Here is a 488,475-nt window from a genome sequence, read left to right as displayed (position 1 = left end):
TCAATCTTAGATTTTAGAGCAGTCATCCTTATACTTTTAGGCTTTTAAAAGCTAAAAAAAAAAAAAGAAAAAGAAAAAGAAAAGAAAGGAAAGGAAAGGAAAGGAAAGGAAAGGAAAGGAAAGGAAAGGGAAGGAAAGGAAAGCAAAGGAAAGGGGAAAGGAAAGAGGAAAGGAAAGGAGAGGAAAGGAAAGGAGAGGAAAGAGGAGAGGAAAGGAAAGGAAAGGAAAGGAAAGGAAAGGAAAGGAAAGGAAAGGAAAGGAAAGGAAAGGAAAGGATAATACGTCCTCTGCCCAGGAAAAAAAATTAATATATACACAAAACCTTACCCGTAATTTAAAGTACTTTACTGCTAGAATCCATCCACTGCCATCCCTGAATCTGGCTTGCAGTCTAGATGTAGAAAGAAATCCACTTTTAAGAGTCCCTTGCTATAATGTGTGCTGCTGGGTCTATTTGGCAGAATGAGAACCATTGATCAGAATGCATTTAGATGTGACTGCTTTCCCAATTATGAATTGTAATTACACAGGATGTAAACACGGGTTTAAGTGGTTGTAAAACTGCTCCAATGCTTGTCACACTATTAATTTAATAAACCAAATATTTAGCTGGGGTCTCCATAATTAGGCATCAACCAACTGAAGGATTCTTGCAAACGTCGACAATCCCATATTCGGCCCCATCTCCCCCCCACCCCCCACCTTCCACCCCAGGAGGGAGAAAAAGAGATGGGAAGTGATGACACTAATCTCTGCCTTTAGGTGTTTATCACACCATGAGAGCCGAAACAATTACTCAGGGCTTCACGGGGTAGGCACGACTGGTAAATTCCAACATGCTATTTCCTCGGAGAGTGTTTTCTTGCCGCGATTCACAGGGGCAGAGGGAAAACCATTCCCCCACAGGAGCGGCCCTCCTTCCCAGCACAAATACAAACGAACAAAAATGACATTATGTTCTTGCCTGCCTGGGGCAAAAAGAATCACCTATTCTTAACAGGACTTCAGGTGTGTGATTTTCTGCCATTTTCCTTCCTTTGTTAGATTAGAATGACTGCTCTTTGTGAGCGCAAAGCTGTAATGTGGTCCTATCAGGGCAGGGCGCTGGAGGATGCACACCCGGCACATTATGTCTTTAACGTACCTTGACACCTTCTTGCCAGGCAGGAATTGCAGAGTCTATGCAGACAGATGTAGGAGAGGTAGTAATTATTTTTTCTCTCTTCCAGTCAGTTTCCCCCCCCCCCATACAATTCATATTTCGCTAATTAGATAATAGTTAAAAGTGATGCCTCTGAAAAACTGGGACTATGTTAAGAAAATGGGTCTTATTTTTACTTCCAATTCTCTGCAGTTGGCTTCAGCCAGCCTAGCTACATCTTCAGTGTTAACATAATTAGGTCTCATGGAATAATGGCCCATTTTACCAGCTATCATTTCAGGTTAATAAAACCATCACATCATTTTAAATGTTACTACTCCATTTTAATTCATCCATCAATTAAAAACAGCTCTTGGGTGACGGGAGAAAGTAGAAGAAGGATTAGATGCCCGACTGTACAAATGTAAACACTCCCTAACATCACTGAAGTCTTCTCGATAGGCTTTTTCAGGACCCACTCTAAAAATGTGTTAGGAGCGGAATTTTTCTGCCACAATTGATCTCGAATAATTGCATATTAAAATATTAATATGACTTTTTCACAGAGGTTGTTTTCTCATCTAGCTAAATGCAATAATTTGATTTATACAAGGGATAGATCTGTTTCTTAGCTATTTGATTCTTCAGATGCAAATGAAAGATAGTATGTGAGTCACACCTTCCCAGGTGTTGTGAAGAGTAAAAGTTGTCCATGTTCCCAAGATTTTTGTGAAAATTCAAAATGTGATAGTTGGCATTCTTAATTCTTTCTGATATTATATTATGTTTGTGTGTAGTTTATGCCGGGATTTTGTCGGCATCTGTTTTAGGTAACCAAGGGGAAAGACTACCGTTAGTGGAAAAAAGTGAAAGTGTAGTTAAAAGCGAAAAGCTCTTCTCTATGGAACTGGCCCGAACTGTAGGACTATTTGTGCCAGATCAACATTTGATATTTCTTAGAAAGAAAATGGATTAGAATCTAGTCCTGATTTCCTGAGGCCAAGAAGGAATTGTTCACAGCCAGACATTTGAATCAAAACTCTGGGGATAGTCCTTACCTCATTCTTAATATATCATTTTCATTCTTATATATCATTTCATTTTTTCAGTCTTATAAAAGAATGTTTTTCATTCTTATATATCATTAAGGCTGTCTAGTTGGATTTTCAAAAAACAAAATTCCTACAAATTATTTATGTTGTCTAACATGTGGCTTGGTTGCTACCACCCTTCCCATCCTTACCAAGAAGATTGGGAATACACATGGCAGGGAAGGAACTCTAGATTTCTGAGGCTGAAGCTTCAAATTGCCCCAGATGGTAAGATACGTAGAGTCCCATAAGTAACAAATATATGGAACATGTAGTTCAAAGTTCCCACAGATGCTGTGCAAGCCTGTGAGCAGAGAAACTGTTGAACAGATGTTTTATTTAGTCTTCAGCAACAGGTGACGTATGACAACCCATATCCCATAGAGCACAGAGCACCCATTTCGGAGTATGGGGCCTTCACAGCCTAGTAATACTGGATCACTCAGGGTGGAGAGAGAAGGCGTTGGGACAAGAGATCTGACCTCCAGGTTGCCTCACAGCTGCCCTCTGTCCATCTCAAATTTCTTATAATCCGGTAAGGCCACCCGCAGCACAGGTCTGAGAAAAGGTGCGGGGAGCATTCAGTACAGGCCCGCGCCTTCTCCCAACCTGTGCCTTCCTGTTACCTGGGTGAGGGACCTGTGCCAACTTAGCGATTTAATTCAAGGGCACCTTGTGCAGTGTTCATGTCCGGGCAGATCCACTAGATGGGGGCCAAGACAAAAGTACCAACGGAAGCCCATGTGCCATATGGGGAAATAGTTAAAAGGTATACAGTAAGCTAACACGCTGTTGAATAAAATACGTTCCAATCTGCCACTTTGACACAAATGTTCTGGTGAGAATTGAAACCCAGGTATAGATTTACAATCCTAGCCTGCTCAGAGTTCTGTCCTGGCCCTTGGCCCCTGGCCCCTGGCCCCGAGGCAGCCCTGGTGTCTCCCTCCCACCCTGTAGCCCTTTCCTTCCAGTCCGAGCTCTGGTTTTCACTGCAAGGGGCTTCTTCTCGCCTGTGGGTGAATTCCCCAGTGTGCACTCCCGGGACCCCTTCACTAATCTACCCACACAGATTCACGGAGGGCCACCCCTTGCGCCCAGGGATGTGCAGTCCTGATGCCGCTTGCCTCTAGGAGGGGTGCACAAATGCCCTTTACGTGGGTGAAGGCCATCTGGGTAGGAAACACTAGATTTCCAACTACTAAGACCAAGTGAAAGGAGGGTCAAGATGGGCCCCTCTGAGCCAGGGCTCCTCTTTGCTGGGACTAAAGGGCTCCCTCTAGGCTGGTACAGGGTCAGAAACAAATCACTCCTGTATCAGAGCGGGGCAGTCTAATCACTGTCTTAGAAAGAGCGAACCTATATTAGCTGGTTCTATATTAGCTATTCTATATTAGCTGAACCTTCAGACAAATTTTTTTAAAAGTTTTATGCTCATTAATGGTGTTGATGGAAGGATTATCTTTTTATTCTTGCGGGAAAGTTGACAACACAAGAGCTGGGACCTTGGTGTGTAAACAACTTCGTACCCACTTTTCACCCCGATCCTGTTCTCAAAGACATAGTCTGGGAGATGGAACCCGCTTTGCAAGAATGCTGGGAAGCAGCAGAGGAATAAAAATCCACTGAGTAGGGGTTTCTTCAAAGGAATAAACCCTTTAGAAGAATTTGAGAATCCAGATTAAAAAGAACATTTCATTTCCATTTGTTATATACCTAAAAGTGAATTTTTATTAAAAGCAGATCACATCACTTCAGGAAATTCAGAAAACTATATCTAAATACATGGAACGCAAGATATTCCTCATCAATTTAGATTCTTATAGCCTCATAAAGATAAAATGCAGATGAATTGATTTAGATCAAGCCTTCATTAAATTTTCGAATTAGCTTTTGGAATCCCATGTATTGCAATGTGCAGAGTCTGATTCCTGAGCATTGTGACAAAGCCATGAGTGGATAATGATAAAGTGCATCGTTGCTAGAAATAACACAGTCTGCCTTTGGTTTGTGCTAATAAACTATAAGACAACCTAAATTCCAATTTTAATATGAGAAATCCACCTCATTATAAGTAATCTCAAACTCTGTATGTTATCAGCATTTTCATGTGTATTCTTTGGTGAGTCTGAAATATAATTTGCTGTTTATGCTTCTAATGTAAATCTCCAATTTCTGGTTGGTCACTCTGGCACTAAGCCAGAGCTCTAATTTATTTCCATCTTCCCTTATTTCTTACATCAAAAGAGACTGTTGGTTTGAATAACAAACATTCAATCGACTTAGACGTGGGGTGGCAGGCAGCACAGGCATTACCTGTTTACCTTTTATTGCCTTTTTTGAATTGGCTTTTCTGGGAACAAAACCAATAAGACGTGATGTTCCTTCATCTAGTTTTTACCCAGGTTATTTATCAGAAGACACCCCCCATGGTGGGGTGAAGAGCTCAGCCTGGAAGCAGGCTTCCAACCTAACACTATCACGTAGGACTTCATTGTCCGAACGACCCTGGCCTGGGCTGACAACGTTGTTTTGGACTCCAAGGGATGCTGCCGCTAACACATCTGTAACCTGTCGGACAACAGCGTGCTGGGAACGGAGCACACACTCTTTGAGCCACTGCGAGACCTGGCAAGGGTTCCCCTGCACCCCTCCCCCCTTGCTGTCTTGCACAGTAATTGGCCTGATAAAAGGCAGAAACAATTTATTACGCCTTGGGTGGTACGTAAAACAAACTTTATTCTCAGGAACAGCAGTTATGCCTACTTGCTGCTGTAATATTTTGATATTTCCTCTAAATACGAAGTCTGAATATATTCAATCAAATTGCTAATCGCTCAATTTCCCTGCGACTTCCCTGGCTCTCCAGGTTGCCTCTCGTGAGTGTTACACGTAAACACTGTATTTGCAAAGATACATAGATCAGCATCCCTACAGTCACATGAGCACATCAATCTGTGAAAATAGCATGACTTAAAAATCAAAGTCTCTTAGTACTCTGCCAACAGGCTTTGGCATGATCTTGGCAATCACTTAGATTTTTTTTTTTTTTTTTTTTGCTGTTATAATTTTTCCCAAGTGGAAATAGTCTCATATTTTGCAGAAGTTGTCCAAGCTAGTGAACATCGATCCATCTTCCTGGGTACTAAAATCGCCAGCTGAATGTATTCAGTCCACATAGAAACCAGTAAAGGGAGAGTGGAACTGCTTGGTTGGCTGCTCCTCTCATCTTAAGAAATTGCAATACAAATTCCTGAAATCATTTATGCAGGAATTTTTATTCTTTAAATCTTCCAGTGTTAAAGCAACAAGAAAACACTTAGAATGTCCTTTGGTGGAATCTTATTACACTTGTTATATATGTAAACTGATATTCTTTGATGCCAGCACGATTCGTTGCCCTTACAGAGAAATCTCTGCACAATGAAACAAAACAGAACGAAAAAGAGGACAAAGTAAAATGTCAGTCTTTGCTGCTTCGAATTAGATACATTAACAGATTGTCTGGTAACACAAATTGGCAAGATTACAAAAAATCTACATCTTACAGTATTTCAAGAAAAATAACTTCATTTGAATACAAAAGGATAGATACACTTTCTTTTTGTTGTTGTTGTTGTTTCCTATAGCCACTCTTGGACGGTGGGTGTGTGCTCGCACTGGGGTGACTCAGTGCTGCTAAGATACACGGGGTATGACTGGCTTCAGCTTTTGGGGGGGCTGTTACACGTGTGCAATACTAACATCGGACAAAGAAATCTTTCAACCAACAAGGGTTACAGAGCAACGTTCACTAAAGCACAGGTTGGAGGGGGTTCGGGGCCGAAGCAGGCCAGTCTGGCAGCTGGTGGCCGGTGTCCTCCGGCCCCGGCGAAGAGCGCCCGGCCGGGGTGGGCGCCCGCGGGCTCGCAGTCGTGCAGGGCGTGCGCGGTCCTTCCAGGCCGCCCCGGGCCTCGCCGCTCGGGAGCGCGGCTGCCCACGCCGCCGGGTCCGCCCCGGACGCGCCGTCCACGCCTGGGGGATATGGCTTAGTCCACGTAGGCCTCCTGACTGTGCGCGGTGCTCCAGCGGGGCGGCGGGGTCCCCGTGGCGCCGGCAGGTGCCCGCGGGCGCTGGCCTCCCTGCCGCGGCGGTCGGGGTCCGGGGGGCGGGGTCCGAGTCCAAGTCCGGGTCCGGGTCCGGAGGGCGGGGTCCGAGTCCGGGTCCGGGTCTGGGTCCGGGGTCTGGGTCCGGGTCCGGGTCCGGGGTGGGGGGCTCCGGGGTGGGGTGGGGTCCGCGCCCAAGGGTGAGGTCCGGGATGGGTCCGGAGGGGGTGGTAGGTCCGGGTCTGGGTCCGGGGGTGGGGTGGGGTCGGGGTGGGGGGTGCGGGTCTGGGTCCGGGGTGGGATGGGGTCCGGGTTCGGGTCCGGGGGCGGGTCTCTGGGTCCGGGTCCTGGGTGGGGGTGGGGGGGTCCGGGGCAGGTCGGGGGTGGATGGGGTCCGGGGTGGGGGAGATCCGGGGGGTGGTCCGGGTCCGGGGTGGGTGGGGGCCCCGGGCCCCGGGCCCGGCCGGGTGGGGCGGCTCACAGCAGCGGGGGCCCGGCGGCGCGGAGCATCGCGGCCAGCAGCAGCAGCAGCAGCAGCGGGGGCGCGGGGCCGCGGGGCGGGCGGGCGGCGAGGCCGGCGCGGGAGCCGCATCCCGCGTCCTGGCAGCGCGGCTTCTCGCACAGGACGCCGGTGTAGGCGGCGGGGCACAGGCAGCGCACGTTGTTGTGGCACGTCCCCCCGTTCTGGCAGTGCAGGAGCTCGTTGTCGCAGACGTTCGCTGCAGGGCCGGGCCGCGGGGAGGACAAGCAGAAGCAATTTCAGGTCACCCGGTACATCACGGTTCCAGCTTAAAAAACAGGATCTCAGGGGGGCCGCTGTCCCCCCCGCCCCCCCGCCGCCCCCGCCCCAACTAAGCCGGTGACTCCCAGTTTCCAAGCCAATGTAGTTTGCTGCCTTTGTGGCTTATTTTTATGCTGCTTTGATCACATTTGTCCCTTTCGTAGACATTCTGGCTGCGACCTTGGACGCTGTCGTCGCCCGTTTCGGGCCACCGGGCACAAGGGAATGGGAAGCCCTGGTCGGCCAGGTGTCCTTCCTCCGTAGAAGTGGGGCCCGTTGGGGCCTCCTGCTTCTTTACAGGACAAGTGCCCGCTCCTAGAATGCGGGGTCTTAAAGCCAGATGGATGGTAGTTCCCACGCAAAGCAGTATTGCTAAAATGACCAAGAACCTCGGAAGGGGTGGGCCATTCTCCCTGCAGGTGCATGCGGGAAGGCAGAGCCAAAGGGGAAGCATGAGGGCGGGGGGGGGGGGGTAGGGGGGCAGAAGGGCGGGAAAGGGGCTGGGTGGACGACGGGGGGGGGCAGGGGGCGGGAGGGGGTAGATGGAGGGCAGGGGGAGGGCAGGGGAGGGCAGGGGGACTGGGGGGGGGGGCAGCATGCTCCAGGCAGGCGCAGCCACATCAGAAGAGAGAAAGTGGTTCCATGGGAGGAGAGTGAGGACGAGCACTCAGTCACATTTGCCCCTGACAAGCCTATCAGGATATTCATTGCCTTGTAAATGTGGGAAGTCGAGTCCAAGGTTACCTTGATTTCCCAGAATAATAAACAATGCGGTGATGAGACCCTGATTACCAGAATTTCACTATGTCCGTCAATTAATAGAATCGGTTTGAATAAATCAAGCAAGCAATTCCAGATACTAAAATTCATTCATGGTCCCTGTCATCTAATTTTCATCTCTAATAATTACTTATTTCAAAGTTCTGGTTATCCTCATTAAGTCCATGTCTCCTATTCTTTTAGATAATCAAGGTTTCACTGATTTAGCAGAATGTTAAATAGAACCCAGGGAAATTAAAATAACAACAAAGAGTAAAAGAGCCAAGAACACTTCCCAGCAACATATGCTGCTTAAGCACTTAATATATAGAACCACACTCTGGAGTGAGGGGTAGGGGCAGAGCAGAAAAGGTAGATTTTTATAAATTATAACATTTTTCATTTTTAAAGGATGTCATGGTTAAATTTCCCCAGGGGTACCACATGAATTAAACACACACACACATACACACGTGCACACACACACACTTAATATTACTATCAAGGTGCAAAGTATTAAAAAAATCTCCCAAGTAGTAATTCAATAGAGAATGTTACTTGTCCATTAATCATGTTCAGTAGTCATGTCACCTTCAAAAGACACTTCCTAGACACAAACGTGCCAATGCCCTGCGTGCAAATGAGCTGAGGAAAGATGGTAGTGGACGATCCCGGAGTTAATAACAAAGTGCCCTAAACGGGGCCTTGTTTTACCTTCTTCCACAATAATTCCTTGGCGACCTCTAAGACAGCTGCATAATGTATTGGTACAATTTTCAAAAGTACCCACACTTGCTGTCTGTAAATGTCAGAAGTGACTATTGAGGCCTACTACATCCTTCAGGCTCCAAATATTGACATACAAGGTGGTGTTCCAGAGGTTCTAATGATTATATAAGCTGTCTCTCAGTGGGTGGTAGAAATCTTGAATATTAGACCCAAATTATAGTATTTTATGCATCATGGTTAAAAATGTCAAGAGCTGTAGCTGTGAGGCAAAATCTCCAAGTGTAGAGTGGTTAAACTCCTGGTCAAAACCGGTTGTTGTTAATTTGAGAAACATATATAGGTTTTCAGCATATTTTGTTTTGCTTACACTTCAGGAAATATGCTTAATTGGGGTAACATGGAATAACTAGATCCAAATAACTGTTCCCATTTACAGTTAAAGATTCTCAGCATTTCTTGTTCCAGGCAGCACATTGCTGAATGGGATATTTCCTTTCATTTGGGCACTAGAGGTAGGAAAATATCTGTTCTATCAATATCGATAATTGCTTGCCTTGAATAATTGAGAAGAAATCAATAGTTAATTAAATATTGCTCCCCCTTTTTAAAAAAAAGCTATTTTTCTTCTTGGACTTGAATGTAAATCAGTTGTTGAACAGAGCTTTCTCTTTCTTTCTTTCTTTCTTTCTTTCTTTCTTTCTTTCTTTCTTTCTTTCTTTCTTTTTTTTTTTTCCAAGAAGCTGGTGATTAAGTTAAAATCCAATACCTTTCCTACATTTAAATAATCTGCTGTTGATGTTGGTGACTGTGAGAAATTCATTAACTATGCAAGGAACAGATATAACAAAAGGATTAATAATATCATGGGTTGGAGAACTACACTTTTTCTGCAAGAAATAAACAGAAAAATCAAATCTAGAATATATTTCATTATTTAGAATTCACTATAAGACTTTCTACATTTAGACTCCTGATTGTGCTATTCAACAAACACAGAACTTCCCTGTATGTACAGCGTTCTGTTGGGCTTATGTGCCAGAAGCACATCTGAACCTAGCTACGGATCCTACCTGCTATTCATGAATTCATCCTCCATCTTCATGTCTTTTTGAACCAGATTTGTGGTGCTTAATGAATAAACTAGGTGACTAACAAATATCACTGAGCTCTTCTTCAGCATAAGAAGCTTTGTACTAAACACCGTGAACAAATAACAAATGATAAAGCACGATCTCTGTTCTTATGGAGTTCAAGCCTGGTTGGCAAGATAAAATATATGCAAGAAATGATCTAATAGTAATTTCATTAGCATGCCTTTATCAATTCCATCCACCTCAGCCAACATCTGTTGTGTGCCGGGCACCCTGCTTGATTGTACGGCTGTAACTCTACCTGCCCTGAAGGAGCTCACAGTTTGGCAGAAAACAAAAAGAGCGCACATGCAGAAATAACTGTGATGCAAAAAAAGAGAATAAAAGACATATTTGCAAAATGCTAGGGGAACTGAGATGCTGGTGTAAATAATCATTTGGGGGAAGATTAGAAAAGACGATGGGAAGGAGATTATGTTCGAACAATGGTGCACTCCAGGCAGATACTGGTAGAAGGGGCGTCATGGTTGGGGAGACTGTATGAGCACAGACAAAGAGACGTGCAGGGGCAGAGTGCTGCTTATTATGCCACTGTCTCTCAACTCTCAATCCACCCTTCCTTCTGCAAGCTGGCTCCTGGCTTCCACTGACAGGGGCCACTAGAGGCACAAGAGATGGTGAAGGGATTTCCTTTTACCCATTTGATGGCTCTTCCTAACAGTGTCACTCGATGATGGCAGTATAGCAGCATTTGGTCCCCATGTGTAGCTTTATTCAGAACCAGCTTTATTCTCACCCTTGGAAGTTTCCTTCCTACGCCAACTCAGCAGCATTCCTTCCCTGGATGTTCAAGCTCAGCTCTGAGGGGCCCTGCCCAGGTTTCAGAGGTACCAGCCAGCACCCCGGCACTATGTCTTCTCAGAGATGCAGGTCCCATATCTGTGGGGTCTCCCCTCCGTCCTGTTAGTTTCTAATCACCCATCCTCTTTCCTATTTTCCCTCTGCCCAGGAGTAGTGCTGCTCCCTGCTTACACAGTTACTAACTCTACAAGAGGGACTACAGTGTCCTCTTATCATTTCTAAATTCCAAAACACCTGCTTAATTGCTCTCTCAGGTTTTCTGACAAGGGCCTGAGGGAGAGACACATGGAACACACTAGCAAGTGGACTGGTGTGGCTGGAGCGTTGGATGTACAACAAGGCAAATGGAGACCAGAGAGGCAGGCTGCCGTCTGGTTATGTAGGTTCTACATAACACACACCACAGAGTTTATTTAGACAATAGGCAACGGGAAGTGGCCAGAGACCTATGTGTGGGTGGTGTTTTAATGGGGAGAAAAACAGGTGAGGCTTGGCCAGAGGAAGGACAGACTGGAGGCGAGGAGCCTGGATGCTTCAACAGAATGGGCTTGGTCTGGTTAGAGCAATGGGGAGAGAGAGGGGATAGATTTGGATGGAGGTGGTTTGAAGTGGATACAAGAGATTCTGAGGTTCCTGTTTTCGGTATTTGGATCCATCAAAATATAATTTATTAAGAAAAGTAGTTGGAGGAAGACTTTGATCAGGGAAGAAAATGCACCTTTTTGGACCTAATGACTTTGAGGGGTCTGTAGGCTCTTCTTCTGGGCTCTTTTTCTTAGTTAGAAAAACTAGTTAATCATTCAGGAGGTAGGTCATCGTGGAGATGCAGGTTTGGAGCAGGAGTGATGTTGGTCGTTGTTACAAAAAGTGAAGTGAAGAGTACAGAAGACCCAATCTTGGTAGAATATAGAGTAAGGACAAATGAAGGCTCCAGATAGAACACTGAAGAATGTCAGCATTTAGGCCACTGGAAGTGAATGAAAAGCCCTCATGAAGGGTCCTGAGAATAAAAGGTATCAACAAGATGCAGTGATCATATGAGGGGATAAAATCAGTCTTAGAAGTCTTCCTGCAGTGAGTGACTATATCTAGGGATAAATAAACAGACTGGGAGAGTGTGAGAGGAAGGGTGGCACATGAATTTGGGTGAAGGAAATTACAAAATAGGCATTACATGTTCTTGACTGAATCTGACAGAAGGGATTTTGGAATAGTTAAAACAAGGTTTGGAGAAATTTAAGGAATAAACATTTAACAGAGGTCTTTGGTTGTCAGTCTAAGGTAGCGCTTTTCAACAGTGGATGTTTTTGTCTCCCAGGGGACATTTGACAATGTCTGCAGACATTTGGTTGTCACACCTCAGGGGAGGGCATGCTATTGGCTTCTGGTAGACAGAAGCCAGGGATGCTGCTAAATATCCTGCAATGTACAGGACAGCCCCCTACAACAAAGAAAAATCCCTCTTCAATTAATGTTCATGGCAAAATGATGACGTTCTGGATCAGGGTATCAGCCATAACAATGAAGAGGAACAATTGTCCTTATGTATACTGGGCAAAGGGCACTGAAGATGTCTTGGTGATTGCAGATCACAGAGAGGTAGTGAGTTTTTTGGTGCAGAGCCATGGGAATCAGAGGCAACTGTAAGTCCTTGAAGTTGAAATAGAAGAGTGGAGTGAGTATCCTTGGAGCGGAAGAACTACAGAAGGGTGGGATTTAAGACACACCTGTTAGCACTGCTAAGAACCAAAGAATAGGAGGGAGGAACCAAAACCACCAAAACCACCCTCGCCGTGTAATTTGCTCTACCTTGCTCTGTGAGGAACAGTAAAATCAGGGCTTGGGGAAACTCCAGAAACTAGATGAGTTCTAGATGAGGAAACTGAAAACAATTTAGGGAAGAATGTGGGCTAGAGTCAGGGCTCCTGATTTACAGATTAGTGCTCTTTACATAGGAGACACATTCAGAGAAACCCAGGAAACGGAGGGGTGCAGTGTGTGTCCCAGGCTCCTCAAGACGCTACAGGCCACGTCTGCAGTCCTCGGCGGGTTGCCGGGTGTCCTGGCCGGCTCGCCGGCCTGCATACCGCCCTGTGACGGAGCCGTATGTGTCGGTAGCATCAAGTCTCCCATCTTCCAGACTTCTACTGCATTTGGGCGGAGCTCTAAATACCCATCAGCTCATGCAGAAGATGTGACCCCAAACACCAAAGGCCCAGGTTGGGAATAGCGAATGTGTTGGATAAGCTGTCCGTCCCCCTCCCCTAGGCAGAAGGCACAGCTACCTACCACGGCAGTCATGGATTGGGGTGCCATGGATCGCCTTCAGGATTCCTCGCAGCGGAAGGTTTCGGGCATCCTCCACCAGCTGATAGAACCAGCACAGGGATAAACACCACTTACAATCCTGGCCCTAACCCCATGTCACTGGCAGGTCACTGCAGGTTAAAAATCCAACCAGGGATTGCTACCCAACACACACCTTGCCGTTATCACCTCCTTAACTTCCTTCTGTGTGGATTCATCTCAAACTGGAAGCTCTGACCTTATTCGGGGAAGTGTTTACATTAAACATGTCCTTATTCTTTCTTCATTGCTATTGACAACCTAAGAGGGTGCTATCTCAGCAAACAGGGAAGGTTTGTCTTTAGCTCCCTTCTGCAATGCTTGACCTTGTATCGGATGCAAATTGTTATTTGCTAGACGCTATTATTTTTATTATGATAAAATATCCTTAGATACCAGAAACGCTGATCCCACTTTGGTACTAGCTTGACCATATTCTAACGGATACTTTTACCATTGATAAAAATAATTCACTCACGATGTGTCCAATATCACACCATATAACCTATAACCCCCCGAAGCTTCAATATTAGAAATGCTTTCAAATGGAGCGACCGAAATGATCTGTGGCCCCTGATAGACAAGGTTAGAGTATTAATGTTAGACCCAAACAGTTATGCGGCTAAAAGATGAAGTGTGGAATCCTGGTGGAAAGGCTGTATTTGGCAAGGTGTTATAATAGCTCCGATCACAGCTTCAGTAAGCAAGCCACAATAGTAGATAAATAAGCTTCCGTAGTTGCTATGAGTTTATAAAAACACTCAGAATTTTCAAAGTAAAAAAATAGGAATGAGCAGCATTTCTTCCTCCCTGTTTCACTTCTTGTCTTTCCTCTGGCTTCGATAATGAGCCACAGGGATGTAGCTAAATTATTCAATTCTCTAACTGTTTTTTTTGTAGGTTCCTTGATTGTCATACAAGTTCCCTCTTCCCAAGCTGCAATCTCTTATCAAAATGTGAATGATGGGGCCTTGATTCCCCTTTCCCTCTGTTCGTCCTTTCTGGAAGGTATGGAAAGGTGGATAAAGGCGGGGACCCCTATGCTCAAAATGGGCACCAGCCAGCACTTAGTGTTGCTGATTGTTCTCTTCTTTTTTTCTTTGGTGACCTGAAGGGTCACTTATTTCCGTTATGGTCACGATGATCTATGACATTACAAAAGGGAAGTTTTCTTTTCTGTGTTTGGGTCTTGTTCAAAGCCATACATTTGGGTTCGCCCTGTCAGTGAGCTGCTATGCTTGAGCAATGCTGGGTCTGTATTTATAGACTTGAAAGTTTCTCTTTTTGGCTTTGTCTCAGGCACTTCAAGGGATCGATGCAATGCGTTGCCATGGCAGCCTTCCTTGATGGTTGTATTAATAAAGTGACCTCTACCTTCACCACCTGAAACAAGCCCAGGATTGCCAGGAGAAAGATGTTCCAAATTGTTCCCGTCCTTTTCAAAGAAACGTCAAAGAGTGAATAACCTCTACCAAACAGGCTAATAACAAAGGCATATGTCCAACATTCAGTTCTGATTTTGGCATTTGAGATTTTGTGGCAGGGAGATAAAGAGCTATGATTATGACCCATTTATTCAGCCCTGGTTGTGAGCCGTGAGATATGAAACCGAGCCTACAGGTTAGCTCCCGGGGTACGGAAGACTCTTTGAGGACCGGTGTCTAATTGCCTCTTTTGAATTCTGGGTACACTAACTGCATTTCCCCCCATCTTTTCTCACTTACGTCTGGCCGTGACTCATGACATGGAACAGTGGAGAAAACACTGATTACGAGTCATGAAACCTGGGTTCTAGTTCTGACCAGCCGTTGCTTTGCTGTAAGGCCTTGGGCAAGTCATGCAGCCACTTGTTAGCATCTGCTGATCTGTCTCTCCGCCATACAAGCAGGCAGTGTCCTAGACGATGGGCACGTAGTGGGAGCCAGGCGGACAGTGCAGCCGCTTCTGTGGACCTCGCATTCTAAAGACAGCTAGACAGTTAGGGAAAGAGTTGGAAGTAGGTATTTTCTAAAGTTCTCTTGGACTTTACAATTCTTGTGCATGTTTTTCATGGAGAGCCTATTGTCTTAAGAGGCAAAGAATGAGGCATTCCTCCTCTTTGTCATCAAATACGTGATGAGTATCATGAGTCCTGGTGATGACTCAGGTGGCTGTTTTGCCTTGGCCGGTTTTGCCCAGCAGTCTTACCTGGTGCCCCATGGAGCAGACATAGTTTTTTGCCTGATTTGTACTAAAAGTATGAGGTGATGTCAAGGGAATGAGGTAAAGAGAACTTGTGACTCAAGTCGGGTCTCTGTAGTTCATGGTCCCCATGAACTTGGGGAAATCCTTTCACCTCTTTGTGCCTCTCTTTCCTTACTTCTGAAGCAAGAATAGTAATGCCTGTCCTGCAGTTATTGGGCACCTCAAGATGAATTAGGTGGAGGTGTTTTAAAAAATAGAAAACACAGCCTAAGTGTACTTTGCTAATGTTCAACACCTCCCCGCAGACCCCAGTGCTAGAAGCCCAGGGTGGAAGAGTGAGGTTCTTGTTTCTAACCCTGCCAGACAAGGAATTCATCACTATCTATCCAATTCAAGGTGCTCAAGTGAAAACGGAGGCCAATGTCCTCCCTCAAAGACAGCATCTGTGTATGTCCTCTGCGGGTACGAATCTTGAGGTGGCATGGGGTCAAACACGCAGTGCTTGAATATTTGTATTCAGCTGTCGTGTCCTCCACAAGGTTTTGCAAGGTTGGCTTGGATAGGCAGCGCCTGTCTTCTCAAAGGTGACTCGTGTCCTCTCACTCAGTGTGCATTCTCCTTTACTGATCAGCGGACAGAAGGCGTGCACTCAGGGTAGTGGGGGTGGGGAGCACTACCCCGCAGCCCCGCTTTAGCTCCTGCTTTGGTGAGGCAGGGCAGAGGTACAGAGGCAAACAGGATCTAGACTCCAACTTGGAAGCCATCAGTTGGAAACATCCTTGCCCTCCTGCTCTCAAGCTATGCTGCTGTCTGTGTCTATATCCATCTGGGGAAAGTGGTGCTGGTGGCATGATTCCCGTGTGACAGCATCCAGCCGACTTGGTGTCAGTGTAATGAGGCCAAGGAGCAGAGCTGAAGGGGCTGTAGGGAACAATGTGGGAGCTGTCAGCTGGGTGGTCAGACACATGTGAGTAATCAAGTACAGCAGTTCTGACAAGAGAGAAGCCATTCTATTCATATTCCTCTATTCTCAAAGCACTGATTATGTGAGTGACACTTGCTCTTGTCCAGTCAAAGGAAACACTACTCGAAACGTCATTAAAAACAAAGCCACGTTCATTTTGAAGGAGCCTATGTTTGCAGTAGGCAGAAACCAAGCTAGCCTGAGAGAAATAACAGGTGGCTCAAATGAAGGGACAGGAAAGCAGTGCCCAAATACTCCAAAGTTTTCAGCTTTTGCAACCTTAAAAAAAAGCCTTTGCTTATGTTTAGAAAGGATGAATTCACCGAGAATCCCACACAGCCAAAGGCTGGGCATCTTTTCCCAAAGCGATCATTAGTGATGTATTGAAATCCTATTAAGGTCAACACCTTCCGACACAGGCACAGGCAAGTGCTCATAAAAACGGTGCTGAGGAATCGTGGAGTTTCTCATCTGGTATCAGAAAATGCACTTGTCTAGTTTAATAAACAGGTGCGGCCTCTACTCTTTTGCCCGAGGTGAAAGATGGTGCTCGTTGGAAGGCTTAGTCACACACGATGCAGCACACACATCAAGGTATCAGTCAGTGTTTCAGTGTGTATGACACTATATCAGGAGGAAAAGCAGCCCAAGTGTTTATCCAGCACGATCCCCCAAAGTACAGACATGCACCTCTACGCATGCCTCATGCCGTACAGACCTGGGAAGTGCTGGGACAACCGCACCCAAATGCCACCAGTGTTGAGCTCTGGCTGGTGGGAGTGCAGGTGGTCTTAGTAATTTTAATTTCCATCTTTATGCTTTTTACTTTTTCCAAGTGGCCAAGAATAAATAGGTAGCCCTTTGAAGATATTAAAAATGTCAGTAGAAAGAACTGTTGTTACTTGAGAAAATAAAAGGCATGTTTTACCGAGATGGTCAAGGTGATGCAAGTAAGAAATGATCCATGTGACCAAATTTTACCATCTTTCAGTATTTGTGCCATTCATATATATTACTAGTCAAACTCCCAGTTATCTTAAATGTCTACAAAAATGATCCCCGAATATGTTCCCTAACTGGGATTTAAAGATAAACTTGAAACCACACCCCCCCACACACACCTCCACACACACAATCTCAGGAAAGACAGAAGAGTTCCTGCACAATCCTGTAATCCTGAGGAAGCCCCAGACACTGGGACTCCTTGCCTTACGGAAGACTGCCCAGCGTCAGGTGTGGCTGGAAGCAGCAGAGCCTCTGAGCTAAAGGGATTCGTAGTCCGAGGGCCCGCCTAGTGTGAACTGGTAGAGAGGATGCGGGGCGGATGGACGTCTTACACCCGCAGGTCCCAGGAGGACTGGGCTGGAATTTCTGCCCACCATTCCCGTAGGGGCTCTGAGGCTGGCCTCACTGCCCTGAGAGAACCCACTGCAAGCAGCTCGAGTCTGCAGGAGACCCTACGTGCCTGTGCCGCGTCTGACCTGCTCATCGTGGCTGCAGAGTCCTACTGAGAACTGTCCCTGGGACCAAACTGATACCCAAATAAATTATTCACTCAACATGCAGATAAAATACGTCTTTTGTTCTCTGCCTTTTTCTGAACGGTGGGCATGTGCCTATTACTTGTAGATGGTCCAGGAGGTCGGTAGGTGGGAATGGACACACATGGACAGGCTGGAGAGTGGGAAGTGAGGGAGCAGTCCGATGGCCTCATCTCACTCCTGAGCACGAGGAGGCGGAGGTAAGGTGAGATCCTGAGGGCAGGGGTGAAATGCCTGGCAGGGAAAGGGAGAGGAAGCTAACAGGGGACACGGGAAGGAGTGGCGGCCACCAGGCCGCAGCAGCCCAGCTCCTCCACCAAGGCTTGTCAGGCCTTCGACACCTGCTCTCCCCATGGGGAGCTCCAGCAGGAAGGGAACGGGGACTTGGCTGGGTTTCTTCCTTCAAAGATACACTATGTACCTGGGGAAGGGGGGCAGGGAGGGGAAGAAGCAAGAGGGGCCAGCTGAGCCGGGGGACCAGAAGCACCCCCTCCATTTTTCATCAGGCAAAATGTATTAGCTCTTACACTCTTGGCATGTCGGCCACATGGAGGTGGAAAAGACCGGGCCCTGAAGGAGACTAGTGACTTTTTTTTTTTTAAATTGGAAGATAACCAGTTAAATTCAGAACATAGGCTAAAGGAAAAATCCAGATGGAATCGAAATGGAGGGATGGAGGCGAAAGACCACCAAAGAAGAATGCAGGTAGAAAGAGTTGGTGTTCTTTGACATGACATGGGACTCATGAGTGACAGTCCGTGTAGCCAAAGGCAAATCTGTGAAACAGGCACATTCTGAGGGGGAGGGAGAGCAATGCTACAGGCCTTTGATACTTGGCCTTAGGAATCTGAGTACCTGTGACTGAAAGGAGATAATTGTGTCATTAATTCACTTTTTTTTTTTTTTTTTTTGAGACAGAATTTCAATGGCTTGGAGAACTGTGTAAAACTAAAATATAATTTGAGGTTCCTGTTTGTCAAGCTATAGCTAAAATGTCTCCTTAGAGACTTAATTTTTCCTATATATACTTGGCAGGAGTGTTCTAAATATGGTCTAAGCCCTCTTAGGATTTTTAAACAGCAGGGATATTTAAGTTATGACAAATAGTTTCTGAAATCACACAGCAGTAACTTTTCTTAATGATTTTTTTTTCCCCGGGAATCACTGTAATTCACTCTTGTCTGTTGTGGCCTTGCTGTCACCACAACTACCTCCTGACAATGTCGAACCAAGTCTTGGGAGGTGATTTTATAATAGGATGAAACAAAGCCATTTCCCTGTTAATGCCAATGTCAAGGCAAAATGAATCGGTGTCAATAAATTCAAGGTGAGGAAAACAACATTATGGAATCAAGAGAATGTGCAAAATGATGACGAGTCATTTAGGGATGCCAAACTCCAAGTAAAAATGACTGCTAATTTTCAAAAATGTATTCGCTACCGCACCAGGGACCAAACACTTGATTAAGTGCTCCAAAATACATCAGCAAGGTTCAGGAGGGACAAGTCATAAGGCCTACCTTTTCAATAAAGTCGATGGTGACCCATTGCAACTCACATTGTCCTTTCTCATTGATACATTCCTGAGACATCCAATATTTGAACTGCAAGATGTGGTGTTTTACTGCTTACCGTGGTGGTGTCGAGGAGCCTGGGTTCAAATACTGACATCACCACTCATGGCTGAATCTGAGTCTCTCTTTTTTCATCTGTAACAGAGGCCATCTCAGAGATGTCGTGAGCATGAGGGATCATTCAGCTCAATGATTATTATTAAGAGTGCTGTAAGTGTGGGCACTGCTCAGTGTCCTGCGATAAAAAGCCAGACTGGGAGAGCCACAGAAATGGTGTTTATGTTCATGAATTTACGTCTCTTTGGAGAACATAACTTCACACAGGGTATGCTCTTGTGTCTTCTGGTTCACTTTCATTGTTAATAATTTCTAGCTTCTTTGGGGCTTAATAAATACTTGCCAATTTGAAAAACAATCCTCTTTCACACTTACGGTTCCTTACATAGGAAAAACAACGGCTTACCTGTCGGGAAGAAGATCTATTTACTCATTTTTCTTTAATGAAGAGGAAAAACATAAAAGCCGCTTATTGAGGAAAACATTTAGCTAAGACAGGGATGCTAGACAAGCTCATGAGTGACTTAAATAATTTTATGCAACACAGCTTTTACTAAAACTAGACTTCAAACATGAAGCAGAAGGAAAAGGTACTTAGTTCTTTTTTAATATCCAAAGGAACTTTTTCTAATTGGTTAAGAAAATGGTGTAGGAATGAGAACAAATCCAGAGTAGGTGACCTGAAGAGGGGGAATAGAGTCACTGCAGGCATAGAGAAGGATGTTTTAAGGCTTCTCCTAAGAAAAGCACAGCTGTTGTGTCTTGGGAGAGAGGTGAGCTAGTCAGCCCAAAAGCAAGAGGCTAGCGAACAACGTGTAGAAGCTGTGCCTCCCGGGGCTTTCAGATCCAGCGGCAGAAAGAAAAAACAAGTAGGAATTGGTTTGGATGCAATTGAGAGGCTGTGAACATTATTTAAAACACAGTGAAAAGATGTTAGCCCTCCCTTTGAAGCTCACTAAGGTGTACCCAACGTTAGACCAGGCAGGCATGAACAAGATTTGGGTGGGCTGGTTAAAGAGAAATCGCACAACTGGCTTTGAAATATCTTGTTCTGACACATTTCACTTTCTTCAACATTCCTTTTTCTTATTTTTGAATACACATGCTTTTATATTAATGAGTTATTCTAGGATATAAACCCACAAAGATAAGGATCTGGGCTGTTTCGTTCCTTGCTGCAGTGCAATGCCTACAACAGGGCCTGGTACAAGATTGTAGTCAATGAATATCTGAGCATTCTTGAGTGAGTGAATACATGAATTTTATAGAAAAGAATCACATATTTCATACTCATTGCTTCCTTTCTACTTCGAAAATACCTTCCCACTGTGTCTTTTCTCTCTCCCAAAATCAAATGCGCAGGAATGGCCAGATTGAGTTTCTCACAGAGCTTATACAATACCTCTCACTCATTGGATAATTTTGTAGTCAGAATCCCCCACGACGTGCTGAGAATCTCCTCGTTGTCTGCTTTTACTGCACAACATAAACTTTCCAATCTTGGCTAATCTACTTATGGTCTTAAACGTGTGCGCACACACATACGCACACAAATAAAAGTATCATTAAGATACCTTTGCATATGTCATCTTGCCAAATATTTCCACTAACCTGGCAGGACAGATTATTATTATTATTATTATTATTATTATTATTATTATTATTATTATTATTTCCTTTTTGTGGGAGATGTGTGGTTTTACCAAAGCCCTACCAGCAACCCAGCAGCAGAGACAGGACTAGAACTTGGGCTTCTCTGACCCCAAGTACCATTGGTCCATTCTGGCTTTGTGCCCTTTAGCTGCTACATACTGCTCCCTGAATCAGAGCCCCTGCTCCTGGTGTGTCCTTCCCTAAACTCCCCACTCAGCCGTAGAAATCCAGCTCATGGAAAACGCCTACCATGAAGATTTCTCTGACTGTTCCAGCCTTCAGACACCAGTCCTGTTTTTGAAGACAGATATAGATCTAGGCATAGGTATGAATGTGGATACAATTTGAACAGCGTGGATTTAAACCCTGATTCTACCAAATACTTGCTGGGTGATCTCATGAAATCACTCAACCAATCTTCATTTCATTCATAAAATGCAGATCATTTAATACCTGGTATCCACTTCAGAGGACTGTTACGTAGATTAAATAGATTAGTACATACAAGGCAACCACAACTGTACCTGACACACAGAAAGTCCTTCGGTAAATGTCAAAGTTTATGTGACTCTTCAAAACCTACCACAGACACTCCTTCTCCATATGCATTTTTTTGTCTCCTCCATGAAAACTTGAAATTTGAGGGGAAGGCAGTGGCTTGCCTCTTTTCATCATCTGCACTAAGTAGCATGGTGCTTTGTTCAGAGCGGGCAGTCTCTAAACATTATTTCTTGAGGGTGGTGGGCATCTCTTATCTTTGTATCTTCTGACATCTCTTTTATTTTTGTGTTGTAAGCGTCTATTTATTGCCTGCTACATACCAGGAGATTCTTCAGGGTGGTTTTCTCCGAGCGATCTGTGCATTCCTAAGATGATGCAAGGGTTAAATCATTCCTGAGACTAAAATTGAAAATAATCTGAGTTTCAACACTGACTCCAAGTAGTAGTTTTAGTCATGTCCCTTTCCTTAGTAGCTTTTAATACCTTTTGCTTCTGTTTCTTTTAATTCTTTGGAGAAAAGGGGAACAGCGAGGAGAGAGGGGCAAGGGAATTGTGGGGTTCGGTTGATCTAGAGAGAACTATACACATAGAACTCTCCAGAGATGCTGCGCTGGTCCTTCTCAGGGCGGGGGTGGAAGGTCTTCAGCTCTGCTTGTTTGGGAGTACAGACCACATTTAAAGTTTAAAGCCTTCAAAATCTTAAATTAAAACTATATCTTAGATTTAGCTTCTATCATGGCTATTTTATTCCAAGGACCAGAGGATGAATAAATCTCATGTATACCCTATAAAAGAGTGTGCAAAAGGGTGAACAGGGTTTTGCACTCTACAAATTCAACTTTTCTGACTTCTCCTGAGGCCAAAGCTAAGACTCTGACTCAAACAAACATGTTTCTTGTCACCGGCTGTGTTGCTTGGTTTGCTGTGTGATCCTATATGGATCACTCTATCTCTTTTTATCTTCCAGGGTTTTAATTGTGTTGTACCAGTTGATCCATGTAGGTCTCTTGATTAATCTAAAGTCCTTTGCTCCCATCCCCCCCCTTTCCCTGGGTTCCTGCTACCTGTCACTGCTACATTAGACCTTTCATCTGTGTCCAAGTCACTCATTTCCATGCATTGCTTGCTTTCTATATTAGGTGCCCTTAACTAGTCACATCTTCTGAATATCACTCCAGTCTATTAGAATGTTTCAGGCAGGTCTCCGACCTGTTCAATCAGGCAATTCCTTTGTGCTAATGATGTTGTTGGTTATAAATCTTTATGCTTGTCAGATCCCCCTACAATGTTTAAATGCTCTAATACCTTTGTATGCCTATGGCTGGCTTGGCTTCAGCAAGACAAAACAGGGCAGTTTATTCACAGGTTGCAAAGAAAGATAAGATTCACAAGGGTAAGGAGTGGGCAACAGAGGTTTTCTGACAATTTAATAATTTTTCAATTTTCTTTTAATCTAATGCTTAAATATCTAAAAATGTCTTAATATTAAGGATTATTATAATACTATTTTATTTTAATTCATCAATTCTATTTTGTGGGAATAAATATAAAAAAGAAAACCACCAAAGAAACAAAGGTACCATGAACTGAAATTGTCTATTTTCTAGTATTAGAAAAAGAATAACTAATAAGATGAAAGTTTATGATGAAGAATTATGCCCAAATATCAAGATAAATGAGTTTGTATGATCAAGGTATAAATTACATGATATAGATTTATTTTACAATGCTACCATCAATGGATCCTTAGCTATACTGCCAAGAGCAATACTGTGAGAATAATGTGAAAAGACTGACCACATGAAAAAGCAAAAGATATTCAGTGATTTCCAACCTTCATTAGTTTACTTTCTAAGAAGCACATAATGAATTCACATTGATGATGGGCCCTTGCCTGATAACATCAAAAGGAATGATCAATGCAAGCTAACTGGGTTGGGAATTTAGCTCAGGACCTTCTGGACTGGAGACCAGTCGAAGAATAAATGAAGACCTGAGTTGGCTGGCATGAGGGAAAGTGAGAGTGAAACTTGATTTCCTTTTTTTTTTTTTTTAATGGATCTGAGAGATAACCGGAAGTCACCTGGTAAAGTTTGTCTCTAACCCACTCTTTAGGAGAAAGAGGAAAGGCTGTGATGTCATACAAAGCTGGCTCAAATCTTGGCTCTTGAACTCACTAGGTGTGAGAACTTGGCAGGGCAATTTCCTCCCCTCAACCTTCCACATCTGTAAAACAGGCACATGTTCCTAGCAGAGTACTTCTGAAGGTGCAATTAGGTACTGCATATAAAAAGCTTACCAATAAATGGTAACTATTTTGATTACAGAGAAGTCTAAATGAGATACAATTGTCTATGAAACATCTGTCCAGTGGCAAGTGTTTCCTAAATGTTAGTTCCTCTTCTCCTTTTAAGAAATTAAAAAAAAAAATCTCTATGTAGTCCCTTTTCCTGTTTGGTAACTAAAAGGAAAAGCACATGTTGATATGTCATTTTATGTGTCACTTGGTGCAGAAGGGATGGGGTGGGGTAGAGAAGGGGGTTTAGTTGAACCACAATAATGACAAAAGCTAACATTTATTTATTGAGCACTTAATCTGTGTCAGGCATTATGCATCAATTTATTTAATCCTTTTAACAATCTTATAAGATAGGAATTCTATCCTTATAGTCTTATTATAGATTAAGAAACAAACACCCAGGGAAGGTAAATAATGAGTCTAAAGTCACATAGGTAGTGGGTGGTAGAGCCTGGGATCCCACCCAGTTCTGGGGACTTGGCCACTTTGTTTGGCTGCTCTGCTTTACACTCCTATGCTGGAATGCTATCACTGCTACTACTTCTGCCCCTGTTTCCTTCTCTACCAAACAAAACCAGTACAAACCAATTACAAGGCATCCAGGTGGTGAGGGCAACAGAAAACAGAGTATGCACATCTCGGTTGCAGGTGACCTCAACATCCAGATTTAATGCTGAGTTTCTCAGCGAGGGCAAGCACCGACTACAACAGGTCCCGAATCCATGCATTTTCATTACCTGCTCGCTGCCAACCAAATCCAAGCCACGACAACCTTTAGCCTGGCCTACTTAACTGTCCACTTGTTAGTTCTAATCTTGCCTTCCCCTTCTTGCCCTCCTATCACTCATTGTCTTCAGAGTAGCCAGAATCATTATTATTATTATTATTATTATTATTATTATTATTATATTTCTTTTCCAGAATTATTATTGTTTAATTGAAACCCCCATATCACGCCACTCTACTGCTTAATATCCACTACACTTAGAAGAAAATCCACACCTCTTGTCCTGGCCTGCAGGGACAGGTGATCTGTTGCCCATCTCCCTCTCCTACCTATCTCAGCCCCTCTCCCTCTGATTCAATATGCCACCTACACTTTCTTCTTCCCATTTTTTGGACTGGCCAAATTCCTTCCTGCCTTCTGGCTTCTGCAAGACGTGTTTCCTCTACCTAGAATACTCTTCCCTCAGAACTTTCCACAGGTGGCTCTTCCTTGATACGTAGGTCTCGCCGAAGTGTTACCTTCTCAGAAAGGCCTGGCTAACTACCAGTCTAAAATGGTTTCCACCCACTGTTTACCCCCTCCCTTAATTCCCATCTGCCTCGCACCAGCAAGTGAGTTCTTGAGAGCAGGGTCTGTGTTTCTCTTCCTATTACCATATCCTCAATTTTCAGAAGAGCACCTGGCACAGAATTCGTGCTCAATACATTTCTTGAATACAGTGCAGGCTTCTATGGCTTGTTTCATCCAGTATCCTTCCTTGGAGGACCTAAAAATATGGCAGGAGTAATGGATTTTGTGGAAGCTCTCCTGGCTGGGATGGATTTTAATTGCTCCTCTACCCTAGGATTAGATAAGCTCTTCCGACCTTCTGGGCTTGAAGACATGATGATAACTATAGAGCACAATTAGCACCCCTGTGCATCAGGCCGCCAGGCCCTCGAGAGTTAAATATCATGAGCTGTGTCACAGTGGTGGTGTTTAAGCAGCCTCGCTCCAGGGGAATATTATGCACTTGGCAATCCAGTAGAAAAATCCCCTCAGAGAAAAGATCATTCCTCATGATGGATGGACTATTTCTAGCATCGGTTTCCACAGCTAGGCTACTTCCTAATTTCTAATGTAGTATAAAAGTGAAAGCTGAAGGATGTACTGCTTTCAAAAAAAAAAAAAAAGAAACTATCAAATAATTACAGCTATTATTTCAATAGAACTGCCGTTCTTGCTGGCAGTGAAGCTAAGATGCTAGGAATATAAATATTTGTAAGAAGTCAATATTGAACCATGGGCCATAGAGGAAATAATTTCATATCCCAAACAGGAACTATTGGATTTCTTCGGGAGATTTAATTGCCAAAGTTATTCCAAATTGTAAAATCTGTCCTGCCTAATAAATTATCAGCTCACCTCTAAGTAAGAGAGCAGAGGAACGATGTCATAGTAAAAGAGGCTGCTAATGACCCAAGAGTGAGCTCCTGGTGAGTTGCCAGCTTGGCACTGTGCAAGGGCATGGCTTAGTGGCATGGCCCTGGGCAAAGAGACGAGCATCATGACGAGAACCAGGACTAGCCATCTGTGACACCGAGATGGGTCTCAGCCTGCACACTGATTGTGCTGAGAACTATGTTTTGAGGTTTTTCTCTCCTGGCAAAGCAAATTGTTTTCTACTCTCAGTGTTCTAAAGAAACAGAGATGGACAAAGAGCAAAATGAGAATGGATTAGCCACCACTGCACTTGAACCCATCAATGCATTTGTACATCTGGCTAGCTGAGGGCAGGGAGGGTTCCCTATTTGTGGTTTTCCATCTCCCCACTGGTAAATCCACAAGCAAATAATTTGCTCTGGGAGTACCTGGTTGGCTGCATCTGAAAATGCTGCTGTGAACCCTTTTCTCCAACATTCCAAAGCTGTGTATTGGAACAGCTCCTTTGTGCCAGGTTCTAGGTTAAAGCTCTCCATCCCAAAGGTGTTTCAACAAGCTCACCCCTGCTGGCTTCCCACTAGCATCACTGCATAATGGATTTTGTCAGGAGAAACTAGTGGGGAGGCTAAGGCCTACCCCTATCTGTAAGGAATCATTAATCTTTACTGTGAATAATTTCACAAGACTTGACTGAATAGAAATAACTTTCAATTTGAGAATTGAAAGTACAGCTTTTTTCTCTTGGCAACTTATTTTCCACTCCTGCCTTGTTCCCGCCCTCACCATTCCTTTCCTTTTCTCAGGCTGACAGCTATGTCTACTGGCAAGGGTATTTGCAAAGACTCTCCAGCAGCAATGAATGCAGAGAATGGGATCTTCAGAAAGTATATATTCTATTTTGAAGCTGAATGAATAGTATAACCTGAAACTAGTGGCCTCTGTGTTAGGAAAACAAAACACATCACAGCAGAACCTGTTTTTTTTTTTTTTTTTTTTTTAACAAAGTTTTGGGTTTTACAAAGGATATAGGAATAAAGTTATCCTAAGTTTAAGACTCAGAGCAAATTAATCCAATTTCTAACTCACTCTTCTTGAACAATATATTTATATCTTTGCAAAGCTGCCTAAAAAAAGGCAATAAACTTTTTTTCTCTTCAATACACTTCAGGTAATAATAGGTATGTGAGCCAATGCTATACAAAAATCCAAGAATGCCTTTTTTTTAGAAGTAAAAGAGATTAGTAAAAATAAGCAATATGCATTGAGAATGACTTTAAAACAGCATCCGTCTAACTTCCTGAACTGTTTTGATGCCTTTTGAAACTATAGAAAGTAGAGTACAATTAGGCAAAAATTAAATTATATTCCTTAATAGGGGATAACACTTCCAACTTGAAAATAAAGTTTACATCCAACAAATAGGATTCCATATATGTAGGAAAATCAGAAATCAGAGCGGTAAGTCTGGCCCACTGGTTTTTGGCAAACAAAGTGTTATGCAAGAACCCATCATATAGAAACTATAACTATAGTAATGGTCATGGTAAGATATCACAGCTTTCATTTCTTTTCTTTCTTATGCCGTGAGTTGTTCAGGTTCAAAAAGGCCATCAGGTTATTTTTTTCGGTAGCTGTTTCATTAAGACTGTTAATATGTGAATTAACTGAATTTGCAGGTCTTTAAAGGAGGAAGCTGTGGACACTTTGCTCATTTCTGTCCATGTCACAAACGATACCTATTTTTTAGTTTTGAGCCAGATGGTCAATGAAGGCAGTGACCTCAGTAATAGCCAATGTAATTACCTACTTTATTTTCATTGAAATTGAAACTTCATTGAAAATAATTTTGTCTCTCAGTTTATTTATAGGGAAAAGTGCTTTTTACCTTTTGAACTTGAAGACTACTGGGCTGAATATAATGGCTGGAGATCTCCTTTAATCGTCTCTAATGGCTTCAGAGCAGGCTAAAGTTAAATTTAAAATGATATAGGGTTCTTTTGCTTCCCCCAGATTGGCAGTTCCTAATTTTAGAAGATTGCCACTGGAGTGGTATAACAGTGGAACCAATGTGCCATCCCCATTAATCTAATAGATTGAAAGTAAGGGGATTTTGAACTAGATTTTTATTATACTGTGTTTTTTAATATTTGACATTAGACATATAGTGAATAACGCTCCCAAACTTTCATATGAGGACAGACTAGAATTGAATATACCTGTTTTTGGGCTATTGGAGCAAGTGAGATCAATTTTTAAAAGTAAACTGAGTCTTTTCCTTGAATATTATGGATAAAAACATACCATCCTGGGGATGGGCTCATTGTCTAATATCACTAAGGAGTCTGGAATATATAAATAAAAAGAAATCTTCAGAAAAATCTCCTTACACTACTCATAACACAAAAATCCAAGAAATGAATGTTCTGTTCTGCTTCCTTAGATATTATGGTAAAGTATTAGATTCATAATTTCCTAATACCTTAGGAGGCGAAAACATCCTCACACTACAAACTCATAAGTCTACTGATATAAATAATTTATTCTGGCAGCTTATGTATGACTCAAACCGCAATATTTATAAAAGAATGTTGCAATTTTCTTGTTACAAAAAACTCAATAAAAGATAAATTATTGTTAGATAAACCCCCAAACAAAGTAATCTATTTGCCTCTTAGAATGTTACATGAATATCTGATAGACACATGTATGTCATTAACTAAGCACAATATTCAACAATATTCCCAAATTCTCTGCTAATTGAGCATAACACATTAAAAGTAACCATGTTGAATGGGTGCTCGTGTCTGTGTGTTTCTACAGCACTGAGCAGAGTGCCATGCACATGGAGAAATGAGAAACGTGCAAATGGAATTCAAATGCATTGCTACCAGACTTTTCCAAATATGTGCTGTTCTTCATAGTTAAAGTGTTGGATAGAGGATTTGGTACTAAAAGAACCAAAAATGCATACTGGAAAATAAGCTGAGTGACAGATGTATGGTGTTTCCTTTCAATCTGGATGCTGCCTACTGGACTTTAGTTTCCTCCAAGAATGCTCTTCTTCCTTTACCTTCTTTGTTTGTTTATTTCTTTTTTCTTTTTGAGAGAGAGAGAGAGAGAGTGCGAGTGTGCATGAGAGCGAGGGGAGGAGCAGAGGAAGAGGAAGAGAACCTCAGGCAGACTCCATGCTGAGTGTGTAGCCAGACAAAGGTGTTTGCAGACCAATATGAAACCAAATGGAACTTCTAATCCTGGGCTATAGGATTTCTTGGTTGGTAATCTATTTTGGGCACAAGGAGTCAATGAAGTGCAGTGTGGTATCTGTAGATACATCGAAGGCTAGTCTAAAATCCAGCCAGGAGGGCAGCCCCAGTGGCTCAGCGGTTTAGCGCCGCCTTCAGCCCAGGACGTGATGTTGGAGACCCGGGATCGAGTCCTGCGTGGGGCTCCCTGCATGGAGCCTGCTTCTCCCTCTGCCTGTGTCTCTGCCTCTCTCTCTCTCTCCCTCCCTGTGTCTCTCATAAATAAATAAATAAATAAATAAATAAATAAATAAATAAATAAATCTTTAAAAAAATAAAATAAAATCCAGCTAGGAGTCCCAGTAAGCAAACAGGCTAGGCTCCTGGGTGGGTCTACTTGTTTCTGGTGGGAGCTCTTAGAAAAGCTTAGTTGATTCATTTGCTCAAGAGAGATTTTATGATACCAGGGCCTTTGGGAGGAGGCATGGACTTAGGACAGATTCCAAAGCCAGTCTGAGTGAGACAGGACTTGCTTGTGTCCACTGTGTCTAAATCCCACTCTTCCTCGGGACACCTGGGGGGCTAATTGGTTGAGCGTCTGCCTTTGGCTCAGGGCATGATCCAGGGGTCCTGGGATGGAGTCCCGAATCGGGTTTCCTGCAGGGAGCCTGCTTCTCCTCCAACTTCCCTATGTCTCTGCCTCTCTCTCATGAATAAATAAAATCTTAAAAAAAAAAAATCCCACCCCTTCGCCTAAAGTTTGAAAACAGACATATGGATATCTGCTTGGTGTCCAAGGGGTTTTCATTTTGTTAAACCCAGGCAGCTGAGTGAGCCTATGACTTAGCAGATCACTCCACTTCTTGCCTCAAGTGATTTTAGGATGCCTTCCACTATACTACTTAATTTTCTTTGTCCTTCTTTGCTCACCTCCCTTTTCATGAGATGGTTTTCAGTTTTTGAAGTGAAATGACCTGCCTCCCATCATGATGGGTCACTGTGTTCAGGTCTGGGTCACATTCTCATCTCTTCTAAAAATGGGTGCATCTTTCCAAACCTGATCGGAGGGGATTCCATGACACCTACTCAAGTTTTTAAAAATCCTGTTTAGAGCATTTGCAGCCACTATATCAAGCCATCTGCATTTTTCTCATACATCCTTCCAAAGAGATGACAGGCACAGGACACGAGAGCTGAGACAGTGTCTGCCACCAGGGGCTAATGATTTGATGATGAAGAGAATTCTTGCCATTCCTTGTCTCCAGGGCAACAGAAAGAGCCTGACCATGTAGTCCTGACATGACATCATGAAACAGTTGCTACCACAATCAAGGCTTGTCTGCACATCCTTCCTGCCATGCTACCTAATACTGTCACTTTATTTCACTGGAGCGGCTGCAATGCAACAGCAGTTACTGGCCCTGCCCATCTGAGAATATTGGACCTGTAAAGTGAATCAGGCATTTATTACTTTTCACAAGTGCTAACACAGCTGGTGAAGAATAAGCCTGCTGCTTTAGAGACGATGGGCACCTTGCTGTCTCCAGCATCCAACACTCTGTTTCATTTGATCCCGAGGAGCACCAACCTAGGTTAATGGACAACACTGTGAATAATGACTTTTTATTGCTTCTAAAAATCATCTTGCAAGTGTTTGATGTTCAACAGTCTTCCTCATTATATCTCATTTCTCCCCTCGCCTTCCCTGCGAGGCTCACCCCTGAGCTGCTGTAGCTCAGTGCTCTGTGTGCGGCACCTGACAGTGAATACATGTTGGTGGCCTGGAAAGGAAGAGAACTGGGTTTGGCCTCCTCCTTTTCTCTTTTAATTTTGTGACCTAGACAGTTTGTTTTACCTCTCTAAGTCTGTAAAACTCAGAAAGTGATATATTCTGTTACAGGAATGCTGTGAAGATTAAATAGGATGATGCAAAGTGCTTGTCATGATGATGATGTTGGGATAAGATTATTTCTGTTGTCATATCTGATCCGGGCACTAAGTATCTGACAGCTGTTTATGTATGCTGTTTCCTTCTTTGAAGTATTAACCTGTGAAGTGACATGGGGTGGTCTACAGTGGGCTACAGTTTGATGTCTTTATTTGAATTTCTGACTGGCTTGAGGAATTGGTCAGAGAGTCTTTCCATGACCAGCTTGGGTGATTTTTCTGCAGGAAATGACACAGGATTTTTGGCTTGAATTAAATGATTTGCAACCTTACAATGAGAGCCCATCTCATTTGTTAACACCCTACCCTATGCGAGATGCAACCTCTTCACAGCAGGGCCTCTCTGTGTCCTTCTAGACAGGGGCCTCAAGAGCTGGGAATCTAAGAGCATAGCTTGCTTGTCCCAAGTGAACGTGGACCAGCTGCTGATTCTGAGAAACAAATTCACTGCACATAGAGGGCAGTAAATAAACAACTGCTTCTGTTAGCAAATGATAAGCTGATAGTGGAAGAGAGTCAGTAAGCTTTGTCAGTCGATGCTTGTTTCTGTCCAGAAGGCTCTTTCTCTGTTGTGTGGTGGTGTTTGTGTTCATAAACACTCCTATTAATGAATACTGAGGCTTCTTTCCATCTCACCAAAAGCAAACTGACCCTGGGGCTGGGCTATGGTCCAAGACTAGAACACTGCAACAAGCTCCTATTACCTTCCTAGTTCCAAAGGAGGATTGGGCTGATGAGTGTGTCTATTTTGGAGGCACAGCAATGAGTCTGCATGGCATATGGGACCAGGGGTCAGATCTTTATCTTGATTTCATAATAGCTCCACTGCCTTACCAATTGCTTGAATGACTTAAACTCTCTGAGCCTTAGTTTTCTCATCTCTAAAATGGGTATGCTATAGGGAAAAAGAATTGAAATAATATGCACAAAGTGTTCAAGCATGCTTACAGCACATGGTGTGTTTATTACTGAAATATTTTTGAATGCAATTTAATCATGAGGTCTTCATAATACTGGTGTATTTATTTGTAAGTCATTGCAGTTTGAAAAGAAGGACACAGTCAGCAGGAAAGCTTAACTACATTGCAGGAGCAGAATTGGACTTCTGTTGGCCTGAGGAGAGCCCCTGAGGGTGTTAGTCATGATCTCTACTTGTGTTTTCAAACACATTTTTCAGTGAGTAATGCATACTCTTGTAGCTGGAAACTAGGCACCTCCTGAGGGAAAGAAAAAATCCCCCGCGAACTCCCGTCTGCTCTTGAAAAGAAATGTGTTTTCAGTGTCCTTTTTGACTGTCAGTTTCCTGATGAAATTTTTAGAGAGTCGTGCTCTAAAGGAACATTATTTTCTGCCCTAATGTTAAATTTGGAGTGAGAAAAGGGAGTGCCTTGCCATCTTGTTTAAAAAGTACAAGATTACCTCTACCTTCAGATTTATTAACAAATTTGAAGTTGACTGTGCTGTCCCACAAAACAATAAAATTCTAATTTGAAATTGGACACAAAAGAGAACTCTTTCTTCTACCATACAGATGCTAATGTTTGGAGAGGCTAAACTCATGCTGGAGAAGTGAGCCACAGTGAATGGAAGCTCCATCCCCTCACTCAAGGGCCTAAGGAGACTATTCAAGAATTCTGAGCAAGGTGGGGAGATTCAGGCATTTCATAGAACTTGGTCACTTCCCCGGGACCAGGGGAGCAGACCTGTGATGTTAGGGCACACTTTCAACTACTTATCTTTCCCACAGCTCCCTCCCCCAGGGAATTTCAGAACATCAGAGAATCCATGTAAAGTTCCCTGCCCACCACCCAGACACTTCCCACTTTCTACTGATGACTTCTGAGCACACATAATTAATTGTCTTGTCAAATATTGTTTAAAAATCACACTTATGATTGGGATCTCCACTTACAGATTTAATGGCTCATTGACGGTTGCAAATCCTCCCAAGCTCCTTATCAATTGCAATTACTTACCGCAATTTGCTTATAGTGGAGCAATACCAATAACAGCGATCAGCTGTAGAGCTTACTGCACCCCAGGAACTGGGCTCAGTAATTCACAAGCATTGCCTTTGGTTTCCTGAGAACTCTATGAGACGAAATCATCTCTTTTTCAGAGAAGCACAATCTTCGGTCAGAGAGGTTATATAATTTGCTCAACACAGGATGAGGCGGGGCCAGGATTCCAATCACTATTCAAGACAGAGCCACTCAGCTAAAGTAGACCTAGAGTAGTTTCCAGTTTCCTTTAAAACCAGACTCTTTAGGAGGGCGCTGAGTACTCTGGACAGGAAACTTGGCTTCACCCCATGATTTTATGTGCTTTACCCCAAACTCAAATTTAGTAGCCTCTTGAAGGGCACAGGCTGTATAAAACTTGCTTAACATCTTATATAGCACCTATCATGACGCAGGCTTCATAGCAAAAGGTCAGTAAATGTTTGATTATGTGCTGATGAATCCCTCAACCGAGGGTCTTTCCTCCTACCCTGCTTCTTTAGAGCTTGGTACTTCTTACACCCTTTCTCCCTGCCCTGATAAATTCTTCCTCAACTAATCCAGTACATTCATTTAAAGCATAAACTAACATGCCAATATAGTGTACAGAGGGACAACACATTTCAAAGGCACAGACTAAACCCAGATTGTCTGACCCTGGCAGTGAGTCCCCTGTGATCCTGCTGCGAGCGACACTAACATTTCCCTCATGCTCTCCTTACTCTTTGGAGGTTTTGTTTCCTTCTCATTTTCACATTTTGTAGTGACACTGCTAGGGCTGAGAAAGTATTAACTCATCTTCTGCTCCTCGGTACCTTTGGTTCACCTTAAAAATTCAGCCTTCCTTCTTCAAGGGCGGTATGACATGTGGTTAAATTGTTACTCATATTATTTCTTTTAATCTTCTGCAGGAAAAAACAACCTTATTCCCTTCAAAGTAAGAATCTCAATTTGAGCATCTTTGTACTGTAAGAAGAGAAATCTGAACTTTGCTGAAAAATAGCACATGACAGGAATTTGCTAAGAATAGCAAAAAAAAAAAAAAAAAAAAAAGTCTCCTGAGGAGTTCTAAAAAAACCAAAAAAATGAAAAACAAAACAAACAAACAAACAAAAAAAACCCACCAAGGGGCTCTGAATGCATTTCTGACATACAAATCCCTAAGGGTGTCAACAGTCACTAAGCTGAAAATCGTCAAGTATCTGATGGGTCTGGTGATGGCACAACAGATTGTAAGTGTCCAATCATCATCACTCCTGAGAAACTGGTTTATGTCCAGGTACAGAACCCAGTCTGCTTTGGTTTGTTTAGGAGGTCACCATACTTCAAGACCTGGCTAGCAGGCAGGCATTTTAGCATTACAGGGTAATTTCCAGGATTTAAGATGATCCTAAAATTGACAAAGAAGTGCTGCTAAGGGTCAGGTGAATTTAATGGATAAAAGTTTATAGTGAGGGCTTTATTTCTCTATTTGGAAACTGCAGAACTAAGAGGTACTGCTTTTAGACAAAATGTTAACTAAAATTTTGCATCTGCAGATGGCAATTAAGACTTGAAACATCCAGAAGAAGATGACACAATGAGTATGAAATCCCATTCATTTTTTAGTCTTTTTAAAAATTTTTCCAGGAAGCAGCCGGGACTATGATCACTTCCATTTTTATCATGTCATTTGTTTGGATTGCTTTCTTAAATTTGTTGATCCAATCTCTACCATTTTAAATGAGACTCTGAAGGCAGGTACCATCGCTTACAGTTTTATTAACTCACCATGTGTCCTTACTGTGTGACAGAAACTGGGTTAAATATCATTATGTTATTTAATTCTCACAGATAGTGAGGCAGATCTGATTCTTATTGTCGTTTTACATGAGCAAATGGAGGCTGAGTAAGGCTGACTAGTAGTACAGGACTGTAACCGTCTCACACCAAATATTTGATTGCCTCTACAAGAATCTAGGCATATTAGCCTAGGTTGCAAATTTACATTTTCTTTCATTATCTTTAAATTTCTGCCATTGCCCAAATGTTCTTACTACTTTATCCTAAGACTTTAGAAATTAACAGGTATAATGTATTTTAATAATCCCACTCATTTAAAAAAAGCATAACTGAATATAAACATAATTTTTGAAGAAAAAGGATAAAGCTATCAATGGGAATAAAGCAGCCATATTTTTATCTTTATACACTTTCTTACTCTCTTAGAAATATTTTATCAAGACAAGTATGCATGAGGAAGTTGATTTTTAAAAATGGTAATTGGGAACCTGATAAAATATACTTCAGAGTAATGCTAATCATGTGTGTCAAGATAAAGGAAATTAAAGTAGCTTAAGTTTTCAGTTCTCTTCAGAAAAATCAATTATAAAGCAGTTACGCTGCTGACACTAAACAATAAATCCCTGGATTTAGTTAATAAAAAAAGCCTTCAACGTTTTGAAGGTTTTTTTTTTTTTTTAATCCAACAGAAGAAACTCATAACATTGATTTTTTTGAGAAAGAAGGGGCTATTTATATGAGGTATCTTTGAATCCAGATATATTCTTGATCTTAGCCTGTATGGATTAGAAATCACTTGCCATCTAGGGAATATGTCTTCATAAAGTTGCCCATGGTTTCCAGTGTTTCTGGCCTTGGTTGAGTGCCCTCTTACCTCAGACTCTAACGAGGAGTGGCAAATTGGAGCCCACCTTGCATTCACTTGGGGTTCAGAATATCGAGGCAAATTCATGACTGGCTGAAATCTCTCTGACAACGTGCAGTTACTGAGAATGTAGTCCTCAATCCTGGCTGCGTCTTGTTATTGCCTGGGGATTTTTATAAAATACAGATGTGTTCCCCCCAGAGAATCATACTTAAGTATGCTAGAGTGGGGCCAGCGATAACTATTTCATTTCAATCTCAATTAACCTTTATATAGTCACTGAGATGTTCACAGTCTTGTCAGTTCCTAGTTTTGGACGATTAGAATCTTGCTGTCATTCTTTCCCTTTTGTTCTCATAAAACCAATGACACAAAGGTTAAAGCCACTGAGAAGGAAAGTTTTTCAACAAGAGCAGTTCTGCTCATCGCTTTTCAAATGAGCAATTAATAATTCATAACAATTAACTGAGTTATGAGTTTCTCTTTCAATACGTTTCCAAACATGAATAGATTAAATGGTAATTGCCATCAAATTTTATGTTCTATTTCATGTGCCCAATAAAAGTTTATCTTTTGGAACTCACTTTGTATTTCCTTTTGATATATTCATAACCAAATGCAATATACTATATTAAAATATTTATTATTAACCTATCAAATATTAACCACTTTTAAATTATATGGATGAAAGAAAACAAATAGGCTACTTGCTTAAGTTTTCATGATTCTCCTTATTTTAATAGGATTTGGATTTGTAGAATACATGCTGGTAAAAACTGATGACATGAGATACTCTACGAGTTCCTGCCCCTTATATAATTTTTACCAAGGCATAGGTTTGCTCTTGGTTTCCCAGCCACCAACATTCTGTGAACACTAAGTAATAAAAACAAATAAACAAAACACCTGGGCTTTGGAATTAGCCTACCTCAAGGTTAAAATCTACACTTTCCATGTCACCCTCTAAATTCTCAATTTTTAATGCAAATATACACATGATTCACCTGGAAATCTTGTTAAAATGCAGATCAGGAAATCCAGGGTAGGGCCTGACATTTTCATCTCTAACAAATTCCCAAGTGATGCTGATGCTAATTAGTTAAAGGATCACACTTTAAGGTTGCAAGAATCTAGATGACCATGTGCAGGTTAGTTAGCCTCTTTGAGCCTCAGTTCACTTACCTATAAAGTGGGAATAACTGCTAATGGGGTTTTATACAGATTAGACAAGTCACTGTAAATGGCCTGGCGTGGTTCCTGGCACATGGCAAGCTCTTAATTGTCGCCATTGTCTTCTTTATTAATTGCCATAAGGAGAGCCCTAAACAGTTTTCACCTATGGCTTAAAATAAGTGCTAAACTAGAATATGCCTAAGACTCGAACTCATATATAAGATTCGAAGATTATAGGCTGGAGCAGAGATTTCTGTGAACAGAAAAATGAGCTCGAAAAGTAGTGCTGGAGATTGGTCTTCTCAGATTCCAACAAGAGTGAAGGACTCTGATTTGAGACCTTTCTGAATGCTAGCCCTTTGAGGGCAGGGTTCACATTTTAGTTGTCTTTGGTACTAAAATTTAGCACAATTCCTGGCACACAGTTGGGCTTTCATATTTTAAAAAGGATGACAGTATGAGTGAATGAATTAGGAAATGAATAAATGAATGATTGCATGAATAAGTGCATGAATCAGACAAACCTCTAGGCAGCCCAGTTTGCCGGGGGGGGGGGGGAATTCAAAAGATTTTCCAAGACTCTGTTAAGAAGCTCTTCCATCACCTTGGTTAAATTGAATTTAGTAACCAAAGATGAACTTGAAGGTCTAGATTTCCCATAGAGTATGCTACGATCTGACCTCATTTGTTGTATATGAAGGAACATACTGACCACGATTGATTTAATCATGTTTTGTTAGGCCTATCAACAGGTGAAACACAAACTCCTCCATCTCAAGACTCTAGACAGTCTTTAGTAAAAATGTGACTTCAGAAATTTCAAAGCCTGATATGATCAGATATGGTTCATAGCTCATATCCAAATGCCTATATGTAGTTTAGCATCCTTGGTGCAAAATCAGCAACTTTAATTTTTATTTTAATTAGAAAGAAGAGGGATGTGATATCTCAGTAAAGACCTCATAATACAACCAAATATCTTCCACATGGGCATTTGTTAAAACTGAAAATGCAGTGATTGTGACATTACATCACTAATAAACTGCCAGATTATCCTGGTAACAAGCCCTCCTACAAACTCCCAAACTTTGTCTTTTTGTACTCAAAATTATGTGAACAATGTAGTTTGTCCATATTATTGATCTTCATTCTAAAGAATACAGATTAACTAAGTAAGACTAAGTCCATAGGGTCAAAATACTAATTAAAATGAGGTCTAAATGTGATTCTTAAAAATAATTACATCAATATTTCATTATTTTTGTGGTTTTTGTCTCTGAGACATATGCCCATTTTCCCCAGAGAGTTGTAGCTCAGAAGAGGGAACTGCAATGCATAATACCTATGCTACACTCTTGCAGAATATGGGGAGGGATTTTGTAAAAAATACATTTCAGCCACTGTTTCTGTTTTAAAGCATCCAGCGATGTCTGGATGATCTTGACTGCTAACTAGGAGGATGAGTCTGTGATTGAAGTTGGATGCAGAGCAGATGAATCGTGTGTGGGCCTGAATTTCTATGTGTATGTGCCTCTTCTAGGTGAAATCGAACTTTATAGGAATTTACATCAACCGAGTCAATCGAGTAGCTGGGTGATGGGCAGTAAGGAGGGCACGTGATGTAATGAGCACTGGGTCTTATGTAAGACTGATGAATCACTGACTTCTACCTCTGAAACTAGTAATACATTATGTGTTAATTGAATTCAAATTTTAAAAAAGGAAAAAATCATTCATATACAAAAAAAGGTAATCATTTTGTACTAATGCATACCTCTCCTTCCCACCTTGCAGCAATAGAAAACTGAAGGTTGAGTATAATTTTTAAAAACAAAAAATTTGACAAAGATGAGATGAAGAGCACACAGCCCTTAAGTAGAGATGGTCATGACATAATTCTATTCCTGCAGATAGAGCCACATGATCCAGAACGCCCTGGGTTCAATAGATGCAGTTACATTCCAAAGAGTATTGGACAGAAAAGGCAGAGGTTCATGGCACTGACATGCATTTTATTTAGAATAATTACCTCTGATATTGAAGCCGAGGGTAAAAAAAAAAAATTCTCGACAGGTTCTTTAAGTATTTTTTTTCTTGTGCCCTTGGTGTTGTAGCTGATATTATTACTATAATTCTTAGTAGAGCTTTTTGCTGATATTCAAGGTGATGGGTTGTTCTTGCAGAGTGCGACAGAATGATTCCTCACACCAACATGAGCAACCCTGATTGGATTATGGCCACCCTGACTTCTCTTTCATTAGTTGCTGATTGTACTAAATTGATGCTAAATTGACTTGGCCAGCTCGTAAGCCTTTAAACACCTGGCAGTGACTGTGCCTGTGATCTTGTCCTGGAAATTATATGGTCACAGCCTTCATGTTTCTGGAAAACCTAACATTTTTCTTAGGGTCAATTAGGGCCTGGTAAATATGAATCAGCTAGACCAACCCCTTGTGATACCTACATCAGGATAGAAGACACACTTTAATGAAAAGTGGCACGTGTGTGTTTCCTTAATGTTCTTTTCTGTCTTCTGCTTCATGTTCTCTCCACTGTATTAACCAGGTCCTCTGTTTCTTCCTTTCTAACTGCTGTGTGACTTTGACATAAATAAACAGGAGCCTGCCTCCTGTTTACGATGGCCTTAGAACGAAGAAAGGTTTTTATATTTTTAAGTGCTTGAAACAGAATCAAATGGAGAATAATATTTTCTGGCATATGAAAATTATGTGAAATTTGGGACGCCTGCGTGGCTCAGCAGCTGAGCATCTGCCTTTGGCTCAGGGCGTGATCCCGGGTCCTGGGATCTAGTCCTGCATTGGACTCCCTGCGAAGAGCCTGCTTCTTTCTCTGCCTGTGTCTCTGCCTCTCTCTCTTGTCTCTCATGAATAAATAAATAAAATCTTAAAAAAATACATGAAATTTAAATTTCATTGTCCATAAATAGTCTTTTTTTTAAAAAGGCATCCCTAAAAATAAAGTCTTAAAGGAACATAAACACGTTCATTCATTTCAATGTCATCATGGGCTGATTTGGGGCTACAATAGCAGAGCTGAAATAGCTGCAACAGAAACTGTATAGCCCAGGAAGCCTGAAATAATTACTATCTGACCTTTCATAGAAAAAGTTTGCTGATCCCTGGAATAAATCACCAAACCCACCATCTTAAGATTAAAAATGTTAAAATCCTATAAAATGCTGCAGCAAACTCAATAAATAAATATTTCCTAATAACTGGTTTGCCATTTTCAGACGTTCGAGTTGGGGGAATTACCTTCTTTAAATTTCAATTTTTTCTGTTTCTAAAATATGGAAAATAGTTGCTACCTCCCTTGGAACATGGGGCTAATGCATACACATTCCTGACCACAGAAAGTGCACAATAAATAACCATTTTTATTATTCTAAAATAATGATTATTCCTCAGCACTTGGTCCATATGCAAGGAGGTCAAACCGTTTGTGAGCTTTTGGGATCATAGAATTTCAGAACAAGGAGCCTGAGAACACCCAAGCCCTGTCTAGGACTTCATATGAGATGCACACAAGAGGCTGTGGTGTTCCGTGAACATTCCTTGGAGAGCTGGTAACGATCCCAGCCAGAATCAGGATCCCCGATTTCACTGCATTTACTCCTAGAATCTAGTCATCAGGAGACCTGCCACCCTGGTTTATCTGTGGTTCCTCTGCCCCAGAATTCCATTCTGATGGAGACAGGGGACTGAGTCTTCACTTAAATATTTTTCTCCCACAAATCTCAAGTGGAGCAGTCCTTTTCCAATTGGGCTGACATGCTTAGGCATTATCTTCATGTACGCAGCTTCAGAAGATGGAGATTCTCTCTCTGTCTCACACCCACACCCACACTCACTAGTGTGTAAAGAGTGGCTCAGGGTGACACTCCAGGTACATATTGCTGAAGTAAGGAAAGGACTTCATGTAGTGTATCTCTGCCCAGCCTCTTGATCATCCTATGAACAGACAGGACCAGGCTGTGCTTTGACTCTGAGTTACTAGGAGATAAAGTTGTACCTGCATCTCTCCCTATCTTGGCATCTCACACCCCTTTCACTGGTTCTGTGGTGGGAAATGGTAAAGTTTGGGCATCCTTGTCATTTTCACAATTGTCTTCAAATAAATGGGGAAACAGTGCAGATAACCAAGTAAATATGGAAAGCTTCTCACCGGGGTCAAAACTGAGACCCCTCTCTGAACTGGGCCCAGGGCAGCTGGGTAGCAGGCAAACCTCGGGCTGTCAGGAAGTGATCTAGAATGCTATTATATCCAGTGGACAGTATACCCACTATCTCTGTGTGTCTTATACCAAACTCCAACAATTCAAGAACGTCAGGTTTTAAATGTGTTTAGGATATGACCCAATTGTGAAGGGCATTCCGAACAACTCACTCCTCTCAAGCTGCTCCCGCCTTTGCCTCTTAGGGTCGCTCCAAATGGAGCCATTAGTGGTGTGAAGAGTTAAAGCACTTTCTATGGCGTGACTCTAAGCCCTGGACTCTCCTGCTCACAGGAGGTATCAGGTCCCTGATGTACATGAGGTTGGGGGGCTTTTTCTACCAATCTCAAATTAGAGTTAGGTTAAGAATGGAAGGGAAAAGGACTGGAACTAGAAAGTGATGGCTATTAGCATGACTGAGTGCTTCGGCCTCGTCCTGCTGAATCAGGAGAAATTTCACAACTGGCAGTAACCCTGGGGTTTGCTCTTCTAGCTGACAAAATGAGCCTTCTTTCCCCCCAGGAGGACTACCCAACACATTTGTAATGCCTACAAATTGCCACTTTCTATCTTCTGTCTTCCTAATATTTTCCTTTTTAAATTACCTTAGGGAGGCTCCTATTGGTTCTGTTTAACGAGCACTTCCTTCCCACCCTTAGGAGTTGAACAACAGTAACATCAAGGGCCCTTCCAACTATTTATTTTTCATCACTGTTATGTATGTGGTACTCAGCAAGGGAAATGAGACTGTTGTCCAAGTTGCTAGCAAGGAAATTAAAAACTTGGATTCAGTGATGCCATTCATGTTCAGTGATAAAGATATAAGAGCCAAACAAGTAAAATCGTGTCTGGGACTGCAAATGCTCTGAAGCATTACAGACATCCTTGTTTAAGTGACATGCCACCTGTCAATGGATTCAAAATGTGAGGTCAATTGGTGAAATGTAAACTGGACATTTTAATGTAACACAGCAAATAGCAGGAGACTACAACCAGAGGTAATTGAAAAACTACAAGTTTGATTCAAGGTATTTGTCCAGGAAGGTATAATCTTCATCTCAGAGAAGCAATTGGAAGCATCATCTTAATAATCACAAGTTGTCAGGCCTGTAGACATTAATCTCATACTAAAAAAAAGAAGAAGAGGAAAAAAAAGAAAGCCTTCTGATCTATAGTAGCAGAAAAGCTTTGATAGGAACCAAAAAAGGATTTATGGAAGTTCGAAGCCTGACTCTTGGAAACCAAAAGTGAGGACTGAGAACAGGGCTGGTGGGAGGTATGAGAGTTTACCCATTGGAAAAGAGAGGTGAGCACAGAGGACAGCTAAGTGGCCAAATTAGTTCTTAATACAACTTGAACTAAATATCTTACTACACCTTCCGTTGGCCTATGAGATTGCTCTGAAAGAGCCAAAAAGCTGGAGAGGTCCTAGAGGTCTTTCACTCAACTGTTTATTTAAGCAGGAACTCGCCAAAAAGCAAGCATCACTCATAGGAGCCTGTCCAGCTTCTCTTTGAAGTTTTTCAGAGCCTGAGGATTTATCGTTATCCAAGGCACTCTACTATATTTTCTTAGACAGCTGGAAGGAATCATTGTTGGAAAATGCTGAGCTGAAACCCAGCTTCCTTTTACCCACTGGTCTCCATTCTCTCTCTGAGCCAACATGTCCACTTGGTACACAAGAGCCCTCCGAACCCTGGTTGACACCTGTAATGTGTCAAGTCATATGCTTCCTGACCTGCTTCAGCTGGCTTTATGAAAATCCCTTCATCAAAGACAGAACTTTCCTACATCACTGTCTGCTGCCTTAGAATGTGGTCTCCAAGCTCTAGACTCTTGATGTGGGCTGCTCAGGGCACGTGTCAGAGGACTGTAACTACTTTTGGTCTTTGTTCAACCTGAAATTGTGTTAGTTTCTTTGCTACTCATGACACACTGCTCTCTAGAATTGAGCTTGAAAGTGGACTGAGATTGCCACATCTTTGTCACCTGGACAACTGTGAACACAACTTCAAGCCATCTTGCATATTTGCAATTTTTATTTTTAAGCCTTAATTTGCAGCAGTGTCTAGCACATAGTAGGGACTAAATAAATGTTTGTCAAAACCCCATTGGGAGCCCTTGCATAGCTATGTTTATTTTAGAAGTCTCCTATTTTCTCTGTGTAGCCTATTGGGAACAATTTGTGCTTTTATTTCTTAAAAAAAATCAATGTGTGTGTGTGTGTGTGTGTGTGTGTATGTGTGTTTATTTATTTTTTTATTTTTATTTTTTTATGATAGTCACAGAGAGAGAGAGAGAGAGGCAGAGACACAGGCAGAGGGAGAAGCAGGCTCCATGCATCCGGAGCCCGACGTGGGATTCGATCCCGCCTCTCCAGGATCCCACCCTGGGCCAAAGGCAGGCGCCTAACCGCTGCGCCACCCAGGGATCCCTGTATGTGTATTTAAAAGTATCTAAGATCTTACTTTTTTCTCCCTAAGGATATTTTGAATTTTTCTTAAGGTTTGGGACAATGTCCCTTAAAGGTTTTCATTAACATTTTTTCTCTTAGGTGATATTAGCATCTCTGTGCCACCCCAGAGTGGTAGTACCAGTTTCCTGACTGCTTTTTCCACTCTTTTGAGCAAGGAAATTCTTGTCAGTTCAAGTCAGCAATTAGCAGAACACATCTCTCAGTGAATGTCTCGATATTTGAATACCTCCATTTTGGAAGATTCCAGAGTATTGAGATTTTCTAATTTGGCTTTGAAAAATATATTTATCTTCTGAATGGTTGTGTGGTCTGCAATACACACTCACAATATCTTTTTGAAAAGTTCTTTGCTCTTGACTGAAAAGTATTTCACTGTTTCTACCTTCTAATTGACCATGCAAGTCTATACCTTCTTGACACATGGCCCCCTTTTCTGTTCTATTATGTATTTCTTTCAAGTGAGTTTTTCTTTTGCATATCTTTATTCCAAGCATGAGTTACTTTCTATCTCCAAGATACTGGCATATTTATGGTTGACATTAAAAGTTGCCATTCTCAACGATTATTGTGGTAGGCAGTGTCAACGGTCTTTCCAAAGATGTCTACATCCTGATCCTTGCAACCTGTTCTTTTACATATAAAAGGGGAGTTTATAGAGATTACATTAAGGACCTTGAGGTAGAGAGATTACCCTGGATTATCTGTGTGTGCCCAAGCCTATCAAATGAGTTCTTAAAATGAAGATCTTATCCCAGCTGTGGTCAGAGAAAGATATAATGATGGAAGAAAGACACAGTGAGATGGAAAGTTTCTGGCTCTGAAGGTAGAGGACACGGGCCATAAGCAAAGGAATGTAGGTAGCTTCTAGAAGCTAAAAAAGGGCAAGGAAACAGATTTTCCCCTAGAGCCTCCAGAAGGGCACACAGCTCTGCCAACAGCTTGATCTTAGCCCAGTGAGATCCTCTTTGGACTCCTAAATACAGGACTGTAAGAAATACATTCTTATAGCTTTGAGCCACTGAGTTTGTGGCAGTTTACTAGAGCAGCAGTAGAAAATGAATATAGTTATTGTGCATTCTCTGGGAAGGAAAACATCTAAACCATAGAGTTTTTTCCACAAACCTTTCCTTATTCTTCTCCTGAGAATAACTGTTGTCTTTTTTCTTCTTTCAAACTCTGTGGTTTGCCACACTGTCTGGTTTTACGGTTTTATAAGGGTATTTTCACAATATTCGACTCAAACTGAATTAAGGATCTTCTTGATCAGGCCATTGAGCCTTGTACTAAACACATGTTCTTCTGTTCTCAGTAATATATGTGCTGATCCTTTCCAAGAACCCATTTTCTAGGATTATTAGGATATATAGGCCATGGTCCAACAACTGAATCTCCATGTTCCCTTTGCTACGTGTACTTAATTCTTAATTCCCATATGCTTTGTTATCTTCCAAAATCATAACACTGAACTATGTCACCAACTTTTTTGACTTTAACTCAAATATTCAGACTATAAGTTCTTTTGAAAGCACCAGTAGTATTCATATAAACTAGATAAAAATGGAGGATAATTGTTAGCTTTAATAGACATTGCATGATTTCTAATGAATCTTCTACATCCTCCAGGAAAACCACATACCTCCTCTTCAGCCTCATTGGTTCTATGTGTGGCTATTTCCATTCCATTTTCCAAACCAAAATTTCCAAACCTTCCCTTGTCCAATCTCCTTGGTGCTGGTGACAAGTTTTTCATCACTTCCCAATACATATTAACCCTCCATATTTTATGTGAAGCATGGAACGTGTCTTCCCTTTGGGAAGATTTAGCTTTATTCTTTGGGATATGGCTCAACTCTCTTCACTAATTTTGAAGAGGCACGGAAAAAAAAAATCAACCAAACAAACCTGTCTTCTCCTCGCTGTTTGATTATTCTATTAGTAACCTCGACACTAATTTTGATTCAGCTTGGTCTCCTTGAAACCTTTTTATTTCTGCTTTGTTTCCTGGATTGGGTGTGCCCCAGGCTGTCTAATGCCCATTCATTCTGATGGTTTTCACCTTTTATGTCAGAGAGACCAGCTTACGCTTATGGAGCATACAACTGATGGCCTCCTGAAGCAGAAGGCTCATTTATGAGCCTGGAGCTCTTCACTTCCGCTGCTGAAGCCACATTGTTGATTTGCAGATCAGCTTCACTTCAGTCTCTTAAATCGGCCTTGCCTATAATCAAGGAAGGGCTTTTTAGAAGTTCCTAGGTCAACAATTTGGAATTCCAGCGGTGGCTGATCCTGCTGCATGTTCTGCACTATCATTGTACAATAGCTTTTAAACACAAGTTTTTTTTTGCCTAGCATTTTGACACATCAACATGTGCTTGGAATAAGTAACAATTGAGGGCTTAATATGTACCATGGGGTTCACATTCATTATTTTCCTTGAACCTTCATGAATACCAGATGTGTCATGTCCTAGTATTACCTCCCATTAAAAGATAAAAAATTGGACTCAGGCCACAGGTTTTCCTCTATGTCTTGCAGGTAGTAAGAAGTGGAGAGGCAATTCACGCCCAAGGCCTAAGAGTGTCTGCTTACCGAAGCTCATGGCTCACTGCCAGCACCATTGCCAGCTCTATTGACCACTGCTTTCTTCTTGGCATGAGTTTTTGTTGTTGTTGTTGTTGGGTTAATCACTGCCACTGATAATGCGGCTAACCCAAGGATGTGTTCAACTCAATAGAAGTGTGTGTGTTGGGGGAGGGGTAGAGGGAAGAGAGAGAGATTGACTTTAAGGGCATTTTTTGAAGGGCATTTTTGAGGGCATTCATGTGTGTGCAGACAGGAGTAATATGAAAAATACTTGTCAACCTGCAATTAACAACTAATTAGAATGAATATCTGTTATAACACTGGTGCTGGAGGCACCCTACCATGACAGGTGTACCCCATTAGTTGTTGGCTCTTAGGGGTAGTCTGAGAGATCCCAGGGGAAGGCACTTAGGGATCCTTTTGCTATAGCCATTTATCAACTGACAGCAGAATTTCTATATTTTTGCACAGAATATCAGCCCAATATAGGTGGATCTGAGGGAAGGAAAAAAGCTTTCAGAGTGAGATAAAGCTATTGCATGCATACTCAAAGGTATATCTGAAATATGTTAAGTTGATATAGCACATCCAGTCTCATCCTGTTCCAGTCCTTCCTTTAGCAGCCACAGTAATCTTTCTAAAACAAACTATGACCATTTCATTCCTCTGTCTAAAACTGTATGATGGATCCCTTGTCTGTCTCCTTCCTGATGAGAAGAAACTCCTCAGCTTGGTTCAGGAAACCATGTGATCTGGTTGCTGGTTGCCTTTTGAACATCTTCCGTCCCTCCCCACGCACACACACAGACACACACAGACACACAGACACAGACACAGACACACACACACACACACACACACACACCTTATCCTTCCATCATATCAAAATCACTTGATTATTTCTGGAACATAGTGTGTTAGCTCATGTACTTTGCTCAAGAAGTTCCATCCTGGAGAACTCCTACTAATCCTTCAGAACTGAACCAAACATCACTTCTCTGGGAAGCCTTACTTCCGTCAGGGCTTCACTAAAAGTACATACATTGCTCTTTCATAGTTCTGATTACCTTCTTTCAAAACTTTTGGGTTGTTTGTCAGCCTCTCACCTCAGATTGTGAACTCCATACCCGTATGTCCGCAGCAGCTGTCTTATTTCATCCTTGTAGCCACTACTGTTAGCTCAATGCCTAATTCATAGTAGATACTCAAGAAATACTCAAGAGGATAAAGCATTTACTTCCTTAATCTCACTGATCTAGACATACCCAGAATGTGAGGTGCTGGGGCTGAGATACAGAGGGTTTTGTACATTGCACAGCCCTTATGTGGTAGGGCCATGTGTAATCCAGCCTTCCAATTCCAGAAGGGAAAATCTGGTGACATTGTACTTTTTAAAAATAATACTCCAATATTTAATACAAAAAAACCAAGTTATGATCTTTTTGGGATATATCTCTGCTAAAGCTAGATTAGCTTTCCTCTTTAATATCTTTCCCTGATTATACCTATTCATTAGGTCTGCTGCATCAGGAAGTTTACATGAGCTTTTCTTTTTGAGAAGACTATCTTAATCATAAAGTTTCATTATAATGTATGCCCTGAGTCTTGGGCTGGTTTAGGTGCTTCCTCTGTCCCTCCTTCTCTTCTTTTGACTGCTGGAGGCCACATCCAGATGTTCCAGGATCAATGACTGGCCTTTGAATTCTGGCCTCTCATATAGTCCTTGGGATCCACCAAGTCATCCGTACCCCTAAGGTGTTTTCTAGGAGTCTACGGCAAGCAGGACTTTTAAACTATGGCCTTATGCAGAACTTATGTGGAGGTGTGCTACCTATTTGTCTTTTAATGTTCCTCTCCAGCGTGGCTGGAGACGCTCACCTCCAGCTCCTGGATCTCATCTTAACCTTGGCGTAGCATACTCAATGCCAGATTTCTCAACCTATCACCACAGTTCTTTGCTGCCTATGGCAATAGTATGGCAGTAAATCTCACTTTGGCTTTACATTATGTAGAAGAGTAGCTTAGAGATAACTCTAATTCCACAAGTAGTGGGTGACATACTCTGTGTAGCCTCGGAATTGGCTTTAGACAGTTCCTGCATGCTGACATTGTTTTCGAGTGAAGAGTAAGCAAAAGAAGGTCTAGAGCTGTGCTGTCCAATATGGTAGACACATGTAGCTATTAAGCCTTGCAATATGGTCAGTCCTAATTGAGATGTTCAGTAAGTATAAAACACATACTTGATTTCAAATATAGTATGAAGACAATGTAAGATATATCTTTAATAGTTTTGATGTTGATTATATGTTGAACGACACTATTTGAGATATTTGGGTTAAATAAGCTGTTAAAATCAATTTCTTCTTTTTATCTTTACTTTTAAATGTGGATAACAAAACATTTAAAATTCCATATGTGGCTTGCACGATTTGCTATTGGACTGCACTGCTCTAGAGGATTTGCCTGGTGACTCTTTAATATTAGTAAGCTAGATGTGTACAGATAAGCCCGGAAAGTTAGTGCATAATGAAAAAAGCAGAAAAGGTTATGAATGACAGGAGGAGACTTCTGCTCAGATTTTTAAATTTCTGTTCCCTGAATACACCGACATGCCACCTGCCTGACAAGCTTTTAAGAAGGTCTGATAATCCTCAGAGAAATGAGGCTGAACCAAATGGCATCTGTCTAAGGCTCACTGCATGGTGCCTAACCTCAGAGGCTTAAAATCAATATTGATTTTTGTCATTTATTTTACCCTGGCATTTAAATATCCCTTAGATTTATTACCTTTAGGTTTTTGGTTAAGATTCAGTGATGGGTGTGATAGTACGGGTGGTAATAAGTTATGTAGATATCATTTAATTTATGAACTCTGGAGCTCCGGGGTAGCTTTCAGTTCAAGAAATATATTAACCACATCCACATCACCCTTCATTTTGTGGTGAGAATTTCCAAGCGGGGTCCCTATTGTGCCACTTAATTTATGGTCTGGCCAGGTACCTGGATCTGAGCACAATATTTCAATATAAGTTGCTCCAGCATTCAGAGGGGAAGAAGATGGGCTTCAAAGAAGCCAGCTGGACAGCTGATAGATTGCTCTCTCTCCTACACATAGGCTGGGGCCTTAAGTAGCTTTCAAAGCTTGTCAGTGGTTTGGGTCTTTTTCTGCTCTGAGAAGCTGTACGCACCAGCCTGGACAAGCAGAACCAGCCATGCTGCAGCAGGCAGAGGGCAGCTCCCAGAGTTACTTACGTTGACAGCCGTAGTGCCAGGAATTTCCCGGCAGACACTCATCACACTTAGGCCCTGTCGTTCCCGTCTTACACTCACAAAATCCTGAGCCATTACAACGATCATGGACTGAGCCCAAAGGGTTACAATAACACTCTGTAGAAACAAGACAACACACAGGCTGGAAACAAGTCTGCATGGCTTAGAGGTTATCAACACAGGAGCGTCACTTAAATGCATCACTTACTTAGAGAAAGATGTCCACTAATGAAATGCTTTGGCAAGTATGGCTATTTGGGGCTTGTTTATTTATTTGCTCAGCCTTCTATGGTGCCATTTTTATGATATGGGAGGAAATTAACTGAAAACTTTCGAGGAAATAAGACATCACGCTCTTCATGGCTAACAGATCATAATAGAGATTCCATTTGTTAGGGCATTTTTAGATGGTTTAATGAACACCACGAGAAGTTTGTATATCAAGTATAAATCAATATGCCATCAGTGTAAAATCTGTTTTAAATTATTCAAATGGCCTTATCTGTTACATTCAATATTTGAGAACTGCTGAACATTTTTAAAGCGTAATATAAATGCACTTTGCTCATTCAAAGGCATTTTTACTTTATGATTTGGGAGAGCACATATATATATATATATATATATATATATATATATATATATATACACACACACACACACACACACACACACACTGTTTTGTGGGGAGCCTGCACATGTTGTTTAGATACTAGGCACATTAGTAGTTTTTATGCAGCCTAGATGAACAATCATGAAAGAAAAGAGGTTTGTCATCCCAAGTAAATTTCAACATAGGCATAATTTGAGACATACATTTTTCATTATAATGTCTATTGGAAGGACAATACAACTTTGTCTAGTAAAAAGGAAATGGAATATTTTCTTGATTCCTTACATATTCTTATATAGCATATTTTTGCTTCTGAAGCTCTATTTTGCTGAAAGGCTGAACCTAAAATGGAATATTCCTTAGATTTCCATTTGAAAGGCAACAATAGTTAGTTTGCAGCTTTTGGAATTTGGGAGCCAAAGTCCCTTTCTGTGTTATCCTATTGTATGATCTTGGGCAAGCCTCTCTGTTTCTTTTATATTAAAATGCCCTGTTCAGAGGTTTTCTTTTTAAAAACCAGATAAAATTGTACTGACCAACCAAACAACCACCAACCAATCAGGACAAGCCCTGATAACTTCACCTTCTTAGCATCAAGTTTAGCATTTTAGATTGGCAACAGAGACTCAAGATTTAACTTTATGAAAGGTCCGGAGATTTGGCTCTGTTTTTGTCATCGGAATTAATTAGATAGGTTCTTCTAAGACTGTAGAAGGTCTTAGAATTATGACTTATTTCATGTTGACTAAGTCAATTTTTGAGTTCAGCATTGTTGTGATACAAATGTTTCTAAGACTAATAGTGACATATGTAGGTAAAAGTAAAACTAAATAAACTAAGATGCTCCCTCCTTGCCTGACTTGCTTTGTGATTAATAGCTAGAGTTTTATTTTAAGTGGGAATTTTTAAATTTTAATGTGTATGTATATGGGAGTTGTTTTTAAAATAGTAATTTTGTTGTGGCTTTAAAAATGTTGTATGTGCATATATATAAGTATGTACCTATGTTTCTTACTATTTAAAGTGTATAGCTTGACAATGAATCACCAACATTTCATAAACCAGAGAGTATAATTATATCTGGCCAAGCTGATTTCATAGATTCTCTAGTTAATTAGCTCATAGCAATTATATTAATATAAGGGTCTAGATGCAAAAAAAGTAAACACAATTTAAAAAAAAAATGTGGAGCATTTAAACCATAAGACATCCCAGTGGTTGTCATAAGAAAAGGTGATTAAGTGTAGTGTTATTCCAACGGTAATGAAAATAAATGACAAGGAGAGGTGTGGTCTACACGCAACTTTATGTACAAATAACTTAGTTTAAAAAAAAAATAACACTTGTGAGACCATGGTCAATGGTAGATATTGGTGATGGTCTTGGAGTATTATATTTTATTTCATGAAATTAAGAAGAATTATGCAGGACTGTTAGGCTGAAAACAACCTGACATATTTTTGGAGGTTTGATTAAAAAGTTATACTACAATTGATTTATAGGTGTTAGAAGAGTCTTGTCTATAGAAGGTATCTTTGGTTACCTCATCTTGGGTTTCAAGGGGTCTAAAAAATAATACAGCATAATTTGAGATATGTTTAGTGGTAACTGCTGAGCCTTGTTTTTCATTCTGATGTCAAGCTTGTTATCAGAGATTATTAGCAGTGATTACTCAAGGTCATGAACCACATATCCTCTAGCTTCCTGCTAAATGCTTGAGTTTATATGAGACAGAAGCATGCAAGAGTGTCATCTTCATGTAATTGCTGCGTCATACAGGGTAATTACATGCATCTTTGGAGATATGACTGTGCTTGGAATTTATATGAAAATGGGTAAGTTCCTCAGTAGTCACAAAGCCGCAATCACTGTGGCAACACGGAATAGCCTGCATTTTATATTTGCTATAATATAAAATGATGCAAATAGTTTGTGACATCGATTTCAATGCAGTCTACATTCTGTCAAAGATAGGGTCTGTTCCCTTATAACCAGTGTGGTGGGTTTCACTGTCATTTGTTAAAGAAATGGCAGGGGGCCTTTCTTGTCCTCAAAATTAGAGAAGACTTGGATGAAGTTCAAATTTCCGAGATTGGTGCTTAATTCCGTGAAAGTGAATTGGGTACATATCCATTCATTTTCATTTGTGCTTTCTATACAAAAAGGTATTAAGCTCTCAATTACTTGCGGTGTACGTTCTTAAATTTAATTCTCAGTTCTGCCTCAAGCCCTTTGGGGAGCTGAACCGTGGAAAAGAGGGTGTCGGTTCATACTTTTCCATATGGCAAACCTTGGCAATAGGGAGCCATAGACTACCAGTGGCCCTCAGAGAGCAAACTCCAGCCTTAGCCTGGTGAGTAAGGCAGCGCTGATACCTCGACCCTTGGCCCCTCAAGCGGGAAAAGCAGATCCATAGCTTTTTTAGAAAATTGTTACTGATTGATTGTATGCATATATAGACTAAAAACAAAAGATAGACTGTGTAGCATGTACCAGCCAGCCACATTTTTCAACTCATTCTCTATAAATAATCTTTCCTCTTAGGAAAAGGGCAGCAATTTAAAGAATTTTGGTATGTGGGTGAATATTATAGCTAATTTTAATGGTACCTAAAAATTCTCATCTTTCGGCTTGCCAATTTACTTGGTTTAAAGAGTATAAAATACTGAATAGAAACACGTTTGCCTCAATAAAATAAAATTCCCCAAAGGTTTATAACTTTAATGAACAAACTTTCTAGAAATGAGAAAACCACTACTTTCAATTTTTTTTTAAGTAGGGAAAATGTATATTTCGTCTCTAGTTTATGTTACAATTTAAAAGACAAAAGTTAAACAGGCTGTCTTCCTGTCTGAAGGTAATCAAACATAGATTTACAGCAGAACTATACCTCTTAAAATTGAATAGGAAGCACAGATTTTATAGTCTATAAGATTACTTGAGGACTGGAAAAAGGCCAAAGTTCATAAGAATAGAAAATTCTGAGTAAAACACTTGTATATTGCTAAGTTACTTGCTAGTAGAGATTATATGGAATAAAATCTTTTCATTTAGGGCTTTTTCTTTGATTTACTTAAAATAATATGAAATTAACACTGTAAAATATTTTAATCTCAGGTGTTTTATATAAATGATTTTTATTCCTATGTCCTTATTTATTTTACTTTTTCTCTTGTTTTCATATTTATAGTATGACATTTATATATTTTTACAAATGACATCATTGAAATGTAACTGCATTCAAAATTCCAACAGCTACATGTCTTTTGGGTTATTAATAACCTCAAATCTTTGTAACCCCATTAGTTATAAAGGCAATTGAACTTCTGTTCGCAAGCTCACAGTGGAATTGCTACTGTCATCCAAAACACGTACCATAAGTAGAAGTCTGACAAGCTTAGTTTTGCTAATTATGTCAGGATAGTTGGGAGACGGTGTTCAAGCTTTGAAGTCAGGAAACTAACTCTTTGCTGAAGCTGTATGATTTGGGTCAATTTGCCTTACTTTTCTCAACTAAAAAGTAGAGGAAATTATCAGTGGAATACTTACCCCCACAATTTTGTTAATGAGGATTAAGTAAAAAAAAATATTTGCAAGTCACTTCACAGTTTACCAAGTGTTTCCTGTGCATCCCATATGATCCCAGTTTGACCAGGAATTCTGAAATGACTTACCTAAAGCATACAGCTATTAAATAGCAAACTGGGACTTGAACCCAGCTCTCCGGCCTCTAAGTCCAGTGATTTCTCCACTAATTCACAAATAATAATAAATAAGGAGGCACTTTGAAAAATAGAACATACTGTAGAAATAAATAGTATTATGTAAACTCGGCCTAACTGATTTCAAAATAACTCGCACGGCTATCTTAGGTGATCCTGGGCAAGTAGCTATATGACCTTGATACTCCGATCAGAAAACAATGATCCCAGAAAAGTAGATTAATTAGATTTCTTTTTTTGATGAAAAGACTGTCATTTTTCAGCATGTGTTTTCTATTTAAATTAATCTCTATGTGAGAAATTCTACTTTTAAAATTAGTTGCCTGCATAGTTATCTACCAGCGAGGTAACAGGTATGCACATACACTTGATCATTTTAAATATATGCCATTTCTTCAAAGTAAATCGTGGAGTGAAATTCCATTTATTGTTTCTTATTTTTCCATCAGCTCCCATTCTTAACAACAGATACTACTGTGCAAAAGGTAGGAGAAACTTCTTTTGGGTGGGAAGGGCAAGTTCTCTCCAGTTGACTACAAGTAGTAGTCATGGTGGGTGGGGGAGAGTGCTGGAGAGAACTCTGTAGACCCAGTGTTCCAGAGCTTATTTACCTTGGAAACTAAGAGAATTAGTTGCCTAGAATAGCTTTGAGAAATTGCTTCTCCTTTTAGAGGCTAAAGGAAAATTAAATAAATGGAATTTCATTACTATGGATGGAAAAGTCTGGCAAACTTCTATATTACCAACTGGTAATGGCTTTCAATTCCAAATGGCAGTATTTAATCAATATTTGTTGGCTACCAATTATATGCAAGAGTTTGTCCTAATTTCTCATATCTATAATTAAATTCCATATAGTGAGTTTCCATTTTAAAAGTTGAATGTACAACTTAAGACTTTATGATCAGTTCAATATTACCAGAGTTTAAGATTTCATGCAAAAAAAGGAAGGGAGAAGAATAATAGAAAATTCTTCATCTTCTAAACATGATTTTCTGTTCATCATCTTTAAGGCAACAATGACATAAGGATTCAGAATATATCCCCCAATTCAACCAGCACAAGAGAATTTTAAGTCTACCACAAGGATGTTCTCTCCATTGAGAAAGTTCATTCTGATTCAGCCATGATGCAAATCAACAGCCTCTTCACCTTAAATAGCTCCCCATACCTCGAAAGGCACAGAACAATAGCTGAAATTATAATGGAACTGACCTATGCACACATTCTCATCGTCCAGCTGTGCAGAAGCATTTCTGAAGTAGCCCAGCCTGCATAACTCACAGTGCTGCCCTCTAGTGTTGTGTTTACAGCTCACGCAAATGACTGTATTTAGCAGATCGATATAACTGCATCGATTGGAGTGGCCGAAGCATTCACAATCTTGCAAGGAAGAACAGAAATGTATACAGAGTGTATACAGTAGCAGAGTAATAGCACACTACATGCTTGGATAAAATGAAGAGTGGAGAAAAGATGGCGGGATGGCATTACATCTATGCGATGCAACATGACACATGGCGACCACAGGTGGTTGTGACTGGCATGGAAGTAGCATCTGTTTCAAGCAGGATAGAAAGGTTGGACATTCAGAACATGACTGGAGAGTGTTAATTCTTGGCATACAATATGAACAGAAGCATTTGCAGGTGTACACCTTTTAAAATTTGGGAAGGCTCAGTTGCCATTGATGCAAAGTTCTAATTTTTGCACATCGAGAGCTTTACTGTCTTTGTCATTTCCCTCATTTATTCTTCATATTTGCACTCTTAAAAAGAGGGAGGGAGTATGTGAACATCTGGAGCCTGAGCCTGCCATCCACCCATGACTCCTTTGTTTTGAGTCTCATTATCATTTGCGTCAAGATGGTAACTTGGTCAGGGTTTCCCAGAAATGGTGGCAAATTTAATAAGGGTCGAGACAACTAAACAATTCTCTATTTTTGTTTTTTCCAAATGCTAAGAGGGAAGACAGCTTTTGTGAGCCTTTCGTCAGGCCAAATCTGAAGTTTGTTTATGTGTGAGAGAAAATATAAAAAGCAGGGAGATGATTTATATGGGAAACATTCTCTTAAGATTTCCTTTTCACCCAAGTTTCAAGCTAGTCCACTACAAAAGAAGAATTAGGTAGCTAATTATTGGGCAATACCCCAGATTTCCTTTTATTTGTTTCCCCCAGAAGGAGCCTCTGAGGCTGAGGCATGATAGTGGGAAGAACTAGACAAGGAGATGAGGGAAGAGGAGGAGAGCCAGGGGAAGGGTGGAGAGTGACTCGATTTTCTCTCTGTTGCATCTCAGTGAAGCAAGAAGTTGTTCATCTAATTCAACGTTTTTCAAAGAAGTTGTAAAGACAAAGCCTTTTTTGGTGGCAATAATGATCAAATCAGACAGAAAAAAGAGGTGGAAGAAATAAGTAGGAAAGGAAGCTAATTTGCCTTCTCAAAATATGGGGATAGGCCTGGACATTTATGAGGAAAGTCAACCATGATCCTGTAAACTTTGTTTATCTAATCTAAAAATACTCCTCTTATTAATGTCTAGCTTTTATTTTATCTCACTAGGAAGCCAAACACAACCACTATTTGAGCCCATTCATTCAATCATTCATTCAATAAATATTATATTGGGTTGATCTACCATGTGCCAGGCACTATGCAAGGGGCTGAATTACTCTTTTTGGCCTAGATAAATTTTGGAAGTATTGCATTTGATGAGCAGAGTAAAAATGAATAGTCACTGTCAAAATGAATAAGGAGGAATAAGAAAGAGTGACTAGATTTTTTTTTTTTTTTTAATGCTGCTACTCATCAGAATGGTGTGGACTCATTTAGAGCAGAGCCAGTTACTCTACAGACAGCTGAGGTCAAGGTCCTGAGAGAATAAAGTCAAATTTGGATAGAAAAAGTAGAGGAGGACACTGGGAATGGTGAAGAGTGGAAGACACCAGAAATAGAGTGAACACCTTGGGGATTCTCGATGCTTAAAAGAGAAGCAAGAAGAGGGAGGCTCCTGAAGGCAAGCCACTTTCTTTAGAGGAGGCTAACTTTGTCATGTGTGCAAGTGTGCTGGGTGTTGGGACAGGGATGAAGCAGAGGGAGAAGGAGAACAGAGTGGGAAGGAGGCCTTGGGACTCGGATGTGGGAGATGAGATAAGAACATATCTGTATAAATTCAGTTGTTAAGGCATGCCAAATTAATAATAATAAAATAATAGCAACAAAAGTAGTACAATTACAGATCACCAAATTAAATTTTCTTAAAAAACAAATATTTCGCTCCAATACACTCTACTTCGAGTTACACCTTGTTTATGCTGGCATTTCTGACTTCCTGGGAACTCTAAAAGATCTCTAGAACCTTCCTTGGTTGAGGATTTGAAATACGGAGAACCTTTCTGGGCTAGAGCCATCCAAGAGTAGAGGTTGCAGGAAGGAGACCCAACTGCCAAATCTAATTGCTTCCTCAGGACTTCTTCAGAGCTGTCTGGAATTGCTGAGGAGTGCGTACCTACAGCCCTGTCCTCTGACTCTCCTCCTCTGGAACAGGTTCCTTGGTGGAGGTTGTTCTTCACATTCATGACCCCAGGCCAGCCCTTGGTTCACCTAATATAATTTAACCAGCTTTTTCCCAAAGGTATCCTTTATGTGCATAAATTTGTCCCAGAAACTTTGGAGCCACACAAAAGTCCTTGTTGTCAAAAAGCTTGCTTTGTGGGTAAGGCAAACACACACTTAGAATAGAAAACAAAAGAGCATATGCTAAGAAAATTAAACAGTGACACAAAGCGATCTAAGGAGAAATTCAAATAACTCGAGGAGAATTAGGAAAAACTAACTTGCGATGCCTGGGTGGCTCAGTGGTTGAGTGACTGCTTTTGACTTGGGTCATGATCTTGGAGTCTTAGGATCGAGTCCCACATCAGTCCCTGTGGAGAGCCTGCTTCTCCCTCTGCCTGTGTCTCTACCTCTCTCTCTGTGTCACTCATGAATAAATAAATAAAATCTTTAAAAAAAGAGGAAAAAACAACCTAACAATGGACTTAACACTGAATCTTCTGTGAGGGCAGGTGGGTATATTAGGAAAAAAAGGGAGGATGGGGGTGGGGGATGGGCACTTCAGATGAGAAAGGAACAGAGCATGCACACATATGAAGCTGGGGTAACTGTAGAGAATAAGGCTGGAGAAGTTTCTTAATAGAGTTCCTTTGTGGGTGTTTGAAGGGTTCCATAAGATCCGCCCAATGGCCAGAGCTACACGCTAAGCTCCATCTGACAGACAGTTTTATCCAAGAAAGAAAACAAAGAAAACATATCCGTAGATATCCAAGTTTGACACTTTCAGGACCCAACCCATGAGTCTCCATGGACATGTCAAATGTCACACTAACATCTACTATTCTTTGAATTCAATGAATAGTATACATTTTCTTGATAAGATGATTTGTTTCTGCATCTTGTTTGAGAACCGACTTCTCAATTTCAATAGGAAAAGGCGAATAATATAAGTTGTATAAGTAATTATATATAGAACCTATCAGTTACACACCCAATATTAATAAATGTATTTTAGAAGATAAGTGGATATCTATATGCCTTATAATCTAGGAAATGGGGTAGCAATTTAATTCTTTTAAGACTTCTAAGACTCTTTTGAGACTTCAATAAAGCTGTCTTCTCTGGCCATGACATATTTGAGAATGTAAAATGAGAAAAAGATCTTTGAAAAACATGAGAGGACACCTCAAATGTAATTATCAGGCAGCTGTATTATATTTTAGTATTCTGTTAATCTTCCACTCTTTAGGAACTGGTCTTTCCACATAGGCACAGAATCCTTGAATGATCATTAATGATGTGGTCTGAGCTATATTAACATATTAAGACCCTGCAGTGATGATACTAATAGTTCAATAATTCTTTGATCTTCTAATTCATTCACCTACCATGTCCTCCTTCCCCTTCTTACAGAGTATGGAGTCTGTGGTCCTTCCTTATGGTGACTTCCTTTCATTCATTCTCATCTCCTTTGCCCTTCTAGTGCCCATCCCATTATAGTCTCCTGGGAAAACCTGATCTTGCTTAAATCCAATTCCCCATCTCTCCATGCCTACACCCCAGCAGCTAAAATGTAGTTGGATCATTTCTCCAACTATTTTGAAACAAGTCTCACTTTAAGTTCATGACCATAAACCTCAAAGGGACCTTTAAGGCTGTCAGGCAACCCTTCCTGAAACAGGGAGCTTTGGAGCCACCCACTCACTCTTGCTTCTTCTTCCCTACTCACCATTGTTTCCCCCTCTCTTTTCCTTTTTGTCCTTTCTCCTCAAATGTCTCAGGGCTTAGTTCTTGGAACTTCTTGCTCTTTAGACTCACCCAAGAGCCAGGGCTCTTTACCCAGCCTCATGACTTTATATACCAGCTCTATGCTGACCTTTCCAAAACAATTATTTCAGCCTAGATCAACTCGTGAGACTTCCTCCAGCCTGACCTTCTCAACTGCATTCTTAGTCTCCACTTGGACATTCAATGGATACCTCAACTTCAACATGTTCATAGCTGAGCTCTTAAGTTACCTTCCCAAACCTGCTACTCACCCAGGCAGCTCACCCTATCTCAGTAAATAGCAATTCCTTTCCTCCAGTTGCTTAGCTTTGGAGCTTAGCTCCAAAATTCTTGGAGTTGTTCTTGGTGTCTCTTTTTTTCCCTCATCCTCGACAATCAATCAATCAATCAGCAGATCTTCTTGACTATGCTTTTAAAATACATTCTGAATCTCACCACCTCTTACTATTTCATCTTTAGTTAAAGGCACCTGGGTTATTGCTGTTATTTCCATGTAGAATTCTCTTCCCCTGGACATCCCTATGACTTCCTTCTTCACTTTGTTTTTTAGGTTTCTGCTCAAAGAATATTCTGTGACCACTCACTCAGTAACAGCTCCTGGCCTAAACATACTAATCCCCAGTTTTCTAAGCCTATTTAATTTTTTTGTAGAATTTGTAGTATCTGAAAAGTATATTTAAAACAATTTTCTCCCCCATACTCTGAGCATAATTGGATGAGTGTAGACTGTATCTGTTTTGTTCACCATGGAATCATGGAACTCAAAACACCTCCTAGCACATACTAAGCACTCAAAAAATGTTGTCAAATGAACATATCAATGAACCTGTGATGATTCTGGGGTGCCTTCCTTTGCAAAACAGAGGAAGACACAAGAGGAAAATGATGTTTAAATTCATTTCTCCCCATTTGAATTCCATAAGAGTCTGGCTATATCCATATATTAAAGAGCTTAGAAAAACAACAGCCACACAACAAGATATAACTGAGTTAGTGATTATTTTAGCTGAGAGCTGTCTATATGTCTATGAAGATCTGTTTTGGCAGAAAAAAAGAGATTTGTAAACATTGCTATGGCTTTTTATAGTTTTTCAAACTCAAATTACATTGTAGACAAGTTTTAATTGCTGTTGTGTAGACAAACTCTTGGGGTCCTCTACAACATATTTCCATGGTGTGGCATGCAAGCACTGGCAACACATATTTCCTGAGAATCACCTGGTGCCAAGGGACAACATGAACCAGCCGTGTAGAGTCTAGTGCCGTTCCTCAACCTTGGCACTATTTACATTTTGGTCCGAATAGTTCTTTGTTTTCCTATATACTGGTGGATATTCAGAAGCATCCTTCACCTCTGCTACTAGATGCAGTAGCAACTTCCGAGCTGTGACAACCAAAGTCCCCTGGGGGTGGTGGTGGTGGGAAATCTTCTATGGGGGATTTTATATGTGACTTGTATGAGAACATATAAAGCAGTTATGATAATATGGTACTTAGTGACTGGCTAGTCAAGACCAATAAAAGCTAGGGATGTTTTAGAAGGAGAGTTCAAAGTTGGCTTTCTAGATCAGGAAAGACCCCATCTTCTTAGGTAAAGGTTCTTTCTGATTGACCCTGGCTGGAGGGAAGACCAGGAAAGGAGGAGTTTCCAGAAACAAGAGGTTGGAGAGAGAAAGAGTGCAATGTCAGAAGAGGAGGGGTTAAATTTCCCTTTGGTGTCTTCTTCCTGACTCTTCCCATGTTGCCTCTAATCATATGTTACATTGCCTATGGAAATATGAGATCAGTACTCTGAATTGCCCAGGTTGTTTTTTCTTTCTTGGCCAAATGAGGAAAGCTGATGAAAATTCATTTTAGTCACAAAGAAGAAGAAGAAGAAGAAGAAGAAGAAGAAGAAGAAGAAGCAGCAGCAGCAGGAGGAGGAGGAGGAGGAGGAGGAGGAGGAAGAGGAGGAGGAGGAGGAGGAGGAGGATGATTTGGGAAAAAGAGTTTAGATAGAAAGTGAAGGAATGAAAACTCTTGAAAAATATTTCCCCCTTACTATATTCACAGAGTCAGTGTGCCTCTGAGGGGCCTCCTCCAGGGGTGGCAATAAAGTGGCTGTAGCATTTTGCTGGTCCTTACCCCACCCCCCACCCTATCTTGCAACCTTATGTAGCTTTTGAAGTTCTTCCACATACATCATTTGATGATGATATGGATTTTTTTAATATAAGTCATTAGGTGGCTTCTTCCTGCCTCTGGAGATGTATTCAAACCTCATTAGTGCTGTGACCCCAAGAAACTCGAGATTCAACGATGCAGGGTCCAATTCCAGGTCAAGAGGCCTCTTGTATTTCCAATGTGCTTGACATGACATAAATGAGATGGAATCTGTGGAAGTCCCTATTTCTTCCTTTTCTCCTCCACTTCCTTGGTTTCTTTGTGTAGATTTGCATTTGGGAGATAAAGAGAGATCTCCCTCCTGTGCCTTCAATGACTGCTTTATGATGTGCATTCATACCCAAGCAGGCTTGAGACCCTATGAACCTGTGGCTGTTCTGTTCCTAAAGAACTTCCAGTCCCCAAATTTCAAATCCATTTGCATTCCCCTCAGAAGGGCTCCTTCAATGTTTAACATGTGAAAGTACATTGTAAGGAAAGTTGAAGACAGGATACTGTCAGTTTCCCCTTCCCATCTTCGGAACAGTTTCATCTTTTGTTCTATACACCACAGAAGGATCAACTCAACATTAATTGAAATCTGGAAAATGATTTGACTCTATTCAATAAGGAATAAAGAAACTACTATGGTCATTTTCACCAAGTGGGTCAATCTAAATTCAATTTTGCTAATAAATATATTTCTTTGTAAGGGGTGTTTCATGAAAAAAACAAACAAACAAACAAACAAACAAACAAACTAAAAAACAAAAAACCCAACCAAAATCATGACATAAGCCCAACAGTCAAGGATGGAAAACAAGACACACCTGTCACATAGGACATTTAAAAGAAAATGGTAAAATCAAAACAAGAGTCTTTATGTTTCCTGAAAAATCTTCATTCTGTGAATGACAGATGCTAGCTGGAATGGGCTATTCATGAGTCACAGATGAGATATTGCTTGCTTTCATTTAAAGAAAGTAGTATAACTATTATTTTCAGGTCATAATCAATGCCGAACCCAGTGCAGATTCACTGGTATTTGTTCAAATTCATTCCAAACAGTCGAAATAGAAATTACAAGGTCTTTCATTTGTCACAAAGTTAAATGGGCACAAAACATGGAACCTGCCATTCTGTTCTCATGAAAAGCATCCTTGAAACTCACTGAAAGTGGGTTTCCTTATTTTCAATGCCAATGAGCAACAATGTTAATACTCTAACATTCATGTTCGAAACAGGACCCTAAACTGTTTTAATGCTTATTCACACATTAATCTTTCAGAAAACAAATGTTGCAGCATTTTTAACTTACAGCAGTCAAACTTCTGAGTGAAGCTTTCTTTTCTCTAACAGATGACAATCTTAGTACTGTGTGATGCATTGATTGGAATCAGTCAACATGCCTCACCAATAAGCTGATGGGTACACTTCACAGATATTCCAGATTCATACAGTGCAATGTTTCACAACACATAACACCATGAAATCACTGTATGAATCCAAGAATTCCTACCTCTCTTGTGGTTTGCAACTTGAACAGAAGAAACTGTTGACAAAGCTAATTTGGGAGCAACTGGATAGGTTTAAAAGAATGAACAGCACATTAGAAACAATAGTGAAACGTTCAGACTATAATAACTTATCATCAACCCACTCGAAAAGTAGCCCTGAATGACGAGACTATTTGTATAGGTCATTTCTGGGAGATGCTTTCAGCCACAAAGGATGTCTCGTATTTGGCTGAAAACTGTTTAACATTAGAAGTTTATTTTCAGAGGCAAAAAAAAAAAAAAAAAAAAAAATCACCATTTAAGTTAAGAATCCAGTTATGCAAGGATTATTCCAGTAACAATATGGATATTAGGATCCCCTACTGTCCCTCTCCTAAAGGAGTAGTTGTGTTGAGGTAATTCCTGGTATCATTGCCCCAATTCACTATGTCATTCTCTCTGGGTAACCAAAAGCTCATGGGCATATAAGCCAGTCAGATTATTTTTGTTGAACTGATGAGATATCACAGAACATAATCACAATGATCAACCAGCTGGACTCAGGCTCAGAGTCACCTTGAATCTGTCTACCTTTAAAAAATGTCATCATCTTCTCAACATGTATTACCTTTGTGATGATATCGGCTTGCAAATGGCAGAGATATCTCTCTAAGTTGCCTGCCATTTCTTTTCCAATTATTCATGATGAGTTGTTTGTGAAGATAGCAAAAGCCAGGGAGAGCCTGATGCTCTTTGCAGATGTTGACAAGATAAATTACGGCTGCAGAGAACTGGCCTCTGCTAGAAAGTGCACCTTTAGCTAAAATTTCGAATTTAAGCACTTTATTTAACTGTGCTGCCTCTCAAATAAATTCATTTGAACTCATTATCCACATTCTAAAAAACTGCACCTGATAGTAGCTGGAGATTTCTGAAAGTTTTTCAGTACTGGGACACTGACAGAAAACATAGCAAAATAATTAAGTTAGGTCTGTTTCAGGTTTCGAACAATGCATAATCTTGTTCATCTCAAAACTCACTGTGGAGAAGTGTTAAGTCTTAGATCCTGTCTTGTATAATTTGTCGAGCTATGAAATTCAATGGGAAATACTGAGTGACATTTCACTGAGGATGCTCTCATTGAACTTGCCAAGGAATAAAGCCACTAAACCTCCCCCGAATCCTCACAGAATTATACTAATAGGGGTGAGCTTGATCTGTATTTCTTCTTTCACATATGTATGCAGAAACTTGAAAAAATTCATTTGGAGCAGATGATTAAGATAATTCTATTTGCTACTAATATATGTATCTAGGACAGTCTCGATTTCATCACTCTGATCAAGGACTGAAAATGCAGCCCTTCCAATTTGACTCCCCAACAAATTGCTAATATATTTTGTTTTGCTTAGCAGCTATTTCCTGGTTCCTCCTTTTGCTCATTTCCTCCTCCATCTGTATTCATTAGAGTTTAAAAGGAACATCCTGTATGTAATGAAGAAAGGTGGAAGCCAAAAATGTGCCTTTTTTTCTTTTTGAGAAGAAAGAAGGCAAAAGAATACAATTTTCTATTAAAATAAACTCCTATTTATACATGTCTATGTATATCTATCAGCTAGATGCTAATGTTAACGGGGACCTAACACTGCACTGCATCTGATGGATTTCACTGTCCAGCTTTTAAAAGTTCTATTCCTTCCAGTGTAATCACACTGCGGTCGGTGTCTCTTTTATTTATTTACTTTTTTTTTTTTTTGATGTTTGGAGTCAGAAAACAATTACTGCTCTAAGGACAGATGGAAAGCAGTTTGCCCTTGATGCTATAGGAATAATTGTTCATTCATAGAGGATTCAAAGGGGAAGCCCCAACAGAGAAACTATACTGTGATGTGGAAGAGAGAGAGAGACAGAGAGACAGAGACAGAGAGAGGGAGACAGAGAGAGATTCGAATTTCTGCCAGTCAATATGGAGCAACAGTAAAAGAAAACGACTCTCTTAGGGGTTACAATACTGCCTTTATGAATTTTCATCCCCAATCTTCAATCAACTGATGTACTGGTCAGTTTAGTTAAGAGGAGTAAAGGCCGGGGGGGGGGGGGGCGGTGGGAAGATGCCTGTACCAACTCACAAGGTTTTAAGGCTTTTTATTCATATTCCAAATTGTGATGGCAACAAAACTCTAGGCTTCTCTTGGGACTGAATGCCATTCGACCTAAATTTGATAAAGTGCTTATAACCTCGATGTCACTTATTTTTTTTTTATTTTATTTTTTTTCCTCTATGCCATTTAATTTCTTCCTGTATCTTTCGCTACAATAGTTCCAGGACACTCTCCATATTAGAAATAATACTTGATTCATGATTCTTTCAAAGACACGGCATTCATGATAATGCTTGTGTTTAGTGCTGAGCAACAGTACACGGGATTTTCCCCCTAACCATGTGGGAGTTTATATCAGTAGGAATTTTACATGCTCCTACCTTGTTTGGGGTTAGAAACCTCAAGGGAAGAAATATTCGGCCATATCCTATTAAACTTTGGAGGAGCTGCACGCATCAGGAAAAATCAGGGTATGTTATTTTCAGCTATAATATCATTTGGTCTAAACAGAAAATTATATGGACAAAGACACAAACCACACATCTGCTCTTCAACTTGGTTGTGGATGCACTTAACATAACATGACTCCCGCACCAAACAAGAGCAAGCAATTGATGATTCCCAAAACATTGAATGGACATTAAATATATAGCCCCTTCACTAACAAAGCCATATCCACTTACTTTTGCAATGAACTAGAGTGTTCTTACAAATAACCAAATAGAGACTTCAGCATTTCCAACTGTTATATAAAGCTGGTGCCTGAAACTAGAAGATAACATGAAAGAAATAATTTCTCACTTGAGGATTCCATTCTCTGCAATTTATATTTACAGATATGAACTGGTTGCATTAGTCTTTCATGAGAGATTCTTTGGGGTGTGTTTTAAGTGTGAGCCATTATCTCTGCAAAGAAGTGGATTTATTTCCTATTTTTATTTATGCAATTTCTCAGAGAAAGAAAGGGAATACTGGTGGTTCTGGCTTAAAGAAAATAATGCAAGGTGCTTCTGATCATAGCTAGGGTTTGTGGGTATGAATGTATATAGGACTTCGTGATTTTTTTTTTTTTTTAACTCAACCTATGTTTCTAGAGTTTTTGGTTCTGACTCGGAAGTAATTATAAACATTGTTAATTTGAGAATTGATGTTCTTTTTCTTTCTGAGATTCACCAGTGTATACATAACTGTGAAAAAACAGAACAGCCAGGTTTAGTATTGGATGCTTTAAATGACTTTTGCCAAGGTGCATAACTATTCAAGCAGTCATTTCATGACTCCAATCTACCACCCATTCAGATCAGCTCAAAACTGCAACCTTTGTGTCATCCTTTGGGACCATCCAAGTCCACAAAAACAGCTCTCACCTCTAAACTCCTATAGCATGTGTCTGTGCTCCTGATTTCTTACTGATATGTGGATAAGGCATGAGTTTTAATGTTGTTAGTTTAAAATTCATAGGTCTATTTCTTGTCTCTGTAATTAGATTGGATCTCTTTGAGGAAGGGCAAAGCCTAGCAGGAGGCCTCAGTAAATATCTAATATTGAGTAATTGATATCAAGTGGCTAGGCTACTGTAAACAGGTATTATCAGATTGTTTCCGCCTTAATTAGATTATAACAAATAACATTCTTGCAGGACATGGTACTTTCACTATAACTTTGGTTTTTAAGTATTTGTTAGAAAAGCTGTTCCACTGTTGCTCTGTGCGTGCATGTGTGTGTGTGTGCATGTGTACACAAAGGCAGACAAAATCTTAATATTGGGATTACTGTATCTATTAAAATTAAAGAATGAAAAAGGAATGTAATAATACTTTCCATTTTTGTATTCAAGTGTTACTAAATACATAGATACTCAGTAACATGTGGGCAAAATATTCAAGCTATTGACTGAGTTGCTTTTCACTTGAGCATCTTGGTGCTGGGTAGGTATTGAACTAACAGACAAGCCTACTCCAACTGTGGCGATCACTTTTGAGAAATGATTTTCATCCAGAAAATCGTATCTAGAATATGATTTCTAGATATTATTTAGAAAAATTCTGGTTGTATATAGAAAATATATTTATTTATATTATTAGCTTCAATTTATGAATATTTTAGTTTGTTGAAGTTGTTCTCTCCATCCTTGTAGGATAGACAAATACAGGTCATAAGTCGAGGTACTGTTTATAAATTCAATGTTAGATATTCAGTGATTTGTTTGTCTTGAATGAGATTAAGTAGTATGATTATTTTGTTAATAAGCTTTGCCAAGAAATTTAAGATAGAAATTTATACCAAATCAATTTAAAGTGAGTTTGAAAATTAGCTTCATAGGTTAAACTATAGTCCATATTCCAATATGTTAAATATTTGTTTATGCCTATTTTTAGCCTATTGTTTACCTAATGTTTTATAATTTTTCCCTAGGATGCTCAGGTTCCACTTTAAGGATCTTCTTATATGTATAAAAAGTTAACATAAGTCATTCTGCTTTTGAATTGTTAACTACCTGAATGTATGGAATAGTCCAGATAGATACCTCAGTTACAGTCTGATCCCTACCTAGAATATTATTGTGTACTTAAGATGGTTTCTTGCAGGAGTAGAGGAAGGTAGCCCTTGTATTCACCTGGGAATATAATTAGACATTTTTTCCCCCAAATAATTTCCATTATGTAGGCTGCCTAACTTTCTGAACAATCAAAACTCAGAACCACCAACAGTCATACCATGTGGAACTCCTAATCTAATCTATACATATTGCTGGTGGAACAAAATTTTATGTGCTGTTTATTCCTTAGGAGGAAAAAATGTCCTGAAAAAAAAAAAAGATACTGAAATGTGTGGCCTCTCCCTAAACTCCTATGGCACGTAACTGTCTGTTGCATACATGTTTCAATATTTGGCCATCATAAGATCTTTAATATGGTATCTCATCTTTTTTTTTTTAAATATTTAAGTAGGCTTCACACACTCAGTGTGGAGCCCAATGGAGGGCTTGAACTCACAACTCTGAGATCAAGACCTGAGCTGAGATCAAGAGATGGATGCTTAACTGACCCAACCACCCAGGTGGCCCTCATCTTACTTCTTTTATTTTATTTTATTTTATTTTATTTTTTTAAATTTTTTTTAAATTTTTTTTTCATCTTACTTCTTAAAAAGTTTATTTTTCTTATAATTGCAAGGCCACGTAAGAAAACAACTTAAAATTAGGCAGTTATTCTCCGTTTACTCCTGTTACTCTAAGATCCTGGCTCAAATCAATATTTAATCAATATTACTAACAGATGTTTAATTACCAGGAGTAAACCAGGCACATTGGAGATGATATCAATAGTACAATTGAGATAAATTCTATGTTATCATACCCAATTCTAATGAAAATCTTTGTGTAATATATAGCCTCTGAGAATTTTTAGCCAGTGGGCCACTTGTTTCGAGTAAGTGGAAGTTACAAATAGAAGACAAAAATTATACTGCATTAAAAGTATTTGTATTTCCTCTTTGGGAAAACTGTGGAAGAATTTATTAATTTCATTTTCTCATGGACTAATCAGGATATATATATATATATCAGAAAAATAGGGTTTGGTCCCAGTTTTACTACTGAGGACCCATCTGGCTGTTAATTTCTTTGGACTTCAGTTTCTTATCTGTAAATAAAGGTGCTGGACTAAAAGATCTCTAGGGTTTCCCTCAGCTGTTGAGTTCCATCATCACTCTAGTGGTTCTCCCACGGTCTAGCAGGGTCCCACTCAAGTTCATGGAAGGATGGAGTCTATTGTTCTTTGGAGAATCTATGGGACTGAGAGGGAAGGGAAAATTATTGCTCCATGTTTTGAGAATGGATATTTTGACTGTCATAGTGAAACCCAAACTGGAGTTGAGAAATTATTATTTCAGAGGAGGGCTCCCTACTGTGTCCAGTGGGGGTTATAAATGGTCAGTCATTCAAGAATAGCCTTTTATGGAAATCCCTATTTCTTAAGGATGCTAGCACAGTACATCTGGGGAAATGGACTAGACTCATCACAACGATCTCCTTGACTGGCTCGAGGAGTACAGGGACCATAATCACATTCTCCATAACTCTCTCCCTAAAAAAGAAACAAAATATCTGGAATGTCCATCAGATGCTATTACACTATTGTCACTGTTGAATTTTCAAAGCACAACCATGGGAAGTTTAGAAAATATCTATTTTGAGGAGATTTTTAAAAGATATGGTGAATGTAAGTAGAAGTCAAGCTGAATTCTATCACTTGGACAAATTCCTTAACTTCTCTTGGTCTTTGTCATCTGTGAGATGGGGATGATGACATTAGCTGCTGGTTGCTCTCAAGACTCAGTGAGTTAGTATCTGCTTGACACTGTAGTGAGCAGTCAGTAAGTGTAGCTCTTTTCTTCCCATTTGTGGCTGCTGTTGTAATAAAAATCAGCTTACTAGAGTATTAACAGTTCTTTTTTTAAAAAAAGATTTTTATTTATTTGAGAAAGAGAGAGAGAACGAGTGGTGGGGAGGGGCAGAGGGAGAGGGAGAAGCAGATTCTCTGCTGAGCTGGGACCCAAGGCGGGGCTCCCTCCTGGACCCAGGATCATGTCCCGAGCTGAAGGCAGATTCTGAACTGGCTGAGCTACCCAGGCGCCCCTGTAGTATTAACAGTTCTTGCTGAATTGGAGCAGAGAAACTAATGTGCTCCCTCTATGTGTTGCAGTCTTAATTATTCCCAAACCTGAATGATTCTGATATGGACAAAAGCTCACTTAAGATAATAGTTTACTTTAGGGGATAATCCAGTTTTAGGGCCTCCATTGATTAATACTATTGTTCAGAAAGCAAGATAAGTTATTTTGGGATACTGTGGAAGAGATTTAATTTTTAATATTTAAAGATAACATGTTAATTTGCAAGTTTCTTTCAGTTTAGAAGCACATGGTTTCAACTACGAATCAAATATGTCTTATCTGAATTTTGCTTTTCACGAGGGAGAGAATTCAGAAGACTGTTGTATGACAGTTTGGTTGTGGCACTTCAAACTCATTTTCATGTATCAGAAGCACTGAGATTCTAGTTATGAAAGTGAAACTTTGGAAGGAAATGTTTCTCCTCTGTGCCCCATGGAAAACAATGCTGTATGTTGGAGAGAACTATGTTGGAATTGCTGAAATTATCTATCGCTGACGCCATAGTGATCAACTAGAAAGCAAGTTTGAAGCGGAAGGCTAAAATTTTATTCACATCAAGAAAGCTTTAGAGGTAAGGTTGTTTTAGAATATTAAGTTGTCTTCTATCATCCATGGCACCCCCTTCGCATGAACTGTAGGGGTTTTTAACTCACGTTGTGGGCACCCTTTAAAAACAGAGTAAATTGTGACCATGATCTTCCAAAAAAAATTTTTTTTTAGAAAGGGATTTTTTTTTTTTTTGGCTGAGGGTTGCCCGTATTTATTAAATGACAAGTTCGCAGGCACAGCTTGAGCAAGATAAAAAAGTGATCTTCTTGAGTCTTACAATCATCTAAATTCAAAAGCACTCACAAAATTGAGCAAATAAAGCAAGTATTGCATTTTAGGGAAAGGAAATATATTGCTAATGGAAGCCGCAGACCTGGTCAAAATGAACGTGTCTATTAAGTAGTAAAGTTTCATCAAATGAGAAGGTAGGTGAATTCTAATATCATGGTAGAATGTGAAGTCTTATTTTGGATATCAGACATTAAGCTGGAATCCTGCATTGGCCACTGTCCAGATGACTTAGACAATTCATTTAAGTCTTAGTCGCCTTATCTGTAAAAGGATGATGTTGGATGGTACTCTTGACATTTCCTCAAAATACTAATTTTTACATAATTTTTTGGTTCTAAAACATAGTGGGAAACTGGGTGCCACCATGGGTATGAAAGGCCATTGCTGAGGGGATGTTAGTGAACCTTCCTGAAACATCCGTCTTCTGGGAATGAGTGAGGAAAATATCAGATGGAAGCAAAGTCACAAAGTCCCTTTGGGTTTATATAGCTACTGCTGCTGTTACTCAGGGAATCCAGAAACATTATTGATACCTAGAAAGGAATCTATAGAAAATCCTAAAGCTCTCCAGAAGAAGTCCCTAGGACCTTGGAAATAATCTTACCATCTTTACAAGCAAGCTGCCTACCCTCAGAAATACAGTGTCATTAAACTGGTGGGGAAGATATAGTTTCATGTGATACTGATAGGCCTGTCCTTGAGATGGCACACAGTGTTTTATTTTTGCTGTAGGTGGCTATTTCAATAAAGAAAAAAATTAGATTTTCACTGTTATACAATATGCACAAACATGTTTCACAATTTGCATAGCAAATTTTATGAACTGTCTCATGTTCTATAATATACTTGATATCTCTCCATTTCTACCTCTTCCTCCGAGTACTGAGGATGTGTAATGGTAGAGGAAGGGCATATATTAGTGTGGTGGAGGGTCGCAGTCCCCTACTTCCTCTCCTCACACAAGATGTTTGAAACTTCTGTTGACAACACAGTGAGATACCAGAAAATAAACCGTTTTTCTCCAGGACACTAAATTTTTGTGCACAAAAATGGATCAATTTGAGGATCAACAGGCCTAAGGTGCAGTGTGGTGGATTGGAAAGAGTCTGCAGTAAGAGTAAATAAAATCTAGAATTTTTCTTTCTAACCTCTTCTATTTGGTATAACGTTATAACTTTTGTGAAGTCAAATGGGCCTTTCTCGTCGTATTATATTGATCAAGTTACTAGGCCACTCCGAGCCTCAGATTCATCATTTGTAAAATGGAATTCTATAGACATATGGGAACATCTCCCTCCAGTTCTGAGCAAAAGCTCTGTCTAATTCTTCCCAGGAAGTGAAGCACTTAGTTGGCCAGCTCCTTATTTATATTCCAAGAAGATGTCAATGATACCCACACACTTAGTGCGGGAGTTCACAGTTACATGTTTGAAGGTTCATCATGGGGTCTTTCAAAGGCCTTGGCTAGGAATTTCCAGTTGCCCCCCACAGAGATAACAGCAAAGGTACAGATAGCAGCTCACACTTAAAAAGTGGCTTGGCATTCTAAATTCACCTGGGAAGAGGTTAACATATGAAAAAAGTCAATTTGCTCAAGGTGAGCAATTGTTGATAATATTACTAAACATCTCCTTTTCCCCCTTTTTTAGGTAGAGGATCTTTGCCTCTCCTTCACTGTAATATTTTATTTATTCTTCAGGATTAAAGCAGTAGCTATGTCCTAATGTTCATTCAGTTTTAGGATAACCACAAAGGTTTCGTGAATGTGAAATGCTAGTCACACAAATATGAAATGGATCTGTGATGAGGATACTGGGCACATGATATAACAGAAGTCCCAAAGGCATTTCACCTGGGACCTGAGATTTCCTTCCGGAACATCAGCAAACAGTTCAAAATTAATGTAGCACACCATGCAATTTGCCATATAGCTACACTAGCCTGATCATTTTTTCCCTCATTATATAAAACCTAATTAGTTAAAGGGCAACTCAAATGAAACTTTTATTTGGGGGGATTTAGAAGTATTAAAGCAAAGGGAAAAAAACAAACAAACTCAGCAGCTCTCTGGATAGCATCAACATGATTATTAATAACCCTTGGGTGGGGAAATGATTAACCTTGTTATTTTCCTCACGATCCAGGTTCCTACAGTAAATGGGCACTGAACAAAAATATTTGGATGCTGTATGGAAAACAACCTTTATAAGGTCTCCAATTGGCATCAAATATTTTCAAGTAAGAAAACATCTCTGGGCTTTCTCGACAGGCTGATGGATCCCTGTGGGTAGCATTTCCGTTGTTTAACAGCCCTGTCAATTAAATCAAATTAGAGATGAAGTTTTAACTCCACGATGAAGGCAATGCTCATTATAAGGGAAAACAAGAAAATGGAATATTTCCCTGAAGTGAACCACTCTTTCTCATGGAATGAGGTAGACAGGAGGGGACAGCCAAACACCTCCATCAATATTCTATGCTTTATGTATCATGACCTCAATCACTTCAAAGGAATTTAAAGAAATAATGCATACTTGGGTTCATAGAATGTTTACATTTCTCTTCTTTTGTTGCTATTCCAAGACATACTTTTATTTACTTAAAAAAAATGCCAAGTTTTTTGAAATGGTGTTTCCTGATGTGATCTTTCGTTTCAGTGGCTGGCCTACCTTTCATCTCTGACTCCTCTGTCACCTGCTTTCTTAAGTGATAAGCATCCACACAAAGCTATTTGCACGTTAGGCCAGTTTGTCTTCCAATTATGGTCTTTAAAATATACTGTTTAACATAATTAGTGAAATCGCTTGCTTTTCGGGACTAAGGATCAGATAACATATGCTAGAAGGTAATGATTAGTTTATCACTCTAGCAAAAACATCCACACCAAACCGACTATTAATTTGCATCATCAACATCAACAAATGTTCACTTGGATAAAATCATGAATGTTTACTTCTAAGTGTGTGATGCATTTTATATATATATAAAAAATGAAGCCTGAATGAATTACTGCCACATTAGGTAAAAACAGAGATCACAAGGCTCAAATGACTATACATCTATTTTGGGATTCATTAATTGCTGACAATATCACCAGTTTTTTTCAGCCACGGCCAAAGCACATCAAAATGACCAAGTTTTAAATCAAGTACCTTAGAAATGATTGGGAAACCCATTTCCTAATAAATAGACAACAGCAGGTACAAATGACCTTGATGGGAAATCTGTTTCAAAAACATTTTTAGCAGATGATCAGAAAGGATGACCACTCTGTCCATGCATTTGAACCTTAATTACAGTGTTGACAGTTGGAGACCTATACTGAAATCTCCTAGGGCTCCGAAGTCCTCAGTTATTGTGTATATAGTATATGTATGTCAACTTATGGTTACATACATCAATAATTTACATCAAAAGTATGTATCATTCACTTTCCTTGCGGTATGCATTGATGATAGGAACCTTGGGGGTGTTACAACTGTTAAAATGGCATTGTCTATATACTTGGTGAAATTATGCTCATTGATTCCTTCTTTGGGATAAAGGAAGAAGCCCTGGTGAACCCCCAAACTTAGTTAAAAATCCAAGCGACTCCCTTTTCTTTGGCTCATACCTTGGAAGCCCATTCCTGCGCCCTCTGGAATAGGCAGCGAGTCATCTAGCATGAATTCTTGCCCTTTGGAGAGGAAAGGAATCCACTAGTGCATACAACAAGCGCCTTATGAGCCCACAAAGAAGGAACATGCGAATGCTGTTTAAGCAGCCCAGAAGATACTCTCGTGTTGGATGGTTTGATCGTAAATCTCTCGACTTTAAAGCCAGCAATAGGCAAGCCAGTTGTGTGGGATGTTGGGAACATCCTGGCAGCTTTTATGTCCTATTTGCTGGAGAAATCTGAGGGGACTCCCACTGCCATCCTAGCAGAGCAGCCAGAGGCATAAGGAAGGCAGGTCACAAATTAGGATGTTATTCGTCAGAAGGTTTGGTGAGGTATTAAGGAGTTAAATTTTCCTAGAGGCACAACACAGCATCCTTTCGGGTCACCACTGATTTCAAAATAAAATGAAGCAAAACAAAACTGGAATTTCCTGAATCAGTGTGTAAAAGGTCAACATCTGCTGATGCTCAGACATGGGGCATGTGGTGGAGGCGGCCGGATGAGATGGGGAGTGAGCGGTACAGTCAGAGGGTCCATGCAACACACGACTGACACTCCGAACAGAAACACACCCAGCGCCCAAGAACTACTTTCCATCCATCCATTTCTGACAATCTGACAGGTCAGACGGCCATCGCGGCCTCCAATGAGCTGTCTCTGCTGGCTACCATTTGGTTCCCTTTCGTCCTAAAATGCATATACGTAAATGAGATTGTCAAGGCCTGAAAGGAGCCCGCTGTGGGCCGTGTGCGTGTGTGTGTGTGTGTGTATACACACACACTTAGGCAAATGCCAGGGAAATACTAAAGCAGAACATAGACACTATGAGAGCTGAAGGTTCACCTGCCAGTTTGTAGAACTGGTGCCATTTCAACAAGACCAGAAAGGCCAGGCTGGTAGCATTAGGCTGGTATCTAAAGGGTTGTGAACGCTACGTCTATTGACAGAGCTGCTGATTTTCATGGCATTTAACACACGGCTCGTGCTTAACAAATCTGCGTCCAGGCCTGTTGGCGAGCTTAAGTAAACTGGCTTGATTTACAAAGTGGAAGACCTGACGGTGCATTTATATGAAGTGGGAAGCTGTTTTATCCAAATTATCAAGTACTGCTTTGAGGATGGATGTTGGGTATTCAACGGCTGTTCGCACGCAGTCACCCTGGGTGCCACAGCACCCACGACAATGAGGGCTGCGAGGGGTGACCACAGTGATCACTTACAGGGTGTAATCTCTGCCTCCTCAGCTCTTTGTTTGAATGGGTGATTCAGCAGCCTGCAAAGGACTTAGCCATCAGAGAGACATGGTGGGAAATACAGAAATGTGAGATGCTGCTCTGCAAAGCTGTGGGGGGCATTTCCTGAATGAGCACCTCAGGCTTGGTGTTGGAGTGTCATTGTTTTATGGGTGAAGAAGGGACACTGCAATGGGACTGGAGAAATGTTCCAAGAAGCTTGAAGAGGGACTTCTCTTTCAACTGCTTCTATTTCTCCTAAAAGATTTCTTGCAGGAATTTCTGGTTAGTTGGATTCCTAAATTTTGTATATATTTTCTATACCCCATTCTCTATCAAACTTAAGCCTAAGTGGTCAGGAAAAGATGAATCACTGTATTTTCATAGGGAGAAATGTACATACCGAGGTTTGTTTTTTTTTTTTTTTCCCTTCGTTCCCCCAGAAAGACTAATGATCACCAACCTGCCTCTTTCAGGCCTTCACAAAAACTGGCATGTAATAAATTACTAAAATTCCCTCCCTCTGGTTTCATGGTGTTTTCACTGGGTTCTAATGAATATGCCTAAAGCATTCATTGGTATTCATTCTCTGCTTTTAAAAATTACGGTAGAAATCCATCCAGTCCTAAGGAGAAAGTTCAATTTGTTGTGGGTTACTAAGTATGGGTAAATAGGACGGCTTATATGTCTGCTAAATGAGAAATGGTTTCCTAAGCAATCGCACCTCTGGAGAGGTGGCTTCATTGGTCAAAAGCAGTCGGGGGAGCTGTGGTGCTGGCATGTCCCCAGCGAGGTTACACAGCGATGACTATTTTATCTGTGCTTTGACTATATCTGTGCAGAGAACAACAGTTCAATCCACAAAGAAAATACCCTCTTACATCAGAAATGGACACTGGGAAAATAGATCTTAGGAGCTCAACAAGAAAACAAAGCTAGCCTAGACTTGGTTTGGTGGTTTTTCTTTTTCTTTTTTTTTTCTTTTCTTTCTTTTTTTTTTTTTTTTTTTTTTTTACTTACTACCAATACTGGAAATACTGGGGATACCTGCAGAGAGAAAGAAAACAATAAAGAAAAACTGTTAGACAGTTATTAATACATGCCATCTTTAACTTAAATACAAATCTCAGAAACTTAACACTTAATAGCATTCAGATCATTAGGAAATATGCACAGAAAAAGCAAGATTGTATTCATCCATCAAAAACATTTTGCTTTCATTCTAGAACTCCTGAACTTATCAGGGCTGGAAGACTAATGCTCCACTTCAATCAACAGCTGGTTCAAGACAACTTCATGACATCAAACATTTTGTGCCTGCCTGTAAAGTTAACGGACGTTTGTATGTGGTGCAAAACAGATTTTAAGCGAGGCTTATGTTCTGGGCACAGAGTGCCAAATATACACTAAGTGGACCTGTGCAAATATACCCACAAATGCACTAGATCTCTTTAAATGTGTTATGAGATGCATAGGTTGGCTGCTGAAAGTCATTTGGCCCTTTATTTGATTAATTTCACATAACCATCATTTTTAGTCCTCTTTTACTTGTCAGATATGTGAATTAAAGTGTGTAATAGAAACTTAATTGAGCAGAATAATTCAAGAATACATTAGGCTGTTCATATCGATCATGGACTTCATCCATTTTCCCAGCTTCCACTTTAATTTACAGGTTGTGCTAAGGTGGTGGGACCATTTTAGAATGTAGTGGACTTGGTTCAAATGTGGACGGGCATTTAGTCTGTCCCCTGAAAACTCCTAGCCAAGAGCAGGGGCACAGAAGCCAGGCTGTCTGGGTTTGAAGCTTTGCTCCTAGACTCACTGACTGTGCGACCTGGGGCAAGTTGCTTATGCTCTCTGTAGCCTGATTTTCTACCTCTGAGGGTTATTGCAAGGATTACACAAATTGATGAATGCAAAGCACTCAAACTGCTGCTTGGCAGGTAGTGTGTATTATACCCATCTTTGCTGCAGATTACTATTATTAATATAGTTGGTTCACCAAGCAAGCAACACTATGATAGATATCGCTGATTAAGAGTCTGAGATTTACATCTTCTTCACTATATTTGGGTAGTGGTGCCAAGGAGGGCAGGAGATGGGACTCAGACAGGACCAGGTGAGAGTCCTGCTTGGTTACTGACTAGCTAGGTGATTTGGGGCAAGTTCCTTGCCTCTCTATGCTTATTTCCTCACCTGAAAGGGGTTAATAATATCTACTGCATAGGGCTGCTGGGGGGATTGAATGAAATAATCCATAAAAATGTCTGACACATGGTACACAGCTAATAAGTGATAGCTGTTAATGAGCTGTTCAGGCCTGTTCTCCACATCACTGGAGTGTACTCCTAACAGGTGGTAAACGTAGGAATCATTAAACTTCTATTTTCGTATTTATCTTCAAACAACTGCCCTCTGCTTGTTTTAACATTCAACATTTAACATAACTTGTTTAATCATTGTACCTTACTCAGAGATTTCTAGGTTTGTTCTTTAAAACCAAGAGCTACTTTCCTATTTCTTTAAAGGGAGGGCTTTAAAGAGGGATTAAAGCTTACCATGATTTTTTTTAAAACCTTGGAAGGAATAAAATTTTATCTTTAGTTATTAAATACATTTAAAAATCTCTTGATTTTAAAGCACAGTTTATAGTGCTTCAGCTTAATTACGATCATTCTTCAACCAAAACTGGAAATCTGAATTTCCATTTCTGTGTCTTAGCTCTGCCCTCTGAACTGCATTTCAAGCTGAATGCAATCTCTTCAAAGGACTGCTGAATTCCTGACCCAACACGTCAGCAGACTGTCTGCTGCAGCGTGACAGTGACTTGGTACCGAATCTTTCCTTTTTTTCCTCTTTGTAAATCCTCTGTTGAGTGAGGTATGATGGCAGCATCATAATTTTAGTATCAATTGCAGAAGCTCCAAATTTCCCCATGATCGAAAATCTTGCTCTATTGGAACCGCTTGCCTTTTGTAATCCGTCAAAGAGGATGGAAGTTAGGGTGGCAGGAAGAGACTTTTTTGGTATTTTCAAACTTACACGGAGCTAGAGGGCCATGCATAATGCAAGGCGAAGTTCTCAGGGTGTTTGGCCAGACACAATGGAGAGCAAACCTGCAAGACTATTTGATGCAGTACTTGCTGCAGCTGAATACTTTAGAAAGATGTAGAAATGTCTCAATTCCTTTGGGGATGCCAGTACAGGGAGGAATGTTCACTGCAGCTATACAAAGCTCGCCAAGCAGGGCCATTATACGATCCTATTTTCCTCATGAAGATGTTTTCTATTACCTAACATTTTGGATGCTTAAAATTCAGCCTCTTCCTCATTTTTGTGGCTCACAGTGTTTTGAGGTGTTGCCAGGTGAGTCACTTTCTATTCCATTGCTATAAAATGGCAATTGCTGAAAAGATTTTTAAACTTTTCATCAGGATAAAGATTTTTGAAGTGGCAAATAACTGAACACCAGGGGATGTCCATTAGTATATTTTCAAATGTTATGGTTTTTCCAAATGTTCCTTATTATAATATCCAAACACCTTGTTTTTGATTCCCTACAGACAACTAAAGATTTTAATAAACCTATTACATCCATTACAAAGGCTACAGGCAAGCCAGGAGAAGTCTTCCAAATGCCTCTGGAATAAGACAAGGCTACAATTCATTTCGTGAAAGGCTGGGTTTCTTTGGGGTCTCTAAGGGATGAATCAATGAACACAATTCCATCTTAAAACAGAGACAGTGCCTGTAAACCATGGGAAGGAGAGTCACATTACTCTCAGGAAGATTGTCTAGACACATGTTGGCAGTTAACATTCCCTGTGAAGTGACAAGCATTATGTAAAGAATATATTTTTTTAACCTTTAAAATTGAGCTTGGAAGTTATTTCTCCCCTTCCTCTTCATCTCTCTGATGTGGATTAGCCACTCCCTGTGATTGCACACCCCTTGTAGAGTCCTCCCTGAGAAACTGACCAACTTCTATTTGTAATTGTTTGTGTCTTTGCCTGAGAGTTCTGAGGGACAATCATCACACCTCATTCCTGTCTGTATTTCTGGAATCTGCTCAGGACAATGTCTGATACAGAAGAAGCTGTTCAATGTATATTTGATCAAAACTTTGTCACTTATTTCCAAGAAGGTTTCTATCACAGTGAAAATACTTTTTGGTCATAGTATGATCTTGGCCCATATAAAATGTTCCACGGAAACATTTCTCAGAGTTCAGTATTAATGGAAATTTTTGTTCTTTCTGGACATTTCCTCCATTCTGGTAGCCAGAGTTATACAATGTACAGATGCCCCTCACGACTCTGCCTTCCAGAAAGTGGAGCAGAGGCTCAAAACGCAACCTGGTGCTCAACTGGGTAAACTCATTTAGTATTTGGCTCTTTTCCTTCTATTCCTTCTCTCACATCTCCTTTTAAACTCCTATTTGGATACTCTTATTTGTATCTCTCTTTTTCCCTAAGCCACCCAGGGGCAAATCCAGATGTTGTGGGTCTAAAGCATAGTCAAATCTGGGAGAAAAGGAATATTAACTTTAAAATACAAAATTATATATGAAAGTCATTTTTTTTAAAGTTTAGAAGGATTCTAGTGAGGAATCCTGAAATTTAAGCTTCATTAGGGCAAATCCATCTATGAAACAACCTCAAAAATACTTGCAAAAGATAAATACATGATAGGTGGACAGAAAGGAAGCATGAGACCAGGTAAGCTGATTTAGAAAGAGTAACTTAAAAATGAAGAGCAGAAAGGGAGTTATGAAATAATCTCATGGAGCCTTTCACTTTACAAAAGAAGAAACTGAAGGCACAAAGAGAAGCAAGAGCCTTGTCCAAGCCAACACCTTTATATTCAACATTGGAACTGGTAATTCCTAATTCTTGTTTACTGAAACACTGCTAAGCTTTCACTGAGGAAATGAAGCACACGTATGCATGAGCTTCACCAGAAGGTTCTTCAATACATGGTCTATGAGTTTAATACTGTTGCTTCTTCTAGAAGAGAAATGCTGCTTCAGTCAGAGATACACATACATGTTGAATAAGCCGAAGAGCTTCATGTGCTAAAAAAAATTAGAAGGTGCTCAGCTTGTAGGCACTTGACTCCTTAACTAGCCCTCCCCACTCCTATATTTATTTTAACGTTCGTTTTAAAGGGAGTCTGCTGCAAGGGTGAGCACTTAGTAGAATTATATAATTATTTTCTCCTTCTCCTTCTTCCTGTGATTTTTCTAACCCTCCCACTAAGTAAAGGGCTAAAGGGGGCATAGCTAGGCCACAAAACAAACACCCTAATCTTCTGAAGCAGACTAATGCAGTGCCAAAAGTCGTAATTCCTTCTGAGAATCAATGCAAAGTCAGCAGCTTTTCATCGAGGAAATCAAAAGGGACACAGATTTGGCATGCCTCAGATTGAGAGGAAATATTGCCACTATTGTGATAGATAGCTTGAAAAAAGCCTATCAAGCAGATGACTGGATCTTCAGAAGAAGCCAGGCTGCAGCCATCACAAGCTATAACTCCAAAAACCCAGTTGAATAAGAGGTGAGTGATGAGGGACAAACCATTCTGCAGCCTCACTTGTATCCTGGAGGAATTGCTTCCAATGTCCTTCTAACCCTGGTCAACACAGAAGCCCACTGTGTTGAGAGGAGGTACAGTGAGCTGTCTACTAGGAGCTCGAAGGTGAAGGAAATAAAGTTGCCTTCACAGAATTGTGCCATGAAACCATCATATAAATGATCCAATCAAAGTTAGGTACACTCATCTTACAAGAGCACAAGGGGTTTAGGACCTGAGTGTATGTGACAGACTTGGCAGAGGTGACCTCAACCTGATGTAGCCTATTGACATATCTGAAGAATGGGAGAACAGCCAATCAGAAGGGAGAAGCCTAGAATGAGGAGCATTTTGAGGCATATGGTAGCACTGCTGGCCCAGCATTGTCTCAGGAAGAGGGGAGGGTGACCTGAAAGCTTTCAGACCTTCAGTGTTCTGTTGGCATTAGGCAGGCTGACTCTGTGGCAAGATGGATGCGTCAGGATGTCTCAGCCTCATGTTATTAGCATTAAAGTCATTTAAATTTCCTGATCCCATGCTCACCAAACAACCTTCTGATTATTATCTGGCTCTGCAAAGAGTCTTAATTACGAGGCAGAGAATACACTGGTCATAAGGACTTAAATATTCTGAATACCATCACTGTTATCTCATATTCTGGATGCATAAATTGGGTTTTGGACACAATTTATCTCCCTATATAGTTGCTGTCTCCACAGGGAGAATTTACTCATCAGGCTGGGATGAGTCGACGTGTTAGATCTCAGTGAAATTATAATGACAGTAGCATCTCACTTTGTTGTGTGCTTACTATGTGCCTGCCTCTGTTCTAAATACCTTATGTGTATTAATCCATTTAATTTTTATGACAATCCTCTGAGGTCAGCACTCAGGTTTATTTTTCAGAGGGGGGAAATCCAAACACAAAAAGCTTGCCCAAGATCGTCTCTACCCGTTGGGAAGGAAACTGAGATCTGAATCCAGAGGTCCAGGTTTCAGAGCTTGTGCCTCTAACAACTACTCCATACTATAATCTCTTAATTTGTTGTATTTCTCTCCAATCTTCAAAAAACAAAAACAAAAAAACAGTTCTAAAAACTAAAAGTTTTTTTTCTCCCCCAAAAAATCACTGGCAGCACAACATAACATGCTCTGAGCTAATTTGGTGGCCAAACCTGACTGGAAGGGGTATGAGGTGAGAATAATCATGGGTTTGCTGCTGAAATATTAAAATGTTTGATTAAATGGTGCTACCTTACATTGTGCTGTGGGTATGGACATAATATATGTCTATAATATATGTACTACCTTTAGGATCCTAACAATTTTGAATTTCAAATCATATTTGGTCCCGTGAGCTTCAGGTAAGGATTGTGGATTAATGCTATACAAGAATAATTTGGTATTCTGGTTTTAGATATTGGGCCAGCAGCTTGGTTCACACAAATAAGGCTCTGAGAGGAAAGTACTCTCTTAAGGTGCTGATAGAATCGGGGTTCTGAGCCTGAAAGGCTGGTGGACAGAGCCTGAGAATGCTCAAGTCACTGAGGCCATGAATGCCATGGGGGAGGTCTGTGAAGATCAGTCAGCCAATGTGCCATCTCTAGATGGCTGGATGGGCCATGAACACCCATGAAAAAAATGTGAGTCACTTTCCCATTTTATTTCCTCCAAGATAGCTGACTTTTCCTGTAGGAGATTGAAGACCATTGTGTTAGAGCTGCTGAGCTGTGAAGACCACACATTCCAGGAGACATGGGAAGATGGATGGGAGGTCAATGTACCCATGTGCACATTACAGCATTATTTAGGTTTACCTACTCATTCACCAAATAGTTGATTCTACAAATATTTATAAAGGCCAGGAATACAGTATGGTCTCATTCTTAAATTGCTAACATTTTAGCTTCTAAGTCAGATAGATCTGAGTTTAAGTCTTGTTCTGTAATGCATTCGCCGTGGGACCTTGGGACAACTTACTTATTAATCTTTGTGTGGCTGTGGTTCCTTATTTGTCAAATGTGGATAAAAATAGTACATACCCCATGATGACTAGTATAAGGATTTAACATAAGAATGCACTTAAAGCCCTTCACAAACTATAAAAGTCAATGGCAAACTTGATAGAAGTGGCCATTATTATTATTACAATTTTGGTTATAGAAAGTCAACCAATTGTAAGTGGACATACACTATCAAGAATCTAGAGCGCAAAGAGCAATTGATTTTGCCTGGGAGGATCTAGGTGAGCTGCAGAGAGAAGTTGGCCTTAAGGGGCAGCCTTGAAAAAGGAGAGTTAAAATAAAGATGAGAGAAGGGCAATTAGAGAAAGGAATAAATCTAGTATCTAGCATGTTGACTTTGAGATCTTCGTAAACAGCTGGAAAAATCAGTCTGGATTCATTAGAAGGATGCCAGGCTGTAATGACTGATTACTATTAAACCAGTATCAGTGAGAACTAAAACCACAGGAATAGATGGAAATGACAAGGGGAAAACCATGGACTGAGAAGAGGTGGGGGTGGAGAGCTCGAAAAATTTAAGGCAAGGGCAGAAGTGGAGTCTCTGGATAAGACTGGCTTATTTGAACAGGTGTCAAAATGTTCCTAGCCCCGTGGAGAATAGAGGAAGTCACTGAACTTTAACCTGAGAAGCAATATAGTGCAATGTGCAGTCCCTGGAGTCAAGACATACGTGGGTTTAAATCCTCCCTTTCACCCCGACTAGTCTTGGAAACCTTAAACAAGATATCTGCCCTCAGCAGTCAGCAGATTCCATATCTATAAAATGAAACTAATAGCATCTACCTTATAAGAGTGTTGTGAGTTAAGAATGAACTAAATGCATGTAAAGCACTTAGGAAACTGTCTGGATAATGATACACACATGTGCACACCTGGGAAAATATAAATTGGTCAATGTGAATTTAATCCTAGAGAAAATAATAGAATGATCACCAAATTACTTTCCATTACTCAGAGGGGCTCTAGATATTGTGTAACAATTCAAGTTGGATTTCTGAACAAACAAATAATGTCAATGTCAGAACAATTTAATTTTCTCTCTTTGAAGAATATTAGACTGTGTAGGTAAGAAGAAAGTGAAAGATTGTATACAGAGAAACTGGATGGGCTTTCTAAGTCTTTCTTCATGACATTTGTTATCACTAGGCTGTAGAAATTGCTTCGAGTAGTCGGTCCCCGAAAGAGTGTTTTATAGAAAGTTATTAAGTGTTCCATGAACAGTTAAGTTTGGGAAACACAGGGCAAAATATAATACTTTACTATAGGATTCTCAAATGTTTTTAATAAGGTAATATGAGTATCTTAGAGTCATTATAATTTACAGCATTTTCCAAACTTATTTGGCCATGAAATTCTGTAAAGGGTCACAGAACCCACCTCAGGAAGCAGAGGCATAGACGATATTGTATCTTTCTTAGAGTTATAGTTCCTAAAGGTTGACTGTTGAGATTTCAGCATCTTGATATAAAAAATATTGTGTGTTAATCCATAGGGATCGGATCAAAAATTTAAAGAGGTTTTTTTTACTTAATACTTTTATTCACGAGCTGGACAATAACAATCAAGTGAATCATAAGGAAGCACAAAGTTGGACAGAGTTGCTATCTACTTAGAAGATGGAAAAGAACTTCAAAGGATACTGGGAATACTATCAAAAATAGAATGCAGATCAACAGGGAGAAGAAGAAAGATGTCTTACAGAGAAAACACAAGCTTTGTAGAGAAATAAGGAAAACATTTTGAGATTATATGGATATATATATATTATATATAATATATATATATCTCCCAAGAAAACACACTGAGTCTCCACTAGAAAGCATGGTGAATAAAGTGTAATCACAAGAGTCATTACTTCTGCTTCCACCGAGTCTGTTGTAGTGATGAGCATAGGGAAACGTGATGTGTCTCGCACATTATAGGGACAGCTCTATTTTAGAATGCTGGGGCTCTGTATTCTTCTCTCCTGGCTCTATGTGCTCCTTATAAATGTGGCCTTGGTGATGCTCCAGAATTCAGGACTTCCAAAGTCATATGCTTCCGAGTTTAGGGTCCTCTGAATGATGGGTTAACTGTCTGTGAAGGGAGATCTTATAATTTCATGGTTTAATAAAGTTCTTTTAGTTCTTTTGCTAAGAGTAGGCAGGAACTGACCTTCCTATTAAAAAATGATCCTGGCTGCTGAGATTCTGCTAAATCAAGAGATTATCCAAGATGCATGGTGTTTCTAGGCCATTGAAGAGTTGATGTTGAGGGTTCAGAGACTGTAGCTATTCTTTTTATACTTCTTAGGTTTCGTATTTTTGTATTAGGATATGGCATATCCTAAGTGTTCCTCTTAAATAACTGACTCGTGGTGCACCACATAGAGTCGTGTGTGTGTATGTGTGTATGTGCGCACACACACAAGCATGTATGCATGCATATAAGAAAAAGCCGATATGAAATAAGAATCATAGGACTGGCAAAGTCCTGTGTTTGGCTGACATTTCGACACTAAAAAATTAGAGGGCCTCTAGGGCAAGCAACCCAGCAGGAGACATGAAAATCTTATTATATGAAATAGAATTTGATGATGTTAATCTGGAGTAGAAAAGAAACTGGCATCCATATAGCTCTTTTACTACTTAAAGAAAAAAAAATCATTGGAAATTAGGACATACTCAAAAATAGCATTAAGAAATAAGTTTTATAACAATCAAAGATGTCCAATAATGAACAAGTATACTTTATGAAAAAAATCCTAAAATTAAAATTAGTTTTGAACACTTATTTTGTGTCCGGTGTTATGCTGAACACATTACATGCAGTAGCTTTTCAAGTCTCTCAAAATTCCTATGAGGTAAGAACTGTTACTACTTTCACATCATAGAAGCCAACACAGCAGCTCAGGCCACCTGCCTTTCTGGGATAGTTCTGACAAGTTGGCCGGCCCTGAGGTTGAGCCAGAATGCTAGCAAGTGTTGGTGAGCCTTCCTCTGCTCCATCCTGTCACGCTAAAGCAGCAGCAGACACTGAAAATGGAATCTGAGCCACTTTCATTTTGGGAGACCTTTAAAGTAAATATGACAAGTGTGGTGATAGGGATTCTTGGTAGCCAGCCACAGGGTCTCATAAACAAATAACCTCATGATGCCTTCCAAATTCGTGAGTCTATGGCCCTGAACAATTGAGGACAGCCAACAGAGTCTCTGCTAATAAAATTGCCTTGAAAAGCCAACATTTCTGCTTAACAGAGCTTTATGTATTAATTTTAGGAGCTAGACTGTCCATTTTTTTCTTTAACACAGAAAGAAACCGAACACCCTTACAAATAGGGATGCTTTTTTAAATCTTTTGAAGAATATTTTTTTCTGCTTCATAGAAATTTTATCATAATTTCATGCCCCCATACTTCATGGCTTGTTACTCGCTCCATTAGTCTTACATTTAACTTGATAAGGTCCTGGTTCCTGTGATATTAGTTTTTAGGTTTTGGTTTCTCACAGCTGCTGCTTTGAAGTACCTGATAACATTCTTAGCCTCACAGAGAGCCAGTGGCTTTTCAAGCCCTCATTCCCCCACTGCTCACTGTCCTGCTATTTCTGTTACTTCTCACTTCGTGGGTGTCTTCCCAACCTCACCCCTCCTCTATTTTTGAAAGAGGGCGAACCTGGGGCTTTTGCAAGTGGCTAATTCAGTCCATCCATGGAATTGGGCAGTTTATTCTGGAAGTAATCATTTCTCTCCCTGAGCGTGTCAGGGCATGTCTTCCTGTAGATGTTCAGGGATTTTAGTGGGGTATACGCATGAGTGGTAATGAGGCATCTCTCATGGTTCCTGTAAATACCCGTGCTCAGACATTCCTTTTCTTAATGCAGTACCTATAGTCACGCTCTGTAGCAAAAGGTGGCTTCTCCTTGTAGGATCCATGCCAGGCATGACCTCAAGTGCTGGAATTTGGAAAAAGCCAATTATTTCACTAGGCAAAATTAGGCTGTAGCTAAAATAGGACAGGGAAGCATCTTCCAGAAAAAGCATCACTCAAGTCACCCAGTAATGGAAATGGGATTATAACCATGTAGAGAATTTCTGGAGTTGTTTATGGTTAAAATTAAGTTATAGTTGGGAGTTTTAATAGGTTAAGCAACCTATTAAACAACACAATAGGCTGTTGTCATTCTAATAGGAAAGTAATCTGGGGCAAGAAAACAAACATCTCCTGTTTCATCCACTTAGAAAAAATGTCTCCTGATTTCCATCATCTCCCAACACATTTGATGTGAATGTTGGAAGACTGAATTTAACAGATGATCCGAGTGTGAAAATGTGCTTACAAGTCGTAAAATAGAGACTAAAGCTTTAGCCACATTTCGAAGAGGAACAAGATAACCGTGAGAGTAAAAGCACAATTGCAAGTGAAACTGAGGGAACTATCAGCTCATCGTGCACAAAATCCAGTGTTACAGAGCAAAGTTACTCACAGGTATTTGCAGTGCCTTTGGGGATGGGGAGATATGAGCCTGGACTCCAAGGTCGGCCCTGATAATTCTTCTTGCATTTCCCACAGTCTGGACCTGTAGTGTTGTGCTCACATTCACAGGTCAGTTTGCTGTTGTCATACACACACACGGTGGCGTGGAGATTACATTTGCACCTAAACAGAAGAGAGACAAGAGTTCATTGTAAGTCAGGTGATCATGGAGGCTTACCCATCTATCTCCTGGGGGGTGGCGGCTCTGACACCCTGCAGTGCTTGCGCTACATAGAGGCTCTGGGCAAAATGTAGATCTGCAGTCCCCACCTTCAGAATCTTCTCAACAAGGGACAAAGGGTAGGATTAGGATACAGTCTATCTCATACCACACTTTGAGGAATCCTAATACTAGTCGGTCTGTTCAGTGGGGGCCTGAAGGTCCCGTAAGACAACTGTGCTACAAAATCAAGGGTTTCTCAACAGGTATTCAAAATATTGCCACCAATGAGCAGTGATCTTATTATATTATCAAATCTATGACAATTTCATCTGGGTTTGAAAAGCAATGTTATCTTCTGTTTTTTCCTTAAACCAGAACGACAATTCTTACTTGTTTAAAAGAAACGATGACCATTAAGACAATTTGCTATTCAGACTTATTTTATAGACCTATGGAGATCAAAATCAGGTATTCCTGATTGTCTAAAATGACATTATCCCAGATCAGAAATTTTTCCCACCAAGGCCTCTAATCAATCCGAGTGGTCCTTAGATTTCCCACTCACAGCAAATAAGGTAATTACAAAGGTCTCTCAGAAATGGGTCAAATGACTCAGATAAAAGATGCTTAGAAGCCAATAAAATAAAATAAAATAAAATAAAATAAAATAAAATAAAATAAAATAAAACTATGTGGCAGGGGTCTGAGGTCATTTGCAAATGCCTTGCTTTTGGTGCCTGTGAAGAGAGCTGTGATATATGAGAGGCAACAGTGGAATATGCAGGTTCCACAAAAACACTTTCCCCTATCCAAAGTCTTGCACTATAAAATCTCAAAGGCCAACTGGATATTTGTTGATGTAGCAGGTTATAAATTGTAACATCCCAAGCATTCTGCATCCTCTGGAAAAGTAAAACCAAGGATGACCATGACCCAGGGGCCAGGACAGAGTAGGCAGGAAGCAATGTGTCCACATAGAGGGGAGAACTAGGACATCTGTGATGGGGCATAAAGGATCAAGATCTGTTACGGCCAGCATCTGAAAATGTTATGTATGTGTGTTTGTGTGTAGATGTGTGTGTGTTTTTAAACTAGACTGGCCTCTTCTAGGAAGTAGGACAAAAATATAGAAAGCCAAACTTCATGAAGACAAAGAAAGATTATAATGTTTTACATTTGCTTTCCTTTGCGGGGTATGTTGCGAATTGGAAAAAGTTAACAGTAGTCTTTCTTAGTAGGAAAAGAAGATTCTTTCAGAACTGATGTTGGAAAAAAAAAAAAAAAAAAAAAGAACTGATGTTGGGATGCCTGGGTGGCTTAGTGGTTGAGTGCTTGCTTTCAGCTCAGGTCGTGATCCCAGAGTCCTGGGATCCCACATCGGACTTCCTGCAGAGAGTCTGCATCTGCCTATATCTCTGCCTCTCCCTCTGTGTCTCTCATGAATAAATAAATAAAAATCTTTAAAGAAAAAAAAGAACTGATGTTGGTTTCTCTGACATCTGTAAGCAATATCCAAGTTTCTTGTGTGCAGATGATGTTTGGAACACCGACCCATCCTCATGGCAAGAAAGTGAAGGAGTGGCTAAGATTGTTACTGAGAACTGTTGGGCTCTCTTCTAACTCAAAGGTGTAGCCCCTGAAATAATACCCACTCCTCGCCACCCAAACCTCCCTGGATAAGACCACACGTCCGCTTTATCAAGGGTCTACTATAATTTGCAATACTTACAGCTATACTCTGCCCTCTGTATAGTTATATATGGTAAAAAGCCGGAAGTCTACTACTTAAACAATACCTATTCAACTTAGATACATAAAAAGAACCTTTAAAATTAACAGATGTACAGTGTTCTAAAAAGATGAGAAAAACATGATTCAGTTAAGTGAAATAGACAGTGTTTAATCATGAGTTAGGTCTCGTAACAGTCTCCTCTATGCAGGGAGTCACTTGTGTTAGGTTGCTTATAAAAGGATCTTTCTCCTTCCAACATTAGCACCTTTATTTATGGGTGTGTTTTTTTTTTAAATATGGAAGATGTTAGAAACCTAAGTGATAGAAGCACAAACTTATACCGATTTAGCACCCTATCTGGTGTTAAAAAATCCAACGGAGGAAATGAACAATATGACCCCAAAGAATATGCGTGTTTCATACAGGAAGATCAAGAACACAAGTAGTAACTGTAAACTGGATTAAATATCTTTTAGCTGCTAATACTTTCATACTTGTAGTCCCTTTCTGAGTTACAGACAATTTCCATTCTCAAGACTTTATATTTGCTGAGAAAATATTCTTTAAATAACAAAAGAAGGTGAAAGAAAAATAGATGACTATTTAGTCTCATTTCCCTCAGATTTCTTCCAATTCATGGTGCATCCTCACCTGTTCAAAACCCAATCATTCAAGGCTCAATTCAATTCAAACTCTTCCCAGTTATCTATCCTGCTCACTGCAGACACCCTGAGCTCTATCTTCTGATTTCGTTAAATGCTTCTGTGTATTTGGTTGGGTTGGTTGTTACTTAAGGCTCTTTGAGCTTTTAGAACACGTTGACTCATTGCATAAATCTCTCCCATCTTAAGGGGAGAAATACTCACCTTGTACCCCTGGTCTTCTTTTCCAGTTACCTCTTTAACACTCTCCTCTCTTCTTGAGTTTCCTATATCTACATTTTCCATTCTCTCATCCCCCACTCACTTTCTCTTTCTCACCAAACGCAGCCTCTCTTGCCAATGTCATCCATGACCTCTTTGTTGAAAATCCAATGGATAATTTTCTTTGCCTTATTTGACCTCCCAGTAGTATTTGAATCTGTGGGCTACTCCCTTTCTTCTGATGCTTTGTCCTTGTTGGATTCTCAAGCTCATATTCAGAATCCTCTTCTTATTTGTGTTCTCTTTATGTGCTGTTCTTGGGGTTCTGGCCTGTGAGCACTGTCAGCCTAAGTGACTCTCTTTGGACACTCTTTTTTTTTTCAGATTTTATTTATTTATTAGAGAGAGAAAGAGAGAGAGAGAGAGAGAGAAAACACAAGCTGGGGGGGGGGTAGGGAAGAGGGAAACTGAGAAGCAGACTCCCCGCCAAGCAGGGAGCCTGATGTGTGGCTTGATCCCAGGACTCTGGGATCATGACCTGAGCTGAAGGCAGACGCTGAACCAACTATGCTGCCCAGACACCCTCTTTGGATACTCTTAACACAGATTGTCCCTTCAGTTTCCTCTGCAGTCCTTAATGGCTTTGAGTTATAGCAAACTCGCATTTTAAAGAAAACTTGCGTAATCTTCCTCTACCCTGAAATAATAAGCATATACAAAATAAGCTTAAACATTTGAAAACATTTTAGGAGATTCAGAGATTCTGTTACCCATAGGGATCCATAGAACCCTCTTTCCATTATTCCCAGTGAGGATTATCTGATCGACATGTTGATAAATCCTGGATCTATATCTCCCTCATGGATCTCTTTCTTGGGTATGTTAAACTCAACAGATCCCATATTGAATTCTGGGGTTTCCCTCTCCTACCCATTCCTCCTTCTGGGGTTACTGTGTCAGTAAATTGCATCACCAGTTAGTTGAGAATGCCTCCCTCTTTCTTTCCTACAATAACTAACTTGTCATTGTTCCGTCTCTCACCAAGTTGTAAGATCCCTTCTCCTTGACAACTCTCAAACACGTAGTACAGTTCTAGCCATTGCCACTGCCCTAGTTGAGATCGCCATCACCTTCGATCTGTTTTATTACAATGGCCTCTGAACAGACCTTATTGCCTCCAGTCATGGTCCTCCCAGCTCAGTCTCAACACAACAGTCAACATAATCCTTTACACAAAAATATCAGAGTCATCTTGGCTTCGAACCATTGTAAGACTTGTCACAATTCTCAGAGTAGAGTTCACACTCTGTAACGTGGCCTCCAAGTCCCTTCAAAGCTTGTGTCTCTTCCCTTTTCCAGTCTCATCTGCACCACTGGTAATACTACTCAGTTATTCAAACTTTGCCTTCAGGTAATCTTTTTTTTTTTTTTTTTAAGATTTTATGTATTTATTCATGAGAGACAGAGAGAGAGGCAGAGACATAGGCAGAGGGAGAAGCAGGCTCCCTCTGCAGGGAGCTCTATGTGGGACTTGATCCTGGGACTCCGGAATCAAGACCTGAGCCAAAGATAGATGCTCAACCGCTGAGCCACCCAGGTGTCCCTGCCTTTAGGTAATCTTATAAACTGTTCATTTTGCCTAGAACATTCTACTCAACTACCTCTACCTCATTTACCTGCCAAATTCTTATCATTCAGGTGTCAACTTGTAAATTTCCGTGCCTGGCTCCTAAATGACATTCAAAAAACATCCACTGGCCAACTATCTGAGGGCTTCTCTGACCCACCAGCATGCCTTTCCTATGTGCTCCTGTGACACTGGCAAGGCCAGTCACTTGATAAAGCCCACACTATCTCTGCCTTAGACAGAGACTGTGTTGTCATTGCTTCTTCTATCACCTTTACTGGAGTGCAAACTCCCGGAGGCAACAGTCACGCTTGCCTTATTTATTGCAACATCCCCAGAGTGTGTTAAGGTGCTTGGCATATAATAAGTACTTAAAAAATATTTGAAAGATAAATAAATGATTAATAAGCAAGTAAACTCTCTGAGCGCAGGAAGTGCATGGGTCTGTCCTACTATGTCTAGCCTGGTGATGGACTGAAAATAGAGAATCAATAGGCATCGTATTAAATCGAACACTCCATGACATGTGCTGAAAACTGCCACATGCCCTTATCATTGGCTTTTATAATGGGCAAAGGGAACTTTATAAAATTGGTAAGACTATTTAATTTAAACTCCAGAGAATTTGCCAAACGCCTAAAACCTAACACAAGAAGAAAATGCCTGAAAAAAAAAAAATGCCTGAAAGACTTAGGAAAATAACACAGTTTAGAGGAGAAAAAAAAAAAATCATTTGCATAACATAGTTATTCTGGAATATGCATCTTTTGGCTTCCACTTCTCATGCAGGGATGACCCCCCCCACCCCCCGGGTTCAGGTGTTTGGGCAATGTTGCTTGGGCACTGGCAGGAACCAGAACTTGCCCAGCAGTAAATCTGCTGACCTAGCCCAGCTCCTGGGCTGTCTTTTCTCTGCCCTTGCGACCGACAACTCTCGTGCCTGGGCTGAGCCCGTGACAGTGGATGCTGAGGTATCCCAACACGGGTTGGTTTTGGAAAATGATTCCCTTTCATTATCCACAGCTCAGCCTGTTTGCATCACCCCATTCCAATCAGATGCTGAAATTCTTTATGTAGAGGCCCTGCCAGAGTGGCTTTTCCTCCAGAAAAAAAAAGAAAAGAAAAGAAAAGAAAAGAGAAAAGAAAAAGAAAAAAAGAAAAAAGAGAAAAGAGAAAAGAAAAAAGAAAAAGAAGAAAAAAGAGAAAAGAAAAGAAAAAAGAAAAGAAAAAAGAAAAGAAAGGGATGTTACAATGGTGAGAGACTGCTCTCAATTCCTAGGGCCATGACCTCCCGCCTTGTGATGGGGTGGAGGGCAGATTTCTGTGGCGTCCCCTTGTCTCCGACAGGTTCATTATCCACTTCCATGGGCATCCGGCTCCGACGTCTACCAGCACGTTGCCCAAGCCGAGAGCTACCAGGCTCTGCGAGCAGGGAGCTATCTGATGTTCTGGAGAGCTCAGCCTATTCCCCGATCCTGTTCACACACACACACCTCACACAAGACACTTGCAGACAGAATGGACTTGCTTGTACTTCGGAGATCTGCTTGTGTCTAAGTGACAAGCCGTACGTGTTGTCAAATAACGGCACTGGTAAGATGGACTTCCAAAAAAAGTGAGCTCCAGTCTGCGGTGCAAATGATGAGAACCAGCATCTTCTTGCTTTCAACCGGGTCTGCACTTCCTGTAGTTTAGTGACCAGCTGTCATGAGTCAATTTAATCTGGCTTATAAAAAGGCTCCAACGTTTAGATCTGTGCCACCTGCCAGTAGGTATGAAAAACCCATACAGTCTGCCTGTTTTTTTCTTAAACATAATTTAATATATTTATTCTGGGAAGCATGTTATCCACCCGAATTTCCTGTGAGTTAGAGGTCTATATATATCATCTATTACTAGTGTTTCAACTAGAGGTACCAAGACAGAGAAGTTTGAAACTGGCCCTTTCTGAAGCAAAACAGGAAAGGAAGCCAGGCTCGCTGCCCTGCAGGTCGGAGATTTGGCTACTTTGGTGCCAAGGGAGGATTCACCACGCAGCGAATGGAGTTTAGCATCATGGCCCATTCAGGGCCTCGAGGAAGACCTACCAATATGTTCATGTGGTCGTGTGCTTTTGCATAATTCTCACAAATAAGATATTTTTGCATTTTTTAAAATTAGTGAAGGTAAGTTTCAGGCCTCACAAAATCTAGATCAGTCTCTGGTTGCACTCCCTGCCTTGGACTGGCAGCTACACAAATGCTTTTAGAAAGTGAGTTAGCACAAACACTGGAGCCTCAAAGATGTCTTTTTCAAAAGGTGATAAATTATAAAATGCCTCTCACATACTTTTTCTGCCTCCGCAGCCCCTTGACCTTTCTCTTTTCACTCCGACACATGAATTTCTGGTTTCCACCTCAACATGTTATTTGCAATAGGAGACCTGTGGCAACACCATTTAAAAATTATGTGCTATTCATTATGAAATCAGACAGCCCGGGTTCAAATCCCACCTTCACCACTTACTTGTGAGGGCACTGGGTAAGTGACTTCACAAACACACAAACAGAACTAATGTTGACTGAATACTTCCAAGTACCTGAGATTGTGCTAAGTGCTTTTGCATATTTCACACGTTATTTCGTACAAACCTCACAATAGTACTGTGGGATTGGCACTAATTATAGATGAAGCATTTGCATATTGACGGGCTAAGGAACCCACCTCTCCCAGCTAGGATGAGATGGAACCGGGATTTAGACCGTGGGCAGCCAGCCTCCAGAGCTCTGCTTTTACCACCAAAAGTGGAATGCTGTCTTTCTAAGTATGGCTAGGCCTCAGCTGCCTCGTCTGTAAAACAGAGACAATAAATGGATGGGTTTCAAAGAACGGTTTTGGGTATTGAATAGAAAATGTATGCATGCCCTTAGGATAGCATCTGACACAAAGTTCTTGACAAATGTTATTTTCAAGTATTATTATTTCTATAATAGATGACTGAAATGGACTATCTGATTCATTCTGTAAGCCTTAATTAATAACATATTCTCTGGATAGTGTCGTGAGAAGGCCCATGGGATTCAACACCAGAAGATGACATAGAGTTCTAATCTCCAAGAAGCCTAACTCAAAAACAACAGCCACTGCTCCATCCTGTAGGAAGAGAAGCAAACAGGCTCCACCAACCTGATAGACTCCCGCTCCAAAAAGCACCAACAAGCTGTGTGAGTTGCCTGCCAAAATCAGCCAATCAGAACAAGGTACTTTTCTAGCCCTTTTCAGCATAACGGACCTGAGTAGGAACTTCCCAGGGGACCTTTGTACAAGCAGGGCCTCCTGTTTGTGCGGTGAGGCTCGGCCAAGTGCTGGGTGTTGCTGCTGTGTCTCCGTGCAGCTTGAGCTGTGGCCCCCAAAAAGCCTGTGCCTTTGACCTTTGGTCTGGCCTCGTTTCTACCATTGTGGGACCCAAGATCTCAACTCCTGGAACAATATTCTATCTAATTATGACAATGTAGGGAAGTAGGGTGGTAACACTGAGTTGTCTCTCCACTGATGCTGTATTTGCACTGAACAGACTTAGGGACAGCTCCTACCTCTGAAGGTGGGGGTAAGAGGAAAACGCGTGATTCCCTGCCACTGTATGCCTGGAGCTGTGCTGGGTGCCTTATGTGTGCTGCTTCACCCCATCCTCATTACCCCTGGGAGCAGGCGGTATAAGTGTCTATAATTTACAGATGTGGAAAGTGTGGCAAAGAGCAGTAAAGTGATTTGCTCAAAGAAACACTTCTGGTGAGTGGTAATCAAGAGTCAATTCCAAAGGCCAGGTTCATTCTAGGACATCACACTTGTTGAGGCAGAACAAAGCAAACTGGTTCTCGGGAGAATTAGACTAGTGGTTCTAAACAGTGATATTGATACTCGAACACTTGCTACCTAAATAGTGGTCCCTGGACCAGCAGTTTCAGGATCCCCCCCACCCCCCGCAAGCCTTGATAAAAATCTCAGGCTTTCCCCAGACTTGCTGAAGGAGAATCTGCATTTTAACCAGATCACCAGATGATTCATGTGCAGAGTAAGGGTTGAGAAGCACTGCTGAGTCACCAGTGTGTCAAAATCCTGACGAACAGGAAAACTAAAATCACATGTGTGATCCTCATGCAAACTCCTCTTCCACCTGTATTCTGTTTGGCGATCTTTGTCCTAAACCTGACCATCACTAAGGTGCTAGCTGTACACTCAAACCTAATCGACCATCTTGTTTGTAAATTATGTCAAGTCCACTGATCTGCAGATTCATATTTCATATATTAATTGAATAATTTAACTATGTTAAAAGCTGTTTACACTTACTAGTAAAAATGGTATATATTTCCAAAATATACAAGGAGCTGTTACAACTACAATAAGTGGAACAAAAAAACCCAGTTAGAAAATGAGTGAAGGATCTTAAAAGATATATCTCCAAAGAAGATATATACAAATGACCAATATGCAAATGAAAAGATGCTCAGCATCATGAGTCATTAGGGAAGTGCAAATTAAAACCTCAACGAGATACTACTTCACATCCACTAGGATGGTTATAATTTAAAAAGGACAATAGGAAATGTTGACAATAATGTGGAGAAATTGGAACTCTCACATATTGTCGGTAGGAATGTAAACTTGTGCAGCCACTTTGGAAAACAATGTGGCAGTTCTTCAAGAAGGTAAGCATAAAGTTATCATATGATTCAACAATTCCATTTCTAGGTCTTTACCCAAGAGAATCAAAAACATGACCCCACAAAAACCTGCACACAAATGTTGATAGCAGTATTATTCATAACAGTCAAAAAGTGGAAACAACCCAAACATCCATCAACTAATGAATGGATAAACAGAAGGCAGTAGTATACTCATATAATGGAATATTATTTGGGGGGAAAAAGTGGTGAGGTACCGGTACATGCTACAGTATAGATAAACCTTAAAGACATTTGGCTAAATCAAAAAAGCCAGGTACAAAAGGCTACATAATGTATGCTTTCCTTTATAGAAAATACTCAGAATTGGTGAATCTGTACAGATGGAAAGTAGATGAACGATATCCAGGAGCTGGGGAGAGGGGCAAACAGGGAGTGACTGCTGAAGGATGGGGTTTTCTTTTAGAGTGATAATACGTGTTCAGGAATTTGATAATGGTGAGGGCTGCGCCACTTTTTGAATATACTAAAAACCACTCAATTGTACATTCAATGAATGCAAAAATAAACTAAAAGAAATATGGTATTTATCTAAAACAGATGGCAGAAAAACAGTGGATAAGAGTTTGGGGTCTGAGGTCAAGTAGTTTGGCTTTAGCAGGAAGTTAGGCAAGTTCCTTAAGCTCAGTTTACTCCTCTGTAAAATGAGGATAATAAAATATCTACCCTTAGGGGTTTGGGGGAGCCTTAAATGATACAGGACAAGGTAGCTGAGACTGCTGATTCATGAACTTTTCTTTTTCCCACACTACCACAGTCTTAGCTGGGTGCACAGTCTACATGTGTAACGACTACATCTCCCGGCACCTCCCTGAGCCAGGGGTGGCCATGTGACTATGTCCCACCATTGACACCTTAGTGAGAGTGAGGTCTGTGACACTCCTGTTAGGCTGAACTCCGTCCTCTGTCTTTAATTTACTCATGGACCATGAACACATGAACATGGTGTTAAGCCACCCTGGACTACATGGGCCACGGCAGTAACCACAAATAGTGGAATCGGGCCCTTGGGCAGCCTTCACTACAGTCAGGGGAAGGCAGGTCCAGATGGAGCCACTATTCCAGCTGCGGAGCACCTACCGCCCAACAGAAAGGAGACAGAAGTAAACTTCTAGTTTGTTTGAGGCACTGTTAATGCGAGTCTCTCTTACACATCTGAACTTACAGTTGAACACAGCACCTGGTATATAGTAAGCACTTAATAATTTAGTATAAGCTATCGCTATTATCACTTCTGTCTCACAGCAAAAGACCAGATCTTCAACTATCAAATGGGTCTGGTCTAATCCTGACCCCATGAGGAACAAAGGGCTCAAATCTTTCCAGCATTCTCCTACTCCTTCCTTCATTAATAAAACCTGGAGTCTGACAGTAGTTACCACTGGTAAGCAAAGATGTTTTCAGAAGATTTAGTTTTATAAACTATGTGATGCCAAAGTTCAATGTGAAATAGATATATACTTATAACAATTTTGGGAAAGCAGCCGCACACTTAACAGACCAACAAAGAGTCTGGAGGTTTAATTTGTCTTTGCATTCCTGTATTATAGCAGAAGCATACAAGAAAGAGGGGTGCTAGGACTCCAGGTATCTGCCTTGCAAACCCAGAGGGCAGGTTTCTACATAATTTTTGTGCTCTTTCACAATAGACTGAATACCTAATATGGCCCCTGGTTGATGGGGGCTTTCCTCTCCTGAACTCTTTCTTAGAAAAATTATTTTTGAAAAGTGATGGGACTAGATTTTTTTTTTTGAGCAAAGAAATATATCGTTACACAGTTTCCCTCTGGGAGTATAACATAAAGCTTGAGATCTTAGCACTTCTTCACAGACATTGAGATCTTACCATCTTTTAAAATATATATAACTTATTTGCTCCAAAAATTGGTGGGGCAGGGACTAGAAGTCCTTCTTGTACACTTAAGCAATGAATGATTTAGACACCTTATGGTACTTAAGAAATCTTGTAGAAGTTCCACTTAAATCTTATTGAAAACCCTAAACTTACCCATAGTGAAGCATCAGATTACATGACTTACGAAACTACTGATTCTTTTGGATAATATTGAAAATAGCCCTTTTCTACTTCTAAAGTTTGCCAGGGAGACTAGAGTACCATGATTGTAAAATAAAATAAAAATAGGAGCTTATATATATATTATTTGAGATAATGCATTGTCCAAGATTGGAGTAGGTATACGATGGTGCTCTGTGACCTGTTTATTACACTCACGAGGAATCTGGTTAGATAAGAGGTGTTGAAAGATAAAAGACATAGCAAGATAATTATAGCAACTGAGACTGCCACTGTTCTCTGCACAAGGAATCAATCTGGAGATTGGGAGGTAAAGAGGTTGTTAAATTAAAACTAAACTAATCCAAGGCCAATTAGCAACTAATAGATGACCCAAGATATTTCAGATATGCATGGTGAACCTTCACATTTTAATTCTTTTTGAGAAAATGTAAAATTGAGGGGTCTTCTGTCCCAGAAATAGAGATAATCATTGTTCAAGGCAACAGATTCTATAAGAGAGATAGGACAACATGATGTTAAAAGCTTGGACCCTGGAGACAAAGGGTCTGAGTTCAAGTCCTAGCTCTAGCATGAACCTGGTGGGTGGCTCCTTTTAAGTCTCAGTTTCCTTACCTATAGTATGGACTGTTACTAATACGAATAACATAGGTTTGCTATGAAGATTAAATAAAATAATCCATGTAAAGAATGTATCACAAATTCTGCTAGATAGTAAGTACTCAAAAAATGTTAGCTATAATTAGGGAGAGAGATGGCAAATCCATGGCTTGGCTACCTAAAAGTCTTTTACCGTCCCTTTCTCACTTGAGTCTCTATAAAACACATGGGAAAACTAAAATACTCATTTCCTAGGCTTCCCTGCCTCTAAGGTTGGCATGTCATATAGGCTAGCCAATGAGATATGGCCAGAAGTCACTAGGTGGGATGTTCTGGAAAGTTTTTTAAAAGTGGCAGCTTAAAAGGAATCATTCCTCTGCTTTTGTTTAACTTTTCTCATTTTGCCATTTCTTCCTTTTTCTTATCTGGGATCCAGACAGAAATGCTAGAGGGACTTCAGGCTTTATAGCTGTAAGAATAGAAGCTCCATTTAATGTAGGGCAAGCTAGGAGCTAGAAGGAAGCTAGGCCTGGTGGTGTTCTTACCCACCAAGCCAGGGCCTGCCGACCTCCCCATGTGCTCTTCCTTGACGAAAACAAGCTCCACTCTGTTTAAGAAGGCTTTCTTGTTTTTAGAAATGGAATATATTCCTGACATAAGAAGCAACAATGAAGATTGTTGATGTATTCAAGTCATTTTCACACATACGTGTCCATTTTGTGGTTTACAGTAAACAACTGCCAAGTTAGATTTCTTTTTTTCTCTCATAGAACCACATAAGTGAAATACTTTTTTCATCTTTTTCTTTTCTTTTTAACTTCCAATTGATGTGAACTATACTATGATAATTTCTGATATATTTCTTGGGATAAAAAAATATAATTCTCCTTTTTTTTTTTTTTTTCTGGGAGAAACTGGAACAAAAGAAAAATAGGGCAGGAATAAACCTAAAGTTCTTTCATGCTCTGCAAAGCCACAGAGTTCAGTGAGGCTCTGGCTACAGAGCTGAGAGCCATCTGACACTGTAGGATTCCATCAGGTTAGATTGTCAGATATGTTTTGGAATCTTTTAAATATGTAAATCTTATCCATTCAAAAAAGGTCTTATTTCCTCAAATAGTTATATTAGAGTCTGATTAAAAATGACTCAGCCTGAAAAAACAGTTTTATGACTAGGAATAAAAAATAAAGCCACACCTGTGCAAAAGAAGACAATAGAGCAACCGGATTCTATATTTTTACTTTTCACTACAGAATTTGAGAGGAAATTGAATTAGATTCCCATGGGTGGTATGGAAAATTGGGGGAAATAGCTTTCTTCTAATTCTCCCTTTTCTGAGAAATAAAATAATATCCAATAGAGAAGACAGCACCTAGCAAAGCTTTTGTTTTTTCCCCTTATTTGGTGGCCTACTTTTGCTAGCAAGCCTTGGAAAGTTGAAGTGTAAAGATAAAAAAAAAAGAAGTAAAAAAGAAAGAAGAGAGAGAGAGAGAAAGAAGGGAAGGAAAAAGACCCATCTGTTAAAAGAGGCTGATCTTACTTGCTGTGACCGATGACCCGAACTGTGTGTCACTTAATATTGGAAACAAAGACTCTAAAGCAAAGAAACAAAGAACCCTGAGAATAGAAATGAAGAACGGCAATGAGCTCTTAAAAGATCCAACAGATAGAATAAGGTCAGTGAAAAAATAACTAGATGGTAGTTAGCTATGAGGTTTATCAATACTGTCGTCATCAAAGTCTCTCCATCTATATGATTACAGATTTAGAGGTGGGGTTGCCCCAAATACGTGAGAAGTGAAGTGTCATTAAGTGGAATTTCACATAATTTAATATGGACCATGGTCATATTTTAGAGTCAAGTGATACATGATCAAGAGACCTGGGCTTAATGACTAACCTGCTCAGTCACTTTGGGGGGATTACACCGCCTTTCAAGGCTAATTTCTTTGACATGTAAAGGGTTTGGTCTGTGTTTGAAAAATGTCCTACACTGGCTGGGTGACTGACCCCACCTTCTGGCAGTGTGCATGTTGCAGTGTTAGTACCCCCTCGATTCCTTCTTCTTCCTTCCGTAACAACCTTCGTGGGATCGCCCCTCTCCATCCTCAAGCTGGGAGGTTGGGGTGGGGGACTCCAATCCACAGTGTCCAGGATGCGCAGAGAGGCTTTGCTCAGCCTGCCAATCCATTCTGTTTTCTTGGACACAATGACTGGTTTGAGGACGGGAAGAGGACCTAATCCTTATGAAAATCGACCCTGAAGCCTTTGCTGAGATTGTGAGGATGAGAGGTCCTATTCCTTATGGTACTGCTAACCTGGTCGCAGGTGGCCTGGAACTGCTCATGGCCATCTTGTCCACAACATGGAGAATCTCGGCCTAGAATAAAGCCAAGTCAGAGGGGAGCAAAGCCAAGAGATAGAGACAACATCCTGACAACTTTGTGTAGCCCATGCTGCCAGCTAGTCTGAATCTAACTGCGTCCCAGATTCCCAGATATGTGAGCCAAAATAGTCTCTATTTTGTTTCAACTAGTTTGAATTGTGTGTGATTTTTTTTTTTTTTTTTTGGTGACTAGCTACCAAAAGAACCTAAAACAATACACCGTGTTACTTCTTTATGGTTCCACCACCTCCCAGGCTGAACTAGACTGGATGTACCACCCAAAAGCAGTCATTACGTAAATGGTTCAACAACCTAAAATGTACAGCCTGGCTCGAAAAATCGGGTCAACCAGATTTTTCTGCCAAGGATTTAGACTTGGAAATAGACATATGTTTTCATTAGGAGGTGGGCATTAGAATATGCTGCATGATTTCAAAGTATGCTGGTTCTAACCTTAACATGATTTTTATAAAAAGTGGTGAGTTTTTTGGGGTTTTATTTTTGTTTTTGTAAAATGAACTGACTTTCTAAGTTAAGGTGAAAAGTGCTGTACTCTGGAGTTACAAAAGACCTAAATTTGAATATCTCTACGATCACTTTTAACTTGTTTGACCTCAGGCTTATTCCTCATCTATAAAATAGAGATGATAGTCAATGATTTCATTAGGCTTTATTTTAACTTTTGAATGAGCTAGCAGTCAACTGCCACCATGAACAGTTCATAAATAGGTCCACTTGATCAGTTTTAGTTCCCACCTGATCTGCCATCATCGATCATTATGAAATATTTGTTAAACACAATACAGAAGATCCTGTGGTTAAGATTTTACTATTTCTGAACAATCTCAGAACGATAATCCACAGAAGGAAGGCACCTGTTAACTACTCTGGGGTCATGAAATCTTCTAATTTTTGTTTTAAATTTAACAAAAGAATGAGAAGAAACTTTAGTGTGTGTGAGGCACCAAAGTGTGAAGGAATGGGATCAGGACTGTGGACATCATGAGGTCAGGCAGTGGGCAGAGTGAACCCCTAGTTCCTGAACAGGACCTTCCATGGTGCTTGGTACAGAATAGGCTCTTTGTAAATATTAACTGAAAGAAGTCTTCGCTGTGGAAATGTGGGAAACACAGGTTCAGAGAAATAATAACAGCAATAATAACAATAAAGTAATAAATTAGCTGGCCTTTTTTGAGCTTGTTTTGTGGTCATGTTTGAGAGAGAGAGAGAGAAAGAGAGAAAGAGAGAGAAGTGGGGAGGGGGGAGGGATAGGGTAAGAGAGAACCCTCCAGCAGACACCCGCTGAGTGAGGAGCCTGTGCTAGAGCTTGATCCCACAACCCTGACACCATGACCTTAGCCAAAATCAAGAGTCGATCACTTAACGGACTGAGCCACCCACGCACCCCACTTGTTCTGTGTTTAAAGGCGCATTCATAAGAATATCATTTTCCAGCAATGTGTTATTTCATCTATATAGCAACTTTGTGAGAGAGAGGTCAGCAGTAATCACTATCTTCATTTTATAAAGATAAAACTCAAACCTAGAGGGTTTACATGTAGTAAGATAGAAAACCAAACTTGCTTTTTTTTTTTTTTTTTTAAAGATTTTAATTATTTATTCATGAGAGACACAGAGAGAGAGGCAGAGACACAGGCAGAGAGAGAAGCAGACGTGAGACTCTATCCCGGGTCTCCAGGATCATGCCCTGGGCCAAAGGCAGTTGCTCAACCGCTGAGCCACCCAGGCTGCCCCCCAAACTTTTTTTTAATATGGAGACATACTGGTTTAGTTTTTTTTCCCCACACCTCCCTGCCTTCCCTTCTAAGTCCCATTACGGATACTGTAAACAGAGTAAGCCAATACTTTTTTCTTCAAAGTTCTTTCTAACCTGCTTTTGTTGCTAAAGATTTTGGCTCTGGTTTTAACAGGTTATCAAAGTCACTTGACAGGAGGTACAGAGAGCGAAATAGGACTTAGTGTATGAAAAGATAAAAACGTACGTAACAGAAGCATCATGGCCCCTGGAGTGATCCTGGTTTCTTGCCTCGGCATACTTGGTGCTTGGCTTGAACAAGGTAGAGGTGAATTAACTTCCAGGAGCAACCCCCTACCAATGAAGAAATGGATGTTTGAGGATAAATACTCCAGTTTCCTTGCCTCTTAGGAAGATAGTTCTGGGAACAGCACCCTGATTGACTTTTCCTCCCTGCTCCATTTGTTTCCCATTCTCTCACAGTGCTTTCTGGAATTATTTCCCAGATATATCATTGGCATCCAGATCTTTGTCTTGGGGGACCCAGAACTAGGAAGACAGAGAAGCATTAGTAGACTGCCGGAGGAGCCATAGGAAAGAACGCTATGAGATCATTAAGTCAAAGACCTCGACCATCACTCACTGCCTTCCAAGTAAGAAGCTCCCTGTACACATTGACCGTGTCTATTGATCCTTTGTTAGCACACGGAAACGAGTTTTGTTCCTTATGTAATAGGCTTTCACTGATTGCCTGCCTTTCCCTGGGGTTCTGAATCCCTCCTGGGGTATCCAGGAAGGAATCCTATACCTCCAGAGGTTAACTGATTTAGCCTGCGAACTCTTTAGAACTAAGATGCTAATGAGTAAAAATACCCTCATTGCGTATACAACTTGTCCAAATGCATTAGGATCCAAACTTATAGTAGGATCTTCTATCTCTCAAGTCCAAAATGCCTCAATTTGGATTCTGGCTCCACTACTTGCTTGTAGTGTGACCTTGGGCAGGTTACTAAACTTATATATGCCTCTGTTTCCTCATCTGTAAAACTGGAAGATAATAGTACTTGACTCAAGATTTTTAAAAAATATTTTTTTTATTTATTTATTCATGAGACACACACACACAGAGGCAGAGACATAGGCAGAATGAGAAGCAGGCTCCATGCAGGGATCCGATGTGGGACTCGGTCTCAGGATCCCGGGATCACGACCTGAACCAAAGGCAGATGCTCAACCACTGAGCCACCAGGTGCCCCCGACTCATAAGGTTGTTATGAAGAATAACAAACTATAAACTTTGAAGCATTTAAAAAACAGTATCTGGCACATAGTAAATGCTGGCTGTCATTACCGCCATCCCTGTCATCATCATCATGGTCTTCATCATTCTTGTCATCATTTGGGTTGTGGGAAGGGAAGGTAAAGGGGCACCAGAGAAAGCCAAGGCATCCAAATTCTTGACATGTAGAGGTCTATATAACACTCATGCTAAAGCATCACACAAAAGATTTCTGGGCGTACGTGGTTGAGAGAGAGCTGAAGCTCTAATGAGAAGTTTCTTTTCTCTCACACAAATTGTGTAGTTTGGACACGATTTTAAACTTTCGGGTGCTTGCACCAAATCTGAAGAATGCTGTTGATCCCTAAACAACATCATTGGAGGCAGGGAGTGACGATATGTCCTCTGAAACTGAGGTGGAAGGTTCTGGAAGTCTTACAGGCCCACAGGCCTTCGATTCCGTAGAGATGGCCATAGAAATGAAGTGACCTATGCTTTTTCTAATAAAAGCCACATGATGGTGACAATAACTGCCACAATGCAGTCTCAGGCCTTGAGGTTTCTCTTCATTTGAGGGCCCGCCCAAAGAGCAGCTCTGCAACAAAAGCAAATCAAAATTGCTTCTCCTGCAGGACTGAAAATATCAAATGCAGAGTGTGGTGCAGCCTTTTAATCCACAGGGTAGCAAAGTAAAGGTCAATTACCTCACTTAGAGGAATGAAAGGCATGTAGTAAAAGTCAAATAGATATGCCATTAGATAATATATTTCAAGCATGAAAATGAGGGTTTTCTATTGCAGGGGTATATTTAATGCACTGGTAAACACAAAAGCTTTATGACAGGGAGTAAGATACGGAGCTGACAGTGAACCTGCCCGACAGAGTGCCCTCTGTTCGATGAAGGTGTCTGTGTGGGACCGAGCGGTCACCATTGATTGGTGTCAGGACCCTGCCGGGAAGCAAGCAGGCTGGCCCCACAACCCGCCAGACAGAGCCAAGAGGAACAGGTGCCTCAGAGATGGCTCTAGGGATTTAAGGCTGTCAAGACACTCAGCTGTGCCAGGCTAGCCTCCCTGTCTCTAGTCTGTCCTGATCTGTGACCCTGTACCTTTGCTTTTCTCCTTTCCCAGTATTCCTCTGGTGCTTCTGCCGTTGGCTGTGCACACACCCCTGCATTCCTGCATTGGTGCATTCGGGTTAACAGCCTGGTTCCCAATTCCTGGGGCTGTGACTCCATTCCCCTCCTTATGTACGTGAGATTCTAATCTCCACATTTAACCAGGATTACTATGCATGCATCCTGGTTTCTGCATTTGTTGATGATTTGATTTGGAGTGTCTGGCCCTGATTTTTTCATTCTGATCACTTCCAACACCCTTGTTCTTTAGGACGTGCTCTTTCTCCTAAAGCAGTCACATGGGTATGTCTCTGGATTGAGCTTCTCCCCTTAGCTATGCCCTCAGTTTTTCACCTCATCAGAAATATCCTTAAGGGTCACAGGCAGTGTGCTGAGAATGGGAGGGGGGTGTGCTTCTGTTGTTGACACAGGTGCTCCCCATGACCTGGCATGGGAAGCACCTGTGTCTTACCTTGGGCAGCATTGTGTTTTTTGGCAACCATTTAAGAAGTTGTGCGGCTTTAAAGAGGTTTAAATTCTCTGAGCTTCAGTTTTTCACATTATAAACATTCGATATCTCATTTTTCATCTTTAAAGAAATAAGTACTTACATTAAATGAAGATATTTAGTACAAAATGTATTTTAATATGTATTGAAACTTCAAAGCTGTCGCTTGGGGCCTCTGCTAGAAACATCTGCAGTATAACATCTATGTGGCAAAATCTGGAAAACACACTTGGGTGAGCTTTTCATTCATGCACAGTAATGCATGTACCTACCCACTGTTCTTGGGAAAGCCTTGATCCTGTTAAATTAACTCCAATGCAGACGCTTCAGCTTGATATGGTAAGGTTTCTGGTTAATGATGTAAATTTGGTGTGTTGTTTGCAGACCCAAGCCTCTGAGGAAATTCTTCACTAAATCATAACTCATGCTATCCCATCCTTGATACGACTCACTTGCCCCTGGGAGACGCACACATCCTTTTGCCCAAGCATTTGCTCGTGGGAAATTAGGGAAGCGTATGACACAAGAGGAATGTGGTGGTCTGATCTCTTATCCTGTATTGGGGGAAAACTCCATGAAGAGGAATGGGACAAAGGTTAGCACACCCAACACGGACTGGATTTTGGTGCCATAAAGATGATGTTATGGAGGATTAGACTTGAAGAAATATCCCGTTGAGTAACACATTTTGAGTGTTAGGAGTTGTTTAAGATTGAATGTGAGACTCTAAAACTAGTCATCCACTCTCCATGCAATTCTTCAGCGTCCCCCAAACCTTCCATGGAGTGTTGTTAAATTTAGCAACCTTGTTTTAAGGAAGATGGTGTCCACAACTGGGGAAAACAGGTAGGTAGCAAGCACCCGACTAGCCCCTTATAAGCAGATGAAACGGGTCGGAGGGACGCCAGAGCCACATATATCGGCTCAGGGGACTTCAATCTTCCCTTGGCAGAGCTGCATCTCCTTGCTCTATCTGCCTCAGTGTTATTCTAAATGAGGCTCTGCTGTGAAACTAATGAATAAGTGAGAAAAGAAGAGGTATTATTTGAGGAAGGGGTATTACTCAAATAGCTCTGAGTGAACAGAGCTGTGAATATGAAGTGTAGGGAAAGAACGTGAAGAATGGGCACTTACACATGCCTGGATTGATAGCTGGGGAGCAGCAGGAGAAGACTGGGGCTTGGGACCGAGAAAGCCAAGAAATTATTTAATAAAATTAATTTATCAACAACCAGGTTAGAAATCACCTCATCATACAAACTGAAATTCAGAGCAAAGCATGCCAGAAACTTAGGGGAAAAAAAACAAAACAGAATTCAGGGCAGGTGTAACATCCAGAGTTCAGAGGGTCTGTGCAGAACAAAAGTAGCACAGCAGAGTGGGTTGGATCGTGAGCACTGGGGTGGGGTTTCCTGTTGGAATGCTGGCCTTTGCCCTTTTAACTAGTGATGTGATCTTGGACAATTTGCCTCAGTTTCCCCATTTATAAAATGGATATAATAATAATATTATATGGATGTTGTGATCATTAAATGAGTTAATAAGAGTAAGTGCTTATGCATGTGTTATACTTAACACATGTTCACCATTGCTGTTACTATTATTACTTTCTAGGCAGAGATGAACTAGGAGCCACTGATTAATGGCCAAACGCAGAAAAAGAAGAAAGGGAACAAAATGAATGGACAAATGGAAAATATCACGATGTTAGACTTCAACCTAACCATATCAATAATCACATTAAATCTAAATCCAAACACCCAATTAAGATACAGATCAAAAAGCAAGAGCAACTATATGCTGCCTACAAAAGGAAAGAAAAAGATATATCCTGTTAATACTAATCAAAAGGAAACTGAAATGGTATGTTAATATAAGACAAAATAATACATGGGAAGGACTCAGAAGCATGTTGTTAAACAGATAGTGCTCAGGGAGTGCTCACTGTTAGCATATCACTTATGTAGTAGCTCTAATGAAGGAGGCGACGAATCTGAGCAGACTGAGAAGTCAAACACAGGAGTCTTTTTTTAAAAAAATATTTTATGTATTTATTTGGGAGAGAGTGAGAAAGAAAACATGAGTGGGGGTGAGGGGTGCGGAGGGAGAGGGAGAAGCAGACTCCCTGCTAAGCGGGGGACCTGAAGTGGGGCTTCATCCCAGGACCCGGGGATCATGACTTGAGCCAAAGGCAGATGCCTAACCGACTGAGTCACCCAGGAATAGGAATTTTAAATACAACTCTGCACTTTTCCTTACCAGCTGTTAAACTTTAGAAAAGTCAGTTACCTTCTCTCAGCCGCAGTATCCCTAAGTGTGCAATGGGGGTAGTAGCATCAGTACTTGCCACACAGGAATGTTATGAACGCAGCTGAAATGAGCAACAAGTACTAAAGAATTCCGTCATCCATTTTTTTCTTTAGGTAAAGGAAGTAAATGTGGTATTTTGCACACCTGAGATTGTGGACTGAGATTCACCCATGTGTATTCACCCCCATCGCACACCCCATGTTCCTGTGGTGGGGAGGGCAGGGAGAGGAAGACAGAGGAGAGACACAGTGACCCGGTAAGGGAGGAGAGACACCACGAAGACCAGTGAAGTAGGAAAATGTAACAAAGAGTAATGAGGAGATAGAAAAATTCTCCAAGAGCCCTGAAAACAATAGGGTTTGAGCCAAATAGAATTAAGGGTTTCCTACTCTGTGTTGGATGGATGTCTCAGCCATTTTCATTTAAAGATCTTAGGTTAGAATAATACTAGTAGGCTACGAACTAGGGGATATTTACATGCCTCATATATTGGTAATATATTTTGTTTATTATTTTATGATTTATACATTTATATTAATATGTTAATGAATATACATATATAACAAAATATATTTATAATTTATAATTGTAAACTTGCTTGTATTACAAGAAAAAACAATGTCATTGACATTCCTGGCTTGACTGTGAGTCAACAGGAATCTATATGCACAATGATAACAAATGACTTAAGAATCACACGGGAAAAACATTTTCCTGAGGGTAAATCTGATCACAGTAGCAAATGAAGTTTGTTAGACTATAACAACAGCAGTTCACTGAACAACTATTTGCTAGGCATCTGATATGAACTGGGCATACTGGTGTTCGATATCTAGAAGATTCAATGCCCTTCTCCAAAGAATTTCAAATCTGCATGTTTCTACTTCTATCTCCATTTCTTAGGGTCCTGTATTAAAAAAGAAATCAATTTGGGGCAACTATTAAGATCTACACTTCCTGCTTTTGGCAGGAACATGTTTAAAATGCCCTAGTACCCATTCAAGACGCAGCCCCTTTTCCAATTATATCTGTAGGACAGCAGTGATTCATCATATAGCTTAATGTCATTAAACATTTATTAAGCACCCATAGTGTGCGAGACACACAGAAAACAGATAAAAGACATTGTTCCTGTTTAGAGGCCCTTTGTAAAAGAAGACTAATGAATATATGCTTATTCAATAGATCAAGCAAGCAACATACATTTTAAGAAATTTATAAATATTTAATCAAGATGTTGTACAGTAACACTGACAGAGAATCCTAGGCTTCTTGGATTACAAAACCGGATTCTCAGTGACTAAAAATTTAAAGGTCTACACCTTTTGTGGACAAAATGAATTGAAAACATCGTGAAATGGATATGTCAAAATTATTCCATACAATTTACCCTAATTTCCCAGAAAAAAATTAAAAATTAGAAAACATCTTAAATCCCCAGTAGATAAGATGAATTAATTCTGCATCATTTCAATCTAGATATAAAGTGTGGAAGATCTTATATTATCCCAGTAGCTTATATGTTAATAACTTGGAAAAGATTTGAAATCTGACTTTATCCTTTCATTTTGAGTGCCTTTAAATATAAACACACACACACACAGCCTTATAGGAGCTTTTGCCTACAGATCTATACATCTAGGTTGGCATTTTGTGACCCACTGGAATATCATCCTTGACTCTAAACCTTCTTGTTCTAAAGTTAATTTTAGCTATGAATTTCCAGGTCTCTGGAGAGAATGTGTCACAACAAACTTTACTTTGAGACAGATTTTTGGGTCCATATTTAATTAAAAGTGCCCTTACATCTGCTCAGTAGCTATCCTATAAAAGTCCTTCTGAGATGTGAGTGATGACCCACAGCTTCCGATCTATATTTGTAGGTAGTATTCCATAGCAGCAACTGCCAGCTGGTATCCTGCACTTTTCTCCCTACTGTGCCACTGAAAGGGAATAATTTGTTGTGTGGGAGATCTAAAATCGCGGAGATTAAATTATCATCTGAGTGGACATGGTTATGATACCATTCAAAAATCTTACTTAACTCTCGGCTATGTTTTTATCCACTCCCTCCCCCACCTCGCCCCCAGTAGAGCTACCCAGGTGAGTTGTTACAGATCTATGTCAACTGCCATTGTTGCCTGGAATAGACACGGGTAGCAGAATCTTTATCTGTCATCAGCTCACTGAAGAGGCAAAGTGGAGAAGGTACTTTGACACAGTCGAGAATATAGTACATTTATGAACTGAGAACAAATTGAGTTTCTGTTGAATTGTTTACTGCTGCTGGAGAAATAAGAGAGGTTAATTTCATACTGTTTAATATAGCCTTGAAAGAATGTAAAATAAAATAATGCTTGAGCGTAACAGTGGTATGCTTAAAATCTGCCCTCCCCCAAGCAAAACAAACTCAATGTAGTTTTAGACCTTTAAAATACATTTTAAATTCTTATGAATTTAGATCCTGAGGGATTATGTTAAGTAGTTCTTACAAATCATATCTTATGCCAAGTGGCATATAGAAAAAAATATGCAAAAATATGATTATGTTTCATTGAAGATTCTATTTTGTATTATGGCTGAATTTGAATTTTTTAATTTATAGACATCATTACATCACATATGGTAAGTGGTGGTAAAATATACATATATAAAATTTTATTGGTTTACCTATATGCAAATTAGTAAATATATTCATTCATGTGTGTGATTTTTTTTATTATAGTTTAACTTCCCAAAAATGGGGCTAAAATCCACTTGTTTCTTATGGGCTCTAGAGTGCCAAGAAGGATTAATGTGTAGCATCAGTAAATCATTCACCCCACTGATGGCCCTTTCACTGTTTTTTATTGGTAGGGATCATCAGTTTTGTTTTTGTTTTTGTTTTTGTTTTTTTGATGGGTGGAGGGACAATTCCTATCACAAACTCAAGTTAGCAGTTATAGTGCGAATAAAGATAAGATCCTAGGGTTGACTTTGGCCATTCTGAATGAAGTCTTTCAGGAGAAGAACTATGCTTCATAGTCCCAGCCGATATACCAGATGTCAACCATTTTCTAGGTCAGCACTTTGTAATAAAAATGTGATGTGAGTCACATATGCAAATCACATATATAACTTAAAATTTCTAACTAGCCACATTCAAAAACAGTAAAAAGCAACAGGTAAAATTAATTTTAATTGTATATTTAATCCAATAACATTCAAAACATGACTGTTTCAATATTTTTTCCTAATACTCATCAAAATGTATGTATAAGTGCATCATGTAAACATTTTTTGCTTCGCATCACTACTGTAGGTGTTAGATTTTGGAAAATATGTTTTTAAATAATGAGGGGTGCGGTTGACAAAAAGTAGGGAGATTATTAGGTGTGTAACGGACAAATCTGAATTGGGGTTCCAGGTTCTATATTTGACTATATAATTGATGTTGGGCAGGAATTTAGTGCTCTGGGCTACTCTCACCTGTAAAAGGAGAATAATAATACTTGATTCAGATTAGATAAACAATAAGGATTCAAAGTACTTAGATCATTGCCCGGGGACGCCTGGCTGGCTCAGTGGTTGAGCATCAGCCTTTGGCTCAGGATGTGATCCCAGGGTCCTGGGATCGAGTCCTGCATCGGGCTCCCTGCATGGAGCCTGCTTCTCCCTCTGCTTATGTCTCTGCCTTTCTCTGTGTGTCTCATGAATAAAAATAAATAAATAAATAAATAAATAAATAAATAAATAAATAAATAAATAAATAAATCTTTAAGAAAAGAACATGGCTCAGCACAGAACAGTTGCTCAATAAATTCTAGGAATAAGACAACCGTCACGCTTTCTTGATTGGGAACCAAAGGGTATAGTTGTGTTCACTACTCTCGGGGCTTCACTTGAGAATACTCTATACTGTCCTGGACATACTGTAAATGGTTGTAGAAGCCCCTTGTGAAGCAATATGTAACATTTAATAAGAATATTAAATGTGTTTTCTTACCAAGTCAACTCATTCCTAGACCATATTTGAATGAAATAATTCAAGTGAAACAACAACAATAAGAAACCTTTATTACAAAGGTCTTCACTGAAGTGTTACTTATGAAAAATAAATGGGAAAGGTCAAAAGTTTAATAATGAGTGAATAGCTTAATAAAACTATGGTTCTCTCCTACAAGGGAATATTCTGCCGTATATTTTTATGCAGTTAACATGATAATCATGAAGATTATGTAAAATTGCTGAAGTGATTATGCCAAATACAAATGAAAATTCAGAATACAAAATGGTAAGTGCATTCTGATAATGACTATATAAAATACATAGAGATGTGGGAAAGGCTTGAAAGGTAATTTGCAAAAGTAGAAATAATTGTATTAGACTGAAGTGACTTATGCTACTATTTAATATCATTATATCACATTTTCAATAAAAGAAGTGTAAACAATTTATTACATAAATACTCATGCATTTTTATTGTTCAGCCAAGCACAAAGATTGCTTAGCATCTCTTCTATGTTCTTCCCTTCACTGGTCACAGGGGAGCAATCCAAAAAAAAAAAGGAACAGTTCTTTACGGAATAACATAGTCAAAACAAAAACGAAAAATGTAAGATAGACATGTCATTGTGTCTTATTTTGCTTTATTTAATAATCAAAGCATTGTGTACAGTATCTCAGAAACTATGTATCTATATCTATAGAGATATAATATGATTAAGTACTAAATTGAATTGAGTTCAAGTAAGAAGGAAGATGATCAATGCAAGATGGTTTCTCTTGGTGGAGATTATCTTGGAGCTGAAGTTTATTTTTTATTGATTTTATTTATTTATTCATGAGAGACACAGAGAGAGACAGAGAAGCAGAGACACAGGCAGAGGGAAAATCAGGCTCCATGTAGGGAATCCGATATGGGATTCGATCCCAGGACCCCAGGATCATACCCTGAGCCAAAGGCAGACACTCAACCACTGAGCCACCCAGGTGTCCCTTGGAGCTGAAGTTTAAAGGACAGGCAGTCACTGTATAAATGAAAAGAGAGGATCCATGTTTTAAAAGGGGAGAAAGTAAATAAAAGCATGATGTGAATGGAGTTAGTGAGAAAACAGACTGATGATATTAGCAAGTTTCTTTTTTTGACAGGGAAAGGAGAGTGGGATAGTTTTCATTTTACTTAGCTAACATTTATTAAGTGCAAACTATGGTTCAGATGAGGAGCCATCAAATTAGGCATGATATGGAAAGCAGGGTACTTTGCAGATTAAATCGTGCATCCTGTGTATTCCAAATGATGGTCAAGTTGGATTGGATGGTCCTCCATACGTCTTTCATGATTAAGAAATTCTGTGCTGATAAACCCTCTGCAGGTTTCTGACGCGAAGACTATGCAATCTTACACTCCCTTGGTAGGATTATGTCAGGATGCTGCTCTACTACATCTGCACTTGAAATGGGGCTCTTTTCCTTTGTGTCCTCCAGAAAACAATCCAAAATATAAGCCCTGCCTTTACTGTTTTATACATGGATGAAATTCATATGAGAATAGGCTTTATTTTAAAAAGCATAATCAAACTAATTCATAGTTACAAAATTTTAAAAAATTAACTTTAACTCTTTGAGTAATTTTTTAAGAGAAGAAACAAAGTGATGGAACAGTGGCAGTTAACTTGACGAGATACACAGAGGGCTCCTCAGGAACACTTGCGGCCAGCTTCCTGTCTGACCAGAGAAAGACCAGAAGAAATACCAAGACACAGAAGGGGCGGGGGTGGGGGGTTGCGGAAGGGCAACCAGACAAGACTCCTGCATTTATTCAGAAAGGTCTCCTGAGTGCCTCTTCAAATAATCAGCCATTATAAACACAGATTGTTTAAAAAGGTGGAGAAACTTAAAAAAGAAAAATCTCAAAGAAGATCCTGAAATCTTCATCTGCCCTTATTCTATTTTTGCTTAAAATGAAAATAGCAGCATTTGCCTAGCGCTTTACAGTTTACGAAGTGTTTTATCATATATTCTGTGTTTAAGTTTCACAACGACTCTGGGATTTTAGAGATGACATAAGAGTCTCGGAGACTCAATGACTCGCCCCACACCTCTCCTTCCACAAGCAGTGGGGATGGAGGGCACATCTAGGTCCCTGAACTCCAAAGATTCTTTCCACGGTGCCACATCATGTGCCTGTCATCTTTGGCTTCATGTTGGCTGGGATAATGTGCAGACAAATTTATTTTCCTTAGATCCTGCTGCACTATTGAGGTAGCTAAAATGAGGATTAACGGATGAATATTCAGGCTTTGGTAATGAAAGTAGTAGAACTACATAGCACCTGTCATATCCAGCCAGGGTGTTAGGTGGTAACGTGTACCCCCAAACCACACAGATGACATCAAATGGTGGTGGGGAACAAAAGACCTCTTGTCCGTAACTTGTGCTGTCTGCTACTGCATCTAGAATTTCCACCATTCAAGTTATTCCATTAGGTAAGATATGAGCACACCTTTTAAAAAACAATTATGTTATTGGATGGAAATACCATGGCACACAGACTTGGAGAGATTTCTGAGAGAGAAGACTCTAAGGAAAGTGGATAGAGGTCAGAGTAACTCTGATGGATGGGTTTTGGGGGTGGATGCTTCGTGGGGTGCTCAAGAAATTCCTTATGGTTGTACAAAAGCACTATATGCATGAGGCATGGGTGTGAGATGACTCTACAACTTTGTTAAGGGTTTTCCCTGTCCCTGTCCTCATCTCTGTCATATTTAAATCAGCCTGTTCTTGCTCAGTGTTCCATAGACCCTGCCAGTCACACTTTAGGATTCTACAAAATAGGATAAGAGAAACCATGATGCTAATTTGATACAACTCTACAATTATGAAGTGATCCTCAGGACTGAAATAGCAGTCACCGTCTTTCGTTGGGTTACTGCAGTAGGATGCAGACTGGTTCCTCATTTCTTCCATACAGAAATCATTTCCTCAGTGTCTAAAATGATACCAGCTTTCAGCAGGATGAGGAGAGCTAGCAGTGATTAAAAGATTTGTTTTCTCAAACTCAGTTCAAAGATCTTTTGCCTTTTTTTCTGGAAGCTGTGAACATTCATATTGCAGTATGCTTTTTAAAAATCGAGGTAATTAATAAAAGAGTTAAAGGAGTAACAGGAGTTCCATTAGAAGAGACTTATGTGTCATAGTCCTTGATCAATAACAAAACGAAGGTTCTTAATTCGCTTTTTAATAATAATAGGAATAAAAATGGTAACAAATCTGTTTTGGAGACATAGCAGAAAATACTCAGTTAACTGGTGGATGGATGTTAGAAAATGGTGTCTGAGCTTTTTGAGCCAGGGACCACGTATTAAGTGATCTTTATGCTGCAAACAGAGCTTAGACTAGGACTTTGCACACAGTAGGAGCTCAATAGATGTTTCCTAACATATCGTAATTAGCTAAGTGGATTAAGAATACAGATAAAATGTCAGGAGCATTATTTAATTTTGCAAATATTTTACGAATTTAAAATAAGTTGAAATATTTGTGTGCTACTTATGAATACAAATTATCTATTCATTACCATATAAATTAAATTACTTGATTTCCTTGCTAAAAATCTTCCAGTGGCTTTCCCTTGTCTTGAAGTAGCTTTAGAAGACCTAAGCAATCTGGCACTTGCTTAGTGCTTCACCTCCAGTGTATATCACTTTCGACCTCCAGTGGTCTACTTCCTGTTTCTCTTCAGGATCTTTACACTTGCTATTCCTCCTTCTAGAAAGTTCTTTCCCCAGATCTTTACAAGGCTGGCTCCTTCACATCACTTAACTCTTGTTTTGATATCCTGCTCTCAGAGAAGCCTTCTTAGACCACTCTGAAATGGCTGTCTTCTCATTCTCTTTCCCTTAACCAAATTTAATTTTCTTCACGGTATGTATTACTGCCTGAAATGACAAAATCGTTTGTTTTGTTTATGTCAAATTCAGTACCTGGCATGTAGTAAGTACCCAGTAAACATTTCCCTCAAAACTTCAATGCAATCTCCTGGGTGGTATTAGACCAAGGGGGTCACAATTCAATTGCCTTCAGCTATCAGGCAAGTAAACACACCCAGTGCAAGACAGCAGGGTGTTGTGGGAGATACAACTACCTGGAAAGTTATAGGCTCCACAAAAGGGTATAGAAAGAAAGAAAGAAAGAAAGAAAGAAAGAAAGAAAGAAAACTAAAACACTGTGTTGACCAAATAAAATACATCTGAGGACAAGGTTGGGCCTGACCTCTTTAACTTTACATAATATACAAATTCATAAATAGCAATTATCACGAAAAGGTAGTTGGTTTTGGAGAAAAATATTGTTCCCAATAATAATGTATTCCCATTTCTCTTCTTCCCTTATTTAGTCTTCTCTACCTTCGCATTTTTCATTAAGATCTGAAGGTAAATTAGCACACTTCATGTGTTCAATTCTTGACTATTCAGTGACTTAATGAGTAGTGACTATGAATGAAAACATCTCTAGTTTTTTTTTTCCTTAGGATTTATTTGACTCTGAGATCATGACTGAAACCAAGAGTCAACCACCTGACCGACTGAACCACCCAGGTGCCACAATATCTCTAGGTTTTTTATTTTTTATTTTTATTTTTTAAAGATTTTATTTATTTATTCATGAGAGACAGAGAGAGAGAGAGAGAGAGAGAGAGGCAGAGACACAGGCAGAGGGAGAAGCAGGCTCCACTCAGGGAGCCCGACGTGGGACTCGATCTGGGGTCTCTGGGATCATGCCCCGGGCCGAAGGCGGCGCTAAACCGCTGAGCCACCTGGGCTGCCCTCTAGGTTTTATAATCACAGAAAATGGGAAGTTCCAAACTCAAGAACGCAGGGTCAATTATAAAAATGAAAAGGGAGGGGGCTTGCCAAAGACAGAAAATAGAAAATGCCACCTCTAACTTCTGGTACCTACTCTCAGGTCTGCAGAGGAATTCCCAGAGGAATGATCATCTTATAAAAGTATGAGTAAGGCTCATGAGGCTATAAAGCCTTTATTTGACGATTGGACCTGTCCACTCTGTATTTGTAGAATCTAAGATTGATTTCAGATGGTGCTCGGATTTCCTGATGTCTTAACTGGACTGTGATAGGGTTCAGATTGAGTCAATCAATCTGTTATCATCTGCTGTTTATATTTCTCTGCAATCAATGTCCATGCCACATTGCTTCAGGCTGTGATTCACAATCATAAACTGTGGTTTATATTTATCAACCTGAGTTATGAGAAAAAGTGGGCAGGCAGGATGTAATTGCGTTGTCATGAGCTTCTAGAAGACAGACACGGAGGATCACAGCAGAGACCACGGAAGCCAGGCACATTCTTCCCATTAGCTCTGTTTGAGTGTCCACATCTCTATTTCCCCACCAGTATTGAGGGAGCTGCAATTTCCTGTGGTTTTAGTTGCCTTGTTCAGGTTTTTACCACATGCGAAAGTATTCTATGATAGAGATGTCTGCATTTTCAGTGGTACTTTATGATTTTTTGCAAGACAATGATCAGCCTTGTGGTAGGTTGCCATCATTTAGATTAATTTATGGTGGGGCTGTCAAGCTTAGAATTAACAGGGAAAGCCTAGCAAAAATGAATCTGTCAGTTCAAGGCACAGACCTCAATCCTTTAATCACAGCTAAACCCTTTTACTTCTGGGGCACCAAAGCTGTCCTCACAGCAGGGGGTTATGGCAAGTTTATAATGTCTAAAGGGTAGAAATATGCTCAAATTTCAGTTCAAATTGTGTATTTTCAAGCAACCTCAGCTTGTGGATATTGTTAAACTCTCTGCCCTTTTTTCCTGGAATGATTTGATTACCATCTCAAGGTGCACTCTAGAATTCATTACTTTCAAAACAGATATTCTAATTATCATAAGATATTACATTGGAAAAAGATGACCAAATTTTCAGTGGGCTAGAGCAACCCTAGGAATATAGCAGATGAGCTGGAGATGAAGGTGAGTGTTACTGTTGACAGACTTATCCAGAACAAAAGAACAGAAAGCCCCACTAGTGACCAAACCTATGTGCAAACAGCCACTTGCTGTTGATTAATTCCAGCTTCTTCAAAGAGAAAATCACAGACATCAAGAAAAACAAATTACATACTCTCCTCACACCCATCTATTTTACAATGCTCAACTCTGGAGTATCATCTTTATTGAGAAGGCTTGATAAACTAAACTTTCAAAGTAAGTCTAATTGAGGTGCTCCCTTAGTCAAGAGAGCAATATTTTCTCCCAATTTCCTCCCATAAAGATAGAAAAGCCATATTTTGATATTTACTTTCGGATTTTGCATATTGTTGTACTTAAAATCTCGACTGCATTCATATTTTCTCACAGTGATTAAAATGGAGTTCGCAAGAATAGTTCACTTAAAAGTCACTATATCTCAAAATCTTAATGCTATATTTCAATGAAGTAATCCATTCTTTAAGACTAGTCAGAAATTTAAAAGAAGTAATTTGACCTACAACGGTTGAGTAAGATATAACGCCATAGATTCTATTAGTTCCTAAATGTCCCTTAGATGTATGAAATAAAGCACAGCTTCAATATTCTCTCCAATGAAGACTTCATCTATATTTTAAATGTTTCTGATCAATATTTTCCTTCATTTCATATTAACTCACCATTATAAGCACATATAATTGAAAAGCTTAAGACCAGATAGCCTGTTGTAAATAATTTACAGTTGTCACTGTGAAAAACAAACTGTTAAATACCACTGACAAAAACATTATGTTTATCTTTTTATGTCAAAAAACACATATCCCCCCCAGTTTCTCTCCTTTCTTTTAGCTTTTAAAACCAGTCCATCCTCTTTCTTTCAATATTAACTTTGTGATCTAGAATTTCTGGCATTTCTCAACTATTTCTATTAGACCAGTCTTTATTTGACTGGTCTAATAGAAACGGAATCATTTCAAGTTTTTAAGAAACCGTGAGATGTCTGTAAAAGAAATGAAGTAGTTAAAATTTAAAATTGGCTAAGCTTCTATATCTGTGTGAAGATTCTGGGGCCCAGGATTTTGACAAACAGATATTAGGACTGAGGTATCCAAACAGATGTTATATAATCTTGGATTGTTTTCCACCACTGTGAAAAACAGTATGGAGTTTCCTCAAAAACTAAAAATAGAGCTACTCCACATGGTCCAGTATTTCCAGTATGATCCAAAGGAAATGGAAACATTAACTCAAAAAGATATATGTACACCTATGCTCACTAAAGTGCTACTTACAATAGTCAAGATATGGAAAAATCCTAAGTGTCCACCAACAAATAAGTAGATAAGGAAAATGTACTGTGTGTATACACATCTATATATACACATATATATATACATATACACACCATATATACAACTATATATGTGGAATATATATATTCCACACAATGGAATTGTACTTGTACTTGTGAAAGAAACAGCCTGAAATATTTATAGACTTTTGTTTGTTCCATTATGGCAATCTAGAACATACTAAAACCTTCTTATAATGCAAGATCTAAAAATACTTTGACATATACTTTTAAAACTGTAAGAATATAGAAAATCCACTGAAGTCAGGAATAAACCAAAAAGACCCTGAAGAAATCAAGTGAATACTAAAGCCATTGGATTATTAGATTTCTGTGGCCTAGAGTTTCAGGGTGGTGGTGGTAGTGGTGGTGGAGTTAGAAGTACTGGGACAAGATTTTGAGCCCAGTGGATCAAAGACTACCCTAAATAAAGATGGAATCCATGAAGGATTGGAGTTTTGCAGGAAAAGGTAAGTTAATGTGTGCATGTATATATGCAATGGAATTTTATTCAGCCAAAAAAAGTAGGAAATCTTGCCATTTGCAACAATATGGATGGACCTCCAGGGCATCATGCTAAGTGAAATCAATCAGATAGAGAAAGATAAATAATGATCTCACTTGTATGTGAAATCTGAAAAAAAAAAAAACCCAACCACAAACAAACAAACAAAAAACAAGCTCATATGCAGAGAACACATGATGGTTGCCAGAGGCCGGGGGTGGGAGATAGGTGAAATGGGTGAAGAAAGTCAAAAGGTACAAATTTTCAGTTATAAAATATATAAGTCATGCGGTATAATGTACAGTAATAGTGACTACAGTTAATAATACTGTATATATGAAAGTTGCTAAAAGAGTAGATCTTAAAAATTCTTACCTTAAGAAAAAAAATCTGTAACTATGTTTGGAAATGGATGTTAACTGGACTTATTGTGGTGATTATTTTGAAATATATACAAATATGAAACCGTAATATTGCACAACTAAAACTAATGTAACGTATGTCAATTATACCTCAATACAAATATATAAATAAATACATTTAAAAAATCAAAAATAGATCCATCAAAGAAAAAGAAGAAACTGGAGATTGATTCTGAGCCAAACTGAAACAGTCAGCTTTTGAAAGGAATTTTTACAAGTATCGATGGGAAATGGAATGAGTCCAGTTCTAACAAGGCTGATTTATCTATTTCAGGATACTCTAGTATACTAGTTTTTGGTGTTCTGTGGCATAGTCTGTGAGATGCTTAAGTAATATTGCCTATTGATGTAAGAATAAATATTTTCAATTATATTGATAATGTAATATTTCTTTAATTCATACTTTAATTTCTTAATAACAGATGATTTCAACTTGTTTTATATTATTTTAATCAAAAATGAAATTAATATTAATGTCATTTGATATCTATGTGATATACTGTATATATATTTTTTAAGATTTTATTTATTTATTTGAGAGAGCACAAGTAGGCAGAGTGGCAGGTAGAGGGAGAGGGAGAAGCAGACTCCTCTCTGAGCAGAGAGCCTGATGCAGGGGTCAATCCCAGGATTCTGGGATCATGAGCTGAGCTGGAGGCAGACGCTTAATCGACTGAGCCACACAGGTGCCCAATACTGTATATTTTCTACATGATTTACTAAACTATATTAGTGGATTTATTAACTTTCTAATATTGATAGATCTGACATGCCAGAAAATCAATTCTATTAGGTGTGACCAAATCACCTCCTATTGGCCCTGAGAAGAGGGGCAACATGATAAATATGGTCTGGACATCTTTGGAATGTTTGTCTTTTCCTATTTACTCCATTTCCTGCTGCATTCAGCACTGCTGAGTAAGTTTTTACTATATTGGTTATTTTGACATAATTATATGAGCTGATATGGGATGATTCTCTAAATAAAACTCCTTGTAAGTGAAAAAAAAGAAATTGGAATAATCAGATCAAATACAAAATAAGTATGTTCAATAGCCTTAAGAAATAAAGAGAAAATTGAAAACAGAAGTTGCGAACAAGAGACTATCAAAAAAGTGTTCAGGTAGGTTGGAAAAATAAAAAACTAAATACAATTTTAGAAATAAAAGATATGCTCATGAAGTAAAATTAGTGAGAGTTTTATCTAGAGAGAAATCCAATATAAGACAGAAGTAGCATTGCATACCCAAAGGAAAGGATGGATGTTATACACTAATTCTTCCAAGAACTCCACAAGGCCAGTTATTATTCCCATTTTACTGATGTGGAAAATACAGCTTAGAGATGCAAGGCATTTGCCCACATTACAGAGAGTGTAAATGATGGGAGAAATGGCTGTGAACCCAGTCTGTCCAACTACAAAGATGACCATTAAGTGTGAAGCATTCCGTTCTTACTCTGGAAGTCTGCTCTTCCTGCTTGCTCTGTCTGGTTCTTTTTTACTTTCTTTTGCCTTCTATCCCTAGCATTTGCTGTAGCCGCTTCCTGTACCTCATTTCCCAGAGTCAGTGCACCCCTAAAGAAAGGAACCTTCCCCCCCGCCCCGCCCCAGGGCAGGAAAGAGATGATGGCAGGAATAGGGGACTAAGATGGGACTGCTGTTTTTGAATTCCTACTGTGTCAGTTCTTTACATACGAAAATACAAGATAAGAAAGTCCTGGCCATTATCGGGCAAGATTAAAGACATAGTTAAGCAATTTTGAAGGAATGTGTTAAATAAAGATTGCCTCGCAATAACTTCCAAATGCTATTCTGGTCTCCTAAGCCTGATCAAAGCATCTTTTTAAACCAGGCACTGAACATTTTATCTTGGATATAAATTTTTCACTTGTTTTGACATCTCTGAAGATTTTTTTTTAAAACTTGCCAAAAAAAAATCTAAATATATAACGTATTTGTGAGTGCACCTTGAGAGAAATGTATTTTGTATCCAGAACAGCCACCCCAACCCATGTAGTCAAGCTGTTTTCCAAAGAAGGGGCCACAGGCTGTGCCTGTGCTGCTGTCTGAAACACACTTTCAGGGTAAACTCACTCGACAGCTGGGTTGCTCTCGAATGGCTGGTCATTTTCATAGCCTGCAATCCCCAACGGTGCCAAAATGGCTTCCGTAAGCCCCATTTTGCCCCTGACCAGCCAACTATACTAAATTCATACTTGGAGCCAAGAAATGCAGTTTCTTCACAGGGCTGGTGTGTCCAGGGAGCAATCTTCTCCTGGAGTTGTATTAGTGATGGAGAAAACCTTCAGTCACTTCAGGTTGGCTGTAGTTCAGCATTTCTTAGCCTGAGACTTTTCTTCTTTTCGAAGCCTATGGAAATTGCACTGCCTGGGCAAGTCAGAGTGCGACACCTCAACCACATGGACAGAGAGACCCCAGACCCCAGACCAAATCCAGGTTTCTCAAATGTGCCTGTTTTGTTTGTTCCTGGTCGCTACAACTGTATTTCCCTGATGTTTTGGGGGCTGAGCAGCCCCAGGAAACCCCTTCTCAGAAAACAGGGGAGCAAAGTGTGCAATGTATGCCAGGTGAACTAATGAGCATCCTCAATTTTAAGACGACTCTACATACCCTTAGTCTGAAGTGGGAATAGGGTGTTGCTTGCCATGTCAGATACCCAATCTTAAAATGAAAAGCTTTCAATTCAGAAAGTTTTTAAAAGAAAAAGAAAGAATAGCACAAATCTAGGGCAGGCGGCACTGGTTGGGGGAAAGAGTCTCCGAGGTACTTAAAAGGCTGCATTCAGACTGTTGGCTACGAAGATAGTTATCGGTCTGCAGGTGGGTTTTCTAGAACAATGGTTCTGGGCTGAAGGGTTGCCATCATGAATAATATGAAATGCCATTTGACATTCTCATCCCAGAAAAAATGCCATTTCAAAGGATAAAGCCAAAGTAACTTGATTCCCCTTGCTGCTGTGTTCATGACTCCGATGCCACGGCAGCCCACACCTGTCCGGTGACCTGCTGAGCCTGCTGCCTTCCAGCAGGAACTATACAGAACTTTGAAAATCACCCTCTGGGCTCTTTGGGTTCACACAAAGAACAAGAAGTGTTGGTTATTCTGAACATTAAATAACAAGAAGTAGTTCCTGCTAATAACCTATTTTAAAAATGTTAGCTCCCCTCTATTTTAATAACTAATTCTGACATCAAGCAGCACAGAGGTACCTGATACTACCCAGGTCTTCCATACAGCTTTTGAACACTGGATTTTAATTCCCAGATAAATAAATGAGACTAACTCAAACATTTGGAGAGATTTTCATGATCAAATCAATACAACATGATCCCTACTCTCTCCTGGAATTACTGAGTCTTATCCTTAGGAAAAAAGTATCAGAAGCGACATTTTGGAGCTACTCTATGAATATCAAGGTTTGAATGGTTTGAGACTGCTCTTCCTGATAGTAAAACAAAATATATTGTTTTGATCTGTTTTAACTAGATATCTTATTCACTAATCAACATTTCCTGCTATTTTAAAGCAGACTATCACATTGTGAAGGACACGGCAAGGTTTTAAAAATTACCCTTATTATGGAGAATAAATGCCTGCCTTCACCTAACAGACAACTTGAACTTTACAACCCCGAGGAGTTTTCAGAACAGAAGTGAAGTAAGTGTTTCGGAATTGAGGACATCGTCAGTATAAAAAAGTATTTGAGAGAGGGTTATGAAATTCTGCTTCACGTCGATTAGATATCTCTGGGTCCTCGAAGAGGGCCCAAACCTCAAAAATGCAACAGACTGACAAGTTTGTTGACAAACACCTCATCAAGTGGACTTGAAAAAAATTAAACCACCAACAGATGGAATGTGTCTGAATGCCCTCCCTGCTGGTGTGTGTGTCACTGAATATCAACAGAGTATACTGGGGAGGCCCCATAGGATCCTGCCAAGAAGGGAAGCAGCAATGACCCAAATGCACTTCCCCACACAAAAGACTCAAGGTTGATGAATGCCATGTCTCTGCAGCTGGCTTTTGTTGGCTCTTCATATTTCCCTGGGTGCCCTTTCCAATAAATAAATAAATAAATAAATAAATAAACAAACAAACAAACAAACTAACCAGAAAATCAGACTATACTTTTGGATCACAGAAACTTTCCATTTATACTTCCATAAAAAAAAAAAAGGAAAAAAAAACTTTTGGTAAATATCATCTGTAGTTTTAAAGAATCAATCCTCCTGTTTCCTGTAATTAAGTGGGAAAATGAATTAGTGAATGTTTCCAAACATAAACATTAAAAACAATAAATATGCCTCCATGGTGAAGTTTTCCTTTTGGAGGGGAAGAAGTAACAAAATCTAAATTAAATTAAAGTGGTGTTCTGGGAACCAAAGTGGTACTACAGCTCAATAAACTAATGTAATTAGACAACCTAAGGTTTTTTTTCTTTCCAAGGCTCCAAATCTAAAGTATGGGCTTTGTAAAGGCTCAGGATCATTGTTAGAATCCACTTCAATATTCGAGCTTCTCAAATTCCCAGCCAGCACACTTTGCCTTTAAGGCATTGCCTGTCTGATTATCCTGCCAGTCTCCCCATCTCCTAATGGTTTTGTGTCACTTTCAAGTGCAGCAGCCCCCTTTGGAAACTGACAAGTGTTCATTTTGAAATGGAGTCATCAAATGCATGCAGCCTTCAGGAGGCTCCTCTTTTCAGGAGAACAAACAAAGGGAAATGTTTTTAGTACAAAATCCCTTTTTAACAAATAAAAGCTTGTATTGCACTGCAGGGCTGCCCACCTCCACAAAGCCCTGGCTCTTTTTGGTGGCCCTCAGAAGCAAGCTTTTCATTGTATAATTCATCCAGGGATAGAGCATCTGCTGGGCTAATGAGCTCTCCTGCAGCCTCTTCTCCCGCAGGCGAATCCCCAAAAGCACAGTCTTAAATCAGATACTGTAAAAGCCAAAAGAGAGAGGAGTGGGGGGAAGGAAGGAAAAAAAAAAAAGTAGAGTAGAGAAAGCCAAGTTAGCAGTAGGCCAATAATCATACCTTGCATCTGGCTTTAGTGAAGTTGTGTACTTGAAGATTTTCATCCACACAGTTAATTTCTAAGCTTGTTCTTTCATGGCCAAAGTTCTATTTTGAGTATTGTATCATTTGAGCACACCTCCAATGGATATTAATGTAATAGATCATCATGGCAGCTGGCTCTTAAATATACCGATAGCAACCTTGACCAGGAACTGATTAGAAAGGGCAGGATTAAGGAGTATTCCCTTTTTGCCAGAAAGTGGAGCACGACATTGGAAACTTGATGGCTCTGATTCCTGTCCTATTACTAATTTTCCCATGTTTTACACTGTCACTGGTGAGTCCGGCAGACATTATTAGGAAGCTGTGTGACAGCATCTAATAAAGTATGTTGGGAGAGAAATCACGGCTCCCTTTTGCACTGATGATCTTTTGGAGAAATACAGTATTGTGGATTATGGGAGTTGGAGGTTGCAAACACTGATGATACCCATGGCAATTCATCATCAGCCTGCAACTTGCCAGTGATCTACAGCTCTAAAGGAACAGCTTCCAGGAGGGACAGGGATGGAGAGTCTGTCTTATTCATGTGAGCAAAGATGTTCTAGAGAGGATCGTCTCATTATTTATTGGTTGTTCTAAATCCCTGAGCACAATTTTAGGACACCGTGGGTCTCCATGTGCTGTGAAGCCTCTGTAGGATATTCGGTCTTTAGAAGTGTACAATGGGGTTGCTTTAAAACAGTACAGACTGTGTTACTAGTGGTTTAGTGATGAATTTGTAGAATTCAAAAGGCCAGAAGAGCATTAGTAATGTTGGGGTTAACGGAGGCAGCTCATTTTAGAAATTTGGTATTTGAGTTTTTCAACATCATCCAAAGTAGGTTCACCACATTCTTTTTAACAAACTCTCCAGCACGGAGCAGATGGTTCCTCTATTAACAACCATTTGCATTGAACATATTGCAATGATTTATGTACCACATGCCACTGAGCAAAGCAAAAACATTCAGTAGCGACTAATTAGTTGAGTGTAAAGACACATATCTCAATGTACAGAGCCCTCCTCTGACTATGTTTTTCATAGTTCAGTGTTTTATTTGTGTAAAGCACTTAAATATGAACTATGACATTCATCTTTCAGTTATGGTAATAGTGTTATCGTGGTTCTATTAATGCTTTGGTCATACTTTTGCGGGGGAGTGGTTAAGATTTCTACGTCAGAATTTCCCTTGGGACTGATTGGTGAGTCACATTTTATTGTTAAATGTTAGAATGCTTGTAAGTTATTCCCAAGTTCACCAAAATGTGTATTTTAAGAAGTCCACTTTGCCTTTAAAATAGATAGTATATACTAGAGATGAAATAGGACTCCTAATCAAAAAGGATGATTTACAAAAAGTGACTAATTTTAAATGGATTTGAGTGTCATTTATTTTCCACTAAATTGTCCACTATTGTGTGCTCACATAATTTTTTAACTCCACCTGCTAAATCCCTGCTCCAATTCCCTCACAATCCATGAAGTTGCCTCTAAACTGGATGTGGTTCTTAAATTGGCAATCCCTGAACTTCCCCAGGACATAAGGGATTTTGCTGCCTCTTAAAAGCAGATTCCCTGAAGCCAGAGGAAAAATAGAACTACAAATTGCATTAGTCATTACATTCCATGGAAAAGAAACCCCAAACTCTTTTGCTGTCTTAGATGATCCTGAGACACTTTCTTCTCCTTTTTGCTGACCAACTGTGTCAATGGACATTACAACACTGTCACTATGTGTCAAGGTGACCGGGTTAGAACTGTTGGATGAACCAATGAATCTTTTATAACTGCAGTGTTCATTCTCAAGAGTTATCCATGCAAAATGTCAAAGTAGGCCATATATCATCAGGGAGGATAAATGCATGTCTGCAACCTAGAGGAAAGGGGGTATAATATAACCACATCTACCCAGAACTCAAGGAGCCAACCTTAGAAAACCTGAACTTGCTCTGCTCTTTTTACAATTCCCAGTTTTAATTTTCATGGTGATCTCTACTGATGGAGAACCCTAGAAACACTGTAAAGATAAATTTAACCTGTTTACGTCTTCAAAGGGAAAGGAAGCAATAAAGACAGATAACGTAAGTGCACTAATGAAGGTACGATAGAGTATGAATTATATATTAGTATAAACAGTCCAGTAATATAAGAAAGTGGAGTTAGTAGACAAAAAATATTAATGGTTAATGTTGATAAGGCCAATATGTTATAGTGAGACTAATAAAAAATAATTGAAAACAAAGCAAAACTGTTCTCAGAGTCCTAACACTCAATTGTAGATACCATCCTGGGCCCATGATAATAATCACCATTATTTAACATGTAGTTGCATTTTATATACCTTAGTGATCGTTAAAGTAACTCATCTATGTGGGTAGCATTTTTTCCATTTTATAGATGAGGGGGACTAAGACTCTGAGATATTTAGGTTAGGCAATTTTTCTGAAGTCTATCCAGTTGCAAGTGGTGGAGCTTGGATTTGATCCCAGGTCTGTCCTACTTCAAGTCACCTCTGCTGCTTCTCCATGTAAACCAGAAGCATATGCCTCAACTTAATATTTTCTTATTCTAGTTTGTATCAAAAACTCAACTATAGTATGTAATTTCCTTTGGCATCTTATTTTGGCAGTAAAATGATATTGGAATCTTTTCATATGCTGTTGTTAGTAGCAAAATCTAATAGAATAATCAATATCAAGGAAAGGAGCAAATAATCAGATTGCAAAGAAGACTCTTGGTTTAAACTCATCAATGCTAAGCAAATATAAGATGTGTAACCCTGAGAGATATCTTTTTGCTTCTGCAGGACTCTTGTTTTCCATAAATAACATTTATATTTAATGAAAACAGGATTAACTTTGTATTGAAAATTGAGCCTGTCATTCAGTCTGATTAAACAACATGCAGTCTTGCAAATCCGCATTTTACTCAATATTCCTGGGTGTCTAGAAGTAACTCTACTGTGAATAAATTTTCTGGATATGCCTATATTAGGGAAAGAAGAAGGAAAACATGCCTTTCTAAGTGTGTACTGGTTCTAAAACAGGACATCTTCAACCATTAGATCATATTCAACCATTTTTAATTGATTATTAACAACAATTTCTTATGGTCTAACCTAACATATAGAGGCAATTGTTTAGAAATAACCATGATAAAAAAAAGACTATCAGACAGTACTCTAGAAACCGTCCCCCATCCCATCTTCCTCCTTCCCATCCTCCACCTCCTCCCTGGTGTTACTATAGCAATCTTATCTGTATCCTTATCACTGCACAGTTCTCATTGCCTTAGAATTTTCCTTGTGAAATGTCTATCAATTCATCCAGATGGTATCAACTTGAAGACAGGGGTTGTGGCTTTTTATTATTGTATCTCTAGCAATTGGCACACTGCTGGCAACTACTAAGCACTAAACATCGAAGTGCTTTTGTTTATTTGTATTGCATTTTGCATTTTTTTCCAATTCTTGGAAGGGAGGTATGGTAGGTATTATTATTTCTCCTGTTATTGTGCTGGAATTCGAGTCCAGGTGATTTGAGTCTCAAATAAATGACGTTTTACCCCTTTTTATTCTTACATATTGCCATGTTCTCCAAAAAATTTATAGCCTCATTTTTATTTAACTAAACATGACTATTCATTTTAAAGACACAAATTATTGAAATTGCAAAATGTCTGCATTGCATTAACATGTTTAATCAAATGGTTGCTGCTATTTCCAAAAATGACTCCTTTCCTTTTTAAATTATAGTATATGGGGATCCCTGGGTGGCCCAGAGATTTGGCGCCTGCCTTTGGCCCAGGGCGTGATCCTGGAGTTCCAGGATCGAGTCCCACATCGGGTTCCCTGCATGGAGCCTGCTTCTCCCTCTGCCTGTGTCTCTCATGTATAAATAAATAAAATCTTTTAAAAAAATAAATTATAGTACATTTTGACATTCTCTGGGCTATTTAAAGATTTTATTATACATTATGGGATTTTGTACATTTTGCATTCTCTGTAGTGCTGAGGTTAAGCAGGTGATTGTCATGCTCTCCTTTGATATTAACACTACATACTTTTCAACATGCTTTATCTCCTCCTCTGGAACACAGAAAAGGCTCCAACTTCTAGATTGTGATCTGCTGACTTCCCAGTCTCACCATGGCTAGAGAAGTGGGCGGAGCTGGGAGAAACACAGAGCATTTGAATGGCTCTGGGTGAGTTGGAGACATACTTCTGAACCAAGAAGGGCATGTGCCCTACCCTTTATTCTCTTTGATCTGTAATCAGCCATGAAGGTGGGCTATAAAAAGTGCCTCTGCAGTGAATGTGGATGGGATTTCCCAACTGATCTGCTCATCCCAGGTAGAAATGCAGAAAAATGCAACATGCTGTTAAAGACTTCTCTTGCAAGTTTCAGATTTCCTGAGAAACCCCAATAATCTTAATTTTTTTTAATTTTTTTTCCCAAAGGAAAGAAAACATTCCCAAGATATTTTTGTAATACACTTTCCATCCAAATCCTATTCTTTATATTTATATTATTGGTATATTTTTCAGCTGAGCTGGAAAACTCATTGAAGAGTCAAACCATTGTTCTCTAATACCAGTTATTAATGGTCTGAATGGATTCAGGGTTATATATAGGGAAAGAATATTTTCTAGGTATTCTAGTGTCATTCAGAATTATCAGGCTGCAATCAACAAAGATAATAATTATTGCCATCTGTTTGCTTCTAAAAAAAAAATCTCTGTACATGGTTGGAAATTTTAAAATGGAAAAAAGCAATTTATTTTATTTGTAGGTCATCAGTAGGCCAACTTGCTCATATATCAACTAAGAAATACTTATCATATCTATGTCTCCTGTCTTGTTCTCTTAGCAGCCTCATGATTCCTATTTCCTATAGGCCATTACCACTTTTAAGTTAAGTTAAAATATGAGCTCACTGTAGTCTTTAATAGGTGTCCCTCTCAATTTAGAAAGCATTATCAATGGCACCATGACACTTCTGGCTCCCTAGGATGAAAAATCTGGTCATACATTGTAGATACCTGTATCTCTCTCTACCCTCCCCCACTGATACCCTCAGGCCCTGACAAAAAGGGTCACTGCTCTGCACTCTGATTTAGAAGGACCTTTATATCACTAAAATAGAAACATTATTTTTTCTTTTTGTTCTCTTAAAAGTTTCTGAAAGTTGGTAACAGACTAAGCAATTAGGAATTATGGAGGGAGACTTAGCTGAACCTCACCAGTATCTCACCAGAAGATTCATGGCTGAGAGAACTCAAGTGAGTATGATGGGTGATAGGGGGAATGGGGGGGTGGGATGAAAATTTAAGTATTTGCTTGTGTGTGTGTTTTACTTTTAAAAAATTTTGGGCACCCCAAATTACCCTAGGTAATTTGTCTAGGCAAATAGGCTCCCAGATAACTGTGCTTCCTCCCTTTCCTGATCTTCAGTGGTATAGTTTTGGCTTGATTATATATTCCATAAGATCTCCATTTCGATTTGTCTATTGGCTTTTGAGATATTGAAATTAGGAAAGCTATTATTTAATTATTGAATCATTGAATAATTATTATTTATAAGTCCCCTAAAGATTATAATCTTTAATTATAATATATATCCTTAGTTTTTCACCACCTACTTCGAGCTAATATCATACTAGTTCATGTCAAATGTAAGAACTTGCAATCATATAGATCCATTTATCCCCTCTTCCTATGCTTTATGCTGTAGTTTATGCTCTAGTTATATGTATTATATCTACATACATTATACATCTCATAATAAAATACTATAAAATATTTTAAACAACCATATGTATTTTAAAGAAATAAAGAGGGAAAATATGTATGTATTTTCAATTTCCGTGTTCTTCTCTGCTTCTTGAAGTTTTAAGTTTTTATCTATTTTCACTTCCTTTTGGTCTGAGAAGCTTCTTCCAGCATTTCTTCTGGTACAGGCCTGCTGGCAATGGATTCTCTTGGTTTTCTTTTATCTGAAAATTCCTTTAATAAACCTTCATTTGTAAGAGATATTTTCACTGGATGTAGAATTCTGGGGTGATAGGGGATTTTTTTCCCCCTTACTTCTTTTTTTCTCTCAGCACTCTGAGAAAATATCCCACTGTCCTCTGGTCTTGATTGTTTCTGATGAGAATTTTGATGGTCATTTGAATTGCTGTTTGCTTATATGTAATACGTCTTTTTTAAACTCTCCTTTCAAGATTTTCTCCTTATCATTTGATTTCAGTAGTTTGCATATGATCTGCTTACAGGCTGCTTTCCTGATTGTCATCTTGCTCAGGGTTCACTCTAACTTTATGTCTCTGGGCAAATTTTGGACATAACTTCCTCAAATATTGTTACTGCCCCATTTTCTTTTATCTTTCTGAGACTCCCATTACACATCTATTAATCCTTTTGATATTGTCCTAAAGGTCTCTGAAATTTCGTTCATGTTTCCCCCTGCCTCTTTCTTGCTGTTTTCTGTGTTGGATAATTTCTACAAATCTATTATCAAGTTCACTGACTCTTTCTTCTATCAGTTCCAATCTACTGTTAAGTACATCTAATAAAATTTTATAGGAAAATACACTTTTTTAGTACTATAGTTTCTATCTGGTTACTTTTTATAGTCTCCATTTTCCTATAATATGTCATAGCATCATTTATTAACATCACATTTTCTTACATCTTTCAGTATTGTTACAACTGCTTTAAAATCCTAATACCTTTGTCATGTTGAGTATGGTCTCAGTTGTCTTTTCTTTAGAATATGGGTTATCTTTTTCTGTTTTCTTCATATATTGAGTAATTTTTAAATTGTATATGGATATTACAAGTGATACTTTGTAGAGACTTTGGATTCTGTTATGTTCTTCTGAAAAGAATTGACTTTGTTTAGTGGGCTGTGACTGTGACTAAATTCAAACTGCACACTGTAAACTGTCTCCTCTTCAATAGCAGCCAAAAATCTCAGTTCAGTTCTTTTAGCTTTAGGTAGGCTGCTTGAAGGCTGTTCCACACATTAATGATACAGGGGCTCCCAGAGACGTAGGTAGAATTTACACACAATATTTGAGGTTTCTTCCTCTTTCGCTTTCTCCTTTCTCTCTTGACATTCTGGTTGTTGTGGTGGCCTCTTGTCCTCTGGTTGTTCAAGTCAATAAAAGAAGAGGATTTTCCATCTGAGTTTTAATTGCATCCACCCTCCCCCCCCCCCATAATGTGTGGCAGAGACTGAGGCCTGTCCTTACAGGAAAAACTGATAAAGGGGGGCAATCACTCAATGCCCTTCTTTCTTGCAAGCATTGATTCCTTTCCAGTATCTCCCTACTCTTCATCCCTCTCTAGAATCTTCAAATGCTTCTACTTTTAGTCCAGAGTTTGTAGATGTTATTGGCAGGAGAGTTTGCATAATAGGAAATGCTTGGCCATTACTAGCAGAGCACTTGGTATAGTTTGGGGAAATGCTTAGAACTACCTGGAAATCTTAGAATGGAGAAGTGAAGTATTGAGAAAATAACTATCTTGCCTTGCCCTTTAGATGCTTGCATGGGTAGGTTTCCATTACAGGTTCAGGCAGATCAGTTACTACTTATGAGCATTAGGCCCAGGAAGCAGTGTCTCCCTTTCTCCAGGAGTGCCACATTGCTATCAGTCTTTCACACAGCAGACCTGGCTGAGTTGAGATGATGGCTCCTTTAACCACACCCTGGGGGGTGGGCTATGGGGTCCAGGGTGGGGAAAGTGGGCCAGTCAGGGGTGCAGTTCAATGTATAACCTATAACTATTTGGGCATATAGTATGTGGGCTTTCATTTGTATTCTTTTCCCACCGTGCAAATATTAGGGACAGTCTTGCTTCTCTGTATTATTATTATTTTTTAAGATTTTATTTTTACTTATTTATGAAGAGAGAGATCATAAGCAGAGGGAAGGGCAGAGGGAGAAGGAGAGGGAGAGGGGCAAAAAGACTGCATGTTAAGCGGGGAGCCTGACACGGGGCTTGGTCCCGGGACCCTGAGATCATGCCTGGACCTGAAGTCAGACTTTTAACCAATTGAGCCACCCAGGTGCTATGCTTCTCTGTATTATCAAAACCTGCTTTTTCAGATTTATTCCTTCCTTTCTATATTCACAGCCATCACCTTTCATGATGGTTACTGAAACAATCAATAAGGTCCTTCTTTCAATCCCTTTTATACACAGACAGTAGTATAATTGTCTTAGTGGTTTTTTTTTAAATTGTCATCTTCCTCAACATGTAACACTCCACACAGATCTCATTGTTCCTCATTGCTTACCTCTAGTATGAAATCAAAATTCAGTCTAATATGAAAAAATCCTCTTCTACTATTATGATAGGTGTCCTTGAAGCCCACTTCTCAAACTTCTCATCTCTTCTCCACACAGACAATCCCCTCTGTGCATTAACTATCTGTTTGACAAACTATGATTTCCTCCAACTAGCATGGAAGTCCCTTCCAAACTCAAGGCCCTTCTCAACAACTTTCTTCACCTCAAAGTGAAAAATAGGAAAAGACTAGGAATGTTAAACATCTTAGAATTTCTGTGTTTTACTTTGTTGAGACAAGAAGTATTACTTTTTTTTGCTACTTAATTTTATTTACTTTTTATTTGGTAAATCCACAAAACAGAATTTACCATTTTAACTATTTTGAAGTGCATGGTTTTGAGACATGAAGTATATTTTCATTGTTGTGCGACATCCACATTTGTTGTTGTTGAGTTGTAAGTTTTTAATATGTTCTAGATAACAATTCCTTATCAGACATATGAGTTGGCAATATTTTCTTCCATTTTGTGGGTTGCCTTCCACTCTTGATAGTATCCTTTAATGTGTAAAAAGGTTCTAATTTTGATGAAGTTCATCCTACCCATTTTTTCTTTAGTTGCCTGTGCTTTTGGTGTCACATTCCAGAAATCATTGCCAAATCCAATATCATGAAGTTTTCCCTCATGCTTTCTCCTAAAAGTTTCATAGTTATAGCTCTTATATTTAGGTCTTTGATCCATTTTGAGTTAATATTTGATATGGTATAAGATAAGGATCTACTTTTTTTTTTTTTTTTTTGCATGTGGATATCTAGTTTTCCTAATACCATTTGTTTAAAATTCTCTTTTCTCGGGATCCCTGGGTGGCGCAGCGGTTTGGCGCCTGCCTTTGGCCCAGGGCGCGATCCTGGAGACCCGGGATCGAATCCCACATCGGGCTCCCGGTGCATGGAGCCTGCTTCTCCCTCTGCCTGTGTCTCTGCCTCTCTCTCTCTCTCTCTATGTGACTATCATAAATAAATAAAATTTAAAAAAATAAAAAAATAAAAAAAAATAAAATTCTCTTTTCTCTTTGAGTGGTATTGGCACCCTTCTCAAAAATCATTTAGTGATATATTCAAGGGTTTATTTTGGGACTCTATTATATTTTATTGCTCTATAGTCTATATACAGATACGTACTGTTTTGATTACTATAGCTTTGTTGTAAGTTTTGAAATAATAAAAGCATAAAACTGTCAACTTCATTCCCCTTTTTCAAGATTGCTTGGGCTATGTGGAGTTACTTGAGATGCCATATGAATTTTATGATGGATTTTTTTACTTCTGCAAAAAGTGTCACTGGGGTTTTGATAGAGATTGCATTGATTCTATAGATCATTTTGGGTAGAACTGACATCTTAATGTCTTCCAACTCATGAACAGGAGATTTCTCTTCATTTATAGTCTCCTTCAATATCTTTCAGCAATGTTTTATAGTTTTTAGTGTACAAATCTTTTGCCTTTTTGGTTAAGTGTATTCCTAAGTATTTATTCTTTTTGATGCTGTTGTAAATGGAATTGTTTTCTTAATTTCCTTTTTGGATCATTCATTGTGTATAGAAACACAACTGACTTTTGTGTGTTGATTTTTTTTTTTATTATTATTTATGATAGTCACACACAGAGAGAGAGAGAGGCAAAGACACAGGCAGAGGGAGAGGCAGAGACACAGGCAGAGGGAGAAGCAGGCTCCATGCACCGGGAGCCTGACGTGGGATTCAATCCCGGATCTCCAGGATCACGCCCTGGGCCAAAGGCAGGCGCTAAACTGCTGCGCCACCCAGGGATCCCTGTGTGTTGATTTTGTATCTTGTAACCTTACTAAATTTTAACTTTATTTTAAAAATTAATTTTATTCAAAAAATTGATTTTATTCAATGATATGTTCAATGAATAAAATATGAAAACTACATACAATTACAAAGAAATAAAATTATCCATAATTTCACCACTCTGAGCTAGCCACGCATTATGTTCTTTCATTTTCTTTCTACCTTCTTCTCATAACTATTAATATTTTTAGTTCTCTTTTCCTACTTAAGAGTATATAATGAACTTGAATTATTTTAGTTAAGACATATGTTCATAAAAGGTCACTGCCTGTTTCCTTGTCTCCTCATCTCAAATTTTTTGAAACCCAACACTGGCTCTATCAATATTTAAAGGCCTCATTTACAAATTGTAAGATGGCTGTTATATATTTTTTTAACTCCTTTGTTGCTGAACCCAAGAGACAAATGTCACTTGAAGACAGGTTTGGGACATACAGTGCTATTGTGATTTTACTAAATATATTTTGAGAGTGGGAAGAAGAGTCTGATTCTTTTCATGGACTTGTTCTCACCCAGAAAAGAAATTATGAGTTACAATTTTTGATCTTAAAGCACCAATCAAACAATAATAAAATAAATAATGTCTGTCTGGATAGAGTGATACTCATATACATGAATAGATACATGACTCTGATATCTGAGGTAGATAAATTGTATTCTCTATCTTTGGACAATTGGTTGAAGCCTGAAGCTTTGCAATTTTAGTATTTTAGATGAAGTGGCATTACCAAAAATATTGGCCTTCGCTCCAGTTCCCTTGCAGTCTTATGTAAGTAATATACAAAGGTGGTCACAGAATAAGAAGTGAAAAGAGTATAAGATACTTAGAATTGTTGGTTTACATGATGCTCAAAAGGGTATTCCACAGACATTCACTCACCCCATCAATAAACACTTGTCCCTACTATGGGCCGAGCCCAGTTCTAGGTGCGGTAGACAGGTCAGTGAGTAAAATACAAGTTCCATCTGAGTCTATTTTCTGTAACAGTATCACCCTTGGCTAGTTGGTTTAACCACTCTTATATCGCATCCGAAAAAGAGAGAGTTAGATTACATTATGTCATAGTTTCTTTCGGTTCTAAAAGAAATGATTTTGCAATGCTCTAATTCTATTTGGCATACAAGCTGCCTATGTAATTCCAGTACAGGAATTCATGATGCTGTCTATTCCTACCCTGACAAATTGCTGACCTCTTAGACTTACCCCTCCCATCATCTCTTGACTCCCTCTCTGCCCTGTTTTCTGTTCCTAGCAACACTGGAAGTTTTATAATGACTCATGGATATCACCAATATATGGTAATAGCTTCACTTCCCTGATATTCCACTAAGACAAAATGAGTAAAAGCAGCCAGGGCAAAAACACAGTTCCTAGACAAGGTGATATCCCTTAGCTGTATACTATTTTTGGTTTTGTGGGGCTCTCATTTGTTATTCATTAGCACTCCTAAGGGAGCAAAAGAAAGGCAACACGTACTTAACTAAAATCAGCCTGTGGTTTCAAGAATATCTTCCAAAGCAAATGAAAAAAAAAATAAAAAAGAATATATTAAATATGAGTTAATCTTATTTTCCTTTAAATACATGATTTTAGTTTATTGCTGTAATTAGAGTTTGAAAAGCTTATATTCGAGAGAAATAGAAATCTTCCAACATCTCTATTTATCTCTGAAACAGACCAGATTGTACCACTTGGCATTTCATTTTTTACATCTTTGCATCTTCCATCACAATTTCTCAAGCTTAAAAACAAAACAAAAATATCCCTATCTATTCCAATACTGTACTTAATTTCCTATAATTCTTAAAGAAAGATACACAGTACTCCCTAAGGTTCAAAAAATAAGAGCAACAGTTAAAAAAAGAAAGGTACTCCCTATCAAGGCCATACTTTCCTTAAGATAGTCTCATTTTTTTTTTACCCAATGTAGCAACAATATAGAAAAGATGATAGCTAAAATTAGACCCCACTGTGAAGTATCAATCTGTTCTTAGCACTGCAAATAGTTCAAACACACACACACACACACACGCACACACACACGCACACGCACATACACACAGGTTGTTTTAATTTATTTTCTTACATCATATGAAAAGTCCAATAATATTAGAGACTGAAGTAAAGGGATTTTGTTACCCTACATGAATTCTATTGATGCTACTTATATGGGGGTATTAATAGATGTTTTTTTTTGGCTAAGTTTGCGAGGTTCTGGGGAAATAAAATGGAAATGTTTCTTTATTGTAGGGTATCTCAGGGACTTTAATCTGTTAATATATATTGTGATTCTCCTAGAAAGAAATACTGCAAACATTTCCCAAATGTGTTTGAATGTGTTTGACCATTATGGCCTTTATTTGAAGAGTAATTCTCAAAAACTAATGTAGTGTAACATTCTCATTTTGTAGGTGAGGAGACTATACTCACAATGGTTGGGACTTGCTCTGAGCTCACAGAATTATTAGCAGAGCTGGAGCTAGAACCTATTTCTCTGGACTCCTAGCCAATGTTTCCTTCTAAAGTAAGACAATTATTTGAGGTCCTAATGTTTTGTTCTCTGTCTTCTCAATACATTCCTAACCCAATATCAGTTGTCTTAGGTACCAGTCACAAAGTAAGAAAGAGCTGATACAATAGCTATCCTAACTGAACAATATTCTAGATGGGGCTCTGTGGACCAATGGGATTTGTGAGGCTCCTATATGTAGATTTAAAACTTAGTCTATCCATTCAACCAATGATTTTCAAGTGGAATTGCAGGAGAAAATTCATTTCCCAAAACAAGTATTTTAAAATGTTCCTTTCCCCTTTGCCACTGACGCAAGTGACCTTATTCAGATAGTTTTCTTATCTATAAAACAGAGGTAGAAGTAGCAACCATCTTATATGCAATGCAGTTCATTCTTGTTAAACTAAAATATATAGTTCTGAAAGTTACTTACTTGAAATATAGACCTATGTTGCAATGAGATCAACATATTCACACAAATTACTACGATAAACCCATTACTTTGAAAAAGCATATGACATGAATACATTTGCTCTTAGAATGAATGGAAATGGTGTCTCTACTGAACCACTGATTCCATATACCCACAGAAACTCTTACATAAATTTAAACCAATGACCATGACCTCCTAATTTGTCAGGAATACCACTGGTCCTAGAGACAAAGAAACAGCAAGATCTTCTAAACATGTCTGCCACTGAATCAGATTTAGAAGCATGGCTTCAGAAATTGGACACAAGAGCTGAGGGCATCTCTGTTTTCCATTGTTTGGGCATATAGATGTAGCCAGAATGTAGCTTCTTATACAAATGTTAAATTAAGTGAGGGAGGAAATTATTTCACTTTTTAATTATGTGGTATTTTGCCTAACTATCCTTTTGTTTCTTAAAAAGGAGACATCTTTCCTTTAATGACCCACTAGTTTAAAAAAATCTATGGCACTGGGGAATTCAGGATAAGGAGACAAGCTTTTAAACTGGGTTGTTTTTCTGCACACTAATGAAGTTTATAATTTAATTGGAGGAATTATTAGATATATTTTCTCCTTATAATGGTGCAAACCTCAGAGGAAAATGAGCTGCTTATGCATATATTCTCCTTGTAATTCAAAAAATCCTCAAGGATTTAAGAAATATGTTCCAAATCAGAAAGGCACTCAGTTGTCCACTTAGAATGGATTCATACCACAAATCTTTATTCTAAGCATTTCCAGTGGAGTTAAGTAGCAATGCTTTGTGTTTTTTTATTTTTAATTATGGTCACTAAACTTTTCATTTGAATGCTTTTATTTACAGAACTTCATTCTCCTTTTAAAAGAAGAAGAAATTAAATTTTAAAAATTTGGATGGAAAAATGGTTAAATATTCATTTAATTTGAAAAAAAAAAAAAGACTCGATAGGATCCTTGACTGCAAATCTATGAAATGTTACTATATGAAAGAGGTAGTACACTTATTCACTATAGTCGCAGAAGAGAGAATGTGGACTAATAAAGGGGAGTAAATAGGAAAAGTAGATTATTCTCAAATGAAAGGTAACTCTCTTAAAATAAGCGAGGGTGGTTGGTCATTTCCAAGGTTAACCATTAATATCTGCGGTTTGTTTTGTGTTTGGTGATGCCCATTAAGCAGAAGTGGTTGCAGGTGTTGAAAGTTTATGGGAAAATATAGGGGGAAGATTAACACTTAGAAAATTCAGTTAATTTCTTTACTTTTTCTCCCCTCAGAAAACAAGAAACGTCAGAATTTTATTTTAGCAGTGAAGCACCTAAATCTAACACAATATGATGAGTTAGCCGAACCACACATTATAAAATTGATAAAAATGAGTTAAGAAGTTAGAGTTCAGATAAACACACAGTGATCTGGTATAGTGAAATACAGAGCCAAGACAGAGAGGGTGACTCCCAGAACATTCCAAGAAGGGCAGAGCCACAAGACTCACTGGTTCATTGTTGCTGTTGAGAGATGGTTACTTTGAGAATATTCTACATCTCCCATATGGATTGAGCTCACTCCAGGAGAGTGTGGCTGGAACAGCATAAAGTAGACAGCATGAGGCTTGTAATAAGCAACATGATTTTCTCACTTTATTATGTGTGAGGTGTTTAAAACAAAAGTCATGGAACGTCTCTGGTCCTCAGTTTCCTCATCTGAAAAATGGGGTTAAATAATACCTGCCTCAGAAGTTTCTTGGGAGGATTCAAAGAAAGAAGGTACCTGACAAGAACTTTGCAACCCGAATGCCATACAAATGTAAAGGATTATTACTTAAATGTTGATGGACTCTATTAGAATGACCTTAATTCATTTCTCCTTTTCTGATTTCCTCCTATTTCTCATATTATTTTTCAATTTCCTTCAGAAACTACATCTTAAATGTAGTCTACCACTGTCTGTAAATGTTCTGTAAGTGACCATAGTCTTTTATAATTGTAAGGGAAAATACCCTACCATAGTCATCCATTCTCTAAACTTCAACCATCACATGTAAGGTGATAATCTTCAAACCTTTGTTTCCAACTCCAACCTCTCTCTGCAACCCCAGAGCAGTATTTTAAAATCCTTGATTGGACTCTCCACTTGGAATCCCACCAAAGTCTTGCCTCCAGCCCTTCCTTTGTCAAAATCTGATTGGTCACCAAGTCCTATTGACTTTGTAAGCAGCTCTCAAACCCCTATGTGATGATGGCTTCCGTGGGATTTAGAGAGCTTTTCTGGACTTCCCATTTGGGCATCAGGACTTGGAGTTACAGCTGCTCCACTACTGAGCCGTGTTACTGCTCTCCTTGTCTCTCCTGCAGTTCCTTGCCCATCACAGCTGCACTGAAATATCCTCTCACACACTACCTTACAATGCTTCTCACCTGTCCTTTGTTGATAGATGAGAACCCGTATCATTTTAGATTCCCTAGGACATGGGGGGCTCAGAAGCCCAGATGCAGGAATCCTTCAATGCTTCTTGGAGGTGCTGAAGGTCCATGAAGAGAAGATGAAGATGGAAGAGCATCTCCCAGGATTTGTCCACTTCACTGCTTCCCAGCTATTTGGATTTCCTTAACATGCTATGCTGTTCGTAAGCATCATTTGTCACCGAGAATATCCCTTCTGCCCTGGCTGCTTGGCATTCTAAAGCACAGATTTCAAGTTACCATGCAAATGTCGCTTGCTCATCAAAGTTCTTCCTGGGATTCTCAGATTAAATGAGTGTACCCTTCCATGTCATCAGCGCACGTCACCCATTCCCATGGTCAAAGCACTTACCCCACATTGTCATCGGTTTTTGTTTACGTGCCTGTGCCCATCTGCTTTTGGCTACTTGAGAGCATTGGCTATGCCTTGTACACCTCTATATACCCACTGTATAGCCCAGCGTCTGTCCCAGGGTGGAAAATAAGTTTTCTTTTTCTTTTTTCTTTTTCTTTTTCCTTTTTTTTTTTTTTTTTTTTTGGTGACAGAAAGAGGGAAGGTGTTATAAAAGCAGAATCTGTTAAGCAGTAGTACAGCCCAACCTCAATAATTAGGACTAGTTGAGCAGAATGAACGAATGCCAGGTCCAGTGCTTTAAAAGCGCCTTGCAGGACGCCTCTCACAGGGTAGGTGAAAAGTAAATATTTTGGTAAATTTATTCACATTGTGGCTAGGAAAAACCTGTGGTTAGAGAACTTGCAGGGTAACTGGTAAGCGTCTGGTAATAGAGCACTTTCACATTACATGATTTTTTCCAAATTATTTGAGAAAATTTCAAGAAATACCCTACTGTTTTGATACTTTTAAACTTCCCCAATGTTCTTGCTTATCTAACATCACATATTTTTCCATAGCAATCTGAATGCCTAGCTTCAAGAAAGCAAATTTCAACCTCATTTTGTCCTAATTACAGCAAATACTGGGGAGTGACATTTAAACAGTGAGCATTTACAAATATATCTGATTCCTCCCAAGGGCGAGAGTGTAGGGGGCCTTCCTCACTCTAGACACCTATGTAGAGTGGTTTTGTCCCTGTCCCCATTAGCTTTGCAGATCCTGGTATCAGGCAGGGAGGGTGTGGTTCTGAGCTGGGGCAGTAGTGAGGCAGAGGACACAAGAGTGGAGAAGTGTAACTTCTGAGCTAGCGCCCCCTGGCTTCTTTCTTGAAGATAAACAATGAGGGCACAGAAGGCAAAATCCATTCTGTAGTGTAAGGGACAGCCAACTGACTACCTGTGAGGTGCTTGGGTAGGCACTGCAAGGGGTAAGAAATGAGTATACACCATGGAGAAAAAATGATTGATTATTATGTTTAGAAATATTGTGTAGTAAGGCAAGTAATGGAGATGTGGGTTAGATTTTTCTAGGCCACCGAGAAAAGTTCTGACAATTCTGTTCTAAGGTTTTTGAAGTCGAAAAAGATTTTCTATTACCGTATGTCTCAAATCAGTACCCTGATACATTGCTAGTAGCACATCTTACAGATAGATGAGCACATTATCAAATGTTCATTTGTTTTTCAGATTTAACAATTATTACAATCACATTACTTCCTTGAAACTGCTCAGCTCAAAGAAACAATAAATAATACTGAGTTAACAGTCTATAAAACCTATGCATCTGACAAATATAATGTTCAACTTTTCAATTAATTGTGGAACATTTAGAAGGAAACAAAACATTCAAAAATTATAATTTCCAAAAAAATTCAAAATCAGAATTTCCAAGTATGTAAGAAAACACTTTGGACATTATCTATATCTAACAGCCTATAACTGAACTTCCTATCTCTATAAAAAAAGGGTTTAGAACAAATATCTACTCTTCATTTCTCCTCTCACCCCTCATCTGGGTAGATTTTATTTATGCATTAGACGACCTTTTTGGCCATTAGAACCATCTTGCTTCAGCAGTTAATTAACACAAGTACCATAATTTAATACAGTTAATGCTACTTGATGCCCTTTAATGTACCTTCCATTAGTGATATTATTGTAGTATTACCCTGTAAATTAAAATGAGATCAAGACTAAGAGAGCCACTCTTTAATTAAGGTACTGGCACACTGCACTCGTCTATTATTCACTAGAGAAAATCACCCTGATTTACTGAAGTAGGACATCCATAAGTCAGAATTAGTCCATGAAGATTATTAGGTTTATTGAACAATGTAAGTACTATGGAGTCGCTGAGATTGCCAACAGCCATGTTTCCTCTTTTCCCTCCATTAATAAATACACAGTGAGAGGGAGTAAATGGAAGCAAAATAAGTATGCAGCCAAAGAGGCATAACAGTTTTAAGATGGAATTACAGTTTTGTCACCAGTAAAATAGGTATGAGATGTGTCGCATGCTAAAAGGAACACAAATGCTACATTAGTCTAATAACAATCAAAACATCACTTTTACACCAAACAGTCCTAGCCAGTATAAAACATAAAGGCCATGTGCACATGTGCATGGAAAATTGAGAACCGGAATTCAGAGGCAATTCAAAGACTCTCCACCCGTGTTTGTTTCACAGCTGAAAAATCCTGTATTGCCTGTCCACTATTTTATGGATACCTGCCCACTCTCCCCAGATAATTCATGCCAATTCCCACCTTATGTTGTCAGTGGTAGTAGAGCAACAACTCAAAAAGTATTATTATGATGACCAGATATAGACATGTAATGGCACGTTAAATGGTGCAGTTGTTTCATGGATGGTGAAGAGAGGGTTGAGGGAAACAAAGACCTGGTGGTATTGTGGAAAGTTTATACTGATGGTGTCTCTGAAAACAAACCCTCAGAACTTTCTTTTGGACATCATCATCAATTAATATTCAATCCTTCTATAGATGTTTTTCTATCTAAGAAGAAGATGACCTAGACCGTTAACCCTACTGAAGTTTTCCAGGGTAAAATGTATGTATCAGCTTCTGTGCTGAAAGGCCCATGCACCAGTGGCAGCTCAAGAGCTCCCTTTAATACCTCCATTTCCCTTATATAACTTAAAAGCTGGAGACACGCCGGAGCCATCAGGCCTTGTTTCCTTAGTCCCTCCCCTAAGACTAAAAATACCCCAGCCATCTGGTGCCTAGCACAGTACACGCCAGCATCAGTTTTGCCCTGAGGAATTTGGACAGGGTTTAGAGGTGACAGAGAGGGACCTTATGGAAGGAGCTCACCTCTACTGGACCTTTCTCTCTTGCCCAGCTGCTTCCGCCCTAGCTTACAGTTGACTGATGAACAGGGAAAGACTGCAGAGGTGAGATCCAGAGAAGGGAGGATGGTTCCTGCAAACTCCCCAGAGCCACTGAAATGCAGTTGGAGGATACTGGTAGGATCAGGGATGAAAGAAAAGTGGTAAACCTGGTGGGAATCTACATTTCTAACATGCCACTTTTAGGGGATAGTATGTCTGACCCCAAAAGACAATGCATGAAAATGCCTGTCGCTTTAGAGCGTATTTACAACTCTCTTTCTTAAATAATAAGGGGAAACAAAAATGAATGTGCAGTAACAGAAATAAGCCCCATCAATGATTACTTCCCAACCAAAAGCTTCACAAGATTGTCTTCTTTACAAGTAGAATATGATAGTCTTTGCAGAAGTTGGAGTCTTATGGATTTGGGCTTGGACTAAATATTGATCAAATTGCAAGAGAACGGAATGAGATGATTTTATCTAACAGTGTAAATCACACTAGGATTCAAATTCAAATCTAAGTTTATGAATTTTGACATTTATTCCTGTAGAGGTACAGAACGCTTGTTACTTTGTTGTAGAATGCTATTGTTAATCATATCAACATCAATTATTTTTATATATTATAGTCCCCAAGAATAAGAACTGGAAGCTGATTATCTCTTGCTAAAATGTTTATGAGTAAAATGGCAACATTTTACTATAAATAGCATATTCACATTTCAGGCAACAGTTCCAGATTGCCCTCTCGTGGCGCCCTGCTAATGCACGAACTTTCTTCTACACCCTGGAACCCACAAGCTCAATATTGTACCAGTGCATATTGCTCTCAGGAATATTATTTTGCTTTAAAGATATCTTCATCATATGTTACCAAGACCTTAGTTAAAAGTTTTTAAAGAGGCTCCATTGCTAAAGACTCCTGACTCTTCCAGAAGGAACTTGAAGCTAGAACAAAGTTGAGAGTAGGTGGCCACCTGTTCCTACCACTTCCCACAGTTAAAATTCTGAAACCTCTACTACCATACTGAGGTCATGCCCACCACTCCACTCTGTGTGCCCTTAACATCAGTGACCTCTCCTTCCTTCTAGTGTATATATACAACAACACTATCATCAAAAGATAGACTGAGTCAACTCTTGGAAAGACCAGGGAGTCTCAACACTTCTCCAGTTTCTGAGGCCTGGGCTGCCCTAAGGGATGCTGGAAGCCAGTAAACTTAATGCAGCCTGGTGTATTTATTTAAATTTTATGATTGCTTAATGAAAGTTACATGATTTATGGACTGTTTATATTCTTAACCTCATATATTCTGACTTAAATCTGTCTTGGCATTTTTAGGATGGTTGTTGCTTTGCTATCTCTTTTTTCCATTTTGCAGTATACCTCACTCATCTTTAGTTTTCCCAACTAATTACCTCATCCTTCAACTCCCATCAGTTGGTTATGTGGATACCAACCATACCACAGTTAGAAATCTGATTGAACAGCTCTACCTTAGAGTCTCTGGTTCTTATTACTTGAGTTTTTCATTAAAACATCCTCAAAATTCTTGGAAACTTGCTCAAGTATGTCTCTGACGTAGTATCAAAATCAAAGATATGTCAGCCTGTTGACCATTAAGGGGTTTAAACTCTGGTCCATGTGTAACTAGCCCCCAAAATGAAGGGAGCCTGCCTCTCAGGCCCATATTTAAATGGCAGCCTATCTTTTTAAGTCAATAACCACCAAAACTCTGAAAAGCAGGGCTCCCTCCTTTTTAACAAATGCATCGTGCTTCCTAAATGCTTTTGGTTCTGATTTAATAAATTTAAAGGGATATAGTTGCAGTTTAGAAACTTTTTTTTGTGTGCAATACAATGAAACATAAGCAGAGAGCTGTACCATGTAGAAACCCTGTCTGGCATTTAAAAACAATGGAAAGACGTATTTCTTGTTTTTCAGTATCCTTTCTAGAGCAGCTGGCTTTGTTCTCCCTGGCTTCATTGCCTTAAAGACTTAAACCACCCCCTGATCTAGGGAGTTCCTTGGATTCAAATAAGTTGCTGCTTTTTTTTTTTTCTTCTGTTTAAATTCTAAGAAATCCTGCCAGGTTCAGGTTCAGTGACAGTGAGTCTGGAATCACAAATTACTGCTGAGTCAGAGGGGCCTCAAATTTCTCTGAACCCAGCTCTAGACTGGTGTTCCTGAGAAAATGCTGTAGTAGGAAGTGACAAATGTGACTCTACAGCAGTGGGACCACCACACTGGCATTTTCTTTGGACAACCACTTTCATTCAAGTCAGACAGATGTTTTCTTACCTTCCGTGCACCTTTATGTCTGAGATCGCGTAAAAGTAGCGTGCCAAGTGTAGCTCATCTACAAATATTTCCCCAACCGCTGGTCTCAAAAGCCTTATCCTCAGGTCTGTGACTGTAAAGAAATCTCTGAGTTTCTTGGTTGTATCCAGCTGTCCGTAGAGAGAAGCCATATTGCGTAGCCATGGTCCAGCAAAAAAAGCAAACCTGTCTTTGATTTCAAAGTGGATTATTTTGCTATTCGTCATGTACCCTGTAGAGTACTCTTCGGTGCAAATGATTTCTAAGACTGTATGCTGTGATAAATCCTTCACAGATTTGGGATCCATGTGAAAAGCATCTAAGCAGTCTGTGGCATAATACTGATAGGGCTGCCATGTTCGTCCATAATCAAGAGATTTCTCCAGGATCATTTGGTCTGGACGCCCCGATTCAAAGGTAATAACTATGTTGTCTGTGAGCTCAATGGTTTTGCTCCAAGACAGAGTGATGTTAACCTGGAGAGGCTTGGGATATTCCTTCCAAGTAGCAGACTGCCAAAATGTGGAGGGATGTCTTCCTTCAAAATCAAACATCAGCTCAGGCGGATGCGCCAGTTCAGGGGTACTTGCATCACACTCATTATTGCACATGTAGGGGTTGCCCTATGGAAGAAGAACAAAAGAGGGTGCATCAAAACACTGGTTTGACACGAGTCTTGCCAGATTGCCGTTGCTGAGTAAAAGACTAGGAGAGAAAGAAAGTGGGGGGGGGGGCGAACCCTGTTTGCAGTAATCATTTTTATTTGCCCTAACTGGATTCTCCTCTTTAATCGCTTTTTTTTTTTTAAAAAAATGAAGCAATATGGTAATTTTCTTGTCTTGTTTCCTTCCATGGGCTTTAAGAAATGAAACAGTTATTTATCCCATATGTGTTAGACCCATAATGCGGTCCCAGAAGCACAAAGATACGGAGCAACTGTCTAACAGCTCAATACCTCTGCGTCCTCTTAGAAAGATGCTATAGAAAAGCAAGGAAATACCTCCAGGCCTCAAGGACGTTCCTCAAGAGCACAGTTCTTGAAAAAGTCATTTTTCAAGGAAACCTTTAGAATTAGCAATGAACCGTAGATACCTGTGTCCTGTGTGGGAAACAATACCCCCCCCATCCAACATTCAGCTTCTTCTCGCGTTGCCTCAAATCCATCACACTTAACTAGGTCCCTGCTTCATAAAACCTGCTCTTAAAGCATTTACTTTGTTCACCACAAATCATTAAAATGTGGTATACTACAGGCTCTGGGGCTTGATCCAAACATCTGCCATCCTATTAGCTCAAGGCAAGGGGATCGCACAGCAAAGACTTGGGGCAGAGGCGTGCTCCAAGTTCTGAGGATAGGAGCGTCCGGAACGTAATGAGAAGTGTGAGCCACAGCTACCCAGTGTGGTACTCTGTGCTGGCCCATAGTCAGCTGTCCGGGGATGTTAGCCACGACTATTTTTTCCCTCCTGACAAAGGCTTGTTTCCTTCACAGTCCACTCAAACAAGAAGCTGGAAATAAATCTTGTATCAATCACAAGTTATAATGCCACTTGCTACACTTAATGACTGCTTTCAGTTTTCATCAGATGATTCCATGGCAAACAGCTGGCTCCCTGATTTTTGTTTATTTTGTGTTTAAGAAAATAAATGGTATCATTTGGAGTCAACTATTCAGGCATTTCTCCCTAATCCTCTACTGGGTAATTATAAACATGGATGGGTGAAAGAATCGACCCTCTCACACTGTCCTTAAGCTTTCTCTTGTAATTACAATTAGATTTTTCCCTCCTTTTTCATGGACCGAGAGCTTTTCATCATACCTGCAGGATGCATGAGCTGGGTCTCAAATAATGAATTTACATTTTAGACCCCGACGCTCGGTTACCAGCTGACTCCCGTGAAATGTAAGATGAACACTGGAGAATTGCTTTGGTCTCTCTAGAGGCAATTTCTCCTACCTAGTCAGCTAATACTTTCACTCTCTCTTTCCCATTAGTGCAACTGAATCCTAAAGCTGGCAACAGGTTTGGGGGACTCAAGTATAATTGAGATGGGGCAGGAGAAAGGAGAGAAGGTACATTATTTGAGGAACAGATCTGTTTTAAAAATACATTCAAGGCATCAGTGATAATGGAAATGTTTCTGTACTTCTCTCTCGAATTTCAATTCCCTATTCCTGATCCCAGCGTCTGTGGCACTATTTATAGTATCCCCTTCAAAACGAGCCAAGGGGGGAAAATAAGTTTCTGTTCCAGGTGGAATATATCACCAAATTTATTATTATTTAAACTCTCTTAAGCATACCAGAGAGCCAAATGCAAAGCTCTGCAAACTGGCAAAGGCTTTTTCTGGAGGGCTATAAATATTGTGGAATCTGTCAAGGTTTATAAATTCTAAATATATGTAAATGCACAATTTACTGGAAGGGGTCAGATTTACTCAAATCACACCTCCGTTTGAAATTTACTGAAAAAATATGGTCACTTCAAAATCTACCAGCATGTAGCCATCTGCACAATCATTAACTTGGATGCTACCACCTTCCTCCTGACAAAAGCATCCTCATCTGAGGTCAAGGGTATCAAAACACAGGAAATCAACTCTGCAGGATACACCAAAGTGAGTTATCAGAGATCTGGATTAAGTCATGTTGAAAGACAGCATTTCTTTGACCGACCTCAGCATAGATGTGGACATCTTCTCAGATAGGGATAGGGTGCTGAGACAGAGAGTGAGGCACAGCGGGCTGATTCTGGGGTCTGAGTCTACCCTAGCAAATGCATCTTAGGAAATATACTTGAGGATATCTATCTAAAAAGCATTAATTCCTACATTCGATAAAAGGTGTTGACAATAACCACCATTTATGTAGCACTTATGAGTCAGACACTTTACACAAATTATCCTGGGCAATCCTGTCCACTACTGCTTTACAGAGGAGAAAACTGAGTCATACGCAAGTGTTACGTAATTTGCCCAATGTCATATAACAAAGTGAGTAAGAGGCAGAGCCAAGACCCACATCTCTTGCCCTCCCCTTGTCAGTTCCAAGTCAATGGTGTTATCCATGATGCAACCCAGTCTTAGAAACAGGGTTGGTAGTAGAAAGGAAGAGTCTAAGGTCAAATTACTTTGGGAAACACAGCCTCAGATCTTGCCCTAGAGAGAGAGCCTTAATGAGCATTATCATACATCTAAGATGTCTTCAAGTTATGAATCTTCCTTAGCTTCATGTAACAATACCTACTTTGGGAAACTTTATTTCACCATGGAGCCCCTTTTCGCTTTAGTAACCCCTACTTATATGCCGTAGAAGTAGTGTCCTGGAGAACATCCTTTGAGATTCTCTGCTTTATATTACTCTTAAAATTGTAAACGTGTGGATGCCAGACAGCACAGTATAACCCAAAGTTTTAGTCCTTTAATGAAGACATGACCACACAAAGCACTCAGTCTTTGCTTTTGTTCTGCAAAGACACCCTTCCACTGGGGCTCAGCAGGACAGCCAGCTCAGGATAAATGCTTACATTTACATCAAATTGTCAGCCATCAAAATGCATGCCAGGACAAGAAGACAATTTTATTGCTTGGCACTGATCTGGTGCTTTAAGGTACCTGAAAAATGGGGAAAAAGTTACATGCATGCAATAATTATTTATTGATTGCCTACTATACTCCTATATTTAAGGTACTTGTCTTGGCTTTCAAGATGCAGTAGTAAACAAATCCAAGTCCTGGCTTTCCGTAGAGCTTCCGTTTTAGTTGGGGGAGATGCACTAAACAAATACATAATGTTCTATAATGTTAGTTGGTGATAACTGCTATGGGGAAAAATAAAACCAATTAAAGGAGAGCATGGTGTTGGAGGACGGATACTGACTGTAAATTTATAGGGAGGTCAGAGAAAGCTTCTCCTAGATAACGTGACATTTGAGCAGATTAAGAACGATTCCCAATTTACACCGGAGATGATCAGAGTTTGACCAGAATGATAGTTTCGTCCTTCATCTGACTCTACTCTTAGTGATAATTTCACCAGCATAGCAATTTATTGAAATGGATGAGTAAACAAATCATTTCTAATGAGAATCTACACCAATGGCTATAGATCCAAAAAAAAAAAAAAAATCAATTTGAACCATAATTATTTCATAGCCCTCATGCTCTTTTAGAAGATTCATGATTTGATGACCATTAATGTAACTTCCTAAGAGATGATGATATTGAGAGAAAATTAGTAGGAAAAAGAGAAAGGTTTCATTCTGGTTTCCTAAGGAAAAAAAAAGCCTACATTTGTGGTGAGAGAGAATGAAAAAAAAAAAAGAGAGAGAGACAGCTGAAGAAGCTGAAAACCTTACTATTCTAGAAAGAGAAAGCTAGAGGAGAGATTATACACTAAAATATTTCATGTAAATATTTCACATGGGTGTGATCTGTAATACTGTTGTTACAGAGAATTATCAATATGAAAACAATTGCTGTTAAAAGGATTATATTAATTAAATTTTCAACTACTTCAACCCCACCCTAATCCTCCCTAATACCATTAACAATGAAATTTATATAAGAAAAATAACTTTCCCCTACTTGTGAAAGCAAAGAACACTTCTTGCTGCTAAATCTAACAGATTCAAGCATTAGCAAGTGTAAGTAATTATTTTGTGGCCAGCAGGCAGCTTTAAATAGATCTTAATTTAAGTCCTACAAGCAACAGATTCTTAACTGATTGTCTATGGACAAAGCAGAAAATATTTATGACTGCACTGATAATATTTACACCATTAAGAGATGCCTAAATAATTAAACAGATATTACTGCTAAATGTTCTTTGTAACAATTAGAAGATGAAGATTGTGATGCTTAATTTCATTTAAAAAATGTTAATATTTTACCTCTGGGAGAATTGAAATTAAGTTACTTAATGCGCTTTCAGAACTTAAAAGGATAAATATTTGAATTTGAGACATGTTTTTATTGTGTCTATTGATAAAATTACCTTCTTTCTGGCAAGAGATACTTTGACAAGACTCTCCTTTCAACTGGGATCTGCTGGACCTTTCAGAGTTAAAAAAGAAAATCCCATGTAAGCAATATTAAGGCAATACTTGTGGTTCTTATCATTTTGAACTTCCCCTTCCAAGCTTTACCTTATTGGCAAACAACTGGGAACGACAGTTGGAAATGTCTGGAATCATCATAAGATGTTCACTACTCAAGTGTATGGTACTTAATGCCAAGCAGGCATGGGTTAACACACCAATTGTGAAAAACAGTAAGACAGGGCTGCCTCACACCCATCTGCATCTGGCACATCCTTGCTTATTTGCTCACTAGGTGACATTAAAAAAAAAAAAAAAAAGACACTTAGGTAAAGGGAGCAGAAACAGTATTCTGGGATAGCTCTCCCAACCTGTTTCCAAGGTGACTTTGAAATAGGTATCGCTAGGTGTCTGCCAAGGCAAGGCTTTAAAAGGGTGAAGAAACAGGTAGCATAGTCCACTGCTCATCTCTCAGAGACATGACCCATGAGCACACGTTTTAACTGCTGGGGTAGGCTATCATCTTGAGGTGATGGCTGCCTTTTCTTCTCTTTCGTTGGTGTAATTTTTGGTGGTTAGGAAACCCTGCGCCCAGCCCCTTTTTGGAACTTCTTGTTCACTCCTTTCCCTAAGTCCTGGATTCTTGCCTGGCTATAACACAGGAAGGCTCCTCATCTTCAGACTCTTCTGAAGATACTCAGGCTACTCTGAGTCTGAGAGCTGATGCTCATTGCTCAGGCTGAGGTGTCCTCTCCAGGTCTTATAGCTTTGTTACTGGTGATAGAAAGAACAGAGAGAAATCAGAACCAGAGGTGTGTATGATTCAAGATGGCGGATACCTTCTCCAGAAATCCAAAAGATAAGTGTCAGCACCACCAGTACTGACAGGCCTTGATGACTTAGACTTACAGCTATAAGGATAAACTCTTCATGTCTTCCGGTAGGTCCACAAGGCGACATGTTTCCAGGTGTTCGTTATCCCTTTGTAAATAAAGGGCAGCGATCTCTACAAATCAGAGTGCAATCTCACTTGTAACCTGCCCTGTTAATTGGCATGTTGGATCCCAAAGTGGAGTATACACATGTTAACAATGTAGCCTGAATATTATGGGACTGTCTTAACTTTAGATATTTTGAAAGTGCGGTGACAAAGGTACCTGTACATTTGTCAGACCATGAGCGCCAAATTTTTACTTTGGGAAATATGGCCACTCTAAGAATAATAGGGGATCAAGAGTTTTCTTTTTGTAACTCCTGAGTGAAAAACCAACTGCTCTGTTTTCTAATGGAGCCCCTTGCTCATCACAAAGATTTCTTCCTGGCATAGACACAGGCTTAAGACCTGATTGAAGTTGTTGCTTGTTTCAATCTGCTCCCTGACGATACTAATACCATGTGGACGTTTTTACTCAGGAATAAAGACGGGAGGGCTTAACCTTTCTGCAACAAGAATACTAGAGGCCGTATCACAGATTATGGGCCATAATAGACACATGTCTAAATCCCCACAGAGGATTATGGTCAGGATCCTCAAACTGGTGAAGGCTGCACAGATCAAGATGACCAAGTTTCTAAGAAGGAGCCAAATACATTCTCAAGTCAAAGGAGCCACAAAAATGGGTTCTTATATACCAGTCCAAATCATTATTTTGCATGGGCTGAAGAAGACATAAATATTAATGAAATCAGGCTAGTTTGAAAGTGAACGTCTACAGAAAAACACTGTAGAAAGGTGACACTTTTATAATTGGTTGCAACACTGCCTTTTAAAATTTGTCTTAAAGAATATTCTTAAAAATCTTTGGTACAATGTTTTGCCTTTATAGATAATCTTGAAACAGACACTTAGATGTTAATAACACAAAGCTGAAGTGGAATTTTGAGTTACAGTAACTTGAGGGGAATTAAAATATCACGAAGGTGGGAATGTTCTGAGCCTGATACTATCATGTGCTGTGAGAGCTGGTTTGAACATTTTGAATCTGGAAAGTTCTAACTTAATTCTCAAAAATGGTTCCTTCCTCTCTCATAGGAGAAAACAAGTCCAAGGCCCACTTGAAGTCCATTTTCTGAAAGCCCCCAGCTTTTCTGTAAGAGAGTTTAAGAAGACCAAAGCATCTTCTGTTGAAGTGATCACTTAACCATGAGAGGCACGAACAGAACTTCCTAATGTGGCACTTCTTAAAAATGACTGGTTTCTGGTGAGGCGATTCTAATTTCTCACACTCCTGATTTCTTTCAAACTCCTCTCTCCCAAATTCATTAGCTGTTTAGTGCGTGCCTACTATGTTAAAAACATCGTGAAGAACATACAAGAAACATACAAGAAAATGTTTGCAATTTACTAATGGAGACCAGATCTATATAAGCAACAATCACACATTCCTCCAATTGGTTACTCCTGCTCCTAGAGAGAGCACTGGGTGTTCTTGAGGGTAAACAGAGTCACCAACAATACTGTGCAACTTCCTGGAGAGTCCATTCCTTGGACTAGTCCTTGCTACATAATTAAACATATATTTCTATTAAAAACAGACAATTTATGGAATGAAATGCAAAAAGTATTTGCAAGTATTTTTAGGAAAACACACAAAAACATTTCATGCTTGGGGCAAATTTGGAAGGATGTGCCAAAACCACTGAACAAGAAAAGGGGGGAAGCTGGAGGGTGGTTCAGCTCAGTGACAATTTATTCCGTTCCATCACCTTTCCTGCATATGATACTTCATCCAAACCACCTTGGAGACGCTGTGGCAAAAGTAGCTTTACCAACACTGAGAATCCTGATTTAAACCATCCCAGCATCAAATTCCATCCTGAAAATATTTGCTGTGCTCCACCTCTATGGCAATCTGGGTGGCGTTTTTCCATACTCTACCATATAAAAAAATCTGCCATTCTCCCTCCACCAAGTTGTAACATACAGTTTATACTGCAGTAGTTGTGTAAACTTCAAGGTGCATAAGAAATACCTGGTGTGTCCAGTCCCCAGCCAGGAATGCCACCTCAATAGACTGGGCTCGACCCAAGAGCCTAATATGACAATTTCCCTGGATAAATCTGTTGCAGATCACTGCTGGACCACACTTCATGAAACATTGGTGTAGTGTTTCTAAGAACCATGGCTCTGAGTTAGACCTCCTTAGGTTTAAATTCCAGCTCTATTACTTAGCTATTATGTAATTTTGGACAAGAAAATTGGCTTTTTTGAACCTTGATTTCTTTTTCTTTAAATTCAATATAATAATATGTACTTCATGATATCACCTTGAGAAAAAAAATAACATAATGCATATTAAGTGTGTAGCATCTCCTTGGCATGCTGTCAGTGCTCAATAATTAGTGGTTAGTATTAAAAATGCTCCTCTTTCTGTATTTCTTGACTCTGAGAATGATATCAAATTCCTCCATGTCTTAAGAAGGAAACACGGGAATAATCTTTTTTTCCTTCTTTTTCTTCAATCTGTTTACCAGTCAAGTAATAGATGCAACTCATCACCACAGCTCTGTTCACATTGTCAATATTTGCCTTAGTTTTTTAATATTTTAAATATTTTTCTCCTGAATTACTATAGCAGCATTTTAAATGAACTCTCTCCATATTATACTACCCTCTTACAATCTATTCTCGGCATAGCTTCTGCAGTGTCCTTTCTGAAATCCAAATCTAATCGTGTCACGCCTCATTCTTAAAGCTTTTTAATGGGTTTCACATTACCTTCAGGAATATAATTCAAATTCTTTAGCCTAGCTTGTAGAGTCCTTCAAGATTTGGCCTCTGTACTTATATTCTTTTTTACTCACTTGTGCTTACACCTTATGATTCAATCACAGCAACCCCTGAGTGTTTATACATATATGCACCATACAGTGTACCATATGCATTATCATACAATTCATCATATTAAATTCTAATTGTTTATTTTTATGTCTCCCCAGCCAGAGTTCTATGAGAAGAACTAGCACATAGTAAGTACACAACCAAAATTTATGAGTATAAGAAAAATAAAGAAAGCAGAAAGACAGGAAGACAGGATAAAAGCAGGATAAATTAAGTAGGTTTGACAGTATGGAATAAGATGGGAGGGACTTGCCCATAGGTTAGTGACTGGAAATCAAACAGATCACCAAGCTTAAAGAACTATCTCACATCCTAAGTTGTAGGTGATTGGTAGGATGTCACATACTGGGTAAAACAAAACCAAACAAAAACCAAGAAGTTCAACTCAGAGTGCAGAGTGCCATGTGTGTTATTGATATAGTTACTAGGACTTCTGGGGAAGTTGAAGGACTAAGACAAATGGCATGACTACAATTATGTCCCAGTCCTTTCCTGGTGTTCATTTCATCCTCATTTTTCTCCATCAGTCACAGCAGTGTTTCTTCTAGTGGCTTTAGGCTGAAGATAACTTTTCCTCATCCCATCTTACCTCACTTCTCCAACCCACAGCATCCTTCTGAGTTTGCAGTTGTGGCTGACTATCAAGTGTTGTTCTCAGACAGTTATGGAGAATAAAATAAAAGTGGAGGGAAGAAGCAGTGAATGAGGAGGCCATGACTTTTACAACACCTACACATAGAAGTGCCTTAGTGGTACAAATCCCTGGAAAATGTAAGATGTGCTGAGTGGAAATGGGTGAAGAATAAGGAAGCAGAACAGCCTAAATGGCTCCCCTAATCACAGAGGTCCTGAAAATCCTACCTGGCTCCAGAGGCTGATTCATTAAGAAGCTAATGAAGCTTACACCTCAGAGCCACTCAATTATACCTGGTGCTTCTTAGGCTTGTACCTAATTTTGTATCTGATGTTTTGCATTCCTCTTTTTAAAAGGGAATCCCCAGAACTGTATAGGCTCCAAGTTCATGAAACTTGGTCTTCCCATGGTATGGGAAATCGGCATATATTTGAGGGCTCATTGAACTAAAACGACTCTTCTCCCTTCCTTCCTATTTCTGCTTTTCAATTGATTTCCTTCTCTTTTCTCCTCTAAGATGTTCTTTTCTCAGCCATTTCCAATCTTGAAATAAATTTTTCTCTAAATTTCCTTACCCAAGTTCATACCTGAGGAGTGTGTACGTGTGTGTGTGTGTGTATAAAACACACTAATATTTACTCTATTGACAACGCTCTTAGTGTTTTATCAACAATAAATATAATCTTCATTTATTTGTAAGGCTGAAGTGACTTTTAGCCTACCAGAGCCACCATCATGAATCAAAGTAAATTAAAAGATAAACAATATCAAGCAGCTATCATGTGCCAAGCATTATGTTAGATCTTATAGATTAGTTTATAATAAGGTTGATTTCTTCCTTACCAGCAATAACGTAGTAGCAAGATAAAATTGAGAAAGACATGTCAGTTTGAAAATCAGAAAATATATTATAGAGGGCTATTTTGGGTAGGTCATATAGGAATGAAGTAGTAGCTAATAATATTCTAATATTCAGATAATACATACAAAAATGTATTTTTAAAAGAAGTGTAAAAGTCAGGAAGTCATGATGAAAGAGTTAGAGTCTTGGTTTTCAAAGATGTCTCAGATTTGCATATGTGAGGAAGACATTCTGTTTTTGGAATGGAGAAAGGATCAATGATCATTGAATACCTTTTATGGTTAAGAATTGTAAGAGGGGCTTTATATTTGTCCTCTTATTTAATCCTCACCATTGCCTATGAGGCAGATGAAGAAAGTGAGGTCTAGAAATGTCATGGAGTCTATTCAAGATAAATGGTATAAGTCTGTCTGTAAAGATGAAGATGAATCTACTGTTTGGGAGGTTGGGAGGTGGTAGGAAAGAATTTTAAATATACAATATAATGTTGATTTTAGAGGGCACTGAAATTTGGGTAGAAAATTTTAGTGTTTGACCAGTTGGAGAAGAAAAAGTCATTGGTGGTCTTTAGAGCAAGTGACCCATACACAGCAGTCTTCATTAGTTTGCTAGGTTGCTTTCTAGAGTAACCAAATGTTCAAGTTGAGTCCAATATTAAGAGTTATCTCAATTGAATTATGAAGAAGAATCAAAAAGCAAGAGTTAGAATTCTCAGAGTGGGCACACAACTCTGGACATACCTTATTATCTTTGTATCCAGCACAATTCCTGGCACACATTAGATAGTCAATATAAGAGGACCATACAAATGAATGTAAAACAAGCTGTTTCTGTAACTAGCTTTTCTGTGTAACAAAATAAGAAAATCTCAAAACTGAAGAAGTAATTATATGTCTTCTAATTCAACTACCTGCTGCATGAATCACTTCTGGGACATCAGGTAAGAAGAAGCATGATCTTTCATTTTTCTCTCTATTTAGAGAGATACTGCCCAAATCTCAAAAGCCAGTTCATATTTCACTTATAAATCAAGAGATTCATTGCGGAGCCAGAAAGGGTCCAGAGCTGACTTAGGGCCTGGTGGCTATTTCTGCTTAAGTCTAGGATAGGGACTGAGGCATCTTCAGAAAGAGTGGAATGTCACAATAACTGCAGTGCAGGATATAATGAAAGGGGGATAGATTGGAGATAAGGGAGGAAGCTAGGAGGTAGCTTTGATAATGTAGGTGTGAGAACAAGGAGCTGAATTGAACTGAGCAGAAAGGTAATTGAAGAGTCAGCAGAAATTAGATTGATTGGAAGTGGAGAACAAAGGAAAAGAAAGAATCAGTGGTGACACCAAGTTTAATGCCTGCAGACAATAAAAGTGGTGGTGATCAAGTTTTCGACTGAAACTAGTATAAGATTCAGACTCTTATTGCCTTGTCCCAGCAAAGTTCCATTTGCAAAATGTTAGTGTGACATCCAATGCTAGACAAGAAAATGGCACAGAAATGCCATTCATAGTGTACAACAAAATATTCTAAAGTCCTCCATCCTCATCTTTCTCTAAAAAATAGCCCACTTGTGTACTTACTGAGCTCCAAATTTTCCCTACCTAACTTCAAGCTCCTATCAACTTGGTCCCAAACTTGGTCTGCACAGTCATCATCCCTCTTGTTTTCGAATCCTTCCTCTCTTTATCCTCTTTTAGTTGCTGCCTATTTTATTACACATCCAGCTAGGCTCCTACATATTACTCTAGTTTAGAAAACAAAAGCCCAAGAGCCTTGAGGGCAAAATAGAGCCCTCAGGAGCCTGTGTAAGAAGTCGTGAATATTATTCAGGAGCTAAGTGGACCCAGCTATATTTTTGACAAGAAGCTAGAGCTGGGAATTACAAGCTGAGGAATGAACAAGGTATGTTATCCTCCCCAAAGTAGTCTACAAAAGAGTAGAAGGAAAAGTGCAAATGCCAAGTGGAAAGGAACTTGAGTAGAAGAGCAAACAGGGCTAAGTGTAAGAAAGTTGATAGAAACCAGTACAAATAGGAGTAATAACTGAAAGATGAGCCTTGTTAGCTGCAAACTATTAAGGCATGGAGTTATTAGCACTGGAAAAAGAATCATCATTTTCAAACCTGGATAATTGGAACAAGTAGTTACTCTTGTCAAGGATTATCAGTGCCTCCTTCCTGTAGTGAAGATATGCATGTGTAATAAGAATAATAAGGGTGAGGCACCTGGGTGGCTCTGTTGGTTAAGCGGTTGACTATGGCTCAAGTCTGGACCCCTGATCTCAGGGTCCTGGGATCCAGCCCTTCTGTGCTCAGCGGGGAGTCACTTTTCCTTCTTTCTCTGCTTCTCCCCCTGCTCATGGTCTCTCTCTTTCTCAAGCAAATAAATAGAATATTAAAAGAAAGAAAGAAGAAAGAAAGAAAGAAAGAAAGAAAGAAAGAAAGAAAGAAAGAAAGAAAGAAAGAAAAGAAGGAAGGAAGGAAGGAAGGAAGGAAGGAAGGAAGGAAGGAATACTTTCACAGCATTTTTGTGAGGACTTAATGAGCTAATATGTAAAAAGAGCTTAAGATGGCATTTGGCCCTAGTAAGACCTCAGTACATGTCAGTAATTATTATTATCATCTTCATTGCCATCATTATCATTTCTATTATCCTCTGTGACCCTTACACCTTGTCCTCTCATAAAAACCTCTTTTTCAGGGTCTATTGTGCCACCAGATAATTCAGCACTCAGTTCTTCTAAGTGGGCTAATAAAATGGAGGTGTGAGAGTTATTTATGGTGTAACTGTACAAGGTCTCATAGTGCCCTTTGTGACAAGTATAAAAACATCCCCAGATGGCTTTTACTGAACAGGACCTCTCAGAATCAAACTAGTTGTAGTAGCTATGGTCAATGTAAAGCAAATCCAGAATCCTCGCATCCTGACAGCCAACTCAGAATTCAGTATAATTCAAACCTAGGTGGGAAGAGAACAAGCCAAAGACGGAATCCACACTCTTGAATTTATTAGCAGAATCAACTTGGGGAAATTATCTAACTTTTCTGAGCCTCTGTTTGCTCAGGTATACATTAGAGACTACCTCTTACTCCTAGGTAAAGATTAAAGTATCCAAAGCATTAAACACACACACACAACATAGAAACTGAAATAAAGCTGGCAATAGAGATTCATTTTCTTCCACTTCCATCCACTCTTCTTTTTAATGGTTCGCACCTATGTTTTTCAATATGATAGCCAGGAACCCCATGTGCTTATTAAGTATTTGAAATGTAGCCAGTAGAAAGTCCAAAATGAGATGTGATATAAGTATAAATTACACACTGGATTTCAAAGACATAGTGCAACAAGAAAAGAATGTAACATACCTTATTAATAATTTCACACTGATACATGTTAAATGACAATTATTTTGGATATATAAGGTTAGAAAAAATATATTAAGATCATTTTTACCTATTTCTTTTTACCTTTGCTAAATTAAAAATCACCTATATGGATACATTATATTTCTATCAGGCAATACTGGTTTGAATAACCAACCAGATGTGATGAGGAAACAAATCAAGTGAATGCTCATATTGGTCCTTTCTACTGCTCATAGCCTAGTTTGAAATGACTTTTGTCATTGATGCCAGTAAGCACTTGAGGTCTCTTTTGGGCAGACATCCAGGAATGGGAATAAGCACCTCTCCAAAATAATATTGATAATTAGTGGTATCTGGGTGGCTCAATGGTTGAATGTCTGCCTTTGGCTCAGGTCGTGATCCCAGGGTCCTGGGATGGGGTCCTGCATCGGGCTCCCTGCAGGGAGCCTGCTTCTCCCTCTGCCTATGTCTCTGTCTCTCTCTCTGTGTGTCTCTCATGAATAAATAAATAAAATCTTTAAAATATTGATAATAATAATAATAAAGCAACATGAGTATGAAAGGGAATGGAAAGCACAAGCCTGGTGGAAATAAAGCCTCAGATGAGAAACAGGGTAATAATGAGCCTTTGAAAAATTGTCTGAGCCTTGTGTTTTTCATGATAGGGAAGACCAAAGAGAGGTCAGCCACAAGGACCAAAAACATCTTTAAAAGTTACATGAAAAGAATATGACCTGGATGCTAAAAATCAAACTGCAACAAAAATGCATTTATGGGCCTCCAGAAAGATAACCAGAAATTCTTCAAGTCCAATATCAATAAGTTATTCCAGAATTTAGAAGTATAGGATGGAATTATTCTTTCTGGAGGAACCTCTTCTGGACCCACCACGTAGGCTATTGATCAACTCTGCTAGAAGAAGGAAGAGTCCATGTATTTGTCCATAAATGTGAAAATATCATTTAGTTAAGATGGTTTTATTGGCAACTTATAATCTATATTTGAGTTAATAAGTATAAGTCAGGGCTCTCTAGATATTTGAATGTGTGTAGGAGAGAAATAAAAATTTAATTTGACCTCCCAGAAAATGAAAAGGCAATTTGATATCCTAGAGAATACAAAAAAAAAAAAAAAAAATCTTTAAAATGTCAGAAAGAAAAAAAAAAAAGTGTGGTCAATAGTGCCAGATACTCAAGAGAAGATACGGATCAAGAAAAGTCTTTTTATTTGTCTTGAAAATGGTTGTCCGTGACCTTGGAAGTACTTGTTATGATACAGTGTTGAGGCAGATCCATTCTACTAGAGAGTGTGAAAGCTAAAAACAAAAAGGGAGGAACAGAGTTTAAAACACTCATTGGAGAAGTCTGAAAATGAAAGCAAGCAAAATGAGACAGCTTATATGTGGGAGAGAATTAAGTAACTCACTTTTAAGAATTATCAGTGTTAAAAAAAAAAGAATGATCAGTGTTTGTTGACAAAGGGCAAAGAAATGTAGTGGAAAAGGGAAGAAAGACTAAGTGTAAAACCAAGTTGCTAGTATCTACATTGTAATTTTTGGAACAAAGAATGTATTCTCAATGCAAAAAACTTATTTATTGACTAAATCTTTTCAGTTAGTAGCCAGGATGCTCTACAACTAAAATTATTGGATGAATGTCTCCTTTGTTCCTCACCTTCTAATTTCATTAATCTACTGTGGTTAACTCTTGCTAACAGGAACCAATATAAGGATTGATTTTAAGCAATTTCAGATCTTCCTCAATATTAGTTCAGAACCGTATCAGCAGAAAATTTACTTGTCCTGAATGGATTGCACTGGTCTACTCAAGTGATTTCAGAACTGGGAAGTCAGAAGATATTGAATTTTAAATATTAGATTATTTTATATTGGACTTTGGATCTAATATTAGATATTAAAGTGTAAAATCACATTGTCCTTATTGCTAGCCTTCTTTTTTATCTTGCTGCAGGATCAGTATTGTTTTAGTACGGTATTTGATGGCTCATGAGCCTACAGGGTGAGGGAAAATATTTATACTACTTACTAAATGGCGGACAGCCTAAGCATTAAAATAGATGTTGCCAAATTTTAAATGCACTGTTATTAATATCTGATGGCCAAATCACATATTTTACTATTGTTGCAAAAGAAATATCAAACAAAATGAAACAAACAGCAGGCTAACCTAAAGAAGTAATGAATATGTTTGTGAGTCATTTGTAGTGTTGCCTTCAAAAGAAGCATTTTGCCAAGAGATACAGAATAGTCTGGTATGTTGGCACCATAAAAAAAGGGTGGTAAACACAAGCAAGTAGTAAGATATTATGAGGACTCAAACTTTAAAACCAAAATGGGTCAATGCTACTTTTCAACTGTACTATTATGACATATATTAAAAATAATCAGTATTAAGAAATACTTAAAAACACTGAAAGCAGAAAGAAAACATGCAATTTTAGACACTCAAATGGAACACAAATATCCAATTTTCATTGAACTGCAAAAAAAGTCCAAGTTTCTTTAGAAAAATACCTAGTGCAATTGTTTAAAACAACAATAAAAGTTAGTATTTTTGTGGAGCTGCTAAGTGCCAGGATCATTCTAAGTACTCTATGTGCATTAAAAGCCATTCGATTCTCAAAACAAATAAACCAAACCTTTGAGGAATATACAAGGTATTCTAATTTTGCTGATGATGGAACTGGGACACAGGTGGCCTGCCAAGATTCGAGGGCTACTAGTGCAGAATGTGGATACACCAAATCTAATGTTTTTGTTTTTATTTAAATTCTAGTTAGTTAACATAGAGTGTATATTAGTTTCAGGAGTAGAATTTAGTGATTCATCACTGACATAGGACACTCAGTGCTCATCATGACAGGTGTCCTCCTTAATGCCCATCGCCCATCAAGCCCATCCTCTTCCCCTCCAGCAATCCTCAGTTTTTTCTTTTTTAATGACCAAAATACTGGTACAGTAGTTCCTGAACAGAACCTAACTTATATTTTATCTTGTTTGAGTTCCTGATACTCATATGCCCAGTATAATAAGAGTTTAAAATATTTTTCTTGAAATTTTCGGGTGCCAGGCAGGTTAGCAGTCTCCTGGTTATGATCAATGGAGTACTAAGTAGGGACTGGGTCCTAGGAATAAGAAGATCATCAAAATAGGTGTTCCTGTACATGATCAAGATGAAGCAGGAAAAGTAAATTTGTGTTGAGTCCCAAATTGTGGAGTAGATCTATTTTAAATCCCTTTAACTAACACCAAGATTCATCCTAGAAACTGGAAGTGAAGTGAGGCTGGCAAGTTTTGTGGAAAGCCAAGACTAGCTGCAGGGAGTGGGGAGGAGTGAGGTTAAACTCAAGCAGGCTTATTCAAAAGGATATTAACTTCTGGTGCTCAGGGGAAAGCATCGTCCTAGGAAAGAAGAAGAGAATCAGGGAGGTGAAAGGTTTGTAATATAAAAAGGTTGGGATGAGCACTGGGTGTTATGCTATACGTTGGCAAATTGAACTCCAATAAAAAAAGTAAAAAGAAAAAAGAGGTTGATGATTGGCGACCAGGATCTTTTTAGGTTTATATGAAAATCCTATGGAAATAATTGGCAAACAGCAGGCAAAGACGATCTTCAGGAACGATCTTCAGGAAACTTGAATAGAAGGGGGTTTCCCAAAGGAATCCTGTTGGAATATCAGCCCTATAGTTGCTCTCCTTTGTAAAGGTTCACAAGGAGTCATTCATATTAAAGACGTGAAGTCACATGGCAAGGAAACATCTCATTTTAACCTAGTATTTCCCAAACTTACTTGAAAATTAAATCATTTCTTATTCTTATTAAAATGACATTGAGCCGATGTTACAAAGAAGAGACTTTGGGAAATGCTGAAATGGACACAATTAAGAAGAGGGCAGAAAGTGGCCCATTAGGGGAGTTGAAGAAAATACTGGAACATCTATTTCTACTGGTGTTATCTCATCCTTTAGAATTTCTTATTTTGATATGTTTCATAATGTACAAAATGTATTAGTGCAGTAGCACATGAACTTCATTTTTATGCATTTAGGTGTATATCTATTAAGGGCACATGTTCCCTACTTCTTACTGATGAAGTGCACACCAAACGGACTTGGAGACAAGCAGGAGAGGAATGAGACCACTTTTCAGATGGATGTTCCCTACCCAGAATGCAACCATCGTCTATACAGACGGGGAAGCCAATCTTCATTCTTCCTCTGCTTCTATCTCTTTTACTGTTTATCCAGGATGAATTCCAGCCTCGAGTACCACTGTCAGCCACTGAAAGCTGTTAGTAATGAGTGGCTATATCAACTTAAATGATACTTACAAAGATAAGAATTTTTGCCCCCTTAGAGTAAATATGCAAGCAAATTGAGCGTGACACAGCATTTTATTGTTATTTCACTTTCCAAAAGAAAGAATGATAGGTCTTCTGAGTAGGAATCAGTAGAATTACTTCTTCTCTTTCTAATATTGATAACTACTGAGGGTCTAATATGGGATTTTAATAAGCTAAGAAAACTTTTTTTTAAAATACCTATTTCAAAAGCCCCCAGCTTTTAGGTAGAAAAGATGAAAAAGAAAAGAAATCCATTCAGCTACTATAATTATTTGGACTAACAAAAAGCACCTTCCCCCAAAGCCTTTAAAATTCCCTCAGTAAGTTTGCTGATGTATATTTTAAAAATACAATCTGGATTTGCAAGAATATTATTAACCTTTAAATATCCAACTGTAACTAGTTACTAAATCTTAACATTTTAATGTTGATCCGCCTTCAGGGTACCAACAAAATGTGAAAGTAGAATATAAAAATCTGTTAATTTCTGAGACACAAATATAACTTCTAATTTAAAAAGAAGAGATGGTGCACTTGCTTCATCTGGATCCATTAAAACAACAACAACAACAACAACAAAAACAACAACAACTGGGATTCCTGGGTGGCCCAGGTGGTTAAATGGCGATGCTTGGTTTCAGCTCAGGTCCCGATCTCAGGGTCCTGAGATGGAGCCCTGCACTGGGCTCAGTGCTCAGCACGGAGCCTGCTTGAGAATCTCTCTCTCCCTCCATCCCTCCACCCCACTCATGCTCGCTCTCTCTCTCTGAAATAAAAATAGATCTTTAGAAAAAATTACCAATATAATTCTGAACATCACAAAACAGATGTAACCACTGCTTTTAACTTAAAATTTAGAGTTTATAATCTGTCACAGGTTACTTTTCTGAGTAAATAGCCATCTAAATTATCACAATCATTTAGATTCAAGGTCACAGATCCAAAGCCCATAGGGTCCAGTCAGGCAGAGTCAACCCATGAAGTGCACTATGTGCAAAAGGAATTGAGTGTTGGGGTCTCAGTGAACTGGGGAATGGGAGTAATTGCTATTCAGGCCAGCTGATGGCTTCCATTTAAGAATTCAGATCTGGTTCTGCCCCGGGACCAGATTTTAGGCGATCTCTCAGTATTTCAATTTGACACAGTTTTTAAAAGAAACATTGCACATGACAAAGCAACCACACGTATAGTCAAAACTGAAATGCAAGCTGCCAGTGTGTAACCTCTGCCGTGATAACTTGCTTCCTTTCGGCAATTAGTAACTGTATTTAATTATCTTTGGAAAACTCAAAGACCATCGGCTTTGGACTCAGCTATATTTAAGTCTGCATTCTTATTTTGCCATATAATAGTTCTGGTACTTGGTACAAGTTACCTATTGTCTCCAAGACATTATTTCTTTAGCTGTTACACAGGAAATTGCTAATGAAGCCCTGTGGTGGAGATTAAATGACGTTAACAGGCCACTGGCCTGACTGTCCTTTAATATCAACTATCTTCCTTTTGTTTTATTTCCTGCCAATGATGGCTGTAAAGGGAATTTTGTGGGGTTGTGTGTGTGAAAGATCAGAATATGCACAATGCTGGGTTTTTTTTTTTTTGTGATTACTGAGGCCATAAAAGGTAAAAAGAATATAGACTAAGATTGAACTATAATCTATCACTAGTGTATTACACGCTTCTTGCTAAGATAAGTAAGACCTCTAGGTCTGTTTCTTTTCTGAACAAATGTAAAGTGAGTACAGGACACTCTTCATCCTTAAGTCATTCAGAGGCAGTGACAGTAATTGTGGCCTTGGCCACTGGAGTCAGACTGCCTGGATTTGAATCTTGGCTCTGCCATTTACTAGCAATGAGATATGTATCATGTTATTTACCTTCCCTGTGTTTCAGTTTCCTCCTCTGAAAAACGAGGATAAGAAAATCTTACTTTGAAGGAATAAGATATGTAATGCCTCTAAAATAGTGTCCCGAACATAGCAAATGCTTAATAAATAATAGTTATTTCTATTGTTCATGGAATCTAAGAAATGCCATTGCATGCACCATTAAAGAAGAAAAAAGTCACTTCAAATAAAAATTGTGACATAATGCTTTCTTATTAGAGTTTTCATTAATTAAAACTTAATTAAAAAAAGGTCTTTAGGACTTTTTTTTGCATCACCTGCTACACTTGTGCATATATAGAAAGAGAAATATACATGTAATTGGTTAGACCGACTTTGCTGAATCACTTTGAAACTCTGAGCTATCCATAGCAGAGCTTTTCTACCCACTATCATCTTCTGAGCAATGAGGAACACTGGGAATCCATTATCTCCTATCCCTCGCCTTCCTGCTCTTTCTCCTTCTTCTGATTTGTGATGACTTTCAATTTCAAAAAAATTACAAGATGCATATTAGTAGAGAGAACAATGAACCCCGGTATACCCATAACTTAAGGCAACACTCTTCACCGAATGCTTTTACCATCTGCAGATTTTTCTCCCAAGTCACTAACATCTATTTTGCAACTTTTGAAGCTTATATTTCCTTGATCTTTCTAGGAGATGCAAATAGAAGCTTTTCAGGCAAGAATTGGAACTCATATTCTTTCCTCCTATTGCTCTGAAAGGGTTCATTTTTTGAGACATCAATGGGCTACCCTCATTCAAACATGTCAATAGGAATCTCAGCCAGGTTTGTGCAAGGGCAGGAAATGACAGATATGTCACCACCGCCACCTGTCATGCAGCAATTGTAGGATATCATTGATTGGAATATCCATCCTGACTTCAGAGATGTTGAAATGAGGGAGGAAAAGTGCAACTTCAGTTTGATGCAATAGAATGTTCTCATAAAATGTGACCCACAGGATAGAAGAGCCTTTTCTTGATTTCTCTTTGGTGACTTTAAGTCTTTGTTAGCAACTTTGGCAAAACATGTTTTTGGGAGACATGCTCTCTGTTATATTGCATATCTGAGGATGCCTTTTAATATGAACAATTCATGATTTCTCTGCAGGAATATTAGAGTTTTTCCATCATCTTCACACCCATGAAAATGTAGGTGAGGCCCGTGACGAAAGATACCAATAACTCCTATTGATGAAATCTAACTTTTCTGCTCCGAACCTTAGGGAATTCATCATTACCCTCTTCTACAATTTAAAGATTATAACAAGAAACAGTTTGTGCCATTATCCTGCTTACTAGGATACCTGAGCCATGATAAACTCTTTTCAGCTGCTATTTTGGGTCTCTTCCGCTCTCCTCTCCCCACCCCGAATTTTAAAATACACGTTATTATATCTTTAATGATCAATTTTGATCCATTTGTTGAGTCTATAAGTTTTATCTTCATGACTGACCTCTATGCCCATTATAGTCTGTCTCATCTTTTAAATCCATGATTTCATTTTCTCAGTATTCTGGGTATGGCTGATTTGATTATCTGCAATGTCAGGTCTGCTTTTTACTACTTTCAAATAAGATTTTTATTTCAGTTATTGTCATTTTCATCATGTAGTGTGCTCTTCTTACCCAGGCCTGCTTTTCCTCAATAGAGACAATGTCCTCTTTTATTTCATTAGGAATAAAAAGTAGGTAATTTCTAAAACCATGTCTTCTATTTCATGAAAGAGATCAGATTTATTTTTGAACCTCTGTAACGTGGCTCTGTCTGTAGGCAGAATTGCTGGTATGGTTATTCATCTTTGAGATTGATGTGTTGATATTTCCATCATGGAAGTTAAAGTTTTCTTCAGATGTCTTGAGGTAGCAATTATTGTTTGGGGAAGAGATAGATAGGATCCTGCCATCTTAAATATCAACCAGTGGCTCTCAAATATTAAAGCACACAAGATTTACCTGGAGAGCTTTCTAAGAATGCAGATCCCAAGGCTTTTACTCCCAGTGATCTTGATTTGACATGACTGAAGTGGTGCCAAGAACTGTCCTTTGTTAAATGCTTAACATGCCATTTTCAAACATACACTAAAATAGAAGAGTAGTATAGTAAACAACCCTGCTTACATCATCCAACCACAGCAAACATCAGTAGTTTGCTCATCTTTTGTCTTCTACCACAGGCATCCTCATCTTTTTTGTTTTTGTTTTGATTTTTATGATTTTTCCTACACTAGTTTAGAGCATTTAACAGATATCAGGTTATTTCACTTTTATATCTGCAGATGCAGAACTTTTTTTAAACACATAACTACAATGACATTAACTCATTTAATGAAATTAACAGTAATTCTCTAATATCTCACATCGCATGATTGTATTCAGATTTCCTCTTATGATTAAAAAGATGTCTTTCACAGTTAGTTTGTAGCATCAGATCTCAACAATGTGCGTAGATTGCATTTGGTTATAACACTCATGTTGGAGCAGTTATTTTTGATACCTATCCTTTAGAGCCCGGATGAGATGTTGGCATAAGATCCCTTCCAAAAGTGAAATGGTCTGGTTTGCAACACAAGAAGATCAGTTAAACAATGTTCCTCTTCTATCCCTGATGGAGATGGATAGAGAAAGGTCAATTAAGGATCTGAGTCAAAGAACAAAGTCCAGGGATGCTCGGAGAAGGAACCATCAGTTTAGAATGGCCTATAGCACAAACGATACTCAATTTACCCCTCGTGCTATTAAGTGATATAGTATATAAAATGTGCTTAAGTTGACCTAGCATATGGATAAACTCTCAATAAATGCTACCTATTGTTATAGTTATTCAGTGGGACACTATTAATTTAATTTAAACTATTATTAAAGTTTGGATGCCTGGTCAGTGACTGAAAACAAAAAGAAAAACTAATTAGCATTTATATGTCCTTTTGTGATTTAATGCAGAGTTTAATGGTAGGTGGGAGAGTGTAAGTGCAGGAGAGAGAGCTGAATGGAGAAGTGGGTGATTGGTTCTATAGCACGAAACAAGGCACGGCCAGGAAGGGCAACACGGTCAATGAATATAATTCTCCATGGTTTTCATACCTGTCCCATTAGTGTTTCAAGCACAAGAGACCCAACTTAATTCTCATTAATTTTTACACATGCTGCCAAAGCATTTTTCCTTATTTAGTGCTTCACAGTTAGTTTAAGTGGAATGAGGAAGGTAGAGTGCCATAATTAATATACAATACTTTGTGTTTTCCAGGCATTGTGCTAGGAGTAAATGATGTGAAAACAAATGAGATGAAATCCATGTTTTCAAGGACCTCATGGCCCAGTGGCAGAGAGATGAGTGAAAATTTATAAAATAATGAGACTTTGTGAGATACTATAATAAATCTAACACAGAAGGGAGTGCAGAAACAGAAAACAGGGCACGCTTAGCTTGGCCTGGGAACAAGAAGATTTTAGGTAGGGTGACCCTATAATGTATCATCTCATGCCTCAAGATTGAAAGGCAGTCCTAATATTAATCACAGGGAGACAACAGCTATAAACGAAGACTATCCTTGATAAACCAGAATGGATGGCCACCTAGATTAGGCCAAAGAAATCTTTATAAGTCAGGTGAACTGTGAGTTCTGATGGGAGAGAACACAGTCACCAGGAAAGAGTGTCTTCCAAGTGCAGAAAGAACCTATATAAGGACAGAGACATGTGAGAAACCTAAGGTGGTTATGAGTCCAGAACATAGCTTAGAAATGTACACATAACTTAGTGTACTGTGTAGGGTGTGAGATGGACAATGATAAAAGAAGAGTCTAAAGCTGGGCCAGGCCATCAGAGAACAGGTCAACTAAGCAGAAGAAACTATTATTGGGTATCATGAGAGGGAAAGTGGCATAGTCAAATTTGCATGGAAAGATAGTAACAGTAGATAAATTTTACTAACGTTCCTGCCTATCACATATATTTCCAAATGTAATGTGTCAACAAGCTGATGATATGCACATTGTTATCCCTATTTCATAGCCATCTACAATGGGTTGAATAATTTGCCTGTGAGAGATGGAACTGGCAAATACAGGTGTATCTAACCTGTATAGAGGAATCTCTACCTCAAAATCTAATCTACACTGAACTTTGACAGCAGGTTTGAGAGCAGTGTGGTTAGGAGCCAGGGGAGTCCAGTGAAGTGTTCACTGAAATCCAGGTAGGAATCATGACAGGCACTCACTATGGATGAGGCAAGGGAAGGATCAAGGAAGAAATAGGCTTGGCATATAAAAAGAAATAAAATCACAGGAGTTGGTTTGTTGAGTGAGTATTATGGGCAGTAAGTAGATTTGAAGATTCTAGATTTCTGGTTTGTATGTCTGAGTAAATAGTGATACCGTTCACCAAGATGGCACTTGGTGGTGGGAGGCAAGATGGTTCACTGAAGGCAGAAGTTTTATGAAAAGTCAACAGTTTTTCTTTTAGAATGTTGTTATAGGATTACTGGGTGATGCTTAGCAAATGGAATGTGAATCTGGTGCTCACCAATGAATTAATAGTCAAATCCATGGAAGCATATTCTACATGGTAGGAAGATCAGAAGGTTGAAGATAAAACCTAGGTAATAGGACCATTGAGAGGATGAAGTGAAAGAGGTAAGAACATAAATGAGAGAGATGGATGAGCCAAATGGGTAAGGAGAAAATGAGTCAAGAGAGTAGGAAGTTCTGAGAGGGCAAAAGTGCTTGATAGGGACAGATTCTGCAGTAAAGTACAGCAGAACAAAGATGTTAAAGTATCTTCTGAATTAGGCAACTTGTAGCCCACTTTGGAGACTGAAACTGAATACTGTATCTCGTGTACTTACTAAATGCAATACTTGCTGAAAAAGTGTGAATCTCGGTTCTGTCATTACTCATATTAGCTAGTTTTTTCTGCTTTGTCTCTTCTACACACTTTGTACATTTGCAGCTACTTTATTTTTATTTTTTTAAATTTTTATTTATTTATGATAGTCACAGAGAGAGAGAGAGAGAGAGAGAGGCAGAGACACAGGCAGAGGGAGAAGCAGGCTACATGCACCGGGAGCACGGCGTGGGATTCGATCCCGGGTCTCCAGGATCGCGCCCTGGGCCAAAGGCAGGCGCTAAACCGCTGCGCCACCCAGGGATCCCCCCGCAGCTACTTTAAATACATCCATACTAATAAATACAATTCATTAAGTGCTCACTATATCCTTGGTTATAAACCTTTTATAAAGTTTTATCCTTTTATAAAAATTATTGTTAAATTTACAAACAAACCTGCAAAATCCATATTCTCATCTCCATTTTAAGGATGAAGAAACAGAGTGCTCCCATACTGTAATTCAAAGAACAGGGGGAAAAAAGCTAAATTGGGCAGATATTGAGGCCTGTTCTATTTGTACTTAACACCGCAAACCCACTGCTCCCTTAGGTTTCAACTGCATAAGCCCAGTGCCATCAGATGCATCTTCATTTTGGCACAGGAAAACTAGTGACAAACAGCAAGGTTATTTGATGTTTCCACCCCATGGAAGAACCTGGATTATTTAATCCATTACAGAAGAAAAGGATCTGTTAATATGAAGCAAAGTAAAGATGGGGATATCCACATCCTAAATGAACGAACAGAAAGAATGGAACAAAGGTACAGGCAACGAAGCTTAAAATAATCACATCTAAAAGGAACCAGAGGAAAAGAAACAAGGTTGAGTGAGAGCTGCAGGAAAATCAAAGTGACACAGCTCACTCCACTGGGCTCCATTTTAAAAAGGCAAGGGCACAAATGATTCCTCCTGCATCCCAAAGAACTGTAATGTAAATTGCACAACTGCTTCCTGAACTGAAAACCGAACACGGTGTAAAATCCACAGGATGATTTTAATTAAAAGTTATTTTCAAAAGCAAACACAAACGGATTTTGCAAAAGGGCAAGTAAAAATCAGATACCTGAGTGTTGCAAAGATTTCACTTATTGGGTGCACTTAGGTTGATACTATTTTGGATGAAAGAACTCGGACTCCCATGGGGTCAGCTTCATCTTATACATTGGAACACCCTGAACTTCAGATGAACTCAGACCCATAGCACATTATGTTTTAAGGTAATGTTACAACAGAGTGGATAAAGAAATGATACCGTGAAAACATAAGGAAAACGCGGAGGAATTCCAAATAAACACTAAACAACCACGAACTCTCAACTAATCTCTAGAAGCCTGTTGGGAAAGCAAAAGTATCCTGCCCTCTTAAACATGACCCCATCAAACTGAGGACTTTTTCAGATCACCTGCTTCATCTAATTTTCATCGACCCCATATGCAGCAGTCAAGGTCTTATTCCTCCTTCAAGTATGCCCTCTGACCATCTAGCAAAGGTGCTATTATTGACTCACCAGTAATAGGGCGTACGTTCAGGGTTATTTCTTTAAGAGAGTGTGGAGTGGAGTGGAGTGGAGTGGAGGAGTGGAGTGGAGTGGAGAGAGAAGAGAGGGGATAATCTGCTCCTTTCCATTCATGTTCCCAACTGGCCCAGCCTTGGTTAGACATATGGCAACAAATGGGCGTGCAGCCTGCAGGCACACGAACGCTAACTACAGAAGCCCCCTGGGGATGCTGTCTGGAACTGCGGCCTTATTAACACCATGCTCTAGCCCAAGGGTTCTCAAATTTTGGTGGGAGTTAGAATCACAGGTGGAATAGTTATTAAAAATTCAAGCACTTGGATCCCACCTCCGTCCTGCCAAATTAAAATCTCTGGAGGTGGGGCCCTGGCATTTCTGCTGTCCTCAGACACACATCACAACTGCAGAACCACTGCTCTGGCCACCAGGCTACACCGCAACAGCCAGGACTCTGACTACTCGCTGCGTGACAGATGGTGCTGGCTGATGTAGCTCTGTCCTGGTGGCCCACGTCCTGGCTGCTGCTGCTGCTGCTGCCTGTCTGATTTACATTTTCTTTTCAGAATCCTTTGTCTGCTTTCTACCATTTAGAAACAAAAACAAAACAAAACACAAAACCAATATACTTTAAAAATTATGAAAGTAGAAAAAATTTTGAAAGAAGAAAAAAAAATCACATAATTGCAACATTCCAAGATAACTACTATTAATGCCACAGTAAATTACTTTCACTGTATATTCAGACAGTTACAACTGTCCTTTTACGGAATCGTATGCCCCATTAAAAAAAAAAATAGTTTTCATTGAGTGGTATGTGCATTGCGCTAAGTACTTTATACTCATTATTTTCTTTAATCCTCACAGCATCCCTGTAAGGAAGGCACAAGTATGTCCCTTTTTATAAAGTAAAAAATTGAAGCTTAGAGAAGTCATAGTAGACAGTGGGGAAGTGCTGGTTTGAACCCTGAAACACAATCTCTTGTCTCACTTTAACATTTGATATATGTGTATTTCCAAGATGTTGAAAACGTTTTGTAAATAACATGTATAACGGACACATAGTCTTCTACTTTAGGACTCTACCATTTGCTTACCCAATGCTTATAATCCAGCAATGGGTTATAAATTGCTCTAGTGTTGCAATATCTTCATCAATTTAGCTTTATCTATGTTTCCAATGATTTCTCTAGGAGGAATTCCTAGAAAATTAATCAATATGTCAAAGTATAAATATTTAAAAATATAATTCTTGATGCACATTACCAACTTACTTTTAACAAAAGATTATAAAAATTGCTGCATGCTTTTTTCATCTGCTCTGGCCAAAATGCTTACGGTAGCCATTTCTGATTTTTCCTAATTATAAATAAATCCTAGGTGACTATCTTTGTACATTTACCTTCGCCTACAATCCTGATTATTTCTTTAAGTTACATTTCTAATGGTGGGATTGCTGGGTCAATGGGACACACATTTTAAAATCTGTTAGTATTTACGCTGTTGCTAAATTATCTGCCAAAAAGATCACAATAATACTCCCACTAGCAAGGAGTGTAGGTGACCATTTTTTCACACCCTTACCAGCACAAAACATTTTGTTTCTATCTGCATTTTTAAGAGCTGATGAAGTAGAACAGCTTTGCACATATTTATTGACCTACTGCTTTCCTTTTTCCTTTTTTTCTTGTAAATTTTTAAATTGGTATCTTTACCTTTACTTTAAAAAACATCTTTAGCTTGCAAGTCTCTTTCTTTTTAATTATTTACCTGAAAGTTTTTTTTTTATATTAAAACTATTAGCTCTGTCAAATCTATTGCAAAATGTCCCCAGTTTTTCATTTGCATACTTCTTGTGAAAGTTTTTTATATAGTGCATTTTAAATTGTAATATGGTCATGTCTATCAGGATTTTCCTTTATGGTGTTTATCTTTGGTTTTGGATACAATTTAGAAAATGATTTCTCACTGCACTAAATATAAATATCCACCTATATTTTCTTTTATTTATGGTATCATTTAATCTTTAAATAATTTGGAACATATTTTGGTGCAGGATATAATATAAAAACTCTAATATATTTCAAGTAGTTAAATTAAATCAGCAATATTTCACAAAAAATTTATTTTCTCCCCATGTGAAATTCTAGTTTTGTATTTAAGGCCCATATACACGCATACACAAACATTTGTGTAAGTATATGTATACATAACCACATGCATACATACATGTACATATAAAACACCTAGAAATATTTCTGCAAGTGTAATCAATATTTTAAGCACTCTGATTCATTGATTCGCCCATCTAGTCTTTCATTTATTTATTCAACACATATTCATGAATATATTTTACATGTAAGCACATAATTAGATGCTTTAAACTCAATCTCATTATTATTGTATTGACAGAGAAGAGATCTTACCATTTAATGAGAAGTTCTACTTTTCTCTAAACTCTTTAGCACTGATGGTCTCTTCTGTTCATTAGGCACTTAATCATCTCAAGTACAACAGCATGTCTTATTTAATCTTAGACTGTTTTGGTTTGGGTCCATATGAAGAAGATAAACTGTTTTTGGCAAGAGTGTGCTTATCTTCTAAGTACTCCTTACAATGCCTAAGAAATGTAGGCTTATGTGCACAGTAAACTTTTGAGATAAATTTACTCTCGATTAAGTGGAAATAACTTACACTAATATTGCAAGTGAAGCAGATTCAAAGTAGTCAAAAGACTTATCCAGGATCATACAGCTAACCAATGACCATGTTAGGATCAGGACCCTGGTCTTTTGTTGTCACCTTAAGGGCCCCTTCTGTCACTACACTCTTGTTTTTTTTCCTGGCATTTTGCTTGCTTTTTCTAGATGAGCTGCTCTCCTATAAATCTTGGCATAAAGACAGTCAGTGGCTCTCAAAAGCTGTGAGTGAGTGTCAAATAATGAGGAAACTCTTGTGGATTGTGAAATGGTTCTGTTCTATATCTTAATATGTGTATACATAGGCATTATGTGTCTGGTTGACTAAGTTATTAGTGGCATAGGAGAATTAAATACACAAACTGAAAAATTAAATACATATGGCAGAGATAATACTTGTTAAAGTAAATATAGAAATATTAAGGATGATTATTATATCATATGTTTAGGTCAACACTTTTTCAGTGGAAACATATTTGAAATTATAATTGTGCTTAGCAAGAAAAATAACTTCATATGAAAATATTCCTTGCTTTACTCCTAAAACGAATGTATAAAAATCAATTAATGTAAAAATCAAATGGATCTAAATCTATTCTTTTTTTTTTAAAGATTTTATTTATTTATTTATTTATTCATGAGAGACGCAGAGAGAGAGAGAGGCAGAGACACAGGCTGAGGAAGAAGCAGACTCCATGCAGGAGCCCGACGTGGGACTCAATCCAGGGACTCCAGGAAGGCAGGCACTCAACCGCTGAGCCACCCAGACGTCCTAAATCTATTCTTTTGATAAATTACATTATAATATATGTACCGAGGAATCTGTTAATGAGAATCTACAAGGAATACTCAACAAAATTTTTCTGAATGCTTGCTCTATGCCAGGCTCTATGCAGCGTTCATTACAGGACTTAGTGCCCCTCCTTTGTGAAATTTACAATCCCTTAGGACAGAAGAAGTAATTAAAAGTGTAGTAGGTATAATAAAGCAAAGCTCCGAAGCTATGGTTAAGAAGACTCTTCTGAAGAAGTGATATTTAAGGCTGAAAAGATGAGTATAAAGAAGCTTGAGGGGGTTGACAAATTGGGGGCAGGAATGAACATTCTAAACAAAGACAGAAGGCAAGGAGTTGTGTTATGTGTGAAAAGTCGGCCAAACTTTATGAAATTATAGAATTAAAATCAACCTTTCTATAAAAGGAACTAGAGGGATATAAGGAGTAAAGGGAGGGGGCTTTAAAAAAATTTTGGTTGAGACCTGAGTTTGCCTGATGACTGATATAAAGGGGTCAAAGGTGAGAGGTGAGCAGATGACTCCTAGCAGAGGTTCTTGAGAAGGAGGCAGGAGAGAAATCCAGCACAGCAGGTACATGGGTCAGTCTGCTTCCTTGTGAAAGGGGAATAGAATAACCAGGAGACTCAAAGGCACAAAAGATTTTTGACTTGATGGCGGAAAGGGAAAGATTCCACTGATCTATGTGTCTGTTTTTGTGCCAGTACCACACTGTCTTGATTACCACAGCTTTGTAGTACAACCTGAAATCTGGCATTGTGATGGCATTGTGATGCCCCCAGATATGGTTTTCTTTTTTAAAATTCCCCTGGCTATTCGGGGTCTTTTCTGATTCCACACAAATCTTAAAATAATTTGTTCTAACTCTCTGAAGAAAGTCCATGGTATTTTGATAGGGATTGCATTAAACGTGTAAATTGCCCTGGGTAACATTGACATTTTCACAATATTAATTCTGCCAATCCATGAGCATGGAATATTTTTCCATCTCTTTGTGTCTTCCTCAATTTCTTTCAGAAGTGTTCTACAGTTTTGAGGGTATAGATCCTTTACCTCTTTGGTTAGGTTTATTCCTAGGTATCTTATGCTTTTGGGTGCAATTGTAAATGGGATTGACTCTTTAATTTCTCTTTCTTCAGTCTCATTGTTAGTGTATAGAAATGCCACTGATTTCTGGGCATTGATTTTGTATCCTGCCACGCTACCGAATTGCTGTATGAGTTCTAGCAATCTTAGGGTGGAGACTTTTGGGCTTTCTATGTAGAGTATCATGTCATCGGTGAAGAGGGAGAGTTTGAACAGAATAGAGAACCCAGAAGTGGACCCTGAACTTTATGGTCAACTAATATTCGATAAAGGAGGAAAGACTATCCATTGGAAGAAAGACAGTCTCTTCAATAAATGGTGCTGGGAAAATTGGACATCCACATGCAGAAGAATGAAACTAGACCACTCTCTTTCACCATACACAAAGATAAACTCAAAATGGATGAAAGATCTAAATGTGAGACAAGATTCCATCAAAATCCTAGAGAAGAACACAGGCAACACCCTTTTTGAACTCGGCCACAGTAACTTCTTGCAAGATACATCCACGAAGGCAAAAGAAACAAAAGCAAAAATGAACTATTGGGACTTCATCAAGATAAGAAGCTTTTGCACAGCAAAGGGTACAGTCAACAAAACTAAAAGACAACCTACAGAATGGGAGAAGATATTTGCAAATGACATATCAGATAAAGGGCTAGTTTCCAAGATCTATAAAGAACTTATTAAACTCAACACCAAAGAAACAAACAATCCAATCATGAAATGGGCAAAAGACATGAAGAGAAATCTCACAGAGGAAGACATAGACATGGCCAACATGCATATGAGAAAATGCTCCGCATCACTTGCCATCAGGGAAATACAAATCAAAACCACAATGAGATACCACCTCACCCCAGTGAGAATGGGGAAAATTAACAAGGCAGGAAACCACAAATGTTGGAGAGGATGCGGAGAAAAGGGAACCCTCATACACTGTTGGTGGGAATGTGAACTGGTGCAGCCACTCTGGAGAACTGTGTGGAGGTTCCTCAAAGAGTTAAAAATAGACCTGCCCTACGACCCAGCAATTGCACTGTTGGGGATTTACCCCAAAGATACAAATGCAATGAAACGCCGGGACACCTGCACCCCGATGTTTCTAGCAGCAATGGCCATGATAGCCAAACTGTGGAAGGAGCCTCGGTGTCCAACGAAAGATGAATGGATAAAGAAGATGTGGTTTATGTATACAATGGAATATTACTCAGCTATTAGAAATGACAAATACCCACCATTTGCTTCAACGTGGATGGAACTGGAGGGTATTATGCTGAGTGAAGTAAGTCAGTCGGAGAAGGACAAACATTATATGTTCTCATTCATTTGGGAATATAAATAATAGTGAAAGGGAATATAAGGGAAGGGAGAAGAAATGTGTGGGAAATATCAGAAAGGGAGACAGAACGTAAAGACTGCTAACTCTGGGAAACGAACTAGGGGTGGTAGAAGGGGAGGAGGGCGGGGGGTAGGAGTGAATGGGTGACGGGCACTGGGGGTTATTCTGTATGTTAGTAAATTGAACACCAATAAAAAATAAATCTAAAAAAATAAAAATAAAAAAATAAAAAAATAAAAAAAAAGAAAGGGAAAGATTCAGTATCTAGGATTGGTTGTGTTTTCTCACCGAAGTAGATTGCCTGATGGGAGTGAAGAGAAGGAAGAGGAAGTTGGAGGAATGCAGAGACTTTGAAATAATCATTGGGGTCAATGGGAGAGATGACATGAGGCCTCTTGTGTGCCTATCTGTATTAAACAAAACTTACCTTGACTTTCATCTATAAAAGTCATCTGAGAAATAAGGGAGAAAAAATAATACAGGGAAATCATTGACTCTGATTCAAAAGACACTTCAAAACAACAAATCCAATGAGACTGAATGTATAAACTTCCCATAAAATAAATAAACCAAGCCTCCTCAGAATATAAACATTTCTGGACTTCCATTCACTACCAAACCTCTTGAAACAATATTTCATATTTGTTTATTTTGTTCACTCCCAACTCATTCCTCAACCCCTTGCAAGACAATTGAAGTTTTCAAGGATATACCTGATTGAGATGACAATTCTTTGGATGACATTCTTTCCTCAGAATTTTATATCCTCAAAACTCTCTTCTCTTCTGCTATCTTGAATTGCCCTAATTGACTTTTAAGATTTTATTTATTTATTTTTGGACAAGTTTTAAGTTTATAACAAAATTGAGAAGGAGATATAGAGACAACCCATAAACCCCGTCCCCTACATTTATAGCCTCTTCTACTATCAACATCACTCAACAGAAATATGTATGTGTGTGTATATATATATAATATATATATTTTTATATATATAAATTATATATATATAATTCTTATATATAAAAAATATATAATTCTGTATATATAAAAAGTATATATATATATATATATATATATATATATATATATATATTTTTTTTTTTTTAACCAGAGATCACCAGAATGATTTCCTAAATTACAGGTGTAATCTTCTTACTTCAATGCTCAGAATTCTCCTATCGCTTTTCATTAGTGATAGCTGTTACTTATCAAGCTCTTCCTGAGTGCCGGTTTTCAAAGCTTCCTTTATATTACCTTATATTATTTATCCTCCTCATCACAACCTAAAAGGAGTATTGCCCCCATTTTATAGGTGAGAGTACTGCAGATCATAGAGTCTAATTAATAGTCAGGCCAGAATTCAGACAGACAAAGCCTCTGGTTAACTTTAATTCTCTGCTCCTAGCCCTTACCCTGTTACCTGGAGAATAAAGTAAACGTCAATTTCCTGGTTCACATTCAAGGTCTTCAAGATATGTCTCAAATATACATCTTCATCCTTTTGTTCTACCATCACTCTTCCCAACTTCAATGAGTTGAACTACATTTCTGGCAGGGATATCAAACAGTGGAAAACCTTTGAGGTGCTAATTACCCGAAGAACATGTAGTAATTAACCAAGGACTATGAAACTTAAGTATTCTACGCTGTATCTGATGGAGGAAGTAGAGGTGAACTGGTCATACTTTAGGCCAAATATTTTTAATAGTATATTACCCCTACCTTTTTTTTATTTGAGGGGATATTTTAAAAGATGGTAAATAATTATTATAATCCTTTCAGTAAAGCAATACACACATGGTGCACGTTTTGTTGGGCTTCAGCTCCCACAGCTGGGAGAACTTATTCTTTCTTTATAAATGAATACACCTATTGCTCCTTTGTATCAATAAAAATTCTACATGCGCGGGGATCCCTGGGTGGCGCAGCGGTTTGGTGCCTGCCTTTGGCCCAGGGCGTGATCCTGGAGACCCGGGATCGAATCCCATGTCGGGCTCCCAGTGCATGGAGCCTGCTTCTCCCTCTGCCTGTGTCTCTGCCTCTCTCTGTGTGTGTGTGACTATCATAAATAAATAAAGATTAAAAAAAAATTCTACATGCGCAAGAGGAATGAGCCTCCTACATGCTATAGAAAAACAAATGCAGCTGTAAGTAACTGTACAGATGTTAAAAGTTTTTATAAATGGATAAGCATCATGGTACATATGTGTGGAGGGTATACTGTTTAGTGATGTTCGAATACCCCAAATCTTTGTTGGCCTGAAAAGTCTATTAAAATTTTCATTTGGATGCTGAGATTTACCCTTTTCTTGGCAAAATCTCTGAAATTGGAATAAGAGAGATTATGGATGTCACAATGAATCACATCAATAACCAGGAATTAATATTAATCTGTAGGCCTTTCTATACAAAGAAAACCCCTATCAGCAGACAAAAGATAGCATATTTACAAAGGCACTTACTCTGTTGAAATAGTCACCCTAAGGAAGTGAATTTACAATTCATTTCTCTCTTCTTACTTCCACCTATTTATTATAAAATCCTATTTGCTTCTCAAAATATGTAGCTACAACAAATATTCATACAACACTGCTGCATAATCTGTGGGAAATCAGATATAAATTACAGAAAGACAATGAATGAGAAGCAGGCAATCCTCCATGGTGTTCACTAATGGGTCCTTGTGACAAGGTACTGTCAGCTTTAGTTTACTAATTTTCTCTTGGATGGTTCCTATTTCTTCGGCAGAAGGCATAGGTATTACTAAGTTACCTCACCAATGGTGGCAGGAGTGAAATGACTCTCTTGTCAGAAAGGACATGTTAAGAAGCTTAGCTTATAACTGAGAAACATGAATGAGGTCCTCAGGTCCCATTTACTTAGTGAGTAGGAGAAGAAAATTGCCATATCAAATTAGATAATCCTTCTTACACCTTGAGCCACTTCTACACCATTGAGTATTTCTCATTTTCCCATAGGCCTTTGGATAATTAAGGAATTAGTTTGGGGGCGGCTCCTAGATGAATCTAGATACAGAAGTGAAAACATAAATAACTCCTATGGCCTTACACCCTTCCATAAGGGAATTTACAACAAACACCTTCACCAATGACAAAGTGATTGCCTAGTTTCTTCAATGTGTTTCCTTCTTTTAGGAGGAAAAGCTGACATTTATTCTTTATTGTGAATCCCATTGCTAATTTCACTGGATAGCAGGGAGATGCTCCTCAGATCCAGATGAAAAAGAGAACAAAGGCAAAAACAACAAATGAAGGTTCACTTGGGATCTTTGAAACGTACTGCTGAGATGGTCTGCAATAGTGAGCACTATTTGTGGACTATTGATTCCATAACTGTGGATTCCATGCACAAGTCAGATTTCTAAAATAACCACAATTTTGTGGCTGATCATAAAGCTCTCATTGTTTTCGACAATTTCTGACCTGTTTCTATGCTGCCAATATGTCTTCTGCCATTTTTAATAAGCTTTAGAGCTGGTGGATTAACACTGAATGTCAAGCACCACAATTAGAATTGCTGATCGTATGCAGAAACACTATTTTCATATATTAAAAAGCTGCCTTATTCTTGCCATAAAATTCAGCACTCACTTCTGCTGTATTTGATCATTCTTACATGTACTTTTTAGCTCTCAATAACCCTTGTGTGAATACAAGTCTTTGAAAGGGAAGGGAAGGAGAAAGTTAGCATAAATAAAAATGACAATCATAAGTGGGACTTAATTTCCTTTCCCTTTTCTAGAAAGGTGCATTGACTCTTTAGCTGTACATTTTTCCTATGATGAATCAATATGTAATCCAAAACCTATAAAAGAGCACATTTGAAAGCTGGACCTCAACAAAGTAAAGTACATTTCCCTAGCATGGGTTGGATTTAGGCTTTCTTATATTCTCAAATCATACAGCATAACTCTCTATACAGGAGTAATTCACTTATTCATTCTACTTCAAATTATTCTAGATAGTTATGCAAAATTGTTTCTGAATTTAATTCATATTTTTCTATAGCATCCAGTAGTTATTACCTCAATTTTTGGGAGAACTCAGTATTTCCTAACTATATCGCAAAAACCTTACATATGTCAAAATATTTTTTATACATATGAGTGACAGTCAATGAGATACAAATTACTTATTGAGATGTCTCTGTGACTAATATAAGGAAAACTAGATTTAAGGGAAAAAAATTTTTTTAAGGGAAAATATTATACTCCTCTCTGAGGGATACCATTCTCTGCCAAGTCAGCGGACTAATCAGGGTCATAATAGCTATCAATGAATTAGATTTCTATTAGGTATTTTTCTTCCCTTTTTGATCCATTTTTAATTTTTATTTATATATTTATTTTTAAAAATTTATTTACTTATTCATGAGAGACAGAGAGAGGCAGAGAGAGAGGCAGAGACAGGAGAAGCAGGCTCCATGCAAGGAGCCTGATATGGGACTCGATCCTGGGACTCCAGGATCATGCCCTGAGCCAAAGGCAGACGCTCAACTGCTGAGCCACCCAGGCATCCCTGGTCCCATTTTTTAAATACAGTAAAGTCTTGTATATCCACTGAAGAAAACTTAGAATATGCAAAGTACTATAACAAAGGAAAAAGTACCCATCATTATGCCACCACACTAACCATTAACATCTTATTAGTGTTTCTATCTTTCTCTCAAATCTTTTCTTTGCATATTTAAAAAAAATCACAATTAAACTATGTATATAATTTTTATTCTACTTTTTTTCACTTGCATTATGTGAATATTCTTCATGTTTTTGCAAACTATGAAGTATAATTTTTAATGGTGATAAAATTGACCACAATGTGAATCAATTATTAGGTCACCTGTATTAAACATAGATTTGCTAAAGATTCAGAGATAAAACAGGTATTTCTAATTTTCTTCAGTCCAAATACCCTCATTTTCATGCATATATTAAAGGCATCTGAAAGGTATCTGTAAATATATACTTTAAGATAATTTTTTTGGAAGGGGAGATGTTCAAGCCTGTTGTTCAGTTTCATAATAATTAGATTCTATTCATCAAGAGTGGTCCATTTCACTCCTTGCCTTAGTTCAAACTCTTACAAACCTACTTCATTAAGTGACCATCTTAACAGTTACTTCCTTGGTTCTTCCTTAGCATATAATAATCAGTAATTAATTCACTTACTAACTACTGAGTATCTTCCATATGAAAGATATTATGTTAGCCACCATGAGTGAATACTGATGCATGAAGAGGCAACCCCTGCCTTCAAAGAGCTAATACCAACAAGAGAGGAGATAAGCACACTAATAAATAAAAGAAAATGACAGTAAATAAAGTAGGAGTTCAAAAGAGGGAAAGATCAATTTTGGGCAGATATAATCAAGTAGGGTTGTCCTCAAGATAGAACATCTGCACTGAGCTTTGGAGGGTGCACAAAAACTGAATCAAGGGATCCCTGGGTGGCACAGCGGTTTGGCGCCTGCCTTTGACACAGGGCGTGATCCTGGAGACCCGGGATCGAATCCCACATCGGGCTCCCGGTGCATGGAGCCTGCTTCTCCCTCTGCCTATGTCTCTGCCTCTCTCTCTCTCTCTCTCTGACTATCATAAATAAATAAAAATTTAAAAAAAACTGAATCAATAGAAAAAGAGAGAGGAAAAAAACAAAAAAAAAAAAGAAAAACAAAAAAATAGAAAAGGAGAAGACATATAACAATATGAGCAAAATTAAACACAGTAATTAAGGGCATATGACTAAGTAACTGAATGAGCCTAGACTGTAGGAATCAGTGGCTGAGTTAATGATATAGCTTAATCATCAGGCAAGGATTCTTGGACTCCATCTGTTATGCCATAGGGAGCCACTATAGGTTCTTCAGCACATATGAGGATTCATGCAGCAAATTAAGAAAGTTAATACAGTAGTAGTGTGTAAATTGGATTGATCAGAGTAAAAGTAACAAGATCTTTAGGTCAGATCTACTGAAATAACCCAAGTCTGACAAAGAGAACTCATTGGAAATGGCAAGAAAGCAAATGATCTGACCTACTCATTCCAACACAATTGTTAAATGCAAAAGAATAATGTTACCATAAGAATTTGGAAAATTAAAAGTGAATACATGACAAACTAAAGGAGTTATTCACTAACACATAATTCATGTGTGTTTGGCACTCCTTATCACAGCAATTAGGCAAGGCAGAGCTTATAGATTGAAGATTTTCAAGACTGGAGCAGGCTCTATGAAGTTGTCCCAAGCAGTGCCCTGCACCAACATGACATCCTGGTAAAGAAGAGCAGGTAGGTCGCAAGAGGGGACAGAGCTGTGATGACTGAGGTCACAGAGACTCTAATCAAGTTAAACTAGAGCGTAGCCTAACTAGTCTTATTTGAACTGAGTGGTAGAAGTCTGAGGGATGATGACCTCCACAGGGAAGGATTACATGGTATTCTAGGAGTAGAGTGTTAAGATGGTAAGAGCTCCATTTAGAAAGTAGGTCATTCTGAGATGGTCTGGAATGAAACCGAGGGACAGGGTGATAACATGATCTCTGGAACCTAGAGCTAGCTGGAACCAGTGATGAACTGGTAATAGACAGCCAGCTAGGGTTTGAGTGGGCTTTGTTCTCAGGAGAAAAAAAAGTGTTCAGGAAGAGAACTATGGAACTCTGAGTGCCTACAGAAAGGGGCTGACCAGCACCTCGTTATGCTAGTGTGTTTTCAGGACCTAGTACCTATTCAACAACATTGCAAAAAAGTGTTGCCTTTCATCAGTGAGCAGAGATGGAGAGATTATTTCCAAAGTTTGGGGAGACTTACAATGGAAGACATATATTTATATATAACTCATTACCCATCTCACTATCAATATCAAAATACACAATGGTTTGTAGATTTCAGAGTATTAGTTAGCATTGACTGGCATGAAGCATCAGGATGGGGGCTCTCAGGAAGACAGCTAGGACAGGCAGGGGTTGGCAACAAGTAAGAGTTCTACAACGGTTTTGGCTATTGTCTCATTGGTAACTTCAATGGGTTGTTTTCTATTGAATAAACCAAATAAGCTTATGGGATTTTGCCAAACTGAAAAATAACAAAACTTGGACTGTGAGAAATTAGCAGAGTTCCCTTATTGTTTTATTAATGAGATAAATAACCAATTATTCTATCTGTGAATGACCAAGATAGTTTTCAAACTTCATTCCAGGAAAATATGTGTCAGATTCAACATTTCTTTAATGCCTTATCTGCCAGGCACTGTTCTAAGCGATTTCTACCAGTCTCTCAAAGTGTGATCCAAAGACTGGTGCTGATCTATAGGCTTTTACCTGCCTGTGATAGGATAAGCAGCTTTTGCTGAAATGTTAATCAATGTACCACTTCTTTCACTGGAAAACTTTGCTAGGAAATAATGTCAGCTATGACTATGCTAGTACCTTAACCGATTTACATTCTGGAACAAGTTTCTTATCTTGTTATGGGCAGGTAACAAATAACTCATAGACATATAGTAATCCATAAACAACATTTTAGGTAGGCTTGATTTATATAGATTATCCCATTTAGCCAAGTAAATGAGTCAAATTGAATTGAAAAAAAAAATGCATGGCAATACAAATTTTTATTTCCATTTCCTCAGTCCTATGCCAACAATGTGAAAATTCCACAACTCTTAAAACATTTGTTAAGTGGTCCAAGTTTCTCAATTATTTTGAAAATGTGAACATAACTACTATGTTTCACAAAGGTTAAAAAACAGCAAACAAATGCATTTTTCTTTTCATTAGGGAGATTAGCCACAAAACCTAATTAATATGCCCAAACTGATTCTATATCTTTTCTACATCCATGCCACAAGAACAGACTACAAAGAAAAAGGAACAAGTGGGATATAATAAAGAGCCCTTGTGTTTTAAAGATATATAATAAAAATAAAGTCAACAGAAGGACTGGATATAAAGCTGAGAAAATTTCTCAGAACATTGAGTAAAAGGAAAGACACATACATATGAGAGAGAGAGAAGAGGTAAGTGATAGAGATTCAACCCAGAATATCCAAAGTATACCTAGTAGAGTTGCAAAAGGAGAGAACGGAAAACATTTAGAAATCATCAAAACATAAGAAATTATTAGAAATAAAAAAGGAAAATTCCCATAACAAAAGAAACAAATTAGTCTTCATATTGAGAGGTCTCAAAGAGTGCCCTCCCAAAAAAACCCAAACAATGAGTAAAAAGTCCAACACCATAATATATCTGCACATATTTAAGAAATCTAGGAGAATCAAGGCTAAAAAGATCATCTACAAAGTTTCCAGGTTAAAAAAGAAACACACACACACACACACACACACACACATTTCTACATAGGAATAAGAATTCAGAAAGCACCAGACTTCTTTCATCAGCAACAGGAGAGGTCAAAAGCCAATGAAGTAATGCTTTCAAAATTCTAAGGAAATATTATTTAGAAGCCAGAATTACATTCTCAGCCAAATGATCAATCCAGAATAAAGATAAAATAAAGACTTTTCATTCATATAAAGTTAATTCCCAAATTTCTCGCCTGAAGAAGCTAAAGATGTAATCTAGAAAAGTGAAAGAGAAACAGAAGTCAGAGAAGTACAAAAGGAGAACAGAGAAGAGGAATTCTACTGTGATGGATGTGCTGCTGCCTGGAAAACCAATTGTTCACACTAAGGTTGGTGAGGAGGGCCGTCAGCCCATGCACACGAGAATGCCCCAGTTGGTGATTTATCAATAACCTCTTCCTTGATTGGTCAATAATGATATCATCTTAGTTGTTAAAATAATTTGACTCCAAGGTGAATCTAAGAAGGAGGTCAACAGGAAAAAAAGATGATAATATGCAACAGATTTTATAATGGAGTAGATGAAAATCTTCAGACTACAATAAACATATATTCCACTATCAATAAGAAAACAAAGAGGTAAAGGAAATGCTATAAAAGAAAGGGTGGAAATTTGATATAAAGCAGATATAAGCCAAAAAGATAATGTGGTATAGTTTTAAACAATTAGAAATAATTTTAAAATAATCTATTTGGCTTTTTAGTAGAAATCCTCTTCTTTGAGTGACTGAAGGGTCATAGCATCAGTGCTTTAGAGAAGGAAATGTAATCACAACACTCAGTTAATCCATGACTAAAATCAACACAGCCACAGTAACCCCAATCTACTTGAATTCTAACTTTTAGAATCAACTAGGGGTCAAGCATGAAAGCCTTGGTATGGTTACAGTGCAAAATGTAAATTTTTAGAATCCTGACAATATAAAAAAATAATGATTGGAAGTGTGATTAATGGAATGAGAGAAGGAAAAGTAGAGTAAAGTTTCAGAGCATTAAAAGTCTCACATAGGGTTAACCAAGGTGCTTACTGAAGTTGATGGAATAAGAAACCAAGATATACATACTTTTTTATTTTTATTTTTTTACATACTTCTTTTAAAGTTACAAAAATTAAAAAATAAAGTTACAAAGATAATCAACAAAAGACTTAAATTAATAAAATCAGTATCAAATAGTGGAAAAGGGGGAGCAATTAGTAGAATAATGACATGTTACTATTAGATCTTCATATTTCATAATGGGGAATCAGTAGATATTGTCTAAAACTTCTAATCTAGGAAAAGAGGTACATGCATTTTAGTTATGGAGGTAAGCCCACCAAAAAAATAAAAATATAAATAATTAAAAGAAGTTGTCACTGGGTAGGTAATTGGATTAAGTGAATTAAAAAACCCTCAAACTACTTGATGGGATGAGCACTGGGTGTTATGCTATATGTTGGCAAATTGAACTCCAATTAAAAAAAAAAACAACCCTCAAACGGTTTTTCTTGTCATAAACACTTATTTGGATTTTAAAAAGGTAATGGAACAAACACAATAAAAGCATTTGTTGAGGCTCTACTGCATGAATGGAAATACTGAGGGAACAAAAGAGTAATCTGTTTCCCTGAAGAGTTTCCAATCTACTACATGAGATAAGACATAAAACAACCTTAGTAAAAGGAAACATGTGAGCAAGTGTCTAGTATGGAGTAAAATCTACCTTTAATTCCTAAACAAGGAATTAAAGGGATACAAGTACCTAGTGACATTATTTCCTTTTATTTTTGTAGCTTCTAAGAGAACATTGAGAGAACAGTTCTTTAAGAAAGACTTTATGAAACAAGGTAGTCTATCAGCTCAAGGTATCTTCAAGGAAGTAATGGATGCATATGGTTGGGGAAGGAATAAGAAGGCACTTTTCAGCAAGATGAAACCCATGAGAAAAAAATCTGGAGATTAAAAAAAGTAGTGAACATGTGGTTGAGTGCAAGGGATGATAAGGAGAATAGATACTGAGCAGAGAAACTGCATCGTGTAGTTTTAATAGCACTGCTTTCTAGAAGTTCTACTATATATTATCTTGAGTCACTTCTTTCTGGTGTGAAAAAAATGTTATATGAAATAACAGTTGGGTTTTATTTATTTATTAGACTTGAGGTTGCTTCTAAGAGAGACTGGTTTATTTATAAGAATGCAAATTTAAAAAGCTTTCTGGAATTTAGAAAAGGCTTGTCATTTAAAACCTCTATAAATTAGATATGCTCTATTCTACACAACAAACTTTTACATGTTCTTTCTCACAAGATATGCAGCATCAACAATTTGTTAAATGTGATTCTTCTGAGGAAGTCTTTTGAATTTAACCTCTACAATCCAGCAAACTATGACCTTAGTCAAACGTCTGTTCACTAGAAACTGCATGTAAAATCATTCTTTTGATTTTTCTCTGAAACAATTTCCTGTAGTATTTTAAGTTTATTAAGAATTTTATTTTCCTCTAAAATGTCAGAATTACCTAATAAACAAAGCTTACCCAAGACTAAGTAACTTGAAATGTATTTAAGATTCCCAGCGCATTGTCTATTGTTCCATTATTTCTTTTTTTTTTTTAAAGGAATTTTTTTTAAATTTTTTATTTATTTATGATAGTCACACACACACACAGAGAGAGGCAGAGACACAGGCAGAGGGAGAAGCAGGCTCCAGGCACCGGGAGCCTGATGTGGGATTTGATCCCGGGTCTCCAGGATCGCGCCCTGGGCCAAAGGCAGGCGCCAAACCGCTGCACCACCCAGGGATCCCTTGTTCCATTATTTCAAACGTGTTTCATGTATTTAAAATATGTTTAGCTGCAAATCTGTAGAAGAGATAAAGAACCAATGCTACTGCATCATGAATTCCAAGCTGTTGTGGTCACTATGAAAACGTGGCCCCTCTTATGTCCAACTGGACGGGGTGTGATTGCTAGGCTTCGGTTGCTAGACTCTAAAAACCATCTTTGGGTTTGACCAGAGAGTCTACACTTCCCAAGACCTGCTCTCAGACAACAACTGAACAAAGAGGGACAGTAAGGCATCTCGTTCCTAGGAGATGTAAGGGCTCTTCTGATGGATGACTATTGGCTCAAAGATTCCCCACTGGCTTTGTTAAAACTTTCTTAGAACTGCACCATTCTCTAAAACTTTTCCTTCTCAACCTTCCTTTCTTCTTCTTTCCTCCATAGTGCACCTAACATGGTGATGTGACAACTTTCCCAGCTTTCCCTAGTTTTCTCTCCTTTTTCCCTCATGCAAGTTCTCCCCAATAAATCTTTTGCATATCTAATCCTGTCATAATATCTGCTACTTGGAAGACTGAACTAATACAAAATTAAAAATCACATCTTAAGAATATCTGATCTTCCGATTCTCCTATCTTTTCAACAAGACAGAAAAAGAAATTTAAGTGTCCTAGGGAAGGTCAGGGAATATTAGGTAATGATTATCATGGTCAACAACTATATTATATGCATTAATTTATTCATCCAACAATTATTGATTACTTACTGTGTCAGGTACAGTACTAGGTGCTTGGAATGCAGAGACAACTAGGACCTAGTCTTCACCCCCTACAATTTCACTGACTGGCAAAGAAGGCAATACACCCTGGATAAATCCTAATGGAAGTGGATATACAGTGTTATGGGAACTTATACGAGGACACAATTGGATTCTTCCAACAAGAGAAGGTTGAGGGTGAAGGTTCAAAAATCTGAGCCTTGGTTTTGAGTAGGCATTCACCAAGTGGAGAAGGCAAGAGGAGAAGTTCCCAATCAGAAGGTATGGCATAAGCAAAGGCAGGAAGCTAGGCTCATTCATGGGATATGCAAGAAGTGGTGAAGAGCAGGTGTAGCCAGAACTTGGAGGAGTGTTTGAGAGGGCACTAGAAAGAACTGAGAAAGGAGAAACTGATGCTATGATGACACAATGACTGATCATGATGCTGAAGCCTAGTAAATAAACGCCCTGATGTACTGTTTTCCTCCTCACACAAGAGAGGATGTCATCAATGTGTAGAGTCTCCTTAATATGGAATATTTATAGCAGAAACTGTGAGAGGCACAAAGAAAAAGGTCTGATTCCCACCCTTGATGTGCATGAGACTTTATAGGGATGTATTAAATATATACATTCAAGATAACCGGAGAGTGAAACAAAATTATAATACCTATATTAATTATAGACATTATAGTTAATATCTATATCTTATTTTGTCCAGAAAATATTTCATGTGACTAACATGATTATAGTTAACACTTTCAATATTCTAAGCTCTATACTAAGTGCTTGGGGAATTTATTCATAGAAAAATTAAAGAGAAGCTCTCCCCTTCCGTCATTAGAGCTCATCCTTTGTGGGCAGAATGATGAAAGGAAATACAAAGACATAGTAAAGACTATGAGAATGAGGACTACTGGGTCCTCAAGGAACAGAAGGGCATCTGTCCCCTCTGTAGGAGTGGTTAGGCGTGGGCGATGGTAGGAGTGATTGATGGAAGGTGGTCAGGAAGCTTTCCAGAGAAAGTGTCTAAGTTGAGCCTTAGCGCAGTAACTTCTACATATAATGAAATGCTAAATAATAAATATTCAGAATAATTTTAATGGTACTCTGATATTTGCATAAAATCTAGTGTAAGTTTCTTATCCGATGTATCTAATGCCCTCCACAATTTGTCAGTGGTAAGAGAACTTGTCTTAAGTGCTTTCCTACTCATTACCCAGAGAAAGCCCTCATATGGCAGACTGTATGCCATTCTTTCTAAACTTCTTAGATATGGCTTTCATTGGGACGATCTGTCCCTACTCTTTGCTGTTTCTCTAAACCCTTCTCTCACAGGCTGGGAGACCTGGGCAAGTTATGTAACTGTGCTTTAGTTTCCTTACTTGCAAAATGGGCATATTAGGTGCCTATCTCATAGAGCTATTGTGAGGCATAAATAAGCTAATTATGAATAAATGGTCTCTGGTAAGTGCCATGTAAGTGTTTCAAATTGTTACTATTGCGCTTACTTAGGGTTCAAACCCAAGTGCTACCCACGCCAATATCATGCCCATAGAGGCATTTCAGTTTTCTGAAATCTGATGGCACTTTAAAAATCCCTGTGGACACTTAGCATATAATACCTTGTAGTGTTACTTGTTTTCCCTGAATGGGCCTGAAGGTAGCCTGCTGGGGTTAGAATCCCAGCACCATCTCCTGTGTCTTTGGTAAAGTTACTCCTCAAGCCTCATTTCCCTTGTTTGTAAATTGTGAATAATAATAATACCTGCCTCTATGGGTTCTTGCACAACCCAAGTGGAAAAGTATATCTGAAGTCTAACAGGTTGGCTGGCACATAAGAGCTCACTAAATGTTTGATATTGATAAACTGTAAGTCCCGAGTACCAGAGTGTGCCTGAATTCTCAGATTCCCACCACCTGGTCTAGTTACTGGACGATAACAATAAATTGTTGTAATGATAACATTTGGGAGAAGGAGAAAGCATTAGAAAAAAAGAGAAGTCATTGAGATGTAAAATGCCAAAGCTTGGTGGCTTTATACTTCATGTATTCAGTTCAGTGAACATGTACAGTGAGCACAAACAGGCACTCTGGATGACGTGACAGTGATGACATGCCATCACTAAGAGCCCCTCAAACGGACAGATGAGATGGCACAAGTAAACAGAAAACTATTACAAGGAGGTATGTATTTCACATTCCAAATTGAAAAAAATTCAGAATTGTGAGAAAAAGAAAACTTTACTCATTTCTCAAATATTGATTTAACACCTGTTAGTCACTGTGGGAGGCACTCCCATGGAGCCTTCATGGAAGATGCAAGGGGAAGACGGTGAGAACGGCTGCTATTCCAGTTTCTTGGTTTTTGGATTTCAAAACACAAATCAGAGCAAACCCATCCCCTCTGCCACCAAAAAAAACAAACCAAATTAAAACAATAACAAAAGACAAAAAACCACCAATAAAAAAGAACTGTGTATCTTTATATTTTCCATTTCCAAAGGCATCTCTCATATAAGTCCTGAAAAATTCTTAAGAGGAGAGTGTGAGCTCACGGTAACTTTAAAGAGCTTAAACCTTTCCCTAATTCACAAACCAATACATTCTTTCACCAGGATTCAAACCTCCTGATGTCTGAGTTCAAGTTCTCCCTCCCATCCTACACATTTTCTTCTACATCCCTCAGCTGCTCTATTTCCTTGGGGATCTCACACCTTCCCGACCTTTTCAGGACTTGCTTGTCTTGAAATCTGTCAGCTCTGGTTAACCCCCAACATTTATCAAGGCTGGATACTGTTCAGAAGAAGAGAAAGAAGGAGAAGAAAGGGGAGGCAGAGGGGGGGGAGGAGGAGGAGGAGGAGGAGGAGGAGGAGGAGGAGGAGGAGGAGGAGGAGGAAGGGGAGGAGGAGGAGGAAGGGGAGGAGGAGGAGGAAGGGGAGGAGGAGGAGGAGGAAGGGGAGGAGGAGGAGGAGGGAGGAGGAGGAGAGAGAGAGAGAATAAAAAGCAGTGACCTTTATAGAAGGGAAAAATAGATAAGCACTTCATTCCTTTACTAAGAAATGGAGAATTATTGATCTTTACTTCTTATCATCATACAAAAAGCAAGCTGCTTGAAATACTATCATAGTAAGGAATATACTAAGTAATATTTAAGTATTTATGATGCTGTAGATTAGTTGTGTACTATAGACAATTTTACTAGATATTTTAAGTGCTTCCGACTTTAGTGTTTTAAACTGCTTAAGCATTTATACTTAATGGTGGTACGATGGTAATGCCTGCTCTCTTAATACAATGGACTGAAAGCCAAATTTATACATTACGCATCACTTTTAAAGATTAGTTTTCCAAGTGCTTTGTGAACACTATTGAACCTCAACATCACCCCTCCACAACTTTTCCTTAAATGCATATTAACTTTAACTTGCTCAAACATGTACCTATGCGGAGAATGGTGGCTTTCTGGGGGTTTATGGCTGCCTCTGAGCGTTTGTAGGTATTCCACGGAGCCAAACTGAAGCACATAAATAACCTTCCCAGGGGTGAACTTCGTCATTTTGCTCCATGTACCTATGGGAATTCACCGTAACAAAATGCCCTGGAGGGCTGATTTGAATACCATTTCCCAGTGGATTTTTTTTTTTTTTTTGTAAAATGCTCATTTATTAGCCACTGAGGACTCTGATGCTTAGATCAGCCCAGCAGAGAGCTAAAAAGTTGTGAAGCAAATGCAGAGAGTCATTCGTGTATAATATAAACTCCTCAGGGAAGAAACAATGCCCATTATACTGTGTTCTGAAAGGAGCAACAGAGAAGGAAACACTTTGTTTCCTTCTGTTTTAAAAACTGTTTTTAAACAGTTAGCATTATTAGTATATTAGTGATATTAGTATTATTAGTGGTATTATTCAAAAAGCTGGACAAGACTTCTTGACGGTAATAAGTAGGTCATTTGTAAAGGCACAGTATTGACACGAGGAGGCGCACAATAAATATTTGTTGGAGAGTCACTTAAAAATACCAAGGGTATTTTACTGAAACTGATTTCCATGTGACTTTGAAAAGTTCTCCGCATCACTATTTGGTCAGGAGGGAATTTTAACTAGAAGAGACGGTTTGAGCTTAAAACTCTGAATCATTGTTTTTAGAACAGGTACTAAACTTGACAGAACAAGGTCTTACTTCCCCATAATTCCTTCTTTTCATTAATGTCATTTTTTTTCAATGCATTTAAGAGACTGCATGCCCTAGATTCTGAAGTCACTAATATATATTCATGAGCCAACATGATTGGAGTGTTATCCTGCAAAGCTCAATACCTTATCATGTTCTGGTCTCAGATTAGTAGCACTTTTTTGACCCAAGGATGAGGAAATGTCTATTTATTTATTTATTTATTTATTTATTTATTTATTTATTTTTAAAGATTTTCTTTATTTATTCATGAGAGACACACAGAGAGAGGCAGGGACACAGGCAGAGAGAGAAGCAGTCTCCCTGTGGGGAGCCCGATGGGGGACTCAATCCCAGGACCTCGGGATTACCAGTTTAGCCAAACTCAGATGCTCAACCATTGAGACACCCAGGTGTCCTTAGGGGAAATGTCTATTTAACCAGACTCAGGAAGGTTAAGAATGCTTCTCTGTGTCATGTCCTTGGTACATGTTAACTTGATCTCTATTACCTATTTTTCATTAAATATCCATCCGTACCAAAATAACTGTGTCAGTGGAATATATCAGTTTGATATTATAATTATTTAGGATTCTTATTCATGTGCAAGTTGGATTTCTTGAGGTATTTGGTGTCTGCCAGTTACCCAAATATGTTTTTGTTGTTTTAAACACAACTGCAGAGTATCTGGTGTTCATTATTTATAAACTCAATCTGTAATAAAATGGAAAAGGGAAATTTGGAGGTTATAAACAAAAGTAATAAACGCTTGAAGAGGAAAAATGTGTTTAGATCCAACTTGTTGATTTCTAACTGGTTTTATCTGATAATCATGCTTACAGTCTCAACTAAAATATATTTTGAATTGATTTGTGTTACCTAGAGACTAAGCTCATAATCTGTGTTTATATAAACAAAGTTGTAACTATTTAAATTTTCTTAGTTTTAGACTTATATTCAAATATTGTGGCCTACTTTTTATGGTAAGTGATTTGTCTTCCAAATCCTTTTGGTTGTATCTGCAGAACATCTATTGCTTGATAAATTCTTCAGCACTGGGTTTCCTGGGTGGCTCAGTGGTTGAGCATCTGCCTTTGGCTCAGGGCATGATCCCAGGGTACTGGGATCGAGTCCCATACCCGAGCTCCCTGCGGAGAGCCTGCTTCTCCCTCTACCTAGATCTCTGCCTCTCTTTGTGTGTCTCTTATGATAAATAAATAATTTTTTTTAAAAAATAGTAAGTTCTTCATCACTTGTCATGTAGTCCAATTCCTCATTATTAGATTCATCCTATATGTTGTATTTTTTTATGGATAAAGGGCACGTTAGCTCTATGAAGGTCTTCTCTTAAAATAAATCATATTTAGGCAAGCGAGGAAAACCCAGAAGCATGCTAACTTGTCTTCTTTTCAGAGGATACACTATCACTGAGAAACTTAATTCTTAATTTCAAAAAAATATGTCAGGCTTTGACAAGGAGAGAGGAGTAGACACTGCATTTTAGGGGGTCAAGTCAATGCATTCAGACTAATAAGCTTCATTTAGGAAAGGAGCAAAAAGTTTATATTTTGGAGATGAATCCAGCTTCAAATTATGAGCTTTTAATAGATAATCTTTCTGACAGTATAATCAACAACAACAGAAATACTAGGAAATGCATGTTGAGTACTAGTAAATGCCATATATAATTTGTTTATTTCCATAATCATGACAGACTTATTCTTCCCATATCATAAATGAGGAAAAATGTTAAATAATCTCAGGACTTTGCTGAGATGAGAATTCAAAGAGCTTAGTTGCGAGCTGAGATCTGCTTGATTACAAAGCCTGAGCTTTGAAATCACAATAGTAAATGAGCAAATAAGCCAACTATAACAATCTACCATGGGATTTTCATATCTTACAAAATTATTTGCAAAAATGATAAAATGGTTCTGATTAAAGCATGAAAAAAATCAATACAAATGGCAGGTCAAAATGTTAAAAAATAATACAATAATATGTGGTTCTAACTGGCTGAATACAGGGTTTCTTTTCTGTTTTAGAAGTTATCTGCTGTTTTACATTTGTCTTCCTGTTTAAGGTGACTTGGATTTGGTTTTCACCACATTTGGAACAGTTTACTGTGCAGAAGCCCAGCTTGAAATAAAATGGCAGTTGATATTTTTTCATATTGGCATACTTTGTGTAATATTCAGGGGCTTTTCAATGGCATTTGGAACATGAATAGAAAGGACAGAGCCAGCCATCCTAAAAGCAAAACAATTGCTTAGACCACCATTATGAAGGCGTTAATATAATTCAGCTGTAAGGCTGCTGATGTCTACATGCTTAGTTAAATTGATGGTATTTCAAGACAGAAGTCTGAACAAGAAAAGAAAAAAAATATGTAAAAAGAACTCAGAGAAACTATTAAGTATTTTAAAGACATTAAATGTAATGTGCACTAGAGGATGTCCATGCTAGCACATGTGTGCAGCAGAGCTAGAAGGAGTGGCTGACATGCTAGTCTCTTACGGTCAATTAAGGGCCTCATTTAACAAATATTTTGTTCATTCAGCAGATATTTCTTTGAGTACATTCCACATATCAGGTATTTTTCTAGGTGTTGAGGATAATGATAAATGGGGGTGGGGATGGGCACTATAAAGGTCCTGTCATCATAGCGTTGCCTTCATGTGGATATAGGCCGACAATAAACAAGCAAATAAATATATCATGAAGCAGTAAATGCTATAAAAATAGTAATAATAAAGTATGGCAAACAGAATTGGATATGCCAAGGGTAAGGATAGGAGTGACGAAATAAAACTGAAAAGGTGACAAGTGAGCAGAAAATTGAGGTAAATAAGAGTGACTCACGTAGATTTAGGAGGGTAAAAAAATTCCAAACAGAAAGAGTAGCAAGCACAAAGACCCTGAGGTGGGGGTATGTTTGAGTGTGTAATAAAGGCCAAAAAGAGGCTAATGGGGTTGCAAACTAAGGGAGAGACTAGTAGGAGAGTTTTAGGGCCACCATAAAGAGTTTAACTTTGACTCTTACTTGTTAGAGAGCAGAAAAACTGGAAAATATTTTAAGAGAGGAATGGCACCACATTATGTCTTATATTTTAAAAGAATTGCTCTGGATGCCTCCTTAATAAAAGACTATATGGACTGAGGGTGGACACAGTGAGACCAGACGGGAGGTTAGTGTGATTATCCACGTGGGAGAAAACAGTGGCTGGGATGGTTGGATTCTAGATGTATTTGTTAATAAACTGGATGAGAAGACACCAGGGTTTTGGAGGTGATGAGGAGAGGTGATAAAGAAGAACTCTGAAATGTGAGGGCTAAGAAACTGGCAGAATGGAACTGCGTTGAACTTGAGATGTCTGTGACTGGAGTGTTTTGGGGCAGGAAGTGGGAATCAGAGTTTTGTCTAAGTTCGAAATGCTTGATAGAAACTGAGCAACAAGAAACAGGCAGTAGGTCTGGAGTTCAGTGGTGAGGTCAAGATTTGAGCTGTTGGGGCTTATCAGCATGCAGTTGACATTTCAAGCTCAGAGACTTGTTTCCTCAGAGATACAAGTAGAGATAGAGGAGAATAGATTGTACCTTGAGAGGTCAGGATGGGGAAAAATCAGCAAAGGAGCATGAGAAAGAGTGATAACAGAACTGAGGTAGGGGACCCAATAACCAAGTGAAGAAAGAGTTTCAAGAAGGGGGAAGTAATCAACTGAATCCACTGTGTCAAAAAATCAAGAAAGATGAAGTCTGAGATCTCATCATTGAATTTGGGAATGTGGAGATCAGTGGTGATATGGGTAAGAACTGATTTGTCAAAATGGTGGGGACAAAAGCCTGGTCAGTGTGATCAGAGACACAATGGAGTAAGACATAGTCGAGAAAGCCAGTACAGACAACTTGTTCAAATAGGGCGATGTTAGATGGGATCTATTTTAGCATATTTGCATACATAATGTTAAGAGAGGAAAAGTGATGATGTGGGAGAAAATATAGAACATTTGACACAATGTCCTTCCTTTGGTGAGAAGGGATGGGATCTATACATGCAGAGAGAAGTTCATGGCAGATAGAATGGGAGTCAACTCATCCACAGAAAAGGAAAGAAACGCAAAGTTTGGGGGATGGATACAGGGATATTTTTAGACATGGCACTGGGAACTTGTGGAAATTGGGTTTCTGTGATGGTTGGCAGAGTGCCTCTTTTTTTTTTTTTAAGATGTATTTATTTATTTTAAAGAGAAAGAAAAAAGGCCTACAAGCATAGGCAGGGGGTGAGGAGAGGAGGGGTAGAGGGAGAGGGAGAATCTCAAGAAGACTCTGCACTGAGTTCGTAGCCTGTCATGGGGCTCAATCTCACAACCCTGAGATCATGACCTGAGCTGAAATCAAGAGTCACATGCTTAACCAACTGAACCACCCAGACACCCCTAGCAGATGCCTTTTTTTGCTTACATTGTAGTAAAGGACAGAGAGAGATAAACAGGCAACCAATGTTATAGTAAGGACTTATTGGAGGAAAAGCTTCTAGATACAAGTGTGTGTGTGCTTAGTGTGTACTCAGTGTGGGGAAGGAAGGGTGGCTGGGGACTAAATGTTCTATGTTAAACAAATACCATGTTCAATGCCCCTGAGGCAAGACAGTGGGGCACACTTGGGACTGAGCATAGCAAGGGGATCGTGGTTGGAGAGAGGTGCTAGGAATGGAGAGGTATATAAGAATTGTGAGAATTATGTAAGTTTGAGAAACATTTGCAAGTCAGAATTGATAGGACTTGGCAGTGACTTAAGTATTAGGGATAAGTATGCGGGGAAGAAAGGAACTATAGTTGACAGCCAGGTTTCTAGCTTGAGTACTGGGTTCATGTTGATGATATTAATTCAGTTATCTCTGAGCCTCATTCATGCCAACTTGGCTTCTGCTTTTGCATCTCAGTATGCTCAATGTCCCTGACAAATCCCACCTCTTATTCTTCAAGCCCACAGTGACTTATCTCTTCCTTGAATAATGACCAAAATTGCTCCTATTGGCACCCTTGTGTTTAATATGCATTTCCCACCCATCCCTATTACAGCCTTGTTATCGTTTTTACAGAGGGAAAAAAAAATGAAGGCTGAGTGTGGACATTTTAACAAAGGTCTACATGTCTCCCAAATCCATGCTGACTTGGTAAAATAAAAGTAGTGAACTTCTATTCCATTTGTTGTACATTGTACTACAACATGTCATAATGACTATAATCAGACTGTAGTTTATGAAGGTGCCAACCAATGTCCCTTTAACTCTTCATAGCACTTTGAATATACTAGGAAGTCAATAAATGTCAACATCAAGTGAAGGGTATTTGTGGATGAGACCCCAATCTCAAAACTTTAGGTAAAATCAGTAATTTTCAATGAAACATGTTCAGGGAGGGTTAGGAAGACCTAAAGTGCGTTCCCATTGGCTAACATGATTATCATATCAATTGAATAGACAGTTAAAGATCTGAAAGCAGTTCACACATCATCCTTCTTTTGATTCTTCTTTGTAACTTTTATCATCTTACAAAGGAGGAAACTGGAGTTCAGAAGGTTAAAGTTTGATCATGTGACAAAAAATTAACTTGGAATAACTGCACATCCAGTACACTTTTTTGATATGCCATTTTTTCTCCAAATCACCATCAACTGATACTTCTCAGTGGTCCCCATTCCAGCTAACACATACTGTACATTTATGGGGGGCGGAGGGAGGAAAGATTAATGAGATGCAGAACATCACATTCCAGCCAAGGGAAAAAGAGAAGTGGTTAAAATATCATTCTGAAATGTGACATACACAATTAGAATTATGTACAAAATATCACAGAAGCACAGAGATTGGAAAGATTAATTTTGCTTGGGGTAAGAGGAAGAGAAATGGAGGAATTTTCAATTTGTCCATTCATTCCAAGATGCATTCTCAAATATATTGATCGTTACCGGATACTGAATTAAAGAACCCACTGGTAGTGGACCAATCAGAACACCAACGATAATGCTCAATTTTTTTTTTTGCTATGTTTTCATAGCTCTTTTATTTTCTTATATATTTCTTAAAGAATAATTTCTTCTACTTCTAGCAATAGAAGGGAATGATTGAAAATCTTAAAATAAGACACCTTTGGGGCTCATATTTCTTACTCCTAATATTGAAAATTTAACAGAAAACCATCTGATTTAGAGTGAGTTATAAACAAGTGATTCAAAATAACTATGGGTACTGACCAACCAAATCACCTAGTGGAAAGAGCTCACTGCTTTTCAGAAGTCTCCATGTGACATTCATCTCACTGTCTAGGCTTGCAGCCCTGAAAAATCTTACCTCATGACATAGGATTTTCATTGCCTATGAAAATTCTGTTATAGTTATTTGACTATTTGGTTGACTCCTTTTCAGGAAATCCTCCCACTTCCAGACTCTTACCATTCCAATCCACTGCCAAATTTAATAAAATAAATGATGGAGAAGTGCTGTATTTGAATTTTTATTAAGGAAAATCCTCTAATTTCTTCAAAAGTAATTTATAGAGCCGAGAGGGATGAATTTATAACAGTGTACCAGTGTACAGGGTTCCTTTCCTTGCTCCACACTGATTTGTTATATGTTTTTATCAGTCATACTCTTCTGTAATTCCTCAGGGAACTCAAGGAGGTAGTCCCCTGAGACAGGACAGTGAAGTAGAATATTGGAATAATGGGAAAACAAGCTATAATCACCACCCCAGGATTAGTCCTTCATGGGACACTCATTCATTTGCACATTCATTCATTCAGCAAATATTTGTTGATGCTCCTGTGCAGGACACTGGAGAGGTGAGTGCAGACACAGTCAAGGTGAGTTCAGACACAGTCAAGGTGTTCGTCATCTTGTGAAGGAGACAAAGAGGCAAAATCCTCACTGCACCCAAGACATACAAAACGTCCTGCCTGAATATTTCATCAAAGCCTTTATTTCAGTGGAGGCAAGCCATGGGTAACATGCAGAACTTCTCCAGGGAATTTCACAGGTGCACAAAGGGACCGAAGTCTGGACTCAGCTTCTGCCTCAGCCCTCCCTTATCACAAATGTGGCCAAACACAGCGATCAAGCCAAAAAAATGAGAAGGAAGTGACCCAGAGATGCCTTAAACTAATGTAAATAGAGAAAATTTCGAGATCAGCCAAATAGATGCAAAATGATTTCTATTTTTAAGTCTGCCAATATATAAAGAAGAACAAAGAACTATAGCCAGGAATTCTGCTCAAAGAATACAGAGTGATAGAAGAGTCCAAAGAACATTTACAAAAAAAATGAAAATCCACATACAGTTTTTATAACTTTAAATGGAAAGGATGAGGGGAGCATCAATTACCATAGGATTGCAAAGGGTTTTACTCTGTAGGTAAATCGCTCAATCCACTAGAACTTTGGGGTTACTTTTTAAATGAAGCCATCTCTGTAATGAATGGCTCGTTCAACCATCACAAAGAAAAAAAATGGGAGGGAGGGTGTCAACCTCCAATAAATTGTGTGGGAGGTAAGATAATCAATAAATAGTCTCTCTCACTGTCACCTTAAGGAGACACTGGCCACAGAACTGTGTAACTGGGTGGCAAAATGATCTTGGAGGTGAGGGGTGTGGTTAATTCTGAAAAGCAGAAGGGTGTGTGTGTATTCTCCATGCAGAGGGAAGGAAGGTGCTTTGGATTTATTCAAACAACAAAGAGAGAACTGGGATTCTAGATTAATCTCCTATTATCTATTGAGAAGCTATCAAACAAGATAGTTTTTAGTATCTATAATGCCTTGGAATGTTTTGACAAATTATGATAAGACTCCTATGAGAAATCGTATATTTTTTAAAAAAGATATGGAGATTCACAATATTTAATTGAGATGTGTTTGGTTCATGATTTATTGTCATTATACCTTATTTTTATTTTTTTTATAAAATTACAAAAATAAGCCTTAAATCCAACCCTAAAAGTCTTGAATTCTCAAACATTAAAATGAATGTTAAAATGTTTTTTTTTCCAAAAAATTAATAAAGGCAAGTGCCGTAAGCATAACTCTCAAATACATCTTTCCCATAGGGAATATCTGAGACTGCCTCAGGTTATAAGGCTTGTAAGGAGACAAGAAATGCTAAGTGGGAAGTTACACTGTACAAGACTTGGGAAGAATTTTTTTTAACTTGCCTTGTTAAAGCTAATTACCATAGATAAAAAGAGCTAGATAACTTAGAGCATTCATTAGCTCTCTCACTCCACTAAGCAGCCATCCCCAAAGTGCTAATATCTTTCCTACTACATTCTTAAAAGGTTTCATAGTCACTATTCATGATTCACACTTCGAAAAGACCGACTTCCTGATTAATGCCTAAATGGAAAGAGTAAAAATGCGCCTCAAAAATTAGTACAGGCCTCAAAGGTGTAAGGCTGTCTATCTTAAAGTTTTTAGGAAAATTAAAAAAAAAGGAAAAAAGAAAAAGAAAGCTAACCTAGAGGTGTTATTCGCTTTCCCCACAGCCACCCTCCCTCTCATCTCCATACACCCATTCTCCTAGGAGCCGTGGCCATGCAGCCACATACTTGGGCTAAAAACACACTGGGATTTGCCCAAGCTTTAAATTACGTGTATTCCCATTGTCCTTTGCAATAAAGACATCAATTCCATGGCTTTTCCTCTTCCTTGATCAAAAGTGTTTGCAACAGTAACTCACACATACGTGAATGGCCACCTTTGCATTATTTGTGCGATGTAACAGTTTCCAGTCCTTTGCCACCATATCCTCTACATGGGCTGACTCTCAATCCAGTCATTTCTACAGCACTTTTCCTAATTACGAACATTCACAGCCATGATTAAAGTTGTGCACCCAAGCAGTTTCAACTCTGTTTACTACCAACAAGTGGACTTACAAATAGCCCTTTATTTTTTTTACCTCCCTCCTTTTAGAGGTGAAGGAAGAAATTCTTCATTTTTTTAAAAATAAGGTCAATATGCTTCTGAGAAAATGTGCATACCATATACTCAAGTCAACATAAGTGATTTTTAAGATCTTCTAATTCATGTATTTATTCCTCAATTCTCAGCTACTAACCTTGAGTAATTAAAATATACAATGTCATCCCTGTTATGTGTGTTGCATCCAGATTGATTTTTCTACTTCCTACTTTCCTGCCTCCAAACCATTGTTTAATGGCATAAACTATCAGATAAAATCTAAAATCTTTTATGGGGCATTCAAAGTTCACTGCAGTTAGGGTCCAATCTAACTCTATGGTCTTTTCTATAACAATAAAACAAAACAAAACAACAACAAAAAAAAAACAAAGCAAAAAAACAATAAAGTAAATCTCTATTTTAGCTAACTGGCCTCCTGCTTGTCTCCAGGCATACCTTGAATTTTTATTATAAAATACCTTCTAGGGGATCCCTGGGTGGCTCAGTGGTTTAGCACCTTCGGCCCAGGGCATGACCCTGGAGTCCCGGGATCAAGTCTCGCATCAGGCTCTCTGCATGGAGCCTGCTTCTCCCTCTGCCTGTGCGTCTGTCTCTCTCATGAATAAATAAGTAAAATCTTAAAAAAAAAAACAAAAAAAAAACTTTCTATTGTATCTCTCCCCTGAACTACACTCATTACCTAATCTCCTTATAAAATGGTTTGTCCATTTGGCTTTTGCTAACGAATCTAGTCTCCCTCCCCATCTTCACTTACATATCCCTCACTTCCTGGAGTCTTTGAGATTTTTATCTGATTTACTGTTCATATTACTTTATGTGTAGTTGCTTTTAAGAAATACCTTAATAAGGGGCACCTGAGTGGCTCAGTCAGTTAAGCATCCAACTCAGTTTCGGCTCAGGTATGATCTCAGGGCTGTGAGATGGAGCCCCATGTCAGGCTCTGCCCTGGGCGTGGAGTCTGCTTAAGATTTTCTCTCTCTCCCTCTCTCTGTGCCTCCTTAATCCTCCCTTTCTAAAAACAAATAAACAAAAAACCTTAATAAAACTTTTATGTAAATTTATCAGTTGGGGCAAAAGTATAAGTCCATGCATTACAGTTTTTCACTTCAAAACATATAAATAGCACTTACTATGTACATTAACTCTTATGGGCCTTATCTCATATTCTTTATTGTGCTGTTATTTTACTGTGTATCTTATTGCTCTTTCATGAGAGCAAACCCCTAGAATGTAGCTTTTCTATAGTTCACAGTGCTTAGCCAGAGTACTTTATACAAATCTTGTGTTCCCCTTATATAATAAATATTGCACCAACAAATGATACATTATAATAAGTTTATCTTTTTACATAACAAATTTGCTGTCTATCTACAACAACAGATATGAAAATAAAATATTAATTATAGTATTTATTGGAATTTTTATGAAGCTTTTTTTAATACTGCAAAATGTGCAAATGGAAGAAAAAATTTTAAATTTCCAGCAATTCTTACATGGTGTTAATGAATCAATTTATTATTGTCAAACTGGCTTCTGCAAATTGTCTGGTGCTTTGAGAAAATCTTTGATGTTTATGTGGCATTTATCACATATGTGATTAAATAACCCTTTGTGTATTTATTTGTCTAATGTCTTTATTTTCCCACTTTATGAAGCCAGGGGCTACGTGTACCTTATTTGTTTCTGCATCTCCAGTACTTAGAACAGTGCCTGGTACATGCAGGATCTTGGTAAATATGTGTGGGGTCAATGAATTAGGAATAAATAACTTTAAAAACATGGAATGAATTAAAGAACAACTAGTATCATCAGCACACCTATTTCTTTAGACTCTGATCCATCATAACTACAGCTCTTCAGATGTACTTATCTGGGCTGAAGCTATAATTCATCAGGTTCTCTAGACCACTTGCCTCTCTTTTACCCTCCCCGTGAACTAAGAAGTACCAGCAGGGACCTCCTTTCTCTATGTAAAATAATGGCTTTTAATCAGTGACTTTGAATTCCCAGGTGTCAGGCAGCAGACGCAGCAGAAATGCCAACAGAAGAAAACAGAGCAATGTGTATGTGGGTGGGAAGGGGAAATTTCACCTGATTTCTGGGGATCCCTAATCGTCAGCATCTTGACAACAATATTGCTTGGTGACAAATGGTGGATCTGTTCTTAGTTTGGGGCCTAGAAAAGCTAGACAGGAGGGTGTCAAAACAGGGGTTACGTCAGCTCTGGTATTCTCAGAAGTAATGGGTTCCAGAAATGACAGTAGTGATCATTGCAGAAAGTTCTGTTCAAAAGTCAGATGCTTCTGTGGGTCTATCACTAGCTGTAGTTTACTTTAGTCTTATTCTGATGCTCCTACTGAGCTTCCTACTGTGAAGGCTCTTGTTGCTACTACAGCTACTGGAGGCAGGATAGACCCTCTACCCACTGAAGAATGTCAGGGTGAAATGGGGATCTTCTTGTTCCCACATTTAGCTTCTGAAGTGACTCTGAGAAGAGATTTCAAAGCAGCCCCCCAAAACTATCCAACAAGAATTGGATCATATTGTTCCCATCCCACAAAGCCTCTTTATTGTTTGTATAAAGAAACAAGAAATTGCTCTTGTCAGGGGCCAACTCAAGTAGGCTATCTTGAGAGCTGGGAACGTCAATAAACTCATTCATTTTTATATGATGCTTTCACAGAAAACAACGATTGTGAGGTGAACAAATGAGCATTTTCACTTTTTGACTATTGTTTACTATCATGGAGGCATGGCCAAAATTTTAATTTGCAATGTATGTCTTCTTCTGCATTCCAGTGTTACATTTCAATAACCTATAATTTGTACCCCAAAGGAGAGAATGAAACATTCACACAATCACAGTTCTGTGGTGTCCCTCTCACCTAGCATAGTTTAAGAACAAATTGTTGTTATTTTGGAGTTTGAGTTAACAGGATCATAATTAAAATAACAGAATTTCACATTTATTTCTGACTCAAGATAATAAAAGAATTTCAAAAATTTTAATCATCATTAAAAAAAGGCAGATCTAATAAAAAGAAATCAGTCTGCCAAAAAACCCTGTGGCATCTATGGCACACACACTAGAGAGAAACCGTTGATTGATACTTGAATGAAGCAAACAGCAAGATTGAGATTTTTATCTTGTGGGGGAGGAACACAGAGGGTATAATGAGGGTAACACAGAAGCAGCAGATATAAATTATTCATTATCAGCAGAATAATATTTTAGAGAGGGAAAATAAAAAGTAGAGCTTGAGGGAAAAGACCTAGAAATGAGTTCTAACAGGTTCTGGATTTATATCTATGAAAATCACCCAAAACAACAAGATCAAAGTTAGCAAAATGACTTTAAAAGTGCTTTCTGTGTCTAATTTTAATGTGTATGGGTTAGTAAATCAAAGCTGTCATACATTGTATGCCTTATGCAATATGATTCGTAATACTGATGATCCTTTCAAGGACCCTCATCAATGGATTCCTGTTGTGGAATAACACTGGAGGTTTATGGGTGAACATATTTGCAACCTTGACCCAATGAGAACTTTAGTGTGACAAGGGCCAGTGTTGCATAGGCAAACAGAAGGTTTTTTTTTTTTTTAAAGATTTTATTTATTCATGAGAGACACACAGAGAGAGAGGCAGAGACACAGGCAGAGGCAGAAGCAGGCTCCATGTAGGAAGCCCAACATGGGACTCGATCCCAGGTCTCCAGGATCAGGCCCTGAACTGAAGACAGAAGTCAGGGCTTTTTTAGATTCAAGGACAGAAACTCAAAATGCCATTGGCAAAAACAGTAATTTACTGGAAAAATATGGGAGCATGCTATGTAAGGCATGACGCTCAACCACTGACCACCCGGGTGTCCCCATAGCCACTTTAAAGAAAGATTTTGTCAAGAAAGAAATGCTTGGAAGAGTGTTTGGCACATTACAGTGCCATGTGAGTCTTTGCTGTTATAAACTGTATCTGTTTATGCATGCCCTAAAAAAAAAATCTAAGTTGACACCCAATTGTTTTTCTTTTCTAAATAAAAAAAAGGCCACTATGGAGGGTTTTTTTGTTTTTAATTTCATTCACTTTTTAAAAATTATTTTGTCTAGGGAGTAGACAAAGTAACATGTTTTATTTTTTAAGATTTTATTTATTTGAGAGAGAGCGAGAGACAGCAGGAATGGGGTGAGGGGCAGAGGGAGAAGACTCCCCACTGAGCAGAAAGCCTGATGCAGGGCTCAACCCAGGACTCCAGGATCATGACCTGAGCCAAATGTAGATGCCCAACTGTCTGAGCCATCCAAGCACCCCAAAGTAACAGGTTTTAATTCAGAGAGATGAACCTGTATTATATTCCAGTAGTGACAATTTTCCCAGCAGTATCATGTGGATTTTTTTCTCTCAGCCTACTATTAAAGTAAAAAACAAAAACAAAAATGCCTCATAGAGCCATTAAAACACTTACTATGAGTAGCCCTGAGCAAAGCATTAAATAAAGGAGCATACAATCCCAGTAAGAGCATTCAATTTAATGAGAGTCATCCTATAAACCCAAATGTGTATGATCTTATCTATATAGGGCAACAGGGACAATGTCACAGTGGAGTCAGGGATTAGTCTGACAATGTCTTTCATATAATGCTTTAATCCCACTTGTCCAAAATTGGAAAATGGCAATGGAGGTCCTATTATCACTGACAACATCCTAAATAATGAAATATCTTGGGGTAAAAGGCTCTTTGGGTTATCATAGGCTTGAGGCTACTGAAACAGATGAAGCAGGGAAGGATGCTGGGTTATTAAGGTGGAAATGTAAGATACTTTCTCTCTGCTAAGGTCATTGAGGGAATAAGATATTTGATTCATGAAAAATCCAGCAAGCTGCATCTACATCTTTGCCGCTCTGCTCTACAGGACATTTGTCATAGAGCTTGTTTCCCTCCTTGCTATATGTCTCCACAACTAATGCGTGGGAAGGGTTCTTTCGGCAGAGCCCCAAAAAGAGGGCTCTAATCCTCCCCGATCTGAAATCTACCACTGTCCCTAGAGCATGTCAATGTGCAGGGCACACTGACTGGCTGTGTACAGTTGAGCTAGTCTGTTTGGATATATTCACAATCATTTCCAAATCAAGTGACTACTATAGCTGTGTAGCAACTCCATTTCATCATGAAGAGGTCCAAAATTACTGTATTGATGGGTTTTGGTCCTTTTATTGTTTTAGGTAAAAAGGGAGCAAAATTCTCTTATCAATTCTCTGAAGAGTTGACAGGGACAAATGTTAGATGGGATGCATTCCTTAAAAGCAGATTTGTATTTCCCCATCTACAGCTAAACTACAAAATAATCATCTGAAATGGACACATATCAAAATGCAGAATTTTCTCAAATATTTCTGTAGACCTAGCTGTTCTCTAGTCTTAGGGAAATTTCAACAAAAGTGGATTTCAGCGATATTCTCAGGTAGCAACTAAAATATCTTATGTTTTCAATTTTATGAATTATGACCTACATTAGTTTCTAAACTGGCTTATTCAATCCAAATAATTATAAAAGCAGGAACTTAATATCATAGGAACAGCATATCCTCTTTTAAAAAATCCTATATAATTATATCTTGAAGTAGATTTACCTTCCTAATTTTGCCCAGTGAAAGATCTCAAGCAGGTAGCCGAGGAAGGAAGACAGAATTTAGAAATTCAAGCCAGAAAGAAAAACCTTTCTATCTTTCAGATAAGCAAAAACATTTCAAAGTCAAATCTGTCAGAAATGGAAGCCAGCTCAGTTTGGACAATAAAAAATAAAAAAACAAAACCGATTTGGACATTTTGACAGGTGAAGAAAAGGCATAAAGTATGGCTGATTAATTCAGTTAGAATATGATACTAATTGGACAGAAGTCATTCCCTTGATTAAATCCTTCATTTGCTCTCCAGTTTCTGCAGGATCAAAACCAAATGCATGGCTTCTAAGACCTTCCCAGTGTTGCCCTACCTTCCTGTCCCATCTCCTGTCCGTTTTCCTGACCCTCCAGGCTTGAGGGGCGTCAGAGGCAGGGTTCTGTCTTCATTCCCAGCAAGTGCAGCCCCCTCTGCCTGGCCACCCTTCCTTCGGCCCTTCCCCTCCCAGAGCTCTTACGGGTTCTCCCCAAGGATGCTCTCCGTAACCTCTGTGGGCGCTGGGAGCCTCATTTCAAACACTCTTTATCATGATTGCTTGTTCCTTTGCAGGTGCGCTCACAAAACCCTGAGTTCTTTGAAGGTAGGGATTATGACTTTCATTCATACAGAAAATAAAAGCGTGGGTATTGGAATCTAGTAAGTTTTTAATACATTTATTCATTGACTGAGTGACTGATTGAGTGAATAAGTAAATGCCGCCCCAGAGAATGACCCAGTACTCCTCAGTGTCTCCCAAGAGATAGCTTTGGTTACAGGATGAAATTGATGAGAGGTCATTGTCCATAAGGGAGAAAAGGCAATTAAACCAAATTGTGGGTCAAGAGTAAGAATGGATCGATAAGGCCATTTTTTTGTTTTAAAAGGACAACCACTTAGCCATCAAATAATTACAAGGGCCTTTAAATATTTGAGGTGAGACCATAAAGTAATGAAGTTATTTTAGTAAACAATACATGGAAACTAGCTTCATTAACATATACTCACACTCTTACAGATAGATTTAACATGCTGCTTTTACAATTAAGACAAAAGCTAAAACACTCCAGTGAAGTTCCAAGTACACATTTCCCATTTTCTCAAAGAGTTTAATAGTTCAATAATATAAGCAACTTATTTGTTAGAATAGGTCTGAGTTGTAAAAGCTACAATGATGTATGAAAAAGACAACAGAGGAAAGTATTGGGGATGCTTTGAAAAACAGGGTTCATTTTTTAGGATCCCAGGCTATTTCTAAACATGCTGAACTTAGAGTTTTCAAACCATGATAATTTGTTTTAAAGCAACTTTAGTCCCATAATAGTCTCAGCCCCGCTTCCCAAGATGGCAGTCTGTCAGAACTGAGGGATTTAGGGGCTGAAAACTTGAATTACTAGAATTTCCTACTGGACTCAAGAAGGTACCCATAAAGAAACAAGAGGGCAGTCAACGAGAAAGGAAAATGTTTTAAAAAATTAATTCCCGTCTAGTTCCAGTTTTCAAGTCACAGAGGAAAAGAAGAATTTAATCAAAAAGGCCCTAAATATATTTTCAGCTGGGCTAATGCATTTCCTCTTATTTCTAGTCTCTGCACCACTGTAGAAAGCCAACCAACCCCAAAACAACTGCCCATCTCTCACCATCTCCTCATTTTTCAGTGTCTCCAAACCTACAATCCTGGCCATTTCTCCTTTGGTAATTCTTCTACCTTATGCAGGAAAACTATCTTTGCCATAATGACATAATGATTGTGATGTTTAATCATCTTAAATTCAAAGTGGTCTTAAACGCTAAAACACATTGCCTTTGCAAATGGCTTACCTTCTGATATCTCAAGCCGTAATGGGAAAACTGATTAAATTGTGAGGCAAGTTTTATTTCATTTTCATTATTTTACTATTTTCTTCTAATTTACTGGGACGTATGTCAGTTAAAATGCCTGCTTAGTTTTAATCCATAATATCAGAGGTCGTAAGCACTTGCAGAGACTTATTTCTAAGTATTCTGTGTTACTGTTGTAGTCATTTATGACTCTAATCAATAGGCCTAAATAATAAAGTCAAAGAGTAGGAAAGAGAGTAAGATTTTGAGGCTTTCTCTTCTGGGGAAAGGTATGGTATATTCAGCAGAAATATACGAAGCCTCTTTGAGTCCTAAAATTGTGTTTCTAATACAGCCATCGGCATTCCAAGTCACAGATAGGTATAATATACAATTATGTTGAAGCAATGTATTTTTTGGTCCCCAAATAGAGAGATTAGTCCAGCCTTTCACTAAACAAAAGGCTGCTCTATTTTTAATCCTTAACTCATTTGCTTCTTTCAAAAGTACTTTTCTATTTAAATTTGTTACGATCCCCCATTGCAACAAAATCCTATTATCGTAAATCCTTCCCTAGTGCTTGCAGTCGCCCCTTGAACACAGCAGATAATGTGTGTTCTTATGCATCACATAACCCCATGTAGCTTCCTACAGCGAGACAGGCCCTCGAAAGGGCTGCAGTGTGGGTCCTTCAGAAGGAACTTGGTGGCCCTTAGGCCCCACTGCGAGGGCAGGCTTAAGCAGCAGAGCAGTGGCAGTCACCATGGGGCTGCCACTGGGAAGTGAGGTGTATGAGGTACATGAGGTAAAATGAAAACAAAATCAGAGTTTGTTTGTTTTAGCTTACCGGGAGACCAAGAAAATCCTGGGAAGTGCTTATTCCCCTCAATTTGACTGTCCAAGTAGTGTGCTGGGTTTTCAGATTGTATATTCTGTATTAACTCTATTTTATCATTGATTGTTTCTCCTGATGTTAAACAAATCTGATGGCTACCCTAGCCACCACTGTAGGTGTTTATTTAAAGAACACTTTTTTTCCCCCCACAACCTATTCTCCATTTTATAGCTTTACTGGAGCATTCTCATGTCAACCAAGCCTCCTGGGCTTTTAGAAGTGATGAATCCTAAAAGATGTTTTCCCCACAGAAACCACAAGGTAAATGCAACAAGTAATCAATCTTCTGAGCGGCAATCAGGCAACCACTTAACGAACATACTACACAAACAAAATAATTAATCTAGGCACTGTCCTGAATAGTAATTAATCTAATCGGCTCCAAATGATGTGTTTGTTCACTGTACACTATTTTGTTTCATAGTTGTCATAGTTAAAGGTGTCAGAGACAGTACAAATGTGTTAACCAGTTTAAAAGAATACTAATTTCAGAAGGAAAGTGTGACACAAATGTTTATGCAGTGTGGGATGTTCATTCCTTTGTTTGCAGAGAGGAACAACACAGATCACTGTCAGACTAAAACAAAAGGGACAAATGCTTTAAAATAAAATAAGGAAACAGGAGCGACACCACCAAACATCAGGCAAGTCATTAAAGAGCTGAGAAAATTATAATATGATCTACACCAATAATTGCCTCCTGGGTAAGGACAGGTAAATTTAATTATGATAATCTCTTGATGAATGAAACTGAAATGAAATGGAATAAAAAATACGGAGAGCCCAAAGAATCCCTTTCTCTAAGATCTGTGACACACAAATTGGGAAGAAGAGTTGGTTGATTTTTCTAGGAAAAAATGGGTTGCATGCAAACTAATTCTGATCATTTAGAATCCCTTATTCATTGTTTCCTTTTTCGGATCCTGAATTTAATCAAATCAAATGCTCTCAGCTACCTCTTATCATTGAACTTCACTTTATGTCATGAAGACGAAACCTTTGTTGCAAGGTGGCTGTTGCAAGAATTAAAAGGAGCCACCAAATGGTATTTATGACAGTTGGCCTGGGATTGTTTTTTTTTTTTAAGATTTTGTTTATTTATTCATGAGAGACACACACAGAGAGAGGCAGAGACACAGGCAGAGGGAGCACCAGGCCCCACGCAGGGAACCCGACGTTGGGACTCGATCCCGGGTCTCCAGGATCATGCCCTGGGCTGAAGGCAGGCACTCAACCCCTGAGCAACCCGGGGGTCCCTGGCCTGGGATTGTAATAGATAATGGTATTCAGTCTCATTTTAGGTCAGACCCTACCGAGTAACAGGGGCTTTCTCAAGACTGTTTTTAACCTATGAAAGCTGAGTGAAACCACCTTCAGATTTGTAGACCTTTTTTTTTTTTTTTTTTTTTTTTTTTTTTAGATTTGTAGGCCTTTTTAAGGAAATTTCCATTAAACTGGGATTTGGGATTTCAAATGTTTGGTTATAAAACATTTTCTCTGGCATCCTTTAGTTCTTCTTGGTGAGAAAGGGCGTGAAGAAAGGAGGTGTTTTAGAAGAAAACACTAAGACTTCTCTTCCTACAGCAAAGATGGTAACAGGATATATGGCTATTTTGTGGTGTCCATAGCACCTATGCCCATCTCCGGTATTGAGGATATCTTGCCCTCCACCACTACCCCTACAGGAGGATGTCCTAAGTGGCCATGTTTGTACCTCTCAGCTTTGACTATAGCTAACTAAAACAAAAGTGGTCACTTGAGAAAGGGAACCAGACCACAGTCTGATTGGAGCCATTAATTCTTTTTGTAAGAATTTTAAATTCTGACACTGGGAGATTGAGCTTGTTAGCTGTTCGGATCCCTGACGTGAAGTCAAGTGGTGTCTAGATATAAATCAGTGCCTTAGCAAACTGAGCCCACCCATGTGCAAGAATATTGGGAAACAGCAAAATCGAACCAACAGAGAAAATCGGTCTGCTAAGAAAACAAAGGTAAGGGCCCAGGAGCAGACCAAAACAGCATGAAATGCTCCAGAACTAGAAGAAGTCTCATTTCAGTCTAACCCCATATGGTCTAGCTGTCTGTAATTTCCTGTTTTTAGATGTTGGTGTGATTGCCTGTTGGATCTATTCAGTGAATACCATGTTTACATGCATTGGTTTCTGTGACTTTCAATATAACATTTCTTGAATTAGAACAGAAACAAATCACCAAATAGAAAAATCTGGGACCAGGCATACAATTAGCAAGTAGCAAATCAGTTGCTCGGTTCAAAAAGAACAGTGTGTTATGGAGCTTCAGTAAATGATTCACACAAAAAGGGATTTCAGGGAAGAACGAAAAAAAAAAAAAAAACCAGTAATAATAGCCAATATCCATAGAATGGTTACTACAAGTCAGGTACACTTCTAAGCATTTACATAATATGAATCATTTCATCCTCCTAACATCCTCTGACACAGATGCTATTATCCCCATTTTACCGGCAACGAATCCTCATTAAATAGGCAGAAATGAGATACAGAGGCAGATAAGCCCAAGGTATCTGTTGTTAAAAGCAGGTAATGCAAAGAAACACAATTTAGAAACATAAATGATAGCAACGTTTCCCAAAGTGTATCTCTTAATATGTTACACTTATATAGTCTATTAGTTCTAGGAGATGCTCTTAACAATTATTTTATAGGAAAGATCGTGGCAGTCTGACATATTTGGAAAACCACAGGTCAGATGATGTAAAATATATTTATTATATATATGAACTAATAGTATATATGAGGTTACAGGTGGTGTGGATTTTCAAGAAGGAGATATTTTATGTAGTAAAAAAAATTAAATTTACCTGACCACAGACCTCTTTTTTTAAGGTAGTCTCATCAAAATAACACATTTTGACAACTTAAATCTCATAGAAAAATTAAAGCAGTAATGTCTTATGAGATAAAGTACAAATATATACATAGCTCCCCAAACTAACTTTTTAATTTCAATCAATATAATATCTAAACCTTGGATGAAGTAAACTGGGAACATTCTTAAAATTTTATGAGATATATGCACAACCACCCCCAATTCTCATTCATGAAAGGAAAATATGAAATTCAGCACTTTGAATATGAAGACACACTGTCTTCCATTTTTAACACACTCCTGGACTTGGGATGTGACCAGAATAAGAAAACTGAATAATAATTGACAGGTTAATAAAATCGCTTATATTGTGATCGTCATTATAGATTCAGTGAACTCAATTTGATAGCCACAAGCAATGAAAAATGCTTGTTTTAAATCACAGAAGACTTGAGGACAAGTGGATAGTGAGTATGCATATATAATCTTAGTTCCTTGGTAAGATTAACTCCTTGCTACCTCTCATGTCTGCTGTAGCACCAAATTTGTAATGTCAGCTAAAAATCCCCGAGTTTCCCAAACCAAAAGCTAGCTTCACCACTTGTTACTCTCCTCCTAGCAACTGAAGACGTCACCATATTACATACTTGAATACCTCAGTAAGTACGTGATGCTGCTATGGATTGTCACTCAAGTAATCATGAATGAATCCCCACCATTCGTCTTCTGGAAGCAAGGCCTCAAACAGAAGCATCTGATTGGCCAAGTCATGGCCATATGACTGAGCCCTAGTCACCAAGAGGCCCTGAAAAGTTTCCTTTTTCTTTCTTGACTTCTGTACTCAGAGTACTGTACAAAGCAGTATTTTCCCTTTAAATAGAAACGCACATTGGCAGTAAAAGGCAAAAAATTAACAAAAATTCACCAAGGTGCTCAGGGACCATTTTGAGAGACAACCCCAAGCTCTACAGAAACCTACACTATGACCTAAATAAAGTAACATCTGGTAGTTGAGGTTGTGTCTCAACCTCACCTCTGGAGCTCTAGCTGCTGACTTCCTTGTTTGGCTCCACTTGAAAAGATGGGTGCCAGATACCTATCAACTGAGCAGAGAACCGCAACGCTCCTCAAGGCCTGGCTGGTTGATGGAGCCCACCGCCGAGACCCTCGCTTCACTTGACACTAATACTGGTTTTCTCACAAGATGTCATTTGATAGAAGTAATTAAGATCCCCTTCAGTAGCAGATGGTTGGCATTGCAACTTTGACATTCGGGAAGCCAAGAGAGAAAAGCTGACCACGTGATCTGAAGGGAAGGGTAAAGATAAAGTTCTAACACTGGGACCTAATCCCATGGTGTCCAGGTAGAAATTAGAAGAGCAGGTCCATGCTTCAAAGTATAGATCTGTCTAAAAATCATCAAACACACTGAAAGGCACCATGCTTACAACTGTAAATATCATCTGATTTCATCCTCCCAACAGTCAGATTAGGTGGCTGTTACTATTACACCCATATTTCAGAAAAAAACTGAGTCTTAGGTACTTGAAGTCAATGGCCTTGCCTGTCTTGACTCCAAGCCCTGCCCTGGCAATTAATGATCTCTTTAACTCATTCCTCTCCCATTCATGGCTCTGTGACCTCATCTGAAATCTATGACTGAGAGAGAAAGAGAGAAAGACAAAGAAAAGACTGGCTGATTAAGTAATGATGATTTCTGGTAGGACCGAGGGTGCTATTGCAGTGTGAATGATGGCACGACACTTCCCATTTCGTATTCAGGAAACGACCGGTGGGTCTGTGCCCACGAGCCTCAGAGGTACAAGACTCTCCTTAGGCACAATCACCGTGTTCAGCTTCTTCCACCAGAGTCTCACAGTGGTCTCCTGAAATGCACCTCGGTGAAAAATCAAGCAGAGAGGCAGCCTCATCTCCGAATTCACTGGGCTTCTAGGGTGACAGCTGCATCAGTAAAGCCATGGAGAAGTGGCAGAGAATGTGACATGCCTTTCTAGGAATAGCCCAATGCCTGGCTGAAAGCTGTAATTCTCACCAAGAAAGAAGCACACAATGGATTTTACAACTGATGTGTTGGTGTTCTGTATTATGAAAAATTAAACTTACTGTGCAAATACATTTGGGATCTTGGATTTTATAAGATCTGCTCCAAAGCTCCTTTAAGTAGCCACTTTCTCTATTATAGTTCAATGTGCTTTGTATAGCTTAGTTCACAAGGGGCCCTTAGATAGTAAAATTTAAGATTTTAGCACTAGCTGCTACTGCAGTAAAACTTTTAGCATAAATAAAAAGAATACTTTAAAAATCATAATGTACACTATAATAGGAAATGGGAGTAGATGAGAAAAGTCAAATTTGAACTCAGCCTCTCAAGATCATGCCTACTCTGTGAACTGAGGTTTAGATATCCTCCCCTACTGTAAAACAGGGATTAATACATTTGTAATAGGATTCCTTTATGAACAATTACATTTATTTAGGCTTTCATTTCCCAAATGGGCCTTTTTTGGCTTAAATAAAGCCAAACAAAATAAAACAACTCTAATGTAGACATTAAGACATAAACATGTTGAACACACCTAACATGCCCCTGGCTTATCTACCTACACACAGATTTGCATAACTTTGCTATAAAACCATAATTAAACAAATAATCATTACATAACCAGTATTTCTAAATACTTTGGGCCTACTACTGAGAGTTCAATAAACTCCCATTTAGAAACAAATGTTTTAAATTACCAATTTAAGAGATTTAGAATTTACCATTAGGTCTATAAAACAAATTTTGTTTTAATAAGATAATATGAAAAATACATATCATTCATTGAATAACTAGCATATGCCCAGCTCTAAGTTAAGCTCTCTACATTCATTATAAAATTTAACACAACCACTTGTGGGATAGGTATTATTCCCATTCTTAGATGAGAAAATAGTAATTTAGTATTAATGACTAATTTACCCAAAAGCCCATGAGAAATAATCACCTGTGACAAGCCATTCAAACCCTGATGGGGGGTTTCCGTCACCATCATTCCTTAGTCTTTTGCTCCTGGCCCATGTCTACCTAAACGCAGTGAAAATGTTTTCCTAGATTAGCATTCTCTGAATCATTCAAATCATTTGATACACAACAGCATCAAACCAGAACAAGAAAATAGTATTGATTACAAGCATGGGTAAAAATCAACACAATAAATGTGAGCAAAAAGAAATATACATAAATGGTGAAAAGCAAATTAAACTTGAAAAATCATTTCAATTTAAAAAACTAAGCAGTGGTGGTATGAGCAGAGATTTTTTTTTTTTTTCCCTTAGAATAGCCGAATAGGCTGATGGCTCATTTCATTGTGCAGCAATATTCTGATTTTTCTCCTGAAGCTGGAAATGCCTATTTACCAGAATGAGAAAAATACTTACACTTATGTAAACTGCAGTGGTAAATTATGCATGCTCAATTAATCCGCAAGTACAGCCCTGGGTTTGCTTAAGGTTCTTGAGGCATAAGATGCAGGTGCCATGATGATAATTTATCAACCCCTGGATTTTTAGTCATCTATTCAGATTAGGCTGATTGTGTAAGAAATGTTCACTGTTTAAAACAAATTGGATGAATAAATTCCTGTAGCTGCCCCTCCCCCCCACAATTCATTCTTGAGCTCCATGGATGTGAATGATGAACACTTCTGGGTCTTTTTTGATATAGTTCTGAGAAAGTACTGTCAGCTAACAAATCCAGCTCATAATAAATCTTCTTTATTTACTGCCCACCTGGCTATAGCTCTATCAGTAGCAGCAGGAGAAAAGATAAAATCTTATCAGGAAACTTCGCTGACACCAGATGCAGTTTCCCTTTCAGTACTTGGGGTATGTGAATTGCATACTAGTTCCAGCAGATTCCAAAGTGACAGCTAAATTTTCCAGCATGGGATGCACAGCCTGGCATGTGCCATGCTTAAAAGTCCTGCTGCCTGCTGCACACCCTTCACCTTATTCAGAAGATCTATGAACAGCATGTGTCAGTGCACGCGCGCATCAGAGAGACTGACAGAGACAGAGACAAAGAGAATGAACCAGCAGGCAGGAGAGGGAAGAAGGAAAGAGGAGAGGGGTAAAAGAGAACAGAACCCCAAAATATAGCTATGTACAAAATTACTGAAATAAAGGATCACTTATTCCATAAGGGAAGCTGAAAACAAAAACACAGAGTGGAAAAATGTAAAGCTCTAACAATCACACATAATGGCATTGTCTGTATTAGAGAATAAAAGGGGGCCTATTATTTCTAAGGCAGCAGTATTGGCTTATATGGAACAGCAGATGTGGGGACATAATACAAGATACCTCACGTGGCACATTTCAGAACAAGTTAAAATGATGGGGGTGTGGAGGGAAAACCACATAGTCCACACTTTAATTTTTCAGAATCGTGAAAATTACAATGACAATGACAAGCAACACAAAAGAAAAGATGTTCAGATTTCTTAAAGTTTTATTTCTTTAACTAGTACTTTTGTCTCCACAGGTTAACTAAATGTAGATAACACTAAGGCTCTTATTTACAGATTTGTACTTATATAAAGCATATATTTAAAAATAGACAACTTCATCTATGAAGTTATTAACCTACACCCTAGCTGCAGTAATAGCTATATCTTTCTAGTTTATTTATTGTATCAACCTATTTTTATCTTTCAGTAATTATTGCCATGTATTGAAAAATGCTGAATAATTAAGCTACCTCCAAGATATTTCCAAAGTAGAAGTTAGCAATTTATTTTTCCTTTTCAAAATAAAACAAAACCTTCCTAAGTTGTTACACAGCCATACTTTAACTTTACTGAACAAAATGCCAAGTTTTCATGAAATTTGGAACATAAATAATATACTCAAACATGAAGAGTGGGGCATCTGGGTGGTGCAGTCGGTTGAGTGTACAACTCTTGGTTTTGGCTCACGTCATGATCTCAGGGTCATGAGATCGAGCTCTGAGTTGGGCTCCACGTTCAACGCAGAGTCTGCTTGAGATTCTTTCTCCCTCTGCCCCTCATGCTTCTGCTCTCTGTCTCTCTAAAATAAATACATCTTCTTAAAAAAAAGAGTGAAGGAAGTGTAAGGAATTGAATAATTCTTTCTTTTACCTATCTATCTATCCATCTTTATATTAAAATCATTCAATACAAAGGGTCATACAGCGAGAAAAAAAAATCTCTCAATCACTTGAGCCCAAGCATCTTTCTCTTGCTCAAAAGCAGTGCTACCAAGTTATTATGTAATTATTCTAAATAGATTTTACACATATGTACATGAAAATATTGAGTGAAAAAATCAAGGTACTTAACAGTGAAGGACGGCTTTTTTTTTTCCTTCATTCATTATGTCTTGGAGATTGTTCTGCTCTTTTAAACTGGTAAATAGAATTCCATTTTTAAGAATGCACCATAATTTATTTAAGTAGTCCCAATTCATGTTCATTTAGGTTATTCTCAGTCTTTTTTGAGCTTCAGCATTTTTAGAGCCAAGTTTTGGGGTCACTTTTCCATTTCCAAAACTTACTGCTTTTTCTAGAAATGCTCAGATTCAATTCTGATGTTACAACAAGTATAAAGCCTGCCCAAGAATAGCTGCAAAGCTACAAGGAGAAACATACCACATGGAATATAAATGTGAGCAAAAAATATTTTGTATAATTTTTCAAAGGAATAAAAGTCAAGTTCACAAGTTATGAGGATTTTCAACAAACCCCTTGATGCTCTGATCAAGCCTTAGAAATTTAAATCAGAAACCCTCTGGCAACCTCAGTTCTAAGTAATCAAAAGCTCACTTTCCCTCTATATGACATATTGACATATGGTAACCTCTTATTCCAAAGAGTTATTTCTTCTCAAATACGGCTTTTCATTATTTTGTTCCCTGGTTGCATTTAATCCCTCACTAGAACATTTTTTCCCCTTTAATTTGGAAATCCAACAAAACAAAAGTAGTTTTGAAGCACAAATGTTCACGTAAGTAGCTCAGTAAGATTCAGTCACAACATTAAGTAGATGATGAGGTGGTCAAGTGGCGAAAGATAAAGATCTTTTGTTTGCTGCAGCAAGCAAGTCCTACTTGTATTCATTTTCAACATAATAATACAGCAACCACCTTATGAGTCCAGAGCAAGGTTAGGGTCAGAGAGAATCCAAAGGCCAAGATGTGTTCAGTTTGCAGACCGCATACACAGGAAGCACAGGCCAGTTCATAGTTTTAGTTAACGTATCCTACACAATGCTCTTGGGCATTCTGTAAAACCCAGAAGCCGATCTGCATTTGCCATAGATTTAATACAATCATGTGATAGTCAGACTGTCTCTTGCCACAAATTTCTAAAGCCTTTGAGTTGGGTGTTATTTGTATATTTTTCATAGTATTTTTTTCTTTACACCTTTATGCATATACAAATCCACAACTACTATGGTACAGGTGATCAAAAGTTCTTTAAGCCAGTTTAGACTTCTGAAGACAATTAGAGGAACCCCTTCCCCTTTTGGCCCTAAAACATGTTCAAGGCATCAAATGATTCCCCCAGCTGAGTAATCAGTCAAATCTACTGAAGGTGTGGTAATGATGCTCTTGAGTCAATCACTGAATTTCCCTAGGTCTTCCCAGGAGAAATGCGGTATAATATTGATATGTTGTCGCTTTGCTCACTGCAGTGCTCTGCCCTGCTTGAGCTGTTCTAGTTACAGAATGCAGGGTTTATTGTGAGGCTCTCCAGATGACTTTTAGTACAGCTCAGAGACCGTGGTTTACGGTTTTCTTGTTCCTGCCTCCTTACCGATATCCTATCACAATGTGAGAGTCAATTATATTTGGGCATTCTTTGTGTAGAACATTCACTGAAGGCAATTTTTTTCTGCATAATAAACATCACTGCTTCACCCTTTCCATTTATACCCAGGTTCGGCTGTTCCAGAAGGTCTCCTATCCAAGAACCCCATTAATTTACCAAAAGAGCAAATGTCATTATGCAGGAAGCCAAGGGAACTACTTTGCATTTGATTTCTGGTTCTGATAGCATTATTATTGATTTAGTATTCTCCAGCATGACATGGGCCAGACACAACAGATCACTGTATTTTTGAACTGTCAGTCACAAATGATCCAAAGCTTTCCAAAATATTTGAGCATATGAGAGTCGAAGGTCCATCTCATAGCCTGAAAGCTATCAAACTTTAACTGAAATTCCCCAGTCCCAAAAGATTTAGTAAAGAGTTGCTTTTATTTTGTTGATGAGATAAAGAATTTTTTTTAAAAAAAAAGAGCTCTCAATAGTAGTTCCCAAAATCTTTGAAGCAAATTAAAAGCAAAGTAGGAGACTGCTAGGAGAAAAACAATGCAGTATAATTTGTTCTTTAAAAAAACAAACAAACCAAGGTGACTTTAAGGATATTTATTTTGAACTGCTTATCTCCCCAGAAAAGAAATTAAAACACAGAGGAGGTGAAAATAAAGGCACTTCATGTAACTTCTAAATAAGTGAGAAACAGAAGAATTTCCCCAGTGTATGATAGTAAATTTATTTTTAAAAAAACATATTTTAATTGGTCAAACATACATCAGTTTCAGTTACTGAAGAAAAAACCAGTGTTTTTATATTGTACACAGAGAGTTTTCTCATCTTTTTTCACTAACTGAACAATGAAAAGCAAATCAGACTCGTGAGAACCAAATGCTTCGCTCTGTATGAATGAAAAGCATTAAATGTAAGTAACATTTTGCAAAGATCCAAAGGTGACATGAATGGCCACATTTCTGGGGAGAAATATCCACATATTTTTGGCAAAAGTGGTATTACAAAATACCTAACAACGGCTGGTGCCGCAGCAGAATGGCCACCTGCCCTACTAAGCTCCAACACAGGCTGTAAACAGCCAGAGGGGCCCACCCCCCACCCCACCCCTGCCCAGGGGGAGCCTCTCAGTCCTGGAAATGGCCGTAGGGCTCTGTTGAGTCTAAAGGTCAAGTGAACAAACTTTGGAGTTCAACATCCTGACTTCGACTCCTGATTCTGCCATTTGCTACTAGTGTCAAGTGCCTTGACTTCACTAAAACTAAATTTCCTCATCTGTAAAAATTAGGATATTTCATTCCACTTGAAAGGGGCAAATACCCTTATAGACATTTGTCTGCAAAGTTGATAATTATGCTGTAAGAGCTTTGCTAAAGCTTTACCCCTCACTGCCAACATAAAAAGTTTTTTTTAAAGCTGTTTTGTAGTTGTTTTGGGAAGATAATAAACTGCATTTCTCTGTTGTATCATTACATCTCACACACTTCAGAACACTGCTATCTGAAGAACTTCCTGCGTTAAAGGAAATGCTTGAGTTTTTTATGCTGTTCAACGTCATGGCCACTGGACACATGAAACTATTGAGCACTTGAAATGTGACTAGTGCAACTGAGGATCTGAGTATTCAATTCTATGTAACATTTAAAAAAATTTATTAAGTTTTTAATTTTAATTCCAGTATAGCTAACATACAGTATTATATTAGTTTCAGGTGTACAATATAGTGATTCATTAATTTTATGTGATTTCAATTAACTCAAATTTAAATTGAAATAGCTAGTGACCATGGTTTTGGACAGCACAGTTCTAGAAAGCCTAGTGCTGCATGGGCTGGACTCAATTTCCCTCATGATTCCCCTCATATTGAGGTCCTCCTCCACAAAATCAAATATAATTTTTGCCCTTTAACCATCTATCCCTTAAGTAGGTTTAAATAAACAGATCTGAATCTAGAGTGCCCATCCCATCTCAACTCTAACCCAACTTGATCACCATGTCATTGGTGGACTGACTCTGACTCTCTCTCTCTCTTTCTCTCTCTTGTCCCACAAAACACCAAGCTCGGAAGGTCACACACCCATATTAGTCTCTGGTCTAATAGACCTAATAACAGATAAACTCTCATTTGGTTGAACTTCATTCAAACAACTGAGGGATTATTTATCCTCACTATGGTTTTCAGAAGAATAGGGCTCACTGCCTGGCCAAGAATTAATGTTCCTCCACAAAATAGACTTCTGATTCCAGGATCAAGAATATTAAATTGTTTCCATCTCAGGTGTTAACGTTTTTTTTAAATGGTAGTATCAACATGAGTAGGTCATGTTATTTAAACTCAAAATGAGATGTCAGTACCTGTCTTACTCTTTAATTTCTATTCTGATCTAGTGTTTCTTATTGTCTGCTCTGGCCGGTGGGCCCCAAGCTACATAATCCTTGGGACTGACTTGAGACAGAATATGAAACATTCATACAATTTGCTAAGGCAGAAATTGCAAATGCTCCATGCCTGCCATTCATGTTGCCTGTTCAGGTTCTTACCTGACATGTTTGATTCCTCTTCCCAATCCTAAATCTCATGGAGCCTTCCTTCACAATCCTAGACATGACTATTTGCTCTCTCACATATAAAAACTTTCTATACCTCATTCTGGCAACTATTACATTGCTTGGTATAGAGTAGGTATTCTGAAAACATACGTTGAACAAATAAATGAACTTAGGTGGTAGTTATTCATTGCTTGACTCTAGCATCCTAAATGTTTGGACCATACGGATTCACCTTTTTATACACAATACAAACAGTGCCTGGAACATAGCATTAGAAATCGTCTTTTGAACCTAAAGGACATTGTAGGGCTTCCAACACTCTTCCCTGTTCCAATAACAATCTAACTAGGTTTTTTAAGCCCTGTCTGGACTATCATCTGCATGCTTTACTCTGTTTTCTGTGCTTTCCATGCCCTGGTTTCTGATTCTCTGCCCAAATATTTAATAGTTTGAATGTCTTGGTCTGTCTGCCTATCTGCTTGCGAACCCACTGTCAGGCCTCATTCATAAGTATTTATCAAGCAACTACTTCTTGGACTTTGGGTAACTAATCATGGTTAAAAGATATAAGTGTATTAGCCTAGTCCTCTTTTAATATGTCTATATTTTATTGAGCTCAGAATCTTAGCTCTACCTTAATTTTGAATTTTTAGGCAAAACAAAGCAGAGACCTCACTTAAATGATGAGAACATACCTTTAACCCTACCTCATACTTCTTCATCCCATCTTTTTCTATTTTCTATCCTCCTAGCTTATCAGTTATACTTGTTTTAAATTTTCTTCTAGTGTTGTACATCTTCAAATAACACTGCGTATACCTACTTTCATAGATAGTGTGGTATCTATCTTATTAAGTTTTCCCAATTCTTCCCTCTTATCTCTGGTAACATTGCTGTTTTCATTTCACTGATCCATACACTATAAGCACTTAATACACTTAAAACATTCTTACTATTATTACCTTAAAGTTATCTTTTATATTAAGAATAAGAACCAAAAATCTTTATTTCACCTTTAAATATTCATTCTTCAATGCTCTAGCCTTCTTTATGTAGAATGAAGCTTCTGACCTGTATCATTTTCCTTCTGCCTGAATAACTTCTTTTATATATCCTGCAGAGCAAATCAGTTGGTGATAAGTTCTCTCGGTTTTTGTTTGTCTGAGAAAGTGTGTATTTCTCCTACACTTTTGAAGGATATTTTTGGAGGATATAGAATTCTAGGTTGGTGGATTTTTTTTTTTCTTTCACTCTCTACTCCTCTGGCTTACATGATTTCTGATCAGAAGACCACTGCAATTCTTGTACTTATTCCTTTATAAGTAGAAATAAAGTACTTCTCCTTTCTGTCTTTTTCCATGATTTTTTTGTCTTTGAATCATTGTAGTTTGAACAAAATATGCCTAGATATGTGTGTGTTTGGTATTTATTCTACTTGGTGTTCTCAGATTCCTGGGTCAATTGTGTGTTGATACTTTTGGAACATGCACAGCCATTACTACTTCAAATATTTCTTTTGATTTTTTTTTCCTTCTTTTTCTGTCATTCCATTTTAGTTCTTTGCATTTCAGTTTGGGAAGGTTTTATTGATCTATCTTCAAGTTCACTGATTCCTCAAGTCTACATACAAGCCCATCAGAAGCGTTCTTCACTTAGGTTGTAGTGTTTTTATTTCCAGTCTTGGTTCTTTCTTAAAGTTTCCATCCCTCTGCTTACATTACCCATCTGCATTAGTATTCCGTGGTTGCTTTAACAAAGTATATTAAACTTAGTTACTAAAGACAACACAAATTTATTACCGGGCACTCCTGTAAGTGAGGAGTACAAGACAGGTCTCACAGGGCTACAATCAAGATGCAGGAAATGCTGTAGTATCTTCTGGAGGTTCAAGAGAATAACCCCCTTTTCTTGCCTTTTCCAGCTTCTAGAAGCTGTCTGCATTCTTTGGCTCACCATCTCTTTCCTCTATTTTTAAAATTAGTAGTGGAGGTTGAGTCCTCACCCTGCATCATGCTGATTTCCTCTTTTGCCTCCCTCTTTCACTTTTAAGAACCCTCCGGAGCATACTGGGCCTGCCTGGATAATCTGGGATAATCTATTTCAAGGCTCTTGACTTAATGACATCTTCAAAATTCCTTCTGACATCTAAGATAATATGTTCATAGCTTCTGGGAATTAGGCTGTCGACACACTGGCATGAAAGGAGGGCATTATTCTGCTTCTTCTAACCATCTGTTCTTGCATGTTATATACCTTTTCCATTAGAGCACTTCACATATTAATCACAGCACTTCACATATTAATCACGGTTATTTTAAATACCTTGTTTAATAATTCTAATACCTGTGTCATATCTGAGTCTGGTTCTGATGACTACATTGTCTCTTCAGACTATTTGTTCTTGCTTTTTGGTATACCTTGTAATTTTTTTGCTGAAAGTTGGGATATGTTGTATCAAAAATAGGAATTGATGTAAATCAATCTTTAGTAAGAGGATTTATGTTAATTTGGCTAGAAGCTGGTCTTTGTTTAATGTTTTCTATAGGTGTGTACATGTGAGAAAAATATGTAAGTGTCCTTGTTTTGGTGCTCCCTCTTCTTGACTTTGTGAGTCTATGTCTTGCAGGTTTTTCACTTACAATCCATGATCATTAAACTGGTTGGTGTGGTGACAAGGTATGGGGGAGGAGGAACTTTCTGTAACATTCAATTACATCTCCTTTTTTTAGTGGGCCCTTCCCACTTGGGCTGTGGCATTCTAGTGGCATAGCTTATTTTCTCCCCCTTTCCCTACATCCTATCTTGGTTGCAGTACTCTCAACATAGTTCCTTGAAGACTTGACCCTGGTAAACAACCGCCTGCCACCTTTCCAATTTTGGAAGGCTAGATGGATCTGGAATGCCCTTTCCTTAGCTGAGCCACAGATCAGAGCCACTGCTATGGAGAAAGCTCTGGGCATATTTCATAATAATTACTCCCTGCCAAAGCAATGTTGGAATGTTCACTATGAGAGTCCCATGGGATTTCTGGAGGTAAAATCTATTGGATCTCTGGGGGACTTTTTGAGACTGAGCCTCCCCAGAATTTCTCACACTCATGCCAGTCCATAGTCAGCATCCAGTAATTCATCAAAATTATCATTTAAGTGTTCCTACCAGCTTATGGCTCTACTGGCTTCTGCTGCAGGTATGCAGATCTTTCTCTCTGAATAAGTCTGTATTCCTCTATTTTGGGGTAACAATTTGCCTTGTAACTTCATCTCTTATGGGTCTAAGGAAACCAATTGATTTTCACTTTGTCCAAATTTTTCTTGTAAGGACAGAGGTGATGATTCCAAACTCTTTACCTGTCAGGGTTAAACCAGAAGTCCTAGAGCAAAGCCCTTTGAATTAAGACCAATTGAGTTTGAGTTCTGCTATTGTCTTTCAGCAGCTATGCAACCTTGGGAAAACTGCCTAACTGTTTTAAACCCCAGTTGCTGCATTGATAAAATTGGAATAATTATAAGAAGCTAACATTAAATAAGGAATTGCATTGCATTGGGTCTAGCACACAGAATTGCTCAATAAAAGTTAGCTGGTGTTATTTCCCAAGGGCAGCTTTCATTTGTGCTTACCCACGATCCTTTGCTGGAGTCCTTGCCCCACCTCCCTGCATCCTGCCTCTTTGTCCCACACATGAAACTTGATACTGCATGAGCAATTTCAGTACTGACAAATTTGGAAGCTGTGAGTTCAGTAGTAGTGTCCTCATTTCAATCACTGGCTTTTATCCAATGGAAGATAGTAATTCCTGACTATCAGTGTTTTGTCTATGGGACCCAGCTGACCTTGGGCTTCCCTGGGAATTAGTGTAGGTAGGAGAGTAGGTAGGTAGGTAGAGAAGAGATTCAAACATTTCCTCTGTCATTTTCAGTTATATCACCTTAGGCATGTTACTTAACCCTTCTGTGTACAAGTTTTCTTGTCTGTACAACAGGGTGGAAATAGAGCCTACTTTATGGAATAGCACTGCGGATCAAAAGATGTAACCCATACGGCATTTAGAACCGAGTAAGAACTCAGTAAGAATTAAATATGATTTTCATTGACCATATATGTCTGAAAAAAAAGCAAAAAAGCTTTCTTGAGCATCTCTTAACATCCCCGGACTATTATTTCATTATGTTATTAAATTTACAAGCTATTCCTTCTCTTTTGCAAACTTTCATCCCACATAAAGGTAAAAATCAATTACCTAAAAGGCCCATCTCCAGAGCATAGGGTGACAGAGCAGCACAGGCCAAAGTTAGCACAGGTAGTCCTTTGCCCTTTGATCTAATGCACCTCTCACTCTGAAACAAAAATCTTGTACTTCTTTGGAATATGCACCAGTGAAGATGAGTATGTGAGATGGAAAAGTGGTTCTCATTTGATGGCGTCCAGCAGTTAGAACTTAATATAAAAGGGAGCAAAAGAATGGGAAAAATGTCAACAACCTGCTGCTCATATCCATTGACCGAGCTGAATAGGCAACAGACTATTAGGTAATTAATCCATAATCACAATCTACAAATAAGTACACTCCCTAACCAGTGTATTTGAAAGCTGTCTGGGGAGGAATTCTTGTTTCTAGATGTAGGAAATAGTAAAAGACTATGATTGTCAGAAAGCACCTAAAAGAATTTGACTACCATGCTTAACATTTTCCAAAATGCCATAAGCACATTTCTTTTCCAATAGAGGATGTATTTTATCCATTGTTAAGATTGATTTTCTCAGTACGACTCCTTTTTGGATGGGCTTTGAAATTATACCCATTTGCATTTCTTTTTCAAACCCGTAATCAAGGATGCTTGCTTAAGGACCTAAAGTTTTGAATGCCATTAAATGATCCAAAGGCTACTTTCAGTGGGATACCAGAGTTTAATAGACTTCATATAAAACAATAATCATTTTAGAAATATTTAAGCCCAATGAAATATTTTTCAGGGACCCATAAAGCACAATAAATAGGAAGTGCAAATGCTTAAAAAGTAGTTGACTACATCCCCAACTGCCTGGTAATATTTCTTATCTTTTATCTCCAAGGTTTTGCTGATTTATACAAACCTGAAATTAAAAGCTGTTGTTCTCAATACAGGTCTATGCTTTAAAGTTTTCATAACCTCATACTGATGAATTTTAGGCAAATACATCAGTCATATCAAAGAAAATCTTGAGACAAAGGTAAAACAGTATATTAGTGGTCCCTGAAGGGAAATGAAATTAAAATGATAAAAAGATAATAAAAATATTATTATTATCTATAAAACAGTAAAAACACATATTCTGATGAGTTGTGCATAAACTTTATCCTAAATAAAATAAAGTCCAATATTTGAGCTTCCAACCTTAATTTGCTCCTCTGTAATCTGAGCTATACACACTGTCATTATCAGATAATGTCTATGCAGCTGAATGCTATTAGTACCCTCCATTTTGACTAGACTATTATATTATAAAACATGAGATTGGGCAATTTTACATCTACTCCTTTTATTGATTCTGACTAGTAAGTAGGCAATCAATGGTGATTACAAGATGCAAAGCATTCTAGAGTAGAAAGAAAATTAAATTTGGCTCATCACTTCTGTTAACTATACAAATATAATATCGTCAAGATGAACAGCAGGCAGACTTTAATATAAATAAATATACCGTTTAAGATCCCAAATCAGCAACAAAATTTATGAGACCACTTCAAAATGATGATGCATTTAAAAGGAGATTATATTTTCAAAAGAACTGCTCTCTTTAAACTGTTAGCAATATAGGCACATGGTGACACTAATTAGTGGGTGAGGAAACACAAGGAGTATTTATTAAAAGAAAAGGGAGAAACCAAGAAAAAGCACCAGACCCAGATCTTCTGGTTTCTACAGAAGTAGGAGAAGATCTTCAGAGAAGAACTGGTTTCAGTAGATCATTCAGGGTTTTCTCTAATGAATGGGGTACAACCAACATTTTTTTGACTTTTTTTTTCACTTACAAAGAACTCGTTCTACATTAAGTATCCTTTATGTGTTGTTTTTCTAGATCTGTACTTGGTTTCACTTAAAAATATATTCTTATAGTAAAAGGAATATGATCTTAAAATGTTTTAGTAGCTAAGAAATGAAGAAGGTTACATCTGGTAGCCCTTTATTCCATTTACCTTGACTGGCAATGAAGACTAGATGAGACTAACCCTGAAATTCAGTCTCTTGAATGTTCAATATCAAGCTGTTATCCATAATTTCTGAATCAAAAGGCCTTTATTCTTTCCTTCTATATGAAAACTGTCCAAAGTTCAAATTACCCACAAATATATGTGAAATGCCTGGTGAATCTTTAGATTGAGTTCCATTAAGGCTCCCTAAGGGAAGGGTCAATCTATGGACCAAATGTGTCTTCTACTATAGACTTATATTAGTTTTATCTCATCCTCTTTGGCAGCAGTATGCCTTCCAGGTTCTAGCAGTCCATGGTCCAAAATGGTAAAGAAGGAACAGATGTCATTGAGGAGATCAACTAAGAGATATTAGGAATTTGACCTACTTTAATCTGCACAGCTCACTGGCCTGAACTTGAACTGGAGGTATTACCCAGGGGTTATTCTGTTTATTCACCTGTCCTTCTGCATAAGGCACTGTAATTTAACAAGAGATGAAGTTCTCAGAATTATAATTAATTTGGAAATATATGATAACTTAGTGAACTAATATCACAAGGAATTAATGTTTAGCCATTTGAGATGAATTCGCCTCAAGATACAATGAATAGTCCTAGGAAAAAGTATGCAATCTGTTGTAAATGTATTCAACATAAATAATTTACCTGAATTTACCATTTACCAGTAATAAGTGGAAATCAGGAGTCAAGCTGCATCAGCCAAAAGCCTATTCACTTAACGTTTGCATTCTGAGATGTCCTGGAAGATGTCCTGAGATGTCTTGTGTAGACAAAAAGCCTGCCAGTGGGTGCAGTGTTGGGCACCTCTGGTTATTCATGCCAGCATCTGAGCTTAAGTAAAGAGGATGAACTTTTATGGTCACCATCATGACCATCATGGTCATTGTATTTATCTTTTATTTTACAGGTAGTTTATGTGCGTTATCTCTTTAAGCAATCTGGAAGATAGGGATAGCTACCTTTATTCTACAGGTGAGGAAACTGAGGTCCTGAGGATTAAGTAGTTTGACATACATTCAATAATTACAAAAACCTGGCTTCACACCCATTTTTATTTGACTCCGAAGTCCAAACTCTAGTGACTCTAAAGTTCCTTTCATCCTAATTACTCTAATACACCTAATTAGAGTCTAGTGACTCTAAATACACCTTTCATCCATTAAAAGTCAAAATATGGATAACACATTAAAAGCTATCCACACTAGAAGCATCCTATATGGTACAAGGAAAGTTAAACTCACTGATCCTGAAAGTTGATTAGTAATTGTACCATGATGCTACGTTATCTACCAAGGCCAGCTAGTGAGTTAAATGTTAAATACTCTACATTTCCAGATTCTGAACATAAACTAGTATGTGTTCAGTTTTTGGCAGACCTAGGAATAACAATGCATTTTTCTGATATAGTTTAAAAACCACATTCTTGTAAAATGTATGATTTGAAGATCACAAAAGTTCATCAATTTTTATTAATAATGTTATTACATAATTACATAATATAATCACACGATATCATTACTGATATCCCCATTTTAAATATAAAGAAACATACTCAAGGCAAAAATAAAAAGGGGGAAAAAGTGAGGACATAGGATTTTAGAGCCTTTGCTTAGTTTATACATACAGAGTCAATACTCAGTTCAACTTTACTGACCCAATCATTCCTGAGTCTTAAGAATGTCCAACCTCCAGCTACCCTGTACCCATTCTTCAGTCTGCTCATTCTCCTAGAGCCCTCTCTAGGCCTCCGCATGAAGCAAACCGTTCAAGGACTGCAGACTTTCTAGGACTCTCCCTCAGTGACTGATCAGAACCTGAAATTAAGGGCACCACAGTTCTCTTTTCTTCCTGTAGTAACACTGGCGCCTTATAGCATTGTGATGCCTAGGAATGTCCAGATGTAGAAATGTTTTATGATGTCACTATTAAGGATTTGAGTTTTCATAAATCAGTTTATTAGGGCTTATAAAACTAGTACAATAAACAGGTATAATAAACCAACAAATAAGAAGAAAGAGAAAAAGAAGAAACTATACATAATGGGATTAGTGCACATTATCACATATATTTCATACTCAGTTTCCTTAATTTATATTCCATATTTGGCCTTCGTGATGAATTCTAGGACCAGTCTTGCCATTTTCACAAATAAACCAAATTCCCAGAGACCACTGAACAGTGTTTCTTCAGAAACAAATTCACTTTTCAGGGTCATTAACATATTCCCCTGGGTCTGCAGAGCAGAGTAGCTCTAAGGGAAAATGCATTTCCTTCTTCTAAGAGAGAAACCACATTTTTCCCCAGCCCCCTCTCAGAGGATTGTCGTCATTTCCAATAGAATTCACAGTAAATGCAGAAATACACAACAATATGATTTAAGTGAAGGAATCACTTGGGATTTTAAAAAGAATATTTTTAAGCCAAAAAAAAAATCTTGAAAAGTTCCTGCAAACTGTCATCGCAGAGCAAACTTTTTAGAAATGGAAGGGAGGGTGTAAGATATTACAGGGCTCAGCTTCCCCCACTCCCCACAGAGCCGACTAACACACCAGTATCTCCACCTCTAAGCCTTTTTCCAATTGTTTCTTCCTTCAGAGCAGAATCCTTTTCAGAAATTCTCATTTAAAAATAAATGAAAACAACTTTGCAATGTACTAAACACATCATAAGTTCCTGCAGTATAAATAAGTCGCTCCGGACAGGCAGGATTAAGAGCCTGCAGAGCCAGCAAAGGAATCCTTTCATTCCAGCTTTTGTATTGCTCGCTATCTTCTATTTTCCAAGAAGGCATACTTGATGAGAAAATGACATCAAGTGTCTACAGATGTGGCTGAAAAGGCCGACCCGGGATCAACTGAGGACATGCTCCCATTGAGCACAGAATTGATTGCCCTTCAATCAATTAGTGGGAGGCTGCTCATCTCAAATGAGGCTGCCATCCAAAGAACCCGTCTTGGTTTGTAACATTTCCACTTCCTAGACTTGCTGCCACACCAAAGTCTTAGCTCAATAGGCGCAGTTCCAATCTGTCTGGTCCCTTGCAAAGCTGTTGTGCAGCTCTCCTTCCTTTCATCTAGGGTACAGCCAGTAGAAGGTTTGGTTTCACTGCATTTTTGGCATTTTTACCAATTTCCTGCTTCGAAGGAGGTCCTTGCATCACTCAGAGTGGTCATTGCAGATCATGAGACTTGATCAGCCCACAAAAGGTGCACTGGGACAGCAATACTTCTGTGCCTGATGTGCTGACCAGGGCACAAGGCCACGTGCATTACAACGTAGTCTGGCCACTATGGTTATGTATCCGTGACACCGAATGAGACTCCTCACAACAGTGATGTTTGTAGTTGCTCTAGGCCTCACAGCTTCATCAGAATCAGAAAACCCTATTACTATCTAGATGTGAAGCCCCGCCAGTGCCATATTTAACTTCCTTAAACCTGTTTCCTTATCTATAAAATTGAAATAATACTACCTGCCTCACTAGCTTATTTTTTTATTTAATTTTATTTATTCATGACAGACACAGAGGGAGAGGCAGAGACGTAGGCAGAGGGAGAATAGGCTTTCCTGTGGGGAGCCCAATGTGGGACTCGATCCCAGGACCCCGAGATCACAACCTGAGTGGAAGGCAGACGCTCAACCACTGAGCCACTCAGGCTTCATTAGTTTATTGTGAGGTTATTGTAAACTACTTGGCCCACTGGGTTGCAAATGGAGTAGTCACTCAGTAATTATTATTATTGTTGTGTCTCAGTTTCTAAGAGATTATGCTGCTTCCAAGTGTCTGGGATAACTTCACATGGAAACTATAGCCGTATTTTCACAAGAGTATTTGATTTTCTACAAACATGCAAGAAGCTTACTATGACTGAGATGGGAATTTTCACTGATGTGTTAGTCAAAAGAGATTGTATAAAGAGATTTTATAGTTCACAAGATAACAATGGAGTCTGATCTCACAGATTTAAAATTTCCTAGTATGTATAAAGCAAGCACTGAAATAGTGGTTTCTCAATAGTAAGCAAGATCAAGAAAGTAAGAAAGAGAGAAGGGAAAGAGATTAATACCTAGGTTCAAATGAATTATTGGTGAAGGGGTTAATGTTGTTTTTGTCTTGGAGGCATGGCTTCAACTTAACCCCTAGAACAGAATCCTTGTGATGAGGTTTTACCTAGCAAAATAATAGTAATAATAATTAAATCTTTTATTTATTTATTTTAAATATTTTATTTATTTATTCATGATAGACACAGAGAGAGAGAGAGAGAGGCGCAGAGACACAGGCAGAGGGAAAAGCAGGTTCCATGCAGGGAGCCTGATGCGGGATTTGATCCCGGAACTCCAGGATCACGCCCTGGGCCAAAGGCAGGCACTAAACCGCTGAGCCACCCAGGGATCCCTAATTAAATCTTTTAAAGTTGATACAAGTTTAGGTAATGTGGATTACCTGATACTTGAATAAGAACAGAAGGAGCATAGATGATCTACTATCTAGAGGTCATATAAATAAGTGTTTCTTAATAAACAAATGAAGTAAATGTTTTCATTAGTCTTGAACTCTGGCCTTAAGTAATTCAAGGAGAACCAACTGACAACACTGAAATATTATTTGGGAGGTTTCCTGTAAGAGATTACCATCTCACAGTGACGTTCTGTTGAAACTTCAATAATAAATAGCTTTGAAAGAGATTTGAGGGACGCCTGGGTGGCTCAGTGGGTTAAGCGTCTGCCTTCAGCTCAGGTCACAATCCCAGGGTCTTGAGATGGAGCCCTGCATCGTGCTCCCTGCTCAGTGGGGAGCCAGCTTCTCCTTCTCCCTCTCCCTCTGCCTCTCCCCTTGCCTATGCTCACTCTTTCTCTGTCAAATAAATGAATACAATCTTTAAAAAAAAAAAGAGAGAGAGAGATTTAATAAGAAGCTAAGGGGTATCTGGGTGTTTCTGTCAGTTGAGCTTTTGACTCTTGGTTTGGGCTGGGTTCCTGATCTCTTGGGGTGATGATACTGAGCCCTGCTTTGGGCTCTGTGCTGAGCAAGGAGTCTGCTTGACATTCTGTCTCCCTCTGCCTCTGCTCTTGCCCTCCCCACTTTCTCAATCCAATCAATCAATCAATCAATCTTTCAAAAAAGAAGTCAGCTAGACAAAGCTCGTTTTAGAAGCAAATGATAATGGAAGGTTTCTGATGCTGAATCAATGTAAGTCCTTGTTTGTATATGAGACTGGTGGGGGGAGAGAAAGCTTGTTACCCGTGTGAACCAAAAGTAACTAAAGTTAGTTAGCCAAGACGTAAAAAATGAAGACTTTTCTTGGTTTATCTGGATGCTTGCTGGGATAGTCTCAATAGGACTGATGTGCTCAAAGGACTGGGGAGCTAGCGAGCAAGGGAGAATCCTGAGGAAGGAGTAGCAAGATGGAGAAACATAATTTAAGGTCAGTGCCACAGAGTTGGAAAGCAGGGCATTTTTTAAAAAAAGATTTTTATTTATTTACTCACGAGAGAGACACAGATAGAGGCGGAGGCATAGGCAGAGGGAGAAGCAGGCTTCCCTTTTGGAACCTGATGCAGGACTCGATCCCAGGACCCCAGGATCACGACCTGAGCCAAAGGCAGACACTCAACCTCTGAGCCCCCCAGCGCCCCTGAGCAGGCCATTTCTGAATAAAGCCAAGGGCTTACTACTCATAGCATCTTCCAGCTCATTGCTGAGTCCGGGGAGAGGAGTTACCAGCATGAAGTGAAGCAGCAGATTAAAATCTCTGCACTAAAAAAAAAAAAAAAAAAAAAAAAAAAAAAAAAAAAAAAATCTCTGCACTGTTCTGGAAGCTCGAGCCTGTCTAGATATGTACCAGTGGGCAACACGTACTGAGCCTCACTTTGGACTAGCGCAGCCCCAGGAGGTAAGGACCACTGTCAGCCCCGCTTTATGAAGTGAAGGAGAACAAAACCCAGATGGAGAAACCCAGGCAGAGAGGGATTAAGTACTTGCCCACAGTCATAACAACTAACATAACAGAAGGGCTGCAACTCAGACCGTGGGAGGGAGGAGCCCGAGCCCACACCTCTACTCCGATCTACCGTTTATGGAACAAAATCTTCAAGTGGAGAACGGTTTCCTCCATCACCCAAAACATACAGAAGAGGTGTTGAGGTGTCCAGTAATTCCAGAGAACGCAGGACACCACCGGTGCTTCTCAGCGGCTGGGCCCTGTAGTGCCCTTAGGACTCGAGACGTTAGCGTGGAGGCCCCAAGAAGGGAGGCAGCCTCAGAGAATCCCGGGCCTCCACCGAGCTGTGGCTTCGGGAAGTCGGAGCATGTGAGGGGGAAGCCAGCGGGCAGGCTCTAGCCCCGGAGGGGGCCGAGCCCATGGGGTAGCTGAGGACGGAGGACTCACGCAGCGAGTGGGCGGATACACCAAGGAACACCTTTTGTTACTAGTGTCCCAACACTTAACCTCCCCTTTAGGCTGCAGAATCCCGGAGAAACCGCTTTAGGTGAAAAGGCAAGTGAGGTCACTAGAAATAGAGCTGGGGAGGAAATTGCCATTTGTGTGCCTGCTGGGTGCTGAGCTCCACATCAGCACACAAGTGCCCCGGAGGCATGAGGGTCTACCCGTGTTTTATTCCTGAGAAATAAAACCTCTGTCACATTAATGACAAAATTCGTCTCTTACACAATGAGAGACTACAAAAAAAGAGAACATGAACATGGCATTTATCTCAGATGCAACATTTTACTTCCTGACTGTGTTAATGATTGTATTTGACTAGCAGGGGGGAAAGGACCTAAAACAGTGCATCGCATTCAGCATTTAACATCTGGGACCAATTCAGTCAAATTGAGACTCTCAGGGTTCACTGGGACATCACGGGGGTTCTGCTGTTGTTCTACAATATAGTCATAATATATGACATTTATGTATCCCACAGCATTAACACTTGGTAAAAAGTGGTTTTTAAAGACAACAGACCCCAGTTCAAATTCTGTTTTCTCTCTCAAGCCGGGTCACTTTGGGCAAGATGCTTTATGTATCTGAGTTTCACTTTACTTGCCCATAGGTGCATATGATATTTGTCTTCCCCATAGCATTAATGGGAAGTTTGTCCCAGACATTAGTTGCCAGGGGCTTGGAACGGTACTGGGTCCACAGGGAGCTGTTTGAGAGTAAGGGAATGAGTGTCCCTTACTATTTCAAGAATATAAGAATATTTAATGACATGGAGAAAGATTATTAAATGCTTTTAAGTAAAATATAGTATAAATCACCATGACCCTCTTTTTTGATTAAAAACATTTCTGTACACACAGATAAAAGATAGAGGAATATATTCTAAGATAATACATACATTATATCTAACTAGTTGCAGTATGGCGATAATTCCACCCTTTTGCTTTAACATATTGGTTTCATAACAAAAGTAAAATAATGAACATTTCTATTGAATAGTGTACTGAGTAGAGAAAGTTTGGTATCTCTGAGGTAAGGGGACTAAAAGAAGGGCTTTTTTTTTTTTTCCCCTAAGATCAGAGAACATTTCTGTAGCTTTTAGGCAAGGCAGAGGCTGAGTGAGCTAGAGATAACATCCTGGAACAATCAATTTGGAATTGTGTCAGATTAAGGAGTGACCCTTGGAACGGAGAAGAGAGTCATCTTCTGAAGGACTGGGGAGGGAAATATGAATGATAGCTTGCAGAAGAAAGGCATTATTTATATCCACATTTTGAAAAGGTTAGTTTGGTTGTTTTAAGACACTCTTCTTAGAGAACAAAGTTATGGATTTGATCCTGTAATGGGCCAATTAACTTCTCCTGTTTCTTTTTTCTTTCTTTCTTTCTTTTTTTTTTTTTAAGATTTTATTTATTTATTCATGAGAGACCCAGAGAGAGAGAGAGGCAGAGACACAGGCAGAGGGAGAAGCAGGCTCCAGGCAGGGAGCCCGACGTGGGACTCGATCCCAGGACCCCAGGATCACGCCCTGGGCTGAAGGCAGATGCTCAACCACTGAGCCACCCGGGTGCCCACTTCTCCCTGTTTCTATAGACTAAATAATTTCCCCTAATATCACCTGCCTGTTATGTGGAAAGATGCCTAGTATCCACTGTTAATGTGCTTCAGTCTGACAAGGCAACAAATCTTACTTAAAGATCTGATGAGTCTGGGTTTAAGGATATAAAGCCACACACCAAGGCTCACATTTTGGGGGGTTGCTCTCCCTGAAAAAAGATTGCCATCAAATGTTTGCCCAGATCTAAGGGACGTATCTTCCAGAAAACTGATGCTTATGTAGACTCTTAGGTGTACTGGTCACTGATTTCGAAGGCTGGTGATTTAGGATATCATTTCCATTGTAATGAATCTCAGTTTCCTGAATATTTAGACTTTTTCATTCTCTCTACAAAGCATCCCCAAACAGAGAACTCATCAAGAGGATCGTGGAGAAAAGTCCCCAGAGAAGCAGCTATTTGGGAAGCTTCTCTGGTCAGACATTTGTTGGTCCCAGAAGATTTTACTAAATGGGATTTGATTCTTTGATTCAGTTTTCCTGCCTGGAATGCTGCAGATTTAAGTGCTCCCTACTGGATTACTGTCTGCTTTTTTCTTCTGAGGTACGGCGTGGTATTTAACAGAAGCTGCAGGACTGCAGTGTGTTCATTTAATTATGCAGGAATAATGAGAAATTAAATCGCATCTTAGTTCCCATTTTACAACTGAGGAGAAATCTATAGCACTTAAAAGTATGGATGTTTATGTCAAACAGAATCCAGCTTGAGACCCACTTCTGCAAATCATTAGCTCTGAGACTATGGCTCAGTTTCTCATCTGCTGTATAACAGTCCCTTCCCTCACAAGGCTATACTGAGTAGTAAATGAAATAATGCATATTTACCAGTTACTAGTACCTAGCAAATTGTAAATGTTTCATAAATGATAGTGATTACTGTTACTATTACTCTTAGTCCGTATACCTGAAGAATCCCTTTAAGAAGATAAGATTGTCACAAGGGAAATACTAATCTGCCATTTAACCAGAATATAAGATTCAGATGGGATGAGAGAGGAAGAATTAGCAATTTCCTTTAGTTGCCCAAGATTCTGGATAACCGCTGGACTTTGGAAATGGGTCCTCAGGGGCATTTCTCGGATCAGCAGGTACTCATCTGATCTGGTCAAAGGAGGTGAGAAGATCCCATATACGTGACAAAGGAAAATGGAGTGCAAATTAGGAAACAAACAAATCTTGCCTGTGTTTAGTGATATATTCTGTGTGAAAACACATAAATACACCAGAGCAAGCTTTGTCGGGGGGAAGTTAAGACAACATGGATTAAGGGTTCAAACACGACTTTGGAAGTAAATAGATCTGGGTTTGAATCCCAGCTAAATCACTTTACCAGCTGATAGCCCTTGAGCAAGATATGTAACCTATGTAAACGAGATCTTCCTCCTTCTGTGGGAATTAATTTAGATGCTGAAAGCAAATTAGCAGAGAGCATGGCAGGCAGTGAGCAATCGATATGTTAGTTCTATTTTTCTATATATGGGAACGTGACATTGGTGTTTATCCAGGCAGATAAAATCTTTCTATCCCAAGGAAGTTCTCACATGTGTCAAGATAAAATTGAGAATTTGTTTTTCAGTCCTCAGTTACACCCACAACATCTTCATTTCCACAGGCATTGTTTCAGTCATCTGAAAATACATGGTGCACTTATTATGTGCATGGTCGTGTATGGTGTAGGGACCTGGGGGTACGACTGTCACTACCAAGCAAAGTTTTGATGAGTGCTTATGATGTTTTTATTATGTTACAAGCCCTGTGCTACAGACTTTAAATTAGGCTTTTTTTTATTATCCCCATTATATAGATAAGGATGCTGAGAGCCAGGTAGCTAAGGTAACCTGTCCAATGTCACTAAAGTACTAAATGGCAAATACTAGGATTCAGAAGATTTACATGTACCTCTCAATCTCTACTTTGAGGGACTATATAGATTACACTAGGTTATACAGACCAATAGGTTATATAGTCCTCCCTCTGCCAGAGCTTTCATTTTGGAGTGGTTAAGAGGCAAACACAGAGAATCAGGCATGTAAAATGAAGTGTAGGAAGTGTTAGAATGTGGGAAATATGGGAGTACTCAGGAGAGACATGATCCAGACTTGGATGATAAGCAGTCAGAGAAGGCTTCTTGCAAGAAGTGATGCATCAACCAAGATGAACAATGAGCAGCAGTTAGCTAGTGGTGAGAAGAAGGATAATCGGGACTTCAGCAACTACTGGTATAAAGGCTTGAGACACAAGGAAAAGCTTAGTAAGTTGTAGGAACTGCAGTAAGTTTAGCACAGTTAGACCTTAGTGGGGGGAAGTGGGTGGAGGCAGGGGAAGGGGAGAAGGAAAGGTGAGCGATGAGGCTAGAGAGCTTAGTGGGAACCTGACAGTATGCACAAGCTCAAGTGCACATGAGTTCAAGAGAGTTCCAGGTGCCAGCCACGGGCCAGGTACTGTGCTGAGTGTCAGACACAGGCTTTGCATTTTACCTTCCACCTCCACTTCCCATGCATCCTATGTTTTAACCAAATAAATTACACACTCTGTACATTCCTCCCACTCTTTCTTTGCTCCAAATGTTCTCTCTACCTAAAAAGCCCTTTCCTTGCATTTTGATAAGTAGACATTAGGCATACCCCGGAACCCAGCACATGGACACCCTGGATCCTTCCAGACAGCGGTGATCCTCCTCTGCTGGAATCACCCACCACTTAACCTGTGTCTTTGTTAGGGCGTGTATCAGTTTTGTTTGATAGGTTTTTGTTTTCCTGTTTCTTTTTAAAAGAATGTTTTCTCTTGCTTATAAGATTGTGGCTTTCCCTGTGGGCTAAGACCCCAGGGTAATCCGGGATTCATCGATGAACCATCAGAGCTCTGCACAGCCTTATCATCAAAGCTAATATGTATTGAGCTCTTCTCATTGCTCTGACTGTATGAAAAACTGCCTTTTTCATAGGTCAAATATGGTGAATATTGGCAACTTCATGTGGTTAAATCTAAATACAGGCCAAGTAATGAGTTAAGCAGTTGGCATGTGATATCTCAATTAATCTTCACAACAGCCCTACGAAGTAGATGCTACAACCATCTTCATTTTACAGACAAGGTTACTAAAGCTTAGAGAAAGTAACTGATTTGCTCAAGATTACATTGATAATAAGTGGAATCATTTAACGAAGTTAAAAACTTATGAGAATGAAGCAGATCAAAATGGTAACATAAATTGTCTCTTACTGGTGGGAGTAAGGGAAATATATGCTGTTTTCACTCATTCTCCATATTTTTCTGTTTTCCAGAGGAGAAATATAGTGCCTGATTGTGAATAAGAATTCTATTAAAATAACTTAAAAGAATGCATGGTTATAATAATGATTTTATTTTATTCAGCACTTGCCTTGTGCCAAGCACTGCTCTAAATCCTTTAAACCATTTAATGTTCACAACAGTGCTATGAGACCGTCGGACAAGTGAGGAGACTTGAAGCCAAGAGGGTAGAGAACTTTGCCCAAGGGCATACAGTTGGGGGGGCCAGGACTAAGGGGGAGTCTGACCACAAATACCATTCTCTCCACCTTTATGCCATGCATATGCACAAGAGCCCACACCATATATAAAGGATATATTTTAAATGGCAAGAAACACAAACATCTGTTAATCTAAATCAAGGTTTAAAATGCATGCAAAAATGTGAATGAATTTGGTACTTTAATTCTCCCTTGCTATGGCTGGCATAAAATCACAGGCTGCCTCTTTTTAAGATATTCCAGTTTCAAAGGCAAAATTACTTGTTTACTAGCATCTTCAAAGAATAATGATTAGAAAAGACATAAAGGATAAGAGTCCTACTGAGGCACGCATGATGATTGGGAATCTTGAATACAGAAGTTATCAGCTAGACCTAATTAGGTCCAAAAATGTCATTGAGAAACTAGTTAGTCATAGCTAATTTAGTAAGTGGCCCAGGAGGATAAATCAGGCAGGGTGAAGGGAAGGGAGGCCTTAGTAGGTACCTAGAAAAGAACCTGTTTGGGGGAAAAAGCAATGCTGAAGTGGGGCTTTAGGAGCTCCAGCTTTCGGTCTGTATTTCTGTCTGAGATGTGGAGTATGGAAACAGAGAAATCGTGGCTGAAGTTTTATTGCCTATGGTTAGCCAAGTCTTAATATATGTCCTTAAACATGATTTCTTGTGGCAGTCTCTTTAGACAAGCTGTTGTGCTTTTCATAGCTTCCAGATGTTAGAGCCATGATGCAAAAAATTGAAACAAGTGTAATGGGCTTGATTGTGCAAAATCAGATCGATTCAAATTAATGAGCCCACTAAACATTAACAGTCAATGAGTTTACAAGAGATTAAAACTAAAAACAGCACTAACTACAGTATTTCATGACAGAATAAGGAATTTAACAGCTAAACTGAAAACATTTTATTTCACTTTTATCTAGCAGCAATTTTCAAATCATTCTGGAATATGTTCCACTACGAAGCTTGGCATTCACCACCATGTCTTTTAAAAGCATCCAAGGTTGGGGATCTCCAGGTGGCCCAGCGGTTTAGTGTCTGCCTTAGGCCCAGGGCATGATCCTGGGTCCCAGGATCGAGTCCCACATCAGGCTCCCTGCGTGGAGCCTGCTTCTCCCTCTGCCTGTGTCTCTGTCCCGCCACCCCCCCTCTGTCTCTGTCTCTGTCTCTCATGAAGAAATAAATTAAAAATCTTAAAAAAAAAAAAAAAGCATCCAAGGTAAGAGGGAGCATTATCCTGGAGTGGTCCCAGTGGGCACTGCCTCTGAATGGTCACCTTCATCACTCACGTGATTCTCTTCAAGTGAGTTAATACGTGCGAAATGCCAAGCATGTAAGGGGCACAGAGCCAGTGCTCAATATGCAATGTTTTCTTTCTTCTTTGCCCTATACCATGGAAGCTAAGAAGCCCTTCTCTGCTTTCAGTAGAAACTACTGGACACAAACAAGTATATGTCAGGTTAAATGGAATCATACACAGGTGGAGTTTTCTTCTGTAAATTCTTGGGTAGGATTGTTCGGGCTAAATCCAGAAGCTTCCATGAATAATTCACTACCCAAAGCTCAATAATGTCAAGATTTTCTTTTAAGAAAACAAGATATGTCTATGGACTTTTCATACGTTCAGTGACATTGAATTAGTAAAAAGTGGCCTGACATTACGGTTCACAGAGCAAAAGTAAATGAGCACAGATTTTAGACACAAAAGGAACTGGGTTTGAATCTGGATTTCAACAATTTACTAGTTATGTGACCTTGAGTAAGACCCTTAATCTGCCTGGGAGTCATTACGAAAGGGATAATCCTTTCCTTGCAGTGTTATGAGGATTCAAGATAAAATTAATGTAAAGTACTAGTATAGTCTCTGGCAAATAGCACTCATGAAATGCTCATATTATCACAATGGGTATTTAAAAATATTCTTACTACTGACTTCATAATTGATAAAACAGCATTATCACAGATTTTAAGTATCTTAATAATTGATAAAACAGCAATATCACAGAATTTAAATTTCTTAACAAAAAAGGGTGTGGGTTATGTCACTGCAACTGCAATAGAGAAGAAATGGGATCACTTGGTCTCAGGGGTTGACCAACCCTTAAACCTCTAGTTCTCACATAATGCTTTCCTCCAGGAAAACAATAATATCTTGTGCTGATTTTCTCCTTAGAGATTTATGAGTATTAAATATATTTTAATATATCTATAAAGAGATTTAAGCTCTTTTTGGAAATAAAGCTGAGGGAGCCATTGATCAGAATTTGACATGGGCATAATTTCACTGCTGGGCTGCATTTTTCCAAATACATTTCTCCCCATAAACTGATGGGAAATTCAGTATTTCATTTTCTGAATATTGCCCAAATGAATTGTGGAAGTCCAGCAGAAGTGCTTGATTGTACTTTCATTAGACTTCTTTTCCTTTAGGCCATACAGGTGCAATGAAAGAAGAAAGAAAATTAATTAAATTTATGGGCATGTTTATACCCTCCAGGTGTCATAAAATGTACTGGCTCAGACATTTTTCAAGTAATTAAGCAGACATCTCTGTGTTTCCTAATGAGTTGCTGCCCTTCCCTTTTTAATCTGGTGAGAGATCTCATCACCTGCCTTCTGTCAGCTGATGGGCTTATTCCCTGGACAAGCTCAGCAGTCTTGTCATGCTGCAATGTGCCAATGGGACTCCATGGATTTGGATATGAGATCCTCTTGTCCACGAAAATCTTTTCAAGGGTCAGGTAGTAATGGCACTGGGTGTGGTGATTTGAAGATATTAAAATGAACTGGTGTGTCTCTTTTGTGTATTATTCGAGATGCTGATTCAAATTATTTGAGAAATAATGTCACTGAAATATGCTCATACACTCAAATACGTATTCATTTAAGTGCTCAAATAGTTCTTATCTGTTATATGTATTGCATATTTTCTCTATGTATATATGAAAAGAAGGTGACTACTAATTCAGTCTGGTCCTTAGAGGAGACAAAATTTAAACTGCAACTTAGAGAATGTATTCATGGATTTTGGACAAAGTGGGAGTGGGACAGGATTCCAGCAGAGGTGAAAACCACATATAACTGGTTTATATGATCCTTCTACAACTCACCCAGCCCTGTTCCAGACCCCAGAAATCTTTAAGTAGGAGCTCTAGGCTCAGTTGACAAAGCAAACTAACATATATGAAATAATTAAGGCCCTGAATAATAGAGAATATGTGTGATTGCATTACATAGTTGACAGTTGAGTACAAGTGGATGTTTGGGAAAGATACAAAGGGCTACAGAACAGAGTATAGTCCAAAGGAAGGAGGGTGAGCTGAGCTAAGCCACTAGATAAGCCGAGAAATGGGAGAAAGCATTTGAGAACAGACAGCATTGTGAACTTAGTATCTTCAGGGGCATGGAATTCCGGGGCATGGAAGGTACAGCTCTCTCTAGAGCAGAGTGTGGCATGGGAAGCAACTACACACAAGATTAGGGAGGCACAGGGGGCCAAATTAAAATGGAAAGCTTAAGAGTCAGGAAGAGAGGTTAGAATTTGAACCTTTTGTGTGGATTCCTTGGCAGTGACATATAATCAATTCTTTAAAAAAAAAATCACTTGAAGAAATCTTAAAGATCAACTAATCTAAACCTATCCTCCCCACACAACCTTTTCACAGATGAAGAACTATACTGAAAATAGTATTTTATTAAGATTCATCTGGTAGTGACACAGGGCAGCTTCAGTTCCTGGGCACTCCAAGTGAGTGCCTCATCTCCCTCCAGACCTTGTCTGCCTCCTGCATTCCCCGACTCAGCCGAGGGGCACCTCCACCCTTGGGTGGCCCCGGGCCTCCCTCCCCCCTACCTGCCCACATCTACACAATAACCTCATCCTGGAAATTTTATCTCATTATTCCCCCTTCTAGGGATATATATATATATCCCCCCTTTCCTCTGTCTCCAGGGCCACTACCTTAATTCAAGGCTTCATCATTTCTGACTGAAGTGCCCCAGGAGAGGTTTACCTTCTCTCCTTGTCTTTGTTTTTTTCCCACCAGATCATTCTCCAGGTGACCATGAGTGAAACAAGATTAGGGTGCCCGAGCCATTATTCTTTTTTAAAAAATATATTTTTCAGTAAAAACTATATATATTGAATGTGTACAAAATGATGATTTGAGAATCTGTACACGTAGCAAAATGAACAGTCAAGCTAATGAACAGGTCCTCTGCTCACACAGTTACTATATTTTTGTCATGAGTGTACCTGAAATAACCCACTCTTAGCACATTTCTGGAGTTCAGTATGGTATTATTAAGTATGCTCATCAAACCATCTTTCTAAAATGCATTATCTTATTGTCTTCAGAGTAAAACTCCAAACTCCTGTGCTTGACTGCTTCTCTCACAGCCTCTCAACCGATTCCCCCGACACCACCCCCAAATCAGGAACGTCCCCACTGTTCATGTTTATATATTATTGCAGCCTTTGCTCAAAGTGTTTCTCCTTCCTGGAATGTTCTTCTCCTCCTCCTTCAACAAGAAACTCTGGCATCACCTCCTTTAGAAAATATTTAAATCACACATTTTTTAGTTGCAATTGACTAAAATCCTAACATATCCAACTTAAAAGCTTAACCAACTTACACAAGAAAGAGGAGTATATTGAGAAAAAGGACGACCAGGGAGTAGAGCTCAGGAACTGTCCGATCTGATGACGCACCTCTTCTCAGATCTCTCTCTGGACCCTGGACTCCTGCCCTGTCTCCCAATATAATGGCTTCATTTCTTGCCCCTACAGGCAGGCTTTCTTCAGGCAGCAGTGACATGGCTGCAAGCAAGCACTTTTTGATCAGAGAGAAAAGAGAATTCTAAGGAGACTTCCAGGGAAATGTCTCCAGTTGGCCCAACGTAGGTCATGTGTCTATTCCTTGACCTATTACTATGTGGGAAGTGAGATGGTGTGCACTAATTGGCTCAACCAAGGTTATGTGTCACAGGTTGTTGCCAGGAGAAGATGATGAAAGAATGAGTGCTGAGCAAAAGAGAAACAATGGCCAGCACAAGAAGACTTCTTACCTGTCCGGGACAAGTCACTCCCACAGACGCTCCATTCACATCTTTTACATCCTCCCATAAATCACCATTACATCACAATGGGGTTCCTTTTTTGTCCCCTTCAAGGATATACTCCGAGGTATACCCACATGACTGAAAGTTGGCATAATGGACCAAAATGTCAAAATTTGTGACCAATCAAAAAAGAATGGGTTAATTAGCATGTAGTGGTAATCAAGGCAGTAGGTGAAGTTTCAAAAGGGCCAGGCCTGAGTAGGGACTCAAGGACATGGGCCTAATGCCATAAGGGCATCTGCAATTGAACACAGTGAGGAGAAATGGAATGCTGCAAAGACTAACAGGCAAGCAGAAGGTTGTAAGACAAAAAGAAACAGAAGAGTTTGTGATATCACAAAAAGAAGCTTACAAACACAAAATGTAAAATTTTAGCTTTATTTGTTTGGATCCTGAATAACTGGGAGTGTTTTCTATTTTTCCTTAAGTAGTTGTTTTTCCTGGCTAGAATAAGAATCTCACAAATAAGTGCTGTGGCATGTGGGCAGGGGTGTGGGGGCAGTGGTGGTGGCGGAGTTCTGGAAACAGCCTGCAGGAGCGGCCAGTCTGTCAGATGAACTGGAGGGTAACCCACCAAAGACCATCTGGCTGAGAGACTAAAGCACCTTCTAGGAGGGAGACAGCCCAAGGGAAGGCGAAGTAAAGCTGACAAGCCTAATCCAGGAAAGAAAGCCTGGGTGAGTGGAAGAGGGAGAAGGATCTGCGTGCCACGTCCTGCTGGTCACTCACAGGCCTCGGGGCCAGCTCTCTGGGAATAGGGGATAGAGGGAAGCAGGTGGAAAATGGAAGAGTCCCCTCACTGTGTCGCTTGGGAACATTTATGCTAAAGGTTACCACTGAGGTGAGGGAAGAAGCACTACTGCCACTTCCACATGAGTCAGAGTGTAACTTTAATGCTTTGAGGTCTCTAGAGAACACACAGTCCCATGGCATCTTCAGGACGTCAGCATCAGCTCTGTGGCCCCACGGTCAAGGTGAGGAGGTGGGCAGTGCGGTGCCCTGCAGAAACCATTCTCCTGTGGACCCCGGAGGCAATGGCAGCAGAGTCACTGGGACCAGTATCATAACTGCCAATACTCTTGTCACCTCATCTTCAGTGGGCAACGAGTTTTGAGCCATCTTGAATATTTAAAAAAATTAAAACGGCTAACATTTATAACCCCGACACTAAACATACATATAGCTTCTCCGTGGAAGAGTTCACTTTTGTGCTTAATTTCTGAAGCAGAAGTTGATGAAAAAGAAAAAGCAGAATCAAGAGAGTCTTAAAAATAAGTAAAGAAGTACATAAAGAGATCTCTCACAAAGTCTCATAAAAAATTGGCTTCACACCATCTCCTTCATAGTTACAGTATTCTTCTGGTGGTATTCACAATGTGAAGTCATTTCTTCAGCATGCATACCTAATGCACAAAGTATGTGATTCCATAGAGGAATTTTTCACAGATACAGGAGGAAAATGGGAAAGTGTCTGAAGCAAAATGAAATCTCTAGGTATCATAGCTACTGCTAGGAAGAGTGTCTCTTCAGATGGAGGCCACAAAACTACTATTATAGAGAATAATAAAGCTGTGTCGGACAGAAAAGAGGATTTTTTTCACATTGACACTTATGACTGGTCAGGACACCTGAGAAATTGGGAACCAAGTAATTGGATGTTTTCATCTCCAAAACACGTCCCACACCACTTTTGGAAAAAAAATGTCAATGAAAAAAATTCTTTCTAGAGAAATTACAAGGCAGAAATCTCTCAAGACCAAATTTCAAAATGGCCTCCATATTCATATGCTTAAAGTCCTAAATATCAGCTTCTGCTCATCCAGCTGCACTCGAAAGGTGGGAGAACAGAGCCAAGGGCTTCTATTTAAGGAAAGCTCATCTGAAGTCAGTACTTAAGATAGACTGGTACACAATCTAAAAGCTCCCTAAGTAAAGAGATTATCTCTGATTCACTAGTATGATCTCCTGCAACCCAGCCTTATACGGGACCCAGTACAGAGTAGGTGCTGAACAAATGGTTATCAAGATTTTTACAAATGTCTAAAACCCAAAACTTATATACTTAATTCTCCATGAACAACATCTGAGATGGTTACCAGGTACAACTTCCGGTCTAGAAGCCAAAAGCCCCACATTCATTCCTTTAAGCAGACATTCATATAACATCTCATTAAAAGCACATTAGGAGAAAAACCTCGTGGCAGATTTGAGGCAAAAGTGAATGATATGAGCCCTACCTCAACAGAATTCAGAGTCTAACCAGGAACACAGACTTGATTAAAAGTTTGTCATAATAAATGGCACTTTCAAATAGCCAGAAAACATAAATTGCTCAATTTTATTACCCATCAGAGAGAGGAAAGTTAAAACTACAGCAAACTGGGATCCCTGGGTGGCGCAGCGGTTTGGCGCCTGCCTTTGGCCCAGGGCGCGATCCTGGAGACCCGGGATCGAATCCCACATCGGGCTCCCAGTGCATGGAGCCTGCTTCTCCCTCTGCCTGTGTCTCTGCCTCTCTCTCTCTGTGACTATCATAAATAAATAAAAATTAAAAAAAAAAAAACTACAGCAAACTATCTAGATATACAGTAGAATATAATCTAGATACACTATAGAATAGCAAAAGTGAAAAAAGATGTGAGATATTGAATGTTGGTATGGATATGGAGCACCCAGAATTTTCGTGCATTGCTGGGTGGTGTGGTGGAATGGGTGATGAAGGAGGACAGGTGTGGCCACTCTAGAAAACTACCTGTCAGTGTCTAGGAAAGCCAGAAATAAGAATAAGTTATGACCAAGCAATTACACTCCTAGGTATATACCATATATACCTAAGAGAAACACGTATAGATGTCCACCAAAAAAACCCATATACATATATATATATGAAAAACACATATATGTATTATATGTATATGTATTACATGTATATATGTATTATATATTATACATATATATATATATATATATATGTATTAGAAAGTTCCAACATCCCTGGAAAAATCATCCAACTCCATATTAACTGTAGAATGGACAAATAAATTGTCATATAATCACCAAATGAGCAATAAGAATGAATAATCTACATACAATAAGGCAGTTAAATCTAAAAACACATAATTTTAAACCAAATAAGTCAGATATAAAAGTACACATATTGAAGGAGTCTGTTTATATGAAGTTCCAAAGAAACCAAAGTAGTTTATCCTGTACGAATTCAGGACAGTAGTTACTTCAGGGACTGAGCGCAATTAGAAAAGTGTAAAAGGCAACTGAATGGGGTGTGAAAGGTATTCTGGGCATAGAGATAACATTCTGTTTCTTCATCTGGGTGGTAGTTGTACAGATGACTTTCTGTTTGTGAAAATTCATTGTTCTGTATATGATTTGTATGAATTTCTGTATATATTAGAATGATGAAAACAGTTTAGCAAAAAGCCTGCTTTATATACTGAAAGAGAATTTTAAAGAAAGTATTCAGGATCTATAGTCAAGGGGACATTATAATTTCACATTTTGAAGCTCAGTATCCCAGTCCAAATACTGAACAATAACAGATACATTATGCAAATTATTATAAAAATTTTAAATAAAAAAGGAATGACCAACCTGTGGTTTTAGCTCTCACATGTAAAGAGCTTTGAAGTTATCACTCCCATCTTTACAAAAGGAAAAACTAAATAAATAAAAACCTTTGACTTTTCTTGGGTCTGTCAGAGAACTGTTATTGCATTAGAAACCACCATGCTGAAATTTCAGGAGACAGTCACATCCCGAGAGACACTGCTTAGATTCACATACCTGGGGCAGAAACCAGATAGGAACACATAAAAGGGATTACTGATGGATGGCTGGAGGCTGAGTGTGGACTAGCCTGAATGAGACATTTCTGGGGACCAGGGCCTTAGTGGGGTCCCCACTATTCCATAAGCTTTACTCCAGGAATCCTACCAGGTTCTCATTCTAAAGATTCCTCTGACTCTGGTAGGAGAAGGGAAGATCATAAACTCCTTCTTCCTGACACCTTGCAAGCATAACAGTGCTGCTGTATAAAAACAGTTGAATCGTGGTTGAAAGAGCTCCGAGATTCAGTTTCTTTCTGAGAAGGAGTAGTTAGGGAAGCCCAAAATCAAGAGAGAAACAAAAATAAGAATACTAAAGAAATCTGAAGCCTCTAGTACCTACTGCTATAGAAAACATTAAACACAGCTCAAGTCCTAGCCAGGTTAATACAAATACTGAGTGAGTTAATACTCACACTGAAGGCCTTTTTATCTCAGTTCTTATGCAATGCATCAAATCTGGCTTTCAATAACAACAACAAAACACAAAGCATACCAACAGGCAAGGCAAAACACAGTCTGGACAGAAAAAGGAAACATCAGAATCAGATTCAGATGGTGGTGTGGGGAAATGTCGTGGAATACTCAAAAACCAGGATGAGTGTGTACAGAGATTATGGGACAGTGGGTATTAGGCAGGAAAACAGATAAGGTCATGTTTCCATCATCAATTGCTGTGCAACAAAGTACTCTAAAACCCTGGCTTAAACCAACTGCCATTATATTATATCTCATAATTTGGAGGGTCAGGAATTTGAGCAGACCTCAGCTGGGCAATTCTTCTGCTCTACCTGGTGTCAATTATGGTCACTTTATAATATTCAGATGGTGGCTAAGGTAATAAGAGGGTCAGAGACAGCTTTGTTCACTTGCTTTGTTCATTAGGAGAGACAGAGAGAAGACTAGGATATCTCTGAGTCTTCTCCCTTCCCATGTAGTCTCAGCGCCCTTCCACATGGTCATTAGTATGGTAGTTGGACTTTTTACATAAAGGCTCAGGGCTGTAAAGGGACTGTTCTAAGAGGTGGGAAGTTACCCAGAAACTGGCTCAACATCACCCCCATTTCATCTTTGTCAAAATAGTTACAGGCAGATCCCACTCAATTAAAGGAGAGCTATGGATACACCACTTGGTGGAAGGAATGTCAGGTACATTGTGACCATCTTTAATTCACCATCATCCTCAATCCAAAACTCTAAAACAATTAATGCAATTAATGATTAAAATTCCAACCAAAGAAGTCAACAAGTGGGGGTATAAAGTGTGTTCCAGATGAAATGAAAACAATAAGAACATATGATAACTTCAACATACACATGTTTAGTATTTTCAAAAAGATACAGGATGATAGCATCAATAAAAAGAAAATTATATCGCAAAACACAACCACAATAGCTAAGAAGAGTATGTAGATTAGAACTCTTGAATATCAACAATAGAGATATTAAACTTTGTAAATATAACGCTTGTTTAATTTTTTAATTAAAAAAAATTTTTAAGTAATCTCTACACCCAACGTGGCACTCAAAGTCACAACCCAAGATTGCGTCGCATGCTCTACCAACTGAGCCAGCCAGGCACCCCAAAGGCTTGTTTAGTAGAATAAACTTTAGATAGTCAATGATAAGAATTAGTGAACTGCAATATGGTATTAAGAAATTCACCCAAAATGCAATGTAGAAAGACAAAAATACTTTAAAAATATATGAAAAAGCAGTTAAGAGATATAGATCAGTCGAGACTCTCAAGTCTACTACAAAAAAGAATTCAAAGCACAGAATAAAAAGAATGAATAGGGATCCCTGGGTGGCCCCTGCCTTTGGCCCGGGGCGCAATCCTGGAGACCCGGGATCAAATCCCACATCGGGCTCCCGGTGCATGGAGCCTGCTTCTCCCTCTGCCTGTGTCTCTGCCTCTCTCTCTCTCTCTGTGACTATCATAAATAAAGAAATAAATAAATTTAAAATAAATAAATAAATAAATAAATAAATAAATAAATAAATAATAAAAAATAATAAAAAATAATAAAAAAATAAAAAGAATGAATAAAAATGTCCAAAACTGAACAAAAGCAAACACTCTCATATTGAAAGTATATAGCAAAGGCTAACCTGAAAAACTAAAAATGAAACTATAGAATATATAGCTATATATAACTATAGGGCTATACACACACACATTCCATAGGAAAAAAATTATTATCTATCTAAAAACCCCCCTCAAGATTGATAAAATTTGCAATAAAATTGTATTAGTAGCAATAGGTATCAGGAAACAATAGAAAATATTCTTTAAGATGGATGGAAAGTAACTGTCAATCTGGAATTCTCTCTTTGGATATATGGCTATTCTAAAGAAACAGGGGGAGAAAAGACGTATTCATACAAAGGCTGAGGAAAATTAGTACTCATAGATCCTTGTTGAAAGAATGATTAAGGAATGCATTTTAGTCTTAAAAAATAGTAAACGCAGAGGAATAGAATGATGCAAAAATGAATATGACTAATCAAAGGAATTGGCAAACTCTTGCTAAATATAATTACCTACAAATCAAAGAAACATTACTATGTTTTAAACTGTAGAATAAAACTTCTAGACAAGGGTAGCAAAAAAAAAAAAAAAAGGAAATGGAGGGTCAGAATGTAGGAATCTAAGATCTTTTTTATTTAAAACTAGTGTAGACATTTTAAATTTGGATTGAAATTTTTGCAATTAAGACACATTTGATGTATCTTCACATATCTCCACAAAAGTCATTATTCTAAGTGAAAGAAGTCAATCTCAAAGTATTACATTTTGTATTATTCCATTTATGCACAAAAAAGAAAACATTTGAGACATAAAACAGATTTGTCACCTTAGATGGTAATAGGAAGGGCTCATGGGGGAAGGACAGCTGATTTTTGAAATGAGAAATCAAGCCCTCCTTCATATCCACAAGTTATCTGAAGAAGCAGAGAACTACTAGAACAAGGGACAACCAGTGGCCCTCAATTATTTTAACTTTAAAAAACTTTGGAAACTTTCTTCATGGAAGAGTATTAAAAAGACCATGAAACAAAAGAATCTTCAAAGGGTTGGGTCAGAAAGAATGGAGAATGATTTGGCCAAAATTCTCCCCTGGACACACCTTCCCCTAATGTACTGATGGGAATCCTCCTGAGAATAATCCTCATGTAAGTACTCTCAGAAAAAAAAAAAAACCCGAAGACACAGTACCACCGTGCAGACTGTTCTAACTCAACCACACAGCATATGATTTGTAGAAATGCTATCAAGGATTATGATTTCAAAATATGTTATTTTGGAAGCGGAGATTGCTGAGCTTATCTGAGTCACTTCTGAACTTACTTAGCACACAGCAAATTAAAGAAAAAATTGTCAAAAAAATGTCTATTGGACGAATGAATGTGTGCATACATGAATGAGTTAGCTGACAAAGGAGCCACACTAATATGTCAGAGACAGGAGTGAAAGAAAGAAATGGTTACAAAATGGTGTCTGAGAACCCAATAGGGTACTGGAGTACATACTTGACTAAAAAAGGAAAGGATCATATGACTTGTCATGTCAGGTACTTTTAACAGGTTGATGGAAGAGCCCATGATTCCAGCAAGATCAAAGAGAAGCTGGCCTGAAAGACTCTGGATAAAAGTACCATCATTTAACAGAGACCAAACACACAAATCCTGGTCCAGAAGGTTATTGATTGATAAAATGTATTATCACAAAGATACTGAGTAAGCAGAGAGCATTTGTTTTGAAAACCAAAAATGGATTTCATAAAGATATTCCATTACGGCTTCACTGAAATAGTCACTTCACTTTATGAGGGCCAGAGTTGGGACTCTGAATTAATTATGGTAATTCTGAAGTATCTGTGCAAGAGGAAGACTGTGTGTATGAATAAGTAAGTGTCTCTTAGTAACATTTTCTGATGAATAAATCAGTTTAAAATTGGAAATCAGTGTCCTCTGGTAATTTGTTCTAAGCCTTCTTTCCTGTGAGATCCCTTTTCAAAATTAACACACCTAGAAGACATTCATTAAACATTTGTGGAATGGATGAATTTTGATGTGACATTGAGATAATACTTTTAGCATTACTACAAAGTAGTACCCAGTGCACATTTTTCATACGCAGATGTTTTGCAATGATTATAGGACTGCAATGAAATTGAATCCTTGGGTAGAAGTTACAAACACACAGGTTTGCAGTGAGTTAGGGTTGCACTTCACATATTCAAAAATCTCACCTTTGTTTGAAAAAAAATGACATAAACATGACATGCATAATGTATGCCAAACTCTGGACCTAGGAGCAGTTCACAAAAGAGACAATAATATTGGTGAAGAGGACAATGTCCTGCTACATAAGAATATATCAAAGATTTTATCAAAAAGGCCAGGAATATAACTGAATGTAATAAAATGATACAGACAGAGTAAATATGGAATTATTAAGAAAATCCTGGAATCCTAAAATGAGGGTACACCCTTTGAATTTTGAAAGAGCGTATTTTAGCACCACACCAAGGGTATTGTTCAACTTTTCAAAGTGGAAAACAATTTCTGTAACTCGTTGACTACATAACAGTGATAAAAAAAATATCAACCAATTTCAGCAGTAATTCTGGTAAAAATAAATTCATGTACAAGAGATCCATAGGTAGCGTATAACATTTTGGTACCATATTCCTAGTATCTTTAAGTTAAAAACGGTTGTTCCCAGAATAGAGCCGATTGCTTCATTAATGAGAACAGAATAGAGGTCAAACACACCATGAGCCAACTTAATGGTAGCCTTGGAAAGCCTGTGTGTGATATCATCAAGCCAAACAATTTTAGAGCTGAACGCCCTATGAGACCAGAGTATAATGTTCTCATTTTACATAAGGAAAAAACTGAGGCCCTAAGAGATTAAGTATCTTGCTTGAGGTCACACAACTAACAACAGGCAGAGAGACCTGTCAGATTTTAACTCTCCTGAGTTCCCAGTTCTAAGTTCTGTTACATGTGACTCTCCCAAATGAATACCAAGGGGGGAAAAAGTAAACAAGTTTTGGACATTAAGGCAAATGTTATTTCTGTCCTCTAAACATAGGCATTAAAAAGCTTTCATTTCATAATATAATTTTATTTAATTTCTGTATAATCAGACTAGAGTTGGGAATCAGGAATCTAGTTTTTCATTTTTATTATGGAAAATTTCAAGTATAGATAAAAACAGACAGGATAGTATAATGAAAGCTCCATGTACCCATCATCCACCTTCAGAAATGATCTCATGACCAATCAGGTTTTAGCTATTTCCCACCAAATCCTGCTTCTTTTCGCAGTATAATTTTGAAGCAAATCCAAGAGCACATTCATAAGTATATCAGCATGTGTCTCTAAATGTAACTACAGAATTTCTAATAATTTTAATATCTCTTTAAAGCTAATGTTCAAATCTCCACTTGTTTCATAGATATCATTTTTAGAATTTGTTTTGAACCAAGAATAATTTAAATTTTACTAAATTACTGAAAACAAAGAATCACCAAATAAGTTGTAGTCACAAAAATCACAATAGAATCTACCTTTGGTAGCCATAGTGCATCACTGCATCCTGAAGAACAGGGAAAACATGTATTATACAGGTCTGGGAATAAGGTCATCATTTTTGTATAATCACTTTCAGTGATCCAATTTAATGCATAGAAGAGGATTTTAATAGAGATGAGTATATGATTAAAAATGCAGTGGCCAAACTGATGGCAATGTTTACGCACTATGGTGCACCAAATTATCAATTACATCCACAAATCCAAATGATCCCGGGCAAAGTGCCATGCAGAGAAAATGAAACAGATCCTACCCTGTCACTGCATGCAAATGTATTCTAACAAGTCATGGCAGGGATTAGTTAGGGTACACTGCAGGAGAAACTCTGCAGGAGAAAAACCGGCTGAAGTTGGAATCAGGGGGCTGAAAGTCCAGCCTGAGCTCAGCCAGGATGTAGTTGTGTGCAAATCTGAGTTGAACTCCCTGGAGGTCAGGCTTCCTATGACTAGAAAGAAATAGGAGTAGTGAAGGTGACCTCTAAAGTCTCTTCCATGTATAATAGCTGATGATTTTCAGTATCATTGACTTATTCCTATATGTTGTGCTGAACTTCAAGGATACCATCACATTATTAAATAGAATGTTGAAAAGTCACTTCATTTATCAAACTGTTTCTGAATAACAAAATCCCAAAGCGATGACTATTATGATTTCTCATTAGACGGTTTAATGGTGGGGAGTCTATGACTACGTAGCTTGCTGAGGCAGAGGGGAGCATTTGGTAGTAGCACTAAGCAAGCAGAGACCTACTTAGTTTCAGCATAGTTGACCACTGTAGCTTAAGAGCTGCAGAAGGAATCTCATCATATTTCTTTTATCACACAAATATACTTGTGCCCCCTACAGGTTTGCCGGATTTAGCAATGAAAATTCAGCACGCTCGGGTAAATTTAAGTTTCAGATAGGTAATGAATAATTTCATACTAAAATTTTATTTACTAAAAAAAAACTTTACACTAAAAATATCCATTGTTCGCATGGAATTCAAATTTAACTATATGTTCTGTATTTTACCTGGCAACCCTAAGCCTCTGACCCATGCACTTGGGAGGATTTATCTTCATTTTACAGATGAGAAGATGGAGGCTTAAGAAAACTATCCATTAATACAGAAAAATAAATGATGGCAATGGAATTCAAATCCAGATCTGCCTAACTCTAAAACACATGCATTTTTCAGTACATTTTCATTGTTCCCTAAGCACCTATGGAAAACAATTTAAATTTTCTGTAAATATGCAAAAGAAACTTCAACAAATTCAAATGCAAGAAGACCACAGCTTGCATAAGAGCTAAGTCTCAAAGTCTGTAAGGCAGCTATTTAGAATTTGGAAAGCATCTTTCCCACAGAAACTCTGACAAATGTTTATTAGTTTCCAGGTCAACCTATAAAAGTCTGTGTAACCCATATTCCAGCTGAATCACCGTAGATATTCTTAATTAAAAATATGCTAGAAGCTCAGTATGTTGTCATATTAATAATTAATAAATGTAAATTAATAGGAAATATATTCTTATTTATTTTTAATAGCAATGTAGGAGGTGAAGAAAGTCGGACTGAGACAGAGGAGAAGGTAATGGAAATACTGTGGAGACTTGAAATGGTCTACTAGAAATTTTTAAACACACTGCAGATAGATGCTGCTGGTATGCTGTGCCAATGTCACTTTTCAACACTTTAGATTTTCTTTTCTTGGATGCAGATGTTGACTTGCATATATGGACTGTAACTGGGGCTGTGTCTTGATTCAGATGAAAAGACACGAAGAGAAGAGAGAAGGAAAGAACAATAAAGCTGACAAGTATTCCCTCATGTGCCCAAGTTAACTGGAAAGAGTTTTAAAAGAAAAGAGGACTGATACATATTTGTGTTTCTGTAAGCAGGCTTTGATTTAAGATGCAATTAACTAAGGAATGATTTTTTTTTTAATCATTGCTGTGAATGCCACAGGGGGAGAGAATTCAAATCAGAGCATTTCTTGCACTGGTTGCCACCTGACATCATCATCCAGGAACAATCAGTTATTGTCCCAAGCAGGCTTAGAGAAGCTCAGAGTACCACAGAAACAGAGGGTGGGGTGGGGGTGCATGACAAGGTGAGGGGACTAGCCATCCCAGAGGAGTGACATTCAGCCTGAGTTGAAGAATGATAGTAGTTAGCCAGGAAGAGAGGATTTCTGGGCAAAGGAAGAAGTGTATGCAAAGGTGCAAAGACCAGAATGTGTGATTCACTGACAACTTCAAGCAGTTCGGTATCCCCGGAAGTGATGCATAAGAAAATAAACAGTAAGACACAATCATGGGCAGGACTGCGGGGACCTGACCATAAAGGGCTAAGGAGTCTGAACTTGATTGAGGAGTCAAGGTGTAGCCTCTGAAAAGTTTAAGTTTAAGCAGGAGAGAGATACGATTAGTCTTTTTTTTTTTAATCTGTCAATAAAGACAAAGGAAGGAAGGGAGGGAGGGAGGGAGGGAGGGAGGGAGGGAGGAAGGAAGGAAGGAAGGAAGGAAGGAAGGAAGGAAGGAAGGAAGGTAGGTCGGTGGGTCTAGTAGCAGTAAAGACAATGAATCTAAGAGGTGAAACTGAAGGCATATTAAGAGCTGGAATATTCCAGGTGAAATTTTGATAACTTGAACTAAGGTAGTAGAGAGGAAATATAAAAGAGAGATATATTCAAGAGACATTACAGTGTCATAGGACTTAGTGACTATTGGCAAACGCAGCACTGGAGATGTGAGCCATGTCGTCTTAATGCCAGAGTCTTCACTTGGAGCTCTTAGGCAAGGTGCTTCATCGCACTCAGAGGATATTTCTTCAGCTGTAAACTGAGGTTATAATTAAATACACTTCCAACAGCTGTTTGGTATAAACGTACCTGACATATAGTAAGTGCTCAATCATACTAGATACTATGTGCTTGGAGAGCACATAAAGGTTGAGGTTGAAGAATGACAGCAACTCAGCAAAACCTGAAATATCAGAAAGACTGAGAAGGGAGTAGAACAGAGTAGGGAATTTAATACTGAGAGTCAACCATACTGAAGATGCTGTGCAAGAGGTTCTCAGAGAGATAAGAAGAATAGCAGGAGAGAAAATCATCCCACCATTCAGGAAAGTTATCCTACCAACAAAGGAAAAAAACAATTTGGCCACCCATCAAAGTACTTTTAATTTCTGAATATAACAACAAAACAATTAATATATGTTTAAGGGCATTTGCTTTCCATTCTAAACCCAGTATATTCTAAACTATAAGTCTCCTACACCAGGTCTTATTTTACCTATTAATCTGTTTATTTATGAGACACATGGAATTTAAAAGGAAGAAAATGTAATTCTTTTAAAAAATAGTCAGCGGTTCTCATTTTTCAGGAACCCACTATAGTCTAACTCCCATTATTCGGAATTAGTCAGATTTTATTGTATAATGTGAGCCAACAGAATTAAAGCAAACATTAGAACCAAATCCCATGGCATCATGGTAATTTCGGAGCACGCAAAATGTACTCACACATATGGAATAGCAATTGTAACAAAGACCATTTCATCCATCCAGGAATAGCAACTGTATCCTAAACTTTAAAACTAAATGCTCGCTTTGGAAATAAAAGGAAAACAAGACAGGGGAAGATGTGCCAGGAAAACAGTAAATACAAGAAAAGAGAGGGAGATTACAGGCTAGTATGTCTCTAGGGCCCCCAGATTGGAAGAAGGAAGGCAGGGCTAACCTCCAGACACTGACATTTTGGGCTAACAGTTGGAATCTGGGGCTCAGGGGTTATGAGGACTTCTGGGAAAAATACAGTGAGACACACCAGACCTGAAGTCATGCCTTAGGATAAGGCTTTTGAACAAAGTCCATTCACTTTCCTCTTAGAAAACAGCAAGTGAGCTTATCAATCCAGGATCGATGTGTGAAAAGGAGGCCAGTGACACAAAGTAGGATTTGGACACGAGGGGCACAGACAAGGTAGAGTGAGAAAGTACAGAAGGGTGCTTGTGGATCCTGACCTCTTCCAAGGCACCTGTTGTTGTTGTTTTCAATGTAGTGAAATATGCATAATACAAAATTTACCATTTTAACCATTTCTGAGTGTGCAATTCAATGGAATTAAGTACACATACGCTGTTTGTACAACCATCACCACTACCCACCTCCAAAACTCTTATCTTCCCAAACTGAAGCTCTTTCTCCATTAAACAGTAGCTCCCCATTTCCCCCCTGCTCCCAGCTCCTGCCAACTACCATTCTATTTTTCAGTCCCTATGAATTTAGCTATTCTAGATGCCTCACATAAGTGGAATTCTATGATGTTTGTCCTTTTGTGTCTGGCTGATTTTACTCAGCAAAATATCTTCAAAGTTCATCAATGTAGTAGCACGTATCAGAATTTCATTCCTTTCTGAGTAATAGTCCATTGTATGTATAGAACACCTTTTGTTTATCCATTTCTCTGTCGGTGGTCATTTGGGGTGTTTCCACTTTTACCTATTGTGAATATTGGTACACAAAAACCCGTTCGACTAAGGCACTTTGTTTTCTAAGTTTTGACTCGCATGTACCTGCTAGGTCATAGGTGTTCATTCCAACTGTCTTAGGACATTAAGAACTTTCCATTTTTGGATGTGTTCAAGCTGGAACTGTCTATCTGCCCAGGGTAGTATACAGGAAATTTTTATACCAGAAATGAAGCTGGACAATTGATGAATTATATACCTACAAGGTTCTTTTACAAAGTGTACAATATTAAAATATTTTATGAAGCTACCTATACAATTAGAGTACTATGCTCAAATGGTAGAGGCAAAAAAAATGATATCTGAGCAACAAAGAGTAATTTGACAGGGGTGGGAAATTTGACTCCCATTTCTATCGTCAGAGACTACTAGTTTATTTTCTTGTATAAAAACAAAGAATTACTTACAATTTTGTCTTTAAACTCCATTTACATTTCTAAATTCATTCACACTGTTAGGGACTGGGTGTCAATGTCCATTCTGTCATAGGAAGCCCCGCACATGGGATGGAATTAATACTCTTAAAAATCTCATTGATTCGTATGCCACTAACCAAAATGAGATTACCAGAAAGGACCATTTTAAATTTAAATGGATGCTGCCTTAGATGGAATAACTTACCCTTGATCCTCACATTTGTAATCAATAGGGAACTCTGTGGCTGCATCTGATTTTTCACATTTTTCAGCTAAGTCAGGAATCCTAATGCAAAAATCTGCTCTGTTATGTGGATTTGTGAACTGTCTAGAGGGTTCTGGGTCCATTAACCAACGGATAGATTACCATGAGACATAAATATAATGTTTTTGTCTCCAACTGAGACAGGCTTGCTCCAATATTATTCATGTGATTTCAAGAAAAGTGGTTGCTGTTTTCTTTAGACTCACACCTGGAAATTAATAAAGAGCAAAGCATTTCTCTTGATATTAATTCAAAATTCTAAAACAAAATTAATTACTCATGCACTTTTAAAACTGGATCCTAGAGCTGGCAAGGAAAGCATTTTAGGATATATTCATTCAAAACCCCCAGAATGAATGTGCATAATTAGGAGGTATTACCCCTGCAGGGTGTGAATGGACTGCAGCATACAGTGCCAAGGGATAGACCTGTCAATTACATAAAAGACACATTACACTCTGCCCACGACTGAGACAAGACATCTAAGGACCACCCTTTGTCTTACCACCCTTGCAATCAGCTAACGTAGTATGTCAGGACTTTCATACCCAATGTGATAAATGAAATCCTACCAAGTCCTGTGAATTCATTTGGATCTATTGCCAGATTCTCACCAGTGTGGGGCTGCTGATCAAACAACAACAACCAAGAAAAAAAAAAAAGTCAACTATTGCTTTTTAAATTAAGAACTGTCAAAAAAAATATTGTCAGCAAAAAAAAAAAAAAAAATATTGTCAGCAATGCTGAATAGCATATAGTGATTTAAAAAACAATGCCTATGTCATTCCATATTACATGTACAGGTAAATAATTGGACCAATCATAAATCATTCTTTTGTGTGATCACCCAGCATAGAAATCTAACAAATATTCTCAAGGAGATTTTTCTTCCTAGCCAAAGCTATAACTGAGCATTTTTACGCCTAATGTGAAATATTAATGGCTTTTTTCCCCTTCTCCTTTTTTTTCCATTCCTTCTTGCTCCAACCCCTGCTATCCTTTCTCTATAAAGGATAAAACAAAGTCATCCTGCCCTTGGTTCTGAATCATATGTGTCCTCGCCAACACCTGAGGCAATGAAAAAAGATGAAGAAATGACAGTATCTGGTCTCAGTGTTTCTCACTACGTTGTTGCAGAGATATTTAGTATCTCAGATACAGCATTAACTCTTCATTGTCCTCATGCAGTTTTGATCACAGCTGTGTTCTGAAACCTCACCAACGATGTGTGCCTGATGTGTTTGGAGCTATAGCCACATGGGCTAGTGGAGAGAAGGAGAGAAGGACTCCCGCCCACCCCACCTCCCCCAAAGCCAGTTACAATAGGTGCACTACCATGTTCTTTTCAACATTCATTGATTCATTCAGTGCTTAATTTTCAGGGATCTTGTGAGTCAGTTGTTAAACTGTTCCCTGAAATCGACTCTGTGGTGGCAATACGAAAACTCAAAGTTTCGTACTTTGAGTATGAAACTACTACTACTGGGGGGGGTCGGGGACTGAGTTACAGCCAGAACTGAGTTATTAACCAGAACTGCTGGTTAAATATTTGGCAACACAATGCCACACTTATTTATCAAATACTTAGTGAGTATGTACTATGTGCCATGCACTGTGTTGGGTGCTGGGATGAACTATGAACAACAAAAATTCTTCAATATCACTGAGAAAGATAGGAAATAAATAAATAACTGCATACTTAAAAAACTACACAGAGTGATCAACGAAATGAAGAAAATAAATAGGTGCTATGTCTGAGAATAAAATAAGGGATGCATCTTTCTGGAAAGGCAGCAGGGTCTAGTGGTGGAGAGCACCCTCTGGAGTCAGACAGTCCTGGGTATAATTCTAAACTCTATAATACCTGGTATATGCTATACCGCATATGCCAGCATGACTCTGGGAACATTGCTTAAAGTCTTAAACTAAACGTTGGTTTTCTTATCTGCAAAATAAGAATGATAATAGGACATCATCATTCATAGGGTGCTATAAAGATTGAAACAGAGAATTCAGATAGAATGACTAGTGCCAAGTTCTGGCAAATGTTTTGCGATAACTCAAAAGAATGTCAGCTATAGTTCTTATTATCCTTATTGTCTGAAGAGGTTACATTTAATATGAAACTCAGAGGGTGCAAAATGTCAGCCTAATGAAGAACCAAAGAAAGAGATTTTCAAAAAAAAAAAAAAAAAAAAAAAGAAAGAGATTTTCAGGCAGAGGAAAGTACCTGTGCAGAGACTTTGAGGTGCAAATGTAGGTGGTTTGGTCCAAGGACAATTAAAAGGCCTGGGTTGCTGGGGACAGTACTTAGGGAAGAAGAAGGTGGCGTTCCTTTTCACTGAAGCACTTGGAAAGACAGGTTAGGGAAAGATCATGCAGAGCCTCATAGGACCCTAGGATTTTATTGTGCATGCAACAGGAAGCCTCCAAGGAGATTTAAAAAGAGAATGACATGAACCAATTTATAGTTTTAATATCTCTCTTCTTGCATCGTGGTGGTGAGTGGGTTAGAAGAGCACAAGTAGGAGCAGAAAGATCAGATAGGAATCTACTGCAATAATTCAGATGGGAGACTATGCTGCTTCACAGGGGTGAGGGGCAAGGGAGGAAAGCAGACAGATTTGGGGTATATTTTGTGGGAAGAATCAATGGACTTTGGTCATGCACTAGATGAGGATGAAGCAGATTGCATCTTTCAAAGATGAGCAGAATGACACCTTGTGCCCCGCATTCTTCTACAACGTGGTCCTGGAAGTCTCTCATTAATAAGTAAAGTCTAAGTCTTTTCCCTTTCGGCCTAAGCAAGCATGACTGTGACTGTGCCAATCAACTGGAGAACAGCACAAATGATGCTGTGTGACTTTCAAGACTAGGTTATGGAGACAGAATAATTCCAACTCATCCTGGATTGGATAGTGTCACACAAAAATTCACGCCCAACTGGAACTTCAGGATGTGATCTTATTCAGAAATAGTCTTTGCAGATATAATTAGTCAAGATGAGGATATCATGGATTACGGTGGGCCTTAATTTCAATATGGTGGCCTCCTTCGAGAATGAGAAGAAGACACAGAAACATGCAGAGGGAAGACGGCCATGTGGCAAGGGAAGCAGAGACTGACGTGGTGCAGCTGCAAACCAAGGAACACCAAGGCCTGCCAGCAATTACCAGAAACCAGGAAGAGGCACAGCAGTCTTTCCTAGAGACGTCAGGAGGAGTACAGCCAGCCTTGCCAACGTTTTGGTTTCTGACATCCAGCCTTTAGAACTGCAAGCATAAACTTCGGTCTTAAACCAACCATTTTGTGGCGTTTTGTTATACCAGCCTTAGGAAACTAGCACACACTTTGTTGGCTATGACACTCACATCTGAAGCTCTGAGCTTTGATGTAGTAAGTTCAACTACTCTGCGTCCGCCGTGCAGCAAGAAAGTCCAGGCCACACGGAGAGATCACCTGAAGGTGCTTCAGCCAACGGCCCAAGCTGAGGTCCCTACTGATCGCCCGCATCCAATGCCAGGCATGTGAGTCAAGACACCTCAAAATGATTCCAGCCCCAGCTCTCAAGTTGCCCCCAGCTACTGAGGCCTCCCAGCTGAGATCCTAGATATTATGAAATCGACAAGCCACCTTTATTGTACCCTGTCCAGATTCCTGATCCACAAGCTGTTTAAGGATAATTAGTGCCCCTACAGTATGTGGTGGTTTCTGATGCAGGGATAGGGACTGACACAGAATTTTCACACCAGAATTGAGCTCCGCCGTAACAAAAGCTTAAGGCATTTGGGATTGGGCAGCGAGCAGAAGCTGGAAGGACCTTAAGAAGACAGTTGGTCGGAGTAAATGAAAGCTAGTGAAGCCAGTAGAAGTTAGAAAGACCTTAAGGAGAGTTTAGTGACAGCTGGGATAACAGGGGAGGAAACTGTTACTGGAGGCCAGGGAAAAACTGACCTCTCCTGTCTAGCGGCAGAAGTTTGGCGACCCCATTGCCCGTAGTGACATGAAAAATAAGAAATGAGCCTAATAAACTGGTGAATTTGTCCAAGGATATTTCTCAGGCAGGATGCTGCAAGTGCCAATCTGTTTCTTTTAGCCATATGTAAGGCACAGATACAAAGCTATAAGGAAAAAAGGTACTAGCCAACTTTTAAGCAAACTTTGAAGAAAATATAAAAAGCCTTGCTGGGTTTGAAAAAAAACAAAACCAAGACCCAAAAGCTTGTTCACTCAGGGTCTCCCCATAGAAGATTGTCCAAGTGAGAAGGGGCCTCAGTACAAAGACCAAATCAAGACCTGTTAGGAAAATGTCTCATCACGAAGATAAAGACAAGAGCGTGACTGTAAAATTTTTCATTAAAACTTCAGAAAGATATAAGATGGTACCTCATAAACCTTTCAAATATATACAGAGCCTTCTGGATTTAAGGGTCTGCCTTTTTAAGCTTAGGCACCTAGACTCTTAAAGGTTTGTTTTACAGCAGTTTCATAGGGAGTCTATGGCAGAAAAAGGCATTAACTGAACAGATCTCTGGGCATGTCTTCTGTCAACCCAGTGGATTTCTGTATTGATACATCGGAAGCCCCCAAATTTTAAAGGAACTGTATCAGCTTGGAACTGAAGGGAGTAGATACACCATAAAATGAAAGGTGTTTGGTCTTTTGACCCAGGAACTACTTTGAGCAGGAAGAAGGATGAAAAAACTACTCAGCTGCAAATGTGGGCCATTTGTAATGGAAAGCAGAATAACTCAGGGAATGCAACCAAAAGCTGTCCGAGATGGATCCAGCAGCTGCGGAAAACAGCCGCTAAGAAGTAGATTTGAGGTCATATCAAGAACTGGCAAGATATGCTCAACTGAATTTCAGAATTTCTGTTGGACAGTGACTCTGTGCGCCTCCTGTTCCTCCTTCCCTTTTAAAATAAGAATATTTATAGTGGTTGTGTTATGCCTGGCCCCCACCACATGCTGGGTATATGGGAGGAAGATCATTGGAGTCTTTTACTCAGAGCTCTTCGAGACTGAAAAGAACCATGCTAGAAAAACTGCATGCAAAGCGCCTCATTGGCACCTGGAATGGATTTGGATGACTGCATCCTGGACTTCAAGCATTCAGATGAGACTTTGGGAATTTTGAGGGAGGGATCAGATGTCTTCCGCATGTGGAAAGGATGCAAATAGTTGTGGACAGAGGGTAGACAGTGGCTGATAGTATTTACCAAAACCAGCATCTTTCATCCCACGCTCTCCTCTTTACCTTGTGCTACTGACTTAGAGGTGATTTCTCCTACAGCAAGAGGACCCAGATCATAAGAATCAGAGAAAGAGGGGATCAAGGACGCCCACTAGACCTCTGGCTTATGCAAACGGGAGAATGGCAATACCACTTGCTGAGATGGTCTGTAATGGTTTTTGAGTGAGGGGAAGGGAAGTGAGCAGAATGGTAAATCACAGTTGTCTTTTGGGTATGCTATTTTTGAAATGCGTATGAGACATTCAAATGTAGTCTCTTTAGTTCATTCGGGATTCTGAAACCACAGTAATGCTCCTATAGTAGAAATAGCTCGCCAGTGACATTTTTATGAAGCATGGCACTACTAGCCTATTATGACATTAACAAAAATAAAAGATTGATGTCGTCCAAATGACATAATCTTCCAAAACTAACAACACAACTAAGCAGAAGCTGCCTCAAATTTTTAATATTAATGTTTGTTACTTGAAAGGTCACCATTTGGGCCTAATTACATAAGTGAAAAAGGACTTTATTACTCGAAAATGTTTGCATGTTTGAAGTGGTAAAATATCTTTAAGCAATCACACTTTCAAGAAAAACACAATTTGAAGTTGACCTAACTGGTCACTGGCCAAAAGTCAAATCTTGGACAGGATTCCAGTTTCAGTCGGATGTAAACGAGGGCTATTCAAAAATGGTATTCCTTGAGGGGACGCCCAAACACCTTAAACTCTGCGGTATGCCAGACACAGCCACCAAGAACAGGAGTAGCTGCTGGCTTCACAGCATTAATCACAGGAACCAGACAAGAATGAACAGCGGTTGGGTGAGGGGGTGCCCCATGAACAAGGATAATAAATGGCTGTGATAACCTCTTCCACCAGTGAATTAAAGGCCTTCAGAGATACGAAAAAGTAGAGCAAAAGAATCGATTCAATCTTCTGTTACCTGTGTTGATGAAACAATGTGCAATTTGTATGAGACCTCTACTCAGAAACAAACCATCCCAGCCTGCCAGACACCATGCTTCTGGTTACAAGTCACCTTGATACTGCAGAAATCCCACTTCATTTTGGATGTTGTGCTTGATCCATGACACTAGATTCACTGTAACCTTCAACAGAATGCCATCATTTATTCAGGGGGCAACTGAACAGGAACAAATCAGCAGGAGGGAGAATAAGTCTCCGACTCCTCTGCTCCTTTCTCTCCCGAGAAGGCCAAAGGCTGCCATCACAACACGTCCTGCTTCTATCACTGCACCAGTGGTTCCAACTGAAGGTGAGATTGCGGATCGGAGTCTCCTGTGCAGCTTGTTCCTCAGAATACCAGAGAATTGTTCAAGTACATAAATAAATCCCTACAGCCCCTGTGCCAAGGAAATGGTGAACACTTAGAAGACTGCTATGACTATGCAATGCTGAGACTATAGGCCAAGGAGAGAATATTTTATTGCATTTCTCGTACCTATCACAAGAACTCAAGAGGCCAGCACAGCTCTACCCACAGTAGGACATCAATATATATATTAATATATATAGATATATTTTTTTTGATAATGATGGGGCTAAAGCTTTTAAGAAAATATAATCTTAATTGCTCTTTGCTTCTGAAGAGAAAATGCAAAGCAAAATTTCATCACTTGGATTTGACCATCAAGAGGGGAAGAATTTATTACCAGTGGTGTCTTCTAATCTGTGGCATGTTCTGTTGCTAGGAAATTTCTCTAAAATGAGATTTAGGGAGTCTCAAATGCTGTACTTCTGCCTGTATTTTTTTTTCCCACTCCCTCCTCCTTCTCATTCCTAATGTTAGATATAGATCATAAATAAATGTCTCATTTTGCATTTCAATAAAATGTATTTATGTATTCAGATCTTTCATCAAATGTTAAAGCTTTAAATATTTTAAACACAAAGGGGAAAATCACATTGGTTTGGGGATTTGGGGGTGTTCAGGATTTTTTTTTTAAGAGGAATTGCAAGTGGTGCAGGACAAAATCTAGGACAGTAATCAAGCGTAATTCCCCTAATAATTATTATTAATATAAAAATTGGGGGAATATGGAGAGTTCTCCAGTATTTTTTTACCTAAAGGAGACAACCAGAATGAGATGCAAATCAGTGCTCTTATCTAATGAATAATGCAAATGAGCGTTCTGCATATAGCAAGTCAGTCTGCAGGAATTCTCTCTGCCTCACCTCACATTTCTTGTGGATTTAAGCACCGTGTGTCACAAGAAATTAGAGAAAGGAATTGCCAAGTAATGACAGAGCCTTGGAGCCCCAAGTCAGTGTAGACAGCAAGGACATTAAGATGCATGGTACAGCAAGGGAGGGAGCTGACATCTCATTAAAATTCTCCCTTCACCTAGTTAATGGGGTTGTATGACACCGTAATCTGTGATTATTTGTGTGGCTGTTACTTAAAAGAATCTGCGACAACACTTCTTTGGGAGGGTTCTGGAAAACTTTAAAAAGCCATTATCTTCCTAACCCCCAGTTGTGGGGAAAAAAAAACCCTAAAAGTATTTTACCTTCTCTTTTATACTTTTATATTAAAGTTCACCAACACTTAAGATTTTTCAGGAGCATGACAAAATCCACTTAAAACTGTGCACTTTACACAACTTTCTTGCTACTTGAAAGGTACTCAATTCTCGAAATAACAATTGAAAACAGACCCTCATTTACTCAACATATAATCAATCGGTGTTAACCATGGGTGTGCTCACAGTTCCTTTTCAGTCATGGGTTATTTCACTTCAACATATTTTTGATTTAGAATTCACTGCCATTGTCTCTGGTTTTCTAAGAAAGCTGTCCTGAATACAGAGTTACTTTCCTTGTATAACGTAAGAATAAGATAAGAATCGTTTGTTCTACTAGTCCTAGATTTTAATCAGTCTTAAAGAGTATTTGACTAATCTTGCTCAAATGCAATACACTTTTTTTTTTTCTTAATCAAAATATTTAGGAGAGCTTTAGGCACAAACAGCCACCTGGCAGGGGAAACCTGCAGCACAGTCCTTGGGCTAGTTCTACCTATCCTTAGGGTTACCTCCACATAGAGAAGTGGACCAAAATCGAGCAACTGTGCTTGAATCTTTTTGATGAAAATTGTTTGACAGATGTTGTGAATCCCATGACTCCCAAAACAAGCAATAATGACCACACAATACCTTAGGTTAAGACGATGACCCCATATATCCATCATTATACTAAGCAATCATTGGGTCACTTCTGAACTTTAGTTTTATAGGTTTTCTTCTAAGTTTGAATTTTGGTGAAAATACCCAGATAACAAAGCTTGCTAAGAATTGTTATGTTAAACACACGTAACAAGACTCCAAGTTTTAAAATAATGTTTATAAAGTATCTTTAGAGTAGAGAATTTGTGACATTTATTTGAAAAGCCAGAGAACATTTTTATTTACTTCATAGGATTTCTATGGTACTGTTTTATATACTATAAAATTATTTGTGAGACATAAAACTCATTTAGTAAGTCTTGATCAGAATTTTAATATCTGAAATAGAAAAGAAAATATAAAATTTGTTTGTATATACTATGGCATTTTGTGAATTTTTATTTCTGTTAAATGCATATTTATGTTTATATGTGTTTACTGAGTCTTAATGTAAAATGCATTACCGTTAATTTTAGATTAAAAAAAAAAATGTGAAAGCTGTGCTTTAGGGCCCTTCATCAAATCATCTAACATTCACACTGACATTGAGAAAGAGCATAGAGAAGCAGACCAGCCTAATTATTATGCTTCCTAAGTCAAAGGGTTGATTGAGTCTCCCACACCAGTATAAAATACAAGCTTTGTGAAATTCCCAACCTTATAGAAATGCAAATACATTTTCATTTCTTAATGGGATCTTCAAAAAGAAGCAGGCACTTCATTGCATTTCCTATCTTGTTCCCAAGCATGGGTATTAATCCATGTTTATGTCTTTGGAAAGGAAAATATATGACACTGTCTGGATTGTAGCTGGTAAGAGTTAGAAAAACTTGAGGTAACTGTCCGGGCAAAGGTAAGGCTTCTGTGTGGATACTGCAGTCTCAAGGTGGAGCCTTGGTATTCTTGTGTATCAGACAGTCATCACCAGACATGCTATTTCCTAAAGCAAAACTAGGCCTATTCCCTCACAGTGGTTCTAGTCAGAAATTCTGTTAAAGAGAATCAAGATAAACAAGCAAGAAGTACACATAGAGAAATGGAGATAATTCAGGAAATATAAAAGGATATTAAAATAATCAAATTCATCCACTCAGAGATTCAAGAAAATTTTATATTTGTAAAACAAGAACAGAATATTTTGAGAAAATAAAAATCAGAACAATAATTTATTATTGTCAATTTTTTTAAAGATCAATTGAAAATAAATGCCTCAAAAAATGTATAAGGCAGGGGCACCTGAGTGGCTCAGTGGTTGAGTGTCTGTCTTTGGCTCAGGTCATGACCCCCGGGGTCCTGGGATTGAATCCGCAACAGAATCTGGGCAGGAAGCCTGTTCCTCCCTCTGCCTGTGTCTCTGACTCTCTCTTGGTCTCTCATGAATAAATAAATAAAAATCTTTAAAAAAAGAAAGAAAAATGTCTTAAGGCAAAAAGATAAAATAATGGAACATATGTCTAAAAACTAAAAAAAGATTAAAAGATACATATAAAAGCAAGTCAGGTGGTTCAACTTCTAGGAAGAATGAGTGAAAAACAGGAAGAATTTATTAAAGAAATAATCGAGGAATCTTTCCCACAGAAGGATATGAGTCTTTGTATCCACCAAGTTCCCAGCATAATGGATGGATAAAATAACCATCTCAATACATAATTGTAATATTTCAGAACTCTAAGCATAAAAAGAAAGTTCTAAAACTCTAAAATGCAGTATATTATTGTTTCTACTCATTCACTCTCCCTCTCCATGTGGCCCATCCTTCAGGGCCCTTTCCTCAAGCTCCTTCCTATGGGATGGGGAGTGGGATGCTAAAGGAAGACTGTTGGAGGGAGTGATTCCTGCTCCATTGGTGTCAGGCTTGGACATGTGACTGGCTTGAATGTGAGTGGAAATAACATAAGAAGGAGCTTTAAGTGTCAACATTTTGTTCTATAATAATTCCTTTCTCTTGTCAAGAGTTGAGCTTTCTCTGGAAGTGACTACTTCTTTAATGTAAATCCCATACTTAGAAGACAAATGAGGCCAAGACAGAGATATCACAGCTAACATGTGACATCCTACTGAGATTTGGGTATTGTATGTTATCATGGCCTAACTTAGTGCCACCAAATACAAGAGAGAAAAAATATGTGAAGAAAAGAAAAAAAGTATCCCTTTCAGCAGCCCTGGGTCAAACTATGCCCTTAGAATTATAAACAAAAATATTTTTAACTTAGAGTTTTATGGTCAACCTATCAATCACAGTGAAGGTAGAAGAGGGAGAGTTTTAAACACACAATACACTTTTTATTTGCTAGTTATTTGAACCTATACTCTAGCAAAATGAAGATAAAACAAAAATTACAAAGATATGGAATTTAGGATACTGTGGGTCAACCTAGGAAAACAACGAAAAGAAGTGCTAAGCATGAGTCGGGCATGTAAGAGATAGAGCAGCATGATAAATGTGAGGATATGGTGAAATATATATATAATGCAAGAAACAAAGCAAAAACTCACAAGATCTAATGTGCAGAGTGTAACTATAGTTAGTAATACTGTGTTGTATATTCAGAAGTTGCTAATAAAATGGATCTCAAAGTTCTTATCACAAGAAATAAACAGACTCTTAAGAATAGAGAACTGATGGTTACCAGAAGGGGGGTTGGTGGGGGGATGGTTTTGCTTTCTGAGGTTTTGGTTACCCTTGGCCAACTGCAGTTTGGAAGCAGATGCCATCTCCCTTCTGACATATCATCAGAAGGTCAACAGTAGCCTAATGCTATGTCACGATGTCTACGACATTCCCCTCACTTCATCTCATCACATAGACATTTTATCATCTCTCATGATCACAAGAATGAAGGTAAGTACAGTATAATAAGATATTTTGAGAGAGAAAAAACACATTCACATAACTTTTATTATGGTATATTGTTGTAATTGTTCTATTTTATTTGAATTATTGTTAATCTCTTACTGTTACTAATTTATAAATTTAACTTTAACATAGCTACATATGTTTAGGAAAAACCATTGGGTTCAGTGCTATCTATGGTTTTAGGTATCCACTGGAGGTCTTGGAACATATCCCCCCACAGATAAGCAGGGACTCCAGTATTTCCCATATCAAATAAGTTGCTGACTCCAGTTAATGGGGAAAGAGAGCATCCACAGGGAATGGGCAACCATTTGACTTCCCCTAAATCAATCTCCCCTACCATCATGCTACTCTATAAGCCATTAGTTTCTTTGCATCAAGGCTTTATTTTAGAATCAAAAGCTGCAGCTTTCTAATGCCACAGAAAGTTCTTTGAGGGTAGGAACCTTGTCTTCCTCAACTTCCTTTCTCTCTCAATGCCTGGCCTTGAAAATAGAGGGTCCTCAATAAGTAGCTATTGATTTGTCCTGAATTGCTGAATTTAATTTCAAACTGCCCCCAGCAAGAATCTGTACTTGTCAACACTAAAATTACTTATGATCCTATGCAGAACATAACCAACTGACAAAGTTATGAATCTTTCCCAACTGGCCTTAGAACTTCTTGTGGTTCTCACCATGCCTATCGTAAATGAGTTTGGAATTTGCATGCCAAGTTGAAATATGGTGCCCTAGAGAATTTCTATGATTGATCTCATTCAAGCAAATTTACTCAATGTCCCCCTGTACCTCACTATAATTAGAGACTGGCGTTTTGTTTCAAATTACGTAATAGTTTTTCATAGAAGACATCTGTCTTGTAACTTGGCTAACTCTCTTAGGACAAAAAAAACACAACAAACAGAAAGGAAAAGGAAAAACAATACATCAGTGACATTAATTATACCAGTATGTTTTCTAGTGCTTTGAAAGGGGGACTCTGAGCATTGATTGCCATTGAAATGAGACCTAAAGGATATATTACAGTTCTGAAAACCCCACTTAATGTTCTTACGGCTCTAAGAAATCTAGTAATATCCTGATGGCTACCTAGGGTAACAATCAATTTCTCCTATTAAGTTGCCCAAGGCAGTAGCCGGGTATGTGCTAGTGCCAGGATCCCTTGGCAGATTGCTGAATTCTATAATGCCTTTTGCTTTCCAACACAAACTGAGCAGGATATAACATATCAGTATGTAAAGATCCTTCAAAAACCCAGGATGGACTCAAAAAGAAACCTTATATTCTGCTTGCAGTATTGCTATACTTTATTCATCCCAATAAACTACTTCTTCTTGAGTTTAGAGTTTTTAATGAAGCATCCTAGAACAAGTAACAAGCCAGACAAGTAACAGTTTAGTTGCAAAATTCAGAAAGCACTAGCTGAATTGAAAGCTAGTATTATAAATGCTCTTGATTACTTAATGGTATTCCAGCATTCATGCATTCATCAACCATACATTAATCAAGGAAATAAATAAACTATTTATATTGCAACAACATAGGTCATTTTGAAGTTCATTCATTCACTCATTCAAGCAACCGCTATTTATTAAGTATCTGTTACGTATCAGGGATGGTACTAAATTCCATAAATATGGCTGAATTATCCTTGCCCTTGAAAAATGTATAGGCTAATATTTCATTCTCGACTCTGAATTTGTATTAAAACTACTTGAGCAATTAAACAATCTGTGAACTTCACCTCCAAAGGCAGATCCCAAACACTGGCATTTCTTTTTTTAAAATATTGTTTTAATATGTTTAATATATTTTTCAATATATATTTTTTTTCAAGTGCTTTTTATTTTGTGAAAGTATCATCTGCTTTTTATTTTGTGAAAGTATCATCTACGAAACTTAGTCACTTCAAGGGAAATAGGCTTAAATTTACTTCCATTTCACCTATACTGTACAAGTTTCTACTTAATAGAAATATTAAATACAAAATTAAAAATAAAAGAAGCTTGTTGCAAAACAGAATATCCAAATTCATTTAAATGATTGATTTTTAGTATTTACATTTTTCAAAAATATCTGCAAAGCAGCAGAATATAATGGTTAAGAAAACAGTGTTTGGAATCATATATTTGGCTTTGAGTCACAGTTAGCCATTAATTTTTGGCAGTGAAGGTCCGAGCTAGTTTAATAACTTCTGTAGGATTCAAACATTGGCATTTCTTAAAAACACCCCTGCAGAGAGTGAGGTCCTTGCTCTAATAGGTGACTACATAAACAAATAGGAGATCACAGTATAGTGTAGTAAGTGCTATCACAGCATAGACAGGATGTTTTGGGAACACTTTGGAAGGCCATAAAAATCAGCCAAGGACAGGAGCAAGGGGGTGGTCAAGGAAAGCTTTAGCAATAAAAATAGACTATAGCTCACTATGGCATCTACAGCAAAACAAAAGTCCTTCTAAGAACGGTCATAAAAGGAGGGAGATGAAAAAGCAAAGAATTAAGAAAATAAGCAAGAAGACATATATTTTAGTACAAAAAACTAAAGGCAAACATCCAACGAAATTGCTGGATTCCACAGTAGAAATTCAGGGAATACAGCTCAAACAGCAGCAGTGTGTCCCTGGACAAGTTACTGAACTTCTTTGATCCTTTTATTCATTTATAAGTTGAGGAAAGTGATAGGCACCTTACAGAGTTATTATAAAGAACAGAAAATGTAGCAAGAAACACTCAACAAATGCCACCATTAAGTAGATAGAGATGATTCAAATATAGATTTATATATTATTGTAGTGATTGCATTAAAATTATTGTTTGTTTAGGAGACTGAAATCTCAAGATCAAATAAAAACAATCCTGACATCCTTCTGCAGTGAGATATGGTACATACTACTTTTTATGCCACATTAATCCTGAACAGGACTCAATTTTCCTCCCCTAACAGTAGTATTGACTAGTGTAATACACTGATTCATCAAGATCAGAAAATTCTGAAGGAATTAAAATGGGATTTAATTTCTACAGAAATGGAATTCTAAAACTCAAATCTCTCTTCCAGGACTAAGAATAAACAATCTGAAAATGAAGTCTTTTGATGCTTAAGATTTGCTTATCTATCTTAGAATGGTGGGCAAGAATAAAGGCTATGATTGTTTTCTCATTTTATCTCATTGCTCTAAATAAACTTAAACACCTCATACTACTTTCACTAGGTAGGTATGGTCTTCCTTAACATCCAGAGAGCTATAAAACCTTTACTCCCAAGGTAGCAGGTGTGCAGAAGCATTATTGAAAGATGTGGGTTTCAGGAAAAGCAGTGTTGCAGGTCATATTTTGTTGTCAAAGAAACACTGACTCAAACAAACAAACAAACAAGCAAAGAAAAACAAATAAACTGAAGTATAGGATATTTAATTTACCTATTACTGAAAAAGAGAAACACCAATCCCTTTCAACCAAGGCTTGGAAATTAGTATTTCTAAAGAATCCCAAGTCTTTCTGTATTCTAGACTATACTGTATCCAACTCTAGAAAAATAAAATAAAAGAGCATGGGGGGTAAAGGAACAAAATAGAAAATGGAAAAGACTCTTAGAATAGTGAATTTGAGGAGATTTTTTAAGGTGCACTGGAAAAAAAGCATCCTGGCTGGATATATCTCAGTAAATCTTTGAAGCATTGCTACTTTTATTCTTTGATAAATATCATATAGTGGCTTAGAAGTGAAGTATAATTTCAATTCCTACTACAGAGCCATTATCATGTTCTTATGGACCAGTTAATTTATTACTGAGCTCTCCTATACCAATTTCATACCAATCTGGAAACAGGAAAGTCTTCTCTACTGAATGAGTGACTTTTCTAGAAAGTCAGCTGTTCTCAAAAGTCAAGTTCATAGCATATAGATTGAAGAAAGATACTACCAAGTTCTCTGGTTTAAGAATTTCCAAGAAAAATTATTTTCACATACCATAAATATTCTGTCAAGGACCTATTGCTTTTTAAAATGCTAGTTTTTTTGTTTGTTTATGGGTTCTTTTGTTTTTTGGGGTTTTTTGGTTTGTTTTTAAGCATCAACTAGTGAATTTATGTTTATGAGATCCCCAGTAAGAGGATATGGAAAAAGCAGTCTATAATTTAAGGCAAACCCTTAATCAAATTGATTTTACAAAAATTCCATTTCCTCTTAAGACAAGTGTTAAAAGCAAAGCCAATGGTTGTCACATTCCAAGAATGGCTGAACCAAATGCCTGGTCACTTTTCTTTCCTAGTGACAGTATAGTCAAAACAATTTTAAGTCTTGGATTCTGGAATTTTGACTTCATTAATTATGCCAGAGCATACAACTTAAACATAAAAGTTTAAACCAGACTGCCAAGATTTTTGCTAATTGTGTGGCTTTGGGCAATAACATAACTTCTCTCTGCTTCACCCTCCTCATTTGAAAAATGGAGCTAACATATTACCTAATTATTGGAGTTGTTATGAGTTAGCACATTAAAAGTTCTTACAATAGTGCCTCAAAAACAGTCATCATTCATTATAAGTTAGCTTTTAATATATTATTGCAAAGTCCCCAAGAGTTCTCTTGGAAGAATATAGGTTTTGGAATTAGGGATGAATCCCACCTCAGTCTGTACTGGCTTTGTGATGACACACAAAGCTATTTGACTTCTTGGAGTCTCAGTGTTCTCAAGATGCAAATAAGGAAAATAATACCTACCACATAATTGTCTGAGAATTAAACAAGCAAAATTCTTGCTGAGCAGTCACATGGCTATCTAAAGAACATATAACCACTAAAGCAAATAAATAGCATGTATACTAGATTGTCAAGTTGGGGGAACTCTGGGTGGCACAGCGGTTTAGCGCCTGCCTTTGGCTCAGGGCGCGATCCTGGAGACCTGGGATCGAATCCCACATCAGGCTCCCGGTGCATGGAGCCTGCTTCTCCCTCTGCCTATGTCTCTGCCTCTCTCTCTCTCTCTCTCTCTCTCTGTGACTATCATAAATAAATAAAAATTAAAAAAAAATAGATTGTCAAGTTGGTAATGGAAGGAAAGCAAGAGACTGAAGAATAAGTTAAAATCTGCTTCTAAAGAGTCCTGGGTCTCTCATTCACAATTTCCCCTCCCTTATCCACTTCCCCAGAAAAATCCAGGCTGTTGATAAAAGTATTTCTATGTCCCTATGTGAATGTGAGACTAGAAAATCAGTGATGAGTATAGTCAGCCTTGGGCAACCATACTGACTTGGACAAGGTTAATCACTGTCACATTAGAGTCTCTGGAAATACTGTAGTCTTCAGAGGGCGGGTGGTCACTTTTGTCTATGAGGGGCAGGGTAATGGAGTTTAAAGTGATAGATGCAGCAGGTGTGTAGTGACTAACGCTGAGCACTACGGCAGTTGCAGAGTCCCACAGAAGCTTGACAAAGAACAGCCAGGGAACAGCCCTGCTAGGGCACACAATGGCAAGGTACAGAGACTCAAAACCAACCCAACGTCTTTGAGGGAGCCAGATACCTTGAGGGAAGAAAAAACTTAATCCCAAATCTTAAACCTCCTTTTAGGGCCTTCTGCCAATGATTTTGAGAAGACTGTGAAAGCCCAGTAGGGAAGAGAAAAAGGTGTTTGCTACAAGATAGAAGGAATCTAAGTCCAAAACTCTGAGCTGGTACAGAACGGATAGAGAAAATTAGGAAGTGGTGTAGTTAAACATGTACATAATGAGAAAAAAAATTTAAATATTTGCTGAGCATTTTCAAACATCAATAACTAAGCCATTTATATTTTTAAATATTAAAAAGGGCACAGAGTATGGTATTGATTTGAAAATACAGAAATGTCATGCTAAAAAATGTATCTGGTTTTAAACTGACAAAATAAGACCAGTCAATCTGACTTTATTCACATACTAAAGGCTACATTTCAACATAATGAAATTTTGTCTTATTAAAATGTGGGTGAAGACACTCAATATTTGTATGATGCAACAAGTAATAATGGTCCCATTATTAATTATCTATTCTCATTAAAAAATTCCAAGAAAAAAGAAATAGGAATTAAGAGCCTAGGTATATTTCATAATGTGAAAAACAGTTGCTTATTATTTTATTTTGGGGTCAGCAAAGGTTACTTGATAAATTATAATTTGTTTTCTAAACCTGACCTATAATAGCTGTTTTTAAAACAAAACATAAATAATAGCAAATGGTACATCCAATTAATTCATTTCCAACTGGTTTTGATTTTCAGCATCAATAATTATGTTCAGTTTGTATCTGGTTATTAACCTTAATGATACTCTATCTGCCATTTAAGTAATTACTTTTTTACCAACATCATCAGTAACAATAATTTTTGCTTGTAATTAGTTGATTTGTCATTCATTAAGGCTGCTAAATTATCCTATTAAATTATCATAGAAGATGATCATAAAGATAAATATAATGTTGCATGGGTATTGAAATTTGTCATTAACTTGAATTTTTGAATTATGACATAGACATGGCCCCCAAAAGAGAGCACCCCAAAAAAGAGAAATGATTTATGTTCTCTAGGCTCCAATATCCCTTTAACGTACTTTTTTTTATGTCTTAGAGTATATTTTTACCTAAGAAATCTAAATAGCTAAATGCTTTGGAAACAGTTTTCTTAAAAAGCAAATGTAATAGTCTCTGAAGTGTCAACTCACTAAGCTACAGTCACCCAGTTATTCAAACATTAATTTAGATGTTGCTAATGGAGGTATTTTATAGATGTGATTAAAGTCCACCATCAGTTGACTTTTAAGTAAGGGAATTATTCTAGATAGTCTGGATGGGCCTAATTCAGTCAGCGGAAAGGCTATAAGACCAGAGGCAAAGCTTTCCTGAAGAAGTTGTGTCTATGGAAAGTAACTTCAGAACATGCCTAAGAGTTCAAGTCTGCCCTTTCTGACAGTCTGCCTTATAATTCCCGACTTGCTTAGCCAGCCTCTATAATCACATAGACCAATTCTTTGTAATACTTTTCTTAATATATATCTACTACTAGTTCTGCTTCTCCGGTTGGACTTTGATACAACAGGCTATTATAAAGTGGCTTGGGTGTTGTATCAGAAAGAAGAGAGAGTAAAAAGTACTCCTTGACCTAAAATGGACAGCTCACCATTTAAAATTTTATTAGATAGTAATTCACTTCTTTATGTGATCCTATAAGAATGTAGATATCTATAGAAGAGGTAGCAGCATAAACTATTTCTATAAGACCTTATCCCTTAGAGGTTCCCAATTCTCACTTTAGGCACTAAGAGGGTGAATCCTATGAAGGATGGTCGTAAGGACCAGGCAAAAGAATAAGCAGCAATTGGAACTGTTCCTACGCCCAGTTAGTTTGCCCAAGGGCCAATCCTGTCAGAACTAGTATTGCTCCATTCAAATTATCATAGATTCCTGCTCAGTTATAAACTTGCCTTCTTCCAGGAAGGTAAGACCTTACAGAAATGTACACCCCTTAAGATTCCATTATTATAAAGACAATCCCACCACATTTCAAGAAACTCTGGAAAAAAATCTGGAAAGAATACAAATACATGGAGACTAAATAACATGCTACTAAACAATGAATGTATCAACCAAGAAATCAAAAAAGAAATAAAACAATTCATGGAGGATCAGTCCTCACCAAGGCTGAGGCCCTGCCTGCTATAAAAACTGAGCCCTGTTTCTTTTTATTTTATTTCATTTATGGTGTTACATAGACTGAAGTTTTGTGAGTTAGGTTAAACTCGGACCACCTCAAAGAGGATCCATTTCTTTATTTATTTTTCTTCCAAAATGGCAGCCTCCATCTGCACACAAGTATTAGATCTGTACTAGGCAATGCTGAGAGAGAACAAGCATTTCATCACCTACAGTTGCAGAATTTATGCTGTCAGGGGGATAAGGCATGGCTTCAGAGAAAATAAAAAGTAAAGGATACTGCAGAAATTCAAACCTTAGTGAAAAAAGCCAAAAGAGACCTTGGAATAGTTCATTGACAGGTCCACATTGGCAACTGTATTTGACTGACCAATTTATCATTGAGAATCAAGAGAAGCCCAGCACCTAAGGAGCTGGGACCAGCCACCACTCCAACTGTGGACCGTCCTCAGCACTCATTATGCTCTGGACTTGAGGACTCCCAACAAACCACAACTGGCCTCTTACATCACCATTGTGTGATGTAAGATGTATTCAAGATGTATTAGAATAGCCTCTTTCTCTGCCTATCCTGTAGGAGCTGATAAATTGAGTCAGGTTTCTATGCTTCTGCAGCCTTAGTGAAAAATGATGGCTCTCTTTTCCTGGTTCAAGTGTTAGAATGAAGAGCTGGGGCTCACTCAGAATAATGCTGTGTATTATACTTTCTCTCCAACCTACCCCTCTTTTGTATCTCATCACCACTTATATAGAGCACCTCCACACTTTGTTTCCTCATTGACAATAAACAGAACTGTCTCCCCACCAAAAAAAAAAAAAATACATGGAGACAAATTAAAATGAAAACACAATGGTCCAAAATCTTTGGGACACAGCAAGAGCTGTTCTAAGAGGTAAGATTACAGCATTACAGGCCTTTCTCAAGAAGCAAGAAAAATTTCAAACAACATAACCTTACACCTAAAGGAGCTAGAAAAAGAACAAACAAAATCCAGAACTAGTAGAAGGAGGGAAATAATAAAGATTAGAGCAGAAACAAATGAAATAGAAACTATAAAAACAATGAAAACAGAATCTGGTTCTTTGAAAAGATAAACAAAATTGATAAACTTTTAGCCACACTCATCAAAAGGAGAAGGAGGGAAGGAGGGAGGGAGAGAGAGAAAGAACTCAAAATCAGAAATGGAAGAGGAAAAAAATAGCTGATATCACAGAAATACAAAGGATAATAAAATATTATGAAAAATTGTATGTCAACAAATTGGACAATTTAGAGGAAATGGATAAATGCCTAGAAATATATAATCTTCCAAAACCGAACAGGAAGAAATAGAACAGACTGATCACTGCAATGAGACTGAGTCTATAATAATAATAAAAAAAAACTCCCAACAAATAAAAGTCTAAGACCAGGTGGCTTCATAGGTGCACTGTCCTAGCATTTAAAGACGTAATACCTACTTTTCTCATACTATTCAAAAAATAGAAGAGGAAGGAAAACCTCAAAATTTGTTCTATGAAGCCAGCATTACTTTTATACTAAAACCAAATAAAGACACTGCAATAAAAGAAAAATAGAGAAAAATATTGCTGATGAACACAGGGGCAAATATCCTGAACAAAATATTAGCAAGCCAAATCCAACAATACATTTAAAAAAAATCATTCACCACAATCGAGTGGGATTCATTCCAGGGATATAGCATGGTTCAATACTTTCAAATCAATGTGTTACATCACATTAATAAGAGAAAGGAGAAAAACCATATGATCATTTTAACAAATGCAGAAAAAGCATTTGATAAAACACAACATCTATTCACGATAAACATTTGCAATAGAGTAGGTTTAGAGGGAACATATCTCAACATAATAAAGACCATATATGTAAAGCCCACAGCTAAAATATTGAATGGTGAAAGACTGAGAGATTTTCCTCTAAAATTAGGAACAAGACAAGTCTACTTTGGCCACTTTTATTCAACACTGTACTGGAAGTCCTAACCACAGCAATCAGATAGGGGAAAAAAAGTTAAAGACATCCAAATTGGTAAAAAAAAAAAAAAAGGAATAAAACTTTCACTATTTGCAGATGACATGATACTCTATATAAAAAACCCAAAAGACTCCACTGAAAAGAACTGATAAGTGAAATCAGTAAAGTTGCAAGATGTAAAATTAACACAGAGAAATCTGTTGCATTTTCATACACCAATACTGAAGAAGCAGAAAGAGAAATTAAGAAAACATCCCACTTACAGTAACACCAAAGAATCCTAGGAAGAAACTTAACCAAAAATATGAAAAAGAACTATATTCTGAAAACTATGAAACACTGATGAAATAAACTATAGATGACACAAACAAATGCAAATATATTTCATACTCATGGATTGGGAGAATAAATATTATTAAAACATCCATACTACACAAAGCAATCTACAGATTTAATGTAATCTCTATCAAAATTCAACATTTTTCGTAGAACCAGAACAAATAATCCTAAAATTTATATGGAACCACAAAGAACCATGAATAGCCAAAGCAATTTTGGGAAAGAACAAAGCTGGAATTATCACAGTTCAAGATTTCAACAGACACTACAAATCTGTAGTAATCACAACAGTATGGTAATGGTACAAAAATCACTCATTTTTGACACATAGATCAATGGAACAGAATAGAGAGTCCAGAAAAAAACGCAGTCTTAGGGTAAGTTAATCTATAAGAAAGGAAACAAAAGTATACAATGGAGAAAAGACAGTGTCAAATGTTACTGGGAAAACTGGACAGTTGCATGCAAAAGAATGAAACTAGACATATTTTCTCATACCATATGCAAAAATAAACTCATAACAGATTAAAGATGTAAATGTGAGACCTGAGACCATAAAACTTAGGAAAAATTGGGTAGTGTTTCTTTGACATTGTCCATAGAAACATTTTCTAGGTATGTCTCCTTAGGCAAGGGAAACAAAAGCAAATTTAAACTACTGGGACTACACTAAAATAAAAGCTTTTGCACAGCAAAGGAAACTATCAACAAAACAAAAAGACAACCTACTGAATTGGGAAATATATTTGCAAATGATACATCTGATAAGGGGTTAATATCCAAAATGGATAAAGAACCTACACAACTCAACACAGACATACACAAATTCCAATTTAAAATGGGCAGAGACTTGAATAAACATTTTTCCAAAGACATACAGATGGCCAATAGCCACATGAAAAGATGTTCAACATCACTAATCATCAGGAAAATGCAAATTAAAACCACAATGACAAATCACTTTACGTCTGTCAGAATGGCTAAAATAAAAAAACAACACAAGAAACAACAAGTATTGGTGAGGATGTGTAGAAAAAGGAACCCTCAAGCATTATTGGTGGGAATGCAAATTAGTATAGCCAATGCGAAAACCAGTTTGGAAGTTCCTCAAAAAATTAAAAGTAGAACTATTATATAATCCAATAATTCTACTACTGGGTATTTAGCCAACCCCCCAAAAAACAACCCAAAAAACAATGAGGACACTAATTCAAAAAGATATATGCTCTCCTATGTTTATTGCAGCATTATTTACAATAGCTTTTTTTTTTTAATTTTTTTTTTTTATTTATTTATGATAGTCACACAGAGAGAGAGAGAGAGGCAGAGACACAGGCAGAGGGAGAAGCAGGCTCCATGCACTGGGAGCCTGACGTGGGGTTCGATCCCGGGTCTCCAGGATCACGCCCTGGGCCAAAGGCAGGTGCTAAACCGCTGCACCACCCAGGGATCCCTACAATAGCTTTTTTAATTTACAATAAAAAATTTACAATATGAAAGTAACCAGGGCATCTATTGATAGGTGAATAAAGATGTGGTGTGTATAAAAAAGTGGTATATATGTGTGTGTGTGTGTGTGTGTGTGTATATATATATGGAATATTATACATATATATTATGGAATATTATTCAGCCATAATAAAGAATGAAATCTTCCATTTACAAAACATGGATGGACTTATAGGGTATAATGCTGAGACATGTTAGACAAAGATAAATACCATATGATTTCACACACTGTGGAAATTAAAAAACAACAAAAGGAAAAATAATAAAAGCCAGACTCAAACACAGAAGACAAACTGTGGTTGCTAGAGGGCAGGTGGGTGGGATATGGGTAAAATAGATACAAGGGATTAAAAGTACACTTATCTTGATGTATATTGAGAAATATATAGACTTGTTGAATAATATTGTACACCTGAAACTAATATGACAATGTACATTAATTATACTTTAATTAAAAGCTCTAAAATACTCTGAAATCTACCCAATCCAAGAAAACAGAGTTGATACATAAACTACGGGGTCAAAGAATACACGTCTAGATCAAATTCTTTGAAATGGTTAATTTTATTTTTGCTATACCAATAAATGTGGGTATGGGTTTGGAAGGAAGAAAGGTCTGCCTGAATATATGGAGGACCTCGTGATGGTTTTGGCAAGTTGGAGCTAGCAAAAACATGATGCATCTTTAAAATTAGTTCATTTGGTTAATTTTGTATTTAAGATAATTCTAACGATTTTGTTGCTGGTCGTTTCTACAATCAGCCCTCCTGTGGTTGAGAGACTGACAGACCTGTACCAAGATTGGAGGATTCAGGGAGACAGTACAGAGAGCAAAGATATTGCTATAAATATGGGGGGGGGAATATATAATGTGCTTATTCTTATATTCATCCAGGCTGAAATTCAAAAGACAATGATTTTAAAATAGGTTTACTACTGAGTTTATTTTTTGACCCTGGCAGATGTCACCTCAATGTCGTTCCACTTCTATTTTCCTCAAGGGAGCAAAGCTGCTCATGAGCAGGTGAAGGAGGAAGCAGGTGGTCAAGTTAAAGTAAAGATACTGCAAGTTTCTATAGAGAGAGAGACATTCAACGCTGTCCAGAATATTAATGAGGAATACGATTTGCATTTATCTCCCGAACATAGAGATTGGATGTATCTCCCAAACATCTATTTTCTAGATTAGTAACTACTAAACTATAAACATGAATTTAGAGCTTCCTAAAATTATTTATATTAGAATCTAGTATTGAGGCCTTTTTTTCCCCTTGACATTATTCTAAAAGGGAAATGAGAACTTTACCCATAATTTCCGATGATAATTGTGGACTTCCATTCAAGAAAAGACGGAAAGAAAATCCAGCAGAAGCAATGTTCGAGAACTGCTTTCCTCATTTCAGACTACAACTATATGCATAATCTTCTATTTTCACAGTAAAGCTCCCATTAGTTATACTGTGAAATTGCAGGCTACCCTTTCTCCAGAGATCTCAAAGTTCTTTTCTGGTATCAATTTGTCAATAGCCCAATGCCTCTGATCCTACGGAGCCCAGAGGAATCTGTTCCAGCATTATTTCTGTGAAAGCCTTTCATAGGCTTTATGACAACCCAAGCTAAGGAGCATCAATAATGACTGCAAAGTTCTATTGCCAAGTGCTTACTTAACTAACGAAAGATATTTCCATTAAAAGAAAAAAAAGTATGGCTTTGAAAAACTCTGATGAAAACTCAAGGGCAAAATATTTACATCCTTCCTAAATCCACTCAAGCTTTCAATCAAAGATTAAATTTACACGTTACATACTTATACAATGCCTGGTAGAGAAAGCTCAATAAAAATTACTATTAACTTTACAAATCTGTGATAACTCAACAGCGATTATTTATTAGTTATTGTGACTTAGAGCAAGTCATTCACCTTTTCAAATCTCAGCTTTCGCATTTACAAAATGGGGCTTTCCCACCTGGATATGAGCATTAACGTTACTCAAGAGGCATGAGACCATTTTTAAGTTATTTTTCATACAAATATAAATTTTGAGTATGATTAACCTGGGACTTGAACTTCAGACACTTTAGGAATTTAACACTGATTATAATGAATTATATGTAATAATACTGTATTTTACAAATGTTAGATAAACTGGGAAAAATGTAACACTGATCTATCCATTTACAGATAGATTCCTTCAGAATAAAGTTCTTCTCGGCGATCATGCATAAATTCATGTCACTTTAAGGATGGCTGTAGGCAGACTCATGAAGTTATTAAGATTTGTTCTGGAACATTATGAAGCAAATTTTAAAAAGGCATTTAAGCAGTTTTATGAATGTCTCTAACTGGAAAACAATGGTAAAACCAATAGCCCAGTGTGCCAGTGAACACGTCATAGAGTCTTAAACGAGTACTTTAGGAGAAGAAGGAACACTGAGGTTTGGGCTAGGATTACAGAAGACCCTCTCTATCTCAGAGCTTATGGACATAAGCAAGGTTAAGTTGCTTGTATTTGAATTCTATGTTCACTGTGATCTTTCTGACTCTTCCTACATCTGAATAAGGACACAAACCCAGGATACTTAATGACAGTATCCATGCCTTTGATATGTAATCATCTATTGTTATTTATTTTTTAAAGATTTTATTTATTTATTTATTTATGAGAAACATGGGGGGTGGGGGGGAGAGAGAGAGAGGCAGAGACACAGGCAGAGGGAGAAGCAGGCTCCATGCAGGGAGCCCGACGTGGGACTCGATCCCGGGTCTCCAGGATCAGGCCCTGGGCTGAAGGAGGCGCTAAACCGCTGAGCCACCCAGGCTGCCCTATTGTGTATTATTATAGATCTCAAATATGTAAGTCTCATCTCTCCAGCAAAGGTTTTGGTAGACAAAGGCCTGAGTCCAACCAACGGTCTGGTATGTATTAATAGTGACTTTTTCTTATATCGTGTTTTACGGGTTTCAAAATTAATTATGTCAGTCAATCTTCATGCTAAAAAAACAGGCTAAATAACCTGGATCTCTGAAGGCTTAAATAGGTAACCTGTCCAAAATTACTTGGTTAGGCTTCAATAAATATTTATTGAATTGAATCTCTGCATCATCTGTTAAGTACCTATGATTTGTGATCACTGAGCTTGCAAATAACATAGTAAGAGTTATAGTGCCTTGTATAGCACTTTCCCCTATTTTATATAGTACTTTGCATGTTATAAAGTGCCTTCACCTACATAATTGTGCTTAATGATTGATATCTTAGAGAGTGGGAGAATAAGCCAAGTGTAAGAAATGATGTTACAGTATTATGTCCTGGGAAACGTAAGGACAGCTGAGCAGGATTTAGATTAATTCATGGGTGATACCGTCATAACATTTGTTACTGTTGAGACAGATCCATAAAGGAAATTATTGAAAAGGAAAGCTAAAGACAAGGCTTTGCTTGTCTCCTTACGCTGTGATGCCCTTCTCTTCTTCCTTCTCAGAGCAGTTTACTCTTCCTTCACAGCTCCGCTCAAAGGCCACCTCCTCTAGGAAGTTACCACTGAGCCCTCTGAGTTTGGAATAAATTGCTTCCCTCTGTGTTCCCACAGCTCTTTATATGTAGCTCTTGTACAGCACTTGTTTTCCTCTTCTTTGGAAATAACTGTTTATATTATAAAGCTTCTTGAAGGCAGAGGCTAGCTTGTCGTCATTAGCTCCCATTTTTGCCCACCTCAGGGCAGTACTGAATGAACTGGAGGGAATGCCATATTTAAAATACTAAATATTCCTACAAAATATCCCCCAAGGGTCATCTCCTGCCAGATTCTGCATGAGGCTACTTTGGTATCATAAATATAATAGCAAGGACAGTAGAAAGACGAGTCAACATGGCAGAAAAGATGATTGAGGGACAAAAAAAAAAGTAAAAATGGACAGAGCAGAGATTTAGGAAAGCACGCTGTTAGAAAGAGGCTTCACTCCATGGTTATGTATTAAGGGCCCCCTATGTATCAGGCACTAAACTGATTGCTGGGGATATAAAAGAAAACAAGGCTCTGTCCCCGTTCTTCAAGAAGTTTCTGATCCACTGTGGAAGACAGTCAAGTGACCAATAATTACAAAACAAAGTGCTAAATGCATCATTAAAGAAAACTGCCTACTACCACATGGCAGTTCCAAGTCTAAAAAATCTTGTGTTTAAACTGTACTAAAAATACGAGGAAATGAGGCCGAGGTTAAATTTCTAGTCTTGCGATGATGACGTCATTTTACTGTAGGAGTTTCAATGACAAAGTTCTATGCTTATTAGGCCTAAGAATATATAAGCTAAACGTATAACATCATTGAGTAAATCCAACACTTGACAACATCCAGACTTTCTTGAAGAAGAACCAGTTTTATTTTCCTATCACCCCCAGCATTATGATTACATGCCCTCACAGGGACTTTAATTTCTTCTTTGAACATTCATCACAGTAGTAATTATTGGTAACCTGGGCTCATGCGTCTCTTCCTCCCTTTGTTCATGAGCTTCACAGTGTCGGGAAAAGGTGTCTGTCTTGCTCATCTTTACAACCCTAGCTCAGTACCTTGTGCATAACAGATGCTCAATAAGTATTTGATAAATTGGGTAAATTACTAACACTTGTACTTCTGTCACCCAATACCATAAAATAAAGTTTCCCTATGGCTTGCAACAGCTTATTCTGCAATGTGTGGTGTTCATTCCAAAATGCAGTATGAGATCAAACAAACAAACAAGATCAGATTATAACTGTGAAATCTGCATAACGCACAAAACTAGCAAACACAGCTGGGCAGGTTGTGCCCGTCACAGAGAAGCCATGCCAAGTAGTAGACGGCGGCTGACATCTAACCTATTTTCTCCCTTTTAAGCCATGGTGCAAGGATGAATTCCTTGGAAACAGGACCTCTTCCTAATTCGCAGTCCATAGCTTTGGTAACACAACTTGCTGGTTGCCCTAATTTAACACATTGTATCCAAGGACCATGTATACTAAAATATGATGGGAGCAAGTAGAATTACAGATCTAGCTTTCACTTAATAATGTTATTTTTAATAGACGTATAATTGACACATAACCTTATATTAATTTCAGGTGTGCAACATAATAAATCGATATTTATATATCCTGCAAAAGGACCACCACAATAAGTCTAGTTAACATCTGTTACTGTACATAGTTACAGAACTTTTTTTCTTGTGGTGAGAACTTTTAAGATCTACTCTCTTAGCAACTTTCATGCATGTGATACAGTATTATTCATTATAGTTGCCATGCAACTAACTATATTTATAATATAAATATACATTATAATGTATATTTATGTATATAGTTTTATGTAGCCGTTGACCCCCTTCATCCATTTTACCCTTCCCCCATTCCTAGTCTCTGGCAATCTATTCTCTATTTCTACAGACTTTTTTTTTTTTTCTTTTTTCTTTCTCTTTTAGATTCTCCATGTGAAAAAGATCATATGATATTTGTCTTTCTCTACTTCACTCATTTTATTAGTATAAGATCGCTAAGGTTTATCTATGTTGTCACAAATCACAAGATTCATTCTTTTTTATGGCTGAAAAACATTCCATTATATATCTCACATTTATCTACCCAGTGTTAGATATTTAGGTTGCTTCCATATCTTGGTTACTGTAAATAAGGCTGCAATTAATAATGTTTCATTTTGTTGATCAGGACTGGGTTGGAGGTAGAGATCTGCTGGCGGCTTTTGAGGAAGGGGATAATTCGGATAATACAGCAACCACAAAAATTGATTTGGGATCCAGCATTTTCATTTCCCATACTTAATTTCTCTCTTTTGTTTCAAAACATCCATAAGAGACAACACATTGTGCCCATTCCAGTAGCTGATTAATAAAATGAGCTTTCAGAGGGACCTGGGATGCTCAATAAGTTGGGCATCTGACTCTTGGTTTTGGCTCAGGTCATGATCTAAGGGTTGTGAGATCAAGCCCCGTGTCAGGTTCTGCGCTGGGCTTGGAGCGCAGCTCAAGATTCTTTCTCTTCCTCTCCCTCTGCCCTTCCCCCTGTTCATGCATGCTATCTTTCTCTCTAAAAAATAAATAAAATAAAATTTTATTTATTTTCATATAGTTATTTATTTTATTGACATTTTCTTTTTGTTTTTAGACAGTCATGTTGTCATTAGACTTGTCTAGTGCATTTGTTAAAACACTGATCCATTATAATCTCAATGCAAATGCCACGGCATCCATGAATGATTATTTTAATACTGTGTTATTTAGAATACATATCATTTATTTTAAAACCATAGTTGTGAAATTATTTTGATTTTAAATACCTGGCTTAGAGCCAGAACCTCATAAGCAGTTAGTTATTAGATACCATTAGTAACATCAGGAAAGACCAGACAGTTCACAGAAATGGGAACTAAAAGGAAAACATTCAGAAGATTCCTTCAAAGTAGAAAATGAGAATCATAATGCCTTTAACTTTTTTATCAACAGAAATGATAATCACAACGATAAAGATTATTAATATCTTGGGATATCCTATGTGCCAGGCACTTTGCTAAGTACATCATTATTTTACTGTCCCTCAAAACAAAAAAGTGAAATAACTTGATTAAGTTAGAACTTGTACAGACTGTTTGAATCCAATAAAATATCTCTAAAGGCATGCACTTTCCCAAGTTAGATAACTGGTTCTAAATGTCTAAGACCCACGGTTCCCAGAAACGTCCTGTCTAGAAGGGGCAATTGACTTTTGCTTGGGAGGACATAAAGAAGTGTAAAGCTACTCCTTTACAGTACAGTTACTACTCCTAAAACCATGCCAATTTGTCCCAAACAAACAAGCAAATGTATAAAATATGTACCCACAGTGTACTATATTGTCAGTATAAATGAAAACTTCCTGGCTGTGGTTTTAATTGGAAATGGAACCCTTCTCTTGCTGCCCAAATTTATTACAGTTACACATCACCCTCAGGTTTTCATCTAGGAGACAAGTCATTCTGGTGATGGATGAGGCAATATTTATATATCATCTTGCAAAGTAAGCAAGGAGACTTCCAGTTTAAAAGCACCATCAGCTATTGTTATACTCCAGTAATGAAAACAGTGATTTTGGAAAAAAGATCACATACATACAAATATTACAAATAATTTTTAAGCTGTGATTTTTTTTTTTTGTATAAGTTGTACAGGTCAAACTATACCTTTCAATTTAGGTGACGAGATGCAAGATATTACTCTTAAAATTTGTTTAAGTTTCTGTAAAAAAGATCTAGTCAAAGAAGTTTGTTTATAGTTTAACTCAATATTTAGTACTGCAAATTTCACACTTCCTCCTGTCAATTCGCCGTTATAAATATTCATTAGTGATGTTCATACAACTTCCAAGTGACTTTTTATCTATTAAATAATTAAACTATTATTAAATTATTAAATAATTAAAACAAAGATGAGAGATTAAGAGCCATGAAATGTATAGTTTTATCAAAAATCCTGAGTTAACTATGGTTGCTATGATATATCATAAAATACAACTATGAGTGTCCTGACAACTAAGGCAATAAAAGAACCGATTTCTAGGGGCATCTGGGTGGCTCAGGCAATTGAGCAACAGACTCTTGGTTTCAGTGAGGTCATGATCTCAGTGTCAAGAAATTGAGCCCTGATTCAGGCTCCATGCTGGGCATGTAGTCTGCTTGAGATTCTCTCTCCTCCTCTCCCTCTTCCCCTCCCCCCATCCCATCCCACCCCCAACCCACTTGTGCTTTCTCTCATATAGATAAATAAATCTCAAAAAAACACTACAATTTCTTAAATATATTTCATTACATAACAAGAGGAAACACATGAGTAAACAACACAACACAAGACTCTAAAGAACTCTTATAATCTGTTGGTAGGAATGCAAAGTGGTAACTACATTTGATGAAAATGCCCATACTCTATAGCCCATGGATTGGCTTCTGGGTGCACACTTGGCACCCAGATATACAAAAAACAAAAAACAAAAAACAAAAAAACAAAAAAACAAAAAAACACAACTCTTGCTTACAAGCACCAAGATCTCGGTACGAAGATGTTTCTTGTGGAGCGGCTTATAATTACAAAAAACTAAAAACAAACAAAACTTGCTAAATTCCCGCAATTGAAGAATATATTTATCCAATGGGATAGATAGCATTTTAATATGAAGGAACTAGATCATAGAGATCAAACAGATAATTTACAAAAATAAAGCTGAATGAAAAAGTTACAGTGTTTTTCAAGATGGCAACATTAAAAAATCCAAAGTCAAAACTATAAGTTGTTTATGAATATATAAGCTTCATATAAAAAATATAAAAGTATGGACTATAAGGAAATATGCCACATTTATGATACTGGTTCCCTCTGAAAAGGGAGACAAGAAAAGGACCAGGTGATGGAAACAAGATGTTTCCACTCAGTCAGTAATGTTTATTTATTTTTTAAAATCCTAATGAAAAAAAAAATAAAAATAAAATCCTAATGAAAACAATATAACATCATCATTGTTAATTTTAAGTGGTGATTGTACATATATTTGTTATATTTTTTATATACTTTTAGTTTAAAAAACTAAAAAAAAAATGCTTATGATACTTTCAAGATTAAGGCTCTCCAATATAGCCTAAATAGCGTAAAGACCATGTGTGTATTAAAGCAATAATCTTTGATATGAATGCTGTCATAAAATTAACATATCTCTGTTTTAGCACCTCATTCATTCATTCAGTAAATATTTGTTAAGCCTTAGGATGCACAGACACAAGGCAAAGCTCCTGCCCTCTGGATTTTATATTGCAGAGGACAAAAGAGACATAAATAAATGATCGGTATAAAATACAATAAATAGCTAGTCATTAGAACTGAGGTTAGTCAGATGGTACCCAGTAAGGCATACCCATTGATGTTTTTTCTGATTGTGTCGTGTTGAGGCTATCCCAGTAGTTAAATAGTTTGAATATCACCTTCTACCATAAGTTCAATGAAGAAAAATTAAGCAGGCTAAAGGAATAAAGAGTGTGAAAGAGATGCTATTTAAATAAGGTGGTCAGACAGGCTTCTTTACAAAGGTTTTTTTAAGCAGAGACTTGAATAAAAGGTGGGAAGGAGCTGTGGGAAGATTTTGAGAATGTGGATCCAAACAACAAGGCAAAAATAAACTTAGATTTATCTGGAACACCAAGATGTTGCAGGCAGACTGGTCTGAGCAAGGTGGGAGTGATCAGAGTGGACATCAAAGAGGCTTTCAAGGGCCAGATTATATAGGACCTTTCAGGCAGTAGTAAGAGTTCAGATTTAATTCTCAATGGGATGCAACAATCGGAGAAGAAGTTGAACAAGGAAGGGACCTGACTGGTTCAGATACTAAAAATTTTATATGTATATTATATAATCATATTGTATAATTAGATAATATTTAACTATATATTTTATATTTGTATAATATATTTATATGTGTATTTCTATATTATATGCATATTATGAGCTATGTTAAAATATAAAATATACGTGAACTTAGTAACAGGGCAAGAGTTTGGAAGCAAGGAGATCAGTGAGGAAATACTGCAGGGGTCTAGCCTAGATATAAAGCTGGTTGGGACCTGGCTGTCAGCAGTAGAGAAGGTGAAAGTAATCTGATTTGGGATAGATTTTTGAAGGTGTGGCTAGCAGGACTTGTTGATATATGTTGTGAGGGACATAAAGGAGTTAAAGAGGATTCCTAGATTTTTTTTGTCATGAGCAACTAGATAAATATAAGCTGCTGTTTATAGATATGGGAAAGACTACAGGCAAAATCCATTTGGGGAGAAGAAATCAGGAGTTCTATAATAAATGTGTTAGGTTTAAAATGCCTACTAGACAACCGAGTGGAGACAGCATAGAGGCAGTTGGCTATATAACAGTTGTTATTGATACTGTTAAAAAAAATCAGAAGCATCATGCTAACTACTTTTCTCAACACCTCCCCCACAAGAATATGGTTTTGTTAACTAGCCAACAGTTGCTGACTTATTATTCTGGTTTTAGATGGTGAACACAATATGTACTCCGCTCTGTATGATTTCTAACAGCTTATTTCCATTTATATGAACACGTTAATGGAAAAGAAAGCAGGAATGGAAACAAACACTGTTGATTGGTTCTCTTATCCCTGAATGAAGACACTCATCACATAATGTGTATTTCCAACATTCCACACACTCTGTTTACAGAATCCAATTTTCTGAGGTTATTTCAGATAAAAGGCTTTTTAAATAACAAAATCATAGTATTGTGCTCATAGTCCAAATCATAAATGTGATTTTTAAAAAGGTTTTCGTGATGGTTTTATCCCACATACTGCAAATGAAATTAGGGTGGAATTTATGGAATGGTTTAAGAGTAGGACATGCATGTCAGACTGCCTGGGTTTATATCCTGTTCTCACTACTTAGTTGGAAAAGTTATTTAACTGCTTGCCTCTATTACTCCACCTGTTAAATAAGGATAATGATATGACTGAAGACATGAACGAACAAAGACTAAGTGTTTAGTAAGGTGCATAGCACCATGTAAGTTCTTGATAAATATCAACTACAAACATTATTTGTAAAAATATAGCATAGGTTGAGTTCAATAAGCATGTAGTAAGTACTCCTATATGCTTCACACTGTGCTAGGCACTAGTAAAGCACTGACTCCAGTGATAACTAAACAGAATGCTATCCCGAGTCAGACAGTAGACACATTGATGATACTCCCCAACATTGTGGATATGTTTAGTCTTCAAATTTTTGAAATCAAAATCCATAAGGAGCAGTCCAGGCATCACAGCCAACCTCAGATTGCCCACTAGCTCACTTTCTCTATCACGCACACAGCTTCTTATGCAACTTATGTTGACCTGACCGTGACCATTGAATTCTCCTCTCCCCTGAGACATAGCTGATCAGAAACATATTTGATTTCTTCATCTTATCATTTCCGAGAAGAAAAGAAAATAACAGGAAAGAAACAAAAAGTTACATGGAATGGTGAAAAATCACCATTCAGACATGACCTGATTATAATGTGAGCTGCTAGACCTCTCAATGGACTTCAGCCTTCTGGAAGGAAAGGGGCTATTTCTTTGTAGTGAAGCAATATCCAGCTCAATTCTTCATTTAATATTTTAGAAGTCAGTTTCAAAGTAGGTCAAAGAATGAAAACCAATTCTGGCTTCTTCCTTAGCTCACATCTTTAATTTTCATGGAACTGATACTATGTGAATCTATCTATTCCCAGAAAGATGAGAAGAAACTTACAACCTGCCAATCTCAGTAAGTTCTTTTCCAATATTATGCGTGTGAAACAACTTTCATCACTTTCCCCTTTTGTAAGAAAAGAAATTCTGAAACCTAAAAATGGCACACGAAAAACTGGTCTGCCCATTGGTTTGGTGAATTAAAACCAAAGCAGATTTCATACCAGCCACTTTATACAATGAACGTTTCAGTATGCAGCTGTTTCCAGAGAGCTGATTTTAAGTGAAAATGAGTGTTTCACTTAGGGCAAACGATAACTTTTCCAAGTTCTTACATTAGGAACAAAAGATGTGAGGGGGCACTTTGATGAATTTTTCTCAGCCCTTAGATGATGGCTCCCTGCCACCAAAATTCTATGCAAGAATACATAAAGTTTCCACAAAATGAAGGGCGTACAAAAATCTCTGAAACAAGACTGTTCTTCTGGAAAAAAAAGATACTCATATTTTAACTTAATCAACCGTCAAAAAATAGTGTCTCTTTAAAAGGCTCAAATTAACATATTTTATGTAAATGTTTCAACAGAAAAATTAGAAAAAAGGCAAAAATTGCAAAAACAACTACAATTAGGAATAAGAAAAGTTATTTTTTTGTTTATTAATTATTTTTAAAATTCATGAGAGACAGGGAGAGAGGCAGAGTCACAGGCAGAGGGAGAAGCAGGCTCTCTGCCGGGGGGGGGGGGGGGGGGGAGTGGGGGTGCCGAGGGGGGGTGTCCTGGGATCATGACCTGAGCTAAAGGCAGCCACTCAACCACTGAGCCACCCAGGTGTTTCAGGAATAAGAAAATGTAAATGGCCAAGAAGCATATTAAAAATCTATTTAGTAAATAACCAAAAAATACATCTTTGAAAAACTCAGTCTCATTTCACCTTCCAATATCTCAGTTTCTCAACGCAAAATGTTAGAAGTGATCACCTTAGCAGAAAAGGTGGCGGCAATAAGAATAATTTTATCATTATTCTTGTATTCAAAATTTCAAAAATAATCCTACTTAAAATCTATAGATCACCATCAATATATAATTTTCAATTATTTGTTAAAGATGGAAAAGAAATATAAAGGAGGAAAAAAGTATCACAGAGCATAGCACATAGGAAGGGTAAGTACTTTTTTGTGAAGCTTTTTGTATTGGTTGTGTATGTGGATAGTGTGTTTAATGAGTTGCAATATAAAATATTTTTCTTGCTGTGGATCAATTTAAAGCAAGTTTTAAAGCCACAAACACTGTTTACAAGGTGTGATTTGCTCATCTTTAGCTTGTTGCTCCTAAAGAGGTCCCCTGACTTTGCTCTCTACTCTGTGGCTGAAGCTGTCTTCCTTCTGTATCTAGAAGCTCTTCAAGTACACACAAAAGCAAGCAAGGCCGAGAGAGAGGGACCTACCTAAGTCACACATGCTCATTTCAATCCTCATGACTTACATATAGAACGTCCATTTTATTCAGTAATGATTCCATCCTTGAGATCACAAGAATATAGCCCTACTCTTTAGCCTCAGCTAAGTACAATACAATGAGCTCAACAATCTAAAAACATGTGTGTTTAATATGGGAGGTTTCAAATGTGAGAGAAGGACGATATGTTTGATAAAAAAGACTACATGCTGATATCTATTCATCACGCATATAACCAATAGAAGAATAAATAAGCTGTCAAGGTGAGAGGATAATTAAATAAAAATATTGTATATCCACATAATAGGATTTTTATAGCTATAAAAATCATATGTTCTAAGAATATATGATACAAGTAAATGCTAAAACTGGAGTAGTAAATGAAAAAAAAGAAAAAATGCATGTCATATGATTCCAACTTTGTAAAATAAAATATATATATTTAGAGAGAAAAATTTGTAAGAAATATGGCAAAATTATTTCAATGTTGTGTGTTAAGCTCTTCTATTTTTTCCAAATTTTCTATTTGGGAAAATACATTTAAAAGATTCAATTAGAAATGGAATTTGAAAATCCCTCATGAACACTGAGATTTTGCCTCTCCCATCTCTCTTGAGAACATCATTAGTTGCCCAAGTGCAGTAGCTAAATTTTTGTAGTTGTCTCTTAATTTGCAGAGGGAAAAAATACATTCATTTAAAAAGTTCTCAAGAAATAGAAAACATTCTAGAAAAATACTATATTCAATCAACTGATCAATTAATCAATTAAAAACATGTTATTATTTATTTATTGCCTAGGAATCTGGTAAATGCTATGAGGTAGAAAAGCAATAAATCCAGCCTAGAGGAGACCTCTCTGCTCAGCATGAGTTTGCTTGGGATTCTTTTCCTCTTCATCTCCCTCCCTCTCTGCTCCTTCCCCTGCGCGTGCTCTCGTTCTTTTCCTCTCTAAATGAATGAATGAATGAATGAATAAATAAATAAATAAATAAAATCATTTAAAAAAAGAGTAGTGATCCAGATAAAGAGTTGGGATAAATAAACACATGAAACAAATGTGCATGTGGGTGTATTAATCAATTGGATGTAGTAAGTGCTAAATGATGCCATATAGTGCAGTACATAGGCAGGGCTAACATACAGACAGTCAAGAAAATGGTATGAGCTGAAATTGGCAGAAAGCATATGTAGAGAAACCAACTTCACATAGACCTTGAAGGATGGGTGGAATCAAGATAAGTGGAGAGAAGCACAAACTATTCCAACCAAGAGAAACGTCCTCTGCTTGTCCTTGCGGAAAAAATACATGAGATGAGGGACTTCCTGTGTGATGACACTAGTCCTCAAAGTCAGAGGATCAAGATGTCAGCCTAAGACCCATGTACAGTCCCAAAGCTGGAAAAGCAAGCCCCTCCCCCAACCAAAGTCTGGACAATATGCCTGAAGGGCTATAGTATTTTCAGGAGATTGCTTCTTATACCATTCAAGTGATATTCTCCTGATTGAGAACAAACAAGATTACTCCTTGGGCAACAAGAGGAGGTAATTCAAAGTGATCCACTGCAAGCATTTATTATTTTCTCATGTTTAAAAATCTTGCATGTGTGCATTCAGTTAAATGCTTCCCCTAATCTTTATGCAAAATTGGAGCTCCAAGTAGATGAGCCATGCTTATCTTACTCAGCATACTCCACCATCGATTAAGTTCAAAAAAATATACATACAGATATATTTATTATATGTAAGATATACTATAAGACATTATATATAAGATACATGCACACATATATAGGTCGAACTCATCAGGTTCTACAGTTTTTTGCTCCTCTTCCACCCTGCCAGATATAAGGTCATTCTACCATTAACCAGGCCACGAGGCTGTCATCTAAACCCTGTGCTTGAATCTGCCCCACCCAGCCTTTTTGTCTTTTTCAGACACTGTGTAGCATTAGGCACTTGGCTACCACATATTATTCTCCAAGTGGCCCTTTGATATGCAGCAAAATAATGTTTCGTCTTTAAATTCTGAGTGCTGGCTTTGCTTCTCTGCTCCCCCACCATCTGAGTACACACTACTTTGTATTCATCTGGCTTAGGACTCTTCTTCACTTCCAATGGAGGCAGGAAACACGTGTTATTTGACTTTGATCCTCACTACCACCTCTTGGTTTTGCATGTGCTATATATGTTCTGTCCACTTCCCCCTGCATTCAGTAGCCTGGATTATTGGTGAAGCATCGGCCCATCAGAGACTGAGGCACTTGTACACATAGAGAACGCTATCTGAACATTTAGTGACATGATGTGGTTTTAAGTTTTATTAGCCCCACAATAATCTTTCCCAGCTCCCTCCCAAGCACCCCACCCCCATATACTGTGTATGCTATGTCAATGAGCTTCAACCCAAATGCGGTAGTCCCCTGACAATCAGATCGCTAGTCCCCTGGAGGTGCCACAGAGTCCTAATGGGATGTAATGGGAAATAAGGTTGAGTGTAACCAGATTTAAAAACCAAGTAGAGTTTTAGAGTACTCAAATAGAGTACTTTAGACTTGATGCAACAGATAATAAGGAGCTCTTATAGGCTCCTCAATAAGGAAATACTTGGTACAGGGATATATCAAAAAGATTGATCTCCATGAAACTTAATTCATTGCAAACACGAATTAAACTTTTCTAAGAAATAAGTCCAAATAATGAACTAAATAACAATGAAGCGTTAATAATGAAGGAACTGAATATTTTGCTAAAAAATTCCATTCTGGGATAATTAAGGGATAAATCAGTTCAAATGAAAGATGTCACTGTTATTAAAACTTCATTTATTGAATTATGTTTCATGTGAACAGTGTATTTTAAGATCATTTGATTATCATATAAGTCAATGTCATTTCCAGTTTTTAGAAAATTGATATTAATGCCTTGTCACTGAAAATGTAACTGAGTTTATCAAATTAATTTCTCAAAGGCCACCTGATAGCCACCAGATGGCAACCTGCACTGACGTCAAATTCGAAATTTAAGTTATAGATGGCCCTATGACTATGCATTACCACTCACTCGTTCCACTGGGTTCCTTTAAAATCATAAAACACAAAGGCTTTCTACTGTTTCCCTAAATTCCATTTGAACGAAATGAAATATGTTCTATCCAAAATGCTTGCAATAATTAAAGTTATTTTTTTCTTAATAGGAGTCTATCTAGAAATAGCACAATATGGAATGATCGTTAATAGCCCTGTTATGGTACTTGAATAAATGCCCATCAAGAGCACGGGTACACAGTAGTAAATTTCCTAAAGAAAATCCATTTTCATTTCAAATTCTGACATTTTATTTAGAAAAATTGCACCCTTTCTTTTAATTATTTCAGTAAACATAATGAGGGTATTGCTAACTACACCTCAGAGTACTTTATTTTCTCCATTTTTTTTTTTTTTTTGTAATATGAGTCTACTTGTAATTAAAGGCACACTGCATTAATGATGCCAAGGGTCTCCAAGGGAAACACTTAATGTCCACCTCATAATATTATGCCAAAATTACATGCACAGAAGACTTTTTAATAATCTTTGTTTCCTAATTTAGTTTTGATTGGCTCTGAAATCCACAGCAGCTCTCAAGGGTTCACATTTCCACAGTCATCAGCACTTCTGCACCATCAATTGTACAAACGCACATGACTTCTTCCGTCTGCAGGCTTCTTTTCAAAGCTTCTGTTTAACTTATCCAGAAAATTAGCTGCAGGCTGGAGATAATTGCAGATAATTTTGCCATTTTTAAGCCACTGGGGTGTTGCGTGGAGATATGACAGCTAAGTTTGTCTAAACACAAGAACAAGTCATAGCTTTGTGTTGTCACTTCAGCTTTACACACAGGTTCAGATCATCCTATTTGCTCTTTATGCAAATTGAAACAAATTGTAGTCACTAGATGATCTGTGTTTTCTGACAAAGCTGTGCTACGTGAAGCTTTTATATGGCTGGAAGAAGGACATGATCTATACTAAAATATTAACCCAGCCTTAAAAACAATGTTTAATCTTCTTGTACCCTTCAGATTCTTCCTCCTTAACAGAGATACTTCTTGAGCCATCAATAACTTACAAGGAATATATTTAATTAAAAAGAAAATGTATGGTCTCAATATACACAACTCATATATGTATATGTATGTGTTCTGTTTCCTCTATTCTATGTTCATGAATAAAAACGTCAGCGTGCTCCCATAAAACTAACATTCATACATGCTGGTAGGATTAATATACAACAATTTAAAATCACTATACATTAAAGAATTATTAAATAGGCCATCCAGGTTAGTAAGCAGAGATCTACTGGCAAATGGAATCATGGAGCCCTTTTTCCTAAAACTTCACAATAAACTATATCCTGGATGGCCACTGCCATGAAATGATGGAGCAAGCGCAAAAGGCAGCAAAGGGAACTCCTAATGCATTGCCAGTGAACTTCAACTTTATATAAAATAAATCAGCTATGGGACTTTCAGGGTATTTCTCTCACCAAATGTCCCCTTAGTGCTCAGAATTGTTATACTCGCAGCTAATAAGGGTGTACTCACTAACCGAGTAGGTGATTTCTGAAACCATTTTGCAGCAAACATTTACATATAAGGGTTAAGTGGTGATTGTGCTTGTGTGGCAGCTGCCCTGATGTAATGGGCCATAACGACCCTGCGGAAGCAGGTATGGGTGCTGGTGTCAAGGAGGAAAGAACGAGAAAGTCATAACACAAATGACTTGATGGATTCCCATTAGACCTTGGACTCAGGAGCACCTAAACAGGTCTGATAGGACAGCACCCTACACAGCTGTACAGCCGTGTGTCAAGAACCCTTCCACTAAAGAGTTTATGGAAATCCCAAAACTACAGAGAAGACATGTTGCTGTACGAGGCCATTATCATTGACTTGGCAGAGAATATGCACACAAATGGTCCCAAAGTATGTGTTTAAAGGATACATTATTAAATCTGTTATGCCAATCATATGCATATTAAGGACTCCAAACTGAGCATCAGTAGGGAACATCCCACAAATCTGACTCTGTCCCTTGGAAAACCATTCGGCCCAGTGACGAGCTTAAATGCAACCAAGGCTTCCAAATATCTACATCATACTAAGATGTAGCCTTTTAAAAGACTGTCCCGTGGATTTGGGGGTAAATATATAAAGTGTACGCATCACTGCACTTGAGAAAGCTGAGGGATAACACTAATTCTTTTTTCCTCTTTTGGTTTCTAACATCACATAGGTAGTGAACTGGGAGGGAACTGACTTGTTTAAAGGCTTGAGACCATGTCCCCATGAAAGGCGGTCATGAGAAGTTTTGTAAAGTGCCCTTTCCCACTCATGAGCAGAAAGAGAGGCACGCTGAAGACAGCAAGGAAGCCCTTCCATAGGATGACAGGATCAGGGCTCAGTTAGCATTCTCTTGCCAGGGGCTGAGGTCAGGAAAGCTGTACACACCATCCAGGGCTGATGCGAATGGAAACGGCACTCTGAAGGAGACCTGCTATTTTACTTAGATCTGTAAATTATGAAACAATTCCAGAAGAGGCATATTGCTACCAGTGTCATGCAAACCAACAGACAGAGCTAGAGTGTTCTCCATAATATGAAGAGTTGGCCCAGAACTCGTTCTCTGTTGCAAGGGGTGGAAGACTACACGACCTATCACCTGCACCGCAAGTGCACCCCAAATTTGCAATGAGATCTTAAATTTGACCTTTTTTTAAAAAAAGACTTTTATTTATTTATTTATTTATTCACGAGAGACACACAGAGAGGGACAGAGACACAGGCAGAGGGAGAAGCAGGCTTCATGCGGGGAGCCCAACATGGGACTTGATCTCGGGATCCCAGGATCCCAGGATCACACCTTGAGCCAAAGGCAGACGCTCAACCACTGAGCCTCTCAAGTGCCCCTTAAATTTGACCTTTTATGAGAGATTATCAAACACCTGGTATATAGCCAACAAATGTCCCTGCTCTTTTTTCAGACTTATTATAGTTTTGCTAACGTGTTTGAATAAAGCTCTTCTGGAAGTCTCTGGTTTCTAAAAGATAGCTTGCTTTTTTTTTTTTTTGGCAAAGCACATACCTGTTCCCCAGAAAGACGGGTCCTCTCTTTGAAATATTTAGTCTTTCAGGGCACTTTAGTCATAGTGACACCTAATAGCCAAGCTCTTTTTCTGACTCTCCACAAAATCAGGTTTAGACTATAATTCAAACCAGTCCCCAAAGGCACTTCTGAAAAATGGCAAGCCGTTAGGTTTTAGGTAAAAACACTCTTTATTGCTCAAAATTGTTTCCTGTTACAAAACCTTTTCCACAGTGCTAGGTCTAAGATGATCTTATGCTAATTTAACTCACTGGGGACTGTGAACAGATGCTACTTTGATTAATAGTTTCACTATCCTGAAAATGCCAGGCCAGGTTCAAGATAATAAAGTCAGGTAAGAATACTATTAAAATCTGCCATGTGATTATATCTGTTATGGGAAGAAAAACGAGATCACAATTCCAGGATCAAATAAAGACCACCTACGATAAAAAAAAAAAAAAAAAAAAAAAAAAAAAAAAACAATGACATAAACCAAATGAACACACTGTCTGAATTTTTTAGCACATTGATTTACATCATGTTAATCACCGAACTCTTTAGTAATACCTTATAGGTAAACTTTCAGCCACGTCCTTGGTGAAAATTCAACGCATCACCCCAATGTTATCTTTTCACACAGGACTTAACTTTCCACCCAGGAAAAGACTTATGGATACCACAAGTAAAAACAACAAATTCTGTAATTCTGCTTATCAAAAGGACGGCATCTGAATTTGTATGCCCAGGCCATTACTCTCCAGCAAATATGTTTTCAATATTCCAAAGGTCATATTTAAAATACTCATAGAAAACCATGACCCTTGAAAATAAGGGCCTGCATAAGTTGACAAACGAGCCTATTCTTGAGGCATTAGCTCCTCTCTCCTTTGCTTCTCTTCTCACTGATCTCCTAACCAAGGACTTCCACGTTACAGCAGTTTCCAGATGAGGAAAACCATGAACTCTAATCTAGCCTTAAACAATGAAATTCGGGGATGGCCTCACACAGGTATGTGAAGAAACCTTTGTGTTGTTAAAGTGGTTTACCAACGGATTTTCATCCTTTACCATAATGCATATGACCTAATCCTATTCCCAGTCTCCAACGTGAAATTAACCTTCAGCTGAACTTTGTCTTTTATAATCTATACACAATACACCTGTCTCGGTGGAAGCTTTGGTTTGCAGGAAGGCAGAAGGTACATTCCAGTGCATCGATCACACTGCGACTTGTAATTCCAGGGCCTGCAAGCAAGCCTCCATTGAGAAGGAAGCTAGCCTGTTGGCACAAATCTGCCACCCACAGATTCAGCACATGAGTCTTTACACTCCCAGCATTTGTACACATAGATGACATGCCCCCACGTAATATGAAATACTCTATTCAAAAGGGTTGCCTCACCATTGCACAGAATGTCTCAGGAGGGTCTCCACAGGTAATGTCCGGAGGATCCAGTTTTACTTTCAGATATTTGGTCATGTCCGTGGATTCCGGCTGACAGGCCATGTAATCCCAAACTTTCCCTTCTTCTGTATAAATCTGAGTCTTACACACATCATAATGTCCCCATACCAAAGGGTAGGGCTGCATCACTGAGGACACTGTAACCCAAAGGGCGTGAATTGACAGGAATCTTGACAAATACATCTCTAAATTCTTGGCAGTCTTCGTGGAAATAAAGCAGGGTGTGGTTATCGGTGATCTCTATTTTACATATACATATAGGTCTATATGTAGGCAGGTCTGTATATTTTTTTTTTTTTAAAAAGAGGATGAAACCTCAACGTAGATCCCAAATCTAAAACTGAAGGGCTGATATTGTGCGTGTTCAGGTATATTGAGGACTTTGGTGGGAGCCTAACATACTTGTGCGTTAGGCGTTGACAACTTGCAGCTTCCTCGTGGTCCTAGAACATATCTATTAGACTGGGGTGTAGTTTGGTTTTGTAAAAGATGTCCAGTAGCAGAGAATGACTTTGCAAAGTGATGGCTCTCCTGTTGTACATCCAATAACCCTGGGTGATCCTTGGTGCTCACGGCTCACACGAGATGCTCAGACTCAGTAGGATTTCAGTATCTGAAGCAAAAGGATGAGTGTCTATAGCCAGGTGTCTGTTTCTCATCAATCATTCTTTCCTTCTGGCACCAACACCCTTTAAGAAACAATAAGAGTAAGAGTTATTGCCCCAGAATCAATGCATTACAAACCGTATGATATGTTGACATTTGGGAGGTTTGATGCAATATAAAGCAAATTGGTGTAATATGGATAACCTTTACTCCGCTGTTTTGCTAGAATGAGCAAACCACAGAAATCATTCACATTGGGGAGAATTTTGATATGAAGGATTTAACTCTTCCATAACAAAGACAGATGTGCATGTTCCAGGTGAGTTACAGGTTTTCACTTCAAAAATTGTATTTCCATCTTGACAAAACTGAGAGCAAGCAGCTAGATTTAAACATTTCTCATGGATTGCAGTGCTAGAAAATCTTCCAGGAGAACAATGGGGGAAATGAATGCTTTTATAACAATGACAAAAAAGTGACAACTACTTGTATGCCTTTTGTCTGTTGGCAAAGAGACCCTAAAAATCTCTAAATTCCTTGTACATTTCTTAGCTTTTGTTAGCTGGAGTGAAAACCGGCATTGTTCACACAAGGCTGTCCCTTTGGATTTGCTCATTATATTGGAAGAACTTAGCCTCTTTTGTTTAGTTGCATTTAGTGATAAAGATAACTTGGCTCTCTGAAAAAAATACTCAAAAATAAAACCAAAGGAGCAAATTTTCTTTTCACAAGAATCTTCTATTTTCTTACATCTTTTTATAGCCATTACATCTGCATTTGCACTTACTTTCTGTAACAGAAGAAGAGAATTTGTCCCAAAGGCGAATATTATACACTGCTTTAAAACTAAAAGCTCTGTAGTAAAACGCACAATTTAAAATGCACACATAAAAATAGCTGAGGGTGAGTTAACAGGCCATGAAGCAGAATAATATGGCACTAATTCTAAGAGAAAATAAAAATTACTGTTTAAAAGTACTTTGGGTTAACTGATAATGCAGCCTCCCTGACTACGCGTCCTAGTCACTGGTGAGTTGAAATGGCAACTTTTCTCTTTAGAGACTGCTGTCCAAGTCTAACCAAACATTAATATTTGGAATCCAAGGTGTAAAAAACAGGCATTTGTGTGATTAGTTGGTTCATACAGTCGGAGTCCCAGTAATTATTTTTTTAAACACCTGAAAAAGGACAAAAAAGCCTACAGTTTAGAAAATGCCATTATAGAGCCTTTAATTCACATAGGCGGTTTAAATAGGGAAGTTCGGTATCTTCAAACAATCTTAGAAAAGGAATTCAATATACTTAAATAATGCACCATCTTAAAATGAACTAAGCCACAGAGACTATGAAATGCCAACGGATGGCTGAATAGTGTTTCCATAGCAAAGTAATTTATAATAATTGCTTTATGGATGCAAGTGCAATTTTCATTATATTCAATTCATAAAATGTTATCATACAGCTGCAATTTGTGATATTTTCTATTAGGAAAAGTGTTGAATATTTAAGTTCCTACGAAGCAATAATTAGCAGTTTGTCTAAACATGTATAAACTGCAGATTTGAATCTGCCTCCTCCTAGTAACATATAGATGTGTTGGGCACATTTTGATTTCTGAAGCTAAAAACAAAGAAATCACAGAGAAGCATGTGTTGTGGCTACTACAGCCCTCTGCTTTTTCAGATTCAATGGCGATTTTAAGCCGATATTTTCAGAAACAGCCGACAATTTGACAATTAAAAATCTGAAAAGGTGTTAAAATAACACAAATGTACATTTTCTAGATGCAGTTTTCAACTGGTTACTACTTCATTATAACAAGAACACACACTTTCATGGGGTGTGGGGGAGCTGGGCATTACAGCAGAAGTGGTGTAAAATCTATGAGACTAGAAATTATTAACTTCAACTCTTAGGTTCAAATACACAGCAACTTATTTTTCAAAAATAATATAATCTGGAAGACCGGGAATGGACTGCTCTGTTTGAAGTGAGTGAAAATTATGAGCTAATTTTTAATACTGTTTTTACAACGTGACCTTAAGTGTGTATTCGAATACTCCCTGACATTAACCTTCACTTTTTTAAAAATAAACCTAACATTTATTTGTAACTCTGTCTTTATCCACCTTCTGCCTTATGGCAACGACAAAATAAAGGATGACCAGATAGACATATGTGAAAAATTTGGACACTAAGGAAATGTATGTGAACCTGTTACTTGACGCGACAGCAATCCCAATATAACGAATTCTCATTAAAGTATAGCAGAATTATAATGATGGTCATTACACAGAATTATGGACTACACCATTGATCGAATTTAGAGAACTGACAAGGAAAAATGCAGAGGAGTGCAGGATATTTGAATATTAGGCAGTTGCAGGACTGTGCGACAGACATTCTTGACAAGAAGCAGCCAATTATAGCTTAAATTTCTGGCACATAACCAGTTGTGATTAATAGTTTTCCATTACATTACAGACATATTATTAATGTATTAAAAATGTCAAGCTTTGGCAAGCACTAATATGGCATGGCTCGGTTAGTCTGCAGAATTTACATTTAATGAGCTCCCATTGACATAGAAAAAGATATTGACCACGGCATATTACAGATCAGGAGCAGAGGGTCACTAAGCTGTTCTTTAACATAATTGCTTAATTTCATCCTAATTTTTTTATTTGTAGCATGTATGCTACTATGTATTCTTCACTCCTTACTTTTTTCAGCGCCACATACAGTTCAAAGAAAATCCTCTTGTTTTAAAATTAATAAGAAATTAAATCTGTGAATTTCCATGGCACACAGTGGAAAGGAAGCCTCTGTCAAAACTCGGGAATTTGCTTTTAAAGTATCATTATGGAGTTTTCAAAGAAAATAAAACAATATGAAAGTAGAATAGTGTTTACCCCCTAACCTCTATTGCCTACTGGCACCGGTTCCCATCTGGCTATGCTTTCAACCAGGTTAAAATCATCAACAGCTTCTTAAAAGCTACGTCATCACAGCAAATAGCTAGGCAAACGGAAGGTGGGAAGGACAGTCAATGACATATTTGGGGATTTAATATACAAAACCAACCCCTTCTGGCCCATAACTGAACTAATTGCCAAGTAATGGGGGCTCTCAATTTGTCCCAGGTGTCCGTATCACCTAATGTGAGCAGCTTCAGAAGGGCTCTGGGCAGTCACAGTTCTAGTTCTTTGCTTTGCCAGCCTTGGGAATTGATTGTTTTCAAATAATGCCATCATCTCTACCTATGCACTAAAGTGCTGAGAAGTCCTCTTTGATGAAAATACCCATTAATATGCTATGAGAACTCCACAGACTCTCCCTGGTATATAAATTTGCAGAGCTTATGTGAAAATATAAAATTATGTCCTCAGGTTGATAGATGCTATTGATCTGGACTAAAAGGGGCTGTAACATGGCTCTGCATCCACAGGACATCTTTTTCCAGGATTCTGAAGCTAATTCCCTTCCACCTGCGAATAACTTGGGGGAAAGTATTTCACAGGCCCTTTCTCTCATCAGAAAGGAAGCCTCCCAAAGTAGTACACAGGAGTAACAATGGTCAAAATTATAGACAATCATATTCTAAAAACAACTGCCAATTTAACTGAGAGGAAAATATTGACAGTAAATCCATTAACTCTAGCTCATTTGTTTTATTATATAATCTCACTAGGAGGTGGGAGTGGTAGTAGTAGGCTATTTATTCCATAAATACTCAGCTCTTCAGGAGCACCTGAAATAGACAGCTATTGACTCATTCCTCATAGACATTAAGAATTTTATAAATATGCATGTTTCTGAATGGGAAGGAACAAAAAGAACACTGACTATAATCATATTTCATTGAATGAAAAGTATAAAGAGATAAAGACATACCCAAATTCTATAACCCACCAAAATTAGCAGATTCCAACACTGTCATAATGAGATTGACATAATTAAGATATACTGAATGCTTTTTGCATTTATTTATTATTGTGAGGAAAGCATTTTCTAGCCACCTTAACGGGAAACATTTGCTTCTACCCTTTTGTTAACTGTCTTCCGGAATATAAGGAATTTAACATGTGCTGCAACATCATTGGCATATTTTACTCGTGCTTGATTGGGTATTATGAGCAACTGCCTATCATGAGATTCTTAATAAAACCAAATAGCACACCTTAGCATTTGACAGACCTCGGTTTTCACTGAGAGAAGAATGATTAGAGGAATCAGATAGCATATACTTAGCAGGATGTTTGGGGATGGGATAATATATAAAATTAGTTCAGAATCAGTTAAGCCTGGAAGAAATCTGGCATTCATTACCATAGAACAACAAATCTCTCCTTCTTGTGTAGGAAAGTTCAGACAGCCAAGGTTCCAAACGCACATTTAAGAAAATATACACCCACCTGAAGTTTTGAAACAAAGCTCTGGATTGTGAAGATAAAATCTTAAAGTATGCTATATCTAGGGATCCCTGGGTGGCGCAGCGGTTTAGCGCCTGTCTTTGGCCCAGGGCACGATCCTGGAGACCCAGGATCAAATCCCACATCGGGCTCCCGGTGCATGGAGCCTGCTTTTCCTTCTGCCTGTGTCTCTGCCTCTCTCTCTCTCTCTGTGTGTGTGTGTGACTATCATATATAAATAAAAAATTAAAAAAAAAAAGTATGCTATATCTCTTACTGACCTACAACACACACACACACACATTTTTTTCTTAATGTAATATTTGACTTTCTGAGTTGCATGAAATTTTATTTCTTTCCAAGCGACTTGATGCTCTGGTAACTCTAAAACTCTTCACATCTTAACAACTCTTAGAAAAGCATAACAACTAAATGTGTAATGGCTTAAGTTTTTTGACATATTACCTGGGGTTTTTGTTTTTTTGGAATATAATAATGGAGGCAGACAAGTAGTTGTGCCAATTGCAAATATACAAAAGGAAACTGCAAAATACATTAAGCTCGTCCTAAAAAAACTAACCCGATTCACTTTAACACACATGCCCCGTGAAAGCTGACAAAACAAAAATCTCAATAGAAGAAATAGCTTTGTGTGCAAATAATATAAACTGTTTTCATACAAAATTTTAAGATGAACTCTCATAAATTTCACAGTAAGGAGTATAACCACATTAATAGCCATATATGGAATTCCGAATGCCTTCATATTGATCTTTAGTGGTGAAATATATGTCATTTCACGGCATCCAGAAGAGAAAAGGAAATATATCCCTTCCATATGTAAGCTGGAACAACATGAGGTGCAAAACACTTGATGCATTTTTTTTCTTTGCATCCTCATCCACGTGCAAATACCCAAATTTTGTCTTAATGAAAAACTGAAAGTTGCATATCTTCCAAAAGAATCTTGGACAGTCACTGAGCTGCCTTTCCTTTGCAAAAGAGAAGGGGGGATGGGTGGGCAAGACTTTCAAAGAGACGCAAAATACCTAATGAAATCTGGGGCTGTTCATTCTCCACAGGTTAGAGAGGCTCTCAAGGGCTCCACAAATCAGGGGGAAACAAAACACCTTGCCCCTTCTCTGAAAAAGAGAATTTCCGGGAAACTTTTCTTCTAACAAGCTTAACCATTAAGTAAATTGGAATAAATGATTTTGTTGGAGGATCTTTCTGGTTAATTTCCCCCCGTTTCTGATAGCTAGCTTTTAGTATGTTCAGTCATAAAACAGGGCCTTATTTCTAGAGCAAATCTACTGCCAGTCACGCCATATGTTTAGTGGAATTCTGAATCTTAGAATTTTCCATTCGGAAGAATGACAAACTGTTAGGATAAGGAGCGGCAGCTCTGCATTCGGAGAGGAGAAGCACGGAGAAGCTGTTGGGTAACCAAGGCCTCCGCCCTCTGCAAATCTATACCTGAGGCGACGGGGGAACGCGTCTTCCGACTTTTCCCAACCAAGTTGCTTTAGGATCCCCGCTGGGCATCTCCCCGCGAGGCGAGGCCCGCGGAGGACGACGCCGGAGCGGCGGGGGGCGCGGGGGGCGCGGGGGGCGGCGGGGGGCGGCGGGGGGCGGCGGGGGGCGGGGGGCGGGGGGCGGGGGGCGGTCCCGGTCCGTCGCTGCAAGAAACGGCAGAGGGCGCACTTTCTTTTTTTATCTAACTTTTCCCGGGTATGAATCACTTAATTGGTTATTTTGGGCCCACTAATATTCGGGATTGTTTGTATTATATATAGACAGGCTCGGACCCACAGAGGACCGGAACCCGACGTCCCAGCCGAGCCCGTCCCCCGGTCCGGGCAGCGCCCGGAGGCCCCGCGCAGCCCTCGCCGTCCTGCTCCCGCGCGGCGCGGGGCACCGGCCTGAGACCCAGGGGACCCCGCTCTGGGCGCCCGCCGGCTCCGCGGGGCCGCCGGGGGCACGGGCTCGGCGGGGTTTCTCCAGGGCCAAGGCCACCGGCAAGAGGGGCAAAGAGCCCCCTGCGCTGGGCGGGCGGGGGCGGGGGGCGCGCCAGGGGCTGCGGGGGCGGCGGCCGGGCTCCCGGGCGGGGGGGCACCGCGCGCCCACCGCACCCCCAGCACCCCGCACCCCGCGCCCACCGCACCCCCAGCACCCACCGCGCGCACCGCGCACCCCGCACGCCCCCCGCGCACCCCCCGGGCGCCCACCGCACCCCGCGCCCCGCGCTCGGGCGCACACCCAGGAAGGCGCGCGGGTGGGTGTGAGCGCGTGCGGGAGGTGCGCGCCGCGGCTCCGCGCTGCCTCCTCCGGGCGCTTCACAAAGTTCCTCGCCCCCCCCAGGCTCCCTCCCGCCTGTGGCTCGCGGGGGCGGGGAGCCGGGGGCCGGGCCCGGACGGCAGGCGCGGGGGGCCGCACTCCCCGCGGGGCCCGCTGGCCCCTGCGCCCCCGGGAGCCGCCCGACGGCGCGGGGGGGCCCTGCCCAGCCCGGGGGCCTCGGCCGAGCGTCGGCGGGGCGCGGGGGGCGCGGGGGGCGCGGGGGGCGCGGGGGGCGCGGGGCCGGGTGCGGACGCGGGCCGCCGCTGCAGCCGCCGCCACCGCCCGGGTCCCGCCGCCCCGGGTCCCGCCCGCCCGGCCCGCGGTGGGAGAGGCCCGGCAGCCCCGCGCCCCGCGCCCCGCAGCCCCGCGCCCTCCCGCCCGCCGCCGCCGCCGCCGCGTTACCTGGGTCGCGGGCCCGGAGGGGGAGCCTCCTGCGCGTCGCCCCCTCTCGGAGCCCTCGCCGGGAGGGGGGATTCCTTCCCGTTGACGTCCTCTTCCGAAATGCAAGAGATCAGGGACTTTGACAGGTAGCCGCGGGGGCGGGGGCGGGGGCGGGGCGGGGGCGGGCGGGGAGGACGCGGCGCCGGGAAGGTGCGTCTCCTCCGGGGCCCGCGGGCAGGACGGGGAGGCCGCCGCCCTCGGAGGTCGCCCGCCCGGCGCCCGCGGCCGGTCCTCCGCGCTCCTCGCGCCGCTGCCTCTGCCACTTCTCGCCTTAAACTTTTGCTGGGGGATTTTTTCTTCCCTCTGTTTCTATTTTTTTCTCCCCTCCTGTTTTTCTCTTTTTCCTCCCCTACAGATATTTATTTTTAAGCTGCAGGACGATTTCCTGCGTCCCGGGGCTCAGAACCGGCGGCCGGGCGGCTCCACCTCGCTGGGCACGGCTCTCATTTTATTTCAGCCGAAGACGCGGAGCTTGGTCGGGAGGGACGTAAATCAGGACCATTAGCGTTGGCGCCAAGAAGATCCTCTGGTGACACGCTCGCCCGGGCTTCCTGCGCGCATTCCTCCGCTCAAGTCCGAGCTGTCCCCGCGCGGAGCGCTGAAGGCTGCGAGCCGCGACGCGCCCCAAGTCCGTTTGATGAAATATGCATGGCCCGCGCCGCTTCCGGACCGCGGCTCCCGGCCCCCGCCCCCGCCCGCGCCCGCGCCCCCGCCCGCGGCGCCCGCCCGACCCGCGCCCGCGGCCGCCGAGCTCGCGGCAAACTTAGGGACGCGCGCGGCGCGGAGTGAGCGGGGCCCGGCCGCGGCGGAGCCCCAGCAGCCGGCCCAGGCGCGGCTCGCGGGGCGGCACCAGCGTCTCACTTAAAAGCGGCTCCTCTGCTGCAACTGCGAGGGGAAGGATCGCAGACCCCGCGCCACCCCGAGACCCGGGCGCTCCGAGCGGTCCTAACTCCGTCCGGCTCGCGCCGCCGGCCGCGGCTCCCGACGCAGGTGCCGCCGCCCCACCAGCCGGGCGCCGCGCCTCCGAGCCCAGGCGCCTGCCCCCCGCGCCCCCCCCCGGGCCCCCCCGCGCCCCCCGCCCCCAGCCGCGATCCTCGCGGGGCTCCTCCGCCCGCAACTCCCGCCCCGCGAGCCGCCCCCCGCGCCGGCCTGAGCCTCCTGCTCCAGACACCCGTTCTCCTGCGCAAAGTTGAAGTTCAGGAGAGCTGGGCGCGCCATGGCTCCTTGCTCTTCCCAAAGAAGCACACAAATGCCCCGGCCCCGAGGCTGCATTCCCCACCGGCGGGGGCTCAGACTTACCTGGAATCACTCTTAGCTACACGCTAACGTCAAAAAAATAAAAAAATTAAAATTAAAAAAAATCCAGCCTTAGATAGGGAGAGACTTTAATTAGGAAGACTATTGCAATAGGGAGAGGGAGAGCCCTGATCTCAGAAATCTGTAAGCATCTCAAAACCAAACCAAAAAAAAAAAAAAAAAAAAGCTTGTCTGTGTAAGGGGAATGCGCAGGAAGGGAAAGTTGGACAGATGCGAGGAGTAGACGGAGGAGGGCACGACTGCCCTGCGGGGCTCGACAAGGGACGCGTCTCTGTGGTCCGCGGATCTGGGGAATAAGCTGACAAGGAGCCCCGTTCTGTCTGCATTTTAGCGCTTGCTCAGACTTTCCGGCAAGCCGGCATCCAGGGATCCAGGGTAGAGGAGGGAGGAGAGAAGCCCGACTCCAGGCTGGTCCAGGCAACGCGGAAGGCACACATGGGCAGCCGTCCACACTCCCTGCCTACGCGCCCCACCGGAGAGGCGCAGAGGAAGCGCAGAGGGGTCACTTCTGCAATGACTGGAGGTGGGGGTGCTGTCAGAAGGGTGTTTGGGGGAGAAGGTTGTTGCACTGAGCCTACAGCCAGACCCTCTTTGGCCCCCAAGGAGCCAGGAAGGAGGCAGGGATTCCAGGCATCCAGTCCCTAGACCCTTCACGGAGAAGCCACAGCAAATCCTTACCTTGACTTTCTCCAGTGCTGCAAGCTGTGATCTCCTTGCTTTCCACCTCCCCGTCTCTTTGCTTAAGCACTGACATTGCAAAAAAAAAAAAAAAAAAAAGACCTACCTAAAGGGTGAAACTCTCTGAGGGCATGCTTAGACTGTGTTCATTCAGCGCCGGTCTATGCTCCACCAGGTTGAAATCTACTGATTGTAGGGAGATGTCACTCACCACTTAACCTTCCCTCAGGGGCTCCACAGCCTAGAACCCCCAGGGGAGCCAACAGGGCTTAAGAAACAACACCCACATTGGTCCTCTCACTTCTCATTGCCGCCCCACCCCCCCACCCCCCAATGCTGAATATGAAGGGCTCTCAGCCGCTCCCACCCCCCCCACCCCCCAATGCTGAATATGAAGGGCTCTCAGCCTTAACCTCTCCCTGTCACAGGGAGCTTTCTCTCCATTTTGGCTCAAGCCAAGGAAACCCTTCTGAGTTTCCATTCTCAGCTTTGAGTGTTGCAGGTCCTTTTCCGGGAAAAAGTAAAGAAAAGATATCTATGCAGAGACTGAGAAATTCCTTCCCGGAATATACCAAGATCTTTGGGATATTGGCTCCCACCCTGGAGGAATGTTCCCTTCCAGCTGCCCAAGTCTTAGAACTAACCTCCTTCCCCCTCTTCCTTTACTAAGACCCTCCCTCACTGCCAGGGCTCCTTTGACTATGAGGCAGACACCAGTCCCAAACAAGTCTGCTATGGGAAAGGGGATCCTTTGCACTTAGGTAGCTTCTCCCGCTCCTGGAGTGAGAGAGTCTTCCAGAGGTGATTTTTTATTCCCCCAAACAGCTGCTCTGATCTTTTCACAGACTTGGTAAATCACCAATAAACATGTGGATCTAAACTTTGGCCAGGATATCAGAATCACCCAGAGGAGACTTTTCAGCATTAAAATCCCTTTCTCTCCAGATTATGATCCCTCTTCCAGTGGGGCTGGGGTAGGAAGAACCTTATCTCCAAAAAAACCACTTTGGGTGGATCTGCTATACTCCCTCGGACAGAGAAGCCATCAATTTATATATTAGACTAGCTTTCCTGAATGTATCTTTGCACAGTTTATATAATACACAGCAATCAGAAATTTACTTTAGATATTTTCTTGGCATCAGAGAAAGTAAGTTAGGGCATACTTACTTTTCCTATCATCTTTTGCCTTCTCCAAATATATATATTTAACTTCTTTGGAAAGAACGATTTTTCTGTTTTTATTTAACCTTTCGACTCTACTTTTTTTTCTCTCTCTCCTTTTAGAAAAGAATTGTTTGATCTTTCAGTTCTCCAGCTTCAGATCTCTGGCAGGTTTCCATGCATTCCTCATTCTTCTTCAACTTAGATTTTCCTTTGTTTGTAATCCTGTTATGTCTCTAACTATTGTTCATTTTCCTAGGTTATTAATTGCTTAAAAACCTTCTTTTTAGAGATTTGGCAAGGCTGTTCAAAAACTCGTAATGTCAATCCACTGAACTGGTAGAGGTGGTGTATTTGCAATAAATCTGGTCCAAAAAGATATGTGTCTTCTTAGAAATACTGTAAAGTACTTAACAAAGTAGGTATAAGATCAATGTTCATTGTAGGTGTGGATAATTTTTGCCCATTTCCAGGATTCCAGTTACAGCCTCCTTGGTAACAAGAACTCCCACTATGTTAAATTAAGACTTCCATGTCTGAAATATCCAAATCAGGGACAAGTTCTGTTTGGCCAGTTGTATACTATGTGATAGATGCTTTTTATAGCCGCTGCTTGTGTCCCAGTAGAAACATCCTTCCTCGCAGTTGTAAAACCTTTAGCTCTTTCTTGCCTCCACTCTGTGCTTGGGGACATGTTTTATTACAGAGCCATTAGCAGCGTAGTTTTGACAGGTTTTGAAGTTCCTTACCTAACAGGATTTTTTAATGCTTAAATATTTTGACATTTAAACCTCTCACAAGCCCCTAACCATCTGGCCTGGGCTCTATCACTAGACTGTATTGGCATTTTCCTTCTGTTGTAGGTGTTCCAAGTCCACTTATCTTCGAACTTTAAATTTACTAGCCCAAAGTATCCAGTGTCGAGCATGCCCAACATAGGTATATCAGCAATCTCATTTCATGTCTCTGAGGACTGATAGTAGATCAAAGGACGTCTTCTTTAATATAAGAAAATGCATGCATCTACGGTGCTACTGATTCTCGAATGTGAAGAATAGCAGATGGTATAAGCTATTGATAGTTAATGACTGGTGCAGGGAACATGACCTTTGGCATCCGTGTGCTTTCTAATATATGGCGCTGTGCAAAATAGTTTGGAAATAATAAAACAAGCTGCTTGTTTAAAATAACATAAACAATTTAACAAAATGTAGAGTCTGACCATTTCTTAGGAGAAAGCATTCTAAAAATGATGACCGTTTTTAGTCAAATATTTTATGTCTTTTTTTCTAATCTAACTTTACAGCCCTAGAAGTATTTGAGGGAGAATACTTTTCTTATTTATGTTTACCTTATCTCAACCATAAGAGATAAACAGGAATCACTTCTTAATTTTTATGCTTTCAGAGCATGTGACATTAGATGTTTTTATCCAACCAGTAAAATCTGTCAAAATCATGACACCCTGAGCTTTTGTTAAAAAAAAAAACTATTTCAGTGTTTTTGAGACTCAGAACACTGAGAATATCTGTTTAACAGTTTGTCTTTTTTCTGAGACTACAAAAAGAGGCATCCCACTAGCAGGTTCGGATAATGCTGTAGTCTGAACAAACTCATTGTCCACCAGCTTGTATTCTGTTGCACTTGGTTTGCCTAAGATCATAAACTTATTTCTTGAAAAAAGGAGATCTTGCAGTTAATCTAGTGTGTTGGGTGAAAAGAATTCATCTTCAAAATTAACAGCTGTGTAGATTTCTTCAAATGTAATTTTCATATTTTCAATTATTCTTCTTCAACAACAAAATCAGCATCCTTTCCCAATGGAGAAGGAAAATATATGGAGGAAGATTGAGTAACGCCCTTCGTCTAATTTAGAGATCTTTCCATCAATTCCATCCCAATGGTTCTTCTCTCCAATTCAATAAATATTGATGGAACCCACACCGCCTGCCAGGAACTGTATTAGGTGCTGGAGGCAATGCAAAGCTCTCAAGTCAAAGTGTACACTATCATGTTGGGAAAAGAGAGCTGTACTAACTGTAATGTACATTTTTAATGTCATCCTGGAGATGGCTTAAGGAAAATGTAGTTGTAATGGTCAAGTCTAGAGACTCCTTTTGTACCCAAGATGGGACAAAAATGCGTACAACTCAGTCAATGGCTTTAGCAATCACCATCAGGCCATTGGCCCAAACTATAATAGAGTGTCAACTCTGTGCTTTAGCGGCCACTGCAAGAGGTTCTTGTACTATCCTGTAAAAGTGGGGTAGAATGCAACAAGGGCTACACTAAAATTCTGTAAGCCACTGCAGCGAAAATATCCATGATGAAAGAAATTCCAAGAATCAAAAAATAGTAGAGACAGAAGAGAAATCTAAGATCCCAGAGTACCATTGGTTTGAATCATACTCTATCCAGACGTTTCTCCCTGCTTTTCTTAACTCTGCTTCTGGGTTCAGTTTGAGGTTTACTGTTCTGAAATTATTACTGTGGCTGCTGTTTTTATCAGCTCTATCTATGGCTCCCATCCTTTAGCTTCTATGCTGAATGGAGGCAGTGGATTTAAGCTGGTGTTGGCTTCTAGTGAGTAAGATGGGTTTGTGCCAAGTGGCCTTTACTTCCCAGTGGGCTGCCATCTCCTTTGGCAAGAAGGCTCCCTCTCCTACAGAAAATGACTAATTCTCTTAAATTCTACCTCAATTTGTAATGGAGAAGAATTAAATCAGAGGCGTTGTGAATTCTCTTCTTACTCCAATGAGCCAGGAAAAAACTCAAGTATCAGTTTTCCATACTGTGAAATCCCATAGGAAATAACGCAATTGTAAGATTGCTGTGATATCATAAAAACTATTTCTTGTTCCCCTCTCCCCTCTTTTTTCCTTATTCTCAAACACCCCCTATGTGCTAGGGACTACATCAGAAATAATAAAATGGAGGGCACCTAGGTGGCTCAGTTGGTTAAAGTGTCTTCCTTATGTTCAGGTCATGATCTCAGGGTCCTGGGATCAAGCCCCTGTCAGGCTCCCTGCTCAGTGGAGAGTCTGCTTGCCCCTGTGCCCCCACTCCCGTGCCTGTGCTCTCCCTCTCTGCCCCCCCATAAGTAAATAAAATACTTTTTAAAAAAAGAAATAATAAAATGAGTAAGGCAGTCTCTGTCATAGAGTTTACAATTGATAAGAGGAAGCAAATTTGTAAACATCCAATGTGATGTTGTTGTAGGAGCCAAGACAGAAACCACAGGGACTGGGTAAACCCCAAAAGAAACGATGTATGATCCTCCTCAGAGAATCCTGGGAAAAGTTGGCTAGATGAAGTGGTAAATGATCTACAATACACCCCAAAAGATGAGTAGTGTTCACCCAGTAGGCAAAGGAACAAAGAGCCTTCTGATCAGGAAACGCGGGGCAGGAGGCAAAGTCAGGAGCCCTAATCCAATAGGGCATATTTTGGCAGTAGTTTGGTACGATTGAAGCCCATAGTCCCATACAGATAGCCTTTGAGGTGAATGCTTCCAAGCTTTTGACACTGCAAATCTGTAACAAGAATTGAGAGCAATAGAGAAAATCAAATGAATGGAAGTTTCCTATGCTATTTAGGTTGAGGCATATGAACATGCCAATAAATTACCATTACTGACCACAGAAATGGCAATTTTATGTCTCAACCTGATAGGATCAAGAACCGCCCATTCAGTTCTCAGTAATCCCTGTGAAGAGAAGAGAGTAATTTAAAACAGAAAATAACTTTTAAAATTTCTATATTTGCTTTTGGAATGTATTATATGCCTTCCTTTGGCAAGAGATACACTTTCCTAATGAGGTTTTGTGCTTAGATTGGTATTAAAATTAGTCGGATTTCCCTGAGTAAGCACTGACAGCAGGAGAACAGGGCTACAGAGCAGACTGGTGACCAGGAAATCCAAAGTTCAACCATTTAACCAGGGATAAGCCACACATGAATAATGGAGAGTTGAGTAATTAGTAATTATAGATACCAATTAAGCCTTAGATGAAAGAACCAGCCCCCAATCATTGCACCATGGCTTACATTTTTGCAATCCTAAACCAATGTATTTCAAACTCCTGTTGGAGAATAACTATTTTCAAAAAGCAAAGGGAAGAAAATAAAACAAGCTAGAAAAAGGTGCTAAAATTCAAGAAATTCAGGAATCATGCATAATGGAAGGAAAGAGCAACAAATTGTTGTTTACATGAACTAGTACTTCTCTAAATCAAAGTGGAATTCAGGTTTTTTTTTTTCTCTTTTTGGTGAAGATAGGACAGTTAATCAAGCTTTTGACTTTTTATGACTAGACAGTCAGGAACTGTTATTGATGAGGAGGAAAAAATGAATAAACTATTTTTGTTTTTTTACCTATCCTCCCCACATATACCCAGCCGCCGTCAACATTTATCAGTCTTCGTTTTCTTGATATCTATATAAAATGAGACTTAGGAATAACTATCCCTCTCTTCAGCCACTTCCCTGAAATGATATCTGTCCCCACCAGTAGTCTGAAGGCTGAGTGTGCAGTGAAGGAAGAGAGCTAGACTATCAGGTACTGTATATCATGGTATATGTATCACTGTTAAGATATTGCAATTATCCTCATATTAAGAATCAATTGACAGACAAGGAGAGTTGACTGCCCATAGTTCATTTAAGCACTGAAAAGCAGAACCCCAGATTTTAGCCATAGAAAATCTGAGACTGACCTAAATGTAAATTTAGCTTGAAATTATTATATGCATGGATCCTCCAAATGAATTTTTTCAGAAAATCCATTAAGCTATAGTATAGCGTTGGACTAGGAGCCAAGAGACCAAAACCTTGTTAAGATACTTTCTTGCTGTGTGAATTGGCATAAGTCACTTCACTTCTCTGGGCCTTAACTACTACCTAACCTGTTAAACAAGGGGGTTGATTTAGATGAATCTAAGGGAGTAGTTATAAAAGCGGGGTTCATGGACTTCCTGCCTTACAATAGCCTTGGGGCTTGCTGCTATAAAGCAGGTTCCTGAATCAGCACCTCCACAGGTGATTTTTATTTAAGCATATTAAATTTTGAAGATCACTAGCCTAAGGTTTCTTCCAGGTTTTGCATTTTGAGTCTTGCTTTGAGGTTGGGATTAATTTAAATGAAAGCTGAGACAAAAATAAATGCATCCTTCATGTTCTTGGATAATAGAATAGGAACTTTGATATCTAAAATATATTTTTTACGCTTCTATATAAATTTCTATGTATTAGAATTAAGTGGGATATATGTTTGATTCCCTGAAAGATTAGATGGAATGAAAGCCAAGGACACTGAAACCATATTTTTAAGAAAGGAAAAAAAATCAAGCATTTGCTACATAATACAGTTCATTTGTAACCATGCTTACTGAGGCCCAATTTCTGGAACATATGTATTAGCTATAAGCTGCCATAAATCTCTCCTAGAAGTATTTTACTCAACTTGTAAACACCAGTTCTTTGACACTTACCATAAGATCCAGTCATAAGGTGTTAAAAGCTTTTTTTAAACATTTTATTATGGCCAAGTTTCTTCAAAATCAGTCAGTGACTATTGGACTTTCTTTACTAATATATGTATGCAAAATGCCTTAGCGAGTTATTACAGACTTCCATAAATGTCAGAACTTCTAAAACATCTTAGATTAAAAACTTAGCAACCATTATATAAATATGCATGTATTTTCTGTGTATTTGAGTCAAAGTCATTCTGAAATGACATAAGATGTATTGGTGAATCCCTGAGGACCCGAGTTCAAGTCCTTAATACATGCTTAACGGATGCATGGCCTTAGGTACTGGCTTAATCTTTCCAGGCCTCTCTTTTCTCAGCTGGAAATGGGAATAATGCTGAGTATAAGATTATTGTGAAGAATAGATAAAATATTTGGTTAAAAAAACATGTTTTGTAAATAGTAACTATTATTTACTTCCCGTATTATGGTATTGAACCCCTCCATTATTCATGTCAGCACAAATTTACCTATTTATTTATTAAACAAGATTTTTTTGGACGCCATCTTTCATGCTTCTAACCCTGTAGCAAATTCTTGGGAAAATAATACAGAAGAAACATAAGCTGCATTTTCTGTGCCTACAGCACCGAAATTTTAGCTGAGGATTTTATAGCATTATCACAGAGTGAAGGTTAAAAACCGAAATACAAATTTTAAAAACTGACTAAAAATGAATATAATTGGTCTTTAAAGATCAAGGAGTGTTTGATGGAAGGAGGTAGAACAGAGGAAGACCTTGTACCCTTTTAGGGTAAAATGACCTTTAAGGATTCTTTTAAAAAGAACTTTTAGGGTTTGGATGGGCAAATGATGGAGGGAATTTCGGCAGGAGACTGAGCAGAGCAAAGGCAGCTGAGCCAGGAGACTCAAGCCATTTTCAGGAAATGGTGGGGAAACAAATTATCTTGAAATAAGGTATCATTTGAGGGAATTATGGATATATGTTTAGAATTTAGGTGGGTGGGCCAAAGGTCAATGTTCCCTGAATTCCCAGTGAAGAGTTTGAAATGTATCCAAGAGATGTTATACAGCAATTAAAAGTTCTGAGCAGGGGAGGATAATGTAGTGGGGATATATATGTGTGTATATATATATTTATCTGTAAATAACGTTCAATGAATCAGAGAAGGAAGGTACTAGAAACAGGGAGAACAACTGAGCGGCTATTGGTTGAAGTCAAGCAGACAATAATTTGGTAGTTGTTGAAATAGAAAAGGAAAAAGTAGATACGTGAGACAATGGTGAGATTATCAACAGAATTTATTTATAAAAATAACTTTGATCTGTTTATTTTGAATTAGGTGATGAAAATAATCCAACAGAGCTCTTAAATTTTCTTTTTTCTTCAAACCTTCAAAATGCATATGCCTTTCTTTTATTTAATCAGATACGTATTGAACGTATAACACGGGCATTGTTTGAGAAGTTTGGGATTCAGTGGTGAACCAAATAAAGATTAGACTCATAGCCTTATATTCTAGTTTGGGGGACAGGGGAAATAGGACCGAGCACAATAAGTAAAGTATCTACTATCTTTGAAAGAGAAAAATATATGGAGACAGAAAAAGTAGAACAGAACATGAGAGTGATAATGTTGAGCGTGGATTGCAGTGGAATCGAGTGGTCAGTGTAGACCTCACAGAGCAAAGGGTTTAAGGAGGAAAGAGAACTAGTGCTGCAGATAGTTGGAGGGAGAATGCTTCAGGAGGAGGAAGCAACCCTTGCAAAAGACCTTCACCGCCACCCTGGCTTGTTGGAAGAGGCCAGCATGACGAGAGATCTAGGATTTTGTTTTTCTAAAGTTTGACTAATTTGCAGCGAATCACATTAATGCATGTTTTTGTGACTCTTTGAGACATAACCAAATTTTACTGTTTTTAATGTGTCACGCAGCCCTCCATACAGCAATTTGGAGCCTTTGTGGAAAATTATATATATTTAGAGCATGGAGAACAATGCTTTTCATACTTGATGTCAGGGACCATTATTATTTTTTACTAATATCATTGATTTCTATATGGAGATTTCATTTCTGTAGCTTTCTGGGAAGTCGTTTTTAAACTCCTTTGCCCATTTCTAAATTTGTGCTACCACCATATTTCAGAAAGGATTTTAGGCAGCCTATAAGAAGACATGAAGTATGACCCCCTACGAGGAGCAGAAAGAGATGACTAAGGAATAAGGCCTAAAATGTGCAGCAGGATGTCCGTGTCACCCGAGGTTTTCCTTAAGTTGACTAGAGGACAATAAAAACAGGAAAATCTTAGGGAAGCCTGGGTGGTACAGTCAGTTAAGTGTCCGACTCTTGATCTCAGCTTGGGTCTTGACTTCAGGGTTGTTGTGAGTTTGGGCCCTTACTTAAACAACAACAACAAAAACAGAAAAATCTTATAATTAAATTTATCCTATCTATGAGATTTTTAAAAAACCTAAATATACCATAGAGAAATATAACTGTTCTTTTTAATAAGACCAGTCATGCATCTTCCCTGGAAGTTTGTGATTCAGCGGTGAACCAAATAAAGATTAGACTCATAAGCCTTATATTCTAGTTTGGGGGCAGGGGAAATACGCCCTAGCGCTGTCAGTAAATTATCTACTATCTTTGAAAGAGAAAAATATATGGAGACAGAGAGTATGTGTGATGAAACAACAATTTTTACATTTTCCCGAAGATACTAATAGAGAGGAAGAAAATGTTTCACAGAAAAGGCAATTTAATTCAAGGCTTCAGTTGATTATCTTGAGCACCTCTAGGAAAGGTGGGGGATGCACATGAAATAATATTTGTTTTATCAAAAAAAGAATCTCATTTTCTCACTTAGGATGTCACATAACCACATGTTTACAGATGCTACGAATTACATCTCTGTCCCTTGTTCCATATTAAGATCCTGAAATCAAAGGAGGGAAACTGGGATGGGATTTCTAGTTTTGTTGCACATCTTTATAGAAATGCCAAAGAACAAGAGGCTGGAAGATTTTGTCTGATGCTGACAAGCTCCTGAACTGAGTACCCCAGAGGCTAGAAGCCACAACGTTACAACCAAGGGCGAATTGGAACACTTCCTTGTCTCATGGTCCAATTTTCCCAAATTTTAAATTTGGGATTGTGGGAAAATACTAAGTGCCATTCATGTGTATGACCAGGAAGGAGTACATGTTAATGCTTCAGAATAATCAGAAAATGGTATCAGTAGCTCTAGAGCTGCTGCAAGGCAGCATTAAAATAAAAATCACAAATTAAGACACCCTACCCATTGATAAGCTCTCAAATGTCGTTCTGAGGCAGTAGAAAATAGTGTCGGTGGTATCAGAGGATGCATTTGATGTGATGGCCCTTACATATTTGTCACGCTTTGTCATGTTTACCTCACCCTCATCTCTTACTTATAATTCATGTGTTAGACGTTTGTGCAAATCTCTGCTCACTGACCATAATGAGGACACAGATGACCACTTGAGTAGGTGAGGTAATACAGAAAGAACAAGTGGGAAAATCTGATGAACCCTATTTCAAGAGGGGGGGATGACCACACAGAGGAAGCAGTGCACAGTTTCTGTGAGACCTGGGGGAAGGAAAGAGAGTCATCTCAGATGGCTCCCTGGCGGATCTTCACAAATACTAGTTATCTGAAATAATGCATGAGATGTGGAGATCTTCACGCCTTTGACAACTAACCATGAGCTGTGATTTGTGGTACCACTACAAACCAGTAAAGGGCAGCAACAGCCAACAGTTTTGTAACATTAAACAATAAGGCTTAATTGTGATTTCAAGTTGTAAATAAAAGACTGCTTTTGTTATATATAAAGGTATTTCCTGTAAATTAATCATATTATACTCATAGTTCTGATAGGCTAGTTTAAACAATATAACTTAACCCCAAACAGCATTTATAATTAATTTGACCATTCATCATCTCAGAATCAGTTCGTTCTTACAGAACTTAGAGAGAAAGAAGTAGAAATTAAAGATTTTTCTGCAGCTAGTCGGGGAGCACCTAAGAAAATATTTTCTCACCCTCTAGTCTGCCCTTCAAAAACATATTATCAAATAGCATGAGCATCCAAAAGCTGTATTGATCTGAAATTGAAAATAAAAGAGTAATCACATTCAATGAAATAACAGCTCATATCGTTCTAACTTCAATAAGATCATTTTCAGTTATCAGCTCAGATCATGACTTGAACTCCCATTCTTTGGCCATAGATTAATAAAGGGTACAAGAAAAGGGAAAACAATCTTGCAACAAATTTTGCACTTTGCCAGGGCTTTGTGATGGCATTAATTTGTCACCATGATATGTTAGAAAGTGGAGGGAGGGAAGGTGTTTATTCTAAGTGATTAAAAGGAATCAGGAGAGGGGAAGGAGGAAGAGGCGACAGTCTCCTACTTGGAGCCACATCTCACTTTAATTTTCTTTCACTGGTTAAAAGCGTGACATGAGGGTCGCTACTGGCTTTAAAACTCCCAGGACTGTCATTACGGACTATGCCTCGAGTTTGGACTTTCTTACAGGGGATGATCTTTGTCTCTGGAGGCAGAGTACTCCGTTGTGATCTCCGGCTCTTCTACTTAAGACCTACCTGTGTGATCCTCACAAGTGGCCTCATCCTCTCTGACACTGTTTTTTTATGGAGAAAAAGGGGATAATACATAACTCGTAACAGATACAAAAAGGATTCAGTGAAATGATCCATGCGGGTTATAATGTTTTTTAACATATATATAGCGGCAAATCAAATAGACAATATATTATTTAGCTTTCATCACTTTAGATTGTTAAAAGACATGGGACATTTGTAAGTGTAATAGTCACACTTATATTGGAATGTTTATTCAGTGTAATAAAACACTATGTAAGCCTTAAATATTTACTATCACAAAATAATTATTGCATGTGCTTATAAATCATCATGTCATTTGCAGTACTGGTTTTCTTCTTAAAAAGCATCATGTAATAATCCTTAAAAACAACCTTGCTTATTGGGAAGTCTCTGATCTTTATAAATTATTGGTTATAACGGGTTCCAAAGAAACAAAGCCAGAGCTACTGTCATTGCTCACTTGCAAGGACCCACCAGGGTCATCTATTTGCTCTAGGTCTGCCTCACCTTATCACATTTTTCTTTCTATGAGCACATCCAGAGTACGTCCCGCCCAGTAGTAAATGAGTATGTCCTATAAAATTTGCGAAATTTTCACAACTTGAAATAGTCTCTGACAGAGTAATTTTCAAATTGCCCCCGTGAAGATCCACACTGTGGATAAGAGATTGAGCCACTGTAGTGGTTGTCCCCATTACCTAGTATTTCTTTTTGTCCTTGTAATAAAATTGTAGCTGAGGACATTCCCAGCCTTACTCAAATGGTACGTAAAACTTCCAGGAAATACCCTTACTGGGAAGTAGTTATCCTACTTTCCCCTTTCCTCCCTTCTTTTTTGAAGGCAGTGTGAAGGTCAGAGCCAGAATAACATCTTGAACCATGACATAGACGCCAGGTGTCGAGGGCTGCAGAGCAAAGGATAAATGGTCCTGGCTTCCTGACAAAACTCACCACCGTATGAGCCCTGGACTGTTATGCTCTGATGATTATATGGGATTATTCTGGGTCTCCTTCCAATGGCCAAACTGTACCTTAATGAATAGAGCTTCTTTGACATCAGCACAGAACATGTATGATTCACAACAGAACAATCACCGCTCATCTGAACGACGCCAAATTACATTTCAAGTATTACAGCAAAATTACTTTTTAAATAAATAACAATTCATTTAAATATCTTATATTTATTCCACTATTTGGATCTTCGAACCTACATGGTTATTCGATTTGCTCTTTTTCTTTCCAAATACTCTTTTTTTTTCCATCCTGAGTGTCGCACTTTTTAAATACTTACATATTTAGTTTCATATGATAAAGAATTAAGGGGAAACTGTTACATCTTTTCCTAGTGAACATATTCTAGACTCTTTGACCAGTGAGTTTTATTTTTACTTTTTAAAAAGATTTTATTTATTTATCCATGAGAGACACAGAAAGAGGCAGAGATACAGGCAGAAGGAGAAGCAGGCTCCATGCAGGGAGCCCGATGCAGGACTCAATCCCAGGACCCCTGGATCACGACCTGGGCTGAAGGCAGATGCTCAACCGCTGAGCCTCACAGGTGCCTCTGACAAGTGAGTTTTAAAAATTGGTTAAAGAACATGTTTTCCTATAAAACTTAGTTAATTAACTAAATGCTTCCTACTCATTGACTTGCTATTTTGTCTTTCTCTAGTTAAGGGTAACTTCTGGTTACCCTTAACTAGATACCTTCTAGTATCTGCGTGATGTCCAAACAGCTTATCTTCAAACACAGTGGCCTGTCTCACTGATTTATGATCAGATTATGATAATCCCAACTACTCATACTTAAGGCTTCATTTGAACAGGCTTAGCCAATGTGTGTTAAAGTGAACAATTCTAGAAGGCTGTGAGTGCAGTGAAACCAGCTCAAGCTTTGAAGTCAGATATGCCTGCTGTAAATTCTGACATGGACACTTATTACCCTATTTCCCCTGGGTTATTTCCTTGACTTCCCTGAGCCTATGTTTGTAAACGGGGGTAATAACACCTATTTCACTGTCTGACTGAAAGCAGTGCTTCATTCCTGGTAGGTGTTCAATAAATGTTAACCCCTTCCCCCTACTAGAGTGTTCTGACATAATGACCATATGTGACCCTTGTTTCTTAGGCCGTAGTATATTTGCCTATTGCTGGTGCTGGGGTATATTTCTGGCTTTGCTCAGCAGCCTCTTCTGTAGTTGGAACCTCCTTTGAAAGTTGGTTGGAGCTGAATTAGAGTGAAGTCCACTGGGAATGGAGAAAAAGCAACTCTGCATTTTCGGATGTGCTGCAGGTGTGCTCTGCTGCTCTCCCCCTTCCCCACTCTATCTTGTTGCCTTTTGGTGGATTTGAGACAAATTTCTCCAGCTGCTTGAGCTTCTGTGACAGAGGGTGTCTTTGAGTTGCTCAGCCACAGCTCGGCCCAGCTCATCAAAGATGGGATGTTGTGTAAGTGGGAGTCCACAGACGTGTGTTTTCATTCCCATTCGGCCACTGGCTAGGGGTGTGTCCCAAGGCCAGGGAAGAGGAGCAAAGAATATGTATTGAATGCTTAGCACTCACCTTGTCATTTGCTAGGCACTTGGTGTCATTACTTGATTTCATCCTTAAAAGGGGCCTGTGATGTAGGCACTCTTCTATCCGTTCCGGGTGAAGATACCAAGCCCTAAGTAACCTACGCATAATTACGAAGTCATGAACTGAACCCAGCACTCTCTGGACTTGAAGCCCTGCCTCTTTTGCTATAGAATTCTACTTCTTAGACCTAACTGAGACTCTTTCTTTCCTCTGCAAAATGCTGGGGGGTGGATGCTCTCTAAAGTTCCTTATATGCTCAAATCCTATATCTCCATGCTCTTTACTTTGAATGCAGGAATATAAAACTTACTAAGCTTTTTAAAGACTTAATGTCTTCTGCAATAAATGTTCACACTGTATTTGCCTCAGTATGGTAGTCATTTTTTAATGCAGGAGATGTAGAATGAGTAAATACATATAATTGAAGGTAAGGAGTAAAGAATTAGGTACTTATCACTTGTTGTAGACATCATTTTTCAGGAGATTGCTATTTAAAATCTAAATACTCTTATTTTTTAGAATTCTGATTATACAACAGAACACAAACAGAACAATTCAGAATCCATGCTGTGTTCAAAGAAGAAGGGGTTTCCATAGGTACAATTGAGCCCAACAGGAGATGCAGTTATAGACATGTTACAGCTGAAGGAACCAGGATACAAAAGATTATGTCGAAAAGCCCCTACATTATTAGCTTAACTCCATTTTAGTCTTCCTAGGTTGGCTGGGAGGTCATCACAACAGTATCTAACACTTAGCTCCCTTCATTTGTCACACACATTTTAAATTTGAAGATGTCAGTCTCACACTGATTTAAAAAAAAAAAAATCCTTGCCTTCTTTGGTATCATAATGCTTTATTTCTTTTCTGTCAAATAGCAAGGCCAGTTCTGGGGAGATTTTGCAGGGCTGTGCTAAAGCTCCACTATAATACCCTTCGAGTGGCAAATTCAGTTTTATATTTAATGGATATATCTGCCTCAGTCATAATCGGTAAGCCTCCTTCTGGGTCACCAAGAAATGTTGCATTTGGTTGGGATTTATTATTTCTATTCATTGTTCTTTGTGTACTTCTTTGAACAATAGTGGGAGGATACTCTTTTCTTTCCTTTATCATCATCAAGTCTGCGCTTTTATGAAACATTCGAATTTGCATTTTGCTCAAGTTCATAATACAGTTATATCGCAAGCGGCTAGGAATTAAAGGTATTTTAAAAAAGAGGCAGAGCACATTTTCTCAATTATTCAATAAGCTATAGAGGCAGATTCATGATGGAATGGGCATTTAGGCAAAGTGACAGAGGTGTGGAGGTCACGGCCTCGGAGGCAGATGCTCCATGGAAATGTAACCTGGCCCATTTCACTGCAGTTTCTTTAACTGTATTATTAACGAGACACTCTAGCTGACTCCCTTTATGGACCGTTTTTTTGTTTTTTTGCTTTTGCCAATTTAAAATTCACCGTTTTGATTCCGCATTCCAGATTTTATTGCCACCTGAACCTCTGTGGCACAATTGCGTGATTTTCATGCACATGAGGTTTCCACTGGTGTCAAGTGCGATGTGAACTTCAGGCAAGGACAAATGACTCAACTCTCCCCTGGAAATGGAATTGCGGGGCCCCTTACCCCCCTTCCAAATGTGGCAATTCATCAGCCCCACAAATATGTTTTGGATGTGTACTGTGTGCAAGGGTATAAATACTGTAGGATGGCTTCTAGGGTTGATTTAGCGGCAGCCCACTTCAATTCTCTCTAGCCTACTCCCAAGTTTTGGCCTAATTAAACAGTCTTTAACACCTGTTGCTTAAAAAAAAAAAAACCAAAAACCAAAAACCAAAACAAAACAAAAAACAAAGTTGTATTAAGGAGCATGGGAACAAGAAGGGAAGGCTAGAAAAGACACGGCTTCTCTTCCCCTAGCCTGCCACTCCTGCTTCCACTGAGGAAGGTTCTCACCACCCAGGCAGGTGGATGTCACCAGGAGCTGTGGAGACCACAACCTGTGACGTCAGGGATCTCCCTGGGATGTAACATTGGTGCTGGGCTCCCAACTTCCTTTGCTTTGTTTATTTTTCGATGATAGAGGGTCTCCGAGCACGATCTGAGACAGGTAAACGTGCCCTCCAACGGCCCCAATCTGGCCTAGAGCTTGGTCCTCCGTGGTGTAAGAGCTATTTCCTTTAGTCTAGGCCCTTAACAAGGATATTACAAAGTAGTGGGTCAACATTCTGGGGGCTGTTTCCTTCTCAGTGGGTAAGTGAGGATGGAGGACTCTCATCTGGGGATGGATCTGGTCAGGAAGGGAGCTGCCGATGTCCACATCCTGTTTGTTCAGATTAGGGCTTTGAGACCCAATTTCACCCTTCTCGATGCCCCCTCTCAAAACCACCATGACAACCAACAAGGGGGACACACACAGAGAGGTCAGGAAAATCATTCCCATGCGGGCTGCTGCCTCTGTGCCCTTTCTCTTTAAAAACCATGGTCATAATTGCCACTGGACTTTAAAACGACCCTGTAATAAGTGTGATCGACACCCAGGCATATGATTTGTTGGAAGGATCACATTATAACTTGGTCGGCATGATGTTTGGAAATTTACAAAGGATTTTTATTTAACAATCACAACAGTAGGTCACACTTAGTGGGAACTTACACCAGGCCAAGTGTGATTCTCAGCATTTTATGAGCATCTTCTCATTTAATTCTTATGGCAGCCCCACGCAGGGAGAACCTGTGAGGGTCACATGGCTGGAATTTCATCTTAGCTCTAGCTGTGTGGCCTTGTTGCCTCTCTGTTTCCACGTTTCCCATAATCTTCACAACTACTGTGTGGGCTCTAACTACCATTTCCCTGCCTTACACATGTAGAAATCGGCTCCAAAATGTTAGTACAACACTCTACATTTGAATACAATTCTCAGGAAGAAAATCTCATGTACTTTTGTCTGCTCTCCCTGTCTACTACAAGCACAATTGGTTCAAACAGCCTTTTTCGCCCCACCTCCACAGTAACTACCTAGCCTGGCATTCACGTTTGCCCAATTCCTAAGCTCCCACCAGTTGCTTCTCTGCAAGGCAGCCAACGTGTTAGAAACATGTCTAATTATGTATGTTATAAACATACCTCATCCAGCATCTAATCTAATATGTGATAAACATATATAATCATGTGTCGTGTTCTGCTTTATACCCTCGGTAGCTTTCCATTATTCCTGAGATGAAAACTAGAGCCTTAACATGACCTGTAAGGAATTTACCTACAGGTGACTACCTAGCCAGATTGATCTCACAACACTTTGCATCTTGCTCTCCTTATTAAATTAAGGAAGGTAAGGAAGGTGAGCATCTTGTCATCTGAACTGCTTCCCAAGGATAAGACCCAGTATAGAAAATGCTAGCCGTAATCACCTGTCCTTGGGCACTCATCACCAACTGCCTGATTCAGACCGTCTCCAGCTACTGTGCACACCTATGCCTCAATTCTGGATGGAGAATGCATGTTCCCATAAGTCAACATTATAGAAATTGGTTAAGTTCCAGGGCCCCAAATCCCTATTTTGCCTACAAGGTAGCAAAACTATTGTACAGAAAGTACTACACTTTTCATTTGACAAAATAACAATATTTGACAAAATAATGACAGCCAACATTTATTTAGTACTTTAGAACCTACCAGGTGGTATTTTCCATATTTTGGTATATATTAACTCCCCCCAAATGTATAAGGTAGTTACCATTATAATTCCCATTGCACAGATAAAGAAAATTAGCCATAGAGTAAATTCCAACCAAGAAAAGAAATTCAGGAGGTGGTGAGCTACACCATAGTTTTATTTTTATTTTTTTTTAAAGATTTTATTTATTTATTCATGAGAGACACACAGAGAGAGAGAGAGAGAGGCAGAGACACAGGCAGAGGGGGAAGCAGGCTCCATGCTGGGAGCCCCATGTGGGACTCAATCCCGGGACTCCAGAATGACGCCCTGGGCTGAAGGTGGCGCTAAACCGCTGAGCCACCTGGGGATCCCCTACACCATAGTTTTAATAAGAAAAATGATATTCATATGCCTCCATTTGTACTTCTAACATTAGTAGGATAGCAGTTTAAGTTTCGATCACAAGCAGAGTTCTGAGGATTTTTTGCTCCGTACTTCACACTTTGAAAAGCAAAAAAACAAAATTACAATCATTTCCTAATTAAGAATTCAATGCTTGTTTCTCGGCCTTTGAAAATGCTCTCCTAACTATGACAATAAAACAGTTCCTGCTTTTCGTTGATTTACATTTTGCTTCTGTCTACTGAGACCTGTGGCAAGATACCCACCATTGTGATCCACTCACTCAATGATTTATGTTAATAAGAGGGTGCATGCACAGTCCAGGATCTATAGCATGCAGAATCAGTTTCTTTACAGCGACCCCATATAGGACATACCCTCTAGGAATGCACCCATATAACAATCCTCCACGTCTTGCAATTGTCTAGTTTGTTCTTCTGCCAAATTGGGACGGCTCCCTACTGCATGGGGCTAAGTCTCTGTTTAGATTTTTATTTTTTAAAAGCTTAAGTAGGTTTTGCAGGTTTAAAAAGATCAGATCTCCAAGTTATTAATATTTGAGCAACTGCAAAAAATTAAGCTAAAATTCCAGACAACATCACTGATTCATTTTCATCTATTGACTTTGTTGTTTCACACTTTGGGGAATATTTGGCTGGGGTCTGTTTGATTTGGGAGGATTATTTTTGTTTTTTTGTTTTTTTTTGTTTTTTGTTTTTTTTGATTTGGGAGGATTATTAAAAAGTATTTTCGTTGCCTACAATGATTTTCAATAATAGGTCAGCAAATGAAGGGATTTAAATACATGTTTTATTGAAAGTTTAAAAATATTTTGGATTTAAAGGGATGCTCTAATATAACACTGAAATGTTTTGCAAAAGCAGAACTGTTTCTTAGTCATGAATTAATGTAAATAAGGTGGATAATTACATACTGCTTGTGTATTTGATATTCTCAGCATAGGCTGTAACCAGGGAACATGTGATTTATTTTTTTCCTTCCATCCTCTGCCCCACTTTTCCCACAACACCATAGCCCCCACACCATTCTGGTGCATGTTTCTTAAATAAATATTGTAAATATATCATAATATTAAAAAATGCAATGTGATTTTTAAGAGTTGGTAATATGAACATGCATAATATACATGATAAAAGGAATATTTGAGCATTTTTTTCCAAATATTCATCATGGGCTTAATAAACTGAGACCCTTCAAACTATCAGAGTGCTAAACAATCTGTATAGCTCAGGTCCTTACCAAACAGAACCAACATGAGCTCCTGCTTAGTGCTATGCCAACAATGAAAACTTTAGGTGTAGAGAGATGGGATATTGGGAGTTGGGAGCTTCAGAGTGCTCACTACAATGGCTGTTTACCAACCAGTTGCAAAAACATTTCAATATTTTAACTAACTGAATGTCTATAATGGTGCATTATTTGTTGAGGGAGGTCATCTAGAGGACATGACCTCCAGTGACCTGTGAGCTGGACCCCCAAAAATCAGAGGCTTCCCATCCCCTCCCATGTCCTTCGAACTTGCACACTGCTCACATTCCCAGCGCACAGAAGCTGCCCCAACGACACGGACTTGAGGTAGTGATGTAGTGTTGACACCAGCTGGTTGGTGCCCATCATCAGACAGTACACATGACTGAACTCTTTTAAGGCCTCTATATAAACTTAAGATTGGGAGCGTGAGTGTAGAGAGAGAGAGATCCACTCATCTTGCAGCCACCTGAGACAAACCGATATGTAAGTTCCCTTGTTTACCAAACCTGCCACCTACCAACCTAGAGTGACCTGCGTTTTTCTTCGAGGCCCTGGCTTACAAAGGCTCAGATCTCAAGGTGAGATCAGCTAGTAATATGCAGCCTAGTGAACCCAGCACTTTGCATTGGCCATTTTAAGATCTTGTCTTTGTATTACTATATGAGAGTCTGCTTCTAGAACCACACCTCCAGCCTGTCTTATAAAGAGGAGCCCGCACTGAACATCTCCTGCTGCTGCTGATCAGTGCATTCCTTATTAATTTGGTAAATAGGGTATCTCAGAATATAGGTGGTGGGTGGGTTTCTAGACTTTATGTAATATATCCACTATATCCACTTCTACATGCTCGCTTCTCAGAGCCCTCATTTCCTTCTTTTACCAACTGCCATGGCAATGTGACTTTCATGGGCCATTGCATTCCCCAAGCATGTTAGCCTTTTTCCTGAAGGTCCTTGCCAGGTTGCCAAGTCCCGTATTGCAGGGGAATGATCTCACAACAATACACTCATCCTTATTTCACTTTATAGTCTGCTTTCCCTGATCCAAGTCCTTAACATCAGTGTCCAGGCATACGCTTCCTGTTCCCTCCAGTACATGTTGACCAGGTCCTGCATCTTCTTTGATATTGCTTTCCCTCCCTTAGTGCTGAGATCTAGTACTTCCCTGGCCAGGTTATGTTTCAATTTATGTGATTTCAACCTTAATTATTGTTCTGGAAGCCAGGTTAGATCAAGGGAGCATGCATATGTTGTCTCCTAATACCCCAGCTTCTGTGCCATGCTGTCCTCAGAGAGGGAAATGTGGGCAACTTCTGCAAATCCAGAGGGTTCACAGGAAACTAGGGATTTAAGAATTTCAAGTGCAACCTTTTATGTCAGGATCTCATTCTTCTCCAGTTAAGGTGCTAACCTTGACGTAGTAGACTTGCTTAGGTTGAGAATTCAGTCTTCTTTTAGTTCCTAGCTGTTTATTTGTTAATTTGTTTGTTTGTTTGTTTTAACCAGCCAACACCAAGAGATGAGAATCTCTTTATATGCTGTCAAAAAGGACATCAGGTTTTCATAGCTATCCCTTAATTACTCAGAATTTTATTACCTTTTTCAAAACAGCAGTTGTTCTCATCAATAACCAGATAATTCCATTATCCTTATTACAATAATTAATACTTTCCAAACACCTGATACATTGCACCCACTAGTGTCTTTACTTCTGTTATACCAACCCCATTCACCACCAGGAAGCAATTTAACAGTTTCACAGCAACCCTGTGCCAGGTGCTCCATCTACCATCAGTAATAGGGTCCACAATGCAGGGGACTGATAGGTGATCAAGCTCCAATGTCCCATCTCAGTGTCTGCACTTTCTGGCTGCTCCTGGAATCAGCTATGGCCGGTTGATTTCCTATGGAACAGAATGTGAAGCGAAGATTAGCATGCAGGATAAACACCGTGCCAGAAAGAAAACAAGCATAACTGGGGAAAGGGAGAATTTGGACCACAATGCAGGGCAGTCTCAGTAAAGATTTGAACTAAGGGTAGCCCTTTAGGGTTGTTCTGAGTTGGGATAGAGGGGTGGGGAGAAATAGCACTTAGGTCAAGGCAATTCTTACTAGTGTAGGTCAATGGCTCTCAAACTTTAGCGTATATTAGAATCAGAAACCAAAAAGCTTATAAAATAGATTCTTGAGTTTCTGGTTAGGTCTGGAATGTAGCCTGAGAACTTGCATCTCGCAAGTGGTGTCAGTGATCCAAGGGATGCAGATACTGCCGCTCAAGGGCTCGTACGTTGAGAATCACTGATGTAATTCATTTCTTGGAGGGGCTTGTGGGCTGGAACACCCCCACATCTGGGAGAATAGGTCCTACAAGCCGGAGAGGGCATTTGAAAAACACATCACAGCACCTGGAATCAGCGCAGACTCAGAGGTGAGGTGTGTCATCCTATCGATGCCACAACTTACTTTTCTAAGTGGGAAGTTCGAAATTGGGGCAGTAGATATCATGGCTACTTTCTCTACCAAAAATGCAAATGACTTAGAAAGTTTAATCTTTTTAAACAATTTTTTTTAATCCTGATGTCATTAGTAAAGATATTAGTACCATAAAAACATTGCAATTTTATAATCTACCATGGAAATGAAAGCCATAAATAATGCTGCAAGAACATAATAATCTGGCCATAATTATTGTTAATTTACTTTTCAATTATTATCTAGTTATATTAATGATTAATTCAATTTTTAAGTATTGATATAACACTTTGCAACCATTATATGCTTAATAAACTCAGCAATTTTATGATATATAGATAAGCTTGTTATTGTTTTTGCAAGTGAAGAAACAGTTACATAGGATTAGCTCAAAGGAGTGAAAGAAGCAGAAGTCAAAGTCTGAATTTTTAACCACAGGAATCTCATATCCCACCTACATCTACTTCCCATGAGAAAGAGAAACCTTTACCACAATCCATGAGAAATAAACAAACAGCATCCTTGTGGGTAAAGTATCAATAGAGGAAATCAGAAGCCTATATAGTAGCATAAGGTGGATGAATTTCCATCATGGTACACAGGAGATTCTTTTGCTGTTTACTTTCTCCATTAACGATATTTGCTATTTACCATTATATCCTCTTAGTCACTCAGCACTGCTTTACATCCTTTACTTCCTATCAACTGTCAAAAACCTCTTCAGATAATGTTTGATGGAACACTTCTCCCCAGAGTGTATGGAGGCTTTATAATGGGTCAGATTGGTTAGGCTGAACTACATTTCCCAGAATTCTCTTTGCTACACGGTTCCAGTTACAAGGCACCCAAGAGAGATTCCTTTGCAAGATCTAGAGGACATAAATGAGAGGGCAGCCATTTTGTAGTTGACACACATCCTGGATCTGCTGACGCACCACACTGGCCTAAGGCAATAGCTTGGTGTGCAACGGGTCCAACTGTTCCTGGGTCTCCCTTCTGCTTCTCTGACTCCTGGGACAAGTGGGTGAACTGGAGATAAAACTTATCCTCATGAGTTTAGCTCATGCTTATGGGTTCCATCTTATTCTGTCCTTCCCCACTTCTCATCCATCTTTCCTTCCTGACTCTACTTGTCCTGTGGACTTAAGGTTTTACCATCAAATGTGAAGAATAAAGCTTCACAGAAATTGCTTAAACAACTCCAGTTTCCACATCTGCATGAGATCAATTCCCTGTGACAAATCTTTATCTATCATCTATCTATCTATCATCTATCTATCTATCTATCTATCTATCTATCATCTATCCTCTTCTAGCAGTTCTATTCCTCTGATGATATCCTGACTTGATTCAGAATTTGGTACTGGAAGCGAAGTGGCTCCAAATAAACAAAATCTTAAAGATGAGTTCTTTATATTGGTTCTAGGCTTTCTGGAATTGATTGTCTGATGTGATTACATTTAGATACAGTGATGCTCTTGTATGTCATGATATAGGGGGCACTGGTAATCACAGATAACATAGGCATCACAGTGACTCCATTTATCATCCGTAGATACCTGTAATCAAGTGCCTTTAGAAGGCAGTGTTCTGGGTCATCAAATATTTGTAGCTTTAAAATATTATAGTAAAAATACAGCAAAAATATTATAAAAATATTTTTAAAATAAGTAAAAATATATATTAAAATAATATAGTAAAAATATAGAGTATAAAGGAGTTGGTTGGTTGCTTCTAACTGTGCTGGAGAACTTGAAGCAAGAAAATAATGAACTCACAATGCTTTAAATTCTCATCTCAAGGTCTGCATAGAGGACATTGTATGACTATTTCAAGGAAAACTTCTGTTTGCTGTAACAGTGGGACTAAGATTTCTGAAAACCAAACCTGAAGTCTAATCCTGTAGGTGCCTAAACTATAATGCAAATTGAGTTATCAACCTTGAAGAGTCTGTTTTCTGAAAGTAATACCATTGATTGGGAAGGAATGAGATCCTAAAAATGAGGATGGGACATATGGGCAGATTCTGATGACCCGATATCCTAAAATCCTTTGAGTCCTCCTTGCTGGTGGAAGTAGCCCTTCTGTCCCTTCCTATGGAAGTTAGTCTTTCCCAAGGAACCTGTAATGCCCCACTACCCCTGATACAGTTGCCTTGCGATGCACTGCTGATTACCCTCTCGACCTAGCCTTGCCACCCTTCCAGATATATAGCCAGACTCAAGTTCCAGCGGGCCCAAAGGGTAAGGTACAAATCATGGCCTGTGAAAAGGCGCAATATTCATCAAGAGAATTGTATGATTTGCTAATTTATTTTGACAGAAACCTGAAGGATATATGTAAGAATAGACATTACAGGTATGGAATCAAGGTAGAAGGCATATAAAGTTGTTCAGACCTATAATATTGCTATAGGTCTACTAAGAGAGATTCTAGATTTAATGTTTTAAGCAGAGAAGCTGAAAATGGCCCTAACTTTTCTTTTTTTTTTTCTTTTCTTTTTTATTTTTTTTGTAGGTTGGTTGGTTGAAATATTGGTCCAAAATATCCTATGCCAAATAAGTTAAAATGCTATAACTTTCTTGGAATACTGCAGAGGAAGTTATCCAAAAGCATAGGGTGATTAGAATACTAAAGTGCTTTTCTTATCTAAGACCCACTCATTCACCTCTAGAGGGTTCAGAGAACATATTTTTCATGAAGTTCTGAGAAATAAATTTGTAAGGAGACCATAGCATCTTTTTTTTTAAGTTTTTTTTTTAATTTTATTTATTCATGAGAGACACACACAGAGAGGGAGGCAAAGACACAGGCAGAGGGAGAAGCAGGCTCCATGCAGGGAGCCTGACGTGGGACTCGATCCAGGGTCTCCAGGATCACACCCTTGGCTGAAAGGCAGGCACTAAACCGCTGAGCCACCAGGGCTGCCTGACAAAAGCATCTTTGAAGAGTTTTGTGGTAGCTCTTCTTCTTGGGTCAGAAATGACAGAACTACTCCCATAAAATTGGGATGCTGTGTGCAATGGGTTTGATGGCATCACTGGGACTAAGTAGCAGCATTAAACTCCCAAAACAAGCAGGTGGCAGGTTACTATAATGGACACTGGAGCCAATGCAGCCATTCGCATGGACTACCTCACAGGTTGGCCAGGTTTTCATGGTGTCCCTAGAACTGAAAATGATGTGTAGCCTCATAGAGTCTTACTTAATCTTTATAACTGGAAAAGTTCTAGCCAACAGAAATCTGAGTTGAATTACCAAAACAGAGTCATAACTCCTCCATTGATTCTCAGACTTGAGCCAGTTCACATGACAAGAATCCTTTGAGGAAAGACCCTAGTACACTGCCAATAATTTATACCATTACTTTTTCCCCCAGAATTCCCCCAGGGCTATCTGGGACCATTTTTGCAATATGGCTATAAAATGTGAGGGAAAAATAATTGGATTTTATGGATATTAATAGAGACTGGCTTAGAACTAATACTAACCTCTATATACTTAAAACATTACTGTGGTCCATCAGTTGGAGTTTGGTCTTTTTTTTTTTTAAGGGATTTTATTTATTTATTTGTGAGAGACACAGAGAGAGAGGCAGAGACACAGGCAGAGGGAGAAGCAGGCTCTTCACAAGGAGCCTGATGCGGGACTCGATCCCAGGATCCAGAATCACGACCCGAGCCAAAGGTAGATGCTCAACCTCTGAGCCATCCAGGCGTCCCTAGAGTTTGGTCTTACGGAGATCAAATAATCAATAAAGTGGGTCCTTTGGTTCAGGACCCTCTCACAATGAAACACGGGGATCTCCAAACAAACTCTGTGTTTATTATCTTTGTTGTAGAATGCATAATTGGAATATGCATATTTAGTGATAGGAAGGATCCCCACAGTGTTTCCCTGACCTATGGAGTTAAAACTATTATGATAGGAAAGTCCAAAGAGAAGCCATTATAACTGTCTCTACTTATGAAAATGGAAAACCAGATGTAATACTGCATTGCTGGAGATAATTGTGGAGATTAGCGACACAATCAAGGACTTCCCATTCCACTTGCGATGAAGAAGACAGATGGATTTTGGAGAATAACAGTGAATTATTATAAACTTAATCAGAGAGTGACTCCAATTGCACCTGCTATTGCAATTTTTTTTTCTTTTATCTGGACCAAACCAACATACCCCCTGGCATGCAGCTATTGATCTGGTGAATATTTTTTTTTCTTTATACTTGATAGTAAAGACCAGTAAAGAAGCAGTTTTATTGCAACTAACAAGGCCAGCTATATACCTTAGTTATTCTATCCGAGTGGTGTACCAGCCCTATGTCATAATTTAATATCTGCAGAATATGATCATCATTCTCTTCACAGGACATCGGACTGGTCCATTACATCGATAAAGTTATGTTTGTTGGGCCTGGTAGGCAGAAAGTAGCAACCACCCAGGCAAGTTGCTAAGATACTTGCATGTGAGAGGATAGGGAATGAAACCTATGAAAATTCAGGGAACTGTAACCTTGGTGAAATTTCTAAAGGTACGATGGCTTGGAGTATGCATTAAGCTATCCCTTGCAAGTGAAGAAAAAGTTACTGTATCTGGCCACTAAGAAAGTAGCATATCACCTAGAAACCACTTTGGATTTTGAAGCAACACCTAGCCCCATTTGGGCATGCTACTCTGACCCCAGTATTGAGTGGTCCACAAAGCTCCCAGTACTGAGTGAAACACCTCACAAGAGAAGGCTCTGGGACAAGTCAAGACTGACATGCCAGCTGCTGTGGCCCTTAGGCCATATGGGTCAGCAGATCCTATGGTACTTGAAGTGCCAGTGGCGAATAGGAATACTATGTAAAGCTTTTGGCAGAGCTTTATCACAGTGAATACCCTTCAGATTTTGGAACAAAGCCATTCTGTTCTCTGATGATAATTTCTCTTTTAAGAAACAGCTTTTACATTGCTACAGTCTTTTAATAGAGAGACTGATCACTTGACCATGGACCACCAACTTACCTGTGACCCATCAAGAGCTGCATGTGATGCCTTGTTCACCAAACCATGGAGCTGAGTGTGCACAGCTACACTCCATTATTAAACAGAAAAAATATATACGGGGTCTTGTCCAAGCTGGTCCTGAAGCCAAGTAAGTTATATGAACTCAGGTGCCCTTTGTCTCTTTTTTGACAAGCACTTGTGGTCTCATAGCGAGGTCCACGCGACCAGTTGACCGAGGAAGAGACATCCTGGGTTTGTTTTATAGGTAGTTCTTCATGATTTGCAGGCAAAACCCATAGGAAAATAGTTAGAGCACTACAGCCCTACTCTGTGATGACCCTGAAGGATTGTAATGTAAGAATTCCTCCCAGTGAGTAGAGCTTCAAGAAGTGCCTCTGAACATTTCATTTTTTTGTGGATGAAAGGATGACATGATGTATAAATCTATACAGATTTGTGAAGTATAGCAAATGGTTTGACTGGATGGTCAGGGTCAATGGAACTGATTGAAAAGTTGATTATTAGGAGTTCTGAGAAAAAGCTGTGCGGTAGACCATTCCAAATAAGCAGGGAGGTAGAAGATTTGTCCTATGTGAATGCTCATCAAACAGTGACAATAGTAGAAAATGATTTTTATAATCAGGTGGATAGGATGACTCACTCTGTGGATAAAGTTAGCTTTCCTCTCCAGCCGTTCCTGTCCTTGCCTTTTGGGCTCGGGGATAAATGGCCATGACAGCAGAAATGGAGGTCACACAGGGCTCAGCATCGTGGACTTTGTCTCACCAAAGCTGACTTGGCTGCCCCCACTGATGAATGCCTGGTCTTAGCGGAGAACTGCTGCAGAAACCAACATAAGCTCCTGATGGGACCCTGTTCCCCTGCGGGGTCAGCAAGCTACGGCAGGTTGTTTACATTAGGAAACTTCCATTATGAAGAAGGCAGTATTTATTTCTTACTAAAATAGATACTTACACTGGGTGTAGATTTGCCTTCCCTAATGCTTCTGCCCAGACACTCGGCCCTAGACTTCAGGATGCCGTATCTACCTTAGTGGTAGTCTACACAGCATCACTTCTGACCAAGGGAATCATTTTACAGAAAATGACATGTGGCAATGGGTTCGTGTTCATGGAATCTGTGGGTCTGAACTTGTTCCCCATTATCTCAAAGCAGCTGGCGTGATTGGTCAGGATTTGAAAACTTGTGCTAGAAGGGTAACAACAACACCTGGGGGGGACTAGTGTAATGTCTTCTCAGATTGGTATGTGCTCCAAGTCGGCGTCCGATAATGCTGTTTTCCTGTAACCAGGACCCGTGTATGCAGGAATCTAAGGGCAGAGGTAGATGTGATCCTTTCACTGTACCCTAAGTGATCTACTAGCAAAAAGGTTTTGTTTCCCATGCCCATGATCTGCTGGCCGCACAAAAATGATTCCATTCCAACTGCTGCTTGGACACTGGTTTCTTTAGGGCTTTGAATTAACAGGCCAAGAAGAGGGTTATTCTGCTGGCTGGTGGGTTTGAGAACTCCACTTAAGGGGACATAGGTCGCTACTATTCAATGTTTTAGTATCAGATGCAAGGCAACAGCCCTCCAGAGACTACCTGACCAACTCAAGTTTTCAAATTATATAAGGTCAAATCCTTACAACAAAGCTCTGTATCTAACTATTTCTCTGCACCTGTATCTATCTCTATCATCTCTAGTATCCTGATAATTCTGCTTTTTTATTGGATCCTAATGAAGGTGTAAATATAAGTGGTTACAAGGAAATTAAAGTGTTACTTTCTAAAAAGAATCATATCCTTAAGCCACTGGGGAAGAGACTTACTTTTGGAAAAAGGCTTTTTGGACTAATTGCCACGAAGGTCAGATTATCACTAAGGTCAAAAAAGATACTTTCCCAGTAGGATCTAGTAAGCGTTTTTCACCAGAACAATGTGTGTTAATTTAAATAGGCTGCTATTTGTTTGCTAAATTGGCACTGTAGCTTGGGTGAATCTAATTAGTTCAATAATACCAAGTGTTAGGAAGATGTTTTCTATATTTCAAACAAACAGCTGCAATAGGACCTCTAGGAAAATCTGTTTTATATTGCGGATTTTCTATGTGAGGCATTCTATGGAAGAAACTAGAAAAACTGATCATTCAATAGAAAGGAAAAAAAAATCAAAATGGAATTTCTTTGAGAATGTTTCTTTCTGGTAAGAACACATTTTGTGCTATCCCTTGGCCTGAAAGAAAGGGACTGTTTTCTTCAAGTCTGCTGAAGACTGAATATTTAGATCTGTAAACAATAATAAATGTGACTTTTTGTGATATCATGTAATTACTGTAATGAGATAGTGAGATCAAAATCTCACTAATATAATGAATATGCAGCAACATTTTTCAGTGTCAGTAAATCTGAAACATCTCGAGGTAATCCAGCAAAGGCCATGTGAATGCACCAAGCACCCAAGATGAAAGAGGCTCTGAACCTGCCCTGGGGCCCTTGTTTCAGGACTTTATCTGTGATTATGGTAAATAAATGAGGCAGGCTAGTGTAATCTCAGCTTCACTGCCACTTTACAAATATCCTAATTTTATCTCAGGATTTATGTAAACAACTTATTTTTGTCACTTAATACTTTCGTGTTCAAACTTCAGACATCTGCTTTAATGGGCTTCTAGGGCTTTCTGTCCTCAAACCAGAAGCAGATGTATTCCACGTTTCACCTCTCCTTTCATAACAGCCTCTTTTCATCGCTTCAATCAGTCAGTCTAACTATGATTAAAATTGTGTAATAAATTCCTGGTTGTATGCTGGACTCCAGGAAACAGGGAGCTTGAGAAGCATTTATGCTGGGGATTGCAGAGTAAAACATGTGGGCCCCTTCTCTGCTCCCTGTCAACTCTGTTCTTGAATCAACCAAGCTATCAAAGCACAACAGCATCTGGAAGATTCATCCCAGATTCATTGTCAGGGTGCCCCAAAAGCCTCCATCCGGCAGGAATTTCTAACTCCAGAACTGTATTTCCAACAAGGCTCCTGGCTTTGTGTTGCAAACCTCCTTACCATATTTCTTCGAATATATATCCCCAGGTATTTTCCGTCCCACTTCAATTTTGAGGAACAAATATATTTTTTTATTTGGTTGGTTGCTTTTTACTCCAAGTTATTTTCACAGCGGTGAACTGCTTTGCTTGTTGACAAAAGTAGTGGCTGCTCTGAAAGAGGCATGAAAGACCCTATTTGCTGAAAGAGAAAGCAAGAGTGTGTATAGACTTTGTAACAATGCTTGAGTGATTTGATACGGAGGAAATTTAGCTGTAAACTGCAGTGGCTGTAGTCCCCGGGGCAGCCACAATCTATTCCTCTAACTTTTATCTTAAAGCCTGACTATCTTTTCTGACTACTCCTATTTTAGGAATAAAACATTCATGTATGAAGCCATAGAAAGAAATGCAACCCCATGGAAACACAAAGTGGGAGGGGCTTGGGTCATTAAGCAATTTGTGTTTTGAAGCTTTCCCTCATTGTAGAGGTTTCAGAAATGATCACAGGAGAATTCTAAGTTTTCAGCTCATCTCAGCAGTTTAAGAATGCAGAGGGCAACTTTCTCAGCATGAAAAATCTGAAACATATTTTGAAATAAAATCATTAGAAACATTGTTTTCTAATACATTTCTCAGCTTACCCATGCTGAGCCATGTAAAAAGGGGGAGAAAATGGCATTTTGTCCCTGACCATATTGGTAATTAGAACATTATAAGCCTAGTAAACAACGTGTGAGTTGCAAACTCTAATGTAGTCTAGCACTTTATTGTCAGTTGCCATTGCATTTACTTAAGCTACTAATTAGGACTGTAACCATTGCCAAATAAAACACATACAGCCTGGTGGCTTAAAAGCCAAAGTCATTATGTAAAGGGCTATGAGAAAGAGTGTTAGAGAAATAGTTCTGTGCTGTCTTTTCTAATCAGTGGGATATGAATGAATGCAATACAGCATGAAAAATGAGTAAAGGAAAGATGATATTGGTAAAAAAAAAGGGGGGGGGAGATATTTCTGCCTCATTGAAATCCACTTATTTGTTTCCAATCTTAGTATTCATCTGGGAATTTACCAAATCATAAGATATTTCTGATGACAAAAAAAATGCTCTTTTCTGTTCTCTGTTATAAATTAAAAGAATGTTTGCTTCTGAATTTGCACAGTTCACTTATTTGATAAATGAATTGTGGTAAAATTCCTCTTTAGTAGCCATGAATAATAAAGGCTATTTGGTGTGGTCCTGCCGAATAGAAGCCTCCTTGATGACAAACGCAACTGGCTGTGAACTTCAACTCTGCTACTTACTAAATGTGTGATCGTGGGCAAATTTCTTAGGCTGTCTAGATCTTAGTTTCTTTGTCTATAAAATGGGGCTAAAACAAGTCTCTATTCTTGAAGTTATGTGAAAACAAGACGCAGTAAGATCTAGAAAATGCTTAGCATAGTGTCTGGCACATAATAAAAGCTCAATAAATGTCTGCTATTTTTAAAGTTGCAAGCTTATATAACCTTGCAATATTCAAAGTATGCTTATAGAATGTAGATCCATAATAGTTTGGTCTTTTAATGGAGCAAGGACCCACAATTTTTAGATACAGTATGATGACGTAAAGAAACTTCAGATTGGGTCAAATGAGTTCATGGTTCCCTGAAGGTCCAAATGAGATGAACAGGGACATCCAGAGTTAAGCATAAAGCTAATAAGCTGATAATCTAACAGCCTGAAGCCAGGTAGGGAGAGTGAAGAGCTATCAAGGCAGGAATTTTTCTTATGAGCAGGCACAAGGTTAGACAGATTGGGATGGAGCAGGGATGAAAGATACAGAATCTTCAAGGACACATTATAAGGAGGATGCTGCATCAGATCGCAGACAAGTAAATTGGAATCAAAAGCATGGAAGAAAAAATATCAAGTAATAGTTGGGAATAAAAGCAAACCCTAGAGATGGACCAAAGGGCGAGCTGATAACCACAGCAGCTGAGCCACAGCAAAGAGTGAGGGGCAGACTAATGGCAAGCCTATGCTATTCACTCGCCTGCTGTGTGCAGGATCCCGACGAATTAGGAGAATAACACAGTACATGCACAGAGAACGTGAGAGTTGGAACTCGGAAGCATTTCTCAGTTTCTATTTATTCATTTATTCACTCCACAAATGTGTGCTGACCACTTATTTTGTGCTAGGCTATGTTCTAGACACTGATTATATGGTATTAACCAAAGACGAAAATCTCTACCCCCGTGGAAATTATATTCTAATGGGAGAAAGATACTTAACAAAAATAAAATATATTACGTGGAAATTATATTCTAATGGGAGAAAGATACTTAACAAAAATAAAATATATTACATGCGACATGACATGAGTGCTAGACAGGAAGAGGAATAAGAAGTGTTGTGGGGGATGCAATTTTATATGGGCCTCACTAAAAAGCGACGCTTGAGTAATAACCCAAAGGAGATGAGGGAACACAACACATGGATTTCTGAAAGGTGGCATTCCCGAGGGATGTAAGAGCTGATCCGAGAGCCCACCGGCTTGCTCCGAGACCCACTAAGTCATGGGCTGCAGGACAACCACTAGCCCGGGCTGAATGAAGGGTCTGGTGGACACCAAAGTATCTTCAGTTGTTGGGAAATCACAGTGAAATTGAGAAATCAGGCGGGGCTACCAGGGTATGACCAAACTAGAGAGACTAAATCATGGACAATACAGGCAGAAACTGAATCCCCAAATGTCAGCGGGGCCGGCATATCCCTTGTTGACAGGTCCAGAGCTAGACTTGCATGCAGACACCTTACTTTCCCTGCCAATTCCACAAGGACATGCCCTCTTCCAACTCCAACCACGTCCCCACAATATTTAAGGGAGAGAAACAAGGAGAGGGTTCTGAATCCCTGATTATTTTTACCCAAGAGAAGCTGGACCCTACCCAAACATTCCATATACTAGATTATGTAATTTATATAAATTATATATGGATTCTATAATTGGGCAAAACTTTAAACGGATATGCACATTTGGTTCATTTGGTTTATTTTCCTCCATCCTTCACCTATTCCACATCTGTGGCTGTGGCCCCAGAGGAAGGCATTTGAAGTGTACTGTGAGCAAATGTACAGCTCCAATGCATTTAAATTACCAAAGGAAAAATACAGGATAGAGGTTTCTTCAACTGCTATGATATGAAAAAGACTTCAGTGTTTTCTTCTTAGTTATCTGTAAGTTCGTTCTAATTGCCCTGTTCTTCTTTCCTCCTTTAAACATATGTTTAGTCCTTTTATTTTTCCATTTAACTATTTTTATGTTCTTGTTCCAAAATGATTTTCGGAATAAGATGTTCTAGTAGCAGTGCAAATAACAAATATTATTTGGCTCATTCAATACTTTCTGTTCTTCTGAGGAATGTACCTTTTTTCTTTCCGATGATGTAATTCTAATGGGAACCTCTATGATGATGACAATGATGGTGGTGGTGGTGATGAGAATTTTAAGGTAAGTATTTACTATTTTATTGAGCCTTTAATATGTACCAGATACCGTGCTAATTGCTTTGGGTACATTAATTCGTTTAAGACTCATAAGAGTTGGGAACTAGTATTTCCTCTGCATTACAGATGAGGAAATGGAGATGTAGAGAGGTTAAGTTAGTCTTCCAACATCGCACAGTCAGTAAATGTGGGGCCCCAACATGTTGTTATATCACCATCTCCTCCTGGTGCCAGGGCTTCTTCTGTGGTGGTTACCAGCACAAACTGGCCCAATGATATTATCATACCCCAAACCTCAACTGACTGTCCTCAAGGGATCCACATGACCCAAGCCAGGAATGTCTTTTCCAAACTGGAACTAAGGAGGAATTACAGGAATGAGGAGGTGGGGAGGAGTGGAGGAACAGAAGGAGGACATAGAGGATAGTCAAGAGTCTTAGGTGCTACTGGCAGCCATGTTTTCCATCAAATGAAGGAAGCCAGACTACGAGAATGAAACCATGATCAGTGATTTAGGGAGTGTAGGGAGATTCTATTGTCTAAGGCTAGGCTTCCACTGCCCCTGGAGTGTAGCTGCATTCCTGCTATTGCATAACGTATTTCAAATTGGGTTTCTGTCACTTGCCACCAAAAGTTCTGAACAAATGCACATGAAAAAAAAAGGAGCTTAAACGTTAAATGCCTCACCTTTGACTATATTTGTGGTGATCTAGTACCTTCAGGGTTGCAAGTTTGTAACTACAAAATTGCTGCACATTAAGATTTTCATTATTTTTAGTAAAGGTAATATTGCTTTGTTCAGTATATTTGATGGCCAAGATTTTGGTGATTTTTTTTTTTTTTAATCATAGTATGTGAAGGAACTTGGAGAGGGCATCCTTGACCACCCAAATCTGTAAAAAGGTCTAACTCGATACTTTCACTGAGATTGTTTTCTTTTTTTTTTTTTCTTTTTTTTTTTCTTTTAATTTTTTTATTTATTTATGATAGTCACAGAGAGAGAGAGAGAGAGAGGCAGAGACACAGGCAGAGGGAGAAGCAGGCTCCATGCACCGGGAGCCTGATGTGGGATTCGATCCCGGGTCTCCAGGATCGCGCCCTGGGCCAAAGGCAGGCGCCAAACCGCTGCGCCACCCAGGGATCCCGATTGTTTTCTTTATATCCCACAAAGATTGAGTTCATTCTTCCTCTTATCTTTAAAATATTTTTTCTATGCTGCCAACATAGTGTCTCTCATATTACATAGGTATTTTGATAGGTTTATAACATGTATGTTATCAATTTTTGGCTTTGTATTTTAATATTTAGCATATACTTAGCATTCTCTAGATATTTAAGATACATTTATTACATAAATAAAAAAAATCATTAAATTTAATTTAGGATAAGGAAACAGGTAAAAATGAGAGATATGAAGAAATCATCTAATATAAACTTCTTAGTTTATAAATTTGCAAACTGAGGACTACAGAGTTGAAGATTTTCTTCCGACTTCACATAACCAATTATTGGCAAAGGTAGAATTAAAATACAGCTCTCCATTCAGCTATGTCGGGCTATGGCTCCAAGGAGGTGTTTTCTCAAATGAGACCCTGTATGATACATTTCTGGTTTGAGAGAAAAGAGAGCTCAAATGCCCAAGAAGGGTGGCCCTCCTCGTCCTCCATAGAGTTCTACAAAATGAAAACTCGTTCTTTCTCTTAATGTGTCAATGGTGAGAACTGCCTTGGCTTTGTAAGCCTGAAGGGTGAATAGTATTCTGAGTATGTGACATCTAGTGACATACTCTCTATTTCATGCTTGAAATATTTAAATTGGCATACCAAAAAATTCCTCTGTGTTGGAAACGTTTAAAAATAAGATATTTATCATTATAAGTATGCTCTTTTAAAAAAAAGATTTATTTATTTATTTGAGAGAGATAGAGTGTGCAAGCAGAGGTGGGAAGGAAAAAATCTCAAGCCGACTCCCCACTGATTGCAGAGCCTGATGCAGCGCTCAATCTCAAGACCCTGAGATCAGGACCAGAGCCAAAACCAAGAGTCAGACACAACCTACTGAGCCAGCCAGACGCTTCACACTAAGTGAACTCTTAATTTCCGTGTGTCCTATGTAGGACCCATGTAATCTTGGTGTTCAACTTTTGTAATGATGATGGATACTGAGGAGGAGAACACTATGGCACTGAACAGGAACTCTGACAATAAAAGGTTGATAGCACACTGGTCCAAGTGGAGATTGTCAACTGTTGATTGCTTGAAGGTCTATATCCCTAATGTATCAAGAACCTTTAAGGGAGAAATAAATATACTTATGAGGATCTATACCTTTGAATTGAGAGTAATAGTTTCCATGATTACAGACCAAATATTGTAATATGTGGTTACTGATTATAGAGGAAATAAGTAAAGGCTACTCTGAGAGTGGTTTATAAATGAGATTGCAACATATACAGATTTACCTCTATGAACTTCCAAAAAATTTACTCTTTTGAAGTGGAGTTGAGACATGCATCATCTATTCCCAAGTTGTTTGTGAAGCACAGATTTTTTTTTTATTAAATTGCATAAACCAGGTATGACTCTTAGAAGTCTTATGGGGACTCAAATACTACAAGGACTACATGTCACAGTCACACTCTACTGCCACCAGTGTAGCTGCTGAGATTGTAAGAAGGAGACAGATAGCCGTGCTTATCCTTTCATGTTGCCTGTGACCTCCAAGACATTAAGGAGAGAGCTGAATCCCTACATTTGTATCAGAGCCAGTCATCAAACCTAATTTGTATTAGAAGATCTCCTTTCTCTTCTTTTGTATTTTTTGCTACATTATATCAACAAATTTAAGAAATATTTCTGATCATGTATAAGCAATATATTTCGAGTACAGCTCTCATTAGATATTTATAAAAACACATTTTATTTTTCTGTACACAATTATTAGACTTTTTTCTTGGTATATCTTTAAAATGATACAGTTTTTTAAAAAATTATGAGAGTATAGGCTTCAATTTATACTAATGCTCTTGAAGGAGAGAGATTAAAACTCATATTCCAACTGTTTGAGAAGACTGACATATTTTATGTTTCTTAATTATCTTTAAAGTTCCCAATTGCATTACTGTTGAAAAGACTCAATTTACTATGTGCCAATGAAAGAATAAAAGAACCTCCCAGACAACTGCTATTTCAGATGAGAAAGTATTTCATTCCTTTGTGCTGTCAGAATATAAAACTTTCATGTGAAGGGCATTTTTAACCTCTTTTGTTCTACTCAAAGTCATGGCATCATTTGGGTCAAGACTGACATTCAACACAAGTATAAAATATTAATTTAATAAAATTTTCCAGTATATAGATTTTCTGTATTTACTAATTGTGAATGCCTTTAGGCCTGTCTCTCAAAAATATTTTATAATATACGAAGGCAATCTCAAAACTAGCTTAACAAAATTGATCAATCTCTTGAGGTTTTTTAGCCTACTGAGATTTTTTTAACCCTTCTCCCACATTTCCTATTCTTTCACCAGATGGTCACTTCATTCAAAATCTTATTTTGTACCTCTATGACCCTTTTCATTGTATGCCTTTTGGAACTAGGGAGAGTCTGACGAATCAATAGTAGCCTGGAGGAACGGATGCTGAATTTCTTCTTCATCTGAAATGGCTCAGGAACAGAAAGCCTACTCCCCTCTCTGTTTACATTTGGGCTGGTTTCAATCTTCTGCAAATCATACTAACTTGCCTGTTAGTAATAAACCTACTTGCCTGTTCATTATACAGTGTTTCAGATTTGTTTCTGGCTTATATGGCTTTTAGCTTTTCTGGATGGCTGTACAGAGACTTCTTTTAATCACCGGTCTGGGTTCATGGCAAACTAGCATCATCAGTACTTATTTTTGAAATTGTAATTAATGATCCCTTCCTTCTACAGCCACTAGTCTTTCCTCTCCTGCCCCCTCTATGCACTAAAGACGCTGCTCTATTTAAGATATTGTTCATTTGTATATCCTATCTTTGTGGGATATACAAATTGATGTTGTCTTGAATCTTTTTTTTTAATAGGTAGATGGTATTGTACTATAGATTATAGTTCTCTTCCTGTTTCTTACACTTTTGAAAACTCAGGTGCCTGTTACCATCCATCCATGTCTGTGAATGTACATTTAATCCATTGCTTCTAACTGTGGTGTGGTATTTCATAGTGTGTGTCCATCGTAATTAATTATCCATTCTCCCAGCAGTGGACAACCAGGTTGCTTATGTTTGTACCAATCTCACCATGGCCCTCTGGAGGTTGACAGGAGGAGATAGGAAAGAATTGTGGTGGAGGAAATGTCCAGGACCTGGACAATCTGCCTGTACTCCTTCTCAGGTCCGCTAAACCTACATGGCTTTGAATGCCACTCTGTTTTGCCTCTATTAAGGTGCTGGCCAGAGATGCTTTTCCCTGTTTCACAGTGAGGAGGGGGCCAACAATGATGTACCTAGGGATTCTTTTTTGTTGTTAGTTTTTCAGTGAGAAATTTCATCTTACTTCTGTGGCACATCAAGTGTGAGATTTCAATACAGGGAGCTAGCAGCCTGTTCTTAGTGTTTCTTAGAAATTCATCAATACTTTGAGAAGACAAATTCTTGTTTATAATGTAGGAATGGGTTTAGATATTTGGGAAATACAGACTTGAAAATAAATATACTTTCATTGGGCACATTTAACATGTATATCTACTCTGAATAAACATTAGCACTATTAACCACAGTAGGAACCACAATCCTCATGGGGAAGAATGAGTGGCTGTAGAAATGACCACAGATTTATTTGAAGTAATGAGAAAAAAAAATGACTCTGGGAAAGATTTCTCAAAATTATTGCAGCAATATATTTTCTGGTCATGTTCTCACCTTCCAAGCAAATTTTGATCTTTGTGATCTCTTTTATGTCTTTGATCTCATACTTTGAAACAACTCCTTTTTCTTGGTGGAAGGAACAGAAGTGATGTACAAGCACTCATCTTTCTCTGCTTGGTGAACTCTGACTAGAACGTTCCAACACTGCCTAGAGTCAGTCTTCCACTAGAAAAAAAAAAAAGAAAGAAGAAAGAAAGAAAGAAAGAAAGAAAGAAAGAAAGAAAGAAAGAAAGAAAGAAAGAAAGGAGAAAGAAAGAAAGAAGGAAAAAGGAAAAGAAAACCAAACAATAAACAATAAAATATCTTGCTTGGTCACATATCTCACCCTAGTTACTGTCATATTTTCTTCACAGCCAAATTTCTTCAGAGCTGTCTTCCCTTCCCCCTGTGGCCTGTCCTTGACATTCCACTAAAAACAAATGTCACCCTAGGGGTTGAATTTAACACTTGATTCTTTTCTCTACATTTTTCCATGTCAGCTAACTGACATTATGAACCACTTCTACCTCAAAGCTCTCTCTGAAACACTCTCTTGTTCAGTTTTAATTGCCAACTCTCTAGGAAATCCTGTTTCCTTTGTCTCCTAACACCTCCAGCTCAGAAATGTTCTTTAGCTCTCTGTCCGAGGAGCTCCTCTAGTCACTCTACTCTCCTTTCCTGGGCAATTTCATAACCTCGTTTACCATATGTCTATTTTTCAATATAGAATTTTCAAATCTGTATGTTTAATCCAGACATAATTCCTAACTCCAAATGTCTATATTAATTCTCACCTTTGGTAATTCCAGCTAAGCTTGCCCAAACTGAACTCAGGATCTCTCCTATCCCCCACTCATGTCCTCCAGTCCTCCCAGCATCCTCCCTGTTCCTTGTCCAGTTTTCTGACATGTGCTCTATTCGGTACAACCATCTCTCCAGTCATACAATCTGTAAGTGGGTGAGTTGTCCTTTAAAATGCCCTTTCTTTTAAAAATCTTGAAATGTAATCAATCACCAAATCTCATCAATGATATTTCCAAAATACATTTAAAATATATTAACGTTTTCCCACTGTTGCCCCCCTGCCATTCTTGTGTCCTCCCTACACAGTGGCCAGAGTGAATTTAACCAGATTTTAAAATACTTTCAGAGTGCCTGGGTGGTTCAGTCAGTTAAGAGTCTGCCTTAGCCTCAGTCATGATCCCAGGGTCTTGGGATGGAGCCCCATATTGGGCTCTCTCTGCTAAGTGGGGAGTCTGCTTCTCCCTCTACCCCTCCTCCCTGCTTGTGATATCTCTCTCTCTCTCTCTCATGCTCATTTTCTCTCTCTCTCTCAAATAAATACAATATAAAAAAAAATACCTTCAGATGGTTCCATAGACCATATGATATCATGAAACTCTTCATGTATTAGGTCCTGGCTGTCACTCAGAATTCAGCTCAGCACTCTCTTTGCTGTCGTCAGACTTGACATAATGCAGTTCCTCAGGCTCTTCCACCTCTCCGCCTGGAATAGTCTTGGTATATCACATTCTCCCACTTTACCTGAATAACTCTTACTCATCCCTTAGCACTTGGTTTAGACTTTGCCTTTTCAGATTAGGCAAGGATTCCTTTTTGAGGGGCTTATACAGAACATCACACTTCTTCTTCACAACATGCTTTAATGTGTTATTATTTGCCTGTTGACTCTACATGCTGCAAGTAAATAAACTAATTCTCTTAGTCTCTTGGTACAGTGCCTGGTACCAAGATGCTCAAAAATATTTGATGAGTTAATGAATGAATGTTTGAAGGACAAACTCATCCTTTGAAATTCACTCATGTACAGTCTCCTTAAGACAGCCTTTCCTTAACTTTCTATTTTAGCTGGGCCCCTGCCCATTACAGTAGCATCAGCCTATCTGTGAGACTATGTTAACCATTACTAAATTAGGGTGAAAATATCTGCTTTGGCGTCTGCAATTACTAAACTCTGTCCCAGAATCTGTAACATCAGTTAGAACCCAACTGCCTTGGCTTGAATGCCAGTTCTGCTACCCAATAGCTATACAATCTTGGCTATAGTCTTCCTCAGTTTCACCCTCCACAAAAAAAGGAGATAGTGATAATTCTTACATTGTAGTTTGTTGTTAGGATTAAATGACAGCACACATAATAAGTGTTCAATAAAAGTTCCATTATTACTAATGCTGTGTATTACTTTGTGTGTTCTGCATTGTTTTGCTGTGAGTGATAAGGCAAATTGCTTAAGGCAGTGAAAAGAGAGAGAGAAACCAAATTACAATTTAAATTAATCCATTTATTCTTTCATATAAAATATGTATTTGAGTACCTATTTCTAAATTCAGTCCAATTCATCTTCTACACTGCAACCAGAATTATATTGTAAAAATGCAAGGTTTCTTTTGCTGCTTCCTTTATCAAAATTTCTCCTGCGATTCCTTAGCACTTATAAAACAAATACAAAAGTTTCAGCTTGGAATGAAATGGTCCATGCTAACCTTTCCTCATTTGCCTCTTCAACAATTTTTTTTCTATCTTGTCAGTCTCTCTTGCTTCAGCCATATTTATCTGCTATTAAAGGGATGGAGGGAGAGAGGAAGGGAGCAAGAAAGAGAGAGAGAAAGAGAGAGAGAAGAAACCCAATGTTCTCTCACTCAAGCACCTGATCTCTACATGATCAAATTCTCCTTCCTTTTCCAAGTCTGAGTCTTTTCTCCTCTACCCCATCTCCTTCCCACTCAACAGAGAATTATATTCTCTCTCTTCCAAATTCTCATGACATCTTATGAAGCCCAAATTATGATACTTATCACATTTTATTATAATTATTTATGGACCTATTTCTCTACTAGATTAGGAGCTCCTTGAGGGCAGGGATTTTGCAGAGCATAGAAGTTCAGAATGCAGGTCTTGCAATTTAGTTCTAGCTTCCTGTCTTCCAGGCTCTGTGATCTTGTGCAAGTTTACTTTGGCCTCTCTAGAAAATGGGGATAATGTTAGTGCTTATCTGAAAATTGCTTAAGAAATAAGAAGAGCTGAATAGATGCTAGCTATTATTAATAGCAGTTGTTAGAGTGACCTCTTGGAGCATAGCCATCCCAAACCCTAGTAGTTTACACCAAGTTTACACCATTTCATTGTGTCATAATTATGTAGGTCAGAATTCTAAGCAGGGTCTGGACAATTTCATACTCCTTGTAGCATTGACTAAAACCAGTTGGTCTGGAGGGGCCCAGACAGTTTCACTGAACATCTGATGTTTTTGTGAGCATGGCAGGAAGACTGCTCAGCAAAACAGTTGACTGGAATGCCTGCCTACAGGGCGTTTCTACATCAGGTAGCCTCAGGGTAGTTGGATTTCTTAACATGTTGGCTGGTTTCCCGAGGAGCAAATGTTTCCAGAGAACCAGGGAGAAAATGCATTGTCATCTTTGGCCTCAAAGTTCATTCTCTTTCATTTCTATTACCTTCTATTAGTTATGAGCAAGTTCTAGGCTAGACCAATTGAAGAGCCCAATTGATTCCCAATTGAGGAATCAGACTCCACCTTCAGGCAGAGTAGTAGCCAGGTCACACTGCAGAAGAGCACATGGGAGGGAGATAGTGCTGCTGCCATTTTTGGAAGATACAGTCCACCCCAGTATTATCAATGGTTAGCAGAGAGCCAGACACCCAATCAATATTTGAAGAATGGATAAATAAGAGATGCTAGGGGGAGGAAAAAAAAAAGTAGAACTCAATCCTTGCTCTTTAGGATATTTTAACTCTGTCCTCACTAGCTGCTGAGAAGAGACAATCACAGTCTTGGTCTGTGTGAAGCTAAAGATATGGGCTCCATTCTTCTTTTTCACTTCTAAAATAAATCTCAGTGTATAGTGTTTTGAAATTGGAAATGAAACAGCTTTTTTTCATGGGCTGACCTCAAATGTTCACTGTCCTCTCCTGTGTCCATTGTGTTTTCAAATTTAATGAAGTTTTGTATCAGTTGTCTTACTAGTTAACACAAAGAGGTAGTCTTTTTCTGTAACAGGGAAAATTATAGGAAGTTTTATGATAAAGCATTTACTATTTAATTATCTCTATGAATGTGAACTATAATTTTAAGATAATAACTAATTAAACTTGTATCATAATATGTTTCAGAAGTCCAAAATTATATTTTTTAAATGAATGAAAACTAGGACTCATTGATCTAAAAGTCTCTGATCAAATTCTTGGTGCTAAACAAAAACCCTTAGAACAAAAAAATCCTGTGTCCATTCACGGAATCCCCCTGCCCATGTGCCCAAGTGAGTTTTTTCAGGCTCCACTTTGTGATGAACATTCAGCTAATAATTATACTACCAGAGAGTATATTTTATTTTCTAAGCTCATAGTTATTATACAAAAGATTATTGGCTTTGAAAGTAAGTTTTTATAAAAATCACAGCAGCTTCAATAGAAAATACTGGTCCAAAGATACATGATAAAAGGCACAACCAAGTAATGGCACAACAACCTGAAATGTAACAAGACAAAAAAAGAATTATTTCCCAAATTGAGTATGGTGTCTCATGCCCCGTGAAAACAAACTCCAGTCTCGTTATTTACATGCACTGGTTAGTTGCATCTTCTTTAAAACTTGGAATGTCTTCCCGAGCAGTGGATAAGCCAAGACTCTAAATTCAAGATTTTCCTTTCTCCTGGACCGCAGCCCAGCTCACTGAAGTAGAGAGTTGCATTTATTACAATTCAACAGCACCTAAGGGACTTAGACGAAGAATATGCATTGATTTAATGTGACTATTGGCTGCTATGGTTTAACAGAATCCAAGGGGCACAGAAAATTATACTTCTTTAACATAAACTCAAGCAAGTGCAAAGGAAAGCAAATCAGCTCCGCTGTGTGAAATTTAATGATGTGTTTTTCTTAGTTCCTTGTTTTGCCATTTAATCTCGGCATGTATCATTTAAACTAAATATCGGTGAAAACATATTTGTTTGACCTTCCTGTTCATTGTATCTAATTGTGTTTAAATATAAATGAGTCTAAACAATCCTGAGTGAATGTATTCAAACATTGAAAATGGATGTAACCAGATTCCGAGTGAGATTTAGTCAAGCATTACTGAGTCTTCCAGATTTAAGCAGGTGGACATAACTTTTCAGTAGAGATTCTAAAGAAACTCAACCAGGTATCTGTTCAGTAGAACTCTTTGACTATGCAGGGGATATTGGAAGACATACCTATTTCTGCTCCTTTGCCATTGAACTTTCCCCCAGGGTTAGTTTATGCAAAGAATCTTAGTCCTTCCTCTTGCCTTGAAACAAGCACCCAACAGCTTGTGGCTATCATACATCTCCTCATTAAGTCTGAAGAGAAATGGGCATTGGTTTGGGCTCAAAAAGATAATCTCCTTTCCTTTTCCTTCCTCCCACCTTCCCTCCCTCCCTCCCTCCCTCCCTCCCTCCTTCTCTTTCCTTCTTTCTTTCTTTGTTAGTTGTCTAGCTTTCCCAAAGTCTTAAGTTTATCTTTAATGTGTAAATCACTATTCATTAACTGATGAATGTATAATTTGATCACGAATTCAGTGAACATTACTGAACTTCTATTATGTGCCAGGCACTTTAGAAGGTAGAATCATTACTCTGAGTGTCAAATTATAAACAAAAGAAAGTCATTAAACTTCAGTTGGTCATGTGGGGGCAGACAGCTAATTACAGGCAACTATATTGTGCTTTAGGTAATAAATATATAGTATATACACCCAAGTCCATATATTATACCATGGAAGCCCACAGGAGAGGGACACTCATTCTTTCTCTGGAAAAAAAGAAATCTTCTTGGAGAAGGTGATAATATGTGAGAAGGAAGTCTTAGGGGATACAAGGAGGGATCAGAAAATGCTTTGATGTTATCTTCTACTTTATTTTTAATCCTTTAATATGTATTGCTGAATGGTAATGGTCTTTATCTCTCCATTTTTCTCACCTAAAGAGTTAGTCCTAGTCTGCAAACTTCCCATTTCCTCATCACCATTGGAAGAAAATGTGAACAAATTATATATGGGGTTTATCTGCTGTGCAACATGATTGATTTTTGACATTTTAGAAGTCAGTGACTTGCAGCTGAGACAAAGGTGGGAATGGAGGGGGAAGCTATAAAAGAAACTCATAATGGCTTTTTTTTTTTTTTTTTTTTTAATCACCATTTAACTCACTAGTTCTACAGTGACAGGACAGGAAATGAGGTCATTTGACACCATTTATTTTATTGGAAAGACTTCCTTAAGGCAATTTCTTACGTGGCTCTTTTTTCAACAAAGCAGTCCCCAAGGCCATTTCTATTAACGTGTATTTCCTGATGGTGATATCACTTGTTGTTTTAAGTGTTTTATACTAATTTTTCCATTTATCCATTTGGTGACTACTTATTAAGAGCTACTAGGTCAAGCACTGTCACAGGTGCTTGGATACAGGCAAGTGTGTCCAAACAAATGCTTAATAATGGCCGGGGTTGGGGTGGCGGGGCTTGACTGGTAGCAATTGCTGTTTTCTCTGGTGTAAATACTCTCATGATGGCTAATTTCAAGTTATCAACAGAATGTCCATGAGTGAAGAGTTGGGAGAAGACGTACAGAATCATCTCTTGTGAGCTTGTGCGACCTGACTACAGCACACCCCTCAATACACCAGTGAACGAAATACACGAAAATCATGACCTCATGGAGCTAACATTGTACGTTACGCTATTTAACCTGGGGACCCTGCCACTCCCCTCTGAAATATTAATCTTCACAAATTGGATCACAGGAAAGACAATCAGAGATGTTAAATAGCTTGAACAAACTTGCACACCTAAGAAGGTGTTGAGGCCAGGACTCATACCTAGAGTTACTGATGGCGATGATTGTGTTTGTTACGTTGTGTAACCAGCCCCTACACTAGCTCCCTGCAGTGTTTTGAAAATTATAAGTTGTGATCAGCCAGCATTATTAAAATAAAATAGAATTTAGAAAATTAAAGTACATCATTTGGTATAAGGGGTAAGTATTGTTTTTGAAACTTTTGTTTCAATTATGAGTGCATGATAGATCACAAATTAAAATCTGCTTTTTCCTCTGGGTTCTGGTCAAAATAAGTTTGAAAACACCTTCTTGACTTAAGTCTCCTAGAATTGCCCTTTAATTGATGTCCTACAAAGAAAATGCCCAAAGGGCATAATTATTGAGCCCCCTAGTGAATCGGAGTGTCCTCTCTTGGGAGATCCACAGAAACACAATTGCCCATTTGAGGTCAAAAGGGTAGCTTTTGTTCTACCTTGAATCCACATTTAGGTTTTAATTATATCGACAGTTACTATCTGAACCCCTCTCAGAGTAGCAGGGGAATGCCTTTAGTTCTAGAAAATGAGTCAAAGCCTATGTTGTAAGAACATTGTAGGCTTTTAAATTTTACCTCCTGGCTTTGTTGTTGATGCTATTGTAATTCAGTGGTTAGCAGTGAAAATATTAAAAGATCATTGAAGCAGGAAGGAAGAGGAAAGCCTGTCAAGACCAAATCCACTGTATAACTCACCTTGAGGAATGAGGAAGAGATTGCACCATGAGTCTGGAAAAGAGAAAACAGAAGAATTGCTGAGCTCTGCGGCTGGAAGGGTGAACCTGAAGAGAGGCTCTGGGGCGGATCCCACCTCTCCAGCACCTCATTTTTAAAAAAAATATTTTATTTATTTATTCATGGAGAGAGAGAAAGATAGAGAGAAGCAGAGACACAGGCAGAGGGAAAAGCATGTTCCATGCAGGGAGCCCGACGTGGGACTAAATCCCGGGACCCCAGGATCAAGCCCTGAGCCAAAGGCAGATGCTTAACCGCTGAGCCATCCAGGCGTCCCCCCAGAACCTCATTTAAAAAATTTTTTATTTATTTTATTTATTCATGAGAGAAAGGCAGAGACATAGGCAGAGGGAGAAGCAGGCTCCCGAAAGCAGAAGCTCAACCACTGAGCCACCCAGGTGCCCCCTCATCTTTTGATCCATAGTTCACTTTACTGTGAATTACTTTTGGAACTCTCATCCTACTTGACCAATTTTCTTATCAAATAACACTCAATGAACTAAATTTTGAGGCTTTTCTGATCATAAATCTATGGAGAATGGAAACTTTGTCTATTTTGCCCCCTACCATCTCCTCAACACCATGTTAATAACAGGTGTTCCATAAATAACTATATGCCTAAATAAATATAAAAAAGAAAACTTTGGAAACTTTGTATATTTTTAGCATAGCCTTTGGGCTGAAAATTTCTTTTTTTTTGGGCTGAAAATTTCTTAATGATAACAGAATACTAACCTCTTTGAGTTTTTTCTCATTATTTGCTAATTTGGGTTATAATACTTAAAAACAAAATTGATATGGACTCTGTAACAGTTTTCTATGGCTGCTATAACAAATTATTATAAACTTAGTGGTTAAAGACAACACAAAGGTATCATCTTATAGTTCTGGAGTTGCAAAGTGTAGAGTAGATTTCATCTCCAAACTGAGGTATCAGCAGAGTGTCATGCTGTTCTAGAAACTCTAGGGGAGCCTCCATTTTCTTGCCTTTTCTTTTTCTTTTCTTTTCTTTTCTTTTCTTTTCTTTTCTTTTCTTTTCTTTTCTTTTCTTTTCTTTTCTTTTCTTTTTTCTTTTCTTTTCTTTTCTTTTCTTTTCTTTTCTTTCTTTTCTTTTCTTTCTTTTCTTTTCTTTTCTTTTTTTTTAAGAGAGAGAGGGGCAGAGACACAGGCAGAGGGAGAAGCAGGCTAGCAGGCTCCATGCAGGGAGCCTGATGTGGGACTCGGCCCTGGGACTCCAGGATCATACCTTGGGCCGAAGGCAGGCACTCAGCTGCTGAGCCATCCAGGGATCCCCTTTCTTGCCTTTTCTAAAAGCTGAGTACACCTTTGGTTTGTTGCCCCTTCCATCTTCACAGCCGGCAATGGCTGAGTGAGTCCTTCTCATATCACATCATACTAACACTGACTTTTCTGCTTTCTTGATCCACAGTTAAGGACTCTTGTGATTATGTGGATGTGCCAGCATAATTTGGGATAATCTCCGCATCTCAAGGTCAGCTGATTAGCAACCTTAATTCCATCTGCAACCTTAATTCCTTTTTACCTTGTCATCTAACATATTGACAGGTCAGGGAATTAGGATGTGGGCATCTTTGTGGTGTCATTATTCTACCTACTATAGACACTAAATACTGAGAATGAAATTCTTGTTCTGTGGACATCAACGGTTAAATTCAATAGCACCTTGTCCTTCATTGGCTCTTTCATTCAGTCTAACACTTTTACTGAATCAGAGAAGCTTGAGTCACAGAGTTGGGTTTCCGTCCCAGCTCTTCCAGTGTGGTGACCTTGAGCAAGACAAGACTTCTTGGCGTCATTCTGAGTCTGTAGACTGGCAATATGCATTGTGAGAGTTTTGTAAGGAATAAGGAAATATGGGTAGAGGCAATATATAAGATTTATATATTAAAGATTTATATATTAAAATATTGATTTATTCTCACTGTTAGGAGAGAATAGAAAGAATGAAAGAGAAGCTAAACCTCTTGGTTCTTGCCTCAGTTTGTCCCACTGCGATTGACAGCTACTTTAAAGATCTATCTGAAGCCATCTTAAGATGTTTATTGGAGAAGAAGATGGGGCTGCTCAGGATGGGGAGGAATGGAAGTGAGCATCTGAGAGGATAACAGAGGTTGGCCAGACTCTGAGCCTAAGAGGACACAAGTATTGCTAGATCAGTAAAGGAGTTTTATTTTCCATTTGGACCAACACACTAGGGCCAGGTAGGACCTCAGATAGTGAAGGCTGCCTGTGTACCAACAGAAATTAGGATTCTCAACGTGGATTATTCCTATGATCCCCTCTGGCACAGAAGTAAAGCATGTGCATGCCATGGAAAGGACCACAAAGACCTGGGCAAGCAGTGGCAGAGTGGTTCGCACAAACTTCAGGATTCTTGAATTGTGGGAGGAGGGGATGGGAATTAAAATTTTTTGATTTCAGAAAATAAGGGCATTTGCTACTTCTTCTGTTATAAAGTTTCTGAATATATAAGAAATGAAAAGAAATAACGATTACTCAATTTTCAATCTATGTCATCTAATTCAGTTCTTTCCAAATACCACCATGCTGAACACAAAGTAATAAAAAAGTTTCTGTTTGCTTTGTGTATTTTTTGCCTCAAAGTCCTTCATAAATTAGGCTTCTTAAAAACCAACTAGCAACCGGTGTGAGATTTTTACTCTTCATGAAAATAGTCAAGTAATTATCTCTTTTTATTTGAAATCTTTACTCCTATTCCTGGCATTTCCTGGTTCTAGTGTACTATTTGCTATTTGCTATAAAATGCAAAAGCAACATATCTGAACGGCTCACTCAATATGATGAAGAATGTATTTGAATGACTCAAAGGACACTTACTCTATTTAACCAAAGTGTGTATGCATTTTGATATTATTTTATTTTAATTTTTTAAATGTACATTACTTATCTAGCCAATTGGAACTATTTTAGAATGCATTTATTTATGAATGCTTTTAAAATTCCAAATGGCTCATAATCACATTTCTGAAGCTACTAGAGTTGATGCTGAGTATTAAGACTCCTAACGCAAATAAAAAGCTGTTATTGCAGACCACTCAAGCCCATTTTCTAGAGCATAATATCTCAGCAATTTTAAAGACGGTTATTCAAAATACCCAGAAAAATTGGACAACATGATGACGACCCCTTTGTAAACTTCAATTGTCAAAATCATCCTTGAACCATCCTACTGGAAAAGCTCAACCAAACTCAAAAACATTCACTAGCCTTACAATAAACAAACATTGACTATGGTAATAAAAATGTCACAAGAATTTTAATAGCTAATAAAAACAATCTTCTAAATAAAAAAACCTTCAACACTCTGGATATATAGCTAGATTATTCTATAAAAAGGAAGGAGGTATAAATCTCTTCTATAAGCTTGAGAAAGACAGTCATATGGTTAATATGGCACATGTGGTTTACCACTGCACAGTTTTTGGAGCATCATACTCTTCACTGGTTTTGTTCCATGTAGTAAGTATCTCATTTATTAATATGTATATTCTACAAAACATCTTATTCGATTTGTAATACCATGCATGACTTTTTTGGTATGGAATGTATTCTTAAAATTCTTAATTATCAGTTTTAGAGAAATGTGTATATGACCTTCACTTTAAATTCCTTTTAGAGAATATGTCAAACATGTTTTCTCTAAGTCAGTGGGTCTCAAACTGGAGGCATTTTTGCCCCTAGGGGACATTGGCAATGTGTAGAGACAATTTGGGGTGTCAGAATTTGATTGAGGGTATACCTCTGGAACCTAAAGGGTACAAACCAGAAATGGTGCTAAATATCCTACAATATGTAGGACAGCCCCCACAACAAAGAATTGTCCAGCCAAGGGTATGTGAATAGTGCCAAGACTGAGAAACCTCCCTTCCCTCCCTCCTTCCTTCTTCCTTCCCTCTTTCCTTCTTTCCTTCTTCCTTCCTTTCTCCCTTCCTTCCTTCCTTCCTTCCTTCCTTCCTTCCTTCCTTCCTTCCTTCCTTCTTTCTTCTTCTTTCTTTCTTTCTTTCTTTCTTTCTTTTTCTTTCTTCTTTCTTTCTTTCTTTCTTTCTTTCTTTCTTTCTTTCTTTTTCTTTCTTTCTTTCTTTCTTTCTTTCTTTCTTTCTTTCTTTCTTTCTTTTCTTTCTTTCTTTTCTTCTTTCCTTTCTTTCTTCTTTCTTTCTTTCTTTCTTTTCTTTCCCTCTCTCCATCTTTTCTTTTTTCTCTTTCTTTTTTCCTTTCTTTCTTATTGCTCATCTTCCCTACCCTCTTCTTCTCTCATTTACCTCTTTCTTCCATAATAAGTCCAGTAGGATTTGAGAGCCAACAGCATCTCACTCTCTCTCTTTCAACCCTTGAAAGGTAGGGAAATATGCCATCCTTTTGCCTTGCTCTAGTCTTCTCAGAACCCAAGAGTACCATCCAGAGCTCAGGCAGTGCTGCCAGAGTGTCATAACCTGGCCACATAGCAATCGATGGAGATGGGAAGATAAATTGCTTCTGCTAGAGAGGACACAGAGGAAGCTGCTAACAGAAAAGTACTGCAGGGTGCATTCTGAGAAACCACTTGAAAAGAAATGTTTATTTACAAAAGTTCCAAAGAAAATGTCATTTATTGAGTCTCTTGATTTTCCTGCATAGATAGAGCAGAATAAGTACATTCAATCTGTTTTAATGTGGGAAGTTAACACTTTCATTTTTCCTCTTTTTTTTTTTTTTTTTTTGCTATCCTGGGACTGTTTCAGATAAGCTTGTATTCATCTTTCTAATGATTTCAGGTCTTATTTTATCATACTGTAGGTCTTATTTTAATGGACCATCAATGTCTTTTAGTAAAGAAGAAGATTATTTGAACAGCCATTCTGAGGATAGGAACAGAATACCTGGGGCATGAACCATACTTTGGAGAAGAGAAACAAGTTTGTGTTTTCAGAAATGGAGTAGTTGACAGATGAGGTGCTTAAATCTTAGAAAGGAAGTCCAGTAAGATTTTCAAAAGGTGACAAGAGAAGGAAAAACTTGATGGGTGGACATAGCAGAGAACCACTGAACAAGATGTTGAAGAACCTCCCTGGGGCTTGGTTTCAGTTCATCATGACAGTCATCTGTCAATCAAGAAGAGCATCTTGGAGCTAGAGCCCAGGGACTATATGGACTGAATATAGTTCTGAAATCCTACTCTTGAAGCCCTAAAGAAAATCTTTTATGGCACATCCATTTTCCCTTTGAGTGCCCAGCAAAGGCAATGATCACTCATGACACAAATATCTATTTGGTCCTGCTACCCTCTGTGCACACACACACAACGTCAGAGAACACCTGCGGGCCCAAAGACAGAGGTCCTGAGCTGGAACCATTGGAGGCAAAGTCATTTCCAGATTTTTTTTTTTTAAGGGATGTTTTTAAGCAGGGCTTGAGAAGCAAAAACTTTTCTGGGACAAAAAGTGGCATGAGAACAAATATAGATTTTTTTTTTTATGGTAGTTATTTTGCTAAATAAATAAATAAATAAAAGAGGTGAATAAATCAGAACCAGTAGTGATCCTATTGGCAGTAACTAGAAAGTTATTTCAGTCAATTAAGGGATACTTCTCTTACATAGAGAGGAAATTAATAACTTCTGCAATGCCAAGTTTTGGCATTGGATGCCCCTGAGTGGAAAGTGATGAAATAACTTTAGGATGTTTCAAGGCATTGCTAAATGTAGAACGTTATGCAGTTAGCCAATATTCTGTATCTGTGGAGTTACTCCCCAAACTGAAAATAAAACAGAAAAAAATTAATAATAAAAGCAGGGATATGAAGTAAATATTTCTAGAAGAAAAAATGATTTTTAAATTCCTTTTAGGGAAAAAACCATTATATTAATTAAGCATTTCAACAAATAACATTATAGCACCCCAAGCAAATGCTTTCCACAAAAGTGTGCATCCTTCTTTCTGTACTATATACTTGTATCAAAATATGGATCCAATTTTCCAGATGCTCTCTGTGAACATTGGAGCAATTCTTGCATATTTGGTTCATGTTTTTCCTAAGATTGGCCTAAATGCATACTATGGCCTGCGCAATTTTGTGAAAAGGATGCCTGTTGCAAAAATATGGACTTGCTTCTGCAAATGCACGTCTGTATAAAAGCTGTCAATAACTATTCATCAATATGTTTTACTGGCCAGTTTTTTTTTCAGCATATGCAGTTCCTGTAATTTGTTGTAATAATGCTGGTTTAAAATAGCTATGATTCCAGTCAGTTCACATTAACAGTAAACAAACAGACGGCTCACCAAAAGATGGATCTTCTCTTTCAATAACCCAAATTTGCCACTTAGCCTACTTTTATAAATATGAACACCTATAAAAATTATTTCCTGTGATGGTTATTTTTGTGTGTCAACCTGGCTGGGCCACAGTGGCCTGATATTTGGTTAAATATTATTTTGGATGTTTCCCATGAAGGTGTTGTTTGGATGAGATTACCTTCTATAATGTAGGTGGGCCTCATCCAATCAGGTAAGCCCTTAATAGAACAAGACTGACTGACCCCCAGCAAGAAGGATTTCTGCCAGCGAACTGACTTTGGACTTGAACTGCACCTCTTCCCTGAGTCTCCAACCTGCCAGCTTACTCCTTCAGATTTTGGACTCTCCAAGCCTCCATAATTGCATGAGCCAACTCCTTAAAATAGGTTACCTTACCTCTCCCTCTCTCCAGGGATAGATAGACAAACAGAAAGATAGGTAAGTAGATAGATAGACAGAGATAGAGATACAAATATGTTTCCTCTCCAATGTCACTAGCCTTACCTTTCTGTTTACTCAGCCAATGACCTCGATGTTTTGGACTTCTAAAAAGTACTGTAAGCCTATTTTCCGCCAAAGGCATAACCCTCTCTGATAATACAAGAGGAATTGTAATCCAGTTATTTTTCTTAAGGTGACCAGGTATTCTTTTCTTTTATTTTTTTTAACTCTTCAACTATCTTGTTCAAAAAATCCCTTCCAATCTCTCTTGGGTCCTTAACTGGCTTCATTGCCTACTCAAACATTCAAACTCATATATAACATAATATTATAACATTATAAGACATTGTATAGGCTCTTATATAACATTCCTATAATTCAGAAATGTTAGAATTAGATAATCAAAAAGTAATCAGTATTTATTGAGTCCCTAGTATATCTGAGAAACTGGAGTAACTAATTAGGGACGTACTAAAATAAAATCAGAACAAGCATCAAATTTCAATTAGCAACCATGTAGTTGCATGGATCAGTGGAGAACCAGCTATATCAAGAAGTATAGGATGGAGGCCTCCTACTGGGAAGGGAATGACAGCTGATTACTCAATTTAGAGTCAAGTATGAAACACATAGTTACAGTTTTGTTTTGTTTTCTTTGAATGGGACAAGAATTTTGAACAATCTTATCTGTTGCACTGAAAAATCAGTGAGTTAGAAATTTATAATTTTCATTAACAAAACAACAGCAGGAACAAAGCTATCAAGTCCAATGGTACCAACATAGGTAGCAATCTGTCATTTTTAATTTTAAAAAATAAGACCTACTAAATGAAGTTAGTATGGTTGGGGCCCAAGTTTCTATTTCACATGATCATTAATTGACATTTTTGCCTTTTAATAAAGTGCTGGATACCTTAAACATGGTAGGTCTTCAGTCCATGCTTGTTGAATTGAAGTGAATCTTGCTGGAAATGAATTCAGAAGACAGTAGGTGCTGTTGGAACCTCCTTTCAATGATCTCCTAAATGCTCCATTTAGCTTGCATTTTTATGCTTACCCATACAAATTTTGTGGCATAAGAATTAAACTGTAAGACAAAGAAACCTGATAGATCTGGGGATAATGCTTTTTAATATCTGTGCTTTACTCTCTTTTTCAGAACAATGGGTATAGTAAACTTTGTCTCTTCTAAAGTAAAGGTTGTAAGAATAAATTTTTAAAAATCTGTGAGCTTTGCATTATTCAGAGGCAAAATAATGTTATTATTTGCAGTACGCAAGCAACCATAGTAGACCACATCCACAATTTAGAGATATAATCAGGTGTTATCTTATCAAAACACAATTAGTAAAAAAAAATAATCAACATGTAGTTGATATTAACTACATTTAGAAATAGTCCTCCCTCCCCCTTAGGGGATAGTCATGAATCAAATTATTTTCTGGATTAAATAAAAAAAAAACAACAGATTACTTCTGTGAATCTAATCAAAGTCCCCAAAATATTTCTTGAAAAATGCTACCTAACTGATAGTATTTTAATAAACAATCCTATCATGCTTTCCCAGTAAAGTCATTTTCTCTCCAGATAACTATTTCATACCTCCCCTTCCTTCTGAAAGGAATAGACTGAGACATATCCACGTCTACGATAAAACTGTGGTTCTGCATTGAAAGATACTCCTAAAGGCTCATTCCTCTCAAAACAGAATTCAAGCACACCAACTCTTCATTGCTGCTACTTACAACCCTAAGTCTTAAACCTCAAGCTAGGGGTGGAGGATTTTAGTCCAGGGATAATACATTTTTGCTCTTCTGCTGTTTGTGTGAGAATGTGAATCTAAGCAGTCTTGAGCTTTCAGCCACTATATCATGTGCTTATGGCCTGGGAGATGATGGGCGAAATATTATTCTGTCTGTAAAGCAAGACTGTTGAAATGACTGTTCTGTTTTAATTGGAATAAAGCAGCTACTTTTATGAGGCTCTGGGGTGTTAACTGATGTCACTGCTTAGGGACAAATGCTCATCTAGGGCAACAGAAAGAGTCTATCGTTTTTACATACTTTGAAGTCTACTCCTTCACAACTCATTAAAAGATGTTGAACATTTAAATCCTTACTGCGCAATGAATGTCAAGCAGCCAGCATAACTCCCATTGCATCACCGCAAAGGAAACATTTTCTTCCAATCAATTCACTTGTTATATTTGACTCTAATTGAATTATCACTCCAAAATAATGTGTCTATGAATATCAGATGTATGACACCGACTTCCCAATCCCTCTCATCACAAGGGGAAGGCTTTTTTGCACCCTGCCCCGCCTGCTTTTTGGTAGCAGGCAGATTGGCCCTTTAAAAGGAATTTCACATTGGGGCGCCTGGGTGGTTCAGTCAGTTAAGTGTCTGACTCTTGGTGTAGGCTCAGGGCATGATTTCAGGGTTGTGAGATTGAGCCCCTGTCAGGCTGTATGCTCCCTCTCTCCCTCTGCCCTCCACCCACCAGCTAAAAAAATAAGTAAAAGTAAAAAATGAAAGGAATTTCCCAGTATTTCCCCTGGTGGAACAATTCTCAAACCTTTCCTCACCAGCTGAGTCCCTAAGTCTACTTGCAGCTCTTAGAATTAAGGAAATAGAGCTTTCAAAGCAGGTATGCTTCATGATAGCTCTGCAAGCTGACCTGCCAGCCTCCGCTGGTACCCATCTTTTCTGTTTTCCCTTCTCCATGTCCAGAGAAGTGCTCTGCTGCCATGAAAGTCCTCCTCTTTTGCTGTGGAACCTCTCTGTTATCCTGCCCAGGATGTCCTTCCTTTGTTTACCACTTCTTTCTCTTTCATTATTAATCCTTCTCTTTCCACTAGATCATTTCTGTCACCAAGCAGACATATGTTATCTCCTGTCCTGAGAAAAGGAAAATAACCTCTGCCTTGACCCACGTTGTCCTCTTGCTTTCGCATGAATTCCCTGCTCTTCACAGTGAAGCTCTGTAAATGCGTTGCCTTCATTCGCTGGATCCATTTCATTCCTCAGGACATGGCAGTTAGCTTAGAACTGCTTTTATAAAAATTACTAGCTTTGGGGTGCCAGGGTGGCACAGTTGGTTGAGCGACAACTCTTGGTTTCTGCTGAGGTCTGATCTCAGGGTCATGAAATTAAGCCCAGCGTAGGCTCTGGGTTCAGTGCAGAGTCAGCTTGGGATTCTCTCTCCCTCTGCCTTTCCTTTCTATGTTTGCTCCCTTTCTCAAACAGATGCATAAAATAAAAACTAAATAAATATTACTAACTTTATTTTTATTTTTTAAAGATTTATTTACTTATTAGAGACAGAGAGAGTGAGCATGAGTGGGGAGAGGAGAAGAGAGAGAGGGAATGAATTTCAAACAGACTCCCTGCTGAGCCTGGAACCCCAAGGGCGCTTGATCTCAGGACCATGAGATCATGACCTGAGCCAAAATCATGAGTTGGATGCTTAACCAACTGAGCTGCCCAGGTGCCCCACTGACTTTTTTTGAGACCAAAAACAATGCATATTTTTTCTCTTGTTTGATCCCTTAGTCACATTCAACACAGTTCATCCTTTGTGTCTTCCCGGCTTTCTAGGCGCAGCACTTGCTTAGCTTTCTGGACTTGTCATTCTCAAGTCACCTGGGATGCCCCACCCTCTAAATTTGGAAGTCCTCAGACTGAACAATTACTTGATTTTAGGTCCTATTTGCATGCCAATGATCTCAAACTTAGTCACTCAGTTCTCTCTTCTAACCTCGACATTCTGTCTGACATCTTTACTATGATACCTGATAACACTTCAAACATATTAGACTTTGAGACAAGGTAAATAATAACCCACCAAAGATGTTTATGTCCTAGTCCTCAGAACTGTGAATATGTGACCTTACATGGCAAAAGAGACTTTGCAGGTGTGATTAACTTAAGAAGTTTATCCTGGATTATTATCCTGATATGCCCAATATAATCAAAAGGATAAGAGATAGTCAGGAAGGTCAAAGCCAGAGAAGGTGATGTGACCAAGGAAACACAGGCAGAAAAGAAGATATGGGATGTGAGGTCAGAAGCCAAGGAATGAGAACAGCCTCTTGAAACTAGAGAAGGAAAGGAAACAGATTGTTCCTTGGAGGCTCCAGAAGGAACCAGCCATGCCGACATTTTGACATTAGCTCAATGAGACTGATTTTGGACTTCTGACCTCCAGAACTATAAAATAATAAATGTGTGTTGCTTTATGCCACTGAGGATGTCGCAATTACCTGCAGCATCAATGGAAAACAGGTCTCAACATCTGAAACTGGGTTTTTAATCCATCCCCAACCTATTCCTCTGCAGTCTAAATGCACTCAGTAAACTGCACCATTATCTAGGCAGTTGCTCAAATCAGTGACCAAGGAACCACCACTGAATCCTCCTTTTTCCTTCACCTTCTCCTTCAATCATTAACAATTCCTATTAACTTAAAATATATCTCAATTGTGTATATTTCTCTCCCTCTCCACTGTGAACACCCTTGGAAGGTCATTTTCATTTCTTTTCTAAAGAACTTAAATGATCTTCTAATAATGATTTCTCTGAGAAAACTTCTCATATACACAAAATAAAGAAAATAGTTCAATGAACTGCTCTAATAACAGTTATCGGCATATGTTGCTCTTCTTCTTCACTTCTCCTTCTTTTTCCTGGACTTTTTTTAAAAAAGAAAATCCCAAATATCATGTAATTTCATACACAAATATTTTATTAGGTATCTCTGATACAAACATTTTTAAAAACAATTTCATTGCCATTTTCAAACCTAAATAATTAACAATAATTTCTTTATCTTTGATATAGTCCATATTTGAATTTCCTTCACTGCCTCAGGTGTGAGTTTTACAAATGGTTTGTTTATATTAGACTCAATTAGTACTCATGTTGCATTTCATTGTTATAACAAACCACCCCCATCATCTCCACCTTTTAAACAACACTGATTTGTTGGAGGAATCAGGCTATTGTTTTTCTTTAGAATTCTCACATTCTGGATTTGGCTGATTGCTTCATCATGGTATTGTTTAACTTTTTCCTTCATTCCCTATCTTTCCCATAAATCTCGAGGCCTGACTAGATTCAGGTTCAATATTTTGGGCAAGTATGCTTCCTGTTGCATTCACCATGTTTTAAGACATAATAATAGGTTTTCCCACTTCAGTGATTAGCACAGTTGGGTTCTGAGCATGGAAGTTTGATTCTTCATTAGAAAATTCTCCATTGGGGCACCTGGGTGGCTCATTTGGTTAAGAGACCAGCTCTTGGTTTTGACTCAGGCCAGGATTTCAGGGTCTTGAGATGGAGCCCTGTCAGACTCCTGACAGGAAAAATTCTCCATTAACCACTCCCCTCCTGATTTTAGCAACTATGAATGATCGATCATTGCAAAGATTATTTAATTATGGGTTGTGAAATGGTGATTTTCTCATGCTATTATTCCTACCACTTCATTTGCTGGGATTCTATAAGTAAGAACTTCCCGTCATTGACTGTTGGTTATCCTGAGATGCAAGTTAGGAGGCTGGGACGACTGTGATGGGCTTGGCCTGGGTTTTCATTGGCATGGACTAAGGTGATGGCAGTGATGGCAGTGATGATAAAGAATAACTGGTTTCAAAATATATTTTGGCAGTAAAACCTTCAGTAGTTGCAACTAATCAGATGTGGTGAAGAAGTAACATGAGTTACAACTGACCTTTAATTTTTTGGCTTAAATAACCAACTGGTGGATGGCGATGCAGTATACTGAAATGGGAACGCTTTGCAGAAACCAGCAATGGGAGAGGACATGATAAGTAAGGAGACATTGTTGAGAAAAGCAAAAGGGGGGCCCTTTGTACTTGTTTGTTACAACAGTTTTTTAGAGAAAAGGAGTTCCCAAGACAAGAAATTACTTTTCTAAAATCTTAGAGACAGGAAAATCGTTCGGCAAGTATTCACCCAGTTTTTTATTTGAAATCCCATATCTAGCAGCTGGTCATGTTGCTGCGCTGACTGAGGCGGCATCAGCATATGTTATTACAGCAAGGCATTCGTCCTTCTGAAAGTTAAGGGTCTGTCAGTATTTCCATTAGCAACTCCAATTTTCAGCGGTTTATAACATGGCTATTTTAAAATCACATCAGGCTGAAACTTGCAAGTAATAAAATATTTTAAAAAATAGATTTAATGCATTTTTGTCAAGATTCAGTTAAAATATTGCTTATTTTTTTCTTTTTTTTTTTGCTTATTTTTTTCTGAGATAAAGTGACTTACAGTTAATATATTGTGAGACAAATGTTCAATTAAAGACACTTTTATTTTAAGGTTTCTGGAAATAATGACACTATATAGTAATGTCACGTTTCATATGTATTGATTAGATATGGATGGACTGTAAACATTATACTGAAGCAATTTTAATTATAATTTATTTTAATTATAGCAGAAACTGGCATATGCATTGTTTTAGATGAATTTCTTCCTACCAGAAATTGTAGATTGGTTAAGTTTTTTTTAGGAACAATAACATTTCAATTTTATTTTATAAATAGGTATTTTATTAGACAAAACTTAGCCTCAAAGTTATTGTTCAATTAAAAATATGCCATCTTTTGTTTGGGATGCAGCATTTTGATTTTTTTTTAGTAATAGAATTTTCTAACATATGGATGCCAAGTTCATCTAAGGCCTTTTGTAAAATCTGTTAAGCCAGGAATTAATTCTGCCTTAAACTACAAAAACACTCTCTTTCCTTATGAGGAACAGGAAGATACACACTGAATATTACAGAATAAAAGCAATCAAATACTATATGTTGGGTAAGATAGAGCATGTGAAGATGAGTAAGGGATGTGCCTGGCCCTCACAGGACAGTACAAGTGATCTCAAGTAGATCCCATAAGGCCCCGAAGAGTAAAGCACGAAAAATATAACGTGAGATTGTGAAGAGATTCCTTCCACCAGGGGAGATGAGGAAATACTTAGTATGAGGGTGGAATTTAAGCAGATCTTAAAAGCTGGACAGGGAAGGAAAAGAGAGAAGATGGGCATTCTGCACAGGCAAGGGTGGTAGCATGAATGGAGGAAGGGAGCTAGAGAATTGCATGATGTTTACTGGGATGATACCACCACGTTTCTCAGGGATTGAATCACATTTTCACAACAGATTGTGCCTCTTGGTCTATTTCAAGAATTTCTAAAAAGTGTGTGTGCATGCATGCATGTGTGCACACACATGTGTGCGCTCATGTGCATATTTGACTAACAGGGTAAATTAGAAAGATGCAAAATGGACTCCACAAGGTAAATTCCTTGATGACCAAATTGAATCCTAGAAAGAAATGATCATTTTGGGGGAAGTTTGCTCATGGATTATTTCTTGTCGGGGCAGAATTATTTCAGTCTAATATAGAGAACACTGATACCACAAAAACACAATTTTTCAAGATTCTTGTTTTTTTTAAAGATTTTATTTATTTATTCATGAGAGAGAGAGGGAGAGAGAGAGAGAGGCAGAGACATAGACAGAGGGAGAAGCAGGTTCCATGCAGGGAGCCCAACGTGGGACTCGATCCCGGGACCCCAGGATCATGACCTGAGCCAAAGGCAGATGCTCAAACACTGAATACCCAGGCATCTTTCAAGATTCTTAAAATAGTTTATTGTTTAACACACAACAAATTGCCTGTATTTATTTATTTATTTTTTAAATTGCCTGTATTTAAAATGTGTTTATATAGTCTAAACATATATAAAAATATATATATATATTTATTTATATTTATTTATTTATTTAGAGAGAGAGCAAACATGTGAGGGAGTAGAGGCAAAGAGAGAGGGAAGAAGGAGATAGAGAATCTTAAGCAGGATCTATGCCCAGCATGAAGCCTGACATGGGGCTTAATCTCAGGACCCTGACATCATGACCTGAGCTGAAATCAAAAGTTGGACACTGAACCAACTGAGCCACCCAGGTGCCCCATGTCAATATATTTTTTAAATTGGCATTGTAAACACAAGCCAAATGTCTCAGTGTATATAAGATATTTGTCTCTTTTTGTTTGGAGAATTTCATGCATGGTTATAATCTCGTTGAAGGAAACCTGTATCTGTGCAGAAAAAGTCCATAGGATGTGTTTGTCCATAGCATTTAGGGATAAATTAAGCACTGAGGCTGACAACGAATGAAGAACACACAGATCTATAATTCCTTCAGTGGCTTTTGGGAAATTTTGTGGATTATCATCCAGTCAGGCCTTGTCGAGAAGACTGGAGACACCTACTTCCAAAGAGTAACTGGGGACAAATCTGAGTAAACCAGTTGTTAAAATATAACTCTGAAAAAAGATTTCATCGACCTTAATAAATTATACCTTGATTTAATTTTTACCTTTGTCATAGTTTTTGATCTTTCTCTTTTGTTCATGGAAATTCCCCAAAACAAAGCAATCATTTTGAAAGTCTTATCAACACCTTTATTTTTCTTATGCCTTCCAAAATTTTATTTCTAAAGATCCAACCAAGTCCTTTTTGACAAGACTACTTATTCAGTATGCTCAGGGAATATTGGTAGACCTAGGAGAAGACTCACTTATAGTGAGGCTATAAACTCACTAGGGATTATTTTAGTGCTGGCAAGCCCAATCATTTGCACTGTCCGTCTGTGATATTTTCGGTATGCCAGGTATCGCTGAAATTTCCATCCATAGAGTGTGATTGAAAAAAGCTAAGCACTTGTTTTTCAAAACATTGTCCTTGCCTAGAATACCTACCCTGCCCTCTTACATAAGTTCCACTTGGTTTACAAGGCCCAATTACTTAATAAATATCTACAGAATACCTAATTTGTGCCAGGTAATGTTCTAGGCAATGGATAGTGGTGAACAACAGAGACAAGATTCCTATTCTCACAAGGTTTATATTATGAGAAAGATACTAAACAAGTAAACAATTAAATTTCAGATAACAAGGAGAAAATGGTATCTTGTGGGAAAGAGGACTATTTTCCTTATGGTAGTCAAGGAAATGTCACTCTGAGGTGGCATTTAAACAGAGAACTTTAAGAAAAGAGAGAAAGAATGAAATAGTCTAAGAAAGTGGAGAACATTGACATGATTGAGAACCAGAAAGATTCAGTTCCATTCCTCCATTTTCAATGAACAGCTCTGATTTTCCCACCTTGCAATGACCAAACCCTTAAAATCATACTTGTCTGTGATTCATTTGGAAGTGAACATATGTTGTGTTATAACACTAGTTACCTTTGAAAAGTTGAGATGCTTGCTCTCTATTTAAGACTCAGTCAGCCTAGGACTTTGTCCTATACTTCTTGATATGCCAATACCAAACAGTAGTCTCATGCAACAAACAATCAATAAACACCCATGATCATAATCTGATGTCAAGTTTTCAAGAAGCGTATTAACTCTTGACTAAAGATAGAGTTGGGTAGAAGGTTGAGATTCTGGCTATTTAAAAATATATTTAATAAATATATATTACTTTTGAAAAAACAAGCAAAACTTTAAAATATGCTGTTTAGAGATATATACATATAAGGTAAAATTATGTATATAATTATATGCATAACATTATTTATATAAACCAGTTTGGTTATGTTAAGTTTGAGATGCCTATTTGGTTCAAGTGTAGATGACAATTAACCAGTTATATATATGAATCTGAAATGCAGGAAAGATGTCCAGGATAACGATATAAACTTGGGAGTCATTGGCATATGGCTGGTATACTACTTAAAGTCATGGGACTGGATAAGCTGAGCTTACTTAGGGGGAGAATTGAAAAAGAGAAAAGTAAATAAAATTCGTAGTAGCAAAGAATTGCAAACAACTATTAATAGAAAACTGGTTGGATAAATTATGGATTATGCATACCATACATTTTCATATTGCTATTAACAAGAATAAATTATGGATACATATATTGACCTCATGGGACATTCAGTATATGTATTTAACACCCCCAAAATAGTTTTCAGAGTAACATGGATAATATGTTCACATAGTTATTACAAAAAAACCCTACATAAACGTGTATATAAGTAGATGTAGTAGAAAGATACATTCTAAACTGTGAGAAATGGAAGATTAACTTTTTCCTTCTATGCATTTATTATATTTATACTTTATTCATGCAGCTTTTAAAAGACTAGTGAAAGAGGGATGTAAATGAAACAAAGTGTCTGTAACTATTAAACTATTTAAGATGTAAAGGAGTCTCAGAAAGTATATTTATGATAGTAGCCATATCCTACCAGTGCTCCATTTATTCCTCATGTGTCACTGGGTATCCCTCACCTTTTTTTTTTTTCTTGTTTATCTGTTCACGGCTGTACTTTTTTTTTTTTTTTAAGATTTCATTTATTTATTTGAGACAGTGAGACACACAGAGGGAGAGGGAGAAGCAGACTCCCTGCTGAGCAGGGAGCCCGATGTGGGGCTCCATCCCAGGACTCCCAGGATCTGACCTGAGCTGAAAGCAGATGCTTAACCCACTGAGCCACCTAAGTGCCCTCCTCCCCTTTTACTTTTAAATTCCTTCGCTGGTAATCCTTAGCTGGGGGACTGTCCTTAGTTCATGAAAACTGCTGTGTCCACCCAGGAGAGGTGGGAAGTGCCTAGAAGTGTCTCCCCAGGGGTAAACATTAACCAATGTCTGATGGATGAGAAGGTATGAATGCTCTAGCTGCCTTGCTGCCTAACTGGGGATGTTCTGAGATGTGATTTGTGCTGTCTTCAGAGCATCTCTGCAGGACTGAGCCAAAATTCCCTTTCTTAGGATTTGGTTTGATATCATACTCTAGTCTCGTCTCTTTCCCTTCTGGTTCTGCTTCCCAACTACCATTCTAGCATTTTCTGGGAACACTTCTTGATGAACACTTCTATATGTATCCTTGTCTCAAGATCTGCTTATGGGGATCCTGGCCTAAGACAATGACCTGCGTATTTTAAGTGACTGTAGATAAACCTTAACTCCTGAGAACTCAGGCATCATAGATAGGATAGTGTAGTAGGTTAGATGCTCAGATTTTAGGAGATGAGTCCTAAGCTCTATCACTTACTTTCCATATGGTCTTGGGAAATTCATCGAAGTCCATGCCTTTGTCTTCTCATCTGCAAGATGGGATTGATAATAGAACTATTTCATAGAGCTATTTCAAACAGTAAATAAGATAATGTACTTAAAATGCATCTAGCACATAAGGCACTCAATAATGATTCAAAAATTAATGAGGGTGCTTTATATATATGCTGTGGCATGTCTAACAAAAGGAGGAGTTTCCTTTAAACGAAAATTTATAATAGATATGGAGATTTCCTTAGGAGAAAGAACAGTATTTTATTATGTATAACTGATGTGAAGTAAACAAAGTTAATACATCATTGATTTTAATGGGACTTTGCACAGTTTGATTAATATGCCATTATTGCATAGAAACATTCTACGTGCTGAGAAGTAGTAGCTGCTGCATTTGAATATCATTTGGTATAAAGTTTCAGCATATGCTATTTTCACTATATGTCTCTATGCATGCATTATCATCTGGTATAAAATATATCAGATAATAAATCAAAAAAAGAAAAATGATATCTTCCTAAAACTATATCTCATATTTTTGTACTGAACAATATATCACCTTGGTGTCTTCATTAATACCACTATGGGGATGGTGCAATGACCACATCCTTTATTGGTCTGGTTTTCTATTAAAGAACCTTAAGTGATTGCTTAGAGTAACTCAACTGTTCTCTTATCTATTTAAGAACTTACTATCCTAAAGCCAATTTTTCTTGGGCCCAATACCATGGAATTACTTTATATGTGAACCAATTTTATAATAATGTCTGGGCTCTATAAAATCCCCCTGATCGGGGTTCAAGCAAAGCTAGCTGATATTAAATTGTATTTATTACAAAGAGCACATTTCCTGGTAGTTTTAAATTTCATTTTGTGTTAAAATCTCCTTGTAATTGCTGTTATTCTCTTTATGTTTTCCTCTAATTATTCTAACTAGAGTAAATTCTCAATTATTCAAGGACTGTGTAATCTGTAGATTTTCCAAATCCTCTCTTTTTAATTGTCTTTTACTGTACACTCTTAACCATTTAAATATTTCCTATTTTTATAATTCACCAGATGATAAGTGATAGAGTGAGAAGCTCACATTAAAATAAGCAGTTTGTTATTTTTATAGAAATTCCTAGTAAAAGATTGATTCCAATGAATGCATAAAATGAAAGTTTTAACCATTTGTGGATCTTAATCTATTCTCCACCATCACTGATAGTTAGAATTCTATGCTTTGCTCTTAAATATGATAATTTTATCAAGAACAAAGCTGCAAGGTTTTTTGTTTGTTTTGGGGCTTGTTTTTATTTTTTAAAATGATTTATTTATTTATTTATGATAAACAGAGAGAGAGAGAGAGAGAGAGAGGGAGAGAGAGAGAGGCAGAGACACAGGAGGAGGGAGAAGCAGGCTCCATGCTGGGAGCCTGGACACGGGACTCGATCCCGGCACTCCAGGATCACGCCCTGGGCCAAAGGCAGGCGCCAAACTGCTGAGCCACCCAGGCATCCCAGGGCTTGTTTTTAAAGGCCTAATGTCATCCCATTCCATACCACCCATTACTAAACTGCACATAGCTTGAGATAATGGAGGTTGGAGGTTTTGTTCACAAATTTGAAAGGATTAAAGAGTTCTTAAATAGAACAGTCCTTGAATGAATCTAGAAATTAAGCTGAAATGAGAGGTTAAGGATAAATACCAAAATAAGCAGTAATTTGTAATCAGTCAAAATACTCTTAGTTATGTTCTGAGCCCAGTACCTCAGAAAAAAATGTGCCCAAAGATATGGTGATGTGGGCAAAATGCATGCATAGGGATCTTAATCTTCATGTTCTTCTCTCACTAACTTCAGTTTTCTTTGACCCCAAGATATTTTTTCTGCTGTACCTTGGATTCTGGAGAAATACCTATTGTCCTCAATCCCATTATCCGAAAGTCTTCTGAACACTCAGCTATTTTCCTTTCACTCCCCACGTCAGGATTTCTATTCCCCTTTCCTGTCGATCTTTTCCAGTGATCAAAAGAACATGATAAATAGAATCATACTGATTCTATCAATGATTCTATCAATCATACTGAAGGATGGTTTTGGCCCACCTGTAACCCGCGCCACCTTCGTTCCACTTTCCTTTTAAGAAAACTTGCACTAGAAAGAAAATATCTGAAAAAAGAGAAAAGAAAAGATCTGTAAACCCAATGGAATTTTTGAATTCCTTTAATTTATTGAACAAAGGACAGAATGCTCTCCTGCCATGCATGTTTCTGTAAATGAATAAACTCAAACGATATTGATAAGTAGAGGGACAATGTCAGAACAGGTCTGACATTGGTTATTTGTTGGTTGGTTTATCCATACTACCAGGCAATGACTACTGAACAGAAAGTATACTGACACAGTTGAATGCAATCGTCAAAAAGAAATGTTTCACACCCTACATTCTTCTTCCTGGCACTGTTTGGCCATAGGCTCTGGATCTTGAAATGTTTATTACACCTCCTCTCCATTTTGGTGCATTTTGCTTTGTCTCAGTAACTCTTCCTTTTGCTCTTCCATCAAACTACCTTATTTACCGCAGTGTTTATTAGGATTAACATCTTTCTTTAATTGCTACTTTTACTGGTATTCTTAGTATTCCTGGCTACAAAGTTTTGATTGTCCACCCAGCCAATGTTCCCCCATTTACTTTTAGTGCACCATATTGCAGAATGTGATAGAATTTTCACAAATACGTACATCATGTGATTGCAAGGATGCCTGTAAAGCACTTTAAGGACTTACTTCCATCCCATCTTCCTTTTTGTGCAGGGGGCAGCCTGGAGAAAGGAGGACTATTTTCCTTCCTCACAGCTCTCTGTATTCTAAATGTGTGTTATAAGTGATTGTTTTTAGAGTTAAAAGGTGGCTACCCAATCAATTGAAATCTTCAGTCTTCATTTCAAGGTATTATCAGAAACAATGACTGTGATCATCAAAGCTCCCAAAGGAGCACAATTCCAATGTTACTGGTCATGTCTTACTTAAAAAAAAAAAAAAAAAAAAAAAAATTGTGTTTGTTAGATCTAGATTTTTGTTTTCAAATGTCTTATCCTAGAAGCAAATACAGTATCTCGAGAAATAGTCTCATTATATCTTCTTCCACCTTACCATCACATTTTTCTCCGGGGATCTCATAATCTATGTGATAAGTAACACTTTTGTGCTTGAGAGGAATTTTAAGGTTAGAATTGACTAAAGGGCTGGCTTCTTGTCCTTGCTCCAGCAGAGGTGAGATTTAGTTGGACTGACATCTACTTTCCAGGCTAAAGAATGTATGCAAACTACTGATGTAGGTAATTTTATTCTCCTACTATATCTCAGTTGCGGGTTACATTTCATTATTTATCATAGAACTTACTTGTTAGATAGTTGTTTATTAAATCATTAGAGTGAACGCTTCATTGGATGCTAGGACCTATAGCCAGAATGGCAAAAGTTCATCTATTTCATTGCTACTGCACTGAGCATTATTTCCAGGGGGCCTCAGAAAGAATGCCACACTTGGCTAGCCCTGTTAGGGAAACGGGTTCAGGGTCTATTTCATGAGTGCCTAGTAATGCCAACCTTGAGATCCTATATACTGAAGGTGGTTGTTTGAGGCCTATATCTCCAGTGGAACTTGCTGAAACGAAGAGGTTGTTTGGGAGTAGGAACTGATATATTTGTGTTCAACTGTTAAGAATTAGCTATGTAACCTGAGGCAAATCTTTCAATATCTGTGTTTTTTTCCAAGTATGTAAAGCGAGGGTAATTAAATTACCTGCCGTTCCTAACACCTACAGCATCCCCAGGAGCCCATTATCATTTATGTATTTTCCTTTTTGGTTTATTCTATGAACATACCCACTTGGAAGCAAAAACTGTTTTACTGGTTTGTATCCTAAGTGCTTATCACAATGACTATTTCCTGGCATACTCAATAAAATGTCCATTGGTCCAGTGAATTGTAAGTATTCGGAAAGTTTCACAGTGCTAAACAAATATAAGCTGTCTGAAGAAAGCAAGCAGAACTTCACCATGTTTTTCCCTCCTTGGGGTGACAGCTCTTCCCGTGGTCCAATGACCCTAGGCAGAGCCAGTTCACAGAGAAGGGACAGTGCCTGGATTTTGGAGCATGTCACACTCTCGTCCTTCTGGAGGTGTTGTCACTCCAAAGGGCTTGGGGTTCCTTTGGATCACCTGGTATCGTTATACACTGCTCATTGTACACAGCCATGCTGATACTACCAAGCAAGACCTGTAAGAAAATCAACATGTTGAATATTTATTCTGTAGCACATTTTACACATGTCCAAATGCTTCAGGTTTGCATAGTTTTCTGTAATTACAACAGCTAGGAATCACTGAGATCTTACTGTGTACCAGGCACTATGTGCTTGCGTGTATCAACTACATGTATTTACTCTATTCCCCGTATTACGCGTATCACATTTCTATGGAGCAGGTGTGATCGTTAAACCCTTTGCACCAGAGCACTGGAGACAAACAGAGGTTAAGTATTTTGCCCAAGGTCACACAGTTCCAGTGGTGGAGTCTAGGCTCCAGCAGGATCTGTCTGGCTTTTAACGATATGCTATGGTGCCTCTTGACTAATCGCTCTTATAGCTATATTTTTATGAGAATTCATTTTTCTTTTGGGAAACACTAACGAGGATATTAAAGCTTACTTGCCTCATTATGAAATACCGACTTTTTGCTTCTGTAATTACTGGGTTTTAACTGGTGTTCTCTTTACATGCTTATACTAGTGATGAGAACTCCATAGTATCTGCACATTTATAAAAGGGATTTCAAAAACTGGAATTCAGAATGTTTTTGTTTGCCCACATAGCAAATGGATTGTTATAGGAAGTCAAAAAAAATATCAGAAATCTACCCAAAATCATACATTAGTATTGTAAATAAACGTTCATCTTATATAGTTGACCCTAAAAAATAAAAAGGACTTATTTTATACCTCCAGCTTAAATCAGGCCTACTTTACTATGACTGCACCATTTACACAGACTGTTAACTATCAAAACGGTGACAACTATCACTGTCATTGCTTGGATCTTGGCAAGTCATTGATTTTGTATGTTTCCTCTCCTAATGGAAGATCTCATGTGTTAACACCACATTTTAGCAAATTGGTTATAATACTTCAGTACTTTAATATGTGATGAATAAAGGAGAAAACTCATTTACAATAAACAAAACTATACTGAATTACTTCAAAGACCACTTCTCACACCTGTTTTCTATCAGCATACAAAAGCCACCAGTATGAAGAAAAAACATACATTAAGCATAAACTATCCTGAAGCTATATTCCGAAAGGGTTGTAACACTTAAGAACTGACGATATTAAGAAGGCAAAAGCATTATTAAGTCGCAGTACACAAGACTTCTTACTTCATCTATAAAAATAGAATGCCAATGTTTTATTTGCCACAGGGATAAGGAGGGAAACATCCGTGAAATAAATTTGATAACATGACTCACACTTCATTACAAATGATTTTCCGAAATTCACAACTTTCACATTTGGCTGAGCTAAAAAGAAAAAAAAAAAAAAAAAGAACTCAACAACACTAAAAAAAGGAAATTTCAATTGATGTAAGTAGGCCAGATCACATGATCTCCCCAAGTGAGAGTTTAAGTGAGAGCATTTCTCTAGCTGGGAAAAGATTTTCCTTAATTTAAAGAGCCTAAAGAATTTACCCAATATGATGAACAAACCCCTTGGGTCAGGTTCAGAAAGCCTTCTGCCAACTGGTTTAATAAAAGTCACACAAAACTTTATTATGTAACATACACGAAACATTGCCTTGGTTAAATCTTAATAGTAAAATCAAGAATAAAAAAACCCCGTACTACTTCACTGTCTTTCAGATGTTTCTCTCCTAAATGTACCTTGTTGATGTTGGGGGGGGGGGGGGGTATGCTGCACAATTATATATGGCCTATTTTACTCAAAAAGGAGAAATGTGTTCGACTTTAGCACCCTATGGAAGTAGTTAAGTGTAAGAACAGGATAATTCAAACTGCTTCCTCACTCTCCTCCCTCTCATTACCAGAAGCAAAAGTTTATTTAAAAAAACAAGGAGGAAGAAGCACTGAAGCCTAGAGGCACCTAGGAAAGGAGGGAATTTCGAGAACGAAAGAATATGGCTCTGGAGAGATAATATTTAAGTCATAGTGGAAATTTATGGAGTCTAGGTAAACCCCGTTAGCCTTCTCCCTGGCTTCAGGTTTGGGTGGGAGACATCAGGGATGTGCACGGAGCCTTCCTCTGTGTTTGGCTTCCTTCCCGCGAAACAAAAGAAACAGAAATACAAGTGCTTGGTACCACATGCTTTTTGAGGCCCAGTAATAAACAAGCTGTTTCCATCGTTGGGGGCCTCGGGGTTCACTTTTTAAATAAATATCGCCGGGAGAACCTCCTGGGAGGAGGAGACTCCAGTCCGCCTGCCTCCCGGGAACCCGGCGCGGGGAGGGCGCGGGGAGGCGCTGCGCCCACCTGCGCGCCGGGCTCCGCCGCGGCTCCGGCCCCCTGCACCCCGCCCCGCAGGCCGGGCCGCCTGGGGCGGGGGGGGGGGCGGCGGAGGAGGAGGCCGCGCTCAGTCCTCCATGGCAAAGTCTTTGGTCTTTTCCTCCTGGTCGCCCACTTTGTAGCGCAGCAGCACGCGCAGGAGGCGGTGGTTGTCCCGGGAGGGCAGCAGCGTGATCTCTCCGGAAATGTCCGTGTCCTGCTCCACCGGCACCGGCTCGTTCAGGTAGAGCAGCGCTTGCTTCCAGTGCGTGACCGGGTGGAAGGGCGAGGTGGACAGCACCAGGGGCTTCTCCGCGTCCCCGCCGGGGAAGGTCACCTGGAACCAGACGGCGAAGCCGTGCATGGGCGCCGAGCCGTAGCAGCTGAAGCGGAAGCGGCCGCCCACGCCGGCCTCCAGCTCCTGCTCCAGGCCGCTGCGGGCCAGCTCCAGCCGCGCGAAGCAGTGCGGCCGCGCCAGCACGTCCTCCCCGGACAGGCCCTGCACCACGATCTCCGAGTGGCCCATGAGGCAGCGCGTGGCGAAGCTCTCCAGGCAGCTCATGTCCACGCCGTAGAGCTGCTTCACCTGGCTCCAGAAGCCCAGGCGCAGCTCCAGCATCTGGTCGCTGACGGGCGCCACGAAGAGCTCGGCGGACGCCGGCAGCAGCAGGCCGCCCTCCTTGAGCCAGCGGGCCCGCGCGTGCAGCACGGAGCGCAGCATGGACTCGTGCAGCAGCCCGTAGCCCATCCACTCGCTCACGATGGCGTCCACCTGCTCGGGCAGCTCCACCGTCTCCACCGGCCCCGGCAGCACGTGCACGCGGTCCTCCAGCCCGTTGAGCCGCACCACGTCGCGGGCCTGCTGCCAGATGGCGCTGGCCTCCACGGCGTACACGCGCCGGGCGCCCGCCTGCACGCAGAAGAGGCTGAGGATGCCGGTGCCCGCGCCCACGTCCAGCACCGTCTTGCCCCGCAGCCCGGCCCAGTTCCGCAGGATGCCCAGGCGGTAGGCGTCGGTGCGGACGCGGTCCGCGATCATCTCCTCGTGCACCGAGATGTCCGCGTAGCACTCGTAGTACAGCTGGTCCCGCTCCCGCCGCGCCCTCCGGGGTCGCGGCGGGGCCGCCTCCGGCGCTCCGCCATCTTCCTCCTCACTTCCCTCCCCTCCTCCGCCGCCGCCGCCCCCCGACTCAAGCTTTCTTTTCTTGGGCTGCGACATCTTGGCGGCCCCGGCCGACTCCCGGCGGGCCTTGCGCGGCTCCGCGCGGGCTCCGGGCAGCGGGGGCTTCTGGGACTTGTAGTGCCGGCTGGCACCGCCCACTTCCGGGGGAGAAGCCCGGAGCGCGGCCCCGCGCTGGCAGCCCTGCCGCCCCCGCCGCCCCGCGGAGCCGGGGGGGTGGGTCGGCGCCGCGCGCCCGAGTTCCGCGAGCCTCTCTCCCTCAGCCCCTCCGTTGCCCTCTGCCTCCGCCCGCTCTGAAGCCCGCCGCGCCCCGAGGTGAGGGGCGGTGCGCACGGTGTGAGCGCCACGAAGAAAGCCCTGCGGGTGGGAACCGGCCCTGGGCCGCGAGGAGACCCCGGGCCACGGAAGGGCCGCGCTGCCAGCCCCTGGCGGCGGGAGCCCCTGCAGTCGGGTCGCGCCCCGCCGGGCGACGCCGCCGCTCCCCAGGCCGCAGCGCGGGGACGCGAGGTGACGGGGACGCGAGGTGACGGGGCGGGCGCCGCTGGAGCTCCACGGCTCCGTCCTCCCTCCCTTGTTCGGGTTTTCTCTTTTAAAGACCCTATTTATCCGTTGGTGAGACACGCGGCGGAGGGAGCGGCCGAAGGCGGCGCTGGGCCGCGGAGCCCCCGGAGCCCCCGGGCTGCCCGCCTGCCTCGCGGTTGCTTCCCCGCGTGGTCGTTGGCGTGGACGAGGTATTTTTCCTCTTCTGTTTCCCTTTCAGTCAACTGTCAGGGGTTCATTTCTTCCCTCCCTGTTGTTCACGATGCAAATAAAATACACTTTGAAGTATGTGCGGTGCCCGTGGGAGCGTCTGTGTTCCCAGCACTGTGCGAATAAACTTCTCTCCCAGCTTAAAAAAAAAAAAAAAAAAAAAAAAAAAAAAAAAAGACATTGAAGAAAGTTGACTTTATTTTCTGGTAGCCTCGGATTATGTCCATTGAACCGACGGGCCTGTATTCCGTATTTGGGGACTAAAGTCCCTTCACCCCTTTCTTCCCTCTGTTAATCTCTCGTTTAATGGAATAGGTTTATTGACCCGACATCCTCAGCTGTACTTGGAGGGCTCTCTTCCTGCTCCTCAGTGCAGTCAGCTGTAGCTTTCACAAAATACCTGTGCCTCTGTCTCACCTCAAACTAATTAAGTCAGAACCACTTCACGGGAGCCCCGCGCATGAAGTTTTAAAAGCTCCCTGGGGAATCTGAATGTGCGGCCAGAGTAAGAACCACTGTGTCTCCCTAAAATGATCTTAGTTAAATCTTGCTTCATTATTTTCATCGGGTAAATTATCTTTTTTTTTTTTTTTCCCCCAGTGGCCTGGGCTCAACCATTTAAGGCTAAAAGTCTTCAAAACAGTTTGTCTTTCTGCCCAGTTTGATTCCTTGTTTTAAGGAAACAGGTGCAGAGCAGGCTGTGAGATTAGAGTCCTAAGTAAATGCGATCGCTTTAATACGTCACCTCTAAGCTGCTACTTAGGGCACTCCTCTCCCATTCTTTCCTCTCTCAAAATCTCCTCCTTCCCCTTTTAAATGCACTCACTCCTCCAACCTGTTTTCAATTCACTTGCTTATGGTCCCTTTTAAGAGAATTCTGAATATGTTTTGTTGGTTCTACTTCCAGAATGTATCTTGAGTCCATCTTCTTTTCTCCTCCACTGCCAGCACCCTAGTCTAACCTTCCATCTTTGCTTGCCTGGAAATCAGTCTCCTAAGACATGGCTTAGCTTCTAATCATGCCCCTATCTATTCTGTTGTCCACGTAGCTATAAGAATGAGCTTTAAAAAACCCAAGTTAGACCAAGCCATTCTCCACTAACTTCCCATTCTAGGTACTGAAACAATCTAGTAGCGTCAAGTAGCTTCCCATCTCATCTCATGCTACTCTTCCCAGCTCCTCAGGCTCAAGATATGCTCGCCTTTCTGGCTCATGTCTTCACTTATGCTCTTCTAGGGCCTGGAACATTGTTTTTTTTTTTTCCCTTAGTACTTGACTTCAGGGGCTTTCTTTCATCCATTAGGTCTCTGCATAAATATTACCTTCTGAGAAGGGCCCTCCTTCGCTACTTTAAATATATTGTTTTCTGATACCGTTTATTTCTTTCATAGCTTTTACAATTTCTGTGTTTACTTGCATATCTATTGTTTTGTAAAATATAAACTCCAAGAAGCTTGGACTTTTGTTTCCCCACTATTGTAGTTTCCTAGCCTAGAACAGATCCTGACGCACAGAGTGATCAGTAAATAGTCTTCAAGGAAGAGTGTTGTGGAAACACTGAAATAGCTATTCACAGGGGAAGAAGAAGAGTTTTGTTTTTTGCAGTTCAGTATAACAATTTGACTCTAGTAAACTCTGAGAGAAATCCAGATACAGATTGATTTTAGGATGCTCCTAGATATGAGAGTTGTTTTATTTTCAAACACTCTTAACCTTTCTAGACAGAATAATGGTAAGCACTAGACATTATGCCCAAAGTAAAGAAGAAATGCCCTGTGGCACTTTCCCTTCCTGCGCCTTGGCTTGGTATATAGAGAGATTTTTTTACTCATCTTTTCTGCCGCACTGAGTTGCTTTAAGTAGGAAAGGACTTTAAATCATAGTCCTCCTCTAAGGAGTGTAGCTTCAGCAAACCACGTGGATGGGAGAAGAATTGGAGCTCAGCTGTCAGGGCATTCTTTGTATTTCCATTTCAGTAATCTACTCACCACATCCATTTGATGCTCAAACCCCATGTTTTTTTTTTTTTTTTTTAATTCCATGTTTTTCAAACAACTGTATCTTGAAATTGACTTAATATATCTTCACCAGCATTAAGCAAAAGGAAATAGAAAATATCAAATACATAAAATGAGTAAAAGGTGAGTATTATTTCCATACTCACTGGTTTCAGTCAAGTATACTGTATATGTTTTTCTTGCTTGCTCTAGGTTATGGTTCCAAAGTTTGACATCCACAGCTTGCTGTTCTCTAAAAGCACTGTGAATTTGTATGTTTCTGTAACTTTGTTCTGGGTTTGTCCTCTCCCTGGCTTGTATTTTTGGATAATGCTCAAATGTTACTATTTATTTGTAGCTTTTTCAACCAGTCTGTGACTGACAACACTTACGTGTAATTCTTTTTTTCACTTATCCCCTTTGTACCACAGCCACTTACATATCTGGCCTTTCCATGCCAGGTGGTGGATATTTGAAAACCAAGATCTTGTATTTTTCACTTTTATATTGAGAATCTACTGCATTGTGGTAGAATCAGCATCATTCCCACATTCCTGATTGTTGGTCCTGAGTGCACATGGGATCATAGATGCGTTTTGTATGACTGGGAGAACCATGATTTTCTATATCACGCACGTTTATGTATTTATTTATTCAATAAATATTCTGGGCTTCTACTCTGCACTAAACATTGTAGAAACAGAGGATATAAACAAAAAAAAAAAAACAAAAATCTCTACCTTCACAGAGCTTTTATTTTTGTTATTATGATGTTATTTATCACTCCTATGTTGCCTTATTTAAGCGAATTATTAGATCACTTTTAATTCTCAGCTCTCTCCCCTGTATTATTTTATCTTGAGTTTGCTGATGCAATTGCCTCCCACAAATGCTTGTTTCAAATTCCTTCCCTCTTTAATGTGAAGGCCTGTTTAAAAATGTATTTTAAAGCTTTGTATTAAAGTTGAAGGTAGTTCCTTCAGGATTTCAAGAAGTCATTGTAATTCTCAAAGTGTGTGTTGGGGAAGGGGAAGGGAGCAATGACATAAAAAACGTTATAAATATCTCTTTGATATGAATATTCATTAAGTGATGTAGTTCTTACCATTCTGTAGTTACTTGGAAGCTGTCAGCGTAGAAAGGAGCACTTCTACCTAAGGAAAAAAAGAAAGAAAGAAAGAAAAAGAAATCCTTTGTAGAAAATGAAGGCAAAAGGTGGTGCTTTTTATATTTAAAAAAATTGGAACATCAAACATAAAAAGCCTACATATATGTTATTCTCTTGATGTATAGAGTGTCTTTCCATGGTGTATTGGCCCAGCTATTCAACCTACTACTAAAACAGACGAATAGCAAATTTACAGCTCCCTGATGATATTATTGTGAGAAGTCTAATTCTTTTTAAAAAGGTTTGTATTGAATTGTTTAGGTAGTCACAACAAAGATATTATGAACTTAATCCATAATTATTAATTTGGCTTAAACTTATTGAGCCCTCTTAAAATACAGAATGCAGTACCTTAACAGATTCAAGTACAAATATTGGTTATGACATTTTAACAACTTCTATTATAAATCATGCCACTATAATGGAAACAGTACTAAAATCCTGGGAATGTAAATTATAATATGGGAGAAGTAACATATTAGTACATCTGTGAGATTAGCATTTGCTCAAGTGCCACAGGAATAATGAGAATAGCTTAATGAACATTTAATAAGATCTTCCTCTCTCTCTTTTTTCTTTAAAGAAAACCTTTAATATGAAGGAAAGTCAACCAGTTGCTTCAACCAGATGCTTATGATCTCATAGCATTTTGCTACTGAGGACATTTCAAGTGCAGAGACGTAAATGTAGTCACTGTAGACCTGTGATTCCCAAAGTGTGGTTTCTAGATCCACAGTGTTAGCATCACCTGGGAAATTGTTGGAATCACGCAAGCATGAACCTCACTCTCTATGTAAAGATTTAGAAACTCCTGGGCTAGGGGTCTGTCTGCCTTGTTCCAACGGCCCTTCAGGTAATTCTGGTGCATGCTGAAATTTGTGAAGGATCACATCAGACAATTTGAAGTGTATCAGAACCAGGGTGAGGCCAGGTGGAGTATATGGGCTGGAAGGCCTATTATTTTTTATTTTTTCCTATTGCTGTGTAACAAATGACTACAAATTTAGCAGCTTAAAGCACCAAACTTTCTTTCTTTTCTTTTCTTTCTTTTTTTTTTTTTTTTGATCTCGTAATGTCCGTAGGTCAGGAGTTGAGGGATGGCTTCCCTGGGTCCTCTGCAAGGCTGTAATCACAATATTCAGCCTGGCCGCATTCCTTTTTTGGAGCTTGGGGTTCTCTACCAAGCTCACATGCTTGGCAGAAGGCAGTTTCTTGCTGAGGTAGGACTGAGGTTTTCCTCCTCTTCCTGATTCTCATGTAGGGACTACTTTCAGCTTGTGGAGGCTTCTGGCCCCGGCTCTCTCACAACCTGACAGCTTACTTCTTCGAGGCCAGCGGAGGAAGCTTTCTGACCTTGGGGAGGGCCCTAGTCCAAATCATTCTCTTATTCCTACCCCCCATCTTCCTTTGACCGAAAATCAACGGATTGGGGACTTCAATCAGGGAAACAAATACTTTCAGCTGGAGAAAACGAGTCAGCATAAAGAGACAGTGGGTGTGTTCCTACTGAAGCTTCATGAATATTGTGAAATGTCTGCAAATCAGCCTATGTCTCAGAGAACTAGGGGTGTGGCCCCTGGCATGTGGAGATGACTGCACCAAATAGATCAGAAACAAAGTTCTGAACAAGCTGTGACCCTATCTGAGCAGAAAATTTTAACGCAGCTAGCTGCACAGGTTACCCGCACAGGTTACCTGTCATGTTTGAGTTTCTGAACCCTGCTATGTGAAGCAGCACACTCCAAATAGTGGCTACTTTGCTAGTCTGGGTCCAAGAAGTGAATATTCTGAGAATGAAGCCACGCAGAGCTGAGCCTAAGTGAACCCAGGAGTTCCAGTCAACCAGGGTTCACGTTCTATGACCCCCTCCAACAATTGAGCTCCTGAGAGTGGAAACAGACTGCTTTTCCATTCCTGGAGCCCAGCACAGTGCGAAGTATGTGGAAGAAGCACAGCAATGTTAAGTGAATAAACCAAGATTCTTAAATATAGTCAGTCTACTATAGCATAACTAACAATCCCCACATCACAAGTCTTCTCAATAAAACACATGTAGAGATTAGGTAAAATGTATCATGCTTTCTTCCTTTGGTGTATAGAAATAGAGTAGCTGCAGAACCCAGATGGAAGAAATGAGAAGCTCAGTTACCTTCGCTATGTGAGGTCATTCATAGGAAGAGCATAGCATATACCGTAGTGGCTTTAGAGGTAACAGAATCGAATCCTATACAGCAATCGAAATGAAGGAGTGACAGTTACATGCAACACATGGATCCATTTCAACACACATAATGTAGAGCAAAAGAATCTAGACCCAAAACAAGGCTATATAGCCTTTTTTCTTTCTTTCTTTTTTTTTTTTTTTGCCTATTTTCTGATTTCTAAATGGGGCTAATGATAACGGCAACTGCATAGGTTTTGTGAAGACTGAATTCTCTCTGGCACATAGAAAGCACGAAATAAATGTTAATCACCATCAAATAATTAATATGATTACATGTATGTTGCTCAACTAGACACTTTGGGGGTATACGGGGAACTGGTTCCTGACTATAAGTAGTTTATAATCCAGTAGAAAAGAAATAAGAAATGAATATAGCAGCTATGTGCCTTGGTTTCCCAAATTGTGAAAATATGGGTAATAATACACATCCCATAGATTTTGAGAATTAGAAATTATTCCCTAAAATCTAAATGCCATCAAAGCAGAGATTTTTATCTGTTTTGTTTACCCCTACATTTATGATACAGACTATCAGGTGTTCAGTAAATATTTGTTGTATTAATTAATTAATTAATAATGCATATAAAACATTTTGGCAATGCCTACCACATGCTAAACACAATATGTTTTAGCTATTATTAGGTACTTAATACATAACATGAAAATAAAATAATTTATATAAAGTAGAAAATAGTAAGAGTCAAAAGAGCTGTACAGGAAAAAATAACACTACAAAATTCCCAGTAAGAATGATTATCTCCATCTCAGAGGATCTGTACAACAGCAGAAACCTGGTTAAACAAATTATGGTATATTCCTACGATGAAATACTATAAAATAAGGCAATGAAAATGAGAAAATACTACTACATATAGTCACTTGGATGAATCTCACAACCACGATGGTGAGCAAAAAAAATTAGACATGAAAAAAAAAAAGAAATTAGACATGAGGGAACACTTACCACATGATCACATGTTTCTGAAGCTCACAAACCAGGTCACTGAATCTTCTTATGGCATTATCAGGGTACACACCTTCAGGAAAGAGGAAAAGTATAGGATGGGAGGGACACAGGGACACCTCTGGCGCTGGTTGTGTTTTAGTCTTGATGTGGGTAGTGGTCCTATAATGATAATTCATTCTGTACGTATATCTGTATATGTCAGTTTTGTTTTTGCTGTAGCAACAACCCCAATATCTCAGTAGCTCACCACAACAAAAGTTTTTTGTTCCTTGTTTCCATGAGATGGGACTTGCAAACTGGTAGGTTCTCCTGGGTTCGCTTAGGCTCAGCTCTGCTTGGCTTCATTCGCAGAGTATTCACTTATTTGCAGACATTTCACAATATTTATGAAGCTCAGGTGACACTTGAGCTGCATTAGGGTAATCAGAGGCTTCTTACCCCTTCTTGTCCTTAGAATGTGTATTCGGCCCACGATCCCCAAAGCTGGAGCTACTTCCGAATGCAGTCTTGAGAGAGTAATGAGTGGCTGAGACCATCTGGACTACATGCAACTGAACTCAGTTAAGTCCTCTATAAACTCAGAAGATCCTGGCAGGTGAGTACAGAGGTATACTAGTCTTGTGATTGCCCACTAGCCTTGCTCAGAGGTTCCCTTGCTTATCAAACCTGTCAACAACCAGGCTGGAGCAGTCTGCTTCTTTCTTCAATCTCTCCTTAAAGCCTCTGTGAATGGGGATCAGTTTCAGATTTTACTCAAGAAGCTTCTAAATTTTTGAACCAACAAATGCAAGCCAGCCAAGAAACCAGAGAAGTGAATCTTGGGCAAGAGATATCTCAAGTTGGCCATCACCATCACACGGTGGTGTGTATGTTAGATGCTTCTGGACCTCCGTATGAGCACAGGGATGCCTTCAAAATGCCTGCTGGTTTGATGCGCCTGTCTGAGGAACTACAGATAGTGCACTGTGGCAAAGACGGAAAGAGAGTGGTTGCTGCAGTGGACTGGCCTCTCCTGTGGGCAGTTTGGCTGGCTAGCAATGACAAACTCGAGACAGAAGCCAAGTTAGAAATCTGAACAAAGAGCTTAGATTAAAAAAGGACATGTGAGTGTCCATTACTCAGCTTCAGGGCTGGCAGACAGGTGGGAGAGCAGGATAATAAATTGGAGAACTTAGTGTGCTATTTACCAAAGCGAGGAGGGTGCGGGCTGCTGTGAATTAAGGTCTAAGCTCTTGTGACAAAGCCTGATTGGGACACTAAGAGGTGGAATCCCTGAGAAACTAAGGAGAGGGAAGAAGAGGATGTGATTGACAGTAAAACAGACAGAATGTTCCATGCCATCTGACCCCTAATACAAACACAATAGCACAGCACAGCCAAAACAACCCCAGCCAGCAGGGCAGCCCCCAATTTAGGATACAATCATGATGAAAGAATATACTCCCACTGAGTGTATTGATTTAGCTGCCAAGTCCCAGCAAAAGGCCAGGGCAAGTGTTCCAGCATAGTTAGTGTGGCTATGGGATGTGTGTGTGCGGGGGTGATGACAGTTCTCTGACCAGGTAGGAGGCACAGAAAATGAGCAACATCACCACACAGCTGCCTTCTGGCAGCACCTGCATGGTGCTCAGGTGTTCAAGGTCCTCAGTCTGTTATAGATTGGATTGTTCTAGTCTGCAAGAGACCTGACCCATTAAGGGGGATGTCTCTGGGCAAATGGAATGCTAGACATCTTTAGAGGAGGTGCAACAAAGTTTTAGGAAGTCAGGAATGAGACAGGCCATCTGCCTTTGAAGTATCTGATCGGACCACATTTGCTGCAGGAATGGAAGCCGATATAGTCCAGTCTGAACCCAGGACCTGGGATGGGATGCTGATATCCATGCTATCCTATCATGGGATAGAATATTTTTGATGTTAAGCAATCCACTGCTGATCTGGAGAGTGCCAACAAATCTCAGGAAAGTACCAGTTAGGGGAAGGACTTGAGACAGAGATGGAACTTGAAAAACCAAAGGCTATCCCAGTCAGCTGTAAAGATCCTATAAAAGTAAACTGGAAGCAAATGTGGTTTGACCTCCTGGCTGCTGGGACTCCACCTGAAAAGGTAGACTGACAACCCAATGCTGCGTTGGTCAGCCTGTAAAAAACCTTAAAACCTGAACAGTTCAAACCTGTTCCTCCCCTACCATCCCCAATGCCCCCATCTGCTCCAGAAGAGGCCTTAGGGGTATAGTCCTCTTTGGCATGGGTGCCTCTCACCCCAAATATAAGATGCAGTCCAATATTGCCTCTAGGTGAGGCCATTGCGGGGCGGGGCGGGGTGGTGGTGATCAGAGGCCTCATATTGGGTTCACCATTCACTGATCCCCCAGAAATAAACAAAAGGTGAGGGCTCTGGTTGACACTGCGACCAAATGTACTCTAATACATGGTAATTCTTTGAAGTTTTCTGGCCCCTTTGTGGTTACAGAGATAAATGGTTATGTCAGGAAGTTCCCTTTAACAATGCAAAGTTAGGCATTCCCTCCCCGACCAAATATGAGGCTATAATGTCTCAAATACTAGAGAACATGTTGGGCAATAGTATTCCACAAGATCTGCAAACCTCTATCAGTGAAATCTACCTTTGGGTTAGAGTCATTAAGCCAGTGCTGAAGAGAAAAACCAACTAGGGACTCATAAGTCTACTGCCCCTGGGAAGAATGGTAACTGTCAAATGATATACATCGCCCCAGGGCCTAAGGAAATAGGAGAAACTATCAAAAAACTGTACCCCAAGTGGGTACTCTGCACTCTGCCTATAGGACTTTCAATAGCCCTGTATGGCCAATGAAAAGTCGGACTATGGACTACTGAGAACTGAACAAGCTAGTGCCTCCCATCCATGAAGTTGCGCCCAACATTGCCACCATCAGAGGTACTTGGCTGTGGTCCTAGGAGTACACCATGTTGTACTGGACTTAACAAATACTATGTTCATGATACCCCTGGCTGATGAATCACAAGATCAGTTTGCCTTCACATGGGAAGGACAACAATGGACTTTTCTTTTTCCTTTTTTTTTTTTTTTTAAAGATTTATTTATTTATTTGAGAGAGAGAGAGAATGTGTTCACAAGGAGGAGGGGTAGAGGGAGAAGGAGAGAGAATGTCAAGCAGCCCCATATGCAACTGGCTGAGTGCAGAGCCACATGTGAGGCTTGAATTCACGACACCAAGATCAGGACCTGAGCTGAAACAAGAGTCAGACGCCTAACCCACTGCACCACCCAAGTGCCCTAACAGTGGACCTTTCAGATGCTTTCCTAGGTCAACCTATAGAGCCTCATAATGTCATGAGAAATATCCCTGTTCTCTTTCTCCACATCAATAAAATAGGACCATTGCACTGATGATATAGTGTTAACACATGAAGACTTAGCTTTGCCATAGGACATTGTGCAGACTCTGCTGGAACATCTGGGAGGGAGAAGATAGGCCATGAAATCCAAAAAGTTCAAGGCTAAGGCACCACCATGAAGTTTTTAGGAATCATATGATCAGGTAAGATATGCATTGTCCGGAAACTGTGATTGATGACATGCACGCCTACCCAACCCCTGTGAGCACAAAAGATATCCAAGCCTTTGAAGGGATTTGGAGGTTTGGGGGGACTTTTATTTTCCACCTGGTATAGTGTCGCCATCCCTCATACCACTTGGTAAAGAAGAAGTATATGTGGGACTGGTGGTCAGAGCAGCAAGCAGGCTTTGGGAAGACAAAAATACTGATAAAACAGATTAAAGCTCTGAGCATCTCCCAAGTAGGGCTACCATTTGAGTTAGATATGTCTGTGATTCTGGAAGACATGGGCTTGGCACCGTGACAGAGGCAATCGAAGGAGAGAGTACTCCTAGGATTTTAGTCCCAGCTCTGAAAAGGGGCAGAAAACTGATATACTCCCATAGAGCAGCAGCTCCTGGTGGTGTACACAGCATTCCTCCAGGTAGATCCTCTCACAAAGTAACAGCATATCATGGTGAGAACTTCCTTCCTATCAAGGGGTGGATTAAAAATATGTTCCATCAACCCATCTCTGTCATGGCTCAAACTTCCATGTAGACTAAATGACAAGCCCATTTACAGAAGAGGAGCACTTTGTGCACCACTGTGACTAGAAACTCGGGTGATACTGGGCTCCATAGTGTGTGTAGATTCTCCACATGTCCCACGAATTACCTCTGGTGGGCCTGTGTAGCCATAGAAAAGAGGAGGGGAAATTCTGACTGATTGATACAGATGGATCTAGTCAGGCATCTGGATAGAAACAGGAGCAGACCACAGCAGCCTGTGGGCTCAAGTCAGAGCCATTTGGCTGTTGATCACTCATAAGCCCTGGCCATTAACCCTTTGCACAGACAGTTAGGCTATTCTAACTCTATGGCTTAGATAGTGGGAAGCTAAAGGATAGATGACCATGAATAAGCCCTTGGGGCGTCAGCTTGTATGGAAAGAAGATTTGGGTCTGCCTGACCCAGGTTCTTAGAACCTGAAGCAGTCCTCACAATTTTCTTATATCCTGACTCATAAAGTGCTGACTTCCCCTAGCAATCAGGATGCTGATGCCCCAGCTCAGCACAAGTTCTAGCAACTGATCCTTCAATAGACAGCAGGTTGGGTGCAGAGAAAGAGTGGCTACTGTAGTGCCTGGGTGAAATGACATATTGCTAGGGATGCTGGATTGCCCTTAAAATACAGTGACTTGGTAAACGCAGTAACAGCACATCCCGTGTGTTGTAAACAGTGCCCAAGACAACTGCCAATGAGTCTGGGATTACCTACTGAAGTTTTCAACTGGTGAGGGATTGGCAAATGGAATATATTGGTGCCCTTACTCTGAGTGAGGGTTCCAAACACGCTTTGGTTTGTGTGGACACTATTTGGCCTAACCCAAGCTTCTCCTCTCCCCATGCAGACCAGGCTGTTCCCATTAAGGGATTAGACAGCCCAAGTACCATTTGTGGATATCCTCATCAAATAGACCATGACTGAGGGTCACATTTCAAAGGTCATAGTATGTAATACTGGGCAAAAGACATTGAATGGAGGTTCCATCTCCCCTCTAACCTGTAAACAGTAGGGATGGTAGAAAGGACAAATGGAATATTAGAGCAGCAGAGTTAAATTACTAACAGGTAAAACCACATTAGCTGAGTGGATTAAAGTACTGCTCCAAGTTACAATACATTTGAATGCTTAACCAAAAGGGCCTGTTGCCTCATGTGTCAGAATGTGGACCCCTGCCAAGGCATCCAACAATGTAAAGGTATGGAAGTCTCAGGAAACATCCATTGCCCAGACCCTCACCAACGATCAACATGCTATGCTGCTGGGAACACCACACCCTATGATGCCTAGGAAAGGCATTGTCTACTGGAATTTTCAATGGTATATCCCACCAGGATGGATGAGATACTTTGTATCCTTGGGTGAGGGGGAACTATTCAATTTCCAATCCTGCTGTCTGGCTGCAAGCTAGATGGGACATGCACCACTGAAAGAGGGGAGAAGGTGGGGGTCCTGGTCTGGCAAATCCCACCCCCACTCTGTCTTCTCATGACTGCCAGTGCTGCCTTCTCCAGCCACCATGTGTATGGTATGTACAACTAGATCAAACTCCTAAAGCTGCAGCCATATGAACATCTAAAAATATCAGGCCACAAGTATAATTCTTAGAGAAGATGAAGACCTTCCCATACTATTTCCTACTAAATATCTGCCTTTTTGACCTTTGACTTCTTTTGCCCTTGTGGTATCTGGGCATGAGCTGGGTACCAATGGAAATACCTTTCTGCAGTGGGCCCACTCATATGCCTGGCAAAGGAATCCATACAACTGTTGGATATGTGGAAAAGACGCTCCTCTCTAGTTTTTTGGGATTGCCATGGTGGGTATCACCACTCGATGGAAGGGATTAGAGAATCCTGAAGCAGTACATTAAGGAAGAATAAACTAGATCTAGTACTCTTAATCCAGCTGATACCACCAATACTGATGCAGAATCCTGGCCTGTGGCTATCAGTAACACGGTGTAGGCATTCTTTTTTCTGTCACTCATACTTTACAGGCAGCCCATCAAATTGCTAAGGAGAGTCCTAAAAATACCACCAGTGGAGCCATGGGTAGCTAGTCATATTTGGAATGAGTTAGCATGGCTTACCTTGATTATGGACCTTGGAGCACCTGGACCCCACTATGTTGGAAACAGAAGAATCATTCTAAATATAACTAACCTAATTGTACCAGGAATATGGGGATGGATATCACTGGAACTTTGTAGTCATTCTGTTACATGAAAGAGTAGTGATGAGTTTGGCACTGATTGGCCACACTGTCTGGGTATTTATTGGGTAGGCTTGACTGTGACCCCATGGATGTGTGACACAAATCTTTGGCCATGGTTTCCACCTGGCTGGTTGGTCACTGCGACCTAGGTTTTCCCTGAGCACAGAGGAGAATCTGCCCCATGGTAGTGAAAATTGCCAACTTCCCTCTCTCAAGGCCAGATGAGCATGTTCTGTTTTCCAGATTATACCATATTCTGGTATAATCATTTGGCTGCCATCTTTGTCCCCTCCAATGACCCGGAAGACCAATACACAGAAGCCCTTATCACATTCACCCAACAAAGCCTGTCTTTCCTGAACACTGAAATGTCTTTTTTTTTTTTTTTTTTTTAAGATTTTACTTATTTGAGAGAGAGAGAGAGACAGAGAGTGGGCCAGAGAGAGAGCATGAGTAGGAGGCCAGAGGAAGAGGGAGAAGAAGACTCCCTACTGAGTAAGAAACCCAGTGTGGGGATCAGTCCCATGACTCAAGAGATCATGACCTGAGCTGAAGGCAAATGCTTAACCAACTGAGCCACTCAGGTGCCCTGAACGCTGAAATGTCTTTAGTGAGAAAAGCTGTCTTCCAAAATAGGATGGTTTTGGATGTTACTACTGCCTTGCAAAGAAGCACCACAGGTGCATGGATAAATACCATTATTTAAGAAGAAGGTTGTGGGTTCATATCTGATGAGTCTGCTAATGTGTCATCTTTGTTAAAACATATGTGGATACAGTGAACACCCTGAGTGATCCTATCCCCAGTCTAGGAGACTTAGTAAATCAACGGTTCAGATCATGGGGCTCTTGATGGAAAAAGTTGTCCCTGATTTGGGAGATCATTGTCCTCTTAATCTGTGTTTTCTCTTGTGTGTAACTGTACTGCTGCTGTGGGATCTGCCTCTGTGCAGCCAGCTGGGTACCGAAGGAGCCACCTCCATGCTAATGAAACCCCTTCCTCCCTGCTCAGGGGACACTGCAGAAGATGGAGGCACATGAGATTCTAAGAGCCATTCTAGAGGAGTGGAGTATGGGAGAAGGTCATTGAGAGGAGATGACTGCTGATTGACCAGGGAGCTGGACCTTGACAATGGGAGTCTCCTACCTCTTCCTGTCTTTGGAATGCTCCATTCCGCCCACCCGATCCCATAGTTGGAGCCATTTTGAAACGATAGATCCTTGAGCAATATGTTGTTGAGAGCATCTGGAGGGTATAGATGAAGGAACCTAGTTAAGGCCTCTATAGAAACTTTCAACATTTTGACTAGCAGGTGAGGAGATCTACTCGTTTTCCAGCAGCGCAAGACAAGCTTTGTAAGTTCCCTTGCTTGTTACACCTGCCACCCATCTGGAGTGGCCGGCCTATTTCTTCGGTCTCTTAGCCCTCCACGAACGAGGGCCGATTTCAGATTTGAGCCGATTTCAGATTTCACCTGAAAAGCTCCCAAGGGTGCAAACCAACAACAATACAAAGAGCTCATAATCCACTTTGCAGTCCTTTAACCCAGGCTTATCTACGGTTTGCAAATGATGCTGAGTGCCTTTCTCAAAAACATGAGGATAATTCTTGCATTATCCCAATATCTTTCCTACCTGGCTCTGCAGATATTTAATTTTCACTGTACTTTGCTGATGTTTTGAGGAACTATTGTGTTGCTCTTCTGATGATTAACTGTTCTCTGCTTAGTGTTACATGCCTCAGATTATCATTGGATAGTGTAATGACCATACTTAAGAATTCATTTAATTTTCACTTTCATGTATATTAAAGCCCTTTGTAAAGTGCTATGAAATGACAATATAATTGTTACTGTTGTTACTGTGGAGCTTATGCTTTCTCAGCATAGTCAACATGAGGAAATACTTGGATAATTGAATCCATTGCTTGTTTTTAAAATGCCCATTGACTTGAAGACTTTTTCCAAGGACAGGAAGCAAAATTTAACACAGGCTTCTAGGCTTCTCTTTATATTCTCAAGTATGGTTTACAGCCTCAAGCATGGTTGTCCTTTCTGACAGAACTACCTTTTATCTTCTTTTTACAAGATAAGATTGATCTATTTTTTAAGCTAATACACCACTGGCTTTATATCCTTGTTGCAGGCTTTGGGAATAGGTTAAAGCCTCTTTGTGTTGCATTATTTACTGTGCAGCTACATTCAAAAATACAATGAATACACTGAAATTAATAACTCTAGAAGGGTGCAAAGTGATAGTATTCATACTCAATTACAGAGATGATCTGTTACATTAATATAATAGTGATGCTATTTGAATGTAATATGGTGCAGAATAATAAAGACTAACAGAATTTCAGTTTTTGAGTTTAGAAAAAAAAAAGATAAATGGTTAGCAGACCTGGTTAATAGCTCAAATGCACAGGCTATAAGCTCTTATTTCAATATCAACTCTTAACAGAGGACACCAGGCAAATGAACTTGAATATCCATTTGATTTCTAGCTTCTTAAAAACTGAAAGAAGCTTTTATATACTTTGGAAAGAATTACTAGCAAAAAAGGATAAGAGGGTGGGTTTTAATGGAGGTAATCCTCTAAGAAATTACTCCTTTGCAATTAGAAATACAGAAAAGCAAGATAAACTTGAAATAAGCCTGATAAATCCTATCTTACTCATTGTCTTCATTTAATAGGTACTTTCTATCTGGATTAAACTGTGCTCTCAGTAGTTACTCTGAGAAATCCTATTCTTTATATATTTTCCTTCTCCTGTCTTCTTACAGAACTAATAATTATCTTCTCAGTTACAAATTATGAATGAAGTCACTGGAAGCAATTATTGGGTGGAGTCCTTGGATTAAGATCATGGATCTCTAATGAGGCTTCATGTTCTATGAATGGTGATTCTCAGACCTGCCTGAGAACCAGGATCACCTGTGCAACTTGTGAGAAATACACATGCCTGGGTCTCCCATAGATTTTGAGTCTATAAATCTGGGAGGAGCCACGACAAAATGGTTTATGATACATGAACAGGATTGAGAATCCTCACCATTTTTGGTTCAAAGTACATTTTGTAAAGAAGTGAGAATTAAAAAAGTTAAATATGCTTAAACATTCATTTGACTTTATATTATTCTATATATTTTATCATATGATTAATTTTTATTATCCAAGTCTACCTGTACACTGTGTAAACATAAGAAAATGCAAAAGCAAAAGGAACAAAATAACTTCAAATATGACCACTTTTAATATTCTAAAGCATCAAATGGACATTGAAAGTTTAATTCTAGTACTAGAGTATTTGACTTTGCAATTGAAGCAAAAATCCAAGGGTGTTCCACAGAGTTGTTTTTCTGGTGTATTAGGTATTATTTGCTCAAATCAGTGTTTTCTACTGAAGGGAGGATCTTTTACATCCTTTCTTCTTCTACCCAAATATTTTTCTGTTCCCCCCCTCAAGGAATTTGCATATATGAGTTTAGCCAAAGCTAATAATGGACTTTTAGAATTACCAGTTCTGGGGACATAGCAAAACAGGTGATGGTGGTTTATTCATCCATTCATTTATCCATTCAACAAACATTTATCGAGCACCTACTCATATCCCTGACACTCAGGTATGTGTTAGTGATGTTCAGTGCCTTCCCTGGAGAAACTTCACACTCTAGTATGGGATATAGACACAGACAAATATTATGGTATATTGTTTATTTGCTATGAAAGATGTAAGTATAAGTTAAGTTTAGGGATAAGGGATATGGGATAAGGGATATCTAAATCAGAATGGAGAGTCAGGATGAATAAAGAAGGGATATGAAAACAGGGCATCAGAGCTAGAAGACACTCATCTATGGCCATTTGCTGACTTTGGAAATCTTTATCAAGGGGTATGGATGTCTTTACTTAACTCTATTTATTGCCTGGAGAGGAGACCATGAAGCTCTTTGATCTCTGATGTTCTTTTTTTTTTTTTTTTTTTTTTTGTAGTATTTTGCTTTCTTTCTCATAGATGCATTATCTTTTACTGTATTTCCAGGCTCTTAGCAATATTTTGAATATTTCTTTTCCCTGTGTAGTTTCTGTTTCTTCAGAGAAGCATTTTTTTTTTTTAATTTTTATTCATTTATGATAGTCACAGAGAGAGAGCGAGAGAGAGAGGCAGAGAGAGAAGCAGGCTCCATGCACCGGGAGCCTGATGTGGGATTCGATCCCGGATCTCCAGGATCGCGCCTTGGGCCAAAGGCAGGCGCCAAACCGCTGCGCCACCCAGGGATCCCCAGAGAAGCATTTTTATTGTTGTTTGTTTTGGTCCCTCTCTTTCAAGTTAGAGATCAGATCGTTCTAAGAAAGCTCTTGCAATCTCCTTCTGGATGGAGATATAGAGATGCGACTTTCAACTTCTGTGAAGTGCAGGGGTAAGAACACTGGCATCTCAGGAGTCACCATGTCAACATTTACTGGAGAGAAATGGTCTCCCAGCTAACCTGGTTTGATAATAGTGGGATAACTGGTTCATCAATGTTCATATTTTGGCTTTATTTTCTCCTATACCTCAGGCAGGGGCAGCGGTGAGGGTCGGGGGGCAGGGGTGAAGTTGCAGGGTATACATCGGGTTACTTCCCACTTGCCCCATTACCTACTTTGCAATTTGCCTTCCTTGGTCAGCTGTCAGTTACCATCAGTCAGGTAGTTACTTTCTGGCTTCAAAATGTTTGTTACTTTTCTCTAACTCTTCTGTTCTCTTTGTCTTTGTAAACTTGTGTCTTAAAACGAATAAAACAGCACCATTATGGGACACCTGGGTGGCTCAGCAGTGTCTGCCTTTGGCTCAGTGTGTGATCCTGGAGACCTGGGGTCGAGTCCCGCATTGGGCTCTTTGCAGGGAACCTGCTTCTGCCTGTGTGTCTGCCTCTCTCTCTGTCTCTCGTGAATAAATAAATAAAATCTTAAAAAAAAAAAACCCAAAACAGCACCATTATGATGTGGTTTCAGACTGGGGAGAAAGTGAATTCCTGTGGTCTGTCTGCCCTTTGACCTGCACCTAAATGCCTTGCTTTTGTAGGATCCTATGCTAAGAATTTAGCTAATAACAATTTTAGGAAACAAGTATTATTATTGTATTACTTTTGCAGATGAGGGAACTAAATTTCAGAGCGATTAAATGGCCAAAGACCTAACAAATAGTAGAGCTCTGTCGGCCAAGTGGCTCTCAGATCAATGGAGTGGTTCACATGGGATTGTAGGATAGCTTTGAGGCACTGCTATCACGGACAAGGTCCTTCTGCCACTTATCAGGGTTAACCCTGATCCCAAACCCACTCTGGGGATTATGACAGTCAGGACCCCTGAAGGGAAGGTTGAACATGGAATGCCATTAGAGAGGCCCTGTTCTATAGAGAGCTTTTATCAGCTCTTTCATCACTATGGATCCGACTGTTTTCTGACATAAATTCTTTCTTTTAGGAGTTTGACGAAGTTTGCATTTTGATGATCTATTTTAGTATTTTGCTAATTATGAAATGCAGGCCACCTGCTTTCAAAAGAAGGCGCTGGAATGGAGAATAATAGAGATGTAAATATGGTGCCTTTTATGGGCAAAAGCAGATTTTTTAGCAGCATGTTTTAAAAAATTAGAAATTTAACAGCTGTTTTGGAAAATAAGTGAAATGCTTCCGTACTGCTGAATAATATGCACAGGTAATTAATTTTAAAGTAAAACTGTGGCCTCATTTGACTGTATTAGCATCACTAAATTAATAAACTAATCTTATCTGTCAAATTATTGTCTAGATTCTAAACCCCTGCTCACTAAAACCAAATTTTTAAATGAAAGTGAATATAAATTTACAAGACCAGTTTTCTTTCTTTTTTCTTTTTTTTTTAGAGATTGATTGATTTGAAAGAGAGCGAGTACATCTGTGCTTGTTGGGGAGGGAGGGAGTAGGAGGAGAGAAACTCATGCAGACTCCCCACTGAGTGGGGGGCCCCATGCAGGGCTCAGTCCCATGACCCTGACATTATGACCTGAGCTAAAATCAAGAGTCTGATGCTTAATTGACTAAGATACCCAGGCATCCCAAGAAGCCGAATTTTCTTAGGTAGTTTGTGAAGGGATCTTATAGTTTTATGTATATAACTGGTATGGAAGGGATTATACATTACTTTTTCTGTAAGTGATGATCAGGAATAAGAAGAGTTATAAAATGAGATTTTGGGGGATATAATATTTGTACATTGGAGGTTGAAGTTTGGAGTAGAAAACATTTTTATGTATAGATGGTCCTCAACTTATGATGGTTGAACTTATGAGTTTTTACTTTACAATGGTGCAAAAGTGGTAGGCATTCAGTAGAAATCACACTTCAAATTTTGAATTTTGATCTTTTCCCAGACTGGCAGTGTGCCCTATAATACTCTTGTGATGGTGGGCAGCAGCAGCCACAGCTTCCAGCCAGCCACATGATCATAAGGGTAAACAACACTGACAACCGATCATGTTGCCACACACAGAATGGTTATTCTATTTCTCACTTTCAGTACAGCATTCAATAAATTACGTTGCATATTCATCACTTTATTATCAAATAGGCTTTGTGTAAAGTGATTTTGCTTAATTGTAGGTCAATGTAAAAGTATTCCAAGCACATTTAAGGCAGGCGAGGTTAAGCTGTGATGTTTGGTAGGTTAGGTGTATTAAATGCACTTTTGACATATGATTTTTTTTGACTTATGAAGAACTTATCAGAATGCAACCCCATTGTAAGTTGAAGAAACTCTGTACACCAAATTTAAAATATGAAAGACTCGGGGCGCCTGGCTGGCTCAGATGTTTGGGCGTCTTCCTTCAGCTCGATCCTCAGGGTCCTGGGATCGAGCCCCATGTCAGGCTCTCTGGTCAGTGGGGAGCCTGCCTTCCCTCTCCATCTGCCTTCTTCCTTTTGTGCTCTTTCTTTCTCTCTCTCTAAAAACATTTTAAAAAATACAAAGAATAAAAAGAGATAATTGAAAAATCTTATCTCTTCCTACAGGGCTTCCATAATTTCCATGCAAACTTCTTATCCAGCAAGCAGTTCACCTTGGCTTCTGTGGAAAGAAGATTTTTGTCTTCCTCCCAAGTTTACCTGTTGAAGCCCTAACCCCTGATGCAAAGGTATTTGGAGATGGGGTCTTCTGGAAGTATTAGGGTTACATTAATTTTTTTTTTTTAGGGTTACATTAATTAATTAGGGTGGGGAAGATCTCATGATGGGCTTAGTGGCCTTGCAAGAAGAAAGAGAGACAGACAGATGGCTATCTCTCCCTCATGTGAGGTTACAGCCAGAATGTGGTGATTTGCAAGTGAAGACAAGAGCTCTAACCAGAATCTGACCATGCTGTTACCCTGATCTCAGCCTCTCAACTGCCAGAACTATGAAGAAAAATTACTGTATTTAAGTCATCCAGTCCATGGTACTCTATTATGACAGCCCAAACTGGCCAATAGACCCCTCAACTTTGCTTTCTGTCTTGTTCTAAGATTCCTTTGTTCTCAGTGTAAAATATACCCCATGGAACCTGAAAAACTTGCTCCTCTCAACACCTGGTAACCCTCTATGTCCCAAATTTGAAAGAAAGGTTGGAAATCCAGATTTTTTATATGAAATTGCATAGAACTTTTTTTTTGAAATTGCCTAATACTTCTAATATTGATATAGCATTCTATAATATATTTCTAAGCCAGTCTACTCACAAACAGCAAATTTACAAATTTTGTTTCTCTCTCTCTCTCTATATATATATATGTGTGTGTGTATATATATATATATATATATATCTTATCTCCTAAACTCCTTGAAGGGTATGATGTCTTATTTTTATTCTCTGATTCCTAGGGTTGAAAATGATTGGTAATCAAATGTTCTTGTTGATGCTGAATCTACTTGCTCTTTCTCTGATCCCTCTCCTCTTTAGACAAAACATTCCCAATTACATTCATTCCTCCATTCTTTTTAAATAACTTTTTAAAAAAATTAATTTGATTATCCTTTGATTTCTCAGATTTTGGTAAAATTGATTTTAGTGGAGCCATAATGGACCACTTTTTGACGATCAACTTTTGGACCCAAAGGTGGGAGCATTGGCATTGAGACTTCTTTTCACATGAGGGCCTTAAATTGTATATAGAAAGGAATCAAGAGATGCTATAAGGATGTTTTTTTCCCCAATTCTACATTTTCCTTCTATTTTCATCACCCACTATCTTGATTGATATTTCAACAGTAGTGCTGTGTTACTGCTCTGTGGTCCAATTTCTCTTGCTCTCAGTGGGAAGGCTTCTCTTTTATTTATCTATTTGTTCCTATTATGGAGAAATTAAGCTTTAAGTGGCTATACACCTGTTTATTCATTCTGCAAGTGGTATTGCTCATTGTCAGTGGTTGTTTTTGATGCTAATACTGCTTCTTGCCTTGTTTTATTTAGAGTCCTGACATGTTTGCTGGCCTACAATAGCTAATAAATAACAATAATGAATTCTTTACAGGTTCTTGTTCCTCCCTCACCACAATCTTCCTGGAGTCAAAATGGAGAAATGTTTTTTCCTCTCTGGTTTCATATTTGATATCTACAAAGTGTTCAATCAAGGTGTTTACAAAATGAAGTTAGTTGGCATTTCAATGATGTAGTACTGATATGATTTTCTTATGAGCTATTTCTATGAGCTGCAACTATGTTTCATCACTTGATTTTTAGGTAATATGTTTTTGTGGCTCAAAAATAACATAAAAAATGCAAAAAGATACACAGGAAAAGTTTTACTGCTACCTTTTCCTTTCCTTTGCCCAATCCCTACCTTCCAAATCCATAGGTAAAACTTTTATTAATTTTTGATGTATTCTTCCAGTTTTTGTTTATATACATGAAAGTAAATACAAATGCTAATAGTCTCCTTTCTCTGTTTTTTAAACATAGGATACCATTGTTCTACTTCTTTCACATTTCACCTAACATTACATCTTGGAGCTTTTGTCATATTGAAATATAAACCTACCATATTGTTTTATACGGTTGAATAGTATTTCATTTGATGGAGATGCAAGTGGTGCATCTCCACTTGATGCAAATGACTTAAGTCATTTACTTAAGTAAAGCCCTACTGATAAACATTTGTTTTGTTTCTAGGATTTTACTAGGACAAATCATATTACAAAAAAAAAAAAAACAAAACCCTCTTACACACCTCATGTCACACGTATGCAAATAGATTTCTATAGGATAAATTCCCCGAAGTGGTAATAACTAGGTCCAAGGGTCTGTGCATTTGTGATTTTGTCAGATACTGGGCAATTGCCTCCCGAGCTGTACCAATTTATGCTTTCAGCAACAGTGTGAGAGAATGCTATTATAACGCTCACCTATAGAAAGCTTTATCAAGCTTTTGGATTTTATCAGTTTGTTGGGTAAGTGTAGTATCCCAGGACTGATTTAATTTGCATTAGGAGAGTAGTTGGACTTTTCCTATGGTTAAAGCCATGATTATTTCCATTTATGTGTGACCTGTATGTTCATAACCTTTATGTAATTTTCTGTTGGGTTGTCATATTTGTTAGACAAGGATTAACATTTATCTGTAATATAAAAGTAAAGTAGTTTTTTTGGTGGTTTGAGTTTTTTCTTGGCTTATGGCCTTTTGCTGTGCAAAAGGTTGTTTTTTTTGTTTTGTTTTGTTTTGCTTATTTTTTACATTTTAATTCATTCAAATGTATTTACCTTTTGTGGATTTAGTGTTTTGAGATACAATAGAAAGTCCTTTCATACGCAACCCTTGTCCTCCCATCCTCAGCCTAATGCAAAATTTTCTTCTAGTATTTTATAATTTCAGTTTTTTAACATTTAAATTTTTGTTTCATTGGTTCTCCATTCATTGATCAAATATTTACCGAGTGTCTCTCATGTACTAGGATCTATTTTAAGTACTTGGGATGTATCAGTGATCAAAACAGACAAATATCCTTGCCTTTGCAGAGTTTGCATTCCAGTGGAAGGAGGTTGATAACAACAAAAGAAGTAAATTATATAGTATGTCAGAAAGTGATGAATGCTATTAAAATTAAAATAGATATAATCTGTTAAGAGGAACTGGAATATCAAGTGCCAGATATAAGTTGCAACTTAAAATAAAGTAATTGAGGGGCACCTGGGTGGCTCAATTGATTAAGCATCTGCCTTTGGCTCAGGTCATGATCTCAGGTCTTGCGTCCCGGATCAAGTGCCATGTTGGGCTCCCCGCTCAGCTGGGAGACTGCTTCTCCTTCTTTCTGCCTCCTTCCCTGCCCCCTCCTCATGCTTGCTCTCTATCAAATGGATAGATAAAATCAGATAAAAACTCTACAGTCCTAAATAAATAAATAAATAAATAAATAAGTAATTGGTGCCTCATTGAGAAGGTATCATCTGAGCAAAGTGAGGAAGGGAAGTGAATAACTTCCATGCAAATCTCTGGGTGAAAAAAGTGCCAGATTGAGGCCCTAAGTCAAGAGTATGCCTGCGAACCAACAAGTGGGACTAGAGTATGATGAATAGGGAGAAATAGTTGGAGAGGAAACCACAGCTTTCTAGACTCTTCTAAAGACTTAAATTTTTACTTTGAGTGAAATGAGGAGTCAGTGCAGAGTTTTGAGCAGAATGACATATAGGACATATTTTAAAAGGATCACATCAGGGAAAATAATTGTTGAGAAATTGGGGAAAATGACCCAGTTCATATGATATATGTCAGCAAAAATAGGGAGGAATTAGTGACCTAGTGTGATGGCAATAGATTCAAAGCTGGGTATTTTAGGGAAGGAATGGTCTGAAAGCAGCAATAAGGACTGAGGATGACATCTATCACTGGGTTACTTACAGCCCAGGGGTGCTGGAGTTACGGTTAAGAAACAGCCACCACTTGAGAGAGCTGCAGAGAAAGCAGGTTCACTGGGTAAAGCTAGGTTTCAGTTGAGTGAAGAAGATGAAGGGAAGAGGATTTTGCTGCTAATGGAGCAAGGAATTTCAAAGGATTGAATAGAAGAGTTTTCACCATTAGATAGCCTGGGAGAACGAGACTGAGAAGAGGATGTGGGGATTCTTATTGTGACTAGAGTCCGGGGTTCTGGGTGTGGTCAGAGTCATAAATATAGATGCAGGACATCATGGAGTAAGTTGAGAGTATTTAAGGCAGGGGGCCCCCTCAGGACTTAAGAGTTTAGATTGGAGAATAGTGTGGATGGGTTTCTGATCAAAGGGATAGATGCCCTGGGAGGTATGGTGTTAGGCATTTGACTTCAAATGGAGTGAAAGTGGTCTTATATTCAGAATGTGCTATATCTTGACTCCATGTTGATAGCCTTGGGGGCTACTGGGGAAGTAGAATGTCACACTAAATATATTGGCTGCCTCACTTTTGATTATTTGGAAGTTTTATCCTATTTTAATGTGTGAAATGGTGAACCAACTTAAATTTTGTTCTAGACAATTACCAACTTGGTTCAAAACCATTTCTTGGATAGTTTTATCTATCTTCCCCCACAGATGTGAGAGGCACTCTGACATAAGTTCCCATATATATCCTGGATTTTGTGTATATGTGTTTTGTTGGATTCACAGTTGTGATTAATGAAATAAGTGTCCTCCAAGAAGTATTATTTAAGTTATAGAACTCTTTTCTTAATGTGATTTTCTCAAAAGGGATGTGTTAAAAATATGCAACTATTATTCGCTGGAGAGGAATGCTGTCATTAAAATTTCTTTGTTCTAAAAGAAATTGTTTACCAAAATGTTATGAGAACAACCTTCTTCATTATTTTCCTTCACTGAGCTTGTAATCCTGCAGATGTTGGTCACTGTTTGCTTTTGTGCTAGCATGGCCTTCACCAACAAACAATGATATATCAACACAGTGTAACTCCCAGTAATTTCCAGGAATAATCTTATCACAAATTGCCATCTGCTATAAAGTAAGTGAATAATGCAAGGTGAGCAAGTCTTTCTCTGAAGTAACCAGTAGATCCTGGCAGGGTCCAGTATTATAATTTTACCTGGGCCATTGTCTTTTTGTGCTGCCATCAACAGAGTGAGACTACAGTTGATTAGTAATAGTGACAGTGATAGTAAAAACAAAATACCACTACTACTACTACTACTAATTAAATAGGTGTCAGTTTTCGAGTGCCTTATTAGGTGTTTGTTACTGTGCCATAGATGTTGATAGTAATGTTGAAAACAGTAAGAAATTATTATTTTGGTTTTACAGAAGAGTATAGTAAGGCTCATGGAAGTTCACTTGCTGAAATCACAGCACTGGTAAATGGGAGAGCCAGGGCTACATAGTGTCTACAAGTCTACTCTGAAGTAGAATTGTTTTCTCTCTTCTCACTTTACTACTAAATCATGTCCAGTTTAGATAATTGATAGAGAAAATCTCACTAAAAGACTAACTTTCTAAGCAAATAACATAAGAACACCTTATTTTAATTTTGCATAAGTAATTATCATTATCATTCAATGTGTTTAATGCACACATAACTTTAATCCATCTGTAATCCATTTATTTATCATCTGTCTATTCAACCATCCCTCCCTCCATCCATCCATCTATCATCTATGGTAGAATCAATTCACATACATTATTATAAAGATAGCAAAGACATAAAATAAAATATATTGGGCAGCCCGGGTGGCCTAGCGGTTTAGCGCCACCTTCAGCCCAGAGCCTGATCCTGGAGACGCCTGATCAAGTCCCACCTCTGGCTCCCTGCATGGAGCCTGCTTCTCCCTCTGCCTGTGTCTCTGCCTCTCTTTCTCTCTCTATCTCTCATGAATAAATAAATAAAATCTTCAAAATATATATATATATTAAAAATTATTTTTAAAGGTATATGCTTTAACCTTATAAAATCCAGGACTATGGAAGCCCCAATGACAAAATCTATAATCGAGTGCCTTTTACCTGGTTTTTATAAAACACACACCTCAAGAGACAGCATCTTTATTAGTAATGCTTAAGGGAATTTAAGGATGAAAGTTCAGTTTTATCAGATTGTGAGGTCTGTATTCTGATTTCCCACAAGTAATGAGTGGATTTTTAAGCATTTCGTTTTCATTTTCACATAAAACATAACTTGGATTTTAATTTTTCAGAGAAAATGTAATTAAATAGTAGTCTAAGGCATCAGAAAGAGAAAAACCAGTGCCTTCATTTTTGTTTTATTTTTTTAAGAGTTTTTTTTAAGAATTTATTTTTTATTTTTAAAAAAATACTTATATATTTTTTATTTCTATTTTTATTATTTTTAAATATTTCATTTATTTTTTCATGAGAGACACAGAGAGAGAGACAGAGAGGCAGGCAGAGGGAGTAGCAGGCCCCATGCAGGGAGCCGGATGTGGGACTCCATCGGGGGTCTCCAGGATCAGGCCCTGGGCCGAAGGCGGTGCTAACCTACTGAGCCTCCCGGGGTGCCCATTAAAGATTTTATTTATTTATTTATTTATTTATTTATTTATTTATTTATTAATGAGAGAGAGAGAGAGAGAGATTGAGAGACAGAAGCAGAGACATAGGCAGAGGGAGAAGCAGGCTCCATGCAAGGAGCCAGATGTGGACTTGATCCCAGAACTCTGGCATCACACCCTGCACAGAAGGCAGATGCCCAACCACTGAGCCACCCACACGTCCCTCATACAATAGTGTTTTTTCATTGACATGAATGTGTGCTACATATTGTTCAGATTATTGATTTTTACTCAGTATGCTAATGCATTTTTGTTCAAGTTTTTTTTCTTTTTTCTTTTTGCACTGTGTTGGGTGGTATGGGGTTTTAACTCTGTGGTCCAAACTAAAAGTCACAGTAACAAGAATTCTAATAAAAGACGGATTTCCCATTGTGTTCCAGCTATAATTACCTCAATTCCTTGCCTTGAATATGCTAATGACTCTCCTGCTTCAGGGCATCTACATTAGTTTCCTTGTCCAGGAACCCTTGGAGCTCAGATAGCCACAACTCTCCTCCCCTTAGTCAGGATTTCTTTCATCTCTTACTATCTGGAGTCTTTTTCACAGGACTTTCTACAAGAGTGTCTCCTTCACTCTGTAACCCTGGATCTTGCTCTTCTTTGTGAATGTAGGACCATCTCATACAGTACATTGTGTATTTGTTTATTGATGCCCTTCCATTTGAATATAAATTACATTTTATTACAGATTATTTTTGTTTACTAATGCATTGATAGAACCTAAGGCAGTCTGGCACCTAATGGACACTCCAAAAACATTTGTTAATTGTGTTGAGTTTTTAATGTTCGAATGCTTCTGAGTTCTCTTCCTTCACTTTGCTATGTTCCAAATATCTATGAGAGAATATCCATGATCTATGAGAGAAGCAGCTCTTGATTTTTTTCTTTCTTTCTTTGAAATAGAGTACTCATACATTGATTGTATTTTCCTTAGGTGGTTCTTCTGCAGCAACATATGGAATCAATAATTTCCTGAAATAAATTGTCAGAATTTCTACCAATCTTTGTACTCTACTCAATGTGTAAAGAATTGTAAAAATGTTCATTGAAAAGAAACAAAGAGAATATTTGTCTCTGCATAAGAATCTTTAAAGCATCAAAAAAATCTTTAAAGCATCGATATTCCACCATTTATTGAAACATTTGAGATTCATTAGTATGAATAATGCTTATGAAAGCAGTCAAGTTCTTTTCAGTTATAAGATATTGTTTAACATTTTGATGGTAGTAATTTATAAAATATCTTGAACCTATATTAGCATTTTAGCTCTATTTTTAACAGAGCACTTTTACTTATATTGCTGAAAGCTCACTTCTAAATATTTAACCTTAAAATTGTGAAAAGTGTTCTTAAAAGATTTGAAATTTCACTATTGTAGTTTATTTGCTTGTTGTTGGTGATATATTCTAAGTATTTGAACTTAGATTCATTGGGAAAAACATTCTAAGATTTGTTGTCTTTTTATTGACAGGCAGTCTGCCTCTGTTGGAAGTTGGTCTTCATAGAAAGTCATTTAGACCATTTAACAAGAGAGGAAACCCATTAAAAATATGCAAGCTCTTGGAAAACAAAATCCGTATACTAATTAGACCTATTAAGGCAATTATAGAGCACTATTAGTGATGCAAAAGTTATGTTGGGCTCCTCATGGTACCTATGCCAAAAAGCCATGACGTTCCTATTTTTTCTAAATAGAGTGTGAGTGATCAATTTCAGCACCACTGTGTTAATTTGCAATGAGTCAACAGCAGAAGACATTTCTATGGGCATAGAATAATGGTAGAAGATGGTTATTTTACCACTCAATGACAATACAGCTTTGTCAGGCAATGCTTTAGTAATGAAGAGACAACTACAACCACCTGTTAACAAGGAAGAAGAAATATAAAGAGTTTCCGAAACTGTGGTCTTTAGTTGCAGCCAAAGCTCTGAGGTTTCTCTGACTAGTGTGCACATTCAGATGATTCCTAACTGCTGCCTTAATAGCTTTTGATGAGTGATCAAAACATTATGATCTCTGTTTCAGAAGACAGCTTCAAGCTTATGAACTAGTAATAGGAATTTTAAACCTGTTCTTTGGAAGGCACTAATAATTGTGTGGGGCTCTGGAAAACCATGTCATTTAAGGAATATAAAAAATGAGGCAATGGTCAACAAAACCTTAGAAAATGCTGTCCCTAAAGGCTTGTGAGAGACTCTTTAAGTACTTAAAAAAAAGAGAGAGAATCTCAGTTAATGTTTATAGCCACTCTCAAGCAATAAGACAGGGGATATAACTATCCCCACTCTTTAGATGAATGCTTGAGGCAGAAAAGTTAAGAGATATCTTTCCCTAAGAGCTTTCAGTAAGGGAAGAGAAATATTATTATTTTTAAAGATTTTATTCATTTATTCATGAGAAACACAGAGAGAGAGGCAGAGACACAGGCAGAGGGAGAAGCAGGCTTCCCACAGGGAGCCGGAGGTGGGACTCCATCCTGGAACCCCAGGATCACGCCCTGAGCCAAAGGCAGTGGCTCAACCACTGAGCCACCCAGGTGCCCTGGGAGGAGAAATATTAGATCAAGGTTTGGGTTTCCAAACTCCTGGTCGGGCACAAGATGGTTACGGTGAGATGGTCCTTGATACCATGTGATTATTTCTGCAATCTCAGTTGCCTAAATGATTTTTTATTTGTTTGTGCCTTGAAGCATCACACATAGCAGAAGGGTAATTATTATTATTCACCAAATGACAGCAGATGTTCAAAGTCACTTAGGGCAGAATAAGCGTGAAGGAAGGACAACCAGCAGCATATGTGCTGATGTAATATCTATTAGAGTCCTCCTCCGTGGTTTTGCCAGGGAATGGAAGCGATCAACAGATCTGCTCAAGGCTGCAGAGGCTCAGACAATGCTCACCTCCACAGCTAATCACAGCAGAACAACTTAGTGGTTTTAGTTTTGCATTAGTGATTCTTATTTCCATTTAATGTGTTCATAAAAACCATGTGTGTACATTTTAATTGGTATGCCCCACGACAGAATAAAGTGATATAGGAAGACAAACCTGGACTACCCACAATTAATGGACTGTTTTGGCTTCATAAGACCCAGAACTTAGGAATCCCAATTGCAAAGACACAGCTAATGGAGTTGCTTTTACCCAGTTGCTGCAGCACACATTCCTCAAGCGTGGATATTTCTTAACTGAGGTCTTATTAAACCTAACAACTTTTTTGAAAAAAATTCTTATGACAAAGTGCAGATTATTAATAGTATAAAATAAATTCCTCAGGGAGTCTGTAGTCTGTGGACTGAACAGTTCAGCTTTGGTCTGTCTTCAAATTGCCTATCCCATAGAGTTCATAACCTGAAAGTGCACTGACCAGGTAAGGCTTTTTTACTAAATTTCCACTGCAGACTAAGAAGAGAAGCACTGAAAGCAGAAACCTTCTATTTCATCGTTTTAGCACTCTTGCTTAATATCACACCACAGGTATTGAAGAAGGTATTCATGGTGCATGAATCAAACAACTTTATGTCAGACTGATGAATAGTCAATGTATTGAACAAGAGAGTGTCCCCTGTGATCCTGAAACAGCTAACTGGGAAGAGGACTGTGGCTTTGGAGTATTCACACAAGGGACATGGTGAAAGTTGTAGATTATTCTAATTTTATACCTTTTAAAGGATTAATAAAAATTCTGGAGAAGACATAGAAAGCTATGGACTACAGAAAAGAAAAGAAGGATATGTCCAATTAAGAACTTGGTTGCTAGATGATGTCATTTCTAGAGAATGGTTTTAAGATTATCAAAATGATGAGCTCCTACTGGAAAAGTGGAGCTCTAAGGATGGAGAAAATTCATTTGCTAAGAGATCTGCCGCTGGACCAGCTTAAAATAGACAAGGGATTCTAAAATATGTGAATATATTGTTACCCTAAACTGATCTAGAAGGGAATAACCTGGAGAAACTTCCAAATAGGTCATACTGGAAATGGAAAAAAAAAATGATAAATACTTAGGGTGACAGAAAATGACACAATTTGGTGATATGAATCTAACGATATTACTGAGATTTAGTATGATAGAATTGACTACAAGAATTTTAGCTATAGGGATCCCTGGGTGGCGCAGCGGTTTAGCGCCTGCCTTTGGCCTGGGGCGCGATCCTGGAGACCCGGGATCGAATCCCACGTCGGGCTCCCGGTGCATGGAGCCTGCTTCTCCCTCTGCCTGTGTCTTTGCCTCTCTCTCTCTCTCACTGTGTGCCTATCATAAATAAAATAAAATAAAAAAATAAAATAAAATAAAATAAAAAAGAATTTTAGCTATAGAAAGGTATAGATAAGTATTTAATAGAACTATAATGTGAATCACAATCAAATTTAACATTTTCTAGTAGCCAAATTGTGTAGTAAAGAATTTGGCCTCTATCCAAGAGATGCTTTTGTCCTTGCTTCTTGGGTCAATTTATGTCATACCTGAGAGGAGTGTCTTTGTTTAGAGTGGGAGCCAGCCACAGAAGATATAAGGTGGGACCAGCCATACCCAGTAGTCTGAGAGTGGGGGTGGGCCAGGCCAGAAGGAATCAACTAGGTGATTTATGGTGAAGTCTTTGGGTCATAGGGTATCAGTTTACCTGGAGGCTTAGTTCAACCATGTAGGAAGTCAATCAATCAATCTTGTCTTTGTAAAAACACAATAAAAACTGTGGATACGAAAGCTTGGGTGAGCTCTCCTGGTTGGCAGTACCCTGTGTGATTGTTTATACGCTGATGCCAAGAGATGGTGGCACATGTTGACACCAGTGAAACTTCCTAGATTTTGCCCTATGAGCCTCTTTCCTTCACTGATTTTACTTTGTATCTTTTCCATATAATAAACCATAACTATGAGTATGATAGCTTTCAGGGAGTTCTGCAAACTCTTTTAGTGAACCATCAAAACTGAGAGTGGTTTAGGAAATCCCTACGAACTTGCAGTTGATGCCTGAAGTGAAGGCTCTTTTCTCCCTAACGTTTAGTTGGACTGTAACTCCTTGCAATTGGTGTCAGAAGTCTTGGGCACATTTGTCAGTCTGGAGGATTGTGCCTTCAGCTTCACAGTTTGCTAATTCTGGGTACGTATTAATGAAGTAAAATGTAAAAAAAAAAAAAAGTCCATATGCCCAAAATATTATCATTTCAATAGGTAATCAAACAAAAAATACTAACCAGCATATATACAATACTAAGTATATTGACTATGAGCTACCATGTTGGACCAGGTAGTTATAGATTGTTCAAAAATAATAGAGCTCTAAGCAAAAGGGATCAAGTATTGTCATTTGTTAGGACAACATTACCTACCATAAGAGCTCATAAACCTGAAAGTTGAGGTGGATTGGAGGGTATCTGGGTACAGAGTAAAGGGGAATTTGAGAGTAAGTAACAGAAGACTGCATTCCCAGGTCAAGTATGTAGATTGTATATCCCTGAATCTGATCATGAGACTGGCACAGAGGCGGTATATGGCAGCAGCACTAGGGACTTTAGCCATCAGATCATCTTCTGATACTCTCATTAGCTAAGTGCAAACATAAGATAAACTCTTGCCATACACAAGGAATCTCTCTGTCTCTGCCTCTCTCTTTCCCTCTTTTATTTTAACTCTTCCCTCTTTTCCCTCCTTTTTCACTTTTTATTACTTCTCTTTATTTCCTTTCTTTCAACAAATACTTATTGACTGCTTATTTGTGTGTCATGTATTATTTTTGTCCTCACATTTTTGAGCCCCACCCCCAGTGGACATTTGACGACATCTGAAGACATTTTGTAGCTGTCAGAACTTGGGGCAAGGGTGCTATTGGAATATAGTAGGTAGAAGGCAAGTGTCTTGCTAAGTGACCTGTAATGTACAGGATGGTTCCCCATGACAAAAAATTGATCCAACCCCAAGTGTCAGTAGTGCTCAAGCTGAGAAGACCTGTCCTAGAATGTTTTAGAGATAAAGGGAACTACTTTTCAGGCATAATTTTGACTAAGAAGGAGAAAAGTAGAAGTTTATTTTATTTATTTTACTATTTATTTTAAAATATTTATTTATTTGAGAGAGAGAGAGTGTATGCATAGGGTCGGGGGAGAGGGGCAGAGGCAGAGAGAGAATCCCAAACAGACTCCCCACTGAATTCAGAGCCCAAGGTAGCCCCAATCCCAGGACCCTGAGATCATGACCTGGACAGGAATCAAGAGCCTGATGCTCAACCTCCTGAGCTACCCAGGTGTCCCAGAAAAAAAGTAGAAGTTTAAAAATCTTTAGAGAAAGCAGTAATTAATAATAGTAATAATATAATAGCTAATGCTAGTGTGTTTACTATTTTATAGGAACTATGATATATATCGTATATTAACCTCTTTAATCTTTGCAACCTAGTAAATAAATATTCCTGTTATGCTCATGTTATGGTTGAGAACACTGAAACTCTTGCCTGCTACCTGAAACTAGGAGGGGGTGGCTTTACTATGCTAGAGTAATGGGAGAAAAGAAGAATTGAATCACCCAAATGTTTACCCTAGACACTAGAGATATGACTTTCAGAAAATGGAAGAAAAGGTGGTGGATTCTATGATCTGATGCTGTAACAGGGGATGTCTTATAGGATTCGGAGTCTCAAAAAACACATTCTAACAATGATTTAGAAAACGATCTCATTGAACTAAAGAGTGGCTGTTTTCAGGGTTGGGTGGCCCAGTCAGATAAGCAGGCTGACTGTTGGTTTCAGCTCAGGGGGTGAGATGGAGCCCTGGTGGGCTCTGTGCAGTGTGTGGAATCTGCTTAAGATTCTCTCTTCCTCTCATTCTGCTCCTCCCCTCTGCTCTCTCTCTAAAATAAATAAATCTTAATAATGGCTGATTTCTAAGATATATTAATCCATTTTAGCATGTTGTAGCAAATGCTGTCAGTATCCTGGTTCATATCCACTGAACACATACAGTTCCTGTGCTTACAGACCTGACCCAAGAGCTTTCTATCATAAACCCCTGCAACTCTTTGCTTGAGACTTTTCTTAGGAATATGGAGAGTTCTCAGCCTACAAGAGGCAGCCTAGACTGTTTTTAGAATTGATTTCTTTGGTAGAAGGCTTCACTGATAGTTGACAAGAGTGTGTATAACATGTCAGCTTCCTTGGCATTCTGACCCAACCTAAGATGGGTGTTCTCAGATTGGGTGGGATTTGGAAAAAATCATGGTAAAATAAGAAATAAGGGACAGCCAGGTAAGGATGGATATGAAAAAACCAAAGAACTGTAAAATCTAGAATGAACTAAGGCTTAGGAAAATTGCTATAGATGACTGAAATGACGGTCTTATAACCTAAAGGCAGAATGATTAAAGAGCTGAGAAATATTAGTTCCAATGTCAAAGAAACAGCTAATATTGCTTCTATTGTCTAAGAAAAATTACCTTTATTTTATTTTTTTAAGATTTTATTTATTTATTCATGACAGACAGAGAGAGAGGCAGAGATGCAGGCAGAGGGAGAGGCAGGCTCCATGCAGGGAGCCCCCTGTGGGACTCGATCTCAGGACTCCAGGATCACACCCTGGGCTGAAGGCGGCACTAAACCGCTGAGCCACCTGGGCTGCTCTACCTTTATTTTTAATAAAAGTGTAGAATAAATATCAATGACAGGGATTGAAACCCAAATTCCTTGGAGAGTTGGAGACTTTTCAGTCTGGAAGGGGCATTCCAGACATGTTTGAGTTGATCTCCACGGGGAAAGCCTTCACCTAATGATGGAAGAATTTGTGCATGATGGCCGCGCTTCCCTGCATCTCTGAAATGTCCTGTGTACAGTCTCTGAGGGCTTCAGCAATCCAAATCCAGATGAATTATTCTGCATGAAACAGGAAACTTGAAGATGATATTGCTGACCCTCTGTCAGAAATCTTAGAAGAATCCTGTAGAAAACTATGTAAAAATAATCTATATTTTCAGTAAGTGTAAAGATATTTTATTGATCAACTCTTATTACCCCTACTGCCTCTGGACAGGATTCTAAAATGAATTATGAAAAGAATACTTTGTGAGCATGTGTCAAATAGGCTTGTAATCATTTGGAGCCTATGTGGATTATTTGACAATTCCTATTTTACCTGGATCTATAAGGAGTATAAGGGCTCAGCACTCTACCCATCCAGTGTCAGACAATTTGGTAATACTAATTATCACTCTTACAGTTTTTAAGTTATGAGAGAATTAGAAACATGTATCAAACCACAGACATGCTGTTGACCTCACAGAAAGATGGTGGTTAAAAGAGTATTACTTTTAGTAGTACCAGAGTATTACTAGATGGACATAAGTAACTTACCTTTTAAAAAAAACAAGCCTCGAAAGAATTGAAAGGAGTGCATTTTGGAACTTTATTTCATTTTTCCTCCTGCTGATGCCTCAGAACTTGCTATACCCTAAAAGACCAAAGGAAATCAACCAGCAGTAAGAGAACTACAATAATTATAAAACTGTTTGAAGTGATTCTCATTGTATTAACTTCAGTAAGTATTAGTATAAAAATACAATTTAGGATGATGATTAATTCCAGTATAATATTAAGGATTGGAATGACTGGTGACAGAAATCATAAGTAATGGTATCCTTCTGTTACTTCTGTGCCCTGGTTTTTAATTCATTTAGTTTAGACATCTTTGCATTTCTTTTGAACTATTTGCAGGGAAGTTTCTGTGTGCATATTTATGATTTATTATGAGCCCTCTATACATATTAAATATTAATCTACTTAAAAGAACATACTGTTCTCACATCTTGTCAGACATATTCCAAAATAGGGGATGCAAGGAGTACAAACAGCTATGCTTCACATTGCTACATTATTTCCCTATGACTTATATCACAGTTTACTCATCTCTAAATGTCTGTATTTTTATTTCATTTTAAGCTTTTTTTAAAAGATTTTATTTATTCATGAGACACACACACACACACACACACACACATACAGGCAGAGACATATGCAGAGGGAGAAGCAGGCTCCATGCAGGGACCCTGAAGTGGGATTCGATCCCGAGACTCCAGGATCATGCCCTGAGCCGAAGGCAGGTGCTCAACGGCTGAGCCGCCTAGGCATCCCTTATTGTATTTTAAATGTCTGTATTTTTAGCATCTTCTGGTAGTGGTGGAAGAATGAGAGCATGGCTACTGGTGCAGATGGAGCTGGTTAGAGCCATTGGTAATTGTCAGTAATTTAAAAAATGAGATAGAGGAAATTAATTTAGCCACCAAGGGTTCAGAGATCTGCTTCTCATCAGCACATAACTCAGAGTAGGGCTGCAGCCAACTCAGTCCTGTCTTTTCATGTTAAGTCTCCAGTGGCTGAAAATCATCTCCTGAATGCCTGCGAGTGGTTTTTAGAGCTCCGTATTGCTCTTTAAGCTCCTCCCAACATAGAGCACATGTAGACAGAACCTGCTTGTAAGCAATCCAGCAATTTACTATCTCAGTCAGTGTTTTGTAGGATCTTCTTTTGATGTAAAATTGTCGAGCCAACAGGAAGGTCTTCCTTTGTCAACACATTTCAGCTAATTAAATGTCGTGTGCCCAGTGGACATATTAAACACTATGTGGGTCAGTTGTTTTCTGTTTCACTTTCATAACTTTTGTCAAAGCTCATTCTGAAGTCAGCCTGTAGCAGCTTTCTCACGTACACAGAAAACTGCTGGCTACTCAGCAGTGTTAGAAAATGGGGGATTGGATAATATGAGAAGTGTCTCCAAATAAAATTAACACATATCAATATACGAGTAACACAAAGACATTGAACAAGGCTTTCTTTTTTAAGTCAATGTTGCAGTTTTAAAATCGTAAGCAAAATTATAAGCCTTGTGTTCATCTAATTGAATCATTCTAAGAGTCAAATAAACTAATTCAGTGAATAAGATTTGACATAGAAAGCATTAGTCTTTCTCTTCTTTCTCTTGTCCATTTCCCCCTTTACAGAGAAATCACTCCCATTACTTGCAAAAGTCTGTCTATCTATCTATCTATCTATCTATCTATCTATCTATCTATCATCTATCTGTCTACCAACTATCCTGTCTGTCTTGGAGAGTGTGTATGTGAATAGATTAGGTATTTACCTGCTGTTTCTAAATGCTTATATTTGTTACTTTTTGATTTTTAAATTTTAGACATTATATACGGACTCCCAGATATTGAAAGCAAAGGTTTAGTTGTGTCTTCTCTTGCTCCCATCACACAAACACACATAACTCTCTGTCTCTCTCTCTCCCCCACCCCCACCTTCACTCCCAGCCTGCTAAGGAACACTGCTGTTGAGAATCCAAGGCTACTCAGATGCCCGTTCCTTTGTATAAGAACTCTTTCTTTTTCTGCCCCCTCTATGGAAACTTCTAGGATTTTATTTGTATTCCTAGTTACTATGGGAAAATGTCAGGGAAAAAAATCTAGTTACTGCTGTTTTGGTGGAGTTTTTGAAGGAATAAAAAGTAGATGGGTGTGTGCAACTTGATGTTTTATTGGGGATCTTAATCTTTATGCAGTTATTCTTTAGAGACTGAAGCTGGAAATCCAGAGATTATCCAGGCTATGTTCAGGCTTTCTTGGGAAGCTCTTTGTAAATCCATCCAGTCAGATAGACATTACTCAAAATTAAAACATACTTAAAGAGCAAGATTGGCTTTGTGATAACCATGGTTGAAATTGGATAATACATACTTGTGGGTTCAATGTACATACTCTTTACTATTTTATCTATTTGAAATTTCCCATAAGAAAAGGTTTTAAAAGAAAGCTATTGTTCCGTCCTCAGTAAAAGTGTTTCTAAATCTAAGAATCAAGTAGTTTTTTCCTTTAATTTTACCTGCCAGATGTGTTATATATTCAAAAGAATTTAAATTTGTTTCTCTGGAAAGCTGTGGACTTCAAAATATCCCAAGTCTTTTTGGATTAAAATCAAATTAATTTTCTGTTAGTCATGTGCTACTGCTATAGGCTTAAGTAGATACTTAGTTGGTTACAGTTCATTTTTGTAAAAACCATTTCTTTCTCTTTTGCTAGTAGCTAACTTAAGGTAGTCTCCTCTTCATCTCAGCCCAATATACTTCTATTACCCCAATTTAGGTGCTTGAATTTTTTTGCCATTAATGGCTTCCCTTCCATGGTAACCAACATGATGAGCTTAGAAAGGATTTTACTGTACCTTAATCAAATAAATTAAAGGTCACTAATAATCTATGTGGTTACAATTTGTCTAAGAAAAATATGTCTTCTTCATGGAATAAAATTTTATTTTACTATTCTATAAAATTTGAATCCTTAAAATATGAAATTTTTTTGATGCAGTATTTTACTCAGAATAGTGAAAAAAATGTAGTTATGGTATCTTGTAGCAGTATTGCTAAAAGTAACTTTTTAGGCAATAATGCACCTGACCAAATGTAAGAAAATATGTCATAGAGATTAGGAAATTTTGGCTATTTATAGCAATTACTTTAGGACTTGGAAATTAGAGGCAATCAGGCAGAAAGTCAAGATAATAACAGTAGAGAGAAATGTCAAATTTATGAAAATGCTCTTACCAATCACACTATGTCAACATTTATTAACAAACATTCAGTTCCACTGGCTGCACTTAGAACTTTAGTTATGGTCTATTGTTTTGTCTCTTCAATTTACTTTGGTTTAATTGATCAAAACCCAAGTATATCTATAAAATGACATCTTTTCAACAGAAAAGTCTGGGAATATTGATGATTCTATTTTAAGAAAACATGTCTTATTGAAATGGAAGAATCAGGAAAAGTTGTTTGTTTGCTTGTTTTGTTGTTGTTGTTTTTAATTTGGTATGTGGGAGATCTCTCAAAAGATGAGAATAAACTACCAGAAACCACCTGGTCAAGTGGTTCTCTGCCAGGGTTATTTAAAAATGTATTGGGGCATTTTTCATTGTTAATTTGACTGAATGGAAGGGGCCCTACTGGCATTAAGCAAGCAGGGAACAGAGATGATAGGAATCCTACAATATTTAGGATAGCTCAGGAAAACGAGGAATTGTCTTTCCCAGTTTCTGATCAAGCAAGTTACTACCTGATGTTGAATTCTTTCCACACTGTGGGCTCACTGTAGAATGATAAATAGGAAATTCAGCATTTAAAAAAAATTGGGGGATCCCTGGGTGGCTCAGTGGTTTAATGCCTGCCTTCGGTCCAGGGCGTGATCCTGGAGACCCAGGATCTGTGTGTTGCTGTGTGTATGTGTACGTGTGTATATGTGGCTGGCATCAAGAATTCCAATGTTTAACCAAACTGGACTGTCTAGATGCCATAGTATATTTTGAAACATTGTTCAGGGTTGTGATTTAATATGACCCTGGGGCTCAGCAAATTACATTCATTCTTTTACATATGTAGCAGGAGGGCCTTACTCTTTCTTTCTTTCTTTCTTTCTTTTCTTTTCTTTTCTTTTCTTTTCTTTTCTTTTCTTTTCTTTTCTTTCTTTCTTTCTTTCTTTCTTTCTTTCTTTCTTTCTTTCTTTCTTCTTTCTTTCTTTCCTTTCTTTCTTTCTTTCTTTCTTTCTCCTTCCTTCCTTTCTCCTTCCTTCCTTCCTTCCTTCCTTCCTTCCTTCCTTCCTTCCTTCCTTCCTTCCTTCCTCTCTTTCTTTCTTTCTTTCATTCATTCATTCAGATTTTATTTATTTATTCATGAGAGACACACAGAGAGAGGCAGAGAGAGAAGCAGACTCCCTGATGGAAGCCTGATGCTGGACTTGATCCCAAGACCCCGGGATCACAACCTGAGCCGAAGGCAGAAGCTCAACCACTGAGCCACCCAGACATCCCACTATGGTTTATTCTTTATCAATTTGCTCATCTTTAAGATGTGAACCAAAGTCTGCAAGGATGATGATCTGCATAGTTAAACTATCTGTCCTAATCTGCTGGGGGAACATTATAGTTTCATACTACAGTCATTTAGTTATTGTATTGCTATTGCTTTTCTTTTCTTTTCTTTTCTTTTCTTTTCTTTTCTTTTCTTTTCTTTTCTTTTCTTTTCTTTTCTTCTTTATTTTCTTTTCTTTCTTTTCAGATGAGGGAAGAAACAAGCAGATTCTGTGCTGAGTGAAGAACCTGATGCTGGCTCGATCCCTGACCCTGAGATCATGACCTGAACTAAAATCAAGAGGTAGACACTTAACTGACTGAACCACCCAGGCACTCCAAAGCTTATGTGTTTGTTTGTTTGTTTGTTTTTTTAAGTAGGCTCTTCGCCCAGCCTGGAGCCCAACCTGAGGCTTGAAAACATGACCCTGAGATCAAGACCTGAGCTGAGATTTAGAGTCGGATACTTAATTGACTGAGCCACCCAGGTACTCCTGGTATTGTTTTTCTTTTTCTCACCATATTCTTTCCATTCTGGGCTAGCATCCATTTTAACTCAGGCTGAATATCATCCATTGGTGGTTCTGTGTGCTGACCACATGAAATGAAGATGTTTTTAATATAGCAGCACACATTTCCTCCTCTACGGTATTGGCAATTTCATATTCATTTTTGCTTAAGCTGGTCTCTAGGCTAGTTGATGAGAATTCATTCTCTGAAAGAACATGATAACTATTTTCTACTTTTTCCAAGTGAGTCAGACTGTGAATGCTGTCTTGTGATTTATTAAAACATGAAAAATATATGTTGGCAAGTAATAACATGCAGTAGATTTACAGTGGTGCATTCTAAATGGATACATCAGGACTTTGTCTTTTTTAACTCTCTGGTATCCATAGAACTAGACTTATTTGATAAATTCTTTAGATAAATTAAAAGAACCACTCCATGCCTGAGCTCTACATTTCATTTCCTTTGTCCATGTAAAGAGAGGCAGCCAGGTTTCTTTCTTTCTTTTTTTTTTTTTTTAAAGATTTTATTTATTTATTCATGAGAGACAGAGAGAGAGGCAGAGACACAGGCAGAGGGAGAAGCAGGCTCCATGCAGGGAGCCTGATGTGGGACTCGATCCAGGGTCTCCAGGATCATGCCCTGGGCTGAAGGTGGCACTAAACTACTGAGCCACCCGGGCTGTCTGGTAGCCAGGTTTCTATTGACAAGCTACTCACTCACCCCCACCCTATCTTCAGCCTAACTCAAATTATTTGGAAAGAGTAAACTCTACTAAAAACTCTGTTACCAAGAACAGAGAAATTGTTACTGAGAAATTCAATGTACTCTAAGAGCAAGAGATGCTAAGATTGGAATAAAACCACACACATGTACACACACACACACACACACACACAGTGCTCTTCATGGTGAGGAAAGGTGTACAATTAGGAAATCTCAGGTAAAGAGAGAAAGCAAGAACATATCTCCAGAAGTTCAGTCTTATATCAGAAATGATTAGCTCTCATGCTAACCGTGTGCTCCTCTCTCCTTCCCAGCCTCTCTTGCACATATGATTCTCGCCAATGAAAGGTGAGTGTACCCCTTGCAGGATGAAGAAGAGCCAATGAGCCACGTCAGTCTTATGTTTTCCTATTATGGTGACCTCAGAGGTTGCATGTTCTGGATTACATGGTTATAAAATGGGAACAACCTAGATCTCGTAGTTATCGCCTGGAAGAGAACTGTGCCAATCTTGATCTTATACCAGAATAAGAAGTTATTTGTAACTGCAGCATGGCCTCTCCTAGCATAAGATGTCAGTCAACATTAAAGGGTTTAGGAAAAAAAAATAAAGGGTTTAGAAAATGAAAATGAAGAAGTGTTGATTCAGACACATCCAAATAAATGATGTAGAATGGAGTAGAAATGAGCTCAGTTTGAGAATTACAGAAATATTTTATTTTATTTTTTAAATAGAGAGAGATAGATCATTTAAGGACTTTATTTATTTTAGAGAGAGAGAGAGAGAGAGAGAAACATAGTGTGGGGAGGAGGGGCAGAGGGAAAGAATCTTCAAGCAGATTCCCACCAAGTGTGGAACCCTACAGGGGGGTTCAATCCCATAAGATCATGAACTGAGCTAAAACCAAGAGTCAGAAGCTCAATGGACTGAGCCACCCAGGTGCCCAGAGTATTACAGAAACATTATAGGCAAAAATTGTTTTCCTTGGAAGCAAGATAGATTTTGTCTGAACCTTTGGTTTGTAGATGGAAATCAATTTTCCCAGCAAATTTCTCAGAGAAGAGCTTCACTGTGTTGGTATTTAATGCTTCTGTTTAAATTTCTTTAATTAAATTTTTTTTTGTTTAACATATCTGTGTGAAAGAGTCCCCAAACAATCACAGTCTCATAATCAATGATGACCTTTTGTGTCTATTTTGTTATAATCCTGTTCCTGTGTGCTAGGAACTTAAAGCAATGATTTTCTTACTCTTTTAAAATTCAAATCAATCTTCACTCTTATTGCAAATCACACATGTTAGGAAAATTTTGTTTAAAACTTTTTTAGTTTATACTTGATTGGGGCTCTTTCTTTTTAAGTTTATTGTTTTATCTTATACATATATGAAACCTCAAAGACAAGCTACATTGTTAGTTTTTAAAAAGTTTTGTAAGAGGATTTACTTCTATTTTAGCAGTTAATTTCAACTAATTATAGAGACAATCAGAAGATTGACAGAAAATTTAGAGATCCCAGATATTTTCACTTTAATGTTCTTTAAAACAAAATCTTACATTTCCAAAGTTACAAGAGGAAAGGATTCCCCTATTTTGTCCTCCTCAGAAGTTGATGGAAAGAATTGGCAAATGAATTAAGTCTGGGAAGAAGGCCACCTGGCTTTTGTACATTAGGCAAGAAGGAGTAAGTCAAGCCAAAGGGATTTCCCCATAAGGAGACAGTGGTAGTGAGGAGGATTCTTGAGGATGGATAAAGATAGGGAATATAAGAAGCTGGAATCTAGCCTAGATCCACACACAATTTGAAGAGTTTAATTTCACACCAAAATGAGCCAAGGCTTATTGGAAGCTTCACACTTTAGCAAATGTCAATTGAGTTTCAGATTTCAGAAAAGAGCTTAAAAGAAGAAACAGAGCATTGGCAATGATGGTGACTGGCTGGTAATGCCAGCTGCTAAGTGATGGCCACACAAATTGCATTATCCTTCATCACTGTGTCAGTCTAATCATGCAAGCGTACATGTTTAATTTGTGAAAATTTGTAGTGCTAGAGAACATCATGTGTTCTGAGCTCTTTGGTTGGTCTTCATGTTGAAGATCAAAGACTTCATTAATGATTTAAGAAATATAGAGGAAATTGAGGGCTTCTTAAAAAGCATCTACTTAAAAAAAGTTATCCATTTATTTCATTCAAATATCTTGCAATCCACAATCACATAAATAACTAAAGATTCAGTCAACTCTTGGTCATCAGCTATAACAATCTTTCCCTATAATAGCCTTATCGTAATAGGGTAACTTGACCATTTAAGGACTTATTTCTGGGCAATAGGCACAGGTGTTAAATCCAAGAACTTGGGAATTGAAAAGTAGGGGTAGCAAGGAAATGTCCAAGGGCAGGCTGGGAAGCAGATCCTCTACTGAGAAAGGGAACAAAGTTTTTAAGAGGGGGCAAACTTTCAGATTTAACTCCTATGTCTTGGCAGAGCCTTTAAAAAAATACACTGGCAAACAGACAACTTCCTGTTTATCATCTGTCAAACATTTGATGTTTGTAGCTTATAAGGTACATCCCGAGGAAGGTTATGAGGACAGGGGGAAAATGTAAGAAATAGTTGGAGTATTAGACTCCAATGGATGTTCCACATTGTTTATGTTGACTAGATTGAATTGCTGCTCTTCAGTGTAATAAACATTTAATATTACAGTTAAGTTTTAGTTCCAGTATTTTTTAGGTTCCAATGTTTAGTCATGTGTTTAGCAGACACACAAATATTGGCCCTTTCTTTCATGCAGCTGTTTTGTGGTTTTTCAGAGACTTTTCCTCAGAGCAGAACTCCTCTTCCTCGTGCCTTAATGTGGGAAATGTGCCCTCCACCACCAGAGAGGTGTTGTATCTCTCTTCAGGCTCTGTCTTCTGGTAGTTCATCCTATGCAAGGATTTTTCTCTGTTGGGTTGCTTTACCTCTCTTGGGCCTTGTGGGTAAGAAGAGTTCACGTAAAAGCCATGGAAGTCTGGCTCTCCACAGATCTGTTAGTCCAAATGGCACCCTGTTGCACCATAGCCCAGTCTACATGCCCTGCTATCAGGGTGGCTCCATGCAGCACTCAACTTCAGACTTCTCCAAGAGGGAGAGTCAAGTTATAGCAGCTTTGTGATCCACAAACTTCAAGTAGTACAAGTTAGTTTTCCAAGTATTTCTCTAAGTGGCCCCTAGTTCCATCTCACTTGGCTTGGTGGAGATGGAGCAAAAGGAAAGTGAACCGCACAGAAAAGACAACATCTTCCAATGAACTTTCCAATTCTAATCTACTGCTAATGAATCCCCAGCCTTCTCTCATATGGCTTGTTGGTAGCCTATAGAGATAGCAGAAAAGGTTTGCAAATTCTTCATAAATTTTCTAACATACTTGTTTTTAAATATTGAGGTACTAGCATCTATTGCATTTGTGCACTGTTGGTGGGAATACAAAATGGTGCAGCCACTGTGGAAAACAGTAAGGAGACTCCTCAAAAAATTAAAAATAGAATTATCATATGGTCTAGTAACTCCACTACTGGGTATTTACCCAAGAAAAATGAAAACACTAACTGAAAGAGATGTATGCATCCCTATGTTTATTGCAGCATTAGTTACAGTAATCAAGATACGGATGCAAACCAAGGGTCCATAATAGATGGCTAAAGAAGATGTGGTATACATGGTATATTACCAATGAAAAAGAATGAAATCTTGTTATTTGCAACAACATGGATGGGCCTAGGGGATACAAAACTAAATGAAATAGTTGAAGAAAGACAAATACCACATGGTTACACTTATCTGTGGGCTTTAAGAAACAAAGCAAAAAAAAAAAGAGACCAAAAAACAACCCAGACTCTTAACTATAAAGATGAATTGATGGTTGCCAGTGGGAAAGTGGATGAGAGTATAGGTGAAATAGATAAAAGGGGATTAAAAGGGGATCTTGATGAGCACTGAGAAATGTACAGAATTTATTATGGAAAAACATATTTATTGGCTGTGGTCTTGAGGTTTTTTAAGCTGAAACTAAAGAGAGAAAGTTTCATTTTAACCATTGGTTACACATGGGAAACTGCTTAAAAGAGATTTTAAACACTGAATGATAGAAGTGGAGGGAATAACTCTTTTTTTTTTGAAGATTTTATTTATTTATTCATGAACGACAGAGAGAGAGAGAGAGAGAGAGAGAGAGAGGCAGAGACACAGGCCACGCTGAGGGAGAGGCAGGCCCCATGCAGGGAGCCCAACATGGGACTTGATCCTGGGTCTCCAGGGTCACACCCTGGGCTGCAGGCAGCACTAAACCGCTGCACCATCGGGGCTGCCCCAAGGGAGTAACTCTTAAACAAGAGGCAGAGGGAAATGGAATAATAATAACTAAGTTGTAATGAAAAATAAAATTGATGAATCCAAAAGAAGGCAGAAAATGACAAATACCAAAGTATAGAAATAAGAACAAAATGAGACATATATCTAGAAAGATATCTGTAAGCACAATAAATGTGACTAGATTAACTTGCCAGTTAAAGAAGAAATGGCCAAATTTGAAAAAAATCTAGTTATGTTTTTTTTTAATATACTTAAACAGAAAAATTGCAACTGAAACAATAAAAAGGGTGCAACAGACAAATATTAAGCAAAATGAGGATGGTATGTTAAACTCAGACAAAACTGATTTTAAGGTAAAAAGTTATCAAGCTATTAAGACATTTATGTGTGGTACTGGAATAGACAGATGGAATAGAGATTTCAGAATCAGACTCAGAAACCTGGCATATGACAGAGGTGGCATTTCCTATCAATAGGGAAAGGTTGACCTAGTTAGAAAAAAAAGGTGCTCAAAGAATGATTCACCCATAAGAAATAAAATATATATTGAATTCATACATCCCATCATACCAAGGGTCAATATGAGAAGATTAGTAAAACCTACTGTACAAATTAAATCTTTAGATCTTTTAGAAGTTATGAAGAACTTCTCTAGTAGAAAATATAGTCTAATAAATCTAGGAGTGGAATATAATAAATAGGACCCCAAAAGAATACACTATAAAGAAAACAAGTATTACAAATTAAAATTTTAAAAAGTACATCATGAAAAGATGCCATAATAACAACAGAAAAGTAAAACGTAAGCCATAAACTAGAAGATAATTTCAATGCATATGATCAGAAGAGAATTAGGAAGCAGAATTTACAAAGGCTGTCTATAAATCATTAAAATAAAGATTAACAACTCAATACAAAAACATGACAAGGTATCTAAACTTAAGAAGAAATTAAAATGTCCAACAAACATGTGAAAATATGTTCAGCCTAACCAGTAATCAAAAAATGCAAATTAAAACCAGAATAAGTTACAATTTTGCACTTATTAGATGGGTAAAAACAAACAAAAACCCTTGAAGATACCAAGTGTTGGAGAGGATGTTGTACAACAGGAGCAGTTCTAGTAGTAGGAATACCTATTGATAAACCACTTAGGAGATTGTTATGGACTGAATGTTTTCCTCCAAATTCATATGTTGCAGCTCTAATCCCCAGTGCTGTGGCATTTGGAAGTGGGGCCTTTTGGGAAATAATTAGGTCTAGATGAGATGCTGCAAATGCCCTCCCCTCCCCCACCCTATAGGGTTAAAGTTCTTGTAAGAGGAGGAAGAGAAAAAAAAATAGAAGAAGAGGAAGAGATATAAGGGCTCTGCTCATATGAGGTCACAACAAGAAGGTGGACATCTGCAAGACAGGAAGAGAACTCTCACCAAGAGCCAAATAGGTTGGCACCTTCATCTTTGACTTGCTAGCCCTCCAGAATGGTGAGAAATAAATTCCTGCTATAAAATTGCCCAATCTATTGTATTTTGTTATGATAGTTCACATTGACTATTAGACAGAGATCTATTTCACAATGTATGGTCCTGTTTAAGGTGCACAGATACTATGTGGTGGATATAGTGAAGACACCATAACATTCATTTCCATGTTGGTGTACTGTGTGCTATTCTGTTCTGTAAAGCTTGAGAGCTAAAATCAACATTTCTCAGACTCTTATCAAGTTGGAGCTCTAGAAACACACTAGGTTTTGTAAACTGATATAGTTGAGCAATATTTAGAGAGTAGAGGTGATACGGGGCAAATTTTGAAGTATTGTTTTTGGCAGGCAAAGTCATGCAGACATTGGCTCTGTTTTTGTTTTTTTGTTTTGTTGCAGCAGTGAATGGCAAGTCACTAGTTTCATTAGAGTTAAGAGATAACTGTAGTTCTGAGGCTATGGTTTCCTGTTCCTGGGATCCCAGTGGTAGTTGTTTGTTTTTCAGTTTAATGGTTCCAGTAGTGGCCTACTGACTTCCTATTTTCCTGGTTGTAGCCATGGTAAAATTCTTTGGCTAGGCTCATTTGGTGGCATGGTTCTGAGTTATTCCTTTTGCAGTCATTTAATACTCTATATCACATACTTCCCTCCTTAAAATAATTTGAATTGTTCTGTTTCTACGATTGAACACTGACCAAAACACTTCTAACCTATGAATTCCACATCTATATACATACCCTAAGGAAACTTGCACATGTACTCAACTTCTAGATAAGGAAACTATTGTGTATGTGCCCAAGGAGACATGAGGAGGAATGTTTATAGTGGCATGGTTTATAATATCAAATTGTACCTGACAAGAAAATAGATAAAAAAGTAGTATAATCTTGCAATTTTTTGCATATTTTATAATAAATTAAAAATAACAACCAAACACAAATACACAAGACATAATATCTGCCCTTGGTTACCTTAACAAAACAGTGGCCATTTTTAAATGCAAGACCTTGGAACCAGATGATTAAAAATGAGCTCCCTCCTCCTTAGTTCTTAGTTATATAATATTCTTGAGGTTAGCTTACCAGCTTTCTTCTTCCCAAATACACTATTCCAGGCCTTCTCATGAACTCCTATGGTTTTAAGTACATTGTGTTAATGATTGTCAAAGATCTATCTCTGAGCTTCCAACTCATATGTCCCACCAACTACTGGATAGCTCTCTACTTATGTGTGTTGAAGACATTTCAAATTCTATGAGGCTGCAAATGATCTTTCTTCCAGAAATCAGCTCTTTATTCTGTGTTCCCTATCTCTATTTAAAGAAAATGCCACTTTTTATTTCCACAAACTAGAAATCTGAGATCATCCTTCCCTATATTGTTTCCTTAACCTCAGATCCCTCACATGCAATCACTAAGTCTCGCCAATTTTTTCTACTTCATATTGTTAAAAAATTTCTCATCAACTCTAGAGTCATTTTCCCACATATGTACTACTGAAAAGCCTTCTTTGTCCCCTTGACTTAAATCTCACACTACCTATCCACTCCTCATAACACAGTTAAAGTGATATTTCTAAAGAAAAAGAATCATTATGTCATCCTCCTGCTTAAAATCCTCCATGGTTTCTTATTGCTTCTAATCATAATAGTCAAGGCCCTTTATGACATAGATTCCAATTGCCTTTCAGTGTTTCCACTTACCTCTTTGCTTTCAAGCTCTACAATACAACCATACTGTGCCTTTTAGTTTCTTGGATACACTATGGTCTTTCTGATATTCACAGCTCCTCATGTGCTATTTGTTTCATGTGGAGTACCTTTCCTTTCCCTTCCTACCCACTTATTAGGTCTCAAGTAAGACATTAATAATTTCCAGTAACATGTATCCCTAACAGTCTTCCTCACATCACGCTCTCTTCTCTATAGTCTGGAGTATAATAGATAAGCCCTTTAAAAAATAATCATCATACCATTATCATATCTACCATAGTTAATAATTATTTCTCAATATCATCTAATGTCTGGTCTGTATACAAATTTCTTTGATTAACTCAAAACAGTGTAAAGTTGACTTGCTTGAATGAGAGCCAAACAAGGTCCACACATTGCAATAGGTTTATCTTATCTATAATAGTTCCCTTTCTTATTTTTAATGCCATTTTTTGGTAAGAAACACGCTGATTTTTCTGATGGAATTTTCATATATTTCACTAATTTCAGTCTTGTGAAATTTAAACAAGTTTTTCTACTCACTACATTTTCTATTAGCTAATAATCAAATCTAAAAGCTTAATTATATTCTTATAATTTTAGTAAGAATACTGAACAGATTGTGCTGCATACTTCCTATTGCATTCATCAGGATACATATAATAACTGGTTGAATCTCAGAGCTTAAGGTTATCAGTTCAGTTCAGATGGTTCCAGCCTAATCTATTACAAACTTCCCATCAACCTTTTATCTAATGGTTTTCACAGATGATTGTTGATTGTTGTCTAAATCCTGTATTCCATTAGAGTGCTGTATGATATTTCTCATCCTTTTATTTCTTCTGCATTTTGTTATTCTGGAATGCAGTTGATATAGAAAAGACAGCATGAATGTTTGATTCTTTCTTTTTACTGATTTTAAGAATATTGGCTTGATGCATGTTATGGTCCTCCTGTAGGAAATGGGCTCAACTCCTTACTCATAATTTGATTTAATGTCGAGACTAATAATGCCACAATTGTGTCAAGAGGGTATGAAGAGATTTGTTATTTACATGCTCTTTCTGAGGAAAGCAGAGCAAGCTCTCAAGCAAGTCTGAAATAGCTTTAGAGAGCAAGGAGGGGGTAATGGGCTTTGAGTTCTATTGTGGTTAGGGAGTGGGGCTGGAGTGAGGGCTCCTGCAAAAGACTGAGGCTTGACTGGTTTAATAAGCACTGTAGGAGGGAGCACCTGGGCTTGCCCAGAAATGGGACAATAGGAGAAGGTATGTGGGTGGGTGGGTGGGGGAGAGGAGTAGGACTTGAAAGCTCTCAATAACCAGAAATAAAAGAATAGAGTCAAACTCTTTACTATAACCACCTTTGATATTTGACTGAAATTTGAAATATGTAATATTTTATTTAATTATGAGCTTATTTAAGCCAGTATGGCATTAATGAGGCCTGAAACCTGAGGCTGGTAAGAGAGGTGAAATTTTTATTGAATGCCTTATTTAATATTGTATATTTTGAGAAGTGAAAGGAGTGCTTTTCCCTCTTTTCTAAATAGGTCTTGCATAGCAAATTTTAATCCTTAAAGGCCCTGCTTTAATTTACGTTGGTCCATATTAATTATTTTTGACCAGGGGGTACATGGAATCCCATTTTATTGAGCTAATCATTAGTGCTAAAGATTAATTTTATTTAAATATATTACTTGTTGGATCAGAGTGCTTATGCCCATCGTGGAATATTTTAGAGCAATGGATGCTATGGCTATAGAGAATTTAGGCATGGCAGTAGTTCTGGTGAATCTTACCTGTTTGTCCATGGTGACTACTCTGATTGTAGAGGGTATACATTATTGAAATTTAGTGGGATCCCAAGTATAAGTGTATCCTAGTATAAATTAAGGCATGAAGGTTTTCCAATTTGTACATTCATCATATGTTAAAATTAACCCAGAACCTATGTTATAAAGACACAAAAGCCCATCAGTATGCTTTTATATTTGGGGCAAGAGGATTTTTTATTTTATTTTTTAGAGTAATTTAGGTTCACAGCACAATTGAACATAAGGTACAGAGATTTCCCGTATACTCCCTCCCCAGACAAATGCACAGCCTCCCCCATTATCAACATCCCCCACCAGAGTGGTGTATTTTTTAAGTGACAGATCTATATTGATATGTCTTTATCACCCAAAGCCCCTAGTTTACATTACAGTTAACTCTTCATAGTGTATGTTCTATGGGCTTTGGCAAATGTCTAATGACACATGTATGCTATTATAGTACCATGTACACTAATTTTCCAACCCTAAACATCATCTGTGTTCTGCCATGATGCCTATTCTTTCCTACTCACCACCCGCCTCCTGGCAACCACTAACCTCTAAACTCTTTCCATATTTTTGCCTTTTCCAGGATGTCATGTAGTTGGAATCATACAATCATATGTAGACTTCTCAGATTGGCTTATTTCACTTAGTAATATACCCTTAAGATTCCTCTAGGTCTTCACATAGAATAAAAGAATAATAATAGTTCATTTCATTCTTATCACTAAATAATATTTCATTGTTTGGGTGTACCACAATTATCTTCTCACCTATTAATGCACATCTTGGTTGCTTCCAAGTTTTGGCGATTATGAATAAAGCTGATATAAACATCCACTGCAAGTTTTTTATGGATAAGTTTTTAACTACTCTAGATAAATGCCAAGAAGCACACTTGTTGGATAGTATGCTAAGAGTATGTTTAGTTTTGTAAGAAATTGTCAAGCTGCCTTTCAAAGTGGCTGGACCTTTTGGCATTACCAACAGCAGTGAATGAGAACTCCTATTCCTGCACATCCTCAACAGTATTGGTGCTGTCAGTGTTTTTGATTTGGGCTATTCTAATAGGTGTACAGGGGTATGTTACTGTTATTGTAATTTGTAATTCCCTAAGAATCTATTATGTTGAATATGTTTTCATATGCTATATGCCTTCTTCATTGGTGAGATGTGTATTTAAAACATTTGCCCATTTTTTAGTTGGGTTGTTTATTTGCCTTTTTTTTAAAAAAAATACTTATTTATTTGAGAGACAGAGAGAGGGCTCTGGAAGGGAGAGGGAGACAGTCCCAAGCAGACTCCCTGCTAAGTACAGAGTCTGATGCAGGGCTTGATCCCAGGACTTTGAAATCTTGATCTGAGCTGAAATCAAGAGTCAGATGCTCAACTGACTGAGTCATCCCAGTTACCCTATTTTCTTATTTTTAAGTTTTAAGAGTTCTTTCTCTATTTTGGAGAAGAGTCCTTTATCAGATGTATCTTGAACAAATATTTTCTCCCAATATGTAGCTTGTCTTCTCATTCTTCTGCCAATGTGTTTTGCATAGCAGAAGTTTTTAATGTTAATGGCGTTCAGCTTATTAATTTTTTTCTTTCATGCATCTAAAATTTTGTCTTTCAGTTTCTAAAACGTCATTATCATACTTTTAACATACAATATTGTTGAACTTATTGACATTCAATATTGTTTTGAACTTACCGACATCCTATAAGTCATTTCTTATCTTTTTGAAGTTTCATAGTTTTGTATTTCACATTTGAGTGTAAGATCCATTTTGACTTAATTTTTACAAAGAGTGTAAGTTCTGTTTTTTTCTTTTTTCTTTCTTTTTCTTTCTTTCTTTCTTTTTTTTTTTTTTTTTTTTTGCATATGGGTATCCAGTGTTCAAGCACCATTTGCTGAAAAAACTGTCTTTTCTCTAATATATTGCCTTTGTTCCCTCGTCAAAGCTGACAGATATTAAGACGGTATTTGTGTGGGTCTATTTCTAGGCCCTCTAATCTGTTCCATGGATCTATTTTGTCAATTCTTTTGTCAATACAATCTTATATTGATCACTGGGTTTTATAGTAAATATTGAAGCTGAGTAGTGTCAGTCTTCCAACTTTGTTCTTTTCTTTCAAAATTGTGTTGGCTATTCTTTTTTTTTTTTTTTTTTTAATTTTTATTTATTCATGATAGTCACACACAGAGAGAGAGAGAGAGAGAGAGGCAGAGGGAGAAGCAGGCTCCATGCACCGGGAGCCCGACGTGGGATTCGATCCCGGGTCTCCAGGATCACGCCCTGGGCCAAAGGCAGGCGCCAAACCACTGCGCCACCCAGGGATCCCTGTGTTGGCTATTCTGGCTCTTTTGCCTCTCCATATAAACTTTGTATGGAAACCTGTTGTTGATGTCTACAAAATAACTTGCCATGATTCTGCCTGGGATTACATTTAATTTATAGAGTATGTAGGAATAACTGACATCTTGACAGTATTGTTTCTTCTATTTTTTTAAGATTTATTTATTTATTTATTTATTTATTTATTTATTTATTTATTTATCTATTTATTTATGATAGACATAGAGAGAGGAGAGAGAGAGAGAGAGAGAGAGAGAGAGAGAGAGAGAGAGGCGGAGACACAGGAGGAGGGAGAAGCAGGCTCCATGCAGGGAGCCTGACACGGGACTCGATCCCGGGACTCCAGGATCGTGCCCTGGGCCAAAGGCAGGCGCTAAACCACCAAGCCACCCAGGGATCCCCCAGTATTGTGTCTTCTTATCTGTGAATGTGAACTATCTCTTCATTTACTTAGTTCTTCATTGATTTTTTTTTATCAGAGTTTTATAGTTTTCCTCATATGGATTTTGTACATATTTTGTTAGGTTTATAATGAAATCTATTTCATTTGGCGTTGCTAATGTAAAGAATATTGTCTCTATGTTGATGATCATGTTGATTGTTAACAAAGATAGTTTTACTTTTTTCTTTCTTACATAATGCCATTTATTATTTTTTTTCTTGTCTTACAGCAGTGGATAGAACCTCAGTACAATCTTGAATAGAAGTAATTAGAGTGGACGTTCTTGCCTTTCAGTGTTTCACCATTAACTCTGATGTTGTTTGTAGGTGTTTTGTAGATGCTGAGGAAGTTCTCTTCTATTCTCAATTTTCTGAGATTTTAAAAATCAGAAATAGATTTTGGATTTTTGTCAAATGCTCTTTCTGCATCTGTTGAGATGACATTTTATTTATCTATTGCTATCTAACAATAACTTCACAAACTTAGCAGCTTAGAACAACACATATTTATTATCTCACACTTTTGGAGAATCAGGAGTATGGACGGTGTTTACTTAGCTTAGTCTCCTACTTCAGGATCTCAAAAGACTACAGTCAAGGTATTGGCCTGGGCTGCAGTCTGATGTGAGGCTTTAATCAGAAAGGATTGCATTCAAACTCAGATCCAAATTCAAATGTTTGCTGGAAGTATTCATTTGCCTGTAGATTGGAAACTGAGGCCCTCATGTTCTTGTTGTCTGTTAGCTAAAAGCTACCATAAACACCTCTCTGAGTGACCCTCTCCATATGGCAACAAACAACGTGGCACTTTGCTTCTTTAAAGCCAGCCAGGAGGGAGTTTTTAACAATACTAATTTTATGTGATTTAATCACATACATATTGTCACATATCTTTCATTTTTGTGGTATTCTATCCATTAGAATTGAGTCTCCAGATTCTTCTCACACTCAAAGGTAGGGAATTACAAACAGGTGTGAAGTATCTTCTGGTCAGGATCATGGGGACCATCCTAGAGTCTGCTCATCACAGATGGTCATATGGATAATTTTTTTTTAATCAAGTGCTGATGAATTACACTGACTGCTTTCAAAAGTGAAATTAACCTTACATTCCTGGGATTACTCTACTTCATCATGATTTATTTCTTTTTATATATTATTATATTTTATTTTCTCAAGCTGTGTTTAGAGTTGGTGCCTTGTGTAGTTTTGTCTGTATTTCTGGTGCTTAATATACATGTGCGGGTTTACAGTTTCACAATATTTATAAAATTTGGGCTTTTGGGGGTGATTTTTTTTATAACTTTCCCTCTCTGTCCTATGCTTTTGGACTCCTGTTATAGGTATATTACATTATGTGAACTATCTTCACAATTTAGTTAACACATGCTTATTTGTTTTAGTTCTTTTGTTCCTCTGTGTGTTTCATTTTGGGTACCTTATTGCTATTTTTCCGTGTTCTAATCTGCTAATTAACACTTCTGGTATTTTTCTTCTCAGTAGAGTAGTTTTCATCTCCAAAAGTTTATTTTGATTCATTTAAATGTTTCCTAATTCCCTACTTAATTTTTTGAACAAATGGAATACCATTATTATAACTGTTTTAATGCCCTTGTCCACTAATTCTAGCATTTGTGTCAGTTCTAGATCAGTTTTGATTTTCTCCTCAATGTAAGCTATTTTCTCTGGCTTCATTGCAAGCCTATTATTATTTTTTTTAAAAATTTGATTCCCGACATTGTAGATCTTATCTCACTGTGTGCTGGATATTTTTGTATTGCTATAAATATTCTTGAGGTGTGTTCTGGAATGCAATAAAATTGCTTGAAACAGTTTCTTGCCCTTTCTTTCTTTTCTTTCTTTCTTTTCTTTCTTTCTTCTTTCTTTCTTTCTTTCTTTCTTTCTTTCTTTCTTTCTTTCTTTCTTTCTTTCTTTTTTCTTTCTTTCTTTCTCTTTCTTTCATTTCATCTTGTTTTTAAGATTTGTCATATGGAAACAGACCAGCATTTAGTCCAGGATTCCATCCAATGCCCTGTTAAGTGTAATGTTTTCCAGTTTGACCGTGGGAACAGGCACTATTCCCAGTCTTGTGCAAGCTTTGGTATTATTCCATCTAGGCTGGTTCTTTCTTAGATTTTAGGTCCTCAGTTTCCTTGCATATTGTGGATCTTCAGAGTTCCTGACCTGTGTAGCTCTTCTTTGTGTTCTGTCCTGTGAATTGTGGCTTTTTTGGTGCCCTGGACTCATAAATCCATGTTTTTGCCTCAGGGAATCATTATCTTCTGTGTGGGCTCCTCCTCACCCCTCTGTGTCATGTCTTAGAAATTTCTCAAATTGGTAAGCTGGGACAATCTTAAGGATCATCTCATTTAAGTTCTATTTCTCAGGAATTATATCCTTCAATGTCTGTTGTCTGGCATCTTTAAAACCATTGTTTCATGTATTTTATCCAGTTGTTTTATTGCTTCAGGCAGGATGCTAAATCCAATATGTTGTGTGAACTTCACTGGAAGCAGAAGCGTCATAGATTTCTTTTAATAATTAAATGAAATAGCATGTTAAAATGTTTGCATATAGAGCTCTCTGCATTATTTATAGGACAATGTATGAAGTATAGATATCATATTATTGTTCAAAAATCAATTATGAAATTCTATTTTAATATAGATTTTTTTTATTATAAAAGCCACAAAATGAATATTGTAGGTTATTTGGGAAACAGAAGCACAAAAAAAGAATATTAAAAGCCCCTATAATCACACCACCAAGATATAATCACTGGTAATATTTTGGAATGTATGTTTCTAATTTATTTTTTGTATGTATTTAGATCCTTTCCCTTCATAACTATATAATGATAACTTTTTGGTGACATTAACTATTTTTCAAAGCATAATTTTCAGTGAGTGGATGAAAATCTATTTATAGATCCACAATTCTTTATTTAACCATTATTTTTCTGTAGGGGCATTTAGATAGTTTTGAAATTTCGCTACTATAAATAACATTTTTACATAAATTTTTGTCCACAATTCTGATTATTTCTTTAAAACAGATTTTTAGGTAGATAATTACCAGTTCAGTCTTTGTTATAAACAAAGGAAACTGATAACTTTTGTTTGTAAAAGTTATTTCTGCCTCTCCTAGTAGGTGGAATTTTTTATCTTGTGGGGTTGGAGTTGATTGATGCTAAAGATCATTTTTCCATACTGCATTGTAACACTATAGGTATAAATAAACTTCATTTAGTCAAGACAGTTCTCTGTATTCATGCTAGTTAATTGAAAAATCCTATAACCAGGAGGAAGATTTTGAAAGATTGATGAAGGTTGTCAAAGGAGCAAGCAGACAGTGATCCAGATGCTGAGATAATTTGTCCTGCTCCCTTTTCTACTTTCACCATGTTAGAATAAATACATCAGTGGAAAAAAGATGACTTCAGTAAAAAATACATATGAAAAGGCTAGTGTATCTATAATGAATGGAGTTATGATCTATGATCACACCATTGGTATTCAAATTCTGGCCTTTTCATTTATTAGTTATGTCACCTTCTTATATCTCTTTGTGTCTCAATTTTTATTTCTGTAAAATGGGAATAGCATAATAGCTTAAATGGTTTTTAGATTTTAATTTTTGTTTTTTGTCAATTAGATGTTCTAAATGCATAGCACTTGGAACACTATTTGGCAAGCAGTGAAGAGTTAAGATTTAATAGATACTGTTATTGTCTGCCCTTTGTAACACCTTTATAAGAATTCACTTTTCTTTGGGAAATAATTACTAAATATTTATTTGATGAAGCAGTTCATTAGCTTTTAGTGCTACAAAAAGGAAAGTATATATTACAACCTTATGAAATGCTTAGATTTTACTTAACCTCCTAGTCATAGACTTTATCATGAATCAAAGACTTCTATAAGGGAAATTGGAACTCCTTTTCTATAGTGAGAATCCCTTTTAAGTATCTCTTGCAGCTGTTCTCACCAAGCTCATCTGAGAACCAAAGCTGAATGCCTTCTTGAAATGGTGTGCTTCATTGTGGGGCAGGGCAGATTAGAAAGCAATATTGCTCATGCTATGTATCCATGATTTCTACTTCAGCCTTTAGATTCCACTTTGAACAAATCAATAACCTCAACTTTTATCTACACTATAGCTTAGTATCCATTCTTCAAGCAATTCATTAGATTTACTTAATCCTTTTTTAATATGGATAAGATTTCCTTTTTTTTTACTACCATCCTGGGTCAACTTTTCTCAGAGAAAAACAACCTAACTTCATAGATAGGTTTTAGCTTCATCATCAAGTGAAAATTACAGCAAACTTAAATCTAGCTCCAAAAGACTCAAAATTGAGCAATAAAAAGACATTATATTAAAATTATATTTTCTTCATGTATGTGAAATAGATATTTATCATGGGCATAATTACTTAATATTGATGTATTTGTATTTTTGAATAGTCATTTTCAATTCCACAGTGCTATATTTTATCACTACATCTATTTTTAAAACCAACTTTCGTTTCTTAGAAATTATTTTCTCTTTCGATAACATTAAATAGAACAAAAATTTTCATTAAAAATCAATTCTTACTATACACATAAGATGTTATATAGGAACCTAATGGTAACCACAAATCAAAAACTTGTAATAGATACAGAAAAAGTAAAAGGAAAGGAATCCAAGCATAACACTAAAGAAAGACATCTAACCACAGACAAGAGAGCAAGAGAAAGAGAAAGGAACACAGAAAAGCCACAAAAACAACCATAAAACAAGTAACAAAATGGCAATAAGTACATACCTATCAATAATTACTTTAAATGTAAATGAACTAAATGCTCTAATCCCAAGACATAGATAGAGTGACTGAATGGATAAAAAGCAAGATAGAGCTATAGGTTGGGGGAGCTCACCAACCTATTCTTTAATCTTTTTTCAAATATGTAATTATTTGACTTAAAAGTTCATTTCCCACACATCCTTTATAATACATGTTAGCAGCTTCAACTTCCACTTTTTGTATCTTCCAAAATTCTGTAGTCAATGTCCTTACTCTGAACATCTCAATTTCATTTCTACAAACTTGGAACCCTGTCATCACTTGGCAGTATTTCTGTACCTTTCTACTGTACCTATAGCTCACCTAGTCCTTCTCTTCCATTGGACCTTTCATTTTCATTGCATCTAATATACTCTGTTTTTATTTTGGTCTGTACTATCTGAATTCCATGATCAACCATAGTAGATGTGTTCTAATCCCCTCAACTATCTACTTCAGAGCTGTCCTATCGAAGATAAACCCCACATTCATTTTCTTTATGCCCAATCTCATATAGTTAGACAAATTAGGGTTTTGGGGTTTTTTTTGAGGGCAATATGAACTCATGTTGTTACCTTCAATCTCACCACTGAGATGAAGGACATATCATTCCTTCATTCCTTCATATGCTTTATTTCCTACCCAGGAGGAGTGGGATATGACATTGAAAAGGATGTCAGTTGCCAGTCATTCATTTGACATTATTTATGTGCACAAATCTACCACTACAATGCAACACAAGAAAATACCATTACTTACAATGTTCCTTTAGGCTCCTTTCTGGACAATCTCTGTCATCCATAACTGACACCTAAGAATCTGCTTTCTGTTCTGTAAAATATCATATATTCCTTTTTCTATTTAAAATTCTTTATAATTTCATATACATGGAATATAGCCTTTGTGCATAGCTTCATTTACTCAGCACAAATTTTGAGATTCATTCATATTATTGTATGCTTCAATGACTAATTCCTTGTTAGTGCTGAAAGGTATTCCATTGTATATACCACAATTTGTTTATCCACTAACAAGTAACTAGACATTTGGATTGCTTCCAGTTCTTGACTATTATAAATAAATTTTCTGTGAATATTTGCAAACAAATCAATATCTTGACAAATATTTAAATACAGAATAATGTTATATGTCTTATACTCTGTGCCATGAAATTATAATAGTAAATCTAGGAATAAACAAATCTGATTCTCTTCTTTCTTACAGTCATCTACCTATTTTTTGTTTTTAAACAATTAGCATCAGTCCCCTTGCTCACTTAAAGTTGGAAAAACAAATCATTGCTAATTTTTTAAGTTATCTAATCCAACCCATTAAGTTATCTAAGCCAACCCAAGATTAAGAAAAGTAGGTTCACAGAAGTTATATTACTTGCCCAATGCCATCAAGCTTTTTGGTGGCAGAACATAAATTAGAAATTAGATTGGACACACATAATTATCACTAATATTTTAGAAGAGATTTTGTTTCCAAATAGCTTATTTGTAGCTATTTCATGATAATTTTAAATTATTTTCAATTTAACAAAACTTGAGTGCTACTAATTGCTCAGAACTAAAGTGGGACTCCAAGAAATCCTAAGAAATGGTTTCCCTGCACATAATGCTCTTAACAGAGAAGAGATATGCACAAGTGAAATAATTATAGAGGACTTTGAGGTAAAATATGGTGGCAGATGGAACTAGAAGGTGGTAGGTAGAGATCCCTGGGTGGCGCAGCGGTTTGGCGCCTGCCTTTGGCCCAGGGCGTGATCCTGGAGACCCGGGATCAAATCCCACGTCGGGCTCCCGGTGCATGGAGCCTGCTTCTCCCTCTGCCTGTGTCTCTGCCTCTCTCTCTGTGTGTGACTATCATGAATAAATAAATAAAATCTTTAAAAAAAAAAAAAAGGTGGTAGGTTGATGTAGGGACTAGTTGCAGAGAAAGATAGGATGCTAGAGCAATCAAGTTGAGTTAAAGCAGTTGCTAGAGAAACCTCTGGGAAATACTTGGAGCATTAATGGATTCATCTAACCACCAGCCTTTTTTTTCATCCACCCTGTGCTATGGAGAAGAGCTGAAGGAAAATGCCCAACAGGAGAAATGAGGTAATTATTTACTCCTTACCTCCAAGCTCAGCTGTAGGTCAAGTTCTCAGGAATCCTATAGATTCCAATCAGCTTTTTCTTCAGTTGCAATCAGGTGCTTTTCTAAACTCTTCTGCACTCAGACCCCCAACTGTACACACCTCTCCTCCTTGATTGATGCTGAAGATTATTTTTGCCAGGTTGGATTGTTATAACTACAGGTATACATTCACTTCAGCTAGAAAGAACACCACTCTGCATTCACACTAGCTAATTGAAGAGTCTGTAACCATTAGGAAGAATCTGAATGACTAAGAAATATATTTTTCTTTCCATTTAATTCTAAGTAAGTGACACCACCAGGATAGAGCTCTTGCTGCCTTTTTGCCCCATCACCACCATTTGTTTTCTTTAATTTCATCTGTCTTTTCTACTCCTCTCCATTGCAGAGGATGAGGTAATCCTTCTTGCCTAAAGTGAATCTACTTGCTTTTGAGTTTCTTCAAGGATCCAGATCTATTAATGATTTTCTCTCTTTGCCATGTTTTTAACCTCTTATTCTTTACTGGCTTCTTTGTACTACATTTGCTCAATGGTTTCTCAGTTTTATAGGGGAAAATAAATCTCCATCAAGTCTATTTACTTTCTATCTGAGCTTATGTCTTTACTTTCATAGTTTTCAAGTAAGTAAAATCTCTGCATCCTTTAGCAAATACTCACTGTGTTTTAAAATATCTTTATTGAGATATAGTTTACAGGCCAGAAATTTTACCTATTTTAAGTATATAGTTGTATGAGTCTTAGTAAATATATTGAGATATGCAGCCGTCATCACATTCTGGTTTTAGAACACTTCCATCACCCCAAAAATTTCCTTCATGCCCTTTAGAGTTAACCCCATTCTCACTCCCAGCACCAGACAACCACTGATTTGATTCTGTCTTCATAGTTTTATTTTTTCTAGAAATTTCAAGCATTTGGATTTGTACAATATGTAGTTTTTGTATATAAGTTTTCTCATATGGCATAGTGTTGTGAGGTTCTTTTGTGTTTTACATTTATATATGTGTGTGTTTCTTTTTATTGCTGAGTGGAATTTTATTACGCAAATATACCAGAGTTGGTTCATTTATTTTTAGACAATTGAATGGTTTCCAAGTTTTGGGTATCACAAATAATACTTCTATAATAATCACGTAGAAGTCTTTATCTGATCATATATTTTCATTTACTTTGGGAGATACCTGGAAGTGAAATTTTTGTGTTGTATGCTAAGTGTATGCTGAACTTTTTAAAGAAACTAACAAACTTTTTCCAAAGTGCTTATGCCATTTTTACATTCCTACCTGTAGTGTATGAGAATTCCAGTGTCCCTACATTCTTTCTAACATTTAGAATGCCTTTTTGATTATATTCATTCTAGTGAGTGTTTAGGTATTTTTGTTTTTTTTTTTTTTGTTTTTTTTTTTTTTTTAATTGGTGTTCAATTTACTAACATACAGAATAACACCCAGTGCCCGTCACCCATTCACTCCCACCCCCCGCCCTCCTCCCCTTCTACCACCCCTAGTTCGTTTCCCAGAGTTAGCAGTCTTTACGTTCTGTCTCCCTTTCTGATATTTCCCACACATTTCTTCCCCCTTCCCTTCTTTTCCCTTTCACTATTATTTATATTCCCCAAATGAATGAGAACATATAATGTTTGTCCTTCTCCGACTGACTTACTTCACTCAGCATAATACCCTCCAGTTCCATCCACGTTGAAGCAAATGGTGGGTATTTGTCATTTCTAATAGCTGAGTAATATTCCATTGTATACATGGCCACGATAGCCAAACTGTGGAAGGAGCCTCGGTGTCCAACGAAAGATGAATGGATAAAGAAGGTGTGGTTTATGTATTTTTGTGGTTTTAATGCATTTTCCTAATTACTAATAATGTTGAGCATTATTTCATGTCATTTGTATATCCAATTTGGTGAAGAAATTATTCAGATCTTTTGTCAGTTTTCACTATTGGTTTGTTTTCTTACCCTTGAGTTGTAAGTTTTTATATATTATGAACACAAGTACCTTAACATTTCTATGATTTGCACGTACTTTCTCCCCGTCAACGACTTATTTTTCCATTTTTCAACACTATTTTTATAAAAACTAGTTCTTAATTTGGATTTATGTAAAATTATTAAATTTTTACTTTAAAGATTGTGATATTGGTGTCACATTTAAGAAAACTTACCTGGTTGAATGTCACAAAGATTTTCTTCTTTGTTTTCTTCTAAAAGTTTTCTAGTTTTAGACTTTGCATTCAAGTATATGACCCATTTTGAATTATTTTTATATGGTGTAAGGCATGGACCAAAATTTATTTTAATGCATATGATTATCCAATTTGAAATAATTCATAGAAAAGTCTATATTTTCCTCCTGACACCTGTGCAATGGAAGGAAGTTCCAATGCACAACCAATTCTTAAGGAGAAATTATGCTTTTTTTTTTTTTAGGGTAAAGCACCTATATAATTATTTGGAATTTTTCTGCCTGGACATCCTATCCATTTCCCCCATTAGTAATTTATTTAATCATCTATTTATATCATGATAGACCCATGAGTATTTATTTTATACTCTGGGTTACAATCCATTACTGTTTTATTTTCTTCTTCTTCTGATATACCAATTACACACGTTACACTTTTAGAAATTGTCTGGTATTTCTTAGATGCCTGTTTTATTTTTTTAAATTCTTTTATTTTCTTTGTATTTCAGTTTGGGAAGTTTCTGATGAATTGTCATCACAGTTGCTGGTTATTTTCTCACCTGTGTTGCATCTATTGAGGAGCCAATCAAAATCATCTTTCTTTTTTGTTACAATGTTGTTGATTTCTAACATTTTATTTTGGTTCTTTCTTAAGAGTTTTCATTTCTCATATTATCAGATGTTTGTTTACTTTACCACTAGAACCCTTAACATATTACTCATTTTTTTTAATTCCCCATGTGACAGTTCTAACATCTGTGTTGTAGCAAGCCTGGTTCTGATGGTTGCTTTGTCTTTTTATTCTGTATTTTTTATTGCATTTGCCATGCCTTGTAATTTTCTGTCAAAAGCTGGGCATCTCAGATCAGGTAATAAGAATTGAGGTAACTAAGTCTTTAGGATGAGGACATCTGGTGATCTGGCTAGAAGTGGGGTGCATTTAATATTTTCTGTAACTATAGGTGTCATAGGCTTCACTTTCTCTAGTGTCCTGCTTCTGTCTCCCTTCTTGACTTTGCAATTTCCTAATGTCTCCTTCTTAGAGAGGGTCTGTGTCTTCCAGTTCTTCCAGCTATATTTCACTGTCACTATATTAGAGCCCTGCTGGTGTGATGGTGAAGTTTGGGGAGAGAGGCATTCCATAATCTTCCATTTAAGTCTCAGTGTTGTAATGGATTTGTGTTTTAGGTTTATGACTTTTGCAACTATTTCCCCAGTGGTATAGATTTTTGTTTGATTTTTCTTTTGCTCCTATCTACTCTCGTTTTTGTTCCTATCTACGCTCTTGAAATCTTGACTCATGTTGATTATTTTATTTTCCTTTTTATGAGATGGAAAGGCTAGCTAAGCCTGGAGTGGAAAAAATACCCTTTCTCTAACTGGGCTAAGCTTTGGTAAAAAATTTCACTCTGGAGCACAATTTTTATTCTGATAAAATTTGAGACATAGTTCACAATGGTTATAAGTGCCCCTGCCTGAGGTGTAAGGTCAAAGCCTAGAATTATGTGCTTCCTTGGCATTTGGTAAAATCAGGAGGGCCTTGAATGGCCTAACCTAATTTGCCCTCTGTTTAGCTGGGATTTATGATAAAACATACTGTCACAGACATCCATCCTTATGTAGGAACTCAGGGTCACCTCACCCTCTTGCTATTACTAAGCTTGCCTCCTATAGCACCTTATTGTTCACTCTGTTCCCAAGTGAAACCCTCATGCATTCCTGCATTGCATACAATATTCATCACTCTTGGGCTGTGAGTATATGTGACTAATAAATTACAGTCAAGTCATATGTCCAGGGTCAGCTGTTGTGTGTTTGGTTATTCCCCATAACCCTAGAGTGGAATTCCTTCCTCACCATGACCGGTTCAGGGAGAAACTTTATTGAGACCATCACCTGGAAGAAGTGTCTATGATATTATGAAGGTTCCCAGGGGTTTCTCACACTTATTCTAGTCCATTGTCATCCTCCAGCAATTTTCCAAAATTAGTTTTTAAGTGTTCCTATCAGTTTATGACTAACAATGGCTTCTACTTCAGAAAAATATATCTGATCCCTTTCTTCCTGAATGATTCCCCTTCTGTCCAATTTTGAGGTAATGATTTTCCCTGAAACCTCAGTTCTCTGATGAATCCAACAAAAGTCATTTATTTTTAGTTTGTCCAACTTTTTTTGTTGTAAGGATAAAAGTGATGAATTCTAAGCTTTTTACATATTGGGGCTGAAACCAAAAGTCCTGATTCATTCCTTTTTTCTCCTACTATATTCTCATTTCTTTATTACTGAAATTTCTCTTAGCAAAGTCACAACTATCTTCATTTCTAAATGTGATGGATATCTCCTTATTCTTTTTTTTTTAAAGATTTATTCATTTATTCATGAGAGACACAGAGAAAGAGAGAGAGACACACACACACAGGCAGAGGGAGAAGCAGGCTCTCTGCAGAGACCCCGATGCGGGACTTGATCCTGGATCCTGGGATCACTTTCTGAGCCAAAGGCAGATGCTCAACCGCTGAGCCATCCAGGTATCCTTCTCTCCTTATTCTAATCTTCTTGTGACATTTATTATTTTTTAAAGTTTTTATTTACTTAAGTATTCTCTATACTCAGTATGGAGTTTCGTATTCTTCCAACTGAGCCAGCCAGGTGCCCCTTTATGTGACATTTATAACTGTGGACTAATTCCTCCTTCTTGAAACTATTGAATTTCTAAAATTCCATATTTTTCCTCTCCTAGGTTCTGCTATTATCTAGTCTTTAAATGTGTTTTCTAGGCTCCATCTTCAGTTTCTGTCACTTCTCATATTCTCCTTGAGTTACTTCCACCTTTTTTTAAATTGAAGTATTAATATAGAATGTTATATTAGTTATGAGTGTACAACATAGTGATTTGGCAGTTCCATACATTACAGAAAGCTCACTACAATAAATGTAGTTACCATTTGTCATCATACAACATTATTATAATATTATTAACTACATTCCCTATGATTCACTTTTCATCCCTGTTACTTATTTATTTCATAACTGGAAGTTTGTGGCTCTTAATCCCCTTTATCTATTTTTCCCATTCCCCCTATCCACCTTTTCTCTGGCAACCACCAGTTTGTTCTCTACATTTTTGAGTCTGGCTTTATAAAACAAATGTTTATTTTAGTCTAGTTGACATACAATGTTATTTTATTAGCACTTCAAGATCTCCATGTGTTATGCTATGCTCACCACAAGGGTAGCTACCATCTGTTACTGTTTATCACTATTACAATACCATTGACTATGTTCTCAATGCTGTACCTTTTATTCCCATGACATGTTCATTCCATAATTGGAAGCCTATATCTCCCATTACCCTTCATCCATTCTGTCCGTCCTCCTTCCCTCTGACAACAATGGATTTGTTCTCTGTTTATGGGTTTGAGTCTTCCTTTTACTTGTTTATTCATTCATTTAGTTTTTCAGATTTCACATATGAGTGAAATCCTATGATATTTTTCTTTCTAAGTCTGACTTATTTCGCTTTGAATCATATTCTCTAGATCCATCCATATTGTCACAAATGGCAAGATCTCATCCTTTTTATGGATGTGTAATATTCCATTGTATATCTATACCCTACTTCTTTATCCATTTATCTATCAATGGATACATAAGTGGTTTCCATATCTGGCAATTGTAAATAATGCTGCAATAAACACAGGGATGCACATATCTTTTTGAAATACTGTTTTTGTTTTTTTTTTAGGTAAGTACTCAGTAGTGGAATTATTGCATCATTTCTGTTTTTAATTTTTTGAGGAACCTCCTACTCTTTTCCACAGTGGCTGCGCCAATTTACATTTTCACCAAAACGAATGTATCTTTTTGTCCACATCCTTGAAATACTTGTTATTTCTTGTGCTTTTGATTTTAGCTATTCTGTAGGTGGGAGATGATATCTCATTTGTAGTTTTTGTCCATTTGTTTAGCTTTTTCATATTCTATGTATAAGTAAAATCATATCTTCCTCCTGTTTTTTTTTATTAGCTATTTAACTTTAATCACTCCTAAGATCACCTTTATCTTAATCCCTTCACCTTAAACCCTTAATCCCTTTACCTTTGTTTAGATCTCTCTATTATCCTACCATTCTGGATATCTTCACTTGAATGTCCAATATTTCATATTTGACACATCCCAACATGAAATAAGCATTTATTTTATACACTGACCACCTCAAACCTGATATTTTCCTATATTTCTCTATCTCTGAAAGGCTCCACTAGGCACCAATCACACAAACCATAAACTTCAAATGCTATTCCATTTCTTCCTTGTCACCTATCAGTCATCATGTTTTCAGTGCAGTAACATCTGTAGAAGGTATTTTCTATTTTCCAATCCACAGCCAGTAATCTTGTCTCCTAACACTCTTCTGCTAAGTCAGTGGTTCACAAACTTTGGTGTACATCAACATCTCCTGGAAGGCTTGCCACAGTGCAGACTGCTGGGGCACAGCCTATAGTTTGTGATGTGGTAGGTCTGGAATGAGGGATAAAAATTTATAACTTGTTACATGTCTAACAAGTTGCTGGGTGATTTTGTTTTTGCCAATTTGAAGACCACACTTTGACAATCATTGTCCTAGCCTATTGCCTTAGCCTCCTAATGAAGCTCCCTGTTTCTATTCAAGACTTCTAAGCCATATTTCACACCTAAACCATAATTTGCTTAAAAGTTATTATTGCCCTTCATTGCCATTTAGGGCCTTGCAAGTGCCTGGTCACATACTAAGTGTTCACTGTTTGTGTAAACAGAAGAGGCACCAGAGAATTAGTAGGATTTGCATAGGAGTTTAAACAGTTTATGCTAGTGTTAGGGTGGGATGGGGGAAGGGAATAGGGTATACAGCTTCAGTTGCAGTATTACGTGTAAGGAAGTATAGCCCATCATGGAAATCAATAAATAAGGACACATATAAATAAATATATATAGATATATTTGGCCAGTGAAGAAATCAACCAAATTGGAGCCAAAAAATGATACTAGACTAATCTATTCAAGGACAGAGAAGAACTCAGTATCTTAAATATCTTATTTTGCTTCACAGTGTTAAAGAACCTGGGTTTACTTTTCCACTGCCACCCATCTTACACAATTTGAATATTTGTTCTAGCATTCCCCCATGTAGCTTTTTAGAGCACAAGAAATATATATTTATAGAGTATATCTACTTACTCAGTTTGTATGTGGAAACTTTTTCCATTAAAATTAGCTCAAGGACTTTATTTAGCCTGCCACCACAGTCAAGAATATATTTGTTATATCCCTAGAGTTTTCGTATTATGATTTCTTTATGAAAAGAATTGTCGTTTGCTTGAAGCTTCCCCTTCAAAGATCTTTTTTATGTGGAGCAGAGAAACTTGTTTCCCGAAATATTATTCTTCTCATTTAGGAAACTTCATTGAAAACTATTTGTCTCCTGTCCACAGAGGTGAATAAATTAAAAAAAAAATACAAATGTAAAGAAGATATGAGTCTTCCAGGGATGATAGTTGATCATTCTCTCTTGAGAACTGTGGATGTCAATTAGGGTCTGTATCAGAATCTTAAATAAAAATACATATCTCTCTTCCTTCTCTTTCCACTTTCCTTCTGAGAGCTCACAGCAGAGGGGAGTGGATGTGTCTATTTTGAAACTGCTCCTAAGGTAATTCTAATTCACTCTCTGGAAAAGAACTGACTTAGATTACTGGGTCTCAGATTTTGTTTTTCACAAATCAGATTTTTTTTTGATTGAGGGGTTTATAGTGTTGACCTTTAATTTTGATTAGTAAAGGCTTTGAAATGAAAAAATAAACTACCTTATGTTATCACCATCTCTTCCAATTAAAGGATATTTAATACAAAAATGCTAATAAACACACTCCCAGAATAAGGAATAATCCTTTAAATAGTAATTTAAAAAAACACAGAATGAAAAAACTTACCATTTTGTCCTCACTTTGTCGGGGATCATTGAAAACATCACTATGGACCAGTGCTTTTTCTAGCCTCTGAGAGCCATTGCCCTAGATAAGTTAGCAGCTTCCAGGAAAGAAAGTTAACATCATCTTTACTGTCTTTACCTTTTATTTTAATTTATCATTTTAAAGCTTTGCTTTCCATGTATATCATAGTAGCCTATTTTGGTTCAATTAAGCATTTCCTTTCCTGTTTTTCTCTGTTCTGCTCCAGGGAACCATCCTCAGTGCTAAGAATTCACAGCTTTAGATCAGGTGGTCCTTTTTCTGCCCTTCATCCAGTGGCAGGTTTAAAACCCTTTGATGATTCAGCTGTATAATATTTAAAGTTCTATTTCAAATCCTTCAAACTTAGGATTTTAGGAAATAGCTAGCTGCGTGGGAAGGCAAGAGAAGAGTCTATTAAAATCTACAATCCTCTTAGTGACCCATTCACTGAGTCTCTCAACAAATCTGTTCAAGTTTTCTCCTCTCCCGAAAACAAAAGACAAAGCAAATGGGAAACTAAAACTCTACCAAGGCAAGCCTAAGAAAAGCCCACTCAGAAATAAGCCTTATTAAGAGAGAATATTGTAAGTGCTATTTATTTTGTACACTATGAACCCTAGAATCTCAAGTAAACAGCTGAGTGGGGTTCAGCCTCTTCAGGCAACTTTTCTTTGTAAAAGGACTGAAAGGACCTGAAAGTACTTTTATACTTAGAATTCTGCAAATACAGAAAACAACTAAGACTACATTCTGTACTAAGAGCTATGTACTGTGTACATACCTATGACCAACTTTCAAGGCCATACAAGATTTCTGAAATTAATTTTCTTTTCTTCTTCACTCATTGCTTTCCATAGGCTTTGACCAAGGGGATGCCTCTGTTCCAGTCTCCACCTCCTGCACGTGACATTGTTCTCATTCATCCAGGTCAGTTGGACCCCTTCCATTCCCTTTTAGTTTCTTGTTTATGTACTTGACCAAAGACTAGTTATTAGACACTGGCTCTTTAGCAGTTTTTATGGAGAGCTTTGCCTCCTTTCAACATTTTTGCTTATTATTAGTTGGGCCTGTATAATCCCCAGCTGTCTGTATCTCTAAGCTGAGCTGTATCTCTAAATGTCTCTTCTTTGAGGATCAATGTCCTTAACACTAAAGCAAGGGTTTGTGAGGAAGGAAGATTAAATCCCTTTTGACAAGAAAAATGACTTTCTATTTGAATGAAAGCTGGGAATACATTTACTTATTTCTGTGGGACCATGGTTACATCAATGAAGTACCATTAAATGTCTCTTCTCTAACCCTTCCCAGGCCTCCTGAGCAGTAGTAGTTATGATAAATGTATTAACAAGAAACATTTCTGTAGTGCTTCCTATGTGCCAGCCATTATTCTAGTGCTTTATTAATTAATTTAAAATTTAAATAACCTGAATTAAGTACTATTATGCCCACATAGCAAAAGAGGACCCTGAGGCACAGAGATTTAGCCCACAGTCACTCAGGCAGTGGTGGAGCTGATATTATGAACATAGGCTCTTCTGCTCTAGAATCTGGTTCTGTAGCCACTAGTCTTTATTGTGAGAAGGCAAACATTGCTTTTCAATCAACCTATGTCTAAAAATTATGCCTGCTACATAGCTTTGTAAACAATGAAATTAGGGTCAAGGCATGATATAATAGGGCAATAATCAGCTTGCAAAATCTCTGGGTACCTTAGGGAAGCAGAGTTAAGATAGCACAGATGTGAAATCCAGATTTAAAGATTGGGAGTCACTAGCTGAGACGATGGGCAAGTTTCTCAACTTCAATACTTTGCTTTCTCATATTTATACAGAACAAAATCCATTTTTTAGGGTTTATGAGCTGGACTACAAAGAGAGCACTGCAGCTGAATAACTGAGTTAATAATAGAGAATTTGAACTCATATGCTCCCCTTTCTCACCTGTGTTTATTTCATCAATACATACATCACATTTACTATTCTGTACTTTATTGGGTGTTTTGTATATACCAACTGGTCATGTATACCAAATGATCATGCATGCCAACTGGTCAAAGCAACTCCATGAGAAATTGTCATTATCGTGAAGTCTATTTAAGAGAGGAAGCTGAAGCACAGAGTGGTTAAATCATTTGCCCAGCATCACACAGAGTTAGGATTAGCAAAGCTGGGATTAAAATTCAAGCACACAAATACCAAACTTTTTACCTGCTAAGCCATGCTGCCTAATACTGGTTCAGCTGTGGAATGAGGCTGTTTGATATTCTAGCATTCATGCCTTTGCATAAGAGTGGGGAAGGGAAGGGACTGCAACACAAATTGCTTAAGAAACATTTTTGAGCACAAACTGTGTGGTCTAGTGGGAATTAGAAGTGTTCTTTTGACCAGCTACAGCTTTTTATTTCATAGTCAAATGCCCATAACTTTGGAATCTAAAGATGACACATAGAATTGATCAAGTAGGAATTTGGGATTTTACTAGAAAATTCAGGACCTAAGCCCACCAAGATTATACCATGCTGCAAATGACGTAATCATTCCAATATCATATCACTGCACAATAACAGATAAGCTAAGCTCATATTGCACTGTATTCTTAGAGAGAGAGAGAGAGAGAAACAGTGAATAAGACTGAAATGGGATTTTCTGCTTGGTTTGTTAATGAAATATCTTGAAAGCACTTTCCACAACAATAACAAAATGCTCCTGTTCTGGTAATGTAGACAAATTCCAGCTGAGTGATTACATTCCACCTAATTAAAAATTCTTTCTCTAATTTCAGATTCTCCATGTTTACGATGCTCTTTACCTTCTGTCCTAAATTGTTGTTTACTATGTTTTCCTGCTGCTAAATTCCTTGCTGCATTTCTCCCTGGAGGTAGTTGTATACTGATAATGGTTAAAATAATTCTATATGTAAAATATGCATGGAATATGTAAATATTTGTACTTTAACACAGGAATAAATCTAAATTAAAATGTATAAATATATTGTTTTCAGAACTCCTTGCAAATGTTTCACACAGTCAAAACTCCTTTTGAATATGGAGTTAAAGATTGGACACATAGTTGTAATTATTTATTAATCATACATCATACATTTAATATTCCCCAAGCTGCCATAAAATGTCTGAGGAGAGAGACGTGCTGCTAAGAATAACTTGCTCAGCATTGCAGTACAATGCAGACAATTTTCCACAGGGAAAGAAAAAAAGAAACATATCTTTTCACCTATTGCCAAGCAAATTGCTAACGATTTTGCCCATTTGAGCTGAGAAGTAATTAGTAGTATGGGATAGAGGCCAAGCATATCAAGAACTTGAAAATGTGTTCCTACTTATGTACTGATATGCCCATTTTGGATTTAGCTGTATTTCTGTACATTTTATGAATTTTCTTTAATTCTGTCACAATGTTAATATTGATAACTTGCCTTTCTGAAATAGCAATTTAAAAATAATGATCACATTTTCTATAGATACAAATTGTAATTGTATGAATAATAATAATAACAAACTAAGCCAATTAGGTGCACATGTTAATTTGGGGATCTGACAGCTTAATCTGATTTTTCTTTTTTCCATAGTAACTAAGCCCTGAGCAGTACAGAGGCTCACACCAGCCTCAGAATATCATAATGCTTACAGCCAGTGGCAATGGTTTAATGGGCTAATCCCTGCCATCAAAACCTTAGCAGTATTTTAAAGCTCTAAGTGTCTTCAAGGTCATCTGATTTACTTTTCCTGACGTGATATTTAAACATTCAAATGGTGGCCTAATCCAATATTTCAAACCTCCAAGATAGACTAATATGTCTCTCTAGACAGTTTTTTTCTAGGGTTCAACTACTCTGAAAGTGGAATAAATATATAATTAAATGTATAATTTTATCCTCTGTTTCAGGAAGGAGGGTAAGTTAGCACATGCCTACTTTTTTTTTTTTTTTTTTTTGCATTTGTGTAATGTGATAACTGGCATGGGTCATGGACAAGCATAGAGCCTGAGAACCAGGGAAGTTAGAGATCGGCTATTCTGGACACTTGAAAGGCAGCCACCCAACCTGAGGGAAGAGGGACAGGAACATGATGGAAAGAAGTAGTCATGATCTCATCAGGCAGTCATGCTTGTAGTTACTGCCATTTTATAAGTGTATGGTCTTGACCCTGTCTGCTGTTAATGGTGAGTCATTCTTGAAAAAAAAAAGGCATAAGTTTATTTATTTTTAAAGATTTTATTTATTCATGAGAGACAGAGAGAGAGACAGAGAGAGAGAGGCAGTCATAGGCAGAGGGAGAAGCAGGCTCTTCGCAGAAGCCTGATGTGGGACTCGATCCTGGACCCCGGGATCATGCCCTGACTCAAGAGCAGATGCTCAATCCCTGAGCCACCCAGGCATCCCAAAGCATAAATCTATACTTAAAAAATACAGTATATAAAAACTTATGAGTGGTGTTCCCAGACAGGTAAATGGCATTCTAAGAAACAACAAATTCTGAAAACAAAGTAAGTTATTAAATCAGCAATTGTGATGTGTGTTTCTATGTGTGCTGTTGCTTTGCTAGGTTATTTGAATAATCCAGTACTCGAATACAACTCAATAATTTTCACTGTCATTTCCCAATGTTTGACTGTTTGTGGTAGGCCACAGTTCTTGCAAATACTTTAAAGGAGGGGATGTGACGAGAGAAAGATATGAACATTGTGTGGAATACTCTAAATGAAATCAGAAATTGATTTAAACTCTGAATTAAAAAAAAACAACTCTAAATTAGCAAAAGCGACATTAACTTCAATGGCAAAACCGAAATCAGAGCAAGGAGAAAAGATATTTTCACCTCTAAAAAAGGAAATGAACTTATATGAAACAACATATATTCTAATGCCTAACTTAAAGATACTTTTGGAACCACTCTTAAAAATCCAGTCATGAAAAATGCAAAATGAAAGGTGTTCTATATCTGGAATATTTTTTATAAAACAAAGGTCACGTTATCAAGGAATTACTACCTTGTGTATTTTATTATTTTTTTTATTTATTTATTTTTTTATAAAGACTATTTTTTTTTAATTTTTATTTCTTTATGATAGTCACAGAGAGAGAGAGAGAGAGAGAGAGAGAGAGAGAGAGGCTGAGAGAGAAGCAGGCTCCATGCACCGGGAGCCCGACATGGGATTCAATCCTAGGTCTCCAGGATTGCGCCCTGGGCCAAAGGCAGGCGCTAAACCACTGCGCCACCCAGGGATTCCCTACCTTGTGTATTTTAAAAAGTTCATTTTAGGGGATCCCTGGGTGGCGCAGCGGTTTGGCGCCTGCCTTTGGCCCAGGGCGCGATCCTGGAGACCCGGGATCGAATCCCACATCAGGCTCCCGGTGCATGGAGCCTGCTTCTCCCTCTGCCTGTGTCTCTGCCTCTCTCTCTCTCTCTCTGTGACTATCATAAATAAATAAAAATTAAAAAAAAAAGTTCATTTTAAGCATAATAGCCTAAAGGACCGGATGACATCATCAAGATGGTGACATAGATTGTTCCTGGTTCCTAACTTCAGTCTTCCTAATATGAAGACCAACTAGCCACTATGCAGACAGGACACCATTATGAAACTGCAGAGTCCAGGGAGGAGGCTGTAGGCCTCCCCTGGACAACAGAGACTGAGCAGGACTGCATTTGAAAGGTAAGAGAAGTGCTTTCACTTTAATCATACCCCCCCTTTCTGAGAGGGCACTGTACCTTACTAGGAGAGCCTCCCTGGCTCTACAATTTTTTCTCATGGGAAAAAGAGGACACACACACACACACACACACACACACACACCCTCCTCCTGGTCGACATCCAATTTCCCCAGCATTGTAGGATGCTTCCCAGGAGACTTACTTGGGTCATCCCTCACAGAGATCATGGGGAGAATCTGTGGAGTTCAACTACTGGGGTTAAGATAGAGATGGATAAGGGGGACAGGGCTTAAAGGAACTAGTATTTATATCTTGGCAGATCCTATTCCTGCTTGCAGTGGCATCTGAGCAGAGATCCCAGCCAGCATCTCTGTAGATCAGCAGACTGAAGCCAGTGACCCTGTCAGGCCAGGAAGCTTGGTTGGCATTTCAGTCTTATTTAGTTCTCTAGCCAGAGGGCCACATTAGCTGTGAAGCACATATTCTGGCCTTGCCTGAGCAGGAGAGGAAATTCACAGTTCTGCCCAACTACTAAGCACAGCATCCAGACCCACTCTTCAGGAATAGTGGCCACAAAACCCTAAAGCTGTGGAAGATATCTCATGGTTCTGCCTGGCAGGGAGCCAAGCCAGCAGCCCTGCCCATCTGTTGAGCATAGTCTCTTACTCCACATAGCCAGGGAGGCTCAAGCTTCCTGAGGAGCTTTGGAGCCCAACCTATGGTAATGACCCAGCTGCCAAGCCCAGCCTATAACCTTACTCAGTAGTAATAAAGCAGATGATATGGCCTTAATGGATGGCTAAACAGCTTGTGTCCTGACCCAAGCATGGAGCTTATCCAGTGACCTTGCTCAATCACAGAGCATATCCTGCAGCCCTACCTGACTGAGAAGCAAGGACAGTGAGCCTACTCAGCTTCAGAGCATGGTCACCAGCCTCACTTAGCCATGGGGTATAGTTAGAGGCCCCACTTGATCAGAGAGCCCAGCCAGCAACCTCTCCCAACAGAGGAGCATGGCCAGTAGCTTACTGAAGTGTGAAGCCAGCCTGTAGCCCTGCCCAAGTTTGAGGCATGGTCTGCTGCCCTAATTGCAGAACACAGACTAAGGTCCCATCTGACCATGAATTCCAGCCCACAGCCCAAATGGAGAGTCAAGCCAGGGATAACACCCAAGTTGGTGGGGACAAACTGAGGCCAAACCTGAACAGGAAGGATTGCAGAGTATAGCCCCAAACCCTATTCTATTGCAGCATTTCATCAGTGGCACTGCCCTGTGGGGAGTATAGCCTGCAATCCTACCCAACCAGAGGTGACTGCAGAGCCCAGAGAATGGCACCATCTAAACATGGAAAACTTGCCCAACTAGGTAGTGCACATAGCAGCACTACTTGAACACAGAGTCCAGCCAGAAGGCCAACTCAACCAGTGACAAACTCCACCCCCTCCCCAAGAGCAGGGACAGTGGCCCAATCTAACTAGAGACTCCAGTGGCAAGCTCCATCTGCTCACAGATGCTACCAACTGACTGAGTACCCTAAGCTGAGCTGGCTGGTGAAGGTCTTTCTGTGCTGAAACAGAAACTGCAGAATCTGAACAAGGAGACCGTTTACTCAAAGGCAGATGCCAACACAAGAATAGAAGGATCACAAAGCATCAAGTAAATATGACACTACAATGGAATCAAATAAAGCTCCCATAACTTAGCCTAAAATGTAATCACTGAACTTTCTAACAAAAATTTTAGAGGGGCACCTGGGTAGCTCAGTGGTTGAGTGTCTGCTGTTGGCTCAGGTCATGGTCCTGGGGGGGTCCTGGGATCAAGTCCTGCATTGGGTTCCCCAGAGGGAATCTGCTTCTCCCTCTGCCTATGTCTTTGCCTGACTTTCTCTCTGTGTCTCTCATGAATAAATAAATAAAATCTTTAAAAAAAAATAATAAAGCAACTCTTAAAAAAAACGTTAGGAAAATTGTCTCAAGGAAAATCAGTGAACTACAAGAATATACAGACAACTAAATGAAATTAGGAAAAAGATTCATGAACAAAATGAGAACTTTAACAAAGAAATAGAAATCATCAGACAAGCTAAGTGGAAATACCAAAGCTTAGGAACACAATGACTGAACTGAAAAATTCAATAGAAAGCTTCAATAGCAGGTTTCAAAAAGCAGAAGAAAATTCAATTTCCAATTTCTATTGGAAATTATCCAGTCAGGAGAGCAAAGGGAAAAAAAATGAATGAAACACTGTGAAGAGAGCCTAAAGAACTTATGGGACATCAGCAAAATAAAATAAATTTATGCATTATAGGAATTCTGGAGGGAGAAGAGAAGGGGAAAGGAGAAATGAACCTATTTCAACTATTGAAAACTAAGTTTTCAATGGAAAAACTCTGAAACTTTGGAAAAGAAATTCACATCCAGATTTATGAGGCACAAAACACTCCCAAAAGTTTCAATCCTAAAAGGCATAAACTGAGACATATTGTAAGTCAATTGTCAAAAGTCAAATAAAAAGAGAAAAATTGAAAGCAATAGAAAAACAACTGATAACATACACGGATACACCTTCAGATAATTTAACAACAGAAACTTTGTAGGCCAGGTAGGGTGACATGATTTATTCAAAATATTAAAAGAAAAAAAGTCCTATCAACCAAGAATGGTATACCCAGCCAACTCGTCCTTCAAAAATGAGAGAAAAATTCTTTTCCAGACAAATAAAACTGAGGGAGTTTATCATCATTAGGTCTGCCAAATAAAAAGTATTGAACAGTGTTCTACTACTTAAATTGAATTGATGCTAATTAGCATTGGAAAAACAAATGTATAAAAGTTATCAGTAAAGGTAAATATGTCGTTAAATCAGATTCTCTAACTGGTAATAGTATGTAAATCATTTACAATTATAGTTTGAAAGTTAAAAGAATAAACATACTAAAAATAAGTGTAACTGCAATAATTTATTATTGTATACACAATATACAAAGGATGTAAATTGTAACATCAGTAGCCTATAATGTGATGGGAGGGAAAGAAGTAAAAGTATATGTTTTCTGTATGCTATAGAAATTAAGTTGTTATCAGGTTAAAGTGGGATGTTATAACAGTAAGATTTTTAATGAAACCTCATGGTAACCACAAAAGAAAAACCTGTAATAGATACACAAAAGTCAGGGACACCTGGATGGCTCAGCAGTTGAGCATCTGCCTTAGGCTCAGCTCATGATCCCGGTTTGGGGGATTGAATCCTGTGTCCGGCTCCCTGCAAGGAGCCTGCTTTCTCCTCTATGTCTCTGCCTCTCTCTGTGTCTCTAATGAACAAATAAATAAAATCTTAAAAAAAAGATACACAAAAATCAGGACAAGAGAGTCAAGTTAAAGCATAACAACACAAAAAGTCATCATTTCATAAAGGAAGAGAACAAGAAAGGAAGAAAGTAATAAAGGATCTACAAAGCAGTCAGAAAACAATGAACACAATGGCAATGGTAGGTTGTTACCCACCAATAATTACCTTAAATATAAACAGATTAAATCTCCAGTTAAAAGACAATGAATGGAAGAATGGAGAAAAAAATAAGATCCACCAATATGCTGCCTACAAGCAACTCAATTTAGCTTTAAGGATGCAGACAGGCTTAGAGTAAAAAGGTGGAGAAAAGTCTTTTAAGCCAATGATAACCAAAAGAAAGCAGGGGTAATAAATACTTATATCAGACAAAATAGATTTTAAGCTTGAAATGGTCACAAGTGATAAAGAAGACCATTATATAATGCAAAGGTGGTCAATGCTTCAAGAAGATATAATGATTATAAGTATTTATGCTCCTAATATAGAAGCACCTAAATATAAAAAACAAATGCTAACATAGTTAAAAGGAGAAATAAACATCAATACAATAATAGTTGGTGACTTTAATAACACACTGTCAACAAGGATAGATCATTCAGACAGAGAATCAATAAGAAAATAGTGGATTTGAACAATGCTATGGACCAAATAAAATTTAACAGGTATTTACAGAACATTCCATCCAAGAGCAGCAGATTACACATGCTTCCAAGGAGAGTTGGAACATTTTCTAAGATAGATTGTGTGTTAGGCCACAAAAATGACTCAGTTCATTTAATAAGATTGAAATTATATTAGGTATCTTTTCTGATCATCGTGGTATGAACATGGAAAACAATCACAGGGAGAAAGTCGGACAATTCTTGAATAGATGGAAAATAAACATGACACCCTTGAACAACCAACGGATCAAAAAAGAAACAAAAGAGGAACAAAGATTAACTTAAGGGAAATGAACATGGAAACACAACATACCAAAACTTCAGAGATAAAGCAAAAGCAGTTCTTAGAAGAAAGTATAGCTATAAATGTATATATGAAGAAAAAAGAAAAGTTTCAAGCAAACAGTCTAGCATTACACCTCAAGGACCTAAAAGAAAAGTAATTTAAGCACAATATTAACAGAAGGAAGAAAATAAAAATCAGAGCAGAAATAAATGAAATGGAGAATATGAAAGCAATAGAAAATGTAGAAAAAAAAACCCAAGTTTGGCTCCTTGAAAAGATAAACAAAATTAACAATTCTTTAGCTATTATAAATGAAAGAGGAGACAATACAACTGATACCACATAAATAGAAAGGATCATAAACAACTAATATGAGGAATTTGACACCACAAATTGGACAGCCTAGAATAAATGGATAAACTTCTAAAAGCACACAATGTATCTAGAGTACATCATAAAGAAATAGAAAATCTGAACAGACTAATAGTGAGTCAAGGAGATCAAGTCACTAATCAAAAACCTTCCAACAAAGAAAATCCCAGGATCAGATGGCTTCACAGGTGGATTTTACCAAACATTTAAAGAAGAATTAATGTCAATTCTTCCCAAACTCCTCCAAAAAATTGAAATCGAAGAGGAGGAAACTCTTCCAAACTCATTTTCTGTGGTGAAATTACCCAGATACTAAAGCCAGATGAAGACACAGGAAAACTACAGAGCAATATCTCTGATGAATATCCTTCCAAAAATTCTCAAGAAAATACCAGCAAACTGAATTCAGCAGCACATTAAAAGAATCATACATCATGATCAAGTGAACTTCATCACTAGGATACAATGATGGTTCAACATATCAACAACAGATCAACAAATGTGATAGATCACATTAATGGAAAAAAAGGTAAAACTCATATGATCATCTCAATAAATACAGAAAAAGCATTTGACAAAATTCAACATCTTTTGATGATAAAAATTCTCAACAAATTGAGTATAGATGGAGTGCACTTCAACATAGTGAGGGCCCTGTGTTACAAACCTACAGCTAACATCATATTCAGTGGTGAATAGTTGAAAGCTTTCCTTCTAAGATCCAGACTAAGACAAAGGGCCCCTACTATCACTGCTCTCATCCAGCCTATTACTGGAAGCCCTAATCAGAGCAGTGAGGCAAGAAAGAGAAATAAACAACATCCAAATTGAAAAGGAAGAAGTAAAATTGGCTCTGTTTGCAGCTGATATGATCTTATATGTAGAAAGATGTAAAGAAAAGATAACTAACTCATCAGTCATTATTCAGAAATGCAAATGAAAACCGTAATGAGCTAATATTTCACACTCATTAGGATGACTTGTTTTTTTTACAAGGTAAACAAATAAAAGAGAAAAGAACCACTGTTGGCCAGGAGATACAGAAATTAGGATCCTTATGCATTGCTGGTGGGCTTGTAAAATGATGTAGCTACTATGAAAACAATATGGAGGAAATGAAATGACTGCAACCTCATGTTCACTGTGGCATTATTTACAATAGCCAAGACACGGAACAACCAAAGTGTCTGTCAGTGAATGGATAAATATGTGAGATGTGTGTGTGTGTGTGTGTGTGTGTGTGTGTCTGTTACTAGACCATAAAAAAGAAGGAACTTTTGTCATTTGTAACAATATGGACAAAACTTCAGGTTATTGTGCTAACTGAAATAAGTCAAATAGAGGTAAATATTATATAATCTTGTATATGGATATTAAAAAACTGAAACTCATAAAGACAGATTGTAGATCGGTGGTCACTGGAGCAAGGGCGTGTGGGAGATGAGTGAATGTGGTCAAAGTATGAAATTCCTATTATCAGATGAATAAATTCTGGGAATTTGATATACAGCATGGTGACTATATTTAATAATCGTGTATTATATACCTGTAATCGCTAAGAAATTTAAACATTTTTAAAGTTTTTAAAGTTATCACCACACACAAAAATATAACTGAGATGTAACCTTATTGTAGTAATCATTTCACAACATTTGTGCATACCAAATCAACTTGTACATCTTAAACTTACTCAATGTTATGTATCAGTTATATCTAAGAAGAGTTGGAAAAAATAACAAATTTTAAATATTTCTAGCACATATCTTTCAATTTCTAAATAATTCTTAAAATTAATATTAATTTAAGGTTTCTGTTCACAAATGTCTATATGGTAGAGGTCATTTTTACATGGTATTGAATTATATAACCTTATCATAATATATTGCATTATAGTAATAATAAAAACCATGTGTTTTTTATTGTTTCTTCACACGGAAAATCTTTGAAAATTTTAGTGTAATCCTATCACAGAAAAATAATTTTCTATTATGTTCACTCATTATTATTTTAAAACAAAAATCCAGAAGCGGGGCAAGAAGGCGGAGGAGCAGGGTCCTCACCTCACCTGGTCCCCCCGACTCACCTGGATAACTTTCAAACCACCCTGAAAACCTATGAATCTGACCTGAGATGTAAAGAGAGGACAGCCGGATGCTACAGAGAGAAGGGTTTTTGCTTCTAACAAGGTAGGAAGGAGGAAAAAAGTAAATAAAAACTAATCCAGTGGGGGAGGGGCCGTGAGGAGCCCGGCTAAGGGGGCAGAGGCTCGGGGACCGGAGAGCCCCGCCCGGAGAAGCAGGAACCTTCAAAATCCGTGATTCTTCCCCGACGGAAAGGCGCTCAGCAGGGAAACCGGGCAGGATCGCAGGGGGCAGGGGCGCCTCCAGCCTCCCGGGGCCACTAGGAGAGCAGGCGCCCGGGCAGAGCGCGCCCACACCCGCGAGCTCTGTAATGGGCTGGAGCGGGTGGGGCCTGGGGAGCAGCCGGGGGTCGGGGGGCTCCGGGAGGGGGCGCTAAGCCTGCGGCCTCCAGCTGCAGGCCCGGATCCCAGGGCAGGGAGGGGGACACAGCCCAGGATCCTGCGCTGTCCCCCGGGCCCGGCGGAGGCGGGGAGAGCACAGGACGGCGGAGGCTCCTGCCCCCCACCCCCGCACCCCCCGAGGTGTGCAGGTCAGCACCCTCCCCCGCCCTGCACCCAGGCCAGTGCGGACTGGGAGACCGTGGTAGTTACTGGGGGAGCTGACTCGAGGTCTGGAGAGCTGGCCGCCCCCAGTGGTGGTGTTCCTCCTGGTGTCACCCTGTACCTGGGAGGGGTGGGGCCACCAGGGAACACGGGCCTCAGGGGGTCAACAGCTCCCACTGAGCCCAGCATCCGGCGGGGGAGGGGTGGGGGGGCAGGTCCCTCAGATGCACACCCCTGAGAATCAGCACAGCAGCCCCTCCCCCAGAAGACCTGCTGGAAGGACAGGGGAAGAGCAAGTTCTAGACCCAGCAGTGCTGGAAAGCTCCAGGACCAAGGGGAAAATCGAGAGAACATAGTATATAGAACTAGAGGGTACCCCTCCTTTCTTTTCTTTTTAAAATTTTTTCCCCATTTTTCTATACAACTCATTTTTATAACAGACTAAAAATCTCCAATATTTTTTGCCTTTACCCACCTTAACTACAATATTTTACCAACTCTTCATTTTTAAGTTTCTTCCTTTTTGACTTTAAAATTTCTACAATTACATGTCTTAGATATATTTTTCACTTCTGGATTCCCTTCAACATATTCAAATTAATTTTGGGAGATATACAAGATATGTGTTTTTGTTTTGTGTTTTTTGTTTTCTCTTTGTTCTACAATGGTGGAAGTTAATACCCAGTTTAGACCCACAGTCTAAAACGTGACTAACATTCAGAACCAAGTGAAATACCATGCTGGTTCATTCTGTGAGATTATATTCTCTCTTCCTTCCCATTCTGCCCCCTTCTTTTATCTTGTATATGTTTTGGTGGTCAGTATTGGAGCTTTCAATTAGATGTCAGAAAGCCAATTCAGAAGCACATTTATAAAGCTATTGGTGACTCTGGAAAAAAGCATAAAGGACTCTAGAGACTTTGTTACTGCAAAATGGAGATCTAATCAGGCCGAAATTAAAAATAAATTAGTGAGATGCAATCCAAACTAGATGTCCTAACAGCTAGGGTTAATGAGGTGGAAGAAAGAGTGAGCAACATAGAAGACAAGTTGATGGTAAGGAAGGAAGCTTAGGAAAAAAGAGAAAAACAAGAGACCACAAGGAAAAGTTAAGGGAAATAAATGACAGCCTCAGAAGGAAGAATCTAGGAACACCTGGGTGGCTCAGTGGTTGAGCGTCTGCCTTGGGCTCAGGGCATGATCCTGGGATCCAGGATCGAGTCCCATATCAAGCTCCTTGCAGGCAGGGAGTCTGCTTCTCCCTCTGCCTGTGTCTCTGCCTCTCTCTCCCTCTGTGTATCTCATAAATAAATAAATAATTTTTTTTTTTAAAAAAGAAGGAAGAATCTATGTATAATTGGGATTCCAGAATATGCCAAGAAGGAGAGAGGGCCACAAAGTATATCTGAACAAACCATAGATGATAACTTCCTTAATTTGGGGAGGGAAACAGGCATTCAGACCCAGGAGATAGAAAGGTGCCCCCCAAATCAATAAAAGCCATTCAACATCTCTACATTTAATAGGGAAACTTGCAAATTCCAAAGATAAAGAGAAAACCCTTAAAGAAGTGAGAGATAAGAGATCCCTAACTTATATGGGGAGAAATATCATATTAACAGCAGACCTCTCCACAGAGACCTGGAAGGCCAGAAAGGGCTGGCAGGATATATTTAGGGTCCTAAATGAGAAGAACATGCAGCCAAGAATACTTTATCCAGCAAGGCTGTCATTCAGAATAGAAGGAGAGATAAAGAGCTTCCAAGATAGACAGAAACTGAAAAGAATATGTGACCACCAACCTGGCTCTGCAAGAAATATTAAGGGGGACTGTAAAAGAAAGAGGAAGCCCAAAGAAATAATCCACAAAAATAGGGAAAGAATAGGTATTACAATGACACTAAATTCATATCTTTCAATAGGTACTCTGAACATGAATGGGCTAAATGATCCCATCAAGAGATGCAGGGTTTCAGACTGGATAATAAAAACAAGACCCATCTATTTGCTGTCTACAAGAGAGTCATTTTAGACCTAAGGACACCTCCAGCCTGAAAATGAAAGGGTGGAGAACCATTTACCGTTCAAATGGTCCTCAAAAGAAAGCTTGGGAATCCTCATATCAGATAAATTAAAGTTTATCCCAAAGACTGTAGTAAGAGATGAAGAGGGACACTAAATCATACTTAAAGGATCTATCCAACAAGAGGAACTAACAATCATGAATATTTATGCCCCGAATGTGGGAGCTGCCAAGTATATCAATCAATTAATAACCAAAGTAAAGACATCTTAGATAATAATACATTAATAGTAGGAGACTTCAACACGATACTTTCTGCAATGACAGATATTCTAAGCAGAACATCTCCAAAGAAACAAGAGCTTTAAATGAGGCACTGGACCAGATGGATTTCACAGATATATATAGAGCTTTCCATCCAAATGCAACTGAATACACATTCTTTTCAAGTGCACATGGAACTTTCTCCAGAATAGACCACATACTGGGTCACAAATCAGGTCTCAACTGATACCAAATGATTGGAATTGTCCCCTGCATATTTTCAGACCACAATGCTTTGAAACTAGAACATAATAACAGGAAGAAATTTGGAAGAAACTCAAACATGTGGAGGTGAAAGACCATCCTGTTAAAAGATGGAAGGGTCAACCAGGAAACTAGAGAAGAATTAAAAAGAGTAATGGAAACTAATGAAAATGAAGATACAACCGTTCAAAATCTTTGGGATACAGCAAAAGTGGTTCTAAGAGCAAAATACATCGTAATACAAGCCTCCCTCAAAAAATTGGAAAAAACTCAAGTACACAAGCTAACCTTGCACCTAAAGGAACTGGAGAAAGAACAGCAAGTAAAACATACACCAAACAGAAGAAGAGAGATAATAAAGATTCGAACATAACTCAATGAAATAGAGACCAGAAGAACTGTAGAACAGATCAACAAAACCAGGAGTTGGTTCTTTGAAAGAATAAGATAGATAAACCATTAGCCAGCCTTATTAAAAAGAAAAGAGACTCAAATCGATAAAGTCATGAATGAAAGAGGAGAGATCACAATCAATACCAAGGAAATACAAATGATTTTTTTTAATTTTTATTTATTTATGATAGTCACACAGAGAGAGAGAGAGAGGCAGAGACACAGGCAGAGGGAGAAGCAGGCTCCATGCACCGGGAGCCCGACCTGGGATTCAATCCCGGGTCTCCAGGATCACGCCCTGGGCCAAAGGCAGGCGCTAAACCACTGCGCCACCCAGGGATCCCACAAATGATTTTTAAAAACATATTATGAGCAGCTGGAAGAAATGGATGCATTTCTGGAAAACCACAAACTACAAAACTGGAACAGGAAGAAATAGAAAACCTGAACACTCCAATAACCAGTGAGTAAATTGAAGCAGACATCAAAACCTCCCAAGACACAAAAGTCCAGGGCCAGATGGCTTCCCAGGGGAATTCTATCAAACGTTTAAAGAAGAAATAATACCTATTTTACTAAAGCTGCTCCAAAAGATAGAAAGAGATGGAATACTTCCAAACTTGTTCTACGAGGCCACTATCACCTTAATTCCAAAACCAGACAAAGACCCCACCAAAAAGGAGAATTATAGACCAATATCCCTGATGAACACAGATGCAAAAATTCTCAACAAGATACTAGCCAATAGGATCCCACAGTACATTAAGAAGATTATTCACCATGACCAAGTGGGATTTATCTCCAGGATGCAAGGTTGGTTCAACACTCATATAAAGCAATCAGTGTGATAGATCACATCAACAAGAGAAAAAAACAAGAACCATATGATCCTCTCTATTTAGATGCAGAGAAAGCATTTGACAAAATACAGCATCCATTCCTGATCAAAACTCTTCAGAGTGTAGGGATATAGGGAACATTCCTCAGTATTTTAAAAGCCATCTATGAAAATCCTACAGTAAATATAATTCTCAATGGGGAAAAACTGAGAGCCTTTCCCCTAAGATCAGGAACACAAAAGGGATGTCCACTCTCACCACTGCTATTCAACATACAGTACTAGAAGTCCTCGCCTCAGCAATCAGGCAACAAAAAGAAATAAAAAGCATTCAAATTGGCAAAAAAGAAGTCAAACTCTCCATCTTCACAGATGGCATGATACTGTACATAGAAAACCCAAAGACTCTACCTCAAGATCCTCAAGATTGCTAGAACTCATACAGCAATTCGGCAGTGTGGCAGGATACAAAATCAATGCACAGAAATCAGTGCCGTTTCTATACACTAACAACGAGATGGAAGAAAGAGAAATTAAGGAGTCAATCCCATTTACAATTGCACCCAAAAGCATAAGATACCTAGGAATAAACCTAACCAAAGAGGTAAACGATTTATACCCTAAAAACTACAGAACACTTCTGAAAGAAATTGAGGAAAACACAAAGAGATGGAAAAATATTCCATGCTCATGGATTGGAAGAATTAATATTGTGAAAATGTCTATGCTACCCAGGGCAATGTACATGTTCAATGCAATCCCTATCAAAATACCATGGACTTTCTTCAGAGAGTTGGAACAAATAATCTTAAGATGTGTGTGGAATTGGAAAAGACCCTGAATAGCCAGGGGAATATTGAAAAAGAAAACCAAAACTGGGGGCATCACAATGCCGAATTCAAGTTGTACTACAAAGCTGTGATCACCAAGACAGTGTGGTACTGGCACGAAAACAGACACATAAATAAATGGAACAGAATGGAGAACCTGGAAATGGGCCCTCAACTCTATCACCAACTAATATTCGACAAAGCAGGAAAGAATATCCACTGGGAAAAGGAGAGTCTCTTCAATAAATGGTGCTGGGAAAATGGCACACATGCAGAAGAATGAAGTTAGACCATTGTCTTACACCAGACACAAAGATAAATTCAAAATGGCTGAAAGATCTAAATGTGAGACAAGAATCCATCAAAATCCTAGAGGAGAACACGGGCAACACCCTTCCTGAACTTGACCACAGCAACTTCTTGCAAGATACATCCATGAAGGCAAGAGAAACAAAAGCAAAAATGAATTATTGGGACTTCATCAAGATAGAAATTTCTACACAGCAAAAGAAACACTCAACAAAACTAAAAGACAATCTACAGAATGGGAGAAGATATTTGCAAATGGCATATCAGATAAAGGGCTAGCATCCAAGATCTATAAAGAACTTATCAAACTCAACAGCAAAGAAACAAATAATCCAATCATGAAATGGGCACAGACAGAACAGAAATCTCACAGAGGAAGACATAGACATGGCCAACAAGCACATGAGAAAATGCTCCACATCACTGGCCATCAGGGAAATACAAATCAAAACCACAATGAGATACCACCTCATACTAGTGAGAATGGTGAAAATTAACAAGACAGGAAACAACAAATGTTGGAGAGGAGGTGGAGAAAGGGGAAACCTCCTGCACTGTTGATGGAAATGTGAATTGGTGCAGCCACTCTGGAAAACTGTGTGGAGGCTCCTCAAAGAGTTAAAAATAGATCTGCCCTACGACCCAGCAATTGCACTGCTGGGGATTTACCCCAAAGATACAGATGCAGGGAAACGCCGGGACACCTGCACCCCAATGTTTCTAGCAGCAATGTCCACAATAGCCAGACTGTGGAAGGGGCCTCCGTGTCCATCGACAGATGATGGATAAAGAAGATGTGGTCTATGTATACAATGGAATATTACTCAGCCATTAGAAATGACGAATACCCACCATTTGCTTTGACATGGATGGAACTGGAGGGTATTATGCTGAGTGAAGTAAGACAATAGGAGTAGGACAATCATCATATGGTTTCATTCATATGGGGAATATAAGAAATAGTGAAAGGGATTATAAGGGAAGGAGGGGAACTGAATGAGAAAAATTAGAGAGGTAGACAAACCATGAAAGACTCCTAACCCTGGGAAACGAACAAGGGGTAGTGGAAGGGGAGGTGAGTAGGAGGTTGGGATGACCGGGTGATGGGTTATGAGGAGGGGACTTGACGGATGGGCACTGGGTGTTATACCATATGTTGGCAAATCGAACTTCAATAATAAAAATATATATCTTTTTAAAAAAACCCAAAGACATTCTTTGAAAGAAGATATTCAAATGACCAAAAAGCAAATAAAAAGATTTTCAGTGTTACTAATCATTAAGGAAATGCAAATCAAAACCATAGGATAACACTTTACATCTACTAGGTTTTTTATTGTGTTTTCTTTTGTTTTTTTAAAGGAAAATCTTAGTGCTAGCAAAGATGTAGAGAAATTAGAATCTCACACCCCACTATTGGGAATGCAAGATGATACAACTACTTTATAAAGTAGTATCTGGCAGTTCCTCATATGGTTAGAGATAGAATTACCATGTAACTCAGAAATTCTACTCCTAAGTATACACTCAAATAATTTAAAACATCCCAATGCCCAAAAACTGACAAAAGGATAAACAAAATGTGCCTTATTCATACAAGAAAATATTTGGCCATGAAAAATAAACTACTGATGCATGCTACAACATGAATGAATATTGGAAAGATTATGCAATGTGAAAGAAGCCAGTCACATATTATATTATTTCATTTATTTGGCATATCCATAATAGACAACTCTATAGAAATAAAGAGCAGATTCCTGGTTGCTTAGGTCTGGGGACAGGGATAGGGGAAATAGAGGGATAAAAGAGTGATAACTAAAGGATGGGGGGTGGTGAAACTCTTAAACTCTCTGTGATAATGGTTGCATATTTCTGAGAATAAAATAGAAAACCGTTTAATTTAAATATATAAATAAATAAATAAATGAAAACAAAAATAACATCTCATGAAAAATACAGAAAATTTAAGATTTCTGTGAAAATTACCGTGAATTCTTATTTCTAGTTCCTTAATCCCAAAGATTAATATCATTTGGGTACTTGGAAACATTATTAGAGAGTGGCCTGGTCTGCCTATCATAATGTATTTTTTATTCACAGAATAGTTGGAATTCACAAATTTTTACCTATTTTATTTTTGGTAACTTTTTGACAATAGAATATTCTGGCATCAACACATATATACATATACACACTTCCTGGAAGATGAACGAACACGTATTGTGAAAAACTGAGTCCTGAATTCCCATTTCTCAAGTTGGTGATGAAAATGTAACTTGCACAAGTATTTGCTGTCACTTTTCAGCCACTGTGGATTTTCTTATTGTCATTGACAATAAGAAAAATGTACAAACCAGAAATAACAGTAGTTACTTCAAAAATTAGTATTAGTAATTATTATTCTGCCTTAAAATGAAATGGAATTTGGATACATTCAACAACATGGACAAACTCTAAGTATATTATCTAAGTGATATAAGCCAGATACAAAAGACAAATATTGTGTGATTCCACTTATGTGAAGTACCTAGAATAAACAAATTCATAGTAACAAAGAGTAGAATAGAAGGTATCAGGGGCCCAGGGGAGGGAAAATGGGAGTTATTGTTCAATGGGCACAGAATTTCTGTTTAGGATGATCAAAAAGTATTGGATAGCAGCTACGTTTGCAGAACATTATGAATGTACTTAATGTCACTAAACCATATACCTAGAAATAGTTAAAATGGTAAATCCTGTGTTACACACATTATGCAACAACAAAAATAACCTCCCAAATTAATATTCATTTACAAACTCTGGACCAAAATATGATTTAATATATTTAGCTACAAAAGATGCATTTATGTATCACTATGAAGCATGAGTTTTCATCTAGATCCCATGATTTTTGTAAATTATTTTTGCTGTGGATATTCTAAGATTTCCTGTATATATATAAAGTGTGCAGTGGTAGCTCTTCACATGTTGCTTTCATAACAGAAGAATTTCATTCACATTAAACATACACATATGTCACTTCTATAGTAGAAGAAGCTCATATGCATTTATATCAGTTATCAAATTTCAAATTGAAAAATTGTTATGCTCTGGCAATGATTTGATTTCTTTTAAATCCAATTGACAGAATTTAAGTAAAACTTTTGGGAGTTTTTTTTTTTAATCTCTAAAGATTTTTTTTTTTTTTTTTCATGAGAGACACACACACAGAGAGAGAGGCAGAGACACAGGGAGAGGGAGAAGCAGGTTCCATGCAGGGGGCCCAATGTGGGACTTGATCCCAGGTCTCTAGGATCAAGGCCAAAGGTGGCGCTAAACCAGTGAGCCACCTGGGCTGCCCTGGGAGTTCATTTTATTGAAAGTGATATATCATTATTTGGAACATCTTTGTTAACTTATTTGTAAAAGTGAACACTAAAGATGTATCTGTTTTCATGAAGATAATATGATTACAAGTTTTGTGTAGCATAATTTATGGTTAAAAAAATGGTTTCCTAATAAATTAAGAAATTTATGGAGGAGCCATGTACAGGAAATTTGTTAAGGTACACTCATAATTTAAATTCAAACCAACTATATTATTCTATCCTTTGAAATATAAGCTATCATTATCCAAATTTACAAATATTCTGTACATACACAGAGAACTGAGCTACAAAATTTCTTTGAAAGAGCTAGTACCGAACACACACACATTATCATGGCAATATATATTTTCTTTTCTTATGACACATCACAACATCGATTTTAGATATGTTTGAGCTTAAACTGACCAATTAGGTAAGTCATTCTAATTGTCCTACAGTTATATTGATTTCTTTTGTAGCCAAGTTCCTTAATATTTCATGTTGTTAAAAAACAATTAGAAGTATTTAATAACTGTGTTAGAGTGGAATTTCAATTTTTGAAGCTTTGAAAGGAACTACAATTACTGAAGACAAAGCATGAAAACAAGTAGTCATCAAAATTTATTCCTACAAAGGAAGCAATTGAGCAAATTAAATAAGAATGTAAATGTTGTACATGATTTAGTTTTAAAATCCTATAATTGTATTTTGGAACATCTCATCTGGTAGAAAATCTTTTGATGGAGCCTCTGGTTTTTATTTGTATACATTTATTTTCTGTATCACAGTAAAATGAAATTGAGAGGATCAATGATTTTCGAGGATTCAAATTTGGCAAAACATTCGAAAGAATAATAAAAAGTGTCAACTCATTGACAAGATCCAACTGTAAAACTGTTGAACATTGTTACTTTGAATGGAGTGAAAGGATATTTGAGATGAAATATTTCCATTTAAGTATGAAAAAATAAAATTCAGACTATCTTGCACTTAGCAGAATTTGCTCTGAACAGACTATGGCCCTCAGTGCTATAAACAGAATATTTTCTCAAATATTATGTTCTACATAGAGCAATTAGGGGTATCAAGAATTTCAAATCTATTGACCAAAAGATGCCATTGTGAGGATGCATCTAGGTAATATTATGATAAAACCATTTTACTTTGCTTTAAGAACACACATATACATTATTTAGATTTTTAGAAATAATTTCATTTTATAACTATTTCTGTACAAAACTAGTTTCTAGGCCTACCAGTATAAACAAAATCAATGTTGTTGACTATTTCATAAGTCATATTACTTAAATTATTTTGATTTTTTTTTCATTCTCAAAAGTATACATTTGAACAAAAATTGATTTTGGACAGAATGATTGGGCAGGTAATAATAATATAATTGCTACTTTAGATAAACAGAAATGGAGCCCAGGGAGGTAAAGTAACCTTCTCAAAGTTACACAGCTAACAAGTGCTAAAATGATATTGAAAAAAATATTTTTTTAATGTAATAATAAACTGTTACCTATTGGGCATCTCCTATGGACTGAAGAGCATATTTGGTGCATGACATATACTCTTTATTTCTCAAGAGAAGCTGTAAAGCAGATTGTAATTATTTTTTATTCTTATTTTTATAGTCAAGGAAATTGAGGCTTACTGAAGTAAGATAATGTGGCCAAGATCAACAGCTGGTAAGTGAAAAAACTGGATTTCCTTCTGTCTGACCACAAGCTCATATCTCTTACCCATTTCTTTTTTTTTCCTTCTGCAGATTTATTGAGATATAATTGACATATAATATTGTGGAATTTTAAGTCGTACAATGTGATGATTTGATATATGTATGTAATGCAAAATATTTACCAAAATAAAGTTAGCACATCCTGTACCTCACATAATTGCCAGCTTGTTATTGTTATTCAGACCCATTCTTAATGGAAGTTTTAAACAATTCCTAGGAAAACATGAGATACACAGAAAAGGAACCATAATCATTACTTTGAAAGTAAAGGGACCAAGGTTCCTAATTAAGTAGAGATTCCCAGGTTCCAAGGTTAGCTAATCAAAAAGGACAAAGAATGGTCAACATGGTAGACTGTCTCCCATTACCTGTGGCTTCACTTTCTGTGGTTGCAGTCACTCACAGTCAACGGGGTCCAGAAGCACATGATCTTCGAGATGCATGGTTAGCAGGTCAGTAGTATAGCCTAATGCTATGTCACAATGCCTGTGCCACTCACTTCTCTTCATCGCATCTTCTAGGCATTTAATCATCTCACATCATCGCAAGAACAAGGGTGAGAATAGTACAAAATTATTTTGAGAGCGAGACCATCTTCACATAACTTTTATTTACAGTATATTGTGCTACTTGTTCTATTTTATTATCATTGTCATTGATCTCTTGCTCTGCTAATTAGACCCAGTAAGTTTAATAAATTAAACTTTATCATAGGTGTGTCTGTAGAGGAAAAAACAGAGTACATTGGGTTTGATATTATCTGCAGTTTCAGGCATCCACTGAGGGTCTCGGAAACTATCCCGCATGGATGAGGGAAGACTACTATTCCCAGCATGTAAAGAAAATGAATTTTAAGTAAATAAGCCTAAGTTAACATTCCAGCTCTATAACCTACCAGCTGAGCAATGGTGAAGCCTAGTTTCATGATCCATGAGCTTCAGTCTATAAACAAAATGGCAAAAAAAAAAAAAAAAAGAAATGTCTATCTTATAGAGTGGGTTGAGAATAAAGTAAAGTAGGGTTTAGAGAATAAAGTGAAGGAGCACTTAAAAACAAACTTAGAATAGTGCTTCGACCATTACTAGTATTGAACAAATGTTATCTATTGTTATTATTGTTCATATTAACAACAATGTAAAGCAGTCCTTCTTTGAGAAATGGCTCATGTGAGTCTGCTTGCTAATGCCACAGAAACTGCCTGCATCACCTTACGAATTGTACTTCGTTTCCTATATGTTTACCTTGGAAAATAACTATCAAATAAATATGTGGGTTACCTGATGAGTGGATAGGATGTGGGAGATAGCATTTTTTTAAAGATTTGTTTATTTATTTATTTGAGAGAAGAAGAGAGGGCAGAGGGAGAAGGAGCAGATTCCCGGCTGAAAGTGGAGCCAGACATGAGGCTCGATCCCAGGACTCTTAAGTTCTTGACCTGAGCCAAAATCAACAGTCAGCTGCTTAACTAACTGAGCCATCCAGTCACCTCCAATGACAATGTTTTAATAGGCCAAACCAGTTATAATTTTTATCATATTCCTCTCCTAAAAATTAGGGGGATTCCTCCCATAGCACATTATCCTATCTTAATGAGTGAATGGAATCAGGAAATCAAAATGATATAGCTTGTCCCTAGATAGAATCATTTTAAACACTTTTATTCTGCTGCCAAGATTATTTAGCATTATCCTTGGTGGGAGGGGTATAGGCAGTGAATTTGGTAATACGATTTTATTATTGGCATCAAAGTTTATGTTTCTTGTGATTGTCTTTCAAGGTAAAAAATGTCAAAGTTGTTTTTCTGCCCCACTTCTCTAAGGGCTTAAAAAGTACATTTTTAAAATATTTATTTATTTATGTGAGAGAGAAATAATGTGGTGAGCAGGGTGAGGGGCAAAGAGAGATGGAGAGAATCTCAAGCAGACTCCCCTCTGAGCACAGAGCCTGACATGGGGCTCTATCTCACAACCATAAGACCACAACCTGAGCCAAAATCAAGAGTCAGATGCTTAACTGACCAAGCACCCAGGTGCCCCTAAAATTTATTCCAGAAGCAATGTTATACAATTACATTCTTGAAGCAACGTAATGCAAGGTAAGGAACATTTGGCATGACAATCTAAAGATCTGCCATCTTACTAGAAATATGAATTTTACTAATCTCTTAGGTTTCTAAGCCTCAGGTGCATTATCTGCTAACAGAAATGATGTTTGGGACTTCAAATGGAATAATACAAAATAGAGACGCTGTAAACTGGAGAACTTTGGAGGTAGTTACGCCATGTCACACATCTTGTGTGGATATTATATGAGACAAAAATATTAAATGTTTTATATTTCTAATACACAAGAACATTATATGTACAATTGTTACAAAGATTAGATGGCTTAATCTGCTCAAGTAGCTAATAATGAACTTTTATTTGTTTCGTTCAGGAACTCACGGATATTGAACCAGACAGTATGTTGCAATGGTAAATAAAACAGAAAATGTCCCTGCTTCATGGCATTTACCATCTACTAGAAAAGTTGGACATAAGCACTCACTTAATTATATAATTAAATGTTGTGATAACTTCTGTGAAGTAAATTAACTGGCTCCTAAGAGACAGAATAACAGCTGGGGAGTGGGAGCTAAGTTGGACTGGAGAATTGGTGGGTATAATATTTGAACTGAATCTTAATAGATGAGTTGCTTTTAGCTAAGTGAAGACTGTTAACGGATGGGTGAGAAGAGGTGAAGGAGCTGTATCAATGGAGAAAATAACATATGTAAAACCTGAGGCAGGCACAAGGTTTGTGTTCTCTAGGAACCTTTTTGAAACTGGTTCAGTGATGCTGTCATGTGCAAACATGAGATGGAGTTTTAAGATCTAGACAGAGGCCAGATCCTGCAGATCATTTGGGGCCATGTTAAAGAGATTGGGTTTTATCTGAAATAGAAAGCAAAGCCATTGAAAGGGATAGGAGAGGGAACCTTTTCATATTGGACAAATTTATTTTCAATGACCATGAGGCATTTAAGTGGCTGAGTCAAGTAGTTAACTGGATATGAGCTTGTCATTCTGGGGGTTAGGATTGGCAATATCAATGTGGACATCATTAGCACAGACAGTATTTTTAAAATCACGAGAATGAATGAGACCACTAGGTTGAGAGTCTAAGAAAAGGACCCAAAGAACTTCAACATTGAGATGTTGATAAAAAGAGTAACGAGGGCAGCCCAGGTGGCTCAGTAGTTTAGTGCTGCCTTCAGCCCAGAGCGTGATCCTGGAGTTCCAGGATCCAGTCCCATGTCGGGCTCCCTGCAGGGAGCCTGCTTCTCCCTCTGCCTGTGTCTCTGCCTCTCTCTCCTCTCTGTGTATTCTCATGAATAAATAAATAAAATCTAAAAAAAAAAAAAAAAAGAGTAACGAGCAAAGGAGACTAAGAAAGAATTGCCAAAAATATAAGAGGAACTGTGGTGTCAAGGCATCAATGAAGCCCATAGTTTTGACAAATAGTGGCCACTTGGGTCAAATCTTCAAAGTCCATTATAGAGGTCAGTGTCAACTTTAGCAACAATGAGTTAGATGGAGTGTTGGAGGCAGATGCCAGATTCAAGCGAGTGGAAAGGCAAACAGAAGGTTCAGAAATAAAGCCAAGGCCAGAGGAAAGTTTTTAAAAAAGATTTAAATACAAACAGAAAGAGAAATACAGAGCAGTAAGTGTGGGAAGATGAGATGCTTAAAACAAACAAATAAACAAACACAACTTTTTTAAAGACCAGAAGTAGTAGAAAACGCTTATATGTTAATGAAACAATCCAATTGGAGCAGAGGTATAAGATGAAGGGGAGAGGAAGAACAACTGAAGAAGTAAATTCCTTGAGAAGGTGAGAGAGCCCAGGATTCAGAATAGAAGTAGAGGGCCTCTTTGTTAGGAGAAGTGGTTACTGATCCTAATGATGTGGTGATACAAATTTACTCAGCTGCATGAATCTCTTCATTGATGCCCAGCTTCAAAGATACAGCCTAGAGGCAGGTAATTGGGTTGATGTCATGTGGAGTTTTGCCAGAGCAGTTCGTGAGATTGAGAGATCAACAATGGCAATTTACAAGGGGGTGCTGATAGCAGGTTGGGCTTGGGACTTTTGATAATAGACTGATGCAGACTTGGTATTTGTAGTAGTGAGCAGCATGTGGCCTAGCTACTTTCGAGATGTGTCCTGCGATGTATATTCAATTCGAAGGCTAATACCTGTTTCTTTATTGCTACTTCTGAAATACATCTAGGCATGAACATTTTAGTAGCTAAAATGTAGTGCCAATTTTTCTCATTCGGCATTCTTCAGTCAAGTAAGTAAGTAAGAATAAGCATTTTTATGGATCTCTATAAACATTATTTTCATTTTGAATTCTAAAAATGGGTCTTGTAAACACCTTTTCAAAATTTTATTCCAAGTTGGTCTTCACGCAAAGACTGAGCTCATTACTAAGACTGAGGGCATGGTGGCTGTGAAGAACAACCACAGGCTCAGGGGATGAGTGAGTGGGCAATGACTCTGGGGCAGTCACTTTCACTTAGAACACATTTCTAAAAGTGTTGCTTCTGGAAACTTCCTAACCACTGGGTATCACAAATGATTACTTGGCCTACTGGGTGAAATATGTCACAAATTAGCTTTAAGAAATTTAAAAATATGAGTCTAAATATGAATGTAAGTTAGATTAGAGTGCACATGTAAAGGAACTGATTTTTAACATTTTTGGATAAGATTTCCCTGTTTACAATCTACTCTCCCTTAACAAATACTTTCGATAGATTTTTTTTTAAAGATGCACTACCTAAATATCCTCCTACACACATGTTCCTTCTTTGAGGCTCCTTCCTTTCTGTCTATGAAAATCCATCCAGCAGATACCCTCTCTCCCAGCTAAGCACTGACTGTGACCTCTGTCTTGGCAACCATTACCTCCTTGTCCTTTGAAGTGACAGCATGCAGTGGTGGCAGTAGGATGCATTTACAACAGAGCAGGCCTCCTCATGCAACTAGTATTTCCAAATGCCTATTATTTAATGGTGTGATTTGGTGTTTTACCCGCCTGCCCAGTATAATGAAAAATGTAAAAAGAGAGGTAATTTTCTGTGATTGTTCTAAGTAAGATTAGGATAATTCTTCTCCATAAATAAATAATCAAACATTCATTAAAAAATAAGCACATTATCAGTAGAAATCAGCAAGCAGTTTAATATTTATTTATGCAATACACATATTTATATTTTAACTTCCTCCATTCTTCCCAAGCTCCCAACCTATTGGTAGCTTAGTTCACTTTTGGAAAATGTATAACAGCTATTCACAAATTCTAGGAGAGGTACTTGATAAATATTGAATAAATGAGTAACATCGTATGCTGTACCCGTATATTATCTCATGTAATTCTCACAGTAACCCCTGAGAAATGGGTATATTACCATCAAATAAAGATAGGAAGAGTTGGAGGGCTTGAGTTACCAGCCTACAGTGACAGAGCTAGTAAGTGAAAGGGCCCAAATTAAGCCCAGGACTCCACATTCAAATTTTTATGTTCTTTATAGTATCGGCACTGTGCTTCCAAATGCTGCATGGTAGGAGCTGGGGTGAGTCACGTGACTGGATTTGGATGCAATGGGAAGACAGTAGATGAGAGTCTCTGGCGTGTGTTGTCTTCTAAAAATACTTTTTGGAGGAACTAACTAGTCCTTCCCCCAGAAAACAAACCCATGATTTAAATCTCTTGGTATAGCTTTGCTTTGTCTATCACTCATTTTATAGGATCTTATGAGACTTTAAGGGCATAATATCTTTAATAACATAATCATGAAGAAAACATGCTATGATGAAAGGCCATTATAATGTAGCAATTTAGCCCTAAAGTAATAACCCTCAACTGTAAATGTTACACCATTTACAAGATTGTTTTTTTCACCAGACAAAAAGTATTTATTTGTGCTTGTCATATAAACATGTGTGATGTACATAGTTAGTACAACTGATAGTATTAATAAAAATCTTAATAGGCTTCATGATTAGAATAAAATGATATTTTGATCCAAATCCCTAATTAGAACAGTACATTTACCAACTGTTCTCATGGGAAATGGAGCCAGAATTCATCAATTAAAGTAGTACCTAATTAATCCTTTTTTGTAACAGATGTCAACCTTATTTTCAAATCTTTTGTAGACAATGACTTGCTGTATGAATCTTTTAATTGTGTATCTTGAGTTATTTATTTTTAACATTGTAATACGTGGTTAAATAAAGGAGATATAGATAATCAGTTTACCTTTGGTTAACTTTTAAATCTGGTTAGCTGGGATCCCTGGGTGGCACAGTGGTTTAGCGCCTGCCTTTGGCCCAGGGCGCGATCCTGGAGACCCGGGATCGAATCCCACGTCGGGCTCCCGGTGCATGGAGCCTGCTTCTCCCTCTGCCTGTGTCTCTGCTTCTCTGTCTCTCTCTGTGACTATCATAAATAAATAAAATTATAAAAAAAAAGAAAAAAAAATCTGGTTAGCTACTAGAGTAGAGCTATGGAATGTTGAACACAACAAATATATTTATGGTTCCATCAGAATCATTGTTAAATAAAATGTAACAGTAAATCTGTTAATCACAGTATAGTGGAGAAGCCCTGAGCTTGGGAGCTAGGAGACCAGCCCTCGATTGTGACCCTGCCATGATTATTGCATGAACTCAAGCAATGTACCCCGTCTTGTGGACTTCAGATACTGTATGTGCGTTACAAGGCCACTGGACTACGTGACTTTTAGGGACCCTTCCAGGGTGAAGATTCATTACCTTTGAAAAACTACTCAGTTTTTATGATTCACAGTCCATTTTAATCTACTTCATACATACGTGTATAGGTATGTGTATGACAATACGTGTGTGTGTATATATACACATCCATACTCACGCCTCCATCCCTATGTTTACTCTTAGTGTTTTGTTCCAATCCATAGTATCTTTTGATGAAGGAAAGGAGCAAGCTCATGGAAGCTGATAAAGCTACTTATACTTTTAGACATGTATTATCTATAATAGGTAAAAAGGGAACCACTTATTCAGTGGCAGATTTCACTGTGCACCTCTGGGAAGCATAATATTACATTTTGAATGTGTTTTTATTGATTGGTCAGGAAAAATAATTATATAACCAGAATTTAGGATATATAACTTTAATTCCTATGGATGCTTCTTTAATAAAGAAATACACATTCATATTCCAGTAGGCGATTACTAAAGCTGACAAAATTACAGTCTGAAGAACAGAATAAATATGGAATAGATTGTGTCAAAAATGGTGTCGGTACATGCCATGAGAATTAAAAGCATCAGCTAAAGGCATCAGCTTGTAAGTAGGAATTTAGGTATCACTATTGTTGAAGATTTGAACTATGTGATTTTGTATTTGGATGAGGTCTACACAAATTTAACCCTTGAGATTCTGTTGCTTTTGCATTGTCTCTGTAACATCTAACAAAAAGCCACGAATCTGGTAGCCTTTATAATGCCAGATGGCTAATAATGGCTAAGAGTCATTAACATTTATTAAGAGCTCACTCTATACCAGGCTATGTTTTTTGCACATTACCTCTTTATGTCATTTCACCTTCAAAACAACCCTGTGAGGTGAATCCTTCTACTAACTTTATTTTGCAGATGAGAAACCTGAGGCTTGCAGGTAACAAATAGCCGAGACCACTCAACAAAGTGGTGTGGACCTAGAATTCCAATTCAGATAGTTTGATTCCAGACCCTTATCAATATACAGTGACAACAAGTCCAACCAACTAACCAACAATAATACAGATCATTCCTAAATGTGTTTATCGTTAGCCTGAGATCTAGGCATGGATGTACACTTTCCCACTAGACTTATCCGCTAGAAAGTCTGAGTCCACCCCTCTCCCCCCCAACCACAGAATCACTGAACCTTTACCCTGTGCACCTAATGTGCTCAATCTCCAGGGATTTTCCTCCTTAGGCACTGGTTCCATCATTCATCTATGGCTCAGAGCTAGGTATCAACGTAGTCCTCTCTGCCTTTACTTGCTACATCCACTTATCTATTACGTCAATTCACTTCTATCACTCAAATACTTTTTAAATCCTATTGCTCTTCTCTATTGCCATGGCCTCCGCCCTAGTCCAAGAGGCTGTCATTTCTCATGTGGACAGCTGTAACTTTTTCCAGTACTGGCTGCTCTTCTTTGAGGTTTGCTCCTCTTCTTTCCATTCTCTATACTTTAGCTAGAGCAATGTTTTAAAATCACATATTTGGTCATATAACACAGCTACTTAAAATTTACATCTTTTCATTACTTTTCGGTAAAGTCCAACTTCCTTAACCAGTTCTGCTCCATGTTTAGCCATTTTCCCCAACCCCAAATTACCTTATGACATCATCTCTTCCCATCTTATGGCACAGCCATAGTGCCTTTCTTGCAGTCCTTCGCTTTTGCCTTTACTGCTTCAGGCCCTTCACGCATTTGTTTAGAACGCAATTATCAATTACTTCCTAAATGATAGCCACTGTTCTAAGCACTCAAATAGGGTGGTAAGCCAGACTAAGTTCCTGCTCTCAGGAAATTTTTCTTTTAATAGTTTAGAGGGACAGACCATAATCAAAGAAAGCAATGTATTTTCAGGTAGTTGTGAGTTCTATGAGAGCAGGGCAATGGGACAGAAAGTGAGTGGATGTCTGGGGTGGAAGGTAGCATATATATGTGTTTCTGGATGCCTGGAATATTCTTACATTCTTCCCTCACTGTCCCATCCCACTGTCTACCCTATGCCTAAGTCCTACTCATATTTCAGGTCTCAGGTTAGTTAGAAAACCTTGATTAGAAGGCTTTCCTTGACCTCTCCTTTATCCAGACTAGAATAGGTGCCTTTATATTCTCATGCTCCAGAGGTCTCTTTTGTAATTTCTCAATTTTGTGACTTTCCTTTTGTAATACTCATCACACTTTAAATTACTTATTTAGAACATTTTAATAATTATTTTAAAAATTATTGCTTTAAATTTTAAATACTTGAAATAATTATAGTCATAATAAACAAAAATTATACATTTATATAATAAATAATACTTAAATTATTACTTAAAATTATAATTACTTTAAGTAACTACTTAAAATCTATTTCTTACATTCAAAATTTCATGAAAAAGATCCATTCTACAAAACCTACACCTGGAAGACCTCTCCTCTCCGGAGTTTTAGGGATGATTTCTCTAAGGAAGTAATAATTAGTCTGAAGCCTGGGTAGTAAGAATTAGCCAAGAGAGGATTTGATCTGTCTAGGTGAGAAAACATCTCAGGGTAGAATGGTGTGAGTGACAGGGATCAAGGTAGGGGTGCTGTTTTAGATTGGGGGTCAGAAGAGTTTCCCTGAAGGGGTAAAACTTGAGTTGAGACCTGACTGGCAAGAAGGATGGAGCCAGATATATGAAGCAAGGACAGTAGAATTTCAGAAGGAGAGAAGAGTGCAAAAGACAGCTTGGTGGAGCCTAAGAGAATTAAGGAGATGAGCATGACTGAGGTATAGTGACTAAAAAGGTTTGTGGTAGGAGTTGAGATCTGAGAGTAGGCAGAGGCCAGATCACAGAAGGCTTTATTGGCTATTGCAAGAAATTTGAACTTTATTTTAGGTACATTGAAAAACCTGGAAGATTTAAGGCAGGAGAGTGACATGCTTGATTTATGTTTTAAGAAGATTACTCCGGCTGTTGTACAGACAAAGGATTTTAGAAGGCAGAAGGGTGTGCAATGAGACACCAGTTAAAAGCCCATAAATTAAAAAAAAAAAGCCCATAAATAATATAAATGATTACCTCTGTAATGTGAATGAAGAGTCAAAAAGGAACCTCTTGCATTCTATCATAGTGATTATTTCCTTTGGGAACAAAAAAAGTAAGATGTAGTGAAAATATTTAGGAGTCAGGCAGACTGGGTTTAAACAGTAGCTTAACTATGTGACTCTGAATAAGGAAAAATCCATTCCTCACAGGGTTATTGAGTAGACCAATGAGGTAAGACTCTCAATTCTATCATAGTGCTGGCACTTGAAGAAGCCAATAAACATGCCTCCCCTCTCTCCTTTTAAAGGACAAATATTCCATGTGAAGAATAATACATGAAATTACCAGTGACTATTAACAGCAGTAATGAGTATTTCACATGGGCCTACAATTCTGGGCAGTGTGCCTGGTGCTGAGGGCAAAGCAGAAAACAAGGGAGGCCACGTTCCCTGTCTTAGGCAGCTTATAGGACAGTAGGAAAGATAGACATTACACAAATATTTATAGGATCATAGTTGAGGTGAGTCCTGCAAAGGACAAGGTCTTTAAAGCATATAATAGTAAGAGCTCATCC

General features: G+C 38.6%; 3 protein-coding genes, 1 long non-coding RNA gene and 1 pseudogene across 11 annotated transcripts; 3 read left to right on the top strand and 2 right to left on the bottom strand.

Moving 5' to 3' along the window:
• Positions 1–6,005: 6,005 nt before the first annotated feature.
• NTNG1 (netrin G1) lies at positions 6,006–315,034 on the bottom strand. The gene is made up of 11 exons (XM_077906996.1): positions 314,639–315,034; positions 305,481–306,232; positions 146,890–147,530; positions 87,259–87,431; positions 76,219–76,245; positions 65,172–65,237; positions 62,713–62,772; positions 54,926–55,093; positions 49,358–49,492; positions 6,796–7,033; positions 6,006–6,243 (listed from the first exon to the last, which is right to left on the bottom strand). Exons 2-11 carry the CDS (start codon positions 305,724–305,726, stop codon positions 6,006–6,008), a joined length of 1,992 nt encoding a protein of 663 aa, XP_077763122.1. The 5' UTR covers positions 305,727–306,232; positions 314,639–315,034.
• LOC144318077 (uncharacterized) lies at positions 30,323–34,093 on the top strand. The gene is made up of 3 exons (XR_013383931.1): positions 30,323–30,846; positions 32,524–32,635; positions 33,904–34,093. It is a non-coding gene; the product is annotated as an uncharacterized LOC144318077 (long non-coding RNA).
• On the top strand, positions 281,534–281,807 carry LOC144318076 (LYR motif-containing protein 4 pseudogene; annotated as a pseudogene).
• Positions 315,035–384,341: 69,307 nt separating the features above from the next.
• On the bottom strand, positions 384,342–386,727 carry PRMT6 (protein arginine methyltransferase 6). Its single transcript, XM_077905664.1, has one exon. It carries the CDS (start codon positions 386,670–386,672, stop codon positions 385,542–385,544), a length of 1,131 nt encoding a protein of 376 aa, XP_077761790.1. The 5' UTR covers positions 386,673–386,727; the 3' UTR covers positions 384,342–385,541.
• A 265-nt stretch (positions 386,728–386,992) lies between these two features.
• Positions 386,993–484,367, top strand: LOC144318580 (uncharacterized). Of its 8 annotated transcripts, none has more exons than XR_013384633.1 (13): positions 401,079–401,378; positions 402,849–404,152; positions 404,342–404,486; positions 405,535–405,768; positions 407,100–407,221; positions 426,692–426,971; positions 428,034–428,067; positions 454,677–454,726; positions 455,885–455,954; positions 457,809–457,904; positions 477,965–478,018; positions 480,505–480,542; positions 483,649–484,367. XR_013384633.1 is itself a non-coding variant. In XM_077905665.1 (12 exons), the coding sequence occupies exons 7-11, from the start codon at positions 428,061–428,063 to the stop codon at positions 477,985–477,987; spliced, it is 246 nt and encodes an 81-aa protein (XP_077761791.1). In that variant the 5' UTR covers positions 401,079–401,378; positions 402,849–404,152; positions 404,342–404,486; positions 405,535–405,768; positions 407,100–407,221; positions 426,692–426,971; positions 428,034–428,060; the 3' UTR covers positions 477,988–478,018; positions 480,505–481,475. The 8 variants fall into 8 exon arrangements, 2 of the variants coding, with proteins under 2 accessions (XP_077761791.1, XP_077761792.1); XR_013384627.1 differs by lacking the exon at positions 483,649–484,367 and adding an exon at positions 467,395–467,556 and having other exon boundaries at positions 480,505–481,475; XR_013384629.1 differs by lacking the exons at positions 480,505–480,542; positions 483,649–484,367 and adding exons at positions 467,395–467,556; positions 478,099–478,225.
• Positions 484,368–488,475: the final 4,108 nt, after the last annotated feature.

The sequence above is a fragment of the Canis aureus genome, chromosome 8 (assembly GCF_053574225.1).
Source record: "Canis aureus isolate CA01 chromosome 8, VMU_Caureus_v.1.0, whole genome shotgun sequence".
NCBI lineage: Eukaryota > Metazoa > Chordata > Mammalia > Carnivora > Canidae > Canis > Canis aureus.
The sequence above is the reverse complement of the archived record's forward strand: the minus strand, read 5'-3'. Positions and strand labels throughout refer to the sequence as shown.

Coding starts and splice junctions, on each gene's coding strand:
- NTNG1 (XM_077906996.1), bottom strand. CDS start 305,726: ATGTATTTGTCAAGATTCCTGTCAATTCACGCCCTTTGGGTTACAGTG. Junction 65,238..76,218: donor CAGTATTTCCAGTATTGGTA/GTAAGTAAAAAA, acceptor TGATGCGTGCAG/CTCCTCCAAAGTTTAATAGG. Junction 7,034..49,357: donor CTGGCACTACGGCTGTCAAC/GTAAGTAACTCT, acceptor CCGGCCCTGCAG/CGAACGTCTGCGACAACGAG.
- PRMT6 (XM_077905664.1), bottom strand. CDS start 386,672: ATGTCGCAGCCCAAGAAAAGAAAGCTTGAGTCGGGGGGCGGCGGCGGC.
- LOC144318580 (XM_077905665.1), top strand. Junction 454,727..455,884: donor ATTTTGAAACTGCTCCTAAG/GTAATTCTAATT, acceptor TGCTTTCCATAG/GCTTTGACCAAGGGGATGCC. Junction 457,905..477,964: donor TGCTGCATTTCTCCCTGGAG/GTAGTTGTATAC, acceptor TTATTTTTATAG/TCAAGGAAATTGAGGCTTAC.